The sequence below is a fragment of the Chelon labrosus genome, assembly GCF_963514085.1.
Source record: "Chelon labrosus genome assembly, chromosome: 20".
In the NCBI taxonomy this organism is placed as follows: Eukaryota; Metazoa; Chordata; class Actinopteri; order Mugiliformes; family Mugilidae; genus Chelon; species Chelon labrosus.
The window spans coordinates 16,967,283-17,417,885 of record NC_140353.1 but is presented as its reverse complement, the minus strand read 5'-3'; the positions used below and the strand labels follow the sequence as shown (position 1 = coordinate 17,417,885).

The following is a 450,603-nucleotide window of genomic DNA, read 5'->3' as shown; positions in this document are numbered from 1 at the left end:
GGATTCATCCTCCTTCTCCTGTCGCCATCAGAACATTATTTATTACCTTTGATTTGCAATACAGTTGTTGCAGACTAAATCAATGTGCCTTCCCTTCACTTCACACATCCTTCATAATGGCTATGATTGACCCTACTGGATCAGTTGTCTTTTTATACAATAGATAGATTGGTTTGGCCTCAAAAGATCATGCTATGATTTTAGTAAAGTGGCTTGTGGTAGCTGAATCCTTCTGCAAACCTTCGCCCTATAATTAACACCAACCCACCCCCATCATTTCCCAAAAGTGATTCAATACAGCACCAGCAGTGAGTGTTGATGACCTGGCGAAGGTCGAACCTCTTTAGCCCTTCACACTAGCATGCAAATACATACAAACGAAGGCGCACATTGATTCCAAGGCTTGGTGTTAATTTCAGATTCCTGTTAGGATCCATCTACCACATTGATTTCACCATCTCCTCTGATTAGGCAATTGAGGAGAACATACCAACGATCCAATGGGCCTGATCGCAAAGACTTGTCCCAAAGGGCAAGTGATGAAAAGAGGAAAAGGGTGCAGGAGACACAAGGACAAACATGGCCGGAATAGGCCATTAAATAAGCCTTGTGGGGAACACTGCTTAGTTAATGGTCACTTACTGATGATACGTCTGTTGAGACAACATATGAAGCATGTAGTTTACAAAGACAGCGTTGACAGATTTATCACTTTACAGTCTTAGTCATTTCTGAAACAAACGGTGATTGATCTCATACAGGGATTGATCTTTCATTTGTAGTCGATGGCAGTTATTGCAGATTGTATCAGTTACAGCTAGTCAGCTTGCTAGTTTACCTACAGTTTATGAGCTCCATGAGTTGAAAATGACAAGGCTGGCAGACAACAGCGTTTCCAGTTGACTTTTTAGTGTTTTCTACTAACTCATTTTAAAACATGAATCTTGCAAAAGAAGATATGTACTTGAAGATCTTATGTGTGGCATCATGCTAAAGGCTAATGCTAAAAGTACTTGGACCATGCAAAAAGCTCAACATGCCCACCAGTTAATGGACCGTGTTGAAGATATATAAATAGAAAAAGAAGTATTGGGGCTAGTCCAATTGTTTCATTTTGTGTTTTAGCATTTAAAGTTTTAAGGATGAGGACTAACAAGTGTGTTTGACGCACATTGCGGTTTAACGCTCACACTAACACTGGCTGGAATGTAAACTTATCCAAAACCAATAAACAAATAGACAGAGTTAGCCTACACTTTGATAGCATCCAGAACCAAAGCACACACTGTGGGGAAACACCCTTGGCTGCTTGGTTTCAGCTACATGCTAACATTAGCGGTGCGTTAGAGCTGATAAATGCACGGTTTAATCTAATCCATACCCTCTTGCTAAAGTGTTTTGGCAGTTGGTAAGTCTGATGCAGTGTGTGTCGTTTTTTCTGCAGTGTCAAAAATCTAATCATTTACATACTTTTGTGTAGTTGCTAAGCAATTTTTCCGAACAATTGCTGTTTAGCAAAGGTCATTTTGTGAAAGAGTTGAGGAAGATGGTATGATCCTTTTATGCCCACACTGGCACAAAACACATGATTTGCGTCATACACAAAGCACTATGTGTTCTGCTCAATGATTTCAGACCTGGAGGTACAGTGAGCAGACACAAAACCTGTCTAGTCCCACGACACACATCACATGCAACGACCTGAAACGGCTCCTAAACACACAGTCCAGACCACAGAAGTGGATCCAGTCACAGCAACAGAGGAAAACTGTCCAGGCATTCTTCCCTGTCTGTGTCAACAATGACACACCTCTGCCGCAGCCTGTCCCCTCCCTCCACTTGCATGTCTTTAAAGCACTGAGTGAAAGAGAAAAAACAGACCCGTGTCATATTATAAAGCCAAAAACGCCTATGATCCAGGCTGCTTTTATTCTTGATGCTTCATTGTCTTTTGCTTTGTGCTAATCCCTGCTTTGCTTGGGGTCTGTCTGTCTGTCTTTCTGTCTCTCTCTGGTTCCTCTTGCGTACTCTCTTCAGAGGAATAAAGCAGCAGTTGAAGAAGTAGCCCACCCTAGGGGTTGAAAGCTTGTATCCCATCCAACCCTGAAAGCTGTTTTCACTCAAAACATTGTCAGCGTGCCCAAGCATGTCAAAGGAAGTTATTTGTAACAAGGGGGATAGGGAACTATCCTTTAGATCTGTCATCAGGCTCTGGAAGGGAAGCTCGCTGCTCACTGGCCACACACCTCTGTCAGCCAATCAGACGCCAGGAAAGAAAAATAAACAGGAGGCTCTGTCCCTGAATGGACAGCTCACACCGGTGGTTTCATCATCCTCCTGGCGTGTCGGGTGCGATGGCGACAGTGTTTCTAAGAATGTTTTCACTTTCTGTTTTTCCTCTGCTGTTCCTTCAACCTCATCTTTTCCAGTGGTGACCACTTTTAAACACACTGCATGAAACATAATTTTTGTCTGGTAACAATGACTAAATACAAAAATCATCACTATGCATTACATAATAGAGATGGGTTAGACAGATGTGGGAATGTTTCAATTGATTCAACTCAACAGCATCAGGGTCATAAAATACACAAATAGCTGAACATAATCTTCCAGTGAACTGAACTTAAGGGACCAGTGTGTTGGACTTAAGGGGATTTACTGGCAAAATAGCATATAATATTCATAATTATGTTTATATAAGTATGTAATCTCCACAAGATAACAATTGTTAAGTTGCTGTCATCGACTTGAATAAACTTTTTATATTTACAGAGGGAGTAAGTCTTGTCCTTTCGCCATGTTTCTACAGAAGACCAAAATGGACAAACTAAACATCAAACCCACAAAAGAGCTTTTTACGTTTTTAGTGACCACATTTGGTTTTCCTTCATGCTTGAATGGCAAAGGTGAGAGGTATTCAGTTGGATGCAATGTCTAACGTCACCAGTAGATGGCATTACATCATACACAGTGGCCCTTTAAAGTATGAAAGGTAGAATACCATTTGTGTAGTCTACCTTTATCTGTTTAAATATCAGTATGTTACTGTTTACGCATTTTCAGAGATCCAGATATGCCGAAAACATCATCACAACAGACTACAATGTATGAAAGTATTAAGCCTCCAGTGTGCACAGAAGTTGAGCTGTTTGTGATGGAGTAACATTCCTGCAGTGCAGCGAGTCCAACCAGCTCTCTGGGAATAAAAACAAACTTTATTAAAAGATCATAGACACGACATCCGACAATACGAGAAGTCATCAATCAAAGGTGGAACGACTGCCATATTGTGCGTGACGTGGATGGAAGTTGGAAAGGCATCACAGAAAATGACTCACGCTTTTCCAGATTTGTTGGTGCATTTCGCTTTATGTCTGCTCTCCTCCCTCGTCAGGAATGTCACAGCAATCACAGAATATGTGAGCGGCTGATAATTCAGTTGATCGCTGGCAAAGAGTCAGCACAAAGATGAACACAAATATAAATGTCGGACTGTACAAATACCATACCAGCTTGCGAGCTGGAACATGTAATGGATGACAATCCACTCTGCACACACGCAAGCTTAATTCACGAGTGCCATCATTCAGAAATCCATGGGCAGATTCTCTATCACACACACGCACATAGAAACTCCCCTAAGACAAGCTGTGCCCAATCAATTGTTGTAACCATTATTCAACATGTGTGGCTAATTTGTCCCTGGCAATTTCCATCATGGTCGGGTGATGGTCTACAGAGAGAGATAGAACAAAGCTGAGTCGGTCACATGGCAAGTCCCGACCAAACCATCGCAGCCACAAACACACAGAATAAATGTCAGCACTCTGACTAATCTAACCTCCTATTCTGCTTCTATCAACACAAAGCAGCATGATAAATATCAACAAGAGATAATGGTTGTGCTCGAGAAAGCAGCGGAGCAATGACTGAGGCTGGACTGGATGCTAACACGGAGGAGTTTGCCAGGTAGCAAATGGGAAACGTCTGATGTTGAACTGGAGTCGTTTAACGAAATTAACCCAGTTAAATGTTCTGGAGCCTGTGGTTGGCAGAATATAAAGAGAAGAGTCACTGTGCTCACACACATTTGTCAGTGTAGGCAGATGGACCAACAGAACTAGGGGCATGTGCGCGCATATACACACAAGCTTTGTGGGTAATAGCGGCTGCATGGGTGTTAGAGGGGCGCCACTGTGGTCGGACTGGGCTGTCTGGGAGCATAAAGTGGCCTTCTCATGGTTCCCCTCTTGCCTGGGTGGTCTGACTCTGCCGTTGGTGTGTGTGTGTGGACAGGGACGGACATACACTCGTCCAGCAAAGGTGAGATGAGTGGACGTGTGTGGTGGCAACGGGTGGCAAGACAGCCTGGGAAGTGCCCACACATGGAGTGCCACAATTCCCACTGACCGTCCTACTAAACACACACACATACACATACACACACTCATACAGACCCAGCTCCCGTCCATGTGGAACAAATATTTTGACAGAGACGGGCAGACCGTGGGGCGTCTCCTCTCTTTCTAACTGGGTTGCTTCTGGTGTTAGGCCGTGCTCAGCACAGGATGGTCTCCCTGTGCCCAAACAGGACCAGAGGAAACCTCAGCCACTTTTAGAGTCGATCAGCCCCCTCCACCAGCCCCCCCCAGTCCCGCCCCGACGACTCTGGAGGCAAATACTAACACTGAACCATCAGATGGCGGAGTAGGGAGGACAGCAGATTCCTTGGGTTTCTAAATTGTGGTCAGGGTGAAAAAAATAAACATTTTCTCATTCCAATGAGATTTCAACAGGCAGATATACTGCCTGTCGCCTTTCCAGTTACATTGAGAAAAAAAGTGTCGTTCTCTCTCTCTCTCTCTCTCGCTCACTCTCTCTCTTGCTCTCATAAGTGCCAGGCTATTTTGGTTTCCCAAAATATTTTCTAAGACCTGAAGAGCTGCTTTTATATATCTGTCGCCCTTGCTGTTCGAAAGCAAGAGTGTCAGCTGAAAAGGACCATTCACTGGCCAGAATCAAAGTGAATGCAGGACCACGTGAAATGGTCCTGTATTGAGGGGGAAGGCCACCTCAGTCCACAGAAGAAAATTAGAGCTCCACACTATCCAATGAGCATTACCTTAGACATTGCTGGTCATGTTTTAAAAGACCTAAATAATGTTAACAGCTTCGTAGAACAGCAAAACAAGGCGACTGTTTGTTTAAGCACTTTCTTGTATTCAGATTCATTCTCTGAAGCACATGGTTACTCAGTAGTACACTCGGAAGATCAGGATTTTCACCTGACTGTGTATATTGGTTGTACTTCATTGCATTTCAGATGTAAAAATGTACTTGTATGTATGTATTAGCTGCTCTTCTCATCCAGTTTACACGTATGAGTTAAAATAACCCACAATTAACCTATATGTGAGTATGTTAAATTAGATGAATCAGCTAGAACATTATAATAGAGATGTCATGTGAAATTTGTTGTTATTAAGAAAAACTCAAATTTATAGGTCAAGATTTTAACTGTCACATGAGTATTTAAGCTTGTTGCTCTGTTTGGTCTCCTCCTGAAGTAAATGTCTGGCTATTCGCAGCTAAATGCCCCGCTATGTTAGCAAGATAGTAACTTTGTCCGTTATTACAGACAGACTGGAGTCATCTCTCATGTCCTGGAAATGACCTTTAGGGTCAAGTTGTTTCACAGTGTTAAATGACTCATTTAACACTGACTAAAGATGGGGCGGTCCCTTATTGAGATCAGCATGTTAAAATCCCAAAATGCGGACTCATTCACTGCTAAGCGATACCAGGCTGCTGGGCAGGGGGTGTACAGTGAGTTTATCTAAGGTAAAAGCTAAACAAAAGTGATAGTGGTGACATTAAAGTTGCAGGCTAAACCCATACACTGTAAAAAAAAAAAGTGGACGCCATGACAGCTCCTCATAAGTGAAGCCAAAGCATGTGGGGGTCCCCCTGGAGGCTACCTGCAGTATAGGTCATAAGCCACACCTGCTACAAGTTAGGGGATGGGACTTGGGCCAAATTAAAACACTAAAGTCCATGTCAAATGACTTTTTCAAGGATAGTTTCTCTCATTTGAGGCAGTTAATACAATGCTTATGTATGTTCAAGTGTTTTAGCAAGTTATTTGACACTATCAAAACAGGATGTGACATCACAAAGATTGACAGTCGCCACTGACAAATGGTAACTGTCCTCAGTGGTCCGACCATAGGAGTATAAAACAAATAAGATAATAATAAGTACACTGTCTAATCCAACATTTCTTTGTAACTGGTGGAGGTAGAACAGAGTGCAGTATTAAACGCAAACATGAGTGGGTCTGGCGGAAGTATGGGCGGGTCAATGATAACACGGCTCCACTCTTGGAAAGTACTGGCTCCAAACTCGCAAGTTGGCACCGTCCATCAATGTAGCCAATGGGAAGGAGTAGAGACACGTCGTTCATTTTTCTACAAACCAACAACTAAAATGCCTCATAGAGCTCATGGCAACTAAGAGGATATTTCTCTGTGGGGTTCATCACTATGACGTATTCCTGTCACAACAAGAGTTATCTAACCAATTTTTATGGATAAATGTTTATTGGTGCAGCTTTAAAGTAAAGATGAAAGATGAAAGATTATGTGTTGTGCATGGAAATATGCAAACCAGTCAGACAAGTGCGTTGAGTAGCGCTTCAAGACATTCCTCACCCCTACTCACAAGATGCATCATTGTTTCCATGTTATTTATCTGCCTCTTTCATGCATGCAGGCCGTGTTAAGGAAGCACCATTCATTATTGATCAGGCTATTTCCAAATGTCCTTATTGAGTAATAAACAGTTGTTCATAGACAGTCAGTGCATTAGTGTCAACAGTAGCATCAGGCGGACAGCAGAGATCTATCAGTCACCATCACTCTCAAAGTGACGAGACTGATTATAGGTTATTATTAAGCTGTATTGATTAGTGCCAGCAGGAGCTAAGAGCGCTGGAAAGAGACTGCTGTACTGTATAGGGAGAGACTTTTACAGCTCCCTGCACTAAAATACACTCTACTGCTTTAAAGCAGTTTAAAATGTTTGACAGTAAACACTTTGTTTGCTATAGTGCTTTGTTTAGCCTGACATTATATATCACAGTTTCTCACAGTGTCTTTTTCTCCAGACCTGACGAGGACATCGTGTTTACCATCAAATTCCATCAGTGGTTTGGAGCTTTTATCGTCACAATAATTATGGCTATCCATTCATTGAATAAACTTTTGAAGCGGTAGCTTTTTGAGATTCCATGGTCGCCCCAAACACACCGCTTTTGGGGGCAGTGGGAAGAGCTTACAGGCTTTGGAAGCCATGTGGGTAACCTACGCTGTACCACTTTGTCCAAGCACACACTCAAAAACACGCACACACACACTATCCTGTCCAACTAATCATTATACCCGTCGTGCCCACAGCTCGAGAGTTCTCGGGTCCACAGAACATACTTAGTTGTGGTCGAAGAAGCACTTACATCCACTCAGCGTGCAGCCATTCCCTGCCCAAGATGCTGCCGTTCTGGTGGGGGATATCTTCTTTTACGAACTTCCTGCAATCATCCATCAGCCTTCTAAAAAGAAATGGGTGGGTATGGTGGCCACAGTCTCTAACCTCAAATACAGCCTAATGTAAGGGGCCTTTTCTGGACCAGCTCAAGCCACCTTTGGATAAGAAGTGATGGCATCAATTATTAATGCTCCACTGGGTTTAATATTTAATGGTGGCGACATGTAATTTACACTTACACCCGAGAAATCACGGGGTACAGACCAAAATAAACAAGTGTATTTGCTAGAGTGGAAGGAGGCTGTCATATGAACCCTATCCGGTGGGCTCCGATTTCACTAATAATCCGTAAAGCTGCAGCTGTGTGCTTGATTTGATTCACACTGGACAAATTCTGAACCGACGGATTTAAAGCACAATTTATCAGCTGACCCTTTTGGCATTTTTTATACAATACAGCTTTTGACGAAAGTCTTATGTATGGGCTGCTATTTTGATACCACAGAGCTCAAAGCAGAGTGTGTCTCGCCTCTGAGCTTATATTGCAATATAAAACATATTAGCATGTGGCATAATACCAACATGAAGAACCTGTGGTTTCTGACTTTCATCTTCTTGTCCAATAACTCTGCATGAACTGCCTCGCTGCATACCACCAAACGTCCCTTGTTCTAGCTATACAGAGGTCCATTTTAATCAAACAGAAGACACTCTCTCCGTCAAAAGCAGAGGCATCTGCCAGCTAAACTTCAGTGCATACCCGAAACTCCTGTCATTTCCCCTTTGATGAAACTGTCCCCATTTGTCGGCATCTCAGCCAGACTGAGTTGCGGCCGCAACCTGGGATTTAAATGAGGTGATGAACTTTGAGTTAACACCTTTTCAGGGGTTACAGATGATGTGAACATGTGTTGCGAATTTAGAGAACTGCACACTACCTTGAGAGGAACGGAGTGACCTCTGACATGCATAACACCTACTAATTTGTCCTGAGGAGAAGTTAACGAGGCCTACTGGGGAGAGGGTCATTAAAGTATAGGGCACTGGAAGTCTTGTTGACAGAGACAAGAAAGCTACGTGCACATATGATGAGTTTGTAGAGCTAGGAGAGGTTTTAAAAGATGTCCATGGGTAACTAATGTTTTATTAGATATCAATCAGCACAATGTGTCATGATATAGTGAAATTGTGTGAAAACATTTAAATAAGACACAGTGATGACAGTTATTATGTGTAATATCAGCCAAAGGAGAGATGACTGATGGGCGAGTATAGGCAGTAGTTTACTGTACAGGTGTTATAATATTACCTTGTGTGTGTAGTGGTGGCATTTTAACTGCTTAATATGGTTTGTACAGTTTATTCTGTAAGAATGTATTATAGCTGAATTACAATTTTTAATTTGAAATTAAATTTAGTTAAAAACTGCTTGTAAACCGAAGTACGAGGGCTTATATCCTGGATATAATGACACAATAAAAAACGAAAAGCAGGTGGCCCCATGCACCAGTTAGTATCCCATCATGCTTTGAGAATTACTTTCTCAAATCGTGTCCCGAATACTAGTATACTGTATACACTCTGAATATCTGTGTGATAGGATATCAGGCATTCATTTGAAGTCATGTGTGTGTTTTAAGGGCACTCCAGAGCGACGGTGTCGAAAATAAAGTTTAAGAAATAATGCTGTATCTGTGTTTTCATCATGTGAATAGGTGAACAACAGAGAGGAGAATTTACTACTAAAAACTCACATGTTCAACCACCCGTTGGGTCTCCTATGATCATACGACTTTTCCTGAAGTTCACCTCTCGTGCACCCAAAGCAGTGAAACCGCACCATATGCTTCCAGGGCAGCGTGCTTACCACTGATAAACATTCCTCAGACTGTGGTGGAAACAGTTTAAAAAAAAAAAAAAGCTGCTGTGTGTGCCTTTGTCAGCCAGGAGCCCTTGACTACGACCGAGGAGGAATGCATGTACGGCTGTGCGGCTCTGAGGGGCCCCTTTTTTTAGCTGCTACACCACTGGAGGGCACTGCTCTGTTTGCCTTCACACAGAGTGCTCTTTGTTGGGAGATGCTTTTGCCACAGACACAGGGGGGGAAATTAGTGAGAACAAAGGCGGGCTATATTAACTTTTTGCCACATTTTGCATCATGTGTGATGTAAGTTCCAGGCTTTGAACTTTCCAAAAGCCTAGGGAAATAGGGTGTAATGTACAGTATGAACACAGGAAGAGTTTGGATCACTGCAGCTGTTATTTCCACTGTGTCTTCAATTCTAAATCCCCCCACATTTTACACATTGATTCAATTGCATCTACAAAGTTGCTCTTTATCTTAAGACAACAATCTGCTGCAAAAGTGCTGCGTAAATCATTATCAGCACGGAAACCGTGTGTCTGTGGTGTGAAGTGCTTTGCTCACCAAAATGAAAAACAACAACACACAAATGCCACACAGCATGAAGCCCTCTCTACCGCAAAGCCATGTTTTTCTATTTCCTTTTTTTTCCCCCCTTCTCGGGCAAACTGTAGGAGGGTTGCATACATTGGAATGCTACCGGGTTTGAGTTGTTTCAAATGAAATATTTTGACCTCAACACCTCCGCCCCCCTACCCAGCCACAATGTCACAAACACTTACATCCTTGCTGGAGGAAGAAAAAAAAAAAAAAAAAAAGCTGTGTGTGTATAACGACGGTTGGCGGCGATAAAACAAAAAAACAAAAAAACAAAAAAAAAGTGAAGCAGCTGCAGAGTCAGAGCAGATCTGCTGACTCAGGTTTTGGACTGTTAGCACTAAGTGCTACTGCAGCAACGGGGACGTTTGGTGGAAAAAAAGAATTGTTATTAGACTAAAGAGAACTGGTGGACAGAAAATGACAGGATGCATGTGGACATTATGTGCTCAAAATGTGTTTAGTAAAGTTGAAATGCATATGCATGAAATGCATTGGAGAAGAGTTGGACAACTTGAACAAAATTATGAAAAAGAGAGCAAATTCTGAAAATAAAGACCAGAGGAAAAGTTGGAAAATCCATCTGAGGCACGGTAGTAACACTGCATGACAGATAGCCCTTAATCAGAGGATGTGATACAGTGATGAAGCTCCAAACCACCGTCGGCCCCGCACGCCTGGCCGTACGCAGCGCTGGAACCGACGCCTGCAGAAGCTCTGGCTTTATTGGAGGTGGGCAGATGTTCAAGTTTTTTTCTTTGACGCTCCACCCCTCAAGCCGCTTTTATGGGCCTGTTTACTAGCACGGGCTTCCAGAGATCTTTATCCAGCGCGCCTTTGATTTGCCAGAGCTCTCATCCCACATCCCATATGCAGCGGCAGAGACACGGGCCTTTCAAGACGCACAAATAGGAATCTGGCAGTCATTTCACAGTCAGAAGATTTTTTTTTTTTGTCTCTCCCCCCTCTCTTCACCCTCTTCATTTTACTCCTTTATAACCCCCCCCCCTTCCACAGCTCCAGATATAATTACGAAGGCTCGTTGCAGATGTTCCTACTCTTCTCTTCAGCCCAGCTTCCAGATTTGAGGGGATGAGTAGAAATGTGATGTTACACCAACAGAGGGGACAGATATATTAAATCTAAACTGTAGCCCCCGATAAACTCCAAAGAAACAGTAGATGGAGATGGCAATAAACTCGTGACGAAATGCAAGCAGCAAAAGGCTATGACAGCATAATGTTAATTGCATTATTTTACATGCCAACTGTTGTGTTGCTTCAAAGGCTTCAGGAAAAACACAGCAGCTGGAATGACTTCTGGGGCTTCTGTGGTACAATGTAGGTGGTCAGGATCTTACTGTAAACTATAGAAGACACAAGTGAAAAGACAGTTCTTGATTATTCTGTATTAATGAAAACGGTGTGCGTTTAAAATATTCAATATGAGGAGATTAACTAAGCAAATCAAAACCACTTCCGTCAACCCACGAGCCAGTCGTCAAAACAACAAGACCCATCACTAACCAGTGAAAAAAAGTCAAAAAAACAAAACAGTAAGGCCAGCGCACACACTGTACATAGCTCTGGTCCAAGGATGACCATTGGACAGGGTGCAATTATCCCGCGTCGACACAAAAACACTATCCGTAACATTCAGCCATTGTTAACACCAACCTCCGCGGTTAGGGAAGTAGAGTCGGGCCAAACGCAGCTCCTCCCACGTGAGGAGAGAAACCAGACCTGACCAGACGGGGCCGGAACACCCAATCACAAGCGGCCACAACCATCCCTGTCACATGACCAAGGTCAACAGGAAGTTTCAGTACGGGAGAAATAACACGGCATTCGGCAGGTCTGGGACGCCAGTGAGTGAGCCTTCCTCTTCTATTCCCACTCTCATTTCATTTGCCATTCATCAAAGCGCCAGGGGCAGCTGCTACTTTCCAGGTTGTCAGACAGGCAAACCTCAGGTGTGCCTGCTCAGCAGCTCGGTGACAGCCAACCTAGAAGTTGCCAGTTTGAAGCGAAGAATATAGAAAATTGCGGCCCCCCTGGCTGTAAGTAGGAAGCGAGGAAGTGAGTCTGGGCAAGAACATCTCTCTGTGGAGTAATTCATGAACTGCCACAGCCAGGCCGCGAGGTGTGATTTGGCTCAAAGCGGGTGAGGGGGTTCTGCATGGTAGACAGAGGCAGGAAGCTCTCACTGAGGGAGAGAGGGTCAGCAAGTCTATATAACGGTTTCTGAGAGAGAGAAAAGTTTAACTGAAACACAGAGAGCCTCGCTTGTAATCCTCCTGTGGTTTCCTTCCTCAGCTCCACGGCCCCAAACCCCCATGCAGGCAGCCTCCCTTTTACTGCTACCCTCTAAACCGTCCTCTCCCCCCTCACTCCTTTCTCTCTCTCTTTCAGTCTATTTTTCTTTCCTTTTCTTTTGTGGTATAAAAAAGATGATGCTTATTCGGGTCTGGCTGTGGCCCGGGCTTCGCTCCATGGGAGGAGATGTGGTTTCTCCAGCTGCTGTGAATCCCGAAATGAAGGTCTGCGCATGAAGCCATGCTTAATTTGCGTGGTCGAGGCTACGATACAACCCCCCACTGCCACTTCAATCCAGCATGCTTCTCAATACTCTATATCTCCACCATCTCTGTGGTACCGTCTTTTGTTCGATTTCAGCTTTTGGTACATTAATTTCTCTCTTGCTTTTCTATTCTAACCCATGGTATAAAAACAATACATTTTAGTGTATTGGTCAGAATACAAAACTGTTTTTTTTTCCTTCAAGATGTTACATTTACAAATGAAAAGCTGGATCATATTATAAGTGAGAACAAAACATTTACTTATTCACAACAACGGTTATTCTCTGTAAAAGGTTGGGCCCTGTGGTATACTACTTTAAGAGTGAGTGTAGAAAAACATAGCTCAGTTGTCCATTGATGATGATGATGATGATTATGATGATGATGATGATGATGGCAGCTGTGCTTTAAGTGGGGAAAAAAAGTGCCGCCTTATTTACCTATTGGTTTGTATGTGTGTGTGTGTTGTGCGGTCGGTATCGGAAAATAATTACGCTACATAGGCCCCACATTCTGAATTGCTACAGTAAATAAAACTAACTAGACGATAATGCTGATTTTGACAACAACAATGTATCCAGGAAACTTAGCGTGTGAGAGAAATATGTCATCATCCAAATGTGTTCCAGTCTGTGTTGCCTTTTTTAAAACTTACGTATTCTTATTTTTCTGACTTTCCCCGTTGATTCAAAATTGGAGGCGTACGACACTCAGTGCCCCCTGGGTAATGTAGTTTAAGTGTCCTTATGAATCAACAGGAGAAGGAAGTACTTGTGAGTCGCAGTAAACCATTGTACAGCCACACTTAAAGTACTGGGGCCAACGCTGATTACAATATTGGTTGCTCGTACTTTTTGTAGACTTTGGGCCATGACAAGCCAACAGTTGGCCATTTGCTGGAGCTAGGATGCTGATGAGAGTCTACGAGCCTTGTTTTAGCACTGCTGCCACAAGGCAGATGCCGGATGGCTGCTTTTCAACGGAACGTCTTGGTAAGAGAGATACCTCGGACTGGTTGTAGCTTAACGAGCTAGGGCACAAGAAGGGCCGTGCCAAAAGTAAGCAAACGATGAAGTCAAGAGGATGCACAGCTGTTCATCTTCATCTCATTGAAACGTTACACCAATGCTTTCATAACAACATCTGGAATGAAAGTTATGTATGACTTCTTCCTAACCTCCTAGCTCGTGGTAACAATTTTCTATTTAACCCTTTGGAATAACAAATACAGACTACTGCCACCTGTTGGTATGAAGAGTACGAAGCGTTTCCTTTCACGCAGGCGCAGAATGTATGTGCCAGCTGGCTTTTAGCTGTAGTTTTGCAGTGTCTTCAAGTGCAACTTTTTGTTCTGGACACAGGCGACGTGTGTTGATGTTACAGTCGACATTCGTTGGAGGTGGTTTTTTGTTGTCAGTGTCCTGTGCCCGGTCAGAACTCACACACTGACAAAGACCAGAGACATTGGGAAACAGCAGACATGGGTCTCTGGGTCTCATGCTACATCTTGTTTTATTACCTGTACCATGCCATGGTCGTAGAAGAAATTGGATTTCTCGCAAGACTTCACCTACTACCAAGATGAGTGAATGGGGAAAATAAACATAAAACGGTCAAGACTCCAGAAACACTTGTAGTGTATGGAACAACTTTATTGGACCGAAACGTTTCGGCTCATGGCCTTCATCAAGGTCATTGTGAAACACCAACAGTTACCAGTCAACAGAGACTAACCATGTAAAAAAGACTGTCGGGTTAGTTTAGTTTAGCCTGGAAACTGAATTGTCCGTCAAACAGCCAAGAATTACTGGTGGCACAGAAACTCTGAGGAGTCTGAACGTATGTGATTGACAAACAGGATGAATTAGCTACACAAATGTGGGATATCCACAGGTTTTGAATCAACATTTTATGTTTCAGATTTATAAAAGGATCTCAGGAGAACCCTTCCCTGCAGGAATGGTCTGATTGTAATTAAATCGTGGCAAATAAAGCAATTTTACATTTCTTCATGGTCAAACTAAAAGCTTTGAACAAGTCAAAGTAAAATTTTACTAATACGAGTCTGCGTAATGCCAACCGACCCAGCACAAGCTATTAGTGAGGAAAAACTGCAGACATATGGAGCTCTTTTATACGAGCTGAGACACTGCCATGTCTACATACAAGTCCTATTTGCATCTCCAGAACTAAACACTGCCTACTGTACTGATCAAAACATTACATAAGACTGGTGTGGTGGTAGGTTAGGAAGTCTGGCTGGGATCCAGTGGCTTTCTAGAGGCCCTGGCTTCTCTCTGTACATTAGCCAGGATATTAAAGGAAATGCAGGCCGCCACAGGCTCCACTGCTGTGGTTTGCCATCAGCCGGAGCAAATCTGTGTGTTCCAGTGGCACACTCTCTGCCCAGTCTTGACATGAGTGCTGTGGGTGTGTATGTGTCTGTGCTGTGGGGAGAGTGGGGGGAGTCGGTAGGACAACTGCGTGACCACTGTGTTCCGTTCTGTGTGGCCTGTCAGCAGCCGGTCGCTATAGTAATACTCACTCATTACACATAATAGTCGCAGAGACAAAGAGGCAGGCAGATGTAAAGGAACCCCCTCCCCAACCCCAACACACACATATTCACATACACCGTCGTGAACAGACATTCCACGTGGGCCCCTGTGTGTTCACGGACCATTAGCATAGCTGCAGCGTGAGCTAATCGGCTGTGGCAGTGTTTTGCCGGGGACTGGCTGGGTGGGACAGGTAACATTCAATTACTGCCCTGCCTGGTCGGCATGGAGAAGACAAAAAGACAGTGGCGTTGCGTTACTAAGCAAACACGCGGCACACTCTGCCGGAGGATGGAAAGTGCCACCCTTTCCTTTGGAGTCTGAACAGAAAAGGCTCACCGCCGCACCGCCGTTTTACTTCAACGAACACCAGCCGGTGTCCGCGTGAAAAACGCTCTGTGAGGATGTTTACGGAAATTCACACATCTCATTGTGTGTGTTTTCATATTTAGCAGTTTAATATGCATGTGTGCACTGTGTGTGTGTGTGTGCGTGTCTGTGGGGGATTGTCTCTTAATATAGTTAAGCTGTGAAAAACCCCAAAGTCTTTGGCGAGGTCTCTCTCACACACGCACACGCACGCACACACACCCGCACGCACACACACCCGCACGCACCCATGCACGCACACACACACACACACACATACACTTTTTCCTCTTTCCTTCCTCTCACCAGAACCATTTATCAGAGCAGAACAGGGGCAGCTTGCGTGTCGTAAGCCTCTTTGGAGCCACAAACAAATCAAGCAGGGCTCTCCATCAAATGAACTCCCCACTCGACTGGCGGTTACATAAAGGTTTACTCACTCTCTGTGTAAGAGCATGTTTCAGTGGGAATGGCTCCTGATTGAATACATCCATACTTACCAGTCCAGGGGAAGAAAAATGACTGAAACTCGAAGAGAAGGGGGGTTTGTTGTCAAACTTTTTTCACTTCACCATATGTCAATGTATAGAGAGGTATAGAGAGGTTTTTACGAGTCTGTTTCACTGCAGGTGCAGGAAACCTGGAAACATACCGGGTCTCACTGTAGCTTTAATGTTTATCTATAAATGAAGAAAAAGAAAAAAAGTTTTTGGCCGAAAATTTAGATGCTGTCACAAAAAAATGCTGTCTTAACCAATTAACTGGCAGACACTAAAGTTGCAAATGCAGCAGACACATTGGACCGCTCAATAATTATACATTTGTAAAATTTGCTTTAGAAAATTCGGTGGAAAAAGTATTGTACTACCCCACGGCTTCCACTAGATTCTAATAAAGCCCCATTCGTCAACAATGCCACCTAGATATGCCCACTAGCACATTAAATGTATGAAAACATTATTTGACAACTATTTCTTCATCAGCAGGGTTTACTTGTGTTGACAGGATGTAAGAATGAAGTAGTGGCGTAAGTCTGAAGTTAAGTTTATACTGTGAGTCACCGTTCTTGTGTTTGCAGGAATGTATGTGTGAACACAAAGACACAAACACAGACACCACCATGGAGACACAACAATAATACAGACAGCATGCACAATAGTGTTGGGACAAAGGAACAACTAGGACTGTGGTATGCTTACATTTACATTTGTATTTCAAAAATAAATGTGTTTTAGACTAAGAAAGAAAAAGTCTGATCAAAGTTAAGGCTTACCACATTTATTTTATCCGAACAGCCGCAGCTAATAATTCCACTGATCAATCATTGCCCAGATACAGTAAGGCCCCAGTCTAAGTAATCAATATCATCATCATTCACCCTGCCCTCCTGCCAGACCTCACCACCCACTCTCTGCAGCTAACAGGAGAGGTCTTTGTTGTGCTGTGACCCCCCTCTCCATCAAGCGAAGCCATTGCTGACCGTGACCACAAGGGCCACAAGGAGGGGGTCGTTCACAATCTGGGGGTCCGCAGTCTCGACAAAAGCCCAGGTCAGGGCAAAATGTGCAAACAGACGGAGCACAAGGTTGAGCCTTCTGCTCTGTGGTCGAGCTACAGCTGGGACAGTCACTCTGAAAACTTGACCTTCACCTCTGGACCTGACCGTGGCTTTGGAGGAGAGAGAAGGGGCCGTGGCCTGCACCAACTCCCGTGGCTCTATCGGTAATGGCATTGATTACTGCTCCTGGACCAGAGGATTCTGTGAGTGTGTGTACTAGCACGGTCATGGCCGTGTGCTAACAGATGAAACAAACCTTGAACGATGGGGACAAAATAGATGCCGCATGGCTCTGGTGAGTATTTTGAATGATTCATGGTAATGAGAAACACTCGCCATCTCTAGGCGTAAAACACAAAGTGTACAGTCCCTTTGGTCCCTGCACCATCTCGGCTCCATCTCACACCTCTCCCCTGTGGAGGACAAAAGGGGCTTTTAGGGCCCTGATGAGGCTGCAGTCAGAGTCACGGGTGATGAGTTCCCTCTATCTCATCTCAATTACTGCTGTCATTAAGGCAGAAAGGACTCGGCTAAGGACCTAGCCCAGAGTGACACTTACAGTACACTTAACCCTTGTGACTGGAGATGCTCCTCTACAGACGGAAACACTGGCTGACTTTTAAATATGCAAAGAAGGCATTGTGCTTAAGTCTTTTCGGTTACATCAGTTAAAAAAAAATCCATATATTTTTTTACCTTTTTTTAAATATGTGATCAAATCCACACAGATCACTAACAGTTAATACATATCATTAGCTAATACGTAACTACCATGTGAAACTAAAGGCAGAGGATTCATTAATGCTGACACTCAGGACAATAAAACAATGATCTGTAAGTGTTTGTCTAAATGATAGGCTGTAATTTGAAATGAAGTGTACACTCATCTGCAGAGGGCCGGGTCTCCTAGGGCCACTAGTGAACATTAGAGAGGCCTGCAACTCACACTACACATCAATATTTAAGGACACACTGGGACTCTTCCATTTGTCATCCCAGAGGGGGAGAAGCAGGCCCATATATCCTTGCTCCTGCTTTATTGCACTTTCTCCCAACCCCGACCTCTGTCAACCCTTTGCACTTACCTTTCTTCCCTCACTTATTTTTCTATTCGTCTTTTGTTCTCTGCTCCCTCGCTATCGCGATTCTGGTTTCCCTTATCCTCATGTCTCATGCTCACCCGCTGTCTTTTCTTTTTCTGTGGTTCGTCAGGACTCAGGAGCCGCTGAGGCGGATGAAGGGATGAGCACTTGTCTTTCCCCCCTTTCCTTCTTCTCTACCCAGCCAGCGGGCTGCCAGCGCGTCGAGGAGATTGAGATGCGGCTGACGATGCTGCAGCTGGTTCTTCTTTGGCTCTAATCACTCCCAGAGAGCCGACAGTGGTTTGATTTGGTTTTTTACAGCCCGGCCTTATTTTTCACATCAGCGACGTGAATGCCCCTTCAAAACCTCCCCCTTACACTTTTGATGAAATTTGCACCATATGCCTTTGAAGGGAGACGAAACGACTGGCGGGCATGCTTCTCTTTAACTCCCCTTCCCAGTACAAGTGGTTTGATCAGGCCCCAGCCCTGATGGGGGCAAGCTCTCCAATCCCGAGACAGTATTATGTTCCCAAAATTGCCTGACTGGAGATAATGAAGGCCTATGATTTTTTGGAACTGCGATCACATCCAGAAAGAGGAGGAGACAGGGACTTGACTAAGGATGTGCTCACTAGACCGTTACTACCAAATCAGCTGCCAGAGGTAGGAATAGGCAGCTACGGGCATCAAAGGAAAGACGAAACACATCTAATCACCTCTAGCATGATGTCTGTCCCGCTGCACGTTCTCCCTCACTACTGCAGCCAATAGGATTAAAAGAGTTTTATTTCACCTTGAATTACCACTGTGCGCACCGAGCAGTGTAATCCATATTGAAAGACTTCTGGGAAGAGTTTGGCCAAATGGAGAAAGGAAAGGAAGGAGGGAGGATGGTGGGTTGATTGCTGAAATGAATGCCGTGTTGCCCCCATATCTTTGTCTCAATGAAATCCTTCCCTCCGTCAGAAGGAGAGCCAATCAATGGCCTTATCAACTGTCTCATCAGGCCGACTGGCCAAATTAGCCTCTGGCAATTCACAGAGTGACGCATAGTTTGTGTAATCAGGGAGAAATCAACATCTAAGGAACGAGAGTATCCACTGGAAAAACAGCGGGTAGAAAAGTTAACTATGGCCGGCGACAGAAACAGATGAAGATGATGATAAAGGTCAGAATCAACAAATCACAACTTTAAATGTACAAAGGTAGCCAAAGATATATATACACCCAAGGTACACTTACACTGACATGTGTAGAAAAAAAGACTGATGCATTTAATGATGAGTTAGGAAAAAAAAATTACCCGACAGAAACAATATTTTAACTATAGACAGCTGATCAAGCGGTCTTTTACAGACTCCAGACCGTCTGGATACTTTCTCCTCCACACAGTTAAATTATCCTGGCACACGCACAGGGACACTGCAAACTGTCACGTATGTGCTTTTGCCGGAATGTGTCAAAAGGTCAATATAACGACTAACAAATCAGTAAATGATGCTGGTGCATCGCGTTTATTATTTATTATTTTGTTCTGTTCTGTTCTGTTTTTTTTTCTTTGCATAAGGCTGAAATGGCATTTAAAAGGTCAAATGCAATAGCATGTCTTTCCTCCTCCTCATTGTCAGTGGCACCCAGGATCTGGTTCCGCTTCTCCGCTGCTGTCACAGAGGTTTCCAAACAGCTGTGGAGGTTTAGCGGCTGGAAAACAACAAGCTTGTGTCTTTCCTCCAGCTCGCAGGCACGAGTGTCTTTTGGCTGGGGTCCTCGCAAAAGCAGGCGGCGAAGAGTTAGGGGCCTTGAGGGACGGTCGGTCCACAATTACTTGGTTGAACAGCAGCAACATAAGCTGATCAGGAGGATACATATTTCTGAAGAGCTGCGCGAGCCAGTATTGCCAGAGATCATGTCAGCGTGTCTGTGTGTTTAGAACTTGTGCCTATAAAGAATAAATAAAGAACACATCTCATCCAGCTATGTGGAAGCGTAGTTACATATCAACTAACGTCCTAGCTGGCTGTTCTGACTACATCGGGGCTGGGAATCATTAATGAACAGTAATGAACAGTGCAGAGGAACACTGTCACAGATGAGTGTTTGTATGTGTGTGTATGTGTGTGCGCAGAAAGCATCTTCAACATACTGCATGCAGCTTGCCTATCTGCAGGCCATCACTATTGATTTATTAATGCTAGAGAATGCTGCTGCGCTAATTGAATTGAGATCCAGGAAGTCAGTTAATGTAGCTGACAGCGATACAGGAATTTAATCTCCCCAGTGCACAGAATTATGACTCTTCCCTATCTGCGCTGTCAGAGCGATAAATAGTAAATCAATCTTTTCTACAATGGGCCCCACTCAGAGTTTGTGTAGGATGGATTGTAGCAACCTCTCTCTGTCTTAAACCATCAACAATCACTACTCAAGCTGTTCAATTGCTCCACGGTCTCATCCCTACAAAGATAAATCAAAGTTCTGGAAAAGTCTGCAGCCCAAGGCAGATGCACCATTCAAACCCCGTAATCACAAAACCTGTCATTATAAAAAGACAATGTGATCGCTATAGCCAAATCAGTTGTAACCCAATAGTTTAAAGCCACTTACAATGTCCACGTCAGGGCAATCGCGCTTACACTACACACTTTAGAATCCACTTCCTGAAGTCCAGCCCGGTCCAGCTGGTTCCACGCCATCCCTCCCCACCGGTGTGTGCCCTTGAAATAGTCAGCCGACATCAGCATTTCTTTGCATAAGACCACCACCACTACAACGACAGCTACAACCTCTTAGAACGGAACCGCAGCCGCAGAGGGCCTCCAACATAAAGTCATTAATACAGGCCTGGCTTAATGTATATGTGTTTGTACAGCTGCTATTTAGCTGCCGTCTGAAGGTAAAGGAAAGCTGTATAGCCAGGTCTCCAGAAGCACTGTCCAGAGGAGCTAAAGCACAGACGCCGACAGGCAAGCCAGGCAGGGGCCCGGGGCCAAACCACGACAGTGTACTCAAAGGCACCACCACCCAGGCCGGCCAAGGTGTGTGGGCCTAGTGGCTGGGGTGGGATGGCCCTGAACAGCTGGTGTGTAAATGTGCATGCACTGTATATATAGTGTGTGTGAGGAAGAGCTGACACAAGAAGCAATTCAACCATACTAATCATATGCATCACAGAAATTCATAACCCGGAGAGGACACATATAGTTTTCCCAATGGGAAGCAGAGAGAGAGCGAGAGAGACAAACAGAGAAGTGAGCGGGATGAATATATTTCACATTTATAGTATAGACTAACTGGCAAGGGAAGGGTAGAAAAGAAAAACATTTTTTTGCTCTTTCTGTTTCTCTTCTCAGTGGTTAATGGACACATGAGTTATATACCGTACTTATTTTAGTCTCTTTAATCATGAGCTTTTATCGTATGTTCTGCCAAGACCTTCCACCAGTTACTGGTCGTGCCTGCCAAGAGAAATGAATGAAAATGTAGAGAAACCAAATAATGTGGAGCCACGGCTCAGAAGTCAAAACCCATCTTTTTCTTCCCTTTGAAGAGCTAAGCTGTAAAAGAAACACCTAACTGGGACCAGGTATTGTGCAGATGAGAGACAAGGAAAACACTTTAATCGGGTTTAGTGATAGGAGAAGACTTTGTGTGGTTAATATTACCTGAGGCCTTGTGCAACATAAGCTCATAAGCTGTGCAAAGACAAAACAAATGGAAATGTCAGCATTTTCTTACTCCAACCTACAGTGTGCGGCTTAAGAACAGAAGAGACATCATTAATCATTTTCCGACAAGCCTTGACGTGAAAGAGAAAAAAAAATGTAAAAGCAATTCCTGGTTTAGATGTAACATCTACAAATCACTGAGCATAGGAACATTCTTTGAAAACAGGATCAACATTCAAATAAATGAGAAAACACAGTTAAGTAACCATCCCCAGAGATCAAATCCCCAGCGATAATCAGAGGTGTCAACATTATCCTGGTGTGTCCTTAATGGACGGAAAGCCTGCAGAGTGGATGAGTGTCTTTGGTCAGGTCTGATCCTTAGGCCGCTGCATTAGACGGGGCCAAGGCTGCGGCCAATGGAGCTCTTAGGCCTGAAGAGTAGTACTTAATGCTCGGGTGGAGTGGAGGACCTTCCTGCCCACAAAGTCCTACCCCATGCCCCCTGGAAAACCACAGCTGACCACCGGGGCACGGGGAAATGAAACCGAGGAAACCACGGGCCAGGCGAGAGCAGCACAGCAGCCGACACCAAGGCGGAAAAAACAAAGAGTCGGGCCTTTTGGCGGCTTGGTGGTTGGCGCTGATGGAGGTATTAAGATATTAATTGCTTTTTGACATGATTTTGTTAAGGGAGAAGGGCAGGCCTGCGGCTTCTCACACAATGGCTAGTATAATGGTGGACGGGCCTGACGGGGAAGAAAGGTTCCTGCCTGGAGCTCCATGCTGGAAGGGAGAAATCTCACACGGTCTTCAAAATGATGGACATACAAATTTGTTATAAATATTTTGAGAACACAGATAAGATTATAAGTTTAGGACGTTCACATAGTTCGAGATTTTGCAAATTTTCACATTTCTGATTTTGAATAATTGCAGAAATGAAAGGGTAATAGAAAGGTTGATTGATGGTGAAACGAGGATGTGGGCCAAAGTTGGACTCATTAAACAGGCATGCAAACTGGTCAGGGGTCAAAAAGGTGAGAAGAGTGCGCGAAGAGGGAAATGGCCACGCCCCCCCCCCCCCCCCCCCCCCCCCCCCCCCCCCCGCTTGGTAAACAGAGATTTACAAAGACAACAGACTACAAATTCACTAATTTTTACCAAAAAAAAAAAATTTTGAGCCATTGAGCCTGAACAGCTCAATGGCTGCCTTTCCTCGGGCCTGAAGGGCATATTTCACTGTCTGAATGGAGTTGAATGTGCCAATTTTCATGTTTCCACTTCTTCCGTCAATAATCTCATTCATGAGACTGAACGAGGATTCAACTCTGGGGCCGTGAAAAACAGAGAGATTTCCGGCGTCTGAACGTCTTCTTTTGCTTCTCCCTTGTCGAAGACTGAATTAATGAATTGCTGTAACGTACTGCGGTATTGATCGGTGACGTGCATAGCGCTTGCAAGTGGCGGGTAAAGTCTGTGCATGTTTAATAAACACATAGGGGCTAAGCATGGGGCTCTGACAACACATTTCAATATGTGTTCGCGTCTGTAAATAAAGTCAGCGGTTATATATACCGTATTTCCTCTAATACAGGCCCGGGCCTTTATTTTACTCAAGCGCATAGCGGTCCAGGCCTTTATTGGAAGGAGGCCAGAATTAGAGGCAGGCCTTAATTTCTATTTGAGCAAAACGAACTACGAGTAGAATTAATAAAAACAAGGTTTTGTGTATATTTGAACCTATAAAATACTAGGTTCATTTATTGAAAACGTACAGTTACCATAACATGGTATGCATACAGAACATTAACAACAAATGAGCGGCGCGACGCGGTCGGAGCGCACTGAGGACAGTGAGTCCGCTGCCGGTCGGCAGTCGCGCCGGGAGCGAGTGGGACCCGTCCCTCCCCGCAGGGAGAGAGGGCGCAGTGAGCACTGATGGTGCGTTCTATTTGTCTTGTAAGCGCGACTTGCAACTCGGGAGTGACGCCAATTTAAACTGCACAAGCTACAAAGTAACTTATTAAGCGGTATTTAGTTGTAGCGATATGCCTATTAGGTAACCGTATACACTGCTATGTGTACGACTTCTACATTTGGTTACAACAAAGACAAAAGTGCTTAAAATAGTAGAAAACCACAATGTTTACTACGTGTGATGCTCGTGGTAGCCATCTTGGAAACTGAACTCGGGGTCCTCTGAGCCTCGACGAGTTGACGACTTGTATATACGACCTCGGGGGCGTTCTATTTGCAACTTCCGGTTCGTAACTCGGGAAAACGACTCGGAAAACGAGTTCGGTGGACAAATAGAACGCACCATGATTCCACGACCCCAGGGAAGCGGTGAGGTGAGATGCGGGGGGTCGCTGTAAAGCTCGCGGCCGGAGCCGACGAGCCACCTTCGTCCCGAGCACTTACAGGCCGCGCACCGCCACGGAGGAAATGCGCCCGGCGGGGGCCGGCCGACGCCGGGGAGAGGTCCCGCTGAGGGGATCCTCCCACACCGTGCCGCCGAAACCCTGACCCGCCGAGATGGTTCTAATAATAGCCCCGGCCGCTATTAGAGACCGGCCTTTATTTACCTCCGCTGACAGCGAGACCGGCCAATGTTGGAGACCCGGCCGCTAATGGAATACAGGCCAATATTAGAGGATTTACGGTATATAGAACATTATATTATTATATTATTAAAATATATTAAAATAAAAGTCAACGAGTAGGCTACCCCCCCCCCCCCCCCCCCCCAAAAAAATATTTTCTCCTCGGATTTGCACGAATCACATAAGTCACCCAATTTGGATTGAAAACGGCGAATTTCGCCGAAAGGTGAGGAGTTTGCATGCCTGATTAAAGGAGTACAGCAGTTCAGCTTTTGTACCTTTATGTCTTTCTATGACTACAAATACTCTACATGATTCGGCCACTTGTAAAATTCAACTTATGAAAAGCAAAAGAGTCCCATTGAATGAGCAAACAGTGAACCGAAAGCTAAATCCGTCCCACATTGTACACTAGGTTAACCCCACTGAGGCGGTAGTGCGTCAGCTGGGGGTGCAGCTTGCGTACACGACAGCAGACATAAACAGCAGCGCAGCAGCCCTGACGCAAGGCCACAGCCTCACACACACTTGCAAAGAGGCTAAGGTTGCACTGGGAGAAGTGAATCACCAACCCCGGTGATTCAGGACACACAACCTATACTTAAGGGCTGCTACGTTCATGAAACCGCACTCCACCGTATGTGTGCGTGGGGGTGGGGGTGGGGGGTTAGTGTGTCCGATACATATGCGCGCAAGAAGGCGCAGGCGGCTGCCAGGGATGGGCAGGGAGCATTAGCATCAGCATCTCTGTGGATCAAGGAGAAGCCCCCACTAATCCTGGCCTCTCTCCAGGCTCCCACACATCGCAATTAGGATTAATCCTCCCTCCTCCTTCCAACCAGCAGAACAACAGAAAACACTGGTGTGTGTGTGTGTGTGTGTTTTTGTGTGTCTCTATATGGGTGTGTGGTGTGGCTATGAGGGGCAATTAGCCAACTTTGTACTTGGGGTGGAGATTCTCCCCCTAAAACCACCAGACGACCACTAGGCTGTGAGACTGCGGGATGTGCACAAACACTCACAATACACACACACACACACACACACTTGCATTTGAAATATTGAGGGAGGGTAACAAATCGACCGCAGTGGTGGCAGTATAAACAACTGTTTGACCAGTGGCCACATAATTGGCTGTAAAGCAAGAAGAGTTCTCGCTATCTGTAGGGAGTTTTCTCTATGGTATTCCACCACCACAGCGTTTGTCCCTCTGTGCATATATTTGCCAAGGATTATAACTCCCTCATAAATAGCCCACGGCTCTATATTAAACGGTGAGCAGTAGCGGGGTGCCAGCCAGAGTGGAGGGTGCGAAATCTGATATCACCCTTTCTGAAGGTTAATAACTGTACCTTCATCTGGTTTGACAGATTAGCAGCAAGGAGTTCAGTGCAGATTAAACATCTGCAGGGCAAACACAACCAATGGGAACACTGTGCAGAACCTTAGCACCGACAGGAAATGGACCTAACCAGGTGTATCTGAGGTAAGGTTGCTACATGAGTTCCTGAATGAAAAACAAGCCCTCTGAATCAAATGAAGGACTGTATGCTTCTACTTAGAAGTCAACTTTTGGTTTACCACAAAAATAGCTTGGCTGAGAAAAACTACCATTAATTACCTATTAACCACTACTAAAAATCTGCTAAACTATCAACCGAACGGCAGCAGTCATACAGTTATTCTGAAGATTTCTATGTGTCGTCTTCCAGAGATATCTGCTTACTTTAGCACGCTAACCAGCTAGCACATCCTATCTTGTAATACCACTTTATTCCACAAACTGGGACAGTTTGGATTTACAACTAAAAATGTTGACCATTCAAACCAAATACAAATCATATGCTTTACTGGCTCATTCATCCACATCGACCTCCTCCTTGACATATGTCAGGTTTTAAAAATCAAGTTGACACTACCTACAGAGTGCTTTATGTTCAACAGGGCAAACCATGAACATACATTGCAGGCATTATTGTATTGTACAGTGCATAAACATGACCAAAGTGTTTTTTTTATTATTATTATTGTAGTCAATTACATATGTCTTAAGGTGAGATGTTGGCATCATAAGATGTAGTGCCATTTTACATTATCTTAATTTCACAATGCAAATGTAGGATTTCTACGCCACGGTTCGAAAATGCAACTGAACTGTCCTCGAGATGTTAGTCACAAATGTGATGTTCCTCTAACTGCTATACATGCAGTCACACACATACAGAATTATTCAGTTAGAAAAAATGATGGTGGAAGTAGATAAATGCTGTTTTATCTTGGGCATGTGGTTGCCACTAATGTTGTTTTTCTTAAACTTATAAAGAAGTGCCAGAAGTGATTTGCCCAGTCAGCTGAATGCCGGTAGAAAAAGTGAGGGTCAGAGGGTGTTTAAGTCGAAGAGGAGATGAGCAGGGTGGGGAGAGGTGTCAGGGTGGAGGGCCTATAGCACACCAAACCTCAGAGCTTACGCCTTCACAACTCAACAGCTACCTTAACCACTTCCGCAACATTTAGGAAGCAAAAATGCGCATGTCCGCAATACGCTTTGAGGTTATTTTCACATGTGCCCACTCCTTGATTATGTCACAAATTAACATAAATAAACAGAACAAACTTGTTGAGGTTGTTGAGTATACAACAACAATTCCTAGAAGCTTTACAGATGTAAGAACAAAAAAACTCATTTGCAATTTTCTACTAAACAATCTTTCCCTCACAACCTACTATGGTATTTCCCTTGTAATAAAAAGTCAGGGAGTGCAAAATGTCCCCAATACTCAGCTGCACGCTACAGCTAAAGCGTCAAAATCATTTCCAGACCGCTCCGCTGTGGATCAAGGGGAAGGAGAGGCACGGAGAGAGGAAACCAAGGCAAAATAAATTAATTGCAAATGTATCGTGGAGGGGGGCAAAGGGGAAAGATTGGGGCAATTTATCTGCGCTGATTGACGGGGACAGGACCAAGCTGGTGGTGAGACAATAGGGAACAGCGTGAGGCAACTGAGAAGCAACATAGGCGATGAGGGGGCGCACAGATTCATCCAGGTGAGAGACGGGCATAGGACGAGACTCGGAGCAGTTGGGTGTGATATGGGCAGCTACGTTGGAGTGCATCTGAAAGCTGTAGCAGTCTGTTAATCTTTAGGAACGCTGGCTGCTGGTGGCTGGAGGCTGGAGGCTGAGGGGGAGACTTTGACTGGGGCTCCGGCTGTGACAGTGATAAACGGCCTGGGGAAATAGGCTATGGAGATCAGTCAAACACCTGCCCTGCCCCTGCATGGGCTCCAGTCAACTCAAACAAGATGCGGGAGCAGAAAGTGCAGTGTGCCAGCTCAGGAAGGAGGAAGCTGATCCCCTGCCCACGCCACTTCTCCCTTTGTTGTTTTAAGGCTGCAAAACGTGAACGGGTTTGTCAGTCACAACAGAGCAGCAGGATTCATGGTTCTTTGCAAAACTGAATCCAGTGTTATGCATCTGCGCAAACTGTGACTGATGACCCAGAACGAATAGCCAACTATTTTGCACAGGTCGTTTGGATTTTTATCTCTACAAACAGATATCTGCAGAATTGGTAGGGACAGGACTGTAGTACCGGAAGCTTTCTGGTTTCTGTTTGTTGTCAGCGTAATACTGAACAGTCATGTTTGCGTTTCAAGCAGGTAAACAGTAAGCGAGGAGAGCAAAGAGGCAGAACGCCCTACCCTGTTTGCAAGCAAGCTTACACATTGTATTTGTAGTGGTTTTAAATTGTTAATTGGGTGTAAACTGTAGTCTTGCAGACATTGTGTCTCAACTCCGGCTTTATTCTTTTGTCTTGACTTGTTAGTCAAAGCGTAAGCAAAGGCAGGTCGCACAAAACGGGCAGCCTTTGTTCGGACATCTGTTATCCTGATCCTGAAACATTTGGCCCTTCAAGTCATCATCCAGTAGCCGATGGAGTCAATGGTTGGTTAAACTGAGTTTAAAATGGTATGTATTGCATCCAAGAAATAACTATACTGCTCACACTCTACCACACTCCCTGTAAAAAAAGTTCCCACTCATTTTTATATGTTGCCAAGGTAACTGCTTACACATGAATGGAAGCATATACAATGTTAAATAGTGTTAAATACTCACACGCCCAGAATTTAGCACTGCTGATGTTTTTCCCTTGCTGGTCCATTTTAATCTTTTAAAAGGATGAAGCTAACATATGTTAGGGGGCCTACCTGGGCCTACCATTAACAATTAGCAAGTGTAGATCATTGTCAGTCTCCCCATAACTCCATTTAAGTAGGTTTTACACATATCTTTATAATAAACTATATAAAAACAATGGACAAAGTTGTATTCTTTGCAATTCTTGTTCTTTCGCTACATTTTATGTGCAAATATTAAATTTTATTGTTCAATTTTAAGAGCTTTATATAATACCTCTGGATTGAAATTACTGCACAATTATATTTTTCTTAGTTTATTCCATATTACTGTTCTGTTATTTCCAGCTGGTTGCTCGTCATATCCGTGTGGCAATGCAGTAGCTTACATGCAGTTACGGGAAAAAAAAAAACAAAACAAAAAACCCATAAACACATTTGTGTCCTCAGATCTGTCTGTCCACTTTATTTCATGCAGTCTAATGAAAGTCCCCGCTCAAACAAACAATAGATTTTGCCACAAAACAATATAAATGCTGTAAAACATGTCGGATGTTTTGTTGAAGCATGAAAATGTGACGTTTGTTGATTCCACAGGATTTATAGATCTCAGTCGACTAAAATGGCTTTTTAACCAGTCACGGTTGATGATGCAACATTTAAAGGCAGTTATATAAAAAGAATGACATTGGTTAAATTGGTCTCAGGAGGAAAAAAAAAAAATGTGGAAAATATTTAAAAATTCAACCACAGCTTTGATCTGGCCGTCTGGAGACTACACATCCTTGTCAGTTTTTTTTCCTTTTTTTCTCTCTGCTGGCATAATTCAATAAAAGCTTGACAGCAAAATATTGTTCTGCGTTAGAGAAAGTTTTCTGTCTTAAATGGAATCAGGCCCGAGAGTTATGCGCGCTGATCTCCTCTCCAGGGAAAGAGGCAGGAAGAGAAAAGACGAGGATGAGGAAAATATACAGTGAGATGCCGTTCACTGTCCGTGTTTGCTTGTAGTTTTCAGTGATTCCCGGAAACCCAAAACACATGACGTGACAGACATTATTTTCACATTCAATTTTACAAAACATCGCTCAAGGTGTTTAAAATTCAAACAGCATCCCGTCTCCTCCGACATCCTCTGCTGCAGACAGACCCAACAGACCCGCCAAAGTGAATTTACCTAGTAAAGTGAATTACAGGGTGATAAACGATACTTTGGCAGCAAGGCAGTAAACTGCTGAGAGAAGCTAAATACTAATGCGATTTGTCAAGGAGTTTATAAGCTGTAAGTGCTGCGATGAAATGACTGGCCCCATTGGAAGAGATAAACACGAGGGGAAAGTCTTTTTGCAGCCTAATCGACCCCTGTGAAGGCCGGCAGAGAAGAGCTGGTTAACATCCACCGTGCTCATGCTAGCTGTGCACAGAGAGGAGGGACAGTATTGCCTGGATGGCAAAGTAATGCACTGTACTGTTATGTATTGTTCAGCAGAGCATGAACATCTTAAGATAGATGGTGTACTGCTGATGAAGGAGGTTCTCATGAATAAACATTTTCTGGTTTAACCTCTTAATTTTCATATGGGAGGTCTCTTAAAACTGGGGGAAACTAGATCCTAAAAATATCTGCTTCAACTTTCCCCAAACTCTACCCGACCTACATGGACGGTCACAAACACATTCACACACAATCCTCCTTGCGTAGACACACACTGTGGCTGCTGTGTTATGCTGTGGGAGGCTGAAGTGGCCTTTGTGGGCTGTGCCGAATATCTCTGTCCACTCTGGCAGGGCCTCAGAGTGACTGCTGCCGCCTTGCTGCCTCAGCCCCGGGCACGGGCTGCCAGCCGGCCCGCCGACCAACTTCCCTGAACCCCTGCCAAGCTCCTGACGCCACCCTGGGTGGTCCTGCTTCATGCGGCTCTGGCAGGGCCCTGCTCGAATCGCCCCCTCCTCTCCTCCTCTCTGGCTCCCTCGGCAGCCGCAAACAGCCTCGCTGTGTTCCCAATGTGGAGCTCCACTGAGAGTCAGTAAATGTTGCAAGTTATATTTTTATCATCAGGGAGGATGTGGATGTACTGTATTTCTGAGGGTTTTGGAGAAGTGAAAAGTGAGAAAAGAATGTCTGTAGGCAGGAACACTTATATTTAGTCTGCAGATGAGTTCGTGTTCATGTATTTGCATGCTTTTTTTAGGTGAAGGTGTTACTGATGGTTCACGGAGCAAAGATCTCCTCTTGTTTCGTTCTCATCTACAGAGCCTGCGTCTCTTGTCTTTCCTGCACTCTGCCTCTCTCTGCTACCACATCTCTCCTTGTGTTCCTGCCTCAGTCAGTGAACCATGACCCAAAGTTAAAATCATCACGACAGAGCACTGAAATCATCCGCTGGGATGGTCTTTGCACAGCGTTACAGTGATGAGTTGGAAACCGACTGTCAAATTACACGTTGAAGTCTTAAGATTCTCCTGTAACAGATATCGCAGTAGGCAGCCAACAAATCAAGCCTGCTTGAGCCAGAACGGCGCTCCCATTCCTCGTCTCCTGCTCTGGAGTTGGGGAGTCATGTTCCCGTAGAGCTCTGGAGGTAATTGTGGCAGGCTCCTACACTCCATATGACCACCCCTCTGTTGCTCGGCTGCCCCGCCAAAGAAAACGCACTGCCTCGCTCCCTTTCTCTTTCTCTGTCTGTCTTGTCTCTCTGTCTCTAGCGCAGAGATTCATGACTCCTGCGTCTGATTGCGGATGATTAAAATCATTAGAGGTCGTTAGCGGGAGTCACTTACTGCTGAGCTGAGAAGGTCGGGTGGGGTTGGGAGGAAAAAAAACCAGGGGTTAGAGGCCAGAGCTTTCTAGGAGTGGGTGAGGGTGTTGTGTCAAAGGGGAGACAAGCATCCCCTCTCCTCTGACCTAAGCGCGAGCATTACGAGCTGCCAGACCCCAAATGCACATCCAGGCACAAAATATCCATCTGCCCCACCCGTCCACCTCCAATGGTGGCACAAACACGCCGAAAACCACCCAAGCTCCCACTCATACCATCGGCAAAAATCTCAGAAGAACAGCGCCAATGTGTGTATTAGCAGTGTGTGTAATCACAAGGCCTTTGGGGACACTAATGGATTAGTACACTAACACACTGTCAAATTTGGGCCAAGCTGGGCACACACAATGCTGCTAACACTGTCAAATGACACAATTACCGTGCTGGAAAACTCCTAATTGCCCCTGTTAGACATCAACAGAGGACTTCATAATACTCAAATGACTCATTTTTGTGCCCAATGTTTTGAGCCAGTTGATTAGCAAAAGGCAACAATACAAACAATGTACTCGCAACGAGTGATCATCATCAGGTTTATAAAAATGTACTTGCCGTCAGAAGTGTTTGCGGGCCGCCTTATTTTGAACACAGATGCGGCGCAGATGTGTTTATCTCAGTAAGCTGCAGTGATAGCTACGGCTGGTTAAAGCAGCCATATATTAGCTGGCACGTAGATGTTGCCGCTAGACAGACCCGACCTGTCTGTCAGCGACTGGAGTGGCTGGACAGCTGTTGTAGCCGGTGCGTGCTGTGAGTGGATCGCGGGGGCTGTAAGGCATGAATAATAGATGCTGTTTATGAGTGTATGTTTTCCATCTGACCCCTGGGTCTACAGCGAAAAACTGCAGCAGGCCTCTTAAGGGGATGAAGGAGAAGCGGGAGAGTGAGAGGGAGACAGATGAAGCTTGCCCAGGAAGACGATGGGTCATTTACTACCCAGGGACCCCCCATCAGCCATCAGTGACATGTTCAATCAGGACTTATGGTGTTATACACAAAAACCCTTCCCTGCTGCTGCTCATTCTCAACGACAGCACTGTAGGGAGACAACGTCGTGTTTATGCCACAGTCATGACAGCAGCCTTATATTAAACCCCGATGTGCACAGTCAAGGGTTTTCCACAGATATTAACCTACAAGATATGTAACAAGTTTTTTAATAAGACTCATGCCACACAGTCAAACAGTGGATGTGTTCAGCTCTTGTGCTGCTGCAGGAGGAGTCACACTGAGCAAGGGGAGAGAGTGAAATATTTGGGATATTACAACAGCTCGGTCATTAAAATGCGTGGCGTGTCCCCTCCGGTGAGTGCAGCATTAAAAAAAAAAAAAAGGCCTGAGAGCACCGCTGCAGCTGTCTAATGAAGTTCAGGCCTCTGGTGCAGAGTGTAAGGCCCAGACAGTGGGGTTAACTGTTGCCCCACTGTTGGCAATTAGCTCAGGCAACTGAGCGCTGCTTAAGAGGCTGCAGGCCTAAAGACTTACTGTACACAGCTGGCCCAAGTGGAAGCCTCTCCCTAACACTGCTTCTAATGACACAGGGTCAGAGAATGTGCATGTTTTACAAGAAGGGTTATGGTCTGACAGCATTTTCACATACTGAGAGGTTTAGGGATCAAGAGTGAAGGAGGGAGCAGAGGGGCCATCACAGGACTGATCAGGTTGCAAACTTCAGTCTAGACTTGAAGCTTTCAAACCTGCAGCCTGTCAGATATCTTTACTTTCATTCTAAGTTAACCTGACTTTGTTGTGCAGTTTGATAGTGATAGTTAGTATAAGCCCTGTGCTCTGAAAGACCTGTGGCTGGAGCACCACTAGGTGGCATGGTCACTTTGAACTCAAAAACAATGAAGAACAATAACTACAGATGTTCAAATGCGAGGCGCAGCATCGTGGCATTTCATAATTTCCCAACATGCCGCATAAGGCGTTTTGCTAGGAGATAAGAGCCGATATACAGGAGATGTACGGAAACTTCAGCACAGAAACTGATGTCATTCTGCACTGCACGAAGAGTGGCTGCTGATCAGTCAGATATTTAAAAAATAACACAGAGATAAGCACCTTGCATCTTTGCACGTTGTACAAGGTGTCCGATGTTGTCATCAAAGGATGTTATGTCTTCAGGCATGTTCACTGTGTGATTGTGAGCTGCATGTTCAGCAAAGTCACTGTGTCAACAGTTCTGAGAACACCATGCATTTGTTATTTTGGAACTGCAAATCACTCAGTGGAAGAATGATGAATGAAAAAGATAAGGTCTGCAGTGTGAGAAATAAATGTGGTGTATGCATGAGTGTGCATGTTTGCATTCGAATGTGCTTGTGCATGGATGTGTGTCTAAGAATATAGACCAATCAGGCACAACATTATGACCTCCTTCCTGATATCATGTAGGTCTCCCTTGTGCCTCCAAAACAGTTGTGACTCATCGGAGAATGGACATGGGCCTTCTGAGGGTGTCCTGTGGTGTCTGGCAACAGATGTTGTTAGTGGGGTCCTATGGGTTGAGGGGAAGGGCCTCTGTGGATCAAGCTTGTTCCAATGCATCCCATGGATACTTTATCAGTTTGGGATCGAGTGAATTTGGAGGCCAGGTCAATTATGCTATGGGGTGGGGGTGCCTGGTCTGGAGGGTGGTACATGTCTAAGTAGCATCCACATGGATGCCAGATCCAAAAGTTTCCCAGCAGAACATTGAGCTGTCACAAGATGCTCAATGTTATTCACTTCTCCTGTCAGTGGTTTTAATGTTGTGGCTGATTGGTGTACATCTGTGAGCATGTCTGTGTGTGATCACAGTTTTAGCCTGCTGAATAATTCAGTGTCCCCCCAGTGCGAACACTAACACTAACGGAGGGGAGCCATTAAAGTTCCATGAGGAGATCATTATGGTCCGCCGCCCGGCCTTCTCCTCTGTGGCCGCCCCTCCACTTCCCTGGGGCAACTCCCTCTCCAAACAGTGGGGCCTAACCCCTCAACATGAGCTCACCCTCAGGCCCATGATCTGGTGGAGGGGATGGGGGTCATAGGTTAGCCAAGCAAAGGCGTGACCCACAGCACTAATGCACTTGTAACACTTTAAAACACTTTGGCGAGAGTTAAACAGAACACGCTCTCAAGGAGGACCACACAGAGGGCCCGCTGGCTACCCTTTCTCCTTTTTTTCCCCTTTTCCCCTCACTCACTACTTGGGCTGCTCTCGCTGTTTCTTTGGCTGCCCTTCAGGCCAAGTTCAGACGAAAGTGAGACGTGTAGTCACTGTCTTCCTTCCTTCTCTCCTTTTCTGTTTTATTTCAAACTGAACTCTTTTGTTTAGCCGGACTATTGTGTGCGAATGAACAATGTGCATAAAAAATCACTTATGCCTCGATACGCTCGCTGATGTTTATAACAACTCCTGAGCCGACCTATGGACGATAAGCATCACTTCACATGTCCACTCTACCCGCCACACCTCAGCCCCGGTGGAGACCCTCTACTGTTATCGTGTCATGTGAAACCATCAGAGTGGGCTGAAGGCATCTAGCACACTGCCAGTCAACAATTAACTCACATTGGCGGTCCCCCTGGGTGGTAAATCCAATCATTCAGTGATCTCTGGCTGTCCTGTCTCTGCCCAGCATCACACAGGCCAGTATTGTACGTCCCAACCGCCTCTGAAACACACTTGAGGCAGATCTGATTTGCTTTTCCTCTAATCACATTGGCCTGAAAAGCTTTTCCGTAGATCTGAGGAAATACCTCAAGTACAGGGCGCATTTGCTGCTGTTGTATAGAGCGTGTTGGAGTTTATTTACACAATCTATGTACGGGAACCGGAGATGTTTCACTTGAAAAATCACATGTATCTTCTGATCTATCCTACCATCATTAAGGCAACTAGATAAACCTGTGGTTTACTGTCATTTTTGTAAAAAGCCTCTTAAGAAGGTCAGGCTGGTGTCATTCTATGCGGATGGTTGGGGTCAAAGGGTCAGCCAGACCACCAGAGTGGCAGCTGTCATTTAAGTGATGATCAGAGTCCCTCTTCCCACCAGGAAGTAGAGGTGCGTGTGCTGGAGGGTGCGGAGTGTGTGGTTGGTTGGCAGGTCAGCGGTGGTCGTAGAGTGGTCTGGCTCCAGCCACCATGGAGCTCTCAGGCAGTAGTGGCTGCCCAGAGCACTGACAGATAGTGGGCATTATCATTTGTTAAGTGCCCCCTTTGCCTCTGGTCAGGAACACTTAACATTGCCTGTGGTCACTAAATGCTGCTGGATTGCCGGTAGCAAGGTAAAATATTCATTGTCGAGGAGTGGTGGTTTTCCTTTGCACCAACCCTAAAAGCCTGGCTTGGTTTTGTGTTTTAACCAGGGCCCTAAAACCAGGCCGCATAGACGTAGCCTTTTACTGGACAATGTAATGGACCTCAATACCTTACCACAAAATCACAGGCAGTGAAAAGATCCAGCCACAGTGTGGATGCATGTAAAAGATCTTTCACTTTTAGAGTGGACATGACAACAACCGTTTCCATTGACTTTAACAATGTACCTGCTTGCAGTATATACTAACATGACTGGGCATGGCTGGCTTTTCGGTTAAAGAGGTGACGCACTTTTTGAAGGGGATTTACGCTCTAAAATTCAAGGAAAATGTATGTTTGACCTTATTTAGGTCAGCGACATTCGCTTTTCCCTTTTACAGAAGAAGTGATTCACCTGTGGTGCGCTTGCATTTGGAAGCTGTTAGCTGCTAGAAACCTTCACAAGTGCAGTCGCATCTCTGACAGCAAGGGGACTTCCCAGAAGACCCTAGCAGCCTGCCCCCCCTCTAACCAAACCACATGGCATTTACAACTGTGTCAACATGCTAAAAAAAACGATAAAGTGTACTTTCTTAATGCTGAGCTGTTGTTCTGTGTCTGCTGTGACCACTGCCTGCAGCACCGCTGGATGTCAAGTCACAGAGTCGCCGAACAGACCTTCCATTTTGCTTGTTTTTTTATGGGGTCGACAGTGGAGCTCCCACCTGTGGTGAGTCTGGCATTTAGCAGCCCATAAACCTTACTCCCCCTTTTTTCTCTCCCTCAACACTTCTCTCCCTTTCACTCTCTCTCAGCTGTGTGCACAAAAACACACTGCGTCAGGTGCTTGTTTCCATATAATCTGTTTGCATCTTTGACTCAGTTCGGCTGTCAGCCTCTGGTGTCTGAGCACCACAGCACCAAGCTAGAGGCGAGAGTGGTTTCTCCCCCAGTCGCCTCAGACTGACTCCTTCTATGGCTTTCGGGTAGGCTGAGGACTTGGGGTTGTGGGGTTCTGGCTGAGGGGAACCCTTCCCCTGAGGATGCTTGGTGGCATGCTTGGTCAACCTAGGCGCAGCTCACAGGAGGCTTGAGGCCAAGCAGAAGCCAGGCTGTGGCAGGTGTGGCTATGGGATATGAGAGGAAACAGCCACATGCACAGCCACACATTGCTTCTGTAAGATCAAATGTCTGCTGTGCTCAATGATTTAATACAATTACACCATAAAAATAACTCCTAAGCAAGTGGAATACAGATTGCAGGGAGGCTGTCATTTACTGCCATACACGTAGGATGATTAATCTCTCAGATGAAATTAAACACCAGAGATGTAATGGACTCTCAAACCCAAATGCACAGCAGAAAGAGAATTGCAAGTGAAAAAAACTTGAGCAAACATTTTAGCTTGTGAAAATAATTGATATATATCTACACATATATTTTATGTGGACAGAAAGCTAAGTGTCTCAATATCTGCAGGAAAAAAAAAGAGGGAAGTGCAGCTGCATGAAATTTCATCAGTGTTAGTAGGATGTTCTTTGTCAGAGAACAAGACAACCACGAGGACTCGCAGGAGTGAGTATGCAGTTACTCAGAGCTTTTTTTACCCCAAATTTATCACAATCATTTGTCAGTGGGCAACCCATGGATGAGAAAGCGAAAACTGACCACTGAAACCTCACTGAGGGTCTGACTAACAAGAAGATCAGGAGGTATCAAATCACTGTAGTGTGGCTCCCCTCAAGCCACTCTGGAGGCCACGCAAGCGGTGTGGCCTCCGGCAGCCGTGTCAGTCTCTTCCTGTCCGAAGAGACTTCTGGTGAATGTATTAAAGAAATGCTGAATATCTGTGGTTGATAACTCATAAATGCCTCCCCTCAGCTCCAGTGTCGCACACAAACACACACACACACACACAAAACTGCATGGTGAGCTCTCCAGACATAAAAACAGGTTGAGATGGCTGTGGTTTGCTAAGACCAGGTGAGACCTACGTCACTGTTTCCATGGAAGCAGACGGACAGTGACAGAGATGGTGGCTGGCTCTCCTTGCATCATGGAGAGCAATTTGTGAACTTGTGTTTCTGGGCAAATGTGAGACAATACAGCACTGCTGAACAGTTTGCGTAAATAACGCATTTGCAAGAGTGTTTGTGCTCGATGGTGTGAAGTGCTGCAGGTTCTGCGAGAGACTTAACAGATGGCACATCACATCTCTCCAGACAGACTTATCTGTTTTGATTTCATGTCATCCGTTGTGATACAGATCTCCATTCCAGTTCACATGTCTGAGCGTCAGTCAGGATGTCTGATCATAGGTGTCACCACTGTCATCATTCTTCTAGACATTCCCACGCCGCCTAGCCATCGGTGCTGCGCAAGGGCCGAGTCACGGTCTTTCTCATGAAACCACGGCGATGGCCATCAAAAAACCAATAACTTCCTCAGCGTGCCGGCTCACTTCCGCCTTCTGTATGTGGGGACCTGCCGTTGCCATGGTTCCCGGGCCGGCTTTTGCGTGCGAGCAAGTTAGACAGCCGTCTGGGGTTTCACGCACACATAACAGGAAGACACTGGTCGTACTTCTCAACCGTTTCTCACTTCTGCCTTCTTGATTTAGGGAAGGCTGCGGAGACGCACAGACACAACACGCAGCGACTGCGAGCAGGCAATCTTCCCACAGTGATCACCCCCCCCCCCCCCCTCAATTTTTTTTTTAAATCTGTCTACAAATATCGGGTATGAACGCTGATGGAGCAAGAATGATGTGTAATCTTGATGATTCATCTTCCTCAGTATTTCTGATCAAACTGAAAGTAACAACCGTTAATGTGCAGGAAAAATGCATGTTTTGACATTTGAATACAGAATTCAGTGTTGTGTAAGTTCACACAAGAACTACTTCAAAGTTTGCGTTCATTTTCTCCATTATTTTTTAATTATTTTTTTAATGACTGACCTGCCCATACAACTCCAACCCTTAATATTTTTTTCCGCCCGGATCTGTGCTGCTTTTTTGAATAACCATTGACTGTCTATACTGGGAAATAACTCAACTGTTTGTGTGGATCAGGCGGATTCTCTTTCAGATGCACCAGCCACATTGTATGCCGTAAACTGCATGCCGGCTATCAGCTGGCGTAAAACTTTTTTTTTTATTTTCCTGAACGGGGTGAACGTCATAATTTCCCTCCAGACTGAGTGAAACTCTCGTCTACGTTCACAGTTGGAAAAATGATGCATTCAGTTCACAAAAATATAAACGTTCATGCAGAACAAATTTAAATATTATCACTCAAATTGGTCCTTGCCTGTGGGAACATCGGAGTTTGCCACTCAAAATTAACCTGATTACATACGTGGGTTTGGAAGCAGGTCTACTTTCCTAATTATCGCAATGGAAACATCTAGCTAACGACTAAGATGTTGTGAGAACCACAAGTGTTGGATGATGTGATTCATATCTACCCCTCTTTTCTTGGTTGTTGACCGTTGGCTTTGACTTTACTTATGTAAAGTACGAGTCACCACACTAGTGGAGCCTGAAGGAAATAACAATGTGCCAAATTAGACTTTAACTATATTTAACTCACCATAGGTTAGGCAGGTTTATTGTTTACCATCATGTCCACACTGATCAATGCTGACCTTTAGTGATTCACATGAAGTGTCAAAACTGGCTGCAAAACAGATGAGAGACAACCGCAGCTCTGTTAGCTTTTCTTAAGAGGAAGAAGAAAAAAAAAAAAATGAAGCTATTGCAATATCAGAGGGCCAAGTAGGTAGCCGAGTGTAAATGTTAAGCAACCATAAGAGTAGCCTTAGCTGCTCAGCGGCTGTGGGAAAGTGCATAGCATGTCTGTCGCATGGTTAAGGCTTTCTCAGAGCACAGAGTTGTCAAGCCACAGAGAGGCAAACTATACTGTAAACTCATACCGGAACCCGCCTGTGGCCTGAGCTGTGCCAAGGCAAGTCTTACCCATGCCAACCTGTCTCTGATTTCACTCGACTACAGCAGGCAGGCAGGTCTGCTTTCTGCACATGACAAACAAACCCAAAAAAAAAAAAAAAAAAAAAAACGCATTCACACACAGTGAAACCTTTCAGCAAACTTTAAAATCACTTCAAAAGGGACAGCGTATCCCTCAACGCGTTTCTGTTTTATAAGCAAGCCGTGAAAGGTCGCAGACATTCCATTCTGAGTGTTTTCAGTGACGGCTTATTTTGAACAAGGATTTAGGTTTCAAATGATGAATGTCTGAGCTCGAAATTCAAATGCACATTTCTTTGTTTTCCACCGAGCAGTTTCCAGTATATTTAAACTGCCGCTGAATAAGGCCAATTATGTCTCCTAATCTAAAATTATGGACATTTATCTTGTCCTGTGTCTTGACTTGACAAAGACACCAATAACCAAAAAAATGGACTTACGATCTTACGAGTTTAAAGAAGGTTAAGCTTCGGGAGCTGCTGATATTTGAGACCGATGGCGTCAAAAGAGGCGGAATTTATTTTGTAGTGGATGACAGGAATTTGGAATAACATTAGTGGCTGCTGCATAAAAGCTCAAATAATTTTAATGCTTGAGGTCGAGTATCATCCCCCCTAACATTGCGTTTTATGAGTGTAAAATCCATCAGCCCCTTCTGTGGAACACAGTGATGCAACACAACCAGTCATTCGTATGCAAACATTAATCACAACACTGACAGCTCACTGAAATATGAGGTGATGTACACGTACGACAGGCTGACGTCGCAGTGGAAAAGTATGCATGTGTGTGCATGTGGGTTTGTAGAAACCACTTTGTAGCCTTTTGCTAAATTGCAAGCCCAACAGCAGGGCTGCATTTCTCTTGAATGACCTTTCCTCGCTAGTTTCACTTGCGCCTCCTGTAATGGTTCGGGTGGAAAAAGATACCAGTTCAGTCCACGAGTGAACTGGTTCAAATCAGGACATTGACAATGGCTAAATCTGTGTATTTAATGCGTATGTGTTTAAGTTTAAGCACTTCATCCCTGTGACTCAGATACTGCACAGTGGTTTGTGTGTGGGTGAAGCTGAGGCCTTTTAGCTGAGTTGAGATGACTCAACTTAGCAGAACCTAGCCAAGAGTTCTGGGTAAGGAGGTTTGGCTAACCAACACCGTGAGAATGTGGCGACATATGTCCTGTTCTGTGGCAACGTCAGCCTCTCTCTGGCTCTTGTTGCATTACATAAATGCAGCTAAAGGTGTTACACCGCTTTAAAAAGTATTCACAAACATTAAGTATTTAATTGGTTTATGCCATGTCAAAAATAACGTGCCTTGTATTTAATCAAAAGAATAGACTGAGATGTAATTAGATGTTATCCTTGGTGTGGTATGGCATCACTCATCAGCACAAAGCTTAAATTTACCAAAGAACCTGTTACGACTGTGGGTAGTGGACCCCTCAGGCGGATCCAGTACCCAACAGACAACTCGACATCCTTCCTGATAAGTGGCTGAAGCATCATGACGTCTTGGAAAACTAAATCATTCACAGTCAACCTTATCTGCCTATCTAATCAGCTGTGTTACCACATGATAAAAAGCAGCTTCTTTATGCAGGCATGGTTAGTTGAGCTTGCCATACTGCACCAGTGTCATGTGCCCACAGACCTGCACTGCTGCTTTCAAGCCTACAGGCGTACTCACCTCGGGCATCATGTGACACAGTGCCACAACAGGTCCTGTGCCAAGGCTGCGGGAATGGCAGAGTGCTGTCTACTCCCACTCCAACCATTGTTCCCCTTTGTAGTGAGCCCGCAATAAAGTCCTCATGTGGGTTGGAACAGGGCCTTTGATTAAGCCAGTGCTACCATATATCCTCTGATCTTTCACCTGCTGGTGAGTTTATATAGTACAACTACATTTGAAAATGACTCACTGTGGAGACCGTAAACACTAAAACGGGATCGACGATGCCACGCGGCGTCCGCAGGACATACCGTTTCATATGACGCACTGTCAGTTCAGATATGTATCAGTGGAGTCAAAGAATAAAACCATATCACCACTGACATAATGACAACTGCCAAACACAAATAGGCAGACTGCAGCAAAAACTCACATGCACTCAAGTAGCACTGCAGCGGAAACCAAACCCCCCTAGACTTGTCACGAAACAGTCAGTGAACGATATAGAATAGAATCTATATTCATGTCGTATTCAGACACATACACACAGATAGAAATGTAGAAAAAAAATAGACAGTTCCTTCTCGGTTGTCTGCACAGCAAGCAAGCCACCAACCACAACCACAAAGCCCCAGTATGTCAGCAAGCACCTGGCTATACACCCGCTCCCAGACAGACAGCAGACTCACATACACACACGCAACAATCTGCACGAGTGCAAAAAGATGCACACTTTGGTGTTTCTTATGCCTTCCAAGGAATAAGATGCAAAAAAGCACCTGCTTCTTTCAAAGCAGCGCCATATGATATATACGTGAAGCTATGCATGGATCAGAGTGGGAGTCGTAGTGTTTCTGTGTGTGTGTGTGTGTGTGTGTGTGTGTGTGTGTGTGTGTGTGTGTGTGTGTGGGGGGGGGGGGGGTATGGGTGTGTGTGTGTGTGTGTGTGCGTGTGTGTGTATGTGTGTGTGTGTTTTACGGATGAACCCAGCAGCCTGTAGACCTATTTACAGCGATGAGCGTGGGAAACAACATCAGAAGCGTTGTCTTCAAAACTGAGCTATGGTTTTAAAGCACTACCGCATGCTACATTTACACAAAACGTAAACATCTACGTACTACATGTATATGTTAAAAATATGCCACTCATATAAATGCAAATATCAACACTTTTGATTTTTGTATAATTCATTGTGTAATAAATTCTTTTTTTTAGATTTGCATTAGTGCATGCATCCTCATAGTGATATATTTCATAAGTCCTTATTTCTAAGCTAACATAGGTGGCATGCATATAGGTGGGCACCGTTAGGTATGTATCCATACATGGACACATATACATGTGCACACAAACACAGCCAGCCAGATACACAAACCCGTCTTGGCAGACGCTTAGACAGGAGATACAGTACATTAGCAGAAGAAGTAGAAATGTCTGCCAGTGTGGCACAAGATAATGACACAAACACGGACAAACACAAAAATCAGCGCGATCTCTCTCTTTCTTAATAATCTCTGCACACATCACAAGTCCTATAGCACTAAAAAAAAAAAAAAAAAAGTGCATCTGGATTTGACTCAACTGTATATGTGAATGCAATGCATCATCATGGTGTTCCTTATCACTGTGTACAGTTTCATTCTAGACCCAAGGTGTTAAAACCACACGGCCGGCGAGGATATTCACAACTTTCTCATTTCCATGTTGGTCTGCACCCGTTAGGCAGTTGCAACCCAGCTTACCAGCCAGCGTCTAAATAAATATCTAAATATGTGGGGTTGTCTCTGGCCGTCCAAGGAGGCTATGTGGGGAATCCTGGTTTGAGGAAATAATTTAAATTTAAATTTAAATACAGTTTGTTTGTGTGTGTTGCAGTGTGCGTCTTGATAATATCAGGAAATAACTAGAGTGAAGTATTAATAGAATATATATATTCTTTGATTGTAACTGCTGAGGTCTTTGCAAGATATATATTTTTTAAGAAATATAATAATTTAGGAAAATATAATTCGTAGATGGACTCTGTTAGGAATACTTACTTTAATTTAATTTAATTCATTCAAGCAAAACATGTAGAAGGATGCAAAGCTGTATATATACAACATTAAAATGTCGGTTTATGTCGTTTTTTGTAAGCGCAACTACAGTGTCTACTGTTTGTAGTAAGGAAGGAGCATGTCGCCCAGTGCAGCAGTGTGGCTCAGACAAGCTTTTGGACAACAACTGAGCTCTACAGCAGAGAGGAATGAATTCGAAAATCGAAACTCACGGTACTTGTTAATAAGATCAATTCAGTCTTGGTTTTGGACTTTTGGTGGGATTTTTTTTTCTTTACAGTAATGAAAAACATCTGTGGTGACACAGTTAACACCCAGAGTGCCAGAGATTGTTGTCTGACTTCTCCATGTCGATGCATCAGGAGTACATTAAGTGACATTTTATGCTGCTTTTAAGGGGGAAGTGAGCGACTTTCAAAGGGCATGGTGAGACCTTTCTTCACGTGAATCACAACTAGAAAGAAGCGTTGATTTAGAATACCATAAAAATATGATGTTCGTGAGGGAAGCGATCGGTGAGCTGGAACTATTAGCACGCTCTGAAAACACCTGAGATGCCTCTTCTGTATCAAACGTCAGTCTGAGCGGGAGATTCGTTAGAGGCAGTCTCAAGGTGGTCTTTGACACCACAGGCAGAACGCTGTGTAGTATCTTTAGAGCGGAGGAGAGCAGTGCAGAGGTGGGGAGAGTGAAGCAGGTTTATGCAGTACACCTACTTTGCTGTTGTGCACCCTTGAGCCCTAGTAGTCATCTTGCCTGCCAGCCAGTCCGAGGGGCCTGGGATGCATTAGAGGCCAGGGGAGAGGCCGCCCTGAGTGGCCTTCATTAGGAACCCCCTTCTTCCCACACATACAGACTCCCCGCCCACAAAGGAAACACTGTATGTTTCCCTCAGAATAAAAGCCAGCCCTGGATCATAGATCAGACATGTGTAACGCCTGGTTCTCGACTAGTGAGCAGGGCCAGAACCAAGGGATTCAACCACACACACACACACACAGACAGGGAACGGATGCATTGCAATGGATGACAAAGAGCAATGAGCTTCGATATTAAAGAGCACAAAGGATGAAAAAGGAGGCAGAGACAGACAGGGAGACTTGAGAGAAAGTGTGTGTGTGTGTGTTGGGGAGCTGAGACAGTGTTATGGGGCCGTCAAGAGTGCCCCGCGTCACCATCACCTCATAAAGCATCCTAATGGACGTCGGCCCTATTTGTCAAAGCGAGATACAAATGAAAGAGAGGCAGCGCGAGGGACAGGAGAAAGAGAAAGTGAGAACGACATTTTGGAGAAAAATGGTGTGCGCTATTATGTTACTGGCTTTCAAAAAACTATAAAAGGCTTATGCACATGTGCCTGCATTTACAGCTGCACACACACACAGATAAGAGCACACACACACAAACACAGTCGTGGATTTCTTGAGCCCCCTTCCCTTGTTCTAGGTCAGTAAAACCCGCTGAAACGCGTGGGCTGCCATGTGAAAGGAGGTCGCTGCCTCAAATGCACATAAACACATGCTCGCAAAATCTGTGATATGAATGGCACGGTTTCAGTACTGTCCATCGCATCAGTCACAAAATTCTTGGTAAATGAAACATGCGCTTTTAAACTTGAGTATGGGCAAAGGTTCTAACACTTCCTAGCCCACTCACAATGGTGTTGATAAAACTGATATGTAGATTGTTTTCTACTTCACTGGAAGTATTTGCATTTTTCTGTGACGACATTCGATGCAGCAGACACTACGAAGTGCACTGGATTTGTGTGCTGAATAGCTACATTAGCTTGAATAGACCATTAAATGCATGCAAATCAGTATAACTAAAAAGAAAATGCATATTATGATGATAAAGTGCCAATTTGCATGTAACCGGATATGTCAGAAGCTTGCCTGCAGACATGTTTTATGAAAATACTTCATGTACTTTTTATTTCTGATTTTGGTTTGTCTGTGTCTCCTGTGTTGAAAAACACAGCATCTGTGAATATGTATTTTCTATAAATTAACTACAAGATTTTCCATCGTCTCTGAAGGACCATTCCCAATATACAATGCTTGAAAGCAGGTTTTAAGTCTCCACACTCGTGTACACCGATCAGCCACAACATTAAAACCACTGAGAGGAGAAGTTAATAACACTAACCATCTTGTGACAATCCAATGCTCTGCTGAGAAACTTTTGACCTGGCATTCATTCACTGTTGGACATGTACCACCCACCTAGACCAGACCAGGTACCCCCACCCCATAGCTATGACACTCCTTGATGGCAGCAGCCATCCCCAGCAGGATGCAGCCTGACACAGACACACACAAAAACATTTTAGAAAGAACTAAAAAAAAAACAAGAAAAACAACACAAGGTGATCGGTGTAAGTTCATGATTCGACCAGTGTTGGCTTCTAAATTAGGTGTGATGTCTTGCAAAATCATGCATAAAGGCATACGTCTGAAACGTGGACCGAGCTCAGAGAAACTGCTTTCAGCAGCGTGAGGGTCAAACTTTATACAGTGAAGGTCAGACATGCAAGACATTCACTTAAAATTGACCAAAACACAGACTTAGATAAACTGTATTGATCCACAATGGAAATTGCTTGGTCACAGTAGCTTAGTTGCACATAAAAAAAAACAAAACAAGAATTACTGTACAAGAAATAGAGACGGAAGAATATATATTATGCATAGGAATGATAGTAACATGAATAACATGGAGTTATCTGTTACAGAAAGGTGAGTTGTTGTACAGCTGGACTGAGAATGGTATGAAAGAAGTCCTGTAGCGTTCAGTGTGGGAGCAGAGCTGGATCAGTCTGTTGGAGAATGAGCTCTGCTGTCCCTCTATTGTCTGGTGTAGTAGATGAGCTGGACTGTCCATGATGGAGAGCAGTTTGTCCAGTGCCCTCCTGTCCCTCACTGAGACAAACGTCTCCAACTCACTGTCAATAACATGACTAGCCTTTCGGATCAATTTGTCCATCCTGCTTATGTTCTTTTTGCTGGTACTGCTCCCCTAACAAACCACAGCAAAGTACAGGGCGCATACATTCAGATATTTAACCAAAATGAAATAATAATAATTTCATTATCCCAGTAGTCATAGGGGGTGGGTACACCCTGGACAGGTCTCCAGTCCATCGCAGGGCTAACACAGAGAGACAGACAACCATTCACACTCACACTCACACCTACGGCCAATTTAGAATCACCAATAACCTAACCAGCATGTCTTTGGACGGTGGGAGGAAGCTGGAGTACCCGGAGAGAACCCGCGTAGACTCAGGGAGAACATAGAAACTCCACACAGAAAGGCCCCAGTCGGCCAATGGATAATAATAATTTTTTAAAATAGTTTCACATGTGGGCAAATAATAAATCACTCTAATTTGGTTAAACCTTGGTTTACAGACCAGACAGTCAGCCAGTCAGTCATGCGTTATCATGCTGCAATGTCTCATATTTTCTCTCATATGCCCTACTTAAATCAGACTGAGGAACTAACACATCATCAGGTGCAGAAAGGTCTGCTTACAATTAAATACATATGTAATGATTACATTTTATAATAATAATACAAGTAATGAAAGTGTTTTTTTTTTTCGTTAGTTTTTTTGCCCGCATGCTATAAATGTAACTTTATATATCTTCAACATTTTTTGCTGCACTTCTACACTTAAATATGGGGCTTGAATGTTACTTATAAAATGAAGTGCTTCTTCAACACTTTGTAACCAGGCAAGATTTTTATAGTGTGAAGGAAACTCTTTACATGCTTACTGGACCTACTTCCTTTAATCTTTTCAACAACAGGTTGTAGGATTGAAGTGACTGTTTCATGCAGCAATGCAGGGACACACGCTGACACGAACACGGTGTCTAAGTAAACCACTGTGCATCTGCTATAGAGGAACATCCTGCCCCACAGAGACTAGCACGCTTGCAAGCTCGTCTGTCACATCCAAAACCCATGTCTGAACCACAGGAAATACATATGCGCACACACATAGACACAAATACATGCCTGCAGACACGCACAGGTAATAAAACATGGAGAGAACATTCTGACATGCTAACAGTAACTCCACATAGTAGAACCCTCAGCTATGCAGAAAATTTGCGATTTCATAAGGGTTAGTGGTAATTATCAAATGGTGACGTAAAAAAAAAAAAAAAAAAAATGCAACATTTCAGCATTCCACCTGTGTTAGCTCAGAAGATCCTGATGAAGTGTTGAGGTCAATGGGATCAGTTGGGTTTGTGGCAAGACCATGGTCTGGTCTATTCTGGTCTGGTCTGGCTGGGACTGACATGTGTGTGTTGAGCGTTGGGGCATTTGGGGTAACTGAGGTCTCGGGTTTACGGGTGCTTTTATGTGAGGCTGCAGCACTTCACCCTCCAGCTGCTCCGTTGCCATGATGTGGTGCCTCTGTGTACCTCAAAGCCGAGTGTAAATTTACCACTCTGGTGAAGACAAGCGGTTCACAAAACACACAGGCTCAATGTGATAAGCATTCTGAACCAAAACATAATAAAACTAGAAAATGCTCAGTGGAGCGTTTGGTTTGTTTCATCGCTCCTCTTCCTGATTTGATTTTGAAAGTAACAGCAACTGACAGCGATGCACGTTTAACAGCCAACATGTGTCACTTGAAAGCAGCATATTGTCATTTCTAAAAACACAGATACAGGAAACGGAGTGTATTCAGAATTAGTAAACCTGTAATTAAAATTTTGCAAATTTCAAAAAAAAAAAAAAAGCTAATAATCAAAAAAAAAAAAAAAAAATCACCTAGACATGGTTGAATAAATAGGAACAACTGATGCCACAATATATAGAAAATAAAATATATTGAATTTTTTTTAAGAAGTTTACACAAATCTTTACCACAAAGTGTCTTGCTAGACTGTTGTCTTATTGTCTTGTCAAACGTTTTCTTGTCTCGGTGTCTTACAGTCTGTATGTGAATATAATTTATGTTAATGTGACCTGTCATACAAGTTACTATTTTGTATTTTTGTGTAACATATACTTAACATTTTAAATTTGCTAATATAGCAATAATCTGCTGAATTATATTTAATTTATATATTTTTAAATAGTTTGTTTAACCAGGTCAAGTAAATAAATACACAACCAAGGGCTGAATCACTTTAGCTAGCTAAAACCATTGATTCCAAATTATTATTTTAAACACTCTGTTTCTATCACCTAATGTTAGCCATGAGTTAGCAAGCTGGTTAGCTAGCTACTAGTGTTTAATTGCGTTAGCTAAGGCATTAGTGCTTTCAAAAGGAATTTTACATTAAGTTAAGCTGTTAGCCTCTGTGGCTTCTAGGCAACACCTGACTAGCAGAATTCAACTCATGAGGTCGTGAGTACCACAAGAGGGAGCTGTTTGTATGAACCCGAGAATATGGTAAACACGACACTAATTTGCGAAAATAATAACGTAAGTTCATAGCTTTCTGATTCATTAAAGTTCCACTTTAACAGAAGATGGATATTTCCAAAATGTTGTCTCTAAAAGGGGAATTACCATTTTTTACAACCTGGACCTTATTTCTGGCATATAATACGATCGTTTACTCACCCATATAACTTTGGTGTCATTTGGAGTCGTTCGGACGATATTTAGATCCGCGTATATCCATATCGTGGGAGCGACTGGGGGACCGAAACGCAGCCTTTAAATAACGCATTTTCTGCCATGAAACTCATTCATTTCACCAATATTTTGTTATGATATGCAAGTGCCTTTCTCCGTTGACAGTTACCTGTCATCATCTGGGGTCTGTAGATTGACATAGTAACCTCTGACCTGGATGATGTCATCTCTGAGCGCCGCGCGCACCCCGTGCAGCTTGTTTACCTCTAATTTGCTACTGCTAGTTTTTTGCAACATGGCTGAATACTTTTCCGATTCTGACTTTGTTTATGATGGACGTCCTTACCGTTTTAATGCCAGAGTATACATATGAGGAGCTCGTTGAAAGGAGGATGTGGAGGCAGAGAGAGGAACAGCTGGCCAAAGAACAACAAACCGCTGCACGTCCACGAATAGATAACAGGTAACTCCGGACTCAACGGGGAATAGCACTTGCGTATCATAACAAAATATTGGTGAAATTAACGAGTTTCGTGGCAGATAATGCGTTATTTAGAGGCTGCGTTTTGGTGCCCCAGTCACTCCCACTATATGGATATACGCGGATCTAAATATCGTCCAAACGACTCCAAATGACACCAAAGTTATATGGGTTTTATGCCAGAAATAAGGTCCAGGTTGTAAAAAAACGGTAATTCCCCTTTAACATACAGGAACATAGTCATCTGAAACTGGCATTTTCATATTGACTTGAGAGTGGCCAAATGCCAACCACATCAAGAAGGTTTTCATATTCTTTTTGGAGCTGTTTTATGTCTTACCTGTATGCATTTCTGTCTCCTTAAATGCTCAGTATTTTGGTTCAGCATCTTATAAAAATTTAGCTTCGGGTTCTACAGCACTCGCCACACAATTTTTTTTCAGGTTTTTGCTCAGCGACACAAGCAAAGGGTGGCCGCTGTCACACAGTACAAAGTGAGTGGAAAGTGATAAATTCTTTACTCTTCGGATATGAACAGGATTAATTATGCAATGTCGCTATTAAAGTTGCTTTGAATAAATACACAAATATAGAACAGGTTGAACTGAGTGAAGTTGGTTGAACTAATTCTGAACTAATTCTGCACTGTAAAATGTTTAGCTTAAAAAACGTTTTTATGTTTGTGCAATTGGTTTCTCTGCTTCAGCATTACCAATCAAAACAAAATTGTAAATAATTGGATTCCTTTAGTTAGTCTAAGTCAAGATTTGAAAACAAAACAGTTTTTACAGTGAACTGCACGTCACATGTAACAATTAGGTAAACTTATTTATATCCATTTTGCAGCTTTATATAACTGGAGAATATAAATTCTAACCAAAATATCACGGATTAGATTCATAATTTAATCCTTTTTTGCAAAACGTAATCTGAACATTTTAACCATTTTTTACTGACAGATGTGATGCGACTGACAAAATGTATTTATTTTGTAGTGCGTTTCATTAAATACACACGAGGAACTGTTTGACAGCCAGAAGTGGTCGAATTAGCCTGCACAGATCACTGCCAGTAGTTTGTGTGAGGGCTTTGAATAAACCTTCTGTAAAGGAAGCTGGATGCTCGGTCTTTGTGTTGGCACAGTTTCTGCATAACAGGAAGAGCTTGGGTGAAGGGGGTGCTACGGAGGGTTTACTACCTGCAAACATGGCAAATGTGTCTTAAAGAGTTGAAGCAGGTGCCAGAGGTGCAAAAGTGCGCCGAAGGAATACAGCTTCATTCTTCACCTGGCAGCTGTCACAAAGTTGTGCACTTGATCAGGAGCTTTAATCTCATCTGTCCTCGCACAGCTTATCTTTGTGATCACTGATACTGACAGTGATCTGTGCCGTGTCACCTTTCTCCATAAATATCCGCATCGCAGCGACAGTGTTCTCCTACTGTTACAGCTCATCGTAGACTTTTATAGCTGCCACAGGTTACTGTATACATGTAGCACTGCTTTGGGTCTCTGGGACACGGCCTGCACAGTGTGTGTGTGTGGCGACACGGCACCCCCCCCCCCCTGCCCCCCTGACTGTGGTAACTCCCCTCCTCTCAGTGTGGTTACCACAGTCTCCATGTCTGCTGGAGCCAATAAATAAATAATGGGCCCGGTGATCACTTCCAACGGTGATACTGCACGCTAAAACCACTGCATCTGGGCGTGCCTCACTAACAATGAAAACAACAACACAAGCACACACATACAGACACACACTACACAGATTAATGCTGAGCTGGTAACAGAGGACTAATTTCTCACACAGCTGCGACTTTCTTTTCTAAGAACTTTTCTCCCTGTAGAGTAACGGTTTCAACTCCTCAGCTGCTGTTGCTGCTGTGTTAATTTCAAGTGTGACATGTTAGAAACTTTGACAACAACTTCCTCTTTAGAGTGCCAGCTCCTGAATATTACCAGGTGAAATGTTAAAAGTGTTCATATGTGCAACAGGTACTCTGTCTCTTTGTAGGAGAAATCTGCAATTTTATAAATCATGAAAACAGACTATAAGCATAATGTACTCAGAGTGAATAGGAATACTGGTCAGCAAAATGAGCAGCGTAATGTAATTAGAAGGAAATTGCCAGTATGAGGTGTGAGTGAGAAGTCAGGACATGGGACCCGCGTACGCAGCCCAAAAAACGGGCTCCCATGGCCTATCCTAGACGCAGGCAGGACCGTGGTGTTTGATGCAATGACGGCCACTTCATTATAAAAGCCTCCTCAAGTCCCACGCTGCATTCCACGTTTATGGGGAACATATGGGGAAGCCTGCAATTTTTAGACCACAAAATAAGCCCCTTTGCAGCTGGACGCACGACCGCACTGGGTCCTTTTTGCCTCGCGAGCCACACCCGAGAGGCGTAGGACCACTGACAGTGATTAAACCACCACAGTTTTCTCAGCAAAACAGGAGTTATATTAAGCTTAAATACAGGGGCTTGATAAACAAGGCCTGGGCAGGGGAAAAAAAGAATTGAGTGAAAGACGGCCACAATGATCTTCAGACTATTTTCCCCTCACGGTCATGGGCAGTGCAAAGCCATGAGATACATTTCAAAACATGAAGCAGATGTTTACCTAGACAAAGAAGAAAAAACACTCTGAGGAAAAAGGCCTGGACTCCAGCGCTTTCTTCAAATGTCAAGTTTGGACTACACTACAATGGAGCCAATTCCCATTCTTGCACAATGCCGTGGGATGGCCCTATATTTGTTTAGCTTTTCTCTATTCCTCATTGAAAATCCAGATGCAATGTCTTTGTTTCCACAAGTGGACCAAAATAAGGAAATTGACGATAATCCGAAACAGTTGGCCCTTGAGAAAACAACTAGGAGAAAATATATTTCTCACTTAAACGAAATCTGAAAAACAAAACAACATGACTTATTACCAGCGACGTGCCCCACTTGCACAAATGCATGCACGTAAAATGATTATAAATGTAAACAACCACATGGTCCTGTACTGTGAAACCGCTCTGCGCTCTCGAACGTCCCCTTTTCAAAACAAACACAGATGAAACCAGACCAGAACCCTGAGATCCACCGCTCCGAACGCACCAGACCTGAGGAAAAACACAAAAAAACAAAGCTGTGAATGTTTACAGCTTCCTGTTTTTAAGTTTAAGAATCTAAAATAGAATTTGGCACAAATGTTCAGCCACTGTGTTTCTGTCCTCGCAGGGAGCAGAGTTTCCCTCTGGGCCTGTGCGACAGCAGTACCTCTTCAGCAGAGACATAGAGCTGTAATCTGTCCCTGGGCTGGCAGGCCAAGGCCGAGGCCATGTCGGGAGGCAGCAGAGGTGTTAGAAAAGGAAGCCTCGCTGTGTGTGAGGTTAAGTCAGAGGCCTGTAGTGGCCGCGTGGACGGACTGATAAAAGCCCTGGGGCCGCGGCTGTGGCCTCAGCATTCGGCCACACTCGCTGACACGCCGTGTCATTTAGCCCGCGCTGCCGCCTAACTCAACGGCAACTGCTCATTTACAGGGCAGTGCGGGCTACCAGGAAGAGCGGCAAACTCTTTCTTTCTCCCTCACACACACACTCTGAACATGGTACTGTATATACAGATACAAACACATGCTGTGGGCCATGCAGCACTTATGTCCAGCAATTAGCAGAGGACAACGTGGGCTGACATCCATACACAAAGCAGTGTGAAACCGAAACAGGGCAGAAACGTGCTAACAGCTGCACACGCAGACAAGAACAGATTTTCAGGGAAAGCAACTGGGTCACATGAGTGACCAGACGGTGGTTTGGGTCTGCTGTCCCGTGGCCAGACATGGTCAGTGTGTCACTAAGAGACAGGAGAAAGGAGAGAGGAAGTGTGGATACCACAGGTTTGCAAATGCCAGTGATTTATGCACTCACAGAGCAAACGGGCACGTACACGCACACACACACACACACGTAACAGTGCAAGCCTAAATGCACAACAGCTCAAGTCTCTCAGCGCGTTCGGCTCGTCGCTCATCCTGAATTTCTGCACGAATCTGAAGCAACACGAATCATTTCCTGTTTTTCTCGTAGCTGCTGAAATAAATAGCTTTGAAATCTACGGGAAAAGAAAGGCCAATATTGGTAACACATCTCAGTCTGACACTGTACAATCAAGCAGTTTGAGTATAGCCACATCAGTGAAAACTTTTCCGTTCTTAAATTCAACCTAGAAAATGAAAAAGTGTGAAAACCACAATCAGGTTAAATCGCTTTGCACCTTCAGAGGGGGAAAGGCTCGGCAGTAGCCCACAAATACTAAACGTACATTTTTCTTTCATACTTCACGAGGAAGCTCGAGTTAAAAAAAAAAAAGAAATAGATAAATAGAGTAGATTAATGCATTCAACCAAATCAAAGTGAACTTCTACTGAAATATTTACATTACGGAGGTTTATTTTACCACGTCAGGATACATATAAGCCGTGCTCAGAAAGGGCAGAATAAAGAGAAATGGGACTGAAGGTAGAACTTGAAAGATGAGAACGGGAGAGTCTAAGATCTGAGTAACTGACACTGCTACTTCTGATGAGACTAAGATTATGATACTATCAAGTGGTAAGTGAGGGCGGAGGTTTTGAAGGCCCAAAACCACCGGTTCTTACAAACACAGATGTGCTGTGAGTCAGACAAACATAAAACTAGCACAGGACATGCATACACATTCAAGAACAACATGCTTGGTGTTGTTCGGCAGTTAGAGACATGCTTTCCTGTCCCCTACCGCCGCAGCTATCTCTCATTTTCTCTTTCTCTTCATCTGATTCATTCGTGTCTTTTTTTTTCTCCTCTCTCCTGTGTTTGTGTTGGGCTTAATACATTTTCATGTCTCTCCAAGCAGCTCCTCTACAGTGGTTTCAGTGCTCTCTGCAAACCTCAGTGAGCCACTGTGGCGCAGGCCGCTGCCTGGTTTGAACTCAAAAGAAAATAGAATGTTTCCAAAACTTGGGCGACCAATGAAAAGCGAGAGTGAGGACGGCGAGCCAGAGGAGAAGCATGGAAAGTACAAACCCGAAACAGAGAAACCAGAGAAAAGGCAAAGACGATAGGAGAAGAAGGGAGGGAGGGGAAGGAAGGTGGGAGGGAGAGGCCCGGTGACCTCACGTGACATGTGACGTGGGCTCCACCAGTCACGGAGGGGAGTGTGTGTGTGCGTCTCTGTGCGGAGGATGGCGAGGAGGATGCAGATAGACTGTGGCTTTTAGCCTTTTACTAGCACTGGCGCTCCAGTCAGGCCACCACCATCGTAGAAGAGAGAGAAAGACCACGCTATCAGGCTAGCTGGCTAACCTCAGACCCCCAGCTCGCTGCGTGTCAGAGCACCACAAACCCAGCCCTCCTCGTCCGCCCGCTTCCACCACCCGGGCTCCGTTAGGTGGGCCACCTCTCATCTCCAGCCCTGGTGAGTCCACCTCCACACCTGAAGACACACATGCTGTTATTGTTGCCTCTGCTTAAACTCTCTGTTAACCACATTCACAGTTTTTTCTTTTCTTTCTGCCTCTGACACTCTTCTCTCCACTTCTCTCTAAAATGTCTTCTGCTGCTAACACATGCTTGCTGCTGCTCTCTCTGCAAGCTTGTGGCTTGGGATTCCTGTGGTAGTCACAAACCCTAGATTCTTGGTTGCAAACAGTCTCCGAGCTCCAGGAGTTTTGTCCTCTCATGCTTTCCTTCCTTCTCTCTCTTCTCTCTATGGTGCTCATTTCATCTCTGTGATTCAATCCTTCTCTCCTCTTTCAGGTCGGTGGAGAGTGACTGCAACGAGGGATCCACGCCGTTCTGGATTCCCTGTCATGGCATCCAACAGCATCTTTGACTCCTTCTCCAACTACAGCAGCAGCCTACTAAGAGGTGAGCACTGATCCTCCCCCTCCCCAATCCACTCGCCCCTTCTCCCTCCCGACGACATCCCACTCTGTGTCCACTTGCTTTGAGGGTGCAGCTTTGACAACTTGTTTCTTTTGTTAAAAGAAGAAGTGACATTAACACCTTGAAATGTGAGAGATAAGTGTTTATTGTAGCGTGTGACTGCATTAATCTGTGTGTCCACACACACACACACACTCTCACACGTGTACCGTGATCAGTTCAAGAAGCAGGAGCCGATTTGTACAGTAGCCCTCATCTAGTTGACTGATATGGCCCATAAAGGCCTCTCCGCTCCTGTGTTTTCTGTAGGCTTGATGGAGTAGCGCCATAATGGGATTCTCACCACAGACATTCATTATCAAGTGAAACTCTCTCCGTGAGAATACGAGCTCAGAGGCTCCATGTGACTGGACCCTTTACTGGAACACGGCAATACAATAAAAGAGGGAGAAAAAAAAAAACATATTAGTCTCTCTCACTCTGCTTTACTTCCAGGAGGTACTTTTGGTCTGTGTGGTGAGGTGAGTGCACTATACTTGGAGACGCCTAACGCTGGCTTCAGTGAAGAAGCCATTTGTTGCCATGGCAATTCCAATCAGACAGCTCTTACTCGCAAACAGCTCTCGTTCGTGTCTGAGAAAGACTGAAACTTGATTTTAATAACAGTACTTGTTGAGTTTATTCCTGTAAGTGATGACAAACGCACACATGCACACACACAAAAAAATGAAGTAGTCAGTCTTGACACTTCAGTTGTTAAGACTCGGTTGTTCTCACTGCTCCTCACACAACCGCTGAGAAAGCCACCGAAAGGCAGCGGAAAAAAACAACAACAAAAAAAACTTCCCAATTAAGGCCTTGTTACAGTGTTAATTAAAGACAGCCACAGGAGAAGCACTACCAGTTCTTAATTGTTTGCAGAGTATATCTTAAAAGCTCTGGAGCCTCACACATACAGTCAGACACACACACACGATCTGTCCATCTGCGTCTCACATGAGAACAATCCTCTGATATCCTCTGTGGAACCGCAGTGACAGGAGATGATGTTCCAGTGTTCTCACAGCTTCTACAGACACTCAGGCATTTATAGTTTCCTCATGACAAGACTCCGGGCCCCCCTTTTCTTCTCTTTTAACCGCGGGATCTGCATCCCTTAATCTCCCCCGCTCTGCAGAGATCAGTGTGTCACCAACTTCAGGTTTCATGGATGGCGTCTAAAGGCCGTTTTAACCTCAATGTGCTTTCAGGGACCTGATTTTGATTTTGAACATTACCAGAGAAGCGAGGCAGGGTGGGAGACAGCGGGAGTCAAGAGGGGAGAAAAGAGACAAGCATTTAAAACTGTAATCATCCATTGGAAATCATTAGTGAATATGCAATATCCTTTTACAATTCGTTCTGTCAGGAGACTGAAACCGAACTGCAAGAGAACAAAGGCCAAGAGTCATTAAATCCTCCCGGTCAATGTGAAAGCATTTCAAATTGGGACTACCTCGTGTAAGCTAAATACCCCGGTGGTTAGTTTAACAACTTGCATTACACAGCAAAGCAATTTGGCCACGGTTCCGTTTTTTTTTTTTTTTTTTTTTTTTTTTTTTTTTTTAGACTGGAATCAAACTGGAATTAAGAGGAACGGCTACAGAAAATCAAGGAGACTGTTAAATGTCTGGCTGCCCGAGCTCTGACTTTAATACAGCGAGACACGACGCTCATGGAAATAATGTATTCAGCTCCTCAGAAGTCAGGAAACACTGCGGCGAGCAACCTCTTATTCATTTGTCACCGAGAATGATTTTGATCTTTAACATCTTTTCTCAAGTCATGCTACCTTGTAGTTTCTTGCACTAAAGAAAAGAAAAAAGGCAGACATCGGTACTATCTCAAATATATCAGCACATAACAAACACTATCAGTCTGTAGGTGCTATATTGGTAACTTGCATATATTTCGATCTATCTCACAGTGCACAGACAGAGAACACATGTATCATGTGATGTGCAACATCAGATGCACTTCGCGTGAGAAGCGAGAGGACGCCTCACCTCAGAAACCTCAGTCCTCCGCTAAAGTTCAGGGAGACACACACACAAACACACACTCACATAAAACATACGGCACATGCACGACGAGACACAAAGGGAACAGGCGACGGCGTTCAAACTGCTCGGCACACGGCACGAGAAAGAGCTAATAGCCTGACAGTTAGTGTGTTGAGAGAGAAACAGAAAAGCGAGATGGAGAGCTTTGCGTCAACGAGGCGTTAATCTGATGCAGACTCACAGAGCTGCTGCACTTCACTGATAACAACCACAATGAGGCTACACCTGCTAACCAGCACACAGCAGCACCACTATTTAATCAGAAAGCAGCATTTCTGAGACACTTTTACAATTTAAATATTATTATTTTTTATTTTTTTTGCAAAGCAGCTGACTTCAAAAAAAAAAAAAAAGCCCCGTACTTTCCCCTGTGAAGCAGAATTGTATAAACTTTTCTGAGTTTTCCGATCCTGACATACTGGCAGCGGTTGCGTCAGGTGGGCTACCTGGTTTATAGCAGCTGTGATTGGGCCCGTGTGGTGGGTCATATCCTTGGCTCAGTTTCTGTCACCGCATTTTCCTTTTTCCTCCGCTTGGAAGGGCCGCTGTGTTCCCTCCAGGCTGTTTTTTATTCAAGGGTCCAGTTTTTTTGTTTTTTTTAGAGTGTTACGCTCTTGGGAGCCAGCTCCCTTTGTGGCATAGAAAAAGGCCTCGGTTTATTAGGGTGGGAATGGCTTTTATATGTTTGGCTTATTGCGCTGCATGAATGGAAGTGAGGGCTTGTGTGTGTGAGAAACGCGCCGTGCCTCACCACAGTTGTAGCAAGGTTATTTTGGAGGATTCTGGGAGGTGGTCTGGTTTGTTCTGCAAGTGTTGTGTGTGGGTGGGGGAGCTGAGAGACACACGCACAGTGTGAGAAAAAGACACTTTATACGCATGGAAATGAATCACTCGAGATAGATTTCTACCCTAGAGCCATTGACAAATAAAAATACAGTAGCTCAAAAAAAGAAAAAAGGCCATAAATTTAACAGAACACATGGCCGGCCTCTGCTGAATTTATTAATAACAAGTCATATGGAGAAGATTTTTTTCCTTCTCTCTTAAATTAACATGCTTGATTGGAGCCCATTCCAAAGCCTGCTGAGTGTGAGGGCCCCCCGAATGACGCCAAAACATGAAGACTGGCTGAGCGGGCTGAAATGTGTAACCAGATATTAAGAGTTTCAATATTTTAAAGTGAAAGCAAATAATAGAAAACGCATGACAGACGCCGAGCAGCAAAATCCTGTCTCCAATTTAGCCCAGTATAATATCTATTTATAAAACTCTGAAGGCATATTGGATAGGAGGAACGCTCTGGACTTGATTAGGGCTGTAAACGTTTTTGGAGGTACTTATTTACTTTTTGCTCCGTCTCGCCGCTTTCACCGTCTGTCAACACGACTTTATGGAGAACACTTTAAAGGGGGTTGCCAGCGAGATGGCTTCCAGGTAGAGCGCGCGGAGGGGCGTGCTGATTATGTGGTCGACTAATCCCGAACGTGCCTCCGCCCTTGCGCACTTCTGGATCTAAACGCCGGGCTCGGCAGTGCACTGGTCAAGGTTAAAGTGTAGTAGTAAATACAATTTTCTGGTGGTTGGCAAGCGACCACAGAGGCTGGATTCTTCGCAGCCAATCTGATAATATGGATTTATGTTTTAAAGGTTTCACTAAAAAAAAAATAATAATAATAATAAAGTGCTCTGAAAGGTTGAGCAACTTCCTACAACAAACATTCCTGGAGCGGGGCATGTTTCTGTAATTCTACTGGAGGTGCGTCGACTCTGGAGCAGCGTCCAGGTCTGAGGCGGGTGTTTGGGCCAAGCAGGCAGGAAGAGCGTGGTTCGGCGTCTCAGTCTCTTCATCCGGAGTTAGTCTGCATGTAGAACTCTGTGATCTGATCGTGCGTGGCAGCAGTCAGAGCACTGAACTTGGCACATTGTTCAATCTGAGGTCACTACCAGATGAAACAAAAAAAGGACTGAATATGTACTATAGCCTTGCATGATAATTAAAGGGGGGAGATTGAAAATGATTCCTACGAGGGACAGAAAAAATATCCTGATATGAAGCAAGTGATGTCAGAGCAATTTATACCGTCTGGATCGGCTCCTTTAACAAGAACGTTCGGGAATAAACTATAAGTCTGCAGGGGAAAAGGCAGACTTTCAAAATGCTTGTATAATTGGATAACGAGGACGGGGAAGTGATCACAAAATAAAATTCTTCAGCCTGATTTCTAAAAAGTAGTGCCCATGCCGGATGAGGCTCCTCAGTTTCTATGAGTCACTTCTTTACGGTTCATTTACTTCGCTTACGAGCTGATAATATTTCATATAAACCCTTACGTTAAAATTATTAAATCCACATTATTAGACTCTTCATGATCTCATTCGTCTTGCTGGTGGACGGCTAAATTCAGGAAAGGCCTTTCTCGCAATTTTCTGATTCTTAATTTTGCTTTGAAACCTACGCCCTAAACCACAGGCCGGCCCCACAGCTTATTACATGGCAAAGCTGGGACTGCAGGGGGAAAAAAAAGTATCATTGTAGGCTAATTTACATATTATTAACCAAAATTAGCAGTTATGGTTGTATATGGAGTTTGCTCGCGATTTCCTGCAAAGCTGAAAGTAAGAATAGCAATTCGAAGCAAAACCAGAAATGATGTTTGTTTCATCACAGGTTTAGACGGTTCTCAGTAACTCTGACTACAATTAGAGAGTCGTGACCTGGGGACTTGTTGTTTGGACCCCTCCCTGTATCGTTAAACAATGCTGTCAACAACATCCTTTTCGGTGCACTGAGAAGGTGGAAAAGCAAAATCTGCCTGTGACTAAGCACGACGTCGATTGCTGTGCACTTTTGTTTTTAACATTACAGTTGCATTCTAACCCACAAATTACTTTAATGGGCGGGCACGGGTCTGGTTGGTCGGCAGCACATAAAATGACTCAAACTTATGGAGATCCCACATGTTCAGAAACATATCAGCAGACAGTAACTTTTTTTTTTTTCTTAAATGAAGACAGGAGGGAGACAGAGTTTTTTTTTTTACTTTATCATGTGTGAAAGTTTAGCAAAGATCTGAGGCCCAGAGGAACTGTTTCTGTCACCATCAAAGCATTAAAAGGAATGTTTTTCACAGACAGAAATCCTTCCTCCAGTCTGAATCTTCACTTCATTATGAGCAACTTTAATCATGTCCAAAACATCCGTATGGCCCATCCTTCTTCCCATAAGCAATAAAGAAAAAAACTTAATGACGGTGGAGGAAAAATGCAGATAATGATAGGATGTGAGACGCTGCAGGCTACGAAATGTTTTCTGATTCTCTATTTTCCCAGAATTATTTTCTCTCCTCAGCTTGTTTACATACAGCTAATTGTCATTGCTGCAATAAAACATGTTTTTGGGTTGCTTCTCCCCTCCCCTCCAACATAACTTTGACCACAGGGAATTGATTTGTGTGGAGACAGCGTTTCAAAAATGGGATTTTAGTTTCCTCATTTGGAGTGGGGGTGGAGGGGGACAAATAACTGACAGTGCGACTAACTGCATCAGTAATGGCCCACCTAATTGTGCTTTCCTCTTAAGCAGCGAAGAGGGGGGACGCATATTTCAGCATTCACCGTGTTCATTTATGAAGAACTAGTTTGATATTGTGGGAAAAATTAAATATTTGCCTTCTTGCTGACAGTTAGAGAAGACCGATGCCACTCCCACATTGTGTCTGGAGTTCAAATTAGATGAGTTAGCTTAGCATAAAAACTGCAAACACAAGAGAACAGCTACATAATGCCTCTGCCTACAAGCACTTGCGAAGTTCACAATTTAATACCTTATGTAACACTGGTACAAAGAGGAGTAAAAATAACAGTTGGCATGTTCACAGAAGATTATATGCAGGGCTGTATTGTGGTGTTCTTAGGTAGACCAGAATAACAAGATTACAGGAAGTCTTCTGCATATGAGACAGTCTATCACGTAACACCACGTAAAAGCCAAATTTATTTTAGTCTTTTACAAAATCAGCATGTTTCTGCTTTAATTTTAGTTTCTTTATTAAAAAAAAATATTACGAATTCATATCTACTTCCTCCTCAATTGTCGCCCACATTTCCGTATTCTAATCCTGTGTTCGTCTATTCGACCACTCAACGGCAGAAAACGAATTTAAAAAATGATGCATTATTGCAGCTGATTTATTTATTTTTTGCCCTGAAGTAAACTTTAGAGAGCTTGTACTTTCTCCACAGCTGCTCACTTCTGTATTGGCTCAGTAGGAAACACCATGCCAGGGAATCCCCCTCAGCTGTGCAGCAGAAGTGGCCCTCCATTCCTTCTCCATAGTCTGTCTGCAGCGAGGTCACTCCGTCTGCTGCAGACGTGGTTCTCACGGTGGCAGACGCTGCTGTCACGAGCGCGAACGCAAGCGGAACTTCAGGGTGTACGCACAGGAATCGCTACTGGCGCGAGTATGCACGCACACACACATGTAAAAGGCCGCTGTGTTTTCCGCGTGCTGAGTCAGAGAGGAGCAGTGTATGTCAACATGATGACCGTGACGTTTCCCCCCTCTAAATGCTGTCTGACCTCAGTGTAATAGCTGGTCAGGACTAACATATGGTCTCCTGATGCCTTAGTCCGGCAGAATTATCCACATGATGACTAAACAGCAGCTGAAAAATATCAGTGACCACGTTCTTGATTTCATAAAGACCCTATTTTTATTTTTATTTTTTTAAGTACTTAACTGACTACATTTTACTGTGGCTACTTGGGCGGCTACTCCTGTACTGGTTGGACAGTGTTTCCAAGCAGCGAGCATCTACTGTGAGATACAGCTTTGAAAGTCAAGGTTGAACAAGACAAGAAATGTGTGGATTATGTTACTAGTATAGTTTTGTGGCATAACGAAAATTCTTCAAAATTCTGTCATATTAAAATGAGCAAAAATAAGTTTGACTTCAGTTAAAACGGGAGCCCTTCAAGCTCCTCATTTTCCAGAATGACAGCTGGCTGTGTTAACACTGCCAACCTGGCAGAGGGACATTTATGTCAGAAGGACGTGACGGACTTGAACACAGCTTTTCCCCTTTAATCAGCATGATGACATAAGAGTCAGACAGCGAGCCAGTCATTCAGCCAGTAGAGAGTTTGATTAACCTAATCACCAGGCAGCCAGACTCGAGGCTGCTGATTGGGTTTACAAACGCTCCTTGTCATCGTGGTGTTATTAGCTTGTCGTTAGCTGTGGCCGCCTTGACGTGGAGCAGCGACGTGCCGGGCCTAAACACGGCAATCAGGGGATTAGAGTGCAGTTACAGCAAAGCCTCTATGGACGCCTCGGGCTCTGAGTCGAAGAAGGGAAAGTCCAGGCCTTGCTATGCAAGCTCCACGTGGCTGGGGTGCTAACTGTACATAGGCAACGCCACCACTGATTAGTGATGGGGATGATGAGAGGAAACATTCAGTCACTTCGGACACACGGGTGGTTTCCCGGACTCCAATTAAGCCAGGTTCTTGACTCAGGCAAGGATTTGAATGGGACTCCAGTGAAAATATGTTTTAGCCTCCAATTAGGTTTGCTTAATCTAGAACTGGGAACAGAGCCCAAAGACAACACAAGGTCGCATGCAACACAGTGACTTCCTGTAGCCACTGAAGCGAGGCAGAGTAACACTTTATTTATTTTATCTGTAATCAATCGGAATGATTGACAATAATCAGTTAGTGCAGAAGATAATAGATTTATGAGGGATGACAATATTATTTGTCTAAGTGCTTTCCAGAGCCACTTGGCTTGCATGCTGAGAGCCACCACACCCATGTTTCCTTACGATGAAAAGCCCAGAGGACCAGTAGAGTACTTTCCAAGAGTTGTCTCACGTCTGCAGAGGAAAGTGGCACGGACACTTGTCAGGAAACCAGCGCCAGGTCCCTGCTCAATTCTGGTGCAGTGAGTCAGATGTTGCTCGGGAGGCTGACCCTCTGAATAGGGAAATAAATGCAAATTCAATATTTGGGGGCCCTTTGATGTCCATTTGCACTTGAATGAGTGTGACAGAACCTGGAATGACCCTACTGAGAGAGAGCATTAAGAGCGATGAAAGGAGTTGAAAGGGACAAACTCTGACGACAATAGCTGAAAAGTTGGAAACGTGTCCATGGTGTGTATTGTGTGAGTTCTTGATTGCTTGAACGTGTGAGTACAGTGGTTTCATACGTGCACAGAGAGCAGTGATGACTAAGAGGTGTTCTTCTCAAAATCATTTACACACTGCAACTAAGAACAATAGATTTGGCCCAGTGCCTTGTAGGCACAGTCCTCTCTGACTTGTATTCGGCGGTTTAGCATTCATGTCATACATTACATACCTCACCTTATTCCTTTACAGTTCAAAGTAACAGGGACCTAGACTCAAAAAAGTAAAAACATGTGGCTTTTGTTGCAGAGAGGAATGAACAACAGCATTCCATGTGTAACCACATCAAAGGTCTCCCTCGCCATGGGGCTAAATGAGGGCAGACTGTCCTGCTTGCCCCTCCTGACATGGCTGCCACTAATTAACCAGATTTTAATACTGACACTTCTCCTTCAACACCTTTCCTTCTCATAATTCAAATCTCCACAGTCTTTAAATGTGTAACGCTTCTTCTCGGGTTCCATTGAGCGGGGACAGCCACACAACACGCACAAAGAGGCATTGTCTGCTGGTGAAAATGTGGTTTACAGGCTCTGCTATAATGGCCTGGTGGTTGCTGGAAGCCATGCGCACTTCCTAATATTCGGCTCACATGCGATTTCATTTTGAGAAAAGACTGAGCCATGGGGCTTTGCCTTTGTGCGAGAAGGACGCCTCACAACTTATTTTCTGAGCTGACATGCTCGGGCTCCTTTATCCCCTCCCCTGCTCGTCACCCCCTCTTCCCCTCTCTGGTGGCGCTACTATATTTGTGTGGGATCTCTAGCGATGGAAGGGTAGACGCAGGCTGCGTTGCCAGTCAAACGTGTTTGGGCTGTCAGACTGAACGGCTTCCAGTGCTGCGATCTGTCTCCTCTCCTCGTCAGTGGGAGCTGTTTGATCTGACAGAGAGACTCCATTAGAGACACAGGGAAGTTCAACTGCTGGGAGGTTGGATGGCTTCAGCAGTCAGAGTAGCAGCCCAGAGAGGAAAAGGTTTGCACACACAGTCTGGTTGCAATCTTGGTGTCTGTGCTGTGTATCTATAAATGTCTCTGAGCATTACTTGTCCTTCTAGTAGGTGTGTGTGGTTACACAGTCCAACTGGGCTGACATATTTTGGGGCTCTGTTAGGCAAAGGGTTGGTGACGCAGTGGGTTGTGATATCATAAATGTGCGGCTCTACCGCTGCAGGGCTGCAGTGACAGAGACACAAACAAGGAGAGAGAGAGAGAGTGTGAGAGAGAGAGAATATTTGTTGTGAGTGGTGAGAGGTGAAGCAATTAAATCGTAGCGTCTTCTGCAACGCACACCAGAGTTTGCCCTCAGTCTCACGGTGGTGATGACCTCATAAACCCGCGCCGCAGCCCAACTGAGTTGAGTAGATGCTGGTGTCTGGTGTTGAAATGGTAGACGATGGTTTGATAAATATGCATCAATGGTTCAGCCTCAGACCGTCGCTACACTCCCGTCATTTAATGTGGCTAAACTAATCAGGAGCAACTCTGACAAGTGGCTCAATTCTGCAAGACGACTTTGCAAGTAATATTAAGGCATCAGAATTAGACTCAGGTTTATATCATCACCTGCTTGAGCTGTTTGATGGCTGTTAAAAAGGAGAAAGGAGAGTGAATTGATGTGGCTCCCGTGAAAGATTCCTCTACTGATCTGTGTGTGGCAGCTGGGCTCTGGCAGGGCTTTGGCACCGGGGCTGCATGGCAGTTAAACTGTCACTGGCAGGAACTGTAAATCTTTTGCAGAAGGTGAACGTAGCATGACAGCACCACAGGTGCGTCTACGAGTGTGTGTGTGTGTGTGTGTGTGTGTGTGTGTGCACTTACGTGTCACATGATTGTCGCAATACTTTTTTGCAATACCTTTGCTTTTCTCTCTTTCTGTGTGTCCCTCGGCCATCCTGAGGAGCACTCTACAAGATTGTAGCAGGACACATTTGGCAAAGTCAGAGTGAGTCAGGATAGCCTGTGTGTGCGCGCGAGTGTGTCTGCTTGTGTGTGTGTGTCTGTAGGGGGTGGGGGTGCTGTCACTTTGGCAACGTAACTGCACATATTGCAGCGATTACCACAGCGGAAAAATGTTTTTCTGCAACATGCAATTACTACAGATTACAGATTGCCGTCTTTGCATCAGAAGCTCTCGCCAGAAAAGGAGAAACACTGTGCATTTGTGTGTATGTGGATCTGTGTGTGTCGTTACACACAAATAGACAGAGACACGGAGACAAAGAAAGATGAGAAATGATTATAGCTCACACTAAAAACCACAACTGAAAAAAATGGGGGAGTTGACGTATTTATGGGACTCATTTAGATTTAAAAGTTATACTGACTTTCAGGGGTAAATAAAGGAACAAAAAAAACTACAATCTGTCCTTCAGTGAAATGAAAAAAACAGTAGAGCAGGGTACATTTTGTAGGCCTCTGTCCATCATCATCAACATTATGAAAAGCGAACGCTGATGTACACATGGGGTATACAAGCTGAAATGCCACAAGTTAGCCGAGTTTTGGACTTTACATTTTGTTCCAGGTTACAAATCACCCAGAATATCAAACAGCGTCCTTCAGGTCGCACTAAACAATATAGGCCAAAAGTGGTGCCCCGCAGCAAGGCAGGGCCCTATTTACAAACCCACCAGATCAAAACTCAAACCAAAACGCTCCTATAATAGCACTGGGGCCTTTTGGTGAGCTTACCATCCAATGCTACTTTTAGTGGGTTTCCAAAGAATAAACAGGCCTGAAAACCACATCACAGGCTGCTGACTGTCATCGCTGGGTGAGTGTACCCGACGGATGATGTGAGGGCGGAGCGACCGTGACACCGGGGTTTACGGCGAGTTTCCCCCCCTGCCTGCCTCGGGTGTGGGGTGCGCTATTGAACTGCCACTGAAAGAAAGGGAGGGGGCCTGACCACGTTCAACCCCTGATCACAGTGAACCCATCGCAGTGTTTCACTGTGCCTTTCATGACCTTTCACTGTTAACAGGAAAGGAACGAGTCCTGATTTTTAGGTATTAAAAACAAACCAAGTATGTTTCATGCAGTCACATTACGCACACACAGCAAATCTGATTTGCAGCTGTACTCAGATCCTTTAAAGCACCAATGTAGTGTGACTCTATGACCAGTAAATGTTCTGCATTTGAAATCACACATAAGCACCATAGTATTATTAATTAAATTTAAAGTGCACACCATGTCCATTTTTATCCTAAGGTATTTGTTAAAACTTTATTTTGCGTATTGACTCAAATTCTTTTTATGAAAATTTGCGGTGAGGATGACTTAGTGGTCTCTCAAAATATTGAGTCTATCCACTGCTGAGAAGGAGAGTTCCATCTTGTGATAAAAGAGCTAGAAATGATCCCCGTTGTTTCCAAGTGTAATACAGGACTGCAGTAGTCAAGTCTGACATGCACTAGCAAAACTGGAACAACGCTAATGAGAAGAGTACCACTAATTTCCGCAGTCCGGTTCATTCTCATCAGCGCCTGGCAGTGTGTCACGCGTAGAGGCATATAGTTAATCAGGAACTATTTTAGATGAGGACATTTGCGTGTACAGTGGCTCTGAGTGGGCATAAAGGGTTTTTACACGTGTGGAAAATATACAACCTATCAGAAAAACTGACAGTTGAAAGTTTCTGTTAGTAAACTTCCCGTGAGTGAACACGACTGGCACAATTTGAGGTTGCATTTATTTGGACTTGGTCAAGTCTATACAATATTTAATTGTCTTTAATAATAATATAGATAATACAAATTGGAAAAACATAGTGTATGAAGAGGAGAGTCAAGAAGTTCAACAAGCAGATCCAGTTACATTTATGTGTGTGTGTGTGCTAGTTAGCTACATTTAGCGTCATTAGTCATCACAGACTAATAGCAGTAAATGAGTGGATACTGTAGAGCTGAGAAACAGTGCCCTTTCTTGTTGGTGCAATCAAATTTTCATTAACAATAAATTGCATAGTTACTTCTTTCACAGGTGATTTTATAAAACTATAACCCTAACAGTAGCCATAACCCCAACCCTGATAGTAGTAGCAACCCTAACTCTAATCCTTCATGCATCAACATGTAGGCAGCATTTAACTGCTGTAGCTTCTGGAGGCGGAGTGTGTTAAACCACTTTAGCCATTTAGTATTTTTAATTTCAACCTTAAAATTGGCCACATTTACTCAGTAACAGTTGCATAACATGGCCAGAGTGAGATCTTACTTATAAGATCTGCCTGGCCAAAACTGTACATTACATTACCAAGTAAACAACAGCCATACAGAAGGGAGTCAGGATCATTTGTGTCTGAAAAATGATCAAATGCAAGTCTGTCTAATTTGATGCAAAAGAAGAGCAGCACAACAAGCGTTGTGATATGCATTTTAGTCATAGTGATACTAGGCGTCCTCTTCAGTAAACATGCTTGGTAACCTTCAAAAAAAATAGTGTCAGTTGGGTTTTAAAGGAGTTACCGGTTAATAGATGAATATGTCAAGTCCAGCAGTCCCTCCAGAGAAACACAAGATAAATCTGAGAAGGTGAATGTAACATTTGCATCACAGATTTATATTCTTTGTCATTGACTGACTCTAAGATCTAGAGATCGAAGATCTGGGAATCAAACAGTTGTTTAAATAAAACCATGTGGACAAAAAATAAATTAGTCATCAGATTTCATAGGCAAGGACCTCAAATGATAAAAATCACAGGTTTTGTTTTAATGTTGCTTGATGTTTAATAGGCTTTAAAATCTTAATTTGAAAGTTGACCCTAGTCTACAGCTGCCAAAACTGCCATATTTGTTTCTACAGTCTAAAACTGCATGAAAAAAATAATCATTTAAAGTTCCTTAAAATGGCAACCAAGCATAACTTAGTAATTGTACTGTAGTTTCTTTCCAGCATTGAAGCAGAGGATTGGGGAGCGTCAGTGACAGTGGGCGATGCTACCAAACTCATAATGCGTTCAGTATGCGTCAAGTGTGAGAGTGAACATGCTTGTTATGTTTTAAAATGAATGTAGTCTTTAAGAAGCCCATTTACATTCAGCAGATAGAAATAAAAACATAGTTGGAGTCGTCCCCCAGCAGCCATTATGCTGCTCAATTGATTCAGAAGGCTTTAATAAGCCCTTGGCTCCGCTCTGCACCTTTTATAAAATGTAGGCAAGAGTATTAAAGATGCATGAGATGAATGTGCTCATTGTCTCCTCTGGTGACTGCCGCATCTCGGCTCATCACGCTTACATAGTAATTAGCTGCTGGGTTTGGAAATGTCACCGTCCTCTTCATCATCGTTGGGATAACATATACTCCGGACGCCTTCAAGGATCTGAAAATTGGGGCCTGACACTCTTATGAGTTACTGGATGTGCAAAGTGCCACAAGGGGCAAGCGACAGAAGAAAATGTGAGGGTCATTAAGAGCTAAAACAAAGTTTGAGTACACAGATGTATTCCAGTCATCATTAAAACTAACACAGACGACCTTAGCAGGGAAAAAGTAACGTACAAATTTATACGATCAAAATTGTTCGAATGTGTTTCCTATTTTCTTGTCTGAACATCAAAATGGACAAAAATGACCGCCAATTGTGATGTGCTGACACATTATGTAATCAAAATTTGAGAAAGAATCAGCCTTCAGAGCTGCAAAAGCCCAAAACCCAAACACAGTCTGTACCCACTCAGTGTTGTTTAAAAGTTTCTCCATACACTTGTGTATATAAACACTCTGACGCTGCAATATGATTTGGCTTTGAGGGGACTGGCACAAATGGCTTTGGTGACTTACATCATGCTTGGGAGTCTAATCACAGACACTCTTGTCATATCAAGCAGAAAAAGTCCATTTCATAGCAAGCTATATTTCAAAAAAAAAAAAAAAAGAGAAGAAAAAAGTAAAAATGAGGGAAGGGTAAACAAGCTCTGCGTTCCATTGCCACCACAGAATTCATCATTCATACAAAAAGAAAAAAAAATACCCCAAGCCCAAAAGTAGGGCTAATTTAATCCGAGAGGAATAAAACTCCATTTCATAGAAGTCGTCCATTCAGAACACTCATATTTCCACTGAGCAGAAACCCCCGGCTGAAATTCGAGCAGACACTTTTCGGAAGGAATGCATTCGGTGGGTTGAGGGCCAAAGCTTGCCCTGTAATTTGTGAATGTACAGAAATGTGTGATGGCCACAGCTCCTCTAAAGATAGAAATCTTTGTCTTATGTCATCGCCGAACCTCAAACTATTCCTAATTGCCCCCATAGCCCCCTTTTCCAAATGAATAGCTACCCATCCAAAGGCTTATGTGTGCAAGTCTGAAAATAGACCTGGGAGTTTACACAGGCTAATAGATCATATTCAGGAAAAAAATGAAGAACTTTAAAAGGGATCTGCACGTATCTGAGGCTGTAACCATCTTCAAAGTGACTTTTAAGTGGCACTGAAAGCCGTGTGGGTGGCATTTAGAAACAGGTATACGTTTACAGACCCCTTTGGGCTTCCACTGGTTTCTCCGGTAATGGGGATACAACTCATCTGAGTCTTTACAATCTGAGTCATTACACATGTAACCTACAGTAAGTGGGGTTTCCTTTGGTGTTAAAAACACAGACGAGGGTGTGTTTCTTTCCATGGGCTCCAAAGAAAACTCGCAAATACTTTTGACTTGCATTTAGATTTATCCAAAGTGACAGAAATGACCCATTTAGAAAGGTTTGTTTCATGGGATCTTTCTGGCCAACAAACCGCTTTCTGATACCACAAGGAACCCTTTTTTGTTATGTGCGCACATAACAATGCAGGTCAGAAATACACAAATGAGGGCAACTTCTAAGTCATACGTTTTCACAGAGTAACCATCGGTAAACAATGATGTGATTTCTTGATTTATATCTGAAGGATCCGTTTTCTTTTAATCCTTGCATGGTAAGAATCATATATACTGAGGCCTTTTTGAGGTGGGTCCGGGGTTTCACATGTCCTCCAGGAGTTCTGTCTTGATTTCAGGCTCAACCCACTCGGATCATTAAAAATCGTTCAGGGGCACGGCGGGCTCTGTCCTCAATGCCTGTGCGGCTGAAACTGTAGAAACTGCATGTTGAAATGCGGAGGTCTAAATGTGACAGGCGCCCGGAGCGCACATTACAGCTGAGCAGAGTATGGATGGGGAGCGTGCGGTCGCGTATTAATAACGAAACCAGGGCAGGAGGACGACTAAAATATCACTGGCATTGTCATTGTCCCAGTCGAGCTGGACTCAAAATAGAGGCCGCATGATAGGTGATCTGATCAGAGATGATGTTTGGCAGTTGGGGTTGCGAGGATTCAGCTGCTGCTCTGGTACAGAGTGATTTAAGCACAGCTGTGGAGTGAGCATCTGTGATTTGGGGTTTCCCTATATTTTCAAGTCAAGAGCACCGAAACTGTCACACACGGACTCTCATAAAGCAGGATTTATGCTGTGCACGCTGAAGCAGAGGATAGTGGTAAAGTTAGGGGCTTTACAATCATGACAAATAAAATATTATAGTTATTCTCTGGGATATTGTTCCATTTCACGTGTGTTAGACAAGCTTACAGTAGAAAGAAAGAAAGAAAGAAAAGATTTGATTTACAGAACTGGTGGATGGCAAGTTTCACACTGTGTACGTGTGAAAGATGGTGTAGACGGTTTTATTTCTTCCTACATAAATGTTTATGCAGCTGTATAAAGTATCTAAGTACATTTACTCAAGTACTTAAGTACATTTTCTACTTGAATACTCCATTTGCATGCTCCTCTCTACTCCAGCTCCACTATATTTTTGTGGGAAATATACTTTTTAATCCACTTTATTTATCTGAAAGCTGCAGTTACTTTACAGCAGATTTAAAAATGGAACTTACAACAAGCTGTTACGCCATATATTAAGGCAGCAATGAATCAGCTTTACTTTAGTCAGCTACAATATCTAAAAATGCTGTTTCCATGTTAATGCATCAGTACCAATAATCCAAGATAAGATCCTATTTTGGTGTCTAATGAATACTTTTACTTTTATATTTCGCGTACAATGCTTACCTTTTTTTTTTGTTGTTGTTGTTGCTTGGATAATGTAGGACGTTTACTTGAGTATTTGTTCAAATGTGGTGACTAAAAAGATCTGAGCGCTCCCTCCACCACTGTGATCACTCATGCAGCACTGATGATGCTTGCGACCACATGAACAGATATTGTGAAATAAAACCTGATGTCACTTAGACGCTTAAACTGAGGAGGGCTGGTCTAATTTGTGCTTTTTAATTTTGGAAATCTTCGCTCTGCATCCTTCCCTCTTGGCGCAGCTCTGATCGGAGCGACAGAGGAAATTAAAGGGAAACTCTGAAGCCACTGCGATGACTCCTCGCGCCACTTAACTGCACTTAATTTATTCTCATGCAAGTAAACAACTTAAAACGCCGCCACGCACGCGCTTGGGCGCGCGAGCACGGAAATAAAATACGTTAGAATTCAAATAAGGCGTCAACTGATTGAATGCATGAATGCATTTTAAAATTAGTGCAAATCCAAACGACTCTTTAAAAAAAAATAATTATTGTCACTTGTATTTTTTAAACGATTCTGTGCCATTTTTATTAAATTAAAGCAGACAAAAATGTTTCAGATCACCAATCATTAGACCAAAATAATGTTTGCTTTCCTGATCAATAATAATAACTTAGTGGTAATTTACAAGATAAAGCCATGCACAGAATTTTATTCTATGTTTGAGGAATGGATGATGCATTCAAACACACTGACACAATAAATTCTTTAAATGTGCTATTTAGAGACATAAATGTTTCTTCTCATTAAAAAACTGATTTCAACATTCAGTCATTAAACGAATAAATGCCACTGTTTTAAAAAGGATTATTGCGTTTCTCTCCAATAATATAATTATACTGATTCAGGCCAAAATTACGCGGAAAGAAATGTCACCGGTGCTTCTTTAAAGCTAAAACAAACAAACTGACAGAATCGGTTTAACTGTTTTGACTTAATTCGAAATTAATCCAGATTTCAGACCATCACAGCGCACAGATAAAAGTTTCCTTTTCTCTGTAGATGTGAAATGTCTGCCTCAGACTGTCTGAGCTGACAGCGATTGAAAAGGCAAATGCGCCAACTAGTGTCAAACCTCAGCATGGCGCGCAGTTTGCAGGGTGTGCCGTCATTTAATGTTACCCTCAGCATTTCAAGTTTCTAATGAATTCAGCCCCTGGCACACACACACACACACAAACACACGCACACTTATTACTCTGTTGTGCTGTTTGATGTGGAGAAGAAAAAAAAAGAAAAAGAAAAAGACATTTGCCGGTTCGCTTTAATTTTCTTATATAATTCAGCTCAGCCAATTAAAGCGATACGGATCTGTCTCAAACCCATAATTTGACTTTATGAAAATTTTATTTACTTGGAGAGAAGGTGAGAAGCCGCCAGATGCAACAACGCTTCAAAACGAATAAAAGAGATTAAAACCGCAGGCCTGTGCAGTATCAACATTTCAATGGATAAATTATAAACAGCTCAAATTAAAGCAGATCAGAGAAGGAGTTGTGGAGGGAATAAAGGTGCAGAATAAAGCAGGAATAAATTTGCAGATCTTTCATCTTTTGTACATCACTGCATGATTTACGCAGGTGCACTTAAATGCTGATAGCTCATAATCTCTTAATTAAAGTTGATTTGTTTTAAAGTCTGTCAAATTTAATTTTTAGATGCTTTATCTCACCAGTCGTGCGTAAAGATTTTGTCCATATTGTAAAATCAATTTAAGACCAAATAATTCAGCTGTTCTAAAGCAGACTATGAGTCTCTTCTTCAAAAACTAATTTCCTCTTTAGTGATTGTGTCTCCTAATTTCTCCCATCTTAATGTCCGTCTATATGGCACGGATAACTACGCACAAGCAGAGAGAGAAAAGGACAGATATGTATCAATAATTCAGCTCGTGTGTGACAACAGCGCAGGGTTGCAGAAGGCGCACCGGGGAGTTTGATTGGTCTGGTGAAAGCCCAACCCAGCGGATTCATTGGTGGAAATCATCTCCGCACTCCCAGCCACTAAACGCTAAAATGACTAGGGTAAAATAATATCGCGGCACTCTGCACTCAGTTCAGCCTCACGGCTCCTTCTCGCGCCCTGTAACTCCTGCGCTAAAGGATAACTTTTTAAGGAAACCCGACCGGAGCGACGGGACCGATCCTCTTACTACTCCAGAGTTGTTGCTTTTTCTTTCTTTTTTATGCGTATGTTGGAGGGGAGATCCTCCACTGTTGCAAGAACTTTTACGCACGAAAGGGACAGTGCTGTACTTGAGCGTTCAGTTTGTAGATATTCGAGTTTGTTTAATCCACGTTTTGTTTTGTTTTTATTTCAGCGGTAAACGCGGTTTATGGTGAGATCAGAGGAGGCGTCTGATACAATTTAGCAGTTTTGATCTTTTTTTAAACTTTAGCCGAGACACGCAACTGAATTGACTTTACATCGCGTCTGGATTACCTGGCTACTGCAAACTGCTATTTATTTTATTTTTGAGTTGATCGGTATTGATCATTTAGGAGTTTCATTCACCGATTCTTGATTTCTCGTGAGAGCTCAGGTAGTTTGTGGTGTTGATACATTGTTTACACGCGGCTGAAAGTTTCCACAAAGTGTGCGGTAGATAACAGCGCCGATATAATACGAGTTCAGCACTGCCAGAGACTTTGGAGAGCTTTCGTTTGTCTGTTTTTTTTTTTTTTGTTTTGTTTTGTTTTGTTTCACTTAAGTTTGTGAAAAACAGAACAACCCTGATATGTTCCTGAGGCTAACACATCGTGTGTAGATGATCTAGCAGCACAGTTATCAGAGTTTATTGTTAAGATAGCGAGGCTCTACTTCACTCACACTCTGCGCCTTCGCCTTCAGACAGTGGACTCTTGAGACAAGCGGCGTCTGGATAACAAAAAAGAAAAGGGGAAAACAAACAAACAAACAAAAACAAAAAAAAACAGTTTTTCCTCCAAAGACTTCTACTCCTCTGATACGACCCAGTCAGGTGGCACTGACCCAAGCTGTTGTGATGCATATTCCCGTAGAGCCGCCCACCACAAGACGGTTCACGCCGCCCTCCACGTCCTTCCCCTGCAGCAAGATTGTAGACGGCAACGGGGCCATGGCCACCCCGGGGCCCCTGAGGTCAAGACCGGACACCAGGAACGTGGTGGACGTCCTGGCGGACCACGCCGGCGAGCTGGTCCGGACCGACAGCCCCAACTTCCTCTGCTCAGTTCTCCCGTCTCACTGGAGGTGCAACAAGACTCTCCCCGTGGCTTTCAAGGCAAGACACATGGCTTCTAATTATCATTTATTATGTTTTCATTTTAATAGCGCGCATGGCTTTCTAACTGTAGAACACACAGGAGACAAAAATGCATTTAAAACCAACCAGATGTGCCTTAAGGAGGTCATTTATCTCCATGAATTTATAGATTGGCCTCTGGAAGTTGTGCCTTTCGGTTTCTGCATTTGTGTAGAAAATTAAATTCTTAAAATATACAGATCAGCTTTGCTTTTATTGGCTTTAAGCTGCGCCATCCAAAATAATAACATTCAATCAGAGCCAGGAATTACTGCAGGTCTCTAGAAGCGGCTGCAAGAAGCACAGATGGACTCATTTTTTTGTAATTACATTTTTCTGTATTATATATGATTATGATGCTTTGTGAGTGAATATTTGTAGCTTGTGTATATTTAAAATAAACAGTTGTCTAAACTGGATAAAATCCAGAGACATCCGAGTGAAATAAATAATGGTAATGGAGCGAGTAATGAAATGCATGCCGTACAAATCTTGCATTATTTTTTATTTAAACGTTATTAGTCAACACTGGAGGATGTGTACTTTAGGAATCCTCTAAGCTTATGAAATTTATGCAGCCGTTTATTGTTGACACTGTGGTGAAATTGTAAAGATATCGGTGTTTAATATAATTGGAGCCGGATGCGGTTTTACGCGCGCAGTGCGTGTGTGTTGTGTGCATTCGGTTTTGGTGACCCAGAGTGACCGCTCGCTTTCCCCTGCGCAGGTCGTGGCTCTCGGCGATGTTCCAGACGGGACTCTGGTCACCGTGATGGCCGGGAACGATGAGAATTATTCGGCCGAGCTAAGGAACGCCTCCGCCGTGATGAAGAACCAGGTGGCCCGCTTTAACGACCTGCGCTTCGTGGGCAGGAGCGGACGAGGTGAGCTAAACCTCTGAAACCCTCTCTGACACACACACACACACACACACACACACACACACGCACACACACACACACACACACACACACACACACACACACACACACACACACACACGCACACACACACACACACACACGTACAAACACAGGCCTACAGAGTCTCTGATTGCAAGGCCACTTTTAGCAACATTTGGAAACGCAGTTATAATAATGGCTCATATTTCTGTTCTGAATGACAGCTGACAGCATATTATTATTTTTTGGGGAATATGAAACGCTTACCAGATATGTGGCACATACGCACACATAGGAAACACTGATCCACGACTCTGTAAAATATGTTTTTAAAATAATTTTCTGTCAGGTTCTGGCTGATTTCTTTAATCTTTAACCAAGATTTGTCTGAAAATGTGGAATCATTTACGTATGGGTACAGCTAGTGTCCACACTTGTGTGCCAACTGACGTCCGTGGGTGTCATCCGAAACATCTGGCCTGCGTCACGGCGCGCACTGATGTGGTCGTGTGATTTTCTTAATCCAAGGGAATCCAGATAATAATCAACGTGGTGTAAATCGGAAAGGGTGGATGGAAAAAAAAAAACCTGACTATCCACGTCCCGAGGCAATGTGTCACCATTTAAGACACGGCTTACAGTCTAATACGCAGTATTAATCCTAGTTGTTGTGTCAAATGGCTGTATAAAAATTCACACATCTACAGGCCTGTTTGCAGGATGTTGTGGTTAAAGCATAGGCCCGATGAACATCAAAAAATTTTGCGCTATATTGGGTAAATCAAAACATCTCAATGTTTAGGCATAAATAACCAAATGCACTCGGCTAAAAATATATTTTTAAATATTGAAGCAGAGGAGGCATTTTGCTTATTTTCTCCAGAGTCGTTTCTGGCCCTTTATATTCCCCTTTAATGTCACGTGAAATGATGGGTACTTGTCTCGCCACCCAAATTTAAAAAGTAGCTTATACCTTTCATTTCTGTAGATAATTATCCCACCCGAGGATTTTTTTCCTCTCCTCCCACACAGTCTCTGTTTAACAAGAAATGCCTTTCTCAAAAGCCGGGGACGAGCACCGGGGCCGCTGCGTGGTGCGAGCCTTCCTCCCCCTGCACGGACTTTGATGCAGATGGGAGCAAGATCCCTCCTTGTTGAACAATAAACTATTGCTGTAAGCTCTTTGAGACAATCTGGAAGACATTCTCTGAGTAATCTAAATCATACCCGCAGCCAGACCGTCAAAAGAGCTGGTTCTTTTTTTTTTTCTTCCTTTTTTCTTTTCTTTTTTTAATTTTAATTCAAAGACTGCGGCGGGACAAAAGCCGGTGATGATTTGAAGCTGAACAAGCGATGTATTGTTGCAAAGAAAAGGAAGAAAACAATTCGAAAAGGTCACCCATAAAATAAAATAAGATGTCTCTCATTAATATGATGTCGCTGCTCTGCAGGGAAGAGCTTCACTCTGACCATCACCGTGTTCACCGGACCTCCTCAAGTGGCCACCTACCACCGCGCCATCAAAGTCACCGTGGACGGACCCCGGGAACCTCGCAGTGAGTGCACACAACGCATCAAACACTAACATTGTTACTGCTGAACTGCACCGTGGTGTGATGTGAGTGCAACTTCTGGCGCTGCAGAAGACGTAGGCGCCAGCTTCTTTACATGCGTGAGTCATATGCAGCAGGTGATGCACGAAAATCCCACTCTGAGCAAGCCTGATAGAGCATGCGTGGGCGTGTGCAACGCATTCCTCCCGTTGTGGAGGTAAAACAAAAATCTGTTCACATGATCACATGCTGCCAGTTTTCACTAGATTTATTTTGGGGTTGAGACTTGGTTTTTGGGGTTAAGATGAAAAATTAAGTCTAGGTTAAGGTTGGGGTTTGGCAGGTAGTGGTTATGGTATGCCTCTAGAGAATGGAGGCAGGGCTGTGTATTGTCCTCATTAGAACAGTGGTGCATGTTTTGTGTGTGTGTGTGTGTGTGTTCCGCAGGGGCACAGGGAAGGGCCCAGTCAGAGGAAGCTGTAAAGCATATTAAGGCATAACCCAAGACCACTAAGAGGAGCTGAGTGAGTCTCCAAGCCGCAGGTGGCTCAGCTCAGTGAAAGCCTCCTCCTCCTCCCTCTTCTCACCCACCCCTCACCCCTACCTTTCCCAGTGCTGGTCAGAGGGGTCCTACCTGCCCGACCACATAAGTGGCTCGTTGATTTAACGCGGGGCAGGCCCCTGGCCGCTGTTGGCCCTGGCAGGGGAGGCTCGGCGTGCTAAAGCTGTTAGCACCACCGTTCAGCCACAGCTACATTCTTATGTGGTTTAATGCTGCTGGTGTGAGGGATGGTGAAGAGTAATGTTACTCGAGTATGAGTCAGTTGCTGAGGGGTTGGAGCGGTTATGTGCGTACAAGTTTTCTTTTTTTTTTGTCAGCTCAAGGTGAGACAGATGAGATGTGGTAGGATTTCATGATCATTTCTATGGAGGGAACTAGAGTTTGTGGAGTTGGATATCAAGGTGGACTTAGTCAAGTCAAAGGGACAGAGAAAGTGGCTGCACATGAGAGGGGGTATGACTGGCACAGGGAGCTGAGGGGCACCAGGAGAGGGGCTTCACCCCACTGCCAAACTGGACGCTATTTGCAGAAGAGGGACTAGATAATAATAAACTGCGTTTGCGTGTGTGTATGGTTTCAATTTGATCAGCTTTTGTTAAAAGTTAAGAAAAAAAAGCCTGAGCGTGTGTGTACGTGCATAAATGAGTTCTCATGTGCATCTTGAAATAACTGTAGGTTAAGGTTGTTTCCCGTCAGTCTGTCTCTCTGTCTGTCTGTCTGCATGTTACGGCTCCTGCTGAGGCGTCAGAGTGGCCGTGCTACTTTTACACTGGCGCTGGGTGCTATAATGTGACACTGTTTAATATAGGGCTGGAGGAATTTAGGGCTCCATTAAACTCTGTTGCACGGTGCTGCGAGGGAATACGTAGAAAGACAGAAAATAAACGTCTGCATGGGCTGATTAAAAAAATGCATCCGAATATGATTTCAATATGTAAACTTGCTCGGTTTAACCCCCCGCAAACAGATGAAACCATAGACTGTCGGATATGCGCAGACGTTGAAATATGAATTTGAATTATACATCCAATTACTCAACCAGGACATTCAAACAGCCAACGGGACAGGCAGGCATTCTAAAGGCATCATATTTCTATTAATGGTTACACTGGTTTGAATAAAAAGCGAGATCTGAGGCTGATCTGAGTCCAGTTCAGTGCGTTGAAAGACACGGGAATTAAACGAGACGAGATGATGGACCTCCGATGTTTAAACAAGAAGCACATTCTAAGGGTATAATATCAGTCATGTTCCGGCACCGTCAAAGAACAGGGACACACACACACACACTGCCATTCAGACATTACTAGGACCATAAAAATAATCAGATTCTTCTCCAACCACAAGGCACCACATTATATCGGCGGCACAACGTTTTGAGCCAAAGCAGAGTCTCTACTGCCAGCACATAAAACTAACAGCGTTTTTTCATTATTCTAAATCTCATCCTGAGAGACGGTTATATGTTCCGCCACTGCTTTGATACTGGTTTGTCTGTTTTTCATCGCCACGCAGTGTGGCTGAAACATATCAGTGCAGACAGCCTGAGGCCACGCTTGGCCCAGCGGCGTGCTCACCTGTCTGCAGGCTGGCAGGCCGCAGGGCCGGTCTGCGCAGGGCTTTACACTGCTGTTTGTGTAGGGCCCGCATTTGCATGCCTGCCAGCCGAGCCACGGCAGGAGCTGGCACAGAGGGAGGGGGGGAGGAGGAGGTTTTTTTATTAATGTTTGCTGATCCAGTCGAGAGAACCTGATGGACAGGACTGCAGCGGTGGCTCGCCTGAGGCAGTGCAACAAAGAACGCCATGCTTTCTGAAAACACTTTAGCAGGAAGATACACATACGGTATGGGAACAGTTGTGTACACTGTATGTATTTCCACATGCCCCGATACACACAGACATGTAAATGGTTATAAACACACACAGACGCTATTCTGTTCCTCAACAGAAAGCATGCTCAGCTAAGTATTTTTGTCTGCCTTGCTGCTGATTTCCTCATCACACATCCGGCATTCGTCATCGTACCCCTACCAACCCCCCACCTATCTGTCATACTTTATTATCAAACTTCTGCTGAGCCCAACTGTTGCAACTGCTGATGAAAACTATTCTGTAAGAGAAGCAGTTTGAACAACAAAGCTAACAACAAGAGAGGGCAAAAAAAAAAATTAGAAATAAAAAAAAATAAAAAATAAAAAATTGGAAAACATATGACAGAAGTGTTGAGACCCTCCCTGTTTGTCGCTGCTATCAGATGCCTCGGCGCAACAGCCCCCGCACTTGAGCGAAGTTATTCTCACCAATTAATCCCTCAGCTATATTTTTGTCCCTCCCTCACTCATACATGACATCAACTGCCACCTATTTACCCACAGGGGAAGGGCTGTTTGTATTTCTGTATCTCTTGACATAAATGAATCAGTCCCTGGCAAGAACTTTCTGCGGGTCAGAGAGAGAGACAGAGAGAGAGCGAGAGAGAGCGAAAGCGAGAACAAAAAAAAAGGGCTGGATATTTTAAGCTTCTAATGACGTTCGGAAATAATAGTCACGGATTGTGGGTATGTGCATCACTAATTTGGGCCTGAACGAATCAGTATCAAAGCATTTAAATATAGGAACATTTTAAACATTTTCACCGAAAGTCAAGTGTGTGAAGAAAAGATTGGTTCAAATACACAGAGGCAAAAAGGTTTATAAGAAAATGTAAAAACTTGTGCATGACTGATTTAGAAATTGGGCGAGGGGAAAAAAAAATGTATTTCTCTAAATATCTGAGGGCAGATTTGTGGCTGTTATCTGCGTGTGAAAATCAATGCTCTGAGTTCAAGTCTGTGTGTGTGACACCGAATTAACTTTTATTGATTAGCCAATAGTTCCTTCCAAGAAACTACTTCTCCGCTCAATCTGATCTGCCGGTTTAGATAGCAAAACATTTGAACACAGTTTTAAGGACAAAATTTAAGAAGCAATTTTGTGCTTTTTTGATTTTTCTTTCCTCTAAAAACCATAATCTTTTAAAGCTTTTTCTTAATGAGGTGATAAGGAGATGAGTAGAGACAGTTGTTTGCTGAGGATGTGGGAGCCTGTTCTATCTCATTGAGGTCAAAGTGGCAATTTGTCTGTTGATACGTGAAAATGATACACGTGAATACATTCTAACCGCTAACATAATTATACAGTGTTCATGCAATACCTGCAAACATTCAGATGGAGCCGACACACTTTCCCACCTACGGGCCCGCACATCCACCGAAAAATCACACAAGTACTGTCGTGTTTTGTTGCCTCTGTTTACTCGGCTGGGTGTGTTCACAGTGCTCCAGGAGAAGAATTGCGGGCGTGGGGAGTTAGTCGGGGCAGCGCGGGGGGGGGGGGGGGGGGGGTTCATGTTGGAGCTGGCGGGTTGATTCTATTTGCATTTGGCACACAGACTGTACAAAGTATGCAAATAGACAAACAATGACATTTGCTGTGTTATTTTTTCTGTGATATTGCAGTCTCTCTGTAAAGTAAACAAAACGATGCCATGCATGTTGCTGTGTATGCATTTGCGTGTGCGGGTGCTCAGGCACCTGCCAGGTGCATCTCTTTAAGTTGCCCCGCCGGGCCACGCCCATGCTCCACAAATCACATGAAAGGCTCACCCTCGGTGCGAATTGCTCTCTCAAAGGCAACTTTGATGTTTGAAAATGGAGATGGGCGTCTTTGAAAGGGAGGCCTACAGGTGTATCAGTGCCAGGGGAGGGGAAAAACAGTGGCATTTGTGACGCTGGGTGCTTTCCTGACTATTAATGGTTCAATATGACACCCAGATGTATAACCTGGAGACATAATGGTCTAAACTTGTGCACAACTGCATATACAAGACAAATGGTGGCTAGCTTTAACAATCGAACCCATGACTCCCCAATTTTATGATTTGGTAAAGGAGATAGTCTGCCTTGACGCCACTTAGAAACAATTGGGGACAGATAAAGAGATGACTGTATGTCCTTTTCAAAGAAATGACACTCAGTAGCGTCTGCAGAGACTACAGACGCCACTGCAGCGTCAGCGGCGTTCCCCCTCCTTAGGGTCACTCCATACGCGTCATACTTGGCCTCAGTGATTAGAAGTAGAGCAAATATTGGCCAACTGATAAATCCACTGGAATGCAGCGGGGCACACTGAATAGTTTTGGACTGATTTCAGAGAGGATACTTGTGTGTTGGAACCAAATATTCACCGCATTTTGAGGTTTGAGCCTTGTGATGGGTGGCAGATGAGGACAGCATCCAAGTAGTTGTGCATGACGTCTAGGCATTAGGGACAGTTAATAGCTCTCCATTGTTGATTATTTTGTAAAGTCTTTTTGTGTTGGACATGACTGATTGCAGGACTGGTTGCTGTCACAGTCATTGTGGCGTGACAGAACAGATATAAAAGCAGATGTAATATGATCGAATTCTGTCGTGGGAGGGTAAATAAAGGACTGAGACGGAGGCCTTTTGACCACTTTTGCCACCTTAACCACATCTAGAAGATTTGAGGCCAACTCCCTTTGAGGGATACACACACACGCACGCACGCACGCACTCACACGCGGCTGTTGGTAATCCTACTTTAGCTTTTGTGCTTAGGCTTTTCTGTGAAAGCAGCTCTAAGTATTTTAAATACCTCAATATAAACAAAAAAATACATAGCCATTTCTCTACTGTTGGCACTTCCCTTCTTCACTCGCTGCCTCCGTTTGTTGTTTGGCATGCTGATGCTGCGTCAGTTCACAAGTTTCTGCTATAAAAGCGAGAAAAAAGAAGTACATTGTCTAAAGTTTTGAAACAAGGCGATGCCTCCTCCTCGGGCCAGCTGATGACTGTCAGAGACACACGCACAATAGCTTTGGGGTGAAATGCCCTTTCTTTTTCCACTCCGACAAAAATTTCCACCCCATATTTGTTGACGCCAGATAGAACAGCGGGATGCAGTCGTCGGAAATTACAGAATTATTTACAGAGGCCCCAGACAGCGCGTTTAATTCACTCTGATGATGCAAGTAGAAGGATCTTTCTCAGAAATGAGAAGTTTGGCCAAAGCTTCTGCTCCACTCTCTCCACCTACCCAGTCCCTTTCTAAACTCACTGGCCAAGCGTCTTTCCTGTTTACTTACCTATGAAGGGAAGTAAAATGCCCACTCTGTGTGTGCTCACTCTTCCTTATTTACACTGACCCATACGGGAGGGAGCCATTACGACCTTTCAGCTGTAATTCAATAAAAGTTCCGATCTGCATTTAGAAAAATAAATGGCCCATGAGTGGAGGAATATTTTTCTCCCCCGCTGCATTATGACAATAAACCGTTTTCTGTGTCGGGGCAGTGTGTACGGGGGTGGAGTTTGGGGGGGGCGGTTTGTGGGAAGAAGGCACCTGCTGGTTACTGGAAAAGACGCCGTGTACCACCACCCTGCGGTCTGGATATTTATTTCTTCAGGACTTAATGGTTGGGAACAGTGAGCAAATAATAGGTGTAGCGAGGTCTTTCTTTTGCTTCCAGCAGAAGAGAAGGTTGTAATCCTGCGGGTAAACACTGGGCTCTTCATAACAAACTGGAATCATCACAGAAAAAAAAAAAAAAAGGGGGAGGTCAGTAGCTTGTAACCTCAACACTGCTGCAGCCGTCCACTAACAGCATGAATAAACACTGAAGTGAAATACGTGCAAGTTTACACAGTGGAAAATTCACACATTTAACATTTCGCACATTTTCTTTGACCCACCTGGAATATCAGTTGTCATTCTGTGGAACTCTGTGCGTGTGTGTGTGTGTGCAATTAAGGGCAAATGCACGCTTGTTGCACGTCATTGTGTGTGTGCTAGTATGCACGGAGGTGTGAACGCATAGCCGTTTGACACATCTGCTGGCGTTGCATTGATGTATGTGACAGCAGCAGCTTGCTTTCCTTTCCCACAGCATTTGCGAGGCCCCCACCTTTCCCCCGGCACCTCGCTGCTTAGAACAACCTGACTACCACGCACACGCAAACATGAACACACACTCGCAGGGCATGCACAACAACCCCATTCACCATTAGAGCTAAAATAACACACTCAAAGCAGCTCATTGCTTTAATATGATCTGTCACCGGAGCCAAATAGGCCTTCTGTGCTCGACAAGGCCAAAGCAGCAGCAGCAGCCGTAATGGGAAATCTGCGAGGTCTGCAGGCAAGCAGCCAAAGGGCCTAGAAAACAACCTCACTCGTATCACCCCCCAACAGCTCCAGAGCAGAAGACAGTTACACACACACAGAGCATAGAATGGCGACACAAAAGAGGGATGATTGCTCTCAACGTGCTACGGGCCTTGTTGTATTGTTAGAGAATCCGGGTGCATTGGGCTTTATTTTGGCACCCCTTCACCTTCCTGCCTGCCTCAACCTGCCTTCTGTAGAGCCGTCCTTGTGAGGCACCGCTTCTGGTGTACGCACACACGCAAAGCACTTTATCCCCTTATCAGAAAAGGAAGGCTGCACTCTTTGCTCAAACAGTCTCGTGTAGCAACTTCCGCTGTGAGCAGCTTGTTTTCAGGCCTGCGAGGGGGATTTTTCACACTGCTGATGTCCCCAGAGACAGGCTGATGCATCTGCCTGAGGGACCAGACAATCCCCCAGCTGTGGCCGTAGAGGGCGAGCTACAGATAAAAGCATGCCAAAACGCTTGCTGACCTCCTCCTGAAAGCCAAAATCGTGTTTCCACAATGAAAAAAGACACTTCATTCAGTGCCGCCCTGTTGACGATAACTCACACTCATGAGAAATAAATAGTTCACACATTCAATCCCAAAATAATGATATAGTCATAAAAGTTAATCCTTTCATATTGAAAGTGTTACGAGAGTGTTATGTAAATGAGCTTAAAGCCCTGTAATGTCTGCGTGTGGCTTGCATCAACTCATTTAGGCCCAGACGAGACAGCCACAATCACCAGCCAAGGGTAAAACCCACATCCTTCAGGGTCAGCCTCAAAACAAGAACTTTGATTCTCCCCACTGTAAATACCCAACGGTGTGATTGGTGGCCTTGGGAAGCACGGTTCCAGATATACTGCTGCAGAGAGGCTCGCTGAGCTGTGCGACGGTGGCGGTAATAGAACAAAAAGGGAAGTACGAGAAAGGGTGGCGGAAAGAGGCAGGGTGGGAATGAGAACGTAGGGGGTTCAGGTCCGCTAGAGAGGAGGAAGAGGAAGACAGGTGTACAAGACTTTGCTCAACAGATGTTGAAACGTCCTCAGTGTCTGTTGAAGGGAAACGGAAGTTTGCTCGCAGGCAAGCAGGCCCCACTGCAACATGTGTTCAACTGTCGCCCTACATCGCGCTGTCGGGTTACAAAAGTTAGATAAGGATGCAGCTCTCGTTTGTATCTGTTCAGCACTTAATTTTCAGTACATTAACACAAAGAAAGATCTAAAAGCAAACGCATTTTAAGTTGTGGTAACTTTAAAATGACTCGTCTAAACGACAAAAACACTCATACCTATTATACTTCAACGGGAAAATAGAACTGTGAGCCACCATTTGTTAGATTTCAAATTAGATTCAGAAACGCAGGAACAGTTTTGTATGTAATCCTACACCACACATACATAGACCATACAATCCAGACATAGTTTTCAGTGTAATACATGCGCTCCACATTAATTCTAGCCTGTTATCAGAGGCCTATCAAGTCCATTTATATGTTGAAAACAAATATTTACACTTCAAATATATTCAGTGCAGACTTGGGTCAGGGCCAGAGCACGTATTGCCCTTTGCCGTTCAGATAGAGTTTCAGTTTGCCCCTGAAAAAGCACCCAGCCCTTTACTAAAAAGAGCTTGTGTTTAATGCGTCTCCCTTCAGACAGGAACATATGTTTCTTTCTTTCAGTGGAGACAGACAGAAAAAGAGAGGAGAAGGAGTAGAGAAAAAGTGAGGGGTGGGGGGGGTGAAGGAAGGAAACAGGTCGTACTGGGTGATCGTTCAGCTGTGGCATCGTGTTTAAGTCCTGGCAGTCACCTCTCCGAGCAAACACTGTCTCCGCGTTGAGCTGATATGGGCTTTTGTGTAGGGAAGGCTAGGCAAGACTCGGTGGAGTTTGCTGTTCATGTGGTTTGGCCTTAGAGCACCGTGTGCATTCTCATGAAAAACAACTTCACACTTTCCACATCGCATCCACTTGAAGCAGCTACCTCCATGCGCTTCAAAGCACGGGGCCAAAAGAGCAAAGCTGCATCTCAAGTTATTCTGCAGTGAAGATAAAACACTATCAGGAAATAAAAACACACGCACACAAAGCAGGGCTGGAAGCGGCACACCCATTTCATCAAAACACAGCCATCGCCTTTCAGTGCATCGTTAATACCCGACATTTTATATCAAGCATTTTATTTATTCTTCATGGACTTCCGTAATGCTTTCAGATGATGCGCCCGCTACTCTGAGAGGAGGCTAGTAAATCTACAACCTTCAGCGTCCATTTTCGGCTCAGGATGCTTATTGAGCGCTGCAGTTTAGGCCTCATGTGTGCATTGGCTCCCATCTCCCAGCTCTATCTTGTGGTTATGATATCATAGAGAGAAAAACAAGGGCATTCTCTCCTAAGTGCACCCTGACACATTAAATATTCATCTGACCACAGAAACCCCTCTGAAATGGGGCCGGTGTGGAGCACCCCTCTGGCCCCCGGCCCTGCAGAGTAGAAGTCAAATGTTGGTGGTCGGACCCAACGCGCAGCAGCTACAGCCAGGGTCAACCGGCCAAAGAGTGCGTATTAACACAAATGGAGGTCAAATAGGAGTTCTGTATCCTGGTGATTTAGATGGTTTTCTGCAGGTAATAACACGAGTTAGTGTAAAAATGAAGCAAAACCTTTAAAGGAGTGTTTTTCAAGCCTCGTACCTTATCTGCTATGGACTGCACATTCAATAGAATCAACTATACAGCCATATCACAATCTCTATAGTAGCCACATACTTTTAAAACACAAAGGTGTCTCAAACATCTTGCAAAATACACACAGATTAAAAGAACATAATGGCTGATTTTGTCTCTAACAAGATGACTAGTGTATGTGCGAGCCTAATGAGACGGAGAAATAGGAAGAAAAACAGAAGAAGAACGGGAGAAAGAAAGTTTCATGCTGCCTTCTAGTTGATTAGTGGTGTTAACAGCAAATGTGAGCCCCGGGTTAATGAGCTCCAGGCCTTGTTCTCATGATGCCCCCCCTCCCTCCAAAAGCCGCCCTTTCACAGCCCACTAAACCCCCTGCTGGAAGCTGTGAACAGTGTGTCACTAAACTCGTCCCTGCCAGCTGGAACAGGGCCACGACATCCACAGCTCAAGTGTGTGTGTGTGTGTGTGTGTTTGTGGGCAGCTGAATGATCACTTTCATCCTCAAAGAGCCAGCCAATTCATCTTAGACCACCACTGGCCACAGAAAAAAACTGACCAATTATCATTTTTGCTTTCCCCTGCTGTCTGTGTTTTTTTTCCAACCAGAGAGCAGTGGGATGTATCATTTCCCTGACCTCAGCCGTTTGAGGTGGTGTAAATCTCTTAATAACTACACAAGGACACATATAGGGGCTATATTTGGAGGGCTGCTTCCCCTAGCCGCCCCTGCTCTGGCCTGGACAGACAGTAGTCACAGTGTCTATGTGGGTGTTGGAGCCCGGACCAGGCACTGTGCGAGTGTGTGTGTGAGGGGGGGGGGGAGAGAGCGAGAGAGAGAGAGAGACTCCATTCCTTCCATCACGGTTTAAAGAAAAAGGCAGACTGGCCGCACATGAGCGTGAATAAAAAAGATATTACAGCGTGTGCGAGGGGGTGCGAGTCCGCCCATGTTCCTGAGTAACAGCACGGAGCAAACTGCTGGGACGGTGGGTGGAATCACACACACGCACACTTTGTGTCTTTTCCTTTGGCGTCTGAACACTCAGGAAAACAAACAGCAACAGAAGTGCTGTCTCTGCTTAGACAGATTAGTCATGACTGAGTCTCTCTCTTTCTCTCAGACGTTAACTTCAAGCTAACTGTTGATCAGTTGGAGTGGAGAGAGAAGCACTGAGGTGATCTGTGCTGTGGCTCTGGACAGAAGACATTGTGATTTGAGCGGCGGCCTGCGTCCAGACATTGTGTCAGACGCGTACCCTGTGTGTGTCTGCGTGCATGTGGGTTTGGGAGGGGTGGGGGTTTGTCAGTGTTAGATATTTCTATATAGTTCGCAAAGAGAGGATGGAAGGGAGGTGGTGGGCACAAACAAATGGACAGAGCGGTAAACGGGAGGAAACTTTACCCATGGGTCAGCCTCAGAGGGAAGATATATTGCCCATGGGTCAGTGGAGAGAAAGGACGGGCAAAATCCATATTGGTCCGTCTGCTTTGCCCCCTTTATATAGTGATAAAATATTCAAATCCAGCCATTACTTCACATTAGGCCACTCTGTAGAGATGCCAGGGAGAAAACCACAGAATGTATACATGCCGGTTCACACACAGTTTTGGCGCATTGATAGTTACATTAAAATCTCTTCCTCCCATTAGAGGCATAGCCCTCATCCGGACCCTTGACATTTAAGGTGTGTTCACATGTAGGGTATGTGCAAATACACGTGTGTGTCTGTATATGAGTGTCTGCATAAAAGGCACGATCAGAGAGGGGTTTTTTTTTTCCATCTTTGTGATAAGAGCGCTAAGTGTGTTGGTTAGTTTTCTAGAAATGCTTCACTTCTCAGAGTTAATTCTCACCTCGTGCACACACAAACACATGCAAACGCACACAAACGGACACACACACATGAACGGCTCTCTTTTCTCTCCATTATATTTAAGACTGATGACTATATGGTCTGGTAGCCTCGTCTGGGTGTTTTCTTCTGACTAAGTGCTGTGTCAGTCAGACCTGAATTTGTGTGTGTGTGTGTGTGTGTGTGTGTGTGGGTGTATGTGAGAAGCGTTGTTACTGTGGGTGGATATACTCACTATTACTTGTATTTTTTTGTTGTTTTTTTTTTTTTTTTTTTTTTAAGTGAGCTTGCAAAAAGATCACCAAACTTCGTCACTTCACAGCGATACCCAACGCAGCGATTCATAGCTCAGGAAAAACAACATTCCTCAAGCAATTATTTTCAACCACTATCTGCTGACGATGTGGCAGCAGGTGCAGCTTGGGTAACATTTAGCGTCTAGCCAACGTATTTCAAGGTCTGCTTACATTCTAATAATATTTTTGCATTCGGAAGCTGAAAACATGGCAAAAGTGTTTCTCTTTATATAAGTTTATCCTGACTGTGAGTGTGTGTGTGAATTACAGCTGGAGGATACTGATGGTCTTCACAGTCAAAAGCCAATTTTTAAGCTAATTTCAGTTTAGACGGGCAAAGAGCAGTTTTACCCGAGGATGTGCTCCATTAAGAAATTAGGGAGAAGGAGACGTTTTCTAATAGGGCTCTTGTTATGCTTCTATTTTGGTGCAGCTCTGGAAATATAAATTGTCGGCGTTTTGTGCCATTTTCCTGGTTGTGTGGGAGACGAAGCTGGCAAGTCCTTGATTTCTCTTCTCCTGGTGTCGTTCTTTCAGGGCACAGAGTGAAGATAGAAGACTCCCAGAAGATGCAGTTCTCGGACAGGCTGTCAGAGATTGAGCGCTACCAGCGGTCTATGCGCATAGGCCCCGTGAACAATAATCCCCGCCCCATCCACCAAACCCACCTCAGCACCACACAAGGTGAGGATCACTGACATATAACAACCAAATGACAAGCTCAACGCAACACTGTAATATCAGCTCACTTTAACTGCCTTTGTATTTAAGTAATTGACCACTTTAATGAGAGAAATTTAGTTTTAGACCAGAGGGTAAGTAAGCTTTAATGGAAATTGGTTACACATCAACAGTACATACCATTCACCCTGCTTTAAGCTAAGCCAAGGGCCGTTCATGAGTTTTTTTCCCCACGAGTCCTGTTCCACTAATCTGAGGGCTGTTATATGTGTTGGCCGCTCGAAGGGAAGCTCATGTCAGCTCTGTCCCCGGATGCCCTGTGTTGGTGGGTTTGGGCCCCACAGCGTGCAGGGCAGAGTCTGTGGCCAGGTGGCACGGCGGCCGCTGCCAGCTAAGTTTGGCCCGGGCGCTGAGGCTGGCGTCCGCGCACCGCACACTACAGCTTCAGGAATGTAACAGCCGCCCGCTACCTTGGAAATCACGTCACTCTCAGACTGGTCGAATGAGCGGGGGTGGGAAGGGACTCAGACTGAGGTGGTGCAAATCAGGGAAAGGGGTGGGGTGGGGTGGGGAGGGGGTCGCTTCAAGCGTATGTGTGCGTGCACAGTGGACAGCTGCGTGGGTGATGGCTGGACTTTGGATGAGTCTTCACTCTCCGTCACATGTCAGAGTCTCTTTAACAGGATGACACGTCTGGAAGCATGCAGCCCGAAAACACTCCCCCACCCCCTTTCTGCCCACTCTCAAGTTCTCATTCTGCCTAATGAATCTCATTACCTTTGTATCAGCATGTTGCCGTGTACAGGAGGCCTTGTTTGTGAGCGGTGAGCCGTGTGTGGGTGGACCTCGTATCTGTGTGTATCACAGCCGTACACAGTGTTTGGCCTTGTGCTTAGCTTAGCCAGCGCTGAGTCACCAGTATAGGGCCGATCTTAACAGCTGACTGCAGAGAACACAGGGTCTTTTACCCCACTCCCCCATGCCCTTACTTACTCTTGATATTGATTTTGCTCCCTCGCACAGTCTGTACCAAGCTAAAAACATGTCAGCCATTTTAGAAACCCCGGTGACCGGTTATGCTGAAAATAAACAGTGTGAAGCTTCAACACAATACAGCCACTGTGATGATAATTTTCTGATGGTTCAGAGTTTGGCCGGAGCTCTGTAGGTTGTCTGCCAATAAAAAGACCCCTGCAGCTAAGCTTTTACTGTGCGCTTTAAGTTTCTGAGGGCTGACTTGAAAATGGGCCGCTAGGGGGGGAGGTGGAGGTGGTGGTGTTGCTCTGGTTCGTAGGGAGCACTGTGCAGACATGGTCCAGACACCAAACGAAGAGCTCGGCTCTCGTCTGCCTCACACAGGATTAGGGCGGGAATTAGAGCTCGCGAGGCTTCAAAGGTCGGCAAACGTTGCAACACACACACGTACAGTGCATACGCGGAGAGCAGACACAACATGTTAACATCAAGTGTAAGAGACGTTAAAGGCCTTGAGCCTCACGTTACAGCTGCCAGTGGCTGGAGGCTGTCTATAAGAAGTGTGTGCGAGCGAGACAGAGGAGGGGATGGGCTGTAAAAACCACACACCTTAATCTGTGGTATTACCATCATGACGGTATACCGCAGGGCAAGAGTGGTAAAATAATTAAATATCATAGCTCTTGTCCCTCCCATCTCGTTGGAGTGTCTGAGCGAGGAGCTTGTCGATGTACGCTGCGGCGCTGATCACACAGAGCGCTATGTGTAGGATACATGCACAGACAACAACACTGCAGTATTACAAGCAAAGCTCAAACAAAAATAGACTTGTTGTAATAAATCCTATTCAGAGACACAGGGAGATGTTTACATATCAACAGCACACACGTCTCTGCTTTTGACTCCCCTGCCAGACACCGTTGTACTCGTGCAGATACTCTAAATCCCGGGGCCTGTTTGTTTGAGAATTGCCGGGTGATAGATTGCCCATCAGCACGTTATAATTAAATGGATTCCCGTGTCGCTGTTACAAAAGATGTTTTCCAGCGTGCGGGGCTGGAACCTTGCATTTTTCCCCCTTGAAGAGGGCTAAAAAGAAACTATGGTGTCACCTCCTTCTAAAGCCTCCTTGCTTCATATTGTTGTCTGAGCCGTGAAATACCGTCTCAGTTTTACTGTCAACAGTACACGTCTCCAGACATCTGCTCAACGCTAACCGTGGATCCTCAAATTCTCTCACACACACACACACACACACACAGACACCAATGATTGCACCATAGGCATGTTGAAAATTAAAAAAACACACACGCACACTCACGTTGATCAGTGCTAGTGTTGCAAGCACTCCACTAGTGCCCCAGACAGACAGGATAATTAAGAGCTCATTACAGTGCATGCAGTGACAGGATTCCTGCACGCTGGCAGACGCTACATTTGCTGCTTGTTTTTGTTCTGCTGTGGCCACAGGTAAGCCTGCTAGACATGTGGAATGATTCTCAGCTAGGGCGGAGGGATCTTGTGTGTGTGTGTGTGTGTGTGTGTGTGTGTGTGTGTGTGTGTGTGGTTGAAAATGCGTGGTTCGGCTAGTGCAGTCAAGCAAATCTGACACTCAGGCAATCAAGTACTAAATTGTTATTCTGGTTTTCAAAACCTCAAGTGAGGTACATGTGTATGCTATGTATATCTGTGGGTGGCAGTTATTTTTTTTTTCTTTCTCTGACACAGAATGTAGTTCATCCTCTAACATCTAACTGTGACATGGCAATTTCAAATGTACACACCGTTTCTTCTAGTCCTAAGCAAACAGCTGATTGAGAATTTGATTGATCTCAAAGGGAAAAGTGGAAAACAGTTTTAGCTTAATCCATTTCAAACGCAGACAAAACCCAACAGGCCCCTGGCACAGCCTCTAACAGACAGCCGAGAGAAGAAAGACGCTCTTTTAACTTAAATGTGTTTTAACAGTGAGACAGGGGGGAAAAAAGTAAAGAAATGCAGCACCAATTTAATCATCCAAAAAGAAAGTCCTGGCACTTTTGAAGGTGGTATCGTTTGACATGTTATTTGTTCCAACACCTGTGTGTTCCCCTCAGAAGATGAATATCAGATACTAGCATAACGTTCCACCATCAAGTCAAGTGCTCGGTGCTTTGATGAGGGCCCAAAAGTGTGTCTTCGCCTTTTGTGAACACGGCTGTGTGTCCGTCTGTGTGAATGCGTGACCTATGTGGTGATGATATTAAAAACGACAGCAGAATCCTGCAGGAATAATACATCACACATTTCTTTCTGTTTTTTTCTTATATTTTCAGCTTTTATGCAGAGAATTCTATTTAAAAGTATCAAACCTTTTCCGTTAATGAAACCTCTACAAATTCTGGTGCGCCTGGCTTTATACTGCACAACTGGCACACATCTGCTGCAGCTGGGCCCTGGCAGTCTCGTTCAGTGCATTCAGGCTGTGGCCTCTGGACTGGACTTAACTTGAGAAAGTCCTGTTTGATGGAGGACCGGCCCGACGCAGCCGTGCCCCTCCCGCCGCGTCCACAGTGACCACACTGTTTACTCCACATAAACAAGTTGGCCGGCCCCCCCATAGGCTCGAGGCGGCACTCCGCTACCGCCGCAACCGAGAGGCTCACACTAATTCACACATCCAGAGTGACATGATCAGCCAATTAGAAGCAAGAGCGAGACAGGAAATTAGCACCGTCAGGTAGCTGTGGTGTGGACGTTTGAGTGTAGCCGTCATGCTCGGCAGGTCTCATACTGATTTGTGCCAAACCCAAGCAGGAAGTTGAAGTTCTGAGGCGAACGGGACCAGAACGAGCAGGAATCTGGACCGGTCCTTTAGACATTCTGTTTTACTTCTGCACTCCACTATTTACATAATATGTCAATGGCCGCCACAGAGTTTATTTGTTATGGTGCCTGAAAGCTTCACTTGTGGTTACTCTCTTTTTGTGACCCTGAAATGAATAATTCAAACTGAAAATGTTTCTGTTCTTCAATAACACACAAAAAAAATCTTTTGAAGCTGCCGCCACGATGAAAAAAAACAAAGAAAAAGAGAAGTGAGAGCTTAGTTTTTTCTCCCTCAATTTTTTTTTAACCAGACTCAACTGTTTGTGTAAGTTATAATTTCACATCAGAGTCGGGCCGAGTTTTACATTTCAGCAATTACAGAAACTACATGTGTGCCATGAACAGTCTCTATTGAGTCTGGGGAGAGGGGAAGGGCGAACGGACGACGAGCTCTCAAAGAGAACATAGGATTTTTCAACCCATGTGTTTGTTTTTGCTCACGTTATAAGTGAGGGCTCAAAAGACATATCAAATGTCCCACATAGCTGAGCCAAGGCCGTGTTCCTCCCCTCTCTAACACACACTCTCTTTCTCTCTATTCACTCACTCTCTGCTTCCCTCGCTGGCGTCTTTCTCTCTGTCTTGCTTGCTCTCTCACATTCTCTCCCCGTTGCGACGCCTAAGGCCCGAACGAAACAGGAAGCCAGCACAAGGGCCGGCATTCACTGTGTCTCAATGACACGCTTCATTACGGCAGGCGCAATACATGTCTCAGAGGCGTTGCTAGATCCGGAGTCACGAGGACGGACGCCATTTTGGCTCAAACATTTCCTCACCCGCCCCTGCCTTTCATCTGCACATGCACTTCAAAAGCAGTGTTTATTTGTGTCCTCCCCAAAACTACACCGGCACCGCCCAAAAGCTTCTTATTAGTGATGCGGCCCCTTTGCTTCTTCCCATTTCAGCCCATGCCTTCCCCGCTCCTCAGCTCCGCCCAGAGGGCTGGTTCCCTTATTAACAGGGGTAATGTGTGCCTCTGGTATTGACGTTGTCTGCTGGCCAATCAAAATATTTGAAGGAAATGTTTATTTTCTCGAGCGAATCGCACCAGCTGCTTGCAAGCCGTTCTGAATAAGGCCATTTATGTGTAAGAATTTGCCATTGTGAGGCACGGCGCAGGACCTCTCAGTGGCTGAGTGCTGATTTGGGCCTTTGCAAAGGAAGTGGAGGAGCGCCAGGGGAAGCACAGATCTTACACATGCTGATCCCAGTGTGGCTATAGGTGAACAGCTCTGCACCACCCCCTCCCCTCTCTGCTGCTGCTGCTGCTGGCATCCTTCTCCATCCTAATTGGCACTACAGGAGGTTGCAAGTTTACTATATTGCGGTATCTCAGCAGAGTCATGCTGGAGCTACATGGCTGACTGCTGCTGTCAATACAAGTAGAACACCATGAAAAACCATGTCTATGATGAAATAATATGCAGCATTTTTCAGAGACAGGCACTAGCCATGTCCAGAGCAGTGCGTGCAGGTTGTCTTGTAACATCTGCACGGTCTCAGACCCAGAGCAAACATCCAGCTGTTTGCGTCGAGCCTTCTGCGGTGTGACCGGGGAGTGTGAAGCAGGGTCCCACGCGTTGGGCCAGTAGGTCGTCGACCTTTTCTTCGCCTCCCTTGACAGCTCGGCTGGACGGGTTACCGAGTGCCCTGCGCTTCACAGCTCCTCTCCGGTGCCCCCCCGGCGTCTCGCCTGAAAGACCCAAAAATATCTCACATGCGCCCACCAAGCATGTTTTTCCAAGCCTCGTCTCACTGTGGTGAGAAAACCGCCCCCTCCTCTTCCCACTCTCCGCAGCTCAGTCAGCAGAGGCCGACCTGTGACAGGAAGACACATCTCCAAACCGCCAGATGTCAAGACAGTTTTGATCAGTCTGTCGTGAAGAGTATTTTGGATAGTGTTTTAGATTCCTATGGCACAGACAGCGACTTCACACATTCCTCTGTGTCCTAACATTTTTTTTTTTTAAACAGGATTTTTCCACTGATTAATATGCTGATCCTATTGCTCAACCTGTTCTTATTGTGTGTTACACTAGGCTTGTGGCCGGAGCAAATGGACACCCCCGCTCTGAAGACATGCAAGGTGGAGGAGGACCTGAGACCATGGGCAGGTGAGACACTGCAATGTTATTCTCTGTAGCCCTGCTTTTGGTTGTTTGACTGTCCTGATCTGACCCCAAATTTTAAGATAATTATTTTAAAACGTGCATGAACGTCTGCGCTTTAGTACGCATTAAGGTGTGCTTGGACGGATGTTTGTTAGCCACTAAGACATAATCACAAGTGTGTGAGACCTAATCAACCAGCAGCATGATGAGGGGTCAGGTCACCAGTCAGCAATGGCCTTAATTACAAAGAGTGAGCAAAGTTACAAACACAGTGGAGAAATTTGAGGCTCTCCACACTCCCAAAAGAGAGATCGCATCTCAAAACAAACCGATAATATCCATTTTGATCAGCAGACACAGACAGCCTTTTAAAAGTGAAACAAAAATATCCTGAAGTGGAGAAGCTGGAAAGGCGGGCACATCACAGGGTGTGCCACTAGTTGTGACAACTTTGGAGTCTGTTTCGTTTTGCCCGTAGGGCCCTACTACATCCCTGAACATTCCTAGAACGCCACCACCCTGCCTCCTTCTTCTTTTTCTTCTTCCTTCTCTCCCACTCCTTTCTTTCATCTGTTTCTCGCCAGTTTGGATCACTGCCACCGTCTTACAGCCCCCTCAGTCTCCTACCCAACCCAGAAACCACCATACCACACCACACCAGACTTGCTGAGTCATCCACTCACACTGTGACGAGGACCCACATTCAGACACCAACGATAAAAGGCCTTTTAGATTTGGCTCACTGATTTTTCTCTCTTTTCAAAAATTTATCAGATGTAATAAAGAAAAACAGGAACATGACTCACACATGTAGTCATCTGTGCAGGGCATTCTTAACCGGAAATTCACTGCAGTGTAAGACATTCACAGTGATGTGAAAAAAAAGCCACTGACAGTGATGATTAGTATAAAAGCATATGTTTTAGATCGTAAAGCCTGAACACCCAGACAGCAGCCTTGAGAAAATGTAAAGAGTGATGCTACTCGTACAACTTTATCCAGCTACAGTAAGCATGATACGGGGTCAGGAGTAGGAAAAGATTTACTTAACAAACAAGTATATTAATCATGTCACCTTGTCTGTTGATGCATTAGGAAAATCCCATATTTTTTTTGTAATCACAAACCTCCTTCACCCTTGCTTGTATTGCATGTCACAAGTTGGGGACATGCAAAATCCTCTGCACCGACATGACGAAGTGCTAACGTGGACGAGGCGTTTGCCCACTTGGCCACGCTGCCACAGTGCAGAGGTGATTATCATTTGCATTCGACATGATGCTCTGGCCTTGGTGCTTGAATAAACACCTGGAGATCATTTGTGTTCATTTGGGTCTCCTATTCTGTGCCATGCGCAGCGGCAGCTTTGCCCCGGCTTTACCTTGTCATCACTTCTGGCTCATCCTTTAGGCATCCACTGTTCAAACCACCCGAACCAGTCTGTAAATCAAACAGACACGCTCAAGCTAACAAAAGGTGTGAAAACCTTTTCTAATAAATTAATAGAGCATTGAAGCAGTAGTACCTTAACAGAGGATATCAAGTTAGAAAACATAATCAGTGCTCAGCGCGGTAGGTCTCTCCACGTAGCTGGACCAGCCTGGGGTTTTCTCTTTCCCTACTCCTTCCCTCCGCTTATTTGCCTGAGACACCATTCCCTGGGCGCTGGCCGTCACAGTTTGCATCAAGCTTGAGTAAACATTTCACAGGTGAGCGCTTGGATTTGCATCTCGCCCATTGCCAGCCACCACATTCGGACACACGCGCACCCACACACATAAGGCAGCGCACGATTTACACACACACAGACATGGCCGCCTCAAACCTGCCCTTGTGTTAACAACCAAAATCTGTTTCTCCCGTAAGCAAATGAGACAAACCTCCTGCCATATCTGGGTTACACGCTTGAGTGTGGACTAGTGGACTTCTTGAGCTAAGCAGATAGGACGAGGACTCCGCCCTTAGTGCGGCAGAATTTAAATAGTTCTGCTTCAGAGCTAGAGGAGGAAAGAGAAAGCGCTGGAACAGTATGTTCTCTATAAAAGCCCTGATTCCCAGCTACCCTTCATAGACTGGGAACATCACAGACAGCAGACTGTGCCAGCTAGCCCTCTGGGGTCCATCCCCTCTCCTGTCCCTGCAATTTAGTCAACACGTTTCAGATGAGCCTAATAGAGATCATGTGTGGTTTTGTGCCGCAGAGGTTGCAGGCAGCTACTACTAGGCTCAGTTAGGAAGATCCTCTCTGCCAAATATACACCACCGTTACCACAGCCACAACACCGAAGCCTGCACTTACATTGGGTGGGGGAGGGTGGGGATGCAGTAAGGTATGCGACGCAGTCAGGAGGGAGAAAAAGCAGACTGCAAAACTTTGCAATTACCGAACAGTTTGTTTAGCCCTCTCCTCCAGAGGGAGCTACTGTGCTGTGGAGAGTTCAAGGTGGGAGCAGACTCCTCCTGGCTCCCAGCCAAGCTCCTGAGACTGCACAAGCCCATTAAGGTGTTGTGATAAGTGTCCAGTCCAGTTTCCCCTGACAGAACACAGGAGTCGATCCCCACCGCAGTTTAGCCAACACGTTTCCACCAACTCCAATTAGATGGAGATCATGTGCGGGGTGGGCCGCAGCAGCCAGAGCCATCATGTCCCCATGCCACAGACCCCCTCCTCGGCTTCAATCCGGGGCCTAAATTTAGCACAGACAGGGAGAGATGAAGGGACAGAGAGAGTTAGAGAGCGAGAGCGAGAGAGTGCAAAAGCGTTTTGGGAGTCCAGTAGGAATTAGTAGGCCGACTCCACTTCACCCGAATCAACAGCAGCTGAAGGCTTGGATTTTCCTCGCGTGAAATCAGATACGGAGCCCGACTCCAGTGGCTGGTAGGCTCTGGAAAAAGAAACAGCCCCCCCGCCGCCACCAGACTCCCTCATCCCCAAAAAGAGGAGGAAATTCAACTGCACAAATGTGTTGTTGAAAAAAAAAAAACAAAGAGTATAGCAGGGGCCATGGAAATTGCAAAGGAACAGATTTTTTTTTTTTTTTACTTTTTTGTAGCTGAAAATGGACCCAGTTCTCCAGACATAGGGAAAAGACATTTCAACAAGACTGTGGCACGCAAGTTTGGCATTCTCCCCCCTCAGGGCTGTGGCGTGCAAGCGCTTGCTATTTCACAAATACAAGCTCTCTTTTCTCTGCCATCCAAATCCACATTTAACACTTGCAGTCATGTGGCCGCATCGGACCCATGAAAGCCACATGCGGACAAACAAATAACCATGGACTGAGGTGTGTGTGTGTGTGTGAATGTGTTGGTTTGAAGACGAGCAACAGGTGTGGATGGAGCGCACTACATACCGACATCAGGTATGAGGAACTCTCCTTAGTCACTGTGGCATACAACAAGGTTAGGGCGTTTACTGTTCCTGAGTATTTCGACCTGGCTGTTGGCCACCTAACTTTCCTCCAAAATATCTGAGTGTCATGAGCACAAAGACTCATCACGCTAAACATACCTGGCAAGATTTAATTTTTCACACGGTAACATCAAAGCCAGATGAGCATTGTGTAATTTACTTGCTTTTGCTTTTTAGTGCATGCGGAACCACATTGTAATTGAGATATTAAGGGAAAATTAATAAAGTAGAGGTTTACTTCACACGCTTAAAGTTGCTAAAATATCATCAGCAGAAATTTGGAACAATGTTGTCCACAGGTTGAAAACCAGATACTATACTAAAAGACAGTAGTCAGGTTTCATAAGTCCAACACAACTGTGAATGGGTTCATATTAGAAACTTTAAGATCAGGCCGTGAGTTAAGTGAGAGGGGAAATATGGTATATGAGTTAAGAAACTTACTTGGTGACAGTAGTGGCCTCAAATCTCAAAGAAGCACCCTGCCAAGTCAAACCCTCCAGCAATATCTCTATTTCCTTTATGTCAGCTGAATAAATTAGAAAGTGTGCAGTGAAACCGAAGCCCTAACAGCTGGCCTCAAATGCGCTCTGTTACCTGTGAGATTACACTTCGCAGTTAACTCTGACAGATCTCCGGCTGTGATACACATTAGTTTAGATATTCACAAAGAAACACGCTTCCTACTCCTGTGTTCCCTCTTTCATTTTCCTTCTCTGCCTCTCCGACTGTCTCTGATTGTGACCGTCCGCCTCTGTCGCCCAAGTATGATTTATGATGAGTTGCACAACAGTGCAACAAGCCGTCTGTGTTTATCCAAAGCACCCCTCAGCACCGACAATGCCTCTTTTCATTGCTCGGAGAAAGACAGAGAACTGTACGTTGCTCTCCTTTTGAAGGAGTGGTAGGAGGGCAAGGGGGGGCCTTTTCATAACTTCAGTCTTGTGCATGTGGCTGTGGGATGACGTGCTGTCAATGCTTGATGACTGTTATTAAGCAAAAAATGTCTCAGTTCATTACTTTGAGCAAACATTTCCATGGGCCGGCATATCGCGAGAAATCTGAGCTCAGATTTGGGGGTTTGGGGCGGTGTGCTGTTCTTGAAATGTGGGTTGCTTTTTTGTTTTAGAATAATAGAAAATGGGAGCTCTCTTAGCCCCTTCTTTTCTTCATAATTGCCACAGCAGTTTTCATTCATGGCTCAATGTTTGTCGACTCTCAACCCATTGTTTCTTTGTTTTTTTTCCGACAGGGACTACAGATATCTTCCAACAGAGGACCACCTTCCCATCTCTGTCCCCGCTGACCGACCCTCGCTTTTCAGACCCGCGCATGCACTACCCAGGGGCTTTCCCATACACCGGCAACAGCTCCAGCACCGGCATCAGCGGTCTTAGCATGTCAGCCTCTTCCCGATACCACACCTACCTGCCGCCGCCCTACTCAAACAACCAGTCCCAAAACTTCCAGTCCAACTCTTACCTGTACTACGGCACAGGCTCTGGATCCTACCAGTTCTCCATGGTGGCGCCGGGTAACACCGGGGGCGAGCGCTCCCCCTCCCGCCTGCTGTCCTGTTCGGGGGCCGGTGGCACCGGAGGGACCAACAGCCTGATGAACCCAGGTCTGAACACCCAGAACGAGGGCGTGGAGGCCGACGGCAGCCACAGCAACTCCCCCACGGCCATGAGTGCTTCGGGTCGCTTGGATGAGTCCGTCTGGAGGCCTTACTGACTGACACAGAGCTAGACAACCAAAGAGTTCAGAAGAAGAGAGGAAAAAAAGTAAAGAGGATGATGAACAAAAAGAAAAAAAAACTGAACACTGAAAGAAAAGAAAAAACAACCAAAAAAAGAGAAATGCTGCATGTTTGTCTTTTATTTCTCCAGCTCTCGCTTTAGAGACTTTGCGCTTTTACCGACTCTCCCGAGACTTAAGTGTATTTTGTAAATTTTGAGTGAACTCCTGCACTGTGCTGAAACATGTACTCCAACTACAAAAGCCATAAGAGGTGAGGTGACATTCAGCGGAGACTGTAAATAGAAGTGAGAGTACGACAGGAGAAGCCATAGTAAAGTTTCAGGATCATTTTGTCTGGTGTAAACAGGTCACGCATCAAGTACGAACGAACAAAAGACAGTGGAGGTATGATCAAGCGGCACAGCTGATGAACTGAAAAACCACAGCAGACATTCAATAACCAGACTGCTCAGACTGATCCACAAGGCAGGTGGAGAGCTGGCTGGATGTCTGCTCCGCGAGTGGCTCCAACATCCTCGTGAGGCACAGCCACACTGCTGTAGCAATCGGTCCTTTCAAAGCTTTAATTTCTACAATTTCAATGTTGTGTCTTTTGTGAAACATCATCGACTGCATCCGGGGCTGTTTCACGTGCTCTCAGTACTCACGCAGTACCTTACTGCCTAATTTATTACCCAAACGGACACATTAGCCTTTGGTGCTACAGTACGCGGGCGGATGTTTCGACACAATCGCTGCATTATCCAGAGAAGAGCATTCACATGTTTATTAAGGAACGGATTCTCATCTGCTGCGTCATCAGTGTATCAAGTTTCAACAAGACAATGGCTGATATTTTGAGGAATGTAAAAGACTAAAGCAGAGGGGGGTATGTTGTTGTTGTTGTTTTAATCTGCAGGTATGTCGGAGCCCTGTTGTCTCCGCTCTTTACTTTTTCCTTAAAATTCTTATTCCAGCCCTTTTTGTATTTAAAAGAAAAAAAAAAAGCAAAGAAAAAAAAGCCCTCGTCCGGTCATTTTGAACTGGATGACACGGTTTACTTTTGATATTTATTTGAGCCATATACATGAGGAAATGCATACATTTCCTCATGTATATGCATACATGAGGAAATGTATGCATATACCCCAAAATCCTTAAGCATTTCTCTCTACCTTTCCTTTTTTATATAAATATATATATATACAGTATATATACACCATGTTTTGTTGTTAAGTATAAATTTGGAATTTGTGTAATATATTGCTCCTAAATTATAAAAGAAAAACCCAAAACTTTTAATGTAATTATTTTGCCTTCCAATGTAGCTTTTATGCACTAAAAACCTTTATTCCAAATGCCCAACAGATTCTGGTTTATCTAATCCTATGAACGATTTCCAAATTGCCTTCCTGCGCTAAAGAAAAAAAAAAAAAAAGAAAGCTTAATTTTTGCACTATGTTTTGAACTTTCATTTCTCTCTTCATTTGCTCGTATTTACGAATAAAGTGTGCGGAACTAATTATGAAATATCCCTGCACACGTTTGCTGTACACACTTAAAGTGTCCTTTTAACAAATCTTTCACTAAGAAATTAATGATGATTAGACACACACACACATTCCTGCACCACACTTGTGTGTGCACATTTCCCCCCTCCTGCCCTGCAGTTACACATGTGATCCCTTATCCCTGGAGGGGGAAGGAGGAGAAGGAGTGTGAGGATGAAGGGATAGAGGGAAGATGTGTGGTCAGAGTGGTATCTTGTTACCAACACCAAGGGCGGTAATGCCCAAAAAAAAAAAAAAAAAATTCCCTTGTTGTGCACAGGTCCTTTTGTTCTGAATAATCAATGAGTGCTTTGAAGCCTTTACGGCCCCCGATTCTTTCCTTTCTAGTCTAATTTACTGATCATCAGTGCCAGGGGGCTTGCGGCTTTTCCAATACTTCATACGCCTAAACGGATCATCTCGGTATGAGCTGCGTTAAGGTATTTACAACAGGTATCACGTGTTTAATATTTAATAGGAAAGGCTTTCACAAGAAGGAAAATGGTGCGCCACTTCTAACAAAGTGAGATTTGATTGCAAAGTTTGCAGCTCAGGTAAAAAAAAAAAAGAAAGAAAAGAAGGTGTTTTGTAGACCCTCTGCCTTATTCCTCTTCTTTAAACAATCATTGTCTCATTCCCTTTGGTTTAGAGGCTGCTCTCCTCCGACCTGACCGACATTACTTTATTACGGGCAAAAAAAACAAAAAAACAATCATGCAGCTAGAGAGACCACATGCCGTATGTGCCGATATGTGTGTGGTTCCTTCACAGACAAAACCAAAGATCTTCACAACTGCCTGTAATAATGTTCAGATGTTAAAGACGGGGAGAGATGAAATCAGCCGCACCTCCCATCTCTGATATCGCTGTTTATGCAAATCTAGGAAACCAAAGTGTACTAAGTGAATTGTATTTTATTGCGCGTTTGATTAAAGAGCACAATGTTACATTTAAGTCTGTTTCTTTTCAAGAAAAAGCATCCCTTTATTGTTTTCATTTCTCTTGATGCTCAAAGCATGTACATCCGAAAAGTGATATGTTAATTTAAAAATGTCATCTATGTATGTATCATTAACGCTTCTACACCGAGTGCTTGTAAAGTTTGCCGATAATGTAGTTTTTAATCATTTTAATTAAAAAAAACATGTGTCTCACTTTGTGTCTCCAAAGCTGATTTTTTTTTATTTCATGAAAAAACTCCAGGACTAAGCTATGACAACACGTGCTTGTTATTTCAAAAGGTCCCACCTGCTCTTTAGAGAAAAATCACACCCAGGTTAGAAGTTGAACATTTACGGCCACGTTCTTCAAAATGATTTGCCTTACAGTAAAAACAACATCATGCTAAAGCAGATCTCTAATTTTTTGAAACTCAACGCTCAAACGTCTCGCCTGTGAGGCCTTTTATTGCTTAACAAGAGAAAGTGTTGAGAGTGAACACTGCGTATGATTCACCTCCAGAAAGCCAGACGCCGTCACATCAGCTGAGAAACGAGCAGAGCCCATAAACATTCATGGGACCCAGTTTCATGCCAGCACATTCTGCTCCTCTAACTTCTTACAGAAAAATACCGAGCGTGCCCTCTGCCTTCCGTCTCATAACCCCAACAGTTCATTGGTAGTTTGTCCCCAGTAACCCCTCTCATAATGATCCTGATCTCTCCCATCAGCCACACTCTCTTTGGCAATTACCCCACACGTCTCAGAGGTTTGAAAAAAAAAAAAAGAAAAAAAAAAAACGCCTGAGCTGTCAACACGGTGGTACCCACGGCGTAAATAAAGCGCTGCTCAGGAATCCAACACCGCCCTGGCAGCCTCCATGTTAGCGCACGTCGGCGAGTTGTCACTTGTTAAAAACAATACAGGAGGAGTCTGGAATGTCGGCTGCCTTTTTACCAGCCGTGCGGTTGTTAATTTATGCCACGCTGATGGCATCTGTTTGGCCCATCCGAAGATGAGTCACGAGATTAAACACTTGAGATGCTACCTTGTGGGGTGGTCTGATTTCAGATGTGGTTAACCTGAAATACAATACCCACAATTCCTCACTCTTAAACTAATGCCACCTGTTGATGTATGAAAAGGCTTTTACTTCTGAAAGCTCCGCTTTTACTATTTTTTCAGTTTAAACTCCCTTACATCCATACTCTTTGTCTCCTTTATCCTTTCTTCTCATTCAGATCTCTCCTTTCTTTCCTTCTGTTTGGTTTCTGCTGTGCCTGTGTCAGGCCTTCTATGGAGGCAGCATTGGCAGAACAACAAAGCCTCAGGACGCACACAGGCTTGATGCACACTGTATTCAATTAACTCTGCACACTCAAAGCATTTCCACACACACACACAGAAAAAATGAAAACCTCTCTCTCACACACATACACTCAATCCCCTGCTGACAGATCTCACACCACCCTCCGCCCAGACAGTCTGAACTTCACTTTACAGTGCGAGTGCATGACAGTATTTCCTGCAGGTCTCCTCACAGAGTCGCTCCCTGCGTCGCCCCTCGCTGATCCCCAAACCACTCAGGAAGCACAAAGAGAAGATGATAAGCTTTCAATTAGGCCGGGCTCAGGGGAATTTTCCAGCTGTCTTCACACACTCTGAGAGACCCGACGTTATCGTCCACATGTGGGGAGCAGAGGAGCCCTCATCTGGCTCCGACTTTGTCGTGGACGTACACGAGCATAGATGGCGTTTTTTTTTTTTGTTTGTTTTTTCCATCTTATCTTTTCCCGCTATGCTGCTCTTCTTCTTCTTCCGAAAATTGGAGCTTTCCAGGAAAAGAGGGCAAAACGTCTGCCTGGACGAGGCTGCTTGTCTGGATGTAATTGTAGTCAAAGGCATGCTGAATTCATTTATAGGATGATATACAAAATTGCTTCTTAAGTGGATGGAATACAAAAAGAACTGGAAGCATAACTGTCAAGGTCATAGGAAAGAAAAACAATGAGACTCACTGAAGAGGTCATGTCACGTTATTTTCTGATGAATGCCACAATGTTTTTAAATTGGCCCAGTTTTATCTTTAATCAGCAACAAAGATGAAAACAATTAAATAAATTCAAACAAAAGGAATAAAAAGGAGAGAGAGAGAGAGAGAGAGAGAGAGAGAGAGAGAGAGAGAGAGAGAGAGAGAGAGAGAGAGAGAGAGAGAGAGAGAGAGAGAGAGAGAGAGAGACAGAGACAGAGAGAGAGAGAGAGAGAGAGAGAGAGGAAAACAGAAGGAGGGAGTGTTTTGGAAAGCGCACAGAATCGTTAAAAGCCTCTCATTTCTCATGAGCACAGTATCCCGTGTCGCTTCTGCGGTACCTGCATACGAAACCCATTAGGGCCTCTTTCTGCAGCCGCTGACCTCTTCTCCCCCGAAACCGTGAGAAGCAGCGGGCTAGAACCGGCTTGGTTTGGGCGCCTGGTACATGACCAGAAGTCTATTTTCTAACCCGGACTGGTGGTGGGAACAGAGACTACCGTCCAAAAATCAGGGTTCCCACAGATTGACCGAGAAACACAGGGGCCAGGGGCTAAGAAACCACGAGAGCTGTGATGCAACTGTTCTCACACAGACGACTAATGCTGCCTCACAGTGGGACACGGAGAGGGAGAGATGAAGAAAGAAAGTAAGAGAGGAAGGAAGAAAGAAAGAAAGAAAGAAAGATAGATAGATAGATGGATAGGAGTGCTCTCCCAGTTGAGAGGGATCCCAGTGAAGGTAGTTTCTCATCAATGCCTGGTCTACAGAGACCGCTCAGCGCTGCGATACAACAGGCAGCTCCCAGTTCCCACAGTGGAACACCCCTCCGTGGGGCCGTAGGAGCCCATAGGAACCGGCTCGTTATCAGGTCGATCCAAAGATCTGCAGCCATAAACCAGAGGTCACCACTGTGTGACTTCGACTTGCTGCGTGACCTCCAAATGAATGGATGTCAGAGGATCTCACAAAGCAAAAGCAGAGCGACACTTGAGATTTTCCTTTGCAGCAGAACCTCAAGATAAACTGCTCTTATGTAGAGTGAAACGCACAAATGACTCAACTGTGCCAATGATCATTTAATTATCTAAGCCCTGGAAAAAGGCCAAACAATGCTGTTTCCACCATCCCTATTATCTCTCAAAGACGTAATATATCTAGAGTCTTGGCTGCGCAAATCAAGTTTTTAATTTTTAATTTTTAATTTTTTTGTAGTGATGTCAGTATCGGTGCATTTCTAAAACAATTGGATTGGACTGAACACGCAGCCAAGCCTGATCTTTTGTATTTGTTTTGCGACTGACGGGAACCGAAACCAAAAGACTAAACACGTCTGCTGTGTGGGAGTACGTGCTGAACAGAGAGGAGACTTTCTGTTGTATAGTTTTATCACGCCAGTCTAAGAATTTAGCATTTGTTCATAGTGTGAACGTTCGAACTAAGCTACACATGTGTCGGTCACATATTTAAGTTGGCAGTTATTTATATGTTTTGTTAAAAACCCCACAGCTCTTTTTTTGTGAGTGTCCATGATAAACGGAGGCAATCATTCTCTTTTTTTCTGTCAGTACATTTTTAGTTTCTTTACTCATTTCTTTCTCTCTTTATTGGTTTTCATTCCCACCCCTCCATGTAAATTCTCTTTTTTTTCTCTGACTCCAAGACCTAACATCAATACAGAAATAAAGTAAAAAAAATGAAGAAGAATACATATGACAATACTGAAAGTAAAGTTAAATTGTACCCTTGGCAAAAATAAAAATAATAAGGTATACATAAATAAAGATTACGCCTCTCCTACCACACCCTGTCACTCTCGGGGTTTATCTCCTTTACTTTTATTTTATTTTAAGGGAACCTAGAGCAAATGGAGGAGCATCAATGTTCTTCCAGTAAAGACCTACACTTCTTTTCACCTGCAGTATAGCATACTGGCATTTATTTCTTTTATTCAACTGTCAGGCATATATAGGATTTTGAGGTTTATTTTACTTAATACAGTTACACAGTGTACATGGATCAACTCAAGATTAAATGATCAGGACGGTACCGGGAGCATAAAAACTGTGATCTGGACATCTCTAAATTTTTTTTGTGTGCGTTTTATAGAATATTGTGATTTTGTGACATTTCTCACCTAACTGTTTGTTGCAAGCCTCAATTATAAGTTGTTGTTTTTTTTTTTTTTGTTTTTTTTTTTAAGTATAAGCTTATTATTGAGGCCCGCAACACGCCACAAGCGAGCCGAACCAGTAACATGATGGCATAATAACCTATAAAAACTCTTTATGAACAACCTGAACTTTCTTAAGAAAAACCCTGCTGTGAAGTCTGTCTGCTGTGAAGTCTTACTAAAACAGTGGACGAATTAGGAATAGCAGTTACATCAACTGAAAAACTGCAGTTAAACTCTATGTAACTTTTGCACATTACAAATTCATGCTGGCAACAAGATTACATTTTTGTGGCGGGCTGGTTTTGCACCGTGGGGCATATGTTTGACACCCCTGATATATAGTATATAAGTATAACTTTGAATAAGTTAACAACATAACTGTTCTGTTAAAATGAAACCACTGGTGGTTTCTCCGTAGTGTTAAAACGTAAATTTTTTTTTTTTTTTTTTTTCGTGCAGTAATTCAGAGAAGTTCATGTTCAGTTTCAGTTACTAGGTAGTGATGATTTAAATAAGCGTCGTGATGATGCAGATAGGAGGCCCAAAGCATTAAACAATCTTATGACTGAACTCCGGCTGAGTCACCTTTCGTCACTCATCTCGTCATAGGAAACCACAACATGAAAATGAGTCAAGACCAGAAGAGGGCCTTTATAGAAAAAAAAATAAAAAAAAACCAACAGCATGTTGGACCTGCGGCCTAGACCATGGTTAGAGGGTATCCTGGCTAAGACCACAGCAGCTAAGTTTCATTAAGATGTCCTAATGGTTTGGATTTGGAGTCTTGTTATTGCATAATGACCACAGCTTTCTGCGTCTGAGCACTTAATTTGATTAGTTCGTTGGGGAGAAATGTGGAACGTTTGATATGGAGGGATAATAGCTTGTAGTGTTTTAGGATTTTTTTTTTTTTGTAGCCTGGAATAATGAAATGACATGCTTTTGCAAAGTTGGATTTAGATGCTGCATTTGCACTTTACCAGTGAACCAAAATATGTTTTTACTAAGAGATCAGGCCAGCTTCCCAGAAACAATGATAGTTGTTTCCCATACAGATTCATGAGAATTGACATAATCTTTTTTTTTTCTGTCCTTTTTTCTCACAGAGGAAATCTGAATAACGATCTCTACATGCGAACACAGCTTCCTCAATAAAACAGGAAATTAACACACACACACACAGAGCAAGCACACACGCATACACAACACACTGTAGCTCTTTGCCAGGCGCTCCCCCACCATAGTGGGGTCTCGAGTAGGGGGAAGTAAGCAGGCGAGAAAGGGAAACAGGGATCCCTGTGGACCAGGTCTCTGTTCACTTGAGCAGGGGAACTCGCTAAATTGGCGGTTCACATACACACTTTCTATCTTTCTATCTCCCTTACTTTTTTCATCCACATGCGCAAGCAGTGAGTAAACCGATTGCTCAAGACTGTTTTGGGTGACGTGGGAACGTGGATGGTCGTTAAAAGCTGCATCGGTCCTTTCTTTCTTATTCCCACCGATTACTCCAGAAGTAACAAAGTCAGATAATCTAAATGAATGCCTTCATCTTCTTTATCTCCCTTTCTCTAAAAAGTAAATGTAATTTTGAGAGTGATCACCCATCTACATGACTGATATCCTTTCACTAGTGAAGGCTCGTGCGGTTGTAAAGAACCTCCTCTAATCAATAAACTGTCAGCTACCACACATCATGAAAACATCCAAATGTCATACCCCTCACCCTCTTCCTTCGTCAATAAACACAGGCTTGTTATTTGTCGTCACATTTTTCATATCATCAGTCTTTCGTTATCAGTCAGAATCCCTGCCGTTGCTATTTTGGCACTTTGATTGTCCAAGATCAACAACACAATCAAAACCAGGTCTGAATAAATCACACTATCGCTGACAGCCAATAAATTGTGAGCCATTGTTACCGGCAGACAGGTGAAGTGACTAAAAGCCTTGCTTTGGTGTTTCTGTCTCCAGCCTGCAGAGTATGTGTGTGGCAGCGTTACACACCCCCGTGTCTGGCCATGGCTGCCCCCCAGGCCTCTGCTAACCAGTTCCCATGGTTCCACGGTTCCACTATAGCAACTGTGGACTTCCTCAGGGGACACCTCCCACTCGCTGGCTTGTTTTCATCCTTAATGGGAGATCATCTTACACTCTTTATGGTGTGTGCATGTGAAGTAAACAGTGCGTGTGCACGCGCTTGTGTTGTTTTCTATGCATGCACCTGCAGGAAAAAAAAAAGGCATATCACTGGGTATGTATGAGGGCGTATGTGTGTGTGTGTGTGTGTGTGTGTGTGTGTGTCGGCCTGCAGACACCAGACACCTTGACTTCTGCTCCTTTGTTTTTGCCCATGAGGCAGAGAGGAAGATGAAGGACGAAAAACATCTTTCAAGTATCTGGAGAAGTCTGTTAGGGAGCATTCGGATTTAGGAGTAATTGCTGAGATATAACAGCCAAATGGGCCGTGGAACAAAGAGGGATTGTGGGGTGATGGAAAATGAAGCATTTACATTTGGGCCTTAGTAATGAGGGGGTTTTCCTGAAAGCTGACAGTGAGGAGGAGGATCAGAGAGACACACAGCGGAGAGAGAGGTAGAACAGAGAGAGCACATCAGATCAGGAGGTGGCAATTACACGACTGATCCCAGACAAGGTTTTTTTGGCTGTAAGGATGGCTTCAGACTGTGACACACTATGGCCAAAAGGGCTGCACACATGCATACAGGCTTACTGTATTCCTAAAGCCTACAGGTGTTTGTGCTTTATGAGGGAATCTGTACTATAGCTCAGCAGGGGCTGCAGCAGCAGAGCGTGCCAGGGAGGATTTGGGCTCTGAGACGTCTTGGCAGATCCGTCCACATTATGAGGTGCGGCCTTCTGGCAGGCCACTCGCAGCAGGGCACAGCAGACCTGAACATAAACACGGTCGGTCCTTAAAAACCATCCATCAAACACATCCACCAGGGAGCAAAATCCATCCATCTCTCTCACTGAGACGGACGCAGAGACAGACTATTCAAGACATGATAGAGCTTTTTTTGGCACGTGTTTGGCAGGTAAGGCGGATGACTGAATCGTCATGTTTTATGGAGATAAAAAAGAAATTATGAGTCAAACAATATATGTCTCCTTGAGTTTTCTGAACTCCGCTCTGCTCCAGTCACCTTGTGTTTTGCCAAAGAGTGGCCCTGCAGTTTTCTTTTTGTGGTTTTTGGAATTGCCCCCACTTTTCCGGCCCTGCTCCAATTTTCTTTAAATACAACCGTAATTGGTTTGATTTCCTACCTCCGGCCTGGTGGTGGTGGTGGGGGGACCCTGGCCTACAGCAGGCGGGCCACATGCTTGGGTGGCAGTACAGTTTGCCTAGCAGGACTATTGCCTCGTTTAAAGGCTGTTTATGAGCAGGTCCTGGAAGGCCATTAGTGGAAACTGACAAAAAAAATCAGCACAGAAAAACACCAAAGAAGTTTCTCATACCTGAATGTGCCTGAATCATGACGCACACACATCACTGGTAACTCTCCTCCTCTATGTCTCACACCCATCCATCACACCCCCGCCGACAAAATCTTGCAACATTATCACAAAGGCATTCCAGCCTCCAAATCAAAACCAGCCTCCTACAAAAAGGCTTTTCTTTGAGATCGCTCTCATGGGCGGACTGAGAGGAGTGCTAGTGTGGCGCTCATCAGGCAGGCGCGAGTAATCAAAAAGGAAATAAGACGTAGCGTCTGTGAGAGGCCAAACGGGCCCCTACTGATCGGCAGCCAACTCATTGTTCTGGCCTTCTATTGTTTCCTTGCTTGGCTGGCAGACCAGAGAGCGACCAGCCAGCACGAGGCCAGGTCTTGTGGCTCCGCTGAGATATGGCTCCTGTGGCGTGAACGGTGAATACTGGGTAATTACAGCCATCAAATGCACAGGTATAAGGTCAGCCTACGGAACAAAGGACAGAACCTAATGAAGCTCAGCATGTCTCAAAACATAATGACATTTGCTTTCGTCTACAAACCACCAAGTGAGACTGAAGCCTGAAGATTTCACGCTGGTTAACTACTCCTGGGGGCTAAAGATAGACGTCCTCATATGCTAGATAAACACCCACCTCCTGATGACTGAACAGAGCGAATGCACAGAGGGGAAACTGGATCTGCACGCTGAAAAGTCTCAGTCTGGGGTAGAGAAGGTGCTGATTTTTACTGTAACCAGCAGCAACCCAGGGAGGACCCGTTCTGGTGAGTCCGGGGCCAAACACAGCCTGTTAATATGGGATGGGGAGACAGCAGGGGGAGTTTGTCTTCTTTATGGTGGCTGGAAACAAAACAGACATGTTTCCAAACAAAGCAGGATTCTGGGCTATGCGGGTTAGCCGCAGAAGAAATGGACCCAGGAGGCTTCCGTAGCCGGAGCGCTGGTGCAGAGAGAACACAGGGACTGGTCCAAAAATGGCACAAAGCGCGAGCACGCACGCACACACAATGCGCAGCCTTCCCGGCAAGCGACAGTCATCTTGGTGGAAAAATATGGTAACCGATGCATTAAAGCCCTAGACTTTGAGGGATTGCAGGAACACGGTGGCATTAAAGACAGCCAGAGCAGGGGGAAACACCCCACACAATATCCAAGAAGCGGAGGAGTTTAGTGGGACTGAAGGGTCAGTGCAGCAGCATGCACCCACCGACTGCTGAAAAAGAATCAAACTAATATGATATGGGCTGTAAGCATGTGTGGACGTCTTTCAGCGTATTCGGGAATATCATAACACCAGTGGGTGCACCATCAAAGCCAGACCTACCCAACAATTACAGTGATTTGAAACAGTGTAGGCCACAGCGCTTTCCTCAAATAGAAGGACCTTACTCCTAATAAACAACTTTTATAAAAACAAGATGGCTTTAAAAGCAGAACCAGAAAACAGCTCAACAACACACACAAAAAAAACCCAACCGCCTTTCATGCCGGTCAAGGCCTGCGGCTCTGTAGCCATATAACACCAAACAATGCACTTCTAACCCCAGTGCCGTTGAGTCTCCTTCCCAGTATCGAGCCACGGGTCTCTCCTCGTTAAGTGAACCGTACAAATGTTCAGAGCTCCTGGCACTTGTTCGCGTTTGTCAGAGCCAGGCAGGACTTTTACTTCTGAATGCCCGTCCAAAGTTTACTGCAAAGTTTACGGGGTGAGTGAGCCACAGCTTTCAATGCTCAATCGAAACAAATTCCCAAACGTCTAAAAGTTAATCCAGCCCAGGGCTTACCAGGAACAGCGCAGCCAGAAAAAAATAAATAAAAAAACGCTCAAGACGATGACAGTAAAACGGCTGTTTGGCTTTGTGATCTCAACTTGTGAGTTCCTGATGAGTTGGCATGCTGAACAAGTAACACCGACTGTCTTATTAATGCTTAAAGCATTCTGACAGAGCCTTTTGTTACTTACTTAAACCACACTGCCTGCAGCAACCTAATGGAAGTCTAAAAGCCATTAGGCTGGAGGGCTTAGCCAACACAAACCATGCACACGAGCTATGAAAGAGCAGCTAGGGGCGATCAATATATCTCCCCCTCATCCTCCTCCTCCTCCTCCTCCTCCTCCTCATGCTGCTCTCCTCCTTCAGTGTTAAAGCTAATTGTCATAGCGTCCTCTATGGCTGCTGGCGAGTAAAGGAGACACCGGTTTAGATCAGAGAGAAACCAGGGATGGAGGCCCAGCACCTGCAGCGTTGTCAGATCAGACACGTCCATTAACACCGTATGCAAGCTAATTGCCTACAGTCCGAGGCTGCTCAGTTGTTTCTTTTGTGCGTCTAGCATCCTGGTTTCAACACTTCAACTGTTTCTAGCAGCCAAAATCAAAACAAAGAGGAGCTTTACTGTCAGGAAGGGGCACGTGAGTGTAGTCTGTTGTCATTTTACCATGGCGACATGGCAGGGAGGAGGCAGCTGGGGTGTTTCTTTTTAGAGGCCTCTGCAGCGGTTGGCATGAAAAGAAAGCCAGTGAACTGCAGACGGATGGCAGAACCAAAACTTCAAAGACGTCTCCTCGCTCCCCTTAGATGTGCTGTATAACTCTGAAAGGGAACCTGCTCGTTCACTTTAGCACAAAGACACACACACGCTGTCTGTTAGGCACACACACCTGGGATTATCAAGACACCCAGCAGACGTTTCCTGATTCCTTTTAAGAACAACAGGGGTATGGTGCATTTTGAAAACACACACACATACACACACACATTAGACTCACAGTATTCACAACCTCACAGACACGGCAACAATTCGTCACATACCAGACAGATATTCGCCGCAGGCTGTGACACACTAACGCAGCATAAACTGCAAGGTAAATTCTGCTGTGCGTGGAGCTAAGGTTGGGGAGTGGCTGCTGACAGAGCAAAGTCTTTCATGTCTAATAGTTTTTCCATCACAGACTAAATAAAACAGGCCACTATTGTAGTCTTATAAAAAGACTAAACAACCTGGACAAAGGCAGCTGGACGCATGAAAACCTGACGTCTCTAGGTGTCTTTCAAGCACACAGCTGACGGGGGCTCTTTGCCCCCCGCCTTTTTCTCTTTAAAAGTACTCACTTCGAGACCCACATCTCTCTTTAGCCCCCGCTCTCCTCATACACACACCACTTCTCATGCTTCCTGCGAAAAAGTGCTGACTATGTAAAGGAGATAAGAACAAAACCCCAGGAGAAGAGTCACTGCCAGCTTTTAGAGTTCCCCCCTCTTTTGGCTTACTGTTGATGAGCACCCTCTAGTGGTAGCTCATGTGAATGGCACCTCTCCCTGAATCTGCATCCCTGAACCCTCTCTGTGCCTCTTTACCAGCCAACAGCTGCAGCAAACCGCAGCTCTGCCACAGGGTGTGACTGCAGGACCCAGATGGGGCGAGCGGCGAGCATGGGGAAGGGGGTGAGGCGGCTTTTTGTGGGCCGCCTAAGGGGGTCCACCACAGTCCCCTATCTCTCCACCACAGTAGCCACCGAGCCCCGGAGAGAGAAAGCCAAACTACCACATTTTAATGAGGGCTAAAATAAACAATGTGAGCACACAAAAATCCGCCCCGACTGGTTGACTGCAGGCACTGGAGCGGCGCAGATAAGCCGGGCTGTTACTCGGTGGTCTGGGGGCTGGTGGGGTGGGCGAGTGCCACAATGATCCGCACTATGAGCTCGACTTGTATTGTAACGTTAGACCCTTACAGTGCCCGAGCAATGAGTGACAGTTTTCTTGCAGAGTCAATACGGAAGGCAGGCTCTGAAGAAAACTCTTGCTGAAATTTTCTCCCAAAATAGTTTGAGGTTTTGTTTGCACACATTCTGAGATATTTGTCTGAAGATTTATGCTCCTACCCAAAAACAAAGGAGGGGAGTGGAATTTTAATTATAATTCAACTATATGTGCAAATGACCTGCAAATACATCAACACCTACATGGCTTTCCAGTAATAAACCCCTTGTTTTGGGAGGGAAATCATTAGAACATGTTCACTAAATATGTAATAAACTGATATAATGTAGACTGAACTAGCCAACAGATTATGAAATGTTAAAAATTAGATTTTTCTGTAACAAATACAACAATAAAATGCTGCATAAACTTTTAAGCCTCAGTGTTAATCACCCAATAACATAATACATAATATTATGGTACTCACATGGGCCAATTTCTGCATAATAAGTACTAACATTTACTAATTCCAGTGCTTTTTGCTAATGATATAACATCTACTTTTGGGACAGACCACCTTACTTACTTATAGTAACACTTGAAACGCATTTTCAGTGTGTTATGAAAGCCACTGTTTACAAAAAGACAAAGAAGGCAGTGTTAGATATATTCTTGTCATGGTATTTGAATGGAAAGCTAATGACAGATGTCTGCACTTGAGAAACGTCGACATCTGGGTGAACTAAACCTTTAAAGCACACCTCATATTGATATTTATTGCATTTGAAAGCCAAATATACAGTAAGGCATATTCTCGAGTTTCATGCTTTCCTCCAGCATGCCACTCCGCATCGCTCTCAGCATGCTGATGTTATTTCCAGGGCTAACAGAGTGTATAGAGTAACTTGCCACCAGACAAAAAAATAAAAAAAAAAAAAAATAATAATCCACCGTTGCTGCCAAAAAAACAAGATGATGGGTCAGTGACAGCTCGTACGACTCAAAGACGTTTGGCAAGAAAAACACACCTTGTTGGAGGATCAACATACGTCTGCGCTGTTGCTAAACAGTTGCAGACGGCGAGCACTTTTGGAGGACATGCCAACATATTTTCTGAATAAAGGCCAATGTTGCTGAAGATGTGATGAGCAGATAAAGGGCATGGGTAACATTATGGGGGTGCTGTGAAGTCTTCCATTTTGACAGAAATGCCTGAACTCCACCGCTATCCAACAACAACACAGCGTGTGGTCTGTGCCAGGCTGGCAGCTGCTGTGTTTTCACTTCTGCTGCCTGGCCCTGATTGGCTCATCAGCTGCTGTTCGGTGGAGTCACACTTTTGGCCATTCTGAGTATTGATGAGCAGCTGTTCAATCGCCATGACCTGGCATCAAATCATTCAAATCTTTCAAAGACAGCAGGAAATCCTATAGGAAGTAATTAACAACTTAAACTGCAGTTGTGTTCCAGTTCTGTATCCTAATACCGAGCAGGGATGTAGGCAGATCATTCAAGGTTACACCTCAGTGGAATAAAACCACTATTAAAACTTCATTTCAGCCACACAGGCGTGCTGTTTTACAGCGTGTTTACACAGCTAAGACGTCCTATTTAGGTGTGCCTGAATGTTGTAACAGAAAAATAGGAAATGCATACTTTCATAACCACATCATTACCATTATGGTAATCTCCACATCCTACGGTGTTTAGTGCTCCTTAGCCCTTTTGGCTAGAAATCGAGGCCTCACAAGTTGCCACAAGACAAATAATGTTTAGGTTATGCAATTTTTTTGGTTAGATTATGCCTCTATATATTTCTTTAATGAAATAAAGAATAAGAAAAGATAGTAAACGTCTGTTCCTTTGTTCATCTATGCTGATAAACCCATTCCACTCTTCAGACAATAAAATGCTCTTTCTATTGTTACGTCCTAACTGAACTGCTTTAATTAAACCGACTCAGAAAGAGCAAATCAATCGTCAGCCATCAGAGCTGCAATGGACTAGAGGGAAAAGGTAGCTTCTCTTACACTGCAAAATAATGACACACAATATGCCAAAATATGGGAGCCAGTGGTGTATCCAATATGACTATAAAAGTGGGAAATGAAGATAAAGTAAACGGGAAGAAGAAGTGAAAAAGAGGAATGAGAAGAAAGGGGGTAAGAGGACTGCTCGTGAATTACCATCCAGGATGTCTGTCCTCTAAAACCATTATAAAGCTCAACACCGAGTCTACAGAACTGGCCAACTGGCTATAGAAATGATCGATCCTTTCCTTTAATTTAATGTTCCATGTTAAAGCCAGGGTAATGTGTATTCTACTTGTAGCCTTAAAGGTTCTGCATGGCTCTTTGTTGTGGCTGTCCATCAGCACGGTAAATCAAATACAAGCAGACCTATGGCCACATCAAATGTCAGGTGCACAGAGTCCATATGCAAAGAAGGTTTTTCACACATTGTAGACCCAAAACCCAGTTGGGATATCACTGTGTACCCTTGAGCGAGCTACTTTACCAGGGTAAATATTTAGTCAGCTGTATAAATGGCTGTTGTGTAAAACCTGCAAACTGAACTGGCAGCGCAGAGAAAGGGTCCATGCCAAAGAGAAACGGCTGCGCCGAGCTATTGAGAGGTGGAAAATACAAAGCTGATTGAATTACCCGTTAAAAGAGAACGAACGCATAGATGTACCAAGTAAAAAACGTCACGATTAAAGACACTGCATCACAGCATCGAGAGGTTTTTGATCATCGTAACAAAGAAAGATCCACGGAAATATATGGAAACGTGACGTGTGTGTCTTCACGGCTTGGCTGACTTGTTGGCTCCCTCTCTTGGTGTGTAATATAGCCCTCGCTCTTTCCACACACACGTACACACAAACTGCAACTGAACCTAAAATCTAAAACCCTCAAACAGTCCGTCCAAAAGTGAGAACCAGCCAAAAGTCCTCGCTTTTGAAAAGACATCTCAGTCTAAAAGTCAAATTGGTCCTCACAAAGGCAGAGGTACACACAGACACACACACAGACGCAGTCAACATGTTTGAGAAACAGCACTCGGCCCCACCTTCATTACCCAATTACACTAATACACTCGCCCTGCTTGTAATGATTGTGTGGTCTGAATGATAGCCAGGATTGTTGTGTTGGTTCTTACTTCATATTGACGCACACATAGACACACACGCGTCTGTCTGTTTGCGTCTGGGTGGATTTCTTCTCCGTGAATTACAAGTGGAGACCGTGTCTCAGTGTTCGCCAGTGAGCAGGGAGCAGAGAATGTCTGAGGCTGAAACATGACACTTTAATGATCTGGAGAGCATCCAAAAACTGTACGCCCCCACACCTTTTTCTTTCCTTCTCTTGCGAAACTTTGGCTGTAATCAGCTTCACAGAATAGACTTGTTTGTGCTTCAGAACAGTAGGGAATTGGCTGAAAAACATCCCCGAGCTTTACTGCAAGAGGGTGTCTTTGGGGGGGAGGTGGAGCCCACACTGGGTGGACACCCACATGAGACATTCCTTGCAGAGACAGAGCTGTAAACAAACATTCTTTGGCACAGGGGTTCCCAAAATTTTACTGTATTTTTGTCTTAGTGACATCCACATAAATTAACAACAGTGCCAAGTAAAAAAAAACAATATAAGATATTTTTCCTATATGGATGAGAACTTTCATTCAGTACCAACAAAGGCTCATTGAGGCCCCGGGGACCTTCTTTGGGATCCTTAGCCAGTGTTCAAAACTCATCCATATCTGTATTTTTTGCGTCTGGACGGGCCTAAAGATGTTAAAGATGTGCAAAAAGGTAAAAAAAGACTAAACACACTTTTCATGAAGGGTCCTAATACTAGCAAATGCAAGATGTATGGCAACAAAACGTTTTACATGTCAAAAGAAAGATGGGGGACAGGTGCATGGAAGACATTTGTTGCAGCAGAAAAAGATGAATAATAAAATAAATTCTAGCTGGATTTCATTGATCCTGTGCAGATCCTGGTATTGTGCACACTGGTACATTGTCACAGTGTGGTGGCTAGATAAAGACATAGTTAAAGAAGCCATACTATGCTCGCCAAAAGTTGATCATTTTATTCCGGGGGTCCACAAGAGTAGGTTTACATTTATTTAAAGTTCAAAAAGCACGTTATTCATCTCATACTGTACATTACTGCAGCGCTTCTTTTCATCCTGTCTGAAATGCTCAGTTTTAGTTACCGTCTCTTTAAGGCCCAAAAAGCCCATGCCTCTCTGATTGGTTAGGTGGCCCGCTTTTAAACTAAGAGTCCCATACCTTTTCTGCACTATGGCCTGGTTAAGTTTTGACAATTTTCTTGCAGACCAGTTTGGACTGTATTCTGGTGTATATAGTTAGTTTAGAAACCTAGCATCATATCATTTTGTCAACATGCCCATTTTTTCCACATATGAACATATACAAACATTGCAACTCACCAATATCACTGGGCAGGCTTCCTTGCAACAAGACGGCCCGTCCAAGGGTGAGACGAAGACACCCAAAGTGAATTTTCCTCATTCATATTCCTCAGTTTAGCTTTGGTTCACTGCAGAAATCCTCATTTCACAGAGCGCAATGATGAAAAACGGAACATTTTCACAGCATTTATGGGTTTCTCAAGACTTTCGGCCTCGATTTTGATGCAATATGCCAAAACAAATATTTTGTCGAACAAACATTTCAGCAAAGCTAAAAATAGTCCATCCTAACTAATGCTGTGAATGTTGTTAAACATGCTACTGTCTACTTGCAGTCCCCCACAGTTGCAATTTGGCTCCGAATGCCCTTTGAAGACATTTATCATTTTCCCCTGGAGTTACAAACAAAGTTTGTTTATCAAGTTAAAAATGTAGTTTAGCTAATCACTTCTCAGGTGTGCTGCTAATGTTGACTTTTTCTCTGAAAGAAATCTCTGTATCAGCTCAAAAACCCTGACCACTGAGCTCCCCCTTGTGGTGAGGTGAGGTGCCGCACAGACATTTTGTTGTTTCAAGTTCAGGGTAATAACTGGACAACTAGATTAGATTGTTGTATGTTTACTGTTAAAGGGATTTTGCTGAATCACTTATGACCCGGTAGCCAATGCATTGTGGCTCAGTACTGGTTCGGGGATGGGCCCACAATGATGTGATGTTTATGTGTCTGTCTCCTGGCTGGTATATATGTGAGTGGATGCATGCGATTGGGTTGTCAGATGCTAAGTGACCTTTTTTAAATTCATACTTTATTTAAAATAAATAAAGACCACAAGCTAAAACATGCCAGTCTAATATATTTGTTCCGTATTCTAATCCAGTGTTGATGGATTCTTGACCTTTTTATATTTCGTTTCCTCCTCCAAGCACATTGGGAGGAGATGAAGCCGAGCCAGAATTACAATTTCTTCTACTCAGGGGTCATATGACGGAAAAACAACATTGATGTTTTTGCAGGTGTTTCATTATTAACTCCAAAGTTGCAGGGAACTCCAAAGTCAAGACGCTTAGGGTCCTTACTCAGTCTCATGGACTTCCTAAGCTAATGGAGCTGCCATGAAGAGAGAACATGTGGTCAAAAGCTTTGGGTACAAGAAGAAAGCTGAGCCCAATGTTGAGAATTTCTCACACTGAAGGAAGTTAAAGACTCTCTTCTCTACTGGTATAATTAAAATAAAACCTTAGATGTTAGGTCTTTCCCCACTGTTAATACATTCATATGGGAAAATGTGGAAATGTGGCATATGAATGTGAGAGGCAACCCAATCTCTTATTGTAAAAGACCAAAACAAAAACACAAGTCAGAGTGCCAAATAGATGTTTATTTCAATTCAGTCAATATTGTTAAAAAAAAAAGAAAAAGCCTTGACATAGCTTGGATATATTCCTTGTACAACGCCACAATCACGTTGTAGTTTAATGAAAAAACCTTCCTGCAAAACATCCACAGAGAGAAAACACGTAAGGCAAAGAGGAGATGGTTTCATATCCAAGCAGGCATGATTTTCTTTGATTTTTTTTTTTTTTATCCCCCTAAGAATTCAAATGAAATGCATTGAATTTACACATTGAAACCTCTGCAATGAGAACAAATATTTACAATTCCTTTTTTTCTTTTTTTAAATCAGATTTGCTTCATAACAAATACAAAAAAAAATGGCAAATGGGACAAAACAAAACGGATTTTGCTTTATCCGCACTAAAGCACTTTTTGGAGCTACTGTATCGTTTCATACACCGGCTACCTTGGAGATAGACCTACATACACAAGAGAAAGTGGAATTTGAACCATTGCTACTCAGTTGGTTTTCTCATAAATATCTTTAGTGTCGCTTTTCCCGGTGCTCGACCGCACAGTAGGGTCTTCCATCGTGTATGTTAAAGAGTAAGAGCCTCTTTGACGTCACTAGTTTACAGCCAATCCACAGTGAGACCAGAATAATGTGCCTTGCTTTGGTCCGTGGTGTCTAATCCAAACAACCGCTACAATCAGAAGAGACCAAAGTGAAGAGTTCCTTCATGTTAAACATGAGTCAGCATGTCATTGTTTAAATGAACATTTTCTATGGCAATGTGGTGATTTATAAGAAAAAGGCCATTTCAGAAATCTATACATCCTTCGACATGTCTGTGAGCTACATACGCTTGAATATATTTTAGACCTCAGATTTTATCTTTCCTGAGATGTTGCTTCTGCAGACGGTACAGGACATTTCCTACAATCCTACTGAGCTGAGCTACAAGACTATTGCCTGTTTGAGGCAATGAGGGAGTCAGAGCATGGATATCAGGTAGCTTTACCTGCACTTACAATTAGTTTGATTTATTTTTAACAGCTCAACATTAAAGTAAAACGGCTCTCACTTGATATGTCGACCACTCAGGTTTGGATTACCAACTTGTCAAATACTTGAGCCAAAAAAACAAAACACTGAAGCTTCAACACTGTTTACAACATCTCTTAATAAGCCAAAAGACAGAAAAAGAAAAAGCTTCTCAGTGTCATTTTATAGCAAACCAAGATAGTTATTTCAATCTTAGACAACAGAAAGATAACAGCTTGTGATCTGTCCCCCTGCATACAGAGAGAAAGTCAGCTTGAAGGTCACTTGTCAGAGAGCCCCCGTCTGATGAGGCTCCCAACATTGATAAGCACTGATACACACGTCTGGCTGCTCCTTCATCGCCTCGCCATCACATCTCAACATTCATCGGCAAATGGAAAACAACAGCGGTTAATGATAAAAAGGTGGAACCAGGGTGACCTTTGCAGATTCAACTAAAGAGGCCTTCATAAAAACCAGAGGGAAATAATGATGAAGAAGGGTTCATGCACTGGGGTTCGGTCTAGATGAGGAGAGAAGGAAAAGAAGTCCAGAGTTTTTTCTTTCTCGCGAATAAGCACATCAGTCCTGGTGCTGAGGAAGGGGGAGGTGTGGGGGAGTGTAAATGGGGACGTTATGGAGGCGAGGGATGGAGACAGGTGGTCACTTATTTGACCAGCCTCTTGGCTACGTCTGCGTAGGCGATCTCGATCTCCTTGTCGCTGGGGCAGGTGTTGGTGAACTCTTCGCGTGTGTAGGCATTGTTCAGGTACTTCCAGATGGCCGTCATCTCTTTGGGGATGTCGAAGCCTCTGTACTTCTTAGCCACCACCTGAAGGAGTAGATGAGAATCATAAGCATAGGCTGCAACTTTGTCCAAATTAGCTATACAAACACACAGGAGCACATGGTAACACTAAAAGTTTACAGTTTGTGTATCGTTGCATTAGATCAGACAAAACATAGATCTTCTGCTGGCATGTTGTGTCTAATCTAATCTAATATTCCTTAGTTCCACATTATTAATCTGGAGTGATTGTTGCTTTCTTTGTCTTGTTAAATAGTGAACCATTGTTGGTAAAGAGGAGCTTCATCTTGTTCTTACAAAAGGCGCTTTAGGATTAAACAGTTCTAGTGCCACTACAGACTGGGGAGCTACTTCAAGAACTACACACTTTCAAGAGGCTTTTTCTGTTTGTGTTGCACCACCAATAGGAACCTTGAAATGAATCAATACCCAACAACATACAACTACGGGCGCAGACACACCAAACAGATGGGCGACCTCTTTCCCGTGTCAGGTCGTCTGTCGCCCTGATTTATCCTGTGTGTCCTGTACTGCTGGCACTAGTTAGACCCCTGTTGCTACCGTTCCAGACATTATCAGCATTTTGAATCCGAGGGAGAGAGAGAGAGATCACTGATTGGCTGTTCAGCCTTCGCTGCGGATAGTTATTGGATGACGGTTTGGTGTGTCCACATCCTAACAGTTTATAATTATTTACCTTTTTCTTTAGTTTTAAGAGCAGTTTGACCCATTTAAATAACAATTTATTCTGTGTTGATACCACATGGGAAAATTATTTTCCTGCATTTGACCTATCCATTCATTCACACAGTGATGTGTACACTCAGAGCAGTGAGCTACTGCCTCTGGGGAGCAATTACCCCACAGCTCCCCACTTTTACCGACTCAAGTCAATAAAAGTCTCTCTGGTATTAAGAAAATATCAATCCTGAAGTAGAAGCTTAAAAAGACAGTTATGAGAACTGAGAAGTATTAAGTTCCTTAAAAATCGAAAGGCAACAATAGCATTGATAGATAGCGATAATAACTGCAGTTAAAAACAACGGTTCATTTATAAATCCACCCTGCACACAGACACAGGTGTTTTCATTTGTTCTGGGAACAACCATCTCAATTTAACAATAATTGAAGGTTGTCCCATACTTGCAGGTGCAACAGGAGAGGACATCTATGTCCAGCACCCTCTGTACTCTCCCACACCGTCCTGCGAAGACGTCTAATTATGTAATTAAGTGAAAACGAATGCGGGTGGGTAGCATGAGCGTGGCCTGTTATACCAAGACGCCACAGTTAAAACGACAGCGACTGAGTGAACGACTTGCTCACCTTGACTATGTGCAGCTTGGGCAGCAGGTTGCAGTCAGCCAGGGTCATTTCCTCTCCGTCCAAGAATTTGCGGTTGGACACCTTGATGTCCTCGATGCTGTTGTGGTCGATCTCGTCAGGCAGCGGTGAGCGAAGATACTCATCCAGCTTCTGCAGTGTCTTCAGCAGCCCGCGCTCCAGAGCTGGAAACAGGAACAAGACATATTACAAAAGACTTGAAATGAGTTTCATTTCAGTTTCATGTACTCAGGAGTAGCAGCTGCTATGCATGTATACTCTTTCGCCACATGGGGGCAGCATTTAATCGAGCGAGATGTACTATATGCTGGTATAAATGCATATATTGAACACCTGTACAATTTATTACACCAACTGTATTAAAAGCCTGCTGTTGTAATCCCCGTCTTTGACAAACCCAATCCCCACCACTCCTTTTAAAAAGGACTTCACTGGATGGTACAGGTAATACTTTGTCCCAAGCCCACATCCATCGATATATCTGTAGATTATTCATTAACAGTTCATTCCATTGTTAGAAAATATGACATGAATGTACACAAGAGTCAGTCGCTCAACAGTAGACTTAACCTGTTACTTTGGACAGGACTTATCAGTGAACTATGAGATTCAGCCCCTGACTCTGTTGACATAGCCTTGGCTTTCACATCCAGACCATATTCATGGTTCAATATTTTCCCAAGGTGGAGAACATGATATCATTTTTATTTTAGATTCTATAAACATATTAACAATAGCACATATTTTGGCCACTCACGATGTGAGAGAATTCATACCGAATATAACAGACTACATATGATTCATACTAATCCATTAATCTTATCCGTTATGATGATTGCACTCTTCATGAACGTGCAGGTATATGGCATTTCTCTTAAAAGGGTTTGGATTAAATAGCAGGAGTCAGCGGGGAGGATGAGATTGTGAGCCGAGCGGTTCAGGAAAGCTCCAGGTGAGGTGGGGAGCAAGAGGACAGGAGGAGGCAGCTCAACAAAAGAGCTGTGTTCCACCAATCAGGTCAGGGCTACCGATGTTGCCTAGCAACCAGAGAGTACTCCCTACACAATAGAAATGCTTCTTAACCAGACCTGACCTATCAGTGTGTGTGTGTGTGTGTGCGTGTGTGAAAATATAAAAGACAGATAAAAATATCTTACCCTCATTAGCATCTGGTTTGGAGTTCTTGATGAATGCAGAAAACTTGGCAAAGATGTCCATACCAGCTGTGTTTGACTCAGGATGTCTTGCGCCCAGCTTGATGTACCTGCACACAACACATACGTATGAATTTCTATCTGCATTAATGTACTGTAAGTTAACTATAAGCATTAATGCCTCAACTCAAAAACTACTCATCTTCTGTCAGTGAGGACCGATGTGTGGTAATCCGCTGCCAAAAATAATCCCCAATCCCCAATAAATGTACTTTTTAACTTCTGAGAGCCAGAGACAGGCTAGGAAGTCTGCTAGTGTTGAGCACACGACACATTTTGTCGGTTTTGCTCTTTGCTTGTGTTAATGGAGAAAAGAGAATATTGCCATCCTTAAGTAAACATTTGCCTAAATTTACATCCACAAAAGCACTCTGCCCCTCATTATATGCCAGCAGCGCTTCTAAAAGCCAAGCCCCTGACAGTTATGCAGTGTATGTACTGTAGGTGTGGCAAACGGTTACCGCAGGGATGGTAAAACACTCACTTGGGCGGGCAGAGGACATCCTCAAGAAACTCTTCGATCTTGTTGACGTCAGTTCTGACCTCGCCGTTGAAGGTGATGAAGGGAGGGTGCGTGCCGGGGGCCAGGTTCTGGAGGTCTGCAGGCTTCCTGGGAGACGAAATGGAGAAACATCAGTGGACTGGTAACAGCAGAAGCAGCCCTGAGACGAGCAAGGGAAAGTAGATTTCATCTCCACATATGCTATGAAAGAATTGTAAAGGATTCATAAATGGTCTGATTAAACGTGAAGAAATTTATAGTTGTATCACTGCAGTAGGTTAAAGTTTTTGAAAATCCTGTGGTTCTGTTGGCAACCTTCTGCACTTTAAATACACTTTTTTCTGGCGCTATCCAGCCTTCCTTAGTCTCCAGATAGAGCTGCTCTGTCTTTAACTGTGTCTGTGTGCGTCTCCATGAGTGTGTTTGTGTCATCTTCTCTCTGCGGCCTTCAAACCAGCACATTTTGTACCAGATGTCTCTGGCAGGCAGATGACACAGACACACATAAACAGAAATGAGCATGTGTTGAATGAGCAGTGTGAACACAACTGACTAGCGAAATCCACAGAATCCAGACGCTTTAATTTCTTCAGTATAAAAAAAAAAACTACAAAAACACACAGCAGTGACTCAACGGCTGATGAAAGACTGATAGCTAATGTAAGTATAACAAGCAACAACCTCCATTCGCAGAGACTCCAGGTTTTTGTTTTGACAATTCTTTTGGGAGTTTTGGGACAAGCCATTTAAGGGCACAAAAGGGGAAATGACTCCAACTCTTCGGCATGCGAAGGGGAAGAGGTAGCGTTGCCCACTGATTCCACTGATTGGTGGGTAAGTAAACGCCTTGAGAGTCACGGAAACAAATATTAACATGACAGCCTTGACCTAAGAGAAGATGTAAACTCAGGAAACATAAAAACATGTGATTTCAGCAGTAACATTCATGTCCTTCTATAAGTTTTACAACATGTACGGCCCTTTCATTTGAATAGTATAATAAAACAGCCGTAATTATATGGCACACACCTGCTTTTGCAATACAATCATTTCATGTTCACTCAAGATAACAGATGCAGCATGAAGGAAGCAAAGCTAGAATCAGTTCCCTGTACATGACACTGCTAAAGGGCCTGCTCAGATCCAGTCTGGGTGAGCTGATCATGTAAAAGACAGGTGTGAACACACACCATAATAACTTAATGTGTGTGGCCATCCATCAGAGACAGCAGCTGTTAAAATATTCTGTTGAGCCCCAGATGATGTCGGGGTTTATTTGCATACAGAGCGTGAAACTGATATCGGATCTGGAGACGCATGTTAATGCCAGGTCTGAACACATGTACCTGAAGATGGTCACTTGTGAATTAATTGCCCAGATTGAATCTTAATTCAAGGTCTGAACAGGCCCGTCACACACTATTTTTTTTTTTTTTTTTTTTTTTAAACTTACTGTAAACCCTTTCTCCCACAGCATGCAAGGGAAAAAATATGCAAATATACCCAAACCTATGCACTCTTCATGAACTTGCAGGCATGCGTGAAAAACAAACGACTAGTCAAATGGCCATGGCTTTCCTCCCTTGACCTGTATAAAACAGGAAAAGCATTTATCGAGGACACCTCTGCAATTGTCCAAGAGGATGAGACGTCCAGCGATGAACCTGCTGCCATGTGGAGGAGCTGTGGAACGAAGAGTCAGTCATCTTCAAACTCTGAGTCATCAGACGCACATGATGATGATGGAAACCCATAGAAAAAAAAAACAAAAAACAGCCATCTGACCATTGGACATGGCTGAAAATAATCTGGCACTTGCCTTGTTTGAGAAGTGGAAAAATATTTAAAGAGCATTTAGATGACTCACACAGACTAAAACATGGGTTTGGGGTAAAAAGCTTCTGGAATCCACATGTGCATCTGGGAGGAAAACTAAAATCGCAGAGGATCACCGCTTTCTGATCCCAGTGGTAGAAAAAATAACACGTTGCCCACCAAAATGTAGGCAGGAAGTGAGCGGAGTCAGGGACCTTAAAATAGCTTCTCCAGAGTCTCTGTGTTTATTTATCTCCGATTTTCTCCGGCCTGAAAAGGGGTCATGGGAAAACCAAATAAGCAGTTGGGAAGCAGTGAGCGTGTTAGAGGTGGGGCTGGATCAAAGCGTTATAGGGCGGCTGAAGCCATTGTGGAAACGCCCGGGACAGCTCTGGTAGGCTAAAATGGAATTTTTTATTCATTTAAAAAAAAAAAAAAGAAATATAAAACAAAAAAACTAACAAACAAAAAAAAAAGATATGGACTGGGAGCAAGACTCACCTCTTGAGGTCCACAGTGGTGACATTGAAGACAACTCCTTTAAGCCACAGTATCATGAAGAGCCTCTGGGAGAAGGGGCAGTTCCCGATGCTCTCGCCATCACTTCCCGCCTTAAATAAACAAACAGTTAGTGAGTTAGACAAGAATAGATTAACTATCAGAAATGTGTTGCAGGTGACACTCCTGGTGGCTGTGTACACAAAACACAAATGGAAATGTTCCATATTTAATATATTAAAAAAAACATCCAGCAGACAAAGATCTTAACAGTTTTCTTTAACTGACTGGTCTTGGCTTATAGTTTGGACTGAAACAGAAAAGGGTCCTGATAATCTTGGCAGAGATCACATCTCTGTTGCACAACCTTAGCCCGGGGCGTTTTTACTGCACTCACCCAGAGAGGGTTCGTTTCAGACAATGACTCTTTCAGGCTGCCCTCGAAAAAAGCCTCAAGTAGGAGGGTAAGAGTGGAGAACCGACCCCTTGTCTTAGAGCTCACTTCCCCTCCATTAATCGGCACACACCACTGTCTTAAGAGTAACAGGAAACTTATGGAGTGATTAAGACTCTTGTTTCCTCTTTAGCTCGACTGCACAAACACAAGGCTGAGCAGTGGAGGGAATTAGAGGAATGGAAGTGGCGTGTGCCCTCCAAATTACTGACGAACGCTCATCGCTCAGCTACACACCAAAGGCAGGAGGGAGCTTTGAGGCGAGGAAATCAAGATCATTTTTTAATCTGAACTTGAGAAAAGATGCCATACAGGTCTGATCAACCTGCAAAAAGGATGGAAGGTGAAGAACAGCAATGACGTCCCGTCTCCCTCTCCCTCTCAAAGTAATCAGAAAAGCTATGCGAGGGTGCTGGAAACCATCAGAGATATCTCCTCTCTCTCTCCAGCAGCCATTCATCTCTTTGTCCTCTGCTCTCCCTTGTGTCTCTAATCATTTCAATTATTCCTGTCTGGGCTCGAGACAGCCATGTAGGGATAAATATCATCCGTCTTCCACACAAGAAGGCAGAATAAACATTTCATTTGATTAAACCAGCTCTGTCAAGTATATTAATGATATCTGCTATGTTGAGTGGTGAACAGTTAGACCACCGATTTAATTTCATTTTACTGCCTCATGACAAAGAGACATATCATTGTGAAACTTAACAGATATTGTTCTTGGTGCACTAAGAAAAATGTCATTTTACTTTTTTTCTAAACACCAGCACACATCCAATGTGTAAACTGAGGTGCTCCTTACTCTGTGGATACTATTCTGCTGAGGTATGCCTTTCTATTCACAAGGTCTAGCGTGGAGGTCATTCAAGTATTGGCGCTCTGGAATGCACTTCTTCATTCAGTGTATTACTGTAGCACAGCCTCTCTGAAACGGTTGAATGCCATTTCTCCTTGGTGCGCCTCCTGTGTCGTCCATTTCTTATTCACTGCAGTTCTTTCCCTTCGTTTTGGCAGCTGCAGAGATGGAGTAAGGTGTGTCTATACACGAGTACGTTTCACACATATCCACTGCGCTGCTGCACTAATGCTGCACGCAGACTGGCAAAGGGCACTGGATAAAAAGATTCAAATCAATTTTGACTTAAATAAGTATTTGTTTAATATCAGAGATGCCCTCTCTGATTAGTCTTCAATAGAGGACTTTGTTTCAGAGAGTTCAGCCAGTCCAGCAGCTCCTCGCTGGTGTGGACAGGCTGGCTGCTGTTGTCCTCTGCGTGACGCCCAGTGGGATGGCTCTGTTTGATCTGCCTGCTGGCTCCCATTGTACTGCAACTGTCCTCTCCCTCTCCTTTCCCCCTCCTCTGAATTCAATATCTGAAAAGCTTGGATTAGATCACTGCCATTGTTCAGCAAATGAAAGTCCTCTTTTCACATTACATGATTCAATTCCAGAATAAAGCTTCAGCTCTGAAGTCTTGGGGGTATCATGGTGCATGGCCAAAACTAGCCTGGACTAGCATTAGTTGATTCTTAAGGGATCAGAAAGACATCAATGGGATGATTACTCCATTTTCCCCACAGTGACTCACCTACAGAGAGCCATTCAGTTCTAAAGGGTGGTAACGCAGCACAGCAACAGTTCCCATGGCAATAGACAGAACATATGACATGGAAAGCAGAGCTCGGGGGTGGAGGGGATTACCACTTCACAGGTGAACACAGTTTGAAGTGTGCTCTGTTTATATGGATACAAAAGCAACACAAATGAAGTAATATAATCTGTACTAGATGTTTACTGTACTACCTCATACTGAGTTGCTATTAAGCCGAGTTCATTTGAGTTCTGGGTCTCGAGTGGCCGAGAAGAAGGCCACGGCAGCTGTGAAAGACATTTCACACTTTTCTTTCTCTCAGTCTGTTCTCAGAGCCATGGCAGGATTCCTACCCTCTGGAGTCTGCAGCAGAGCAGACTGCAGCTCTCTGCCAAAAGACACTGACAGCAGAGAACTGCTGCATTAGGAGAGAAAGGGCGAGAAAGAGAGATATCACAGGAAACAGAGAGGAAATTAGGGATCGTATGTAGTGCTAACCTACATGAAGAAGAACAAGTGGTAATGAATGCTTTAAGAGGGAGGAAGAGGAAAGATAGAAAGCTTCTGAGGGAGTGTGCTCTTTGGCACACTGCTTGTTTCTTCCTCCTCCTCCCTCTTTATCCCTCTCCCCTTTTCCTGGGCCCCTCTGTGAGTCAGAGGGGGCTGGGCGTTTCAAGAGTAGGGAGAAACTATTCCAGAAATGTCCTGTTACTCCCGCCGAAGAGGGTGCTTTGTTTAGTTTAAGAGATGATGCTGGTGGGGCTGCATTTCCGCTGAGCACTAAAGGAACAGCAGCTACCCCCCATTTTACTGTGTGGACCTAACTGAAGAGATATTCAGTAAGAACTGTCTGGATAGCATTTATTAGTAGCACCAGAATCGTTAACTCCCCTCGAGAATGTCTTCTGTGGATCCACAGAAATTTTGAAAATCCATCCTGATGTGTATGTTAAGATTATGGTCTTATGGTCTTAAACCTTCACAGACAAGTTGGAAGAGTTTCAGGAAAGTCCCGCAAACATTGTCTTCTTTCAGCCAACTAACAGTTTCCAGAAGGCCACTGTAAATAGTTTGACATTCAGAAAAGGGCTTCTGGAGAAGCCTCTGTAAAGCTTCAACACAAAGCACTTTTTGTTTTGTAGAGTTTTAGACACGTCATCAGTGGGCAAGGGGAGAAAAAACAACAACACCCCAATAAAACACACAAGTGAGGGGAAAAATTATGACAGAGCACGGCCTTAAAAGGCAAAAACAAATTAAATTGAAAAGGATGCATATTTACCAAGAAGTACACAAAGTAATTCCCAAATACAAGTAGCTTTCTCAGCAACACTTAGGAGGCAAACAGCAGGCCACGCACTTGGAACTGCCGTGTTAAATAGGACGCTCACACCATCTTTCACACAGATTCGTAAAGCGATTTCAACCTGATGCCTGTAACGGTGTCTGAGCCACAGGAGCAGCAACAGTTGACAGCTGCTAACAGACTCAAGCTTTATTAAGCTCAATGGGGATAGTTGAGTCAACAGATTCTTGTTTATTTAATGCCAAGCACACACAGCTGCCCAGTGGAGGACGTGTGTCATGTTCAAGTCGGATGTTATCTGAGAAATGATGTCCAGGACAGTGAGGCCCAGCAACAGTACAATGACAGCCAGTCAGCCATGACGGCAGTCAAACACAACATGTCTTCTCCAAAACAGTGAGGTCATACCTCTTATCACTTCCCCTTTAATCATCCAGCCAATGATGTAAAGGCCCAAAAATCTCAACAGCGATGAGCGTGAGTCAAGGCCTTAAGCAATTATATTGAACATTATGACTTCCTCAAGTTCACTCCTATAACATTTTACAAGAAAGACAGTAAAACACTGGACGTTTTCAACCACCGCCCACTTTCTCGGGGATTGAAGAGTCATCATGTTTTTAGGGATGATGTGATATCACTATTGAAATAGTCAGCAGACAGGGACAATGGGTCTTGTTCACGCTGGGCACAGTCCTCACAGTCTCTGCTCACAGCCTAATTTTAGTAACATGGCGGGCCTTGCCTTCCCCTCCCCAACACACTTCATATTCTAAATTGGTTGGGCTGCTCAGTAAGTTCAAGCCACACTTGACCGAATAAGGAACTGGCGATGTAACAAGCGCCGCAGCTTTCCTCCTCCTGCTCTGACACACAGCAGGAATGTCCGTTGGAGAGTGGGCAGCTGTGGTAACGTCATGGCAACACCTCGCCCTATTTGCTGGACAAGTACACAGGCTGGTCTGGGGTAATAACGGAGCTAGATTGAAGAGTAACTAAACTATATGCTTTTTAAACGTAGTCTGTCAGCATACAGTGTTTTGGTGAGTACACTGAAACAGGTTAAAGAGGTTTCAATAAGTTCTGCTCTAATGTTGGGATTAAAGGTGAGGGTCAGCCACAGCTCTGCGTCACAGCCCACCCATAATATATTTTTGAGGCCAATACTCGTATTTGGAAACCATATACATTTAATAATAAAAGGAGAAAAAAAAAATGTCAGTACCCTCTGGTAAACGAACTACGTTATTTAATGATGCCAGTGTTTCTAAATGACCTCAAACCTATTTTGTTTTTCCATGCACCGATATATCTTCAGTGCCTTGCTTAAAAGGCATGTTACAAGACCAGGCACGTGGCAACATACTGTAAATGTAAGGAACCCAACATGCATGAAGCCCTGTCAAAGCAGACACATCTTTTAAGATGCTAACACATTACATGTCCATAGAAAATAAAATGATTTTTTCTTGAATTTAGCCTTGAAGACAAAGACAGTACGTTAAAAACAAACCATCTGAACAGGACAAAGTACAATATGAAAACTATTACAGAAAAAAATGGCAACTATTTTAACAAGTGAGCCATGTTGGTAGATTGCTGCAAACTCATGGAGAAGCTGCAACCTGACAGACAAAATGTGTGTGTGTAATGACAGAGAAGACAAAAAGTCTCTGCTATAGAAAGCCTTGTCCGAGATCTTAACAACAAAATCTGTTTTAAATCTTTTCCATGCTTTAAAAAATATATTCAAAAATGAAACAAGGTCAAATATGTACATATTAAAGCTGGTAAGGAACAGATTTCTAATATCTGTGACGAGGGATTGCAAGTAGACAAAGCTTTATGTTTAATTTACACAAGCAAATGTTTTAGGACGTTTGATGGCATAGTTGTACATACAAAAATCAGACAAGCAGCTATTTCAACCAGACAACTGAAGCCACCTTTCAGTACTTAATACTGAAGGGCTTTCGGTAAATTATCGTCAAAAAACAAAAAACGGATTTAAGTTTGGCTTCTGTGCCTGAATGACTCAACGCAGACGGGGTGGGTGATGAGAGCTCAGACCACACGGTCACAAGGGTGAGTGTACAGAGGAGTCAGATTTTGCTGGAACATGGAAACCCCATCACATCCTTGGTGTGGCTCTGACTCAGGCTGACATCACTCAGTGGAAACCTTAAGACTTCCAGGCAGACACAGGCCTACTGTGCTGGAGCACTGGACTGCTGCACCACAGCCATCAGATTCCATGGAAAGTTGGCAACTGGCATCTAAAAAGAGGCTTACTGTATAACTATGCTATGGCAATGATGTAAGCTAAGTCAATAATAACCACTGCATTTAGCCTCGGTGTAGAAGAGATAACAACCAGTTCAAACTTCTGGAGTCACAGCATGAGTGTTGGTGATGAGTAATACAGATCCACAATGACGGAAAAACAAACAGACAGCCATGTGGGAGAACAGCATGAACCAACAGTCGTCCCTCTGCTGGGGTTGTTGTTTCAAGAGTCTAATACTAACAGCAAGCTGGATACTGAAGTCGGCCCCAGCTCCACCTCTCCACCCACGTACATATTCACAGACCCCCACACAGATGCATGCACTTACACTTGCTCAGCCGCACATATAAAACCCAAATGTCTGTTCCTTTCCAACGAAACCTGACCCAAAAGTAGCTCAAACATATTCAAAACTAAATTTCCATTGTGCAACATGATTCGGTGGAACCCTGAACAATGTCGCAATTCCCTGAGAACAAATGTCTCGTCTGGACAGCTGTGAACCACCCACAATGTCAGCATGCCATTACCATACAAGTCAGATATGTGCATGGCAACACAAGCCTGCGCCATGGCCACACAGACACTGGCCTCATCAGTCGTTCTGGGCAGACAGAGCGTCCTGTCTGACCTGCCAGTGAGTTGCATGCCAGTCTGGTACTGACAGGCAAAAATGAAACATGCAAAACACGTGAAGAGATCATGAACAAGGCTTTCAGTTTGCATGACTGTATACTCTATATTTATAAAGCACAGCAAGTGTGGCACACACACACAAGACTTAAGTACTGTATTTTATTTGACTTCTTATCTTTTGCTGTCATTGAAAAATAGTTCCAGTATTATATTGTTTAGAAAATATTCAACTGAATTAGTCTTTTCATACTAACTGTGACTGGGATCTTAACATTACCAAGTGAAGTGCTCCATCAGCCTTCTTATGCCAGGGCTTCAATGACACAGAAAGCCTTGATGGCGAACTTGGACACCTGAAGCAGTGTGCAACTTGATGGAGAGATGAGCCAAGAAAGAAGCCCCTCGTCACTCTATCCTTCATGTTCAAACACTACGCCTTGGGTCCTTCAGCAGGCTCGGATATGAAGAACAGCATGTGAAACACAAGCAGACTAGCTCATGTTGAGACTGATCGAGTTACACGTGTAGCGGGCAGGGGAGATTCTCCTCATTTAAGGGGTCACGCACCTATGACAGCAAAGATGATTCAACAGAGAGGTGGAGTTAGAGGTTCACTTTTCCTCCGTATCCTGATCCGGTGGGGTGGGATTGCCGGAGTAGCTTTTACAGCCTTATTAGATAACAAGTAACACACACCGATTCAAGACTTTTTGGTAGGCGCCATTCTTCAAAGTCCAGTCTATGTTGCTCTAGGCTGGCCTCACTTCCTGTCTTTGAGTTCATAGGAAAATGCTCTATTAGCTATCAGCTTCCTGGCTGGGCAGCACAAACAAGACAATCGCTTCCTCCTCCTAATGGTTTGAATTAAGATTTTACTGTGGATATATTAGCACAACAGGATTTTATGACGGGGGCACTTGTTCAGAGGCATAACTAGGACTGTGGACGCAAGTGTTGCAACAATCCAGGTTACATTCTAGTTACATGAACATTAACTAGCCTCAGTCATATAATAATGCAACAAATGATGGCAAATCCCCTCTTCAAATTGCTGTGATAACACACTGCCAGATCGATTAGGCCGGAGGCCAGAGAGTCACTCGACCAGACAGTTACAAAGAAGAATCAGTGACAGGCAAGGTGCTGCAGAAGCACATTCAGCCCACACCGAAAGCTCAGCACTCTACAACAGCAACAAGCCATTAATCTTTGTACCCTAACTCAAAATGTCGACTGCTGCATCAATATATACTTGCGGAGAATAAACCGCTCTATTGATTTTTCTATAATAAAAAAAAAAAATTACACTCAGGTTCCCAGAATACCACTCAAGGGAGAGAGGAGCTGTTTATTTTAAGATGGAAAAAACAGGCAAACAACGGAGAAATTGTGTCTGAAATTAAGTCAGTTTAATGGTTGTATAATTACCGTTCTCCACCAAAGGTCACAGCTTGGGGTCAACTGCGCAACTGCTGTTAAAATCTATACAAGCCACACATGGCCCCGTAATTTCATGCAGCAGCATTATCTGTAGCACAGTAAATGCTGAAAAAGGTCATTGTGTTTCTATAAAAATCAACACATCACAAGGCATAATATCTGCATGTCACATGTCATAACTGATAGCACAACAGGACACGAGCAGCTCTTTCCAAGGCTTTTTGAATAAACTTCAAAGAGCAGAATATTTATGCCTACTCGGAGTTTAAAGTGTGGGACATGAACCGTATCCGTGAACTTAAATCTGAGGGCTCTGGAGGGCTCTCTCTGGCATGTTGCCACTTCCATCTCCACTGTTCCCATGGGACTGTCGTGAAGGACGTACACAAACACAGATGGGCTCTTGTGCCATCCAGACTTAAAAAGCTCTTCTTAAGCATGTTTACCGACTCTGCTGCCTGCTGGCAAGAGCGCAGAAGTCTGGAGGCAGCAGAAGGCTTTGCAACCAGTCCTGTGACCCTGACACACTTTGAGCCAGCATACACAAGCAGAGATAAAGCCCGACTGTTTCACTTAACTCATCAATATTCTGCTCCCCGTCATACAGTCAGGTCGTACTGGAATGAGTCACTTGCGTGCCTATCCTGAATAATTCAGGGGATCTTTGTAAAGGTGTGAAAAACTGAATAAAAACATGGCAATGTGTGAGGATCCACCGAAGATCATTATGCACATAAACAATATTGAATCTTCTTCACCATCTTTGAGTAGTAACACAAGCCAGCCACTTAACTAAAGTCAGAATGGCTTTCAAGAAAATCACCAATCAAATTCTAATTCAGTTACCTAGAGCTGTTACCAACAGAGTGGACCATGATTTAGAAGGGGAAAGCTCTTATATAAAGACAAAGAACAGAACTACAAGGTGCTTCCCTTCTTTTTCTCATTTTCAGCGTTATGTTAGAGAAATGCATGTCTTGGCTCATAACTATATCTATTTCATATTACCACTTAAATTTGCTGATGTGGATGGATGCTTGGACATCACCCTTCACAGCACACCGTCAAAAACAACAGCTAATCTGCTGAGCTGTGCTGTGCTGTGGTCAAGGGTCGATCCTCCTTTTTACTAAGTCATTATAACAAGCTCACATGCACCCAAGAGCAATAAAAAAACAGACAATTATGAGCCTCATGTCCACACCCTCTACGATGACCGCAATGTCAAGTGTTCCCATGGAAAAGTGACAACAGTTGCTATAAACAGGATAGGTAGATAAGTTGCAAGATCATCAAAGTATCTCTAAACTGAGGCAGTCAGCTACTTCTAATGGGTAAACATCGCTGCCTCTGCTTACACCACACAAACAGCAATTTGGCAACTCGTGTTCTGGAAGAGTAATTAGTCAGCTTTGATATGTGGCAGTTCCCTAACGGATCTGACACCGCTGTGTGTGGAGAGCACACACAGTTTGTTATCAACTGTTCCCAGAGGTCCGGCTCACAGCAGTGCACCTATGGCAACCTGCATGCCTCCCATTGTCTCCCGTGACTGTGTTTAAGGCAGCAGAGTGAGAACAACGGCATCAATAATAGATGTGGACATGTCAGACGCTGGTACATAACCGAGAGCCGCGAGAGCCCGGCGTAAAACGAAAGGCTGTCACACGTCCACGCAGACATTTCGAGAAAACGCACAAAGACAGAAACTTCTGGCTGCACAGTGCAACAAGGGAGGGGTTGAGGGGGAAGAGCTGGCCAGGACTGTAAACCTTCCAGGCCTCAGGATGATGTAACCTCTCCCGTAGACTGTGAAAGGTAGTTATTGAAACGTTGTGGGCTAGTTTGTTCCCATCTGTTCTGCCTTTTTACTGAGGGGCCTGTTGCTCAGCACCCCTCTTCTAAAAGGCTTCTCTTTGAAGAGGCAGCTGGAACAATACAAACAATCTGGAAAACTTGTGTGATCAAATTTAAATAATGTAGAATAGCTTTCACAAAAGTAATTACATAGCTTTTTTAAATAAATAAATAAATAATAAAAAAAACACAATCACAGCTACTCTGGTCGATACCACACACAACTTCTCCCAGTCGACTCAGGACCACACCGCCTCCTCCCACTACCCCAGCCCCCCTGTCCCAGTGTGGGTCTCTCCCCCTTTTCTTTCCAAAGCCATTTTCCCGCTCTGGGAATCAACAGGCTGAAGAAAGAGAACAGCCGTTCACAGCCACCCACCATCATCATCATCATCATCATGCTTAACTAATGACAGAGAGGCACGAATGCAGTTTTTGGGGTACAGACAGTCGAAATCAGAAAATAGCTTCAGTTATAGTAGCTGTTTTCATCACGGAGGCTGTGGTTTGTACCACTATTAAGTTGTATTATACCCACACATGCTCCTATTACTTTGACAAAACAACCCATTTCAATAAGCGGGCTAGGCTGAATAAGAGACACACTTCCAAGTCCAGTTCAACAGCACACAACTACGTCCTCCAAACTGATCATCCAGTTGAGTTACCACCTTTCTGACGCTGTTTCAACATGAACTGAACACTCATAAAGAGGGATTTAGTGGATTAGCTTTCAACAGTGTACCTATTGAAGTGGCAAGCGATGATGCATGTGAACACCATCCACCCAGCTTTCTATTATCTAAACTAAATGAGATGAACAATGGCAGCGATGATATTACACAGAGCAGCAAATGCACCACTAGTGACAAATGCATGCAGCATACAGTAGATACAGCAAATGACTGGTTTAGGTCCTGAATCCGTTAATGGCTGAACATATAAGCCATCACTGGGTCTGTCAACTTGCGAGCGTAAAAACGCAACTGCAGCAAGCATTGTCCAATCGGCTCTTATTAATGGCCAACGCAACTCCAGAGCTTTTGTTATCGAATTAGCGCCCAGTGTTGAGCATGGCAGCCTGGTGGGAGAAAGGCTGCATCCGCCCTGTTTGTGACACTACTGCGGGCTCCACATGGCCACGGTGGAAAAGAGGGACCAAAACCCCGCAAAATTACACTCAAAAGCGGCAGAAAACCTTCCTGAAGCGTTTCTAGAAGTTGAAACAAAAGTGTAAAACGCCAACATACCGCTAGCTTCTAAGATTTAGCTAGCTAAAGTTAATTAACGGTAAGAATAGCGGGCGTTATTCGCTCCCAGATACAGATATAAAGCGTTTATCAAGACACTGTGCTGGTTTGGTAAAAGTGTCCCCCCCAAAAAAATGTCCTCCCAGGCGACTTGTGCTGCGGTCTTACCTTCACAAACAGCTCGATAACGGGCTCGCTGTCCGCCTTTACTCCGTTCTGCGGTACCGACAGCGACATTGTGTAGTGCTGCTTTGAAGTTTTTATTCTGACAAAGATGAGTTTTTTTTTTTCCTCTCGCTACCACGCCCGACTCAACTCCACACGTTTTTTTTGTTTTGTTTTTTTTTGTTCCTGAAGCCCAAAAGGCGCTTTTGTGTTCTCCCCGAGGAGGAGGAGGAGGAGGAGGACCGGGTGCCGTGAGCAAACAGAAGCGGTGTCTACTCGCAGATGCGGTTGTTTGGATGTGGCTCTGTCACTGGGAGCTAAGCTAGGCTACAAAACCATCTCCGGACCGCGAGGCTCTCTCTCCGCCGGTTGAGTGGTGAGGGTGATGATGAGGAGGAGGAGGAGGAGGCTGCTGCAAAGAAGCTACGGGAATATTTAAAGCCGTGATGTCATCAGCCAGCATACTGGACGGTGGGAGGATCTGAGGAGGGACCTGTCTTCACACCCATCATACATCACTGTCTGGGACACACGAGGAGAAATAACGCCTTCAAGTGTCCTGGGATATAACGCATTTTCCCCAAAAATAAAACCGTTGAAATTTTGAAATCAGAGAAGAAACACAAAGACCTAACACTCCTCCCTTTTTTTTTTTTTTTTTTTTTACTACAGATTATTATATTAGAATTCAGTTTTGTTCCCAGACAGTAGTTATTTTTAGCTGTTTGTCAATAAACAATGCAATAATAAAAAGTTCATTTATTTCCCAGTTAGTTTTTAAAGTACACAAGTTGAAGATTTTCTTGGTAAATGTCTTTTGCTCAATTATGTAGTGCTACCAAGTGTCAAAGTGTTTTACTTACATGCTTGATACTGCTATATATAGTCACTGGCCAGTTTATTAGGTACACCAGTGAAAACAAATGTATTTTAATACACCAGTCCTGCACAAAATCTTCAGTAACTCCATGAAGGTTGTGGTATTCAACATTTGTTTAAAATAACAAAGAGCTGTTGATTTAACTGTCTTCATTTTGGAGGCTGTGAATTGTAATAGACTTTGTGTTGTATCGACACTCGTTTCTATTGATATCATTTTATTCACTGTGCTAGGCTAAATAACAGAAACACTTCAGTGTTTAATTCAATCCGGCAAACACAAACTACATCCTCTAAAATGATCAGTTGAATTACCACCTTTCTGAAAACTTTTAACTTAACTTGAATACTAGAACAGCCACAAAGCTCAGATTTAATGTGGGACTATTATATTAGAATGCATAGCATTTCACTAGTGTACCTGACATTTTGTCAGTTGAGTGTATGTTATTTAGATCTCATTGTGCTTTATAATGCAAACACTTAAAATTCTGATAAAGATGCTGAGGGTGACTATGGATGCAGAAAGTTTTTTTCTAGCATGCCTCTATACTAGAATGTATCCCAGTTCACTGATGTACCTAATTAACTGATACATCAATGTAATCTACACCCAAAACCAGTAGCTTTCAATTCTACATATTCACCCATTAATGTCTACCTTACACTAATTCAGCTTTTGTTAACAAATTCTCAGCAAAACAGAAATGACAAATTCTTACTGTGCTTTTTATTGAAAAACAAAAACCACAGGTCCTATAAAAAGGTTTTAATTCTGAAAGGATGACAAGAAGACAAGAGCCAGGGTTACTAAATACAAACCATATACTATAGCAGTCCCACAGAGATTACCTTGGTACAAGGGTGTCAACATAAATTGCATATCAATTTGTTTGGAAAAAAAAATTAAAGCATGTATCACATTAGATTGTTTAAGTCTTCAAACAAGACAACTTCCAAGTCAGAAAAAGAGCAGGTTAAATGATGCCGAACACCTCTATTAAGTTACAGTACGGGACAAGACATTCTGTTACGGCCTCTCTACAGCTGTGTCACCGTTTCCATTACTAAAAGGCAATAGCAACAGTATGTTACTGCAGGGTGTCTTTTCCCTATGCATCATAAGGTCAGTGGTTCATGCACATCAGAGATCATCACTGCACATGCAATCATTTCTCAATGGAATCTACTGTAGGCTGTGGAAAAATATCAAACCTGCCCAACTCAAACTTCTGAGCTTAAACTGCGTCCCTGCTCAACAATTTAAAATTATGGACAACACAAGATTCTTTACAGTTCAGATAATACACTAACCAACAAATCAAGCTCATAAAGAAACACACTCTTCAGAATGTACCAAACCAGTAAAAAGAAAACAAGACTAATTTGACAATTTGTACATTCTAAAGCTGAACCAGGTTGATGACAAACATCAAGGGTGAGTGGAAAATTCAAGAGTAGGAAAGCCCCTCGTTTTCAGGACATCTGTGATGGAGACAGCTGGGCCTTCCTCATGGAACGCAGGGCCTTCTCTCTCAGGTGCTTTTCCAGATCATCCAAGCTGTCATCGACTTCACTGTCCGATTCCTGCACAGAAAGCGTGACACACCTTTCATTCAAATTAGCCAACTGGATGCAAACGCAAAATTTTAGTGCATGCAAAAATAGTAACAAGTTCCACTGCTACTGAAATAGCTACTGAACAGTGACAAAAAGGTCTTGTTTAAAACCACAGAACACGCTTTTACCTTTCTTGACTCTCCATCCTCCTCCACAGCCTGGTTCTCTTGCCCATCTCCAGCGGCAGTGACTGCACTCTTCTCCTTCTTATGCTTCTTGTGCTTTTTATGTTTCTTCTCTTTCTTATGTTTCTTTTCCTTCTTCTTCTTCTTCTTCTTTCCACTGTTGTCAACATCCGATGTCTGCAAAACAACAGGTTTTCTTGAGAACTGTGCTAAAAGTGCCACTATATAAGACCACAAACATCACAAGAATGAATGATATTCTTAGTATTACTGTGCCAAAGAGGGATTATGCCACAGCAAGGTCCCTACTTACTTCAGGACAATGTCCAGTGACAATCTAGGAACTTTACTGAATGTGTTAAAGGTTATTGTGATGCTCTACTTTTATTTTTGAAGTTAAAAATGTTGCAGATTTTGCACTTACTGCAACAACTACTGATGCCTGCAGTACAATTACTTTAAGTAATACTGCTGTGCATAAATTTCCTTATCATAATTGTGTTGGATTGCCCTGACACCCCACGTCTGTTTTCCAGTAAAACGAATTCTGCAATTAAAAAGTAGTATTTGCTAATAAACTCAAACCTTGCTTGGTGATCGACTGCCAGAACCACTACTAGCCTTTTTGGCAGGTGGTGGGGACCCACTGGCAGAGCGAGAGGGTGACGGGGAGGCAGATGCAGGGGCTGGACGTTTCTGAACTGCTGGTTGAGGAGACACAGATCTGGAGGACACTCTCCTCAAAGGCTGGGGGCTCGGAGAGGATCTGTAAAGAGGACAAAGGTGACCTCAGTAAGACATTCAGAAGGTAATGCATGTATACAAAACTGCCACAACTGTTCAAATAGTTCTGTCAGATGAATGCTTACCTCTGGTTGTTGCGTGGCTCTGGGGTACGGGACACTCTGCGGATGAGTTTACTACTGTGGGAAGGGGACTGCTTTCTTCGCTGGTTAGATGGAGACGTACTGGAGGTTTCAAAACGTCCCTGGGGACTGCGGGAACCCCTAAAATTGTGACTGCGGTTTCCAAGGGCTGGGGAGAGGCGTCTGGCAGACTCAACGGGAGATCTTGTATCCCTGCTTGGCCTGGAAGAAGACAACATGGGACTCCTCCTGTGTCTAGGTGGAGATATGGAGGAGGGAGGTGATCGCCTCCTTGGGGCAGGAGAGCTTCTGCGCTTAGGGGACCTGGAGGAGCGCCGCTTGGCTCCAGGAGAAGAGCGCTTTGAAGGTGAATTAGAAAGCTTCCGCTTCTGTAGAGGTAAAGGTGAAGGGCTGTATCGACGCTGGATGGGGGGAGAATATCGTCTGGGGGACGCAGATCTACGACGGGGTGGTGGGGATGGAGACCTGAGAAGCACCAGAATTATTTGTCAAAAAAACATCTCTGCATTGTTAAGAGTATTCTTCTGATAGTTTTAAAAAGTACACGCTTTTACCTGCGTCTAGGCGGAGATGGAGATCTGCGACGCCGTGGTGGTGAGGGGGAGCGACGTCTCCGTGGAGGAGAGGGGGAACGCCTTTTTCTGAAGGGGTAAAACACAAATTAGAATTGCAAAAGTAAGTGCATCTCTAGGATTAGAAGTTAATGTCAAAGCTAAATTGGAGACCATCTGTGCAGAAGTGTTTCCAATCAATGTAATGAGACTCAGGTGCTATATAGTGCAAACCAAACAAAACCATCTCTAAAGAATTTGAAATCCACAGACAGATTGGTAACAAATGGAGGAGATTTAAGACGACTGTTAGCCTTCAAAGGAGTAGTCAACCAACAAAGATCACTCCAAAAACAAGACACATAATAGTCCTAGAGGTCAGAAAGGAACTCAGGGTAACTTCTAAGCATCTAAAGGCTTCTCTCACACTGGCTAATGTTAATGTTCATGAATCCATCATCAGCAGAACACTGGACAACCATGGCTTGAATGGCAGAGTGGTAAGGACAAAACTACTACTCTCCTAAAAGAACATTTCTGCCTGTCTGTGGTTTGCTAAACATCATGTGGACAAGCCAGAAGACTATTGGGAAAATGTTTTGTGGATGCATGAAAGTAAGTAGAATGATTTGGTTTTAATGAGAGGCTCATGTCTGGAGACTAAACAACACTGCATTCCACCATCACAACCTCAGCCCGTCCATGAAACTTGAGGGTGTGATGTGCCAAAAAAAATAAAAAATAATAATAATATGCCTGTTTTGCTGCATGTGGGCCTGGGTGGCTTGCCATCACTGATGGACCTAAATAAATTATATCAGTGAATTTTAAAAGAAAATATCAGGACATCTGTCCGAGCTGAAATTGGGTTATGCAGCTAGACAACAAGCCCAAGCACACAAGTCGTTCTACAAAAGAATGGTTGACGAAAAACAAATTGAATGTTTTGGAATGGCCAAGTCAAAATCCTGACCTTAATCCAATAGATATGTTGTGGAAGGACCTGAAGCAAGCACTTCATATGAGGAAACCCAGCAACATCTCAGAGTTTAAACTGTTCTGTACTACGGAATGGGCTAAAATTCCCCTAAGTTGCTGTAGACAACTGATTAAAGATACCAGAAATGTTTTGTTACAAACAGAAAAGCATAATATGTTTTCTTTGATTGGGTTCTTTGTCTACAGTCATTGCTTGTGTGAAACCCCACTGATGTTTTGTGTCATTTTTATGCAGAAACTTCAGAGGGGTTCAAATACTTGTGGCAATGGATATGTATGTACATATGGAAAAGCTAGAGGAATAATGTCTCCAACCAAGGCTGTCGCAAGTGCGTGGCATAAAATTATAAATTTTTACTGTACTGAGTAAAAATGTCCCCCATTTTGACACTGCATTTGGCCCATACTGTTCACATAATGTGAAAAGACTGGGATTGAAATCTGACCTGGGAGAGGCATCCCTGTGTCTCCTCCGAGGGGAAGGTGTACGGCTGCGTCTCCTCCTGACTTCACCATTTCTGGCACCTGGTCCTGCTGTTGGCCTCTTGGGGCCCTCATCTTCAGAGGAGGAAGACCCTGTATCTGAAACCAAAAAAAGAGAGAGATAGAGAAGACATCAGCAACTGTTTTATAGCAACCTTTACTGTATGCGGTCAGGAAAAAACACCAAGGTTGGGGTTAGAACACAGCTTCAAAAGTCCATGAGACGATGAGTGCAAAATGACATGGACAGAGACTTGGTTAGAGAGAAAGGGTTGGGTATGGGAGAAGAGAACGGGGATAAAAACGCTTTTAACCTGAAGACGACTGTCGATTCTGCCTGCGATACTGACGCCGCTGCTGCACCGAATCTGCTGTTGCCCCTTTGTCATTTTTATCCTCCTCTGAAATGTAGAGCATTGAGTGTCCCATCAGTGTTAGAACAATGGTGGAAAAAGACTGCCACGGAAATGGTACAGATATAAGAAACACATCTATATCGCAGCTGCTCGAGTTCTTTTTTAGGTTTACACACGGTCCAGTGGAAATGTGTCATTTGTTTTTCATGTGCCGTTATGTAGTGTTTCATCCAGATTCTGTTCACCGTTTCTAGTGATACTATAGTGCTGTGGTATAGTAGTATAATACTATAGTAGAATCAGATAAGAATGAAAGCCAGCTAACACACTGTAAGGACATCCTTTATCATAAAGTTACTGAACTGTCTACTGTCTCCATTTGCTACTGCTTAAAATTACTTAAAACAAAAATCATGAAGGAAAGCTAAATAAGGACTGTTCCTTTTTCTTGGCTGAAACGGGATTTCCGCACAAGCACCAGAAAACGTTTTCTCATTTCTTTACTCCAAAGGCAGACAAAGCTTCAGCAGCATGAACTTGTAGCTCATGTTCCATCTCACGGACACTGGGATTAATACTGTGCATTTTGAAAAGTACTTAATGTACACAAGAAATACGGTAAGGCAAGTTGAAAACCAGGGGACTTTCACTGGGCAACAGTACCAATTTCTGCCAAGTGGCTGGAAGATCCATAAGACCAGTCATCGCAATTTGTGAAAGACCAGAATGGTTCCTTAAAAAGACAATCATTTAAATCTTACCTGAATCGGATCCTTCAGACGGTCTGGGTTTGACATTATCAGATGGAGAATCACCTCTTCCTCCTTGTCTTCGCTTTAAACCTGAAAACCAAGGCACAGACACATTTAAATTCATCCATGAAACTCATCATTGTTTTTTTTTTTGTCCTGTAACGTCATTTACAAAGAAATATAGGCATCACAAGGCTACTTAATTTATTAGACAATGGAATCTAATTCCTGATACAACGAAAGAGGAGGCTGAATGAGACATATGGTTTAGTACAACACTAAGATATTATTATGCAATGCAAGTGCAATGCAAATATTGTTAAGATTGTACCTGATGATCTAGGTGGGGAAGCAGAGCCCCGGCCCCTTCTTGCTCGAGGGGACATTGATCGCCTGTCCTTCCCGGCAGGGCTAATGGAGGTGTCAGGACGATGGACTGGTTTTCGGGGTGGTGTGTTTGATATTCTTTTCATTGCTTTTTTAGGTGAGCGAGAGCCTGAGGAGCTGCTGCCAGAGGATGAAGCAGACCGAGAGCGCCTCCTGCAGGAGACAAATATAGTACCAAATATGAAAAGAAAAACTGAAGTCCAAAGTCTTCTGCATAGTGCAGATACATCTCATGACACAACAACACAAGAAGAAGCATTGAATATATAAAAAATAAATAAAAAAAAATAAAAGGGTGAGACTTCATAAAAAAACTGAGGACATAAAACTTGATGACTTGTCTCTTAAACCACTAGAGCACCCAGTACACGCTAGGGCTTTGACTCCGAACTTCGTTATTCGAATATAATTCGATTATTTTAAAAATTGAACGAATTTTAGGGATCTCTTAATATTCGAACCTGTATGGGAATTATTTTTTGTAAATGTGTTTGCTTGTAAACGTTGTTTTCAATTCAGATTCTGAGTTTTTCTTTTAACGCCTGGTGAAGTAAAATCGCGAGCTCATTAGTAAGGCTACTGTTGGTCATCTGGGCTCCTGTAGGTAACGTTAGCATGCTAGGTTCCTGTAAGCTTGTGTATTTCCGATGGAGCGTTAACTGTGTCGTAACAGCATCTTCTGTTATATTCTGCTCGTTACATCTTCATTCCGACACTGCATATCTTGTTTGCTTAATAATAAAAATTTTAACATGCACAAATACTCAGCCTTTCGTGCACGTAGTCTATTAACATTGACTGATACACTGCCCTCTGGTGGACAGAACATATAGAACTTAAGTTTGATACCAATATCAGTCTTACTGAAGACATTTAATGGTCAAGATATAATTAATAAATATTCGAATATATTCGAATTTTAATATTAATAAACAAACGAACTTCGAATATGATTTTTGGGCAAAAGTCAAAGCCCTAGTACACGCTGCCCACCATGTCACTGACCTGCGGACGGGGGAGCGCCGATGTCTGTGTCTGGAGCCAGTGGGGCCACGTCTAGGGGGACTCCTTCGACGAGGAGACATTCTCCTTCTGGGACTTTGTCTTCTACGAGGGGAGAAAGATCTGAAAGGCCATAGAGGGAAAATGAGCAACATTTAAAACTTCAAAGTTTTTACCCTTTTACAAAAATAAAACTTGGACAATAACGGAGCAATAACTACGTAAACCAGAAATTACCGAGAACGGGAACGTCGTCTGCGAGAACGGGAATGAGAACGGGAGCGGTGGTGGGGTCTTTCCCTCCTAGTATCCTTCTCCCTTTCACGAGACCTTGGCCTTTCCTCCTTCTTATGAGTTTTCTCTGGAGAGGGTTCTTTGACCTCAGTCCCAGAATCTGCTTTTACCACCTCCACAACTGTATCACTGCAAAAGAAATAAATACATTTGAAAAACACAAAGGCAAGGCCTAAATATTACCAGTCAAAGGGTAACTGAGGTATTCCACCAACCAGGTGGAAGATGCTTCTTGGATGACTGGTTCTGGCATGGTGCTTCCTGGTGTATCTGACTCCACAAGCTGCTCTAAAGGTTTTGTAGGTAGCTGCATCAGAGGTGGAGGGGGTGAACTGCCACTAACTGGACTGGCTTTGCGTCTTGGGGAGCGTGAGGGGCTGCGTTTCCTTTCCCGCTTCACTGGCGACCTTCGCCTTGGTGATGGTGACCTTGTCTTCCTCCTAGATACAGAAAAAGCAAACAGAGTAAGTAACTATGTTCTGCGATTAATTTAAAAAAAATCAGCTTTCATCCACTGATTTACTATAAGTATTACCTTCTTGGGCTCTTTGACTGAGCCCTCTCTCTGATGTCTTTGTCCTTTTCCTTTTTATCTTCATCCACCTTCTTCAGAGAAGCAAGCTTCTCCTGTTCAATCTGTCAAAATGGAACAATGAATAAATAGTCATGTTATGTGAGGTGTCAAATATTCTATTCAATATTATTTCTGTACAGGATCATGTGTCGCCATCTTTTCTTGCCTGGACCAAAACACCCCACTACACACAGTCAGCAACCACACATCCACTCATTTTATCTACATTATGGAGAAGCTCACCTGTCTCTGTTTGATTTCCTCTTTCTTCTGTTCCAGAAAAGCAGAGGGGATGCCAGCAATGTTCTCCTGGGCACTCAGCAGCAGGGGCCACAGGTCCTTCATGAACTCTCGGGCGTTCTTCCCATTCAAGAAGCCTGTCAGGTTGATCTGCATCATTTTGCTGTCCGGGTGCTGCAACACACACACGAAGGGGGAGAGAAAAAAACATATGGCTATTGAAATAACTGAATAACATAACATCAGTGGGCGGCAGGGTCCCACAGTTGGGGCTTCCCACCTTCTACTCCTCTCTAAGCTATATCTGATTACCATTCTAAAACATTTAAGACACTGACTAGATTATTTAACTTCCCCCAAATCAAATATTGGACCCAATAAAGTAACAAAATAAAAGTGTGACTGATTTAAATTGTACTCACAAACTCATGAGAACTGAGAATGTGAGCTTCCTGAGGGGAGATATATCTAGTAATGTAAAAACTGCATGCAATACAGCTGTTGGTAGTCCCTAGATTTACAATCTACCATAGAAACTTCCATAACACAAAAGTCTTTTGTCATTATTTAATCACTTTAGTGCTAACCCACTACTTTACATTCCATTGTCGCTACCCACCCCTTGTAATCCAATCTCCCCATAGTCTACACATCAGGAGTTAAACAAATAGCCACAATACAGAGTGCATCAAAACCCAACACTGCAAGAACAGTTCCGGTGTCTTCAGTGAGTCCCGTGGGATCAGTGGGCACGGAGCTCCCATGGCTTGCTTCCGCCTCCCTACTGCTTGAGACTCAACCACCTTGAGCTTAATGTTATATCATTTATCTAAATTGCAAGAGACGAACAAGCAATAATGAGTACACAGTTACACAAAAACTGAGTTTTATTTCAACAACTGATAGAATTATTGTGAGATGCCGTAATCTCAATTCCATTTCCCTCTCTTTTCAATATGAAACAGTACCCTTTAAACTTAGCTTTAACAGCCCACCCCACCCACCAAAATCTATGGCAAGCAAAACATAAAATAAAAAGATAAAAAAATATATATATAATAAAATAAATATTCAATGCTAGTGTCATGTAAACAAGTTTTACAACAAACACATTTTTTATAGCATCTTAGAAGAATTAAAGCCATGAATAAGGCAAAACTTGCATTCAAGTGTACTACAGGAATTAAGAATATTGTTCATAAATAACTTTTGTGGTTTTCTCCACATTAATCCTCTTTCCTATTGCGAGAAGTTTGTCTGTGTAATGGAAATTACCCATTATCCAGACATCCCAAGCTGTTGGATGTATCAGTGGGGAACACAGTATCTTTTCAGGAAAAAGACACTTTGGGGTATAATGACTTGTTTAAATAACGTAGCCTACGAGGTGAAGAACATGCACAATTTAGTCCTCAAAATTAAATAAACAACATCAGAGGGGCTCAGTAGAAACAAAGTATACTTATAAACTTATAAACTGAAACACTAAGCTGAAAAGTATTGTTTCCTATTGTTGAAAATCTTTTTTTTTGGTTGACCTCCAGTGGTTGAAGTTCTCAGCTTTCTACAATGAAGTAGAGATACACTTGGACTGCGTCTTTGACACGTTCACATCACTGGTAGGTGTGGTTACAAGTGCAACAGAAAACACTTTTGACCACACCTGACAGAGGTGCAAATGACTTGAAACTTACAAACAGGGGTGGTCAGTGAGACAATACTTTTCAGTTTGTGGAAACTACATGAAGAGATTTTAAAAATAGGGTATGGGAGATTGCTAAACTCTTCCTGTTTTCTGCCTATAACATTATGACATTTAAAGGGAGCTGAGCAGTTCAATCGTGCACTGCAAATACCTACTGAGAATATGATTATGGCATTGTTCAGGTGTGTCGTTCACTGACATGATATAGGTGATCCCTGCATATAACTCACCTCAAAACACACACTGCATCATGAAGGGAGAGTTGGGCTCAGTGACTTTGGGCTCAGGAGAGAGCTAATTAGGTGTTGGTGCTATACTTCTGATGCAAGGTATAACATCCATATTGGTTCAGGCCTTTTAAATCATAAATCACATCATCATTAGAAGACTGCTGAATAAAGGCACTTTGTCACATCACAGCAAAACATGTCATTATAAATCAGTCTTACACCAATTGTTACTTTACCCATTCAGTTTCAGTTTGACTAGGATGTGTAACTATTTGCTTATTTATATCCCTTCTTACCGACTAAGCAAAGCCCTCAAATGTATGACAGTTTTGAAAGAGCAAAAAAACACAATAAAAGACATTACCTTTTCATCAAGCTGGTTAAATATGAACTCTATGACGACGTCGTCCTCGAACCCGAGTATCTCCGTCACTCGCTGTGTAATCCATGGTTTGATGACTTCTAGGTTCACTTTGGTCATGTCCACCTGAGGGTGAAACAAGCAACCACCCAGTTAGTAAAAACCATTTGCATTGCTTTACAATATAACACAATCAGAAACACATTTCTACAAACTACATTAAGTGGTACATCATCAAAAATCTAACAAGTAATCAGCAACTGTGAATAAAGTGTTTATTTCAAACAGAAATGAGAAGTAATCCTGATTATTTACCTTCTTGTCCAGACATTCTGCAAATTTCAGCTGCTTCAACAGTTTCTTCTGCTTGTTGCTGAAACGGTTGTCTTGCTCCGCACTCGTACCCTGTAGAAGAGAAAATCAACAATCAAATATAAGCTTGCTCGTCCAACGTAAGACGATAAACACATACCAAACAATGGCAGAAACTTGTCTCGCACATCATTTAGTTGCGCTGCATAACTTCCTTGGTTTTTCGGCCGGCGTTACTCAACTGAGCGGAGTTTCCGGAAACATGTTTGATTTAAGTTTGAAAACATTACGCTACACGCTCTCATGTGACGCTACGTATGAAGGTAGTGCACGTTACATCTTAAGACACAGTATTATGTTAATTTCAGACGGTAAAACTGAGCCAGATATTACACGGACACCAACAAGCTAACATTATTCAAGCTAACCACCTATCCAACCCCCCCAAGGGAGACTGACGTCCATAGTTGACCGACAATGGCGCCAATGTGGTACAAATATTAAAATATAACCAATTTTTGTTACTCAGTAGACCCTTACATCTCCTTACACCATCTTACGTAGCGTAGCAGTGGTCGTGACTAGCGCACAGGGATACATGCCATGTACCGCACGGGCGCCATCTTTTGCCAAGGCTAACAAGTTAGCTACAGTTAGCCAGCTAGGTCGGCTTGTCTAATTGCTGAAAATGTGTCCGCAAATGAATGTGGAACGGCTATGGTGTGTAAGAAATATAGGGTTGCATTTAAACTATCGAGACAAACATTAATTTTGCAAACACATGTAAACTCAAAGAATAACCCAGTTGAAAGAGGACTAATGGCAAAAGACAATATTGTTTGTCATCAGTTCATAGACGAAGCCCCGGCCGTACCGTTTCAGGCCTTCTTCCTAAATACATAAGGCATAATATTATAATGAACTAACAGTTTCTGTGCAACATGGCAGAAAAGCACCATACAATCGAAAATAATTTTAAAGATCTTACGCGGAAAAATCCCGCGTCCATTCTGGGTGAAAATGAATCGTAACAGGCGCTGTCGAGAAAGACGTGCGTTGCTCCGGTAAAATTCTTAGCGGCGAGCCGGATGAAGGGTGCGCCCCTACAGGATGTAACAAGTACTGCAGCCACTGTAACAGGAAGCGGTGTCTGACCTGTCAAAATAAAAAACACTAAGTTGAATTTTCATAATGAACTTAGTGTAAAAACTTAATGCAAGTTCTCATTTTGTTTAATGACTTAGGCGTAATAGTATTATAAATCTAATAGGTTTATAATTAAAATAATATAGCATTTGAATTTGCTACTTAAACTGCTAGGTGGTTTGAATTATTACAATGATTGTATTCGTTGTTTGCTTGCATGTAAAAAGGACAGACAAACTTCAGGACTATACAATGGTCAGTGCCGTTTGGGTAAATAACTTCTTTATTATTTAATGTCTGTTGCAAAGTACACAGCACGGTTTTCAAAAGTAAATAAGGCTCCATTTGATACTCGTTCATAACCAAAATCACACTGCTGGCAAAGTATAGTAAAATAAAGGCTTCATGTTAGATGCAACAGCAAGGGTATTAGGGTCGTATATAGTGTGTGCTTTTCACTTGATAGACTATATTATAAAAGACTGCTTTATAAAACAGCCGGAGTACATGATGTGTCATTACAGCCCAGAGCTAAGTGAGCCAGCCATTCCAGGTGAACTGAGAATAAAAGTGAACATTTTACTATAAATGTGCAATTGATCCATTTGTTTCAGACATTGTAATAGACATTGTAACAGACTGTTGATGTAAGCTGTTTACATGACAGTTGGAAATCTCTATATGTTAAGAAATACTTTGATGTTCCATGCGATGCAACGCACCCAGGTGAAAAGTGATGCTTATACCATGATAACAATTAAAAACAACAAGGATGGAGAGAGGGTTTGACAGTTTCCCTGAAAAAGACTGCAAATGTGTGTGTCTGTGCACAAGTGCATGACGTCTCACTTTCCACTGTATGTTAAAAGGTTCTGACTGAGGATTCGTGTTTTACAATCAGTCCTTGGCACATTGTCGTAATGGTCCAGAGTAACAGAGCATGCTGGTTGACAATATGTAAACAGTGAAGTGAAAAGTCGTTGAAGAATGCAGGATGAAGAAAAGTCAGCGGTAGGTTCAGTCTCTGTGGAGCAGGTCCCGCTAGCTGACTGGTAAACCCTCGACGGTCCTCTTGTCTCGAATGGAGCGCAGCATGTCAGACACCAGCTCCTCTATACCGAAGGACGATGCCCAGCCCCAGTCTCTCCTCGCATTGGTGTCGTCAAATCTCACAGGCCAGCTGTCTGCTGCAAAGTGACAAGAGATGACCACATTACATCTATCATGTGAATTTTATTAAGATAGCAAAATCACTCCTACCAGCGAGCTTTAAACATAAAAGAAGTGAAAGTTTTCATGTCAAACTAACAGAGCACCTAAATATTTCGACAAATTCATGATACCCATTCTGCCAAGCAGTACACATTTTAATGGCAAAAAGCACTGTAAAGATGGGTGTGAAGACGTACCAATAGTCTGGCGGACAGAGTCAGGATTGTAGGTGACTTTAAAGTGAGGGAGATGCTTGCGGATCTCTTGGGCCACCTCTTCTGGAGTGAAGCTCATGGCAGCTATGTTGTAGGTACGCAGTGACAACTGGCACTCTGGAGCCTGCATGAACTCCACTGTGGCACGGTGGCAGTCAGAGATATGCATCATGGGAAGACGCGTGTCCGATCGCAGGTAGCACTCGTGATGACCTGTGCTGAGAGCATCGTGGAAGATTTGAACTGCATAGTCTGTGAAGACAGAGATCCAGAGCGCTTAGTCCACAACATCCACTTGACTGTCACTGATTTACAAAACCCATGCAGATGTGAGATAGAACAATACCTGTAGTTCCTCCACCAGGAGGTGTGTTGACTGATATCACACCGGGGTATCGGAGGCAGCGGAAGTCCAAGCCATATTTATGATGGAGATACTAAAAAAAGAGAAACTGACTTATATCTAGATTTGGTAATTTATATTAAATCTATCTTCAGTCTGAAGAAACTACACGGATGAGTGGTGAAACATCTTCTCAAAAACTCTACAAGTCCAGTTGCCTTTTTTAAAACACTATTTGGATAAACCATGACCTGGATGACTAAGAACCTTCTCAGGCAAACTGGCATCTCTGTAAACACGTGTGAGTTTTAAGTTTTACCTCTCCCATCAATTCACCGTGCACTTTAGACACGCCATAGATGGTTCGAGGTCTTTGGACACAGAGGTCAGGGGCAGGGTCACGTGGAGAAGAGGGGCCGAACGCTCCAATGGTGCTGGGGACAAAGAGGCGCAGGCAGTTCTCTAGTGCCAAGTCCAGCACATTATGCAAGCCTAAATTTGCAGCAGAGGATCAGAGAGAAACAGTTCAAATGCGAATGAGCCTCAAAACAAGGTACATATTAATAGTACGTATATTTAAGCAAACCTGTGATGTTGATCTTTCGTGCCAGAGCCACATTCGCCTCCCCCACGGCACTGAGCAGAGCGCTGTAGTGCACCAGCCAAGTGATACGGTTGTTTACAATCAGTTCTCTGAGGAGCTTGTAGTCCAACACATCGGCATATACAAATGGGCCTAAAGGGAAAAGACAGGGAGATGGGGATATCATTGAAAAGCTAAACATAGTTTTATATTGTGTGAGTAAAAGTGATAAAACAGAACATAAAAAATCTTGAATCAGATGTTTTTGCATACCACTGGTGAAAACATGAGGTGGAGGCTTCTTGATGTCTGACAGGATTACATTCTCTGTTCCATACTGCTTTCTGGACACTCATAAAGATATAACAACGTTCAGATTTCAAACATAAAAAAGAAAATTCACCAAAATTTCCACGCATCTCACCTCAGCATCTCTGCAAGTCCCATACCTAACTGCCCAAGACCACCTGCAGACAGAGATTAGTATAATACTTTATCAATCCAGATATTGGTAAAGTGGAGAAAGATGAATCCATGTATTTTGGCGCGTCATGTTTCAGCTGAACAAAAAAAAAAAAAAGCCTTTTGTTTGTTTCCATGCTTTAACCAGAGACAAAAAGTGACAGCATGCTATTATTCTCTCAACAGTCACCCATTGGGCTCTTTATCTCACCAGTACTGTCTGTTCGTACCCTATTGTGATGAATCCAAACAGGGTCCTGCTCCCAGTGCAGGGTGAAAACAACTCGAAAAAAGGCACCACATGTCTGTAGTATTCCACTTATGCCCCGACACAAATCCATCATTGTAATAATCCAGCATATTAATTGAAAATTTGTATCTGCTTGTAACTCTCCTTTATAAGGTGCCAATGAGCAAGGCATACAAATTCTGTTGTAACTGCTTAGTGGCCAACAGTACAAGGCAGTGGCTACACAGTGAGAAAACAATGGCAGCTTCAAGGGTTTGGGTAGCTGTGACAAAGTCCAAGGTTCTCAGAGTAAATAAAAATCAGATGGGAGCAACTCCCGTGTGCCAAAGACAGAAGACAATGGGTATCACCTGTAATGAGGACACGTGGGTTTTCCTGCTGAGGTGTGGGGTTGCCAGCGTCCTGGCTGTTCCATCTGCTCATCTGCCTGCGAAAAGAACAGAAGCTGCCGACGGGCCAGATCCGCGCCCTGCTTAGGCAGCCTCGGCGGAACAGGCCCAGCACAGCCCCGGTGGGCGCACAGACCCTCACGGCCAACTGCATGTCCAAGTACGCCTTAAAAAAGAGACATTGAACTTAACCAGACCAAAGGGACAGCAATGAATAGAACTGATAACTAAGGTATGAACACATTGCTTTGAAATTTAAATTTAAATTATTATCTGAGTACTTACGAATTTGATGATTGTTGACCCAAAGCCAGAAGATGAAACTTATCCTCTAAAATAACAGCCGATAAGATGGCATTTAAGTTGTCAGAATTAAATAACCCATCACCACCATCTCAGTCCACCCAGTAACCGCAGGATACGTAAACAGGTGTATGAAGTCATGCTGGGCGATGTGGTCCTTGTCTATTTTGTAAAACCGCCGGTGCTTGTGGGCTCTTGACTAAACGGGACTACAGTCTCCAGCTTGCAAAGCTCCGTGTGTGCAAACATGCTGACTTGCTGCGCACAGGGATTTGTATTGTGAAGAGTGTTTAGCTGAGCTTAACAGGACTGGGAGGTGTGTCAGTTATACAGCCTTCGTCTATGGGTAATATTTATGAGTGAATATATGTCCGAAAATACTTAATCCCACTGCAGTTACACTGAACAATCATAGTTATTAGAGAAAAAATGACTCATATGGAGGTATGACCGCATATAGATTGCTAACTAGTGGCATTATTATTAGTATTTCACATTATGTAGACAAGCAGATAAGGGACTGTTGCCAATGACTGCAGTTTCCTGGACTAGAACTATATTTATATGTTTGTAGTCTTCTTATCTTACTTCCTGAATGTCTGATTATTCCTCTAAATAACCACAACAATAGTTTTTTGTAATATATTTTTTTATGAAAGAGTAAAAAATACTGTACATTAAAACATAGTAGACTGTCAATGCATTGCACGTCATTTACATTCCTCTTTGAAATACATTCATCCATCCACACGGTGGCGGCACATCAACTGAGCGCCAGTTTCCCCCACTCAATAACCATGTTCCTTATTTCCTCCTGGGCCTCTTCAAGGATACGAGCCTCCTGGGTCCACCTCAGAAAATAGCCTAAGGGCAAGACATACGATTGAGTGAGCAACAACACTTAAATGAAATCAGCCACACTGAAAGCTTAAAACACAACTTATGATTGTAGCCTTGTTTCCTAAAAAGTTCAAAAATGCTGTGGGAAATGTAAATAAAACTAATACATTTATATACTAAAAACTGCAAATAATTCAAACCTTATTTTAAAAAAAAGTTGTAAAGGTGAAAAGGTGGAGTACAGGACATTGATTGGAGACTTTGTAGAGTGGTCCCATGCAAACCACCTACTCCTGAATATGGACAAGACCAAGGGGCTGGTCATTTACTTCAGGAGAAAGAGGACACCAGCGGAGCCCATCACCATCCAGGGGCTGGAGGTGGAAGTAGTGGACCACTATAAGTACCTGGGAGTCCACATGAACAGCGGACTGGACTGAAGGGACAACAGCGATGCTGTGTGCAAGAAGGGCCTGAGTAGACTCTACTTCCTGAGGAAGCTCAGGTCTTGTAATACATGCAGCAAGTTGCTGAAGACTTTCCACCAGTCTGTTGTTGCGAGCGCCCTGTACTTCGCAGTGGTTTGTTGGGGGAGCAGTACCAGCAAAAAGGACAGGAGGAGACATTTGTGGCAGTGAGAGACTGGAGGACAATGGACAAACTGCTGTGCATCATGGACAATCCCTCACACCCACTACACCAGACTATAGAGCGACAACGGAGCTCATTCTCCAACAGAATGATTCAGCGACAGGACATTATTCATACCTTTCTCGATCCAGCTGTACAACCATTCTGTAAAGATAACTTTTTCCTTAAATTTTATTTATTTTTTATTATTGTTCTTTTTTTTTTTAAATTACTTTATTTTATTTTATTATTTTTAATTTTTTAACTAGCTTCACCTATTTCTCTTTTGACTTGTGGTTCTCGAGAGTGTTTCTTATGTGCAGCTGAGCTACTGTGACCAAGCAGTTTCCCTTGTGGATTAATAAAGTCTGTTAAAGTCTAAAATATTGTGTAATGCTAAAAAAAACAAAAAAAAACCCACCTGGTGGGACACTCATGGTTAGCAACCAGTGAGTAATATAATTGGATGTAAAAGGGAATCAAGAGAGGCTGAGTTTGTAACAGACTGAAAGTCATGTACACGAGTTGTGAGTTCAGGTCTTATCGAAGGTTTCCACTTACAAGAGGGGGCCATTTAGTTGGACTCTTCCTGTGAAACCCGCCCTTAATCGTAGGCAGCACAAGTATGCAAGAATATTTTATGTGTACAGATTGAGATTTATTTTATTTAATTTTATTTTTCTTTCACTTATTTACGTTGTTTCTGTACAAGAGAGCAAAGTCGCCGGAGTCAAATTCCTTGTATGTGTACATACTTGGCCATTAAAGCTGATTCTGATTCTGATTACTGTTTGCCACTGCTGCCACCACCAATGGTAACACTTGCATTTATAGTATATGATGGTTTTGTATCCACATTCATTCACACAAGCGTGGACACAGTCACACACCCCAAGCAACTCAGGGTACAGTGTTACCTACAGGGTACCTGTACACCTGTGAAGGCAGCATTAATGCAGAATGATACTTTTAGGTTATGGAGCAACATACGCTGCCACCCAGATGATGTCTTCTTCAGGCGAGGCCTTGCTTATTCTGGCAATGTAATTCCAAACCACAATCTGCAAGTATTACAACAGCATGCTGCTGTAGTAAAAGAGTCTAAATGCTAAACAGGCCTGGCAACAGTCCAGACCTGATCCTCATTAGAAGTAATTGAGCACAATCTGAAACAAAATATATGACAAAGGAGGCCTGAACTGTATGTAAAATAAGAACAGGGAAACATCGTAATTTTAGAACTACAGATGGTCTTCTCAGTTCCCAAATGCTGCCATTTCAAATTCAAAATGAGCATTTGTATTTGAAAAAAACAATCAATTTCTCAGTTTCAACATTTGATCTGTTGTCTTTGTACAATTAAATATGGGGTTTAAGCGATTTGCAATTCTATACATTCTTTAAATATTAATATATTCTATTTTATAATGCTTTTCTTTAGTTGTTTTTATTTCTACTAAATTTGCATTTGCAACACAATAAATGTCCCCACAGGGATCAATAAAGGCTTATCTAACCTTATCTTTTAGTTATGTTTGGTTTGGAAACATGCTTGGACATTTGAGGCTACAGTACTGACTGAGCATCACTGCTGTTGCTGAACACAGGTCAAAAAGATCAGGTTTGAATAGGTTTGTCAATCAAAGCTCACCTCTCCAGAGCTGCAGGGACTGAGGGTGAACTGAGGGCCAGATTGCTAGCTCAGTGGGCTCATACAGGGGGTTAGAATAGAAATCCCTATCCCCGGGCCTCAGTAGGACCTGGAACAAACAGTGAGTCTTGTCCTTCACTCCCAGGGTACACCTGATAGAAACGAGTGAGGAGAAAGGGAGGGGGGGAAAAAACACATTTTAAATTCAAAATGCTAAATGAAGCTTTGTGTAGTCACTTTTAAGAGGATAAAATTAAGCTGACCTGTCCTGATCGTTGTTACACAGAAAGGTGCCATAGTCAGAGGCGTAGACGTCAGTCGCCAGCCTCAGGAGCAGCGCCTCAGAGAAGCCCAGCGCCAGGGGGAACTGACGCCACAGCTGCCACACACAGTCCAACAGCAGCAGGAAGACCGGAGACTCCTGCTGCAGACGAGCATGGGAATAGGCTGAGTGGGCACACCGCTGCTGGAACGGGTGTCCTGCCTGCAGAGAAGAACACACAGACGCTTTAGCGGAGCTCATTTTCTGTTTCAGTTACCTTGGATGTGTAATTCACTTTGAAGCAAAGGGTAGAGCTAACAGCGGTTTCAGCAGTCAAAAGGAACACATGTTGAAATACGCAACAACAAAAAATATGCTCATTGTTCGATGCATGTACACCGATCAGCCACAACATTAAAACCACTGACAGAAGAAGTGAATAACACTGACCATCTTGAAACAATACAATGTTCTCCTGGGAAACTTTTGGACCTGGCATTCATGTGGATGTTACTTAGACATGTACCACCCACCTAGACCAGACCAGGCACCCCCACCCCATAGCAATGACACTCTTTGATGGCAGCAGCCATCCCCAGCAGGATGCAGCCTGACACACACACAAAAACGCTTTAGGAACAATTCAAAAAACATGAAAAACAGCACAAGGTGTTGACCTGGCCTCCAAATTCACTAGATCCCAAACTGATCAAGTATCTGTGGGATGATCCACAGAGGCCCCTCCCATCAACCCATAGGACCCAAAGGCCCCCCACTAACAACATCCTGTTGTCAGACACCACAGGACAACCTCAGGAGGCCCATGTCCATTGTCTGATGAGTCAAAACTGTTTTGGAGTCACAAGGGAGACCTACACAATATTAGGAAGTGTACGTTGGTTGCTTTGGTTAAGTCCATCGCCTTCCTCCATAAGTTTTTATCTGTTTTAGTGGAACATATCAGCATTTTTGCTTTAAACTGAAAATATAATTTAGCATTTTTGTGCAGATGAAGCCAAATACAGTGTTGATGTGAAGATACTCATAAAACCTAACCAGATCTTCTAATCCTCTTGAGATTCCTCTTAGTATCAGTATGCTGGTATGAATTTGAACTTAGCTTTAAGTGTTGAGGAGTTACAGCAATTTCTGGCAAATCACTGAAAATCTTTGTAGCAAGTTGCTTCTCAATCAGATAATCTACTCCATGTATAGTGTCAATTTGAAGTTCTGTTCTCAGTTCTGTTCTTAAGTTCTCAGTGAGTTCTTGTATTTGACTTTCGGTTCTAATGCCGACCCTCTCCACCGTCTTCTGGTGTTTGCTCAATAGCACAATGAAGCTGAAACAAAGACTGCAACCGCTGGAAAATGGTGTGTTTAAACCTCTCGCAGTCTGTCAACAGGCAGCAGACTGAATATTATCTTATTTATTCGTCAAGGCAGTTCCTGTCAGGGGTGGACTGTGGAGCAATATCCTTTCAGTGAGAGATTTGGTCGTTACCACATGTGTGTGTTCTGCGGTTAGCTCTGAAGCAATATTGAAAATGTTAAACAGTGTGCTTTCACAGGTGCTTTATTATTTTGGATTCTCATCTGAGTCTTATCTAAATGTATTAAACAACCCCTTTAAACTTTTTTGAACTGTGTGTATAAAATAAAAATGAATAAATTTTAAGGAAATGAGATTTGGAGTGCTTCCTCATGTCAGAGTCAGAGAAATCCCCCTTGTTTACAGAGCATATCATTGGAACTATTTGTAACTTTTGCTTTAAGTGTTTCTATCTGTCATTGATCACCGTGAGTCTCTGTCTTCCACACATGCGCTCAGGTGCTCACCTGCACCCACTCCCTCTCCAGCAGAGCCAGGAAGCCCTCCAGTGTGCGGCAGCTTGGGTCCATGATGAGCTGGGCCAGAGTGCTGATGAGCAAAGAGGAGTCCGTGCCTTCGGAGCCGTGAACCAGAACTGAATGACCGTCCCTGGGTGAAAAACAATAGCCATGTTAAAGTCTTGTTCTTTTATATATATAAAAAATAGACAATACATTTGTTTTTAAGCAGCAATTACAAAAACCTCCCTATTCGTGCTTGAGAGAGGATTTAAATACTTTGGAAAGGGCGTGTCAGTGATTAAATTACTTGCATTCCTGGCCTTACTTCCTTGTCTAGCCTTTATCTGTGGCACTTTTTTTAATTTAGTTGTTAGATAACTCACACAGGAGAGGCACTTATGCTTAATAAATTCATACTACAAATTAAACAGCTTAATATTACTGTATTATTTATTTCGGGATTCTACTATGCTACTGCAGCTGCAGGTTTCCAAACATGAGATAGGTTTTCTAGGGACTGCACCTAGCAACCACCAGTGGCATTTCACATTAAAGTACTTCCCCAGTGGCTTCACTCTTTACATCACACATCTTTTATAAGCAGTCTATAATCCCATCACATACGCAGTGTGGTAGCAGCTCCTACCTCTCCACACACTCCGCCAGCAGGCCGGCAGTTGACAGAGCAGTTTGCACGTGCGACAGCCACTTTGAATTCTCCAGCTTACTGAGCCAGCGGTCCATGTTGTGGGACTCGTCGCCACAGGCCTCCACCAGTTTAATTAGGCTCTCCTGGAGTGCTTTACCCCTGCACATGTATATGAAGAAAATTGATTGAGACGGTTGAGTTTGGTGGGACAGATCTGTAGCATCAAGCAGTCAACAGCATCTTCATCCATACATATGCGCACCTTTCCATTTGTCTGTGCAGCCTCTTCCAGCGGCTGTAGCACGACTTGGACTCAAACCCTCCACCCGTCATCCGGGCCTGTTGGGCCTGCTGACTGGAGCGGGTGTCAATAATGTAACCTTTGTCTGAGCCCTCAATCACAGCCTGGAGGAGGAGCTCGTCTTCCCTGCAGCGCTTCCTGTTGGCTCCCGTCAGCGGCTGACTGCTGCGCATGATCACCTGAAAAGTATTTGTTTGCTTATAGTTAGTAGTGCTGGGCTGCATGTGCAAGCAATAAGTGGCAGTTAAAAGACCTCACCACGCCATTCTTCCTGTGGTAGTAGCAGAGGACAGGGAAGCGTCCTCCCTGTCTGAATTTGGCCACCTTCCTCAGCGTGTCATCGTCGATGCTGCTTGGGACGATGACTGCTGGGGGGTAGGAGGGACACACTGAGTAGTCTCTGTTCACGCTGCTCAACCTCCACTTGTCATGCTGCAAACAGTGCAAATAGTCAAGTGACTTATAAAGGACTTTAGTACTTAAGCATCGTCACCACACTGAAGTCACAAAAGAAATACAATTTTTTTCAGAAGCACAGTGACTCCACGCTAATCCTTAGTGTATTTTTTAGTGCTGAAGGATTTAAAGCTGTAAAGAGTTTGGGGAAATGCACTTATTTCCTTTCTCTGTTAGAGGTATATGGGAGACTCACCACTGCTAAGACTACTGTATGAAAAAATACAAAGTTACAGTTAGCAGCCAGCTAGCTTAGCTTAGCATAAAGACACACATTGTCTGGCTTCTTCCAGAGTAGAGAAAATGTGTACCTATAAAACTCGGTAACATTATTGCTCTTTTTCTTTACTTTAGGTCTTCAAGTCTACAGCAGAGACCCAAAAGTAATTTCTGCTGTACTACTGCTGTTGACTAGGCCAGGTATTTATGTTGGTTGGTTGCGATATTTCTTTGTTTGGTAAGCTGCTGAGTGAGCCATACAAGCCAGCAGCGTTTGGTTAGCTTATATTTCACAAGGTTTGAATTGTCTGCTGCTCTGTGGGCCATACAAGCTAGCAGCATTTACTTTGTTCATTTAGACTGTAGGTTAATCGTTCTATCTCATGAGCGTAGGTTTGTTAGGGTTTCTCAGTTGGACAGTTCAATCTCATCTAACCCTAGGCCAAAAAAGTTAAAGGTCACTATTTACAATATAAAGATTCCAACTACAAAGCAAAGCGCATCTCCCATGCCAGTGGTGGCATGACAGAAGTATGTAGACACGCCAGCATGTCACCGTGTCTAGCCTGATGGCAAAGACAGATATCCAACATTCTGTGACGATAAAACCCACACAACAAGGCGGCCATCCGGGCCCACCCCTCACCATAGCAACGTGGTATTCCCAGAGGAAGACATTAAGCACGAATTCAAGCTGTGAGCAGCACATTCTACAGTTAAGGGAAAACAAATGAAAGCTAAGCAACAGGGATATCCTGAATCTCGACCCCTACATTCTGCTTCCCTGGCATTTTCCTGTCATGTGGTTGTCAGATCATCATTGGAAAAGGTTGCACGCACCAAAGGTGTAAGCTCTTTGACGAGAACATAACAATCCACATCCAGACCTCCATGTATTGTCTGAAGCCTCACTGTCTCTCCACTCCTAACCCCTCACCTCTATGCACGGGATTACATTCCAAAACAACAGAATCAAGTAAATATAGAGATTTATATATGGCTTACGAGCTGTTTCATTTGGCTGTAGTGCATTTCAGGGGATGACAGACCCCAGTGGCTCTGCAGACTGAGATCAGTGGGTCTGTAAAAGAAGGGATACATCTCCGACACGCAGTCCAGACTGGACAGGGTCTACAGGATCACATCAGAGAACATTTGTAAAATACAGACAAAATAATACAGATTTTCTAGTTCCTGTGCGTTCCCGTGTCTCAGTTGTGTTGTGTTATTACTGCAAATACCTCGATGGAGTGTGCAATGTTGAGACACTGCTCCATGCCTGGGATGTCAAGCTGTAGAACACGCAGGTCTTTACACTTGATGGTAACGGTCCCTGATGATCCAGACATCCTACACAAATACACATTCCACAGTGATTCATACACGGAACTATGAAAACAATAGCCCCATGCCCACCTCCCCAAACCCCCTTAAAGCCCCTAGCAGAGCGGGAGGCTTGACTTGCAGCAGAAAAGGAAGGAGAGGGAGGGTTCGTCTTGCTGACAAATTAATGAGCAACACCTAACTCTGGCTTAAAATACATCAAGTGGCTGCAGAAATGCTGTCACAAAGCTGTGAAAAAAAACTGTTACAAGCAAGCAGCACAGAGGTTGTGCATGTGTAGACAACGACAAAAAAAAAAAAAAAAAAAAAAAAAGAGAGCTAGTGTCATCTTGTTAGCAAATTTTTCTTCTTCAGCACTGTGGGCAACAGGAGCGGCACACAGCAGACACATGGCAACGCCGAGGATGTCCAACCTTTTACCGTGGCCTGCACTAGAGAAGAAGCCGGCCGAAAGGTTTTCCACACTGGTTAGAAAGATTTGAGGAGGTCCATTAGACATTGGAGCATTCACTGGCACAGTTGAGACAGTGTGGATTAGTATGATTATTGGTTTGGAGTCAGCAACCATAAACCTCATAATGAATGAATACAACCACTATTAAATCTTGTAACTACCCTTTTAAGCATTTAAACACACCGTTTTTGTTATTAATTGTATTGAATCAAATATCATGTTTTAACCTTTTGGAATCACATGGTGCCATGTTATTCTAGCCTGTACTCGTTTATTTCATGATAACTCCCTGACTACTTGTCAGGATGTATATTTTCCACTCATAGCCTCTCATTTTTATCTCCTCCTGCCTCCCTCACCTCTTCTCAATGGCATCGATGTTCCTGAGGAGCAGTAAAACCTGCCGGTGGGTGCCCTCCTCCCTGTCCGAGAAGAGCAGGTGGTGGCCGGTGATGCACAGGGTGCCTCTGCTCGGCGGGTGGAGCGGCTGCCGGAGCACAACATCCTCCACGTTGGCCGTCTTGATGTGATCAGAGAACTCCATCAGCCCCACTTCAAACAGCAAGCCTCCTCGCTGCTGAAACTTTAACTGAAGTGGTCTGGCCCCAACGCAGCAAATCACTTCCTCGCCTCCTTTCTGAGAAGAAAACGAAAGCACGCTTCCTCCTCTGTGCGCACAGCTGGTTGGGCAGCACTGCTGCCGCGCTCTGTTTGTCAGACGATAAGGAGTCTATAAATAGAATAAGTTTCACATTTTCCTGAACGCTGTCGTCCTCTTATGTGGCAACACCTTTTCACACACAGGTTGTTGAACAACTGAAGGCTGCCATGGAAATGGAAAATGCGGGGCTTGAGGCGACAAAAGACGGAAGTGCACATTTCCTGAGAAACAGAAATAGTGAGATGTGTCAGAAAGTGTAGTGGTGGCCTTAAAGTTCAGTGTGTGAGGGGGAGAGAGAGAAGCAGCAGCGATGCGCTTGCAGTGCCATAACCGGCCACTGGGTGGCAGCATGCTCAAACCTAGAAAGAGATCTAAATTACAGTCTGATTAGTAGAATGCATATATGGCCTTTGCAGTGGTGCAAGTGTTTGAGACTTTTACTTACAACATATACACAAATTTGCCGAAACATTAGGCACACTAGTGCATACTAATTAATTCTAATATAACAATCCTGCGCTAACTCCCCCTAGACTGTTTCAATGTTCAGTTTATGCTGAAACAGCGTCAGACAGGTGGTAACTGAGCTGTATCATCATTTTGGAGGATGCAGTTTGTGTGACTGTTAAATGGATTGAATTAAAAGTGTTTCTGTTATTTAGCCTGGCCCACTGATTAAAATGGCATTGTCAAAATAACAGGGACGGGGGTCTGTACAACACATAGTTCACCAGTACTATAAACCACATCCTTCAACATGAAAACACAGCTCACATAGCTCCCTCAGGTATTTCAGATAAATGCTAAATGCCACAACCTTCATTAAAGTAAGATTTAGTGTTCTGAATGAACTGGAAAGTGAGTGTACTAGACTGTGCTGGTATCTGTGTGTAAAAAGCAGTTTAGTTGTGCGGCTGGTAGAGCTGTAGATACATGTGGGGTAGTTACAGAAGATAGGGTAATTCTTTTATCTTTAGTATGGTGACATAAAATATGTAGTATATAATATATACAGTAAGTATCTAATTATAATATACAATATATTAACATTTAATTGCAAAAAGGCAAAAGAAAAAAGTTTTAAAGTGTGTTACAATATTTCTACAGTTTCTACAGTGTAGAATGCAGTGCTGGAATTAAACCAAGCGCATTTTCTCGAGTTTCTGCTGTACAGTATAATTTTGAGGTTTTCTTTACCTCATGTGAATTTTTCCATTACGTGCAACTTCATAATTCACTGGAAGATGTCACATTTACTCCACCACTAAGTGATCAGTTAGTGATTTTGCTGAGTGAAGAGTTTACATACAAGGACACGGAGCAGGGCTGTAAAAATACACACGGTCTTAGATCAGAAGTATTCATGAATTCAAAAAAGAAGTTCAAAATGAAAAATGAGTCTCACACAATAATGCATCTGCAGTGTTAGCCAGTGCGTATTGGGCGTGTAGCCTATGAATGAATTTGTGTGTGAACGTTTCTGCACTCCTATTTGTTCTTAATACACTGTTGCCCATAAAGTTGGACACATTCCTCTTTTTATTCATATTTATACACATCAGAAATATGTTTGGAATAGAATGATCAGTAAAGTTTTGAGAAAATATAAAGTTTATCTATCAAGAATAAGTCATTTAGTCCAGATTGTAGTTTAGTTGTTAGATTAACACGTGCAGTGGAAACAGAGACGTTCATAATTATTTTAAAGTATGAATGCACATTTGTGAAACTTTGCTGCAAGCTCTTGAAGAAGTTATGCAATTCGACTTCCTCAAATATGAAGGGGAAGAAAACGGCTTCTAAATGATCCTGGCTCACTGTCCTGAGCGGGATGGGCGGTCACCGTTTCAATGCTCCCTATAAAGGAGGTGCTGGAAAGGAGGTATGGACCTGTTGCGCTCTAATCGCCAAGCCGCGCAATTCCGGAGAGCCGAGCCTGTAACGCGAACTGCTGCTGCTGCTGCTGCCATGGATTTTAAAGAGTCTGGAGACGAGTCCTCCGAGGGAGACGCGGAGGATCTGGACAACGTGAAAGCGCTCACTGAGAAGCTGAAGTTGCAGACGCGAAGACCGTCCTATCTGGAGTGGCAGGAGCGGGTACAGAGTCGACCGTGGGAGGAAAGCCACTCGGCAGAAGACCCGGGATCTGGAGAGGAAGCCGTTTCCATGCCTGCGATTTTGAGAAATGAGAACTCGGAGCTGGTCGTGCGCAACATCTGCGGCTTTGACACTATAGATGATGCTCTAGAGTTTCTGAGGAAAGAGCTGGTGAGTTTCCTTTTATGTTAAGATGCCTTTTAAGAAATGAGCAAGATGCACTCCTTGACCTTTCAGTCAGTCAAACACAGAAATGAGTTCTCCCCAGGTGTCAGGGATCTGCTCCGCATGAAGGCTTGACTTAATTCAAGAGACAGCATGCACTGATTCCATGCTGCCCTTACAAGTTAAACAAACAATCTGTGGAACAACATGATGCCTGTTTTCTCTCAGTCTAAACCTGCAGCCCATATATTCCACACGCCAAAGATCTAAGCCCTTTCGACGAGAAGATAACAATCCACATTCAGACCTCCATATATTTTCTGAAAACCTCACTGTCTCTCCACTCCTAACCCCTCACCCCTGCTCTCTCTCTCTCCTCAGAGGGAAATGCAAGTCCAGGACAACCGGCTGGCCCGGCAGCTGATCCGCCTGCGTGCGGAGATCCACCGGCTGAAAGTGGAGCAGGTGTGCGACCGCCACAAGGAGATGCTGGACGACGCAACCTACGAGCTGGAGGAGTGCGGAGAGGAGTCGGACCTGCTGTGTGACATCCCCATGAAGGCGGCCTTCGCTCTGTCCACCCCTTTAAAACACCTGGGCCTCACCAAGATGAACATCAACTCCAGGCGTTTCTCACTTTGTTAACAAAACAACAACACAAGCCTCATTCTACGACTGAGGATGTGTTCCCGGCGCCTCCTCTGTGTTTGCGTAGCCATGCTATTAAGGTTATTTCCTCTTGTGGGGCCAGAGTGCAGAGCGGTTGCCAGCAACCGGTGCCAAAGGTGAAAATGAAAATGAATGCTTTGATGTGTGCCTTGGCTTGACATGTATGAGGAAGCCTCTGTGTGCAGACCTGTAGGAGCACACACCTTAATACCCACACAGCTTCCTGCTGGATGGAGTCTGGGCTGCTCTGCTCTGTTGACTGATCTCTTCACAGTAGCGTGTGAGTCACAGAGGATAAATGAAGACTAAGAGCTAGACTGAAATTAAAGTACAATGAGTAATATGTTAGCTGTCTTTTACTGGGAATTTGGTGTATAGCAAAAACAAAAAGAGGAAGGTAGCAATGCGTTACTGAAAGACTGGAGCTTTGAGTAACCTCACAGTCCTGTAACACTTTTCAGACAGGTCAGTTCATTTTACTGCATTGGTTACAGGATTCCAGACTGAGTAATTTTATTGTCAAATCAGCAGTACAGATCGGAATGTGTCCTTTTAACACAGACAGAAATAACAGAGCAACTGACTCATAAAGCCCATAAACCATTTAACACAAGGCGCAACCCACAACGTAAGCATAAAGACACGAAACAACGGACTGAGTAAAAGTACAATAAAGTCTAAAAACACTAGCGCTGTAGGGGAACTGGCACCATCAGCATCAAATCAAGTCAATTTTATATACAGTATATATAAAGCACGTATAAAAACAACAAAAGTTGACCAAAGTCCTGTAAAATATGAGTTGCACAATGATTAAAAACAAAGAAAACACAAAGACAAAGAAGAATAAGGATTTAAAAATACTAATTTTGAACACAATTTAAACAAAAATGCAGAAACTGAATTGAATGCTAAAGATTTTAAGGAAGAATGTATAAACTCTTCAGATAAAGCCCATTGCGTGCATCAAAAACATATTGTTGCAACACCTTGTTGCGCAATTATTTAACCCTACAGTTTAGTTGACTACTTTAGGAACCACAAACTGGCGTTTTCTCGCAAACACACACCAGAACTCTGGAATTAAAGAAAAAGACCATTGTTTGGCTGAACTGGTCACATGCAGTGATCTGGGGCCACGAGCAGTCACGGAGAGGTCACATCCCAAAGCGTTTGGGAAAAGGCCGCTTCACTGAAATCCAAAAGGAAGACGACAGCGCGTTCGGTCAGATTAAGAAAGATGCTCGGCGGCGCTTTAAAGTAAACTCCTTCACATGGCAGCGTTTTCCAACTACTGAAGCCTTGATCGGGCTCGTTTTCTCACAGGAAGCGGGAGGTCACACTCCCACATTTTTACACCTCTTCTTCACAAACCAAAAATATCTCCGTAGCCTCACCACTGCAGTGACAGGACCCAGGAGGCTGCGTCTGATGCATTTTGTTTTCCATTACAAATTCCAGATGCTGCAGAGCACTGAGTAGGCTATATATGGCTGGACGGTGACCAAGTATATTTAGTTGCTCACTGGACTGTTTAGGGCAGGTTAAATGATTTGTTGCGTTAACATATTTTGTTAAGTAATATTTTTACATTTGTTTTTATACATGTATGAAAGGTTTTTATCATTCTATGCAGATAAATCCTGAATGTAAACTCTAGACATATGAAAATAAACTCGTATGTATTTTGTATGTAAATTTTTTTTCTTGCACATAAAACTCTATGTTTAAAAGACGTTGTCGTGTGAGTGTGTCAATCATGAATTGCACTGTTTTATCATGTAGATACACAGACATTCAAAGGGCTGATTACTGCATGATTTGAAAGTATATTTCATGTTAGTCGCTCATCTCTCTGTGCAATCTAGGGCCGATTTCATGAAATTGCTCCACCAGATCCATACCATCATATATCCCCGGCCCTAGAGCCACCCGTGCACAATAGAGTCTTCATTCATTCCACGAGACATTCATGAGCTGGTGTAACATCCAAACATATGAATGGGGCCCCAGAGGGATGTGCAGAGCCACAGACATTGTTGTGCCAAATTAGTCGAACAAGAAACCAAATATGCCTTGGCAGAGTGCGGTCGCTGTGTGAAATGAGAGCACAACTAGGACTGTTGAAATTGATCACAATGTGGCATACTTCAGGAACATATGATATCGTGTGACATTGAGACCTCCGTAGCAAAAGGAACTGTAAAGAATATGGTATGGAAAACGCACGGGGGCTTAAGTATTTCACCTCGAGGCTGTATTGTTTGCTTTTTTTTAAATTTTTTAAAGAAAGCGCTGCAGACTTGTGTTTCTCATGCCACTCAGCTCTGCCCTGCAGATACTTTCCCTTGACCTTTCCCTGAGTGTCATACCACATGCTATCGTATGAGCGGAAGCTGATATTACAGTGTAATAAGTAAAGCGTGCCCATCTATCTGATTATCATCGTGTACATGAGTAAGCATTCGCAGCAAAACAGAAAAAGCCTCACTCGCGGCGCCGAAAGAGGCCAGCACCTGCACCCGAGAAGCGAGAGGTTGGAGGAGGGCTGGAAAAACTTTCTGCATATTGATAGCATCTCAGTGCGATTGCGTAACAGAATGTGATTTCCAACCACATTTGGAAGCAGTGACAGCTGTGGTTGGGAGGAAAACAGGAATACCCTCAAAGCCTCATAAGGCCCTCCAAATGCTGCAAAGATGGTGGAGCTCTTTTTGGCATGTGCCCATTGGTTCGCAGAATTAGAGCTTGACATCAGTAAATGTGTCTTTTCATTTCCTATAGTGAAATCAGGCGGCTAAAAGGCTGCTTTACATATCACATATGACAATCAAACTGTCAAAAAGTGAAACCACTTCATTTACAGTGTATGCTTTAACGGAAAAAAAAAAAAAGGCACACAAAAAACCCATGAACTCAGGTGGTTTCATCACGAGTGAGACTTAATCTAAGCTGTGGCAGTCTTCTGAGTACATATTTCTGTGCACTTCCTGTAATGTTTGGACTGACTTCCTGCCAGTGCATGCTCTGTAGCAGCATCCGTTCACCGCAAAGAAAAGTTGCGGCCCGCCAGCTAGAGCTGTCTGAAATGGAGAAGAAGCGACGGCGCACACTCAGAGATCACTCACACCCTAAAAATCTCGTTATTTCATGTCTCTTCTCGGGGCTAAAAGGGTACCCGGAGTGGCCCGTTTAAGAAAATACCGTGTGAAATTATGATCTGTGAGAAAGTCATACAGTAGCAGACGTATGTGCATTTTATTTTTCTCCGTGAGATTTGATTTTTTTTTTTTTTTTTTTGACACAGTTGAGAAAACTGAGGTCAAAATCTATTTTTAAACGGTTTGCTGGCCACAGACAGAAAAAAGACACAAACCACATGTTTGACTGGCGTCTTGATGCTAAACCTGAGAGCTGAAACCACTACATAGGAAACACAACTAGCCCCAGGTTGACCGAATGGTCTCTTATGTGGCATTAATATTCGAATTAGTTATAATTTCCCTAAGAACCACGTGATGTGATTTATAAACATCATCTGAGTGACCCTGGACCACCACCTCAGCCTCACTCACCATAAAGGTCACTGACTCACATGTAACAGAAAACACACACACGAAAACATACAAATACAACGTCCCACGGCCTCCCCTCCCCTTCTTTTTTTTTTTTTTTTGTTTAACTGTATTGGAACATTCAAAATCTTGTTTCCCACTTTGGGAAAGGTGCTGTCCTGACCCCTTTACCATGGAGCCTGTAACGTTCCCCCTCTGCTCGCACACAGCTGCACGGCGAGCACCTGTTGAAAGCCTGCAGAGCAACCCTCAACCTTTCAACGACAGGAAACTCTCTGGGTTGCTCTCCTCCACACGCAGAGACACCACATCAGCGCTGAGTTAGTTATAATAGAAGAGGCGGATGATGACATCTTCACACACGAGCTCAAGTCGCGAAAAACTCACTTCTTGCTAAACAACGCTTAAAGGAAGAAAAAAAAAAGGGGGTTTCAAAAAGAACATCTCTATGGCGGCACCCGAAATCTGACATTACTGGACCCTCAGAGTGACATTTCGTATTCCAAGAGGTGAGTTTCAAACTTGCGATTCTTTCCATAATGTATCAGTTTAGATTGTAGAGAAACTGTGACAAAGGTATGAAGGCGAACATCTATCCATCCAGTAAAAGTGCCAGACAAATCGCACAAATCATTTGACTCGTGTATGACATTTATTGTGTTCTGATAACTGACACACGGAGATGACGAACAGCAACACCCAGAAATAATTGCCAGTTTACTGAATCTATTGCTTGCTTCCGTTTGTGTTGTTGAACCTCCAGGCCAAAAGACATTAAGAAACCGCTCATGTGATTATTGTATTGATATATTATTAAACAGAAGATCATATAAGAACAACGGTGATAAAACCGCATCTTACTGAACCACGTTTATTACTGAAATCAGATAGTTTGTCTGTCTGTACATTTATTTGGGAGGTAATGGGTGTAATGATGACTGGATGTCAAAAAAGGGGGTCCAAAGAAAAACTGAACAGCTTAGCACCAGTTTTTGTGGTAAAACTGGTGCTAAGCTGTTCACATAAAAACATATCGTTGTATGGTTTACATCTACAAGCTTCGCTGACAGTGAGTGAATGTCTAAGGTCCATCGAGTACACTGATCATCTAATCGTAGTACACTGCAAACAATAACAATCAACTGGGCTGGGTGTGGTTTGAAAGTCCTTCAACTGCAATTCATAAAAAAAAAAAAAAGAGGGTAGCCCCTCAGTGGAATAATGCTGACATCTATGACTCTCTGTGTGTGGGCCAGAGAGAGTAGGAGTGCTGATTACTCACACACAAAAAAAGAAAAAAAGAATCATACCCGGGTGATCCCCTTGTGATTTGTTCCTTGGGTTTGTTTTTGCCAGGTCAAGCCTTTCCAGATTTTTCTCACGGCTTTGGGCCTTTGGGACAGACGGCTGCTGCGATTAGCACACTGACCCCATTCCCCAAGAGCGCCCAATGGCAGCCAAGCGAGCTTGAGAAAGATTGTTAATACAGTCCATTAGTGTAAAACACAATGCAGAACACGTGCAGATGCCGGATTGTAGGAGATTAAAACCAGTACGGTTTCGTAGAGCGTACTATTCAAGTCTGAACCAGAATTAGAGCATGTAAAGGCATGTGGCGTACAGAGTTGGACATTGTCCCGAAACTTCTGGATGTGATTTTGTTTGACTGCAGTGTGTAGATCTGGTAAAGAGTGCGATTGGGATGATTTACAGGTCTTAGACTCTTATTCTTGAGCTTGATCCTCCATTTTGAGGCAAGGCCATCGAGCACGTCTGACTGAAGCACTTTTCGGAAATGAAATCATTGTATGTCGCCTGTTGGTGTCTTCGACTTACAAACCTCAAAATTCAGAGATCTTTGTCGTAACTTACGATAAAATCTGTCTACAAGTGTAAACAAATCCAAAGAATAGCTTGTGAAAACCATCATTTGGATCTCCAAGAGTATTATCAGTGGTAGATGTACATTTATTGAAGTACGAATTTGAGGTACTTGAGCGTTTGTGCATGTTGTACAGCCTTCTATTTCTACTCCACCACATTTCAAGGCAAATATTATAACTAGTACTCCCCTACATTTGTCTGACAGATTTGGTAACACTTCACATTACAGTTTTCACATCAACTCGGTTCAGTTAAACATATGTATCTCCCTAACTCCCTAACCTTTATACTGGGCCTATACCATTTATACATACCTGTAGCTTTTTGGTAGTTTTGTACTTTGTATATATAATTTTTGTCTTGTCTTCCTTGTTGTGGAAGTCAGAGAAATGCAGTTTCAATCCTCTGTGTGTCCTGTACACTTGACATTGAATGTTTGTGACAATCCGAGAGATTACGTGCTCCTTTAAGAACATTCTCCACGTCTTGAGACTTATTAGCTACAAAAATGAATTTGCGATAACATGAAACGTCACAAGGCTGAAAACAAGTTTATGCTGCTAATTTTTATGAGCTAATTTATGCACTAATTTTGGGTGAGCATGGTTTATGTGGTTCTCAGAGGACAGCAATGTTACAAACAAGATGTTATAGACTGATGTAGACTAAACTATGGCCCAGAATATAAAGTAGTTCAAATTGGCTCAGCTATAAAGATCTACAGCACTAAAATACAACACAGGTGTTAATGCAGAGCATCATATGTAATAGGAAACGCCTTCAGGGAACATTGTTTTTAGTGTCATTAGTACCTTTCCTTTTTTTTTTTTTTTTTACTTTACATAAGCAAGGTTTCAAATGAAGTACTTGCACTAGTGGTTGTGTATCTTCACAGCACGGTATTTGCTACTTTTACTTAAGGATACTTTTACTAAAGAGTCTTTACCAGTGATTATTGTGACCATATGATCCCAAAAAAAAAAGAAAAAAGAAAAAATGTCCTGAAGAACAATTTTCTCTTTCAAATTCCAGAAACCATGGGCTGTAACTGCAGTTCGGACTATTCGGACAGCGATTGGATCGAGAACTTGGATGAAATTTGTGAACACTGCAACTGTCCCATACCTCCCCAGTCGTGCAATCCGGTAAGCACACAGTTTGTACGCACATGCTTGTGTCACACTGAAGCCTTATGAATGAGCGTCTGTGAATAAGTACGCTCAGCATAAGGATGGTTTTTCGGCTCTTTGTTCGGTTGAACCTGAACATGGCCACTCGGAGGGACAAACACATAGGCTGACTGCAACATAAGCGATAAGGAGCAACTATTACACCGGCTCCCACGTTTTATTTGTCATGTTTAAATACTGTGACAGTTATAAAGTACAATCTGCTATTGTGCAGTTTACATTACATAACTTATTTAATTGGGAGGGAAATCGCCTTTTGTGTGTGTAATTAACCAGGAACATTTTAAATGCTGTTTGTTTCCTCTTTCTGAGTTAGATGTCCCGTTAGATTAGAAATGAAGGAGAAAACCACCTGTGTGTGTTGCAACGCACTGAGACATTTTGTCTGGAAGGAAAAAACCTAAACTAAACTGCCTACGATTTACCGTCAAGGCCTGACTATCAAACCAGAGCGTTTTTACTGTGAATGTGGCGTAGTCACTCTAATCGGAAAGCTCAACATAAAACGCAGATGTAATGTTTTTTTTTTGTCTTTCTCACCAGTACACAGACCAGCTGATTCCATATCCATCACAGCATTCACCTCCTATGTCACCTTTACCAGGTAACGAGGCACAGTTTTCTGTTGGTGTCTGTGTGTCTTTAGGTGCATGTGTCTTTAATATGAGTCAAATTAAATGTACTGGCCTAAACTCATACTGTGGACTTTACGATCTGAGCAGCATATGACTCCTTTGATTTGAATCAGGAAAACTCCATAATAAGACCCTTTCATGATGTAAATAGATTTAGGCAGACTGTAAATGTTTTATTGGTTACATGATTGGATACATAAGAAAATTCTTCTGCGCCCTCGCTTTTTACACGAAAATGAGAGCAGTGCGTCTAAAATGTTGCGGTATCTTATTACTCAAGTAATACATCTCCACTTTGGACTGTTTGTTGGCCGGGTGTCTAACATGGGACCTACATTCAATACACTTGTAACTTATAGCGACATGGGTCGCCTCTGGGGCTTTTCACACCCCCCAAATCTCATATCGGCTTCCTGCATTTTCAGTGTTACATATCTGTCTTAAAGTACAAAAACTGATCATTGTAAAGTGGAACTCTTTGTCATTTGTAGGTTTGAGTTTCTTAGGAAACAAAATATGACTTCTTCAGTAGTCAGTGAAAACATACCCAGAAACAACCCAAGGCACTGAGAAAGAAATGCCTCAATAAGACGTTAGTGTAACATAAACTGTAGAAGAATCTCTCCTCAACTCAGCTAGATATCTTTGTTCAAGAAAATATATGTGGCTCCTCTGTTCACGGGCAATAATATCAGTGAAGAGCAACCACTGCAAATTTCACGCTGCAGGGGGTTCAAGCGAGGATGCCCACTTTCGTCTTTCACTGCGGCGTGTTTAGCTCCAACCTGTCAGCGTCAAAGTCAGTTATCCTGAACACATGTTCTTTTAGCGCGTGTGTGTTTCAACCATTTTAATTGTGATTAAATAATGTTGATAAATTATCTAATATTGCAACGTTTTTCCTTTAGAAAACCTTGTGGTGGCCATATACAGCTACACGCCCGACCATGAAGGTGACCTGGGCTTCGAGAAGGGGGAGAAGCTCAAGATCATCAACAAGTAAGCTGCTTATGAACATACCGTTAAAGCTCAGCGAATACAATTGCAGGCAAGAATTTGGTCTTTATCCACCCAACCCCATGGCAAATAAAACATTTTAAAAGTGTTTTAGACTGCTATCCATTTACGTTGACTATCATTTATATTTCGTGCACGAAGATTTCGGTCGGTGTGGTGACATAGTGATCCAAGGCATATAGAATGTGTTGACAAAGTCCCTGGTTTGTTTTCAGATCATTGTAACTGTGAATACATGGTCTCGCCCAACATTTCCTGCCTTTCTGGTTGGTTTCGACAATTGAATAAATGCAAGAAATTTTCGACATTGCGGGTTCAAGAGAGGAAACTCCTGTCAAGACGGGATATATATATATATACATAAACATATATATTTAAATACAGGTGAAGGAAATGTGGTAAAATCTGTGGTGTATTTGTCTGGTTTTACACATTTTTGGAGGAATAAAAAATATCTGTGCAAGATCGATGCATCTATGTGTTGTGTACATTGTGAAAGCAAATTTCACAGTATTGACTGCGTTGTTGATACCACTGGAATCATATTTCCAGAATCATATTTCTAGAAAATTTGTGATCTCTGTGATATTATGGAGAGGTGTTCACAAAATACAAGTTACACGTCTTGGTTTTAAACCTGATGCAAACACTATTCTAAATAAATTTGAGAGCTAAATACATTCAAATCATACAAATGTAGTGCTACATACACGGAAGAATATGGAATAATCTAATGAGATAAAAAAATGTATAAGTAATAGTAGTACAGTAGTAGTAATAGTAATTTAATGTTTATGTTTAATGTTTATTTAATGAATACATAAATGTGAGTTTGTCAAGTCCATGGGATTCCTTCATGATTCAAGAGTGCAAAAAATAACTGAGTATAAACACATGCTGATTAATTTAGATTTCGGGGAGAATTAATCCTCTGATAAACTTCAAAGACTGAATGAAATGTGGTGAAGATTAAAAGTCAGTAGTAAGCATGGTTTTGTTGTCTGTAGTCTCTTCTAGTCATATGTAACACAAGATATTTCTATGCCTACTAAGTGCGATGCGGTTCATTTCATGCAGTGATCAAATTACATCGCAAAGAAGCCTTTTGCCCGTGGGGGCTAATTGAAACTGCCTTCTGAAGGTGTACGCGTTCATCCCAACCCTACCGAAGCAGCTGTATCATATATGACTAACTCCTGTCTCTTTACACATCTAGGGAGGATCCAGAGTGGTATATGGCAGAGTCTCTGACAACAGGCCAGCGTGGCTACATCCCACACAACTTCGTTGCAATGACCACAGTGGAGACTGAGCCGTACGTCATGCAGGAAACACACCATGTCAACTCAACCTCAATACCATCTCATCTCATACGATGCTTGCTGTGTCCCTGAGGGAAGGGAAGTGGTTAGCGCGAAGTGTGAAGCTTATCATGTGTTTGTGCTTGCAGGTGGTTCTTTTCGAACATTTCTAGAAATGATGCCATGAGGCTCCTCCTCGCTCCTGGGAATACGCAGGGCTCCTTCTTGATTCGAGAGAGTGAGACAACTAAAGGTGAAAAGATCTTCTTAACGTTTTAGCCCACGCTCTGACTACACAAGTCAAAGTCAGCCATTCTCAAGTTGGTTTTTCAGTATATCAGTATGGTGCAATATTAACAGATAAGTGAAACAAATGATATCACTCACTATGACTGGTATCTTCCACTTCACTCTTGTTATTACTTGCAGAAATTCCCAAAACTCATCCATTTCCCACAAAACCCCCTTTCTGTTTCCCAATTTGCTTCATCTGTTTGATTTCAGTTTTGATTTCCTAAGTACCAATGGAGGCGTGTATGTTCCTGTTTCATTGATTTCACTGTTTGTGTTGGAAATGCAGCACATACTGTGGAATGCTGATCCCACTGGAGAAGTGTCATAAATCAGTATTTCGCACCACACTTGCGCCATTACGTTTACATGTTTGTGGTACTTATTTACCATCAGCGAAATGCCATTAGAATTTAGCTCAAAGCATCACTGTGCCCAAGTTTAGTCTCACAGACGCACTATAAAGGCTGTACGCATTTGGTTCTGCTTCAGAGGCGAACTGCCAGTTCGCCACCATTATTCGGAGCAAAATTCATACTTCCGCTCAAAGCACAAATCAGTTGCACCTGAACCAAGTGGCAACATCTGTGAAGCTGACACAGAGGTGCCAAAACCAGCTTGAAGCTGACTGCAAAAGTGATTCAATCCTTGCAGACTTTCGTGTTTGCAGCAGGAAATAAACAGTTTACAGACTGAAACAAAAAAATGGTTTGGTCTCTATACCTAACAGGGGTGTTTCCTTGATAACTTGTCCATTTACGCTGTATTAAGGTGTAAAGCACAGTGGAATTAAGAGAGGGAGTGCATGTTGGGTGCCATTTCAGGTTACTAGCCGCCTGCCTCAGCTCCACTCAGATTCCCTCTTTGCCCATTTTTGGATTAGCCGGAAGTTAGGCGGAGTCAGGCGCTGAGCCACCACACTGAGCTTCGAGTGCTCTGACAAAACTATGGGTGTTGTCATGGAGGGTTTATCCATCTTTAAAGCCAATCTATAACCTCAACACACAGATATGTTTCAGTTTGACTTACAGTTTCCTAGAATATCACTGTCTCCGATGTTCATTGCAAATAAATGTCCATAAATCAGAATCCAAACTTTGCCTGAGACTTTGTCATCATCAGGTTTTTGCCAGTATCAAAGTAACGCAGTGACAGCTGTCTTTATATCTTGTAAACAAGAACTGCTAATTATCTGTCATACTGTTGACGGTGGCAATTAGCCAAAATGTAACTGGGTTAAGTTGAGACTCTGTGACCACTTTACTTCCTGTTCACATCTCTTAGAGCACTGTGGGAAACATGGTAGTAATCACAATACCCATTATTATGGGTACAATTATTTTTAAAATATATTTTTAAATTGAAAGCCTCTGGTTAAGACATTTTAGGTGAAGTCAGCATGCTTCCTACTTTCTCTGTGTTCCAGGGTCATACTCCTTATCAGTCAGGGACTTGGACCACAACACAGGCGAAGGAGTGAAGCACTACAGGATCCGCAACATGGACAACGGTGGCTTCTACATCACAGCCAAGATAACCTTCAACTCGCTGAAGGAGCTGGTCCACCATCACTCACGTGCGTAAAACATCTCCAGTGGATTAATGAAGGCTGCTGGTTACTGTGGGGTCCTCACAGAAATAATTGTATACTCTTCTCTCGGTCATCTAGGTGAGGCAGATGGGTTGTGCACAAAGCTGGTGAAGCCGTGTCAGTCACGGATGCCACAGAAGCCCTGGTGGCAGGACGAGTGGGAGATTCCTCGTGAGTCCTTGAATCTGCAGCGCAGGCTTGGAGCTGGACAGTTTGGAGAAGTCTGGATGGGTGAGTTTAGATTTATTACGTACAAAACCTTGTTGTGCAATGCGGTTGTGGCCTTGACTGTGTTACTGCAAGAGAGTTTTTTGGTCAGAGTTTTGTGCAGTGTATGCAGAAGACTTTCCTCTGAACAGTCTTAATGGCAGGCTTGTTTGAACTGGTTAACTGAAGATTGATTTGAGGTATAAGCCCCCGTTGCACAACATCGCTCAACTACACAAATCTAGCTTTGCAATGAGGACTTGTCCCTTAACAAAACTTCAAAGAATGTCCATTGTGATTGTGGAGTATTAAGTGAAACAAGAAAGCAACGTGCTTTGGTCACAAGGGTATCAGTTGAGCTAATCTCTGCCACAACCCCATTATTATTCAATTGGAAGGGAAATTTCTCTCTCTGTTTTCCATCCTCTTTCGCCAGCACCATTTAACATCCCAAACAAAACATTGTACAAGAACTAAACATTATCAACCATGGGACTTGTCCTCCTTTTGCATCCACTTTCTATTTACAATAGTGTCTTGCATGCCGTAGTCAGGACACATTTTGCACCTCTATGCTCGTTCAAATGCTGGTTCAAAGGTATACTTCAATAATGGGAGTGACTGACACTAGCTATGAAATGCTGATTTAACGTGTGATAATCATCCCTTATCACAAGGTGATTTCCATCGCTGATAAAAGAGGTGGAGGAATGTTTTGAATAGTGAATATAAATAGTTGCCAGCATTGCTATGCTTCATGCATGGTGTGAGGTAAAACAAATTAGTTGTAGGCATGGCATAAGTAAGTGTTGGTGTACCAGAGCTGGAATGAGGTCCTGTTTGCACGAGAGTAATGTGAAACGGTTGTTACTCTGACACATCCCAACACATGACAAAAGCGCAGTGCTTATAATACATACTTCATGAGATTATAAAACTGCCTGGCCTTCATTCTTGTGCACACAAGCTTTGTGGGCAGCACTGCCAGTCAACCAGTCCACCACTGTAGTACAGAATAAAATATTTTCCAAATAATAAAATCTAATATTAGATGAATTGTCATGAAACGTTGTACAGACATTTACAGAAATTAAGGCCTGTTGACTTCAGCTCATAATCTAGTCATGGTCCCCAGAGGTCTTTCAAAAGATTTTTAAAGAGTGATTTTCACCTTGTTTTTCCTTGCACCACCAGTGGGTTAAATGTTTCATCTCATCCTGAGAAATATCTCAAATTATTAGATAGACTGGTAGAAAATGATATTCAGGGTTCCCAAATAATGAATGTAACTTTGGTGATTCCCCTTCCACCTTGTGAAACTTTCTTCAGTAAACATTACATGCAGATGGTTGCATTTTCCAAGTCAGGAAGCCGCATTTTCAACGTAGGTGTGTTCACGGGTTGTTAATTTGGAATGTGGAAACATCATCTGACGAGAAGATGACTTGTATTTTCATGACAACTAAGAGCAAAAGAAATGGATCAGGCTTTCAAACGTGTGCACGGTAATCATGAAAATGTATAAAAATCTGCTAAACAGTATGGCACTTGTGAGAGATAGACATGCAACTTTCAAGAGACCAGTTTAGGTTATTTATGTCTGCCGTCTTGCTAACTTTCCAAATTGGATTGGGGGACATTCATCTGAATTCCCCAGTTTGGGGAGTCATTTTTCCAGTGAATCTGACATCACACAAATTCTTAAGAAACACAGCACAAATGCAGTCAACTGCAGTCATGTACTGCACAGAAAAAAAAATCCAAAACTGATGACAGCTGTGCTTCACTGCTTATCATCCTAATTAGTCAACACATGCATGCTGACACATTAGTGAGCGCGGTAAATATCACTAGCCTGGTCTCTGTGAGAATGGTAACATGTTGACACTGTGTTAAACTTAAAATACCACCTTGTCTAAAAGCACAGATCTGCTAGACTGGCTATAGACTGTTTGTAGTCATGTCTTTGTCCGGTGCCTTAGAGAAATTCACAGATATTTAAATGTCTATTTTCAGGTCTCTACAATAATGACAGGAAAGTAGCAATTAAGAATCTGAAGATAGGCACAATGTCAGTGGAAGCCTTCTTGGCCGAGGCCAACATGATGAAGAACCTGCAGCATACCCGCCTCGTCCGCCTCTTCGCTGTGGTTACCCAGGAGCCGATCTATATTGTCACAGAGTATATGGAAAATGGTAGGTAGATGTGTCAATGTGTCACAACCTGTGGGCATGTTACGAACTTGATCAATTACGAGCAATCATCATCATCAGGGAATTCCAACTCATCAATCACTGCAAGAATCAAAAGAAACAGGAAATCTGATTTCCTTGAAATGAATGCTTATTGGGAGACATATTAAAAAGATATCCTTCTGTAATCATTAGTCACAAGAATATGTCTAAGCTTGTCTGAACGATAATCTTCCGCCCTGTTACTGTGAATGCTTAAGACGGCGCTGTTAGGGTGAGCTCTATGTCTGGATCCAACACAAAGAAACTGTGTTATAGTCAATGCAATATTATAGACGTTCAGGATTAAACATGCTGATCTGTTATCAGACTCTGGGTGAGAGCACAAAAGACTGAGCGGCCACATGGGTTTCACCCTTTTCATGACTCATAATGTTTTTACATGTACGCTCCACTCCAGTGGTTCTGTTGAATCCTCTTTTGATCACAAGCCTACAGCTGTCTCGCTTTTTATTTCTGTTTGATATATAGAGGTGCCTGTTACTGGAACTGTACAATATAATCATCACCTGTGATTAGACATGAATGCAGCTTACAGAGCAAAGCTAAATTAGGAAGGTACAGTTACTTATGAGCTGTGCCTCTCAAAACACGCTGCGCCACTGAAGTGCCCTGTCTTCTGATAGGCTATTTTCAGCTTCTCCTCATGAGCCTCCCTGCTATGTGCTAAAATGTTTCAGAGCAAACATGAACTTTTGCTTCTTTTCCAGGCCCCTTCAGACAGGTTACTGGTGTTTACACACTGAGGGGAAGTCTCTCCTTGCTGGTCTGAGACGAGGGGTGTTAAAATAGGAGAGGGTGAATCATCGTGTTATTGTTCATGCAGACCCCTGATGATGCCTGCCTCTTTTCCAGAGTCTACACGACACACTTGCTCATAAATATGGGCACAGTACACTGCAGTAAACAAACATACTGCAGCTTTTACAATGGCAGTCTGTTCAGCATATCGCCACAGGATCTTCCTCTATTTTTGCCTCCCCTCTCACACAAGAGAAATCACTAAAAGTGATCAAATAAGGTCATGGTAGCACCTGCAAACAACTTTCCACATCACTATCTATACGCTAAATGAAGGTTTATCACGCCCAGATACTGCAATCATGTGAAAGTGATCCTGTATCTGTTTCACTTTAACCTCAAAAGTCTTTGTAATTCCTTTTCACTGGGGGGGAACAATAACAAATTGCACAGAGAGATGCTGTCACAAACACAACAACAGCCTTACAGCTGAACTGAATGGTGCGCCTTTGTATGGTCTTCTGTGAGTGGCTTGTAAACCACCAGCAGTGGTTCTACATGAGGCTACCTCTTTGTCTGGGATCCACGTGTGAACTGGACACAATCGTCTCTACTGTTGTCAAGAGAAAGGATGGCGCGGAGTTCCCGTCTTTTCAGTTTGTCTTGCTTTTTTTCTTTTTCTTTTTTATTATCGAAGACAACAAAGATGGAAAAATACAGACGTGTCATCCCAGCTTCCCTTTGTGACCTTGACAAAGAGCAAGATTCTGGCTCTCAGACTTCAAACGCAGTCTTCCGGACTTCGGCAGAGGAGTAGAGACCTCTTCTTTCCTGCCACAGTCATTCCCCTCAAAGCATTTCCTTTGGTTTGACTTGGCTGGCCGGTGTGCAGTGGTATTGTTCCGTGCTAATCAAACCCAACACAAAGTCAGCTGTCAGAAAGTATGCATCAGCTTGACAGATGCTCTTTGTACTTCCTCAAAGTGTTGTGTTCACTGATTTGAGTTGCTATTCTGGTCCAACGCAATTTATTTATGTCTATGGGGAGTCACGAAGGAAGATGTCATTAGTCTTCAAGACAAAGTACGATAATACCATTGTTTTCCAATTAATATAAATTTTCTTTAATCTTTTGTTGATAACAAGGGTACGCATCTGTAATATTTGACATCTCTATTAATAGAACCTGAATGAATGCTTTGTCGCACAACTATAATGTGAATGTATTTTCCTACAGGTAGCCTTGTGGATTACCTGAAAACACCGGAGGGAAGCAGTTTGCCCACACACACGCTGATAGACATGGCCTCTCAGGCAAGGCATCTCTTTTTACTATCTGTGATCGCTCCACTCCTGTCACTACATACAACTGATTCTCTTTCACTTAATCTTTCGCTGCTCTGCAGCATGATCCCTAGATACAGGAAACTGGCAACTGTTGCAGTGACGCTTACATTCATGACTACTCTTATAATAACATGCCTGGGAGTGTATGTGTGCGTGTTTTATGAGGAATGTCAGTTTAGACACTGTGACACAAATGAAACTTACCAAACAAGTTTCAGAGGGGACACAACCCCCACTTTAATCTGTTTTTTTTTTTTTTTGTCTTCTGACAAAGGTGCAAGCTCAGCTTAAATGTCAGAATTAAGGCATGATGACTGAACCTGAAACTACATGTATGAATTTGTCTCCATGTCCTTGATAAGTACACATTCAGTCTCAGCTCTGCTTACGTAATAACTAACATCATCCAGAGAGACGGTTGTGGATTTATTTAATAACTGGCAAGTGACTCATTCGTTCATGTAAAGCCAGCAATTAAAAGTAGGGTTTGACACAGAGTGCAATTTAAGTAATAGTATTATAATAAGTGGAGCTCACGGATTAAAACTGTTTAAACAGGCCTTCAATCAATCATCAACGATGGTTCAGTTCTATTGTAAGTGTGCCAGTGGGGTATGATAGTGAACCAGCATGCACATAAGCAAGACCTCTCCGCCATGAATGCTTTCACTACTGTGAAAAGTCCAAAGGTTTTACAGTGAGATTGTAGGTAGAATTTCTTCAGTGCAAGGCTAGTTGTTTCCCTACGTTTCCGAACTTACTGCCCCCGGCTGGTTTCATGCAGATATGCTGTCAAACATACTAAAAATATCCAACTTTGAGTTTGAGATTTACCGTGCGTAACCATTCATTAAGAATTTCAAATAAAGCCCACATCGCCTTCTCAAAATGTTACCTGTCAGTAAAAGCACTTTGACTAACATGTATTGTGGGTGTGGGAATGGAAAACGCAACCACAGGAAGACAGGCACAAGTTTCAAAGTCTTACATGACAAACGATTTGCAGTAGTCAAATACTCCGACGCCTCCGAGCTGCGAGCAGAGAGGTACAGTTGGCATAGCTGTGTGGTGAATGTATTTTACACAAAGATGCTTTTAAGGCAGTGGTCGTGCACTCGCAGCATTTGGGGTTAAAGTAACTCTAACCAACATGTGATGGGCCATAAAAGTTCAAGTGATTGATGACCTCGCTTTTGCTGCAGCATTGGAAACTTTGTCCACAACTGTATGCTTAAATTCTACGTGGACATATGTAATTGGAGGAACTTGAGATTCTCCTCAGATTATTGTTAGTGCAAAGCAGATGTCTGTGTTAATGAACGCAGAATAATGTTTTAAATTGAGATGGATTCTTGTACCACAACAAAACAAACGAAACAGAGAGTGAAGACAGCCTTGACGACGGTAAAAGTTTATGAAATACACAAACATACGTACATCTCAGGTTTATGACAAGAACCCCAGGACCAATAGCACCTATGTGAGAGATTCTTATGGCTGAAATATGCACCTCTGCTCCAGAAAAACTCAATAGTTAGGTAGTTGAACACACAAACACAAAATACAGATTAACTGTAGGTGGTGAATTCTGTCGAAATCATCAGCATTTACTCAACTAAGATGCCTCGCACACAAGTTCCCCTCATTCATTAGGTGTAGTATCAGATTCCCTTTGAGGTCCACATATGTGGCAATGAGTCACGTAGCTCTTGATTGAATCAGAAACACAGTCCCTATAGTAATCAGCAGGTCTGCGGTTAGGGTAAAGGTAGGACTGCAGCTTTTTTTGTATCAGGAAGTACAGCTGGTGTTGTGGAGGGACAGCTGTGTACCTGGGTGGAGTACAAGGGTGGAGTACAGAGGTAAAAGGATATAAGGAGCTGACCTGGGGAAGTGGTTAACTCCCTAGTTTGGGAATCTCTGTTCCTCTGTCCACAGTATGCACATTACACTGTCCTGAAACACACACAGGCCCCTCACGGTCGTCCATTTCATGCTTGAACACACACACCGATGGCTTTTTTTGACGATGTGCTGTCCCCTGCAGGTGGCTGACGGCATGGCCTTTATTGAGCAGAAAAATTACATTCACCGAGACCTGCGAGCTGCAAATATTCTGGTCTCTCATGAGCTCATCTGTAAGGTGGCCGACTTTGGGCTCGCGAGACTGATCGAGAACAACGAATACACAGCCAAAGAAGGTATCAACACCTTTACTCATATCACATAAGGCATTCTTTTTACCAGGATAAATCTATTTTATGTCTCATAGAATATCAATTCTACAATTATAAGTTTGTTGTACTGCATTTGCATTGAGAGGTTTTAAAGAGGCGATAATGTGCACAATTACATGTTCAGAATACAATTTTGGGACTATACTAGAATGGGGTTACATATGAGTCTGGTAATGGACACTTGGATCCAATTATGGGGCACGTTTTAACCTATACAGAAACCCCAGTGCACTCAGATAATATGTATGACTATGTTACTGTTACTCTTCTGTCCATCACCACATAAAGCCCACCCAACCTATTGGATTGGCAAAATGAACTCTTAACGGTGTGGCCCCCAGTCCTCCGGACTGGCTTCCAGGCTAACTCTTTGCACTTTAGGCATTTCTCAATTTATGTTCTTGCCTGTACTACTGTATCTTATGGACTTGTGAAATGTGATCCCTCGCTGCCCAAATACTGTTCCAATTCAAAGTACGAATCTCACCGAGTACGGTCGAAATACCTGAATGTGTTTTTGCCCCACCTGTTTTACTGAGGACACACTTTTGTGGACTTGGGACATCCAGGTAGCCCAGAATCAAGTACTGTGTCCTCCCATTTGTACTTCAGAGTAGAAAGTGGTCAAGTCCGATCTAGCAAGTATGTAAGTTGCATGCTTGGTATTGATTCATGCCCTTTCTGTCTGAAGGGGCCTTAAAAGGGCAGTTTTAGCTCCTATCTCTTTAAGGCCCCTTCCCAGAAAAAAAAACAAAAAACAGTCTTGTGCTGAACTAGCTGCAAGGTGGGCTCTATGCAAATGTGTAGAAGAAAAGGCTGGTCTGCAAACAATGTGTTTCAGACGCAGCGTTTTCTGTGGGTGAGAGTAACTCCCTTTGGCGTGGACTTTGGGCTTTATAACTCTGCCGACCTTTTACATATACAAAAAGATGTACAACCCACTAAAGGAATTTCTATAAATCCCGTAGTGATTTCAGTTGTGTCCAGTTACTCCACCAAGTGTTCGTTTCTATGTTTGAGAAATAAAGTTTACTCCTTTGTTCATAGGTGCAAAGTTCCCAATTAAGTGGACTGCCCCGGAGGCTATCAACTATGGCACCTTCTCCATAAAATCTGACGTGTGGTCATTTGGGATCCTCCTCACAGAAATCGTGACATACGGACGCATTCCTTACCCTGGTAAATGTTCAAAACATATTCTGTATTGCCAAATGAATAGTCCAGCATGTAATATAATTGCTGAAAACTTTTTAACTGTTGTTCAGGTATGTCCAACCCAGAGGTCATTCAGAACCTGGAGCGGGGCTACAGAATGCCGAAGCCAGAAAACTGCCCCGATGGGCTTTATGACATCATGTGTGAGTGCTGGAAAGAGGCCCCTGAGGAGAGACCCACGTTCGAGTACCTGAGGAGCGTTCTGGAGGATTACTTGACTGCCACAGAGCGGCAGTACCAGGAATAGCTGCAGTGGAGCAGAAAGACATAAAGACATTCAATAAGTATACTCAAACTAAATGCACAACCTGTGAAAGTGGATTCTGGATTTTGATTTGTTCATTGCGGAATGCATGTATTTCTACTGATAGGGTACAAATGGAGATTTGAGAGTGCTTTGTTTCTGCGTCAAACTTATTCTGAAGTGGCCGCTTAGATATGTATGGAACAGTAGCGGAACCTGAACCAGCAACAGCTGGACCACGGCCAGCAGCAGGGAGGAGAGAGATCACCATCGCTGCTTAAATTAAAATGCGAACTGTTTGACGTTGCTGGATTAGCATCTGGTCTCCCGGTGCTCGTTATTAACATGTAAATATTGTCAACTGCTTTAGCTGTTTCATGTATGTTTAATAAATGTGTGTAACGTGTTTTACTTACAGCAAAAAGCTTGTTTGTGGTTGCTTTCAGAAAAACACATAAAATGAACCACCATCAGTCAGAATATTCTTTGATATAAATACAAGTATGGGGCGGCACAGTGGCGTGGTGGTTAGCACTGATGCCTCATAGCAAGAAGGTTCGAATCCATGGGCCGACTGGGGACTTTCTGTGTAGATTTTGCATGTTCCTCCTGTGTCTGTGTGGGTTCTCTCCGGGTACTCTGGCTTCCTCCCACTGTCAAAAGACATGCTGGTTAGGTTCATTGGTCTAAATCCATTAGTTTTATTTCATGTGAGAGTGAATGGTTGTCTGTCTATCTGTGTTAGCCCTGCGATGAACTGGAAGACCTGTCCAGGGTGTACCCCGCCTCTTGCGCGATGACAGCTGGGATAGGCTCCAGCCGTCCCCCGCGACCCTTCACAGGAAAATCGGTTATAGAAGATGAATGAATGAATGAATGAACAAATACAAATATACTTGAGCGTAAATGTTAGAGTCGGCTAAATCACAAATAAAGGTGCAATGTGCTATCATAAAGTATCAGAGCCGCTAAAAACATCTACCATGCACACAGGTTTTCAGTGAAATGCACTTCACTCAAGTACAATTTTGACCGAGTAGCTACTTCCATTCCATCTTCTACTTTCATCTTCTACTTTCATCTTCTATCCAGTATTTATCTGACAGCCAGGATTACATTCTTGCTGTTGGATTTTATTTTTCTTAAATAAAAACTTGTGATCTTTTGAATGATGATGCGTTGCCATAACCCATGTAACTAAGTAACATAGGGAAAGAATGAGTTCTTCCCTGACCAACCTCACCATAGAAACGCTGATTCAAATTCAATGCATGCTGTTGTGATTCAAAATCATTATAATGAAAACTATAATCTAACAACAGAGGCACCATCCTGCTGCATGCTGAGGTCCTTCACTGCAGATTTTGTTTATATTTAAGTCACCTAATGAAAGCAGTGCCTTTACTTTCAGTTGAGATTTTGTGATGTGGTATTACTACCTTCAGTTAAGTAAGAGGTCTAAATATTTATTGAACCACTTGATGAGCAAGTAGTAACACTAAATCGTTAATAGTTTATCCTAATTGTTAACACAAACGGACAAAATCACGAGGAGAGGACGTGGCCGCTCTGTCGCCTCCTGTCGTTGACCGTTAAAACTACATTCCATTGATAACTCTCCGCCTCCTGTCGCTGTTGTCTCCTGTGGTGTGTGCCAGCCGAAAAGGACGGAAAATGGCGCTTACTTCCCAAGGAACAAAGAAAAAAGTTTGCTACTACTACGACGGTGAGTCCTCGCGTACCTTGCACTCCGCACGGCGCACGCACTGGCGAATGAAGCCCTCCGCTTTGCACCAACAAAGGGTTACAGTTAGTTTCACCTCTTGCTAATGTGGCACGTTAGGCTAACGCAGCTAGCTTGAGTCGCAGGCGGCTCGCATCATCTCCGCCTCAGATAATGTCGCCGCGTCCACGCAGAGTGTTACTTATATGTGCTCACTTCCCCTAAATCTGTTGGCTGTCGTTACGCTACAAATTAGTCCAGTTTTATCCAGAAATTGGTACTTTATGTAGGGTTAACTGCCGTTACTAGCTAGCGAGCTAACAATGTGCATATGAGTACTTCATTGTCAGTAATTAGTCAACACTAAGCTAACAGTGAAATGGCTCACGGTGTTGCCTTCAAGTGCCGCCGATAGTTCGTAGAGAAAATGGAATTGGTAAATCGCTTTACCAAAGCTTTGGTGTGTTTGTGTAGTTTCTTATTTCAGTATCTTGACTGGGAGAGTTAGAAGTCCATAACACACATGCATGATAGGATAGATGAATTATTGCACTATTCTTCTGCGCTTTCTTCGCAGAAGGGGTGATGCATACACTCATTTGCCAGTTCATTAGGTACACCAGTGAAAGCAATTGCATTATAACAGTCCTGCACTAACTTTTCCTGAAGGTTTTGGTGTTCGGCACTTGTTTAACAGAGAGAGCTGTTGATTCTGCTGTGTTTTCGTGTTAGATGTTGTGTTTTGTAGCACCATTGTGTTGTACTGACCCATGTTTCTATTATTTTGGCAGCCCTATTTTAGTCAGTGGGCTAGGCTAAATAACAAAAATGCTTTGGTGTTAAATTTAATCCACTTTAATAGCTCCACAAACTGCATCAAGAGTTTTACTCCCTTTCATACATTGTTTAGTGCAACATGGTTTATTTGACAATGTGTTTTCACTAGTGTACCTAATAAACTGGCAAGTGGTTATACACGCTTCAGATTTGCATTGTTTAATTTGTAAATGTAAAATAAACCAATGATTCACTGTGTTTTGCGTTTCCTCTTCTCATGTTCAGGTGATGTTGGAAATTATTACTATGGTCAGGGCCATCCCATGAAGCCCCACAGAATCCGCATGACGCACAACCTGTTGCTCAACTATGGCCTCTACAGAAAGATGGAGATATACGTATGAGAAATTTAAAGTTGCAATATCAGATCACTTGACTCGTGTTTGCTGTTATGTCAGAGGAGCTGATTTGTCATCCGTGTTTCAGCGCCCGCACAAAGCCAGCGGAGAGGAGATGACCAAGTATCACAGCGATGACTACATCAAATTCCTGCGCTCAATTCGACCAGACAACATGTCAGAATACAGCAAACAGATGCAGAGATGTAAGTTGCGTCTGTGTCGTTAAAACTTGACTGTGCAACTTCACTCGCATAACTCCACTGATCAATTCTGCACCCTTGCTTTACAGTTAATGTGGGGGAGGACTGTCCAGTGTTCGATGGTTTGTTCGAGTTCTGCCAGCTCTCTGCAGGGGGCTCCGTTGGTAAGTTGTCTTCATGCAGGGTCCATCAGTAATCTTGCAATCATTGCCCCAGTAATCTGGTAAGATCAGTAGAGGCAGATTCGTAACTCTCCCCACTGTGCTCCAGCTGGTGCTGTGAAGCTGAACAAACAGCAGACAGATATTGCCATCAACTGGGCTGGAGGCCTGCATCACGCCAAGAAGTCTGAGGCCTCTGGGTTTTGCTATGTCAACGACATCGTGCTGGCTATTCTGGAGTTATTGAAGTGAGTAGACGACACTGATCAGCAGCTCAAATACACTTTTGACTAGTGGGATACTCAACAGGAATTATGTTTTATCAATGATGAACATTTTCAAAGATGAAAAATAGCTGTACTCAGAGGAGTATCCCGTCTTTCCAGATACCACCAGAGAGTGCTGTACATAGATATTGACATCCATCATGGTGACGGTGTGGAGGAGGCTTTCTACACAACAGACCGAGTCATGACGGTGTCCTTCCACAAGTACGGCGAGTACTTCCCTGGCACCGGTGACCTCAGGGTACGTCTTACATGAATACAGTTTAAACGGACAAAGTGAATATATTGTCAGCTGACATTCATCTTGTTTCTCTGTAGGACATTGGTGCTGGTAAGGGTAAATACTATGCTGTGAATTACCCACTGAGGGATGGCATTGACGATGAGTCATATGAAGCCATTTTCAAACCCGTGAGTAAATAAAATCCTGGTAGCTGTTGATAGTGGATATCTCATTTGACGTAGTGACGTGTTCTTGATAGCTGATGTTTGTTTGTTTAGATTATGGCCAAGGTGATGGAGATGTACCAGCCCAGCGCAGTGGTTCTCCAGTGTGGAGCTGATTCTCTGTCTGGAGACAGGCTTGGTTGCTTTAACCTCACCATAAAAGGTAACATACAAGCAGATAGCTTTGTAAGTTTCTTGAATGAACTGAGAAACCAGAGTGTTTTTTCCTCCTGTTTTTAATTATTCTTTTCTTTATATGTGTGTAGGCCACGCTAAGTGTGTGGAGTACATGAAGAGCTTCAACCTGCCGCTGCTAATGCTGGGTGGAGGAGGTTACACCATCCGTAACGTGGCACGCTGCTGGACATACGAGACTGCTGTAGCCCTGGATAGCTCCATCCCTAATGGTATGTCTGTGTTGCACTGAATATAATTATTGATGGGGAATCAGATTATTTTATGGTGGTAAATGAAAACATACTTTTATTTACCTTTAAACATATCAGAAATAAAGTGGGTAAAACTAATTAAATGTCACGAATTGTTCAATAACCTGTTAAAAACAGCTTCTTAAATTAGTAAACTTGTTTTCTTAGTTTTTATTTCAGTTTTAGACTATCACATGACCATAACCTTATCACACAAGCTTAAAGCTAACCCTAGCTCTATTTTCAGACATCTCTTAGGGCTGCGCTAACTGTTTGAGAGAAAATGTGTATTAATCTTTAAAAATTTCTCTCAACTCCACAGAGCTCCCATATAACGACTACTTTGAGTACTTTGGGCCAGACTTCAAGCTGCACATCAGCCCCTCCAACATGACCAATCAGAACACCAATGATTACCTGGAGAAGATCAAGTGAGTCTGTTACACCAACTCTGAGTCATGGTTGAGTTGTTGACAACTTTCAGGTTTCTTGTGATTTGACTGAAAAGCAGAGGACATAATGGTGTCATAGGTCGAGATCAATGTCCCGTTATAATTTGTCTTTGTTAGCGGTTTGTATATTAAGCTCTGCATTGTGTCCTCTAGGCAGCGCTTGTTTGAGAACTTGCGTATGCTTCCTCACGCCCCTGGAGTTCAGATGCAGGCGATCCCAGAGGATGCTGTACAGGAGGACAGTGGAGACGAGGAGGAGGAAGATCCCAACAAGCGCATATCTAGTAAGAATCTCCCACACAGGATGCTTTTGTAGTTCTTAGGTCTATTTTCGCTTGTAGTTCAGAGTAGATACTCAGAGTAGCACAAGATGAACCTTGAGTGACCTAAATGTATGTTGATTGGTCAAACATCTGAACTGTGTCATTCTAACATTGGTAAGACTTGGAACAAAACACAGAGATATCAACTGGTGTTACAGTTCAGGCCTGTATGTGACATATGCCACTTCATCATTAGTGTGACTGGTGCAATTGCAAGCAAAATAAACCTTTGAAGGTGTGTAGTTCTTGAGGGAACTTCTTAATGGATAGTTAGCATCAAAGTTCCCAGAACAGTTAGATCCAAAAGTGCTTAAAGTCTGTTTACTTCCCTACAAGTCCCAGATCAGGTGACTTGCCATTAAAGTTACCAAACAGCAGGGCAGCATATTTTAAGTTGACTCTGTCATCTGATAACATTCAGTCCGCGCTCATGACAAGAGGATAGCGTGCGAGGAGGAGTTCTCTGACTCTGAGGATGAAGGCGAAGGAGGCCGCCGAAACGCTGCCAGCTTCAAGAAAGCCAAGCGAGTCAAAACCGAAGGAGAGAAAGAGGGAGAAGAAAAGGAGAAGAAAGGTGAGGAGGAAACAAAAGGTATCTATTCACTTTTTTTTTATTCTCATCTCACACCTTTTCATGTGGTTTAGTCAGTTTTTTTTAGCTCATCTTATGAGTTGACACGAATTTTCAGTAAGATAATTTTATCTAAAATGGAGGATGGTGTTATCACTGCTCTGTGCTGTATTTTTTGTAGAAGTGAAAGAAGAAGAGAAGGTGCCAGAGGAGGAGAAAATGGACACATCAAAGTGAGAAAACACTGCACACACAAATTGACCATGCTGTCCAGGAGGTGGCTTGTGGGCAGCGTTAACCATTTCCTTACTCTGGGTCCCTTAGGCCAAAAGAGGAGTCCAAGACACCATGAGGACCTCAGCAGCCCGCGATGCCAATACAACGGATCGCAATGGATCTAAAAACAAGATTATTTGAATAAATCACCTTTGCAGACTGCCACAGTGGAAATAGTGGGCTCTCAAATGAGATCCCCTTAAAATGGGACATTTTAGGCTGTTTTTCTAGGACACCTTTTTTAACCTTGCTGTTTATGGACTGATGTCAGACTTTTGAATATTGTTTTTGTATACTTTCATTATTTTGCGCTGACTCTTTTTATGCTATGTTACTTGTTTTTTTTTTTCTTTTCCAGTGAACAACTGTTAAAACAAAAAAAAAACTTTTTTGCTCAGCACGTCTGCTTTTATATATCTGATGGATTTAATTTATTTAAATCATAGATATTTTGGCTACTTGTTTTTTTGTTTGTCTTTCAGTTCCATATTTGTCCTGTGCCTTTGAGTATGTAGTTTAAAGCATGTTGGTACAATAGATTCTTTTTCTGTAATATATTTGTGGCACTGGTCTTATCTGCCATGGTCAGTGAGGGGGTTTCATATTCATGAACAGCCATTACAAGCAAATTACATTCTTATATTTTAGGTTATGATTCCTTTACTAACATGTTGACTTCTCTGTAATGTTGAAATCATTCTGAATTTAAATGATGCCGGGTGTCAGTTCCCCCCCTGAATGTCCAATGGGAGACGAGACCAGTGTCAGAATTCATATGTTGTAAATATTTGTATTCTGAAAATGTTAGTAAAAGTACTCGATAAAAAGTTTGTGAATGTCTTTTAAATCTGACACACCCACACTTTCTTTAGGTGTTTTAAACAAGATTATAAAATGTCATCTCTGCTCCCACGGGTAAAACACAGCTCAGTTTTTGAAAGGAAATGACTTTAAACACAGGTGATGGCTCTTTGTATTTTAAAGACAACATGAATGCAAAACATAGTAACCAAACAAACATATTATTTTATCAGCTCAAAATCGATTGTCTTAATATGAGGGGAAAAGAAAATGGATCCATGCTTTATAACACACGCAATGACATGAGGTTTTGTCCATCTCAGTCTGCAACATTTCCAAACAGGTCCAGCTGCTTCAGAGCCAGTGGCTCTGCTCCACTGCAGTGCTGCCCTCCAGCAGATCCTCCTGCTCTGCGGGCTCAGCTTCTATGTCGCTGTCTGGGTCTCTAGGTGGAGGTGATGTTGGGGTTTCAACATTTCTCTGGATGCGCACCTGAAACATAAAATGTAATTCACACGAGATGAAGGACAGCACATTGATTATTTTATGAAACTAGCTGAGTGCATGTACCTTTTAACAACACATACATTTTACATACAATTTGAATATATTAGCAAATGCATTATTTTAGGATGTTTTAGGGGAAAATATGTGACTACGGCTGGCTGTTTTTCATTTTTTTTAAAGATAGAGTAGTCCAGTAAACAGCTTGTGCCAGTGACGTGAGATATGAAAAATAATTTAAACTGAAGAATAACTAGAGTAATATGTGTCAGCAGGTCTAGACCACTGACTTCCAAATATTATTTTAGTGCTAACTTGTAATTGCCTCTTTAAGACATTTCTGTGCAACCTCAAACATGAGTGTCACGAAAGGGAGTCAGGTATAGTGGCCTGAGTCTTTAGTTCAAACTGTATGGATTTTTCTGAGTTGACATTTTCCCCCTTTTGTTTAAATTTGCAAAAATGTTGCATGTTACAGGCGAAATAGAGCGGTCCACACTTTTGCACACCACAAAGACAAATACTAAACTATGTTAAATAATGTCAGCCTAGTTAGTACTGTCAAAAAAGCCTCTTGATGTGTTTTTCCAGCATTCATGTAAACATTCATTCATTCCTAATGAGCATGTCTTTGGACGATGGGAGGAAGCCAGAGAACCCGGAGAGAACCCATGCATGGAGAACATGCAAACTCCACACAGAAAGGCCCCAGTTGACCGATGGATTCGAACCCAGAACTTTCTTGCTGTGAGGCATCAGTGCTAACCACCACACCACTGTGCCACCCGTACATGTAAACAGCCAAGTTGGAATCTCTAATCAGAATGAAGAAACGTCGTCCGTGTAAATGTGGCAGGTGGACTGACGGAAGCTTACCCTCTTGGCCTGGAGCGGTCTCTTCCTGCATGGACAGAGGTACAGGGATGAAGTGCAGGCAGCAAAGAGGCGGAAGGAGAACACTGTTTCCACAATGGACATCAAAATAAGAGGCACCCACAGAATGACTGTGGTCTCCTGGAAAACAAAGATGACAAAACATACCGTAATGGATCACTACACACGTCTGTGGTCCGCAGTTCACATCAGTATCAGAGCTGGGTGTTGGATAAATCTTTATATTCAACTTACATAGATACGGGTGGGGTCAAAAGAGCATTCGTATGTGACAGAAGAGATATCATCTGAAGTTGCGCAAAGTATTAACAGGCTCCCTGCTTTACGATGAATAGCTTTCCCCAAAGACACTGACAAGCCCAATGCGGAGGCAACTGCCAAGAGACCTGCCAAGAAGCTGAAGACCAACAGGACCCATTTCTGCAAGAACAGCATGACACAAAAATGTAAGGAGGTAAAAGACATTTTAACCTTATAAAAGTCAACACACCCACCAGTATTGAGTAAGTCTAGGAGGAAAGGAGGAAAAATATTTCCTGCATGACAGGATTTTCTGTTTGCATCTATCTGGCCAATTTAAACTGTTATGTATACCTCCAAACACACGCACTCAAAGAAACTGTCAAAAAAAAGGGCAGGTTCTGACAGGAGGCAGCACATGACAGATGAGTGCCGGAAGAGGAGGGAGGAGCTGTGTAAAGAGAAGAGAACGATATTTACCAGGATCCTGTTTCTCTTGTTTTTGGACAGGACAATGGCGATTATTCCACCAATGATTCCCTGAGGATCCGCAAGAGATTTGGGAAGAAAGACATCACTCATTAAAGACAGATGATACACTTGTGCATGTTAAGGATTTAGACTGATCTAATTTACCCACTACATTACACTGCGGTTCTATCAGAAAACTAGTAAGTATCTGGTGTAACCATCTGTCTGTTTTAAACTTACCAGCAGGCCTGCCACAATGGCAATGATATTAGCGATGGCATACACCATGGTCCGTGTTCTTTTGTGCACACTGATGTGCCTGAGCACGGCACCGTGCACCAGTGCTCCAAGAACAAAGTTGACATGGCCCACCATCACCAGCGCCAGCCCCATCTTCATCAAGACTTTGTTGTCCTTGAGGTTGGCGCAGCATATTCCTAGAGGAACCCAAAAAAACGCGAGTCTGACCTCATAGTCTTACTTAACTTTGAGCATTATGACCTTAATCTAAAAGATAAACAACAGTCCATACTGTCAGACTGGTACATATACAGTGCTGCTTGAAAGTATTTTCTACATTTCTGAATAAAAATGACTCAAAACATCAGCAGATTTTCACCCTGTCCCAAGTCCTGAAAGTCGACAAAGAGAACCCAATCAAATGAAACTAAAATATGATGCTTTTGTATTCATTTATTCAGAAAAATAAGCCAATATCACATATCTGAGAAGTGAAAAAGTAAGTGCACCTCTGGGATTACAAGTTAACGGACAAAGGAGCTTTCTGAGGACCAAAACAGTTTGGAATCCATAAATCCACAGTCAGACAGATTGGTAACAAATGGTGGAGATTTAAGACGACTGCCACCGTCCACAAGAGTAGTGGACCAACAAAGATCACTCCAATACCAAGACACATAATAGTCCCAAAGGTCACAAAGAAACTCAGGGTAACTTCTAAGCATCTAAAGGCCTCTCTCACACTGGCTAATGTTAATGTTCATGAATCCATCATCAGGAGAACACTGGACAATCATGGTGTGAATGGCAGAGTGGTAAGGACAAAGCTATTGCTCTCCTAAAAAAAACATTTCTGCCTGTCTGCAGTTTTTTAAACATCATCTGGACAAGCCAGAAGCCTATTGGGAAAATGTTTTGCAGATGGGTGAAACCAAAGTAGAATGATTTGGTTCAAATGAGAAGCTCATGTCTAGAGACTAAACAACACTGCATTCCACCATCAGAACCTCAGCCCGTCCATGAAACATGAGGGTGTGATGTGCCAAAAAAATATGCCTGTTTTGCTGCATCTGAGCCAGGGTGGCTTGCCATCTTTACACCAGCGGTGTACCAGCAAATATACCAGCAAATTGTAAACGAAAATGAATCTTAAGAGAAACTGGGTCATGCAGCAATCTCAAGCACACGAGTCGTTGAGCAAAAGAATGGTTAAAGAAGAACAAATTCAGTGTTTTGGAATGGTCAAGTCGAAGTCCTGACCTTAATCGTTGCGGAAGGACCTGAAGCAAGCAGTTCATGTGAGAAAAAAATACACCAACATCTCAGAATTAAAACTGTTCTGTATAGAGGAATGGGCTAAAATTCCTCTAAGCTGCTGTAGACAACTGATTAGAAGTTACCGGAAATGTTTAGTTGCTGCTCTTGCTGCACAAGGGGGTTATACCAGATACACGGGTTCACGTACTTCTGCAATATACTTTGCGGATACGCATAAATGATTAATTTTCTTGAAAATCCACTGATTGACTCATTTTTATGCAGAAATGTAGGAAATTCTGAGGGGTTCAAACACTCTTAAGTGGCTCTGTATGTCGTTTCAAGACCACACACGTTTATTAAAACTGATCTGAAGCATACAGTGAGCTGCGACTGCTGCACCCTGGCGAGTTAACTGCAGACTAACTCTGCAGTGTTGTGGTTTCAGCTAAGTAAAGAGGAAGCGGGGCAGCGGTTAGCACGCTGTCACAACACTCGGCGGTCGCCGCAATTATCCCCGACCCCTGCAGAGGCGGCTGAACATCTCATCCCCTGCGTGCAGCAGTACGCTGCAACTATGGTGACACTTCTGGTCTGTGCAGACTTGTGTTGCTCTATTTTGTTCCTTCTTCTGAGAAAGGGCAACACAACTCCCTATAGAGGCCATGTGCTGTAAACCAAACCTTTACCAAACAAGACAAAGCTTTGGGTGGGGTCTTGAAACATTCACCACCATATTAACCTGGCCTGAGGGGTCTGACACACAGAGACACATACACTTCCTCTGGTCTGTCTCAGTCATTCCTACAGGGGGGTGCTGTGGAAATTCTTGCAATGTTTGGGGTCATAATATTGTTACTCTTGTGTTTGCTGCCATTCAGGGGTACATTGTCACACATTGTCTAAACCCTTACAAAAAACTAGGGTATAATAGGCTGTTTAGTGGTGTAAACAATTACAAAAATACTTCTATGATACATGCGTTTCACCTTAGTACTTAAATGTTATGCTACTACTGCAGTAGTAGCTATTCTACATGGTTACTACTATTCAGAGGGAAAATTCCTTTTAATTTACACTGCTACATTCATCTGACGGTGGCAGTAACTCTACAGCAGATTAGGACTTGACTGATCTCATATCATGATTTCTTGCATGGTATATGATCTGATGAATGCACAGTGGATGAAGCCAGCGGACAGAATACAAAATAAATGAGTTTTACCCGGATCAGCTACAAGGTTAATGCATCGGTAATCTAATACTATAACAGATACGAACAGAATAGAATAGCTGGGACCCATTTGGTGTGTAATGAATACTGTTATGTACATTTTGCTGATAATATTTTAACTTGTTTAAAGTTTGGATATGTTAAATTGTGGTATTGCTACTTTTACTAAAAGATATGAGTACTACTTCAACCACTGGTAATAACCATGGTATTTATCTATTTATGCGTGTAATGTATCTTAATATAGGTCTAGTAATAATAATAAGCCAATGAGATACTCTACAAATTATACAAATTATAGTTTGGGTTAGTTGTTTTTCTTCACGCTGACCTACTTTGTTCAGGTTTATAGTGAAAGCCCAGTCAATAGAGTTGCGTAAAAAGACCTGATTTGCATCTCATCAACGGTAAAAGGCCTCACTTTTACACGGGCGAAACTTTAAATAAATACTGCACCATAGTGAGTCTTAACAACATAAACTCTTCGTTTAAAGAAATAAGATGTTACACTGAGTGGCATAAACTACCATCAAAGGTTGGATTATCTTCTTCCCTGAGCGCTTCCAACTTTACAGACCACGCCTAAAACCTTCAGCCCGCAACATTCCCCTTGAATTAAACTGTCAGTTTTTGTTAAAAACTCATAAAAGTTAACTTACCCATTTGAACCATGTTGTATTGTATGTCCCCTCCGATCACATCACTTGGAAAGATGTATTAAAGTCATAACTGGCAGAACTTTGACACCTTTCGATGGATCGTCTTCCTCTACCGCCGCTTCACCTGTGGGCGGACGTGAGCCGTTTGGGACTTACCTGTGCGGAAGCCCCGCCCCCAATACGTGTTAAACAAAAAACCTGTTTGGAAGTAATGCAACGCCAGATAATGATATTCGGACTTAATGTCAAAAAGAAAGTCTCGAAGTTTAAAAAGAAACAAATTGTTCACCAAAGCAAACTCCTCATCACATGGGACACACATTTCCATAATCTGTTTTCGGTATGAGATCACAGAATGATTGGCAGGTTGTCCTCCAATCAGGAAGTGTCTTTTTTGTTCCCAAACGTATGATTCAGTATGTCAACAGTAAGTATTTACCCGTCATGAAGAACCTTGTATGTGTTGGCTGAAGACCAGAGAATATGCTGCACATGCTTTTAACCATAGCACATATTATACTCAGTGACTGGAACAACAGCTATAAATGTGATGGACATGTTGATAATGACATTTGCTGTTTTATAAGACACTTTATCTGTTATCAATTTAATCATTTTTCTTAATTATTTTAATATTTATATAGTTTTATTTTAAATATAATCTCTCTAATGTGGATAAATGAAACTTATTGCTCAGATAAAACAAGTAAAAACAAACTAAACCATTTCCTGATTAAAAATTAGAATATGATACCACTGAATATCACAGTCTCTTGAAATGTAATGCTGAGCATCTATGAGCACGGTACATGTGCAGTTCAGAACTAGTTTGATGCCTTTGTATTATCTCGGTTATAGATATATTGTGACTTGCATGACTGAGAATGAGACAGACAATGAGACAATACAGGTCAGAATTTACATCATGCACATGCAGTAAATGTACGTTTACATATTTTATCTTTTATTCTTTGATGTCCAATATGCCAAAATGGTCTATTTCACAGACATACATAAATTCTATGTAATTTTTGTACTTATTCATTGTGTTTATCATTTTTTATTTTTTTTTTATCTCCTGTGTAACCTGTCCTCCTGCAACACTTCTGACTTCCCCATTGTGGTATAAATAAAGGGTTACATTATTTTATATAATATATATATATATTATTTCACTAATACAGCCTTAACTCAGAATGGATCTTAATCTTAATGTAAATAACATGAACAAAAAACACAATATTCTTTTTCTAAATGCTTCCAGTTTCACCAAAAAAGTCACATGGGTATGTTTGGCTGCAGCGATGTGAAGAGATTTCTCAATCATTGGCCGTCAGACTCAATTGCTTGATTTCCATCACCTGTCGCTCTTGGTCTCAGCTCCTTATTAATGACACTCTGGTCAGAGAGCAGTCAGAGTTGTTGTCCTGGTTTGAGGCCCACAATGGGGGCAATACATGTATTTCTTTGTGTCTTTCTTGCACGTTTGATCGCTGCTCGATCTGCGATAAGATATCGGGATGCTGTGCTTCCCCAGGATTTTGCAAGATTTTTTGAAGACTTGCCTCCTCCATTTGAAAGAAAGTTAAATTTGGTTCCTTTTGACACCATCTTCAGCTCTTGGCGAAGCCATACCCCTGACTTTCATTTGCTTGGTGAATTGCCTCCCATCATGGTGGTTCCCAGAGTACAGGTGTTTTGTGATGAATCTAAGATGACACTTCTGGTTGATAAGAGAACCAACGGTCTGACATTGACTGGAGAGGAAATACAGTTGGGTGATGGCTGCTATAGCAACAGAGAACTACCGGACCAGTTTATCTTCACTTATGGTTTTGATCAGTGTGGTACCATGCGTGAGGTAAATGGGCTATTTTCTTTATTTCCACTTCTTTAGAAACTGTTTTTTTTTTTTTTTTTTTAAAAACAACACATTGTCTTCCAGGTGCAGAATGGTTTGGAGAGGTTCACAAACTCTCTCCACTTGAATCTCAAGCAAACTCTTCCCACCTGGTGGCAATCTTTCTCCACAATACACATCTCATGCAGCCCCAAGAGGTGTGTCACCTGCAGTACCAAGACATCTGTGGATGTTTGCCATACTAAAAGCTAATGTGCCATTTCAGGTCCTACTATAATCCACACTTTGTCTCGAGACCTCCTGTGAATGACGGGAGCTTTAGCATCAAGGCCATGAGTCGTGAGTAGAAGTAAGAGATGCTGTCTGTTTGTGCCATTTCATTCATAGACATAAGTGTTTTTCTTTCTCCTGCAGCATCCTGGACCAGTGCAGCAGATTCAAATGTCTATAAAAGAGGCCAAGGTGTCAACCTCCAGGTTTTTGCCAAAACTAGGCCAGACCAGCAACTTTTCATCCAGTCGTGCTTTGTCTCGGCATCCCCTGAGCCTCAGACTAGACCACGGCATGCAGTCATAATGAATAAAGGGTAAGCAGTCAGGTATTCATCATCGCAACTGTTCAGTCTAATATTCTAATCACCTGAAATATCTGTGCTCTCTGCCAGGTGCTCAGTCCCCATGCATTCTCACTGTGCTGTTGTACAATTTGTAGCCTCTAACAGAGCAGATGTGGTTAACTTCGCTCTAAACACATCTTATCTAATATCTGAGGTAAGGCTTTCATACCTCAGTGTGTTTTCGGCTTCTGTTGTTTCTGGCTCCTGTTGTTGTTGTTTCTGTTCTACTGTGTGACCTTGTGAACGCTCTTCTCCTCTGAAGCTGTACGTCCACTGTAGTGTGGTCATCTCTGACCAGGGTGTGACTTTTAGCTCGAAATCCTGCAACTACAATCCGCTTCAGTCAAGGTATTTGTGTAGACGTAACCCATACATTATTTATTTATTTATTAAATTGCTGTGAAACAAAGACTTTCCTTTCAGGTGGGAAGAACTAAGTGGTGTAGAGGTGTGTGACTGCTGTAGCTCAAAGTGTAAAGGCCTATCAGTCAAAGGCCTACCCGATGGTAAGTGTGTTTTCAAAAGATTACTTCCTGGTCCTGGACGGTGGCTACATTTACATGGACACTCGTATTCTGCCAATATGAATAACGGCCCAATATGAACAAAGCTTCATGTAAACACCTGAATGGGAACAGGCTGGAGTGGCGTAAACCCTCATTTAGTAAGAAATTACTGATGCCTACCAATCATGTAAGTTATTTACCTGATCTTTTCTTCAGTTAGAATGAAGACTAGAATTACTTTTTGCACGTGTTTGGTAAACATCAAGTGACATGAAAAGTGGATGGCACAGTTGAAAATGCAGGTCTGTCTCAGTCATCTATTGAATTGATAAGGTGTCGTCAATAAGATTTTTGATAGATTTCTGGCAGATTGGAGGCTTCACAGCAGGCAGAATCACTTTTTCGTGTCCATGTAAACGGCAAGATGGAACTTCTAATCAGAATTTCGATTAGTTGGTTAGTATTCCTGTAAATTCAGCCTATGACTCACTGTCGGTCTGTCATTTCAGAGGCCAGGGCTTTTGTCAGCACTGGTCCCTTTGTCATTGTGGATAAAGATGAGATGAGTCCTGAGCTTCTGTTCTCTGAACCACAAGATCACAAGGATAATATTGATTCTCATTCTGAGGACAGTTTGACTGTTCAGATTCAGCCAAGCAACGGCGTATCAAATGTCATTCCTGAACTGCTGCCTTCAACCACAAATCAAGAATCTACTCAGAATAACCCCACAAATGAGATAGGCCTAAGGTTCATTGAACAGAAAAGTGATGATTCCACATTCGACCTGAATTTACTTACATTGGTTGACGGATGGCCGATTCCTCCACAAGACAACCCAGTCATGGTGCAGGAGTTCCCAGGAAAAAATAGGTTTGAAAGATCTGCAAAGTTCGGCGCAGTCAACTTCTCTTCTCCAGCTGAGATCAGCGTCATTCTGGTTGAGAAGTCAAACCCACCAGAACCGTACAACTCTGCTATTGGAGAGGAATCCCAGGAGAAGAAATGGATGCCAGCAGAGATGAGTGAAAATGACCTTGACCAGGGAGATTTAAACCAAACAGGACAGACAGATGCTGCTGTGATGCCCGAAGAAGAAACGAATGAAGTTCAGCCGGTAATTCGCTCAAAGCTTGAGTTTTCCAAAGGTGCAGATGGATCGCAGACACTGAGTTATGAGGAAGAAGTGAAGCAACAAAGGGGGACAACTGGAAGATATGGCAGAAGACGAGAGTCCAGACTGAAGGGGCTTCCCTTAACTTTCCTGGATTTATTGAGGTACCCAATCTTAGTTCTCACTTTAATAAAATCAGAATATATCATGTGACTAATTTCTTTTTCTTATACTCAGGAGGATGGACAAAGCAGAGTAGCTACAACTTCTTTAAACATTGTTTCTTGAACTAAATAAACTCATAAGCAAAAATCCAGATGGTGGTTTTTATTCTAGAGTGGCATTCGCAAGTGTGAGCAGGTATTTGCTCCAACCAAAAGTCCCCAAGAAAAAGGTCACACACTCTAATATTTCACCTTTAGCTTTGATTACAGCACACATTTGCTGTGGCATTCCATCAAGTGTTGAATTCATTTTTTTGCCAAGATCTTGTATTGATGATGGGAGAGTCTGACCACTGGGCAAAGCCTTCTCCAGCACATCCCAAAGATTCTCAATGGGGTTAAGGTCTGGACTCTGTGGTGGCCAATCCATGTGTGAAAATGATGTGTCATGCTCCCTGAACCATTCTTTCACAATTTGAGCCCCATGGATCCTGGCATTGTCATCTTGGAATATGCCCGTGCCATCAGGGAAGAAAACGTCCATTGATGGAATAACCTGGTCATTCAGTATATTCAGGTAGTCAGCTGACCTCATTCTGTGGGCACATAATGTTGCTGAACCTAGACCTGAGCAACTGCTGCAACCCCAGATCATAGCACTGCCCCCACAGGCTTGTACAGTAGGCACTAGGCATGATGGGTGCATCACTTCATCTGCCTCTCTTCTTACCCTGATGCCCCCATCACTCTGGAACAGGATAAATCTGGACTCATCAGACCACATGACCTTCTTCCATTGCTCCAGAGTCCAATCTTTATGCTCCCTAGCAAATTGAAGCCTTTATTTTCCGGGTAGCCTCACTGATTAGTGGTTTTCTTAAGGCTACACAGCTGTTCAGTCCCAATCCATCGAGTTCCCTTCTTAACCCTATTTTAGTAGTTTCTACAATCTCCTTAGATGTTTTCTCTGCTTGATGCATGCCAATGATTTGACCCTTCTCAAACAGACTAACATCTTTTCCACGACCATAGGATGTGTCTTTCAACATGGTCGTTTAAGAAATGAGAAGCAGCTCATTCCATCAGTTTGGGTTAAATAACTTGTTGCCAGCTGAAAGATAATCACCCATGTAGTAATTATCCAATAGGAGGCTCGTACCTATTTGCTTAGTTAAATCTAGGTGGTGACTTTTTTTTTTTTGGCCAGTCAAAATACAATTATTTATATATATATATATATATATATAAATAATTGTATTTTTTTTTTTAAGCATAATGCCTCTCCACTTAATGCCTCATTGAAAACCAACTGTATTCCCTCCCAGATGTCGCTGTGGGGAGCTGAGCTCTGTAGTTGGGACACCAGCAGCGTGCTCTCTCCCTTTTACGCCGCATGCTCCACTAGGTTTTTTTTTTTTTTTTTTTTTTTCTATCCCAAGTTTGACCCTGCCACTATTTCCTCCGCACCGACTCTCTCCTATAAAGTCCCCATGCTTCCCCCACGCAGTCTCTTTCCCCCCGGCCACAAAACAACCGTGAGTGTCTAACTCACTGTTCTTGAAAAACTTAAAATAAAAATAAAATAAAAAATATAAAATCAACAAAATCTAAATAAAAACGAGCACGGCAATACTTAAAGAAAAAGAAACGTTTTAAAAAAATAGCAAAATATTAATTTAAAAAATCAATAAATAAACAAACAGGAGAAGGCCTCGGGCTTAACCCGAAGTTTGCGTCGTTAAAGGAGGAATATTTCACGAGGCATCGATCTTAAGCGTGACTTTAATTTTTGTTTTTTTTGGTTTATTTTTTACATTTTTTTTTTCAACAAGCTGGATCGGAGATCAGGGATCCAGCTGTATATTGAGCGTGTCTTTTTTGAGATCTGAAGCGCAGTTCGGACGAGGATAATATCGGCATTTTTTTTCTGGCTCTTTTCTTCTGAGGGAAGCTCCGATTTTATTTATTCTGTGTAGTCCGAGATATGAACACAGCGACGGGGAGTTATCCGATGGCTTCTCTCTACGTTGGCGACCTGCACCCCGACATCACGGAGGCTATGCTGTACGAGAAATTCAGCCCAGCCGGACCGGTGCTCTCCATTCGGGTATGCCGGGACATGATCACCCGGCGGTCGCTTGGATACGCTTACGTGAACTTCTCTCAGCCAGCTGACGGTAAGAAACCAGAAATAATGCTCACTGAGCGTGCATGTTGGCTTGCAGAATGTGCAGATACCGTAAATGTTAACAATGTCACCATGTGTTTTCAATGTCAGTCCCAAAACTGACTAAATAATGCGAAGAATTATGATTGATGACATGTTTTTTTTGCAGTCTGAACAACTGTCATGATTGTCCCATGATTATTTCATACTGTTTGGAGCAGTCATTTGACCTATATACGCATGTCCCAGTTCTTATGATAATATATCTCTACTTTAGTTAGAGCCCACAGCACATGTGGAGTTTGATTTGTTTTTTAAAAGTTGGCACAGAGATAATTTGATTTTCACCAGTTATTGCACTGGATCTTCTAACAGAAGCTCCTTTCAGCATCGCTCTTATTAAACCTAAATGACCCATTTCTGCTCCTATTTAAAGGGACAATGAAACTAATTCCTATTACCTTCTGCTGCCATAATCACAAAAGATGAGCCCCTTCAGCACCTGATCACTGTACCGTAGATGTGTATAGTGCGGTAGATTGGTAATATTACAGAATTTCTTCTGTTTGGATTTAATCCCAGTTTGAGTTGGGATTAAGTTGGTTTGTATGCAACATCCCGATCACCTCAGCTGCTTTTCCAGTTGTCAGTCTCTTATGATGCTCAAAAGTGAAATGTCTCAAAGTGTGTGAGCAGTGCTATTACGTGTCTTTGTTGTCAGGCATCTCCGTTTACACTGAGTACTATCAAATCTTTGAGCAAAAGTAGCAGGTGTTGTGGTTTTCTTTGGAGGCCTGGTGACACTGTTTACATTGTGTGAACACCCCCCCCACCACCAGCAGCCGTATCAACGAAAACACCTGTCACAACTTATCTTTGCACGACTTGTTACCAAAAGTTGAAGCAATGATAGGTTACAACCGGAGCACTTATAGGAAGTTAGGATCGTTGACTCATAAGTGTGAGAAGAGCTACAAGTGAGAAAACACCATTTGTTTTTGAGGCGTAGACACGGGGGGGTGGGGGCTGTGGTCTGCTGCGTGATTAAATGGAGTCGCACACGTGTCTGTGGGCCAGTAGCCTCCTTTCTGAACAATTCAAATGATATAACCTATAACAAAGCAGACTTGTATGGTTTGTGCACAGGATTTCCTATGAGTCAAGGCAGTGATTGTTAGCCGCTCTGTTGGATTTCTTCACCTTGCTGTCGTACACTCAGGAGACCTGGTGTTGCTCATCTGAGCATTCTTGTTAAATGTGTCTCTTCCCCATCAATGGTAGAGAATGCTGTACTCACACTCCATGCCAGCACATACCTCTCAGGACCCCTCTCTAAATATAGAACTCCGGTTTGAGCAGCCCAAAATGTGCCTGCTTCATAATACAAAGCTGATAAGTGGATAACAATAATAGAAATTTTGACATTTTCTAAAACCATTTCATTGTTTATATTCTACATGGCATCATTAACACGTGGGTGATCAGCGGGTATTACAGAGATCTCTTTGGCCTTTTTAAGATGATGATCCCCTCTCTGAACCTTCCAGAAGTCCACATATTTGACAGCGATTGCACACCTTCTCTGAGCACACGGGTTGTGAAGTACAATTGCAAGCCAAACTGCTGATGCCAGCAGACGCAAGGCAGCTCCGTTTTGTTTACCAGACACTTTTAGCTGGAAAGCCTGGCCTGTGTGTGTGTGCCGGTGTACTGTGGAGTGACTGAACAAAAGGATGTTTGGCACGTGTGCCCACAATGACGTGAGAATTAAAGCAATAGGCGAAGAGGAAATGGGAATAAACTGATTTAACCGGGCCGGCAGAGGGCAGAATAATCTGATCACGTGCTGAGTTAAATGCTAATTTGTTACTCCTTAAGTCTATCACTCGAGTCCATATTCCGATAATGCATATGTCTGTTGTACTGCTGCTGGCCTAGGATGGCCCAGCAGCATGTGGTTAGTCAGAAGACGGAGACATGTGTTCCCACCTGGCCCGCCGCAGCTGCCCCCTACTCTTGTCCCAGCTGCTCGTAGGCGGCTCATCAGCCACATGGTCTACTGCAGTATCTTAACCGTGTTGCATGTGGCTCATTAATAGCCTTGGAACAGGGATTGTGACACACACTGCACAGAATGACAAACTGTTTTAATAAACGCAGCTTCATGCTGTTTCTCTCTTCAGTGATTAATGTAGTGGCTAAAGTGTTCGGTTGTATCGTAATCACTGTTTCACTGTGTTATTGGCAGAATAGAAATCTACAACACATGCAGCGTGTACACACGAGGGACTGGTATGTTTTTCGGCCTTAAGGCTCCATGTATACAACCATCTGTGACCTTTCCCTGCGCCTCTCTGTCCCTCCTCCCTCCAGCCGAGAGAGCCCTGGACACCATGAACTTTGACGTGGTGAAAGGCAAGCCAATCAGGATCATGTGGTCCCAGAGAGACCCCTCCCTCAGGAAGTCGGGAGTGGGCAACGTGTTTATCAAGAACCTCGACAAATCCATTGACAACAAGGCCCTGTATGACACCTTCTCTGCCTTTGGAAACATCCTCTCCTGCAAGGTATTCACAAATATGAATGCTTGAAACTTTTACATGTGTACTTTTTAGTTTTAAGTACATACATGACGGACGTAATATACAGAATGTCATCTTTCATCATAGTTTCAATAAAAAGCTAGTCACAGTGCAGCTTACTCTTTAAAACAAAAAGGAGTCAAATTTAACACAAGTAATCTCAACTTTTTGATTTGATTAACAAGAACACATAGGCATGAACATTGCCATTAGTCTTACACTCTGTAGTAGGTTCTAAGTATAGAAAGGAAGGCTGACTGTTTTGGGAATTGCAAAATGTACAAAATGACAAAAGCAGATGAAAAAGGCATTTATCATCACAAATGCTGCCTAAAGCAATACTTCCACGTTTGGGGGAATACATTTATTGACTTTCTTGCCAAATGTTAGATGATGAGAGTGATGGCACTCTGCAAATTGTAATGAATTTGAAGTCAGTGACCAATTAGATTTGCTTAGCATAAAAAGTATGAATGGCCAGCCAAAGATAACATTTTGTTTAACTGAAGTGAAAATGACAAATTAAATCTTAAGTGCAAAATATCAATCTGTCTTGTTGTGTTTTTCAGTGGGTAATATACGCCTTGTAAAATTACAAAATGTATGTTTTGTTTTCAGGACAGTTAAATGCGGGTTAGCTCTGTCCTGGCATTTCCACTCTTTATGCCAAACTAGAGAAAATACAGTGATCAGGCATAACATTATGACCACCTTCCTAATATTGTGTAGGTCTCCCTTGTGCCTCCAAAACAGTTGTGACTCATCAGAGAATGGACATGGGCCTTCTGAGGGTGTCCTGTGGTGCCTGGCAACAGAATGTTGTTAGTGGGGGCCTTTGGGTCCTATGGGTTGATGGGCCTCTGTGGATCATCACACAGATGCTTGATCAGTTTTGCATCTAGTGAATTTGGAGGCCAGGTCAACACCTTGTGCTGTTTTTCATGTTTTTTTTTAGTTGTTCCTGAACCGTATTTATGTGACTGTGCATCTGTGTCAGGCTGCGTCCTGCTGGGGGTGGCTGCTGCCATCAAGGAGTGTCATTGCTATGGGGTGGGGGTGCCTGGTCTGGTCTAGGTGGGTGGTACATGTCTAAGTAACATCCACATGAATGCCAGGTCCAAAAGCTTCCCAGCAGAACATTGTGTTATCACAAGATGGTCAATGTTATTCACTTCTCCTGTCAGTGGTTTTAATGTTGTGGCTGATCGGTGTAGCTGCAGGTTTTAGCTTCGCCTAGATGGCATCTATCATCACATCCCACTTTCAGAAGAAATAAAATGAGCGTATTCCCCAAACCTTTGCTTTAAATCGCAGAAAATGCCTGTATCGATAAGCACATTCACTCTCATGTCTACCTCTCCCGCAGGTGGTGTGTGATGAAAACGGCTCCAAGGGTTACGCCTTCGTCCATTTCGAAACCCAGGATGCAGCTGATCGCGCCATTGAGAAGATGAACGGCATGCTCCTGAATGACCGCAAGGTGTGAGTGTCTGACCATCTTGGAACTGGGGACAATGGGGTGTTGTTGTTAGCATTTGTGGAATACTTCTGAGGTTTTCTCCTGAACTTTAAACAGTTTTTGACACTAAGATGTCCAAATGTAGACGGTACATTATATATGGACTGATATATTCGAGGGTGGGTCATGTGATGTATTTTGTGTCAATTGTATAAACTTGCCTGATTTTTTTTTGTGTTGAGTGAACTGACTTATTGTGTCTTTTTTTTCAATTGGTGAGTTTGTGTGTGAATAATATGACTAATAAGCTCATCTCTTACTACCGCCAGTCAGAAGACTCTAAACTAAGAGATAACAGACTAAAACCTCTTACTTCTCCTCCCTACCAGATGCATTTTCTGTTGCCTCATTAGCCCACTTGCTGGTCACCCATCTTAGAGTGTTTGTGTGTGTGTGTGTGTATGACCACGCTTGTGTGTTTTAGTGATGGATCGAATGCAGGAATACAATACTGGATGGCGGAAGGGGAGAGGTCATCGTAGCAAGGTATATAAGATCATTTGGTCCTCCTCAGCTTTCCTTTGTACTGTGAGACTCTGTTCCTCCATCCCTCTCCATCCACCTCCTCATCAAGTTCTGGATCAAGATTTAAGTTGGTTGTAACAGTGCTGTCTAGCATGCCGACATATCTGCTTGCCGCTGGTGATATTAACAGCATTTTGGTGGTTTTTCATTGTTTACCCCAGGAATGATGAGTCACATGTTGAAGTGTAGCTGTGAATTCGTCTTGTGGATGTTGTCTTTGTTTTATTTGTGCTTGCGAGCTCAGTTTTTGTTTCCGTCTTTATTCGGAAACCGGACAACCCGTGTTTTAAGATCGGGAAAAGGAAGTCAAAAAGATGGAGCCTGGTTTGCTTTCTCAGCTTTGCCAAGACTGTTTTAAAGAGTGTGTTTCGCCGCTCCCCCTTGATCTTCAGGTTCGTGGGCCGTTTCAAATCTCGCAAGGAGCGGGAGGCTGAACTCGGCGCCAAAGCCAAGGAATTTACCAATGTCTACATCAAAAACTTTGGGGATGATATGGATGACGACCGGCTGAAGGAGCTTTTTGACAAATACGGTAAATTGAGGTTCATATCTGTTACTCCAAACCCTGATGCTGTCAAGATCTGTTATCTAACATCCACCTTTGTTTCTTTGCAGGTAAAACACTGAGTGTAAAGGTGATGACAGACCCCACCGGCAAATCCAGAGGTTTTGGATTTGTTAGCTATGAGAAGCATGAGGACGCCAACAAGGTACTTTAGACTTGTGGAAAAGCACCACCTGCACTTTGAAGTGCTAGAAGTTTTCTCTAATATATTTGGCTTCATCCTCAGGCCGTAGAAGACATGAACGGGACTGAACTCAATGGAAAGACCGTGTTTGTGGGGAGAGCTCAGAAGAAAATGGAGCGGCAGGCGGAGCTGAAGAGGAAATTTGAGCTGCTCAAACAAGAGAGAATCAGTCGTTATCAGGTCTGCTAAAATTGGTCCTCTTTAAAATTGACCTGAGCAATCATATATTTTAACTGAAGTTTATTGAAGAAGTTGGTATTTGTTATTAAAGTTTGTCTTTTGTTTCAGGGAGTTAATCTTTACATTAAGAACCTGGATGACACCATAGACGACGAGAAGCTGCGTAAGGAGTTCTCTCCATTCGGGTCCATCACAAGTGCTAAAGTAAGAGACATCCGGTTAATGGCTAAATAAGAGGCATCACAACACAGTTTGTTGTTGAACTTACCCAGATACAGCCAATATTTTATCTATTTTTCTATATTTTAGGTGATGCTGGAGGAGGGACGCTCCAAGGGCTTTGGCTTTGTCTGTTTCTCCTCCCCCGAAGAGGCCACCAAGGCTGTGACTGAGATGAACGGACGTATCGTTGGCTCCAAACCTCTTTACGTCGCCCTTGCTCAGCGCAAAGAGGAGCGCAAAGCCCACCTTACCAACCAGTACATGCAGCGTATAGCTGGCATGAGGGCCATGCCAGCCAATGCCATCATTAATCAGTTCCAGCCCACCAGTGGCTACTTCATGCCCGCTGTGCCGCAGGTGTGAGAATCACGTTCAAAAATGAATTTTTAAGAGGATCTTATTAATATTTTCTATAACAGACTGCATAACTACTATAATATTTAAGGAACCATTTGTAGTGACAAACCCAATCTACAGTTCACTTCATTTTTTTTGAGTATTAGCTAATTGATTTAGTTTAGACTTACTACTTTCTTTTGTTGTCACAGGGAAGTGTTTTACATGTACTAGCAGCTGAGCATCTAAATTGCAGCCTGCAACATTTTGGAACTTAGTGAACCATTTTGCAGCTAAAGACCAAAGAGAGACCAAAAATGAGCTAAAAGGAAATTGGGCTTACATTCATCAGGTGGATATGACCTGAAATGAATGTTAATATTGAGTGGTGTGTCCTGGATTTGTAGATAATACACAACTGTTTTGTTAGCAACTTTGTGAACTTATGGGATAATAAGTCACTGTTCTGTTTAGAAGTTGTTTACATTGTTGCCTAAAAAACATCCTTTAAGGCGGGTTTAAAACGGGTTAAGGTAGTGAGAAGTTTTGCAGACTACTGAATTGTGTAATTTTTTTGGTTGTCATTTGATGATACATTTTGCTTTCTCGTACCCGCTAGGCTCAGAACAGGACTACGTACTATGCACCCAATCAGCTGGCCCAAATGCGACCCAACCCCAGATGGCAGCAACAAGGAGGTAGAGGCCAAGGTGAGCCAGTGGCACATGATGCATCTGTCTTTAACATAATAAACATTAGAATTAGGCTGAAATTTAACCTATTGAATCAATTGAAGTTATTAATTTTTGTCTCTCCCAGGTGGTTTCCAAGGAATGCCCAGCTCACTGCGTCAGCCAGGCCCCCGTGGCAACCTGAGACACATGGCTCCTGGCAGCAACTCACAGGGCCCACGAGGTGCGTTCACGGTAACAATGAACATAATCAGCTCCCTGAGTGGCTTTGGGATGTTATTAATTCTGCTGAATGTTTTCTCTTTGTTGCTAGCTTCTGGTCAGTCCATGGCTCCTCGCCCCTCAATGGGAGTCCCTGGCCCCAGGGCCATGCCTCCCTACAAATACGCCACTGGCGTCCGTAACCCCAACCCCCAGGTGGTGCAGCCTATTGCCTTGCAGCAGGTACCACATCATCTTCCTGCCATGTTAAGCACCCAAATCTATGAATACTTTTCCTTGCTTTCACCTTTATCTGCCAATTTCAGGCTCAGCCGGCTGTGCACGTTCAGGGCCAGGAGCCTCTCACTGCCTCCATGCTGGCTGCTGCACCCCCCCAGGAGCAGAAACAGATGTTAGGTAAGACTCTCATTTCACAGTGACTAAACTGTAATGCTTCTTTTCTTGTCATTAGGTTGATTTATTGTCCCTCACTTTTTTGTTTTTACATAGGGGAGCGTCTGTTCCCACTGATTCAGGCCATGCATGCCAACCTGGCAGGAAAGATCACTGGCATGCTGCTGGAGATTGATAACTCTGAATTACTACATATGCTGGAGTCTCATGAATCTCTGCGTTCAAAGGTACTTCACCACCTCATTCTTTACCCTGGTGGCACACTGAAATGTCCATCATTCACATGCTACACTGTGTCTCTGCTCATGCTGGATGTTGTTTGTACAGGTAGAAGAAGCTGTTGCGGTGCTACAAGCCCACCAAGCAAAGAAAGACGCCACCCAGAAAGTGGGCGGCATAACTACTACTGCTGCTGCTGCTGCTGCCACATCCTGAAGACTGCGTGATGAATTGCCATGGTATGACGACATTTAATCACTCAAGCTATTCGTATCCATGCTTCTTTTTCCGATTTACATTTTGTGATCCTAATGCAAAGTCACTGTGTTGTTTCAGAGCGCAGAGATGGGGAGAGACACACTACACTGGCTCCAAACTCCAGAGTCCTCTGAACAAATATGCAAAAATATGCAAAAATAAAAATCAGGAAAAAAAATAGAAAATGGAATTTTAAAACATACTTGAATATTTTGAAAAAATATATAAAATATTACAGTTCATAATTTTTGTTAGTTCTGTAATAGTTTTAAACTGAATACCAAAAGCAATAATGCAGATGAATTTTGAACGATCTCGTGGCAAAGAAGAGAAACGGTTTTCTACGAGGAAAATGAGCCTCGCTCTTAATTGAAACTTTGCTTGAAAGCTTTATGTTTGATTTGCAAAGATGGACTCCTTCATCCTATCATGTTATCATGGGTGTGTGGTATTCTCAATAAAGGGATGATATATCAAGGTTACCAGTCGTTGGCATTTAATTGTTATTAACTTATTCTAACCCAATGGCGTGTGTGTGTGTCTGACTCACAGTAGTTTAAGAGAAAAAGCAGAAGCAAGATTCTGAAAGAGTTGACAGGATACTTGCACGAGTAGCACCAACGTATGTAAAGCTCATTATTAGATGTTTTATTTGTCTGAAATGGCAGAATTTAGCTTGGTCTGTAGGTTGATACAAGCAACATGAGAAGAGAAAACATTTCATAGCCTTATGTGGGGGCTAAAGCCTTATGTAGAGGGAAAGATCATTGTGCCAAATTATCCATCATTATCAATTTTCCTTGTATGGTGTGGTGAAAAATCACTCTCATGATTACAAGTTCTGACAGTTTACAGTGTTATGATAGTAAATTTCTAAAATGGCAAATGGCAAATTGTTTCTAACTTTGTGTTATAATAAAAAATAAATTTTTGTTTCTGTTTTTTAATCAAACTTTTTAAAGTCAGGTGTTGAAATGTTTCGTCATTCACTGTTGTAGTGTCTAAGGTGTGTTGTAGCCTGGGTCTATCGCTATGAAATCTGCTACAGAAACGTGATCCCTCGGCCTCGTGTTTGACTTTGAGTGATGTATTTCATCCGTGCATGCAATTATTTCTCTGACAGCTAGCTCAAAGGCCAACGGTAGGAATATTGCCGTTGGCATGTTTGCACAAAGGAGAGAAAGGTGTGGGTTTAGTTGGAAAACGGAGATTTAGGGTTCTCGTCAAGTTCCTAAAGGTCAAACCGAGTGCAGACAAAGGGACAAACAAAGCAGCGAAAACACAAATCCGCTGTCAACAACGATGATGATTAAGAAGCTGCTGATAGCATTAGGCTATATTCGCTGCAAGGTAAAGGTTCCCCGGGGTATGGAGAAAAGGTTGAATATTTTAAATAACTTTGTCATGGAAAAGCAGTAACACTAAGAATAACATGAATGCAACAGTATTTTGTTAAAGTGTCTCAGTAAGTCATGGCACTGACAGACAGCCAACATGTACAAGAGGTATTTTATCACTGCAAGTGTAGGATAAGCACTTGTGTAAATAATAAAGTGAATACTGGCTGAGTTCCATTTGGCTGCGGTCTGATGGTCCTGATTTTGCTCATTGTTACACTGTCATGACTTATTATCTCACTTCATGAGAATTTTAAGTGATATTATTTAAACTAGTGCCTAAAAGAGTGATTTCGATTTCTTGAAAGACTGGGTAAAAGGCTTGGTGCTATATACAACTGGAATAAACAAGAAACTGAGCTGCCTGGGCGCTCTTTTAAACACGACTGGTTAAAAGTGAGGGATTCCTCCAACAGGTGGCGCTGGAGCTCACTAAACCACGGAGGCGGGCTTTAGTCTCTCTCCACCAATGTGAAGCGGCTGGGGTCAAAGTTGAAGGGGTAAATCCAATATGGCGGCTAGCAAACGAGTGTTGTATGTCGGTAAGTTACTCCCGTTTTTCCAAAAACTACATCTAAATAATGCTCTTTGACTATTTCTAGCGAACGTGCTTAGTACATTGTTACCAAACAGTTAGAGCAAACACAACCAGTTATGAATTAAACACATTTTGATGAATTTACGAACTTCTTAGAGAATTAGGGTACAAAATATGTACGTGTCTGCTTAAAATCGCAACTGTTTAAACATGTTAAGCCTTTAAGATAATTTTAAGCCTCTTACAGATTCCCCGGCTTCTTCTGTGGAGTACATTAAGTCATACTATATTATAAAATGTAAGGAAATTGCATAAAATACTTAGTAACTTGCAGAGCTCAAGTCTCCGAGGGTTTTCTGTGCCTTGAACGCAGCACGTTTTTGTGTGTTTGCTCTCAATCATCACTGTATATGTGTCTTGTCAGGTGGCTTGGCAGAAGAGGTGGACGAGAAGGTGTTACATGCAGCTTTTATTCCGTTTGGAGACGTTACAGACATCCAGATACCTCTGGACTATGAGACAGGTGAGATGGAGGACTTTTGCAGCTATGTGTGCAACGGCTGCAGTTGTTGTCAGATACATTGAACGTTGTGGGTTGGGTAACTTTAACATTAAACTGTGTCTTGTGTTCAATTTTCAGAAAAGCACAGAGGATTTGCATTCATTGAATTTGAGCTGGCAGAGGTATGTCCAGTTTATGATCTGAAACACTGATACAGAACAGCAAGTGTCATTGTCAATGAATGGATAGACTACAAAACAGCCTGTTATAATCAGTACAAAACATACGTCCATAGTTTATCTGCATTTTGCAACACAACTGCTTGATGAAAAGCCATACGTTATCTTTTTTTTTTTATGTGGATCAGCGATTGACAGGATGAATGGTTTAATTTGAATTCTGTCTTATTTAGAATATAGTTCATTCATAGTAGGTTGGGGATTTCAGAGTAAACATGGTTGTTAACCTCAACATACACAGATCAGCCATAGCATTATGACCAATGACTGGTGGAGTAAATAACACAATGTGTTAGAAGCAGGAAAAATGGGCAGTGGGAGTAGACACAGACACCACTCTGGGTGTCCATGCTGACCCCTGTCCACTGCTGAAAGCACCTACAGTGGGCATGTGAGCATCACAACAGGACTACGGAGCAGTAGAAGGAGGAGGCCTGGTCTGATGAATCGTGTTTTCTTTCATATCACATGGATAGTAGAGTGCCTGTCCGCCACTTACCTGGGCAACGTAAGACACCAGGATTCACTATGGGAAGAGGACAATGGAGCGGCGGAAGAGTGATGCTTTGAGGGATGTTCTGCTAGTAGACCCTGGGTCCTGCTATTCACGTAGATGTTACTTTGTCACTCGACCATGTGCAGCATTTAATGGAAACGGTATTCCTTGATGGCAGTGTCCATTTTCAGCAGGACAAAGCAAAGATGGTTCAGGAATGGTCTGAGGTACACAACAACAAGTTCAAGGTGTTGACTTGGCTTCAAAATTATGCACTGAAGCATCTGTGGGATGTGCTGGACAAACAAGTACGATTCATGGAGGCCTCATCTCCCAACTTCAGATATCTCAGCACGCTTCTAGAGGTTTAGTGGGTTCCGTACCTTACGGTATTTTAGGGGCAAAGCGGAGACCGACTCGCCTATTATGCAGGTGGTCATAAAGTTATGGCTGATCTGTGTATTATGCCCTCAATTGTAAGTATTTTTCTATTCTTAACCTATTTATGCTTTTTGTGTTTTGCAGGATGCTGCAGCAGCTATTGATAACATGGTAACTAAACTGTTATTCCTGTTTCTGAAATCTATTTTTTGTGAGTTCACCCAGAAGTTCCCAAAATCAGCTTCTTGTTTTTAATGTTTTTTTGTTTTCCTTTTTTAATACTAGAATGAGTCTGAACTTTTTGGTCGCACGATCCGTGTCAATATCGCCAAGCCCATGAGAATCAAAGAAGGTTCTTCTCGACCAGGTAATTGATTAATAAAACACTGCTCATAAATGGTGTAACCTCTGAAATTTAAAACCTATTATGGTCCTGACTTTAACTCTGTTTTTCCCTCAGTGTGGTCGGATGATGACTGGCTGAAGAAGTTTTCAGGGAAGACCATGGAGGAAGCTGAGGCCGAGGCGGCGGCGGCTGGAGAGAAGCCCAGCAATACAGTAGATGAGGTGCACTGGTTTTCTTTGTATCCTGCCTTGTTGTGGGGTCTCGACTCTTAATATGCTGAGATACTGAGTGTTTTGTGTTTTTTGCAGTCTGAGCCCCCTGCTAAAAAGGGCAGAGTAAATCCTCAGGTCTACATGGACATTAAGATCGGCAACAAGCCAGCGGGGCGGCTGCGCTTCCTCCTTCGGGCTGACATTGTTCCCATGACAGCAGGTCTGTATCTATACATGCTGCATTTTCTTTCATAAATAATGGAGGTATGCTCTGACTTTATCTCTCTAGGTGTAAAGAGAATCCACACCCAACATTATTACCCCCACTAAAACTAACTAACATCTTTTTTTAATATATTTTACATAGAGAACTTCCGTTGCTTGTGCACACACGAAAAGGGCTTTGGCTACAAGGGTAGCAGTTTCCACCGCATCATCCCCCAGTTTATGTGCCAGGGAGGCGACTTCACCAACCACAATGGCACCGGTGGCAAGTCCATCTATGGCCGGAAGTTTGAAGATGAAAACTTTGTCCTCAAACACACGGCTCCAGGTAAGCAGGAGCTCTCAGAGGTTGTGGTGAAATGAGTGAGGTTTCTTTTTTTTGGGGACCCTTTGGTTAACTGGCTATGCTTTGTTTCTCGGGCACACAGGGCAGCTCTCCATGGCCAACTCTGGGCCAGGCACTAATGGCTCGCAGTTCTTCATCACCAACGACAAAACAGACTGGCTGGATAACAAACACGTGGTGTTTGGAGAGCTGGTGGAGGGCATGGACGTGCTCCGAGCAATGGAGGTAAGAGATGAGGCTGCAACATGACTTCATAAAATCATTAAACCCTGTAGGTCATTGTACAAAGACAACACACCAGATGTCTTTTGCTCATTCTGAATAATGAATGTCTTGTCGGAAGAGGAGGATGTTTACCAGCACTGAATGGAACTGAGGTAACAAGCTGCTGTGGATTTGGAGGTTTAATGTTTACCATTCATGTCTGATCCAGGCTTTCAGCATCCTATGTCGTCCTTGTCCATTGACGGGGACAGACCTGACTAATATGGGGCTGTGCTATTGTAATACGTGCCCAAATGTGGTTTGGCATTGTCATGATGACATAAGCAAAGAAGAAGGAAGTATGCGTGTCGGCACACGTTGCTCTAAAACATAATAATGCCGGCGTCACAGGTGTGCCCGTTCCAAGTGCATAATACCACTATGAATTGTAGCGTTTGAACTGTGTGTTGAACACAAGCAGGGTATCCTTGGGGACAATGTCCAAGATTTATAAAAGGAATTTCAAGATTTGATTCATTGGACCACGGGGCAGCTCTCTGCTTCTCCTCAGTCCCTCTTAAAAGAGCTCGGGCTCAGAAGAGGCAGAGCTGCCAGAGGGCCAGACGATCACTCATTCAGTATTGTGTTTTTTTAACCTTGTCCATCGTATCCATAAATTTCTCCAGACTAATAATATTGTTGTTAAACCCACCTTCAGCCTCTTGGGGATGCTCTTTTTACACATCGTTTTCAGTCTTCTGTTACACCAGTCCCAACATTGCTGAAACACGTTCCTGGCATCTGAATTGTTTGTTTTCAACAAAATAGTTTGTTCTATTTTCAGTTAAACAAATGGTTTAGTGTTAGATTTGCTCATTACGGGGTTGTAATTCAGTAACTAAAAAAAGCAACTCACATGTCTAACTCCAAAAATCATACTCTGTGTGAATAAATGTGATGATGTGATGTGAATATTTTAAGCTCTAGTGAAAAATGAATATTAATTTCAGATACAAACATAATATAAACTCGTCTGATCAAACCGTTTAGTGTATTTTGTGTTTTTCTATATTATTGTTTTACTCTGTCATAGTGGCTCCTCTCTCTGTTTCGTCACACTCATCATTTAATTCTGTTTTCTTTCTGCAGGCTCAGGGGACTAGTAGCGGGAAGCCGAAGCAGAAAGTGATCATTTCAGACTGTGGAGAATATGTGTGATCGGGAAAAAGAAAATGTGCGCTTGTTCTGAGTGTGTGTATGTCTAAGACCAAGAGTGTGTTATTTTGTGTCTCTACCTTGAGCTCACACCTTCTGCCATGTAAATATTTCAATAAACCTTTTTTTTTTATGAAGAAAGCAAGTGAAAAGTGATGTGTTCTTTGAGCTGTTCTCCTGAACTCTGACCTATTTCTTTATGATTAGACAAAAATAAATAAATAAATAAAAAGTTTAAGAGGAAGTGTTTTACGGGACCACCCCAAAATAATTCGATCCCATCAGTATGTGCAAAAAAATAAATAAATCCGTTTCCGTTTCAGGGTTTGCTTTGTCACGTTTTGCATCGTTTCTGAAACCGGTTTAAACTGGAAAAATGTCTCCGTGAATTGAATGCACATACTTTGCTGAACGAGTTGTTCACAAGGTAGAATGGAGGGGCCACACCTGAGCAGGTTGAGTGGCGAAGAGACATGGCAGGGGAACAACTCCACCCCCTCCACTCCCGCTGTTGGGAAATCTACTGAGATTCTCACCGCGGAGGTTCATCCCAAGACTCGGCTCCGATTCTGAGCCACAACAACGACGTTTAAACTGTAAGTATTCAACTAAATAAATAAAGAATATAATCGGCATAGATCGTAATAGTTTGGGGTGTTTTGGAAATGCGCAATTGCACACGGGGTGTACAAAGTTGTAAGTCTAGCGCTGTTTTTGGGAAGCGAACGGCAGATTTGAGTTCGTGTTGTCAGACTTTCTCCGTGCGGACGCATAGAAAAGTTATTGCTTATAAATGAAAGTGATCGCGTTAAACTAAAGATTGTTGTCAGTTTTGTGTTCGTTCCAGACTTTGGACCTCTTTTCTTTTTGCCTAACCGCTATGTAAACGCGTGAATTTATACTTTGAGCCAGTCACATCTCACTTCACTTTCACATTTTTTTGTATCTACCATTTGATCTTCTCGTGTCAGGCTGGTAGATAACTGAAGTTTTTCCGTGCCATTCGTGCTGAAAAGAGCTTTTTCTGTCTTCTACCAGCAGGAAGAGAAGGCAGGCTCGTCTCAAACCTCGTCTCAAACCTCGTCATGAACTGGGCATTCCTCCAGGGCCTCCTCAGTGGAGTTAACAAGTACTCCACAGCCTTTGGCAGAGTGTGGCTCTCTATTGTCTTCCTCTTCAGAGTGATGGTGTTCGTGGTGGCGGCGGAAAAGGTATGGGGAGACGAACAGAAAGACTTCAAATGCAACACGGCTCAGCCCGGGTGCCACAACGTCTGCTATGACCACTTCTTCCCCGTGTCCCACGTGAGGCTCTGGGCCCTGCAGCTCATCTTCGTCACCTGCCCCTCGCTGCTGGTGGTCATGCACGTCGCCTACAGGGAGGACAGAGAACGGAAAAACCGGCTCAAGTACGGCGACAACTGCCGGCGTCTCTACAAGGACACCGGGAAGAAGCGCGGAGGCCTGTGGTGGACCTACGTCCTCACCCTGGTCTTCAAAGTAGGTGTGGATGCCACTTTTGTCTATCTCCTGTACCACATCTATGAGGGCTACGACTTCCCCTCGCTCATCAAGTGCAAGGAGAAGCCCTGTCCCAACACGGTGGACTGTTTCATCGCTCGGCCTACTGAGAAAAGGATCTTCGCCATCTTCATGGTGGTCACCAGCTTGGCCTGCATCCTCCTCTCCATTTTTGAAATCCTTTACCTGGTTGGCAAACGCTGCCGTGAGTGTTTTTCCTCACTCCAACATTCTCGCCACATCACGACCAACAACATGTCCAGTGGGAGCAGCCTGATGGAGCATAACAATCTAAAGACGACGGACAAAATCCCCAAAACACCCGCTCCTGCATACAGTGTTGTTATGTCTTGAGATACAGAAACTAGAATCAAAGACATGGGAAAGCTGTCTCCCTCACTACACAGGCAACTTCCTTTAAAGACTTTTTAAAAGAAATTTACTAGAGACTGAACTCCAATGGAGTTAGTTCTTTGCTGTCGAACAGTATGAAATACTGGACTACAACATACATGTGTCATTGATCTGGAATGCGTGCTTTGCTGTGTGTATTTACAGAGGTTTGCTGTTTTACAGATGAAGTTCTACAGCAAAGAGTAAAAGCGAGCTGGAAGCAGAGTCAGACTTAGCCCTGACATCAATTATATGAGTCACCCAGTGGTTTAGATGGCTTCACAAACACATATGGTTTTCTGTGTAAAATTTTCCCTCTGCTCCAGGCCAACCTCAGAATGTTTAGCCCAGACTGCACCGAGCCTTTTGCCTCTGCTCGTGTGTGGACTCTTTGCGACCACTGTACGTTTAGTAATTTATCGTGGAAAGATTGTGCGCATTACTGTCTCCTTTTAATGTCATTGTTGAAACCGCTTTTCGTTTACAGCCGATGTAGAGCAAACAAGTCCAAAGACAGTTATGTAAACAGAATTGTTAATACTATCAGGATGTATATGTTTCACAGCGCCGGGGTGCAGTGGAACTGCGTATCTGTTGACTATGTTTTTTTTATTAAAGATTATTATTTTTGGTTTTTGAAAACGTGTCTTTTTCATTGAGAATAAAAATAAGTTATAGAGGTCTGACCACAGTAGGGTAAACTGTGAAGTTCAGAATAGATACTTTAATTGTAATAAACATATTATAGACTAAGAACAGGGGTACTAAAGAGTAATATAAGCAGACAACCCTTCCTACTGAAAAGGATTTGTTGACTTTCCACACACTGAAAAGTCTCAGACTTTCCTTCTCCTTCCACTTTTTCCATGTGATTCATTACTCCCTTCCTTCCTTCAAATTGCTCTGGTTGCCATGAGCAGCGGCCTCACTGTTTAGGTTGATTGGTACTTAGAGGAGGGCAGAGGAGGAGTCTCTCTGCTTGGTTTGATTCATCTGCATTAAAGTGGGATCCACCCAGCACAGGAATTTGCTCGGCCCCGAATGGCCGATTCCAGAACAGTCTCCTACGCATGCCAAAGCAGAGGTGCTATGTGAGTAAAAAGAGACATTTCCTCTCATTTTAGCATTCCAGATTTTTTATTTTTTTTTTCAGTTTCAGTTTTTTCTCTCCAGGTTTTGAGATTTCCTCCTCTTCCTAGGCAGCACCACCACCACACAGTGAAGAGTGAAGTTTACAGAACTCAAACAGGAAAATGTCTTCCCACACACAGTGACAGGACAATGTGCAGGTGTCACTGTTAACACTTCATTGCCACCATAATGAACTGTTAAAGTAGATTTCGATGAACAGGGCTTCCAGTTAGATTGACCTCTGAACTTCTGGAAATAATGTCCTAACGGGATAGGAGAGAAAGTTCATTAGCAACTATTTTGAGGATGATTTTCGCTTGTTTACGTTGTTTTATGTGACAATGAAATCTACAGGTTTGTCTTGTTTCAAAAGCATGATTCATAACCCTAACCCTTTTTCTTTGTTTGCCTTTTCATATGCTGGGCATGAAATATTTGTCCCGTGTATGATAATGTAGGATAATAACAATAATTGCTGGTTGCAGCGTTACAGTCCTGCAGTGGTGGAAAACCACAGCGTGGGCCAACACAACACAGAAAATAGAAGCAGTGTTGTGAAACACAGCTTTACAGCAAATAAGCTGCATGCAAGCTAAAACGATTAAGGTCTTAAAGGTTCACTTTCTTTGATGCTGCTTTGTATGAGGTACTCATTCATAGTCAGTGTATCTCCTACAGTAGGTGGTGGCCGACCAGCAACGAAGCCAAGCGATGAACTGCTGTGGATGGGTTCAGCATCAAAACATATTTTAGCCATGTAAAAAAATGTGTTCGTTCAGAATAGTCTCTTGGGTTACCTTGCTGTCAGGCAGGTTGGAGCTGTTGCATTCTTGTCATTTTACCATACAGGACATGGTAGTTCCTGGTCTTCCTTTCCTTGTTGGTGTTATCGTGTGCCTTGCCGTGTTAACACATTTGTTCAGGTCTGAATTGTTTAAAGTGACACAGTAGTAGACTAGCTACTGCCGTGTCCTGAAATGTTTCTGTCAATGGAGTCTGATGAGTGCAGAGGATGGCTATGTTTTGCTGTTGACCCCATCCACAGTGCTTCATTGCTTGGCTTCTTTACCAGTGCTACAGTCGGCTTCTACCATATCAGAGCATGCCAACCACTGCCAGTACTTGAAAGACACCGAACTTTCTCTCTAAAGGTTTTGCACACAAAAGAAGAGGAGGACTTGTCAGACTTGATTTTCAGCAGTGGCCTTTGATTGTCCAGTTGATACTGCAGCCTAGGTTATGTGAATTTGTACTGCGATACCTGCTAGCCTTGTATGTCCTTGTACGCTGGTCCTCATACTGTTTGTTTAACCTGACAGTGTGGTGGTGCAAATACTCAGTCGATCCCTATCCTACCCAGACCTTCTGGGGTATGTTTACGATCTGATCAAATCCTTCTGCGTTCTGGTACATTTCCTTCGTTACACAATGCCAACAGTGAAAAGTGATGTCTGGATGCTGTTGTCTTGGGCCATCTTGTTGAGACGTGCAACTGGCACAGGCTTATGAGAGTCTCTCACCAGCTGTGTCATCAGTAGACTGCCTGGACCAGTTCTTCAGGCAGCCACCCTTTCCATCTAATGATATTCTTCCACCAAACTGACAAAATTTTACAGATGTTAAGCTGATGTGTCCAACAACACAATTTCCTGAAAAGCACAATGGCAGTTAAAGACTTCAGGGTGTTATATGTCATTTAGATCCCAACTACAGCGACCTGCCTTCAGTGTCACTTTGTCTCAGCTTTAGACAAAAGAAACCTTTTATAACTTAAAAAAAAATATTTATTTGATAATAGTAGCGTAATATCTGAAACAAACTCTTCCTAAAAACATTCAAATGCTAACGTTATCACTTGTGGGGGCTCGTGTTCTAGCCCGGCTCCAGAACAGTGTGATTTACAGTCCACATCTCTGTCAGCGAAGGGAAAACAAATAACAACCTGACCTAATTATCACGTTAGGTTTTAATTTGTGTCTAATGATTCAGAGAACTGTAACTTCTTCATATTTTCTTAGAAATGTTTTTTCGATGGGCTGTCCTTGTCTTCTCAGAAGACCTGGGCTTTGTTTGGAGTCTCACCAAGCCCATTAAGACATTGTTATGTGCGAACGTTGTGAATAAACGTGTCTTAACTTGAGGCTATAAACACACAATGACTGAATGCAGACATTGTGCAAGAACGGGCAGGTTCTGGCCCTGCCCTGGCACTTTGAACAAACAGGAATGTGACATTCTTCAATGCCACCTTAAAGTTCATCTAAAAGCGCTGCTATGAGAGCTTTCCTTTTTCCTTTTAACATTATGGGTGTCTGACTGAAGAAACCTTACCATTAAGATGTAAGAAAAATAAGCCTTGTTCAAAGGGCAGGTGTTAAGAGGAGACAAAAGCCACAGCTCATGAACAGACAAAGAAGATGAGCTTGCGAGCGCTGGGCGTTTTTGAATGGTGACAGTGTCACCTGAGTAGCCCATAAGTGTGAAAAGGTGGAAGGAAAAGCAATCTTATTTTTACAGTTAGATGATACATTAGCAAAAGTTCACATTACAGCATTTACTTAACGAGGATCAAGGAAATGTGGCCAAAACTTCTGCAGCAAGCAGTCAAAGAGGAACGGGGAAGTATTCCGTTTGTTCTGACCCCCCCCCCCCCAGACTACCTTCTAAGAACATGCCCAAAACTTCCTCCTGCTTGTCATAGTTTTGGAAACTTCCAACAAAAGCAATCAGGGGGTATACAACAAGAAAAAAAATGGACGCAGGGTGTGGCCGCCACCTACCAATGAGGTACTCAGAACAAGTTAAGGCAGGAAGACTGTCTGTTCCTGGAAGCATGGAACAAGACAACAATGAAGCAAGGCCTGTTGCCGCTGAAACATTCCAAAATCTTTTTGTCCCATCTAACGCTGACTGAAAAAAAGCTAAGCTGCTGGATAGATCTTGGCCTAGGTTTGTATGCCTTTTTATCTGATGTGCCTTTTGAATTCTCCAATTGATCGTGAACTCACATTAAATCTGTTCTATATTTTAATTCACTCTCACAAGGCAGTCCATTGTTTCCCTGACTCAGACACAGACCTCACACAGTGTGACCTTTAAAAAAAAAAAAAAAAAAAAAAAAAAAAAACCTAAATAAATCACAGTTTAGTTTGGTAACTTGGTTCCAAACGTGATTGTTCATGTGCAGGCAACCCTCCACATCCTATTCAAAGTATCCGCAGATTGCGTCTATGAACATCATAATACATCAAAATAACCGCATAAATATTTGAATTGCCTTCTTGCGCCGGAGTGTGAGGACGACTAGAGAGGGAGGGAGAGAGAGGAACATCTGGCGCAACTCAAGACTTTCGTTAACCACACCCACTGGGGCATTTCTCTACACTGCGCTCCTCTACCTGTCGAGTGGAACCAAATCCGTGCGTTAAGGGACCAAGGCGACCGCAGAGGGACGAGAAATCCACCGGATATACATCTATACTGGTTTCTATTGTAATAAATTATGGATTAATTCTTTTGGTAAGTGAAAACTCAGTTCTAAGAAGTCTTTTCACCCGTCTAAGGTTAATATGAATTGCGCAAATCGGTTTGCGTTTTAGCCAGTTGGAAGCGAATGTGGTCCGGGTTGATTTGATCACAGTGTAGACTGGGGAACTGTATGTAGAAGTAGAATGACTATTGTTTTCGAGCGGCCACATGTCGTCAGAGAGTCCAACTTGCCACGAAAATATGTCCAAGTAACACAAGCTGTCCGTGCGTAAAAAGCCTGTGTTTTTTTTTGTCTTTTGCTTATAGACTCACACATATTCAAATGACTGAAGCCTGATTTCCATGTTAACAGACACGCAGTAGAAGGCTGATTGTATTTGTACCTAAACTGGGTTTGTATATAGATCTCTAAACAAGTATACTGCTTTAGAAAAGGAAACACAACTCATGGGTGTGTTTTTAACGTTGTCCAACTTGTTTCCTCAGTGGGCAGTTCGGCTTGAGGCCTACTCAGAACAGTGTGATTCTTAGTGGTTGCTTCTGATAAATGAGATTTAGGGGATGTTTCTCATTAAGTCAGCCGTGGGAGATTGATTTCTGATGTTAAAAGTAAAAGGTATTTTGTTACTGATGGCCCAAAACTGATGTTCAGAGCGTAAATGCAGAAAACTCATCAGACAATGCAAATGTGTTCTTCCAGGTCAGAAGATAAACTACCACCATCAAGAGAAGAGTTCTACAGAAGAGATATTTGACTAATCAGAGACATGGACTGGAAAACCTTCCAAGCCCTCCTCAGTGGGGTGAACAAGTACTCCACGGCGTTCGGTCGGGTATGGCTGTCAGTGGTGTTTGTGTTCAGGGTGATGGTGTACGTGGTGGCGGCGGAGCGAGTTTGGGGTGACGAGCAGAAGGACTTCGACTGCAACACCAAGCAGCCCGGCTGCGCCAACGTCTGCTACGACCACTTCTTCCCCATCTCCCACATCCGCCTGTGGGCCCTGCAGCTCATCTTCGTCACCTGCCCTTCCTTCATGGTGGTCATGCACGTGGCCTACCGCGACGACCGCGAGCGAAAGCACAAGGCCAAGTTCGGTGAGGAAAGCAAGCTGTACAACAACACGGGGAAGAAACACGGCGGCTTGTGGTGGACCTATCTGACCAGCCTCTTTGTCAAGACGGGCATCGAGGTGGCCTTCCTCTACATCCTCCACCGAGTTTACGACAGCTTCTACCTGCCAAGGCTGGTCAAGTGCGAGGTGTCGCCCTGCCCCAATCAGGTGGACTGCTACATCGGCCACCCCACTGAAAAGAAGGTCTTCACATACTTCATGGTCGGAGCCTCGGCCCTCTGCATCATCCTCAACATCTGTGAGATCATTTACCTCATCTCCAAGCGCTTTGTGCGATGCGCAAACAAGGTCAAAAGGCGCAACCGCAACGTTGCCGTGCACTACGACGACTACAACGACGACCCCTTTAACAACTGCAACCGGACCATGTCGAAGCACGACCTGAAGGACAAGCCTCCATCTTTCAGGGCCGTGGCGTTCAAGTCTGCCTACAAGCCTTCTGCACTGAGACTTGAGGAGAAGATACGGGCCTCCGCTCCCAACCTGTCCACCACTACATGATCGTAGCTTAAAGCCAAAGACCAATGGCTTAGAACAATTTGGGTTGGATTCCAGTGACCTGAAACAAAAAACAGACTCAGAACTATGAGCCATGAACTGTGTGTCAGAGCCTGGAAGTTGACTCAGCAGAACTGGATTCATCCTGTGGGCCTTTGTGTCCACATCCACAGCTCTCAAGGAGCGCATGAACTTTTCACGTTTCCAAGTCAACACCCACAATATTTACTAGTCCAGTAGAGCAAAATGATTTGTTGTTGGTATGTGTTTTTTTTTTATTACAGTAGAGTATGAGCCGTTTCGGCGTCACCTCTATTATAGCATTCCAGTAGAGAGGCTCAGTCTTTTTTGTGATTTGCGTTTTGACACGGGAGGGGAAGGAAATTGTGTGACGCAGGACACACCTGGTGGAGGTATTCACCCGCCCTGCCAGTGTCTACAGTGGTGTGTCTGAGCACTCCTTTGTTACTGAGGGTTTGTTGAGCTCTTCAGTGACCTCCTATATTTAATTTGAACTCAAATCATGGTTTTGTCTTCACAATTTGATGTCCTAAAAAGCCCAAAGTCAGTTAAGGTCTTGGTACAACTCTGGACTGGAGTGTGGATGCTCCGAGGTGATACTTGAAGTGTGCAAACTGTCACAAAATGAGGTTTTTGTTGCATTTATCTCTCATATAAGACTAATTACAGTTCAAATACTATATTGTTGATATTTTATTTCGTCTGAAACCTTGCCCCCCGTAGTAGCTTGGCCTCGGGTTCTTGCCGCACAGCCACACGTTGTACATAGAGTGTCTGTGTTTTGACATGCTTGTACACAACCTCGCCTGATCCGAGACCACTGTTGACTTAAATAAGGTGAAAGGAATGCTGCTGTATAATTCTGTGTTGGTAGAGCTAGAAGCAGTGGAGGAACTGAGAGAACAAACAGAGAGGCGACTCATTGAACTACTATGTATTTTTTTGTGAGTCAAAAAAAAAAATCCACTGTGGACATCAGGTGGAAAAGTATTTTCTGCACTTGTTAATATTTCATCTGTTTTTTTACAAATGTAAATATATTAAATCTATTGAACGTGTGCTACTATTTGGTGTTGCAGCAATGTTTCTTCATTTACAGCTCCACTAACAAATACCACACCGTAACGGATGCTATTAATTTAGGGATTCATTTATGTGGAGATGCCAGAGATACTCTTCAGGTGGGGAGGAACACAGGGAGGGGGATTCTCACCTGATTCCTCTCATGAAAGAGGGAAGAGGAAAGAAATGAGAAAGATGGGAAATAAATTAGGTGAGCTGTAGTCTTTTTCCTGAAACCAATTTAGAATAATCAATTTATGTTAAATTTGTTTTGAAATATAGTTCCTGTTTGGAAAAGTAGCTTCAGATTTACTTTTGTAACTCATCTTAATAGCTTCCAGTTCCTAAAAGACTGGGGAACATGTGCCGGGGTGTTGTAGACGCCAGTCAGGTGAGTTTTAGAAACACCCACATCCATAGATGGAAGGATGAGTGGCGACACGTCATCAAGAGACCTGACAATTCCAGCTGCCTTGGCACTCCCATGATAAAGTTTAGTATACTCACACTCATTTTTTCCATTGCTGCTGACTCACAACTAAATTCACTGTGCATCAAAAACTAGGATTCCATGTCAGCATTCATTGTGAATCACCATGACTTGTTTATTTTTGTTTACAACGCAGATTGTGTTGGATATTTGTAGGTGTTGTGCTCAAGTGCCCACTAAGAATCTCAGTCGGCCCGTCTGACTCGTCAGTCAGGTTTTAAAAAGGTGCAGCAAAGTGTTTGTTTATTCTGAATCATTTGTGCAAACCCCAAAGTTACTATGGAGGCTGTAAAAACTCAACTCTCACTTCAGGGATCTGCCTTTTTACGGTCAACGCTAATTTCAACTCACTTTGACCGAAACGTGTCTGACCACATGGAAGACAGACACAGTTAAGTCTTTATTTCATACTGAAAATCATGATCAGCGACACATTTCATTTAAGAAATAATTATTTATTCTTAAATCTCCCAATCTGTATATACATGTTGGATTTATAGTGTCACAATTAAAAATAAATAAACATGTTAAAGTAAAACTACTACATGAAAATAAAAAATTAAAGGTAACATTTTCCACACGAGCCAGAACAATGCCCAAGTTCACAAGGACAAATGATTTCCACCGATGCTTCCTGTAAAAACAATCCATGCGGAGACTGACCTCTTGCATGCAGTGGGTGATAGTGGACATCAGCAGTGAGTTTATCCATCCCAGGGACATTTTTATGGAATAATTTATTATCATAAACAAAGCCTGTGCTTCACGTTGGTTCACCCACTTCCAGAATGTCGAGTACAGTATAAAAAACAAGTGAAGGCATCGTTTTAAACAAATATGATCTGCATAATTGGACTGACCCTACATAAGGCACCATTTCAGCAACGCTATCATGTAGTGAACTGAGGGAAGGGTCAATCATCAAATATTAAATATTTGTTAAAGAGGACAAATCACAGAATAATCATAATTAAATTAGAACTGAAACAAGGAGGACAGAATGTACGATGGTTGCAGGTTACATGGCCACGTTGTGGTCTGTGAAACACGTTTTTTGTCTACAGCTTGCAGGACGCCTGTGCCACTTTGGAGCTGGTCTTTCTGTTGAGGGTCCGACAGATGTAAGTGCCAGCATCCATCAGCTTTGAGAGGTCCACCCCCTGAGGTGAGGGCAGAAAGTTGAAGGGTCAAATCTGAGTAGTTCAGAGCGCACAATGCACACATAAAAAAAATCCAAACTATGTAAATAAATAGACGAAAGAAGTGCGGAGAGTGTCGAAAATAAAGTGTGGCTTCTTACAGTTTGGATCCCAAGTCCGTGCAGCATGTAGACTACATCTTCAGTTGCGACGTTCCCAGAGGCGCCCTGGGCATAGGGACAGCCGCCCAGTCCAGCTACTGATGAGTCCACCACACTGATTCCCATCTAAAAAAACACAGAAATCAAAAATCAGATCATCACTGTGGACATCCCATTATATATTTGTGTTATTTAAAAAACATTACTATAATCAGAATTGAGTCGGACCTGCAGGGCTACCAGGATGTTAGCCAGAGCCTGGCCGTAGGTGTCATGGCAGTGCACAGCCAAGGCACTGAGTGGCACCTCTCTGCTCACTGCCTCCAGCATCGCGGTCATGCTGCCGGGAGTCCCTACTCCGATGGTGTCCCCCAAAGAAATCTCATAGCAGCCCATGGAGTAGAGACGCTTAGCTACCTGTGAGACAACGCTGGTTACACCACTTGCACTTTTGTCCAAGAACGACACAGACTGTTGCTCATTTAAATAATATGTAACGCATCATGTCAGCACTCACATAAGCGACTTTTTCAGGCGCCACCTTTCCTTCATACGGGCACCCAACGACACACGAGACATAACTGTGGTGACAGGAAACGTGAATGAGACTCAAGACAGATTAAAACTGTTGATTTAATGGTTTGCAGTCATCTGAAAGGAAGCCAGTAATCTTACCCTCTAACTGGCACACCAGCCTCTTTAGCTGCCGTCATAACCTCGTCAAAGCGCTGTAAACTCTCGTCCACTGAGCAGTTTATGTTCTTCTTACTGAACAGTTCAGACGCAGCCCCAAATATGGCCACCTCTGATGCTCCTGCCTTCACCTGCAGTAAATATAACCATCTTGTTTAAGTGTAGCCGAGCTATGAAACATTTAAGTATCTAGTTCAGCGAGAGAAGCTGGACAGTATAGCTATGTAGCTGATGATAAAATGTGATGAAATATGTTTGACACTCACAGCAGCCTGGAAACCTTTGAGGTTGGGGGCGAGGACTGGATAAGAGACTCCTGGTTTCTTACTGATGCCTTTCATCACCTCCACCTGGTCTGCCATCTGACATGTGGGCAACAGAAACCGGTCAGCGCCAAAGAAAACAGACCGCATTCATTCCTGAACACTGCAGTTTCTGTGTAGCCCTCAGAGGGTTGCGTCAGCACGTTCCATATGAATACCCCTGAGGGAAACCTACTCACCTGTGGGACCCATTTTGGAGACACAAAGCTGGTGGCCTCAATGACCGAAAGCCCAGATTCTGACAACATGTTGATCAAATTAACTTTAGCCTCTGTCGGTACAATAGTCTGTAAATGGAAACAATAACACAACAAGATGAAGACACACGCTGACAGACCATAACTCATGACGGTTTCTTCTCAGCTATGCTATATTAATAACAATAATAATAACAATGAGCAGGTTTAAAGGCTAAACATCATTATAGCATAATATTACCTTCTCATTTTGAAGACCATCTCTGGGACCCACTTCCACTATTTTCACCTTCGCTGGCAGAGCTTGACCTGCTCTTACACCAGGCTAGAACACACAGGAACATAGAAGTGACAAACAGCGTTAAATTAGAAATAGCCGACAAAAACTAAACAAATAGCTAACTAACCATCTAACTTCCTCGGTTACCTAACGTCAGTAGAGGACGCTAACAGCTAGCATGCAAACACAGCCGCCATTGTTGTCGGCAAAACGCGCCCAGTACAACCTGCTGGCTGATAAAATAAAAGCAGAAGAAAACTCACCGATTTAACTTTCGCCGCGGAGCTGAACGACAGGTACTGCTGACCCATAGCTGAACTCAAAACGCTTCTGTTGACAAGTTTCAGGACGGCCGCCATGATGGTTCTGCCTCTCTTCTGACGTCACGCCTTCCCCGGAAGCGGAGCAGCGGAGCAGCGGAGTAGCGCCGAGCCGACACAGCTGAAGAAGAAGAGCACCGCCAGGGCGCCACCTACAGGCAGGGGATTAGTATCGGAATGAATTTAAACCCATTTTAAATGTATATTTGAAAATGAAAACTTCTATGGCTACACGGACGATAATCATCGTTAAAGGATGAAAAAAAAGTTGGTATTAATTATTTCTAAGACGAGTTGCTTTGAAAAATATGATGCGAGTTATATAATTATGTGTGCCCCTTTACAGCTGAGGCCCTAAATTAATTGTATGATTTTAATGAGACCATTTTTATTCACACAGGAAAAGGTTTCCAAAAGAAAGCCCACAATAACATTTTAATTTCAAGACAAGTATAAATAACAAATATTAAAAAAAAAAAAAATTTTTTACTTTACTGCTCTAGTGTACTGCTGTTGCATTATTTGATTTGATAAGAATTGATTGTAACCCCCATATACACTTCTTAAATTATTATAACACAGGTTGAGAAGCAAGACCAGAACTTATTTAACTCTATTTCCTGTGTTTACATATAAAGGTGTGTGTAACCCCTCTCTCTCTGTGTGTTCATCATAGTTCTCAGCACTCTGCCCTCCTCTTTTTTTGTGCTTCCTCTTTCATTAGTGAAACCTGCAGGTCAGGGACCTGAGGCTTCCTGAGATGCGACCCTCCCTGGGTTCCTTTGCATTTTCCATCTCTGCCTTTGACATCAATCATCCCTTTCCCTCTTATCCCTCCATCGTTCTGTCACTTGGGTTCTGTCATCTAATTAACATCCTTGCATCAGTTAAGGCGGGGTCTTGTTAGTGAATAACTTCATTTGGTTATTTCCTCCATGTTCATGATAAAAGACTCAGAAACAAATGTATAAAAATATCTTTAATGTGTCAAAAAGTAAAAAACAAAGCAACAACAACAAGAAATAAATTAGAATTGTGTTTGTATCATAGTGCACATCATGACCAAAGCAACCATGACACTGTGTCTGTGAAGGTTCTCAGTCGTCCAGGTCGTGGTATATCCAAAAAGGGTTTTAAAGAGGCAACTGGACTTGTAGGGTTTTTTTGAGAAGACGTTTCACCACTCATCCGAGTAGCTCAAAAAAACTCTACAAGTCCAGTTGCCTTTTTGAAACCTTTTTTGGATAACCGTGACACTGAAAAAAAAGTCTGCTCCTACTTTTCCCCACAGAGACTAGAAAACTCATGGAGCATCACTCTGTCCTTCAAGTGCTAGCAGAAAATCCTTATAAGCAGCAAAGGTGTGGTGCTCTTTCATGCACATGAAAACAACACTTATTGGAAATGTTATCATACAACCACAACTGAAGCAAAGGAAACAGTGAATATGCATGCTTTGGATACAGCATATCTTGACGAACCTTAAAAAAGCTTTACATTTCGTCATAAATGTCAACGTAAGTCCAAGATTAAGCAGTTTCCTTTAACTAATAGACAACTAATATATCATAAATGTGCGTATATACATAAGTGGATCCCATATTTTGTGCATAAATTCTCTTTCATGGCTTTAACACACTCGTACATAGTCAATATTCGGACATGCATCTGCGCGCGCACACTTTGGTCCCGTTTCACTGCAGCTCCTCGTCGCTGTCGTCCACTTGCTGGATAATGAGGTCGGCCCCCGAGTCTTCAGCCAGGTCGTCATCATCGTTCACCATCCAGCTCCTCTTGGTGTCGCCCTCCTCCTCCCCGTCCACGCCCAGCAACAGGGCCGGCTCCTCATTGGACCCCTCTAGACTGTCCATGGGCATGTCGTCACAGCCCACTTCCTGGATGCAGGCGGTGCACATGCGGTAGCGTCGTGTGCCCTCGCACACCACATGACCGGTCTCCTCTGTAACCTGACACTTGCACTTCCTGCACACCAGCTTCCTGGCTTGATGGATCTGTGGAGACACAAGCAGTTTAAGAGCAGGCGAAGATGTATTAAATGTTGATGCAACTTCGTTTAGCGCTTCGCTGTTATATTACTGCTTGTGCTCTGGTTGCTGTGTGTATCCAAATTTTGGATCTCACCTCCTGGTTGTAAATAAACTTACTGTTTCAAAATGGCTGCGGAGATGCTCCAGGCGAGTAAAGCGCTTATTGCAGGCCTGACATGGGTATGGCCTCTCTCCAGTGTGACAGCGCAGGTGACGTTTGAGATCTGCCTTCCTCTTCACCGTGTGTGTGCAAAAGGGGCATTTGAAGCGCATGATAGGGTTGGAGTCTGCACAAAGGAGGAGAAATGGTTCAGACATGAGGCTTTTCATTTCTAAAGAGACGGCTTCTTATGTGGGATACACTGATGCCAGTCTGTTTATAACCAAGAATGCAAATTCGTGAAACATTTTCTCACATACGCACCTTTATTAAAGTTTCCGATGACACCAACAATCTGTGGTAGAGTGGCGTACAGCTCCTCTGCCTTTTCAGCCTTCTGTGACCTCGCCTCCTGAATGTCCAAGTCCTCGTGCTGGTTGGAGCGAGTGCTGCAGGTTGCTTTCCGCTTTGTCCCCCCTTTTCCTCGCCGGCGCTCTGATCCAGGCAAGGTGTACAGAGGGTCCTGAGGGTCCTGCAGGTCCTCTGCCTCTGCCCCGACCTCATTAGCGGGGCTGCTTGGATTAGTCTTCAGGGCAGAGGTCGTGGAATCCTGGTCTTGGTCTTTCCCCATGAAGCTAGACTGGGATCTGGAGTTGTCCCGGGTCCAGAGCGCAGGCGGTGGGCTGACAGAGCAGGGGCCTTGCTGTTGCTCCGCGGCCTCATCCCCTGCTACGCTGGTGAAGCTACAAGTCTCAGACAAGCTGAGGCAGCGGTCGCTGTCTTCGTCTTTCACGCTGATGTCCAAGGAGGATTTGATGAAGTTCTTGCAGTAGTTGATGACATTGTTCATCTGCAGGTAGCTGGCTGCGGACATGACCTCGATCACATTGTGGCTGGAGAGATCCAACTGGCCGGAGTAGATGAAATCCAGGATGACGGTGAAGGTCTCGGGGCTGAAGACGTCGAAGGTGGCGTTGACGGAGTCGGGCAGCCCGTCAGGTCCCTGGGACAGAAGCATGCGGAAGTAGCCACTGCTGGCGAACAGGACATTGCGGTGGGCCCTGAAGAGCTGGCCCTCCACCAGCACACTGCAGTCACAGAACAGCTCCTGGCGGCGCTGCTGGTTGAGCTGCTTCAGCAGGTTGCTTTGGTGAGACACTGTGATGTCGGCCGTGTTGAACCACCTCTGAGGCTGCCTGCAGGAGACAACATGACAGCACTCTCACTGGCTGTGTATGCAGCACTGACTGACTTGTTCTGAAAGAAAGTGACAAATCATAGAAGTCTTGGAGACCTCACCAGACACTCATTACTGTAACTGAGACACTTGTAAGTTCCTAATGTCAGGGCCATTAAGATGACATCAGGAAATATGCACATATAATATATCAGTTCAGGCTTTTATGTATTATTTAAGGAGGGAACACTGACAGTCATTCATAAGACTTCCTGGACTTGTGACATCTTAGTCTGATAAATACTGATCAAATATTAACTGCAGGTCACACTGCCACACAACACACCAATAACACCCCATTGATGTAGCTGTCAATTACCGCATCTTTGTCTCTGAAGTGGACTATCTCCAGCTCCGCAGAAGGCCCGGCCCTCCTGACTTCCTCCTGCATTGTGATTTGCTGAACGACCCTTCAATCAAAATCATCTTCTAATGGGCTACACCCGACTCCAGTGAGGGAGCATCGGGTGACAAAACCTTTAATCATCGCTGAGAGCTAAAACCCCAAAGAAATCCCAGATGTCTCAAACGCATCATGCTGCTGGGAAGATGAGAGAAAATAAAAGACTTGCGACCGGACACGGCTGTCCAGATGAGATCCAAAAAATAAAAAATAAAATAAAAATCTGCAGCAACCTCATTTTCAGAACATGTCTTATATTTGATAGTACCCTACTCGGACACCAAGTGCTCTGAATTAACGCTCATTCGTTTTTTTTTTTTTTTTTTTTATAAGATCTGTGATGTGAGGGAGAGGCTGCGCAGCGCCCGCACGGTGCAACGCCCGCCCGCCTCAAGACTCCGCGGTGCCTTTAATGTCAAACCAAACCAAGTCCCGTATCTCAACCGACCTATTCTCCGTTCATTCAGACACCGTTCGACCTACAAAACGACGAGAGAGCGCCGCAGTCCTGCGAGAGAAAAGCGGGCAGCGGCGCACCGGAGCAGCCCAGCCTGTCCTGGAGCGACGCCCACTTCAGGCGACAGCAGAGCACACAATAGAAAAACAGACACAAACCTCCTGCAACTGAGCTGATACAGAAATATATTCGCGTTGTGTATCAGTCCGGGGATGTGACGCGCTAATACGCCCGTTTTCATCCTCAAGACCACCCCACCCCCCCCGCATCCCCACACTTCTCGCCGGAGGTCCGGAGCGCAGCGAGCAGCGGGGAGGATTTGCCTGCTGCCCAGAGCGAGCGACTCCTTCCCAGGCGCGAGATGTCGACAGGACCCGCTTACGCCCCACGCCGTGATACCCCCCCTTTGACAAAATCCATCGATACTCACTGGTGACTCGATTCACCCGGCGCCCGATAGAGTCGACTCGCCCCCAAGTCAGCCACCATATCCATTTTTAATTTCCTTTTTTCCACCCTCTGCTCCTTTTTTTTTTTCTCTCGTCCAGGGTCCACAGTCAGGCACTTCCTGCTCAGCCCTAAAGACCGAAACCCGGTTAGAGAGAGTGGATCACTGTGCTGACGTGGGTGTTTATTAACTGGGTGCCCGAGGGTTCAAGGAGCCATTTAAAGCCCCAGCGCCCCGTTTAAATGTACAGTATGATCAGAATATTAAACACAGGATACCTCTCTCTAAACTGAGCAATATTTCTACAAAATTTCTGCAGGGGTTCATTGTGCTGACCTTACAGTACAGGTAGAAATCTGCCTTTGCATGGCCTCATGTAAACATTTTTCATGTGTTGCTTGATAGTGACTTTAAAACAACCTCATCACATTTACAGGTGTTTGTGTTTTATCTAATGTTCTCACATTTTCATCTCACGAGGTCAACCTCCTTTATTCACAATCATTTGAAACAATTTCTTCAGTAAGAAAATTAATTTATTCTTCCATTGTTATAGTACACAGATCAGTCCATCCATGTTAATTGTAAAATAAAAGCCCAAAGAAAACAAAATATATTTTCTTCCAGAGTAAACAGGGTAACCATTAATATATGAATTGAATAGAAAATTAAATGGGTTAAACATTGAGATTTCAGATTCTTTTGATTTTTTTTTTGAAAGATTAGGAAGTAGATGGTTCGCTTTGGCCATGTGATTTCAAATGAGGTTTGAAACAACATCAAGAGGTGGTGCCGTTGGAAAAGCCGGTGGGGTTCATGGACTGCCAGCGCCATAGATCCTCACCTACGGTAAAAACAGAACACTGTAAATCATGAGTTTTGTTACAGGTACAATTAAACAGCAGCTCGTGCGGTTTGTGTGTCCTTACACATTCTTTCCAATTCGAATTTAGTATTCCAGCCCAGCTCCTTCTCAGCTAGACGAGGGTCAGCATAGCAGGATGCTATGTCTCCACTCCTACGAGGGGCGATCTTGTATGCAATCTAACAAAGACACATTATTTTAAGTAACAAGAAACAACGAGTGGTTTGTGTAAATAACAAAAGAAGTAGATCAAAAGTCATCCTCATAGTCAGCGTGTTCATGCTGTCTCACGGAATATCGTAGCATAATGCTCCAAGGCACTTCAATCGCTCTCAGGTGACACAATACAAACACAGATTTTAAATTCTCTTGAGAGGAAAAGGAGCTTTTCTGTGACTCACCTCTTTCCCTGATGCCTTCTCCATGGCTTTCACCATCTGGAGCACGGAGTAGCCTTTTCCTGTTCCCAGGTTGTAAGCCTAAACACACAAACACAATGATGCACCAATAAGAGGCACACATGGTCAGAAAATGTGTTTCAAATTCTCAAACGTACCTTGCACCCGCAGTTGTTCTTCAGCTTCTTCAGGGCCGCTATGTGTCCCTTTGCCAGATCTACGACATGGATGTAATCTCGCACACCTAAAATGAGAGAAAGATCTCTTATTAAGAACTTTCCTTTTAAAGGTGTTTTAAATTAAATCCTGGCCACTGCAGTTACCTGTGCCATCGACTGTGTCATAGTCATTTCCAAACACACTCAGACACGTTCTTCTCCCAATTGCAACCTGAGAGGATCATAAATTAAGCAAATGGCGTAAAGTAGGATGTGCATTCTTAAAGTCTCTCTGATTTGGTAAAGAGACTTTGAGTACCTGGGCAACATATGGCAGCAGGTTGTTAGGGATGCCCTGAGGGTCCTCTCCTATCAGACCAGAGGAATGAGCTCCGATTGGGTTGAAATATCGCAGCAGCACTGCATTCCAGTCCTGTTGACAGAGATGCAATAATTAGACATCTTGAATGGTGTAAGTGAGGGTATCGCTGAATGTGTTTCAACCTTTCGATTAGCACCTTCTCAGCTTTACAGTGATCCTTGATCATCTCCTCTATGAAGTACTTGCTCTTGCCATAGGGGTTGGTGCAGCCCCCTGTGGGGTGCTGCTCGTCGATAGGAAGGTACTTGGGGTCTCCATACACCGTGGCTGAGCTGCTGAAGACTATATTTTTCACTTTGTGAGCCTGCATCACCTGAGACACATGTAGATGCACACAAAGATGGCATACATGTCCTGTCAGCGTCATGCAAGACAGCTGTCCACAGCACACACACACGCACTTCAACTAAGCAGTAAGGATAAAGGCAGACACGGTGAGCTCCACACAACTCAGGGTGCAATGTTAGAATTAGTCAGCGCTTGCCATTGCATACTCAAAGATTAGTACACATGATGAGTTCAGAGTGAAGACTGGAATGAAGAGTGCAGATTAAATAGAGGACTAGAGGTTTAAGACCAGAGGATAAAAGTTGAGACTGACCTCAAGCAGGTTTAAGGAGGCGGTTAGGTTGACTCTGTAGTAGCGTAGCGGCTGCTCCACCGACTCGCCCACTGCTTTCAGGCCAGCAAAGTGCATCACAGCACTGAAAGAATGCTGCAACACAGATACACTGTACAGTTACATATGTAAGATGGATATGGATGGACACAGAAGAAGTCCATATGAACAGCATGCTATAATACCACACTGTCCGGCCAAAAAAAAAGTTGACACCCAGATTTAACTAAGCAAATAGGTATGAGCCTAAATTGGGTTAAGAACTGTCCAACGCATTATTCAAAACTAGAAGGATAGTGAGGAACCATTGTCTTTGAGGAAGAAATGTGGTCGGATAAAAATCCTGATTGATGGTGATTAGCAATCACTTAAAGGTTTGGTGAAATCAAATCGAATAAAGACAACAGTAGAAGTCAGGGCTATGTTTGATAGTGAAAGTAAGAGCATTTCCACACCTACAATGCGAAGAGAACTCAAGGGATTGGGACTGAACAGCTGTGTATCCTTAAGAAAACCACTGATCAGTGAGGCTAACTGGAAAAAAAGGCTTCAGTTTGCTAGGGAGCATAAAGATTGGACTCTGAGGCAATGGAAGAAGGTTGCGTGGTCAAGGTCAAGAATGAGGTCAGCTGACTACCTGAATATACTGAATGACCAGGTTATTCCATCAATGGATTTTTTCTTTCCTGATGGCACGGGCATATTCCAAGATGACAATGCCAGGATTCATCAGGCTCAAATTGTGAAAGAGCGGTTCAGGGAGCATGAGACATCATTTTCACACATGGATTGGCCACAGAGTCCAGACCTTAACCCCATTGAGAATCTTTGGGATGTGCTGAAGAAGGTTTGTGCAGTGGTCAGACTCTCACATTATCATTACAAGATCTTGGTGAAAAATTAATTCAACACTTGATGGAAATAAATCTGGTGACATTGCAGAAGTTTATCGAAACAATGCCACAGCAAATGTGTGCTGTAATCAAAACTAAAGGCCAACAGTCCAACAAAATATTAGAGACCAGACAGTGTATATCACCTACCTATGTTAACTGAGATTTGAGTATTTATGGTGGCCAGCAGTCTGCAAACACTTAGGAATCATATTATTGTCCCCAAAATAACAGGTGAATTTAATTGATGGCCCGGTTTAGTTCATTAGATGAGTTTAAGGCAGCACACACCAGTTGTTTGGTCTCTTTTGTGCAGGGAATTAAGTTTCACAAACGTACAGTAAGAAAAAGGGTCAATTCCCACATGCACTAATTACCTCTGCATTGATTTATTCATAAGGGGCACGGCTTATCTTAAAAGGCAGAACATCGTGCTGTTGTGAAAAATGCGAACAACGATCAATCCTGTTGCCTATCATGTTACGCAGGTGACTTCCTACTGGTATACTGGAATTAAGAAAGTTCAGATTTCCAGATGAGAAGGCAGACTAAAGGTATTGAAGCATGAAGTATAATGCATTACTGAACTAGATACTCTCAGACTTTTGGTAATGGGTGAGGACTTGAACCTTAAGCTTTACATAATATCACGTTTCAAATAGAGCTTTTGTAATGTCGTAATGATACTGTGTTTTGTTTCTTGTTTCAATTTATGGCATTAAGTATTCTAGATAGAGATGGACTCTCTCTGTGGCTCATTTGTTTTGTAGTATAGATAGATAGATAGATATATAAATAATAGATTGATACTTTATTTATCCCGAGGGAAATTCGGTCTCCAGTAGCTTAATCACATAGAAACAGATATGAAAGATATTTAAGTTATATAATTATATATAAATATATATACATATAATACTGTGTAAAAAAAATTGTTGTAAAGTTGTATGGCCTGAGGGACAAACAACCTCCTCAACCTGTCAATGGAGCAGGACAGAGACAGGAGACAGCAGCCTTCCCTTCCTGACTATGGTGTCATGTAGAGGGTGGTGGACATTGTTCATAACGGACTGGATTTTGTTCAAGGTCCTCACATCTGCCACTGATGTCAGGGGCTTCAGCTCTGCCTCTACCAGAGATCCCACCTTCTTTATCAGTTTGTCCAGCTGCGAGGTGCCTTTCTTCTTAGTGCTGCCTTCTCAGCACACCACAGTGTAGAAGAGGGCACTGGCAACGATAGTCTGGTAGAACATGTCCAGCAGCTTCCAGCAGATATTGTCTGTTTGTTCTCATTGATGTGATACAGTGACCCTATTTTGCTGCTGCTAGAAGTAATATGCACATGTTTTGTGTGGGCTAACACTATTTTCCCAAAAGTCATGCTCGCATAATGAAATTCTTTGTTTTATCTTACCACGTTCAGTTTTCACATCAAAATCTTTCGATCTGGGAACAAAGTGGCTACAGATGTAGATTTGCTGTTGATTGATGGACAATAAGCAGCCTATTTGGTTCAGCTCTAATGAGGTGATTAAATTAACTTTCTGACCTTTTTGAAGAGTTTTTCCAAACCGGGTCGATCCAGAAGATCCAGATCGTGAAACTCAATGCTGGTGCCCAGATGCTTCTCTATCCTCCGAATGCTCTCTGCCACATTACCCTCTCCTCCATCCATATCAAGACGTAGACACACACACACACACACAGAAAGTAACACAAGATCTAAGTAATACTGCACTAAACAAACACGCTTGGAACTGGCAATTTTATAATGACGTGCAAAGTTATCCAGTAGCCTGTGTGTCCTGTAATCCATCTTACCTCGTACAGCGTTACTGAAGTTATCTACTACGACCGGCTTGTAACCTGCTTCAATGAGCTCCACCACACAGTGACTCCCGATGTAGCCGGCTCCACCTGTGACCAACACCGTCTCTGCCATTTTTTGGTCCTGCTGCATGTTAAAGACAGTCAGTTCATTCAATCAGCCCTCTACTAACAACCCCGTCGCTTCTTTGGATGATGCACCTCTTAGTCTGAGCAGAAGCAAACCACTTAAGCTGCTCCAGAAAAGCAGGATCTCCTTTTGCCTGAGCGTCTTCGAACACACCCAAAATGTTTGTCCACTCTCATTGACAGGTTCATGACTCACCTGTACTGTCCTACGTCAGCAGGTTTGAACCTGTCTGTCCGCATGAAACTGTTACAGCGTCAGTAATTGCATCTTTTCATTGTTGTGTTCTAATTTTATCTTTCAAAGGAAACCAGCTCCTCATGGATAGCATAATAAAGCTGTATTGTTTAATAGTCTTTTACATTCTACCTCTCAGCCCAGGACAGGTCACTATTTAGTGGTCCATGACAGTAAGCTGTTAAAGCATACCCAGCATGTCATTCACAATACATCCTCACACTCTTTCTGCTTCACTTCTCAGCTTGGAATTTGAATACAAGACTATACATTTAAAATAAATGCATATATGAGTGAGTACTGTCAAAACTCAGGACTAAATAACCAAAAGTCCAACTTCTGGTGACAAACTAGCAGAATATCCAAAAAAGGCTCAAGAAAGGCAGCTGGACTTGTAGAAGTCCTCTACAAGTCCAGTTGCCTTTTGTTTTTTGTTTTTTTGGATATACAGTGACCTGAGTGACTGAGAACTTACTTTCACCGACGAACTGGCAGAATGAGACAATATCATTCTGTAGCTATGAATGAGGTTGTGAAATACTCACAGTGTGTCCCTTTAAGAGTGTCAGCTGTCGTTCCAGGCAGAGTCTATCGGTAAATCTGGTCACGAGTCACCAAGAAAGACAGTGTGGTAAAATACTTATATGTCAGTTTATTACGGGGAATCTTCCCTTCTCTCCTTTAAACATTTCTTTACTTCCTGTGTAACGTGGAATAGCCTTGAGTGAATGACAAGCGCGTGACTTCCTGTTCCGCGTTCCTTCAAAACAAAGTACAGACGTTTCTGAATCGGCAACACGCGACATTAAATTCACATTAGTTTGAAGTAACGCAATCCTGCTGCCAAAGTCATGTAAAGCTATCTATGATAACCATGGCTGAAGACTGACCTGGTAATATTGATGCGATTCAGATTTTTATTTTGAAACGTCAAACGGAATCGAGCCGCACATTGCCGGTACTCTCAGAGCCGTAGTGACGCCTCTCATGCCACGACGTCAGACACCGCCACAGTACAAATACACACCTTTGACCAGTCAAACAGAGGGGTGTTTGTCCTCAGCACTCACCTCTGTGCACCGTCCGAACCATACCGGATGTCAGAGAAAAAGTGCCACGTTACAGGAAAAAAATAAAAAAAATAAAAATAAATTGAAGCCATATGCACCAGTTCTAGCAACTAGAAAAGTGGACTTTACCATTCAATCCAACTTTTGTGTAAAAGGTGTTACATCTAAAAATCAAAAAATGTTGATGTCCACATAAGAATCAGAAACAACTTCATTTTGCAATATATGCCCACACACACATACATGGAATTTGATTCCGGCCAAAACATTAGGGAGGCTACTCTAGTGAAAACCTTTGCACTCCCACACAACAGTCCTGCACTAAATCCCATTCAAGACTGATAGAATGATAGAAGTTTATGTTGAAATGGTGTAAGAAAGGATGTGATTCAAAGGGTATGATCATTGTAAAGGATGTAGTTTGTGGTTAAACTGCGCTGAATTAAACACTAACATGTTTTTGGTTATTCAGCCTAGCCCACTGACTAAAATGGGGTTATCACAATAATAGAAACACGTGTGTTCTGGTTCTGTCAGATATTTGAAACAAATCCTGAATACCATAACCTTTATGAAGCCAGGCTTTAGTGCAGGACTGTTTTTGTAGAAGGTTATGGTATTCAGCATTTGCTTAAAATAACAACCTTTCATTTTGGAGGCTGTTTGTAGAACTATTGAAGTGTGTTGTGTTATACTGACACATGTGTTGTATTGACAACATGTTTCTATTATTTTGACAACCCCATTTTAGTCAGTGGGCTAAGCAAAGTAATTTTAATGTTTAATTCAATTCAGTTTAATAGCTTCAAAAACTACATCCTCCAAAATGATCAAGTGTATTACCACCTTTTCTGACGCCATTTCAAAATAAACCGAACATTGTCACCAAAATAAAAATAGTTTACATATGTTATGTAACAAAAACACACACGATCACAATTTTATTTTATTCCTAATCTCAAGAGACAATGATGAAAATAATCAAACCTAAAATCCTTGTAATATTTTATTTTTTTGCTTCCATTTCACTATCCACATATTCAACCTCCACAACGCTAACAGAATCCTGCAGATTGAGCCGGATTCTTTGATATCCTGTGCCATTTCTGAAGCCTGTTTGCCAGCCCTGCCCAGCCCGGACACACTGGCACACGAAGAAAGGCAGCGCAATAGGGAGTAAAGGAAGATGAAATGAAACGGATACCTCAGAGATGAAGTTTGCTCGCTTCATTCACTGCAAATGGCGTCTCTTTGTTAGGAAGGACTTGGGGTTGATGAAGAAATCTCAAGGGGGGAAACAACATGGCAATATAATCCAGCAGGGGTACATGTCTATAATAACCAAAACCAATCCAACCATTCAGAAGAGGACAGAGGAGAAGAGGCAGAAGGACATATTTAAAACTCAGAGGAGGAACAACATGTGACTATTTGACTGTAAGAGAACGGGAAAAATCAGGACTGAAATCTTTTGTGTGGATGTCGTTCATTTTGTAAGCATTTACAGTTTCTCTCTGCAACCTCAGTTTGTTACTACAGGATTTATTTCTGGTCAGTAGCATGGCTCAGCTGTGCTTGTGTATCTGTATATGCACGAGTGTATGGGTACAAATGTCCCTTGGGCTGCCGCCACAGCACCGTGGGTGGCTGCGGCTGTGGGAGGAGGGTGAGGGCTGCAGGGAGTGTCATCAGCACCTCTGCCCTCCAGTGCCGGACAACTGCCCTGCAGGCCTGGTGCAGGACAATTGTGGATGCTGCGATCAATGTGCTAATGTAGAGGGGCAGCAGTGTGACCCAGATGGGGCCCAAAAGTTCTACGGCCATTGTGGTGAGGGCCTGGTGTGCCAGAGGAAATTGCCAAAGAAGGGAGACAGGAAGGAGCCAGAGCCTATATGTGTGTGCCAGGAGAAAGGCCCTGTGTGTGGCTCAGATGGGTGGACATACCCCAATGTTTGCCAGCTAAAAGAGGCTGCCAGTCACAGTAACACAACCCTAAAGCTCAACGGAAGAGGACCGTGCTACTCTGGTTACTGCACTTTTTTTTTTCTTTCATAACATAATATCAGTCTATTGAAGTAAATATTTTTAAAAATTAAAAATGTAATTAAATAACCGTCTTGATATGGAACAACTTTAGAGGTCCTCGTATTGAACCTTGGGGTGCTCCTTTGCTTTTGTCACAGCTCCCCGTGTCCTCAGAGCTCCCAGAAATCTGTCCAAACACACAGGAAATGACATCATCTTTGGCTGTGAGGTTTCAGCCTACCCTCTTCCACACCTGACCTGGAGGAAGTCAGGCAGTGACAACCTCCTGCCGGGAGATGATCCTCACGTCTCAGTCCAGGTTTGATCACAGCTTCAGTTATTATGCATTATTAGAAACTAAGAATTCATGTTTGAATTAATCATTTCCTGTCTGGTGTGTCACTTTAGTGTTTTCTTGATGGATGAACATATTATTTGTTTAAAGGATATTTACCTGATTTTAGTTAGGATAAGTATCACAAAAAATACTATGGCCCTTGAAAATGTTTCTCCTGGGACTCTAGAACAAAATCTGCAAAAAATACCCTAATTATATCTTAAAAGACACTGCAGTCAGTGTTGTTGAACCCTCATCATATAAATCTAAAGGCTATTGTGCTTTTGTTACCTTTGACCTTTTTGATGTCCTCTCGTAAGACCCCCATCTTTGTGAAAGGAGAGTACTAAACCACAGAAGTATTCGATTAATTGAATCTGGTCAAGGGTATATTTTTAAGTAAATTGCAAGATGAAATGACGAAAAACTAAAAACAAAATTACACAGACACATGTCATATATCATCACCCAATAAATTATAAGAGACTTGGAGAGATGAACCAGTGATTAACATCACTTGGCTAAAAACTCAACTGCAACAAAAGACAACAACAAAACCCCTTTATTCTATATCACAAGTATATTGATAATAATACTTAAAAAAAGGAGCCAGAGCTGGTGCTAATGGTCATAACAGAGCAATTCATTGTGCAGCTAAATTGCTTTCTCTTATCACCCACACTGTTGACAAAAAGTTGAATGCATGCATTTCTTACGGCTGAATAGATGAAAATAATCTGTAGAGATTAAATCCTGTCTTTTCTCAGACTCGAGGCGGTCCGCAGCGCTACACTGTCTCTACTTGGCTTCAGATACAGGGCCTCCGCGCCTCTGACGCAGGTGTCTACTCTTGCATCTCCCACAATGCCTTGGGAGAAACGGCAGCTTCAGCACAGCTCACTGTGTTGGGACGAGGTGAGCCTGTCGACCGTAGAGAATCGGATTATCGTGCTCAAGCGAGTGGCAAACTCATTATTTTAAAAGACACTATACGTATTTTTGACTTGAATATTTTCTTCTCTCGTCAACTTGGCAGGGTTGAAGGTGATGGAAGGCCGTTTGATGGAGGAAGAGGAGCACTGATCATTTGGAGGAGGGCAGGGTTGATGCACAGCTGGCATCTGGAGATTACCTGCCATTAATTTAAGTCTGATTATAAGAGCAGTTGAGGAAGAGCCCTCAGGAAAAAATGTCTCAAATATAATAGCTACTATTTTTGAAATGAATAGTATGTACCTTTCACTATAGTGCAAGAATAAATCACCTTTGAATGTCTATGTTGTTGTTTTTTCATTTGTATGACTATAATAAATTGCCTTAGTTACCCATGTCGACTGATGTCCATTTAAATCTGTCAGAAAAGTTTCATCAGAAAAGAATATCATTCCACAAATTCATATCAAAATTGCATAAGTGACAAAATTTAACAAATTGTAGCAGCAAAGAGAGAAGAAGTCACCTCTAAAGTACAGCTTCTATCATTTCCTCCTGATTTCGCCACTCCACCCAGAAAACACTGAGTACATTTATTCATTGAGTGGGAAAAAAAGAGAGAGTGATGGATGGAGAGAGAGAGAGAGAGAAAGAGAGAGAGAGAGAGGGTGTGACCATCCGCGGGGTCTCCGTCTGATTCTCTTCATCTCTCTCCACCTGAGTGCCAGTTAATCCTCCCCTCATCCCCCGACTCCCAGCTGGATACACTGCCTCCTTCTGAATGGCAGGCTGCATTAACGCCGTGGAACTTTCCCCCACTGTCTGTTAGTAAAAGCTGATTGGAGATTACAGGCCTGCTGCAAAAACAAAAAAAAAAAAACAGCCCTCCATCTCATCTCAAATCACTTTCCATCCCTCTCTCCCCTTCTTCACTTCATTTCTTTATCTTCTTAATCCCAGCTCTCCTCCTTGTCAATGTCATCAACTTTTGCTTGCTGCCACAGTTTTACCCCCCTCCCCCCATTCATCGCTCTTTCTTGACAGCTGAATGACAAGGAAGATGAAGATGAGTAAGGAGTAGATGGTGAAAAAAAAAAGAAGCTTCCCCTCCTGAGTGGAGCCAGAATGATGTCATGGGGGCATTTGTCCTCCTGGTGTGGAGGCTTCCCTTCCTCTGCTAATTACCTTGTACAAACTAGAATCTGATATGGCGGATATGAGGCCCAAATACAATTATTGTGGGCTAACAAAGAGATATTGAGATTCAGGGAATGAGGGAGAGACCGCAAGCGAGATAGAGGGAAAGGCACACATACGGCCACGAGCGCGCACACACACACATAGATCATCCGTGTGCACACGCACACGCTCGCATACCCACCCACACACACAAACACAACCACTTGTCCTTCCCCTCCATTCCCTCAGATAGGCTAATGTTATTACTGTGGTAATTATCCTCATTAGTGCCAGCAGCTGTAGAGAGCCCACTGCTTGCTGTTCAAACTCCACCCCGAACCTTTCTGTCTTCACATCCCTCTTTGTGTTCCCTAGATCTTATTTAGAGACTTTGTCTCCATCCCTTGCATCCTAGATGTAAAAATAGAGCCCATCAAATATCTAATAAACCAGAGTCTCCTAACCTGAGTCCATTTTGTGTAAATGAGTGTCAGTAATGTGCACTGGCTGCTTCCTGCACTGCTCCACAGAGAGCTGCTCTAGAGAACGGTGTGCAAAGTTAAGAAACTAGTCGATGTGTAATATTTAGAGAATATTTAACAATCTGCTTTCATGAGATAAAGACACAAAGTTGGAATTGTGATGTAAAATTCAACTATTTTGTTTTTTCCATCTGATGTTGGCACTCTCTGAGTTTAACAATACAACACAAGATGGCACTGTTTAGTCAAATAACCACTTTAATAGGCCCCACTGACTGAGCCACTACTGTGACATCTAGATCTCCTGACATGATTCTCTCCTCTCTCCTGCCTCATATTTTTCTGTTTTACATCCTTTTGAGTGGGCTACTGTTCACCAAAGAAAATTTGCCGTCCTTTCTCCATTACTATGGAAAACACACAACAATAACTAAAGATATTGCCAGTTAATCTACTTGATGTTTATGTGAAAGCACCCTGAAGATGGTTCCCGCCTTGCTTTTTAACTTTACGCTCTGTCTGCATTTTTATACAGAAAATGATGAGATCAACAACCGAAACAGGCGGCTTTATGCACAGCACCCCCCCTCCCTCCCCGCTCTGTGAGATTGCCTTCTGTTTTATTGCCAGGGGCCGATGCGGACAGTAGGTAACCTGTATGCTGCTAAGCCCCGCATCAGGCGCTAAATGTCATGCATAGCCTGTTTTTATTGGCTGTTGTGCCCTTCTCCCTTTCCTGGAAGCTATTGTTAAAGAGGTGGTTGTTAATGCTGCTGACCAGATGGGCTCCTTTCCCCCGCAGGTCTGACGGAGGGTGTTTACCATGCACTGGGCTGTGGATAACAGGTGAGGCTACCGCTGGCTTCTCAGCCAATCAGAGAGCAGCAGATGTCTGGCTTCTGCCTGTAAACCTTTATTTGGCATTTGCCGCCTTATGGGAGTGGGTTTGATGATAACACTGAATCAAAGTGAATTCTGGTTTATGTGTTTTCTACACAAGGCTATTATGTGGAATGGTCATGCAGGCTATAAGTCCTCACACATACTGTATTCACCCACCGCTATCAAAAGCTCCCACGAGTCCGATGTACTCAGTGATAAACTAACTAAATTAAAACCCAATTGAGTATCTGTTTGTGCATCTAATACTTTAGATGACAAACCACCCAGCCATTTAATTTTCATTTCATAAAGTTCAGACATCATTTCCAGAAATGTTCCCTCATCCTGCGTGTGACAAAATGTTTCCAGCATTAGCTGGGCAAACAGGGAACATTCCTTTCCCTTTCCAATTCAGGCCATCTTGAATTACTGCAATTTGGTATCATGGCAACAGCAAAGGTAAGGCCAGGCCGGGGATTGTTGAGGAACAGTCTTTTAAAGCTTTGAATCAATCTGCCTTAATGGATGACCTGTGTCTAGCATGCATGTATGGATTAGTTTGACTGGAGCACCTGTCCCTGTTCTGTCAACAGAAGATCAGGTTACTGGCTACACATTCACCTGGCTGACACAACTTCCTGTGATTGACAATGCGCTGGCCTCGGGTTATATGTAGAATTATGAAAGCTGTGGTACTGGTTCGAGACAACAAATATGTTATTTTTAAGTATTTTTGCTAAAAAAAAAAATATTCAGAGAAAACCTGTTTATATGTCTCTCTGAAATAAAGTGCAAGAAGGTTCTGGTGTGGAATCTGCTCGTCAGCTGAGGCCTTTTATATGTGGAGTTCAAGTCCCCCTTGACCCTCTAAAAGGATAAGCGAGCCTAGCTAATGGATGGCTGGATGGATGATATAAAGCAAACAGCACATAACCCCCTCATTATATAAAAATGCTGTGTATTTCCTAACGAGGCTGGTCTCAAGTTGATCATGGAGTTAAGCTGCCGGAGCGGCCCAGCGAAGCGAGGCTGTGGCTGAGCCTCCTAACATCCTTCCAAGGACGGCCTGTGTCTAACTTTGCTCCTGAGTGCTGGGATTTACAGATTAAATGAAAAGCGTGAGCCATTTCCCTCTGATTCCCAGTCAGATATTGTCTATTATGAATATCTGTCCGGTGATATTTAGAGGGGAACTGGGAAATTAGAGCGTCTGACAGGATATCAAGCATGTCCTCTTCACACTAGACAAGTTTCAGTTTGCTAATCAGGGCACACACGTCCTCTGAGTTTCTGAGAGCATAATGTTAGGAAAATCTAAATTGAAGAAGCTGATCATTTCTAAGCCATATACTCATGTGTGCCTATAAACTGATGCTAGTGGTAAACCTTTAATGCAAAGCTCCAGTTGGGATGCTAATGATGCTCATTTTTCAGTGGGGAAATACCCTCTTACTTTATCCAGCTGGCATAAAGCCCCTCATATATGGCCTATTAGTTGTGTTGTGGCCTTCCTGTCACTATTCACTGCCATCTCCATTAATGATGGATCCCCTTGATGATGAAACGATTAGCTAGCAACCGTTAAGCTAACCACAAAGCTGGATGTGTGATGGATGGGCCAAATGATAGACTTGAGCAGTCGGTTGGGGGGCTTTGTCCCGGATCCCTGACACCTTCTATCTTGTGATCTACGCAACCCCCACATTGCCTCCATCCAACCCTCAGATCCATCCCAGATACCCCCACCAGCTGCCTCTGACCCCTCATCATAGCCCTGCCTCTGCTTGCCATGTGCTGGGAGTCAAAGGGTTCCCACCTATCGCTCATCAGAATGGAGCCCCAACCATCTCCGGCCCCGCGCTCTAAATCACAATCAATCGCGTGACAGACAGAGATGGATTGGGACATCCACGACCCTGTACCTTTCAGGGAGGCCCCAGCCCTCCAAAAGGGCTGCTGTGACGAGCAAATAATAGAGGTGATTCTAGGAGGAGTGTGCAGGTCAAGTCTGCCGCCCCTGGAAGGAAGTTATCACAAAGCGATGGAGGGAAATTCTTTTCTCTTTAGGAACAACGGTCACGATGTCGAACAGGAGGTAGAGAAATGTCTGCCAAAAAATAACTTTATTCAGAACATATTTTATCATAATTAAGTGCAAAATTTTAAAAGATAAATAGTGGAAATGGTGGCTCTTATATGAATCATCCTTAAAAGGGTCTTTTTTGGGGGGAGGGGGTCTGTCCCCCCAAATTAAATTTTGCTTTTGCTGCAAATCCAATTTTGACACTCCTCTGTCATTCAGCAATCTCTGCTCCTTTAGTGTGAGCTTTTTGTTGTACGATACATTCACAAATAAAACTATGCTGCAAGGTGTAAATATATGTCAGACTTTAAAAAATGTATAGTTTAGCATTTATAAAACATTATCTCAGATCTGAAATTGTCTAAACTTTATAATTGCTTTAAACTTTAAAATGTGTTTTACTTCAGGAAAGTACTTAGTATCAGGCTAATATTACTCAACACATAAAAATATAATGAGAAATTCTGAATCTGAATGGGCTGATTAACCCTGCAGAAAGAATCCTGAACCGTCTCTACCCAGAACCACTTGTTTGAAACTTGAGTGAAAAATCTCCCTGTGCCATTTGAACTATAAAAGATACAGTAAATGCAGGCCTTTTGAGTCATTTATTTCTCGGCAAGCCGCCTGCCTTCTTTCCGGTTTCTATCCTCTCTCAAAATAATGCAGTCTTGACATTCTGCCGCACACCATCGTGCGCATTTGAAGAGTTGTCGTCTAGTGCTTCCTGATTTACTTCACAACAGACTGAGTGATTGCATCATTCACACGAGCATTGACAACAAATATCATTCAGACATGTAAAAGTCTCCACAATGCCATAACACGATGATTGGGAGTGAAAGATCTTATTCTGTATTCACTGCCAAGGGCTCAAGGAGGATCATTCACATGTAGATGTGTCCTTCTGGAAGTGCCTCGGCTATACAATTTCCATTTAGATAAGGTGTATACACAAATAAAGAAAGGACATTGGGTTCTTCATTTGATTAACTAATCATAGTCTTTGTAATTCCACTCGGGGACCTTGAAGGGCAGCGGCGGGCTGCGCACCCTGATTAGCCGATGCATGACTGCTGCTGCTATGGCACAAATCAGTTCAAGTAACTCAGCTCCGTACACTGCACAGTGGCAGTGATTAAACAGGCGATTAAGACATAGAGAGTTTCTGTCTGTTTAATCCCTTTTCCCATTGTCTAAATAGATAGCCACAGTGTAGTCCCTGATCAGTAATAACTGAACACTGCAAGAATTGGAGTGGGAGGTGATTAGGGTCTTTAAAGCTCCCTTGAGTGTAGATGCAGGTTGTTTGTGATTAGCTTGAACTTAAAGGTACATTCTGTTCTTATTGCCTCCTGCGTGGACCAGGGAATTCATTATCTGATTCTTAAGCTGAGAGAGAGAGAAAGAGAGAGAGAGAGAGAGAGAGGGAGAGGGAGCCAGAAAGAAAGAAAGCACACACACACACAGCCCCAGGACAGATGTGATATCTTTAAGTGAGAATGGAATAATCCACATTTGTGGCACAAGTGAGGAAGCCTCCGATTCGCGGCATGCTGACAAACCAAACAAAACACTCCTCGGCCTCACGACTCGAGCCCCGAAGTGCTTTAACCCTCTTCCCACTTCTGTGCAACCCCTCTTCATGCGGTGCAGTGGTGTCCGCGTATCATCTGAAGGCCGTATAGAAACTCTACAGCCCCTCTCCGTGACTGATCTCTTTTGATAGAGCTCATTATGCAAACTGCTCCCAACTCCCGCCGCATAATTAGTGCTTAATTAATTTGAGTGAAATCTTTCATCTGTCTGTGTCCGGCCAGCTCCTTCCTTCCATTTACAACATGATATTAATTTCAGAGGGGGGGAACGGTAGCCCAGCTGATGAAAAGGCTGATATAATTAATCAAGTACTGTATCTTTTTCCTTCATTTTTTTGCTGGAATAATAATAAGTGTGATGAGCAGAGTCTGATTAACCCTATTATGCTCCCTAATTAGGGTGATCATTTAATAATCAAGGAAGCAGCACAATTATAAGAGAATGCAAATTATGCCATCTAATGAAGAGTGTGCAAATTCTGGGAATTCTTTGTTTGGAAAATGTGGCATTCCCAAATCAAATGTCAAGAAAAGGTTCTTCCCTTAAAGTACATATGTTAAGGATGTGCTTAATAGCTGAGGCCAAAATGTTTCCAATGCTTTGTGCGTTTATTAGACTCTTGTAAATCTCTATGGAGAGGAGCTAGAACAGCAACGGAAGAAAAGAATGGTTGAAATATGCCACGAACTAGCAAATATTCAGATTAGTGAGGAGTTAAGGGGACAAAGTCAAGTCAAGGAAGCATCTTGACACTGAAGGAATAGTTTGACATTTTGGGGAAGAACATTTACACCACTCCCGTGTGTACCAGAATGGATGTATCAGAAAATGAATACAGCATTCATAATGTTTATTTTTATTTTTTTATGCTTTCTTTCAAGTATGATCAGGGGGTCTAGGTTGCGCCTCCATGTTTCTACGGTAGTCTGGCTGATGAGGGCCTTTCACATTCAAGTGTTGGCCACTATAGGTTCTCCCATGCTCTTGGAAAGGTAGGTCTATCCAGAAGGTTATAATCCTGTTTCCTTGTTTCCATATAGCTCTCTGCATGTATGTGGTTACAAATACATTGTTGTTGGAACATCCCTGACCTCCGATCTGTTTGCAAAACTTCTCCCATCAGGACTTTGCCTCGAGTACACTGGAAAATGTAATTGTCAAATACAAACCGGTTTATCCCACAGTGGTAAACATGGTGTACCGTGGCTATTATCATGTCACGGCGCCCTGGTAGCTGGGTAGCTAGGATTTAATTCAATTCAGAAAACCAGAAAGATGGCATTAGAACATTAAACATTAGGAGGCATAGTTTGTATGTTGCAGATTCACAGTTACCAAAGAAAGCTATGTGGAAATTAAGCCTACTGATGGGTTCTTTAAGAAAATCTGAAATTATGATTTAGCTTAGCTTAGTGTAGAAACTGGAAGCAGGGGAAACACGTAGCCTGGTTCCAGAGGAAATATAAAATTATTTTATTTGTCAGACTTTTTCTTGACCAGGTGCAGTAACTTCCTGAAGTCCCTCTGATTTTATTTTCTTATTGTTAATTCCCTGGTTTCAGTCTCTGCGCTAAGCTTTAAAAAAAAAAAAAAAAAAAAAAAAAAAAAAAAATTCAAAACACAACAAAAATTAAAAAGAGAAAGTTCAACACAAGAAAAACTGTAAATTTTTCTTCATCACCCCAGACGGGGTCACGTTTAAAACCCCTGACGGGACACCAACTTTTATTACTCCGATGCCCTGTGTGCTTTTATAGAGCTTGATTCACGGGGAGACAGCTGCTACTGTAAAGTCAAGGGCAGAAGTTCAGCACCACGGACAGCAGCCATTCTTCTCTGGCTCGATAGCACCAGGTGGGCAAACGCGTTTAAAGCTATTGTTTAAAACCTAACTTTGTAAATAATTCAGGAAGCAGACAGTTATGTATTTAACGGAGATTTTAACATGGCTCTGATGCATCTTCAGATGAATGGATAACAGTCAATAGATAACGGATATGGCCCATTAGGTCCACCAGAGTCCATCTTTCATGCTCCTAGATGATACAGCTGCTGTCTACACTTTCATCAAGATAATGGCGACCTCATGTATGGAGCCCATGAGCAATGGCCTTGATTTCATTTCTCTTGCATGGAGTCATTATCAATATAATTACAATCTTCAGTGAGCCGTTGAGCAACAGACCTCTTTTTTGGGGGTATCAATATGAGATATGTGTTGACTACGGAGCCAAATGCCTGTCAGTGAGGTCCTTTATAAGCTGGCAGCTCTTGCTCCAGTGTGCGTGCCTCCTCCACGTCTTTGTATCTCTGAGGTGTGCGAGTGCGCGTGTGTGTGTGTCTACATGAATGTACCTCAATTTGCTCCTCTTTACCCCCATAGTGCAGCTGTGCCGCAGAGAACTCTTGTGAAGTAATTGAATGAGCTGGGGCAGGGTGGGAGGGGGGGACCTGTGGCAGTGAATGTGGAGCCCGCTGGCCTTATTATCTATAATACGGCAGCCGCTCTGCCTGTGCTTTCTCATCCACTCATGAATACAGAAATGACTGTGATGGACGTCAGAGGTGAGCGCGGAGGGGAGAAACGGGCCAGAGCCTGTTCTAATCAGCTCCCAGATAGAACAATCACTTTATCCACCTCCACAGCTCAGAGGTGAATTAGTGTTTAACATTCCAGGGCATGCTTTCTGACAGGGGACTCCACCCCAAAGCACCAACGGACTGCAGAGATTATTGAGAGACACTCTGATGTTTTTGATGAGTAAATTAGAGCTAAACATGCCCCTGGGACTTCAGCAACTGATATGCTGGATACGCAGGAAGACCTCTCTTTAATAAGAGGCTCTTTACAAGAGAAGAAAATCTGATGTTGTCCCTTTGAAGCCTTTGTTCATATGCCTACACACACATAGAATAACGTACAACCACTAAAAGCAACTGTGGGCTTTATATGATTTGATCATAATTCCTGCCTAAAAATGCATTGAGGCATATACCATATTACAAAAAAGAGATTTTTTTTTTCCATCTAGCTCCTTTACAGAAATGTCATTAAGGCTCTAAAGCATTTGGCCTTGTCCTCATTGAGTCATCAGCATCATTGTCAATAGTACAGATGACATCAGGGACATTCCCAGTCAAGTCCATGAGGTCCATTAGTCTTAAGCTCAGAGCTACACCACTTTACGGGGCTTTTCACAGTAACCTGGTCTCGTGGGCATCCTTCTAAAGTACACTTTAAAGTCTAGACAGTGACCTCCGCGTTGCTCTTATGGCCAAACAGGCAATTTCCTCATTGATCTTCTGGGTGCTACAGTCTGACTTCTTTTCCAGGAGCTTGCTACATACCTTTTACTTTGGTTGCTCTTTGCAGGTGTAGTTTGGTGGCTGAATTCCCTGAGATTTCCTGCAGATGGTTTTCCACGTCTTCCAGCGGAAACCACTCAAAGGGGATGCAGGATGGAGGACAGTGTGACCTGAACAGTGGCTCCCAGTTATCTGGTAAAATTGCCACAAGGGAGAAGAAGACTATGGTTAGCTTGCAAAACATAATGCTGAAAGAGCAGGGAATTACTGGCTGCTTCTATGATCTGTGCAGTGGCAGAAATGTATATGAAATACTGCATCCATTATCAAATCTCTTCTCTAACTTGGCAGAGATTTGCTGTATTCTTTCCTAAACCATGAAGAAGCTATTTATTTACTGGTGCTAGTAACAAACAATGTCCTAAAATGAACTTGATCTGAGGTCAAACAAAGCACAGATTTTTTTATTTAAAATGCAGAAACGAACAATAGGTATATTTTAATCAGCAAACACTGTGCAAAAATAAAATGTGCAGTTGCATTTAGCTAAGTTAACAAACAGGTTGAGTAATAAACAACAGAGGATTGAAGAGAATAACCATGAAGAAACCTCTTAGAGCTGTTTCCCCCTTGTTCGAAATAGTTTAAATGTGTTTCGGACAAGCCCATTTACAACTATATTTAAAAACCAATCACTTCATTAAACTCTGGCTCTTTTGTTCTACTGTGTCATTGTTCTCTTGTTGGTTGCTGCCTGCCCTCAGTTTTGGGGACAAAGGCTGCAGCCGAGGCTGTGCCGTGTCCACAGCCAGTCTGATTAAATCTGGAGCCCTCGCTGGCTCTCTCCATGGTGCTGAAAGAGGCCTCTATCAGATTACAAGCAGCCAGAATAGGACCTCAGCTAATCCATTACAATAATTGATTGACAGCGCATTGAAGGTGGCCCTGTAGTGAGCACCAATTACAGTCATGTCCTGTTGCACTTTCAAATTGCCTCGGGTTGGCACGGCACAACTCATTTGGGAAATACATGAGGTATCTGTAATGACCACAGCGAGAATAAATGTAATTTAATCTGTAGGAAATAACCAAAGTGCTCCACAGCTACCTCGGTAACCGTTTAACAGAAACAACATGGCGGTGTTCGCAAAAAGAGTGTGAGGTTTGGGTTACCGGAGATAAACTTTCCCTGTGTCCTCGGGATTAATTCTTCTTCCTGTAGGTGGTGCAATGAAGTAAGAACAGAGCTGTGGTGCCAGAGGCTCAGAAATGGATAAATCTTCTACTCAAACTTCTGCTAATCTACAAACTATCAGACCTACAAAACTTCAAGCGTAATTTTAAACGAGCATGCGCAGAAAACTCGAGAAATTTGTGTAAATTGTAAAGAAGTGTGATTTTACACGACTGAAAAACATTTTTAAAACGTTACGTTTATTTTTAACGTTTAGACTTTAATCTAAGTAATTACAGTGACAGCAAAGCCTACCGGTAAAAGTAAAAGGCAACACTTAAATCCTATAGCATGCGATAAGGTTTAGAAGCATGTAGCTGGGGCTGCATTAAAGCAGCGGCGGCAGCAGCAGCTGTATGCTAATTAGGCGCCTATGCTTCCCCTCCGCGCAGGGCAGCACGCGCCGCTGAGCAAACACGCGCATGCGTCCGTGCAGCCAAGGCCAGCACACCGGCCCACGCGCCCCACAGAAATTATCTCGGGGGAAAGAGGAACTCGTTAAAATGCCATCAAAGCTTGTAGTCCCAACAAACCACGACTAATAGACTGAAAGGACAACAAGTAACAGAGCACAGGAGCCAAACACGGAATTACACGGAACGAGAGGGGGGGAAATAAAGTTTCGGTTTGTATTTCAGATTTAAAATTATGTATGAATCACTACAGTCAGCGAAGCTCGTGAAAACAAGAGCTGAACAAAAACGTACGTTAAAAACTACGACAAATGTGTGACTACGTCAAGAAAAAGTTAAAACTTCGTCACCGAATTAATTTTTATTATAAGTTTGAAGTCTATCTTAAGAACAATATAAACTTTTTTTTTTTTTTAAATATATACATTTTTTTTTGTTTTAGCAAATGCATAATTTATCCTTCCGTATGAGCAACATAACGGTGTGTTTTCAGGCAGGTGAGAAGGCACGGGGACACAGAGGCCTATTGAAAGGAAGGCGCAGGCCTGCGGCTCAGCTCCGATTGTGTAATTATTTGACTTGGTCATACTGCAGCTTTATGCAAATGAGGGGAACAATGTACGACGATGGAGATTAATTCCTCCCTGGTCTGCAGACTGAAAGGGGAAAAGAATGCACTCTCTGCCAAGTGGCGCACTGTCGCATACATTTAGCCATTATAAGGAGAGAAAGCATACAATATATGGGATATGCACAGAATTAAAGTTGGTAAAGAAAATAAGGCCACGAGAGATAATTTTAAAAACAGTTGTCTTTGCTAGACATAGACGAAGCTGCATTTATTAAAAAAAAATAAAAAAATAAAAAAAAATAATTACTTTAGTCTAAATAAGCAAAATCTCCTGCAATGCATGCGACATATTGGATTAATACAATTAAAACTTTAACTAACACGCTGAAAACGCATTTGTGCAATCACTTTCAGCAACATCAGCTACATTTCAGCTCTGAATATCTGTGCAGCATTTTCCAACACAAGCATCGGTTGCGGCCTTCTTTGTCTGGAGCACTGATTCCGCCCAGCACGCGTCTAGCTGTGGGCCAGATTGGCCGTGAGTCCCGTTTCACAGTTAAGAGGTCAATTTGCCTTTCAAACGAAAAAAAAAAAAAAAAAAACAGGATATCCAAGCACGGGCAGACGTGGCTATTGTGCACAAAGACCAGAGGGCCTTCTTATTACTTATGTATGCAGCGAGATGTCTGATTTATATGTCGAGTTAAACTACCGAGACACACACACGTGCCCTAAAATAAAGAAACACTCCCTCTGTAGTGTTTATTTAAGACATAATAAAAATAAAGGTCTATAAAAACTGGGCTGTTTGGTTCGTTCGTATGCCTGCACAGTGTGCGTAAAGGTTGTGCGTAAAAGAGAGCATGGATAGAAAAAATAAACAACCGTGTGGAGGTATAAACAACCCGGGGGAGAAGCGGCACTGCCCACATGGTTTTACAGTCGGATCTATTAGGTGAATTGCTTCTTTGACCAAGATCACAGCAGAAATCGAAAGAAACAGCTCTTGGTTTGTATTTAACCAAGCTTGTTTCGCTCTGTCTTAATTCTAAATTGTGATGATTGTGGCGGTGACGGACATTTCCTTTTGGCAACTCCCGGGCCCCCAGAGGAGAGCCACAAAGCAGTGGCACGTGTGCATTTGTGTAGGGGCCTATCAGACCGTAAAAAGAGGAGGGTCCCGGCGTGTGCCTCTGTCGGGGAGGGGCTGAGCGCACACATTAATGTAATAAACCGCCAGTACATCTGCTAAGCTATCTGCACATCCTCCAACGAAATCCACCAAACCCAGGCTCTGAGCCCTCCCACAATAAAATCCACTGGGATCTTGGTTTCATCCGATTGGTCGGGGATGCTGCAACAGGGGGGGGCGAGAACAATAGCATCATTCCGGCATAAAAAGAGTGGAGCTATGCCTTGGAGACGAAAACATTTCAGCAACAGAAGGATCGATATAGTGGGGAGATAAAGTCCCACAAGCTTCTAGTGTTGCCATATTTTTAACAAACCTGGATACTCCAGACTTCATCCACCTCCCCGAAGTGCCTTTCCGCTGTTACTCGCCAAGATGCCCAAAGGATTCCTGGTAAAAAGAAACAAAAAATCTGCACATGTTTCCTACAGGACTCGGACAGACGAAGATGACCTCCTGGAGCCACCCACCCCAGCTGCCTTGCCGAGTCAGACGAACCCCTCCCCGCCGATGTCCGTGGCGTCCAGTCCGGACCGCGCCTCGGTATCTCCGGATTTCACCGCAGCTGACGCGCCGGTGCCAAGACTGGAGAAGCCGGCGCAGTTCGGCAACCCAGAAGCGGTGTGCCAAGCCCTCTACAGCCCCACCCGCCCCATCAGCAAGGAGCACGACAGGGGATATTTTGAGCGAAGTTTCAATCTGGGCTCGCCTATTTCTGCCGAGTCATTCCCAACACCCGCTTCCCTCTCTGGCCTGGACCATCTCCTCTACGCCCCGGTAGACCTGAAAATCGGCACCAGCAACAGCAGCCGCAGCGGCACCACCAGCAGCCTCCCGGGACCGAGCAACCGGGTGGGCACCAAAAGACCCGCAGCTGATGGAACAGAGCGCAAATCCAAAGCCGCCCCGAAGAAACCCAAAGCCATCAGAAAACTCAACTTTGAAGACGAGGTGACGACTTCTCCGGTGCTTGGTCTCAAAATCAAAGAGGGGCCGGTGGAAATGAAGCCGAGGGCGCAAACCTCCGGAGGAAACAAGCCTTTGGGGGAGTTTGTGTGTCAGCTGTGCAAGGAGGCGTACGCGGATCCCTTCTCCCTGGCTCAGCACAAGTGCTCCCGCATAGTCAGGGTCGAGTACCGGTGTCCCGAGTGCGACAAGATGTTCAGCTGCCCGGCAAACCTCGCCTCACACCGCCGCTGGCACAAACCCCGGACCACAGGCGCACCGGCGATCCCACCCGCACAGGGGGTCAAACCTGAAATGGCCAAAATGCCACCTCTAGGTGTCAAGTCAGTCTCCGACGAAGCCAAAGACATGAGCGACAGAGACACCCCGAGTCCAGGTCTGTCTGAATCGGGTTCTGAAGATGGCTGTTACGACTGCCAGTTCTGCGGGAAGAGGTTTAAACGACAGGCATACCTAAGAAAACACATCATGGGACACCAGGTCCTGCAGAAGAAAGTGCTGGAGGAGCACGGGTTTCAAACCAGCGACCGTGCAGCGGGGCAGGCTCCGGTGTCAACCGCATCCTCCTCCTTCTCAGCATCATCGTCGTCATCGTCATCCTCAGAGGAAGCCTCAAACCAAAGCCCCCTCAATCTGAGCCCGGTGGACTGCCTGCTGTGCCCGGTGTGCGGGGAGAGCTTCACCAGCAGGGCCGGCCAGGAGAGACACCTGCGCCTCATGCACTCCTCCCAGGTTTACCCGTGCAAATACTGCCCCGCCACTCTCTACAGCTCGCCAGGGCTCACCAGGCACATAAACAAGTGCCACCCCTCGGAGAACAGGCAGGTGATCCTGCTCCAAATGCCGGTGCGCCCCGCCTGCTAAAGACAACAGAGAACTCGTGCCTTTGATGGGGGGGGAAATAAAAAAAAAGGAGAAAAAAAGGAGAAACAAAAAAAAAAGTGGCTTTGGAGTTAGAAAAAAACAAAGAGTTTGTGATGCTCACTGCCATAACTTTAGGCCAATGAAAGGCAGGGCGGTTTGATGTTTAAGTGGTGTCTTTTCCATGCCAATCAGTGATTGTTGAATGCTTCTCTCTATATTTGAATTACATATAGGCCTATTTTGGGATTTTCTTTCTCAAATTAGTTTATCAAGGGAAAAAAAAAAAAAAAGAATACAAAGCGTTAGTTTGACTGTTAAAGGGTATTTTTCTAGGACAGCACATGCTCAATGATAGCTTCTAGACCTAAGAAATGTCTTAAAATTCTCAGAAATCCTTTTCCCCATCAAAGCCTTTCGAATTCACCGACCGTGATTGCTCTATCACTGCAGCTTTACGCTAGTTTGTGAATGACAGGACTGATCAACTTTGTCTTGGTGGAAAAAAGAGTGACTGAAGAATTCCCTGTTTAGTAGAACCACAAATGCCTTTAGTATACACATAGTCCGAACTAGCCTACATACACATCCAAATCCCGCTGTATAACTGCCTTAAAAAAGTCAACATAGATTGTTTTAATTTTGAATGCTGGCACATATTTTATTATTATTATTATTATTATTATTGTTGGAAATTGTTGCAATATTTTTCATCATATGTTTATTTATTTATTTATTCTAATTATTTTATGTAACTTATTGTTGTCTGTTGTGATCCTTTCTGTGAATCGTTAATCTGGCAGTTTACATGTCGTATAGCCAAAATGTTTTTTCTTTTTTTTTTTTCCTTTCTCTCTTTTTTTGGTTGTTTTGTTTTCTTTTGTCAAATTTATGAGTTGTGATAATTGTCGTGGGTCGGGTTTTAATCTTCAATCTCCACAGCTCTTGCAAAAAGAAAATAAAGAAAAAAAAAAACGTGAAGCTCTTACCTTAGATGCAATCTTTTTTAAGGACAAGTTATTTTTCTTAAATGTTGGCTTTTATAGCGCTTTGATTGTATGTGTATATCGTTGTTGTCTATCGAAATAAAATATTTTCAAAAGGACACCCATGGTCTCAGTGTGCTTCAAGTTTATTTCCGAGTCACTCTATGAACTCCTAATGAAAGAAAATAACATTTTTTCTGGACGGAGTCTTGTATTACTGCCATTAACGCGTTCAGATGATTCTTATGAAAATAATGCGCTTGTTCATCCAACTTTCCATCATCCCTGATGTGTTTCTGAAACGCTTTTCTCTTGGAGGAAGTCTGGCTGATAACAAATTACTTTTAAGTTAACAGCATAACAATGCCGACATAACATGGAACATTATAAATTGACTTTATTATGAGGATTACTTAGAGCATAGAAGACATTGATCACGCAGTCTTATTTCCAGGACACAAATTACGCACAATTATCTAGTGCGCACTTGAAAATAGCCCCGAAAGACCTTTATTATGTGGATTTATTCAAATGAAATGTAGATATATTTTGTGTATCTATAACGTCACAGTGTCACAGGAAAAAAATGTGACATTTTATGGACGATCAGGTTGGTTTAAATGTGGTTTTGAATTTGGGTTATCTTGAAAGATAACAACTAAAAGTTTTAACAATGTTCCAAACCCGTAACTTTTCTGCTCTCCTCTGCACCACCTCTGTCACATCGAGAGGCTCTCCATAACGGTGTGAGTCTGTTTAGTCGTCCTTAACAGGAACAAGAAGCCTCAGAAACTCCCCCTTGGCCAAACCTTTGCCTTCGATCCCCCGTTTATCAGACGTATTCTGCGTAAATCATTGCTGCAGTGGCTCAACAGACGCCGCTTCGCTGCCATAGAGAAGCACTTAGGGCCAAATCATAAATTCCCTTCTTAATACCATGTCAGGAAATGACACGAGGACAAAGAGGTGGCGGATCAGAGCTCACCTCTGGAGCAGTAAAACATCTGTCTGCTTTGGAAGACGCACACAGCTCGGGTTTGGTCGCTTTTCCGCTGATTTAGGACGCATCCGACCACAACTGGCTTCATACCTGACACCCAGAACCCGTAAAGCATTACGCTGAAATTGAGCAGGCAGCTTCCCATTGTGTCATTTCAGACTTAAAAAGACACGAACAGTGAGCAGTTCACCTTAAAGCACTTTGAAAAACTTAGCCTTGAATAATCCAGTGGGAAAATAAATCTCACCTTCACACAAACTTTAACTCCACACTCTTTTCCGTCCTCTGCACAGAGTTCATCTAGTACTCTGCACCTGTCCAAAGCCAAAAAGAAGAAGATAAACCTTTTGAAATGAGTGCCATTCCCCATTTTTATAGATAAAACTGACTACAGCCACCAGTGCAACATGAGATATAATAATTTGACAGTGTCAGCCTGTTCTGTTGTAACTTATATCAAAAGCAGCGCTGATCCCAGTGAAAATGGTGGAACATTACGCTTCTTTTTTTAACACCCAATTAAGGTCAAGAGCTTTTCTTGCATCTTTACGTGGCCCGCGAGATGCAGGGCACCTGTGGGTGCTGCAACCATTGCACCTGTACCTCCTGGTGAGGTTCCATTATGCAGGCCTCCTCTAAGCGGGGCTGAGCAGCAGGGGAGACAGATGGGAGGAGGGTCAGGTTACCCCTGGCAGGCCAGGGTCAGAAAGCCCATGGTAACAGCTCCATCATGGCAGCACACACACTCACTCACCAACAGATAAAACCCACACTCCACTCCAAACCTCTAACACATCAGTCAGCTGTCGAGAGAGAAAAACATTAAACAATGCGTAGAATTTCAAATTGATTTAATGAAATGTTTCAATTTTCACATTTCTAATAAAGATAGCAGGACTTCGGTCATTAAAAACAGTTTGATATGTTGACAAGTAAGGATGAAATTTTCAAGCTTTTTTTTTTTCCTCTTTCTCTTATACAAAGATTATATTACAGGCATTAATATATTTATATTCAGAGGGCAAGGAGGCCCTCAAATTTGACACAATGTACAAGGATTTCTAAAACGAGAAGAAAACAAAAACAAAAAACAAACTAAGACTATCTTATTTTCTTCAAGCATATAAGACACACAATCTTATCTTGGTCCGAACTAACACCTCCAGCTACTAAGCCACCAAAAAGGGGAGCACAAACCCCCTTCAACAGACATCTTCTACAACCTACAATCTTTAGATCAACATCCTGGGCAGTTCCTTCAAGTGGCTTTGGGGAAAATAAAAACCATAGATGTGATCCCGGCCCATAGATCTATACATTCTTCAAACAACAAAAGCACAAAAACAGATCTGAGTCCTCCTGCTGTTTGGATTCTTCCCCCCTCCATGTTCTGCTCGGGGAATGACCAAACAAAAGGAGGTGAGACGTGAGAGGAGGAAGAAGAAAACGACAAGAGGACCATGGGGAAAGTAAGGCATAGTAGTAGTGCAACAGATGGGGATAGTGTTGCAGCTTGGGTGGAGCCCTCAGAGGGTGTGAGTCTATAGTGTGTGTGTGTGTGTAGGGGGAACACCTGGCTACCATGACTACCCGAGCTGGCAGGTTGGAGGAGCGAGCGCGCCGGCCTGCCTGTTGCTAGGAGGGCTGTAAAGAGTTCAGCTCTGGCATGCCACCTAAACCCAGCCTCCCCCTCCTGTGGCCTCCGGAGGCAACATGGGTGGAGGATCATGGGAAAGAGGAGGAGTCGGTGCCACTCGATTCCATTCACAGATAAAAGACGGAGCAGCACACCACCTATAATGAAGACTAAACAGTGAACCCCACGATTCCAAATCCATCTGTTGTTTTTGTGGGAAGCACGAGACACTGACCTTTAGAGACACAGGGGAAGGAAAACACTTTGCTTCACACTGCCAACAGGGGAGATGGGAGACAGGGTGACCACGGTTTGTCCAACACGGTGATGCGGAAACTTAAATCTGACTATGGGGCGTGGTGGAGGTGGCGTGGGACATCATCTCAGAGGACAGACATTACACAGGCACTGTGAGGAGCTTCCTCAGAAACTCACATACATGCACACACTCACATACTCACATACAGAGACACACACACACACACACACCAGTGCATGGAGTTAAGATTCAACCTGAGGCTCTGGCGGCATTTTTCCAAAACTGCACGTGAATACATAACACAACACGACAGCAAAAAATAATTAATCAAATAGTCCTCTCTATGTACACCTGACAAAACAGAACATCGGCAAAATAAAATTTAAAGCGATTTACATCCAAAAACAAAGAAACACATTCAATGCTAACTGATGAGAGTGAGTGCAAAAAAAAAATGTATGTTGGTCGGTCGGGAATGTTGGAATGTCGACGTCTCAGCCTCACAGGACAGGGAAACTGATAGCGGAGGAAAGAGACAGGAGGAACTTATTCAATTACCGGACATGAGCCCATGTTAATGACATCAGAAAACAATTACAAACGCAGTCTTTTCTCATTCCAGCGCAGTTGCATAAATCAAATCATGACACAATCCATTGGAATTCATTTAAAAAGGAAAATGAGAGTGGTAAAAAAAAAAAAAAAAAAAACAATAACCCAAACAAATTTCATTTCAGCTCACGTTAGAAAGACGTCATTGATTGTCCACTGTGGGTTCAAAAAAATTAAAAATCCTCTGGCAGCATGTACTAAAGGAGCCCAGGGAGTCTGAGTAGCAGTAGTCCAGTGAGTACTAAATCTTTCCGGGAGACACTCCCTACGTATCAGTCTTTTCTTCTTTCAACTGTAGGAAGATGGTCCACCAAGCCCAAACTGGTGCTAACAGGAGGACGGCAACTTCAGCTTCCAACCGAAGCTGCATCTTTGACACAGAAAGGTTGTGGCAGATGCAAAAAGAGGTAAAAAAGGCAGACATATTTATAAATGGATACCAATCTCTTGTGCAGTTTTAGCATGATGCCATTTATAGCTGTGTCATTCAGTGCTTTGTTACATTTAAGTGTTGAGATGAATGAAATCTAGAAACAGGGTAAAGCAGTCTCCCATCAACTAAGAACTTTACCAGTTTTTCTAGTGCATTGAACGTGCGCTAGAACTTTAGAATAAAAATGACACCTGTGTCCCAGACTGCTTTAAGACCTCTCAGTCAAACCTTCCTATGTTGCTGATTCTTAAGCTGAAACAAACAGGATGGACATAAATAGCTCAGTTTTATGTCCATCTCAATTAACAATTAACCACAACGATCTGAAATGTATAGACAAAAATCAATGATTGCCACTTAAATTAAAAATTGCAATATGCTCAAGTTACATGTTTACATGACACAAAATAAAAAGAGATGGGGAAAAAAAACAATGTGCTGGAAAAAAACAACAACTCTTGCAGTCACGGCTGGATGTGTGAGGTTCTTCGAGAGAAGATTAAAGGCTGCACTCTGGGAAAAGAGGGGACGGGTTGAAGAGCTCAGTTGGAGGATTTGCTTATAGCGCTGGCTGAACGGCGGAGTTTTCCGGAAACTCGGTTCTTTGTGGCACGAGGCATCGTCGGAGACACCTGGTCCACGGAGTCTGTCGGGGCTGCTGTGTTTCCGGCATCGGTGCTCGTGCTGCTAGTGAAGGACCCTGGAAAAAAAAGACGGAGGGGGAGTTTGTAGACGGAAAAGGAAACACTGATGGTAAGAGATGGAGATGGCTAATTGGGCTTTCTTTGATTGTTGCGTGTCCCGGCATGCTTTGTCATGCATGTGGCTGCTCCCGAAAACCCAGATTACCCAGTTCTTTGGATTTTCACCAACATTCAACAAAAGTTACAAAACAAACTGTTAAAAAAAAAAAAAAAAGTGTTAGGATGAGTTGGTTCTACTCCTGGATTCATTAGGATTAAGAGAGAAACAACATTTCAGAAACCACATGCCTTTTTCACATGCTGTAGAGAAGCAAACCTTGTTAATAGAGCAGCAGCCATCATTCCCTACAGTCTACCCAGATGCTTATATGATATGAAAAAATGAGAGGCAACCTTTGTGGTTAAAAAAAATATTCAGTTCACAGTGTGACCGCAGTGAATGAAAATAAAATTACTCACTACACTCTTGTTGTGAACATGTGGAGCCTTCCCATTGTCAAGCATTGTCCTATTTTTTACGGGATGGCAAACAGTAATAAGCTGGGAGGTGGGCATCAAATGCTGGTGAGGACAATCACGTATTGTGAACGTCAGCTTCCTCTCACTGTGCCCCTGACCAAACCCAAACTACAGGGCCACCCCTCCCCTTCGCCTACCTCCCCCCACCGCCACCGCCACCGCCACCCCCACCCGGCCCCATGCCTCGAGTTTAAACAACTTTTCTGCTTTGTTGAGATGGCATCTGGTTGCCTATTTTCTTTCCTATCCTTTTATTTCCTGCCATTTTTTCGGAGGCATCTCAAGTTGCAGCGGCTAAAAGGAATGGCAGATGGCTGGAGTAACAGACACTCGGCAGCACAGTGGACACCGGCAGCATCCAGGGCCGCGGCTCACTGGGAGAGGCGGCTGGGCTGTGGATGAAACGCCGGGTGTGTGTGTGTGTGTATTGTGCAGGGCTGTTGAAGGGGCCTGAACGTGCATCCTCAAATCTGCATATGAATATATATTTTTTTTGAAAAAAGGGGGTTTGGCTAAAAATATGGGCGGATACATGGACAGGACAAATTCTGCATTCCCGTATTCTTCTACTCATTCCTACAGTAAACACTTAGACACTAAGAACGAAACGCATCTACTGTAAAAACTCAGAACAGACTGGAGGAAGGCAACCGCCTATTAAAGGGAATAAAGGGAATATACATAGTCAAACAGTGTGGTAAAGTTCACCACCCACTCAACAGACTTCCCTTTTCCTTTAGCAGCCATTAAAACATGCTGCACTAAACCGTCATATTGCTCCCACTGTGGCGCTTAATGACTGTGGTTGCATCAGTTTCTAGATGATGTTCTACGCTGAATGGCCTTATGTAAGAATTAATTTTCCTAGCAAGTTACTAAGTGAAAAAAATAACACAGATCCAGAAGAGGCTAATGTGTCATCATTATCGTCATTACAACCCAGCACCACCGCTCCGTACTCAAGCAAAACTGCCTCACGGTGAGGTTTGCTTCAGATGGAAAGAAGAAGGAAGCGATAGTGAGAGAGAGAGAGAGAGAGAGAGAGGGAGAGAGAGAGAAGGAAAACAAAGAGAGTCTTTAAATGGCCCTGCTATCCCATTGGTCCCCACTGCAGCAGTTCAAACAAGGCTTTAGATGACAAAGACGTCTTCCAGTGCGGCAGGTGTTAGTCTCAGAGTCTGCCCCAGGCAAACAGGCACACTCCAACAGGAGGAAATGAGGAGGGGGTGGAGGGATATTGAGGAGGAAAAAAAAAAAAAAAAAGGAAAGAAAGAAAAGAGAAAAGTGTTTGCTGGGGGAAGAGATAAAGGCGCGCCACATGCAGAAGCGAGGGCCAGAAGTGTAGCCGTATTGTTCATGCTGCTACTTAGTCAGGTGCTAATTGTCCCCACCGTGCATCACTCTCAATTACCAGCCTGGCCTAAACAGTAGGACACCCCCCCCCAAATAAACAGCCTGGTTTCTCTGTCACTTTCCCTTTGTCAGAGCTCTCAGTAAATAAAGCTGGGTTAGTATTGAACGAAAGAGAAGGGGTTGGGAGAAAACAGTCAGGATGTGTGAACGAGCGAAGGGTAGCTAGGCTGCCGGACCAAAACAAGCTTCCGGTCCGACTCGGGGCTTACCTTCGCCACATACAGTATTTGGACCTTTAAGATATTTTTAATCTAAAAGGGAAAAACAGAGTAGAGCATCACATGAGAAAAGCAGTGGACACACACACCGTACCACACCAGCACACAACACAACGCTGCTGAGAGAGCAGTAGTCTGAGCGGTCGGATGGAGGGACATTCAGACAGCGTGTGTGGCGTTGTGGTTAGTTGTCGCTGAAAGGTTTAAAAGTCAGAGGGGTTAACTGATTTGGGCGATGAGTTAATCAACAAGTGCCACTTGTCTGAAGATACCTCGCAGGCCATGATGTCTGATGGTACCTGATAGATTGGTCACTCACAGATTTCAAAAATGGGACCATTTTGAAATCCAGAGTACACGAATGGTGGGCCGTTCACATGGAAACAACAGGCCGAGAAACATTTACCAGAAATGTTACTAGTAGAGAGGGTTAGGGTGAGAGAGTCAAAGATGCTGGGGCACCTCAGGCAGGCATGGGAGCTTTTATGTAGTTTTAGCCAGAGAGGAGAATTGTTTTCACATGTGCAGTTAATCATTTTAAAAAGTGAAGGATCACAACATAACAAAAACACTTAAACACTGAGAAAAGCGCTGCAAGGTGTAACACGGCGAAGTCAAAGCAGTGAGGATGGAGTCTTGGGTCCACATGACAGATGGAGCAGCTCATGCAGGAAGCCATGTTGCTGGACTGAGGTTGCATGATGAGAGTGAGGTTGCATTCAGGATCATGGAGGACAGTGTTATAGAGGATACTGGCAAGCCATGAACATATGGATGAGTGACAGGAGTGAACTCAGGTTAAATGTCTTCTGGCAAACTGGTGACGCGGCAGGGGCGCTTTATTTAGCAAATAGCATGCATTTACAAAAAGGGCTAAATTAAGAGCAACCCCTTAGTTTTTTTGATGATGGTGGATCTCACAGTGACCTAAATGAATGGATTGATGTTAGCGGGATACGGCTGGGCGTCATGCCTAGTGTGGAGGAAGCAGGCAGAGTCTTACAGTCCAGTTTGGCCCAGGGGTACTCCATGTCCCAAACCATCCCCGGCCAACGCCTGCACGCTGTCATGGAGCATGGATGACATGTTAGTGGTAGCAATGGGAGCCAGAGCAGGATGGATGGACAAACACACGCATCAACGCGCGCACACACTCACTCACACGCAGAGACACTCCAGTAAAGACAAAAGGCATGGGAGAGCAGGTAGCACATTTGAGAAGGGTGAGAATGAGGAGCAGTGTCAGGCAGCCATCACAGCCACATTGAAGCTATATGCTCCGGTGAGACACTGGAGAATCAGGCATGACAGACAACAGCAATACAAGATATTAAGATACATTATATACTGTGTACGAGGCCTGAAGCTTAACACATAACACGTTTATAGTTTAACAAAGAGACGAAGAATTTAAAAACAAAAAAGGAAAGAAAAAGATATTCAAATAGTGGAACAATTATTTAAGTGTTAATATGTGAGCATATTTGCTGATTTTCTTTCACAATCAACTTGGAATTTAGGAAATCGGTAATATGCTATTTAGTCCAGATCTGTTGTTGGAAATGGTTCGTTTGCTGAGATGTTCTTGTTATGATCCCTACACTGAAAAGTAAAACGTCAAAACACACAGGAAAGAGAAATATTCTAGCAACATCTTGTATTCAGACTAACAAAATCCATCCTCACACAATGGAAATATTGCAGTGGGCTTGAACAATGCTTCTCCACGTTTTATAAAGATGGACCGACCGGCGGGTCAAAGTCCCCCTTATGTAGAAGGCAATTTGTAAAATTACTCAGCTGTTACAGTGGTTAAGCTACAGGGGAGGGACTGTGTTAAAGTCTCCTACATGGGGCAAGTGCATTGTGGGTAATATACAGATGACCAGACATACACGTGTCCTCACATTTTTCTATTTGTCTGTTGACATGCATAGATTCTGGAGAAATAAAAAGTACTGAGTTACCATAGGAGTGAAGCCTTGCAGACTTCATTATGTTACAGCCACTTGCATTAGTGGCTTCATGTGGGTCATGCTGTGAAACATTACTCTCAGTTCTGGCTAACCTCACTAAGCTTCTTCTCAGAGGCCACAAAGGATTCCATGGTTGAAATAGTCCACAACATCAGCTAAAAGGCATGAAGGACTAAGCTCTGAGCACAATTTTTGGTTTTCTCCTGTGCTCTCAACTTTCCACTCTATATGCCGGTGTATATTCTCACTAAGTTGTTTTTGTGCTGAGGATGAGTGGAGAGATGGGCCGACAGCATAATGTGGCTGACCATCTCTCGCCTGCCTGAATATCACACCTGCTGTCTGGGTATCTGAAGTCCGACACACACATAGACAGGAACATGCCCCCAAATAAATAAATAATAAAAGCTGAGGACAGTTAATTTTCACATGCCCACAAAACAAGATAGAAACACTGCATAGACCCTAAACCACCTTTAAAACACGTAAGCCCTGACAGATTTGAAAATAACAAGACGTCCATGGTGTGGGACTTTGGAGTGCTTTCCGTGTCAAAACAGAACGTGTGTCGGGATCCAATAGAGTGGAAAAGTGCAATCCTGTATTGATTTCAGTGCTGTTGCCGATCGATCAGAGCTGGTACAAGTAGGAAGAACAAGATAAGACACGTTTTCCATTCTATTCATCATGGACTGATAAGAGCGCTGTGCTGACATCCGCGAGCTGCTGTTTGTCGGGCGGATCTCTTAAGTGTTGGTGAATGAGCTCATGAAGACACACACACACAGATACACACAAACATGCACTCTTCCACTGCTGTTTAAAAGGTTGCTTATATTCATAGGAAAGTAATTGCATGGAAAGATGCACGGTGAAAAAAAACAAGAGATGAACAAAGTAGTGTGAGTGGGGCTTGAGGTAGTGGAGAAAGCAGAGTGTTTGAAGTCAGTCGGACAGCGTGAAGAGCCAGGGCCCGTCGTTTGATATTCATCAGTGAGCGTAGGCGTGGAAGAAGAGCGGAGAGAATGGGGAGGTGGAGGAAGAGGAGAAGAAGGGGGCAAGCAGGTGTGTTGTGAAGGAGGAGGAGGAGGGAGTGATATGGAAAAAGAGGTAAGACAAGAAGGGAGAAGAAGGCATGAGAGGAAAATGCGCAAATGAAATGAAGCAGTAATGAGATGAAGAGAGGGTGGAAACAATGTGGAAGAGGACAGAGGAGCAGTGTGGTTCTTTTCTCACCTGTCCCGCTCATTGGATAGCCAGGAGAGGGGGAGAAGACCTGCGATGCAAAGTCTTCAAAGGTCATGACCTCTCTGTGGTTCTGAACAATGGCCTCCAAGTAGAGTGCCCGCTCCTCATAGCTGGTTAGGTATGGTTAAAGGAGAAATACAATGACATGTACAAGAAAGACACAACAAGGCGACAAGTAAAACATTTACCCGTAAATTAACTGACTTATAATCAAATTTCAGAAGAATTTATATACTGCACAGTTTAACAGTTAGTTAATAAGAGCAACAATGTTTTCAGTGATGAACAGCACACACACATGTGAGAGTGAGCTGTGAGAGAGAGGCAGCTTCACTGGGCAGGGCAGCTCCACCATCAGCAACCCGGCCAGAAGCAAAGATGGAACAATCAGCCATGCCACACAGCCCCAAATGTGAATGCGGTCTCCAAAATAATCATAAAAAAAAAAAAAAAGAAAGAAAGAATACATCTCTACTGGCGTGATGCTCAAAACCTCTCCTCTCCCGCCTCTCATCCCTCTCTTCTCTCTAATAGAACCCCTGCTGCAGGCAGCATGTCTAGGACCACCCTCCCCGATGTGCTGCCTGCCACTTCTCCGTGCCATCAGGGGGAAAATTGGAGCCATTTGAAATTCAGAGTGACAAGCAGTGACTGGGGCCTGGGCAGCCAGCATGCAGGATGGATGGCTGGATTGGAAATGAGAAAGCACCAATAAATAAATAAATAAATAAGCCTGCAAAATGGCTGCTGGGTGAGGGTGGAAAACATTCTGATGGCCATTATCATCTCATTATCATAGATATATCGTGCTAAGTCTGTTGTGGAATGGAGGCAAGTGCTGGATAAAATATGGTGTAGGGAACTATTGGACTAAAAAGGTCTGTCTGATGGCATAATGAGTTAAATTCACTGAGATTTAGCAGTGTGTGTGTGTGCATGTTTGAGAATGAGTCTGATTATTCTCAGCTGTCTGTTGTGGCCATGTTTCCTTCGCAGACAAAACCTGACAAATTGCTTGACAAACAGATGCACTCTCAATCTCAAACATACACGGCTCTAGTTACTGAACGCTGACGCCTGCCTCCCCCTCATCTCATTATGTTTGCCAGGGTGGAGTGGCCTCAGCACTGGGCCGTTGCTGAAGCCAAGGCTGTACCAGGCTGAGCTGAGATAGGCTGGACTGGGCCGAGGGGCTCTGGTCTGGGTTAGATAGATAGGACGAGACAGTGACTGGGCAAGCGGCCTGCCGTGGGCACATGCCGCCACAGCAGGGGCCAAGGCAGCCATGACCAATGGCTTTGAGGGGAACCATAGCAAAGCAGGGATGACGGGCACCTGAGCCGGGACACACCAGAGGGTAGTATGGCCAAACTGCTCAGTGAAAAATGAACCAATGGAGAATAAGACAAAGGATAAGGCGAGAGAAGAACTAACTCTATTTTAGGGTCCATGAATATTGTAGTAATATTGTCACGTGATACAGATAAATACTAGCAAGGAGAAAATGTGATATATCTAAATATATATGTATATAAAAAAATGAAAATTTTAAAATAATAATTTGTAAAATAAAAGTTTACTCTGCTTAGTGATTTGTTTTAACATTTGAGAGTCTTGTATGAACAGCCAAGATTTAAAAATGTCAGGACACCACCAAGAAAGGTTTTGAAATAAAAACTCAAATTTCCCACCTTAAGTGGGAAAAGAGAAATATAAATTCAACTGCCTGACAACTAATATACTGTATCTTAATGACCGTCCTTCACACGGTCAGCGTCTCCACTTAAGCGATGCAGAGCAGCCTGACTCAAAGCACGTAAAAGCCCATCCCATGAGCTCTATATCCATCTTCCGGTCATTGCCAGACATGCAACGTCACTGTTTTCTGTCACTTGCTGGAAACAGTTGGACAAAGAGAGGACATCCCAGGCTCTGCTGCCATGGAAACTTGGGTCACAGCGCTGTGTGGCGGGTCACAACCAGGGTTTTGTGGATGACAGATAGAGAGAAAGGATGTTTGTAAAAAGAACAAACTGTGACCAGAGAGGTGATAAGTGGAGGACAGAATATGGGAGGCCTTGATGAAAAGAAATCAGAGAACTTAGAAGGAAGCCGATAAATGAAAAACAAGGAAGGATGGGGAGAGAGAACGGCGGCACAGCGTGGGTCAACAGAGCCATATGGCTGTCCATTATCAGAGATGCAGATGACTGGAGGCCTGTTATTGAGATTCCTAAAGCAAATATTGACTCCAGCTGGAGCAGACGCTCTCTCTGACTCTGACACACGACTCTCCTCCACTACTTCCTTCCGTTGCCCTCTATCCAAGTTATACAAATGGATTACAGCGGGTGAGAAAAAAAAAAAAAAAACGACTTCAAAGAATAAAATGAAGGCGGACAGTGTAGAATTATCAAGAGACGAGAGAAAAAAAGAACAGCAGCATGGGAGAAAGACAGGTGGTGAGGGAGGGGGACTAATAAAAGGTATTTTGGAGATGAGTGAAAGCGAGAGCCGTAATCAGCTCACTTAAGTAAATGTATGATGCTATCTGTGGGTAAAAAAAAAAAAATTGCTGTGCAGAAATCAGACCTGATGCACAGCGAGGAGTAATCTTGCCTTCTCTCTCTTTTGCACTCTCTCATTTTTATGTGTGTCTCTAATTACTAAGCCATGGGCACAGCTTGTTCTCCTGCATATGCACAGATGCTGCTACTACCATGCAGTTACTTAATCAGGAGACACGTCCAGAACAGTGACGCAAAGACCGTGTCCATGTCATGGACACCAAACCTGCTGACATTAACCTACTTTTGGGGAAAACATATACTGCATATACAGCAGGACAAAGATTCAATGTCTGTGCAGCTAGAAAGGTGCATTACAGTATATAAAATATTGTACTTCATAAATTTTTTTTTTACCATAATGTGTTTTGTACCATAAAAAAAATCCCATAAAGCCAGGGATGCAATACAAAGAGGAAATGCAGACAGGTTTACATTTCCACATTTGCACAAATGGACTGCAACTCAAGTCACCCGTGACATAACTGTCATTTACAGCTGAACTGGGCGGACAAGCAAGACAAGTAAGTGTGTGGGAGGGGATGGTGTTGCGCCACTTTGGGAATTTCCAAGGAACCCCTACGTTACAAGCGGCTGCGTTCCCATTAAGGAGACGAGAGGGAAACCAATGTAATGTCTATGGAGCGTGGCAACCACTGGGACAGTAACGAGAGAAAAAAATATCTCCCAGCTCTGAGTTAATGTGAAACAACTTTAGTTAGAGACTCATATCTGAAGACACGGAGGTTATGAGAGTGGAGTGGGAGTGGTAGCTATAAATTGAAAGGCCCAAATCTAATCCATTATCTACAACATTTACACATTTGGGATAATGTGAGTGGATACTGTCCTTTTCACCCTGCCCCCTGAATGCCCTCTCTTTCTTTTGTCATTACTGCTGACAAAGACAATGACTTATGGCTGGCATGTAGCGTCTGAGTGCAGGTGTCTAACCCAAAGACACTTTCTCCACTACTCGTACCTGTGGAGAGATGCACATGTGTATATGGGTCAGCATACGTGTACATGCATATGCATGTGTGGGTGTGTGCACATATGTATACATATGCATGCGTGCTGTCCAGATGGCAGGGGGGTAGCTCTGGGGGAATGGTGGGGGTCAAGCATCTTTGTGGATCAAAGCCAAGGTCAGGGCAGCTGCAGTGGCCCACGTTCAAGGTGAATGGAGGCCTCAGATGGCCGTTCATTAGCAGGCTGCTCCATCCCTGCTGGACCCCATCGGCCAACCGCCACCAACCCTCATCATCATCTCTCTCCCTTTTCTCTCTCCATCCACAGGGACCTGTCCTGAAAATGCCCGTCCACTGGGATCCATTTTGTGCTTTGTGCAACTGCACACACAAACACATGCTCACACATCGGCGTTGTGCATAAGTAGGCACAACACACACATTAACACCCGCCGCCCGCACACGCCGTTCCCCCAGAAGAGCCTAAGCTGACCTCTGAACTGGTGTCTCTCTGGAGAGCAGCATCCTGACCATCGCGCCTGTTCCTCAAACAAAAGTCCTCACGCCACCACTGGCCTCTGACACACACTCAACATCTTTCAAGCACGCAGAGCCTTTAAACACACACAGCCAGCAGGGATGGCAGGATGATTATGCATGAGGACTTCAGAAAGTATTCCTTTGCTAAAGGATGCTGTGAATTTGAACATTTTGCATGCAGTGTTTTCTCACAACCAACAAATGTGTGTGTAGATTTCTTTCTTTTTCCTAGAACGCTGGACTTGAAAACTGCCTTTAACCCCATACTGTTAACATCCAAACTCAGTAATCAGGCAATAAAAGGGTCTTGGTCTGGAGACCCCCCCTTGACTGGAGAAGCCACTGACTGCTGGAGTTTGTGAGTGTTAGTTCTGCAATCTTGCGAGTATGATGAGACCAAAATCTGTTCCGGTGTGAATGCCAAGTGAACAACTGTGATATCAGGTGAGGAAAAGAAAAACTTTAGGATTAGCATCCAAACAGTGAGTTGCCTTAGTCGCAGCATCAATGAAAAGGGGACAGCAGAAGCAGCAGGGACTACATCTAACGGAAAGAGGTTTAAGACCTTGTGCCTTCAAGTAGCCATCCCAAAATAAAAACCTTAAAAATGGTGTAAACAGGTAATACCGACTGCACAAATAAACAACATGCACAACACAGACAGCAATAGACACGCACACAGCTAATCTGTTGATAAGGCAGGGTAGAGGGTGAAGGTCCAGATTAGGCAAAGGAGCATTAGAAAGGATTTTAAGACACCACATGCTGACATTTCACTTCTTAAGCTCCATTGCTATCCATTTCTAAGTGACAGAAGTCGGATGATGCGCACAGGGTGGGTGACTGCCTCCTCCTTTTTTCCAAGATGGCTTTATCATGCCGAGTTTCAAATGGTGCGTCGCCTTGAGCTGAAATCTCTTGGCTTAATTAGGAAGTTTTAATAGTTTAACATAAACACGGAGAAACAGAAGAAAAAATGGGGTCGCGAGCATATATATTTTGATTCTAAGGTAGGCTTTAACACATGGGGCAACTGAATCGAATACCTCCCTCAACTACCCTGACAAACACTGCTTTTGATGGAATGCTAGACTTACACAGACTTTCAGGAGTTGAAAGAAATAAAATCGCCAAATTAAATGGCCATAAAAGGTCTTTGCCACTGCATGGAGACAAAACCACTCCCTATGGTCTTTGGGCCTCAATGGCAGCAGCCAAGGTTAATCCTGTTTGTAGAAGCACTGGTGGTAAAAGGGGCTCTTGTAGTGAAGAGGGACAGTTTAGAAATGAGGTAGAGGGTGCCTCTAGGTGCTTGACCCCCCCTCGTCTCTTAGCCCCACATCTGCCCATTAACCTGGGCCAATCAGCTTGACCTTGGTGAGAAGAGGATCTCAGGAGCAGCTCGCAGTGCCATTGACTCCCAGCAGTCATTTAATTGGCCTGTTAAGAGGGAAGCATTGGGCGGGCCGTGGGTGGGTGCACGGTTGCACTGGGGTGCCAGTACAATCGGGATAAAAAGCAGATGTTGTATTTTGTTGAAAGGCCTAGGACTCCTCCTACTCACATCACATCGTCACTCATTACAGTAATACCAGATATCACACAGATACGCTCCTACTCTAAGGATACAACAGGAGGTGAACTGTCCTCCTTAGCAGAGGGGAAAAAAAAATAAAGATTGGTGGCGCAAAAGCAGACACATCATCAAATCCCTACATATAACCTCTCTGCGCCTGTCATTAGACTGCAGACCAAGGGAAGTATTGCATGATTGCAGGCTGGTGTAACATTAACAGGTTTAATCAAAAAGGGGTCACAGTGCCATCTCCAGGAGGCATTTGTATGGAGAAATAGATTTGACTGCATATAGATGAGTTGTTACTCAATATAGAAAAGGAGATAAGAGGCGGAAAAATGTCAGAAAGGCAGCGGGAAAAGGAAAAAGATTAGAATACACGGGGGAAAAGGTGTGGTTGAGACACAAAAACAAGGGATACAGCTATGGAGAAAGAAGGTGAAGATGGAAGGGGGGGGGGATGTAAAAGAGGAAGGTAGGATGGAAAAGAGGAAGGAAAGAAAGAGAGATAAAGCAGAGCAGGTGTTGATTGGAGAGAGGCTGGGCGGTGAGTGCCAGTGGTACCTGTTGTCACAGCGAGGGCTGAGGTGTGAAGCTCGTCTCAGCACAGGCCCTCAGAGGTGTGAGGTGATTACGGGAAAAACGGGGAAGAAGGCAGGGACATTTAGACGGAGAGACACAGGGAGAAAGAAAGATAGGGACAGAGATAGTGAATGTGGCAATAAAGCTGGCTGCAGGAATAATGGCAGAGTGGGAAAGAACAACAGATTGAGATGGATAAAGTGAGAGGTGTATGACAGAAACCAGCCAGTAGGGTGTATGTGTGTGTCCCGCTCCCATTTTATATAGCAGCTACTCAAACCTTGGTGTCTCATTAAACAGCTTTTTTGCTGTAGACAGCTGTAGCAGCAGAACAGAAAACGCCTGAATGTGTCACAGATGCATTATGATGAATGGAGGTGTTTGTGTGTCCATTTTCTGGGAGAGCAAAGACGCCGACAACATCAGATGCTCCAGAGGAATAGTTGGTTTCAGAGAGTTTTAACAAGTAGCCTAATTAGTAGGTCCAGGAAACTGGAGCTTGGGAGCCCCAAAGGAGTCGGGTCAAACAGTAAGCCCAGGTTAATGACACCTCCTGAGGGGTAAGTTTCCCACAGCAAGAGCTCTCTAAGCTCCAACCTCCACACCTTTCTACCGTCCATCTGGCATTCAGACAGCGGCATGGGGAGTTATGGCTGTGACATCACTGCTAACCTGTGACATCATCACTGCCCATCAGTGATTTCACACGGTTTTGCCACAGCTGCAGACAAAATCTGATGTCTGCAAGCTGGCATGACCGGGTTATTTACGAGCTGACTGGTGGAAGTAGTCACCCATTTTCTCAAGTCTCTGGCAGCCCACCATTCCTCTGGGGGACACTAAAAATCGATTTCTGCTCCACAACAAATCATGAGAGCAGCACCTACACCAAGGTCAAAGCTGACCCCTTAACTATGTTAGAAGCGACTGATTGTTAGGGGTTCACGGAATATAAATGGTAAAGCAACAAGTCATCTTCACACTCCACACAAGTGACACCGGATAGCCACAAGATACCTGGTGACATCATAATTTGTTGTAGCATGGTTTGTCCAACACAACATGACTGCCATCAAAGCCTACTGGGCTTGTGTATTCAGATGAGCGGAGTCTGTAACCAATCTCTTTTTCAAAGGACTCTGGCCTCCATTGATGAGTCCTAACACAGCGGCCTTAGATGTGAAACACAAAGGATCGACATGATTAATCAAACACAGACCCATTATAGCCAGACAGTCACACAGGCCTCCACTGTGTATTAACAGAAAGTCATAATAAGATGAGCTACAAAAGGCTGATAGGGATGAAGATTAACAGATACAGTTCCGTGAGTGGCTGGGTGAGAGTTCTCTGAAGGTCCCCTTTGTCAGTGATGATGGCCAGAGTGACATGAATGTCTGAGCCCTCTGGAAACATTATTAGGTCAGGACAAAGGTGGGCATCTTATGAGCTATCTGGGTTGAATATGTGTCATATTTCTTCTTCAGTTCCTGAAATTTGAATTGTTTAGAGGCGAGGCAGGCAACAACAGCATCTATCTGATCTCAATTTGAACTTTTAATAAAAAGTCAAAGATGAAACTGGGAAGGGCATGCTGAACCTAGACTGTGATTGAAAGCCATCGGACTACTCACGAGGCTTTTCACCTCTTCTCTCTTCCAACTTTTATGATGAAATCTGTAGTGAGATAATTATTATCAGGGTGCAAACTCACACTTGGGTTCTTCCCACCTGTGCCAAGCTCAAAGCATAACAGCAGTACCCTGATGTTTTATAATCTATTTGACACATCAAGAAAACCATTCTGACACTTAAATCGCAAGAGTAGTGTGCCCATCCTGGGTCATGCCAAATGACTCTGATTTTAACCCTGCGATAACACTGCTCAGACAAGCACTGATGAAATATTAAAACGCAATGAACAGAGGCTTCTGCAATTTTAATGATGCTTGTGGCATGTGCAACAGAATAACTGTGATGCATTAACGCCAAGCATCTCTGTCTATTTCCCCGCCATGACATGTTACTCATACAGTCTCTTGTTCCTCCATTGCCCTCTCTATGAAAGGTTCATTGGACCAATTAGGCAGCCTGGCCATGTGCAAAATGCCCGGCATTTAGCGAGAATGATAATGATTAGCACTAGGTTACATATGATAAAACCTGTGGCAAACGCACAGAGCAGGGTTAGTTACTAAGGGACAAGAGTGATTTCATTTGCCCTCGTATTAGCATTTTGGACATATTTCAATCAATATCATCCATTGTTATTACAATGAAATATGGACTGCTATCTAAATATTACATACTACACTGCTGGGCCAATTATATGGCAAAATTGTGCTTATATCAATGGAGGATGCTAATTGCAAAACAAATGTTTTGTGCAGTTTTACGATGCAAGGAGCACGTTTTGTCAATTAATCTTTAACAGATAAAACTTTGTCTTTCGCAGTCTGAATACAAGTATGCCTGTAATTAATGTACTGAGTAGGCAGGGGCCTGGGACCTAGTCAGGAATGAGGCCCAGCCCTGTACCTGTTATAGTTGTAATGGATGCAGAGGATAGCAAAGGGAGATGTATGTATGTAGAGACACATAAGCATGCAGACAGAGAGAAACCCATACACAAAACCTTGGGCTAAAAAGAAAATAGACTTCTGTGTTGGCAACAGCTTTTTCCTAATCCTCGCCCCTGGGCTATATTGTGCAGTCAAGCAGGCTATTACATGGCAACAATTAGGGGGGCTGGAGCCCAACACCTGGTCGTCTCCTATTCTGGCCCTTCAGTGGCAGCTGACTGTACAGTCTCACAGCCAGGTGGCCCTCCTTCAATGACATTAGCTAGTCACTCCAGGGTTAATCAGGAGCCTGCCATCATCCAGTGGGCATGCATGGAGCCCTATTCAGATTGGACGCTTTTATAGGAGAAAGGGATGATGGAGACAATGTTGTTATAAAAACTTGTTCAACTGAAGATCTCTGTCAGAGACCCCACATAAATAAAATGAACTTGGGGGAGGGGTTCGGGCCCCTTGGATTCATGGCCTAACTTCGATGCACTGTCTTGATTGGCTACGGCGAAGCTCGCAGCACGTCAACTGTGCATCCTGCAGATTATAATGGACCTTTTCATGGGTGGACAAAAACAGATGGAGGAGCGGGAAGTGCTATACATCCACGCAGACGGGTGACGATGCGGGGGAGGGGGAGGGAAACTGGATTTTGTCAAAGTCGGCACATACAAAAACAAGTGGGTGTAGCTAGAGTAGCCCCAGCTATATCTGCCTGCACAAAGCCCCATTCCAAAGCCCCCTGGCTTGGAGATCTGAGGGTAAATAACACTCATTAGAATAACAAAAGCTATAGATTTGTACCCAAATCAGCTAGAGTCTCATCAATAGTAATTAGAAGCTATACATAACTAATGAAGATGTGCATGCTACATTAAACAAAGGTACCGAAAACTGTTGTGTATCTAAACATAGAGCGTTGGATAAGTGGATGTCTGCAGCACAAAGCTTTTGTAACATTTTAACCAAAACAAAAAGAACATGCAGATACAATGTGTGATTACAATGAAAATGATAATTGTTGTCATTGTGAATCCTCGTTTTAATGGCACAGTTTATGCCAAAAAAAATTAAGAGGATCCCACTACCAGGGGGTGCTGTGCGTGCTTCTACAACTAGCAATACTTTGTCGTTGCTCGACATCACACTAAGTATTATTACAGCCTGTGGTAGCGGAGAGACATGGGAAGATTTGATATTTGTTACTGCTTCTCTTTCAGCCACAGCCTCCACTTGACAATGATACGCAGACTGTCAGTATTAACACATCAAAGGTTGCTTTCTGTAAGAAGAGGCAGACAATGCACAGCGATGCACACTTAAATGTTTTGTTTTTGTTATTGCTTTGTTTTCCTTGCCTGTCTGTCAATGCAGAAAATTCCATTTAGTGCAAAAATGCAAATGCTGTGAGGCACAAGGACATCCTCTGAATGAGAACAATGGCCACAGGCCAGCAGAGGAGCAGACACTGCCTTTGAACCATTTAAAGAGGCATTAATGTGCAACTTATAAATAATCAACTAATTCCTTCTTAAAACAGCCAATTAAGTCTGCAACATTAAAAGCGATGCAGCCTTGTGTTAAAAAAAAAAGAAGAAAAAAAAAAAAAGACCAATCCAAGTCTTTGAACAAAAACCAGAACTGAAAATTTAATGGCCATTTAGGGACAAAGACAGCCAATAATGTCACAAGGTGTCTTCACAAGAGTCCACAAAAACCCAGGGCCACATCAGAGACCAAGAGATTCCAGCGGAGAACGATGAGTGACATTTCACTGACATTTCCCAGCAGCATTCAATGTGGGGCTGTCTCAAGACGGCGTCAGAAATATCTATGGATATGCTTGAATGTGAGACAGGCGTTAAGGGATGCGGGTTCTTTCAGGGGACGGCCTCAGCTCTGGGGCCGGTGATGAGGAGCCTGGGCCTTGGGAGATTGAATGGTAATCACTGGAGCACAGATAATGGATGATTGAAGGCTCTTTCTACGCCGCTGTTGGATTTCAATATCAGAGAGACCCTAGAATTGGGATTCTTATCAGGGGCGGTGTGTCAAACAAAGGAGAGCTGAGCGTGAAATATGGGGTCCAACTCAGGCACACGACCATGGCGATTAGCACAAGGATAAAAAAGGCCGCACAAACAAAAGAGGGCAGCTTTAGCTGGACAAAAGGCTGTCCACTGCCTTGTAGCAAGAGACACGGAAGGAAGAGGGGACATAAAGGAGAGGAGAGACTACTTGGTGGTAAAAGGAGGACAGGACAAGAGTTTTGCTGAGACGGCTGGAAGATGAATAGTGACAGAGCCAACTGTTAAAGAGTGTTCCAGATTCCCTGCTTCTGAAGAGGAATAATGGACCAGCAGGGATGAAATGCAATATACCCCGCCTCAAAGCCATTCATACATGCCCAAACAAACACACATCATCATTCACGTACGCACAAGCACACACGGTGGCACGAGGCTTCACATCGCTGCCAAGTCCATCACAAAAAAACAAAACAAAAAACAACAAAATTATTCCCATTTATCCCCAGATTCCAAGCACCGCAGCTTGCCAGGAAAGCTCATTAACCCTCCCTTAAAGAACCCTGAGACAAAAGAAGGGAAAACAAAACATAACTAATCAATGAGAACGCACCCATTGAGGAGGGAGGGGAGGCAAGAACATGCATCCATTTGGATAACCTGAGAGGGCTAACAGCTTTTGCTTTAGTGTTGCGCGGGCTAGCTGTGGGGTGGAAAAAGAAAGTTCATTAATTAAACAGGGCTAGGGGTAACAGATGGAATGGCTAGCTGGATGCTAATCACTTAAAGCAGACAGACAGTTTTTAACACCCGAGCTAGAAGCAACATCAATCACAATGAATATGTCTTCTCAACGGCAATGCAGTCACCACTAGGTCCAGTGGTGACATCGGGGTCAGGGTATCTAGTCAGGGGTCTAATAACAAATTAGCAAGACAGCAATTTCACTTTTTGTATTTCAAAAGATCCTAATGCGTGCTAAGATCCAAGCCCACAGCCATTCCCTTACATATTAGTAGTCGAATTTGAGATGAATACTCACTGTTAGGCCTTCACGGTCAAGCTTATGCAGACTATAATAAATGTAATTCTAATGTAATGTGAATCATGCTACCATTTGTGATGGTTCAATCTGCGGGATTTGCTCTATTAATTCTTAAATTAGGAGAAATGGCAGACTTTTCTCTAGAAGCAGCAGTATGACAAGATTTTCTTTTCTTTTTTTTTTTTAAACAGACAAAGAAATCATTTGTAAAGATTTCCTTCCTCCTGCTACAGAATCAAATAAGCAAAAATGTAATGCCATCATTTCTCTATAGTATTCTGAAGAGTGTCAGTAGAAAAGGTGTCTTGGAAATTTTCTCCAAGTTCTGACTGATTATTTGTTTTTCACGTTCACTAAGCAACAAATTGAATAAATTTGATTTTTAAACCCTTTGCACTTTGTAAATACATTTTACAGGAATATAAATATGCCCAAATGCAGGAAATACTCATATGGCCTTATACTGAAATACTGTAGACCAAGCAGTTGCAAAAAAATCCATAAAACCCTTTAGACAACTGTAACAATCTTGTTATGCAAGATTACACATACATCAATCCTGAGTTGGAGATGGGACACAGAGAAGGTGATTCCACACAAAATTGGCTTTCACTTTGCAGCTCACAAACAGACAGATGTCAGACATGAATGCATAACAGACGGCGAGAGAAGAGGAGGGGCATGAGGGTGGGGGTTCAAGTTTAAAAATACACAGAGCATGACATTCTTTGGGTTACATTAGGCTTTGCAGCTTTTGCTGTTGATTGCTGAAAATCTAAAAACTCTGTGGTTTCTTATTCTTTTATGTGGGGTGTAAAAACAGTTCCAGCTCCCTGACTCTCTATAATGGCCCATTAAGAGTTTACAATTAAATGTAGGGAAGTAAATCAATGTGAGGATATGCTAGACTAACATTAAAAGAAACACATAAAAACACAACACTATTCTTCTATGTCCATGTAGTAAGACATAGTACACATGGTGCACGCAGATGCATAAACACATCATAACACACAGAGCATGGCGGTTTAATAATACCACAGGCACAACTATATATAGACAGCTCAGGATATATATGTAAACAAAAACTGTAACACACCAACAGGCACAACAGTTTGACACCAGCCGTGTGTGTACGCTACCCTAGGCGGGGTTCTGGGTCCCTGCTGTTGGCCGTCTGGTTCCATGCCTGCTCTACCTGTGTTTAAAGGGGGCGGACCCCATGAAGCTCAGAGCCCAGAGTGAAGGCTGGGCTGGGCTGGGCTGGGCCCCCAGGGCTTTCAGGGTGTGGGTGCCATGCAGTGGACGCCTTTTGTTATAGGCTGGGTGGCAAGAGGAGGAGGAACTGAAATGGGGGGAGTGGAGAAAAAAAAAATGAGTAATGCTATGAGTCATTCTGCATTAGCAGCAGGAGAGGGAGACAGGGAGAGGGGGGAGTAGATGAGAGGGGGAGAAGGGAGAGAATACTTTTGCATGTTGTATGAAGCTAGACGCCATATGCCATCCGAGCTGGGCTGCCTCCTGAGTCAGGGCTCTTGGTTTGACAGGCCTGTGCTTGCCCCCTCCACACACCCCCCAGCTGCCCCCCTTCTTCCCCAACTAACACCCTCCTCCCTCTAGGCCTGCCGAGGCTCAGGCAATGGGCTTGGCAATTGCTTTGGTTGTGCATGGACTGCGCTCTGTTCATTTGTGTGCGTGTGTGTATTGGGGTGGGGGGTGGTGGTGGGGGGCTACTCAGTGATCTGAACACATCGGACATTGTCGTGAGTCCCGGCAGGAACAGCTGGTCAGCTGGAGAGTGGGGTGGGAGGGGGCAGGGATAAGGAGGGAGAAGAGATGGGAGGCAGTGCGCTACACTGATAATGGGATTAGGTTAAAACATTCAGTGGGGGAGAGACCCCTCCTCTCTTTGTAGCCCCCCAAATACTGCGTAAACTATCATCCACCCTATCAAAGCCAGTGCCAGCCTCCGCCCAAACTACCCTTGCCAACATCAAGGAGGGATACTTCAACTCAAAACTGTCCCCTTCTTCAACCCCCAACCACAAACTCACCCAGCAGCCAACCGTCCCAACTAAAGGCTTGCATCCAGAAACACAAAACACTTCTAGACTTATTAAAAATCATGCAACAAATCAACAAGTGACTGACTCCCTCAGATATTACTGTACATTACGAATCACTTGTGGCTGGTCATTGCTGTTTTAAATGAACAGGAAGTTGGCTAGTTACACTCACATCAGCTCAGACCATTACATGAATCCAGTATAGTGTATAATGACTAGCTTGGCGTCTCGCTGTGCCCAGTCAAGCACTGTGTTCCACAGTGATATAGACTGCTGAGTATTATCCATGAGACTGCCGACGGTTATGGCACAACAGCTGGCAAATTAGACCTATCAACGATGCTAAATAATTCATGTGAGACAACACTAACATGGCAGATCCTATTCATGACACCCTATCATGCATACAGGCGCACTTTCATCTCCGCTAGGTGAAGAATCTTACAGTATACAAAAGACCACGCTGCTGTCACACAAAGACACGGTGAGAGCGGGACAATAACTTGCCCAGAAGGGGTGTGAGAATATGTCATTGACAATGCAGTGACTGTAATAATTATGATGCCGTCTGGGGATGCAGAAACAGCACACAAAGGAGTGCATACAGGATATCCATTATGTTTTCAGTATGCATCCTTTAAAAATATGTACATTTCATTTTGGCCAATGGAGCTGGGAGACTGTAGATATGCTCGCACCAGTGAGGGAACATGACAGACTTCGGCAGCTTTCAGAGTTCCACTGAAAGGATCAAGCCTCCCTCTCTTCTTTCTGCTATTGCAGGAAGACACACACACACTCACTCACACACACGCCACCTAAAAGCCTGGCTCGCATGACTGGCGATGGGCAGAAACAGATTATGGTTATTGATCGCTGCCTGGAGATGGATCTCTGTGTGCGCGTGTGTGTGTGTGTGTTTGCTTGTGTGGCAGAGCAGAGGATGGGGACTGAGGGTAGTGTGCAAAAGCTATTGATTCTGTCCAGTAGGGAGGCTATGTCTCTGAATCAAGGTCAGTTTCGTATTGTCTCACCTATTAGTAACTTGCCATCTCCTCAAAACACACACACACACACACACACACACACACAGATTGTACCTTTAACAATACCCCCATCACAAAGAGTGATGGACGGCACATCAAACTCAAGTGCTTGTTGAAGAGAGAAATGAATCCCACCTTCTGGATGAAGACATTATTCTATAGTGACAGTATGAAGGATCTTCATCGTCCAGTAAATGGCACCGGACAACGGGGTGGGTTCAGGTGACACAAACAAAACATTGTGTCCTAAATTTGGGCTGTAATGTGATTCTCATCAATAACAGCTCTAAATGACATTCACTTATGCAACTATGAATCAATAAAAAACAATCGTGGTTTACATAAAATCTAAGTTGTTTTAGATTGAACATTTTGTGGTCATAATTATTCTAAATGCGGCAGTGAAGGTTGGACAAGTTGCAGACAACACACTTAGAACACAAAGCCAGACCAGCTGCATTTTCTGTCAGACATATAAATAATAAATGATACATTATGAGTTGTCTGTAAGAGGGTTGTGATATGAGGCCTATGAGGCCAAGGTTGTGTCCTGACAGAAATTGACACAAATCTGAACTGACGCTGACGACTATACACGACACAAGAACGCACATCCAGCTGCACAGATTTCACAAATCAGAGAGAGAAGAAAAAGGAGAGAGGGAGAGTCATATCACATGATGGGAGAAAGATAGAAACATCGCAAGGGGTAGTATTCATCTGAAAAACACTCCTGTGGCCTATCTGTGTGTATTTTCTGAAAATGTTGCTGGTGGTCATTTTTCAATATCAAATCCTATTAGCTTGAGAGATCCTGTGAGCGTTGCAGCAGACTGCTGGAGTCCTCTCGAGCCTTGTGACGGAGCGAGAGAGGGGGCTGCAGAGCCATACTGGCCTTTTATCTGGACACACGGGGGTCATATAGCTTCTCTTTGAAGAAATATTCAACTAATTACCTTGGAGAGTGGCCTCACAGGCAGAGAGCAGGCTGTGGATTGTTAAGGCATTGTGAAGGGATAAACTAAGGATGAGGATTTTCATCTTGCACAAAAAACACACATCCCAGAAAAAAAAGGTTGGGTCATTGTTCCAACCTGTGAAAGATAAAGAGCTGCATATCGTGAGAAGATGGAAAAACTGAAACGACTAGAGTGGGAAAAGTGCAAAAAGGCTTGACTAGCAAATCCAATGATCAAAGCATATACAAGAGTAACGTCACCTGCCACTCAAGACATTGTGTCATTTATGGCTCATGCCACTGCTGGACGTTGTGCCACTCAGGGCACTCACTGAGAGCAAGTCACTCAAAGACTTTCCTTTCTAGGTTTCACGTGACAACGGACATTTTGGCTATTCATTAGTTTATGCATAGACTCTATCCTCACAAGCTCTCTAGGAAGACAGACCAACAGCAGACAGACATGCAGATACTCATTTTGGCAGTGTGCTTTGCCTGGCACATTCATTCATCTCCTCTCTTGGAGTGCGTAAGGCCTGGCATCCTATCAGTGCCAGAACTCCAGAGGCAGCGCTTATCTCCTCTCATAGATCATGCCTTTGTGCTGAATGCTTTTCTGCTAAGGAATGCCAGGTGAGGTTTTTGTGGCCCAGCACAGGCCTGTTACTGCCACCCCCTCCACCCACCCACCCACCCAGACTCCCTCAGTCCCCGAGGCTCACAGAGGCAGACCGGCCTGTGGCTGGCCCCCCTCTGGCACAGAGAGTCACACTGGGGCTAATTCACTTGGCGTCGGGTAACAGACATCTGTCACTCAGGATGCCCCCAGGGACACACAGACAAGGCCTGATATTGGGGTGTGGGGGCCAGGCAATGTGATGCACTGTGAAACGCATACAGACAGACGCATACTTACACACACCCGACGCAGTGTGGGCCGCGGCATAATTAACGCCCGAAAGCCTTTGTTGTAAATGACTATGATACATGGACTTGATAATACTTTTGAAAATAACAAGTTTTTGAAATATGCCGTTGTTTTAAAAACAATAGATACTAGTCTTACAACAGATGAAACCTCCTTGGGGGAGGTTTCTATAGCAACCGCCAGAGGGGCAGCGTGGTTCTGGTGAGGCGGTGCTGTACATGCTGTCCGAGGAGGAGTGGGGCGTTAAGGGAGATCAGGTTTCCCCCTCCAGGGGCCATCCCGACTCTGCCCCCACCATCTCACCCCCACCCCCCATCCCCCAACTCTGTGCTGCTGGCATTCACATGCTAATTCATCTCCATTGGTAATTACACTCTCTTTAAACCAACTGACAACTACAGCTGGAGTCAGGCTCTTAACGGCACACTGTTGGATGGATGGGTGGAGGGATGAGAGCGAGTGTGTGTGCTTCTGCCTGTATGCACTTGTATGCATTTGTTGATGATGCTTCTATTTTTGCTCTCCTTTCCCTCCATAAAACAGTACTGATAGATGATGACACATTATCTGTACTCCTACCCAAAACAGCCCCATAACCTCCCATGTTGCTCCGGGCTGTGAAACAGGCCCAGCATAATAGCTGTATGTAAATCAAGTAGCCCATAAAGATCAGTGTCAGCACTCAGCTGTGTACACCGGCTATCGTGACAAGCACGCCACATGTCTCAATGAATTTACCCGACTGGGGTGCTGGTTGTGCAGAAAATATAAGCTTGGTGATGTTGATCTAAAGGAATCATCATAGAAACACTGCAAAATGAACATTCATAAACTTAATCATCTCATCTGTTTCATTAATCAGCGGTGGAGGTTTTGAAATTGTTGCATTCCTCTTATGAGACGTGCCTCTACGAGATAACTGATATAAATACATGAATGACGCAGAAGGCTCCAGGAGTAAAGGATACAAGCTCTGGTAGAGAGTCAGCCGGGACTTGACAGCTCTGCTGGCATTGATACAGGTGGCCCGTACTAAACTTGGCAGCAGTGTCCCAGTGACGATGGCGCCATCAAACAGAGGCCCAAAGAAAGGAACCTGAGGAGGAAAAAAATGTTAAAAGAAAAAGAAAAGCAGTCTTTAAAACACACTGATTCTAAGTTCATTTGATCGGGGTGCCATCATTTTATAAATACGTGTTCAAAAATAATAGAGGCTTGATTAAAGATCTTTTTGTTCTGTTTTTTTCTTTTTTTTGACGGTTCTTCCATCTGTTTAGGGCAAGGGTTCAAGTTGAAATTAGATTTTACCTAACTTTGCATGACAAGCACACATATCTAATGTGAATCAATGTTAGGTAAATGAAATTAAAATGACAATCAATACCATACAATGCCCTCATATTGAGCTACTGAGCAAATACAAAGGGGCAATATGAATTTTAGCTACAGCGTGAGTGTGTGTGGCTACACGCGTCTGTTCATGCATATTGGAGGGGGGCCCTTAATCACTGAAGCTCAATAGTCATTGACCTGGAAGTTGACGTGAATGTCAAAGTCTTTCCAAAAGGTCCTGCTGTCTTCGACTTGGCAGTTCGGGGAGTATAATGAGCAGTCAAATTAAACAATAAATGCATTTTAAACAGAAATGATACTGACCAATTAACTTAATCTCACGCAAGAACACCAGTGTGGCACTATGTGAACTAATACCACACATCAGAGTAGATTGTAGATTCTTTCAGTTGGAAAAAAATAAAATAAAATACAAAGCTTTCAATTAATATTTTGTAGACAATTAAATTAACACATTCAGGCAAACAAATATAATTGTTGGGAAGCACTATAAGAACATAACATAGTCTCTAGACTGTTGCTATATCTTTGACTGACTAGTAAATCTTAAATTTCTTGGAATACAAAACAGATTTCGCAAAGAAATTATTTTGAAATAATAGAAGCACTGTGGATATTTCCAAACATCTGAAGGCAGTCATCTCACACAAAGAAATTTCACTGTCCTCTGGGAGGCCTCACATCTAGTGCAGTGCTACGGAAAAACTAAGATGAAAGCTAGCCAACAAAGGACGGTAACCATCTCTGAGAGCACATACCCACAGTGTGGGTGATAATGCACTGCTGGAGTAGGGGGCAACTGAGAGCTTCCAGACAGAAACTGCAACAGGAGGAAGTAGCTATAAAATTCACAACAAAGTCGGAATAGAAGGCCAGGGATGAGGGACTGCACTGAGTCACGAACAGAAACTGGGAATTGACGAAGTGCCATAGTGCAGGCTTATAGTTGACCCTTTTCACTGCACACATTTCGACACATTAAGGAAAAAGAAAATGCAGATTAGTGAGCTTACTTCCATTAAATGGCCATGACAGCAAACCAGCATGAACAAAAGCAGGACCTCTCTTAAGTGGATGCAGCCATAATTAATAAACATATCTGCCACTAAAAAAACCTTCCACTGACAGACGTACCTGTGGTTTCTTCATGATCTGGATGAAATACATGTGGTTCTTCATTGGGTAGATGATTATGAGCACGTCTCCGAAGTCAGTTGGGATGATGCCACGTCTGTAGTCCCTGGTGTGCTCGGACCACACTATGTGCACCTCATCATTTCCCAGGTGACGCAGCTGCCAAACAAACAAAATCAGTCTAATCAAGGCCCTGGCGGTGCATGTAATTTTTAGCGCTATGCTGATAATGACAGGAACACAAATTTAGGTGGATTAGGGCGTCTCACTGGGTTTGTCCAGTCTGTACTTTCAGGACACCACATCCAGGAGACTGAGGTGTCAACTTGGGTGCAAGAGATGTGTAGAAGGAGATGGCTGATGATAAAATATTCTTTACTGGGGAGTCAGGTCAGTAGAGTTTCCAAAAAAGCTTTCATCACTGTATGTGGCAGGTGCAAGAGCAAGGTGACTGTTTACAGCTGAATCCCAAACTTTGTGTGAAAACAAAGATTTAAATCGCGGTCTGGGTTCTGGTTTTGACTCTTTTTATAGCTTTTTCATTACAAATTCAAATGGCGAACACAAAATGGACAAAATTGAGCATTTTAAAACCAAATAATTCAAATCCAATTAACCTCCCCCATCAGAGATTAAATTGCTTCCCATTTCCACTCTATTCACAAACACAAATGAAACTGTGCAGGACAAGAAGATACGCTTAAATGACAGGAAATTGACTGATGCTAGGTTACAAAAAAGGTAAACAGCTTTCCCCTTTCCAAAGTAAAATAAATGAACACATTATATTCTCTGACAAGTGTAGACCGCTTATTAGCTGGTAGTCCGGTGATGTTGAATCAAACCGTCCTTCCATTTTCTGGGGTATCATGGACACTGAAAAGTGAGCCTCTGCTCAGAAGAAAACATCTGCCAATGTACTGTTGGCCTAATGAGCCATTAAGAAACATGCCCTCGCCACCAAAAATGCAATTAGCACATTCTATTATAAGCCCTTAATTATGGTAATACGGTAATCTTAAACAAATCCACGGCATGCTGATTACTGGAGCTCGCCAGTTCAGTCTGTCTGTCCAAGGATCAGCAGGTACCAACCAGGTCAGTCACTGGGACAATTTCAGAGAAAATGTTGAATATGCATTTGCTGCAGACAATCAGCGCTGGGATGTTAATTTGGGTTAAGATATTAGCATTTGGATGAGCTGAATGACAAGTTTAATGAGGATGCTTATGCTCTAGTCAATCATCTTCTACACCAATCTATTTACCCCCTAGTTAATCACATCCAAATGTTTGAGACTTCTTTAATAAAATGTGATTCAAGTCAAAGGCTCTTGTCCAATTAGCCCTCTTTGACCTCCCACCCAGCCAATGGGCTTCGCACACATGGAAACCGAAAACCAGAGCACCCCAGAACACAAGAGGCTTCTTATAGAAACAACCTGCTGCAAAAACACTGTTAAGCCGTAGTGCCTGGGGGTGAGTGTGATAGCTAAGGCACCCGTCTATCCCTTTCACACACATACACATGCACATAGTCTACATGGCCTGACCCCAACCCCGCAGGTCGCTTCTATAACCGCATTACTGAAGCCAGCTGCTACTGCTGCAGCCTGCACTGCTCTAAAACCCACAATTGGATTGAGGAATTCATGGTTTTCCTTCTTTTCTCTTTGGTTAAGCTGTTTTTTTTTTTCCTCCTTCCATCGTCTTCAAACAGGCAATCTGCTCAGCAAGAGCTACCCCATCCGTCTCTCTCCCCCACATTATGCCTCTATGGTTACAGGCAGTAAAGAGGGTGACTGCTGGACTAAAAGTGTTATTTTTAAATTGACAGAGAAACATCCTACTTGGACACAGACAAAGCCTGTTTCTCATTCCAATTCTTCATACCACTTTCTATTCTCTTTTCCATCCCTACTTTTTCTAAAGCATTTGCGCAACCAGCCAGCCTGCCAATTTCTGTTGGACCTGTGGCTGGTGTGGAGATCTGTGCAAGGTGAGCATGAGCAATTACAGAAGTTCAAAGTGAAATAACTGGAAGTGGAGTGGTGGCACACTCCGCTCTGGGCACGGCCACACCTCCAGCGCCTCACTCTGGCCAAGCTATATCAAAATCTTTCCTCGTTTGAACTAATTTTTGTGGCTACTAAGCACAGGTTCAGGATGGGTTTGGAATGGGGAGGGGGAACTCTGTTGAGGGCTGCAGTGTGGTTAGATATGAGGAGAGCCTGATGAATTTCCCTTCTCAGCAGGGTACTGTATGAGAAGATTGGCAGCACGGGCAGGGGCCTTGCGGCTCATTTCTTCGTGCTAACTGCTACTGCTGCACTACAGCTCAGAATCCCACTGCAGAATCCAATCGATCGCTCCTGTGGCGGCAGCAGGAATTGGATAAAAGGATCCTGCCGGCATCCGGCCGGCGCCTGCCCTAGCAGGGAGAGCTAATGGCTGAATCCAGGCCCTGGTCACAGCACACAGGGAGGGGGGCAGGGGCTAGCAGAATCATAGTCATTACCACAGCGGCACATGCCCTCTCTTTACTCACGCGCCTGCGATTCTCTACTCCTCAGGCCTTCCTGGCCAGGGTCACTAATCAATGCCCGCACTCTGGAGTCACACCTCCTGATCACAGCTTAACACAGAGCTGAAGGCTACAACAACATACAGCTCTGGTCAGGCATGGCTGTGTAGCCATTTCACTGCAAATGGGCAAAGCGGCCTTTCTTTTTTTTTTTTCCATTTAACGTACTCACAGGTGGAGGTGTGCAATTAATCCACTACATGTTTTAAAATCCAGACTGAAAGGAATAGTCTAAACTTGTCCTTAAACAGGTTAAAACACATCATAAACACAAACATTTTTTTTTTTACCTTTTTGGTGAGGCTGTCATCAGAATCAGATGGCATACGTGTGGAGACGTGGAAAATGACTTCCACAGTGGAGGTAGCATAGTAAGGAGCAGTTAGACCTGTGCTGCCATTCCTCTGGAGGCCCCCCATGAAGCCACAGTGTGAGGCCAGGTCCACCTGAAGAATACATGCACAGTTTAGCGTGTTCTGAGTGTGCCTGTGCATCAGTGTGTACATATTTAAGCTTCAGTGTGGGGACAGCGTTTGTGGATTTGAAAGTGTGGTTGTTCGCACCTCCCATCCCATTCCAGACACAAAGTCTTCATATGCCGGGCTGCCTGCACTGTTGGACAAGATGGAGCATTTGTCTTCTTGGCCTTCTCCGATGTAGAAGACGGCAATCTTGTGTGTTTCCCGACTATCAAACAAAACAGAGCAGCCAACCATAAATGAACATCACAGCAGCTTGTAACAGAACTTGAAAAGGGTGTCACTACTTTAGCCACTTCATATGAAAATGCTTTGAAATGTGAATCCAATAACTCAAACTACTACACACTGCTAATCAAGGCGAGCAGTGTGTAATTCAGTGGCTGAATAAAATCTGTAGAACAGCATGTTTGAAAAAAAATTGTCCACTGTCTCTCCAGTTTTAACATGATTTTAAAAAGAATGGCAGCAAAGCCCCCTTCTACGTTCCCTGTTGCCATGGCAGTAGATTATACTGGGGTAGATTTTAGGGCACTTTGCATGCTTGTGCACAGGTGGTTATGCCCAGCCAAGTCCAATCTCCCATTTGGGAGAATAAGGTCGAATCCTGAGGGTATTCTTAAATAAGCTCCTGTCATTAGCAATGTGCGGACTTATAGATTGGACGAAGAGAGACACGGGAAGAGGAGGACAACAAGAGTGATAGTGGGAGACATCCAGGGCTGTGATCAGCAGGGGCTGTTACAGATTAAGGAAACCATGGGGGAGGAAACAAGCAAGAGGGCAATATTATGCTCATTTGAGAAACTGTAGGACTTGTAGGGTGAGTTAATTTCACTCATGTAGAAACAGGTTTGGTAGTTGGCTACAGTGAAAGTTTGATGAAGTTATACATAATTTTGTATTCATTGTCATCTCAGAGAAACCTTATTACTACAAGACATAACATGGTGGAAAATTCAGATTGAACTTTACCACTGCCTGGAGTCCAAGTTCTTCAGTTCCCTTAGTAGTTTAGAATTTTTCTTCAGCAAATGGAAGCTTTTCCTGTTTAACAAAAACAGTCTTGATTAAACACGGTATAACACAATTCAATAATCTGCTAAGCAGATTCCTGCCATGCTGATTCCAATGCAACAATGAATGGCTATTCGTATTATAATTTACCACAAGCCAATCGCAGGGAAAGAAAAGTTTTCGACCCAAGTTTTGTTTTTGATTACCAAAGGCAAAAAAGGCACAGGTGCAAACGCCAATCTCCTACTTGCTGTGCGCCTGTTGCACCATCACCATTAAGAGGTGTAAGCTTTTAATTTACGGGGTTGCACTGCAAAGACGTGGCTCTGCAAGGTAGACCTTAGTGAAAACAGCTGGGCACTTTTACCCCGTGGAGAGGAGATTAAGACGCTGCAGACTCCAACGTGGCTTTAACTTTACTCCTTCTCTTTTTGAGTAAAAAGCAAACAGTTGAGTAACTATAAGAGAAAAGTCATCCTTTTCCTTCTGATTATCAACATTTAGGATGTATAGTAGTTTGCAGACTGAGTGATAAATAACTACACTGACCCCTGTGTGACTTCTTACAACCCCACTTTTCCTCTGTTTGTCCCTTTTTTTCTCTCATGTACAGTGCAAACTAGACTCTTGATCGTAGCCAATTTTAGTTGGTAATACCTGCGATCCCAAGAGTTCATGCCAAGGTCATTAAGCAGCAATCGGCAGAAGTAGAAAGGAGCTTTTGGTTCTTGATGGGAGGGTTCCCTCTGGCAGGCAGCCCGAAAGCTTACATCAGCATCCCACCTCCTCACTTGCTCCTCCTCCTGTTGAGTCTGTCGGAGAATGGCTTCCAGGATGGCGTTCTCTTGCTCTAGGTTCATGCCGTGAGGTGACGGGGCGGGCTGGTTGAGCCTGAGCCGAGGGTGGGGCAGGCATTCTGGGCTGCTGTGGCCGAGATCCTCCAAAAGCTTATCGAGAACATCGGCCTCATCCTCCTCACAACAGTTGGAGAGAGAGTCTGAGAAGTGACTTTTGTATGATTCCTTTATTGGAGAGGCGGGCTGGCTTTTGCTATGAGAGTGTGTAGTGGTCGTAGAAAGAGGAATGACATCTGCAGTAAAAACACCCACATCAACAGAGTCTTCTTGCGTGGTGCAGTAGAGGATAGCGCCATCCCAAGAGTACTTGCCCGAGATGTCCCGGACAATGACACGCACTTGGGAGGAAGGCTGGGGTGGCTGTCCAACAGTGGGTGTCTCTGCGGGGATCTGTAGGTAGGACACCAGTGTGCTGTCGTTGAAGACAAAAAGCTGCAGGTTGGGGCTTTTGAAGACCTCGGAGGAAAGCTCAGACGACTCCACATACGGGTTGTCGTGATTTTCGCTCACTAGGCTGTGAAGGAGCGCAGGTCCACCGCTCAGAGGATGATGGCCCAGATGGTTCACCAGGTGTGTCATGACCATCCGTGCTGTCAGAGGTATCAGCTCCATGCTTCGCCGCCGCTTTTCTATGGGGAGAATGTGGGCAGGAGGACAAAAATACTGAGACCTTCTTTGAAGCAAAGTTCATGGGAGGAAGTGTAAAACAAGATCAATAGCCAAAATTACGGATGGGTGTAGAAAACAAACGGGCACAAGGCTATCTGCTATAATAAGTTCAACGCAGACTCTACAAACCATATTTGAAAAGCCCCACATTTGTGTGTAGACATGCTATCATCTCTATTAGCTCTTTTTACACAAAGCCAAATCTCATTTATGATTACTAATAAGGGTACTTTATTCATTTCTCACAATAGCTTGGCAAGCACACCTCTAAGTAGGTAGCATCTAATCATAAGAGACAACTTTGAAAAGCCCATTGAGTCTTCTTACAATGGATAAGCGCTGAGACTGGCCAAGTGCTAATGAGAACAACCATCCTTACAGGATGCTGAATGGAACTCTACTTTGTGGATTGCATTTATGTAAATGCACGGGTTTTTACTCCCAAGTGAAAGGCATGCCGTGCTTTATTCTGCAGTGATGTGGAAAAAACAAGAAGATGCACTCTTGCATTGTGACAGTGCTATCAATACCATCATCCCCCATCAAAGTGGAAAAAGCTCTTTAGAAAGCAGGCCAAGCTGCATTAGAGATGCACTGGCCCTTTGATGTGACTTGATCAATATGAGGTGAGGGCATGAATATAACTAGGCCGGCACTCTTTGGTTTGCCCTTTTGATAGTGTTTTGTTATTTCTACCAAGACTCTGTGCAGCTGCGCACCAAAAAGCAGAGGTGTGGTGAAATTCTCCATAGACTACTGGTTAATTTCATACATTGTTTCAGTAGAGATGTTGGCACTGCATATTTGGGTTTTTAGGACTTTTTAGAAGTTGAGGACAGGAGAGAGAGAGAGAGGGAGGGAGAGGGAGAGAGAGGGAGAGAGAGAGAGAGAGAGAGAGAAAGAGAAAGAGAGAGAGCGAGAGAGAGAGAGAGAAATATATCGCCTAATGGAATCACAAGGTCACAATAAAAGAAGAAAAAAAAAACATTTTTATCTAAACCCCATAATGGGTCTTCTCTTTAGGACTAAGCACTAATGTGAACATTCCATTCCCTGTGATGGCTGATTTCCTTTTCGTACTTTAATAAGATATTGACATTTAATGGAGAGGCTCCAAATGGATGGGCTACTTAGAGTTTGCTTTTACCCGTAACCTTTTTTGGATGTTTTTTTGTATTTTGGTGGTGGTGGGGGGTGTTCAGTTCCATACTTTAAGAAGTATGGAAGCATGTGTCAGAAACCAGGTCCTTCTCAGCCGACAGCTAACTGCCAGTTTGTACTCTCTCAGCAAAATCTTTTTATCTGTGAAAATCTTTGCAATCTTTCACAGAGAGGGTAGTCAGAAAGGTCATTCAGATGCAACCCCACAGAGACTGTGCTCTCATGTGTCCTTACCCTCAGCTACTGTGAGTAAGTTGCCAAAGTCTGTGGTGGTTGTCTGGGAGGGTGGTGGCTCGAAGCACTTAACCTGACCCAACATGAGGTCATAGTCACTGGACAAGTCTGACAGACTGAGGAGATAGTGGCTCTGTTGGGTGTGCAAGTTGGAGCCGGACACACAGCAGTGCAGCACCTGAGGAAAAAGAAGAGATGGGCTTAGTGATTATGTCCAGATGAAGTGTGCCTGGGTAGTTCAACAGTGAGAAGTGACTAAACTTCAACTGTAATGTGTAAAGACAGTATCTTGTTAGGTTTGATGGTGTCTGGCTAGACAAAGTACAGTGATGCTTCTGCAGGTCTGTTCTAGGAGGACATGAAACAGGAGCACATGAGGGGGAATATAGGGTCTATGTATTTACATCATAAGGCAATGGTGAGAGGGAAGGAGAGAAGGAAAGAAAAGAGGGTCTTTATTGCCACTAATCCATTTCTCCTGTGATGTGTGAGTGTATTGATCTACATAACAGATGGCAGAGCATCCGTTGGCAGTGCTAGATAAGGCGCACTGGGGCAGTTGATTACAGCCATTGGACAGGTTTACACTGTTTGATTTAATTAAGACTTTATCCTAGTGCTCAGCTCCCACCACAAACATGCACGCTTAGCCACGTATACAAGTGCCTAGACACACAACACACACCTGTGTAATGTATAATCTGAGTAGAGGTAAGGTTGTGCAAGCAAGGGGGTAAAACATATGCCTAATGTATGTAGATGAGGGTGCCTCTTATTCAGAGTGGAGCAAGTTGGGCAAAGCCATGCAAAGGCTAATCCCATTCAGTACACACATACGCTCACACTTGGCGGAGAGACGCTCAGAGAGGCAGGCTGGCCCTGCCTTGTGAAACAGTATTGTGTGGGGCAATGTAGACAGTATGTGGATGATTCTAGTGAGCAGACCTCTGAGTGCATGGGGGAGGGACTGGAGGCTTGATGCTGAAAAGACCTGAACCAAACAGCTGCTACACCAAAGCCCCAAAGAGCTTCCTCTGTGGAGAGGTAGAAAGGGAGGGGAAAAACCCACGGCTGTGCTTGACAACTAAGTGACTGCACTTCGCATAGCAACAGTTCCTGGAAGGTAACACACAGTGAAACAAGCATACTGTAGTTAGAAGGGCGCATATTGTATGGTGATGCGAGTACACTATGTACACACATAAATCAAATAATAAAAAACGCAGGGACGTGTGCGCCTAAGCATAAATGTACCTATCCTCGCTATCTCGCTCTCTCTCCCTCACACACACGCACACAAAGACACACACACATAGGGGTGGTGCAGCTGGCTGCTCAGGCAGGCAGAGAGAGCAGATGGAGAAGCTTGAGCTGAACTCCATTGAACCAATAAGGTCTAGTGCAATGTTGCTTTTTACAGCAATTTGCATGCTGTTAGTCACCAAAACTAACTTTTCTGTGCCTCTTCGAAGGCATGGATGCCTTTCCATTTGCTATACTGTGCTTGAGGACCTGGGAAAGAATTCAAGAACAAGGATTTCAAGCTTTACTAAATACAAATGTGTAATTAAAGGAAGGTGAAGCATGGAAAACCTTGTCAGTGACACTGCCCAGTGATTGAAAAAAAGGAGATGATTTCTATTAGGGGAGCTATTCTCCACTTGGTGTACGGAATATTTAACAGCCAACGTGTCTGTGGAAATGTACAGATTTCATTCATGATAATGCATTAATATCATCACACCTTTGAATGAAACCCAGAGGGGCCATGCTTTTTGTGTGCCAATAGACAACCAATCATGCCTAATTGTCTTTGCTTGCATAGCAGCTGCAGTCCCTCTCATATTAAGACATATTCCATTCAAAGCTCCAGGACAAGCGTTTATATCCTGAGCTTATCAAGTGGACAAAGGGTCCTGTTTGAATAATTGGACCATTTCTTATCAGGGGTGACATCCTTACAAAGATCTGCCGTTGACCGCATCTGCCCAGACAGGAGGGAATGAATAATACCTCATTCATTTGTGCCTGAAGCTTGGCCCTCATCCTCAGGGTCAGACCATAAAATAAAGAGTTACAGGGACAAAAACAGAAAAGAAGGCAGAATGCTGAATATTTTGCATGTTTAAACAAATGCTACTTAATGCTAAGGACATTGTTAGGGGTTCCTACATGTGAAAAAAGCACATCACATGCTTCAGTTACAGTGGGCACTTCTATGCTGTTGTGCCACTATAATGTTAAATGAGGCGTAGCCATAAGGTCACGGTGGAGGTGAGTCTAATTAAAGTGGCAAGCCTATGTGGTAGGGTGAGGGTGGGGGTGGAGGTGTCAAGGCTGAAGTTGTGTTGTGTCTGTGGGCAAAGATTGTGTGTACGTATCAGGCAACCATGAAAACCAAACAGTAAAAAGTGACCATGTACTGGTCTCCAAAATAATGTCAATAGGGATGCACAGTGCTTTTTGTCAGTCTAAGTACTTACCACTGAAAATTCTACTCAATAATAACATTACAGTTCTAACAATGACGGTTTTATATTCTGGTCAGATATTCTTCTTTAAATATGAAACAGAGAGAATAATAATACCTTAAGCTGATAACAGACCAGGCAGTCTGAACTTGGTAATAATGAAGTGTACTGCCTTGGAGTCACATAAAGTAAAAGTAAAGTGAGCGTGTACAAGTGCAATACTAAAGCATTTAAGGTTGGTTGTAATGAAAAATGACTTGTTTTCAATACCATCTCCTACTGATCTACACTCAGGCATACACTGCATACGCATTTTGACATTTTATGTTGGGTCCGGAACAATTGTAATGCAGTAGAGCGTTTTTTTTTCCCCCCTAAACCGGTGAAGCATCTTCAGACACTTAAGGCTGCCCTCACTTTTTTGATGCCATGACCTTGTGTTTTCCCAGTATTCTTTTCGATGAAAGCTGTGCCATGTTGGGGTTGCACAGGTTTAGATGTTTTAAAGTCAACTATTATGTGGTGAAAATCAACTCATGGTAGAATGGGCTTCATCTTAAGTGAAGTATTTCTACACACTTGATGAATCGCTGCTAGTTTGCTGCAATGACCCACTGGGCTCCTCATCTGTCTTCCTGGAGGCGTCCATGTTGTTATTGTCAAATGATCAGTGACTGGTCGACATGATGGTTAAAGCGTCATGGCACATCAGTGAAGTCAACTAATCGACTAGTCTGCTCAACCCCTAGTACCATGTAGTGTAACTGAACCAGTGGGTCAGTACTTCTTGCTGGAGTCTCTATAGATGGTTGAGCTACATTAAGGGTTGGAATAGGCTAAGGTGGCATGTTTAAAATGCCCAACTAATTTACATCCAACTGCTACACAACAGGCAGATCCCTGAGCCAAAAAAACTCTCATTAACAGTCTATTAACCTGCGCCTACAGCTGCCCATCTGTGTAGCCAACACTGGTTACAAATGGTAAGCACAGATTCTATGAGTGAAGTTGACGAATGTTGCCATAAGGTTTTATCAGGTATGGTTGTATGGTTGTGGGCGGCTGTGGCTCAGTAGGTAGAACGGGTTGTCCACAAACCAGAGGGTTAGCGGTTCGATCCCCGGAATGTGCTACATGCCGAAGTGTCCTTGAGCAAGACAGTTGTGTGCTTGTGTGAGCAAATGGGTAGATGCGTCTATGACTGTAAAGAGCTTTGAGTACCAAAAGGTAGAAAAGCGCTGTATAAAAACATCAATTTACCATTTGTATCAGAACTATTTTACAAGTACATGAAATACAGTACTGAGGATACCCACCCTGTAGATATAGTCTAACAGCGGGGCCTTCTGGGGTGTATTGCCCTCCAGAGAAGACATGGTGATGGGTTCCAGCAGCAGGCTCAGGGGAACAGCCATGCACCAGTCCAGCAGGCAGAGCAGCAGCGACACCATCAACTAAGAGTGCATGAAAGCGGAGAGAAATTCTTGATTATAGAACCTTTTAGGGTAATAGATGAGAGCCGGAAAGACAAGCGATGAAGAAAGAAAGGACAGAGCACAACAAAACACTTCAGCAGAAACATTCCTCTGCAAATGTACCATTCCAACATGATAGATCAATGGCCTTTAGATCTCAGCCATTTCATGTCCCCTCCTTTCCAACATGTACCTTTTTGTCTGCTTCCACTGTTGAGTGCTCGGCGCTCGGCAACAAAAAGGCTATTGTGGCCACAAAGATCTGTGTTGGGACAAAACAAGGAGAAAGATAATTGGATGACACACTCCTTTTCATCCGCTGAGTCAGTGCTGTGTGCTAGAATGGATGTGAAGCCATGTGGAGTATGCATAAGCATGAGTAATAGCTCATAAGGCCTACATTTAAAAGCTAAAATGTTTTGATTGGAATTTCTTATCTTCCTTACGATATGTCATCATAGGTTACCAACAAATCAGCTGCGTGTGTGCATGTAAGTGTATGTTACCTCAATTATTTTCTTTGGGAGAGTGGACTCCAGCCTCTGGAGATGTTCCCAATGAGAGATGAGAAGTTGGAACGCATCACAGGCCACTTGAGCCACTGCTTTATTCCCAAACTGGACAAACAAGACAACATGGTAAGAACTGAACGTCTAAGAAAAAGACTTACGATTTATACATAAATGATTTCTGAAACTAATCTGGAAGTTTGAGGATGTAGTAACATTTACTGACAAACATTTGTTTAGAAGAAGTTATTACACGTACAATAAAGACTGTATTTAAGATGCTGCGCTATATATATATTTTAGGAAAGAAATTCAGTTTGTAGGATTGACAATGGTAATATCTTTATACAAAAGCTCAGATTTCCTGAAGCTGCGTTCAGGTGACACTCGGATGGATTTGGCTGATCCTTAAAGGCTTGTTTAAGTAAATCAACTTGTGATGATTGTTCACCTGTTATAAATATTGCTCATATTTGCATCAAAACCATTTATTATAGTGCATTATGATAGTCTGAAAAATGGATTTAGAACTAAGTGAAGTTGTCAGAAGTCAAATTGCTCCCTCTGCTTCCAATCATAGCTAGAATTCCTCTTAAAAGTTTTTAAATGTGTTCTCTCACACTTTCCAGTGTAACACTTTGGGAAGATCACTCACTCAACACTTTCTGTTAAATTCTAAAACAGCAGACGGACATTGATGGATGAAGATAGTGTGAAAAAAAAAAAAAGTTTAGGCGCACACTGACTGACAAAATTCGGAGTAATTTCCCTTAAATTTAGTTTTTCACTTACTGTGCAGATAATCAGCATAATTTCATTTCACTTCAAACCATGGCTCATTTTCTCCAGACTCATTGGAGGAAAGAATTGAGCTGTTGACAATTTTCTTTCAAATGTGGATTTCTTCAGTGATTTGAAATTCTTTGTGGAGAAATAGAATTTCCCATTTCTTCCAGCTGAATGCCTCTCAACATGTAACAAGGGCAGACAATGTGGGGAGTGCAGAAATGGCCAAACACAAAAAGGGGCCCTGAGAGTTCAGCACCTGCTTTTAGAAAAGAGACTCTCAGTGCCACTCTTCCCCCTAGATCCCCCACCCAGCCTGTACCCTCTATTTTGGGGCTGGCTGAGTCTGTGTGTCAAGTTGTACAGGGGAGTGATTACTGCTCCATTAGAGAAGGGGGGAGGGGGGTTGCTCGAGCAGGAAGCTGGGAGATGTAGCTGCTTAAATTGGCCCACATCTACTGAGAGCGAGCAGCCTGGAAATTACGCCACCGCCACAAACCCTTTTCCATGAAAAAAAAAAAAAGAAAAAAAAAATAGCCTCCACTGGTTCTCTGCATCTCTTCACTCTGGGAGAAAAGTGGGCTCTTCCAAAATATACCCATGAGTCACATCACTGAACATGTTTTATTCTCACACTTTTTCTCTACTCACTATGTCGAAATTGTTCTGCAGTCCTTTTATGTAATCAACTATCATTTCTGTCAGAGCTAAACACTATACAGCTTGTATGGTAAAACAAAAAGGAGCATCCTACCCCTATTCATTTTATGACACTGCACCTGTCAGTAATCTACACAGAAATTTTACACCAGTGTCGATGGTGGCCAGTGAAGCAAGTGTTTTATAAACGTGGAGTTTGGTAAATCATAATGCACACATGCATTTACTGATGTCAAATGTATATACACTCACTTGCCAAAAGATCAGATGAGCCAGTGACAACCAATGTATTCAACATACAACAATCCTGCACTAAATCCCTCTTCATGACTGTTTCAATGTTCAGTTTATGTTGTAGTAAAACAACTGCATGTTCATTTTAAGGGACGTATTTTGTAGTGCTGTTAAACTGGATTGGTTTCTGTTATTTAGCCTAGCCCACTGATTAAAATGGAGTTGACAAAATAATAGAAACACATATGGGTACAAAACAAAACAACTCCAATAGTACAATAAACCACAGTCTCCAAAACACATCCTCGAAAACACAGTTGAATCAACAGCTCTCTGGTTATTTACACAAATGCTGAGTACTGTAGCCTTCATGAAGCTGAGATATGGTGCAGGACTCTTATACTGGAAGGCATTTATTTTCACAAGTATACCAAAAGTAATGTTAGGTGAATGTACATTGCTGTACATATTATTTTTCATTCCTGCAAAATAACTAGTAATAGTTAGACATAAAGTTTAAAAAGTACATTCCCTCTAAAATAAAGGAGTACAGAATGCAGTGCTGGAATGCACCAAAGGACATTTTCATCAGTAGAGTATAATTTTCCAAGTTTAGATGTAGTGCAGGGGTGTTCCATTTGCGTGCTTTTGTTTTCACGAGTTTACCTAATAAAGTGGCAAGGGAGTGTATTTTTACCAGAGTGAAGCTTGAATGAGAGGGTCACTAACCTTTAGTGTTACTCCCAGCACATTGATGGCGTCTTTAACTCTCTGGTGAATGCTCTTTTGCATTAGCTCCTCGCACACCCACAGACCCAGGCTGCACACAGCGATGCACCTGAACGACAGAGTACAAGCACATTAAAGGATGACACGGAATTTGAATTGTGCTGAATTTATTCAGAAATTATTCTCCAATTAAACTCAAGGACAAAAATAATAGTTTCGTTAATTAGGCTTTAAAAGCGTTGCGCAGAATTTTTATGACGGCTAGCAAATGCTTGGTATCCATTAGCTTTTCAAATTTCATCATGCATACATAAACATTTGTTAAAACACAGTCATGTTAAACTAATAAATTAAGTGAAGGCAGTGTAACCTAAGAATAAACATCACCAGTACTGCTAATCGTACCTCGCCCCTTCACTGTGTTCCTTGGTTGCCCTCTCTAGCAGGATGTTCACCAGGGAATTCTGAACAGAAGAAAACAGGTTCACAACAAATTCTCATCATTCTTTATATAATGTTCATAAAAATGTCATGGCTTTGACTGTAACACGTATCTTGATGGTTAAATTAAATCATCATTTAGGCCTTAATGTACACAGTTTGCAGGAATGTATAAATCTTTATTTTTGATTGTTTAAGATATGACTGACCTTATTCATATGGAAGATGAGTATACTTCTTCCAATAATACACTGAGCACTGTTTTTTTTTGTTTTTTTTTAAATGTCATTCCTGTTTTCCCACCAACACACATCTTGACTATTTACCTTGATATCCTCATTGCTTACATTGATGTCCTCAGAGCCAGGCACACCCCGCAGTACAGGAATCTGGAGGTAAAGGTTGGGGAAACACACGAGGGAGCCCAGGATTGTCTGAGCCTCCATCCTCGGAGTCTAGCAGAGATGAGAAAACAAAACAACACGCTATCATTAATTCCCCTAAACCAACATGAAAACAACCCCCCTTCCAGGAAGCAGGAAGGTCACTATCCAGGGGAAAGGGATTGGAGGGATCTAGCAGAATTAATTTGATCTTTATTCATGATTCTGCTGATGTTCAACAGAAAGACACGACACATGGTAGGCGTGGGCAACAAAATGACTGATTAAATGCGCGATGGATGCAGCTCCAAAGCAGATTGTACATGTTGTTGCACCTGATGAGCTGCTGTGAAACTGAAATGAGGTAATAAATCTATCCAGGGAGATATGAAATTATCTGGCAACCAAAACAGGAAATACAACACGTATAAATGTCCCTCCAAAGTCTTCTTGACAAATCACACATTTCAGCAAAGAGACAGTTAACATTAACCATGTTTAGGTTTAAATCTGTGCACAGTAGTAACATGTAAACATGGAACGGCTATTGTATCGGTCTACTAGCATAATGTCTACTAATTGCACCCAATCAGCTCACAGCCCATTGAAAGCCTGTCTGTCATGAATTCACATTAACACACAATTTAAATAATAACTGCAAACATGCTGGTATTCACCATTAATTAAGCATATTAACACTTTGCAAATGTGTGCATTTAATGAAACGGTCTTTCTTCAAACTGTCAAGTGCCAGCTATTTGTAATTAGCTGCTCTTTGCTTTTCACGTGTAGCTGCAGGCTTTTATTGAATACATTTGTTCAAGTTTGAATCTATTCTGTACGTAAAAATGAGCTCTGTCAAATTAATATATTGCACATTCTTTCTTTTTTTTACTAATTACCTTTTTTGTTACTATTTTCTTTTTTTTAATGTGTGATTAACACATGCACATTCTGTTATTCTGACACATAGTTTGGAACATTAGGAAGTGATAAAAACAGCAGAACAGCTTTGGAAAGCAAGCAGAATCTGAAGTGCGGTTGTAGTAAATCGTTTTATCCTGCGGAGGGCAGTAGTACGCCCTGTAGAGTTAAAACTGCCCAAAATCCCGAAAGAAGAATACTCCACTAGCATAGGCACACAGCTGAGATGTTGAGGAATAAAAACATGAAAAATATCCATTCCTGGTACATTTAAAACAGACTTAAAAATGTGTGATAATTGTTGAAGGAAAGTATTTGATAACTGTAAATGATTCTCTTATTCTATTGAGAGCCCTGGGAAAAATTTCATATTTTCTGTCAAATATGCAAAACACTTGTTGAGTTTATCTAGTTCCTAAATACAGAGGAATAATAGTGGTGAATAAAGTATGAGTCAGCATTTAGAAAAATAATATGCAGTCATTATTTCAGCTATTAATTTCTTATTTCAGTCCTACGTTTAAGCACAATGAAAAGAGAATGGTGGTAAAGCTGTCCGCAAAAGAAGTTTGCATTCTTTATTATCTTGCAAAGTTTCTTCAACTACTTTTATATTAAAACTAAATTCAGCAGGAAGACTATAAAACATAATCCAGGAGTAGAAGATAGAACAGGTCTATAGATTATCAGGTATGAGGAGGACTTCAGATTCTTAATTTTCCTGAATTCTTTGCAACCAAGAATTCTGTAATTTTTTGTTGAGTTTTGAGCATTTTCAGTGACATTCCTGAAAACTGAAACATATTAGTTATTTAACAGGCTTCTCTAGTCTTGAGTCATAGATTCCAGGGAACTGAATGTGAATGTTAGAAGTGTGCTTGTACCTCTGAGGGGTTCGAGGTAAGGACACGGGCAGCGGCAGTGATGAAATCTTCAACTAGCATGGTGAAACCCGGCAGGCCGAGGAAGAAGAATCGAGGCGAGCAGGACCGGATGATGGTGTTCAAAACATCCTGATGACATGCATGGACACGCACATAAATGTTAATAGGAGGCGAACAACAATTCATGCATTGATATCTCCAGTTATTATACATGATATATAATAAACTGAATTATAACTGAATCACAACAGAAATTCTAAATAATTCTCCAGTATGTTTACAGTTATAGTCAGGGTAGTTAGGGTTGACGCATTTGCTATGAGACTTAGGTCTTGTTAGTGTCAGTGGAGCGAAACCATAACAGAAAATTTTTGTAAATGGGCCACCATGTGAGAACATGGCAGGGAGAAAGCTTTTCACTTCAACAGGTAGGCTAAGCATTTTTAAAAGTGTTGAGGTGAGTAAAGCACTCAACCGTACGTGTCACTAAAGGACAGGGAAACAAAAAAAACAAAAAACTAAAAAAAAGGGTGGGAAAGAAAGACAGACGAGAGAAAGAGACAGCAGATGGATTGTTCGCGATGGATAAGAGGGAGAACAAAAGACCTCAACTTTCATGAGTCACATGTATGTACACACACGAGCAAACCTGTAATTAAAGCCAGAGACAAGGTATTGTTTTGCTGAGGTACTGGCGGCTCGGCAGCAGATGGGCGATCTTTCAGCCCTGACATATGCCGTACTACAGAGAGGTCCGCACAAACTGCTCAAGTATGTACAGTGCAATACCACGCTAGGCAAGAGCGTAAAAGGATGCTAACAGGTCTTCCATGCTATATTTAGATGGTAAACCTGCAGCAAAGCGGTTGAGTTATTTACTCAGAGGAAATACTCTTATTTAGAGAAAGAAAAACATACTGGTATGAGAATGCAGCATCTCAGTATGGCAGATAAATTGCTCTCTCTCTTATCTGAGACAGGCATGTGCACATTTGTGTACAAAGGCAAGGTCCAGGGTAGAAACACCTGCCTGCGTAGCCATAAACTTGTGCAAATCGGACAGTTCAAACATTAGTCTGTTTCTAGCTGGACCGAAGGGCAACTTAACAAACACACGATTTCCCTCTCAATCACACAAACACACACACAAAGACACACACCGTACCGCCTATCTATCTGTGACATTAATCACCCCAAGCTTTGGTAAACAGGGAATGCAGGTGAACAAGAGAAGAATAGAATAAACACACAGAGGCAATAAGTAGGAAGCCAAACCAACACCAGCACCGCATGTAGAAAATTGGTGGGAAGAGCTTCAGGATTGAGGGCCCATTTTACCCTCATTTTGTTGGTAATTGACCTCTGAAGCATAATGTGCAGTGCAGTCAGAGGTAATTAGCAGGCAACAAACTGTTTCTTGATTGCCTGAAATGAGCATTTTAGAGGAAGCCACAAATGTAGAATGCAAAGTGCTTTCAATTGTATGTGTAAGTAGAGGGAACCTGATTTGGGGTGTGTGTCTGTGTGCGTGTGTGTGTATTGAAATCAGAATTGAAAAATGTGGACTGGGAATAACCGCATGTGGCGCTGTGTTGGCAGTGGGAATGGCCCCGGCTTCAACAAAAGGTGCATTAACCTAACTCTGAATAGAGCCACCTCAGGCCTTTTTATGTGGCCTCATCTCCAGGAAAGCACACGCTTTCCACCTGCTGGCTCCTGGGGTGACAGGGTTCACTCTGGCATTACATCACTCTGCGTAGTATTGGGAAATTTTTGACTCATTTACTAAACATGGACATTTCCAGTTTAATCTGGGACAGATTTCCAGTTGCAGTTCACAAGCTGTTTGCCTTCGCAAGCTGTCAGGAGGGGGATAAAACCGCCTGCATAACTATGAGACGAAGGAGTTTAATCAACAGTCACAACGGTGGGGTCAATTTTCACATTTTAATTTGGGGCTATATAAATTATGCATGACGTAAATTAAGGAGGAGCTAATTTTGCGCGGTAAACTGTTTATTCATTCGTTCAAAGGATGTCACAGGCTTCTAGGTTTACTGGGTGTTTTCAGTGAATGTTTTCTCTCAGCTACAGAACACAAGATGTAAACATGCAAAAAAGCTTTTGTGCGCAACGTTTGTGAAGACTCTCAGTCATCCAGGTCATGGTATATCCAAAAAGCATCCAAAAGGCAACTGGACTTGAAGAGTTTTTTGAGAAGATGTTTTGCCACTCACCACTGCACTATATTTTGCAAAATACGCTGTTGACTCATGCAGCCCCAGATTGTAGACCTATTAGGTAGATTACTGCTGTTGTGCTCCGGTCAGGTCTTTGTGAGACCGGTGACCAGAGAATGACAGACAATCGAGACAATAGCCCTGACCTTGGCACTCTGTCAGTTGGAAGGAGAATCCCTCCAAGGGAACTGTCATTTTCTTCAAAGCTTGATTTTAATGGCGAGGATTTACACTGGGATTCCCCGTGTTGTCTATAAAGCGTGTCTGTTTAAAGCCGGTTTTGTGACTTGACAGACAGGTAGACTGAAAACAACACTCAACATTTCAGCAAGATTATTTATAGGCACCAATATATCAAACTTGTGTTAAAAAACACACACAAAAAAAATGTTTAATAAACTACTTGCACATGCACAATAATATAGACTTGTTCACTAGAGCTAAAAAGACAAAAAAATTAAGAGTTTGTGTATAAAAAAATCTAAAATATGCATGTACGATTTGAGAGGATTTGTAAAATAAATGTTTTTTTCCTTTTTTTCAGTGCAGTGGGGGTGCAGGCAGAGAGGAAGGAGGAGGGGAGGGGAGAATGAGAGCCACTTTCTTATGTTAAGCAGGCGTGCGGCTGTCCTCTATTGTGTGGCGTGAGGACTCTTTTCTCCGGCCAATTTGAGCATGCTTCAGTGGCCAGCCTGGCTCTGGCCCCCCAACGCATTATACAGAGCCACAACAAAAGCTTGAGAATGCTGCCTGGTCCCTCCGTGTGTGCCCCCCTCATTGCTCCACTCGGCGCTACGTTCCCCAGGCTCCCCTCCCACTCCTTCACACACCCGCGTACACACAGACGAGCAGGAAGGCAACTCCACTCTGGGCCCCCGGCCGACGTGTCAGTCTAACGGAGCGCGACAGACGTCAATCCTTAATTAATCACGTATACACGGCAGGGGTTCAAAACATTATTTAACGACATGGAAAACATTCTGATAAGCTTGTCGCACTGCCAAGGCGCAATAGATATCCAGCCAAGAGGGCATATACATATCTATATATTTATACACACACAGACACACATTTGCTTCAGAAACACACCCTACCCACACACACTTTTTTTTTTATCCTGTCCTTTGTTTTGGGGAACTTCATTCATCTCCACTCAGCTTTGTATAGAAGCAATGGAGCTATGCCAAATTTAAATATGAGGATGGGTGTGGCTAAAAGAGGTGGAAGATGCCAAAACACAGAAGCGTGCTTCATCACCACTGGTTGGCAGGCTGTTTTCCTAAAAATATGAGCCACAATTATAACTTTCAGTGCACCTTTATGACCCCCGTCTTCACAGCGATCCAAAATACATCTAACCGGTATCTTAAAGTCTAAATACAAACGGGAAAAGGGTTTACCTTAATTGCAGCAAAAATCACTAGTTGAATAAGAGTCACCAAGTCACGACAAAATTACAAATCACACATTAAGAAGTAAATAGCAAACTGCCAGCTACAAATTGGTTTCCAGTTTTTAATCACAGCCCCATTGGTTTGACTGATGCGCCATCTATTGGTGAGAACATACCAACCGTCAGAAACACTTCAGGAGCCACCCCCTGGACGTACCTGGTCATCGCTGGTGAATCCCTTGTGCATGATGTAGTAGAGGTGCACCAAGAAATCACTGTTGGGGAGAACGTCCTGGTGTCTGGTCATCATCTCACAGATCAGCTTGTAGGCCTGCAGCTTGCCAGCTTTGTATTCCGCTGGCAGCATGGTGGCCTGTGGAGGACAGAGGGAGACAGTATTATTGCGAGGGCTTGTCTCTATGGGAATCAAATTAATTATCATCCTTATGGGTTTACTGAAACACTGCGATTAGATGCTGCTAATTTGTCCGCTGCAATTTAGTTAGTCATCTAGTCCTGTCTTTTGCAACATCTCAAAATGTCATTCTCCCAGGGATCAAATAAAAATGCTTTGATTTTAACTTTTGCATTATTATTTAATCTGCGTTTTGTATACTCTCCAGTGTTGTCTCCTGTGCCTATGTGTTGTTCGTACCCTGAAGAGCCAGGACGCAAACATTCGAAGAGGAGGGATGAAGACCGGTTGGGGAGGAGAGGACTGGTTGTCCACACTTATCCCAAGGTTGTCCCTGATCTGTAAGCACACATTTAATTTCAGTCACTGAACATAGCGATCAAATGTAATCTTTATAAGCACCTGTGTGACAGAAAGAACAGGATAAAGCCTGTGTTGTAAACCTTCATGTCCACTTAAGGATCTGTCATTCTCAAAATAATGTGATCTTCAAACACAAGTGTCTTTCATGCAAACACTACTTAAAATTCATTTTACTGCGCCTTTACACTGTGCCTTAGTGACAGTGAGGGTATACTGTATATTTGTAGGCCTTATAAGGAAGGGGCGTCTCTACTGTACCTTAGCCAGCTTGTGCCACAGCTCATAGAGATAGGAGAAGACCTTAGCGTGGATTTTTGGGCAGCGGATATTGTTGACGTCTCCCAGGATACCCAGAATTCTCCTCCACAGGACGAAGGCAGAATCGGCATGCCAGCCAGTCAGAGTCCCACCAGCAATGATGCTGACATCATCAGCCAGACACTCACTACTGTCTGTAGGGTCAAAGAGAAGGTTCTGGGGTGATTTCGGGTTGCAAAGTAAAATATGCAACGCCCGTACGTGTACTTGACAGTACCAAACACGAAGTTAATGAGATTTCCTTTTATTGAAGACAGTGGATTCAGTCAACAACTTTCATGAAATTATTTTAGAATTGAGACTTGCTCAAATATATTTTCAAAGTTTAATAAACCATCAAAGTCATCTTGTCAGTGTTTGAGCAGGTGTTGACTCAGTCCTCAGCCTTTCTGTGCTTTTTCCCAAATGCATGTCAGCGTTAAGATTTTTGTCTTATGGAAGTAATTAACACATGACAACGCTTTTGGGAAAACAGGCACAAATCACATGCCTCATTCAAATGAATTGTAGGAAGACAGTGCCACCTAGCGGACAGCAGAGGAATAGTGGGAAGTGGAAGGGGTTAGGGGATGGAAACGAGAGGAATGACTGTTGCAGTTATGAGGTGATTAAAATGTATTAAATGAAAATGTCTTTCACTCCTTGAGCCAAATTTAGTGCAATAATGCATACTCATACAGGATAGTGTAATGTAAGAAAAATTAAGAACAGTAAGGTTGAATTAAAGAGCATGGACAGGTAATGGTTAATGAGGACTATATGATTATATGATGAGTAGCAGCTAGGGCGCAGTACCCAAGTGGTGTGGCATGTGTAAGACAGACTGATGCATGGTGTCATCCAGGGGGTAGTCCCGCGGGCACTCTGTGTGCACCAGCAGGGCTGGTGAAGCAGGGGGGTTCTGGGGGTAGTGGTAGTGGTGGTGGTGGAGGGACGGGGGTGCAGAGTGGGGAGGGAAGGCACACTCAGGACCTAAAAACAACAAAGGGACAAGGATAAAACTGGGTTTGAGGAAGGGAGCACAGGGACACTATGATCACAATGTAGGAAACACAGACGGAAGTTCACATACAAGGGTGGGAAGTGCAGAGGGGGAACGACAAGGGGGGGGACAACAATTTCTCTACAAATAATGATGGGGTGAACTAAAAGCTGAAGGGTTTGAAGCTGAGAGGATGTTTTGATTTTTCGTTTCTTCCATGAGAATATACAGTATATACGTACGACTAACAAACATTTACATACATACATTCCAGATGTCTAAGTCACACCACAGACAACAGACAACACTCCCAACTCACAGACAAACAAGGTTTGAGAAGAAGCATATACTGGGTTGTTATACAGCTAAGAGTAATCCATCCATGGAGGGTGAGATCACTGGAGGCATCAAAACCAGGACTAAGTGATACACAGCTCAAATAATTTAATCTCTTCACTATAAGGTTACAAAGGACTTCCTTTTATAATGAGAATAAAATAATCGATTTGTTCTGTTGCTGACTACTGTATGTATTAAACCAGCTTCACACCAGACACTAGACCAGAGTTGACTCATGTACCCTGGGAGGTGTCTGCAATATTTGTCTGCTCAAATAAAATGTAATCACCACGGACACACAAGGAAACGAAAACGCATTAACATCAGGAATAATTACAGGGGGGGAAGAAATAGATTAAATAGCTCCAGTACCTGCCAGAGCCTCATTGTGGCTGAGCAGCAGACTCCCCTGGCTCTGGGGATCGGTTGTCACGTCCATGTGGGCCGACTGTGTGGACTGAGTGTCAGCCTCCTCATCAAACGCCTGCCAGGTAACTTCAGCCTCATTGAGGTAGCCGTTGGACGTCTCGCTGCTTATGCTCTCACCTAGGGGAGGTGGAGGAATTAGGTTAACAAGATATAAAAGGTTTAATACAGACAAAGCTGTGCAAGAAAAAAACTATTAATCAGTGCAAGAGGGGGGTATATTGTTACTGGTGAATTTCATGTGGCATATAAATATTTAAATATAGCAACAAAGATAACACAATGACCATCATTTTAAAGAAACAAAGTGGTGTGGTGTATTACTTTTTTCTCTGAGCTTGGGCTTCATGTAGTTTGCCTGTAGCTCAGCAGTGCACTCTGTCTCAGCTGAACTACTGCTTCGTCGGATGAAAATCTACGAATACAGACACAAATATTGAAAAGGAGGAACTTCTCTCATTACTTTAAGATAACACAGCGGTACGGGATGGATCTACTCACCGCTGGTGGCTCACTGCCCTCTCTCCTGCCCTCAGACGCCCTGCTATCAGAACCACAGGAAGTAGGAGAGCACTCTCTCTTCTGGTCTGTAATGAAAAATGGGATGTGAAGAGGACTTTGGTTTAATTTGAGTGGCTATAATGAATTAAAGTCTGTATAAGAATTTGGACACCTAGACACCAAGGTTATCTAACATGCAACAAACTGTCAATACAATCGGCTTAATTCATGGGGAGTGAGGCATTCAAAACTATTCCGTTTTCAATAATAAATGGTTTCTCGTGCAACCTTTCAACAAACATTACAAGGTTCTACTCCTCTAAATGAAAAATTCAGGATATTTGAAAATGTGTCATAATCAGTTAAACTAGAATCTCTCTTCTTTCACAGTAAAGTTCATTCTAGTTGCACTTTTACTAAAAGTAAAACTACTAAAAATCACACAGGTTGCTTCTTGGACTGGTGTTGATTTCACAGATATTTCTGACGTCCAAAATTCTGCTCGTCTCAAAATTAGTTTCAAGATAGCTCAGACATGCTTCCTTCCTTCTCGTCTTACAGTATCAAACTCTGCATATACATCACAGAGTAGAAGTTGAATTAGTTTGTGAAAGACTACGGGTACAATACGGCTGACGTCCTTTGTAGCTGTGTATTTTGGAACAGTAAATAGGACAAAACTAATGAATGAAGGCAAACAGATTATTTAATCATACTACATACACGTAATACTACTTCAGGCTAGACGGCAGCCTTATACTACCCCACCACTACCAATTTATATATATGTGTCAACGCAAATAGAGCAGATCAAGCGTAACAAAGATTAACTGACCGACAGACTTTATATTACACTACATTACGTTTTAAATGGTGAAATTCTGGATAAGTACTGGATGAGTCACTTGTATCACAGCTAAACCGTATCCCAGCATGATACTGACGGTGTTATTCCACTCAAGAAAGAGCTGAAATGTAAACACATTTTGACTTGTATACCTGGCAATGTGTCAGACAGCTGTTGGGTGATGTCTGAGGTGCTGCTGCTACGTGGCAGAGGGCTCTCCCTGCCTCCCAGCTCCTCCTCTCCCCCACATTCTGACAGCTGACCCTCCTCCACATCTGACAGTCAGGAGAAAAAGGACAGGGTTAGGCAGTGCCACAAGACCAATCTAATAAAACACCATGCAATTCTTAAAATGGACACACACTGGGACATGTTTTGTTACTTTAAAGGATTTGCAGAAACAGTACAGACGAATGTTTGACATTCACGGGAACGTGGAAGGGAAATATGAGATGCAGACATGCGGCGGTCATGCACACTTTTGACATGCTCTTATTACAGACTGTACAAGGCAGCAGGGATGAATGGAGTTATATGTTCACATCAAAACTTACAGTAAATCTAAATGCTGTTACAAAAAACACTGAAAATGGTGGTCCACAAGAAACTGTGACTGATGGGTGGGAAAGGCAGGGCTGAGGTCACACAAACACATGCAGCTCTCACAATACACTTTACCTGAGAGTCTGTGAGAGCAAGCAGAGTTACCAGAAGAGATACCAGGCAAGAAAGAGCTCACAGTGTGGAGCAGCATAGGAACGCTTTTAGTAGTGGGTATAGCCTCGTATAGATGAACACAGTTGCTGATGGACTGGCTTCGCTTAGCTTCCATCACGGAAACAGAAAGAAGAGGAAAAAGACAGTGGAAACAGAAAAGAGGTAAAGGGAAGAAGAAGAAGAAGAGAGTGTTCAATGATAGTAAAGTACAGAATGCTACAAAGGAGCTTCCATTAATAAATACAATTCTGATCAGGAAAGAAAAGCAAATAAAGAACAGCAGAACCACCACTGTAGCTGTGACAGGCATATTGCATTTTCATTAATAATACTTCCTGAAATGGAATAAATACAAAAAAATGCATTTACACCTGCCATACACTCAAACTCAACATATGAACATTTCTGGCGTCATTTTGGTGGAGAGCACACTTCATTCCTTTTTTGAAGAACAAAGTTCTTGTTGCACATGAAAGATTTTTCTCATATTGTGCAGGGTTACTTTTTATGGTCAAATTCAGAGTGTACAGTAAATTTGAATATGAAGGAGAAATATTCTGAGAGTGAAGCATAATAAAATCCATATCAGAAAACAAAGAACAATACTTGAAACTGTAAATTGGCAACAATAACACGACAATGTTGTTGTATGTACTGATACTCCACCAATGTGCTAAGACAAATGCTTGACTTTTATAACAATATTTAATATTTCAAAATGAATAATGATAATTCAAAACATAAAGAAGGGAGGAAAAAGTGCATTAGCACCGCATTTAAATAAAATCCAGCAAATAAAATTAAACAAATTAAAAAAAACAAAATCCCATTTTTTTTTTTTGCATCCCTGCACTGTGGAACATTTATACTTATGAATTTTCAATTTCCTTTATTAGTTTACATGATTTACTTTAGATGTTGCCCCTTTGCATTTTGCCATTATGTGAAGAAATATCCCAGAGTGGTTAACCCGGTAGCCTGTCCCTGAATACAACAAACTGTAACAAGATGTAATTATATAAACATATGTTTGACATTCTCAAGACCAGCAAGTGAGGAAAGACCAGATCTTTCAATAACCTATAATGATAGTACTTATGTATTGTGTAGCACATTTTACAAGTATGAAATGACCAACTGGCCTCAAATATACAGTTTCTATGGCATTTATGCAGAGCTATTTCTAACTACTTATCAACAGCCATAAACATCAATACAGATGTATCTGTATTGATGTCAGGCTCTGGATTATTCTGCTAAATCTATGTGACATTAGACACAAAAAAGAAACTGTACCCCTGGGAAAAAATGGCACTTAATGCTAGGGGAGAAAAAAAAAATCTGATTATTAATTTAAAACCTTGTGCTGCGATACTTGCACTTTTTTGTGTCCCAGACTAGTGCCATTTTATCTTATTTCCTGTATTATCTTATATTACAATCTAGAAATAAATTAGTATAATTATAACCACCCAATAACCATTGACAGAGTGAGAGCTGGTTCAGCCGGGTCTGTGTAGTTGTAGAAGCTTAATGAGTGCCATAATGAAATATCGAGCCTTTTTTCCCCCCCCATTATCAAGACAACATCGCAGAACAATATTAGTTTGTATTTGCATGCGTAAGAGCAACCAAGTTTTGACAGTTGTCAATGCTGAGGCATTGTCATTGTGTCTGGATGGCACTTCAGGCTTAATCTCAAAGAGAGCAATGAAAGAGGACAGTTCTATTCTCTGCTTTCAGCACACTTTAATTACGCCTTTCAGTGCGAGATACATCGTCTCTGCTACAGCCCGCCACTGCCTCCCATTTATGCATATTAATAAGCATTAATTACACTCTTAATGAAACTATCAAAAAAACTGCCGTGCAATTGATGTGTGGGCCTTCTCTTGAGGAGTAGGGAGGAGGGCTGTTGGGCCTTTGAAGATCAATGTGGGAGAAATCCAATTAGGCCAAAGAAAGGGTAGGGAATCTGAAGCGGTAGTGTTTAATGTCCGTCTTTGCTTGCACGCAGACACAAATAAACAGACTGACAGAATAGGTGCATAAAGATGCACATGAGACCGATAATAGATTTGTCAACACACACGGGCGCGCACACGCACGCTCCTGGAGATTTCATCCTTCAGGCACAGATACATCTGCTCCTTGCTCAACAAGCTCGTCATTTTGAACGCTGGTGGTAATTGGGAAGGCGGAAGGCCAGGAAACAAAAAAGGGATCGTCTCTGCCTTTTATCCCCACATTAAGATTCTGTCTAGACAAAATTAAGACGGGCAGGGCAGGCACAGCAGTGACTTACTACTCCACTGCCTTCCAGCTCAACTTATAATTAGCCTGCCACTTTCCCATCAGATAAGGGGTGTTTGCAGCGTCCAAAGCTGGCCTTTGACATGCTGTCAGGGGGATTGTGCTGTATGCCTGCAATCAAGCTGACATGGAAACATGTTGACACTGGCCAGTGACAAGTCAGAGGAACAATGGGGGCCATCTGCTGGCCCCTTTGTCTCTGGTGCTGGGCCTTTCAGTGGCACCTGGGCTAATGTACACACAGACCTGTCTGAAGGCTTTCACGCACAATAAATATCTGATAAATCCTGTCAACTGAAGTTGAGCTTTCAAAGCCTTATCAGAACAGTGCTGGTGCCTGACGCAAGGCCAGAAGATAATACTGCTAAAAGAGAATAATACATATATGAAGAGTTTTATAAATGCCACACCTATCCATTTAATATTTGTCTGCTTAGATGGAAGAGTAATACAGAGCTAAGGCAAGATTAGTGCTATATCACAAGCATTTACCAGAGGCCTTCTGTCGAACATTGTTCCGTGCCTTCTCCACGCCGGGTGCTCCTGAAGTAGTGGCCGAGCGAATCCTCATGGGCTCCTGGACTGCTGGCCCGCCCTGCTCCCCTTGGTTCCGCCAACTCAGTGAGAAAGACCGTGCGACTGCTGCTGCCTTCTGGGAGTCCTGAATCACTCCTGATATGTAAAGAACAACACTTGCTGAGTACTGAATGAAAGAGTTCTCTTTGGTTTATTCAGCACAGAGTGGCTTATAGCACAATGCCAGTTGATCTTATTTATTTAATTTATTAGGGCGACTTAAGACCAACTTCCAATCTATTATCCACTATTTTTTAGGAACCATTACGTTGGGATCTGATTATACTCTGGGAAAAGATCTGCCCAGCCAGTCAAATTGTTTTAGCTTTAAGTGGTGATAGACACAAGAGTAACAGCAACGCAGTCATCAACACCATCAGGGCGACGTGGAGTTGAATTTGTTTACAACAAAATGCCTCTGATTTGTTGTAGGACTATCCAAAGTGAATGCAAAAGCGTTTTTTTCCACTCTGTATCAGTTTAACGCTCCATAACAAAATTCAAATGGTGTGTTACCAAACCCATGTTGTAATAGCAACTCAGTCTAGCTATGCAAGGCTATAAACTACATATAATGTCAATGAAATGATGATTTCAACATCACTGCATTAAACATACATGTAGTATGTACATTAAAGTAACTAGCTGGAGCTAACTCAAATGCACATTTACAGATCCAATGGCTAGCATTTGAAATTTGCTTTCTGCTGACTTCTAGGGGTAATATGAAAAAAAGACCTCAATGCAGCACACAGCAGACTCTCTAATGGATGGCAGATGTCAAAAATGTATGGACAAATTGGATCCTAATCCAAGTCAGCCTGAGTTAAGCTTCACAAATTCTGTTTTGAATAAGTCAAGTCTTTTTGGGGTAGAAGCTGTGATGATCAAAATAACAGAATAACAGTGATATATTTTAGACCACAGAGTTTCTGACAGTAAAGTCTTATTAAATGTACAAGTAAAAGAAACTAAGCATCATAAAGTTGAATGAAAGAAAAAAATAAAGACTTGGAAAGAAAGCACTATTATCTTCCCAAAAATCATTTCAAACCAATCCCCATATTTTCCCATTTCCTCTCCTCACCGCGTCCTCTCTGCTTCTTCTCCTTCTGTTCGCTGAGTTTGTCCAGAGGCAGGCTGGCCATGTCCAGGCCGTAAACGGTGCGTGCCAGCACAGCCGTCAGCGAGTCCATGATGCTGGCCCACTCTGTCACCAGCTCCTCCCAGCAGGTAAGAGAGGACAGCACTGCCAGCAGCTCGTCCCATAGCTCCCGGGAGATAAACACGCACAGGTTGGCTCGTACCCATGCCACAATGATGGTCTGAATGCAAGCGGAGAGAAGACATTAGCAACGAGAGACAGGGATGCAGAAAACTATTCCAGCCCTATGTGAGACAATACCGTATATCCATGATATTCTCTATACACCAGTTAGTCATGTGAAACAAAACAAATATAGGCTTACCCTAAATAGTATAGAGGCTAAACTTTCAGCAAAGATGTCTTTTCTTTGGTTTTCCTGTGGCCTCTTCATCACTGCCTCTGTGATTCTCAGTAGTACCTGTAGCATCTGCTCCCTGTAGAGTAGCATAAAGTCGCATAAAGTCAGATTACATTTCAAAATCATGAAGGAATAACTGTACACTGTGTGCATGTGAGATCATTACTCACCATGTCTGTGTATTCATGGTGTGCTCCATGATCATGTGCCGATATATACTGAGAACGCCCTTGCACACCTCAACCTGATTATCCAGGAGTTTAGGGACATCCTGGCAAGGCTCCAATAGGAACACGTTGGATGAGTTGGTCAGGAACACCTGTACACATTGGTGCATCAAGAAACAGCAAGGGTGAGCAAACACTAAAGCTATTAAGATCTGATCAAGACATGTTGGGATCTCTGGGACAAAAACACACCTCTGGACATGGACACCAACCTGTAGTGTGGGCTGGATGCCAGCCTTGACGTCCCTGTTCTGCTCCTCGGTGAGAAAGCCCCGATTGATGGCACTGCTGAACGAGTAGGTCCGGCCCCAGCTTGACGACCGCCTGTGACCGTGACTCTCCAACATCTTGAAGACAGGAAAAAAAACATCCTGGTGTTAAATCGGTTACCTCTGCTTTTTTGAGACCTTAGTGTGTGTTTTTGGCCTACGATCCAACAATAAAAACTAATAGAAATGCATAAAGAATATGTATCAGCTTTTAGAAAGTGAACCAGATCCTATATAATGTGACATACCGACTCAATAGAACAGATTCTCTGGTATGTCACACTAAAGCCGAAATTATGCTTCCGTGTTGACACAGCGCGTCCGTGCGTACGGACCTATTACGGACCTATTGCGTCCTTGCGGACCCCCGTGCGTCCTACGCAAGGGCCAGACGCGCACCTCCCAAAAATCCTCGACGCGCGTCGAGGCGACGCAACAGCAACGCAGCAGCAACGCAGCGGCATTGGCTGTGATTGGTCCGCTAACTACATCCGCTGGAGACCGCTTTTCCGGTTTCCACTCATAAACATAATTGTCTCCTTTGTCGTGCCCTAATTTGCAATAGAAGTATTTCTTCCTCTGCTTGAATAATTTGGAGCTCCAACGCCAGTCTCTCTGTCTCGGTGTCCATCGTTCACTGTGACTACGGCAAAAGCCGGAAGGTAAATAACGAGGCGAGATAGTCACAAGAGTGTCGATCGGTCGGTCACAAAAAACCATAGCGCCCTCTACCGGTGTGGCATGCATTTCGACACGTAAACCCCACGCAGAACCATCACGTTCTCACACTGCGTCCAAGCAACTGCGTGGCCATTGCGTGACCATTGCGTGACCACTGCGTGATCACTACGCGGAAGCATAATTCAACCTTAAGCCAGTTTAATAACAATCAGTTGCAAGATTAATATACTGTATATGGAAGGAAAATGTAAATCCATTGGCGGTCTATATCTTTGAGTAGTATTTACTTGTGCGTGTATGCTGTTTGTCTGTGGGCAGATTATCTGTTCAGAGCGGTCATCCACGTCATCATCCTGTGTAGTTGTGTCGGGCTCTGTCATGAAGTTGGGCTTCTCCTGCAGGATCCACTTCCTGTACACTTTGATCACCTTCCTGGTTGCTGAAGCCTCACAAGACGGCAACAGGAAAGCCTTCGGGGGGGGGGGGGGGGGGGGGGGACAAAGTATACTCAGTTACTATTAACTAATTATTATATGAGCTAGTTTTAAAAGTTAGCCTGTTAGTAAGGACATGCAAGTTATGTTCATAAAACCGCCAGTAGAGGGCGACACAGTACACGTTATTACAGTATAGCCATCTAGTCCAGGTCATGTGCCAAAATGAATACCACACAATACCTGAAATTCATTTTTGAAACCTCAAAGGGAAACATGGCTTTGTAACACCACTTTACCTGGTGGAAGACCTCGTTGACAAAATTCACATTGTCCCTGGTGGACAGCAGGATGGCTTGCACCATGTCATAGACATGACGGTGCTCCTCCTCAATGCTACACAAACTGGAGTCGCTGGGCCGTCGATCTGACAGCGTGCTGCTGTTGGAGTGGCTCTTGTCAGGCTCCCCCGCTGGCCCGTTTGTATCCCCATCTGATGTCTTATCCCTCTCCTGGCTGCTACTGCCTGCAGTGACAGTCTGGCCGTCGCAGAGAGAAAGAGTCAGTGAGGAATAAGGATCTCTTAGTATGCTACAGGAGTGCCTCCTCATCGTTTAATCACTGGAGTCTCATTGACTAGATTATCCTTAGTCAATTAGTTCTGTTTTATAGTCATTTTTAATGGGGAATGAGCTGCCGTATTAGTCATTAATGAAAAATCATTCTCACCTTTGAGTAATCATAAAAATAATCACTGCACATTTAATTCCCTATTGTCTTTCCACATGACTAAACTAATTATATTTACAGCAACAAGCCACAAAAAAAACTATTAGTCGCCAGTGTATTGGGTACGCCATAAAAGAACAGTCAAGCAATAACACCTCACCACAATTCAACTTTTGTATTGTGGTGAGGTGTTACGATTCTTTATGCTACCCTCACTTATATAAATGGGCTGGACAAAAATCTTATTAATAAATGTGTGAATATTTTTAAGTGCTCAGGGATTCTGCAGCGAAACATTCCTTCATAAAAGTTCTCCAGAATAAAAAGTCAACACAAGGATACTGTATTCACCTGGATGAGTTTGGGAATGACCTCTGTGCCGTTCTTGGCGCTCTGCGCCGCAGCAGCACTGCTGACATACTTCTTCTCCAGGAAGAAGGTGACCAGCCAGGTGATGAAGGCCACACGGGGTGCCAGGTACTGATCCCTGGTGCAGAAGGTGCTCTCATTGTTCCGCGTCACTGGCACATACAGGGGTTTTGGTCTGTGGTGGGGGAGGTCTGATGGAGTAAGAGCGTGGATGAAGAGGATGACGGAGGGGGCGGGTTAAAAATGGAAAACAGCAGGAGAGAAAGACAAAGAGAGGGAGACATTAAACATCAACTCCATATACATGGCTGTGATGGAATTCAGTTATTCTCAGCCGAACCGATTCTTTATTCATTCAATCAAAAAGCAACAGAAGCTGAAAAAGAAGGATAACATTTATGATATTAAATACATGATAGTGTCATATTTTATTTCCTATTTAGCTATCAGACTTTCTCTTTAAGAACCTGCTGTTCTGAAGGTTTATGTCACAATAGCTAACAAATGAATACAGCACTATCTGTTTTAACTAAAACATAATAATTAATAATACAGGGATAACAAAGTAATGCTTTTCTTAGTAAATGGAATTACTTTATCTTCTATGATTTGTTATCTATTTAGTGTCACTGAAAGTGCTACTGAGCTTAAAAAATCAGATCCAACTAATTTAAGTATGTTAGTTTTCTATCTGGACGGCACAGTGGTGTAATGGTTAGCACGGCAAGAAGGTCATATATTCCTCTCTGTGTAGAGTTTGGGTTTTTCAGGGTGTTCGGGATTCCAGATTGGCCACAAGTGTGTATGTGAGTGTGAATGGTGGTTTGTCTTTCTGTGTTAACCCTGTGATAAACTGATGATCTGTCCAGCATGTACTCCATCTCTTTCAATAGCAGGCTCCAGCCCCACCGCAACCATCTAGTTTAGAGGATAATAATAATAATAATAATAATAATAATAATAATAAGAGGTAACTGGGGGAGAATGGAAGGATGCATAGTTTTCTAGCTTCAGGTGTATTGAGTACAGTGTAGATCAGTGAACTTACTGTTGTGTTTAACTAAACACCCTAAGATTATATGAATTCTTGAGATCCAGCCAGAAGAAGACATTCAAAGATGGATATGCTGATCATAAAAGGACATGATCGACAACAATACTCAATTATGTGGTGTCAAATGATGCTCAGTTGGTATAAAGGGATCAAGTGTACCAACAACATTTGACCCAAACCATTACAACATTATACTACTAGAATTGGTCCATGTTTTCCTGTTGTTTACACCAAATTCTGACCCTACTATGTTAATATAGCAGCAGAAGCTGTCACTCATCAGACCAGGTAATGTTTTGTTTTTTTTTAATGTTCGATCCTTAGATTTTGTTGAACTCACTGTGGCCTTGGCTTCCTGTTTGTAGCTCACATGAACAGCATCTTCCAAAAATCTTCCATGGCATTTTCCTCATCACATCTTCATGTCTAAATAAGTTTTTGCCGTGTGGCTGACCGATACTTGCTTTACTGAGCAGTTGAACAGCTGGACCTAATTAAGTGGCAGGTGAATGTCTCCTTTCTTTATGTCAGCTTACCTAATAAAGGCTTGTAGAGGTTGGTGAGCTTGGTGAATGAGGGGAAAAGATGTGGAAGATAGTACTTCTTGAACAGACTGAAGAGAAACCTGAAGCCTGTGTCCTGGTTCTCTTTGTTCTTCCACTCTAAACTGGATGCCTGGCAGACAGACAGCACAAAGGCAAACAAGGTCAAGCTACAGAGAGAGGAGAAGGTTCCAGCATCACTCCCACAATGACAGCTTATTGTTTGCAGCACAATAGTCTGAATAGTTGAAGCCTAAGACAATGAACAGAATACAAAAGTAAAACTGTTAAGGCCACATATTCAAAAGATAAAAGATTTAATCACTGATACAACATTTAGTTTTTAACTTGTAAGGTAGATTACAAACTACATGCCTGAGCACTCACATCAGGCTCAAGAAAACAATAACACCATACGTAGGATTACAGTGTTTGTTCGGATTTGTAAAGATGTTTGACACGGGTTTTCTCTTAAGGGAATGAAAAAGGTATTACACTTCAAAGTAAGATGTTAACTGCACATTTTCATGACATTTTACGTCACATAAAACATATTGGTAAAAGGAGTTTTTGTGAATATTTATAAGTGAAAACAGCATTTGGAAGTGAAGTCTAACAAGAGGAAAATAACATTTCTAGGGACAAAAAACAAACAGATTCATTCTGATTAAGGCCACTGTTCTGAAGCTAGAACATGAGAAGTGTTAATGTTACTCTAAACATGTCGGATGAATGATCAAGTAATGATATACCATCGAGTTTGATGCATCTGCTCTGGTGTTTTATTTTACACACAAAACCATGAATTACCTGGATGACCATGTACTTGAGCAGTGTTTCGAGGATGTAGCACGTGGGGTCATCTGCAGTTTTTTCTCCCACCACAGCTGGAACCAGCGGGGTGATCTCCTCAGGCACCACCTTGGCTGCTCAGATTGACAAAGACAATAGACCAGAGTTAAGTGTAGGAATACAAGTTCCCCACGAAAAAGAAGCCAACACAGTCAGATACACTGACAAATATATATATCACAAAATAAACAACATGCACATGTGCCTGCATATTCCAATGTGTCTGCATTGCCTCACCATCCGGGGGGTTAGAGAACGGGTTGTAAATGATGGTGTCAAGGGTGCAGGGCCCTCTGGAGGAGGGCACAGCGGGGAATCCTGGCACCAGACAGGCAAAGATAAGGAACTGCTCCTCTGCACAGTTGTCCCTCAGAGCCTGCAGCCACAGCAGGAAGAGACGGATCCCCTCACAGCGGATCTAGACATGAGGAGAAAGGGTCATATTAACATATTCATAAAAGAGGCTAATTTTAACAATCTAATTAACACAGAAATATATGCAATCAGATTGTGCAGGTCAACATTCTGCAGCACCTACTCTGCAGCACTTACCTTGAATGAATTTCCAGTGTGTAGAAGCTTTTTCAGAATAGAACCTGGAGGAAAGACAAAAAAGGTGCAGTTATCAAAAATGATCCTATACAACAAGCAAAGAGACAACGCAAACAGCACAAAGCTGTCATCTGCACTGTGACAAATTGACCTTGATGGGTGGTCTTGACAAACTAGTGGGTAGAGTGGCGTGGCTTTTCACATTTTCCTGATGAAAATTAACATCAGTTGGCAGCGACATGCATTCATGAAGGCAATTTGGTTCCACTGTAATCAAATGAGACATTGCTCTGATTGCTAAATACCTTGGGCGGAAGAGGTCTGAGTGTGTGAGCTAGGACACGGGCTTGACAGGCTGCTGGCAGCACCGTTCTTATGAGGACACCAAGGTTTGGAAGACGTTTTGTTCGGTCCTAATAGCAATTTTAAGTTCTTATTAAAAGAGGGTCAAAGTGGGTTAAGAGGTGTGTTTTGATCAAGAAGGTCCTTTACTGAGTAACATGGCTCAAACATCTTTAAGTGGTCAGTGTGGAATTTGTAGCCAAGGTATGTGTTTGCATGTCAACCTGTCAGTCTGTGAACGTGTTTGCCGGGGCTCTCATGAGGACGTTGGACACATAGATGTGTAGAGGAATGATTTCATAGGCTCTGGGCTCAGTTCTAAAGGATGATAAAAGATGTGAGGATTTTCCTCAGCATCTTAATGGCCTGTGTCAAATGTCTGTGACCTTGCAATCCTCAGCTAAGTGGACAAAACGATCAAGTCATCAATGTCTTCTCTGATGTTCTCTGCCCAACTATTTGACCACAAACGTCTTCAATGGAAGTGGATGTAAACTGTGATAAAAATAATGTGAAAGTGGCTGAAGAACACAAATAGCAGCACCGCATCTTGACCAGTGACACCTGAACTGATGAGGGGAAAAGGAAACTCTTTGTGTGCAGGAGAGGCTAAGAGGCAGCGTTAAACCTTCAATGATTTGCTGCCCAGTGGCAGACAAAATGGTGAATTTGTCCGGGGCATCCACCCAGAGATGAGTCTTGATATTTGAAATTACAAGCCCAAGGCAAAAGCAAATCTGCAGCAGTGATCTAGACCTAGACTGTTCAGCTGCCAGAGGCTGAAAAACAACAGTTATAATTGGGGTTATCGCTTCTTCCAAGGATTTTTCTTTTTTTTTTTTTTTTGTGCAGGACTGAAATCATGGAAGCATAATTCAATTACTTATTTGCATTTCAAATGAAGTGCTAATTTGCATTTCCCATTTACAACCCCTTCTAAGACTAATTATTTTCTCTTCATTATAGAAGGCTTAGGCACAGTGGTGGTGACATTTTTTTGTCCTAAAGTGTATCTTAGAGGTTACTGAAGCTCAACGAAGAAAGAAGAAATTCACAACGTATAACAACCTGCCAGGCATCACAAAGAGAAACGGTTAACATGCAATACAGCGTCAACAATACATACCTATACTGTGAAACTGCCATCGGTTGTAGATTTTCTCAGGCAGAAGTTGTAGAATTTTCTGATGAGAAACAAAAGAAGTTATGATTAGGTTCATAAAGGACAAATGTATTGGTAAGTTTGGTACATTTCAGGGAAAGTAACAGCATTAGCATTCATTATTGTCCTTCCAGAAACATACTTTGAACCAAGAAACTACATTACATTAGCCTAGCGTAGCAAAAGTCAATTCTTATCCAAATGTTAGTCTGCTAAAACGCCACTGGGATGTTATTATGAGGTGTATTTAAACTGAAACAGAGAAAGAAATATCTGAACTGGATAGTCCTACGACAAACCAGAGCCCTTTTGTTGTAAACAAATTCAACTCTACAGCTCTCAGATGACCTGTATGACTATGTCGCTAGCCCGGCAGATCTTTGCCAGGGCATAATCCCCAACGGAGGTACCAATGTCTATGGGGAATACTTTCTGGTTTATTTATTATTCTATTTAGTGCACATGGTAGATTTTTGGATGTTGTATATTTTTTTCCTTTTTTTTTTAGGATAAATAAACGGTCTTTGTATCCTTTGTATGTATGTTTGTATGTATGTATGTATGTATGCATGCATGTATGGTATGCTGAGTGCCTGTATGTTGCTGCTGCAACAGTCACATATAAAGGAGATAGCTGCATATTTAACAACTGGCTTTACTTTGGTAAATGGCATGACCAAAGCAGTATAGCAGCGTACTTGCCCTTTCCCTCCAGCATGTCCACAGAACCCTGTACCGCAGGACAGCACTCATCACCTCACCAACAACCGCTTTACAACTCAATTAGTGCGCCCTAACCTTTCAGCAGCCTATCATTATTCTTGAATGCGGCGACAGGTTAACTGGGTCCCCCTGGAGAGATGAAAAAAGGCCGCGGGGAAGCCAGATGTGTGCACCCGTGCACGCACGGCTAGTTAATAGTCAATTCACTGTGAGCAACTGATGCCCCAAATGGCTCGCTTCTCATCAAATCCTAATCACTGACCCAATACGACTTCATGATTGCTATGTAGAGGTCAAGCCTGTCCTTTACCGCTTTACGTATGCAGCTCTGACCCACTCAACCAGACAACCAGCACTGGTCGGCATGATAAAAAGCTCATCTGCCCCGGAGAGTGAGAAACATGGGCGAAGAGAAGGATACGGAGCATGACGGATAAATGCACAAGACAGAAGAACAAAGATAAAGTCCTCACCAGCCACACAGAGCTACAGCTGAGACAGAAAGAAAGCAATGTTTTGTGGTAAAGGAGAATAACAGAACATATTTGGAATATCAAGTTTTTTAAAATTTGTTGACACAACAATGGAGTTTATGTAGATTAAACTATTTAATCAATGAAACTTAATCTGATATCTTAGAATTACTATGTCAGGTAGGTTATAAAGAAGTATTTATGACTCGATTTATGATATGTGATCATTATTTCATGTCATTCTATGTCTTTCTGTGGTTTTAGACAACCACATCATTGTTCTGGTAAAAAAAAAAAAAAAATCTTCCATGGTTTGAAAGATGACATATGATACCACTCTTTCGCCCAGTGCTTTGCCACATTATGCTGAGAGCTGTGGTGGCCCAGAAAGCATCTTGTGTTTTGAGGGTCTCAGTTTGTCAACAACTTCCTTCTTCCCTCATCATCCTCCAACTTTACCTTTCCCTTCTCGTCCTCTGACACTAAATCCTAGTCATTATCAGTGACACATGACATACTGAAAGGCATACACCACTTTAAGAGAACGCTGGATGACTATCTGCGCTGTTCAACTTCTCTCTGATCCGGAGACGTGATGATATGCGTGTACAGGCGTGTGGCTGCACCTGGGTATTGATCCCTTGTGGGATTATAACATCTATGTACAGGCTCTCTACTGGCCTCCTTCACTCTGTCTCCTTGGGACAGCAGAGACATTATGCTAGGCAGTAGCACAGCAGGGTAGCCCGCTTAAGCCTTTCCCTGCGTGTGCGTGCGAGTGCATGCAGACACAATAACGTCTCGTTTTTCTCTCTCCTCGCAGAGCACCAGGAAGGGAGAGTGGGAATGAGATGGAGAAGCTAGCTCAGAAATACTCCCCGTGGAGCTGGAATGGCGGGCGCAACAATGAGGAATTTACTGGCTGATACGAGGCGAATGCAAAGACTGCCGGACTGGATGGTCGGTAGAGTTACTCTAATCTGCAGCCATACTCCAGCATAAAGATAGGGGCATTATGGTGGTGCAACTGCAGCCTTAACACATTTACATGATCCGCACTTAGGTTTCCAGGGCCAGAGCCTGAACATGACACAGAATATACAGCTCGCAGAGGTGGTCTAAAAGGGCTTTTCGATAGCAGCAATAGAAGGCACTCTAGGAAGAAATTTAGTAATTTACATACTGTTTGGGATTTATGACATCTAAGGACGCCATCTAAGGACAACGAAAGACACCAACCTACCAACAATCATAAAAACTAATCAGAAAATGTCCAGCATGACAATCCTCTTGGAAAACACAGGCAACATGTAGAGTGTAAAAAAAAAGGGAACAGTGTAGCAGTGCATTGCAAGTGACATACTGACAGTATAATGTTTTTTAACACACGGAATATAAGACAAAAAATGAGACACAGTGATACCGCATTCACTCGTAGGCCTTAAGTACAGTATGAGAGATGACACTAGTTACACACATGCTCTGTTTAAAATACAGAGTAAGCTCAGTCCCAAGAGTGTGGACCAACCTAGACAGCTTATTTACATGCTAACCAAATGTCTCTGCTTGTGTTCTTTGGGAATCTAAAGCTAGTAACATATATTCCATGAGGCCCACATACAATCGAGATTAAAGCCTGAAAAACAGGACTCCTATTCTGTCATTATTTACCAGTATACTCGGGTATGAAGAGCATTTCTAGGATGTTTTCATTCTCCTATGTGACCAGAGGGTGGCAGCAGCACAATGCAATCAGACTCTGTGCCCTGCTTCTCACTGCCACTGAGCTCAGCCATCAGCCCCAGGTTCTTCTTTGGACTATGTGAAAGAGCCAAGCCGCAGCATGCTTCCTTTAGGCCCATCTGAAATTCTTTTCACAAATCTTAGATGAAGGAAGGGATCTAATTATAATGTTACCAAATTTTTTACCAATTTTTTTATTAAATATATGAGTCCATGAAAAGTTCAAAGCGCTTCCCGGTGCCAAAAAATGTTCTGTATCAGTAAAATGAATGACTCAGACATCAAGATTCATTTACTCAGCCTGCTCCATGTGCAGACCCAAGCTACACTTAGTAAATTTGCATTCATGCATTAACCAATATTCCCCCTGCTGGTGAGCTGTCAGTCATAACTAGGGGCTGCATAAAGAGAAAAAAAGAAATCACTTAGCTAAATGGCCCTGGGTAAATTGCTCAGTCATGTTAGCCAATGATTGGAGCTGTTTCAGTTACTCTTCCTCAGATATGCATTAAGAAGAATGTGATGCAGATACATCAGGCTGTTTGCGATAGTTACACTGTGTTATTAATGACCTAAATATTGACCATTTACATGGATAGGCCACAATGTCATTTCATTGAATATAAGTGACGATAATAATCCTATGTTTGTCAGGTAGACAATAATAAGCCTTGATCTAAATTAGTTTTAAGTCTCTCCCTTTCCTCCGCTCACTGGTTTCTGTCTCTGTTTTGGTTTCTATAAACTATGCTGTCACAGTTGCCAATATAATGATTAAAGTTAGATGATTAAAATCTCAAACCATGGTTAAATAAAGATAAATCAGCCACCAACATGCTGCATATTCAGACTCTATATGCATAATGCTGCAGACACCGCCCTGGGTCACGTCTACATCTAAAATAAAGCCAACTACATGTAGATGGCTGATTTACCCACATATAGAGACACATAAAGAGGATGACAAGGGGAATTCACAACGCTGAGTCAGGTCCGGATGACAGACAACAGGTCATGGTGAGGTCACATCCTGGACAGAAAGAGGATATGCACAGACTTCCCTCCGAGAGTTACTGGTGAGGGCTGTCCCTTAACCTGTCCCACAACCCTAAGCTGCACCACCATCAAACTGCTTTTAGACAGCAAGAGGTCATGTATAGTTATACAGGAGTGTAAACAAACTCTGGTCCCTTGTGGCCTGAGAAGCTCACTCTGGTCTTGTGACCGCAATAACTGGATTCTAAACCACAAACTGGTTCCACATGTACTGTACTGTGTTTGTCTATAACAGCTGTGTAATATCTCTCTTGTTATATACTTCTGTTTGATTACAATGTACCTGCAGACGATACACCCTGATTCCAATACAAGGCTGCCGATGGGAAACAGAAACTATTCAAAGTAAGTTAAACTCTGACACAGATCAGTAAAACACACCTATGGTTATTCCAAGTATTCAGACCTAGGACAACAACTGTAGCCTTGAGTCCTTGTGCATAAATGTATCTATTCAGCAGATCACCGAGTACTGCTGCTTTTCAACTATTCTCTTTATATGTGTATTTTAATACTGTGTCCATATGTTTTCACACAGGACATCTGACTTCTGCATTCAACTCATCAAGATTAGGGTTTGTACTCAACTGAATTTTAGCTGTGGATGTTGTGGGAGAAAAGGATGAGAAATCCCAGGGATTCGAACCAGGAACTTTTGTCTCAGGTGCCAACAGTAGTTGCAGTAGTGGCTCAATAATTCTCAGACAAGTTCTCAAATGGACTGAGGTTTGAGCTTGGTTTACGTTTGGGGTCAATGTTTCCTATAAAGTTGCAGATTCTTTGCTGACTGAAGCATGTTATCTGGCAAAAATTTTGACCCTCTTTTTATCACACAGTTTCATGGTGGCTCTTAGTATGTAACACTTGACTGGTGGCGTTCAAGCCTCAATTTCTCAATGATAGTCTCATCAGACAATTTAATTCTTATTCTCTTTGAGACTTGATGTAAGTAGGAGCAGCTTCAGTGACTTTGAGGAGCAGCTTCACTGCTTCACCCCCGATGTGTGAAGGAAAGATACAGAAGGTCTTTCCTTCCTGCTGCTGTCAGGCTTCAAAAGAAGCACTCCTAATATGTGCAATATTATTACACCATAAGGCGTAATAACTTCATAACCCAGCTACACCAGTCTGTGCAAAATCTGACGATTCAATCTGTGCAATCTCTGCCATTTCTGTATGCTGTTGCAAACTACAATTTCCCCATTGTGGGACAAATAAAAGTTTTTCTTATTCTTAGGCCTTTGTAACTATACCACACGTCGGCTTTGTCTAAAAGTTGCACTTGAATAAATCACAAAGAGGCAGCACAAACACCAATTGGGCATATCACGCACTTAGTGCATTTCCAACAAGTTCAGCTGCCTATTTAAGATGCTCAATTGGCTCAAAAGCGGCAGGGGTGAGATCAGTGTCAGTAGTGGGACTCACCTGACCAACTAGTACGACAGACAGTCAATGATGGCCCACCACCAGAAAATGTCAAACCGCTGATTTGGTGTGTCACGGCCTTTTGAGCCACGTGTGCCCTTGCAAAGACGAGTGAAGATGTCACGTTTTCTCATTGGCTTACTCTTTATCACTTCTGTTTAACTGCAACTTTGTCATGTATCCAGGCAATAAATGTTGCCCTAATTCCACCACAGGACACTGTAGCTCTCTCATAGTTGTCGCAGGCATCTATTGACACTTTGAGGATGGCCTGCTAATTATTTCATCAGCGGCCTTCGGCAACAAGTATGAGGAAACCAGACATGCAAACCTAGTAAAACTAATAGTATAAAATCAAAATTATATTTTACCTTTGAACTATTCATAAATAATGTGAAATTAGCGCACATACTGTACTGAAAAACCACAGATGGTTGTTTAAAGGCTTACTTGTTTGTATCTTACAGTACTACTTTTAAGTACTAAGCAATTTGGGGCAAATGAAAAAGATCCAAGAAGGTTCAAAAAGAACTATTAGCTATTTTGCAATAATAAATGATCTGTGAAGATGGAATTAAAATTAAAATAAATTGTATGATGTGTTTACAGAGTTAAAACCCTAGAGTGAAGATATATCCCAATAAAATGTGATGGAAGGTAATGAGACGGGCGTTTCAGTTCAGGTCTCTCATTCACAGGACAGTTCTGGTGCAGCATCAACAGCTGCCATGGTAGGATGCCTCTGTGGCAGCAGACACAAAGAAATCCTGGAAGGGGATGGCGATAGCTGCTGGTGGGGGTGGGGTGGAGCGTACAAGCAGAGTTTAGGGAGAAGGACAAAAGATTACCCCCTCTAGATATCCATTACTCAAACGGGCTCAGCATGGGAGATCATGCTCCCCCACAGAAACCTGCAAAAAAGGGGTCACATACCTCATGATGACAGCTTAGTAATCCCCACATAGCTGCCTCGAAGCAAACAGACGCAGGAAATGTGTACTGTATGTGTACATGTCGGCCACATTTGAATACAAGAAGGGATTCAGGTGATGCAAAGAACAATATTTCTCATGTCTCTGGAGAAATGAGGACGTAAACATGGCCTTCCATGGAAATTCTTTACAGAGAATAACAGAGGCAGTAATGTTGAGCTGTGCTATTCTTCTTAATCTGTCATATAGCATCAAAGTGTGTCACTAAGCACTGTGCTGCAAAATGGCTTTTGTCCTAACCAGTATCCATTCACAGGATACTCCACACACTGCTCTGAGACCTGCGGGACAAAGGCTGCTCGGGTTTGGTTGATTCCTGTGACTAAAAGTAATTATACACATTTAGATAAAGTGTAATCCTCTACTGAACACTGTCATGCATCTGTGTTACATAATATAGCCTCTGGGGAAAACAAAAAAACATAATAAATATTAGCAGTGACGTTTGTGGGCACAAAAGTATTCATTGATATCTTATTCATGACCACATACAGTATAATCAACACGCCTAATGTAATATGGTTTAAAGAGAAAGTCCGTGCAGTGTACCAGATCTCAGGATCAAAGCAACCCCGTATCTGTCCTGTACACACCACTCAAAGCGAGCTTATCTTCTCAGTGCACGGGTAAAAGCACACGTTGTCACAGGCAGGGGCTAAAAGGGGACAAATGAGGGTTAAGCTGCTTTCAATATTAGTTCTTTCTCAAAAGATGACTCGATAAATATGTAAGAGGCACGAATCCAGGTTTTATTTACAGGTCAGATGACTGGATGTGTGCGGAAAGGCAGGGTGGCTTTCTTAATGACAAGCTGATGAAACAGGATGGAAATCATGATGAAATTTTTCATTCTGATTAGAAACTAATTTCACATCTACACAGCAGACGAGAACCAGCTTGAAGGAACATCTGCAGACGAGCAAATTGCAAATAATGCACGCTTTGAAATGCACTACTAAGTGCATAGTGCCTCACCCAGACAGGACCAAAAATGTAATGTGATAACAGAGTCCCAGTTGCATTAGATATGCCTGACTTGCAAATTAAGAATCCATAGCTGGACAGAGTACAGCAGTATCTGGTCTGATGCTACAGTAACAAACTCATGAATTGGTCCGTCGGTCTAATTACAATGTTAAGGATCCTATATTGTGCTTCTTTTTAGCTGGAGGGTATATACACTCAGTGTTGGATATAACTCAAGGAGCAGTCCAACAGTACTCCCAGGTGATCAGAAAATCTAGGACAAGACATACTGTACAAAAACGGACAAACACACAGCCCTCCATTCTGATCTGCAGCCATCCTTACAGGCCTGCCCTCAGCAAATGTAACAGGAGAACTGACTGTTTGTATTGGAAACTCGAGCTGCTTTCGCAGTCAGGTGGGAAAACAAGGTAGGGGACTTTAACCTGCATGTGCAACATAAAGGTTCTCAGAAAAACAGAGGGATGGGCCACAAAGCCAACAAAAGTGTTGCATAGGAGACACCAGACACACCCTCTCAGATTTGCATACACACCTAGTTTTTAAAAAGAAGAAATGTGCTAAATGTGGAGCTAGAAATGACTGAGCTAAGGGGTTTTACATGTGCACAGTCTTGTTTTCCCGGCAGTTTGAGGCAAATTCAGGAAGTAGCCAGGGTTTGCTGTGTGGGACCATGGAAACTAAGATCCCACCCCTCAGTGCAGCAGTAAACAGGCTGAAGCTATAGCAGCTATCAGCGGAAATCAGAGACAGAGACATCAGCGCAGAACATGACAAACGACTTACTTCAAAAATAAAGAGGATAGAGTCCAGCTCCTCCCTTTGAGATTTGTTCCCTGAAACACAAAGAAAGAGCTTTTAGTACGAGGTTTTTAAACACATAGCCTGAAGCTATACTGCATTAGCTTGATCAATAATGTATCCATAACATGAGCCATTTTGTAGACTGTTAACCAGAAGAGAATGCTCCCAGTGCGAATGAATCCCCCTACTCCAAATGTGTAGAAGGCGGGCTAAACCGACACCGTTATACTGGTCTTAACCAGAAATTGATTCTCTAATTATGCGTATTGTTCTGAAAATGTAGGGCAGAAGTAAAATAACCTTAACCATAATGTGCACCATTGCAAGCAGGGAGAGGGTTAATTATTGAACCACCATCGAGGGTGGCGGTCAACTAGGATGCAGTTCACAAAAAAAAAATAAATAAAAAACAGCTCACCTTTTTGTTTTAAGTTGCTTTCCAGTGTAATGAAATTTTCATAGAAGATAAAATAAATCTGAGAGCAGTTGCTCTCAAAGAATGTCTTCAGTTCACTCTTGTCAATATCTGTAGAAAAGAAGGGGAAAAATATTGTCAGTAAATGAGAAAACATTTACATCTTACATCTATGACTCACTGCATTTCAGTTAAATTGACTAGTCTATGATTTTCTTTCTCAGAATTACATATATATTTTCTAAACAAACAGTCACAACCCATGGCTAAAGATAGACTGTAAGGTCATTTTAGTAGTACTATGGGTTGTATTTGAATCTCTGTAATCAGTTGTGTCCAAGTGTCAGCTTTATATGGGTTTTGAGAGACCTAATGCTTCCACGTGGTGTCTCTCTTTGTCACTGAAAACATATGCATTGTTAATTTAATTCCTAAATGACAGTGTCAAGCATTGCAGTTGTGCAGATGGTGGCTTCCCATCTGTTCTACATCAATGAAAATTGCTTCACTTCCTTTCTCTGCGTAACTGCACCAAACCTTCACCTGTAACCACTAGCGGACTGACTGTTTTTTAGAGATGTTGTGAAACAACCATGCTTCCGAATCTGTCATAATACAATCGATCTAAGTGCAGAGATTTCAAAAACCTAGATTTTCTGATAAGGTGCAGTATAAATGATTTGTATTGTGTAATGTGGAGTTCCTGTACAAAGACACACATCTTTGAACAGGAACGCAGGAACATAAATGTGGGACCAAACTACATTTAAATTATTTGCTGAGGATATATTCATCTCCATCCTACTGGCTTAAACACTGCTCCACAATATACTGATTGCTGTTGACTGAAAGCAAGAGCAATCCAGAAGATGCACTCAGTAAATACTGTATATGCTAAGGTTCCAGCCAGAGCCCAGGCTGAGGTACAGTGAATCCAACACATATCGCAGTTTATTTTAAAGAAAGACAGCTCAAATACACTTGACAACCAAAAACATTAAACAAAAAGGTTTTAAGTGTAGAATAATAAGTCCTTTTGAGTGGTACTATATACACACCCAAGAGAGGAAGGCTTCACTTAAGACCACAGTTAACGGTTAGTTTGGCAATGCCAACCCTAAGCTTGCACAACTGCTTGACAACTGTGGGCATGGAATCAAATAGTTTTTGTAATAGCTATGGTGAAAGTTTCCTCCATGCTTCCAAGCACAACTGACAGCTCATTCATACTACAGCAACAACAATCTTTTCAATTTTTTCTCCATGGTATCCCATCAAGCTCAGTGGGATTTACTTTTAATTCCCACTCAAAGACTCTCCTGGGCAAAATATATGTGTATGATCATTGTTGTGCATCCTGCAAACATCCACTTCTGTTGCTTGAATATTTTTACCTATTAAGTATATTCATGCTTTCTCGACTGCCAACCAGATTTATCCATTGTTTTAAAAAATCCTTCTTTAAAGGTGTGCTTTAAAGGTTTTTCTGAGGATTAAATACAAGTTTACACAAACTGACTAGCACTTCAAAAAATTCACAATGCTTCATGTAAACAACTGCTAGTGTTTACCATGCTTATACAACTTGAGATGGGCCTGCCCTAAATAGTCAAATATAGGCCAGGAGGATTCCTGGCAAAGTAACAGCAATTAAGGTTCACCTTCTGTTGCGATTCTCCCACAAACACATGGCAACCTGGAAGAAACCCAGAAGCTGCTTCCAGCTTCCAGGGAGTGCAGGAATGATGTATTATGTGACAAAGATTCTGATGACTTATCTTTGCCCTGACATTAAAGCCAGGATAATGAAGACGAATGATGGGAAAATCAAATCAAACGTCTCTAAAACCTTTGTAATTTCTGCTTAAAGCTTTGGAGCTGCCTGATCTTGCCTATAACTTCAACAGCTAATCAAGGCGTACCATAAAAGCAAAATAAATAAAATAAAATAAAATAAACTGTTGTAAATTAGCAGTTGCAGGTGACATGCCCACTCCCAGCTAGAAGTTGAAACTGGCGTTAACTATGATCAGCTCAATTTTGGAGAAACGTAAGTAGTCCCAGTCATAAATGAAGAAGAGATGGTACAGGAACAAGAAGCCACATGAGCTGCGTTGGATTCGGTTGGGTTGGAAACATAGTACAAAAATGTGTGTCCAATGAAAAAGACCAACAAAAAAGAAACATTACAGGCTATAGGCTTCCCTTCTTCAATTAAACATAATACATAATTTTGAAAGCTGAACAGCTGTCCAACATTATTTGAGAAAGAGTCTGATGTTATGTTTAAGCACCTATCCATTGGACAAAAGTTCCTAAAGATGGCTTAACTTTCATTCAGTCACTGCCCTGGTCTGTGAAAGGCACAAATCAGTGCGACAGGAGCGTGCATGATATGGCTCAACTCCAACTGCCTGTACCTATTAGCACACGCTTTGAAGTGTGCTTTACAGGTTAATTATTTACCACGGTGAAGTCTCAAAGAGGCGGACTATTAAAAGAACAAAAATGAAGTTACATAAATAAATCGTTAATGAAAAAAAACAGGTGGTGGTCTCAGCCAATCACAGAAACATTAGGCCATGGGGCCACCAATGTAAGCACCTCCCTCAAGAAATTCCAAGGCTTGCAGTATTTTAAGCTGAATTGTTAACAGAGTAATAAGAGATGTGAAGCAATCCTGCAGCTTTATTTTTTAACTACGCAAAACCTTCAACAGTTTGATACAGTAGAGTACTAGAGTGCAGATTTTACTCAAGGACTGCTAAGGTGATCCTGGCAAACACTGCCCACAGGTAGCCAGTGATTCATTTTACATTGAACAATGGCTCTCTAAATTGCTCATTTGTATTTTAGATGCCACTCTGTGACACAAAAGAAAATCTGCAGTACTTGAAAACGATCTCTCAAAGAAACACTTTATTAAATACTCCTCGCTACCAGCTTTAAACTAAGCTCAACTGACATTTAAGGACACACACTCACACACGTGAGTGCACACACCCTCACACATATTATGGAGCCTTAGAAAACTTTAACTGTCGCAGTAATGATTATCAAAGCAGTGATTTAGTTACACAGTTACTGTAAAGTGGATACAACAATACGCCGCTCAGGCACAAGTTGCAACAGCTAACACCAGAGCTGGGGTTGTAGGCAAAATGTGCTCTTCAGCAACAACTACACATAGTGTTGAGGCTAATATGTTATCTAATATGTGTAGGTCAATAAACAGTCTAAAAAATGTATTTTTCGTCTATTATAGATATTTAGGACCACAAATAATACCCCAGGTCTAGAGTCTGAAGGCACTACAATTTTGACGCATCAGGTTGATCAGTTTTATATATATATTTTTTTTAAGTTGTTTATTTGATTGAAAAATGTTCACTGAAAGCTTGTTAGCATCCGGATAAAAGGAGTGGAAATGAACAGTTGAGAAAATCCTCAGTGAAGCTAAATTTGAAAAGCATCATACGGTGGGATCTTGCATATTAGTGGACTGCTGTTCATATAAAACAGGTTTAAACTGTTACATTTACAGCTGATTTGCTTAATGTTTTCCACCAAAACCCCTCAAACAAGAAAGTAAGAACAGATGTGTCCTGTGTTCCATAATTAGGCCACTTCTAAGGCTGTCTGTTTAAGATAATTTCCAAAGAACATCACCTAATATAGTTAAATTACATCTCTACTACATGTCTGTTTCTCGGTGCTCATCCTTTCCTTCTCTCCACTCTTCTCTTAAATCAACCGAACAACCCAAGAGCTTGCTCAGAGTGACATTGTTAGTTTAACATGATACTAATACTATAAGGTCTTGACCATACTATGTGTGCTCTGTATTTTATAAATTGGCAGGTCTGGTCAGTGAAAATGATGTTCCAGTGTACGCAAGAGAGACAAAGAAAGAGAAGGAAGAAATACTGACTCTAATTTGAATATTGTTGAGTGCATGAAGAGCTGATGGGGGTGGGCCAGTTTCGCATGTCATGCTGCATGTCTCACAGAGCCTGTCATCCCTTGCTCTCTAGCCTTCAGACTCGCTGCTCCCCATCTGCTCAAATACCAGTCACTGAAGCATGACGGTGGAGGATAAGGGGGCAAAATATCTTTTTAAACCACATCCCAAGAGTGTCGACAGCAAGTGAGTATCTCAGGTGGATGCTGACCGTCTTGGAAACAGCTGACACGACACTAACCAGACTTACAGTACGGCAAACCTATGAAAAGGACGTAATGAGAATTCTGATCATACTGTCAGTTACTAATAGCCAGCGGCTGCATTAGGCTTTCTCGATGTCTGTCATGTGTGTAAAAAAAAACATCTCCATCTCTTGCAAAAATAGCAGCAGGGTCAAACAGTGGCTGGGAGGGGAAGAAAGTCCTCCTCTATTTCCCATCTCTCTGCTTTTTTTGTCCTTTTTTCCAGGGGCAATGTTTGGCTGAGAGGATGAAGTTGTACAATGGTTGTCAGCACTGTGAGCCGATATCCAGAGAGATCCTTCTCAGGTAACAGCATGCGGACAGAAAGAGACAGAACCTGCTCTCCAAGCCTTGTGAAATACCGAGGATGACACTGTATCCTCTGAGCACAACGAGATAACTGTGCCCTTCAACTGACACCCCTTCTGTAAGACTCTCATGTCAAAGACAGGAAGACAAGGATGATCAGCAGCTGTAGAAAGCTGGGGGGTTCACACAGAGCTGTTATGGTGGGGTGAGCTGATACTGTTACGCTTTTTTTTTTTCTCAAAACCCCTCTGTTAGAAGAAACATACTTAATGTCAATACTCAGGAATTCACACATAATAGCACTTGTTGTGGGAAAAGCGAGTGTGAAAAGTCAAGAAAAGGACTGGGGCTATCAAAACCATGCCAAGATCACTGATAAAACAAACCAGAGGTGGGACTTAACCCCTAATGCTACTCCCGAGTGAGTGTGTTGTGTGTCACCATGTTTGTGTGCGGGGACATGGGAGGGGAGCAAAGAAGAGACAGGCGTGTTGAAGATAAGGGCACTGATCTTTAAAAGCTGTTCTACTGGTGTTAATCTGTCTAAAACCAAAGATAGACAGATGCAGATACCAAACGTTCCTGGCCTCAACATCCGAGCACTGCACTGGCCACAGTAAGTCAGAAGACTCGGCATATCAGAAAGCACCGAGTCAAAACTTGAGGTGCAAGAGCAACAGCAGACGGCCCGCGTTCCACTCGGGTAAGCCAAAACAGAAATCTAAGGATACATGCTCACCAGTCGTGGCAGGCTGAAAGTCTAATAAAGCTTTTAAATAAATACATTTCTGGTAGGCTTCAACAATTAAATGTCATTCAAAAGTTACATATGTTATGCAAGGAATTAGATTCACTGTGGGCGGTTTGTATTATGACTACTACTACTATTTAACTTGATTGCAGAACGCACACTGAAACAATACATTTAAGATGCTATCTCGTGTGGTGGTGCTCTGTCTCATTTGAAATCCATTACACAGTGAATACTGAACTGCAATTTGAATAAAAAATGATCTTGCAAACGCTGATATCTGTCAGGATTGCAATGAGGTATTTTCTCCAACTAGTTCGGCCATCATTTCTGCTGGCACACAATTTAGAGTAAGCTTTATACCGGTAAATCATCCTGCCTTGTGTCAACAGTCCATGCCACACAGAACTGAGGCTGCCTTTAGATCAACCAGTATCAGTATGGTGTCCCTAACAAACTGCTCAAAGAATGTAAATACCTCGTCCCCACTGATTTCCTAAAATGCAGTAAAATCTGACTATTGTGCAAAGGGGTCATTAACTCAGCTTTATTGTTAACTTACTAACAACTGTCTGAATAATCTTTTGGATTATGCCGACAGTGATAACTTAATGATTCAGAGACCTGCAATCTTCTATAGTGGAATTAATAAACACATGCCAAACAGTCCAGCAATGGCAGGTTTGGATTGGATGACACTGTTCTCCATTGTCATACGTTTCCTGTTAAATATCAGGGAAGGGCAGATGTTCCACCCCCATGTCAGAGAAGCCAGCTGGAAAACAACGTGCAGCCAAAGCTGGAGGACATAATGTAATATTTTACAGGGCAGGAAAACAGAGCATCCTCTCAAAGTGGTCTATGAAAGCAGATATTATCAGCTCACTGTCATTTCCAAAAACAATAAGGAAGCTTTTTCAATTTCTGGCAGAATTACTACTGTAATCTGAGATCTTAGGTCATCATCATCATCATCACGTCACTAAGGTCTCCCTGTTTTTCCAGTGAGACTTCTGGGGCAAAGATGAAAGGCAGTTTGAACTACCCCATGCCCTATAGTATAACTATGGCATGTTTTTGGTGTGTAACAACTTCATGTAAGGTAACAGTAGAAAAAAAAAGGACACCGTCCATCTCAACCTAATTTTCAGCTTCTGCTGAATAATTAGTTTGTCTTTGTGCGCTTGCTATTCTAATGATCCGATGTTAAACTGAGTTTGCACAGCAAGCACTGGGCTTGTTAGCCAAACAGGTGAAGGTCATCTATTCTGCTGAAGTCGTTGGTACATTTACACAAACGCCAGGATACTCTGCCCAACACCCCCTGTACAAACTTAATCAGCACACGACACATACAGTATGCAATCACCTTTGCAGTATAAAGGTTGTGTCAAACCATATTTAACTGTCTGGGCAACTTTTACCCTACTTGAAGCTCACTGATTAATATGCAATGTCACACACAAAAAGCAGGCTAATCAAGCCTTTCATCAGACATACACTCATTTCCATTAGTTCTGGGCTAGCTAACACTGCAGGTGCACTATATTCTTGCCAGGAAGGAGATGAGGAGAGAGAAGAGACTGATATGTTTCTTTGGCTGTATGCTCCGATTAGACACAGAGGACTCTTTAAGGGCCCCAGCAGAGGGATGCCTGGAGGGTGCCAACACAAAGTGGAGGAGATATGGGGTGGCAGTTAATGTGGAAGCAGAACCACAGATAGCATTAGCTTTCCTCAATGGTGAGCTAAAAACAAAGCAGGACCATGACATTTTAAAGATCAAAGGAGTGTTGTCTTTTACGATATATTTGGAATTCATTTTGGATATGCAAGAAGGAGTCCCGAGAATGCAAAAGGATGAGTACTACTAACATCTCTTAAACCAGAGCCACATTTTTGAATTAATACCACACATTGGCACCATTAACTAAACAATGCAAACAATGAGATGTCTTTTGTCATGAAAAAATAAGAAAAAAAAACAATGTCCATCAAGAAGATAAAAGAAGGGGGAGGCAGAATGTTTTCCAACATCACTGGATTGAGAATTGTGGGGAAAAAGTGGAATCCAAAAGGATCCATTTGTCTAAATATTCATTTAGACGTTTAATTGAACTTTAAGCTCAAAGCTGTGAAGACAGATGTGTCATAGCTAACAGAGATGAGCAGCATGTGTCATGTGACCAGTAGTTTGAACATGAGTGAGACCTGTCAGCAGCTTAGTCATCATGTCAGCTGTGTGGATTTATTTTGTAATCAAGGAAAAACAGCCAAGTGCAATTAACGTAATGTGAGAAGAACCTTCTAGACCACAAACTTAATAAAACGCTTGCTGAAGCATCATGGAAAGGAGTGCATCCAGACAAATACACTACATTACAGGCATTGCGATCTGATAAGTACTAAGTAAGAAAATTATTATTTTTTCAATCACAGCCAGTAATTACTTCTGATAATGTGGATCATGCTGTGAACTATTGATTTTTGCCTCCTCTCCAGCTCTGTGTCACTCCCTGTTTCTAAAAGAGAAAGGCTGAGTTCCTCCACAAACAGGGTACGCAGCATCATGAACGAAACAAACTTTGTGTTACAATCTATGGTGGCTAATGATGACAATGCTCATTATTAAAATGTGAAACAATATCTGCAGATCGTCAAAATAACTGCTGAACAAGCAGAACCCAATAAACTTGCAAAAATGCAACCTCTTTGGCCACCTTTCACCTGATAAGCTTACTGTGCCCTTTTCACCCACAGATCCGGAGCGCTTGACACAAAAACACGACGACGAGAGACGGACAGAGAAGAACATACTGCTGTTATCCAGTTTAATGTTGAACGATTGCAACCTTTTTACAACGGTGCAATTCAGCGGCTAGTTAACCACCAATTACCCCAAAGGATGTCACGTTATTCTAATGTGTTTGTAGTTCATATATTAATTAGATTTACATTAAATGATGTATTTTTTATATAAGAGATTATGAAAACTTCATTGAGCTAAAAATATCTCTACGTTCTAATTCACTTTTTTTTTTTTTTTTTTTTTAATTGTTGGATAAATATGATCAAATGTCATGTCAATATCATCCACAACAAAAAGATAATGAAATGTTGGTGTGTCTGCAAAAGTCGAATGATGTGAAGGGAAACAGGACATCTGCAGAGGGTGCTTTGTGACAAACAGGAGGTTGATATTTGACCACAGGGAAACAAGGTTAATCATAAATCTGTTGCAACCCGCTGATGAGGGCGAGTCTATCACATGATGCAATAGGTAGCAGTCAGTGTGAGTCTCATTTGAGGCCTTGACAACACACAGCTGCCTCTAATACTGTTCAATATGCTCTAAGCTGTGCCAGTCAGGAGATGTCGATCATAATTCAACTCTCACTGGGACAAATTGGTGTTCCTTATCAGGAAGTCGATTGGAGCCAATTGGCTTAGTTTTTGCTATCAGTATTGACAAAAAGCATTTTCTGTGGGCTAGTTTATCTTATAAAGATTGCAATTTGCAGCAATGCGCCACATAGGAAAGCAGCAGACTGGCAGATTTTGAGTTTCCATCGTTAATCAGGAGGAAACATTAATAACGGGCTTGGCGATGCCATGTTTCATCCTGTCTGAGCAACATATTCACAGAGAATGATTAACATACTGTTAGGCTAAAGCAATAAACATGCTGCGCTCTCATAGCGTGAGCTACAACTCATATACAAAATGTTACCATGCTTGTGAAGCCTCTAAACATGTAACGCAATGCTATGCATAAATGCTACCGTAGTGAAAACTAGAGCTGAATTAAACATAAGAATGAAATTGTTATGACGAGAGCCTTTCCTTTCCTACAATCACAACACTTTTGGCCATGCACATAATTTCATTACGTTGTCACTCTGCCAAGCACTGCATGAATGCCTCTTGACTCGCAGTCGGTTCCTAGCTGTGCAACAGATTGGGGCCTATGTGTCCACAGAGCACAGTGTGAAACGGTCAGAGCAGAACTGGCAAAATATGACCTTATCCTAGTCTGAGCCAACACATTAGAGACTGGCTTATCTTAGCAGCTTAACACTGGAGAGTTGCAGAACTGGCAACTTTCACTCTTCCTCCTCTGGCAGCAGTACATGTAACACATTTACCAAATAAACGATGAAGCTAATTTTATTCAGCGTACAAATCCGAATTAAAGATGGATGCAAACAAATAAAGCACGTTTAGTGACATATTGTTCCCTAATTCCATTCAGCAGATCTATAAAATGCCACAATTAACAACAGGGATAGGTTACATGTATACATCAGGTGTTTTATGGTATGGAACTCCTACTTTGGAACTCAAGCTTCTATTTTTTTCTACATTACCAATTTCATGATTAGTAATTTCAACCAAATTGTTCACTGTTGTTATCAGCTAAATGTTCCTCTTTGACACTTCTTTGTTGCTATCTACAATGCTGTAAGCCCCAGCTAAGTGTTTATTTCCCCTTTGCTTTAAATCCGCTGAAGATTAGCGGAAGCTTGGACATTTGGAAAAGAAATATGTAAATACACTTAGATGAAGGCTTGATACCATGTTACAGTAAACCGCAGGTTTTGTTTGGGTTTGCCTATTATTAAAGCAGGACAGGTAAACAGAGCAACTAGACAAACAGGTTTTTCGTGTGCTGTGTAAAAAACCACCAGACATCACCCCTAGCAGAGAACAGGGCAGTGGCGCTCTCCCTGGCAGGCCAGTGGCTAAAAGAAAAAAAGCTATTCATTCAACACCATGTGACTTATATCATATTTCAAATTTGGGTATTAAGGAAGCTCTAAAAACACATGACAGCTATGCCACTGGCTAAAAACAGACAAACGAGGCCAAGAGCATTGCCAAATGTTCATGTGTAGAAATATAATGCATCATGTATTACAATATAACAAAACATATCTGTAATCATTTGGGTATAAAATGGTTCACAAACTTAGTAGCAAAGGGATAAAAAAAGAGTAGACGCAAGTATTCACGCCACAGACCAACTCTCATTTGTATAAAAGGCCCAGAACACTCCAGAGTCTATGGATAGTGATATCAGATTCAACCTGTACTTCTGGTGCTTTAAAAACAGGTAGCAGGTATTCCATGAGCCACACAATGCAGGTGTGTTACTGATTTCACAAAATGACATTACTGTGTTATGAACACATAGGTCCAAACTATACCAGGAAGAGCCCTCTGGGCATTATGAGGTGTGGTGATCCAGCACCACTAATAATTATGACGTGCAACAGCTAGCTCCTCTGCTTTATCATGGCACGATTTGCAATTCTAATGTCCTAGGGACTGTCGCATAGGACTTCTTTATACTGCCAAATGCTTATCCTGACACGGCCAGTTCAGAAGCTACGCACATAAACAGCAGGAATGAGGGTAGGAAGAAGAGTATATAGTTCTATATAGCAGCACTAATTTCCCCTCATACCTTATTCTTGTTACCAGCAGTTCAGTACAGTAATTAATTTGATTAGTATTTTTAAAGCGTGAATAGAGCAAAAATGCAAACTGTAGAATAGAGTACAACCTCAAAAATTGTTTAATGCCACCGTAACTATAATAGGGTCAACCATTACCGAGTGACTTTGGACAAGTTTCTGCATGCACCTGTTGACAGGTGCTGTTGAAGAGGCACCTGACTCTCCTAACTCACCTTTGTCCCACTAAAATCTGAAACATGTAGATGAGATTGTCTTGATAGTATTCAACAAGAAAAAGAAGATATGTCAAGCAACACATGAGCTATGCCAGTGTATTTTACTATCCAATCTCTCCTTTAAGGCTAGGCAGGATAGGGTGTAGATTTAACTTATGTTAAATGGTCAGAAATATTTTGGTAGGATATATAAGTTGCACTGCTAGAAGTGAAACTTCTGCATTTATTTGTTTTAAGCTTCAAGCTAACCATTTACAGTCTAAGCTCAAGCGATGTCGCCTTACATTGTTTAAAGATGTTTACAACAGCTGGTTTAGAGGCTCATTCTTCATTTCTTCTTTTAAATCCCCTTATACAGCAGCTCTGCAGATGTCACACTAAGGACGGGACGCTAAAAACAGGACAAAGCTAACAGAAGCTGTTATAATAGGCCGTGACCTGTTAAGAGCAGTTAATCTAGGTTCTGATGCCTCAACTTTGCGTAATGGTCAATACAGAGTACTAATCAGATACCAACATAGTAAATAGCCGAAAAGCAGAATGGATTTTTGGTAGTGAAATGTTAGCCAGAGCTACAAAGATGTCAAGCATCTGGGAATATATTACAGTAGAAAAACAAAGAATCCATGAGTACTGGCGTATTCTCAGATTTGATCTAGCATTTTAGGCAGCATCCAATACTGACATCAGTATTGGAACAACTATTTTACTTTTAGTGTGGACAGATTTAAGAATCGGACACAAGTTCAGTGTGTGATAAGATCTAAGGAAACAACACAAAGTGTAGTTGAACTACACTAGACCGTCTAAGTGTTGATATCATGCCTACCATAGTGCCACATAAAAGATGGTAAGAGGCTGAAGTTATTCACAAGCCTAACCCGAGTGTTTTACAAAAGGGGGAGAATCAAAAGTCGAGTGATCTCAGCCTTTACTTCAGCCACACCGAGTACTTTCTTGAGAGCCCTTCCGATGCTGTGCTCATTGTTACCCCTGGTGCTTCAACTCGTGATTTCCTCTTCTAAAAGCAGCACTTTCAGTTGACCTTGACCCAAACAACACTTAGAGTCCGCAGATGGAGAAAAGTAAGGTGTAATGATGCTATATTTGATTTCTTCTGAAAGACGAATGCGGGGCTTTCTTAAAAAAAAGCAAAAAAAAAAAAAAAGCATTACCTTTGACACCTACACTTACAAACAAACACATCTGATTGTTGTCACTAGCAACACATTCACTGTTGTCCCCATGCAGTACACAACCAGCAGGTCCCATCTGAACGTGTTTACACCAGCTGAAGATCACAATAGAACACAAACTACTTAAGATACAGCTGTCTTTATGGTAAAGTGTAGTTATTTATCACAAACCCTAGTGGACCAACATACAGTATGAACAAGCCTCCTCAAAAGCTTTGAGTCTGACACTACTCCACTGCTCTATGGCTGACTAGGCTCTCTGATTCCCCAGCTGTGGGATTTGCCTTAGGGATTCAATGGGTATTCCTACAGACAAACACTCCTGTGTACTTTCAAATCTATCAAGGATTTCCCACACTCACACCAGTACTTTTACCATGATCTTCAAAATTATTTTAATGGGAATTGGGACGGTGGTATGCAACAGTGAATACAGAATAAACTCTGCCCAAGGACGAGAGCGACTCTGAGCAAGAAAGAGAGTAGTTAGGGGCACCAGTGAGTGGAGCGCTGGGTGATCAGGTGGTTTGCTGGGTTCTTGTAATTAACAGCCTCAGCCAAATCCAGCCAGGCATGACCAGCAAATTAACATGCAGCAGCCTTCACACTCTATCCCACAGATCTGCTCAGTGAGCAGAAAACCAATACAGGGGCCACTCTGAAAATAGCCCAGACCATAGGTCGTCCTTTCCACTACAATACCAATGATACTATGACTGGATTCAACAAGCTCACTTAACATATCGCTTTCTTACAAAGCTGTAGAGACCAAGACATACAAATTTTGCATAGCCTAGACCCTGGAGAAGTCACTCTTACTTGTCACAACTTCTGTACAGAAATCATAAAAATATTTGAATTCTGAGACACAGTTCTTTACACCACCAGGGACAAAAGCTACAACTCGGTCAGTGTTGCCAGCGGCAATACATCATTGGCTGATGCGTGACCGCATTAGTGGAGCAACGAAAAAAAGTTGAAGCCAGCTCAACTTTCATGTTGTGCACGCTGCCCATCCAGTCCGAGAAAATGGCTGTTAGCTTGTTGTGACATATCGCCGGCTTCCAGAGAAAATGCACTGTAGTCTGTTGCTGTCTTGGCGCTCGTGTGAATATAGCATTAAGATCATCAGCGCTTTTGTGGTGTTGATAGCATGATAAATGATGACAGTAAATTACCCTTGCTAAAGACAGTCTTAAAAAATAAACTTACAGGTTAAAGAGTTACTTATCAAAATTCCTGTGAATACAATCGTGTTTAACCTTACTAAAAAACAATGGGATTGTTGACATTTTACAATCATCTAATGTGGGGAAATGACTTCCTTGGTAATATTATGAATATTCATTCATTCATCTTCTGTAACTGCTTATTCCTGTTAAGGGTCGCGGGGTCTGCTGGAGCCTATCCCAGCTGTCATCGGGCGAGAGACGGGTACACCCTGGACAGGTTGCCAGTCTATCACAGGGCTAACACAGAGAGACAGACAACCACTCACACTCACATTCACACCTATGGCCAATTTAGAATCACCAATTAACCTAATGAGCATGTCTTTGGATGGTGAGAGGAAGCCGGAGTACCCAGAGAAAACCCACGCAGACACAGGGAGAACAACCACCTCACCACTGTGCTGCCCATATTATGAATAGCACGAGTTATTATTTAAAAAGACAAAACACTGTCAGCAGTGAAAGGAGGCCAGCTACATTTTCCCCAAGTCCCTGTCCTGTCCTGTCCTCCACAGCACCACATCTCTCATCACGGCTTCCTGCCCACTCAGGAACCAGCAGCACCAGGAGGAAATCCTTCCTCAGCTGAAAGCACGGTGAAATCTGGGAGTTGGGGGGACATCAGCATGCACGCCCAGCTATCAGCTGCTGGACAAACAGTCCAGTCTTATCTTTAGCTGCACATGAGGGAAAGAAAAACACAGAGGACACGCAGAACTCTGAATTGACCTCCACCTTGGTGGTACTGGTCTTGACATTGAAGGGTTTGCTATGACAGCAGAAGGACTCGGCCATGTTAACTTCCCACAGTTTATCTCAAGCTTCTAAACACTATTTGGCTGACACTGGCTGCCCCAGTTGTTCCACTGTACTGGAAATCAATACAACTGAGGCCAGACCACTATGAAAGCATTGCAAGCCTGCATGCATCAGTCAACAAACAAACCCTGAACAGCTCAGATGTGCTCTTTACTAATGTGATCCTCCTATTCTATAAACTATACCTTTAAGAGTTACTGTTTACCTCAACTAAAGGTTATTTAAATAAGTCACTGTGACTCAGACCCAGACTTTGTTTTTGGGAAGCACATTTATTTTTGTGTCCGTGTTTAACAGTAATATAAGTATAAGCCAGGTTATTTGTGAATATTTGTTAGACATCAGCAGACGTAAATTTGTCATTATTAATTTCATTTATACGTTTTTGTCCCTGTAAAGCATTCATATTGTTCTTATTAACAAAAAACAACAACTAAAAAACAAACACCCCGGAGCTATAAGCATTCATAATCATAAGTTCATTAGGCTGCATATTTAACTGAATTACTTGGATGTTCGTCCTTTGATAATGCAGAGTAATACATACACATAAGTGACCTACTTTGACCGGAATACTGGAAAGAAATAAGACAATATCTCACACTTATAATGAATGCACTGTAGTTGTTCTCCATATATCACAATTCCCTAATGACAACTTTGTTCCTCTCCGCACTTTCCCAAAGTACCCACTGACCCCGATATGTCGGTGATGCACTGAGAACAACAGAACACACAGATGCAGTACAGTATACTGTAGTTCCCAATATTACAACAGTTGTCTACCCCACTGGCACGCAATGAAAATGTTACGCATACCTATGCATACCTAACTGAGGGTATGCTATTGTCCCACAAACCTCTCTTCCCTGTTTAGATAATTTTTGTTTGTAGTGTATTTAATGTGGTTTAACCGCACTTGCACATCATAATTGTTCAGGTAGCATGTCATCTGCTTTTGAGTTCTGCAATTTACCATTCAGTCCAAAGAAGTCCTCTATAGGGGCTGCTATGTGCATTATTATAATTAATCTATAAATCTATCTGGCAACCATATTGGGATCTGATTCTATTATGTTTGACACTAACAGGTCAGAGTGCCACAGAGGAAATTCACGATTATCAGTGCAGGAAGACAAGTTTGGAACAGCTTCAGCTACACGGGTGTTTTATGACTGTCATAAGCACTTGCATGCGCATTTATCACTTCCTTGTCCAGCGAAAGAAACAATGGACTCCGGCAGTTTGGCACATGCACATGTCTAATCCTTTTCAAATTAAATATCTCAGTGGTAGATAGTGACATGAGTCCTGCCCAACCAGGCTGCCAGTTCTGCTCGCACTTCAGTGTAAAGTGTTTGAGCGCTGACTTATGCGTGTGCTACTTAATGCTGATCTAAATGAATGAAATTACGATAAAACAGGACAACAAAGGTTGCTGCTTCTCAACGACTGATGCCCTGACACGGCAGCATCAGTTAGCAACGACGGCTGGCTAGTTAGCCGCAAGGGAGCTAGCTTACGTTAGCTAGCATCCATGCCTCATCACTGAGTGGCTTGTCTGATATTGGTCATTTAAAAACACTGAACAGCGGTGGTGGTAAACACTTTAAATGGCAAAGGGTGCCTTTTGCCATTTTGCGGATGCATGTTACCTGTCAGGTAGCGGCGACAGCCTGCCTGCTAACCTGACGCCTTGTTTGACGTTAGCCGTCGGCTGGTGCCAGCTAGCTAGCTCGGCTAGCTAAGGCTCGACGATGCAGCATCCGAAGCCCGGTGACATTTCACTCACCTAGCAGAGTCCGGAGGTGTTTGAGCCGGGTCAGGACATCCTTCTTTGGGTCCAGAACTTTCTGTGTAGATTTCTTGACGTCTCCATGCCCCCTTCGAGTGAACATTCCGCTGTAAAATGCAACCGTGGAAGCTGAAATCACCTGTGTTTCACCATACACCAAGGCTCCAGTGTGACTGTCACTTTCCTCACCACCACTCTATGCTTGCTCGGTAAACATTCACCCGACGGCCGCTGGTGTGTCCTGTTTTTTTTTTTTTTTTTTCCTTTGTGGGTGTGTAAACACGGAAGCGCAGCCTGACAGAGAGTGGTTGGATTATATGAAAACGCCTCCTTGTTTATAACTGTTCCACCTTGCACTTCCATGTTTTTGTATCACCTTTCCAATAGATTTATATATTTTTTAGTTTAAAGTCAAGCTACTGCATTATGCTTAGATAGAGATTTCACCATGTTAAATTGTCATACCTTTTTAGAAATTGTGCTTGAGTGTATTGCCCTGTCAAAAACTAATAATTACTAAATACTGACATCCAGCTTTAGTTAGAAAGAAACACATATTTACTACTTTCTTTGACAGCAATCTGATATCTGTTTATCTGATCGTTGTTATGGCTCCCAGGCGCCCCCTGGTGTTTAAAATACCCACTACAACAGAGGAGATGGGGTTTGTAATGTTTGAGGTACTGTACTGCATTTGTTTATGCTGTTTTCTGAGTGACAACATATAAAAACGCTTAAAAATAAGAATTTCTTCAGTGGAAGTAGCACATTCATTTGGCATATAAAAGCCAAGAATATTTTTTTTAAACGTTTTTGCTCACAAATTAATTTAAGATGAATTAATTTAATTATATTAAGTCATTCATTATTTTCGCTTTAGACAACTTTTCTAGGTAATTTACAGATAAGGATTAACGTAAGCAAATAATAGGGTTACCCAAACTTTTTTTTGCCTCCTTGGAGAGAAATCACATAGTATCTTACACTTACACGTACTGCAGTTCCAAATACTATAACAGTCACGATGGGATTAATAGTCTACTCTGGCGGTGTCCTATAGACTCCTTAATACCGCTCTTTATTGCCATAAATTGTTCAGGCTGCATGTTATGTCAAGTCATACCTTGAATGAAGTGGTATGTCCATCAAACCTTCAGTCTCACAGCACCAAAGAAATCCATTACATTGACTCTTTAGAGGATTATTTGAAGCAATCAATAGATTAATCTGACAGTCTGATGTAAAGTTACCAAAAACTTTACGTCAGAATATCATGAAAATAATGATATTCTGTAGCAATGCATGCATTTCATGCAAACATTTGGCACGCGTATTTGATACTGCAAAGCAACTTTGTGCACCTTTTTATCATCATACGCAACGAGACATTCTCAGCATAGACTGAACGGAGGACTGATGGTATTCCATTTACGAGAGTCCGCTGGATGGTGTTGCTATTCCACTACACACCTTCTCACAGGCACAGTTTACTGGGGTGCTTAACATGCTCCTTAATGTCATTGATCACACCTGTACTCACCTGCTGTGAACGGAGACTCCTCTAGTGTCTCTCGAGGATGCAAACAACTGGACTCTATTGATACTATTGATTGTTCCCTTGGCAACGAGTGTGAAGACAACACACTCACACACACACACACACACACACACACACACACACACACACACACACACGTATATGTTTGCAGTTTAACAACCTAATAATTCTATTTTGATTTTTCAATTATATATCACATGCTCCATCTATGTCTTTAACGTGTTCTCTGTTACAAACCAGGCCAAACTCTATTAGGTCTCCCTACACCAAACCCATCAAGACTCATAATAAAACTCAATCATAACAGCACAGCACTTGATTGTCACTTCACTGTCCAGCCCTGAGGGAGCAGGTACAGAACCCTAAGCTGCAGATGGTTTTGCTTTGGCTTGGTGCCTGCAGCCATGTAGCAACATTCACTGGGTTAGCGGCCACTGGGTGAACCGCTAAGGAACCACAAGCTGCTAATTCTCAAAGCTAAAGGCACCGGCTGTTACAGTATAATATGAATGAACTAGTGGTCTTAACTTTTACATTAAAGAGGTCCGTATTTTCTGTAATTCACACCCTACTATTACAACACAATGAGAATAAAAGTATAACAGTTCACTCCTCATTACAGCTGAGGCCACTTGACACGTTAAACAGGTGGGAAAAAAACACAAGCAGTTTAAGAAATCTCCGTGTTATGCTAAAGTGAAGTTAAGTGTGTTTGTGGCATTGATGGGTTTTCAAAAGAATTTGTTCCACATGGTTGTGCAGAGAGCAAATTCCGTCTTGGAAGTGGCAAAAAAAAAGTGTTTATGTTCTGAGATGAATTTTAAAGTTTCAAGAAATGGCGTCCGATTATCAACCCCACTAAACAGTGCAATCTCTCATTTTCGCTTGTCTGAACCTATCGGTCTTCTTTTGGAGGCAATTAATTTTGAGGCTAAGCTGGGAAAGCGATTTTATTTGCACATTTTATCGTCATCCCATTGAAAACAGCGCTCAGGCTGTAGATTTGATGCAAAGTTCAAGTTTGTGGATGGGAAATCTTTTCAGACTAAGTGTCAGATGACAAATAACTTTATTCTTGTGTGTTTCAGTTGTAAACTCAAATCTACCATGGCACATTTTCTGTGTGTTGGGCAAAAAACTCCAAGTGAGACCTTCCCTGGGTTCTTCCTACACATTCCAGAAGATGGCGCCTAAAGCATTGATGTGGTGAGTGGAGGCAAGCAGCATTATCACAGAGCATGTTTTGTTCTTGTAATGTACATGCTTTAAGCATGGCCCGCAAATCTAGATGCATCTGCGCAGAAAAATACAAACATAATGTGACAGGAAGATAAGCTATAACCAAAGAGAACTAATTAAATATCTCATAAAAGAGTATGATTTGTCTGAATAACAAAATTCTTCAAGTAAAATAAAGGCATTCACAAGAGTGTCAGTGTTTCAGAGTCAACTGTGAAGGATCCCATACTCTCAAATAAAGAAGAAAAGGCTGCATTCTATTTAATGTGCCACCCCCGCATATTGAGCTCTGACAATGTTGTGAGAGCGTTTGTCTCCCTTTTTCAAGGTTCTCCACAATGGATGTCTTGAATGATAGCAGAGAGAACAGAGGGTAGTGAGAGCGGAGGCCAAAGAGGAGGAGTGAAAAAGAGGAGTAAAATCAGCCTTTGCCCTGCAGTTTGGTATGACACTCATTATCTGAAGTGGGCCATTCTGAGAAAGGAGGAGGTTGCCTGTCACAACAGATGTTGATTACACAAAACGGGGTAGTTTGGAAGGATGAGTGAATAAAACACAAGCTTACACACACACGCACAGGCACGCACACACTGGGTTATTGTTGGTGCTTTGTCATCAGTCTTAATTGACTGTAATCACCATTCCTTCTTGGCAAACCTCCCCTGTTCTTGAAGTGCAGGTTATTGCTCATTATCTAAGATGGCATGGACCTACGCTAATCTATCAGCAATAACAATGGGGCTGGATGGTTTTCTTCCCTCTCTAATTCTGCACCTGGAAGCAGTTCGGGTCCAGCTCATTTTTGAAACGATATACCATAGGCTAAGGCAGTTCGACTTTATAGTCTGCTGTAGAGCCCAGCGCTGCTTTCTAAACGCTGGTTCAGTGCAGCAATTAAAGCAATTGCACATCTAACTGTGACATTATCTTTTGAACGAGATCATTTATTTTAAAAGGAGATTTTAAGACTATATACAAGTATAATATATTATTTTCCATCCAGGCCTTGATCAGGTGATTTCCAGGGGGTCTGGTGGTAAAATGAAGCCCTCGCGATGACCAAATGGTGGCACTGCAGGCTCACAAATGTGGGCCCCCTTTCCCGTGGCCAGGCTGTAGGACTGATTCCAATCCAAGGTTTGAAAAGCACTTGTCTGCTCTAAATTGTTCTTATAAAGAGCTTGGAAATACTTGACTTTTCTCCTTATGTGGTTATGGATTTCCTTTTTGTACAATTAAGTGCCATTAAAAGCTAATGTATCCAGTTAAACCGCATTAAGGTGTGAGGGTGGACAGTGGCGCAGTTGCCCGTCCTCGTGTTCTGAATAGGAGCCCACTCTCGGAGCAATTTTTTGAAACCTATATCGGACCATTGAGAAACTTCGGGATGAAAAGGATCAAAAGGGAAATGTCCACGGGGGCTGACGTGAGACCACCCACGGCTGCTCGACAGGGACGAGCTATGGAGTCACTGAAATGATGAAACAAAACCAACCTTTATTTGACTCAGCCACATAAAAAAACAGTATATTAAAAATTGCATTGTATTGCATCTCTATTTTATTTTAAAATCCTTTTTTTCTATGATACCACCTGAAAGAGAATATTTGATAAAAAAAAAGTGTTAATGAAATGTCAAATATATATGATAGCTTGAATACTATGCAGAAACCTACATACTATTTTGTACCTCTTTAGAAATAAAGCACAAACAAGAGACTGCACTTTTTAAATTACAGCTCCCACCAGGGGTCGTCACAGTGCCCTTAGCTGCCAAGGTTATCTCCCACTTTGACAAGTTCAAAGCACAGCGTCCCTAATTGCACCTTTTATTTTGCAAAATTCAAATTTTTTTCTAAAGAGCAAAATGAGAGCATGATTATTTCTGCACCGGTACAAATATGGATATAAGTATCTGTACATGGATATAAGCAATTTTCTGTGTCTAGTGTTTGTAATGCACACTGTAGTTTGGAGCACATCTCCATAGAGGTTAATGAGGGGGCACTCTGAAGTAATTAAAACAAGAACATTATAAGGCAGCAGTTTCACATAAGGTACTCACGGCAACATACCCCATACTTAATTAAAACTCTTTGCTGACAGCGTTTTGTATCTTCTCAGGTAATCTGCTGTGAAATTAATAAGGAGGGAGAATTAAATGACTAATGTTGGCAAAGAAAGGCAATTTTTTCCCCCCTTCCTGCAGTATGCATGACAGGGGTCTCTATCAGAAACGCGTGATCCTCATTGCGCCGAAAAAATACTTCTTCAGATTCCCCCCCTCCGTAATCTGATTCCAATTTCACTTGCGGTGTGACACTGCAGCGACAAGCCAGGGGGAGGTTTAATTGAAATGTCCACGCTTTTAATTGGATTCTGTTAAGATGTGAAATTACCTCCTGAATTACAGTCTTGTACCTTTAAATGCTGATACAGAATGGTTTCCAGCGGTGATCAGTTAAGGCGCTGAAATAATGCCTCCATTCAGAGGCGCGTCGCCGTGCCGAGGCAAAAGAACATTCTTGAATTTCAAGACAAACGGTTCGACGCGGGGCCTTGCATTTCAAAGGCGAGCGTTTTTTTATCTACTGAAATGGATTGTTGTTGTTAACAGGGTGGCGTTTCAGAGAGAAAGCGTTACTTGAGCATCTGCAGACGTGGGATTTCGAGACACTGGATTCATTTCTGTATCCGGCTCTAACATTTTACTGTCATGGTAAACCCCTACTGTTTACCGTGATGCAGCATTTACACCCACAAACGCCCATCAGCACTGATATAGTAGCCGCCAGATATCCGTTACAAAGCAAGTGAACCTGGCATTCATGATAAGATAGCTGGGCTGAAGGTGCTAGCATCTGACATGTGCAGGTAAACGTGTGGGTGGTAGGCAGCAAAGCTTCCTTCACCTCCTTGAGGGTTGCGCTCCTCCAACCTCCTACACCAAGATTTGTGAATTTTCCCATTCTGCGGCCCGTGTCACCCTGCTGTGGCTGTGCAAAACATCCCTGCTCTCCCACTGCCGCCTCCTCCACCTACATCCATGACCCCGTCTGATAAGCTTGGAGTTCATCCCTTTCACTGATTAGTTTGCCGGCAGATTGAATGCCCGAGTCTGCGGCCCCGCGTCACCCGGGCTGGCTCTACCTGTGTGAGGCTGGATCAGCGGGTGGCTGGCACGCCGTCCAGTCTGATACTGAAACCATTATTTATACACGGCGGATCTCGGTGTGCTCAGCGAAAGTCACGTTTCCCACAATCAAAATAGAAAGTGCGGAGCCCAGACAACAAATTCTGGAACAAAAAAAATTGCTTTTTATACGCTCGAGGTTATTGGAATGATGCAGAAATAGTCAGTGGGATTCTGGGACAGTCTCTGCAAGTGAGGTCATTAGTTAAGTTCTCTGCCAAAATCCCTTCTCTTTAGTAGACCGTGTGTGTGTGTGTGTGGTTTTTGTGCATCCACATGTGTTTGTTTGTTTACCGTGCCACCGCTGGCCCAACTTGGAGCCGCGGGAGTGTGAAATAACAAGCACAAGAGGGATTTCACGCCTTTACAGAGCTGAAAAGATATGTTTTTTTGTTTTTTTTTTCTTGTCAGACAACTCAGTCCATTTCCATCCGCGACAAACTTTGTTTACTTCCAACTACCGGCAGTTTCCTAAACCAACCCCCCCCCACACACACACACACACCCTGCACAATTAAAGTGCATCATTACATATGGGTTCCCACGGGTATAGCGTGTCCAGGTTTGCTTATGCTATACACCCCTGACCTGTTTTATCGCCGTTATCAATGGCGCACGGTGCATCAAAAGACAAACAGCCCTGTTTCTTTTTTTTTGGGGGGGGGTGGAGGGGGTGAGGGGGCGGACACTCTGACAGAAAATCAATGCTCAGTTTCCCATGAGCAGCTAATTAGCCGGACACTTGTGCACTGTTGGAAACACGGACCACGTCTCTTTGTCTGCCGAGTCGATCAGGTGAAACGCATGAGAGACACCTTCAGAGCTGATAAAGTGTCAGGGAGGTGAGGAGTAAACACACAAGTGACACTTATGGTCTAGCACGTCTCACTATATGCTTTGGCAGACTTGATTTGAACTTGTCAAAGAGGCGTTTCACACTGAGGGCGGTATCTGCTTATCAAGTAAGCTTCCTTATCTCATGAATTCCTCCAGTGATATTCGTGATAGATGCGCTATATACGCGCAATAAGATACTAGAATGCCGTGAAATGGTAAAGAATCCACTCCAAGGCCGCCCTTCATTCAGCTGGCTGTAACACAGCATCCGGAAACAAGCGCTGAAGGTGGATTTTAAACTTGAGTGCCACGCAGAAGGCAGTTTTCTGAAACGGCTCTGGCTCAATTGGTCTCTCACTGGAAATTCTAAACATTCAATGAAAAAAGGGAAGAGGTGGAAGGAGGGGGGAAAAAAAAATCTTAAATATCCAATCTTATTCTATAACCTGTTAGAGTGACACTTGCGAATTTCCACTATGGACATGGTGGCAGTACAAACGCAGATAGACGAAGGCGAATAAAAGGGCCTTCTCATGACAAACTTTCTGGAAATGTCAGCCTTTCATGCTGTTGAGAAGACCTATTTCATATCTATTACAGCAGGCATTCTGTGTCCGATATTTCAGATTTCAGTCCTCCCCGCACTGCAAATCCTCTGCCAATCTTCCACCCTTAAGAATCTCTGCCAGCCCCGATGCATTATTCCCCCTACCTCCTCTCTCCCCCTTTTGATGTGACAGAACAAACCGCGACCTATTAGGATTAAGGCTTTGAAAAGATCTTTGAAGCCGCTCAAGGTTCCTTTAAACTGGGGAATGACAATATGAGCTGTGTGGCAGCAGATGCTGAATGGAGTGATTGCTAGTCCTCAGCGAGGTCTGCTGTCACATAACACACGCGCACACGGCGGCACACAAACACTCACACATCTGTGCGAGCGCATAAACAACAACTCGCGGCATACACATCCTTTGCCCAAAGCCCTGCAGTTATTTTTTTACAGTACATGTTTTGTGCTCACAAATGCAGATTTGGTTCATCACTTTGCTTCTTTTTTTTTTTTTTTACTTTTTTTTTTTGCGGTGATTTGCTGTAAACTGTCAGGGCCAAGTCTGGAAACGAGCCATTGCTGCATCTGAACTGCTGATGAAAACAAACAAACATGACAATAACTTGCATTTCCTTTCCTTTAATTATCTGGTTCTGTTTAGGACGCAGTCGTGTCTCAGGCACCGTTGGAGACATTATGCTGAAATGTGAAGGACGAGGAGGAGGAGGGGGGGAGGGGGTGGGGGTGATTCGGAAAGATGTGGGCTGCTGGAAACCGACATGAAAGAGACAAGTCGTAACCCACTTGTGTGTGCTAATGATGTCAGTAGGAGTGCGCGCCGATGAGAGTTTTGTGTCTTCTTAAAGCATAATGGCATGCTGTGGGAGCTGTTTATCTGGCTGAAAATTAAAGGAGTTCAAGGTGTCTCTTTTATATATATATATATATATATTGCAAAGCTTCTCAACAGCACACAAGAATTTTCATTTTTATCTGGTTTTTTTTGGTGATGTCTCATCGCAGACAGTTCATCTGATGCTGGAATGATGGAATGCCGCAATGATGCGAAGGAGAGCAAATTAAGTAAAAAAAATGACATCCTGAATGCTGCCTATACACTTTACTTCAGTCACGCAGACACGGCAGAGTGCAAATACTATTGCTATGCATCTCCCACAATCCAAAAAAAAAGCTTTCTTTTATCTAATCACTCCTCTGAATATCCCTTATCACACCTGCCTCGCCCCCTGAGGTAGCCAAGGACAGATGCGATATCGAATATTCAAACCGGGTGATTCCTGGAGAGATTTATCGTGGCGAATTTCACGGGCGATCCCATTTAGATATTCAGCATCTGCTTTGCGTGGTGTCTGGGGTTAAACATGCCCCGGTGTGAGGTGTCACCGAGAGACAGTCAGTGCAGATAGCTGGTCTGTGGAGAAATGAAGCCACGGGGCACGCGGGGTAAAGTCTTCTTAGTACGCAGGCGGAGAGACAAGTTCTCAGGGAGCTGCCACCATAGAGCACATATTGATCTGCCATTGCATCTTATCTTTGTGACTCTAGATTAAAATGCTCAACACAGGCTCTCCCCCTCTCTCTCTGCCAGGCTGAAGGCCTTTCTATGTCCCTGAGTGGAGGAGCTCTAATCTCCCCATAAAGTAGTAGGAGCCTATCACTGCCAGAAAAACACACAGTTCTTACTGCGAGAAAGGGTGAGCTCAGAAATTAAGCGTCGAAAAAATGCTCCCCATCTAAAGAGCAACTTAAATGATAATCAGGTTTAATCTAAACCTTTTCATGCTGGCAGTTTTTTTTTTTTCAATGTTTTGCTTTGTGAGATTGTCTGCCTTTTTTTAAAACCCTCTTTTTTCCACTCTTTCTTCATCTTGAGGCACTGTTATCATAATCCAAACAATTGGCTGTTGTAGCTGTATGTATTCCTCTTGTGGGAAATGGCTGGGGATCAGATCCTCTCGGGTCTTATTTAATGTCCTGTCCAAATGAGCGGGGAAAGAGTTGAAGCTCTGACAAAAACTGGCAGGGATAAAGGGTAGAAAGCCTGGGCAGACAGACGGATGAGCCCCAGGCTCCAGGGCTTCGACTTTGGCCAAACAAACGTTTGTTTTTCAAAGTGTTTTTTATAGTAGGATGGATTAAGGAGGATGTGGACCAAAGCCCCACCGCCACCCCTGCCCATCCGCGGCCTTGTCAAATGGTGCATTGAGAAGAGGGGTCGCACCTGTTAGGGCAGCACAGAGGAGCAGGACCGGGATGATATTGAGCAGGGCTTTGTGGGTATCAGAGTCAAAACAAAGCTGTCAGCCAGGGCTCATTCATCTTTGATGTTCATTGATGAGGAAACTGGTGGGCCTCAACAGGGCATTGTTTCCTCTAAGTGGTGCCCATTGATAGCCAGAAAGCCACGTTTGTTTTTAGTCTCTGACGGGTGGAGCTCATTTTAAAAGGCTTAATGGTGCATTTAACCAGTCCAAAACACTGTGCTTTGGAGCCCTCCTTGCACCATTGGCTCGGGGCTGTCTTCCTGCTTCCTAAATGGCCCATAAACAATAATAAAATGCTAATCATGTGTGAATGGCCAACACCGGTGGGCAGACGCGTATCGTCAATTCCTGGGCTCTCCTAAACGCCTGCTGCGACAAATCAAGATCCAGAAACGAGGGCATTTGACTGCCACCGTGTCTGCTTCCTGGCCCCATTCTCCACCTCTCCACTCTCTGTCATAAAAACCTGGACGGCCTTCATAAAGTGCATTTCTCGTGCTATTGTTCAGCTAATCATATCCTCTCCAACAATTTCAGGATGTGACAAGATAAGATAGGGAATATTAAGGCCATATCGCCTCATCTCAAATTATGAAAATGTGAGCATGGAGGAGGGGCGGAGGAGGGGCGGCGGATGGAGGGAGGGGGCATCGGGGGAGGAAATAGAAATCAATTTGTAGCGCTTCCATTTTGTATATTGCCTTGAAAAGAAAACAGTAATTTTCCATGTTATCTACCTCGGATCCTATTAGAATCAGGTTAATTTAGTGGCAGCGATTTCAAAACGTTATCATTATCGTCCTATCGGCTAATGTCTTTGAGTGCTCTCTGTTTGTAAGGTGTAACTGTTCAAATTTAATATCGTGTCAGATACCGGATCTGACTGATGCGTGATCTTGGATATCACTCGCAGAATGGTGAAGACAGCATTAATTAAATCCTCAATTGTAATAAGCTCACTATGGGTTCACCTTTGAATAAAGTGAAGGAAAAAAACATGTTGTCCGCCGTGACAAAAAAAAAGTTGTTTTCCGTTCAGCTTGTCCTTAGATACCTTGTTTTTTTTAATCTTACTTGGAAGCAACATTACTCTATTCTGCATCTTTCTATACGACACCCATATTAAATCAAACTTAATTCCGCCTTGCATGTAACACCGCAGAAATACTTTTTTCTACAATCTAGCATGGCTACTCCGCACGATTTTGTTATGAAACTGGTTTTCACGTCAATGTGAAGAACACTGCAGCCGCACACTCATAATTTACCACGACAGATGCTTAATTCATGAATAGGAATGTGTCTTCCTCAAGAGCTGGCCCATATTGTTGTGAAAAATCAAGGACTCTTGTCTTGTGTGAGCGCAGAGGTGTATCAAGGATGCACAGCCACATCTTACCTTAAATAAGGGGCTCTGTTTACACCTTCAAAGAAGCTCTCTCCGAGTTTCTTTTCCTCTCGCGCCTGATTGTTTGCAAGCCTGATTCGCTCGGATTCTTAAATGATAGGCTCATATAGAGGCCCAGACTTTGTTTGTTTGTGTGCGCGTTGGTTGGCTGCCTCCTTAAGCGCGAGGAGATATGCGAGAGCAATCAAATATTTCTATGACTTGTATAAATGACGGCGGACGGGAGAGGAAGTTTGAATTTTTCACTCCTCATTTGTGGTTCAATTGCCAGAGTGTGTATTGCCTGTTTTCCCGGAAAGAAAATAGATGGCTTTGTCACTCAGTATGCATAAACTGTTGGTCTGTTTGCTGTAACGCTGTCAACGGGAATGATAGCAATTCTATTTGTCTTATGAGGGAGACATTGTTACGGAGTCTGAACGGTAGTTTTCGTGGAAGGGATTGTTTGTCCATTCTGAAGTTATTTTCCTCAGACATTATACGGCATATCTGCATGAACCCTTTCAAATGCTGAAACCCCTGTCACCGTGTGATATGTTAAGAGGAAAACAGAAAAGTAGAAAAGTAACTTGACTTTTTTTTCCCTCTTATTTTTCTTCATACAGTGTGCAGAATTCAGCGGTGGTGTCGAGAAAAAAAATAAAAAACTTGATACAAGTGCTGGTAATTATGAGCTACTCATCCAACACTAATAGCACACCACAGAGATTACAATTTGTCTCTTTATCTGAAATGACAGACTGTCATGCACACTGCCCGTCCACATCTACCTTGCGGTCTCATATCATTCGGCACTTGAACCAAACATATATTTCTATCGAGGCGCGGGGAGAATAGCATCCTCCGTTTGGCGCAGAGGAGGTGTGTCCCCTTCTATCTCCAGGAGAGAGGGAGAGAGAAAGAGAGAGAGAGAGGGTACCTCTCTTTTGTTCACTCCCCTCTCTAACTGGTAGTGTTTGACTTCCCCCAGCCAGGAGTGGGTAATTCTGAAGCCCTGTGTGAGGTTGTTAGATCACTGAGGCCCAAGACAGCACCATTCTTTGCAGACCCTTGACAGCAAATATGTGGTAATGATATTGTCTCCTGCTGGGTAATAACACACAATTCAGACTGCCACATACTGCAGTCGCCGGGGAAAAAATGGAGGGGAGAGAAAAAAAGAATTATACTGAAGTACTGGAGGAAAATGACAGGAGAAATGTCTTCAACCTGAAGTGCTATATTGAAAAAAGAAAAAAAAATTCACTCCTGCAGGACACTGCAGCGGGAACGACGGCTACTCCTGAGTGATGTGGCACAGGACGCGATGGCCGCTGATGTCTGTGATCGGAACGAGGCGGTTTCCTCATGCTTCACTTTGGCTTTTAAAGTAGCTGAATGTTAAATACTTAACAAAGGAAACCGTGGCTTCAAATGACTAAAGCCACCAGAAAACCATTGTGCCTAGTTAGTGTTATGTATAAACAGCATTTTCCTACCATGGAGACCTTCCATTGTTAACCAGACCACACTGGCAGCTTCAACCTTGACCTTTGTGTTGCTCCACTTGGTACTCGGCTTGTAACTGTCAACACCATCCATCACTGGCCAATCTAAGCTTGGGACGGGGGCCGGTCCCCCTGCTGTACTGTGAAATTGTGGCATGTGATCCTTAATGCGCGTGAAGTAGACAAGGCCTTGACACAATGCATCAGGCTTCAGAGGGGGTTGGGGGGGGCTCCCTCTGGGCTAGTCTATTAGTCTCCTGCTGTGGCCCTGGCTGCCTGGACTTATTCCTAGGGATAAGTTGGAATAATAGTGTTATGTCTGCATGCCTCCAAGGCACCAGCCTCAGCCCTGCTCACACCCAAGGCTGGCTGTCAATCAGAGTTCCAACCAGAGAGACAGGATATCTGCCAATGCTAATAACCAACCCTAGTAAAATAGTGAAAACTGATTTCCTTCCCTTTCTATTCAAAAGATTGTCACTTTCAACAGAGATGGGGGATATTTGGTCTTCAGTCCAACGAGCCCTGTCCTCTCTTTATCTTGTGAAGTCCACTCGGCTAGTGTCCATGATCTCACATAGTGCGGCATGAGACAGAGAAAGAGAGAGTGCGACTTCCTCTCCTCATTCATGCCTTCGACGGGCTAAAATAAATGAGAGCACCGCGTAAAAAGGTAGCCTTGATACCGCGCCACTGGGTGAGAACGGGAGGCACATTGAAACGGAAGAATTCATCTTTTCTATCAGCCCCTCCGTTCACGAGTTGAGCGGAGGGGCTGATGGGTTCAGTCTCAGTCGCTCAGATTTGCATAACACAGACAGATGAACTCGAGTGATTGAATTGGGCTAGGTACAGTGAAAAAAAAAGGGGAGGAAAAAAAGAAAATGAATTTCCAAGAGAATTAGGAAATGATGGAAACGGCAAAGGGTACATTATTTATTTTTCACACTGAAATAATTACAGAATTAACCTTCCCCTTCGCGTGTGACGCTATTGTAAACCCTCTTCATTACAATGAATTTGATGTGCTGGACACTGTTAGGGACAAAAAACTTGACTCTTTCCGGTAATAAAACTGTGTTACATAGTGGAATATCTCCTGCTCGTAGCTTCACCTTGGCCCAGGCTAGGCTATTGATCCGAATTGCTCGGCGAAGCTCCACCCAGATGCCCTGTTTTGTTTCGTATCTGCGCCGTAAAGCTAATGTCCGTGCACCTTCCCCGTGACTGGCAGTGACCGCTATAGAGTCACTACACCGCAGGAGGGGAAAAAGCAATTTCATGGTTCACTCTGTGGTTAATGTGCTGCTGTAATCTTTAGAGAGGCCTGTCTTTTTTTTTTTTTGTTTAAGTTTCACAGGATAAAGGGTTGGGCTATCGTAGACTCTGGGCCAATTAATCACTTGGCTAAAAGGTGGCGGGAAGCCATCCGCCGGGAACCGGCCACGATGAAAGTGTGTGTCCTGCGTGTGTTTGGTTGGGCAAATAAGTTCTTCCAAAGTGTCTTTCATTTTGCTGGTGCATGTGCTGACATCAGCTGGTGTGTATAAGGGAAAGGGCTGGGGTGCGGGGTTCTACTTTGCTGTGTGTACATTTTGTGTGTGTTTGCGTGCTGTGCTCACACAGTCAGGTAAGCCTCTCTAATTGCTGCTAGGTGCATTAGCACTCAGCCACCTCTCTCTCCCTCTCTCCCGCTCTCTCTCTCCCTCTCTCCCTCTCCCTGTGTCTTTGTTTTTCCTCTCAGTGCCAGTCTGCGGGCCAGAAGACAATCAGACCAGAAGGGTCATTTTCTGCAAGAGCTCACCTCCCTCCTCCAAGCCTCGCCACTGACAGACTCACGCTCGGCAGGAGCCCTAAATTAACACTTGACGTCTGCGAGGCTCAGCCCTGATGAGGCCGCAGAGAGAGAGACAAAATGTCAGAAAACAAACACTCCATCATTTTCGCTTCATTTCCTCCACCGCCGGAGAAACGCACTCACCTGGAGGGCTGGAGAGGGCCGCGGTGACATTCAACCCCCCCTATCTGTTGCCATGGATCAGCCCCGGTGCCTATGGGGGCCAAGGTGAGAGGTTGAGACCAAATATGAATGGAGGGATGCTGAGCAGCAACTGGTAATTAGGTAACTGTTATCAAGAAGGAGGGAGAACTGAATTGTTTGACACCTGTTGGGTTTAGATCAAGGAGCTCCGCTCATTATTTCAGCACATCAAGAAAGATGTGGCGTATTAAAAATGTATCTGATCAGATGAAATTCAAATAGCGTTCGGTTTTGGAGAATTTCCGCAAATAAATCTTTACTTCTTCAGCGGGGTTGCATTCATCTCCATTCTACCATTACAAAGTAAATCATTTGTTTTCCCGAGCACATCAACAACAACCCTTGTAATTATTCCACACTGGGGATGTGCCGAACACTGGGACTCAACGCTGTAGAGCAGTATGATACTATTTGAAGCCTACTTCAAACACAGTGCCCCCAGCGAGTTCCGATAGCGCCCGTGTCTATTTTATTATTTGCTTTATCTCTTTGTTGCGTGAGAGTTTATTTGTTTACACGAGAGGGATTGGAGGTTTGGTGATCTGAGCAAATTGCAGCAGAAAGTACTTCAGATAGGAATGGCTGTAATTAGCATGCTCTTAAATGTGGAACGCTCTCCTAATGTTTTTGTTTACACGGGGCAGCTGATCTGTGACTCGGTGTGGGGGCGGCCCGCAGGCAGGTTAAAATCACTTGTCATGCCAGAGATCATCATTATGAGCTTACAATTGGTCAGTGTTGAGGAACAATCAACGCAGCGCCAGGTAGACACTCGACAACCAGCCTTTTCCGCGAGATTTCGTGTGTCATTTCGCATTTCTAGTCGTGCTTTCCAGAGTGGATAATTTGAAAGCAGGAGTGTGTTTATGTGTGCACGTTCGCGTGTGGTCACGCTCGCAGTTTTTTCCTCCCCGTTCTTCTGCTTTCCGGACTGTCTTTTCCTAATCTCTGCATCTACGCTGAAGCATATGTTCCATGACACTCATTAAGAGTCAATTAAGAATTTGCTGGTGTGCCCAGTTATTCAGTCAGTGATTATATTTCACTGAAGGATAATATCCAGGTAAATTAAGATTCCCATTTAATTCAGCCCTGCTTGTCGCTGCATCTCCATTTCACATCATGGAACAATTGAGATCTTGTCAAGGATTAAAGTGGGGGGATATTACACCTAATTTAAAATATGCACATCTACGACTGCACGCACGCTATCAAGCATCCGCCGTGATATTGTGTGTGTGTGTGGGAGGGAGGGGGAAATAAAAAGAGCGAAACAATTAAACGCCTTACCCGCAAACCTCAAAAGGCTGTGAGACACAATTCATTAAACTGGCAGAAGAATTCAGAGCGGAAATGCTGCCTTAAAGAGTTCTTGAGAAAGACGAAGAGAGGCAGCTAAAGAGAGGGACGCACGAAAGGAGCAAAGAGGAGACAGGAAGTTGGGGAACACTGAAGGGAGGGGGGGCATGGTAGTCAGGTGACAGTGTGACAAAGTTGCGCTTGTTTAAAATGGAAATCTTCCCAGACTTCCTCCCTCTTGCCCTTTCTCCCTCCCTCCACCTCACCCTCTCTCTACAGCCCCATTGCGAACGCTAAGCTCCGGCATCTGAAGTGGCAACACTTGAGATGGTGAAAGTGACAACATCTTAACATAAGCTGAGGGGGCTAAAGTGAAAGTCAGTGCGAACCCCCAACCGACCACTCTTTCCTCCCGCATCTTTCACTCCCACACTGTCATCCCTCTTAACCCACCACCCCAAAGCCTGGGCCGCACCACGCAGTGGCTGCTCGGACACCCATCCTGCTTCATACAACCAAGAGGCTGCAGGTGGAGAGCGGGGCTGCTGTTCTTCATTCGAAAAACAAAAGGTGAAAAGTTGAAAGAGGAGGAGGGAACTTTCCTAGTCTCCTCTCTTTCTGTGTTTCACTGTCATCCTTCCTTCCACATCCAGTCACAGGTGTCTCCAAACAGAACTGGAAGCATGTAATCCGCCCAAATCCAGCCTCTTCCGAGGAGTGTAAAACCAGGAATGTTCTGTGGGGGTCACTGGATTAGACAGAATTCATGGTGGTAGCTTGGCTTGAGAGGAGGAATTAGAGGAGTTGGGGAAAAAGAGAGAGGAGACCGAACTGGTTTTGTATTAAAATGAGCTTACCAGGTGGTCTCCCTCCCAAAAGTGGACACAGTGTGTCAAGTAATCTGAAAAGCCCCCGGGTGTTTGTTGCTCATTGGCCAGAGGCCTGGTAAAAAGAGAGAGCGGTGGGACTGAGAGAAAGCGAGAGAAAGAAGGGGTGGTGTGGGGGGGCTGGCTAGGGAGGTGGCACTGATGTAGCCATTGAGGCCTCAGTGAAATGTCTGTCAGGCTTGGTTTACCACAATCACAGCAGTGATTAGGCCTCTTTTGATGACAGGTTTAGTTTTCTGTCCATTGGCAAGAAAGTGAGAATGGACAAGAGAGGGGTGGGGAGCGGGGAGCGGAGTTGGGTTGCATTGGGAGACTTTGGGGGTGGGCGTTTACGCACTGTTGCAGGAAAATGGGAGGGGTGGAGATGGAGGGAGGGGAGGGGGGGGGGTGTATATTAATGTCTTGCACCAGGGAGCTCCTACGTAATTTCCCAGCAGGTCGTGGGGTCAGGTTTGTATTTAGTTAGTGGTAATGATCTCGTTAGGGATCTGAATGGACCACCGTCTAAGCCCATTGAGGATAGCGAGTGTGCCTCCCCATCCCCCACCCCTGGCTGCCTTGTGTGGGCTTACACAGCCCGTGAACTGTGATTAATGGACTTCCAGGGCTTAATAACTTGCAAAACAGTATTAAACAAGGGAGGCCCCGGGACAATCGGAGAGGCTACCCAGGCGGAGTAGGAGGTGGCTGTAAACAGTGCCCAGCAACAATTGCAATGCATGGAATTAACTGAGATGGGCCACTCACAATGCTACAGCTGGCTAGTGGCAGGGAGCCAGGCCTGGGAGAAAGCTTCACTGGTGCTTCCAGGTGGCCCAGACCAGGCCAGGCCTTTTCAGTTTTGTAAGTGTTAAAAAATAGAAGGGGAGAAAGGCTACATTTGTGATGGGGAGACAGTGAGAGGAAGCCATTGAGCAGAGACAAGAAAGAGATTAAAGAGCACAGAGAGTGATAAGCAGATAATGGGGGGGCACATTCAATAGAACAAGTAATCCTTGACATGCAAGCGCAAATATGAAGCCTTTTGTCTCTTGCGTCTAATTCAGGACAGAACGCGTAAAGTGGCCAAGCAAGAATGGCGATCCACATAAACAAGTACACAGAGACAGATAAAACACACTCATCTGTCCAAGTGCACACAAACACACACATTTCATCACCGGCTTCCCACATCTCCTGGCCGGCCTTATATTCTTTTTTTTTTCCCACCCTTGTGCCCTCTTGTGTGGAAACAAACGATCCCAGCATGGAGTCATGAGTACTGATGTGTTCAGACCACCCTCCACTCCGCCTCAGAGATTCTCTTTTCTCCCAAGCATTAGTGTGCATTTTATGCCGGTATAATGTACCTCAGATTTGTAAATATGAGCAACGGACACCACTTGTGCCGAGGGGAAAAGCGCCTTTTATTGAACTACATTGGTCTGGGCGAAGGGTTGCGTCGAGCGGATGTGCACTTAGCGTCAGGTAAAATTCAATTTTGTTAAACTGCGGCTCGTCATCCGTGGCAATCACATGAAGAATCGACAAATACAATTAAAAAAAAAAGTTGCTTATTCGAAAAACAGCACACGGAATTAAAGGGACGTCAGAGATAACGGTGTCTGAGACAAACATGTCAGTGTGGTTCTGCCGGAGAAAAGAAACACTGGCATAAAAAAGCAAAACTGCACGGCGTGTGTTCAATTACAGGCAATTATGAAACAATTTGGAAAGCGTTTGATTAAAACGTGAACAGGTAGTTTCTCCCATCACGAGGCACGCAAGATAAATGTTTTTGCGGAACGCAGTTTTTATCCCTTAATAAACTGTGGTTCGCTGTGATGTAAATAATCCACATTAAGATCAAAATATAGGTTCAACGTGTCTGTCATGATGTATATATAAGAAGAGAAACACGGATATTTGCATGTGATTAAAAAAAAAAGCAAAAAGCAGGAAACAGAGAGGAGGCTTAGCTTGTTTCTGCTCTTTGACATTCACTCCAGTTTGTTTGGCTTTTCTAAACACTGACTGGTCTCCAAATGAGTGACACCGGGGTCATCCTAATCTGCTTTTCTTGCAGATCAGAGATGAGGTGGACACAAAAAGCTCTCTTCGCCATTCACCCGGGTATAGAAGTCCAATATGTCTCCAAAATATTTGCCCAAACCCTTTACTTAATCAGCGGCTGAGAGGTTATTCAGCACCACAGTCGGATGCTCCTTCCTGGTTCCTGATGTGTGTGTGCGCGTGTGTGTGTGTGTGTGCATGAGATTAAACTGAAAAAGAAAATGAGAACCAACAACTCTCACGAGCAATTCCATTAACATAAAAATGAACTGATCAGATTTTAAACATTAATAAATACAATTACATGGAGGCAACAGATTCAGATTGTGCGCAGTTGCTGGGATTTCATTGAAATTTGCATGCAATTATGACATTTAACACGTGTGTGTGGGAATACATACTGTTGCATTATCTCTCTATCTCCCTGTCTGTCCTCACAGCTGTCGCCCATGCCCCCCTCCCGCCCCTCCCAATCCCCCACACCCCTGCTCACCCTCTCTTGTGTCAGGGGTGTGGGTGCAGCGGGTGCAGCGGGGGCCTTGGCCCTGATGAGGCGGAGAAGGGAGCCACTGCTGCGCTAAGCCTCTGGCTCCCTGCTCCCTCCCCACCTCCTCGCGTCATGAATAATGCAACAGAGAAATACATTTATCTTTTAATAGCCCCGGCCCCCCTGGCTGAGACCGTTCAGTCTGGGCCCAAACCGTCACAGCACAGGGCTGCTGAGGTTTCTGAATCTGATCACCCCCACCACACACACACACCACCACCACCACCACCTCGTGCCACACACCACCCCGCCCGTGATTGTCTCTGCTCCTTTTGAAGTTGGGTGCTTCTTAGTGTCCTAGAGATGGGTAATCAGGCTTGATTTTGGAAGGGTCAGGCCATCTTTTGAAGGGGGGGTCATCCCCCAAGTTCAACCGAGGAGGGCTGCGCTCATGGTCTGTGTAAGAATTACTGTAATTTCATCAGCCATATTCACTGCCCAATTTGGAATTTAACTGGAAAAAAAAAAGAAAAAGTAGGTGAAGAGGAGTCGTGCTATGAATATTGTAGCAGGATTGTGTAAGAAGATTGTATAATGAAAAAAACTGCCAGCTGTGGGCCAACTGTAAGGTAGAAAGATTATGTTTGGTAATGTTGCTGCTGTCAGAAGGACAAATAAGAAGCCTTTGAAACAAACATTTGATTCTTCTCACAGTGTGGTCAACGTGGTGTGGATACTTGTATTTTTATAATGCATTAAATATTCCTCTACAACCTCTACTATTAACTTTACAATTAGTTGTTTTTTAAAAAAAAATAAAAATAAAACGGTATGCAGTATGCAAACTAACCTTTACATACTGCTATAAACACTATATATTATATCTGCTATAATAAACACATTCTAAAATGAGTGTGCATCACATAAAGGACCCATCCACCTGTGTTGTCCCTCTTTTTTTTTTTTTTTTTAATAAGATAATAAGACACCGTATGATTTTAAATCAGCCAGGCCCTTAATGCGCTACGTAGCGGTGCACCGTAATGTGGGAATAACGCCGCCTTTCTCTGTTTAACAAGGATCAGGAGGATTTCGGTTCAGCCTCCTCGTCCTCACTGCTGCTTACACATCTGTATGTGTGGGCTCTGGGGGAAGGCAAGTGTAGCTGGATACCTTAACCCCTCTGTTTGTCTACACTGATTTAAGGCTCAAACAGCCCCTCGCTGTGACACCTGCAGCAGAGGGAAACACGATAGGCACCGCAGTGGCTTCAACAATCATTTCACGCTCTATTTGTTCCACTGAGTAGATAGTTTAGAGAAGAATTTTTCACTCAGTAATTTTTGCTGCAGTGTATAGTGAGTGTGAAATAGTCTGCCTATATAAAAAAAATATAAAAATATCTAATTTCTTTCTTCTAGTGAGGGATTTGACTTAGGTTTCCAAGTGTGAGAATACTTTGACAGTGTATTTTTAAAGCTCTTACAATAAATATTAACTGTATTTAAAGGTAAATAAAATATATATAAATATTAAATTGTGTTGGTGTAAATCAAATGTCAACCAAAATACAATTTCCAATTATTAAAAATAAATAAATAATTGTGGCAGTTTCAATAAACAAAACAAAACAAAAAAAAACATTAATTCATATTTAATTTAAAATTTAAAATAATATTTTAACCGGTGAACAGTATTTTTGCGTGGATTAATATAATCTTTAATTATATATATATAATCTTTAATTATATAACCTTTAATTATATATATGTTTTATTTTGTGTCTGTTGGTCCAATATATATATAAATATGTGTCAATAATACCAAGGTAGATTCAATCAGATCTTTTATGTCACTAAATTATGCTCAAATTATCCCATAACTGAAAACTACGGGGAACAAAACACACTCGAGAAACACTGAAGCTGACATCACTTTTTCAGCCAACAATAACAAGTTCAAGCACACACTTCTTCCCAACATGCCCCCTCCTCGCCCTCTCCCAACACACACCCAGTCGCACACAAGCACACACACAGAGCAAAAACTAAACCCCCTTTCTCCATACCCACACACACAACACAAGGCACCAACCGAAACCCCTCTTACCCACCACTCCCCTGCACCCAAAGCCTTCTAGCAGCCCTGGGCTTGTGTAGTCATGCGTCAGTTGCCCGGCGCTGGGGATGAGGCCTTGCTAGCCATGGCTGTAGCTGGGTCCTAGCCAGCAACTCCTCAGCTCCCTGCTCTGCTCTATGGAAGGCAGAGAAGCTGAAAGCACCATTTATCATCACTTGTGTGGGCAGCATCACCACGGCAACGCTCAGGCTGGCAAATGCCACTGCTGTGAATACTAATGAGGCTCTTGGCAGGCCTGTGTTGGCGTAAATGGGGCCAGGGTTGTACTCTATGTGCGCGCATGTGTTTGTGTGAGCGGGCGCCGGGCTCCAGGAGGGCTTCGGTATAGAGGTAAACAGTCCAAAGGAAATCAATTAAGTGTTTCCACAGTGTTTGGCAAGAGCTCTAATCTTCAGCACCACATTTTAAAATAAGGGCGAAATCTGCCTTTAATACCTCCTCTGCTTCCTGCATGACAATAAACAAGCGGGCAACAATAAACAGCCGAGCACAGCCGAGCTTGACTAAGTCCTCCAGTCTCTACTTTGAGAAAGCACAAGTGAAGTCATTATTCCAGAGTTCTTTAGCTTCCTTCCCCGATGCAGCATGTCTGTTCCTACCACTGAACATTGCATCACAAAACTAAATAACAGTAATTATTCCCTCTGTGCTTCATATTCTGTGAGCATAATGTTTATTGGCGAAACAATCTCTGATGATTTAATGTTTTGTCGTGCCTTCCCGGGTGGTAAGCTAATGTAATAGAGACTGGAGCCCGTTTCCGCTATCGACACTAGCTTTTTGCTTCAGCTGGGCCTTCACATTATCACCTGTCAGAGATGCTCCCTCACTCCGTTGCACTGTGACTCTCACGCTAGAGCGATGCTGTGAATAAATTGGGCTGGAGCATGCCTGCTTGGCTCTTTATTGATTCAGGCACTTTGATTGAGCAGGGATCTAATCAATTCTTCAGTGGTAGTGAGACGCCAGAGTAAAAATTATTCTTCGGCAAACCCTTCAAACGACTTGTCATTAATTTGCCTCTTTACTGGCACTTGTTTGCAGGGAACGAGATGCGTTTTGGGCTTTCTCTGTCTATTAGCGGGGTTGTGCTCCTGGGATTTTCATGGGCTGCTAAGCTTAGGGGGTGGGGGGGGAAGAGAGAGAGAGAGAATGTGTGCGTTTGTGTTTTGTGCACAAATCTGTTTACGCATATGTGAGCTTGGGGTGATTGGGCGCACTATGCTTGCTCATCCTCACAGAGTGACTTATTAGTGCTAATTGGGAAGGACAGTTCAAACAAGCACAGAGGAGTGGTTGTCACACAAGCGTGACATGAGTGTAGAGAGGCAGGCAGTGCCGGGTGCTCTTCCCGGCTTCAGCCCTCCCTTGTCGCCCAAACCCAGCCCTTCCCTGCGTTTCCTCCACTGTGCCACCCCCCTCCCTCCCCATCCTCCTCCTCCTCCTCCTTGTCCTCCCTGGCCCCCGGCCTGGCCATGCAGAGTGGCCACAGAGTGGGCTCTTTGTCTGGACACAGCCATTAGCAGTCAGCGGACTTCAGAAATGTGAGCAGGACAAGGCAGTGGACAGAGGCGCAGACAGAAACACGGCTGTCTGAGACACTTAGGAAGTCAACAGCTGACGGAAGGGCCAACACAAAGGAGGAGCTGCTGAAGCACGGCGAGCGTGATCGGCATAGAATATAGACCTCCCTCTCCTCGCCTGCGCACTTCACGTCGAGCACACGCAGATGCCCGCATGCGAGCACGCGCGCAAACACACACACACACACACACACTTGTCGCCAATAAACATGCCTAATATATGCTTCTGAGGAAGCACACTCATGAGCACACAAGTCAGCACACAGATGTGAACATCAGTGCCTCCATTAGCTGGAGCAGAAGATGCACTGACACCACAATATGACAGGAAAGGCATCCTCTCTGCCCTGAACCCTCTAGTTAATGATGAATCAACTGTTGGTGCACCGACACTAAGACCTCTTCCCGGAAAAATGCTCCATACAGTTTTTTTTTTCCCCCTAAAAGATGCTAATTCCAATGATTATTTAGTACCATAATAGCTGCAATTATATTCTGCACAAACTGATATAAGGTATAAGCACCAATTAGTAACTGGTCATTATCTTAAGCATTTGGTTCAGGGAGAGTGAAGTAATAGGCAACCATTCAGTAACCCTTGCTCAGAAAAATGACTGCATAGAGCCTCGGTAATTAGTGGAGCTTGTTTGCCTTTAGTCTTGAAAGTGGGTTGTATATTCGCTAACCTGCATTACGGCTTATTGCTTGCAGTCACATTTTGCTATTAAGGAGACAGCCTTGCTATTAATGGGCGGCGTGAGGACCGTGCCACATTTTTAATTATTCTCTCTTTGGTTTCGACAAGTGGGCACTTTCAGTAAAAAAATAAAAAAGTAGCAGTTTTCTTTAAAAAAAAAAAAAAAAAGCTATTGAAATGAACACACGAGCAATGAAACCAAACACCGATGACAACGCAGAGTTCCAGATAAGCCAGATTTCCGTGCGATGTTCAACGCCCAGCTGAAAGAAGCTGATTTTATAACAGCAATAATGGTAAAATCTGGCACATATATCAGTCTATGTCTTTTATATATATATAAAAGGACTGTGTTCAAATGGTATATAATGGTGATGGCCCGGGCTCTGTGCTTGCTTGCGGGCGCGTGTGTGTGTGTGTGCTTTCTCAAAGCCACGGCAGCGAGGATCACAAGAGCAGTATCAAAGCACTTGGCCACCATGCGAAATGTCTTCTCGCAGCAGGAGGCTGTGGGATTGTTGTCGGCATCCTAACTCCCTTTGAATGTCAGCCTCACTAACAGGGCAGTTGGCCTACATGGCACTGCTGACAGCACAGCTTCACTTTCAACTTGTATTCTTTAATTCCCCCCATCCCCCCCCCCCAACCCCCTTTTCTCTCTCTCGCCTGGCACAGCGCCCCTCAGTGGTAAGACAAGATCCTATAAACTATTCTGACACATTTGCACTCGCACATCATCGGACATGTGTTGGGCGTGAACGCTGGGGTCAGGGTGTATTATTTAAGGTGGCGTATGCCGTGAATTCTTTTTTTTTTTTTTTTTTTTTTGTTCACCGTGACACGTACAGGACTTGTGGAACATGCTGCTGAGTATCGGGACAGCTGAGCACAACAGCTTTGCACATAAATCAAGCGCACCCCAACACACTGGGCCTGCCTAATAGATGTTTAACTAAACCCCCTCATTTGAAACAGTTTGACCCCGGTTCGCTAAAACACAATGAGAGAACTCCCCGAGGATTAGGCCCTGACCTCGCGGGGGAATGGAGGGAATGGCCCGCGCTGGTTATAAAGGGGCCCGCCATTGTGCTGTCCAGGCATGGGGGAGGACAGTGTGAGGGAGATACATGCCAGTGGGTGGAGATAGCCTTGTTGTAACGACATCTTGATGGAGCATCTTTCCCACCCACCGCAGCAGCACCAGCTCTGTATGTATTTTAATGAGGCTTTGTGTCTGCCCACATATAGCCCCTCCACTGACAGGGAACGTGTTAGCAACATGCTCTGCCTTTGTCACAGCACCCAATCATATAATCGACTGGTCGCCTAGATTTATTCTCTTGACTGTGTGTGTCCATATGTGCTGGGATGTAAATAGCACGAGTGACCTTTTACAGACACTGCATAGTTGGCATGGGTTGTAAAGCTGCTGTGGTGAACTACAAAACCCGTGGAGGTTTTGTGAGAGCTTTAACGGCCTTCCCTTTATCTGTGGGGGTCTGTGTGTGCACGGGTAGCATGTTGAACCCTAAATAAAAAAAAACAAACTTCAAACTTTAATAAATCCATAATTTAAAAGGGTCACCGCGATGATAGAAGTACTTCGCGAAATGCTTGTCCTGAAGATGAATTTGCCTTTCATGCTGTAAGATCAAAATAATAATTTTTACTTTTGAAGCACTGTCTTTTCATTCCAAAGTGCCTCTATTGAGAACACAGTGAATACGGGGTAATTTTATTTTCTTAAGCGGGGATATGGCATGGCTAGGGAACCCAATTGTGTGGTGGGATGCAATTCAGATTTTTATTTTCTTAGTTACTGACCTTGATCGGGGGAACTGCAGGGTCACAGCCTCTCCAGTCTCTATTGTAGGCTCGAATAGAATGTTAATGAATTGGTGCACTGAATATTAAAATGCAGACCCGCTTTCAGCACCCAGTCAGACTGCTGTGGCATGTTGAGTGCTTTGGCGGCTAGACATGCATGAGTCTGCCTCGCTCAGAGTCTGCCGCCGACTGGAGAAAAGGTGGGTGGGAGTGCCGAAGCCATTCCATCCATTTGTGGCAGGGTGAGTCTTTTCTTTCCCCCCTCGAAGAATACGACCAAGTCTCACCGATCAGGGGAGGGAGGGGACGGGATGAATGAGGAAATGGGGTTGGGCCGGGTGAAGGTAAATGTGTGATTTGTAGGTATGGATGGTGGGTGTGTCACCTGGCGCACAATTGGGTGCTGTGTGATCCTGAAGGTTTTCCTGGGAGAGTACAATGGCTGATTTAGAGCGCGCGGTCCCTCTCGCCGGCCCCGGAAGTGCTTCATTTTGTTCGGAGGACAGCTGCACGGCACTGTTTGTCTTCCCTTCCCTTCTGATTGGCCTGGCATCCTCGAGAAGGGCACGAGTGCTGATTGTTTCAAACAGAACCTGGCATGCTATCAGCTGGGAGGATTGCTTATTGGGGGGGAGAGGCAGGACAAAATCAACAAAGAGAGCCAGGAGCCAACATTGGCTCCAGAAAGCATCCAGAGACAGTATTCAAAGGGAACAAGGGCCTATATAGCGGCTCCAAGCCACCATGAAATATTACAAATAGCGACAGAATACTCATCTCTCTAGTGCCACCTCAATCAATGGCTTTTGTAGTCAAGTATTAACCCCCGCTGAGCCAGAAAGGGCTGCATAACATCGGCAGCCATCGGAGGACAGATCGCATGTAGAGAAGTATGAATATTAATTATTACATAAGCAGAGAGGGAGTCGGTCAGAGATGATGGGGTCTGCGTGATTGTGGTCACAACAAGCCCACAAGTGAGTTCTCAACACACGCTTACAAGTGTATGTAAATTATAATGTGAAACAGATTGTGGCTGAACAAAAACAGCAATAGCCATTTTATGATACTTTTCAATATATCCACCGAAAAATACTGAGAATGCAACGCTGGGAACATTAACAAAATGACAACACAAATAGCCTGACACTGTGTGATGATTTAAAAAATATATCAAATTACTAGCTTGCAGCTGCAGCTACAACTATTTATTTACCAATTAAACGAAGCAGCATATTTAACGCCACCTAACTGACAAGTTGAGCCGAGTTTCACCTTGCATTTGGCATGGAAATGGAAAAAAGGGGGTTATCCTTTTTGAGTTTGCCTGAATAGAACAGATCCCAGAATTCATTTAGCCATTCCTATTTCTCTTTCACGGCCCTGCACTGAGTCCCTCTGTGCAAGGATGAGTGAGCTGTGGCCTCGTGCTAGCCTCCATCTCCCTGAAAGAGGAGAGGGAGAAAAGGCATCGAGTAAACAAAAACGCATCTTGGAGTTGCTTTTCCTTGCCTCTCCATCCTACTCATTTTGAAGCAGCTGTGCAAAGAATGTCAAAAATTCAGAGTGTCCTCTTTTTATATACCTTTCTGTCAAGTATTTCTTTTTTCCCTCAGGTTCAGATGGAAACCAATGTCTGATGACACATCTGAGGTACTCTAAAACGACCCGGAGAGAAAGGCAGAGCAAGAGAAGTCTAAAAAAAAAAAAAAAAAAAAAGGAGAAGAAGAAGATGGGTGTGTATGTCTGTGAGCTTCCCTCTTGTGTGCTTACTGGGCATCCGCGCGCGTGTGCGTGTGTTTGCAAACAGCACACCATCTGAAGATGGTGCAGATGTCCATGCTGTGGCTGGTCTCGCACGCCGTTCAACATGCCTCAGAAAGGAGGGATTTTCCTTCTTTGTTTCAAATTTCACAGGCGCTCCAAATGGGCACAGACATGCTTCCAAAATAAATAAATAAGTGGATGTATCAGTGGCCAACATCTGCAGATTATGATTAGCATTTGGAAATTGCGTCCTTGAATGAGATTTGGATGTCGACTGTCAGTCTTCCTTTATGAGTGCGACTCCTATTCTGGGGAACTAGAGGGTACCGCTTTGTCCTTAAATTGGCTACAATTTGGAGGGAGAAAGAAATCCTCTTCTCTCTCTTCCCCTCTGCCCGTTATGATGTGCCGTCTGAACAAGAAAGAGACACTATTAATTGTGTTGAATATGAATAGCTGCATTTGGTTAAACAGTTTCAAAGGAAATTGGCCCAAAGGAACTTCTTTCCCTCTTCTTCCCCCTACTGTCTGTCCCTGCTTTTTCTTCTCCCTTTATCAAGATTTTTTTTTTTTTCCCTCTCCCTTCCCTCTCTAATTTTACACTGAGCGCGCTGGCTGCTTTAGCGCGGCTGCATTATCTTATGTATTCAGCTTTCAGCTCCTCTCCCTCTCCCGATGAGGCGAGGCTTAATTGGGCTCCGGCTTTAAAGTCTGTAGAGCTCTCCACTTGCTCATAGAAACACATTCAGGGGCTGCTCATTCACTTCGAGTATGTGTTAGATGTACAAATATTATTTACTTTTATACTCCAAATCAAAAGGCACACACTTCCTGCCTCTCTACACACAGTCCGTGCGGGAGAATTCACAGTTCAATTCACTTCAGGGTTGTTGTTTTTTTTTGTTTTTTTTTTCTCTTTCTGCCCCCCCACCACCGCCACCGCTTCTTCGTCAACTGCCGTTACAAGAATGTGCCGCTGCCTCACAACCACCAGTGTAGTATTATTTAAAAGGACAGTTTCATTACAATGTAAAGGTGCCGTTGATAAGAACGACCCTTTTGAAGGACAATAATTATTACACTGCCTCGCAGTGGCGTGGAAAATAGAGACGTTAGCACATTTCAATTTTTAAAAAGAAAGGGAAACTATTTTGACCTCTCCTCGGACGAAAACTATTAATTGCAATTGAAGCAATGTAAAAACTCGCCATTTATCTATAATTCAGACTAATATATTGTTTAACATTTTTAACAGTGAATGAGTACTTAAAATAATTTTAAAAATATCAATTGGGGGAGCCAATAAACAGCAGAGCATATTCCTGAAATGTTCCTGAATTATTATTTCTTGCTTTTCAATGTGTGTGTGTGTGTGTGTGTGTGTGTGTGCGGGAGGAAAAGAAAATTAAGCATGCACGGGCACGCACGAGAAAATAAAAATAGACACAGATGGCAGAAGTGGAAAATTAAGGTTTCACCTCTTGGAGATCAGGCAAAAGAGAATGGCTTTGTACCGAACCCTCCTGCATTCCTCGCAACTAAACAACCTGAGCAATTAGCTGCACCATTAGAGCCTGGAGAAGCTGTTAAGAGAAAGATGCTGGAAAGAGGAGGAGGAGGAGGAGGAGGAGGAGAGAGAGAAAGAGAGAGTCAGACACGGGGAAACTTGGAGGCTCTTGTTCTACACCGAGCCGCAGTGCTGTTATGTGGAGTGTCTCGGCGTCGAGAAACGCGAGGCCATTTCGGGCGGGAGCTGATGAACTGCAGATGAACAATTCCGCACTTCCCTCAGACCTGAGCTTACGCGCAAAACTCCTCCTCATTAGTTTTTGTCACTTGCTCGGGTGCCAGGCACAGGCATAAATGAGACCACTATCAGCTGCTGCCTTGATAAGCTGCCTTATCTCATTAGGTTCCACATCAAAGTTAATCAGAGATGGGAATAGTAATTGGCCGACTAGACAATGCCACAGATCATGGAGCTTTTGTAGTGTATGTCATCTCCAAAACATCAGCAGGCTGGGGCTGGAAGATAGGGTGCATCTGCTGGAGAGAGAAGGGAAGAGGAGTGTGTGTGCGTGCAGGAGGGTGTGGGGGAGGTGGGGTGAGAGCTGGGAGTGAGTGTGCATGATGAGGAGCAGGGGGTGAGAGAGACAGAGAGCGAAAGAGAGGGAAAGAGAGAGAGGGAGAGAGGGGATGAGAGGGGAAAGGAGTAATGGCAGAGGCATAACAAGCAAGCTGCTCAGAATTAATGAGCTTACTCAATAAGAAAAGAATAACCAATCAGTGTGTGTTGGGCAAATATAATTTGGGAATAATTGCTTGATTGCTTTTCTATAGTAGGCTGATTTGACCACACACAAGAACTGAGAATTAAGATGTCAAGACAAGAATTAATTTGGCAAGCGAGGGCACACAAATGTTCCTCTCGCTCCCCACTCAGGCAGCTTGGAAGGCAGCAGAGCCGTGAGTTGGAGCGCACTAATGATGAAAACACAGTGGTAGATTGCGTATTCATTTCCCTGTCTCTGTTTTACATAAAGAGAGCCATTGCTAATGCCACAGATGTTGGGATATCATACAAAAAAAAAAAACCTGTGCGTATGCTAACACATTTAATTGGCATTTTTGCATATTCCACTCCATTGTTGATAGCTAGTTGTGACTGATTGTTCAGTTTGTGTCCTCATTGATTTCAGCGCGTTCTTTTTTTTTTTTTCTTTTTTGGATGGGTAACTGTCTGGGGATAGTAATTGGTGCGTTTTGACGCTTCCCATCCCCAAACAGTGCTTATTTCTGAAGTCTTCTCTCCTCTCTCGATTGCCAATTCGTGAAGGCTTAGAGTGTGTCTTTCATTACTCGCTACCTGCTTTGAGAAATCAGTCTCGACCTCACTCACACGCACTTGTGCGAGAGGCAATGAGGAAATGTTTTTGTCCTCTAACAAAGTGCCAGTGGTCAGAGTAACAGATTAGAGAGTAACCGGCAGGACTACAGTTAGGGAGAAGAGCAAAACAACACCCACCCTAGGACCCTAATGGCCAGCTGCACCCTGCTAATGACAGCACACGTAAGCGCACACACATGTGCACACAGATAACCCCCGAAGCTCCATTTCCATTACAGGGCAGTGTATAGGGTCTCCCGATGTACACATGGCAGGAGTTTATTAATAGTAATCGTGGGGCAGGATGCAGGATAGAATACAACATTAGTGCTACATTTGGAATGGATTCAGCCGGCCCCCATTCAATTTAGATTTGAATAAGAAACGTATCCCAACCTGACCACATGCATATGAATCGCCACATATATTTGCTCCCACATGTGTCTGGTACTTAGTTCCAATTAGGCTGAAAACAGTGCTGCTGTGACGGAGGCTGCTCACACCGTCTCAGTTATCACTTCTCTGCAGGTTCCGCGGCTCAGGCTATTCATTTTCAAATGTGTGTGTGTGTGCGCGTGTCAGCGTGTCAGGGTGTATATGTCCGTGTGCTTGTGTGCATTGACATTATTTGAGCAGTGAGGTAAGTAAAGGGAATAAATAAGCAGGCAGAGGTCCTGTCATGATGATGTTATTGCCGCCCCGGGTTTGCCTGCGGCATTATGAGGACAGGCACACTGCCATATCCCTCACACGTGCGCACACTTGCACGCACACAATCACACACACGCGCGCGTCTGCATGCTGGGGATCTAGGGCAAATGCTCTAGGTAAATTTGCTTTGATCCGCATTGCACCTAATTGAGTCACAGGCAATGTCTCTATTCCCACATCAAGGAATTTGAAAATGTTAGATTATTTCGCTGGGGGATTAAACCTAATTTTCGCGTGTTACGCATTAACCTATTAGGCTGGTTCATCTGCATTGCTAATGCCCCGGTGCAGACAGCTGTCACTGCCCTAGAAAAAAAAAAAAAAAACATGATCATGAAATCCTTGAATGAGTGATCCCTGCACCGATTAGTGGCAGTGAACTTCGCTGAGCCCAAGTGATAAGGCTGCAAAATTCCCAAGTTGCCAATAGCTCCGAAAATTATCAGACTGTAGGCAAAGGAGAAATTGTGCCTTCCGGCTCAGGGGCTTCAATCCAGGGTTTGCCCAGATTGACATTATTTAAAGCTATGGAAATGGGCTCTGGCTATCTGGAGGATTGCTAAAATAAGAAATTTCCCAGCAACATTTATGAATACGCTGACAGGAGAGGATAGGGGCAAAGCATATATATTTATATAAATACATATGCGGTGCACATTCTCGAAAAAGCAATTTTAGGGTAATTTCATGATTTTATGATCTAATCTAGGTAAATAAATAAACAGATATGTGTGGAGGGAAAACCCATATGGCTGTAATATTCTTAAAGGACCTCAGCAATCTTTACTGAGAAGCTACTTTAACAGGAATCACTGTGTACTCTGTGTGTGGACCAAGTGCATTGTTTCTTAACCTGATGCAGCAGAAATGGAAACAATGGAAACATATTGGCAATGCAATATATGAGTTCAGTATGGAATACATGTATTATATTTGCTGGTCAGTGAAATGATTCAATATTTTTTTAACTCCACTGCCTCCGTAGTGGACAAACACAACCGCTGCTGGCACATCAGCCCTTTCCAACATGCACAAGCACAAGTGAATTGTTGATGCGGCCGTCCTGCATAGCTTAACACAAGTGCGCGCACGGATCGACAAAAGCATCTGTGCGCGGTAGAATATGGTGCCTGTGTGCATAAACTTAACACAGCTCTGTCTTCAAGTGCGTATGCGTCTGGGAATGGATGAGCGTGTTATCGTCACCTGTGAAAATGTGTGCCGAACGAGGGGTGGAACACTGCCCCTGAGTGCCTATTCAAATGAATACAAACATCAATCGCTGCCCAGCCCCTCATGTTTCCAACCTTGGAGGGTGACACTGACACGACACGCACATGCTCCACCCAGGATGCATCTGTGCTGTTTTAATGACAAGTAGGACATTTAATCCCGCCTCGCTGTTTGCTCGGTTTTTATTTATTTTAATTATCTGTTTTCACTTTTGCTCGAGCGCTATGCAAATTGCGGCATGTGAACGTGTGTGTATGTGTGAATCTCAGGGTTGTGTGAATGCGGTGCTGGACACTTCAGCCCGCCTAATGGATACAACTTCATTGGATATGGTCATTATCATGGGTGTTGAAGAGTGATGTGACCTCACATTATCACAATAGATCCTGTACTATTCTCATCCTCAGTCTAATTATGCATGGGCGCTGGGCACAGTGCACAATTCCCACAATATCCAAGCCTGAATTGATTTTATTTGTTTTTGTATGTTTCGGAAAATCACCGGCTTTGGATGTAATATCAGTTTAAATACTGTAGTTGATGGAAACATGTCCAATTATCAACTGAAATGCCAGACCAAGATTGAAACAGTATAAAAGCTAGCGTAGCGCTAACTTTAGACTTTGCCTATCAGTAACCCAGCGGCTGCAGCCTGAATGTGGGGAGTCGCGGAGCACAAAGGCTAATCAATGTCAGGGTGGAAGCGGAGAATCCCCTGGCCCACCCTATTTGACTTAACTGCTCCGTTTGTGCTCCTACTGATCCTGTGGTCTTTGTGTACATTGTAATGAGTGCTGACATAATCCTGCGGATTTTCCTGGAGGCCAAACCTTTGCCACCCCCATCAGGCCTGGGGTTTCTCCTCCGATCAGGAGGACTGCCAGAGGGGGGAAAGACAGAACCACAATGCCCCCCGACCCCCATGAGATACTTACATTTAGGGATGGTTTGAAGCTCTCTGTGATTGAGCTAGTAACCCATTTTAATCCTATTAACACTAGCCAACAAAAGCTAAATCTGCTGCAGGACAGGCAAGGCTGGGGCACGGCGACTGGGCCGAGGATAGAAAATGGGGGCTGGGACTGGAGGGGGAAACTGTGGTGGTATAAAAAAAAAAATCGTGTAGTAAAGGGAATAAAAAGATGCTGAATAGAAAAGCCTGCCCTTAAGGGTACTTCTTTTTAAGGAAAAGAGATGTGGAATCAGGGAACAAAGGACAACAAGAAGAACACAAGGAAAGGACACAAAAAATCAAGAACAAAAAGACCCTTTGTGCCAAGTCAGCCTCAAAGAGCCGGACCACCAATAGCTACTGTCCAATATACACAAGGTTAACTCATTCAGCAAACATCCATCTTGGAGCTGGAAGGACGTGTTATTGACAGAACGGGGTAATAAATGTACAGCAAAGTGCAGCACAGGAAGTGAGTCCGTGTCTTGTGGGTGTTGGTACCTCGGGGTTGGGGGAACAAAAACTGGGGAGCTCTCAATGCACTTTTGTTTTGGGCGCATCATGGGGCACAGGGGCCAAGTATGCTGGTGGTCCTTGCCCTAGCCCCATCAGAGAGGGAAGGGTTTTACACATCTAGTGTGGCAGCTTAAAACCCCCCATTGTAAGAAACAAGAGGGGAGTGACAGGGTCCATACAGACGGAGAGTGTTCTTTAGCCAAACAGGGCAGGATATGACTCTTTAAGGGGCAACAGGGTGAATGAACAATAACTTGCATGAAGAATGAAACCCTGTGTAAGGAACACTGATACTGCAATTCCTCACTAGGTGTCTTCAGTCATCTCTCAGTGCTGTGCTGTGCTGTGCTAGGACATATTCCCCTGCTCTTGCCCTCCATTTCTCTTCCACTCCTTCTCCTACATCCCCATTGCCCCCGTTGTCCCCCGTTGTCCCCCGTTGTCATTACAGCCACGCACGGTATTCTCTGACATGGGCCATTAGAGACGGGAGTCTTAACCAGAGATGCGACAGGCCACGAACCAAAACTCCAAGGGGAATAGCAGGCACCCCCGTTCATGGCTCCAACATCATTATTGAGACACGACAACGCAAAAAACCCCGCTTCTTCTTCTTCTTCGCCTTTCCCTGTGGAGTATCTCCAGTGCGGCCTGGGAAGTGTGTATAATCAGTGAAGTGAGACATGGGATTGGCTGACTGGTTGAGACAGACAGTCAGCTCCTGTGAACCTCTTGTGAGGTCTGCCCTTCACTCTTCCCAGGGCGAGGTCCTTTAAGTATCCTGAGATCCTTCACTGAGACGGGCCGCGCTTGCGGTACCCTCGTATACATTTATGTATGGCTCTGACCTTTGCAATAATGAGTTCACATCATAACCATTGACCTAAAACAAATTCAACAAAATGGTCTCCACTGCTGAGGCGCAGTTAAAAAAAGGAAAACTATGAGAAAGTGAGAAGAAGGGAGAATCAAGCAGTGAGGGACCACATTAGTGAGTCTAACACTGTTCTTTGGTTAAGTCCCATTTTACTACCATGCTAGCTGGTGGCTAATTATGTTATGGTTTATCTCTGTTCTGTCATGAGGAAATAAACATGCAGGGGACTGAATGTGCATTATTTGAAACAGTATGTAAATTTGTTAAGATACACTGTATGTACACCGATCAGGCATAACATTATGACCGTAATATTTTGTATGTCTCCCTTGTGCCTCCAAAACAGTAGTGACTCATCATCAGAGAATGGACATGGGCCTTCTGAGGGTGTCCTGTGGTGTCTGGTAACAGAATGTTGCCTTTGCCATAGGCCTATGGGTTGAGGGGAGGGGCCTCTATGGATCATCCCACAGATACTTGATCAGTCTGGGATCTAGTGAATTTGGAGGCCAGGTCAACACCTTGTGCTGTTCTTCATGTTTTTTGAGTCATTCCTAATATTTGACTGTCTTTCTGGCCGGCAGGACATAATCCAAGTGCTATGTGTTTATGCATTAACAATGTAAGCTTTGAAATATTTGTCATCACTTACATAGTTGCACCAAGTGGAAACCTCCGGGACAGAAGTGGAATTCCTGGAGCAGTCAATCCCTAAGGACTTCCAAAATGCCCAACTATGGGCACAAAGTTAGACAAAGTTACAGCCTGGTACAAAACGCAGTTTTGTCTGTGAAGTCATCCAGGTGGCAAAACGTCTTCAAGAAACTCTACAAGTTCAGTTGGCTTTCTTTAGCGTTTTTGAATAAAATGCTGTTTTGGTTTCCATGGGGCAGAATCTTTATATACCTCTATTAAATTATATCAAAGCTTAAAGCTATACATAAATAAGGTAGTGGCCACTTTGAGTGACAGGCAAGTGAGTATATAAGTATGTACACCAATCAGCTACAAAATTAAAACCACTGACAGGAGTAGTAAATAACATTGACCATCTTGTGACAATACAATGTTCTGCTGGGAAACTTTTGGACCTAGCATCCATGTGGATGTTACTTAGACATGTACCACCCACCTAGACCAGACCAGACCAGGCACCCCACCCCATAGCAATGACACTCCTTGATGGCAGCAGCCATCCCCAGCAGGATGCAGCCTGACACAGGCACACACACAAAAACGGTTTAGGAACAACTCAAAAAACACAGCAAACAACAAAAAACAGCAAACAACAGCACAAGATGTTGACCTGGCCTCCAAATTCCCTAGATCCCAAACTGATCAAGTATCTGTGGGATGATCCACAGAGGCCCCTCCCCTCAACCCATAGGACCCAAAGGCCCCCACTAACAACATTCTGTTGCCAGACACCACAGGACACCCTCAGAAGGTCCATGTCCATTCTCTGATGAGTCACAACTGTTTTGGAGGCACAAGGGAGACCTACACAATATTAGGAAGGTGGTCATCTGTGAATTTACTGTATACTGTAAATACAGCCATAGATAGGATTAAATTATCTAGTAAATTATTCTTCATAGATAGGAAGAATAATTTACATACTGAAATAAATAAAAATTAAAGGATATCACAATTGCTCCATAACTGTGTTGCTGATTTGAATTAAAATAATAATAATAATAATAATCTTTACCATGAAACACTCAGATAGGTTTGACTTCACAAGGAAAAATAATGCACCACAGAAAATGTTAACATTTACTCACACACAGTCAAAATAGACTTACAGCAAGAAATCAAATGCTAATATCTGCAGTACGTCTAACATAAACTGTACCATGTCTGTTTATGGATGGGAGAGAGAAGAGAATAAATAGCTTCTACAGGACAGTGTGAATGAAGGCCTCCGAGAGAATACCTTGACAACCCAGTGTGTGTCCTGCTCACAATAGAAGAGGTCTCCCCACCAGTTAAGATTGCAAATGCAACCATTGGGAAGTAGTCTTGGAGGAATTGCATGGCTGTATTAGATATGGCCTCCTGGCTACAGGTATATGATAAGCACTTATCTGTTTGCACCAATGGAGCACATGCATTCAGATTCTTCCATCCCTCCTGCTTGAGCATGTCTTCCATGTACTGTATGCACCCTCCAATGGTGCACACAAATACGCCACGAATGTTTACATCCCCAGACATAATATCTCCACACAATGGAAAGAAAGGCGGCAAAATAAGTAGCTGCCCACCCTGCTCCTCACCCCGGCTCATCCTTCTCATAATTAGCTCTCTTGTGCCGTTGTGCGCTGCACACAGCCGCCACAAAACAAGTGCTTCACGGGAGGAAGTATTTATCAACATTTCCATTTACTGTGTACTAAAAGGACATAAGCAGCACATTCTCCTCAGTTCATGGACAAACTCTTTTAATTCAGCGAGGCAGCGAGCGGGTTTTCAGCACGCGCGGCTAGACAAGCATATCACAAATAGTGCCAGGCAGCCAGATAGGGGCTCATAACAAGAGATCATCAGTAATTTTCAAAAGTACTGAGTTCCGCCACGAACGGCGCTCAGCGGGTCAGAAAGTGTACTTGACAGGAAATATGCATACTGAGTGGATCCTACTCCCCTGCTTTTCATTTGCATTGTGTATTGATTTTTTTGGTCCCATTTAATACAATATTATGTGTGGGTCTACGGCGGCTTTTAGGTGTCTCTGGAGTGGACCGGTTCCATTGGAGGCTTAATGATAATTGCAGCTGGTAGAGGCAAGCTCAGGCAGATTTCATTGCAGGGCCATCAGGGCCCTCTCGCCCACCTCTACTTCCATTCCCATACCCCCTCCTTATGTTACACACACACACACACACACAAACACGCACATGCGAAATCACACTAGAAACGGCGGAGAACGAAGGAATGTATCAAGAGTGAGAAAGGAAATGATTTTTTAAAGCAATCACCGGTCCCATTTGGCTATTTGTCAGCATATACTACTACACTGACTGATTATAGTTCGAGGGAGGGGCTCGGAACCATTTAGTTTGCTACTATTTTTCCTCCCAATAACCTTTCCTTGAGCATACATTGTCTGCCGTGCATGGAACCACATTAATAGAGAACTGTCAGCTGCTGCAATGCAAATCACCTCTCTCATCCTCCCAAGAGACCCTGATTAATGCCATCATTGTAATACAATTGGTCACAATGCGGCTTCCTTTGAGAAAAATAAAGTCAAATATGTAACTCCCTAATAACATGATACTTATCACCGGGCTGGCTTATAAAACTGTTAAACCATGACACCAAAACACACAAATCATATTAAGGTCTCGGTCACGCTCCCCCGGCTCTCTCTTTTCGCACACCCACACTGAGGTTAGAGATTATTAAGCTGTCACAGACAGTGGGAGTGATAAGCGGCTATTTGGTCTACAAATTAGGCATAATTAAGGAGACATGTTGCCAAACAGAGGCGCAGATATCTTCATCTGGGCAAAAAAAAAATAAAAATGACAACCCCCTATGCCTGGACTTACAGAGACAAATCGAGCTGGGGGTGAACTCTGCTGTTACGGAGCAGATAGTAATGCCTGTGTGCTTTAAGTCTTTCAGGCGCTCTGTGTTTCTCTAGCTTAAAGGACCAGAGTTATATATCTAGGGAGGAGGCCGGCAGAGTCGATGACGGGCTTCTTTTTTTCCTTTTTTTTAAGGGCTTAATGTTCATCCCTTGTTTATATCTACAGCCACCAACAGACATGCACAAACATTAATGAGATTAAGAGGAAGCGCTGTGCAATATTTATTAGGCTCGACAAACACTTCTGGGCTTTAGTGTGCTGGGAACAGGGCTCTCTCCAGGGGCTAGCGTTGGCACAGACTGCCCAGGCAGGAGAGGCAGATGTCTCCAATTGCCAAGAGGATCTGCCTGCCTGCCTGCCTGCCTGCCCGCCTGCCACCCTCAAGATTGCTGCTCCACTTCTCCACGCAACTTTAAAATACACTCGCACTCGTGCATGTGTGTGTCTGTGCCGGCGCCTCGGTGCACACCCAATAAAACCCTTCCTGCTCGTCTTCATTTCCACAAGTTACCGCCTCTCTAATTTTTATTTTCTCTGTGACTGCTCTTATAACTTAAAAATGCAAATGCGTGGATTGTTGTGATCATCGATGAGGACCTCTTTGTGTTGTGTGTTAACCTCCATTAGGCAGGATTACAGGGACAGAGGCACACTGGCATTTGGTCAGTGTCACAGTGACAGCACTTGCTGCTGGAATGCCCGACTGTCACAGTCGGCTTTATCACTGGGCTTTCTCTCCTCCGAGTGTGGACTAATAAGCCTAGAAATTACAATTGCCTCCCTGCTGAATCCCTGATAGGCGGAAATAATGATATCAGTGCCCTGCTAATCTTCTTGGCTTGCCGCTTGGCATCAGCCTATTGAGGCACCTGTCATACTTACGTCTGATGAGATGAATTTAATCTTTCTGTCCGTAATGACAATAGGGGGCATTTTAATGTTATGGATGATATTTGTCAAGGTTCTGTCTTTTTTTTTTCTTCCAACCCTCCTCCCTTTCTACCCTATTTGAGACATTGTGTCAAGGCATCAGGACACTTGGACATTAGCTAAATGCAGATAGCAAGTCTTTCTTAATTTTGTTATTGCACAAGGAAGAGAAACAAGCTGGCACTGGTGCACTTCTTGAACTTAAATGGATGCTGCGTAGGATGTACCTCCCAGTAATAGGCTGTTAAAAGTACTGACAGAGCTAAGCAGATGCAACTGCAACTGTCAATAAAGTATTTTAATTTCTCCACTGCTCGATATCACCCATTCCTGCTGGGTCATTCATCCTCCTTCAACTCCAAAACACATCTGACAATATTTTACACTCTCACAACAGCAATGGATTTCTATTACGAGGGATGTCTATCATCAGATGTGTGCTTCTTTTCTCTGGGGAGAGGCAATAGTACCAAGCGTAAGGAAGACAGGAATATATGTATCAAATACAACTCTTTCAAAACAGAGCTATCCAAGGACACCTTTCCTAAAAAACTGCGATCCATTCTCCACTTGTTCTTCTAAAACCAGAAACCCCAAAGCCACTGTCATTGGTTCCCAAACGACACCCACAGCAGTGACCCTTCCGGAGCAACACGAGCCTTACTGCGAGACAGCTAAGCGTTCTGGAGAGTCCAAGAGTGGAGACATCGCCTTTCACAGATGAGTACTTAACATACAATACGAGCTGCTTTAACTGTTCCTGCATATTCTGACTCCTGCAGCACACACGGCAGCTTCCTAAGCAGCAGAAAAATGCCACCAATCATTTAGTTTCCTTATTTTTTTTTTCTCTCTTATTCGCAGGAATTCAATTTTGAGTGACCTCGATTTAAAAAAAAAAAAAGAGAGAAGGACACAGAAAGGACGAGGGAAAGGAAAAGGATTTCACTCTGGTGGTGTATACGTACATAACGTACATTTTACGAATTAAATAACTGACTTTACATCAAGAAAAGGCGATCATGTAAAAAATTCTGAACACAGTTACTGGGAACAGTATCAAATGTTGGAATTTATCAAAGCCTTATTTTATTCATTTCATTATTTTTAAAGGTCTGGTTTTTTTTATTAACTTTCTGAGCTTATATATAAAAGGTTTATTTCACAGTGTAATATTTTCCTTGGTCTAGAGCATCTTTCAGAGAGAGTCTCAATAGAGCCACCCGCTTTAAAATTGCACTGACAGTTACGAGAATGAACACAATGTTATAGCAGGGAGGAAAAAAAATAAAAAAAATCTTCACTTGAATTAAAGTTAATTAGTGTTAATTCCTTCACATATTGTAGCGCTGGATAATAAATAGTATCCCAGCATAACAGGTAAACTTCCCATGTGGAACCCAGACACACTATACTCTATGATGTAATTCCAAAAATGTGTCAAAGTTATTAGCTTTTTTGCAAAAAAATGTCAAATACCGGGCATTCTGCTGAATCCAGGAACTGGATGTGGCAGCTCGACAATCTATTAAAGTAATACCTTTATGGACAAAAGCTGCGCATCACCACAAGGCATCTCTGTCCCCTGTTCCTGAATGTGCTTCGCTGTGTTCACAGCCGATGGCAAATGTTTGGCACCCCTTCTCGCCACCACCACCACCACCACACACAAACACACAAACACACATCCCAGGCTGCAGGAGGGATCGATTGTCGTCATAGAAACTCTGTCATTAGATAAATGACTGCTTCCCCGAGCTGCCAGATTAACTTTGACAGAACAATCAACACTATGTTATTTATGCCCGGCTGACAAAGAATCGTTTTGGCTTGGCGAGAACCGAACAATCCCACTGTGTCCCCGGTTGTCCTATTCAGTAAAGTACGCCGTGACAAGGGCTGAGTTATGGAACATCGGACTTCCTTTCCTGTCTGTTTATAGGCCGTCATTTGAATCGCTCTCCTATGTAGTGGAAATCAGGCCTGGGTTATTCATTGGCAACTTGTTGAAATGGACTTCCTGTCAAGCCGTGAGCTCTAAACATACAGTTTTAAATTAGGTAAGTAAAAATGAAAACAAGACTGGTACATGCAATCCTCAACACACACACAAAATACCAGCTGAGTTTTCTTATCTTTCCTTCTGTATGCTGCCAATTACTTCGGCTGGAAAAACATAACAGATGTATATTAATATACAGTACATATACGGAAGATGTTTGAAGTGAGGAACAGTGATTATCATTATGACGCGCTTGGCATCGACAACACACAGATTTTGCAGATAGTCACCATTTGTTTGGGGCGCGGGGATTACTTTTCCAGTTGACGCCTTTCATGTGTTAACTATGAGTAAAAAAAAAAAAAAAAATACAGAAGGTGCAGAGTTTACACCGGCAAGCACGGCCAAATGTTCAGCAACTGTAAACCGGTGCTGGTGTGCAAATCCTCGCGTGCGGGGGACGGAATATCAATGCACGCCCTGCTTTGTTGCCATCCTCTGTGTTTTTCCGAACCGTTTGCCTCTCCGCTTTACGCTCTAATTTCAAATCTGTTTGGCTTTCGTGGAGGAGTATTGTTCTTTCCTGCACTGTGCCGTTAATGAGTGTGGTTAAGAACGTCATTATATTTTAAGTATCATTTGGGTGTTCACAGTGGGTGATCTTGACAATAATCTGTTTTCTTGTTTCATATCCAGAGTGACAGCAGTGGGTGCCTCTTTAATACCCAGAAAATCATTAGCGCTGAGAATCTTTGGTATGCCGGGGAGAGAGAGAGAGAGGAAGGGAGAGAGAGGGAGAGAAATTGTAATGAAGACGTATTAACTACGGGTAATTTGGTTGTTCTTCAGCTCGAGTTTCCCTTCGCTCTGCTAGTTGGTTTTATTTGCATTGATGTCTCCTCAGAAGTAGTTTGCTTCTTGAACAAAAGGGGCTGGCGTATGTTAAGTGCTTTTGAAATCACAAGCGTTCCAGCCACGAGGGCCGGGCCTGATGAAAGGGTGTGAAATACAATGTGGAAATCGATTTCACTATCTTCTCGTTTGGCCTTGCCGAAGCACAGTTTTATGTCAAAGCGGCAGACGCGGGGACTGCTGTGTGTTTGGGCGTACGTTTAACACACTTCACGCAATGAAGGACTAAGAACACGCAGCCGGGCTTTAAGCCTGATAAATTCATGCAAATTCCAGCTATGCCATGAACAGAATACATTAAAGCTGTTTAGACTTGATATGAAGGCTTAACAATTATGGAAAAATAAGGAGAGTGTGGTGGCATGAAAGGATGCTACTGCACCATCAGTCTGAAGGCCACTACAGCACAACACCAAGCCACTTGTAAGATACAAAGGTCAAATACTTCATTTTCATTTCCTGAACAACAGATACAATTGTTTTACAGTTACACTAATGTGAATGCTGTCATTCAAAGAGAGCGATGAGTGGAAAAAAAGGGCAAGTCACAGGAAGTCAGGGGGCGCTTGGAGAGTGTATGCACATCATTATGCTCAGCATCATCAATTTCTTTCCATTTCCAGAAAAAAAAAATGCTTTTTGTTTTTCCAAATAGCTACGTTGTTGCCATGACTCGGGTCATCCATCCTTTCGACTATCCATCCATTCCCAGTGTATGTGTCTGCTGAATGTAAATGACAGCTCAATGTCTATACTGTCACAAAGGGCCACAGAAAGCGGAGGCGATGGAACAACAGTGTGAGAGCTCCTCTGTGGAGCGCTGGCAGTACCATCTGTGGGGATGGGTAAACAGGAAACGCACACAATGAAATTATAAGGCTTTCTCTCTCCTCGCTTTTGTGATTAATGGCAGTGATATCCGTCAAGCCGTTTCACCATATTTAACACTGCTATAGCTGTTTGCAGCTGTAGTTTTTTTTTTTTTTTTCTCCAGAGCGGGGAGAGACAAGACGGGAGAGATCCGCTCAGTCAAAACACAGATGAATCACTACTGCCTATTCTTTTAGCACCTTAACTAAAAGCGCGCTGCATAAAAACAAACAAGCGCACCCAATGGCGAGACCATTTGCCATCAGCCAAAACAAGTTGAACACAAACATCACATAGCTTTAAGCTCTGCCCCGCGAGACACAGCCTCTTATTGGTTGGGTGGGATCAGCGAGGCACCAGGTCGGGCAATGAGCTGGGGGAGTCAATTAAAGGAGCTCCATCTTAATAGGGCTGTGATGTGGAGTCATAACAGTGTGATGTTGGCTCTCGCTTGAGGTGGCCGGATCTCTTTTGTGACTTGAGCCAAGTAAATAAATAGCCAAATGAGGGCACACAAAAGCGTCGGCAATATCCCAGGGCACCTATTATGCAAGGGGCAGGGGAAAATTATGCCCACAACAAATTGCTAATGATGAGCCAGTGATGTCTTGTTAAGCGACATTGTTTTCCCTCAGATCCCTTTGTGTCTGTGCCGTGTTCTCCGTTTAACGAGACACACACAAAAAGCGGACGAGCGCTCTGCGATATTTTCTCTTTCTTCTCGCTCCCTCTTCTCTTTTTCCACCCGTCCCTTTTCCATCTTCGTCCTCCTCTTCGTCTCCCCTTTGCAGTTAACTTGTGTCCGCGCCTCTGTTTTTCCATCCCCTCACATCCACTGCCACTCAGACGGCCTGATTTGGCGCATGAGAACATGCTAGAGTGGGCCTGCTCAGCAGGGAAGGGGCTTTTGATGCAGACCCCCCTGGGATCCATCCACTGAACCAGCAGTACGTATCACAGATGTGACAGCTTTCATCTAACAGTTAACTTTTCCTAATTAAAGTCCCAAGTCTAATTACACACCAGCCTATCTGATATTTCGGAGATGGTCATAGCAGTTCTGGGGGCAGAGCCCATCACAGATCCAAGCTTTGGTGATTGGGAGGGTGGGTGGTTTTTGGAAGGAAATGGAGCCTCGCTTGTGCCCTGTGTGGGCTGTGGGCTCACCTGGGTGTGGGGGGGGGGGGGGGCACGAATGCCAAATGGCAAGGCCTCATCTCATTTGCAAAGATGCTGCCCCTGAATGTGGATGTGCAATTATGAATCGGCGAGGAAAAAAAGCAGTTAAAAGAAAAAAACATTCCATAATTAGCAAGGCAACTCCAAGCACAAGCAATGGAAATTAGTCCTGGTGTAATAAATTAGCCTGTGCATATATTACATGAGACGAACCCCCTTGGGGCCTCGTATTAGCAGTTTTGGCTGTACACTTCTGTGGATTTGAATAAAGCAGTCACTCCTTTGCTCTGGGCCCAACAACAGACATTTCTCTTCATAACCTCAATTTTATTTTTTATTTTTTTTAAACTCATCCCCACAGTGTCAGCTTGGGTGTGGTCTCTTTGTCTCCATCATGCCACATGGGTTATTGCATCCTGCAGCCTCAATTCTCTGCACAGTCTGCCAGCCTCCGTGGCTTCGTAATCATTGGATACTTTGTGTTCTATTTTACATTGATTAGAGTTACACATTTCTCCCTAGCTATTTTCCCTAGCTCTGATAAACAAACGTGAAATTAGAACCAGTTGAGATGAGCTGGGAGGAAATTTGCATCAAAATAATACAGTGTGCAGCTAACAAACCAAAATCAGATAGCAGCAACAAAAGCTGGCAAATTGCAAATTAAAAGGCATGATGTAAATGGTATTTTGTCATTAAGCTTCAGCAGCCATTTTGAGGGTGGGAAATTGGTGGTGGTGGTGGTGGTGCTGCTGCTGCTGGAGGGGGGGGGGGACTCATGCTGCCGGTCACGATGAGTCTTATCCAGAGCGATTATTCATACTTGTCCTTCTGCTTGAATTAAAGCAAGAGTGCTGGAGCCAGTTAAAGCCAAATACTTGAATGGCTAGTGAACTCTCACCTTCACGCGCATCCATTTAGCTCACAAATGAAAGCCAAGTACAGTCGGTGGAAAGCCATAATGGGTCTTTCTTCTTGCAGAGTGTGGCCATTACATACTAATTTCTTCTGGAGGCGCTTCAGGAATTTAAACACTTGGCTGGAGCCGCCGAGTCTTGTGCTGAGACGAGCAGGCATAGTCGGGCCAACGCGCAAGGTGTCTGTGCCGGTCGCACTCATGTCGACTGACCACAATTGTGCTAAATTGGAGGGCCGCGGCCTGTTGTCGGACGTGGATTTTTATTTTTTTTTTCAGTGACTCTGATTGCTTTTTTTTTTTATTTTGTTGTTTGGAATTTGAGTTTATGCAAAGTCCATTGTGTAATCGAGGGGATAATATACACACTTTGTGATGCAAGAAACACATTTCAGAACTATTACACCTGTCTTTTACAAGTGTTTTCATGGATCCTATTACATGTAGGTGCTGATACATATTTCAAGTACTGTATAAAGTATAATCTAAAGAAAGAAAGATATTAAAAATAAAGAAGATTACTAATTTAAATCTCTTGGTATGGCAATTGATAGCCAAACAAGATTAATTTGCATAATTCCTAAACAGAAATTACAGTCTATGTCTTTATTATCACCATTAATTGTGTATTAACTCAATGAGCTTCTTTAGCATGAGTAGTAGCACTAATGCGCGATGACATTTCCTCTAATTCCACACAGTTCTATGATGGAAAACTGACCATAACCTATTACACAGTGAGTGTCCTCACTGAGTCGCTGTTGGTCCTGGCCGTCCATTACCATTATCAACCAGCCCACATTGTTGATGAGTGGTATTTTTGCGCCAGATTACCCACTGCACATCAGTAGCACCCAGGAGGCAGTGATTTAATTACGCAATTAGTGTTGGTGGATGATTAAATGGCTTAATTAATAGAGGCAGATTGGGAATTTGGCTAGAGTTGACAATATTTAGCTAGCTCACTATTTGGTGTGCATCTTTCAATAATTAGTATTTAGCTCTTTTGTTCAGTGTAATGCACTGGTATGATGAGTGTGATCATGGAAAAAGACAGCCGCTGAAAGACTTGAGCGCCCAACACATTCATTTGGCTATTATGAATTTCAAGTGACATTCTTTTCAACACGGCTTTCCACCATAATGGCGGATATTACTCTGAGAGACTTGTTAACTAGCTAATAACTCTACTCAGTGAATCAATAAATGTGATTATCTGTCACCGCAACAAATGTCACCAGCTCCACGAAGGCTCAGCTGTTCCTGGGAAAGAGCAGGATTTCACACTTCATGCCTGCTTTGGAGTCATTAGATTTCTGTGTTCCCAGATTTCCTCCTGTGGTTTGAGACTGGATCTTCACACAGGATTTTTCTCCAGTCGGGGCTTTTGTTGTATTTACTGGATTAGTTCAGCTCTGAGCTCTCTAACACAGCGTAGTGTACACTTGTCCATCTGATTGACGGCCTGTGGGGGAACCGAGGGAGTGGGTTATTTACTGCTCGTTTGTTTGCTCTCGCGCCAAGAGATATATACGGAGATACCGGATTGTGAGGTAAAGTCAATGGTGAGTTACACGGGCCTTTGTCAATCACAAATAGTTGTGGCGACGGCACAGTCGTTGGAGCGTGTCGTCTCCTGAGTCGAGCAGTGCTTGCTGTGAGTGCATATTGTTTGCAGCACTTGACACCGGAGCGTGAGGCTGAGAGAAGCCGCTCACTGGCCCTTAGAAGTGTGACGTTGCCTTGCGTGCGGAGGAAGACGACCCTGTCGACTGGGATGCTGCTCAACATAATAACCACCAGTGTAGAACAATTTGTGGCATTTCTTCTTTGACAGTGCGGCAGAATTACAATAATCATAGTGTATTATTTTTTTTTTTTGCCGTTGTCTAAAGTGGCGCTTTGTCGCTTCAAATTCTGAAAGGAAACATTGTGGTGTAAGTCAATAGTTGTCTTTTTAATAGGTTAACCCCGGCAGCACTGTGAAAGCTATGTGTGGTTTGAACTTCCAGCGCCGAGGGGTAAATCCTTTTCATGGATCAATTTAGAAAATGGGCCGTTCTATTAAATTTCTGCAGTACATGGTGTTGTGTCCAGTCAATCAAACTGTCACTGCAGTCACACAGTTGACAGATATGTGGGCCTAGTTGTGGGCATGGAGGCAATACAGTAGATGTAATTACACTATTTTAATCGCACATACTCAGCAGTCATAATCAAATGGACAAATTACTAAGTGTGCAATTTTCCATTTGTCTGTGCAGAATTGCACTAATAGAGGCTTTAAAGCTGGATATAATTATTTGCTTTTCATTTTGCACGGTTGCATTATCCCACTTTATTTTGAGCCTCCTCTCAGTTGAATAGTATTGGGTTCCACCCGTCCATATTCAATAAAGCATCTCACTAAATAAAATTCTAGTTCTTTACTGATGCTCTGTCAGGTCACATTTTGGTCACTGCTGAATATTGAAAAGTCAGTGCTAATTTTGCACTTTGTTTGGAGCCATGTGCAGATAGACATGGCCCAATCCATATTTCTATATTACATTTTTTACTTGGATTGTTCAGATTTAATTTATTTTTCAGTGTGTTGTGTGTGGAGATGAATTTGAAAGTGGAGAAGGCTTGAAACTAGAAAGGTGCATCAATGTGGAACCTTTGGAATCCTGTGTTTGTGTGAAATGACACGTTCACATCTCCAATCTCCTTCACGTTCACCAACCCCAAATACATTTTCAACCTGTGGGAAATAATTAAACTGGCACAGAATAAACGCAAACACGACTGATAATAAAGTAAAAAATATCTAATGACTCAACTGCAATTTTGATGATTGAAAAACACTGGGATCTCTCATTTTAGTATCAATACTCTTCTGTAGATGTCATACATAACTAAATAATAGTATTTAAGTATTATTAGCAAAGTATAACAGTATAAAAGTATTGGGCTATTAGTATTAAACTATCATGACTATCGTTTTTACTGATGTATTGACATGTAAGCAGCATTTATATATCGTAGCTATCTAAGGTAGCGTTTATTCATTTTCTTATATAAGGTATATATTACTTATACTGGCTTAATTTACTGTAACAGATAATTATAGTTTACATTATACCGTTCTTTTTAAATCCTATATTGCTGAAAACTACACCTGTCAGATAAATGTAGTAAAAAGTACAATATTTCCCTCTGAATTTTAATAAGTAGGACGCAGTATAGAATTAAAATACTCAAGTAAAGTACAGAATTGTACTTGAGTACAGTACTGGCTTATTTTCTGCATGTGATTTTGCCTTTAGTTTTTAAGTTTATCTGTATACTCCCAATGAAAGGATGAATTTTATGAACTGGGAAGTCATCGTAACAGACGTTGACCAAAACTCTCTACCACGCTTCATTTGACGAGGATTGTACCCAGGCTTTCTAGTTTTTTGTGGGTAAAGTGTACAGAACAAATTGCTCTAAAGGTCTTAAATTTCACAATCAATCATCAAAAAGGCAAATCAACGGACGCCACAAATATTCCAAATGGGCATTGTTTCTTATACCCAAATAAAAAATGAAAAACACTGATTTCATGCTTCTATCGGGGACAGTGTATTTGCACTGTGGACCCTTGCGTGAACTTGAAGCAGGTGTTGCTGCCACTGTCAGCAGCCTGTCTGTCAGCCTGCCATGCTGTGATTGAGACATCAACCTAATCCATGTTTACACTGTCCTGCATGTGTCATGCCTAGCCGTTAACCACACAGAATTAGGCCGTGTTTGACACCTCCTGCAACCCGCCACTTGAACCCATCATCGACTTCAGGCTCAAAGAGCAGCTCCACCGCTCCATAAGCAGTTACTGCATTGTCAAGGGCCGAGAAAGCAAAAATAAAGCAGGAGGCTATAAGGGGGCTGGTGTGTGTGTTTGTGCAAGGGGAAACGATGGATGGCTACGGGTAAGTGCCACTCCTTGAATATCCTCTCCGGCTCCCTTCCCACTCTGCCTCTCTCCCTCTGTCCTTCATTCTCCTCATGTCTCTCCTCCTCCCATCTCTCTCCCTCATTCTCTCTATCTTCCCCTGCTTCCCTCTCTGTTGCTTACTCAGAGAAGCTGCCAGTGTTTGCTTCTCCTTATCCAGGTTTCTAATCCGCCGCCAGTGAAAGAGTCCACTAAATAGGTGCCGTCGAAAAAGGGGGAGAGGGACAGGCAGAGCCATTAGAGGAGAGTTTATCAGAGTCGCTCAATCTGTTATCGCGCCTGTCCCTCTGTCCCTCCCGCCAGCCGCCACCTCCCTTCCTTGTCACAGAGCTACTGATTATAGCCCCGACCAGTCCACACACACACACACACACACACACACACACAAACACACACACACACACACACACAGCCCACCTCTGAGTCTATTTGCGCATGTCTGTTCAACAGCTTTGTTGGTGTGCCTTGCCATAAGTGAGCGCGTATGTTGTTGTGCACTGCTGCCCGACAGCTTCTGCACCACCTGAAAATGGCTGCAGCTGAGAATAAATAAAAGCCCCCCTCTTTTCATCAAGGGTGTACTCTCGGTTAACTTCCTGTGCCTGATCACAAAGGGCCCGAGAAATAACATCGAATGTGGAGTATTCCGCGAGAATCCAGAGTGGAGACACCGAGTGTCCCCGAGGGCACTTTGAGGTGTGAAGCGGGTGCTCTAAAATGTGCCTGCGCCGTTTTGTTGGCACGGGTGCCACTGGGACTGAGAGGGGAGGGCTAGAGTTTACCTAAAGGATAAATGTCAGATGATCGGCTAAATTAGATCCTGCCTGTATTAAGACATCAACTGCTGCTGAGGAGCGTGTTGTGTATGTGCGTGCCCTGTCTTGTGTGTGGACCTCTGCTCTCAGCTAGACTGCAGTCCTGGATAAAATGGAGCTCAGAATTGAAGTGGCGGAATAAGCTGTTTCCTAGAGTTCTGTCTAGTGCAGAACAAACCCGTGAAGAGGGATGGTCCTCCTCTCGTATATCACACTGTGCTGCTCATTGTGTATGGCTAAATGAAGAAACGACACTGTTTCTAATGCGAGATCAAGACCAGGTTAATAACAGATAGTCTTAATAGTGCATGGCGGACATTCTGCTGTTATTGTTTCTTTATCAAACCTCAGCAGGACAGAAAAAAAGGCTTCTACTCATAAAGACTTCAAGGCAGTTAGCTGAGACTCTTCAGTCCTGTGATATAAAGAGCATCAGAGCTCCTTGACCAGTGTAGCTGCAGGCATCCCAGGCCTATCTTCATTTGTCATTAGGGTTATATTGAAGGACACAGTGTAAGTAGTGCTGTGGCCTTACAGTGTGAGACAGGTTGTCTCTTATACCCCAGGCTTAAAATGTAGTATGTTGCTTATGGTAAGCAAGGCTACTGGTGCTTACACTATTGCAGGACGCTCATCACACCTAGCCAATATTTTCTTGCATCCGAGGCTGCCCAGGAACACGCAGCCCGAGAAACATGCCGGCTATCAATTTTATGTGAAAACACAGACGGGAAATGACAGCATTTGGATACGGCCTCTGTAGGTAATTTGCTGCGAAAACATTACCACGGGCTTTATTAGAGTTTGTGTTTTTCAGATTTTGATGTCTCCAGCTTGGTTTATGGGAGACCGGGAAAATGGCTCGGTGCGAGAGTGACATTTCTGCCACTTCGTCCATGTTCCGTCATTTAGAAGTAATGGCCGTGACCAGTGCCTCCGTGTTTACATAGGAGTGGGCTCCCAGCACACAGCCTGTGACAAATTATAAAAGCCGGGCCTCCGGAGCGGGCCTGCATTTCATTAAACTTTAACTTCCCTTATCTGCAGCGACAGAGGATGGAATAATAAAGGCTGACAGGTATCTAAAGATGTATGTTTGGACTAGGGGACAGGAACAGCATGAGAGCCTTAGCCAGCTTTGTCGCCAAAGAAGGGACATATGTTGCGGGCTATAAAAACGGAAGGCAGATGTTGATGTTTTACTGAAGCTGGGAGAGCTTGTAGACGCTGACGGTGCCTCGCACATATGTCCACCATGAATAGCTGTCTGTTTCACAACCAGCTCTTTCTGCTGCACGTGACAAAAAAAAAAGGAGGCATTTACACGTATATTATGTAAAAAAAAAAGCCTGTCACTTCACATTTTATACATGTTTTTGTTCCACCAAAGGTATATACTGTAAGTGGTGGTAACATACGCATTGATAACACAATATCGGAAAGTGAAAGTTTGTTTTAGTGAATTACTATCAAGTCCAAGTATATAATGATGGACGAATGCATGGGCTTTATATAATAGCCATGCACTCATACGACACTCATATTATTTGTGTGAGAAGTTGAATACAAATTAAAAATGACTGCTTTAAAGATGCTTCTTTGACTGTGGTGAATGACTGAATCACAAAAAATACTTGAGGTATGCTGTCATTCATTATTAGGGAGAACAATATGCCTCAGCCTTGCTTGTCTCTCTCTGGTTGTGTTTTCCCCCCTCCCCACACCGAGGCCTCTCTGAAATCCACTCTACACAAAAAGACCCGGCAGAAAAGAAACTTGGATCTCAGGCGTAAGTTGGATGAGGTTTATATCTCAAAAGGACAATGTGGCAAGGCCAACATTAAACCATGTTAAGATCTTCTGATCATCATCTGTTCATCAAGGCCACCAGGTCTGAACCAAAGATATTTGGAATGTGAGGAAGAAAGAGGTAGTTACAGCAACAGAAAGCTGCTGAAGCGGCCTTTGTAAGTATCTGAAAGGACCCATCTACAGCTTGCTAGGCTCTCCCGTTGAGCAGACGAAAGACTACCATGTAAAAAAAAAAAAAAAAAGCCAAGGGTGAGCTCACAACTTTGCCCGCATGAATAAAAATGGCCACAATAACATTACAGATGCGTACACAAATAAAGCCAGCCATTCAGTTCCTTGTAATACTCGGCAGGAGTTTTTTCTTTATTCAGAGCGGCAAAAGCATATGAAATTTTTGTGCAGTTCAATTCAAAGTACAAAAATAAATTAATATCCTCTTCACATTTTCCATTCACTGTATTCAGTGTTAGAAAGGACTTTTTTTTTGTGAGAAACAAGGATTGTCTAAAACCATTTTCTCACTCTGTAATATCCAGTTTCCAGACTGGCTAGGCTGTGTACATTTTTAAGTGCTGCCGATTTTCCTACACTCTCCATGAAAGGTTGCTTTCCGTGGCTCTGCCAGTGTGTGTTGATAGACAGCTGCGCACATGCTGTGATAAGGTCAGATATGGCCTTCCCGTGGGTGGTGGTGGTGGTGGAGGTGGAGGGCTATCGGCCAGCCTGAGGAGTGGACTAGGTGGCTGAGATAGCCTCCTCCTGCAGGCGAGCAGGTCTAGAGTGCTGCTGCTGCTCTCTCCCCCCAGCAGCCATGTCCTGTTGGAGTGAGCCCCTTCACCAAAGCTTTGTCTGAGAAGAGAGTAGCCGAAAGGGCCCTCTGACACACTGGACAAGACCCTTCAATATACAAGCGCCACCTCCACAGCCTCGTAACCAACCTCGGCCGCACACACACACACTCGTGTGCGCGTTCTGCATACGCTCACGTATGGCACAAGCAAGCGCCAATGTTTATCTACTGTTTATTTTTATGTGTGTGTGATTTTCAAGTTTGCACAGAGCGCTAAACTCAAACACAAACATGGGAGCTGGAGGCAAGAGCGGAGCGCCATCTGCCCCGTTCATGGCCTATCAGGCTTTCACTGTCCATTTCCATCAAGAAAACCTCTGCATTCATCGCAAACCAGAGGGGAGAAGCAAAGAAAAGAAAGAAGCGAGATAGATTTGTCCACTGCCTGAGTAAGTTTTAAATAGTTCTTTATCTACAGTGTTTTTTGACTGCGTCCCTGGAAGGAGAAATAGAGATGCAATCGGTAATGAACAACCTTGAAAATGGCTGTAAACAGATGGCCTGTTGAAAAGAGGCACGCGTTCACATTCCCTCCCACCCCCAAATATTTATGTTCTCTAATTTACAGTCAAAAAAAGGACATTTTCGCCATTGCTGAGCTTTTGGCTGCATCTGTTCCTGAGAAGAGATTGCAAATCGTCCAGTCAATACCAGCGCACAATTGTCTTTCATGTTATCACACACAACAACGCACCTTCGCTTGTCTCTCAGCAGACATTTCCTCCGCTGATAACTCACAGCCCGCGTCACAAGGCGCCACACTGGCATATCCAGACCAGAAAAGAAGAATGAGGAGAGCGGAAGGAGTGTTATAAAGCGGAATGTAGTGTAATGTATTGTGGTTTTGTCCAGGTAACTGTTGGCTCAAATGCAGCTGTGACACATTTGAAATTGGCCCTGGCCTGCCCACAAAGACAGAAAGAGGCGCCTGCAAGCACTAGCCAATCCATACTCTCCAGACACCTGCTCGGCTTGGAGAATCCTCAGATATTGACCTTCAATTCAGCCGGCATTCAGAGTTGATGAAAAGAGATAAGCACTCTAATCTGTCCGTCGTCTCCGCGCTCCCATTTATCGACTAACTGACACAGACTTATTTTAGCCCTGGCTGCGCGCTGTCGCCGCGCGCCAATGCGACACATACACCTAATAGATGTTTATTTGAAAGAGGCTAATATGAAAATTGCCGCTAAAGACACACGAATCAATTTTCAAAACCGAACATAATTGGATATGCCGAGACACTTATTAAATGTGAATTGGCCCGGGTATTCTTGTCTGTCAGAGAAGTCCGCTTGTCGCCCTCCTCTTTGCTATGTTTCCTTGTGTGACATGTTATTATGCTCCGTTTCCCTCTGTCAGCCGTAGCCTTTTAACAGATCGCTTTCTTTCCATTTAAAATCTCAATGGAGGAAGAGTGAGTCTCCAACATTTTATGCGCGTCCGTTCGATACATTTACACATTACCCTCGGGTAGGTCGTATTTCCACCCCGCCTGCCGACGTCCTACATTTTTCACGTGACAGTTGTAGGCTGGATGTTAGAGGCACTTGACAACGAGTAGGGGAGTAGGAGGAAGTGCTTACTGAGAGCTTCTGTAGAGGACGGCCATGCCTACATACGGTCCGTGTCACAAACCCGAGGCCGACCATGTGGACGCACACATCCACATCATCATCAAGCATGTGGCAGCGCGCAGATTATTAAAAAGATTCACACACGCGTCTAACTACGCATGGTCACGCACCCCATATCAGAGAGCCATCCGGTCATTTTCATATTCATATTTACATGTATATGAGAGCGGGCACATCCCAGGAATATAGATGTATTTAAATTCAGACAGAATCCGTAAATACCCACCTCCGGAGAGAGCCGGGGGTGGGGGAGAGAAAGAGGCCAGTATATTTATTTGAGTGACATTGTCTAAATTGAAGTTTGACACTCTTCACCACTCTAACCTTTATGCAAATGTGAAAACATCTATATGTGATGGACAGAATTCAATTAACTGAGATGACAGAAAATAATCTAGTGAACTGAATACATCATGCAGTTGAAAGGTAACATAATCATCCTGGTAGGGAACGGCTAGGGAGGGAGGGTCGGTGGGAGAGAGACAGAGGGAGGAAGAGAACGAGAGAAAGAGAGAGAGAAGAGGGGATGGGGGGGGGAGTGGAGGAGGAACGGGAGGGAGGGCACAGAGGAAGTAGAAGATAGAGCCCATTTCTCCGCCGTCTTATCGAATGGCACAAGCTCTATTTCTCCAAAGCGGAGTCTTCAGTCCACTAAACTCTTGATCTCAAATGAGAGACCCTGGAACACTGTTGCTAAGCAATTAGGGGGGCTTATTGAGCCGCTGATTCCCGCCGCTCAGTGTCCATCATTACAATTTCTCCTCACCTCATAGACTTCCATACTGATGAACAGCAGCCGGCGCCCAGTGACCACACACAAGAAAATGGGCTCCTCCGGCAAGGCTGCAAATTACACCGCTGTACACCGCCGCCCTTATTTCACCCAATCCGCCGAGACTGCCCCAAAACAACTGTTGCTGAGCCTGGAGGTGTTAGAGAGGGAGAGAGAGAGAGAGAGAGAGAAAGAGAGAGAAAGAGAGAGAAAGAGTGAGAGGAAATACAACCAACAACCGTCAAGTATTTTCTCTTAAAATTCCACACTGCAATCGTGCTTATGAAATTATTAAGAGTCACCTCGTGTCAATTCAAAATTAGCACACTGGTTCACACGCATACAACCCATATTATCTAACAATTAGCCTTCATAATAGGAATCAGTGCAAAGACCAAGCGGTGAGGTAGGAGGAACCAAGAGAAACACTGCTCCACAGAAGCAGTGAGCGCTTTAGTGAGGTGTTGGCCAGATGGGGGCACCCTTAACCAAGATATGAAATAACATGATACATCCAGGGAGGGTGGCTTGCCTCGGTGAAACAGGGATGTGTAAAAGACTGGGAATATTTGTCCCTATGCTTAAAACTATTACAACACTGGCGTGACATTTATGTACACTTTTAAACTTCCCTGCATGTTGCGCGCAATAAACTGCAATGTCGGGCTGATTTATTTATCGGGTTTTTATACAAGTAATGGCGGCTGATATGTGCTGGAACCCGTGTGTCAGAGTGTTTTCTGGCAGTGATAGTGGCGAGAGGTGAGTCTATTGTGTGTTGAGTGCTAACACTAGGTGGCTCTGTGCTCTGTTAGTGGCCCTGAAGAGCCTCTCAGTTATACCGGATTGGTGTTTGCAAACTGTGGATTTGACAGAAGACTCTTTCCTCGCCCAACTTTGGATTTGAAATGCAACTAAAAATGGGCGTTAGAAAAATGAATGCTAAATCATAAATGTAAACAATTCCCTGTCATTTATCGGAAAAACGCATGACCTCGCTGGATTGCAAATCTCTCAGTTTACAAGTCTCTGCTAACATGCACTCGAACGCCGATTTAATTCCCATCACTCTGTCTAGAAAACGGCACCACAGAACTGAAAGTCGTAATGGACGGTTAAGTGACTCCTCACCAGATCTCTTACATATAATATAAGTTCCATTAGCCCCGAAATGGCTACTGTATGGCATTTAATTAAATATAGCCTTTCAAAGAAACCCACGGCAAGCAATTTAGAGTGTGGCTACATGTGAAGCCTGTGTGAGGTTACTAGTGCTTTTAACTACTGCACCGACTGTTAATTAGCATATTTAGAATGAAGTAGATTCACTGTGCACTAATCATTTCCTAATTCACTGTAGCCTTTTTCAAACGCCGGACAATAATCAACATGCCAGGCCCCAACATTACATAATCTATAATTATATTTTTTGAAGGGGGGGAAATATATAAATAAATATACATGAACAAAGAAAAGCCTATTGATGTGATTGGTTAATGGATGCCTTTACGCGTTGTGAAGGCTAGGTCTGCTTGCCATGTGGAACACACTTTGTGACCTACAACAGACAGAAGAATGTTAGAGAGGCAGACAGAGAAGACAGTGAGTGCTCTCAAGTGCTCTTAAGGTGTTTAAACACTGAAAAACTGTTTCAAATGTGATGTTTCCCGTTCATGAAATTATTTCTCGACCGCATGCAAACCTCCATCTCGATTTGTGCTAACAAGGATCACACACACACACACACACACAAAAATCCATACTCAGTTGTGGAAGTGGATCCGACCCGCCCTGTGTAGTGCAAGGGGTGGGCTTGTCCCAGAGGCCCCCAGTGCACCATGGGTAATGTTTTGACTCCTCAGGTATAATGAGGGAGCTGTGGCTCGGCTGCTGAGAGGGAGAGTGGCAGCACTCCATCCCTGACCCCCTCCTAATCCTGGGAAACCCATCCTGGGCAGACTCCCGCCTCACTCGCAGCTTTAGAGTTGAGAAGAGAGACAGAGCAACTGTTGTCTCTATAAGTCTTAGACCGGGAGTCTCAGTGTATCCGTGCCCATCTGCAGGTTAAACATTGGACTTACTCTTGACTACACTCCGTATGCTGTCATTCTCTGGTCTCAACAGCTCTTATAGGATCAACAGTATCTACATTAGATGGGGCTGACTACTGAGATATAAGTACCAGAGAGTCAGTGAGATATTTGCGAACGCGTTTCATTCCGTAGCAAAAATGACATTATAAACCTTTGCTTCCGTAGTTGCGTTTAAATATTCATCTTCATTTACAGGAGCCCAGGATACACAGCTGCATAATATTAATGCAACGGCAGATAAAAAATGAACCCCTTTCTATTTTTCTGAGCCAATTTTCTCACTGAAATCAATGGGAAAATTAACCATGCAAATTGGGACTGTTGAATCAGAAAATGCGAATGTCAAGCTTCATGGCAGCAAGGTAATCATTATGTCTAGCTCGTGACCCGGGCAAACAAAAGGTAAAGCGGGGCAGCTTTGTGTTATTAATTATTTGCGCAGAAGTAGTTACTTTTTTATCATTAGTTCGGTCACATCGCACTTAGCCACGGCGAGGATCAAACCGTATTCCGACTGAAGTAGGGACCAATAAACAGAAAACTTGCCGGGTGTCCAGATACGTTTTTTTTTTTAAACATCCCATTACTTCTATTCCTGAGGCCTGCGGTTCCTTCGCGCACGCATTAGGAGAAGATCACACAGCGGGCAGGCGGGCCTCTGCTGTACTCGGTGTCGTCAGGTGACTCTCTCTGCAGCTTCAGCGGCGGCAGATCTCAGCGGGGGACACTGCTGATTGCTGACCACGCACACAACAATATCGCCTGTGAACCCATTGCTTTATGGCCGCCCCGGCTTTGATGCAGCATCTAATTGGCCGAGATGAACTGTTGCTGTGGCAGCTTGAGGCCCAGCTCCACTGTACACCAGTCCACACAGTCACTGTCTGCATTTAATTAGGTCCCCTCTGCCTCTTGTGTTGTGTGTGTACTGTATGTGTGTGTGTGTGTGCGCACAATATATCAATATGTACATTTGACTACATATTTTCAACCTCTTCTGGGTATCTGTGGGCACTTGTTTGTGTTTGTTTAACGTCGCATTAACGGTTACAACTTACCGCTTGTTGCAACAAAAAACACGTGTAATAATGATTTCACATTAAAATAAAAGTGAAAAACAAGTGGGGCCATCATTTTATAGCTCAATATGATAAACTGGACGGAAGATTTAAGAAAGAAAAGTGTCGCTTCTGTTTCTCATTTAATAACGCAGCTCATGATCCAAGTGATTGGCTGGGAAAGTGACAGGGTGCGGTCGAGTGGAAGAAAGAGTGAAGGGTGTCATAGTGGTTTGTTTTCGCAGACCCTTCACTTCTCAGCGTTTGGCGATGGGTCTGGAGCCTGTTGTCACGGCGGAGAGGCTGTGTGTGAGTGGCGCTTTGTTTAACTTCCTCTCAGTGCTGGAGGAACCAGCAGGGCCTGGTAATGAGTCTGCAAACAGGGCTCACGAGGAAGAGAACCACGTTCCTCATCGCTAATTGCGGCGGGAGACGGCGAGAGGTGCAGTTTCAAAAAGATACGGTGATGTAACCTGTCATTAGTTTTAAAAGATCACCTGTATTTTATAACACACGCGCATGAGAGCTTAGCTAATGCATAAATCACTCATACCTAATAGCTGCATAACGTCTGTACTGGCGGGGACATGCTAACAGATATTTTCACGTTAGCAACAAAGGGCAGCATTAGAAACTGCGCTGCTTTGTTTATTTGCATAAAATTGAAGAAACGCCATGGAATATCATGTGTCTCAGCTTGTGCTAAACTCACCAGTGCACAATGACTGATTATGGCAAATTACTATCCCTGTACGAGCTCCCGAGAATCTGCTCTCCGTGCTGCATGCAGCCCTGAAGCAGGGGAAGAGAAATTGTTCCACCCAAGTACCATAAAAACAGATTGGAAGCTCGGCGCTGTGAATTAGCTGCACAGGAAGCCCCCTAAACCCCCTGTTTTATTCATGAGCATGAAGGCTATCGGAGTCTAAGAAACCCCTGTGGTCTTGCCCGCTACATCAAGGTTGCACGCCGCATCCATGGAAGGTTGCTGTTTTCTTTTGTTTTGTTTTTTTTTACATGCCACACATTAAAAAGCATAAGAGATTAACTGCTGCCGTCATTTGAAAGTACATAAACAGATTCTCCTCTCTAATGCAGTGAGGAAGAAATCAGCTGAGCGGCCATGTTGAAAGGTTTTAATGAGCAAACGTTCATTCAGCTCATGGAATCCTGCTTGAAATGTCCATAAGTTACATTTTGGGATTTGCGGCTTTGTTTGGGCAACAAGGAGAGGATGTGGTGAAGGAGGGGAGTGGAGGAACTTTGCACAACTCTAGAGGAAATGCATTGTTGGCGGTAATCCTTTGGAAATTAAAATAGGGAGCGGCAGTGGCTCCTAAACCAGTGGGATGCTGTGGAAACACACATAGCAGTGCTACACTAGAGCACTGAAGAGCCTGAGAAGCTGGAGGTAGCCGCAGGGGGTACTGCGGACCGGGGCCAAGTGCGAGGAAGGTGAAAAGCCCACATCTGCCAAAACCGTAGAGGAGCATACCAGAAAAAAAATGACTTGTCCAAGTTACCATGGCCTGTATACATTACAACTATTCATATAACAACTTCCTCACTGTTTACCACCTGAGATTAATACTGGATTCAATGATTTGATTTAATATGGCGACACAAATAGAACATAAAATATGCTCAAATATGCTTAGATATGATTAACATAACAACAACATATTTTAAGATTGTGAGCTGTATTTGAAAAGGACAAATAAAGAACTATGTCCAAAAGGTCAAATAACAAAGAATACACTAACTTGCCAGTTCATTAGGTACACTAGTGTAAGTGAATGCATTCTGATACAACAGTCCTGCTCTAAATCTTAGCTTCGAGAAGGTTTAGCTATTCAGCCTTAGTTTCAAATAATTTTTCTGTTTGGAGGCAGTGGTTTGCAGTACTATTGAATGGTATGGCATTGTACCGTCATGTGTTTCTATTATTTTTGGGGCCTCATTACCTTCACAGAGATAAGATTTGGTGCAGGACTGTTATATCGGAATGTATTTGAAATGACAAGTGAGTGTATATCAATGTTAATTTTTATGCAAGTAGTATATGGTAGTATTCCAGTATATTACTATATCCAGTTCAGTAACAGTAATGCATGAATACTTTTAATCTGCAGCCTTTCCCCTTTAACAGGTATCAAATCAGATGTTAACATCTTACTTTTCCGATGACACGGGAACAAGTTAGTCGATTGTGCTAATGAACAAGCAATAATAAAGAAGCTGCTACATGACAAGAATTACCGAGTAGGGGAACATTTATTTCTTTTCTCTTTTTTATCTCCCTGCAAAAGCTATTAGGTGTATCTCACAGTGTCAAGCCAGCGTGTATGTGGAATTCAGAGCCACGCATCCTTGTTTACTTAGTTTGTCTGGGTGCCAACATTTCCTAATTGTCCTCTCTGAATTTAGCAACTTGGTCTCCCGTCATTACGGTGGCACTGAAGTCCTAATGAGTGGAATTGTTATCTGAAAGATGGCCCCCTTTTTCCCTGCTGCGAAAGCACATTAGATCCAGACAGCTCATTTCCATTCCCCCTGTCATCTCTCTAGAAATGACGTGCAGTGCTTGAAACTGTTTATTTCCAAATTCAGACCTCCTCCGCGGCAGCCATCGGCTTCAATTACCAGTTTTTCCTGAGCGGAGCCATCAGGCAGCCTGACACTGAGGTCCAACCTAATTCCCACCTTCTCCAAAGTCAAGAGCATAATGTGCAGATAAAAAAGGTGGAAAATAGCCTGCCGCTCATTAGCATGCAGCGCCTGCCTGTTCATTTGCTTGCCGCGAATGAAAGTTCTGACACTCAGCGCCTTGTGCAATACGAGAATAGTCCTCTTCAGACTGCCTCGTGTCCTTACTGCCATGGAAAGGTCATCGGCAGAGGTGTGCGCTCACCAACATGGCTCGCTGCTCTTCACTGGCCCACCTGGGAGAGGGGTTAGCTGGGGGTATTGATTCAGGGAGAACCTCATTACCTGCTGAATCAACATATTATTGCCATGTTTCACCCAGCCGAATTGTTTACAAGTGTCTTTAGTGCGGGCAAAAGCCTGCTCTGGTGGGCCACGACCGCATTCATTAGTCTCTGACCCTGGTGATTATGTGTTATCTGATACGCTGCTATCTGGCTTGGCCGCATGAGCAGGGCCACTGGCCTGCATTGGCCTGGGCCCATTACAACCCCTCTCTTTTTCGCTCTCTGTTATTCTCTCCCTCTCTCCCCGTCAATCCCTCTTCCCCTCTGTCTGCGCTCCCTATGAATGTATCCATTAGCCTGGCGATGTGTAAATTGTTTTCACCTGCACTGCGGGCAGATGGGGAGCAGTGTCTCTGTCGTGATTTCCTATGCATGAGCTTTCTAATCAGTCGGAGAGTAAGACGATTCCCTTGCTTCTTGCTAGAAAAAGGTGGGCTTCCGTGAGCATGCACACATGCACTGCGTACACACAGCCGCGCAAGCATGTACTCGCACTCACAATCTCCAATCAATATGCACGCTGTGTTGTGGGGATATTGGCGCGGTGGTAGCGGTGACAGGGTTCATTACAGCAGCTCGCCTTACAACGCGGTGATGGCTTAATATTGAGGAGAGAGCCTGGGCCCGAGCTGATCCTTGCCTCTGCCATTCCCAATTTCAGTTCAAATTGAAGGATAATTTGACCTGGAAGACTAAACCCACATAAGCGCAATGACTTCCAACAGCAGTGTCAACTGAGTGTGACCCACAGAACAGACAGGAGAGGATGCCCCTCACGCAAACAAATAAAGCATTCCCTAATGCCTTAATGTGGATGTGACATGTGCCCTGTGGGCCTCTCCTGGAGGATTGGGTCAAATGGGCCATCCAGGACTGGATTGGCTCTTTGGGTGTAGAAAGAGGTGTTCGTTTAATAAGTTGTCTACTGTCTGCACTGCTGATTCTTGAGACAGGAAGTTACAAAAGCATACATATGAAGACAAAGATTGAGTCTGGTAACACGCCATTCGGATATTGTTATTCAAAAAATATCTCATGCATCCATTTGTATATTCTTACAACCAATCTTTTCAATGAATTGTCTCACATTTGCTTCTTGACAAAAGCCTTAACCACTATTAACTGTTCACCCTTTAAAGTTATTTCGCTATCAATATCTTTTACAAAATAGCCGAATCTTAACATCTCACTTCTCCGGCGGCAGCCATTTTGTTGGGGACGTGACGTGCATGACAAGGTCACTATTACTCTTCTGTCCATCTCCAATAAAGCCCAACCAAACGATTTGAGAGGTATTTCTTTGCTAGGCATAATGAATTCTAATGAATTCAACTCCAGACCAACTAAAATTTTGTGAGAGGGTGAACTTAGCACTGGCTTCCAGGCTAGCAAGGTGCAGGTTTAAAAAAAAAATAAAGCAACTATGTTTTATTAGCCTGGAAATTAGCCTGACTTCCACAAAATTTTTGAAGTGGAAATTTGGTCTAGAGTTCCTCTGGTAGGAACTGATTATGCCCCCCCTGCCCTGTTTGGGTGGGCTTTATGCGGTGATGGACAGAAAAAACACAGTAAGTCGTTGATCACGTCATCTGAGCGTCGTGGAGTTGATCTTGTTTACTACATAATGACTCATAATGGCATGCATAGGTATTTTTTCCTGTTTTGTTTTCCTCTGGACCCAAATCACGTGATACCAGACACAAAATCTGGCTAAAATTGTATAGTATAATGAATATAAGGCCTAAGTAAACATACATTAAATATACTGTGAGACACAGTGAGACAAAATCAGTAACAAGCTACCCTTTGGTTCAACAGCTGATTCACTACCGCCTGGCTGGTAAACAGGGAGGTGAAGGGGCATTGTCTAAACAAGACTGTAGATCAGTGTTACAGACCAGAACCACTACAGGAGCAAACATCAGGCCCTGGCTGTCAGAGACCTGACCCAAACAGTCCAGTAAACATGAATGCCATCATCTGACAACCGCGCGCTGCCATTATTTGCTGTTGTGAGCCACACCGCCCCTCCTATCAGCTGTCGGTCAATCTCCAGGCTCAAAGACTCTTGTCAAACTGAGAGATGATCCTCTCCTTCCTGTCTCTGTCGCCTGCTGACAAGATCTACACATGGACCACAAGCATGCGAGAGTGATTGGCAACAGCCTGGATGAAACCGCTGGCAGATGCCCAAAGGAAATAATAACAGATAGCCACAAAATGGAGAATGATTCTGCAAACTACAACACCACAAGGCGAGCATGTGCTAACAACAAGCCATTGTTATTAGACCTGTGAGTCTTTGTTCCAAGCCACATTGGAGCATTGTGCTCTCAGACAGCACTCGAGACTGCACTGATGTTTATTCAAATAACCAACAAGTGCAGCATCACGGTGAATCTGACCTCGTTGCTCAAAGTTAGTAATAGAGGAGGCAATAGCGACAAAACCGATCTGAAAATTCACTGCACAATGTGTCCTAGAACAGCTTAGCACACACTCTCGCAGTTCGATGAAAGTTGCAACTGAAAAGGCAAGCATTGGAAACTAGCTCCCCTCCGTCCCATTCTGGTTTGTCGGCTTTCTTTTCCATGAAATTATAAAGGGGGATTTGTTGCAGCTTTTCATCCACTTGATAGCACTTAACTAATTGCTGTCCTCTCATAGACAAAAATGCACTCACAAAATACGGACACACAAATAAACCGCATGCGGGCACGCACACACAAGCGCATAAAAATTTGACTGTAATATTTTGTCTCCCTTTTAAAATTTAATCTGACCTGGTTTCGAGCGGATACTACTAATATCATCATCTGGACACATTTAATCTTTTTAATATAACTTTGTGAAAATCCAACTATACCTGTGCCAACTACAAGTGCCTACTTTCTGAAACGATTATAAAAGCCCGGTCAAATCTCTTTCGCTAGTGTTATCAGCCAATTATAGAAACAAGTGACCATTGAATTAACACATGGAACTTGAAAGCTTTTGCACTCTGATGTAGAATGCTCTCTGGGAAAAATATGTCAGACCTTAATTTGCAATTTCAGAGGGAGTCACCTGAGTTCTCTGCCAAACAATAGGTTTTAACTGAATGGCGAGAGAGTAAATGTTAAAATGTGTTGATAAATGTCACCGTTCTTCTCCTCTATTTTTGTAAATGCTATCCGGGTGGAACTGTGAATGAATAACAAATGTTCAGACAAAGTTAATTTTAAACTTGCCACAATACCCACGCCCTTTTTTTTTTTCATAGGTGAGAAATGAGGACTTGCATTAACCCCAAAACACCGCTTCAGCATCTAAGTGACAGTGAAAGGAGTGCGGGGAGAGCCAGAGCTGTGGAAGAGCAGCCACAAAAGACAGATAAAGCCAACGCCACAGAGAGGTGAGCCAACTGTTCCAAGTCTCGCACAAGGGGAGGAAGAAAAGGGGAGGGGAGGGAGAAGATAATTTAGCATTTGTGTAAGCTGTTTATCAAATTATTAACTGCACAGATGTTTCTGACTAGCTAGGGGCTGAACATGGGCTCTGCCAGGCAGGGGAACAAAGGTCTGAAGGATTCAATGGAGATGTGCACTGAATATCAATTTAATTTACTAGCTGTTAATTCTCATGCAAATTGTGACCTCTGTTAGGGCATATCAATGGCCATACACATTGTATGTCTTTAGAGCAGCAGCACGAAAAAAAAAAAAAAAAAACAGTGCAGAAACACTGTATAAAACTACAAATACTGAAAGAAAGATTATTTTTTTAGAGCAGCCATTTAAGTAGTACGATGTGAAAAATGTGTGCATGTTTTTTTTATGTTTGCGCTGATAAAGACTAAACCTAATCAATCATCAAAACTATTCTCATTTTGAAGCATTTGGGCTGTTTTTTCTAACTAGGAAATAATTCTACTGAGAATTACGGTTTACAAAGATATAAACTCACTTACAAATTCATTATATACTCTAGTGGAAAAAAAACAATATAATAATATAAACTAATATAACAGTCCTGCACTAAATCTTAGCTTCATAAAGGATATGGTATTCAGCATTTGTTTCAAATAACTGAGAGAGTTGTTGACTCAACCTTGTTTCCATTTTGGAGGCTGTAGTTTGTAGTACTACTAAATTGTTGTACTAAATTACGACAACTCTATTTGAGTCAATCGGCTAGGCTAAATAACATATTGGTGTTTAATTTAATCCAGTTTAAAAGCGCAACAAACTACATCCTCCAATATAATGATCCAATTGAATTACCATGTGTGTTTGCATTTGTCTATTTTGATCATTTCATACACTGACTACACCCTGAATCAAGTTCAGATGGTTCAGATGAGTTCACGCTTGTCACCTTACTTTGTTGCAATCTCACTTGTGGTGCCAGCACATCTGGAAGATAATCAAAATAAGGGAGAACAACACAAGTGCATTAAACAGTGGCTGTTAATATTGGCTAAACTGCGAACCATAATCGTCTGAAAATAATCACGGACGCACGGTATGACATCTAACAAAGGTTGATCACAGACATCAGCCTCGGCTGAGCTCAGCTGGAGCAGCGGTGCAGCAAGTCTCATTTTCTTCATCACCTCCAAAGTACTGCCTTTCAGCTCTCAGCAGCACAAACAAAAAGCCTGGCAACAATATCAATTATACATGCAGGAAGCAAACAAGGGGATTTATTTCACAACAAATAGCCTCATAGAGAGATGCTGAATAGGGGAGATTAGCATTAGAAAGGGACAACAAAACTCCCCAGTTCAACAGCTAAAGAGCAGTTTGATGGGGCTGGAATTGGGGAAATTGGTTGATTAGGGTGCGCAATTGGAGGGGCTGTCAGTTTCAGCATCCCAGCCCGGACGTGTGTCGCTGTGGCTTTGAGAAATGCTGCTACAGTCAAAACATGACATTATGAGAACTGTCAGTGATGAACTTTGATAATGCGAGACACGATCTGGGGGGACGATATATGAGCCATCAGAGCAAATGAAAGCTTTGACGGAGGAGGGGAAGCTTATCAAACAGGAGACACAAAGACATTTGATGGCTGGTATTTAGCCCAGTCAGGTTACACACCCCGATAAACAAGAGTGACATTTAAGCACCTTTAAATGGCTTTCTAAAGAAGGAGGCTCTCTGTTTAAGTAAACATTCGATAGTTTGTTGGAAAAATACTCCAATTATTCTTACCCGTCACGTCACATGGTGGATTTTGGACAGTCTGTTGTTGTAAACAGCACTTTTTATTTTTGATTTTTTTAGCATGAATCCGTTTTTAATGAAACAGCGACAACAGTAGCTCGGCGCCCGTACTCGCACCACGTGCTCTCTGTGTTTATCAGCAGGGATTTCTGGGAAGCGGTTCCCATGGTAACCAACGTAAACACCAGCCACCTTCCTCCTCTCCCGCCTCCTCCTCCATCGTATCCCCTCGGCTCTGCAGCGGCGCCAAAGCCAGCGAAAATGGCAAGCTTGACTGGGAGCGAGGACCGATATTATGAAACGATAACGTCGATTCAGCAAAGCATGCATAAAAGGTGAGGCGTCTTAGTTTTTTGTGGTAACAGGAACACGGCCTTGTGGGAACCGCGGGCTCGAGTTGTAACGTCCGCCGCCCGGCAGCCTCATCTTACGGCTTGCTACAGTGTAGTAACATGCTAGTAGTTAGCTACTTCTGGTACACGGAGCTAACGCTAGCTTAGCTTATTTACCCCGGCCGCTACAGTAAGCAAACAGTACTACCGTTGCGGTTCTTCTTGCATGTACATGAATGAAAAGATATGACGATATAACAACAAAACATTAGCGTTCGGACATTGATGTGAGCCAAAGTTACTCCGAAGTAAATGCTTTCTGTCGGTTTGTAGTTCATAGACTGGTTTCCACATTAGCACACGCGAGTCTAGTTTCTAAATGAGTAAATACACGAGTCCCGTTAATGTCGCGGATCATTTGCCGGTTATAAATCTAGCAAACTACAGATATGCTACAATGTGGTCCATGTTGGTGACAGTTTCTCTGACTTACTGTGTTTGTGCAGGGAGGGGCGGAGGCTGGAGCTGGAGAGGGAGCTGTTTGCTTACTCCAGATCTGACAAAAGAATGTAAGTTACTCTGGAGAATTTATTGTAAAAACCATCTCGGAGAGTTTTCCCTTTCTTTCAAAGCTATAAGTTAAATTCATAGTTGTACTTAAGTATCATTATTGTAAATTGAGCAGAATATTAAATTTGTTTTGTGTCACCAGAATAGTGATCCTCAATCATGCTTTTCATTGGGGAAAAATCCAGTCATTTGTGTTAATCTGAAATGTTGTACCCATCAGTGTACCCAGATGTGATACAGAGTACCTCTTTGGATCTAAGCAGAACTGACTGTTTTCATTGTAAACTGATTCTCAGAAATATTAACATGCCAGGTCGATACAGCAAAGCGCAGGCTGATAGGAGGGTTGAGAATGAGATTTAAATTGAAGACATATTGTGCTTAACCTTCTTCTTGTGAGGAGCCCCGCTCTTATTTTTTTGACAATGCTCTTAGATAATATTTCTTTTGAATAATAGTTCTCCACTGCCTTCAGCTCGCAGATAAAGTGTTCCAAACTGCGCAGTTATCTCAAGGAAATCTGTGACAGGGAAGCACGAGCGAAAATGAGAAACCTTGAGCTTCTGAGAGATGTGGAGAGCATAGAAATTAACATGAAGGAATATAGCCCTGACCGTGGCCCCCTGCAACAACAAAAGGTATAACACACACACACAGAGTTTTATTTGATCACAAGAGTATTCTCTCTCATTATTGAGTCATATTAAAGTTTTAGACAGTGATACATCTTTCTTTTCTTTTTTTTTTTTAAAGAAAATTGTCAATTAAAATATTGAAAATAATCATAATTATTGTTCTGGATGTTCAGATGATGTATGTTCAGAAAACTAGTTCTGTCAAATATAAGGAATGTGCCTTTTTACATGGAGCAGGTTCGGTCACATTTGCTTTAGCGCCATGCATTCATTGTAACACAGGGTTGAAATATTTGCTTGCAGTGGCTTGATGTGACAACAGTAAACACTCAAACTGTGCAATTTATCACGGCGAGCAAATGAACGAGGGAGAAAACAATGAGCCAGTCAGATTATCACTTAAAACTCAACGACAGCGCTTGACAGCTTAATATCAAATTAACAAAATTGGCTAATTATGACTCACTGAGTTAATTGCCCAATATAGAGACTCTGAAGTGCTCCAGAGGTTTAGTCATTCTCTCCCCTCAAGCAGTTGGTTTATTTCCTCTTGATGATTTATGAGTTGTTTACTGGTGTTTTGGTTGTCCTTCTGCACTTTGTTTCCACTGAATAAAATCACCTCAGTCTGGTTTAAGTCTTGTGTATCTGGTAAAATAAAGGCATCAAATGGAGAGTGAGTGCTCCCTTAGACCCAGCGTTGCATACATTTACACACGTTTTATTGTAATAGTTGCTGGTACTGGTTGTGTATGTTCAAACCTCATGAAAAGAGAAAGGCACGTTTGAGCAAATCCAAGTTCCTCAAACAAGATTTGAAGTTTCTTTATTTTTTTTTGATTGGGTTGGGTTGGATTGGGATTAAGGCCACCACTCTGCCCGGTCAGATTAAGGTAGCAGCAACCACACAGAGTGTGACTGATTCTTGACAGTTTTTGCTTTCATGTATTCTGAGTTTGCACCACACATAGATAATATTCAGCAGCAGTTGTTAACCAGACACATGTCAGTTAAATATTATAACTGTTGTGTTTTCTTTTGTTTTCTTCACATTATTAAATTACTCTTTAAATTTACTACAGGCTGACTTTTTGAAAAAGATTTCCAGATATATGGAAACAAGGAAGAAAATGGAGCAGGAGCTTGAAGCAGCAAAGGTAATAAGAACAACATAAAATGACTACTACTGAGGTAATACAATTTGTTTGGTACGAGCATAGTTATAATACATAACGTAATAATGTAATGTATTTTACATGTCACGTCTTCTACTATGTATTATGTGACCTGCTTTGTGTTTTATTTTGTTAGAATTTTTGTTGTGTGTTGAAAAAAATTATACTTGTCTCTTTTTTTCTTATCCTAGATCCTTCTTTTTTGAAATGTTTACAAGGTTTATGCAAATTTCAGTTCTGTCGAGCCGTTTTCAGGTTTGGAATAACAAAGGAAAGTAGACATTATGCCTGGTAAATCTGTAGAGGAGTCTACATTTAAACTGTGTATCTGTAATAGCACAGGTGTCTAATCCTAGCTGGGGAATCTGTACAAGCAATGTAGTTCAAGCCCATGGCTGCTTTCTCCCTTCACTTAAAGCAGTTAAAGCTCTTTTAGATGAAATGTCTAAGACATCTCATAATAACTTGGAGCATGCTGTCTAGAGCAGTCACTTGTAACTGTGTGCAAAAACCCCCCTCAGCCTGTCGATATTGTAATGAGCAAAATGGTACCGTCACTCCATTATGCATACAAGCCATTGGCTGGCAGTGTGCATGTCCCTCAGGCTGCAGCATTCATTAAGGGAAGCTTACCGGGCTGAAAGCTGGAGACAGATGATAACGGGATATGATTTTCATATTTAATACATTCCTTGGAAGAGCACACGCGTGCCGCAGATTGATAGAAGAATCAATTGCTACTTTAGTGAAACACTTTCTACTTTGCCCTGCAGCTACCGATGGAATCACTCAGCCAAGAAATTAACTTTTCCTCTTTTTTTACCTACTTTGTGGATCTGCTGGGCAGGCTGCATGGTTTACAGTGAATGTTATTAAGCAGCTAACTGTTTGGTATTTAAGACGCTTATCAGAAAAGAAACAGAAGCCATGCTTTTTGTTATTATGTTTGGAGGGAGGCTTTTTGCTTCTCTCTCTCTCCTCCCCTTGGTGACATTGCAGACATGAATCAAAACTTGTCTAAAGGATTTCTAATAAGATTAAAAGTTAAAACATTGATCCCGAGACATTCTTCTGAAAAATGTTGTGAAAAGAATTCTGACCTTGTCCCAAATAAGCTAGTCTTATTCAAAACTAAAAAGAGGATAGTTAGCATACTTGAGTTGAATTTCCTTCAGAACGACACTTAACTTAAGCAAGAGATTTTCATGTTCATATCTAGAAAAACATATTTATAGGAGGTAATGGAGATTTTAGTTTCTGTATTTAATTGTTATTTTCATTTGTGTAGGTTGAAGCTACACATAGACAGCACAGAGACAGCTACCTCTCTCACCCGGCTAAAGACTTTACACCGGCACCGGTGGAAATTTTTATGGACCACCAGACTACCAGAGGGTCTGACGCTGAGGTTGGCACCACAAGTGTACACTCACACCAAGCATTGCATCGTTCACCCAATCGCAGCATGTACTCCCGCGAACGTCTACCAAGTGGCCTTTTGAAGGACTTCAGAGTTGGCGGAGAGGATGCCGCCAGCAACCGAGCACATTTATCAGATGACATTTCAGGCTCAAACGATTCCCCTGACGGCAGTAATTTGAGTGACAAACATGAAAGAACGATGGGGCTGCTTCCATCTGTTCGTGCTTTAACAGCCGCAGCTGGCAGTGTGGCTTTTGGAAGTGATGATGAGCGAGAACCTTCACCTTTGGTGACCTTGACGGTTCCGGAGGAGAATCCATCTTCCAGCAGCGGTAGCCCCACGAGGGCTCAGAATTACCCCGCAGAACACATTGACTCCCAAGAGGTGGCTCATGAGCCACACATAATGGAAGATGAAGAGAGAGGTCCTGGCCATTTGATGCCTGAAACCACTTTGGGAAAAGAAGCTCATGAAACACCAGGTTTGCACTGATATTATTTGGCTACTGCCTTGTAGCAGCTTTACAGAAATTAATTGTTTATTTAGAATTTAAATGAGTCAGCTAATACTATTGTGTTTACATTCAGGTAAATGTGAGACTGTCAGCACACCAAGTTCTGATGTGCAGTTGTCAGAGAGCAGTGCTAGTGACCTTACAATTTCTCTGACACAATCTGAACTGGAGGAGGATCTACCAGAGGAATCTGAGAGGAATGACACTTACGCATGGAGCGATGATCAGAATCAGAACAGTCCCGAGTCGTCCCTCCATTCTCATGGGTCCAAGAATAAACGACACATGAACAGTGAATCCTCAGCGCCTGTGGTGACCTTGGAAAGGTAGAGTATGCATAGCGTCTTCTGTCTTTTTGCCCGGCATTTTCAAAGTGTGTTGGGGTAGAAAAACCTTTTTATTGTTTTATGTTCTTAAAATATGCACAATGCAGTGTGTTTTCTTTCAAGCTAAGCAAGCTAAGAAGGGAGAATGTTCTGCATGGCCATGCTCAACCACAGAGGGCCGTTAATGACAGCGGGTGAAAACACCGTACAGTCCTCCTTGCCACCATCACATCTAAGGCTGACAGAGAGGATTGTGGAAGTCACGGTCCATGCCACCGTGCTCTCTGTAGCTCAGCAGCAGCTGCCGTGGTGGCAGTGATGCATCTTATAGGGAGAGCTCAGGACCTGTCACCAACAATATTGCCATAATCCAAGATAATGCTGTAACAGAGCAATTTTCTGCTTGAGAGACCTCAGGAAGTTCCCAGTGGAGGAGGAAATTTGTGGCACCATAGAGTGTTCTGGAGGGTGGGCATGTGGACAGCACTTACAGCCACAAATCCTTAGCGTGCTGATGGCCTCTGAGTTGAAGGATCATTTTGGATGGGGTTAGTGCCACAGAAAATACCATGTGAACGTTTGCGAACAGAGCCTCTGCATTTTCCCCTACAATGTGCAGTATTTTATGAACAGCATCTCTTATGCATTTGAACTTTTTTTGTGCATTTTTCTTTAACATATTCTCAAGGACAGACAGTCCAAGTTTAGTTTTTGTGTTAGTTCTCTCCTTGGGTCACATTTACCATAACACACAGTTTTTAAGTAAGTACCCAGTTGCTCATATGTTCACAAAAAGGCTATTTTTCCACAATTACAAATATAAAGAACCTTTCTGAGCTTATATGAAAGACTTTACTTTCAAACTTGGTCCGGTCTCTGTAGGTACTGAAAGTGGTTTGAAGGATATTATATTTTCTCTGAGCATGTTTGTGCCTGACTGTGTGGTGCTGTGTTTATGTGTGGTCTGCTATACTGTTTATAGTGTGACCCCAAGAGGAGCTGCAGTTAGCCTGTGCCGGGGGAGACGATGGTGGGGGCTGCAGCTTTCATTGTTAACACGGACAGCTTCTGTGTATGAGGAGAAAACCAGGGGCTTTGATGTAAAGCTCAGAGAGCATCCAGCCTCTCTCATTCTCTCTCTCTCTCTCGCTCTCTCTCTATCTCTCTCTCACTCTCTCTCTCGAGGTTAGAGTTTATATCTCTCCCTCCATTCAGCTCATAATCGGGGAAAAACAAGCCTGGGCAATTCATTAGATTATCCTATTATATTCCTCCTGCAGCATGGCTTGGGTGAGTGAGACGGAAATATTGTCCAGGTTTCTTCTTCGAGGCACATCATAATGGCCCCACCGTGTCATGCACTCAGATATGTCGTCTCAGTACTGCACAGCGGTTCTACTTGATTAGTGACTGCAAAAATCCCAGAGATAGAATGTAAACAATAAGGGGCTGAAAATGTGATCTCTACAATTTCAATTTTTAATTTTTTAAACCTCAGTTATTATTATTATTATTATTATTTCCGGTTTAAAATCTAGTCTCACTAAAGGTCTTACTCATTGTCATGCTGTACTTTCTAAACCGAATGCTGACAGCGTGTGTGTTGTTGGGGAGCATGTCCCATATTTGGTCAGGCAGTCACTGCGCTCAGTGTGTTGTTACTATTCGTGGTCATATTTTTCAATTCCTTTGTGTTTGCGCCCTGTGCCACCGCGGTGAGACTCCCCTGACACCAATCACTCAATGGTGAGGCCATTCCGTGTGGTATATCACCCCAGAGTCAGTACTGTACACCGCGGAGCAATATTGCTCCGGAGGGGCTGACCTCTTCCTCCGGGCTAACAATGCGCTCCTGATGATGTCGACGTGGGGACAACAGTGGCATCTAAAGTGAGGTTAGAGACCTTGACATGAAAGCTGGCAACAATACGGATGGAGAGAGAGGTTTGCAGAAAAACACTACTAATTCACTTTCTCCCTCTCTAAAGGTCTCTTTTTGAAGAGCACTGATAAATAAAGTGGAAAGAGAAAGATGACTATTTCAAGGCCCACACTGGCGATAAGGGAAAGAAGAAGAAAAAATAAAAGACAGAGCTTTTGCCTATTCTACTTCAGCCACACTGAAGAGGACTTGGCACAGATGGATTGCACACTACAGAATGTCATGGATATAATTCAAGCTGCCAGCTTAATCAGGATGTTACCAGGAAACAACCTGCAAAAAAGAGGGAGCAATTGTTTGCTGACCCCTAACCCAAGAGCCCATTACAGATTGTCATAAATTCTTTTTGGCCTCTTTTTATGTAAGGGGGCTCAGGATCTCTCGGCTTGGGGTTTCTGGGAGAATTCAATGAGGCCCACCCAGAGCTTAATGCTCTAGAAAGAGATGGATTCGCAATATCCACATGCATTAGGCATCCATTTCTCATTTTGCAGCCTCACACAGGACCAGATTAAAGTGTAAATCTCTCACCAAAAGAAATGATCCAGAGGCCCCTATTTTTTTTTTGGAACATTACACTTTTAAATGTGAAATGGTGGCGGCAATATTTTCAGTACGGTTTAAATTTTTTAAATCATATTCATATTTAACATTATTTTGCAATTTAGCTGTATATAATTTAAGTTTTACCATAGCAGCATACACGTAATTCTACAACTTAAGCTCTGACTGCCAGATTTCACAAACTTTCCATTGCAACCTGCTATTATTACTGTCACCGACACACACTGAATTGTTGAATCCTGTGTTTTGGTGGTAGCATTTTAATGATCAGATTCTTGAGCAGTCCTTGAGTACAAGGGAATTGCCTGGAAAATGTGTCACAGATTTTTGGATCAAATGGCTTCCTTTTTTAACCTTTTTAAACAAATAGCAGGTCGATCGATCATACGACCTCCTCCATTTTTATTTCCTTTCACCACTTTAATTGGTAATGTTTATTTTTTATTTTTTTAGACTCTCCCAGGAAGGACTCTTTAATCTGTTAGACAGCATCGAAGGACGACTCCACAGTGAACAGGCCTGCGTGTATGGAGATTCTTCAATCGATGGAAGACAACTCAATAGAATTATCAGGTACACACTTTATTTCTTTCTTCAAACTTTCTAGTCTTATCCTTCCCTGTCAAAATTAAATGCCATGTATATTTATTAAATGGCCATGGAGCAGTTTGTGCACATGAGGAAAACATATTATCCTTCTGCTAAGGGCTCTCACATTAGATGAAGTGTCATCACCACCATGCATGCGTCTTTATTTCTGAGGGGTTTTCAGACACATGGGATTGTTATAGTAACCAACCCTGTTGAATTGTTCCCGTTGTAAAGTACAGATAAATGTCTATCAAAGGAAACCCACTATATAGTTATCCCCATCTGTTCTGACGTCACTAAATGATGTCAACAACGTGCTCAGCAACGGAGTGACCATTTTGTGCCACGACCTTCAGGATCATGTTTATTCTTGCTGTGATATTATGTGAGCTGGTGTACGTGTGCGTTGATGTGTATGATTGTACTCGTGTAGTGTGCAAGTGAAGTGTTAGCAGCTGTTGGACGAATTCCTGACCTACGGGCTGAGCCCGGGGCTCCATGGCAATAGCTGACTGCTCTCTATATATTGGGCAGCCTTTGTGGCGATGGAGCGGGCTTGAATGACGAGGACCTTGAAGCATGTGGAGCAGTCGTCCTTCATGGGCTTCAGAGGTTGTCATGGAGCACAGAAAAGGGCTGCCTGCTTCCACAAGATCTAGTGAGTGCTCATCAGTCCAGCACTGAGCCTAATGAAATAAGGTAAGGCCTCTGGTTTCTCTGCGAACCCAATGCCAAATAAATGACTTTTTCTTTCTGTAGTTGTATTTTATTTTAGCTTCATGTGATTGGTGGGTTTAAAAAAAAAATCACAACGACATTATCAGGTTCTCTTCATGTTCTTTCCACCTAATTCCTTTGCATTATGTCACTTTTATGACAAACTGAAAATGCTGCATAAATACTATGATATATCCTTATGCTATAAAATATAGTTTGAAGTAGAATGGACCTGTAGTATGATATAATATGTCTTTTGTATGTAGACAATAGTATTTTCAGTTTGTAATAGTGTTACAGTGGAGCAATTCACAGCACAAATATCAGTGCTCTGAAATCTACAGAGTTCAATAGACATTTCTCTTCTTTTCATAGAGAATTCAAGTAAAGGTGAATTTCCACTTTTCAGACGGTGTGGATAGCTGCGTGTGCATTTGTATCTTATTTATTTAGTTATTTTTGCCAGACTGTGAGGAGGGGTCGCGCACTTACAGCAGTCTCTGAGATATTGCGCGCTACCATTTGATACAGGCTCCCTTGTCCACAAATGTAAAAGGTCATCTTTGGTGTCACCCCGTGCAGTAGCACTGCATGGGTGAATGTCATGAGTAAATTAAAATGCCCTATCTGCGACTTCCAGTCCTTTGGATAATGAGTAGTTATACTCCGAGCCAAATCCATGCTCTGCTTCACTACTCTATTGATTTCACTGAGACCTTTCCTGCTATATACTCAATTGAAAGAAACACATCTAGCAGTGTCCCTCTCTTTCCTCTAGAGATGCCTATTGGCTGACCTTGACCTTTTTATCCAGTTTTTTAACCTGAAGCTGTATTGCTGTCTTTGTCAATTCAGTGTTAACTGGAATTCATTAAGAATCCATATATCTACTAAATTGTTTTAAAATGGAACAAAAAGCTGCCTTCTCAGAATGCCTGCTGAAAAAAATCTGAAATATAATAAATGTGTTATATTATGACTATCAAACTTTTCAGCTTCTTCTGTTTTTGATCGCCAAATACTCTGCTACTATTTGGAGTATACCTCCAAAGTATACCTCCAAATAGTAGCAGACATATTTTTTCAGATTTCTAACTGTGTGTTTTTCAGATTTCTTACTGTGCGTTCGATAAGAAAGCATCTCTTTCTCTCCATCCAATCCCACCCCCACCCTCGCCACAGCACCAGCCTCCCTCCCAATGCTGCTCGGCTGTGGGATCGCTGGTTCAAGCACGCCCTTGTGCTCAAGGAGCGCCGTGTCCTCAGCACTGAGCGCTTGGTCCAACTGTTCACGCCGCTGCTGCTGAAGCGCCATGCCAGCTACAGCCACCAGGTAGCGTCGAAGGCACATACACTGCCACAACACACACACACACAAACGGGTCACATACACTTTGTAGCCACCCACACCCAGTCCCAAAAGCAAGCAGATATTAACACACACCGATGGCTTAAAAAGAGATCTGGTTTCTTTTTGTCTTCTTTCCAAATAAACTGTTTTTGTTTCTTTACATGTTTTTGTGTCAAGAGAAGTGTAGTTGGTAGTGAATGCCCTCTTTGTGTCTTGTGCTTGAAACCAAGCCCTTGCTTCCTACTCATCAGATTGCTCCACACGTTGACCTAGACAGAAGGGAAACCCTGACCCATGCCATAATCACAAATTACAGCCTCAGCTTGGCTTCTTTCATCTCATGTGGCGTATTCATCTGAGAAACACTTGCTTTTAATTTAGTATTAGCCAAAAGTATAGCCATCAGCTGGATCCGATTGAATGAGGGAGCCATTTGGACCTTCTCCTCAAAGGGATTATTTTAAATGTCCCTCTCATTGACCTTGTGCAGATCATGCTTAATTAAACAAAGAAAGAAATTACAAAGAATATTCCCACTCAGAGCCTAAAAATGATGTCAATAGATATGTCAGCAATCCCACTATGCACAATTGTGTCTGCAGCAGCGATCATTTACACAGTACAGGTTTTGGTGTTATTAATTTTTGTGGTCTCATCTTATGGGGGTTCTTGTGGCTTGGAGATGTTGCTGCGGTGTCCCCGACGCAATGAGAGAGGCAAAGAGGGAGACTGTAGAGCCTCTTGAAAATATGAACTGACAAAAGGAAGAGGGGTACTGCCATCTACATCATTGTATCCAAGTGCACGAGGAAAAGCCTGAGTGAAAATCTTTTTCTCCCTTTATCTCTCTCACTCTCACTCCATCTATTTCTCTCTCCCTTCCCCTATTTCTCCATCTCTCCCTTTATGTCTCTCCCTCCTCTCTGTCCTCTCATACAACAGCTTACTCTCCACACACAAGAGCAAACAGAAATTTCCATTCACGTCTTGCCACACAGCCCTGGCTACTCCGACAAATGGGAGCATGCAGCTCGCATGCACACACTCAAAGAGGCCCTTTGAATATTCAAGTGCTAACAGTTGCATTCATTGATATTTAAAATGCAGTGGGTCTGCGAGAGCCCTCAAACCACGGTACATTTGACTAAATCTAAAAAAAAAAAAAAAGGAACAAAGAGGGATATCGGGTACAAGGATCAAGACAGTTTTTATTGTGCAGCAGCATCAAATACCAAGTGGCAAACTCAGATTGGCATGTGTTTGCGTCTCTTCCCCTCTCAGAAAATGAAAGCGCGTACGTTGTCAATCTTCACTGTGACCTACTGATAACAACTTACAATGTACTTAAAGTTTGTCACTGTCAAAATCCTCCTGATCATCCCCTTCATATTAACGCTCATTAAAAGTTGCAAATGGCCATCTGAGGCTGAGAGGCAGTCTTTGATCACAAAAGAGAGATGATGATGGCAGGATTTGATATGGGGGAGGGAAAAAGGAGTGAAAGGAAATCGGTGCGTGGCATCTCCCTGCTCCTCATCTCCCGGAACAGCTCCTCTTAATTGTGTATCCTCATCTCCCCAGAGATAAAAAACGAGCTGGAGAGGGAGGAAGAGAGTAGTTTGTCTCAATCCTCTCAGCCAAGAGGGAAGATATCTGGAACGTGTTGCACATTAACGCCAGGGTGATTGCATTCTTTAGGCTGCTCTCTAATCTCATGGATGAGAAGAGAGGGAGAGGAGGGGGGAAAAAGTGTGATTGAGAGGGAGAGCGGGAGCGAAAGTGTGCGAAATAATCTTTTTTTAGTTAAACGAGTGAGAGAATTTGAAGTTATTTTCTCTTGGCGTTTGAACACACATTACAGCTGCACCTCTGTGCGAGCAGCCGTGGCCAAAGTAAATGACTTGCCTAATCGGCGAGAGTTCAATTTGACACTTCCTTCAACAAAATGAGAACAATTAAGAGTGTGGTTTTAATTTGTGCTGCTCGCAGGCCAAAGTGTTGCTGAGGACACTTCTGTCCCGGTCCAGTGAGGAGTGCCCCTCAGCCGAGGACGAGAGTGACTTATCTTCTTTGTGTGGTCCTTCTTCTCCCCTGGCTGACAGTGATGTGAAGCCCGCCAGGCCGGCACAGAAGCACTGGATCCAAGGTCACTGAAGATTATATGTATTGCTAGAATTACGCTAATAATACTAATTGTATTTGAGTGCTGGCTTTTGGTTATTTCTTATTGAGGGTTGGCTGAATTTTCTAAAAAAAAAAAAAAAAAAAAAACTTCAGCAAGTGTTTCGTTTTTTTTTTTTGTTTGTTTTTTATGGTGTCCAATAGAGTCCCATAAACATCCCAAGTATTCCACACTGAGATCACTCTTTACACAGTAATATGTAACAAGACTATTAATAGGAATACTTTGAGACTACTGCTATTTTTTTTGCAAACCACCTCTGCAAGGAACTAAAACTTCCCTTTTATGAAAGAAATCAATTTCACCATAGAGCTTTTTTATGAATCCCTCACAGCCCAGTTTTCATACAGCCTTCTATTCAGAGCTAAAGAAAGACCCCCCATTCCCATTTCTATCCCTAGACTCCCTTCCTCCCTTCCTCCCTGCCTCTGCTTCTCACTATGCGCTTCCCTTTCTTACAGAACTACAAAGTACTGAAGAGGACAGCGAGGACGAAAGCCCTGTGGAAAGTGGTCCTATTAGAGGTAAAAAGGCATTGCCGGTGCCCCAGCATTCACACTGTCCTTATGTTGTGGTTTGTTTTCTTCCCACTGCAGTGAATAATGGGCTCTTTTACACAATGGCTGAGGCAGGATGATCAAGGTGAATCCAGGGTCAAAGTCCCACCTGAAGAGCTGTGCTAGTTCTCTCTAATTATCTCCGAGAAAACACTAGCTGTGTTTTCAGCCTGGTCTGAGGCATTCTAGGAAAACTGATAATTCGCAGGCCCAGCATAATGCAGCTGCTTTAATTGTCACGGCGCCAGGGTGGGAAGCGCAAAAGATCTGTCATCGGTTCTCATTATCTTCTAAACAATGCTCCGGCAAGGCTGGACTTGAAAAAATACTAGATGTGACGGCATCCTGGAAGCAGTCGGTGTGCCCGTCCCTCAGCTACACCTCTGAAATGTAAAGCAATCCTGTATTACCCTTGGCTATCAGATATCCTACTGGGTGTTTCATGTGCTCGCATCCCTAAGGTGCACAGCCAGCAAAATGAGTCCAGTTTCCAATCGCTACACTTAATCAAAAGAGCCATAATAATAAAAAAAAAAAACAGGACTAAAGATTTTGCAGGGATAGGGTTTTGCTGTGCTGAGCGACATCAATGTCACAATCAAATACCATGACCTTGGAACTGATAGTAATTGCCAAGACATGGGTGTCTGTAGACCTAGTGGGGGTTTTTAGACTACATGTAAAAGCAGAGGCTGTATAAAGTGTTGTGGGTGGAATAACAGTGAAGATTGCTGCGTACTTCAAACATCAACAGGGGTTTTAGAAAATGATTAAACACAGCATTTTTTATTCTGCAGCCCGGTTAAAAATGTTAAGACATGGTCATAGAGGATCACAATTTTCCCTTATCCTTTAATTCGTGTGCTTTTTTACAGCATCATTGAGACAACAGCCCTTTTATGGTGTACTTCTGCTCTGCTGATTTTTCTTCGCGCTCCACTCAAACGCGATACCTATTTTAGTGTCCCGGAAAGTAATTACAAGTGTTTTTTAAAAGAAAATCAATCACTGCCTTCATGGTAGGGGATGCTGAGATAATGTGAGATGCTGATTGCTGTCTCATGGAAACCGTTGCTACATACTGTAGGCTTAAATCAACAGCTTAGCTGATTGAGCACAGGGTTTTCGCTCACTCCGTTCAGCGCTGAGACCTAAAAAAAAAAAAAAAATCAAAAAGCTACTGAAGCGTGTTGTCTCATCAAACACGGAAACCTCTGAAAGTTGGAAACCGGGGTTTTAAGCAAATATTTGACTTTTGTGTGTGTCTGTGCCTGTGTGTATGTTTGTGTGTGTCCCTGGATAGAGACAAAAGCATATCAGTTACTTAAGCAATCAGCCATGCAGGAAAGGCTGCAGAGTTCTGAAGAGGAGGAGGAGGAGGAGGAGGAGGAGGATGGACTCTCAGGTAAGGGATACGGACACCCTACTAGCCCAAACATGAGTGGTCACCCTGTATATCCTCACATCATGTAGAAAATACTTTATTTTTTTGTATACATAGATACACACTAGTTATTTAGTTCATAACCAGACTGGTAGCTGTGCAAACCCTCACAGCATACATATACTTTAGCTTAGATGGTTTTGTATGTGGCATATTCACAGTGAATGGAACCACTTCCACACTGATTAAAACGTTTTATGCTTAATATAAATATCAGTCTTCTCCCCTGACTGTGTGTGCATATAAAGAGACCCCCAAGGTCAAAGTCTCTCATAAGCCTCAGTATAAGTTCCTATATAAATATGCATGGTTAATTAGCTTGTGACAAGATCAATCAAGAAATCAAATGGTTTTATCTGGTCCTGTTTGCTCTTTTAAGGAATAAATCGTGGCCATGAAGAGGACCTGGGGAGGGCCAAATGCTCCTCACATCAAGACCCTTACCCTCGGTAAGAACATTGTTATTATTCAACGGGCCACAGGAAATGGGCCACCAGACACCAAAGTGGTTGATGTACATTTGCATGGCTGCTCTCATAATTCCCTGTTCATTTCCATAAGATCAAGGGGGCGCCACCCATTAACTCGCTTACAAAGACAAAAGGCCCCTAAAGCCCCTCTCACTCACTGTTTGCTGGGTTCAACCAGGTTTTAGAATTCAAAAGCAAATCAGCGACCACAAAAATAAATTGGAGTCATAATCTCACTGTCTTCATGCTTGTTGTCAGAATACAAACAGATCATGTCAAGAAGAGAATCAGGGACAACTGTTTTGGAAGAAGGGGACTCAAGTGTTGACAAGGACAAATGTCCTTTCATTTTTCACCCTTGAAACATATTTAGGCTGCTCAAATCAGAGCCCTAAGTGGGTCGGAAAAGAACATCTAATGATAAATAGCTTGGTGGAAGCTAACACCATCACGGCTACATTTGAATATCAACACGACTTCATCAAATCTGCAATTGCATGTCAGGTCCTCAGAGCACCTCTTCACTGCGAACCCATTTGGGCTGTAGTAATGGCTGGGTAAACGTTATGAGGAATAATCTTCTCTGATTTCATGTGATTACTGGGCACCACGCTGACACAAGGGCTGAAGTCTGTATTTCCCTGGCCTGGCAAGCAGGCGCTCCCAGTCTGTCTATTAGCCCAGGGAAGGGCCTAATGGCCTGGCTCTATTGTGGTCCTCATAGCTGCTGATGTCTGCCACTGCCAGCCCCAGTGACCAACCTCTTTAATAAACATGAGCCAATTTTGAGCCCAGACCCTCTCAAATGGTGCCTGTCGTCCTGTCATTAATGTGCACGGGAAGTCCGCAATATATGTGATTAAACAAAATTTGCGCTGCAAAAATTAGACAGAAACACTGAATGCTGTGAACAGTGAAGAGACACAAGTTGTGTATGTACTGTAAGTAAAATAGAGCTATGAACGTCTGATGCTGTAATCTCACTGGAGTGAAAACAGAAGCCGCACCAAGACATGCTAGTCAACATGATAATCTTCTCTTTGGTCATACAACACTTTCTCTCGTCTTTTCATTGTTTCTCCTTGATGCTTAGATTTAAGCATTCCACTTACCACAGTCACTTCTTGCGCTTTATTGCTTCCACAAGTGGTCTGGAAGCCCTGTACTTAAGCAGAAGCATAACACTGCAGCATGCTATTGCCCTGTTTCTCTCTTTTCTCTTTGCTTCTCACTCTCTCTCTCTCTCTCTCGCTCTCTCTCTCCCTCTCTCCCTCCCTTGCCCTTTCTCCATCTCTTTGCCCCTCTTCCTCTCCGCCTTCCTGTATTTCCTTCTCCCCCCCTCTCCTTGTTAATTATTTGCTTTTATTTTGTCAGCGAGCTGATGAGTGACTTCAAAAGGGGGATGGAGCTGGACTCAAAATACAAAAATGGCTTCCTCTCTGTTGTCTTAGACAATAATTATGATTTGCCAGTTAAGCCTAGACCACAGCAGAGGGATTGTAGTTTAAAGCAGAGGCTTTGGTGCAAAAAATGCATTTATAGCCCTTTGTGAGGCTCCTCATTATGTGTGGGCCTGATTCATTAAGTAATTGGTTTGCAGTTGTTTACATGAGTATTAAGGCCTTCTATTCAGGGCCTTTGAGAGATACATTGTGCAAATGTTGCATGTTATGAATGCAGAATGAGAGGCGGGGGGCCAGTCCTATTGGCCAAACACTGCACTCGGCTGAAAAGCGAGAGAAAAGCACTGGGTGCTGCTTTGCATAGCAATGACTACGGCCTTAATAAGCTTTACAGATTAAATACATGCAGTCTATACAAGATGCAAAGAGATACTCTTAACACATTTATATGTGCTCATTTCACTATTATGGAGTTTGAGAGAATTGGGGTCTTTCATATTCTTTTTTTTTGTCGCTCGCTCTCTTCCTTGCTCTCTCTCCCACACACAGTTTTTCAGTTAGATACTTTTATGGAATGTTCTGTTTATTGTATTATAACTCGCGGGGAAGCGACTGATCTGCAACATTTATTAAGGATTTGTTCATTACAAATCTTTTGCTGTCTTTGTGAGTGGCAAAGTAAAATCACTTTGTGGTTGAGTGGGGATGAAAGGAATAATGCACGAAGGAGTGAGTCTTAATAAGCAGCTGCACTCCATGTAAAGACCACTTGTTCCCCTTTGTATGCGAGTGCATGCCAGTGCTTCCTCTCGTGCAAAGAATCATTGTGCTCCTTTCTACTGTAGGCATTTCACATGCCACTCCTTTCTTATTTTTATTTTGGGGGGGGGGGGTTAATACCTTTTTATTCCCCACCCCTCTGTTTTTCATCCCAGAAAATGCTTGAACACATTTGCACGGAAGACGCACAAAACATAAAATCCTGTAGCCGTCGGACGGTTTGGTGATTGTTGTGCCTAGTGCCTGCTTGACAAAAACCTTGACTCAACAATTAGTGGTTTACAGCTTTGCTGTGGACAACAGGATGTGCTCAAGCATTCGACCTCAAATCACTCAGAGTGTCAAAATCAGAAGCTCTCTCTCCCTCTCTCTCTCCCCCTCTCTCTCTCTTTCTCTTTCTCCCCCTCGGTCCCTCATGGGCAGGCTATGTGTGTGAATCTCTGACGACTCACAGGGAGGAGAAATGGAGGGGTAAGAGGGACATAGGCTCAGAGTGAAGGGAGGGGACATAAAAAAAAAAAAAGAGAGCAGGAGATAGAGGGAGACAGAGGGACAGTAATGTATGTAATTGAAAGGTGCAGAATTTTTGTCATAAAATCCAACCTCGAGTTAAGGAACACATATAAACAATGAAATATAACAGCGTTGTGAGGCTTAAGATGGCACTGCAGATGCACATTAGTAGCGGTGAATCTGCACAAATCTGGATATTTCTTTTTGGGAATCCTGAAAGTGGCCAATAAACCTGTTATGTTGTTTTCCATTTTCAAACATTTCAAAGTATCTTCATCCTCGGTTTAGACTCAAAACTATTATATGAAAACAAGTGACTATAAGTGAAGGCAGCATTTAGAGGACCCAGCCAGAGGAGGTCACTGTACTACACTGGCTGTGTGAAACTAGTAATGACTCTCTGAATGGCTTGTTAAAAAAACAAGAAAGAAAGAAAGTTGGCTCTCTGACGATTTTTATGCTTTGAATTTGTTCCTTTTAATTTTGATAATGTTCTTTTGATTTTATGTGCAATAAGTGTTGTTGTTATAACCTATTTGCAGGCTGATAGAGACAAAAAGACACAAGCTGGATCTGAGTTAATTTATTAGAGTTTAGTTTCCATTTGTATAGTCTATATAGACACTAGTGTGTGTTTGTAGGACAAGTCAGCAAATGTTGCACAGTTAACAAAAAAAATATGACATGAGATGAATGTTCTGTCCATCCGTTGGCTGTCTCCACTAGATTGCTACCAGTCAGGAGGAGAAGAGGGTGCTGCCTTAAAATCATTGGCCCCAATATCTTTTCCCTTAGCTGCAGTACTCACTCACTGCCAGCAGAGGGCACTCACATGTTAGAGAGCACCCACTCACAGTGCACTCAGGGTTGCCTCTCACTTTTTGCCCCCACTGAGGGCTATATCCTGCTACCATTCAGGCCTGCTAGAGTACATCTAAACGGAGCCTAAACAATGTTTCTGCAGGGTCATAGCTGGGATGGGAGTAGGAGTTGATGGGAATGATGAGGTGATGGGTCTCCCTTTGCCTTTAGACAAGCGCAGCCGCGCAAAAGTGCTATTGTGCTATTAGCATTTGTGTGTGGGTGGCAGGAGCTTATAAAAAAAGCCAGGGTAAATAAAAGCACTTTTCTAGCTGTCGGCAACACAGTATTAAATGCTTGGTAAGCGTTACTTCCTCTGACAGTCCCCCTATTCCCTGATGTGACTGTAGGATTATAAGTGAAACACATCTTCAGTGATTTCAAGAAGCTTGACCTAGTCTTACATTGCAGTTACCTTGAACTGCGGTTTAGGGGGACAGTATGGAAATGTTTTTTTGATTGAAGCCTGTGTGTATTTAATTGTGCTGGATTAACTATAGTTTATGACAAATGTTTTCAACAGTAGGGTCAGCTTGGCAGGTCTTGTCTGACAAGATCTTTCTGCATTCATCAGATTATGCTCTCTGAGCCAAACAAAGCAAACTGCCACAAAGAGCAAAATGCAGCAAAAAGAAAATTTCACATGTTACATAAGAATGCCGTAACTGGATCATTTTGTTGATCTTAAAGAAGAGGTTCTTTTTCACTATTCCAGACAAAGGTTAACAACTTCTGTATGTAAAGTGTGGCAACCCCATTGTCCATGTTTTTATTAAATTATAACACCCGATGCAACTGTGCAACTTAATTTCATAATAATTTTACAAAAAAATCTAAATGTTAGACCTTTAACTCGGCTCATTGAAAGCCATTGTGGTGTAAATAATCAAAACAAAGCAGAGGTTTGATCAAGGAAATGGCCAGAGACAGACAACACTCGAAATAACTAATATTATCTATCAAGCTCTGTGTAATGCGTATACAATTTTAAAGGTCATTGTGAACTGAGCTATGCATAGCAGACGCGAAAACTGTTAAAACACGAGATAAACAACAATATGAAACAATTGCAAAGGCCAGAGAAAGCGAATGAGCGAGGCAGTGGGGGAAAAAAAGGACATTACAACAGCTGTAATTTGCATCATTTTACACATTACATTCACCTCTGTCTACTGGAGCTTGTGAAACACTGGCTGGCCCAGTCTTACATATTCAGATCATTGCCTCAATTAAGGGAAACTCAGCAGAAGATGAACTGGCATAAATGTTTATGGAAACGGAATATTAGATTGGTGAGGTCAGATCCAGGCTGGGCTCTCTATGGTAATAGCCCTGTCTTGAAATCAGTCCTGTCCCTCGCTGAAGTGGAACAGCTGATAGACTATTCCCATCCCGGGGGGAAGTTCGAGAAAAGAAAAGCCCAATTTGCTCTCCGTAACAGCTATTATTGTGGCAAAGGAGAGGAAGTAATCGTATGGATTATTGCTGTATTTTTGCTGCAGCAGGCTCTGGTTGAGATCTGTTGCCTAACAGTTGTAAATGGATGCAGTAGTCCCTGCGGTTTAGTTGTGCTCTATAACGTTTGTACTTTATCTCTTTTCTTCGGTTTAAAAAGCCGGACGTGGATAGCAGGCGGATTTCCTTTTTCTAAGTGTAGATATGTATATGAATATTCCCCATTGTGTCCACGATCAGCCTGCCAGCACCTGTTTTCTGTGCTAAAGCACTGACTGGAAAAAAAACATTTAAAAATGTGTGTTTATATGAAAACACATCACATTCTTTCATGCAATATTCAGTAACAGTGGTATAATATAAAAAAGTACATGATTATGATATTATTTCATTTAAATTATTTTGCATATGACCATTTGAAAAAAGGGCTGGTAAACATAACAAGCAAGAGAGGTAATACGAACAAAAACAGCACCTAGTGTGACTCATAACAGGCAGCATGGTAAGATATGTGCACATCTACACTGCCTTTCATTCCCCAAAATTAATGTATTTCACAACGTATTTTTACTTAAATACGCACATTTAGGCAAACAGAACCCTCTGTTTCAATTAAACGCAACATCCTCATACGCAGGGTTCTTTCCGTTTGTCTCTCCGTGTCACTTTGCCTTCTTTTCTTCTTTACTTACTCCTCCACTTTGATTTTCTTGAGTTTTAAGTGCCAGGGATTCAGTATGCTGTCTGAACAGATGCAAAAATCATCCAAATGTCTTGCAGGAAGTCCTATCAGCATATAAATATAAAGGTTACATGCTGATGATTACTCTGGCTCTATGGTATATTGTCTATAGCGCAGAGCAATCTGCTCGCAGTTAGAAATGGGAGGTGCATCCTTTTTCTCTCATTCTGTCTTAAGTGGTGCAAAGCGGCAATATATGGTTTAGAAGATGGCAACTGGAACGCAGCCAGAGTAATTTGGTGCTTATCCTCAATGTACAGTCACATGTGCCAAGATTTAGCTGATGGGGAGATGAGGAGATGAGGATGATTGAGAGGGTGACAATCAAAGAGGTCACGGGTTTGAATTGATGCAGATGGAAGAGCACGGCGCATGACTGCCTTTTTTGCTAGAGCTCGTGTGGGTAAAACTCCACACCGTTTCTTACTGTTTCCAAGAAATGTGTCCAAACGGCTCCGATCTTCGGAGCTGCAAACAAATAAACCGTACGGATATGTATGCTAACCTGGGAGATGATGAGGATATATTGTGGGGTTCTGAATGGACTCTGTGATGATGTAAATTAAAGAGGAGGCCTTTAAAAGTGGAGGGGGGGTGGGGTGCTTATTGCATATGCATTGAGGTAGATCAAAGCCTTTTCGGAGGTCACACATTTACATAGCGATATCACCAGAGCTATGGGAACCTGGCAACCCCGTCTTTGGACTATTTTTGAATAAAGAGGGCCTTGTGGAAGTCCTTTGGCACAATTAGAACTGGAGTCAAGGAAGTTCCCTCTGCTGCGCTGTCTGAGTGAAGTCAGTAAATCTCACTGAGAAATGAAATGGGTGTCTCTACAGAAGAACATTTTAGGGAGTTGTAGTATTTGTGCATGGTAGACTGATGTTCTGTGTGTTTGCTCCTCTGTTGTATTGTTTTTGTTATTTTATGTTTAATGCATTAACTGGTTATAAGGATTTCCAAACTGCTTTATTTTGCTCACAGTGTGTAGTTTTGGGCATACGTAAATGGTAACTGGCCTTTTTCATGTTCAGCTGGAAGTATTTCTTTCTCAAAGGAAGTCCCAGCTAATAACTTTACAAGGCTATTAAATGTCTTTGTGTTGCAGGAGAGAGAAGACCAACTCAAAGGCTCATTCTGCTCGACAGTCAAAACGTGAGTACAGATAAAGTCATTTCAATTGGGTGCAAAGACACCGTGTCAAAAATAGGTTCATTACACTAAACCGATCACCAAAAAGAGGTCTCTGAGTTAACATGTATGAAATAATTGTAAAATTTAAGTCTTTTCAGGATGTGTAAATGAAAAAAAAGCAGACCTTGAAGCCAAGCTCAGATGATTGAAAGCGTCGTTTGAAGCAAGCAGGGCCTGCTCCACTATTAAACAATTCAAATGATCCTATTTTAGGGAGTGTTCTGTGTCTTTACAGTTCTGATCAAACCTCAACCAACGGCCCAGAAATAAAATTTGGTCCATTTTATTAACTGCTCTGAATCCACCCTTGAAAGAACATTGTTGATTGCCGGAACGGTGAACTGCCAGATAAGTGTTATGACATTTATTAGAGGTTTAACAGCTGCGATCAGATCACAGAACGTGTGTTTTGTCGCTCGCAGTGCAGAGAACCTGCTTTTAACACATATATGACTATGTAAAAGGCAGAATTTTAAGGTTTTCACAATGTAATCCAACTCAAAGTATACTTAAGCTTCAGTGCATTCAGCTCCTGGAATGGCTCTGAAGAGAGTGTAGAAATGGCTGGATGAAAGCTGCATAAAGAAATGATGTCGAAGATGTTAAAAGGCAGCACAAAGGAAGCATGGTGTGAACATTCTGCTCTGATAATGACACATTTTGTTCTCTGTACCTCTTCATTGTAGCTCTCTGGGAGGAGTCAGATGACAGCAACTCGGAGATAGAAGCGGCCTTACGTCCTCAACCTTACAATACAAACACCGATGACACTGATGACTTCTATGACTGAAATTATTTCTGCAGAGATTTATTTATTTTTTTTAAATCCACTAAATTGTATCAGTGCAAAATTCCAGGCAGACGGACTCGTGGCAGTTCACCCCCTGACCATTATTTTAGCGGCCTGCATTGTAAATCATATGCACACTGTATCGTAAAAACAAATAATAAAGTTGACGGCTCTCACGCTGGTTAAAGTATGTGAAGAGTTGTCCAACACGCCGATGTTAACCCTGCTTCAGTCTCTTTATCTGAACAACTCTCCCGGCTCATAATAACAGCTCGAAATAGATTAAACTGATCTTTTAAAGCGATTTGTTTGCACTAGGCTGAAAATCATGCATTTTGAATGCCGCAAGCATCTCCGAGTGCTCTACCTCCGGCATGCTCGAGTGTAGTGATGTGAGTCACCTGTGAAATGACAAAGCACAATGGCCACTCTGCACGCTTCTGCGCGACCTGTGAACCTGCTGAAGAGGCCCATCTCCCAGGGCACAAAGTGTTGCTGCGCTAACAAACTCTGAATATTTAGAGCTCCGACGAAACGCTCTGCGTATGCTCACAGCTGCTTCTTTAATATTGGCACTCAGATCTTAGAAATACAAAGACGTACGAAATACGTTCCTCTGTACCGCCGTGCAAATGAGTCACAAGTACAATTGATGCTGAAACCACACAATAGACTCTCCTGCAATTTACGATTTTCAGGCACATTGAACACTCTGTGTCTATTAATAACTCGGAGCTGCTGTGTGGGAGGCTACATTCCAAGGTTTACATTTATAGTTCATTATGTCTCTAGTGTAAATTTCCAAAACTGCCATTCTGGGATGTGGTAAAAGCCCCTGGCATTCAGTGTCAGCAGGATTCCATTAGTCAGCTTTAGGTGACTTTACATGCCTGAACCTTTTAAAGTAGGACTCCACATTCATTACCAATAATGGCTTCAGACAGCCCTGACCCACCACAGAAAAAGGGACTGTGGCAGAATAATTTGGAGTTTGCTAAAAGGCTCCCTAACATAATATCCATGTTAAGGAGCATGTCAACAGATACTTGTGTGCGGCAGCTTGCTCATGGTGGAAGTGGAGTTATATTGTACTAATGTGTACTAACACAATAAAAAATGTTATGAAGAACTTCCGCGCAAGAGGGGGGATTTTTAGCTCAGTTTGCAAGTTTCCGCTTTGTCATGTCACTTGAGTATCATATTCAAGCTGACATGAGACAAAGCTCCTCTCTTTCTGTTGTGATTAGGTTGGCACAAATTTCTCCCAATACTGATTATCTCAAGAATGAAGGAGAATGGAAAAATAAATTTATTTTTTTGAGAATAAGCCACTTGTTCTTTCAATGCAGAAAAAACATCACGCTCAATTTTGATCCGGAGCACTTTCTCTAATCCAGATTGGAAGCAGTTTTTATTTGGAATACCTTCAGTCCTTTAGGCAATATGACCATGTCATCATTGCATGGCAACTGGTAGTGTTTTTTTTATGCAAATTAAAAAAATGACATGTAAATACATTCTGTAAAATCGGTATCTCACTTTTTTTGAGATAATTTCAGAAAAACTAATGCAAATATGTGCCTTTCATGCCTGCATTACAGATATGGCCATTCTCAATGCTTGATACTACTGTGAAAGTTGACATTGGTATTGATTAAACATACATAGGTGGGTGTAGACTCTTCACACTTTGTGTTTCTAATGGGAAACTCAAGGTTATTTGTCTCTTTATCAGATGTGAAGACTCTGCTGTCTTTCATCGCAATAATAGCATGTCAGCTAAAGTGTAACAATCGAATCACTCCTTCTGGTTCAATTGGAGACCAAGGGGCTCCGTGACGGCTTGACTGCAGGTTTGTTTAATTTCAGGTGAAAACAAAATGTGCAATTGTCACTGCAAGGAAACCTAAGAAGTTGTGTTCTGTCTTTTTTTTTTTTTCATTTTTGAATGAAACATTTCTGCAGATACATAGGTTCAAGAGAAACCCTGTGCTGTAGGTCAGCAGTTGCTCATTGCCCAAGCAACATGTCTTAACTTCCTTTAACTGCAGTGTAGCACCATGAATGAGCACAACAATAACAAGCACAACAACATGTGAATGCATTTTGTTTCCTGTGACTGCTATGACTCACTATGCGCCCATAGAGCTCTATATCCATATATATATGTATATGTACTATATGTAACAAAAGGTCAAGGTCTGATATAATGCAGTTTTGTTGCATGTACAAATAACGTAGACGTATCCTGCTGGCTGTTTGACAACACAGCAACATGTCAGTATGGATATAACAGAAGAGAGACACATCTCACACCAGCTTTTCTCCATTAAGAATAAGAAGTAAAAGTATTTTGCTTTCTGCGTATTTTTAGTTTTATCACATAAGCTAGGGCACTGCAAAGAAAGACTGAGATGTACAGTGATGCTCAGTCTTTTGGATGCAGTCCATCCATTGTTCAAAATATAAATAAATACAGCATATCTTGTGGCTGCATTGTGGCTCACCATTGTTACAGAAATTGTCTCTTGTGCTCTAGAGATCCCCATGTTTGATTGCTGAACAGAGTTGCAAATCACTAGAGCACACTAGAGCTGGAAAGATTAGTCACTTAAATGACAGAAGTTTGATAATCAGTCTGTCAGTCAGCTGAGTCATTCTTAAAGCAGAAATGTCAGGATCCTTGTTGCCAAATTAAAATTTCTGCTTTTAGCTCTCAGTCTTTAACGATGATAAGCTTAAATATCTGTCCGTTTTGGACAAGGTGAGTCGTTACGGTATTCTCGTGAACACAATATGTCAAGAACACCTTGATGGACAGATCTGAAAGTTCACTTGGACACAAGAATGAACTGATTAGAACTGTGGGGTCAAAGGTCATCGTGACTTCAAACAGTTTTGGCTATGACTCAATACGTCATAGCCTATGGCAAAATCTCACGCAATTCACTAAACAGGAGTCCACCATGTTCACTTCCACTCCCTCGAGCTTGGCTCTTGTTCCTTGTTAGTCCATCACAAGCTCATTAGTTTTTGTGATACTGAGCTTCACGTGGTTGTCGTTACACCACGCAATGAAGCTCTCTGTGTTTCTTCTGTACCCCACTGGAAATTTTGCACCGGCATCACACGTCTTCCATTCTTCTCCTGGGTAGCCTCTGCCATTGTTAGCATTTATACTTGCGTGTTGGTGTGTCTACATCGTTCTGCAACTACGCCACATTGGGCTACGGCACTACTGTAGATCTAACGCAGAACCATAAATCTGGCTTAAACTGCAATATGACCGGCAGAGGCTTAAAACCCCAAGGTGGTAAGTTTGATTTATTTATTTTTTTCTTACAAACCAGGGCACTAATGAGATGCTACAACAAAATGTGAGCATGCTACAACAAGTGAGTTTTGAGTATGGAAGCCAATTACTCAGTCTTCAGTCCACATCAACTCAGCCCATTCTCCTCCACAGTTTCTGCCATGAGTGTCTTGAAAGTTGAGAGCAGGGTCTTGCTCCCACATAAGCCAGATTGACCAGCTTTTTGTCCAGACGGCTTCCAATAACAAGGGGTCGGCGTTCACACTGGCGCCCTGGATTTAATTGTCATGCATGTGTTTAAATTGCCGGTCCAAGACACTTGTGTTGTTAGTGGAAGAGGAATGGTGGAGTTCTCCCCACGTAACGCTTGGTTTCACACGTACCGTGTATAAATAATCAGAACACATCTGGAACAATGGCTTCCCTTTGAAAAGTCTGTCAATCCTCTCTGCCTCCATGTGCTTTTAAAATGACTATTATGCTTTTTATTATCATGCATCAACAATAGTATGGTTTGCTCTCGGATGTTTGTGTAATATATTTCTGCTTGCTGGACAAACCGAGGCTCTTGAGTGTGCGGCTTCCATTCTCTCTTACCCTACTTTTATTTTTATCAGTGAATAATCATTTAAAGCAAGGTCATTTTGATCTTCTGCCTCAATAGGCCTCAATTAAATATTCATTCATTCTGATGTGGCCTCTTCGGCAGCTTCTTTGGTATGTGTGTTAAAGAGACAAAAGGCTTTGCTTTTGATTACACAAGCTTGGGCTTTTTCAAAGAGATCCGCCACCATTATATAGAGTTAAACAATCTTGTCCACTGATCAACAGTTTTTGGTAAAATGTTTACTTTGGCAAGGATTAGTGATTTCGTCCTTGAATGCTGAAACAGAAACAGTTATTTCTTTAACAGTATTCTGTTTGAAAAGGTTAATTGAGCCGTGTCTCCGAGGCTTTTGTTTCGTGTTCCAGATTCGACTACTACGTCTTGAATTCAGCTATTTATCCGCAAATACATCTCATTTGATTACCTATTGACAAGAATATAATCTGGATTTATTCAGTCTGCGATCATCACAACATCGGAGCAGTATATAATATAACCATTATATTTACCATTTACCAGCATTTTTTTTTATTTATTATTTTTTTATTTTTTTGCCAAATTAGCATTGTATTACACCTGGGCGTTTGCTCATTCATTGACGGCAGAGCATTAATCATAGACTGTTGTTCATCCTTGACTTTTAAATAAAGTTTTCACTTTAACTACTTCTCAGTATTACTTTGTTAACCTCAACTTGAAAAGCCATATCTGAGACTGCGTACAGTGGGGACTGTGCAGAGGGTTAACTTCTCCAGAGTTGCCAGATACAGCTGATGGTTTCCAAAGTTCAAAAAGTTCAAAAGCCGCCAAAACGCTCACAAAACCGCACAAAATATCAGATTGATATTTTGATTAGTACTTTAAACCACCCAGATTGCTTACGCTAGTGTAGTCTATCATGACAAGAAAAAATGCGGTCGAAGCATATGAATCATCCAGCAGAAAACCACCACAACTACTGATGATGGAGACTCCATACTCTTTAGAGAGTGGCACAAGCAGTGCGCATTCAGTAAACGCATGCGCAAACACAAACACTGTCTTGGTAGGAGTAAATGCATGTTAAGTAAATTTTGTTCATCCGCCCCACTCTACCCTCAAAATAAAAACCACAGGTTTATGTCAGTGGTATGTCTCATATATTGAAAGCAACTGTTAAAAGTTGCTAAGTTCACATGCTAATTTCTGCTACAATATTCCAAGTTGTGTGCTATGTCTGCAGTTTGTTTAAATGCCGCACAACATTTACATATATTTTATTTAAATATCTGAAAAAAAGTGGTGTCTGTAGAAGATGTACTACCTCTGCTGACAATCTAGTGAGCTATTAAATGTACACATATGGGCCTAATGAATGAGGGAATGGGGCTGCGAGTCCTGGACCTTGAAACCGCAGCAGCAAAGTGGAATTCAAACGTCTTTAATTATATTATTTACTCTTGTGCTTTTCCTACTTTGACAAGTCAAAATGTCTTTTGCCAAACAAAAAAGGTCTCTTCCGTGGTAATTAGCTTTAAGGCACCATGGCCACTTGCAAGGCTCCAGAATCTTAAGCCTTATAGAAGAAGAACCGCCTCGCAATTGTACGCCTCCGTCAGCCGGTGAAGTTGCACTTTACATGCATGTCTGTCCATACTCATTATGTAGACAAATATTGAAGACATTGAATGACTTGATGACTTAAGTGTCTATAAAATAAATGTTTAAAAAAAAGTCTTTTTCGCTCAGCTTTATGAAGTTACAACAAACTTGACCTTTTTAATATTAAATTCAATCATTTTATCCTTTTAGACATTGATTTGAGATGTTGTCATATGTAGGAGGGTCATCACTTTAAATTTAACCTTTTACTGCCAAAATGTAATAAGTTCTTGAGTCCAAATGAATGATTTTACCAAATTTGAACGAATCGTCTCCATGTGTTCTTGAGGTATCCTGTAAATTCAATCAACCCTAAGAAATGTACCCGTACAGATGGAGAACCCGGAAACATACAGTAATGGCCCTGGCCTCAGCTAGCACATAAAAACTGCTGAAAACACTATATATATATGTATAAATATATATATTACAGGACATGGACAACAAACAGGTGCCATAGACATGGTACAGAACATGTACAAAACAGGCAGTTGTGTGTGTAAGGGTGTACTGTGTTGTGTTGGTGCATACTGAATCTGGAAAGAGGTATATGTATGTACAGGACGAAAAGAGAGAAAGAAAAAAAATGAATAAATGCATGAAAAAGAGACAAAAAGAAAAAAAGAACATAGCTAATTAGGTATTCTGTGATATATGTGGTGTTAATAGTATACCAGTAATAAATACAGTGTTAATGAAATAACAGTGACAGTTTATATGAACACAGGTGGGTAATGGATGTCTTGTGCGGTATGCAAACACACACACAAGGAAACAAACATACAAAAGAGTATAATATTAAAGATTAAACTAAGGGAATAGGGAATAAGTGCGATCGGGGGCCCCAGAGTGGCGCCACAGGGTTAGGTCATGGAGGCAGTGTTTTGTTTTTATTGTGTGTTTGTTTTTTCGTGACTGATCATCATCACTTTAAGCTCTGAAGTGTCACTGGAGATTCTTTTGAGATTTCAGTAATTTCTCAGGTTTTTTCTCCTACCTTGTTTTAAATATCTTGTTCAAAATAAAATAAAAGCGTTGGGCCAGATGATACACATAACGTAGTTATGTGTATCAACGTAGTGTCATCAACAATGCTACCGTTACAGGAGATCTTAGCATGCTCATTAAATGCTGAATCTGAAATAGTATAGTGTAAAATGCACAAAACAAAAGAAAATGTATTATTATTCAGAAACTGAAGTTGGCCATTGTTCCAGGTGGTTGCATAAAGTTTCGAACAAATGCGAGCGCTCTGGTAAATCTTATTATACCTTTGCACAATATAGAACATATCTCCAGCCCTGCCATTATATTTATCACTTGATTCAGCAAGTATCTGAGAGCGCAGTGGGTGAACAATAGGTCCAAGGATGATTTGCACATGAATGCTGTCTGTGAATGAGAGTGGGTTACAGAGGAAGGCTGTCTCTCCGTAGTCGGGGCAGGAAGGTTTGCTCCCCTCTGCCCCCACTCCAAAGGCCAGGTGAGATTCTCTGACACAAAGGGGCAAGTGAAAATCTGTTCAGCATGGACGCCTGAAACCTTTATTATGATGATGCTTTGGGTAGGATTTCAGCAGGCATATATAAAAGCACCGAGCTGGTCCCAATCCGCAGCTGGATACCACGTCTTTATGGACTGATGTTATATGTCCATCACGCGTTCATCCTCTGATTACAAGACTATATTTTCCATATAGTATTACACCAAATGTTTCATAGTTTATATTTCTGTGTGAACTGGGATAAAGCTTGAAGTCCCTCTGCACTGAGGCTGTTCACAATATGTTGTTAAAATATTACTTGTCCTATTTTCCTATTATTCCCCACTGAGAAAACTTTGTATTTTAATTTTTTTTAGTATTGTCGGCAGATATGACACGACAAGTGCACAGAAATAATTAATATATAATTATTTTTGACAAGAATAAGGATGTCAACAAACTGGTATCTTTGTTAATTAGGTTGAGACATAGTGGTATGACTAGTTTTATCGCAGTTGCAATCATTTGGTGAGCGGACCCTTTGTTTTTCCGGCAGCACCCGTTCTCCTTGGTGCACTTGTGTTCAAGGTACTTGGCAGTACTCCGAGCATCTTAGAGAACTAAGCCACAGTTCTTCTGTGGATTCAGTCTCACTCATTTTCTTTTGTCTTTTTCATGTAATCTCAGCCTGACTCGGTAGTCTTGAGATCTGGCCTCTGTTGGGGTCAGGCCATCTGTTTCAGGACTCCTTGTTGTCCAGGTCACTGAGGATAGTTCTTCATAACTGGTTGTTGCAGCATGAATGTGTGAGCCCTTTATGACAGTGGACAAGAAGCTACACATCTACCTAAAACCTTTGCACAATACTGTACCCCTATACCCCTAACTAGTTCTCCAATATTGAA

General features: G+C 43.1%; 21 protein-coding genes across 38 annotated transcripts; 12 read left to right on the top strand and 9 right to left on the bottom strand.

Moving 5' to 3' along the window:
- Positions 1–54,705: 54,705 nt before the first annotated feature.
- Positions 54,706–103,615, top strand: runx3 (RUNX family transcription factor 3). 4 transcript variants are annotated; one of them, XM_084569849.1, is made up of 8 exons: positions 54,706–54,925; positions 55,267–55,377; positions 74,791–75,032; positions 75,781–75,937; positions 77,407–77,511; positions 89,662–89,808; positions 95,688–95,762; positions 100,424–103,615. In XM_084569849.1, the coding sequence occupies exons 2-8, from the start codon at positions 55,320–55,322 to the stop codon at positions 100,903–100,905; spliced, it is 1,266 nt and encodes a 421-aa protein (XP_084425975.1). In that variant the 5' UTR covers positions 54,706–54,925; positions 55,267–55,319; the 3' UTR covers positions 100,906–103,615. The 4 variants fall into 4 exon arrangements, with proteins under 4 accessions (XP_084425975.1, XP_084425974.1, XP_084425973.1 ...); XM_084569847.1 differs by lacking the exon at positions 54,706–54,925 and having other exon boundaries at positions 55,234–55,377; XM_084569850.1 differs by lacking the exons at positions 54,706–54,925; positions 55,267–55,377 and adding an exon at positions 64,610–64,664.
- A 16,975-nt stretch (positions 103,616–120,590) lies between these two features.
- clic4 (chloride intracellular channel 4) lies at positions 120,591–139,203 on the bottom strand. Its single transcript, XM_084569695.1, has 6 exons — positions 138,782–139,203; positions 127,792–127,901; positions 125,458–125,583; positions 124,917–125,023; positions 123,742–123,923; positions 120,591–122,439 (listed from the first exon to the last, which is right to left on the bottom strand). The coding sequence occupies exons 1-6, from the start codon at positions 138,848–138,850 to the stop codon at positions 122,275–122,277; spliced, it is 759 nt and encodes a 252-aa protein (XP_084425821.1). The 5' UTR covers positions 138,851–139,203; the 3' UTR covers positions 120,591–122,274.
- Positions 139,204–140,365: 1,162 nt separating this feature from the next.
- srrm1 (serine/arginine repetitive matrix 1) lies at positions 140,366–151,627 on the bottom strand. Of its 6 annotated transcripts, none has more exons than XM_084569670.1 (17): positions 151,524–151,627; positions 150,539–150,628; positions 150,227–150,349; positions 147,931–148,101; positions 147,649–147,749; positions 147,329–147,553; positions 147,057–147,242; positions 146,823–146,942; positions 145,762–145,970; positions 145,440–145,520; positions 144,637–144,723; positions 144,286–144,421; positions 142,844–142,930; positions 142,272–142,754; positions 141,988–142,168; positions 141,406–141,579; positions 140,366–141,266 (listed from the first exon to the last, which is right to left on the bottom strand). In XM_084569670.1, exons 1-17 carry the CDS (start codon positions 151,542–151,544, stop codon positions 141,231–141,233), a joined length of 2,511 nt encoding a protein of 836 aa, XP_084425796.1. In that variant the 5' UTR covers positions 151,545–151,627; the 3' UTR covers positions 140,366–141,230. The 6 variants fall into 6 exon arrangements, with proteins under 6 accessions (XP_084425796.1, XP_084425795.1, XP_084425797.1 ...); XM_084569669.1 differs by having other exon boundaries at positions 140,366–141,244; XM_084569671.1 differs by lacking the exon at positions 144,637–144,723 and having other exon boundaries at positions 140,366–141,244.
- Positions 151,628–152,071: 444 nt separating this feature from the next.
- tdh2 (L-threonine dehydrogenase 2) lies at positions 152,072–155,289 on the bottom strand (the record flags this gene model as incomplete). The annotated part of the gene is made up of 8 exons (XM_084569688.1): positions 152,072–152,868; positions 153,091–153,360; positions 153,455–153,545; positions 153,771–153,943; positions 154,038–154,187; positions 154,308–154,378; positions 154,459–154,501; positions 155,097–155,289. 8 exons carry the CDS (start codon positions 155,287–155,289, stop codon positions 152,723–152,725), a joined length of 1,137 nt encoding a protein of 378 aa, XP_084425814.1. The 3' UTR covers positions 152,072–152,722.
- A 64-nt stretch (positions 155,290–155,353) lies between these two features.
- LOC311505871 (myotubularin-related protein 9) lies at positions 155,354–164,837 on the bottom strand. Its single transcript, XM_084569679.1, has 11 exons — positions 164,434–164,837; positions 164,034–164,084; positions 163,518–163,626; positions 163,282–163,407; positions 161,860–162,033; positions 161,563–161,780; positions 161,298–161,459; positions 160,658–160,799; positions 158,823–159,043; positions 158,560–158,711; positions 155,354–156,302 (listed from the first exon to the last, which is right to left on the bottom strand). Exons 1-11 carry the CDS (start codon positions 164,616–164,618, stop codon positions 156,202–156,204), a joined length of 1,641 nt encoding a protein of 546 aa, XP_084425805.1. The 5' UTR covers positions 164,619–164,837; the 3' UTR covers positions 155,354–156,201.
- Positions 164,838–165,785: 948 nt separating this feature from the next.
- On the top strand, positions 165,786–170,526 carry fam167b (family with sequence similarity 167 member B). The gene is given in 4 exon segments (XM_084569699.1): positions 165,786–166,659; positions 166,661–166,686; positions 166,688–167,003; positions 167,379–170,526. Coding segments are annotated over 4 exon segments (699 nt in total). The 5' UTR covers positions 165,786–166,566; the 3' UTR covers positions 167,643–170,526.
- A 760-nt stretch (positions 170,527–171,286) lies between these two features.
- lck (LCK proto-oncogene, Src family tyrosine kinase) lies at positions 171,287–188,210 on the top strand. Its single transcript, XM_084569680.1, has 13 exons — positions 171,287–171,750; positions 174,158–174,270; positions 174,859–174,919; positions 175,859–175,949; positions 177,184–177,282; positions 177,418–177,521; positions 178,986–179,135; positions 179,229–179,381; positions 181,374–181,557; positions 183,593–183,665; positions 185,746–185,899; positions 186,983–187,114; positions 187,201–188,210. The coding sequence occupies exons 2-13, from the start codon at positions 174,163–174,165 to the stop codon at positions 187,395–187,397; spliced, it is 1,506 nt and encodes a 501-aa protein (XP_084425806.1). The 5' UTR covers positions 171,287–171,750; positions 174,158–174,162; the 3' UTR covers positions 187,398–188,210.
- A 788-nt stretch (positions 188,211–188,998) lies between these two features.
- LOC311505873 (putative histone deacetylase 1-B) lies at positions 188,999–194,267 on the top strand. 2 transcript variants are annotated; one of them, XM_084569682.1, is made up of 14 exons: positions 188,999–189,120; positions 190,180–190,292; positions 190,381–190,498; positions 190,585–190,659; positions 190,766–190,904; positions 191,043–191,184; positions 191,262–191,354; positions 191,445–191,553; positions 191,657–191,797; positions 192,141–192,249; positions 192,424–192,554; positions 193,015–193,167; positions 193,346–193,397; positions 193,489–194,267. In XM_084569682.1, the coding sequence occupies exons 1-14, from the start codon at positions 189,069–189,071 to the stop codon at positions 193,514–193,516; spliced, it is 1,455 nt and encodes a 484-aa protein (XP_084425808.1). In that variant the 5' UTR covers positions 188,999–189,068; the 3' UTR covers positions 193,517–194,267. The 2 variants fall into 2 exon arrangements, with proteins under 2 accessions (XP_084425808.1, XP_084425807.1); XM_084569681.1 differs by having other exon boundaries at positions 193,015–193,185.
- A 128-nt stretch (positions 194,268–194,395) lies between these two features.
- Positions 194,396–199,991, bottom strand: tmem54a (transmembrane protein 54a). Of its 2 annotated transcripts, XM_084569696.1 has the most exons (6): positions 199,741–199,985; positions 196,591–196,787; positions 196,360–196,419; positions 195,874–196,059; positions 195,622–195,759; positions 194,396–194,733 (listed from the first exon to the last, which is right to left on the bottom strand). In XM_084569696.1, exons 1-6 carry the CDS (start codon positions 199,751–199,753, stop codon positions 194,596–194,598), a joined length of 732 nt encoding a protein of 243 aa, XP_084425822.1. In that variant the 5' UTR covers positions 199,754–199,985; the 3' UTR covers positions 194,396–194,595. The 2 variants fall into 2 exon arrangements, with proteins under 2 accessions (XP_084425822.1, XP_084425823.1); XM_084569697.1 differs by lacking the exon at positions 195,874–196,059 and having other exon boundaries at positions 199,741–199,991.
- A 1,169-nt stretch (positions 199,992–201,160) lies between these two features.
- zpcx (zona pellucida protein C) lies at positions 201,161–204,149 on the top strand. Its single transcript, XM_084569676.1, has 9 exons — positions 201,161–201,601; positions 201,686–201,798; positions 201,867–201,940; positions 202,016–202,187; positions 202,266–202,371; positions 202,480–202,565; positions 202,641–202,723; positions 203,233–204,001; positions 204,075–204,149. Exons 1-9 carry the CDS (start codon positions 201,185–201,187, stop codon positions 204,094–204,096), a joined length of 1,842 nt encoding a protein of 613 aa, XP_084425802.1. The 5' UTR covers positions 201,161–201,184; the 3' UTR covers positions 204,097–204,149.
- Positions 204,150–205,753: 1,604 nt separating this feature from the next.
- pabpc4 (poly(A) binding protein, cytoplasmic 4 (inducible form)) lies at positions 205,754–214,501 on the top strand. The gene is made up of 15 exons (XM_084569675.1): positions 205,754–206,178; positions 208,542–208,735; positions 210,117–210,232; positions 211,187–211,326; positions 211,410–211,504; positions 211,586–211,723; positions 211,832–211,927; positions 212,033–212,302; positions 212,901–212,991; positions 213,101–213,196; positions 213,287–213,417; positions 213,501–213,591; positions 213,685–213,815; positions 213,916–214,046; positions 214,144–214,501. Exons 1-14 carry the CDS (start codon positions 205,986–205,988, stop codon positions 214,021–214,023), a joined length of 1,890 nt encoding a protein of 629 aa, XP_084425801.1. The 5' UTR covers positions 205,754–205,985; the 3' UTR covers positions 214,024–214,046; positions 214,144–214,501.
- A 1,304-nt stretch (positions 214,502–215,805) lies between these two features.
- ppie (peptidylprolyl isomerase E (cyclophilin E)) lies at positions 215,806–220,347 on the top strand. The gene is made up of 10 exons (XM_084569691.1): positions 215,806–216,004; positions 216,425–216,523; positions 216,641–216,684; positions 217,763–217,789; positions 217,904–217,985; positions 218,079–218,185; positions 218,273–218,396; positions 218,544–218,729; positions 218,830–218,972; positions 220,101–220,347. The coding sequence occupies exons 1-10, from the start codon at positions 215,974–215,976 to the stop codon at positions 220,167–220,169; spliced, it is 912 nt and encodes a 303-aa protein (XP_084425817.1). The 5' UTR covers positions 215,806–215,973; the 3' UTR covers positions 220,170–220,347.
- A 150-nt stretch (positions 220,348–220,497) lies between these two features.
- On the top strand, positions 220,498–222,721 carry gjb10 (gap junction protein beta 10). Of its 2 annotated transcripts, none has more exons than XM_084569694.1 (2): positions 220,498–220,762; positions 221,208–222,721. In XM_084569694.1, exon 2 carries the CDS (start codon positions 221,252–221,254, stop codon positions 222,038–222,040), a length of 789 nt encoding a protein of 262 aa, XP_084425820.1. In that variant the 5' UTR covers positions 220,498–220,762; positions 221,208–221,251; the 3' UTR covers positions 222,041–222,721. The 2 variants fall into 2 exon arrangements, with proteins under 2 accessions (XP_084425820.1, XP_084425819.1); XM_084569693.1 differs by having other exon boundaries at positions 220,501–220,762; positions 221,205–222,721.
- Positions 222,722–226,024: 3,303 nt separating this feature from the next.
- On the top strand, positions 226,025–229,417 carry gjb3 (gap junction protein beta 3). Its single transcript, XM_084569692.1, has 2 exons — positions 226,025–226,729; positions 227,400–229,417. Exon 2 carries the CDS (start codon positions 227,467–227,469, stop codon positions 228,331–228,333), a length of 867 nt encoding a protein of 288 aa, XP_084425818.1. The 5' UTR covers positions 226,025–226,729; positions 227,400–227,466; the 3' UTR covers positions 228,334–229,417.
- Positions 229,418–230,351: 934 nt separating this feature from the next.
- Positions 230,352–233,452, bottom strand: hmgcl (3-hydroxy-3-methylglutaryl-CoA lyase). The gene is made up of 9 exons (XM_084569689.1): positions 232,960–233,452; positions 232,658–232,741; positions 232,399–232,506; positions 232,163–232,258; positions 231,879–232,027; positions 231,721–231,784; positions 231,432–231,620; positions 231,204–231,329; positions 230,352–231,063 (listed from the first exon to the last, which is right to left on the bottom strand). The coding sequence occupies exons 1-9, from the start codon at positions 233,053–233,055 to the stop codon at positions 230,962–230,964; spliced, it is 1,014 nt and encodes a 337-aa protein (XP_084425815.1). The 5' UTR covers positions 233,056–233,452; the 3' UTR covers positions 230,352–230,961.
- Positions 233,453–233,833: 381 nt separating this feature from the next.
- zbtb8a (zinc finger and BTB domain containing 8A) lies at positions 233,834–238,034 on the bottom strand. The gene is made up of 4 exons (XM_084569684.1): positions 237,692–238,034; positions 235,489–236,360; positions 235,182–235,351; positions 233,834–235,028 (listed from the first exon to the last, which is right to left on the bottom strand). Exons 1-4 carry the CDS (start codon positions 237,754–237,756, stop codon positions 234,711–234,713), a joined length of 1,425 nt encoding a protein of 474 aa, XP_084425810.1. The 5' UTR covers positions 237,757–238,034; the 3' UTR covers positions 233,834–234,710.
- A 146-nt stretch (positions 238,035–238,180) lies between these two features.
- gale (UDP-galactose-4-epimerase) lies at positions 238,181–243,945 on the bottom strand. 3 transcript variants are annotated; one of them, XM_084569686.1, is made up of 11 exons: positions 243,761–243,945; positions 242,846–242,975; positions 242,574–242,689; positions 240,114–240,227; positions 239,649–239,825; positions 239,450–239,563; positions 239,296–239,362; positions 239,131–239,216; positions 238,976–239,053; positions 238,639–238,753; positions 238,181–238,553 (listed from the first exon to the last, which is right to left on the bottom strand). In XM_084569686.1, the coding sequence occupies exons 2-11, from the start codon at positions 242,964–242,966 to the stop codon at positions 238,489–238,491; spliced, it is 1,053 nt and encodes a 350-aa protein (XP_084425812.1). In that variant the 5' UTR covers positions 242,967–242,975; positions 243,761–243,945; the 3' UTR covers positions 238,181–238,488. The 3 variants fall into 3 exon arrangements, with proteins under 3 accessions (XP_084425812.1, XP_084425811.1, XP_084425813.1); XM_084569685.1 differs by having other exon boundaries at positions 242,846–242,978; positions 243,761–243,942; XM_084569687.1 differs by having other exon boundaries at positions 242,574–242,686; positions 242,846–242,978; positions 243,761–243,941.
- A 1,806-nt stretch (positions 243,946–245,751) lies between these two features.
- On the top strand, positions 245,752–247,848 carry LOC311505879 (kazal-type serine protease inhibitor domain-containing protein 1-like). Its single transcript, XM_084569690.1, has 3 exons — positions 245,752–246,311; positions 246,469–246,629; positions 247,391–247,848. Exons 1-3 carry the CDS (start codon positions 245,846–245,848, stop codon positions 247,787–247,789), a joined length of 1,026 nt encoding a protein of 341 aa, XP_084425816.1. The 5' UTR covers positions 245,752–245,845; the 3' UTR covers positions 247,790–247,848.
- A 13,051-nt stretch (positions 247,849–260,899) lies between these two features.
- On the top strand, positions 260,900–262,354 carry insm1b (insulinoma-associated 1b; the record flags this gene model as incomplete). Its single annotated transcript, XM_084569683.1, has 1 exon — positions 260,900–262,354. The coding sequence occupies one exon, from the start codon at positions 260,900–260,902 to the stop codon at positions 262,352–262,354; it is 1,455 nt and encodes a 484-aa protein (XP_084425809.1).
- A 2,771-nt stretch (positions 262,355–265,125) lies between these two features.
- On the bottom strand, positions 265,126–354,298 carry ralgapa2 (Ral GTPase activating protein catalytic subunit alpha 2). Of its 4 annotated transcripts, XM_084569667.1 has the most exons (41): positions 353,988–354,298; positions 337,991–338,098; positions 337,555–337,604; positions 329,331–329,388; positions 327,863–327,906; positions 327,548–327,728; positions 327,269–327,384; positions 326,453–326,591; positions 324,845–325,053; positions 324,064–324,303; positions 323,618–323,800; positions 322,593–322,727; positions 322,324–322,472; positions 322,118–322,229; positions 321,736–321,973; positions 320,565–320,744; positions 317,195–317,317; positions 316,196–316,281; positions 316,019–316,109; positions 315,641–315,814; positions 314,743–314,919; positions 313,888–314,081; positions 313,507–313,605; positions 313,069–313,224; positions 309,219–309,347; positions 307,354–307,482; positions 306,992–307,050; positions 306,587–306,695; positions 304,175–304,285; positions 303,862–303,930; positions 303,510–303,647; positions 299,723–299,900; positions 297,459–298,287; positions 296,760–296,831; positions 295,869–295,992; positions 295,596–295,751; positions 292,722–292,880; positions 291,203–291,330; positions 273,344–273,465; positions 270,123–270,164; positions 267,873–267,977 (listed from the first exon to the last, which is right to left on the bottom strand). In XM_084569667.1, exons 1-40 carry the CDS (start codon positions 354,091–354,093, stop codon positions 270,160–270,162), a joined length of 5,865 nt encoding a protein of 1,954 aa, XP_084425793.1. In that variant the 5' UTR covers positions 354,094–354,298; the 3' UTR covers positions 267,873–267,977; positions 270,123–270,159. The 4 variants fall into 4 exon arrangements, with proteins under 4 accessions (XP_084425791.1, XP_084425792.1, XP_084425794.1 ...); XM_084569665.1 differs by lacking the exon at positions 270,123–270,164 and having other exon boundaries at positions 265,126–267,977; XM_084569666.1 differs by lacking the exon at positions 270,123–270,164 and having other exon boundaries at positions 265,126–267,977; positions 307,375–307,482.
- A 66,040-nt stretch (positions 354,299–420,338) lies between these two features.
- kiz (kizuna centrosomal protein) lies at positions 420,339–442,919 on the top strand. 2 transcript variants are annotated; one of them, XM_084569251.1, is made up of 15 exons: positions 420,339–420,458; positions 420,962–421,024; positions 421,501–421,663; positions 422,743–422,817; positions 424,124–424,739; positions 424,846–425,098; positions 428,058–428,177; positions 428,730–428,894; positions 430,095–430,245; positions 432,253–432,409; positions 432,907–432,969; positions 434,306–434,407; positions 434,826–434,895; positions 441,779–441,825; positions 442,551–442,919. In XM_084569251.1, exons 1-15 carry the CDS (start codon positions 420,385–420,387, stop codon positions 442,652–442,654), a joined length of 2,223 nt encoding a protein of 740 aa, XP_084425377.1. In that variant the 5' UTR covers positions 420,339–420,384; the 3' UTR covers positions 442,655–442,919. The 2 variants fall into 2 exon arrangements, with proteins under 2 accessions (XP_084425377.1, XP_084425378.1); XM_084569252.1 differs by having other exon boundaries at positions 420,420–420,458; positions 421,484–421,663.
- The last annotated feature ends 7,684 nt before the right edge of the window (positions 442,920–450,603 follow it).

Bases quoted from the DNA above. Each gene is read 5' to 3' on its own strand.
- runx3 (XM_084569849.1), top strand. From the start codon at position 55,320: ATGGCATCCAACAGCATCTTTGACTCCTTCTCCAACTACAGCAGCAGC. The intron at 55,378-74,790 runs GTGAGCACTGAT...ATATTCCCGTAG, and splicing joins CAGCAGCAGCCTACTAAGAG to AGCCGCCCACCACAAGACGG. The intron at 89,809-95,687 runs GTGAGGATCACT...GTGTTACACTAG, and splicing joins CCACCTCAGCACCACACAAG to GCTTGTGGCCGGAGCAAATG.
- clic4 (XM_084569695.1), bottom strand. From the start codon at position 138,850: ATGTCGCTGTCGGTACCGCAGAACGGAGTAAAGGCGGACAGCGAGCCC. The intron at 127,902-138,781 runs GTAAGACCGCAG...TGTTTATTTAAG, and splicing joins TTATCGAGCTGTTTGTGAAG to GCGGGAAGTGATGGCGAGAG. The intron at 125,024-125,457 runs GTGAGTGTTTTA...TGTTGTGTGCAG, and splicing joins GATGTCCTCTGCCCGCCCAA to GTACATCAAGCTGGGCGCAA.
- srrm1 (XM_084569669.1), bottom strand. From the start codon at position 151,544: ATGGACGCGGGATTTTTCCGC. The intron at 147,750-147,930 runs GTGAGCTTCTCC...CCATTTTGACAG, and splicing joins AGGAAATCAAACAGAGACAG to ATTGAACAGGAGAAGCTTGC. The intron at 146,943-147,056 runs GTAATTTCTGGT...ATGGCCTTTCAG, and splicing joins AGACGACGTTCCCGTTCTCG to ATCTTTCTCCCCTCGTAGAA.
- LOC311505871 (XM_084569679.1), bottom strand. From the start codon at position 164,618: ATGGAGTTCTCTGATCACATCAAGACGGCCAACGTGGAGGATGTTGTG. The intron at 161,460-161,562 runs GTGCGCATATGT...ATACATGTGCAG, and splicing joins CTGCACAGACAAATGGAAAG to GGGTAAAGCACTCCAGGAGA. The intron at 156,303-158,559 runs GTGAGCTTTGAT...TCTTGCCCTTAG, and splicing joins GTCCCTGCAGCTCTGGAGAG to GCTATTTTCTGAGGTGGACC.
- lck (XM_084569680.1), top strand. From the start codon at position 174,163: ATGGGCTGTAACTGCAGTTCGGACTATTCGGACAGCGATTGGATCGAG. The intron at 174,271-174,858 runs GTAAGCACACAG...CTTTCTCACCAG, and splicing joins CTCCCCAGTCGTGCAATCCG to TACACAGACCAGCTGATTCC. The intron at 185,900-186,982 runs GTATCAACACCT...CTTTGTTCATAG, and splicing joins CGAATACACAGCCAAAGAAG to GTGCAAAGTTCCCAATTAAG.
- LOC311505873 (XM_084569681.1), top strand. From the start codon at position 189,069: ATGGCGCTTACTTCCCAAGGAACAAAGAAAAAAGTTTGCTACTACTAC. The intron at 190,293-190,380 runs GTATGAGAAATT...TCCGTGTTTCAG, and splicing joins ACAGAAAGATGGAGATATAC to CGCCCGCACAAAGCCAGCGG. The intron at 191,798-192,140 runs GTATGTCTGTGT...TCAACTCCACAG, and splicing joins GGATAGCTCCATCCCTAATG to AGCTCCCATATAACGACTAC.
- tmem54a (XM_084569696.1), bottom strand. The intron at 196,420-196,590 runs GTAAGTTTAAAA...GCGGATCCTCAG, and splicing joins CCATTGTGGCAGGCCTGCTG to GGAATCATTGGTGGAATAAT. The intron at 194,734-195,621 runs GTAAGCTTCCGT...TTTATGTTTCAG, and splicing joins GACCGCTCCAGGCCAAGAGG to GTGCGCATCCAGAGAAATGT.
- zpcx (XM_084569676.1), top strand. From the start codon at position 201,185: ATGGGGGCAATACATGTATTTCTTTGTGTCTTTCTTGCACGTTTGATC. The intron at 201,941-202,015 runs GTGAGTAGAAGT...TTTCTCCTGCAG, and splicing joins TAGCATCAAGGCCATGAGTC to CATCCTGGACCAGTGCAGCA. The intron at 202,724-203,232 runs GTAAGTGTGTTT...CTGTCATTTCAG, and splicing joins AGTCAAAGGCCTACCCGATG to AGGCCAGGGCTTTTGTCAGC.
- pabpc4 (XM_084569675.1), top strand. From the start codon at position 205,986: ATGAACACAGCGACGGGGAGTTATCCGATGGCTTCTCTCTACGTTGGC. The intron at 211,505-211,585 runs GTACTTTAGACT...CTTCATCCTCAG, and splicing joins AGCATGAGGACGCCAACAAG to GCCGTAGAAGACATGAACGG. The intron at 213,816-213,915 runs GTACTTCACCAC...TTGTTTGTACAG, and splicing joins ATGAATCTCTGCGTTCAAAG to GTAGAAGAAGCTGTTGCGGT.
- ppie (XM_084569691.1), top strand. From the start codon at position 215,974: ATGGCGGCTAGCAAACGAGTGTTGTATGTCG. The intron at 217,790-217,903 runs GTAACTAAACTG...TTTTAATACTAG, and splicing joins CAGCAGCTATTGATAACATG to AATGAGTCTGAACTTTTTGG. The intron at 218,397-218,543 runs GTCTGTATCTAT...TATTTTACATAG, and splicing joins CATTGTTCCCATGACAGCAG to AGAACTTCCGTTGCTTGTGC.
- gjb10 (XM_084569694.1), top strand. From the start codon at position 221,252: ATGAACTGGGCATTCCTCCAGGGCCTCCTCAGTGGAGTTAACAAGTAC.
- gjb3 (XM_084569692.1), top strand. From the start codon at position 227,467: ATGGACTGGAAAACCTTCCAAGCCCTCCTCAGTGGGGTGAACAAGTAC.
- hmgcl (XM_084569689.1), bottom strand. From the start codon at position 233,055: ATGGCGGCCGTCCTGAAACTTGTCAACAGAAGCGTTTTGAGTTCAGCT. The intron at 232,259-232,398 runs GTGAGTAGGTTT...CCCACATGTCAG, and splicing joins CTCCAAAATGGGTCCCACAG to ATGGCAGACCAGGTGGAGGT. The intron at 231,785-231,878 runs GTAAGATTACTG...CTGTCACCACAG, and splicing joins GCTGGTGTGCCAGTTAGAGG to TTATGTCTCGTGTGTCGTTG.
- zbtb8a (XM_084569684.1), bottom strand. From the start codon at position 237,756: ATGGATATGGTGGCTGACTTGGGGGCGAGTCGACTCTATCGGGCGCCG. The intron at 236,361-237,691 runs GTGAGTATCGAT...TGTCTCCTGCAG, and splicing joins CCGGGTGAATCGAGTCACCA to GCAGCCTCAGAGGTGGTTCA. The intron at 235,029-235,181 runs GTAAGTTTATTT...GTGTCTCCACAG, and splicing joins TCCGCAGCCATTTTGAAACA to ATCCATCAAGCCAGGAAGCT.
- gale (XM_084569686.1), bottom strand. From the start codon at position 242,966: ATGGCAGAGACGGTGTTGGTCACAGGTGGAGCCGGCTACATCGGGAGT. The intron at 242,690-242,845 runs GTAAGATGGATT...ATATGGATGGAG, and splicing joins CTTCAGTAACGCTGTACGAG to GAGAGGGTAATGTGGCAGAG. The intron at 239,564-239,648 runs GTGCTAATCGAA...CTCTGTCAACAG, and splicing joins ATCACTGTAAAGCTGAGAAG to GACTGGAATGCAGTGCTGCT.
- LOC311505879 (XM_084569690.1), top strand. From the start codon at position 245,846: ATGGCTCAGCTGTGCTTGTGTATCTGTATATGCACGAGTGTATGGGTA. The intron at 246,312-246,468 runs GTTACTGCACTT...CTTTTGTCACAG, and splicing joins AAGAGGACCGTGCTACTCTG to CTCCCCGTGTCCTCAGAGCT. The intron at 246,630-247,390 runs GTTTGATCACAG...AATAATCTGTAG, and splicing joins ATCCTCACGTCTCAGTCCAG to AGATTAAATCCTGTCTTTTC.
- ralgapa2 (XM_084569665.1), bottom strand. From the start codon at position 354,093: ATGTTCACTCGAAGGGGGCATGGAGACGTCAAGAAATCTACACAGAAA. The intron at 322,473-322,592 runs GTTGGTGTCCAT...CAATGTGTACAG, and splicing joins GCATCCAGCCCACACTACAG to GTGTTCCTGACCAACTCATC. The intron at 320,745-321,735 runs GTGAGGAGAGGA...TTTACATATCAG, and splicing joins GAAGAAGCAGAGAGGACGCG to GAGTGATTCAGGACTCCCAG.
- kiz (XM_084569251.1), top strand. From the start codon at position 420,385: ATGGCAAGCTTGACTGGGAGCGAGGACCGATATTATGAAACGATAACG. The intron at 421,025-421,500 runs GTAAGTTACTCT...CACTGCCTTCAG, and splicing joins TCCAGATCTGACAAAAGAAT to CTCGCAGATAAAGTGTTCCA. The intron at 434,896-441,778 runs GTAAGAACATTG...TTTGTGTTGCAG, and splicing joins CATCAAGACCCTTACCCTCG to GAGAGAGAAGACCAACTCAA.